Below are 475,275 nucleotides of genomic sequence, written 5' to 3'. Positions count from 1 at the left end.
TTTAAAGTAACTGGCAGGTAGATGGGAGCCAGGTGAGATTGGGCCAGGCATGTCCAGGTGTCATGCCAGGGTGTCCTCAGTCAAGTTCCAAGAGCATCAGGCCCGTTCCAAGAGCCTCAGGCCCTCCGGGAAGGAAAGGTTAGTGAGAGCATGACTAAGACCATAGTACACCACATGCACTGTGGACACTGGATAATCTGACTAACACACACACACACCTGTCTGACCCGCTGTGAAACTGTGGGACTACTTACACTACATGGACAAATTTATGTGGACACCTGCTCGTCGAACATCTCATTACAAAATCATGGGCGTTAATATGGAGTTGGTTCCCCATTTGCTGCTATAACAGCCTCCACTCTTCTGGGAAGGCTTTCCACTAGATGTTGGAACAACACCTGCTTAACCTCACTGTGATACTGTAGACCTACTTATGTTCCTTTTCTGAGTTAATTCAGGTAGCATTCAATGTCCTGCATTTTTGTTAACCATGGCAACCAGCATTGTAAATAAAGAGATGTGCAGAAAGATAATCAGCCTCTGTGTCTGTGGATCCTTTCCTCTTAATCTATTTTTCATGTCAGACAGGCCCATCTTTTCAAAGAAAACACCATTGAAATCTATCTCTATTTGAGCAAAATAAGTCGTTTTGTTGTGATTACAAGAACAATTCAGGTAAAGAGCCACAGTCAGGCAGAAACAATGTGAGTGTTCTATTATAAAGTGAGAGGAATTGGTTTCCCTGGATGATATAACTTCTACTTAGAAATACTTTGACAGTAAATTAATAGATGTCATTCACTGCTATAACGCTGTATCCACTATAATCCCACAATTTTACACAGACCAGCCGCGGACCTTTGACAAATACATCTCTGTGTGAAAATGCGTGGTCTGTTTTGTCAACGAACTCAATGTATTCCAAATACTGGTGGTAACCAAATGATCCCATTTATGTAGGTATTGCAAATACGTATTAAAACCTGTCCCAGTGCAACATGCCTAGATCTGCCCACTGGGGCGTGGTTTATGGAGGGCTCTTTGAAATAAGCTCTCTTATCTCACTACACCAGAAAATCAGACTCCAAACTGTGTGTAGGTTTGTTCAGATTGGGGAACGGAACAAACGCGTTTGACAAATTGCCTGATTCCCCTGCCTAAACTAACTAATTAAAATTACACTTTGACCCAGATATGAAGTCAGTCGTGTGGGTCGCCTACTTGGGGTAAGGCTTTCACACAGCTGATGTGATAACATTTCCCCATCTTGCACAAATATGCATGTTCTTGTTGTGGTTGTGTGGGAAGTCAAGTGAAGAAACTCCCACGTGGGAAAACAATGTCTTGTCACCGCTCAACATTCTATTTCATTATTTGGCCTGTACCTCCTTCTGCTGGTGGCTTAACTGCGTCGCACTAACGAAGAGTTTCCTACAGAGCTGTTTGTGCACTCGGGCTTCTAATAGACAGTATATCTGCCTATGATATTTAATAATAGGATGTTAGGTGGGTGCTTCTCTATGTAACATTCACATGTAATATTACTTTTGAACTCATTTAGAAAACCTTCTAGAACATGGGCTGACAGCAGAGCGATAATATAGCCTCATCCTCCTTAGATATTTCTTAGAACTAAATTAGTGATCCTAGGTTATATATCTCATTGTTCCAAAAGTAAATTTATTGGCAGTTCATATTTTTTTCCTTCTTCTGGTTTAGATCATCCAAGAAACCAAAGTCTCTTACATGTCAGCTAAAAGTGGCATCTGCATGGGCAGAGAGGAAGAGAGAGACCAAGAGAGAGAGACCGAGTGATGAAAGAGACAAGGAGAGGTCATGAGCTCATGGGCTAATGAGTTTTTCTGCAAAAAATTGAATGTAGATAAACTTGGATTTTTTTTCTGCAAGGACTTATACAGGATACTACCCCCTACATCAAAATCTTCAAATCATAATTCTATAACTTAAACCTTGATGTTGGACAAAATTACCTAAATGCATACTTACTATCAAGAAAAAAACTTCTAACAAACCAAAACCTGCTGAAGAAACAGCAGAAACCTGAAAATACCATCCAACACAAAACTCAGTGAGCAATGTTCATTTGACATTATTTGAAAACTAAATCACCAACAAAATATTGTTATTTAAAAAAAAAAGCAATTATTATTAACTTAGAATTATATGAAGCACCTTGGAAATTCTCACAGATAAATTATTAACCCTGTTATTGGCAGGACAATATATATTGGTCACATTGGTCATGGCTCCCGAGTGGCGCACAATGGGATTGCCTTGCAGTTCTCCAGCTGTATCCACTGAAATAGCGGTGGGCGCGCGAGGTTCAAGGCACGAGGGCGGGGGGCATGGGATGGGCCAGCTAACAGCACTGAAGAAGGAAGTGAGAAAGCTGAGGTGTTACAGAAAGCAGGACACTCCCTGAAAGAAGACAGCAGAACAGCCCACCTCAAACCTGGACCACAACGCCACAATGGGACAGACAACACAGGACCCACCAACCCAACAGACCCAACCCCTCCTAACAGCCCCCTTGTCAGCTCCCCTCCTGACAACCCCCATCCATCCACTGAGGACACACAAAACCAGAAAGTGTGCTCCTCATTGACTCAAATGGCAAGTACATTGAAAATAATAAACTTTTTCCCAAACACAAAGTGGCTAAACTCTGGTGCCCAAACACTAGGCATGCTCTGGAGCTGTTGCCAGAGGACAGACTAGGGTCCCCCAGACACATTATAATTCACACGGGCACAAACTACCTGAAGGCCCAGCAGGAAAGGGAGTGATTGAAAAAGTTTCTTCCACTTTCCCCAGCACACAAGTGGTTATCTCCACCCTGCTACCACAAAAATAAATTTACCTGTCACCATACAGCAGGTGAATGCAAGCATTTCCCGGGACTGTGCCTCAAAACCTAATGTCTACCTGACCACTCTACCCTGGACTTGAACAGCCTTTATGACCAGGTCCACCTCTGCAAGGCAACAATCCCAACGTTTCCAGGACCCTGAAGGACGTCACTCTCAACCGCAGCTCCAGCACCTCACACAGGACCAACAGAGCAACAGACACCCCGCCCAGACCCGCGAGACACCCTCCCAGACCTGCAAGACCCCCTCCCGAAGGACCTGCACTGAGAGAACCCACACCAAGAGGACCTACACCCAGACCACAGCTTCACCACACACACCCCAACCAGCTGAGACCACCCCGAACAAACCTTGGCCACACCCTATATAGGCCCCCCCAGATAAGACCTATGCCCCTCTGCCCCCCATGCCCCCCCCGCCGCTGCAGCAAGAACCTCAACATGACAGCCACACATAAGCCCAGGCAGTGAGCAGAGCAACAGGCCCAACCCCTACTAACAGGCCCAACCCCCCAAACTACTCTACTAAATTAGTCAAACCACAAACATTTGACATCTGCCTGGAAATTAATAAGGAAATGATCTCAACAGAGAAAATGTCCTCATGTGTCTACTTTAATGATGACAGCTTCTCCATCCTAGAGGGGGAGATCAACCATTTCCAGGCCCAGGGACATGTACTAGTCTGTGGCAACCTAAATCCCAGAACTGGACAAGAACCTGACACTGTCAGCACACAGGGGGACAAACACCTACCTGTAGGTGATAGTATTCCCTCCCAAATATGCCCCCCTAGACACAACTATGACAAAACAACCAACAAAAATGGGTCACAAATTAACTCCTGCAGCTCTGTTGCATGCTGGGTCTGTATATAGTCAATGGTAGGCTTCGAGTAGACTCCTATGGTAGGTACACCTACAGCTCATTCCTTGGCAGTATTACTGTAGATTACTTCATCACTGACCTCAACCCAGAGTCACTCAGAGCGTTCACAGTCAGCCCACTAACACCCATATCAGATCACAGGAAAACCACTGTCTACCTGAACAGAGCAATACTCAATCATGAGACATCAAAGCCAAAGGAACTGAATAATATTAAGAAATGCTATAGATGGAAGGAAAGTAGTGTAGAAACCTACCAAAAAAACATTTAGGCAACAACAAATTCAATCCCTTTTAGACAACTTCATAGACAAAACATTTCACTGTAATAGTGAAGGTGTAAACTTGGCAGAAGAAACAGTATATTTGACCTTTCAGCTTCTCTATCAAATCAAATAAATCAAGCAGACAACCAAAGAAAATTAACAACAATGACAAATGGTTTGATGAAGAATGCAAAAACCCAAGAAAGAAATTGAGAAACCTTTCCAACAAAAAACATAGAGACCCAGAAAACCTGAATCTACGCCTACACTATGGTGAATCAGTAAAACAATACAAAAGTACACTACGGAAAAAGAAGGAACAGCACATCAGAAATCATCTCAATGTAATTGAAGCATCCATGGAGTCGAATCACTTCTGGGAGAATTGGAACACACTAAATAAACAACAACAACATGAGGAGTTATCTATCCAAAACCACTTCTCCAATCTTTTTGTCTCTATAACAAAGAACAAACAGCAAAAACATATACATCAATTACAAATCTTAGATTCAGCAATTAAAGACTACCAGAACGCACTGGATTCTCCACTTACATTGAATGAACTACAGGACAAAATACAAACCCTCCTACCCAAAAAGCTCTGTGGTGTTGATGGTATCCATGATGAAATGATAAAACATAGTCATATACATGAAATTATAAAACATATAGAACACAAATTCCAATTGGCTATACTTAAACTCTTTAAAATGATCCTCAGCTCTGGCATCTTCCACAGTATTTGGAACCAAGTACTGATAACACCAATCCACAAAAGTGGAGACACATTTGACCCCAATAACTACCGTGGGATATGCGTCAACAGCAACCTTGGGAAAATCCTCTGCATTATCATTAACAGCATACTTGTACATTTCCTCAGTAAAAACAATGTACTGAGCAAATGTCAAATTTACTTTTTACCAAGTTACCGTATGACAGACCACATATTTACCTGGCACACCCTAATTGACAAACAAACAAACCAAAACAAAGGCAAACTCTTCTCATGCTTTGTTGACTTCAAAAAAACGTTTGACTCGATTTGGCATGATTGATACAAATTTATGGAAAGCGGTGTTGGAGAAAAAACAAAGACATTATAAAATCTATGTACATAAACAACAAGTGAGTGGTTAAAATTGGCCAAAAAACACACATTTCTTTCCACAGGGCTGTGGGGTGAGACATGGATGCATCCTAAGCCCCACCCTCTTCAACATATATGCCAACGAATTGGTGAGGGCACTAGAACACTCTGCCTCATCCTACTAGAATCTGAAGTTAAATGTCTACTGTTTGCTGATGAACTGGTGCTTCTGTCCCCAACCAAGGAGAGCCTACAGCAGCACCTAGATCATCTGCACAGATTCTGGCAGACCTGGGCCCTGACAGTAAATCTCAGTAAGACAAAAATAATGGTGTTCCAAAAAAGGACCAGTTGCCAGGACCACAAATACAGCACAAATAGAGCACACGAAAAACTATACATACCTCGCCCTAAATATCAGCGCCACATGTAACTTTCACAAAGCTGTGAATGATCTGACAGACAAGGCAAGAAGGGCCTTCAATGCCATCAAAAGGAACATAAAATTTGACAATTAGGATCTGGCTAAAAATACTTGAATAGTTATAGAACCCATTGTCCTTTGTGGTTGTGAGTTCTGGGGTCCGCTCAACAACCAATAATTCACAAAATGGGACAAACACCAAATTGAAACTTTGCATGCAGAATTCTGCAAAAATATCCTCAGCGTACCAAGTAAAGTACCAAATAATGCATGAATTAGGCCAATACCCGCTAATGATCAAAACCTAAAAGAAAGCGATTCCCAAACCTTCCATAACAAAGCCATTGTGACAGGTTAAAGGACATATTCATAGCCTGTTATAGATTGAAAAGTATTAGTAAGTTCATAGTATGTGAGGATCTTAAAACATCTAAGGTTAAAAAGATGCATTCAGTATTAGTTGATAGAGATTGATAACATTCATATAATTGTGTTAAAGTTCAAATCTGTCAAAGGGTACGAATTGTGAGAGTAATGTGTAAACGTTATAATGATTACTTTATTTTGTGGTGCCTAAAAGTGTTAATCTGTGATCTACGAAATGCTTTTAATCTATGAGCCGGAGATCGATTGCTCTGGTCTCCACCCATATTCCTGGGGAAATTCGCTGTCTTTTCTCATTGAACTAAATGTTGACTTGAGAATACAACACCGTATCACTCTCGTGATTATTTCTCCCCTGTTTTCAGGTACTTTATTGATGATAAAATTAGTAATTTAAATGTTATAACTAGCGAACATGTCAAGAGTGTTTAAGGTGTGTTTTAGTAACGTCTTGAGGAAGTTAGAGTTAAGTTTGAAGAGAGTAATATTAGCCCTGCTCGGTTGAAGTGAAGGATAGCATCGTACTGAGAGTAGCTGCCATTTTATGTCGATTGTGAATGAACGTGCGTGTTGTTAATAAGATATTTTGCTGTGTTATTTGTATAATGGGTTTTCTGTTATGTAATGTGTTACTTTTGTGAAATGATTGAACTAAATGTTGACTTGAGAATACAACACCGTATCACTCTCGTGATTATTTCTCCCCTGTTTTCAGGGGCGTAACACCATCACATACAGAGAGATGAAACTGAAGAAGAGTCCCCTAAGCAAGCTGGTCCTGGGGCTCTGTTCACAAACACAAACAGACCCCACAGAACCTCAAGACAGCAACACAATTAGACCCAACCAAATCACAAGAAAACAAAAATAATTACTTGACATTTTGGAAAGAATTAACAAAAAAATTGAACAAACTAGAATGCTATTTGGCCCTAAACAGAGAGTACACAGTGGCAGAATAACTTGTGACTGACCCAAAATTAAGGAACGCTTTGACTATGTACAGACTCAGTGAGCATAGCCTTGCTATTCAGAAAGGTCGTTGTAGGCAGACCGGGCTCTCAAGAGAAGACAGGCTATATCTATTGGGTGAAACACCACAGTGTGCCATCACAGCAGCAATATGTGTGACCTGTTGCCACAAGAAAAGGGCAACCAGTGAAGAATACAACCCATATTTATGTTAATTTATTATCTATTTTTTTTAACTTGAACTATTTGCACATCGTTAAAGCACTGTATATACAGTTGAAGTCGGTAGTTTACATACACCTTAGCTAAATACATTTAAACTCAGTGCTTCACAATTCCTGACATTTCATTTCATTTCAGTAAGTTGGGTGAATTTTGGCCCATTCCTCCTGACAGAGCTGGTGTAACTGAGTCAGGTTGATAGGCCTCCTTGCTCTCACACGCTTTTTCAGTTCTGCCCTCACATTTTCTGTAGGATTGAGGTCAGGGCTTGTGATGGCTACTCGAATACCTTGACTTTGTTGTCCTAAGCCATTTTTCCACAACTTTGGAAGTATGCTTGGAAGTATGTCATTGTCCCTTTGGAATACCCATTTGCGACCAAGCTTTAACTTCCTGACTGATGTTTTGAGATGCTGCTTCAAAATATCCACATAATTTTCCTGCCTCATGATGCCGTCTATTTTGTTCAGTGCACCAGTCCCTCCTGCAGCAAAGCACTCCCATAACATGATGCTGCCACCCCATGCTTCACGGTTGGGATGGTGTTCTTTGGCTTGCAAGTCTTCCCCTTTTTCCTCCAAACATAATGATGGTTGGTCATTATGGCCTAACAGTTCTGTTTTTGTTTCATCAGTCCAGAGGACATTTCTCCCAAAAGTATGATCTTTGTCCCCATGTGCATTTGCAAACTGTAGTCTGTTTTTTTTTGGCGGTTTTGGAGTAGTGTCTTCTTCCTTGCTGAGCGGCCTTTCAGGTTATGTCAATATAGGACTCGTTTTACTGTGGATATAGATACTTTTGTACCTGTTTCCTCCAGCATCTTCACAAGGTCCTTTGCTGTTGTTCTGGGATTGATATGCACTTTTCACACCAAAGTACGTTCTTCTCTAGGAGACAGAACGCGCCACCTTCCTGAGCGGTATGACGGCTGCATGGTCCCATGGTGTTTATACTTGCGTACTATTGTTTGTACAGATGAACGTGGTGCCTTCAGGCGCTTGGGAATTGCTCCCAAGGATGAACCAGACTTGTGGAGGTCTACAAATTTTTTTCTGACATTTTGGCTGATTTCTTTGGATTTTCCCATGATGTCAAGCAAAGAAGCACTGAGTTTGAAGGTTGACCTTGAAATACATCCACAGGTACACCTCCAATTGACTCAAATGATGTCAATTAGCCTAACATAATCTTCTAAAGCCATTTCATCATTTTCTAGAATTTTCCAAGCTGTTTAAAGGCACAGTCAACTTAGTGTATGTAAACTTCTGACCAACTGGAATTGTGAAACAATGATATAAGTGAAATAATCTGTCTGTAAACAATTGTTGGAAAAATGATTTGTGTCATGCACAAAGTAGATGTCCTAACCGACTTGCCAAAACTATAGTTTGTTAACAAGACATTTGTGGAGTGGTTGAAAAACTAGTTTAATGACTCCAACCTAAATGTATGTAAACTTCCATCTTCAACTGTAGACATAATATGACATTTGATACGTCTTTATTATTTTGTAACTTTTGTAACTGTAATTACTGTTCACTTATTTTTGTTGGTACTTTTTACCCTTTTTTACCCCCAATTTTGTTATATCCAATTGGTAGTTACAGTCTTGTCTCATCGCTGCAACTCCTGTGAGGACTCAGGAGAGGCGAAGGTTGAGAGCCATACGTCCTCCAAAACATGACCCCGCCAAGCCACACTGCTTCTTGACACACTGCTTGCTTAACCCGGAAGCCAGCCGCACCAATGTGTCAGAGGAAACACTGTACAGTTAGCAACCAAAGCCAGCGTGCATGGCCGCCACAAGGAGTCGCTAGGGAGCGATGCGACAAGGATATCCTAGTCGGCCAAACCCTCCCCTAACGACTCTGGGCCAATTGTGAGCCACCTCTTGGGCCTCCCGGTCACAGCCAGCTGCAACATTTTGTGAGAGACAGTAGATGGAACCAGAGATGCATTACACAGAGGTTCCTGTAGGTATCCTCAGCCCCAGGCTATTGTGCACAGTTTGGGGAGCAAGTCTGGTGAGTGAGACTACTATCAAAGAGATTTGAACTAGATTGAGATAAAGACGGTATGCTTTGCACTGTATCGTGTCTGATATGATATCAAATAGAGGTCAACAATTTTTGGGGGGCTTCGTTCTAATTTTTTAAAAGTGCATCCCTCCCTCAAATCAAATCAAGTAAAATGTTATTTGTCAGCGCAGAATACAACTTTACTGTGAAATTCTTACTTACGAGCCCTTTCCAAACGATGTAGAGTGAAAGAGTAAGAAAATTAGCAACACCATTAAAAAAAAGAAGTAACACAATAAAATAACAATAACGAGGGTATATACAAGGAGTACCGGTACCAAGTCAATGTGCAGGGGTACGAGGTGTTGAGGTTATTGAGGTCATATGTACATGTACAGTAGGTAGGGGTGAAAGTGACAATGCAATCTGGATAGCTAATAAACAGAGTAGCAGCAGCGTGTAGGTGGCGTCAATATGCATGTGTGTGTGTGTGAGCATGTGTGTGTGAGCATGTGTATCTGTGTGTGTTTTGGAGTGTCAGTGTAGTATGTGTGAGTGTGTGGGTAGAGTCCAGTGAGTGTGCATAGTGCAAGAGAGTCAGTGCATAAAAAAGGGCGTCAACATAAATTGTCCGGGTAGCCATTTGATTAACTGTTCAGCAGTCTTATGGCTTGGGGGTAGAAGCTGTTCAGGAGCCTTTTGGTCCCAGAGCTGGAACTCCGGTACCGCTTCTCGTGAGGTAGCAAAGATAACAGCTTATGACTTTGGTGGCTGGAATCTTTGACAATTTTTAAGGCCTTCCTCTGACACTGCCTGGTATAGAGGTCCTGGATGGCAGGGAATTTGTCCCCAGTGATATTTCTTCGTTCCTTCACCTGTCCAATCATGATTACTTCAATGAAGGGAGAAAGCAATGATGCACAGGGCCACCGTGTAAACGCAGGCAAAGAGTCTCAAAGTAGGAATGCTGATCTAGGATCAGCTCAGCATTTTAGAACATAATGAATTTATAATTATATGGAAGGGGAATCTGGGCTGTATTCACAAATTGTTTCAGAGTAGGGGTGCTGATCTAAGATCAATTATGCCTTTTAAACCATAGTTAATAACCGGATCCTGGATCAGCATTCCTATTCTAGAGCGCTTTATGCGTCTGTGTGTGTTATTTTGATTCAGGCCCATCTCATTTTACTGCAGTGGACTAGAGCCCCGGGTCAAAAGTGCTGCTGTATAGTGCACTACGTTTAACTAGAGCCCAAATGTAGTGCACTATAATGGTAATAAGGTGCCATTTGGGATGCACACAAATACAGTGAGTATACCAAACACTAGGAACACCTTCCTAATATTGAGTTGCACCCCCCCACCACTCTTTCGCCCTCAGAACAGATTCAATTCGTTAGGGCATGGACTCTATAAGGTGTCGAAAGAGTTTCACAGGGATGCTGGCCCATGTTGACTCAAATGCTTCCCACAGTTGTGTCATGTTGGCTGGATGTCTTTTGGGTGATGGACCAGTCTTGATACAAACGGGAAACTGTTGAGCGTGAAAAACCCAGCAGCGTTGCAATTGTTAACACAAACCAGTGTGCCTGGCACCAGTCACCCTATGAATGGATCATATACACAATCCACGTCTCAATTTTCTCAAGGCTTGAAAATCCTTATTTAACCTTTCTCCCCCCTTCATATACACGGATTGAAGTGGATTTAAGAATGGACATCATGAAGGGATCATAGCTTTCACCTGGATTCACCTGGCCAGTCTATGTCATGGAAAGAGAAGGTGTTCTTCATTTTTGTATACTCAGTGTTTGCTGTAGTATGGACACTGAATCGAAATCATAGCAGGTGTGTGTGATGTCATATGGAGTTTCATGACATCTACAAAGTGTGTGCTGTCCGTAGGAGACAGGGAACATGTGCGGATTGAGGAGAAGTGTCATAGCTTTTGGCACACATGAACACCCTCACACAGTCCAGGCACCATATCGACCAGGCAGGCACCAGATGTTGCACAGTACCTGCACCTGAAACAACAGTGGGTAAAGAGCGACGCTGGGTGTATGGTGATGAAAGGATTACAGGATAGACTAAAGGAGTGGTGCAGGAAGGGGGGGAGAGAAATATAGTGCATTTGGTAAGTATTCAGACCCCTTGACTTTTTCCACATTTTGTTACATTACAGTCTTGTTCTAAAAATCTGACTGTGCAATCCACTGTCTCATCAGCCAGCCACGCAATTTATAAATTTGATCTCCGCTATAAAAAGCATCTAGACATTATCACACATTTCTTTTAGACTAACATTTAGTTTTCAACTGTGTAGATTTAGACTATATACAAAGTATACTGGTACTGAGTTAACGTGCAGCGGGATGAAGTAGTTGAGGTGATTGAGGTAATATGTACACTACCGGACAAAAGTTTTAGAACACCTACTCATTCAAAAGTTTTTCTTTATTTTTTACTATTTTCTACATTGTAGAATAATGGTGAAGACATCAGAAATATGAAATAACACATATGGAATCATGTAGTACCCAAAAAAGTGTCAAACAAATCTAAATATATTTTATATTTGAGATTCTTCAAATAGCCACCATTTGCGTTGATGACAGCTTTGCACACGCTTGGCATTCTCTCAACCAGCTTCACCTGGAATGATTTTCCAACAGTCTTGAAGGAGTTCCCACATATGCTGAGCACTTGTTGGCTGCTTTTCCTTCGCTCTGCGGCCCAACTCATCCCAGACCATCTCAATTTGGTTGACGTCAGGTGATTGTGGAGGCCAGGTCATCTGATGCAGCACTCCATCACTCTCCTTGGTAAAATAGCCCTTACACAGCCTGGAGGTGTGTTGGGTCACTGTCCTATTGAAAAACAAATGATAGTCCCACTAAGCCCAAACCAGATGGGATGGCTTATCGCTGCAGAATGCTGTGGTAGCCATGCTGGTTAAGTGTGCCTTGAATTCTAAATAAATCACAGACAGTCTCACCAGCAAAGCACCCCCACACCATAACACCTCCTCCCCCATGCTTTATGGTGGGAAATACACATGCGGAGATCATCCGTTCACCCATACTTGGTCTCACAAAGACACGGCGGTTAGAACCAAACATCTCCAATTTGGGACTCTAGACAAATGACAAATTTCAACCAGTCTAATGTTCATTGCATATACGTGAAGGGCACTTTTCGGCATTTGCTGTATGATTGATGAGAAACTCATTATTGCAAATGTACGGTCCCTTACTAGACATCCTCGAATGTTTGTAAAATTCACTGACGGTGGCGGGCCGTGCACCGGGGCCAGATCTTCCGGGAAGTCATCGAACGAAGTCTCTCGGACATTCGCGGACGTAATTTTCAAATTTTGGTAATTTCCCGGTAAATTCCACCAGATGGCGAATGCAATCTTATTGCAAATGTACAAAACATCACCAATCACGACATGTCAATTTCTCCTAAAGACTTTGAAAATGAAACTTGGTGAGCATAGGTTTGGACTACTGGGCAGTTAGCCCCGGAACAAGATGGCTTCGAGGCCTCAACGCTTTTTTAGTTAAGGCCATTTTTCTGTGATTAAAGGTCAAAAACAAAAATAGAGCACTAATTTGACCACTTCACGTCAAACTACATGAACCTACGGTGTAAGGAAAAAAAGAACCAGCCATTTATTTATCGTAATTTAAGAGAAGTTGTACAATTGGTGACGTTCAAAGAAATGTGTTTTTCCCCCAAAAAAGTTAAATATCCAGTTGCGGCATGTTCAGACGAATCTATTAAGGTGGGTTTCGGAACTCTACGTGATTTCTGTGATTTTCTAAAATAACACTCAATCATTCTGTAAATAAGTCAGTTCTTAACGTAAAGACTTAAATATCAAAATTCTGTAAGAGCCTTCCCCAAGGAGGATATGTGTTCACTTTCAGCTTCCTGTGTCAACCGGAAGTGCCTTAAATTGGGGTCATAGAAGCTGTTTTGAATGGTTAAAGACACACACACGCACACACACACACACACACACACACACACACACACACACACACACACACACACACACACACACACGCAAGGATGGAGTGACACAGTACGGGGCTTAAAGACACACAGAGCCTGCAAAGGCATTACCATAATCTCTAGGCTGTGCCGAATTCAACGAGATGCCCCGCTTGACCGTAACTCACTCGGTCTGAGCGCAGCAACCGTGGAAAAATGTAGGCCCATAATGAAGCCTGGACCTAAATTTAAAGTGCTTTTGGGTGACAGTGAGAGAACCGTTAGGGTTAGAAGCACAATTCAACCTCAGGAATCTTCCTGAGGTCCTCCCGATCTGTGCAAGGTCATCCCGATCTAACCTTGACCGTGTGGCGTTAACCTTTAACAGTGAAAAGAAGGTGTTTACATCAAACAGTTTGCAATGACTTCTCTCCCCATAGGAATACATTGACTGACACCATAAATTCAACCTGAAGTCTATGTGGGTTATGAATGTCTTATGAACCTATCTTCGATGACAATTCATTAGGCCACTATGAGGTCTACTTGTGTTGATTCTAAGCTTCCTGGAGCAACTGGAAATGGTTCAAATCACCTTAAAGGTGTTTTGATGTACCAAACCTGCAGTTTGTGTAACTCACTGCATTCAACCCTGTGTAAATCAGTCAATTCTTAACGTAAAGACTTTAAACACAGGATTCTGTAAAAGCCTACCCCAATGAGGATATGTGTTTACTTTCAGCTTCCTGTGCCAACCGGAAGTGCCTTGAATTGGGGTCATAGGGGCTGTTTCGAAGGGTTAAAAAAGTCACATCTTTTCAAAACTTCATATGTATGATTAGGCAACCCTCATGAACTGTAAATCAGTCATGTCTCCCATCAGATTTCCAAGAAAAACTCATACTCACACACAGCAATAGTTACCTTCGTTCGAACTATCAAAGAACCGTCAAACCTAGAGCTCTGAAACTTTATAATCCTGTTCTAGAGCTCAAATCCATAGTGTGTGGTGAGTTATGTGGCTCTAGAAGGTTCTCAGACCGAGAAACAGCCTCGTACATTTGTAATAACTTCAATTCATTTTGACCATCACGAAAATGATGACATTTAGAAAAGTCCCAGAGTCGCAAGATTAGGTGCATTGAAACCGCCTCGGGCCCATAGAGACGGACCCCAAAGTTTCTGTCCGATAGCTCATTCAAGGACCCCGTAGCAACGCCCAGAAAAAGTAGATTTTCAGCACCAATTAAGGTTGCTGCTCGGGCACCGAATGACCTATCGAGCCGAAACTCGGGATTCGGGTTCGCCTCACATAGGCCTACACATAATGTCAGAACTGGACCCACAGCTAGAACTTAACTACTATTTTTTAACGTTTTTATTATGGTTTAAACTGAAGGCACTGTGAATTATGGGCCTGCTCTGAAATATGTTATAGTTGGCTTCTAAACGAGTTGGAAAAAGTTGGTTTGGTGTCAGATGGTATCAGAATGATATCTAATTGACTGATGGACGCTGACTTGCTGGCTGACTTTTGTACATTTGCAATATGTTTAAACAGGGATGAACCATCACCAAAATGACAGACTGAAATCAACACTAAAAATGGCATCACCATAGTCTCTAGGCCGTGCCAAGTTCAACGAGACACCCCGATTGACCGTAGCTCGCTCTGAGAGCAGCAACCGTGAAATAAAGTAGGCCCGAAATGAAGCCTGTCCCTAAATTTCAGGAGCTTTTGGGGGACAGCAGCGGAACCGTTAGGGTTAGAAGGACAATTCAACCTCAGGAATGTTCCTAAGATCCTCCCGATCTGTGCAAGCCTAACCTTGACCGTGTGGCATTAACCCTTAACAGTGTAAACAAGGTTTTTTCATCTCACAGTTGCAATGACATCTCTCCCCATAGGAATACATTGCCTGCTCCCCTAAATTCAACCTGAAGTCTATGTGGGTTATGAATGCCTTATGAACCTGACTTTGATGACAATTCATCAGGCCACTATGAGGTCTACCTGTGTTGATTCTAAGCTTCCTGGAGCAACCGGAAGTGATTAAATTCACCCTAAAGGTGTTTGATATACCAAACCTGCAGTTTGTGAAACTCATTGCATTCAACCCTGTGTAAATCAGTCAATTCTTAACATAAAGACTTTAAACTCAGGATTCTGTAAATGCCTACCCCAATGAGGATATGTGTTTACTTCCTGTGCCAACTGTAAGTCTCTTAAATTGGGATCATAGGGGCTGTATTGAAGGGTTGAAAGAGTCAGATCTTTCCAAAACTTCATAAGTGTGATTAGGCAACCCTCATGAACTGTAAATCAGTCATGTCTCCCATCAGATTTCCAAGAAAAACACACACACACAGCAAGGATGGAGTGACACAGTCTGGGGCTTACAGACACACAGCGCCTGCAATAGTTACCTTCGTTCGAACTATCAAAGAACCGTCAGACCTAGAGCTCTGAAACTTTGGAAACCTGTTCTAGAGCTCAAGTTGATAGTGCATGGTGAGTTATGTGGCTCTAGAAGGTTCTCAGAACGAGAAACAGCCTTGCACATTTGCAATAACTTCAATTCATTTGGACCATCACGAAAATGACGACATTTAGAAATATCCCAGAGTCGCAAGACTATGTGCATTGAAACCGCCTTGGCCCGTAGAGACGGACCCTAACGCTTCTGTCCGATAGCTCATTCAAGGACCCCGTAGCAACGCCCAGAAAATGTAGATTTTCAGCACCAATTAAGGTTGCTGCTCAGACTCCAAATTACCTATCGAGCCGAAACTTGGGATTCGGGGTCACCTCAGCTAGGCCTAAACATAATGTCAGAACTGGACCCGCAGCTAGAACGTAACTATGTGTTTTATGGTTTTATTATGGTTTAAACAGAAGGCGCTGTGATTTTGGGGCCTGCTCTGAAATATGTGATAGTTGGCTTCTAAACGAGTTGGAAAAAGTGGGTGTGGTGTCAATTTGTATCAGTTTGGTGTCAGAATGATATCTAATTGACTGATAGACGGTGACTTGCTGGCTGACTTTTGTCCATTTGCAATATGTTTAAACAGTGATAGACCATCCCAAATTGACATTCTGAAATAAACACCAAAGAGCGATGGAGGGGAACCAGAATCACTCCCCGGCCATCTCGAGTTCATCGGGCCAGTCAATTTTGCATTCCTGCATTTTTTTTGAGCATGTCAAATTCATGATGGTAAATGCCCATTGAAACATATTGCAAATGTACAGCAGGGCGCCTGGTGATTGGAACGGGTTACCAGGAGCACATTTAAAAAATGTTTTTTAATGCCTTTAGGGGGGTGCAAGGGGTCCATGGTTGGGTAGGGAGCACCCCCCACCCGTGCCCATCCAATAGGGGGTGCCCCTGGTCATTTTGGACGTTTTTCAAAAAATCTTTAAAAAACGACAGAGTCCCACTCCTCTCATGTCACCATCGAGCAATGGAGAGGAACCACTATCACTGCCCGGCCATCACGAGTTCATCGGGCCAGTCAATTTTCCATTCCTGCAGTATTTTTGAGCATGTCAAATTCGTGATGGTATATGCCCATTGAAACATATTACAAATGGACAGTGAAAAAACATCACCAAATGGACATGATGAAATCAACACAATGAGCGATGGAGAGGAACCACTATCACTGCCCGGCCATATGGTATATGCCCATTGAAACATATTGCAAATGGACAGTACATTTGCAATAAGATTCAACAGTGAAAAAACATCACCAAATGGACATGATGAAATCAACACAATGAGCGATGGAGAGGAACCGGGCCAGTCAATTTTGCATTTCTGCAGTATTTTTGAGCATATCAAATTTGTGATGGTAAATGCCCATTGAAACATATTGCAAATGGACAGCCGTGCGCCTGGTGATTGGAATGGGTTACCAGGAGCACATTTTAACAATTGTTTTTAATGGCTTTAGGGGGGTGCAAGGGGTCTGCGGTTGGGTAGGGAGCACCCCCCCACCCGTGCCCATCCAATAGGGTCATTTTGGACGTTTTATGTTAAAAAACAACAGAGCCCCACTTCTCCCTCATCATACATGACAAATAGACCATCTAGGTTGATTCATGGCTTAACATAGTGCTATATATCATTTGGGCAGTATAAATACCATTTGGACATGGTTCACTGACTTTTGGGTTTGGAAACCGACTTCCTATGATCGTACATGGAAATGGACATAACATCCTGATTTGGCACTTTCAATACTTTCATATTGCATTTGGACATTTCTTATGGCATTTTGCAATGGTTCACTGACTTTTGACTTCGACTTTTGACTTCCTATGAAATCATATTGCAAATGGACAAAACATATGCCTTATGGACAAGTTAAAAAAATATGACAATCAAATATGACAAAAGTATGTTCATACAGTTCTTATACATGTATAATTGACAAAAAAATGAAAGAATTTCGAAAAAAACAGTCCAGAGAGCACTTTTGTAAGGGGGTGATACGTTTTCAATTTTTCTTTCAAATTTTCAAAATGTTACTCTTGAGTCTTGACTTGATGTGCATTTGCAATATGAACATTTACAGTGGAGCGCACTTGCCATCTATTGGATTTTTGCTGTGTGACACTTGGCATTTGCCATATGACATTTTTTGAATGAAATGGCGCCCATTTGAGTGGTATTGTACATCGTGTATATGTTTCGTACGGTGCCAATAAGTTCCCATTCATTTTTGTCCATTTCAGGGGGGGTATTCCCTTACTCGTGTTTCTTGGCCCAAGCAAGTCTCTTCTTATTATTGGTGTCCTTTAGTAGTGATTTCTTTGCAGAAATTCGACCATGAAGGCTTGATTAACACTGTCTCCTCTGAACAGTTGGTGTTGAGATGTGTCTGTTACTTGAACTCTGTGAAGCATTTATTTGGCCTGCTGTTTCTGAGGCTGGTAACTCGAATGAACTTATCCTCTGCAGCAGAGGTAACTCTGAGTCTTCCATTCTTGTGGCAGTCCTTGTGACAGCCAGTTTCATCATAGCGCTTGAATGTTTTTGTGACTGCACCTGAAGAAACATTCAAAGTTCTTGAAATTTTCTGGATTGACTGACCTTCATGTCTTAAAGTAATGATGTCGTTTGTCTTTGCTTATTTGAGCTGTTCTTGCCATAATATGGACTTGGTCTTTTACCAAATTGGGCTGTCTTCTGTATACCCCCCCTACCTTGTCACAACACAACTGATTGGCTCAAACGCATTAAGAAGGAAATAAATTCCACAAATGAACTTTTAAGAAAGCACACCAGTTATTTGAAATGCATTCCAGTTGAATACCTCATGAAGCTGGTTGAGGGAATGCTAAGAGTGTGTAAAGCTGTCATCGAGGCAAAGGGTGGCTGTATGTCTGTGTGTGTGTATGTCTGTGTTGGAGTGTCAGTGTAGTATGTGTGAGTGTGTGTTTAGAGTCCAGTGATTGTGCATAGAGCTGATGCAAGAGAGTCATTGCAAATAAAAAGGGGGTCAATACAAATAGTCAGGTTGGCCATTTGATTAATGAGAGTAAGTGCATTAAAAAAGGGTGTCAATGTAAATAGTCCGGGTAGCCATTTTATTAACTGTTCAGCAGTCTTTTGCCTTGGGGGTAAAAGCTGTTCAGGAGCCTTTTGGTCCCAGACTAAGTGCTCTGGTACTGCTTGCCGTGCGGTAGCAGATAGAGCAGTCTATGACTTGGGTGGCTAGGGTCTTTGACAATTTTTAGGGACACCTGGTAGAGAGGTCCTGGATGGCAGGGAGCTTGGCACCAGTGGGCTGGGCTGTATACACTACCCTCTGTAGCGCCTTGAGGTTGGATGCCAAGCAGTTGCCATACCAAGTGGTGATGCAGCCAGTCAAGATACTCTCACCTGTGCAGCTGTATAACTATTTGAGTATCACAACTGTGTTGGTGTGTTTGGATCATGATAGGTCCTTAGTGATGTGGACACCGAGGAACTTGAAGCTTTCAACTCGCTCCACGACAGCCCCGTCGATGTAAATGGGGGCGTACTCGCCCCTCCGTTTACTGGTGTCCATGATCAGCTCCTTTGTCTTGATGACGTTGAAAGAGTGGTTGTTGTCCTAGCACCACACTGCCAGGTCCCTGACCTCCTCCCTGTAGGCTGTCTCATTGTCGTCGGTGATCAGGCCTACCACCCTTGTGTTGTTGTCTAACTTAATGATGGTGTTGGAGTCATGCATGGCCACACAGTCGTGGGTGAACAGGGAGTACAGGAGGGACTAAGCACGCACCCCTGAGGGGGTCTGACCCCTGTTGAGGGTCAGAGTTTCTGATATGTTGTTGCCTACTCTCACCACCTAAGGGCGACCATCAGGAAGTCCAGGTTTCAGTTGCAGAGAGAGGTGTTCAGTTCCAGGGTCCTTAGCATGGTCATGAGCTTGGAGGGCACTATGGTGTTGAACGCTGAGCTATAGTCATTGAATAGCATTCTCACGTAGGTGTTCTTTTGGTCCAGGTGGGAAAGGGCATTGTGGAGTGCAATAGAGATTGCATCATCTGTGGAACTTTTGGGGTGGTATGCGAATGGAGTGGGTCCAGGGTGTCAAGTCTGGCAAGTCTGGCAAGTCTTTCAAAGCATTTCATGGCTACAGATGTGAGTGTTACGTGGCAATAGTCATTTAGACAGGTTACCTTGGCGTTCTTGGGTACAGGGAGAGGTTGAAAAGACACTTGTGAAGACTCTTGCCAGCTTTTCAGCGGATGCTCTGAGTATGCGTGCTGGTAATCTGTCTGGCCCTGCGGCTTTGTGAATGTTAACCTCTTTAAAGGTCTTACTCACATCGGCTACGGAGAGCTTGATCACATAGTCGTCCGAAACAGCTGGTGCTCTCATGCATGGTTCAGTGTAGCTGGCCTCGGAGTGGGTATAGAAGGCATTTACCTCTTCTGGTAGGCTCGCGTCACTGGGAAGATCGTGGCTGGGTTTTCCTTTGTAATCCGTGATATTTAATAAGCCCTGACACATTCGACGAGCGTCAGAGCCGGTGTAGTAGGATTCGATCTTAGTCCTGTATCGATGCTTTGCCTGTTTGATGGTTTGGAGGGTGCAGTGGGATTTCTTATAAGTGTCCGGATTAGAGTCCCGGCAGCTCTAGCCATTAGCGCAGTGCGGATGTTGCCTGTAATCCATTGCTTCTGGTTGGGATATGTACGTACGGTCACTGTGGGGACGATGTCATTGATGCACTTATTAATGAATCCAGTGACTGTTGTGGTAAACTCCTCAACGTCATCGGATGAACCTCGCACCATATTCCAGTCTGTGCTAGCGAAACAGTCCTGTATCTTAGTATCCGCTTCATTGGACCACTTCCATATTGAGCTCGTCACTGGTACTTCCTGTTTGAGTTTTTGCTTTACACGGGAATAGAGAAGATAGATTTGTGGTCAGACTTGCCAAATGGAGGGTGAGGGAAATATTTGGATGCCAGGTACGGAGGCCCATACAGTGAATTTATAAAATATACACTACATGACCAAACGTATGTGGACACCTGCTCGTCGAATTTCTCATTCCAAAATATGGAGCTGGTCCCCCCTTTGCTGCCTAAACAGCCTCCACTCTTCTGAGAAGGCTTTCCACTAGATGTTGGAACATTGATGTGGGGACTTGCTGCGGGGACAAGAGCATTAGTGAGATCAGGCACTGATGTTGGGCGATTAGGCCTGTCTTGCAGTCAGTGTTCCAATTCATCCCATAGGTGTTTGATGGGGTTGAGGTCAGGGCTCTGTGCAGGCCAGTCAAGTTCTTCCACACTGATCTCAGCAAACCTTTCTGTATGGACCTTGCTTTGTGCACAGGGGCATTGTCATGCTAGAAAAGGAAACAGCCTTCCTCAAACTATTGCCACAAAGTTGGAAGCACAGAATCGTTTAGAGCGTCATTGTATGCTATAGCATTAAGATTTCAATTCACTGGAACTAAGGGTCCTAGCCTGAACCATGAAAAACGGCCCCATACCAATTTTTCTCCTTCTTTAACGTGTGCACTGTGCATTCGGGCAGGAAGCGTTCTCCTGGCATCCATCAAACTCAGATTCGTCCGTCAGACTGCCAGCATGATTCTTCACTCCAGAGAACGTGTTTCCACTGCTCCAGAGTCCAATGGTGGTGAGCTTTATACCACTCCAGCCGACACTTGGCATTGCACATGGTGATCATAGGCTTGTGTGCAGCTGCTCGGCCATGGAAACCTATTTCATAAAGCTCCTGACAAACAATTCTTGTGCTGACGTTGCTTCCAGAGTTTGAAAATCGGTACTGAGTGTTGCAAACGAGAACAGACAATTTCTTCCTAGAACTGTCTATGAATGGTTCCACCAGCCTTATCAGCATTTAGAATTTAATTATTTCTGGCAATAATTACATATATCGTAAGGCTTTTCTTTGAGGGCCTAGTTATACCCTACACAATGGTGTCAGGAAACTTCTGGTTTACAGGCCTCATCAGGCCTGCAAGTCACATTTGGCTGGCGTGCTAAGTGATGTGTAATTCCTATTAGAATCCAGACAGAGTTAGGATATCCAACAGGTGGAATTTTTTAGCACCAGCAACCTGCATTCAGAATGAGTGTCAGAGTAGGGAAGATTGAATACTGAGACTACCTCAATAATTTTAACAGGAACAACTATCCCAGTAACGGGATAACTAAGTTGTATAACCACTAACAGATTGGATTAGTTTAGAAAAAGGTTATTTATCTTAGTGTAGCATACAATTAATCAGCAAATAAATGTACATGCAAAAACACAGATATCCTGTACATGTATATACATTTTAAAAAATCTGAAGATCACTCTGCAATAGAGCATGCTGGGAATATGGCTCTATGTAGAACCCTTCTTTCCTTCCAAAGAACCCTTCTTGCCTTCTAAAGAATCATCAAAGGATGTTAAAGGTTCTAGGTAAAACCCTTTGCCTTTGTTAGTGCATTGTGGGGGGGTTGCTCTGTATGTCGCTCTGGATGGGAGGCTGTTAAATGACTAATGTGATGTAGTTTTTGAGCGGCTTCACTGCAAGTATATTGCATTTTTTAAATGTTCAATGTAAAAATATATATATAAAAAAATAACTCTATCCCTCCACAAAGAACCCTTTTGGAACCCTTCTTTCAAAGACTGTACATGCATATTCATTTAGAAGCCATGTTGAGAAACCAAAACCTACAGGGTGTATTTCTGTCCATGGAGCAACAGGAAGAGAGACGTCCCAAATGGTACGTTATTCCATATGGGCCCTGGTTAAAAGTAGTGCACTCAACAAGGAGCGTGGCGTGACTGAAGAGAAAGGCGATGCTGGGTCCTTTTTATTATGAGAATGACCTCAAACACACACAAACACACTGTCTGTCTGTCTGTCTGTCTGGCTGTCTGTCTGTCTGTCTGTCTGTCTGTCTGTCTGTCTGTCTGTCTGTCTGTCTGTCTGTCTGTCCATGTCTGTCTGTCCATCTCTCTCTCTCTCTCTCTCTCTCTCTCTCTCTCTCTCTCTCTCTCTCTCAGTGTAAACAAGTGATCACAGTATATCATCTTACATGACTTTCTCCTTCCCACTGGGAACAGACATCAGTTCAACATCTAGTTTTCATTTACATGTGATTGAGTTGTCAACTAACTATAATTCAATGCGAAATAAACAAACATTTAACCATGTCATTGGATTTAGGTTAAAAGTTTATTACTTTTTGCAATTCCAATTAGTTTTTCACGTTGATGCAACATCATCACATAGATTTTAGGGGTTGAAATGACGTGGAAACAACGCTTATTCAACCGGTTTTTGCCCAATGGGAGGTTCCATCTGTGTCGCAATGGAACATATTTTCAGTCGTGAAAATACGCATGATGGAAAAACTCTAAAGATATCAGACATCATTTTTTATTTTCCTTTCTCTTTGTGTGTGTGTGATTTGCCAGTTGGAGAACTGCATGCTGGAAATCTGCAACAAATTTCCACAGTCTGAGCCAAAGCAGTTCATGATTTTTTTATTTTTTTATTTTTGCAGTTTTATGTCAATCAGGTTTAGTGTTTTTAAGAACACATGTGTTATGCACATACAGACCTAAATATATTTGGCCTTCAATTCTTCAACTGACGTTGAATCTTGAAGTGTTGCTATCATGATTATTATCTGACCCTGCTGGTCATCTATGAAGTCTTCAAAAACAATCTGGCCTTAATCAGGAGTGGATGTCCACGCCCACATGGAAATCAAATTAGTATAATAATTTCATCCGTCAGTTAAAGCTAGAGACAGCTGTTTGTTTTTTTTACATGGGCTGTGTCTCAATCCGCTGCATCCGATGGTGTCGGCCATTCGGCTCTACGATGGAACCTACAACAATGTTTGGTTGACCAGGAGGCATCCAGGAAACAGGTCTTCGAACAAAAAAGTCAGTAAAGTCAGAGCGGTTTGAGATACAAATTAATGTAACCCCACTATGGAAAGCTGAGACTCACCAACACGGACATGTCTGTTTTGAATAGAAGTGGATTGAACATTTCCAAGTCACAAAACTATTTCCTGAGCTTTTCTATATCTCTCAGAATATAGAAACACACCTACCTGGTCATAAAATAACAAATTAAATAGATAAATGATCCATGGTATGACCATCTTAAAAAAATTTCATATGTATGCTAGCTTAATAGATATTTCTCTCTCGAGCAGGGATGGGCAACTGGCGGCCCACTTTTGTAGGCCTGCGGACCAATAATAATGGTGCAGTCTGTTCACAATGTTGACATCAGCAAACCGCTTGCCCACATGATGCCATACACGTGGTCTTCAGTCGTGAGGCCGGTTATTGTGTGACAAAACTGCACTTTTATTGTCCCTAGCACACCTGTGTAATGATGCACCTGTGTAATGATCATGCTGTTTATGATATACCACACATGTCAGGTGGATGGATTATCTTGGTAAATGAGAAATGCTCACTAAAAAGGATGTATACACATTTGTGCACAAGAGAAATAAGCTTTTTGTGTGAATGAGTGAAATACTTTTCCTTCCAAAGAATTGTAATTAAGTATGTTAAAAATCAGCTTTTCTGTGTAGGAATGGTGTGGGCGAACCCCAACAACAGAATGGTGTGGGCGTACCTCAACAACAGAATGGTGTGGGCCTACCCCAACAACAGAATGGTGTCGGCGAACCTCAACAACAGAATGGTGTGGACGAACCCCAACAACAGAATGGTGTGGGTGAACCCCAACAACAGAATGGTGTGGGCGAACCCCAACAACAGAATGGTGTGGGCGAACCCCAACAACAGAATGATGTGGGCCCACCCCAACAACAGAATGGTGTGGGTGAACCCCAACAACAGAATTGTGTGGGCGAACCCCGACAACAGAATGGTGTGGGCGAACCCCAACAACAGAATGGTGTGGGCGAACCCCAACAACAGAATGGTGTGGGCCTACGCGAACAACACAATGGTGTGGGCGAACCCCAACAACAGAATGGTGTGGGCAAACCTCAACAACAGAATGGTGTTGGCGAACCCCAACAACAGAATGGTGTGGGCGAACCCCAACAACAGAATGGTGTCGGCATATACTGGTCATTAAAAATATCCATGCAGGTGGACCTCAGGAGGATGACATCATCTATGAGGAAATAGCATGCATTTTTTAAACAGTCTGTTTGAGAAACAAGTTTGAGGTGGATGTTTTGAAGTGTATTTTCTCCAATTTATATTTTTGTTAACTATAGAATGAGTCGACAACATTTGGGTATGAGTTAACAGAATATTAACTTTAAAGATTTTCACTGGACAGTTGCATTAAAATGGCATCATTTTCTCTCAGCCTCATGGCAAAATGTGAAGAATATAATTAGATTAGCTATAAAAGAGCAAAACAAATGTATCTGCCCCATTGAAAATTGTGTAGAATTACAGGAAATTAGCTTTAAAACAGCAATCGTTTTTCTCAGACTCATGACAGAATGTGTTGAAATGCAGGAAGTTAGCTGTTTTCCCCCCAACAAATCTGTTTTCCCTGTTATTCTTCCACTTAGACTGTGTTTTCAAAATACCCCTCCGTATACTCCTCAAAATACATCTCAAGAGAAGCAAGTCATGTCAAACTGTGTAGAATTGCAGGAAATGGACTCACGGACTCCCTGTCAACTGTTCATCTCCCCCTTAATATGTACGCCACTATTTGGCCCTTGTTGCAGACAGTCCAGATATAAACTCAATCGTGTCTGTTAATCCAATTGGCCCACTCCGTCTGTTAATCCAATTGGCCCACTCCGTCTGTTAATCCAATTGGCCCACTCCGTCTGTTAATCCAATTGGCCCACTCCGTCTGTTAATCCAATTGGCCCACTCCCTGCCTGTGCCATTAAACCCCTACAACTCATCCAGAACGCCGCAGCCCGTCTGGTGTTCAACCTTCCCAAGTTCTCTCACGTCACCCCGCTCCTCCGCTCTCTCCACTGGCTTCCAGTTGAAGCTCGCATCCGCTACAAGACCATGGTGCTTGCCTACGGAGCTGTGAGGGGAACGGCACCTCAGTACCTCCAGGCTCTGATCAGGCCCTACACCCAAACAAGGGCACTGCGTTCATCCACCTCTGGCCTGCTCGCCTCCCTACCACTGAGGAAGTACAGTTCCCGCTCAGCCCAGTCAAAACTGTTCGCTGCTCTGGCCCCCCAATGGTGGAACAAACTCCCTCACGACGCCAGGACAGCGGAGTCAATCGCCACCTTCCGGAGACACCTGAAACCCCACCTCTTTAAGGAATACCTAGGATAGGATAAAGTAATCCTTCTCACCCCCCTTAAAAGATTTAGATGCACTATTGTAAAGTGGCTGCTCCACTGGATGTCATAAGGTGAATGCACCAATTTGTAAGTCGCTCTGGATAAGAGCGTCTGCTAAATGACTTAAATGTAAATGTAAATGTTAATCCAATTGGCCCACTCCGTCTGTTAATCCAATTGGCCCACTCAGTCTGTTAATCCAATTGGCCCACTCCGTCTGTTAATCCAATTGGCCCACTCAGTCTGTTAATCCAATTGGCCCACTCCGTCTGTTAATCCAATTGGCCCACTCAGTCTGTTAATCCAATTGGCCCACTCAGTCTGTTAATCCAATTGGCCCACTCAGTCTGTTAATCCAATTGGCCCACTCCGTCTGTTAATCCAATTGGCCCACTCAGTCTGTTAATCCAATTGGCCCACTCCGTCTGTTAATCCAATTGGCCCACTCCGTCTGTTAATCCAATTGGCCCACTCAGTCTGTTAATCCAATTGGCCCACTCCGCCTGTTAATCCAATTGGCCCACTCCGTCTGTTAATCCAATTGGCCCACTCAGTCTGTTAATCCAATTGGCCCACTCCGTCTGTTAATCCAATTGGCCCACTCAGTCTGTTAATCCAATTGGCCCACTCCGTCTGTTAATCCAATTGGCCCACTCAGTCTGTTAATCCAATTGGCCCACTCCGTCTGTTAATCCAATTGGCCCACTCAGTCTGTTAATCCAATTGGCCCACTCCGTCTGTTAATCCAATTGGCCCACTCCGTCTGTTAATCCAATTGGCCCACTCAGTCTGTTAATCCAATTGGCCCACTCCGTCTGTTAATCCAATTGGCCCACTCCGTCTGTTAATCCAATTGGCCCACTCAGTCTGTTAATCCAATTGGCCCACTCAGTCTGTTAATCCAATTGGCCCACTCCGTCTGTTAATCCAATTGGCCCACTCAGTCTGTTAATCCAATTGGCCCACTCCGTCTGTTAATCCAATTGGCCCACTCAGTCTGTTAATCCAATTGGCCCACTCCGTCTGTTAATCCAATTGGCCCACTCCGTCTGTTAATCCAATTGGCCCACTCCGTCTGTTAATCCAATTGGCCCACTCAGTCTGTTAATTCAATTGGTTCATTCAATCTCTAGTGATTACCTCCAAGTCCCTAGCACCCCCACAGCTACGTGTTTGTGTGTGTGTGTGTGTGTGTGTGTGTGTGTATATGTGTCTAACTTCCATGTCACCAGCACCCCCACAGCTGCCCAGCACCTAAATAGTTCCTGAATGTTGAAAATACCTTTGAAGGATAGTAAAACAAACGTGTGTGTGTGTGGATCTTCCTCTTGACTGTGATGTTGTTTGGCACCTCCTGACTCATGCTTCGTACCTGTTTCCCACAGACCTGTGCTGGATTAGTGGCTCCCACTGTTTTACTGCAGACTGGATGTGATGGGGGGTTACAATGCCCCTGATGGAGTCAGTGAACCACAGAGGCAGATTCACACTTCTCACACCAGGTTCTCATTATTCCCCTAAAATGCTTGTTGGCAGTCACACCTCACACACGTCTGCTCTTCCATGTGGTTATTAACAGACACACAGGAGTTTGTGTGTTTGCACACACTTTTTCACAATTAGGCCCTCATCTCCCACCTCTAATGTAGGCAGTACAGTACAGTATATGCACCAACTAAAATAACAACTAACTATACAGTAACTGCCCATGCACTGCCTTACACACATATCTCACTTCTAGAACAATTTCATTGTCCCATCTAGATTTTGCAGGCTGAAGTTTAGTTACTAGGTCTATGGTTAAATTCAGCTTTTTTTTCCTTCGAGAGACATTTAATATTTCAAGCCCTAAGAGGAACTTGTATAGGGGATGATATACTGGCATAAGGGAAGGTCCGACCATGAACTTGACATCCCTCAGGAAGGAAATTCTCCTCTGGGGTCAACTCATAAAGATGACAGTTTGGTCTGCTCAAAGCATCAACCCTCCCTGGACTGGAAAACCTGCTGATTCACTCAAGTGCTCTCCCCTCTCTCTCTCTCTATTTCCTGCATTAAAGGCCAAAGACAGTGAGAGAGGCTAACGCTGCATTTATAACCAAGTGGGAAGGTGGAAATTACCAGTTGTGAAGATGCATTCACATTCACATGCTTTGAACTCGTTGAGAATGCTGATTGGCTAATGTCCAACAAGCTGCATCAACCAAAAACTAAAAGCTTTCCTATAAATAATGTTTTGTTGTTGAATTTAACTGCTGAAAATGCCGTTACCGAGGTAATTTCCTTAGTAGGTGATTTTAAATACCACCTTCCCACTTGATTATGAACACACCATTATATACTTTGTCATAGAGGCGGTAGAAAAGGTGAGGTTAGAGGTAGCCTAAAGACCTTACGGTCGCTGTAATAGCATCTTCCCTGTAAGGTTTGAATAGAAGGCTGCCGTGATCAGGACACAGAGCCAGCACAAGATATGGCTGGGAAAACATACCTTCATCCAGGGATGAGAGATGGCATTGTACGCCTAATCATCCCATTCTCTAAAATGGTACATCAAGAAGATCGAAATACTGATTGCCTATTAAATTGCATGCTAGGCTAGTTAATGCTAAAGCAAGCCATTGGATTCAGCAACGCTCCAGTAACTACTCACCCCAACGCTAGGCATCACATTTTCATGGAATCCATTGGGCTGCTGTAGCATTAGCTAGCCTAGCATGTTGACGATAAAACAGCAGTTTAATAAAAAACTAGCAGTATTCCAATCTTCTTGATTTAACATTCATAATTTCGGGAGAATTAGGAGTACATTGACATATTCCATCCCCGAACTGAGGTATGTTTTCCCAGCCATATACTGCGCTAGGCCCTCCACATTCTGGCATAGCACCTTTCAGACTAGAGGGAAGAAATGAACGAAAGTCGGATTCCGGCTGGGTCAGAAACTGTATGTATTAAGTCTCAGAGTAGGAGTATTGATCTAGGATACCGTTTGTTATTTCAATCCAAACAAATATATATATATACACTACCAGTCAAAAGTTTGGACACACCTACTCATTCCAGGGTTTTTCATTCTTATTTTTACTATTTTCTACATTGTAGAATAATAGTGAAGACATCAAAGCTATTAAATAACACGTATGGAGTCATTTAACCAAAAAAGTGTTAAACAAATGTTATATTTTATATTTGAGATTCTTCAAAAAGCCACCACTTTGCCTTGATGACAGCTTTGCACACTCTTGGCATTCTCTCAACCAGCTTCATGCGGTAGTCACCTGGAAGGCATTTCGATTAACAGGTGTGCCTTCTTAAAAGTGAATTTGTGGAATTTATTTCCTTCTTAATGCGTTTGAGCCAATCAAATGTGATGTGGCAAGGTAGGGGGAGTATACAGAAGATAGCTCTATTTGGTAAAAGACCAAGTCCAAAAATATAGCAAGAACAGCTCAAATAAGCAAAGAGAAATGACAGTCCATCATTACTTTAAGAAATGAAGGTCATTTAATATGGAACATTTCAAGCGCTATGAAAGTTTCTTCAAGTACAGTCGCAAAACCCATCAAGCTCTCATGAGGCAGTTTCATCATAGCGCTGGGTGTATGGTGATGAAAGGATTACAGGATTACAGGATAGACTAAAGGAGTAGTGCAGGGAGGGAGGGAGGGAGAGAGAGGGAGGGAGAGAAGTATAGTGCATTTGGTAAGTATTCAGGCCCCTTGACTTTTTCCACATTTTGTTACATTACAGCCTTATTCTAAAATCTGACTGTGCAATCCACTGTCTCATCAGCCCAGCCACGCAATTTATAAACTTGATCTCTTCTATAAAAAGCATCTAGACATTATTTCACATTTCTTTTAGACTAACATTTAGTTTTCACCTGCGTAGATTTAGACTATATACAAAGAGTACCGGTACCGAGTCAACGTGCAGTGGTATGAAGAACTTGAGGTGATGGAGGTAATATGTACACTACCGGACAAAAGTTTTAGAACACCTACTCATTCAAAGGTTTTTCTTTATTTGTACTATTTTCTACATTGTAGAATTATAGTGAAGATATCAGAACCATGAAATAACACATTTGAAATCATGTAGTAACCAAAAAAGTGTTAAACAAATTTAAATATATGTTATATTTGAGATTCTTCAAATAGCCACCGTTTGCATTGATGACAGCTGCACATGCTTGGCATTCTCTCAACCAGCTTCACCTGGAATGCTTTTCCAAAATATGCTGAGCACTTGTTGGCTGCTTTTCCTTCGCTATGCGGTCTGACTCATCCCAAACCATCTCAATTTGGTTGAGGTCGGGTGATTGTGGAGGCCAGGTCATCTGATGCAGCACTCCATCACTCTCCTTGCTAAAATAGCCCTTACACAGCCTCAAGGTATGTTGGGTCACTGTCCTATTGAAAAACAAATGATAGTCCCACTAAGCCCAAACCAGATGGGATGGCATATCACTAGAGAATGGTGTGGTAGCCATGCTGGTTAAGTGTGCTTGTGTTTCTTGGCCCAAGCAAGTCTCTTATTATTATTGGTGTCCTTCAGTAGTGGTTTCTTTGCAGAAATTTGACCATGAAGGCCTGATTCACACAGTCTCTTCTGAACAGTTGATGTTGAGATGTGTTGGTTACTTGAACTCTGTGAAGCATTTATTTGGGCTGTAATTTCTATGGCTGATAACTCGAATGAACTTATCCTCTGCAGCAGAGGTAACTCTGAGTCTTGATACAAATGGTTCCCAATTGACCTGGTTCCCAAATGGTTCCCAATTGACCTGCCTGGTCAATATGGTGTCTGGACTGTGTGAGGGTGTTCATGTGTGCCAAAAGCTTTGACACTTCTCCTCAATCCGCACATGTTCCCTGTCTCCCACGGACAGCACACACTTTGTAGATGTCATGAAACTCCATATGTATCACGCCCTGACCGTAGATTGCTTTGTATGTTTGTATTTTTAGTTTGGTCAGGGTGTGATGTGGGTGGGTATTCTATGTTTTGTTCTATGTTTGTTTTTCTATATGTTTGGCCTGGTATGGTTCCCAATCAGAGGCAGCTGTCAATCGTTGTCTCTGATTGAGAACCATACTTAGGCAGCCTGGTTTTGCCCTTGAGTTGTGGGTAGTTGTTTTCTGTTTCGTATCTGTACCAGACAGAACTGTTCCGGTTTAATTCATTCACGTTGTAGTTTTTGTGTTTTTCAGTGTTCTATTGAAATAATTATGAACACGTACCACGCTGCACCTTGGTCCTCACCTTCTTCTCTCGAATGCCGTTACAATATGACATCACACACACCTGCTATGATTTTGAATCAGTGTCCATACTACAGCAAACACTGAGTATACAAAAATGAAGAACACTTTCCATGACATAGACTGGCCAGGTGAATCCAGGTGAAAGCTATGATCCCTTTTTTATTTATTTTTATTTATTTCACCTTTATTTAACCAGGTAGGCTAGTTGAGAACAAGTTCTCATTTGCAACTGCGACCTGGCCAAGATAAACCCTTAATGATGTCCATTCTTAAATCCACTTCAATCCATGTATATGAAGGGGGGAGAAAGGTTAAATAAGGATTTTCAAGCCTTGAGAAAATTGAGACGTGGATTGTGTATATGATCCATTCTTAGGGTGACTGGTGCCAGGCACACTGGTTTGTGTTAACAATTGCAACGCTGCTGGGTTTTTCACGCTCAACAGTTTCCCGTTTGTATCAAGACTGGTCCATCATCCAAAGGACATCCAGCCAACATGACACAACTGTGGGAAGCATTTGAGTCAACATGGGCCAGCATCCCTGTGGAACACTTTCGACACCTTATAGAGTCCATGCCCTAACAAATTTAATCTGTTCTGAGGGTGAAAGGGTGGTGGGGAGGGGTGCAACTCAATATTAGGAAGGTGTTCCTAATGTTTGGTATACTCACTCTATATGTGTGCATCCCAAATGGCACCTTATTACCATTATAGTGCACTACATTTGGGCTCTAGTTAAACGTAGTGCACTATACAGCAGTACTTTTGACCCGGGGCTCTAGTCCACTGCAGTAAAATTAGATGAGTCAAAATAACACACACAGGCGCACAGGAATGCTGAATGCACACAGGAATGCTGATCCAGGATCCGGTTATTCATCATGCTTTAAAGGAAAAGCAGCCAAAAAGTGGTCAGCATATTTGGGAACTCCTTCAAGACTGTTGGAAAAGAATTCCAGGTGAAGCTGGTTGAGAGAATGCCAAGAGTGTGCAAAGCTGTCACCCTAGACCCAAACTCTATCCTGCCTTGCCTATCTAAAGTCTTTGAAAGCCAAGTTAATAAACAGATCACTGACCATTTCGAATCCCACCGTACCTTCTCCGCTGTGCAATCCGGCTTCCGAGCCGGTCACAGGTGCACCACAGCCACGCTCAAGGTCCTAAACTATATCATAACCTCCATCGATAAAAGACAGTACTGTGCAGCTGTCTTCATCGACCTGGCCAAGGCTTTCGACTCTGTCAATCACTGTATTCTTATCGGCCTTGGTTTTTCTAATGACTGCCTCTCCTGGTTCACCAACTACTTTGCAGACAGAGTTCAGTGTGTCAAATCGGAGGGCATGTTGTCCAGACCTCTGGCAGTCTCTATAGGGTACCACAGGGTTCAATTCTCGGGCCGACTCTTTTCTCTGTATATATCAATGATGTCGCTCTTGCTGCGGGTGATTCCCTAATCCACCTCTACGCAGACGACATCATTTTGTATACTTCTGGCCCTTCCTTGGACACTGTGTTAACAACCCTCCAGACGAGCTTCAATGCCATACAACACTCCTTCCGTGGCCTCCAATTGCTCTTAAACACTAGTAAAACCAAATGCATGCTTTTCAACCGATCACTGCCCGCACCCGCCCGCCCGACTAGCATCACCACCCTGGACGGTTCCGACCTAGAATATGTGGACAACTATAAATACCTAGGTGTCTGGCTAGACTGTAAACTCTTCTTCCAGACTCATATTAAACATCTCCAATCAAAAATCAAATCTAGAATTGGCTTTCTATTTCGCAACAAAGCCTCCTTCACTCACGCCGCCAATCTTACCCAAGTAAAACTGACTATCCTACCGATCCTCATCTTCGGCGATGTCATCTACAAAATAGCTTCCAATACTCTACTCAGCAAACTGGATGCAGTCAATCACAGTGCCATCCGTTTTGTTATCAAATCACCTTATACCACCCACCACTGCGACCTGTATGCTCTAGTAGGCTGGCCCTCGCTACATATTCGTCGCCAGACCCACTGGCTCCAGGTCATCTATAAGTCTATGCTAGGTAAAGCTCCGCCTTATCTCAGTTCACTGGTCACGATAACAACACCCACCCGCAGCACACGTTCCAGCAGGTATATCTCAATCCCCAAAGCCAACACTTAATTTGGCCGCCTTTCCTTCCAGTTCTCTGCTGCTAGTGACTGGAACGAATTGCAAAAAAATCGCTGAAGTTGGAGACTTTTATTTCCTTCACCAACTTTAATCATAAACTATCTGAGCAGCTAACCGATCGCTGCAGCTGTACATAGTCCACCTGTAAATAGCCCACCCATTCTACCTACCTCATCCCCATACTGTTTTTATTTAATGTACTTTTCTGCTCTTTTGCACACCAGTATTACATTTACATTTAAGTCATTTAGCAGACGCTCTTATCCAGAGCGACTTACAAATTGGTGCATTCACCTTATGACATCCAGTGGAGCAGCCACTTTACAATAGTGCATCTAAATCTTTTAAGGGGGGGGGGGTGAGAAGGATTACTTTATCCTATCCTAGGTATTCCTTAAAGAGGTGGGGTTTCAGGTGTCTCCGGAAGGTGGTGATTGACTCCGCTGTCCTGGCGTCGTGAGGGAGTTTGTTCCACCATTGGGGGGCCAGAGCAGCGAACAGTTTTGACTGGGCTGAGCGGGAACTGTACTTCCTCAGTGGTAGGGAGGCGAGCAGGCCAGAGGTGGATGAACGCAGTACCCTTGTTTGGGTGTAGGGCCTGATCAGAGCCTGGAGGTACTGAGGTGCCGTTCCCCTCACAGCTCCGTAGGCAAGCACCATGGTCTTGTAGCGGATGCGAGCTTCAACTGGAAGCCAGTGGAGAGACCGGAGGAGCGGGGTGACGTGAGAGAGAACTTGGGAAGGTTGAACACCAGACGGGCTGCGGCGTTCTGGATGAGTTGTAGGGGTTTAATGGCACAGGCAGGGAGCCCAGCCAACAGCGAGTTGCAGTAATCCAGACGGGAGATGACAAGTGCCTGGATTAGGACCTGCGCCGCTTCCTGTGTGAGGCAGGGTCGTACTCTGCGGATGTTGTAGAGCATGAACCTACAGGAACGGGCCACCGCCTTGATGTTAGTTGAGAACGACAGGGTGTTGTCCAGGATCACGCCAAGGTTCTTAGCGCTCTGGGAGGAGGACACAATGGAGTTGTCAACCGTGATGGCGAGATCATGGAACGGGCAGTCCTTCCCGGGAGGAAGAGCAGCTCCGTCTTGCCGAGGTTCAGCTTGAGGTGGTGATCCGTCATCCACACTGATATGTCTGCCAGACATGCAGAGATGCGATTCGCCACCTGGTCATCAGAAGGGGGAAAGGAGAAGATGAATTGTGTGTCATCTGCATAGCAATGATAGGAGAGACCATGTGAGGTTATGACAGAGCCAAGTGACTTGGTGTATAGCGAGAATAGGAGAGGGCCTAGAACAGAGCCCTGGGGGACACCAGTGGTGAGAGCACGTGGTGAGGAGACGGATTCTCGCCACGCCACCTGGTAGGAGCGACCTGTCAGGTAGGACGCAATCCAAGCGTGGGCCGCGCCGGAGATGCCCAACTCGGAGAGGGTGGAGAGGAGGATCTGATGGTTCACAGTATCGAAGGCAGCCGATAGGTCTAGAAGGATGAGAGCAGAAGAGAGAGAGTTAGCTTTAGCAGTGCGGAGCGCCTCCGTGATACAGAGAAGAGCAGTCTCAGTTGAATGACTAGTCTTGAAACCTGACTGATTTGGATCAAGAAGGTCATTCTGAGAGAGATAGCGGGAGAGCTGGCCAAGGACGCCACGTTCAAGGGTTTTGGAGAGAAAAGAAAGAAGGGATACTGGTCTGTAGTTGTTGACATCGGAGGGATCGAGTGTAGGTTTTTTCAGAAGGGGTGCAACTCTCGCTCTCTTGAAGACGGAAGGGACGTAGCCAGCGGTCAGGGATGAGTTGATGAGCAGGGTGAGGTAAGGGAGAAGGTCTCTGGAAATGGTCTGGAGAAGAGAGGAGGGGATAGGGTCAAGCGGGCAGGTTGTTGGGCGGCAGGCCGTCACAAGACGCGAGATTTCATCTGGAGAGAGAGGGGAGAAAGAGGTCAGAGCACAGGGTAGGGCAGTGTGAGCAGAACCAGCGGTGTCGTTTGACTTAGCAAACGAGGATCGGATGTCGTCGACCTTCTTTTCAAAATGGTTGACGCAGTCATCTGCAGTGAGGGAGGAGGGGGGGGAGGGGAGGAGGATTCAGGAGGGAGGAGAAGGTGGCAAAGAGCTTCCTAGGGTTAGAGGCAGATGCTTGGAATTTAGAGTGGTAGAAAGTGGCTTTAGCAGCAGCGACAGAAGATGAAAATGTAGAGAGGAGGGAGTGAAAGGATGCCAGGTCCGCAGGGAGGCGAGTTTTCCTCCATTTCCGCTCGGCTGCCCGGAGCCCTGTTCTGTGAGCTCGCAATGAGTCGTCGAGCCACGGAGCGGGAGGGGAGGACCGAGCCGGACTGGAGGATAGGGGACATAGAGAGTCAAAGGATGCAGAAAGGGAGGAGAGGAGGGTTGAGGAGGCAGAATCAGGAGATAGGTTGGAGAAGGTTTGAGCAGAGGGAAGAGATGATAGGATGGAAGAGGAGAGAGTAGCGGGGGAGAGAGAGCGAAGGTTGGGACGGCGCGATACCATCCGAGTAGGGGCAGTGTGGAAAGTGTTGGATGAGAGCGAGAGGGAAAAGGATACAAGGTAGTGGTCGGAGACTTGGAGGGGAGTTGCAATGAGGTTAGTGGAAGAACAGCATCTAGTAAAGATGAGGTCGAGCGCATTGCCTGCCTTGTGAGTAGGGGGGGAAGGTGAGAGGGAGAGGTCAAAAGAGGAGAGGAGTGGAAAGAAGGAGGCAGAGAGGAATGAGTCAAAGGTAGACGTGGGGAGGTTAAAGTCGCCCAGAACTGTGAGAGGTGTGCCGTCCTCAGGAAAGGAGCTTATCAAGGCATCAAGCTCATTGATGAACTCTCCGAGGGAACCTGGAGGGCGATAAATGATAAGGATGTTAAGCTTGAAAGGGCTGGTAACTGTGACAGCATGGAATTCAAAGGAGGCGATAGACAGATGGGTAAGGGAGAAAGAGAGAATGACCACTTGGGAGAGATGAGGATCCCGGTGCCACCACCCCACTGACCAGAAGCTCTCGGGTGTGCGAGAACACGTGGGCGGACGAAGAGAGAGCAGTAGGAGTAGCAGTGTTATCTGTGGTGATCCATGTTTCCGTCAGTGCCAAGAAGTCGAGGGACTGGAGGGAGGCATAGGCTGAGATGAACTCTGCCTTGTTGGCCGCAGATCGGCAGTTCCAGAGGCTACCGGAGACCTGGAACTCCACGTGGGTCGTGCGCGCTAGGACCACCAGATTAGGTGGCCGCGGCCACGCGGTGTGGAGCGTTTGTATGGTCTGTGCAGAGAGGAGAGAACAGGGATAGACAGACACATAGTTGACAGGCTACAGAAGAGGCTACGCTAATGCAAAGGAGATTGGAATGACAAGTGGACTACACGTCTCGAATGTTCAGAAAGTTGAGCTTACGTAGCAAGAATCTTATTGACTAAAATGATTAAAAATGATACAGTACTGCTGAAGTAGGCTAGCTGGCAGTGGCTGCGTTGTTGACTTTGTAGGCTAGCTGGCAGTGGCTGCGTTGTTGATTCGGGGCTAGCTGGCTAGCTAGCAGTGTTGATTACGTTACGTTGCGTTAAAAGAACGACAATAGCTGGCTAGGTAACCTAGAAAATCGCTCTAGACTACACAATTATCTTTGATACAGAGACGGCTATGTAGCTAGCTATGTAGCTAGCTACGATCAAACAAATCAAACCGTTGTACTGTAATGAAATGAAATGAAAATGTGATACTACCTGTGGAGCGAGGCGGAATGCGACCGGGTTGTTGAGGTCTAATCGGTAGACGTTGGCTAGCTGTTGGCTAGCTAGCAGTGTCTCCTACGTTAAGGACGACAAATAGCTGGCTAGCTAACCTCGGTAAATTAAGATAATCACTCTAAAAACTACACACTCTAAACTACACAATTATCTTGGATACGAAGACAGCAAAGACAACTATGTAGCTAGCTAACACTACACTAATCAAGTTGTTCAGTTGAGGGTAATAGTTTCTACAGTGCTGCTATTCTTATTGACTAAAATGATTAAAAATGATACAGTACTGCTGAAGTAGGCTAGCTGGCAGTGGCTGCGTTGTTGACTTTGTAGGCTAGCTGGCAGTGGCTGCGTTGTTGATTCAGGGGCTAGCTGGCTAGCTAGCAGTGTTGATTACGTTACGTTGCGTTAAAAGAACGACAATAGCTGGCTAGGTAACCTAGAAAATCGCTCTAGACTACACAATTATCTATACAATTATCTTTGATACAGAGACGGCTATGTAGCTAGCTATGTAGACGGTGGGCGTTAGCTAGCTGGCTAGCTGCTGGGCAGATACGTTAGGACGACGAAATACGATAATTACGCAATTATCTTTGATACAAAGACGGCTATGTAGCTAGCTAAGAAGAAATTGCTAAGATTAGACAAATCAAACCGTTGTACTATAATGAAATGTAATGAAATGTAATGAAAAGTTATACTACCTGCAGACCGAAGTGCAGACCGAAGTGCGGAAGTATCTCTACTTGCACATCCTCATCTGCTCATTTATCACTCCAGTGTTAATCTGCTAAATTGTAACTATTCGCTCCTATGGCCTATTTATTGCCTACCTCCTCATGCCTTTTGCACACACTGTATAGAGACTTTCTTTTTTTCTACTGTGTCATTGACTTGTTTATTGTGTTATTGGCTTGTTTATTGTTTACTCCATGTGCAACTCTGTGTTGTTGTCTGTGTCACACTGCTTTGCTTTATCTTGGCCAGGTCACAGTTGCAAATGAGAACTTGTTATCAACTAGCCTACCTGGTTAAACAAAGGTGAAATAAAAAATTAAATAAAAAATGCCAATTCCTCCTTTGGCTGCCTTTCCCTCCAGTTCTCTGCTGCCAATGACTGGAACAAATTGCAAAAATCACTTAACCTGTTGCTTCTACTCGGGACGCTTGCGTCCCAACTAGAGCTCTGGAAATGCAAATGCGCTACGCTAAATGCTAATAGTATTAGTTAAAACTCAAAAGTTCATTAAAATACACATGCAGGGTATCGAATTAAAGCTACACTCGTTGTGAATCCAGGCAACAAGTCAGATTTTTAAAATGCTTTTCGGCGAAAGCATGAGAAGCTATTATCTGATAGCATGTAACACCCCAAAAGACCCACAGGGGACGTAAACAAAATAATTAGCATTTCGGCGTTACACAAACCGCACAATAAAATAGAAAACATTCATTACCTTTCACCATCTTCTTTGTTGGCACTCCTAGATGTCCCATAAACACTATTTGGGTCTTTATTTCGATTAAATCGGTCCATATAAAGCCTAGATATCGTTATATGTAGACTGTGTGATAAACGAAAAAAACATCGTTTCAAAACGTAACGTCATTTTTTTAAATTCAAAAAGTCGACGATAAACTTTCACAAAACACTTCGAAATACGTTTGTAATGCAACTTTAGGTATTAGTAAACGTTAATAAGCGATAAAATTCATCAGGAGGCGATGTAAAGATCATTAGCTGTCCGTCTGGAAAAATGTCCGGCTAGAAACTCAACGAAAATATCCGGTCCTAGACCATAGGAGATACGGTGCCCTGCATGTGTTTGACCAAGAAAAAACTCGAAGGGAAATGACAAGACTCTAGACACCGTGTGGAAGCTGTAGGTACTGCAACCTCAGTCAATTAATTGTGGTTCACCTTTATCAATGGGTTCAAGTAGCGCATGGATATATTTTCCCATTTTTAGTGATCAGTTTTTCCTGTGCTTTTCGATGTAAATGCCGTTCTGGTAAAGCCACAGCAGTGACTTAACCAGTTTTATAAACGTCTGAGTGTTTTCTATCCACACAGACTAAGCAAATGCATATACTATATTCCTGGCATGAGTAGCAGGGCGCTGAAATGTTGCGCGATTTTTAACAGAATGTTCAAAAAAGTAGAGGGTCGACTTAAGAGGTTAAATCAGTTCCACACACACTCCACACACAGAGGCGCGTACAAAGCTCTCCCTCGCCCTCCATTTGGTAAACCCGACCACAAGTCTATCCTCCTGATTCCTGCTTACAAGCAACAATTAAAGCAGGAAGCACCAGTGACTCGGTCTATAAAAAAAAGTGGTCAGATGAAGCAGATGCTAAACTACAGAACTGTTTTGCTATCACAGACTGGAACATGTTCCGGGATTCTTCCGATTACATTGAGGAATACACCACATCAGTCACTAGCTTTATCAATAAGTGCATTGCGGACGTCGTCCCCACAGTGACTGTACATACATACCCCAACCAGAAGCCGTGGATTACAGGCAAGATTCGCACTGAGCTAAAGGTTAGAGCTGCCGCTTTCAAGGTGCGGGACTCTAACCCGGAAGCTTACAAGAAATCCCGCTATGCCCTGGGACGAATCATCAAACAGGCAAAGCATCAATAAAGGGCTAAGATTGAATCATACTACACCGGCAGTGCTTGCAAACTATTACTGACTACAAAGGGAAGCACAGCCGCGAGCTGCCCAGTGACATGAGCCTACCAGACGAGCTAAATCACTTCTATGCTCGCTTCGAGGCAAGCAACACTGAGGCATGTATGAGAGCATCAGCAGTTCCGGACGACTGTGTGATCACGCTCTCCGTAGCCGACGTGAGTAAGACCTTTAAACAGGTCAACATACACAAGGCTGCGGGGCCAGACGGATTACCAGGACGTGTGCTCCGGGCATGTGCTGACCAACTGGCAGGTGTCTTCAATAACATTTCAACATGTCCCTAATTGAGTCTGTAATACCAACATGCTTCAAGCAGACCACCATAGTCCCTGTGCCCAAGAACACAAAGGCAACCTGCCTAAATGACTACAGACCCGTAGCACTCACGTCCAGAGCCATAAAGTGCTTTGAAAGGCTGGTAATGGCTCACATCAACACCATTATCCCAGAAACCCACTCCAATTTGCATACTTCCCAAACAGATCCACAGATGATGCAATCTCTATTGCACTCCACACTGCCCTTTCCTACCTGAACAAAAGGAACACCTATGTGAGAATGCTGTTCATTGACTACAGCTCAGCATTCAACACCATAGTACCCTCAAAGCTCATCACCAAACTAAGGATCCTGGGACTAAACACCTCCCTCTGCAACTGGATCCTGGACTTCCTGCTTCCCGACAGGATGCCCCCAGGTGGTGAGCGTAGGTAGCAACACATCTGCCACGCTGATCCTCAACACTGGAGCTCCCCAGGGGTGCGATTGGTTTGGACTAGATTGGTCCAAACACACCAAGACAGTCGTGAAGAGGGCACGACATAGGCGTATACCCCCTCAGGAAACTAAAAAGATTTGGCATAGGTCTTGAGATCCTCAAAAGGTTCTACAGCTGCAACATCGAGAGCATCCTGACCGGTTCCATTACTACCTGGTACAGCAATTGCTCGGCCTCCGACCGCAAGGCACTTCAGAGGGTAGTGCGTATGGCCCAGTACATCACTGGGGCAAAGCTACCTGCCATCCAGGACCTCTACACCAGGCGGTGTCAGAGGAAGGCCCTAAAAATTGTCAAAGACCCCAGCCACCCCAGTCATAGACTGTTCTCTACTATCGCATGGCAAGCGGTACCCGGAGTGCCAAGTCTAGGACAAAAAGGCTTCTCAACAGTTTTTACCCCCAAGCCATAAGACTCCTGAACAGGTAACCAAATGGTTACCCAGACTATTTGCATTCCTGCTACTCTCTGTTTATCTGATATGCATAGTCACTTTAACTATACATTAATGTACATACTACTTAAATTGGGCCGACCAACCAGTGCTCCCGCACATTGGCTAACCGGGCTATCTGCATTGTCTCCCACCACCCGACAACCCCTCTTTTTACGCTTCTGCTACTCTCTGTTCATCATATATGCACAGTCACTCTAACGATACCTACATGTACATACTACCTCAATCAGCCTGACTAACCAGTGTCTGTATATAGCCTTGCTACTCTTTTTTCAAATGTCTTTTTACTGTTGATTTATTTCCTTACTTACCTACACACACACACACACACACACACACACACACACACACACACACACACACACACACACACACACACACACACACACACACACACACACACACACACACACACACACACACACACACACACACACACACACACACACACACACACACACACACACTCACACACACACACACATATCTTTTTTTCCCGCACCATTGGTTAGACTCTAACCGTTAGAGCCTGTAAGTAAGCATTTCACTGTAAGGTTGTATTCGGCGCACGCGACAAATACACTTTGATTTGATTTGATTAGCGCAAGTGGGGGAATGTGTTATGCTATGCCATGGGGATAAAGTGTGGCCTACTTACCACATACTCTGGAGAAACTCTTAAGAGATTTGATCACTAAATAAGGGCTTTATTTTTCTAATAAGAATGAAGCATACTGTACATGGATGTTAAATAAGAGATCATTTGTATTGGATGACTAAGGAGCAGAATTCAGTCATGGTTGAAGCAAACAGGTCTATTAATCACTCTAATATAAGTATTAATCCAATGTCCGTTATAGTGTTGTCCAAATCAACTATGTGTTACCAGACCAACGGGTCCAAGTTCTTTCATGGCTGAAGGTTTTGGCCACCAGCCTGTTTTGCTCTGCATTCTTTACCAACTGAATCCTGACCCAGACATGTCAGCTATTGTTCTACTTTTCCCTTCTCAATAACATATCGGTATTATAACACATAATGTTTAGAAACTATTTAGGAATGTAATGGGAACAACCAAAAGCGATTATTCTCCCCTGATAACAGAGTGAGAGAAACAAAAGATCTGGGAGAAGGAAAAGAAGGGAGCTGTACAGGGCCGTGGCGTTTCATATGGCCAATGTTCTCTCATGCCAGAATAGCATGTAAGCCGACGTTATTACATTTGGGTCCTCTGGTCCGGATTGGCAGGGCCGTCTTCATCCTTACACATAAATCATTTCTGAAACCTGACATTAACAAGTGTGGGGGGAGTTCCTGTGGCGAGGGGCCCCCACAGTGTATTTACTGTTGAACACTCCATTCCCTTCCTACCGAGCGACCTCATTTGAACTCCACAGTGAGTCAAAAAAAGTGAATGGGTAAGTCCTCAGTGGGCACAAAGTGGTTGAATCAACAGTTTCCACTTAATTTTTATGAAATTATGTTGAACCAATGTGGAATACACATTGAATTGACATCTGCGCCCAGTGGATTGGCCTAATACTTCAACTTGTTCAATGAGAAGACAGATTTTTGCTCCACTGAACATAACCCTACTGAATTTCGGGGTAGTGGGGTGGTTGACTGGAAACTGTTCATTATTTTCTGTTCAGTAAATACTTTTGCTACCATGGAGCTTGAAATACAGCAGTCCTACGGTATCTGCTTTTGTCAGTTTGGTGTCAAATGGCATGTTGGAAGGCCAGACCTGGGTTCAAATAGTATGCGTTGTCTTTCAAAGACTTCATATGTGCTTGATTGAACCTGTCTGGCTTCTGTTTGGCTGCGTTTACACAGGCAGCCCAAATCTGATATTTTTTCACTAATTGGTCTTTTGACCAATCAGATAAGCTCTGAAACGATCTGATGTGAAAATATCTGACGTGATTGGTTAAAAAACCAATTAGTGTGTAACCATAGCCTTTGCTTTATGCATGGCACTCTCCACCTCCCAGGCGTTTTGTGTGTCTTCTTCTGTTGTCCCTCTGCCCCCATGGTTACATGACATAATATTTCTGTTTTTACTGGAATACAAGAAGAAGGAGTCTAAAATGGGCATGAATCTGCGTGCAGTAATGTTTAGAGAGAGAATGGTAGTTAATTGATGTCAGTGAGCAGTAGCCTCGGCCCATTGTTCTGGTTCTGGTTCTGGGCTGTATTGTTTTGTCTGGAGCTCGCCTGTAGCATCTCAAACAGTAGGAGATCATGATAAACAGCTGTGGGAAAAATGGTCATAGCTTCAATTAAGTCATATTTAATTTGGTCTCTGGCCACACGCACTCATGTGCAAAACATGTCAATACCCATTATTTTTTTGTTGTGTGTGTGACAAAAATGGCATTGTTTCCTTGATAAAGTCCTATTTTCATGGATCCTATTTTCTTATTATTATTACTCTTCAGTTTCTTTTTGTTCTTCTTCCCTTCACTGGTTTTGGATATTATGACTGTAGAGTCAAAGGAAGTATGTCTACATTCCTTAGTTAATAGCAGCTGACTGTTGATTCAGACGTTAAGATTATTATTCATCAATTTACTAATTTGTTTTGAATAAAATTGTATGAATTTTTCTAACCAGACAAACATTGCAATAATTATACATGATTTACAACAGTCCCTTAACAGAAACACATTCTAGTCGAGGACACCACGAGACCTCCTCACAACGTTAGTATCTAGATCTATGGTTCCTGTTGGGCAGTAGAGCAGAGCAGCAAACATCAGGACTTTACATTGCACCGTTCTTATCAAGTGTCAGTTTGCTGTGAGAAATATCTCAGTCTGGGCGTGGGCTTCTGTGAGACGCACAGACATACAGCCAGTGGGAAAGAGAGGAGACGCTTTATATACCAGCAACTGTCACAGAAGAGTGTGAAGCTTTTATGACCATGCCAGTGGAATGGAGGGGGTAGAAGATCACCTTGAGGGGGGAAGAAGCGGATGGAAGTGTGGTCCTGGATCCTGGAAGGTCCTGGGTTCTGGAAGTGTGATCCTGGGTTCTGGAAGTGTGATCCTAGGTTCTGGAAGGCTGGTTCTGGAAGCCTTGTCCTGGGTTCTGGAAGTGTGATCCTGGGTTCTGGAAGGCCCTGGGTTCTGGAAGTGTGTTTCTGAGTTCTGGAGATACTGGGTTCTGACACTCTGATAACCCCTGAATTATGGAACAAAGTCTTGAGAGAGCTTTAAAATACTTACTGGGAGTTGGTAGCTAACTAATACAGCTCCAATTAGCTCTGCTTATCCTGTTCTATTGGAGTCTTCAGAGAATATACACTACTATGGCCCCACAGGTAGCTATTAGCCAATATCAGATTCACCACCAGTGAAGGGCCAATAGAATAAATACTAGTTGAATAAATCAGAAGTGAACTAGAGGCTCTTTTGTCAGTAGGGGGGAAGTGTAGTGTTACTTCAGTATGCATACATCAGTCCTCCTGCAGAGTCCCATGCCCAGGTTTTTAGAGCCAGACCTGAAGCTCCGATAGTGACACACATGGACACACACACTGTTTGTGGTTTTCCTTGTCTCTTGTTCCTTGCTCCTCCACTGTGCACGTCAAACTAAAGGACGTTTCATGTGAACTAAAAAGAGTCTATTATCTCAACGTGCACCTCGATTGAGATCTGGAGTGTGCTTTCTCAGATATGGTCCTGTGATAGGCTAACGTCCTGCCCAAGGGGTGTACTTGTACATCAAGCTGCCTCACACTACAGAAACAGGAGATCCTGTTTTTAGGCCGTTTTTATAGGCCACGTTTACTTTCTCAGATATGAGGAAGGTCTGATTCATTCTCTCAGCTCTCAGCTTGCATTAGTGTCTGAAACAATCCCATTTCCACTCACAGTGCCTTTTATAGCTCTTGATTGTCATGTAAATCCCCTTTACAAGAAATGCTGGTGGAATTTCAATGAACAATGTTAACATGGAGTGTAGCCAGTCCAGTTACTAAGCTTGAAATCACATGACTAACACAAGTTACAGTAACTTATAAAGATTATATTGACTATATTTCTTAAGATGATTCAGATTCAGATTGTTTAATAGTCACATGTACAGGGTTGCAGGTGTGATTGCAGGGTACAGTGACAATCTTAGGCTCTGAGCTCCAACATGCAGGACTCTGAAATAAAATTAAAATAAGGAAAAAGGTAATAAAAACAATAGAAATAGCACTTTATAATAATAACAACTGTGGCAGAAATAAATGTCCATTTGGGTGGAGGCAGAGTAAAGTCAGTTGGGGGAATGTCCATAGTGGGAGTAGAAGGAGGGGGGCAGCAGGAGAAAGAATGTCCATAGGAGGAGTAGGTAGGTGAGAGGGGGATGTCCATAGTGGGAGTAGAAGGAGGGGGGCAGCAGGAGAAAGAATGTCCATAGGAGGAGTAGGTAGGTGAGAGGGGGATGTCCATAGTGGGAGTAGAAGGAGGGGGGGGGGGCAGCAGGAGAAAGAATGTCCATAGGAGGAGTAGGTAGGTGAGGGGGGATGTCCAGTGGGAGGGGGGGGGGGCATGTCCATAGGAGGAGTGGGAGTGAGATGTCCAGGAGGGGGGGGGGCAGCAGGAGAAAGAATGTCCATAGGAGGAGTAGGTAGGTGAGAGGGGGATGTCCATAGTGGGAGTAGAAGGAGGGGGGGGGGGCAGCAGGAGAAAGAATGTCCATAGGAGGAGTAGGTAGGTGAGAGGGGGGATGTCCATAGGGGCAGTAGCAGGGGGATGGGGGAGCAGGTAGCTAACTATTAGTGGCTATTCAGCAGCCTGATGGTCTGAGGGTAGAAGCTATTGACTAGTCATTCAGTTTTTGCCATGATGCTCCAGTACTGCCCACATCTGAGTGATTGAAATGGGGAGAACAGGACATGGCTTGGGTGGCTGGGGTCCGTGATTATCTTCTTGAATTTCCTGCGACACCTGGTGTTGTAGGTGTCCTGTAGGGCAGGCAGTGTGCACCCAATCACCCTCTGAAGAGCCTTGCGTTCTGCGGCGATGGAGTTGCCGTACCAGGCTGTGATGCACCCTGACAATATGCTCTCGATTGTTCCCCTGTGGAACACAGTGAGGGCCCCCTGGCACAGGCCAAATTTCTTTAGCATCCTGAGGTTGAAGAGTCTCAATCAAGGTGCACGTTGAGATAATAGACTCTTTCCTTCTTCACAACGGTGTCCGTTTGGTTAGACCATTTCAGCTCCTCTGAGATGTGTACGCCGAGGTATTTATTGACCGTCTCCTTGGCGGCCAATGTTAACGAGGATCGGTTATGCTCAGCCTGAAGTCCATAATCAGCTCTTTTGTTTTGCTAAAGTTGAGGGAGAGGTTGTTTACCTGGCACCATGCTGTCTCTATGCAGAGAATACAGGAGGGTAGTGAGGACGCACCCTTGTGGGGCCCACGTGTTGAGGATCAGTTTCGAGGACGTAATGTTGCCTACCTTCACCGCCTGGGGGCGGCCTGTCATGAAGTCCAGGAGCCAGTTGCATAGGAAGGAGTTGCGACCCAGGTCTTTGAGCTTTGTAATGAGCTTATAGGGCACTATGGTATTGATAGTTCTTGACTATAAATGTAATTTGTTTATTCAATTAAGTCCTCTATGATTAACGTTTTGATTCAAGTCTTTGTCATGTCATTGCCGCAAAGATAATGGCTCCAATATGGGCTACGGGAACTCAAATTGATAACACATGTACAAGTCACTGCTACATGACCTCAGACTTCACAACGCAATTATCCCATTGTCTGTTCTCCAGCTGTGTGTGTGTGTGTGTGTGTGTGTGTGTGTGTGTGTGTGTGTGTGTGTGTGTGTGTGTGTGTGTGTGTGTGTGTGTGTGTGTGTGTGTGTGTGTGTGTGTGTGTGTGTGTGTGTGTGTGTGTGTGTCTGAATGGAACACACGCCTCTGCCTGTCAATATCTCTCTGTCGGATCGTTCAAGTGAGAGTTGTGAATCACAGCCTTTTTGTATCTGTCTGGTCCATTGGAGCCAAGAGCATCATATATCAACAGTGAATAATCCATCAGTCTCACACACACACACACACACACACACACACACACACACACACACACACACACACACACACACACACACACACACACACACACACACACACACACACACACACACACACACACACACACACACACACACACACACACACACACACACACACACACACACACACACACACACACACACACACACACACCCTCTGCTTCCCCACAACAGACACACTCCTACCAGGAACCATTTCAAATGAAAGATTATTTGTCACGTGCAACAAATACAACGTGCACCGAATACAGGGAAATGCTTACTTACAGGCTCCCCCAATGGTGGAACAAACTCCCTCACGACGCCAGGACAGCGGAGTCAATCACCACCTTCCGGAGACACCTGAAACCCCACCTCTTTAAGGAATACCTAGGATAGGATAAAGTAATCCTTCTCACCCCCCCTTAAAAGATTTAGATGCACTATTGTAAAGTGGCTGTTCCACTGGATGTCATAAGGTGAATGCACCAATTTGTAAGTCGCTCTGGATAAGAGCGTCTGCTAAATGACTTAAATGTAAATGTAAATGTCTAACCAATAGTGCAAAAAAGGTATTAGGTGAACAATAGTAGCAGTAGCGGTAAGAGAGGTTGGCAGGTGTTGGGTGGCGGGACACAATGCAGATAGCCCGGTTAGCCAATGTGCGGGTCGGCCCAATTGAGGTAGTATGTACATATGTACATGAATGTATAGTTAAAGTGACTGTGCATATATGATAAACAGAGAGTAGCAGCATCGTAAAAGAGGGGTTGGGGGGGCACACAGTGCAAATAGTCCGGGTAGCCATTTGATTACCTGTTTAGGAGTCTTATGGCTTGAGGGTAAAAACTGTTGAGAAGCCTTTTTGTCCTAGACTTGGCACTCCGGTACCGCTTGCCATACGGTAGTAGAGAGAACAGTCTATGACTGGGGTGGTTGGGGTCTTTGACAATTCTTAGGGCCTTCCTCTGACACCGCCTAGTGTAGAGGTCCTGGATGCCAGGCAGCTTAGCCCCAGTGATGTATTGGGCCGTACGCACTACCCTCTGTAGTGCCTTGCGGTTGGAGGCCGAGCAATTGCCGTACCAGGTAGTGATGCAACCAGTCATGCTCTCAATGTTGCAGCTGTAGAACCTTTTGAGGATCTCAGGACCCATGCCAAATCTTTTTAGTTTCCTGAGGGGGAATAGGCTTTGTCGTGCCCTCTTCACGACTGTCTTGGTCTGTTTCGACCATTCTAGTTTGTTGGTGATGTGGACACCAAGGAACTTGAAGCTCTCAACCTGCTCCACTACAGCCCCGTCGATGAGAATGGGGGCGTGCTCGGTCCTCCTTTTCCTGTAGTCCACAATCATCTCCTTAGTCTTGGTTACGTTGAGGGATAGGTTGTTATTCTGGCACCACCCGGTCAGGTCTCTGACCTCCTCCCTATAGGCTCCCTATTTCAGGTCTCCACCATCACCCACGTCTGAGGCAGCCAGCAGCCAATACATATTTTCTGAGTGCAAATAAGATATTTGATGGAGGATGCTGCATACTTCGCTAATACCACAAAATATTAAAGACATAACAAGCATTTAAAGGAAAACAAAGAAGGGGTGATTATGATGATAGCTCTGGCTTGGCTTGGCTTGCCTAGAAAATATCAGGCTCCTCATTGTTGCCATGTTCAATATTTGACCTACATTCTTTGTTGTGGGAGAGATAAATCTAAATAAACGTATTTGTTGTAGCACACATCTCTAGCTACATCTGTAACGTCTGGTTTTATTTTGTGCAAGGCTGGGGCAAGGTAAACGCTCCAGTTCTGATTTAAGGAGGCTGGGACTGAGATTCCCCATTTCACACCAAAGCTGTCAAACCCAGAGACCCTCAGAGAAGACAAGAAACACTGTAACACTCTGGAGCCAATATCTGTTTTTGTGGTTTGTCCATATTATGCTGGGTTACATGAAAGTTTGTATGTAAGATATGTGTGAAAAATGGCACCAGAATTAATACAAGCCCATCAGCAAGGAAGTGAGTCATTTGATCCAAGTGTGCTTTTACCTTTCTAGGCCAGCAGCTTTATCTCTGTGGGCTAAGAAAGTATTTTGATGGTATGCAGAAGATCCGGGTTTCAATCCTTGATCTGTCAGTCACAATAGTATGATTTATATCTACCATTCTCCTCAGTCCTCATGTTAGCACTAACCCGCTCTGTGCCAGCACTGCTACTAGCAACCAGACCGCTCTTTGACCTACATTCTTTGTTGTGGGAGAGATAAATCTAAATCACATTCTTGCCCCCAAACTCAACATGATAGAGAGACGTTAATGCACACACCTTTTAGCCCTTTATGTTGCTGTAGTGTCGCACTTCAATATACAGGCCAAATGTTGCCCAAATGTTGCGGTCTCTCTCTCTCTCTCTTGCTCTCTTTCCTTTTCTCTGAAAGCAATGAATCTGCGGACTACGTGTTCCACCAACGGTTGGCAGGACTAGGGATATTTTCCCAATGACTAGTGGGACTCATGCCTCCAAAATTAACGACTTATTTTATTTCAGTTGACAGGCCCACTTCTCCAGTAACGCACCTCTTTTTGCCCGCAGGAACTCTGTTTACTTTGTTCGGCAAACCAGCGCTAGTTGAGTTAGAGTCCGTGTTTGTTCATTAAGCATAGTGTAGCAGAGTTAGGGACATTAGCACAAAATCATGATTCTAATAGAGAAATTCTGGGAAAACAAAATGATCCATGCCATGCTTCCCAGGCATAGAGTTTAATTGATTGTTTAATTCTTGCAGTGTAGTTTGATGTAATCCACGTTTTTTTGTTGGCATGCAGAGGAGGTGGACTACGGGCTCGATTCAATCCTTTTTTGCTGAAGAGCTGCACTACAATTTAAATTTAAAGATTTAAAGATAATATTCCCTCATTAGCAGAGACTGAATTCACGGTAAACTCGCTATAGCGCTGAACTTTAGCAACACCGATTGAATAGAGCCCTAAGTGTCTGGACCTAGGTTGGGTCTTTTGGGAGTGTATGGTAATATCCAGGAATAGCACAATTATACACAACTGGGAGGTCACATACTTTTTTGGGTGCCTCAGGTGACCATATATTATTGTATTTATCTGTAGGTATAATGTTAACATGTACTTTTTACATAAAGGAAATTAAAAAGACAAAATATGCTCTTTCATTTTGAATGGGATGTTGCCTATTCCTGAGTTCCTGGCAAGTTTTCCTGGGGAAGCATGCACAGATGGTGGTGTGGAGGAGTCGTCATAATCTTGTTTGAGAGCACTATACTTGCTGAGTTCTATTTTCGAAGGGAAAAAATGTTTTCCTCTATTTAGAATCCTCATATTTCCTTCCATGTTATGCTGTGAAGCCTCAGCCACACACCAACTACATGTACTTACTGTATATCTTGACTGGCTCAGAGAAGAGATGAAGCAGGGCGGGAAGGGGAGGAGAGGAAGAGGGACGGCATGGCAAGGAGCAGCCATGTGGAACGTCGCGAAGAGAGATAGGAGATGGAAAGCGAGAGGCAAAGTGAGAGAGAAAGAGAGAGACAGAGAGGGAGAGAAAAAGAGAGGTGGCGAGCCTGGGGATAAGAGACTGGAGACAGGCAGGTATTTCCCACCACTGTGTCTGAAGGAGAAGAACATCACACAGGGCAGTTTTCCCTTTTAAACCTGTTTGGATAAGAGGTTTCCCTTCCCTTTTTCTCCCTCAGTCAGTCTGGGGCCAGGGCTCTCTATGCATCCAACATGGTACCCTATTCCCTATATTGTGCACTATGTTTGACGAGGACCCTTAGCGATCTGGTCAAAAGTAGTGCACTATGTAGTGAATAGGGGGCCATTTGGGACTTAGCCCACGGTGCTCTGCTCTTGCTGGCTGCTGTGTCTGTCTCCCTAGCCTGGGCTTGTTTAGACTGACGTTGTGGTGCCAAGGCCCACATCCGTCTTACTGTAGCCGAACTAGCCAAATAGGACACGCACGCACACCCACACATATACCCACACCTACACCCACAAACACACACACACACACACACACACACACACACAGGGTTGGGTAGGTTACATTTTTAAATGTAATCTGTTACGGTTACTAGTGACTTGTACAAAATTGTAATCAATAATGTAATTTTTGGATTACCCAAACTCAGTAACGTAATCAGATTACTTTCATTAACATTTTGTTTACTTTCTTCTGAAGAGGCATTAGAAGAAGACAAAAAGGATCCATCAAAGACTCGCTCAGGTGGAACAAACTTAAACTTGTGCCTTTTTTCAATGCGGAATTGAATGTCATTATGACATTTTTCGCAAGCATCCTTTTGGAATTTATAAGTAATCATCTAGTTTTTCAGAAGTATCTGTAATGTGATTACAATATTTTTCTACGGTAATGCAACTGATTACAGTAATCAACACTGTACACACACTGACACGTCTGGAAACCGGCTCATCTGCTCTGTCTAGTGTTAGGGTCAAAATGAATGTGGACATGAAGCCAGGGTTAGGGTTGTGGTAGAGGCTAAGGTTAGGGTCAATTTTTTATTTTATTTAATTTTTTTACCTTTATTTAACTAGGCAAGTCAGTTAAGAACAAATTCTTATTTTCAATGACGGCCTAGGAACAGTGGGTTAACTGCCTGTTCAGTGGCAGAACGACAGATTTGTACCTTGTCAGCTCGGGGATTTGAATGAATGTAGACTTGAAGCCAGGGTTAGGGTTGTGATTGTGGTTGAGGCTAGGGTCAAAATGATTGTAGATTGTAGACATGAAGCTAGGGTTAGGGTTGTGATTGTGGTTGAGGCTAGGGTCAAAATGATTGTAGACATGAAGCCAGGGTTAGGGTTGTGGTTGAAGCTAAGGCTAGGGTCAAAATGATTGTAGACATGAAGCTAGGGTTAGGGTTGTGATTGTGGTTGAGGCTAAGGCTAGGGTCAAAATGATTGTAGACATGAAGCTAGGGTTAGGGTTGTGATTGTGGTTGAGGCTAGGGTCAAAATGATTGTAGACATGAAGCTAGGGTTAGGGTTGTGATTGTGGTTGAGGCTAGGGTCAAAATGATTGTAGACATGAAGCTAGGGTTAGGGTTGTGATTGTGGTTGAGGCTAGGGTCAAAATGATTGTAGACATGAAGCTAGGGTTAGGGTTGTGATTGTGGTTGAGGCTAGGGTCAAAATGATTGTAGACATGAAGCTAGGGTTAGGGTTGTGATTGTGGTTGAGGCTAAGGTTAGGGTTGAAATGGATGTGGACATGAAGCTAGGGTTAGTCATTTGCTCAAAGGACTCTAAATTACAGCCAGATTTGAGAACACATTTCGAACAGAATGCATAAATAAATATTTTGGTGACTTCAGATGGTGCTCCAAACCTCTCTAAAGAACCACTAGGAAAACATTCTGGGCCTGGTGCCAGGACCTTGCGGCCGACCCATACCCAGGCTGTGGTGCATGCCACGTGGGCTTATTCAGTGGGCCTCAGCCCTAAGGGCCCAGACACTCAGCCACACAACCACAAATATATATTTTGAACCTGGGATGGGGCTGGAGAAATATAACCCCTCTCATCAAAACGGCAGTGTGTATCAAAGAGAAGGCCTTTATTCTCCCTTATATCAATCCACCCCCTTTATCTCCTTCCCCTTTTGTAGGAGTTAAAACATACGTCTCCTTGATCTCGGCACACCTCATGGACAGATGGTACAGCATGCATTTGACATATGCTCTTATCCAGAGCAAATTACAGGAGCAATGAGGGTTAATAAGTGCCTTGCTCAAGGGCACATCAGTAGATTTTTCACCTAGTCGGCTCAGGGATTCAAACCAGCGACCTTTCAGTCATTGGCACAACACTCTTAACCGTTAGGCTACCTGCCATCCTGCAGACTCCTGAGACTCCTGCAGATGCCTCAGTAGTTAAGCCCCCATTGTTCCACCCCTCCACCCATCCTTTAGTGTTTTCCTGTTCCTACCACCCCCAACACTTATCAGATGCCACAGATTCTTTCCTGGTGCTGATGCTCCTGTCACGAAGACCTCAAAAAGACCATCACACTATGCAACAGCAATAGACTGTACATAGACTTCTACCACCCCTCTGCAACACATGTACAACAGCAATAGACTGTACATAGACTTCTACCACCCCTCTGCAACACATGTACAACAGCAATAGACTGTACATAGACTTCTACCACCCCTCTGCAACTGTACATGCAACACATACAACAGCAATAGACTGTACATAGACTTCTACCACCCCTCTGCAACACATGTACAACAGCAATAGACTGTACATAGACTTCTACCACCCTCTGCAACACATGTACAACAGCAATAGACTGTACATAGACTTCTACCACCCCTCTGCAACACATGTACAACAGCAATAGACTGTACATAGACTTCTACCACCCCTCTGCAACACATGTACAACAGCAATAGACTGTACATAGACTTCTACCACCCCTCTGCAACACATGTACAACAGCAATAGACTGTACATAGACTTCTACCACCCCTCTGCAACACATGTACAACAGCAGACTTCTACCACCCCTCTGCAACACATGTACAACAGCAATAGACTGTACATAGACTTCTACCACCCCTCTGCACACACATGCAATAGACTGTACATAGACTTCTACCACCCAACACATCTGCAACACATGTACAACAGCAATAGACTGTACATAGACTTCTACCACCCCTCTGCAACACATGTACAACAGCAATAGACTGTAATAGACTTCTACACCCTCAACACATGTACAACACATGACTGTACACACCACCCTCTGCAACACATGTACAACAGCAATAGACTGTACATAGACTTCTACCACCCCTCTGCAACACATGTACAACAGCAATGTACAACACACATAACACTTTATCTATTTTCTGCTGCTGTTTTCAAACTATTTACCCTATCACTTTGGTTCCATATATTGTAGAATAGAATAGAATAGAATATAATGTGCTGTTTGGCTATTAGTTAGGGTTTTTCAAGGTCCACTTTGGGTTTTTCATTAAGGATGTGCTGCTACTATGCCACAGAGTGCATGAGCAAGTCATTCTGTGTTATTATACTAGTGATGTGTAACAAAGGCCTGAGCAGCAACATGACAAGAAAAACCATCTGAATCCCATTTGCTGCTGTGCATTCCATGGAACACAATTGCTTGTGCAAATGGATGTATAATTTAGTGACTGCATAATTTTATTTAAAATGGTTACGTTGTTTTTTATTAGCGTTGAACTTGACAATGATTTGTGTGCATGCGTGTGTGTGTGTGTTTGTGTCTGATCTTGGAGCAAAGACCTCTTCGAACATTTCTTTTTTTGGATTTTCACAGCAAGTTCAGATAAGGAGCTTCTCTCTCAGAGATATTGTTTACTCCCATTAAGGCGTTAGGGGCGGCTCCTCACTTGTGAATGGGGTGTACATTTTCCTGTTTTCAATATATATTGTTCAAGACAAGCTGTTCAGTTACTTACTACTCTGCCTCTCAGTGACTCTGCAAGCAGCAGTAAGCCGTGCGAACATTGCTTGAATTGTTTTGCCAGCTATTTGCTATGGGGGGGGGGGGGGGGGGGCTGCCCCGATGAAATCGCAGGATTTTAGAGCATAAATTATAACAGCACAAAGTAAATGGACTGTGCTTGGGTGCTCAAATCAGAACTTCTGGGTCTGCTCTAATCTCTTTCTCAACAAGTCTCTCACGCCAGTAGGCTTATATCCGCACGTAAGATGAGATCTGCTATATCAGGTACAGATGGCGCGAAAGCAAAAAGCTAATTTGAATTAACTTGTAAATAAATAATCATAACAGTCATGGCAGCCTGGGACCTGATAAACTGGACATCTACATGCAACAAGAGTCGAAGGGCAGAGGAATACACTAGCTAGAACCTTCAAATCGTGGATCTGATAGGACAAAAATGAATGAATGTGGCTGGCCAATTTTATTGTTTCCCCCCATGGTGTTCATCAGGTTCTACTGTAGGTGACAGGACAACATGTTGTGTGGACTAAAACAGCAAATAAACGTGTGTAACACAAAAAAAAATCTAATGAATTAGCTAGCTACAGTAATTTTGAGAAACATTGAGAAATAGTTAGATTTTTTTTGTCAAATTAACCAGTTATCTACTTTTGAAAAGCAGCTATCTACAGTGCAGTCAGAATGTATTCAGACCCCTTGGCTGAGGTCCTGAGTGCTCTGGAGCAGGTTTTCATCAAGGATCTCTCTGTACTTTGCTCTGTTCATCTCCACCTTGATCCTGACTAGTCTCCCAGTCCCTGTCGCTGAAAAACATCCCCACAGCATGATGCTGCCACCAACATGCTTCACCGTAAGGATGGTATTGGCCAGGTGATGAGCGGTGCCTGGTTTCCTCCAGATGTGACGCTCTGCATTCAGGCCAAAGAGTTCAATATTGCTTTCGTCAGGCCAGAGAATCATGTGCCCTTTACTGAGGAGTGGCTTCCGTCTGCACACTCTACCACAAAAGCCTGATTGGTGGAGTGCTGCAGATATGGTTGTCCTTCTGGAAGGTTCTCTCATCTCCACAGAGGAACTCTGGAGCTCTGTCAGAGTGACCATCAGGTTTTTGGTCACCTGACCAAGACCCTTCTCTGTAGGAAGAGTCTTGGTGGTGCCAAACTTCTTCCATTTAAGAATGATGAAGGCCGCTGTGTTCTTGGGGACTTGACATGCACTGTCAACTGTCGGACCTTATATAGACAGGAGTGTGCCTTTCCAAATCATGTCCAATCAATTTAATTTACCACATGTGTACTCCAATCAAGTTGTAGAAACATCTCAAGGATGATCAATCGAACGAAACAGGATGCACCTGAGCTCAATTTTGAGTCTCATAGCAAAGGGTCTGAGTACTTATGTAAATAAGGTATTTCAGTTTTTTTTTTGTAATACATTTGTAAAAATGTCTAAAAACCTGTTTATGGGTTATTGTGTATGAGGAAAATAAAAAAGTTAATCAATTTTAGAATAAGGCTGTAATGTAACAAAATGTGGAAAAAGTGAAGTGGTCTGAATACTTTCCAAATGCACTGTAGCTATGGCTAGCTGGTAGCTTGCCCCCATGCCAACTCCCATGCCAATTTCAAGTCTTTCTAAACTAATATCTGACTTATATGCACCAGCCAAGTGATCATGCTTTGTGACATTATGTTAGCTAGCTATCTTCAGTCAGATAATATGTTTTCACTTATTGCATCTGTATGCTTGTTGCATTCTCCCTAGTGCACTCGTTCGTTCGTGAGCTGCCTGCTCATTCTAAATAGTGTATTTATGCTGTTGTTCAAATGCACAGATCGCTTTATATATCTTCTCAATGAAACTACCAGTAGTTCAAAACTTGGCATCATATTTCTGTCATGTTGCTTTGTTGACAACTCCAACCCCCCAACCCCCTGCGTCAATGTCATTTCATGGAATGTGAAAGGAGTTAACTAACCTGCTAAAATGTCCCATCTTTAGCATCCAGCGTGGGACAAAAACCTTTCTATCAATATTGACTGCCACATTTAGAGCTCTTAACAGGTTCCAAGTTTGGAAAATGGTTTACATAATAGCTTTGAAATTAAAGTTTTCAATCTCATCTTTGTAGAAGCTAGATTCATATATCAGGGCTATATTGTTTTGTTATATTTTCTCTTAATACTACTTAAATTATTTGATATTTTCATTAAATAAGTAATCGATTTAATGTCAAATATAAACACGTTTTAATTTTCTTCCATAATTGTCATTATCTCAATGAAAAAGAGATGGTGTACAAACAATTTATTTATGAAACAAGATAATTTCTTTTAAGTGATAGACTAACAAAAAATGGTTTGTAGACAATGTAGATCTAACAACAAAGGAAAAGCTGAAAAATTGACATTTATGCATTGCAAAATCCCTCACAAAATACAACTAAGCTAGTTACTAACTACAAAAAACAAAAATTGGCAACAATTAACGCTATACAGACAAACAACAACCAAAAAGCTATACATTGCAAATATCCTTGATCCATATAAGTCAACCAAAAGTTACAAGAAACCTTTTTACTAGATTTTTGATAGATTCTAGAATGGCCTTCATCTGGTTACATATTTCACTCATTCAAAGCAGAATGTTCTTTCCTCATCCATCTGTGAACAACATATTACATTTACATGAAGTCAAATGCTCCCTGTCACACCAGGCATACACAGTCAAACCTCAGACCATCAGTTGTCAAGGTCAAGGATGCTGTGAACTGTTAACATAATAACCACTGTTGCTCTCTCACAGGTACTACTACTACATCTAACCCCATACGTGACACTCTTACCATTACATCAATGTTTCACTCTTACATCATCTTCACTCCCTCAACACTTAAGGCTGTGTTCCAATGTCCATACTAGCATACTACTTAGAATGCATGCACAATATCCTATTGCTTCATTGTAAGGGGTATACTAGAGGGATATTGGAATAGAGTGTTACAACTAACCCAAACTATAGCTACTACACCTTCTCTTAAAACCACTGCATTGTTTTGTATATTTTATCTGAGTGATTATAGGGCCTATCTTGAGCATTTGGCTAACATATCCATCAAGTACACTGAACAAAAATATAAACGCAAAATGTAAAGTGTTGGTCCCATGTTTCATGAGCTGAAATAAAAGATCCCAGAAACTTTTCATATGCACAAAAAGCTTATTTCTCTCAAATTGTGTGCACGAATTTGTTTATATCCCTGTTAGTGAGCATTTCTCCTACGCCGAGATAATCCATCCACCTGACAGGTGTGGCATATCAAGAAGCTGATTAAACAGCATGTTCATTACACAGATGCACCTTGTGCTGGGGACAATAAAAGGCCAGTTTTGTCACAACACAATGCCACAGATGTGTCAAGTTTTTGAGGGAGTGTGCAGTTGGGATGCTGACTGCAGAAATGTCCCACCAGAGCTATTGTCAGAGAATTTAATGTTAATTTCTCTACCGTAAGCCACCTCCAACGTCATTTTAGAGAATTTGGCAGTATGTCGAACCGGCCTCACAACCGCAGACAACGTGTATGGCGTTGTGTGGGCGAGCGGTTTGCTGATGCCAACATTGTGAACAGAGTGCCCTGTGGTGGTGGGGTTATGTTACAGGCAGGCATAAGCTATGGACAACGAACACCATTTTGTCGATGGCAATTTGAATGCACAAAGATACTGTGACAAGATCCTGAGGCCCACTGTGAGGCCCATTTTTTTTAAAGGTTTCTTTGACCAACAGATACATATCTGTATTCCCAGTCATGTGAAATCCATAGATTAGGGCCTAATGCATTTATTTCAATTAACTGCTTTTCTCATATGAACTGTAACTCAGTAAAATCAATAAAATTGTTGCATGTTGTTTTATTATTTAAATTTTTGTTCAGTATAACACATGGCATAACACTGCATAGTACACAACGTTTGTGATAGTGTATTTTTAACTTGATGTTTGAGAAATTTTTATGTTGATATCCAACAATCTTCAATTGTGAAATTTCGTCAGTGTAAACAAATAAATAAATTATTTACAATCTCTAACAAAAAAGCAAACAAACAAAACAAACAAACCAGCAAGACATAAACTCGTGATAATAATTTACAGAAGAAATTATAATACAAACTTAGTATAAACATCTTCATCCCAAAGTACTTTAAAATGTTATAAGACGGTCTCACGGTCAACCTTTTTAGAGTTTGACAAACATTTTAAATGAGCAACTGAAGACCCTTTTAACAAAACTGCATTCTGGGTGGTATAAGAATCAATACAAAAAATAAGAACTTTGTTCAAGTTAGCGATGTACATCAGTGTGCTTTGGTATTGATTAAGAGTTTGGTGGATATTTGGCAGTAAATATTAAAATTGATCCAATTTTTCACTGCAGGGCTGAAACTGCTGAGGTCAATACAGAGACCTTTAGTTGCTAAGCAACCTAGACGCCTTTATTGTACATTGTACTTAGCATCAAGTTGATCTCTTTTCCAGCACAAACAATATCAATATTTATCGAGTAACAATAATTTTATATTTACTTTTGTTAATGTAAAGCTGTAAAAAGTTTGGAAGAAATCGGAGTAAAGCACATAAGTGGTTGTACAAATAATCCCTATAATATGTTGTCAACATCAGTTACTTAGTTTTTATCATTGCTAAGACCTTTTTCATTTGTCCACAAGGCCTTTTTCATTTGTCATCGGTTTTCATTTCTCAAGGATATGTCTTTTCACATAAGGCACTCAGAAAAACTGGAAAAGGCCTCGGCTGCCTCTTCAATGGAAAGTTAGAGGCAAAAATACTTTGGTGGGGCGAAGCTGAAGCTCCATTTCATTGGTTGAAATGACGAACGAATCAGCAAAAGGCTGATGATCAGGTTATGAGGTTTAGTGTCTTTAGCCATTTGAAGTTTTCACATCCAACGCTGTTCAGTTATCTAGTGAAAATAGGAGAAAACGTATGATTATTTATTCTAAGCACATTTATAACAAAAAAGCTAAGGAATAACAGCATATCCAGAGTCATACAGTATATAGAGTAATCTATACAGCCGTATACATACACAATATGGTATGGAAATATAGCCAACAATACAGCAACCGGTGGAGCATTGTGTGTATCATACAGTAAAGCGTGAACAAGCAATATTCTCGTATTTGAGATCAAAGTAGCACCTGAAACCCTTTAAGACCACACACCAGACCTCTCACACAGTGTCACACACACACACACACACCTCTCACAGTGTCACACACACACACCAGACCTCTGGATAAGAGCGTCTCACACACACACACACACACATTACATTACATTTAAGTCATTTAGCAGACGCTCTTATCCAGAGCGACTTACAAATTGGTGCATTCACCTTATGACATCCAGTGGAGCAGCCACTTTACAATAGTGCATCTAAATCTTTTATTGGGGGGGGGGGTGAGAAGGATTACTTTATCCTATCCTAGGTATTCCTTAAAGAGGTGGGGTTTCAGGTGTCTCCGGAAGGTGGTGATTGACTCCGCTGTCCTGGCGTCGTGAGGGAGTTTGTTCCACCATTGGGGGGCCAGAGCAGCGAACAGTTTTGACTGGGCTGAGCGGGAACTGTACTTCCTCAGTGGTAGGGAGGCGAGCAGGCCAGAGGTGGATGAACGCAGTGCCCACACACACACACACACACACACACACACACACACACACACACACACACACACACACACACACACACACACACACACACACACACACACACATCGAACAATCTGAACCACACAACCACACACATACAGTATGCACACAACATAGTCTAAGGGCACTATTACATCCATATAGCCGAACTTCAGCGTTACAGCAGAAACAAAAGCGTGACTTGTGTTTTTTTGTTGTGATTTTTTATACAGCCGACACAAAACAGATAGACCTTTATGATTGTTACCTGATGGACAACACAGTTGGAAACTCCAGCTTATCTGAGTATTGGAAAAGATTTGGAAGGTTTTAAAAACACTTTTTTTACCCCTTCATCTGCATTTTGTCTCCCAAATAGGAGAGATCTCTTCCACAATTACCAACCAACCATTCTTTTCACAAACCATGGACTGTACTAGCCTGGTCCCAGATCTGTTTGTGCCATCTTGCCAACTCCTATGGTCATTGGCGTGACACCATAGGAGTTAGCAAGACAGCACAAACAGATCTGGGACCTGGCTAGAACGGTGTTGCTAACTACATGACTCACCTCTACACTCATATTTGAGATCAGAGAAGAAGACCAGTTCCTGGGAGAAGACAAACAGGCCTAACCGTCCTCCAGCAAACGTCTTGTCGTACACTGGTCCCGAGTCTGCCAAGATCTGTTTCCCTTCATAGACCACAACCCTACAAAACACAACAAGACAATACATGAATGATTGAAACTGAGTGGAGTGCTGGAGTACTGTACATTTGGACAAAGCACACTATGGACAAAACACCCTGGTTAACAGCTTAACCTATAGTATATTATCATAAAAAGTATTTTCGGACTGTTACTGAGGAAAGTGCGATGGGTGTGTTTGGCTGGATTCAATCCCGGGTCTCCTACATACCACGAGACTGTGTTAGCCCATTGAGCTAAAGCCTAGGCATTAGGCTAGACCTGCTCACCTAATGAATCCAGTCTTGGGTCTGTGGATGAGGTGCCACCTGTAGGCTGTGTAATCCTTCCAGCCAATGTTCTTTGGGTCGTGCCACAGAGTGCGCACCTGTGGACAACAGATAAGGAAACCATTTAATTATTGAAGATCTATGATTTATGATAACTTTATAAATTCGACTGGCTGCTTGAAAGATTGCTTAATAGAGGGTGTGGCTAAACCAGAGAAACCATATGATTTTTTGTCTCTACAAAATTATATATTGGATCTTAGCACACCTGATTTTTTGTGTTGCCTGTGTGCCACAGGGCATTTCTCAGGTTCTCCCCTGTGCCCGTAGTTGAGTTGACCACCTTGAGAGAGACACCAGAGATACCAAAGGCCTTGGAGGGTTTGTCTTCCCAGTAGGTCTGAGTGATCTGCTTCCACATCACCACGTAGAAGCGGCCGCTCGACTGGTAACCGAACACAAAGCCAGCATAGTCGTCATCCCGGTCCGTGTTCACGTAGAACGTACCACTGAAGTCCACCGCGTTGAACTCATCAAAACCTAGGACGGTGGAACAGAAAAAGTGAACACCTAGGGTGGTTGGTGGGACACACATTTGAATAATACTTCTGCTCCTCTTGATATTTATTGATCATAGAAATAGTTGGACCTCTTGCATATGGTAACATATCAGATCTAAATGATCATACAACTGTATAGGGTTGCAAATGTCCTGAAATCCACATTGAGGATTCCTGGAATCAGGAGGGAATAAGCTGGGAGGGAATCTGGGATTTCTGAAAAATCTGGCAAAAGGGAAAGTTTATTGAACTTTGCTACCCTACAAGGGAATATATGAAAGTATCTGAGGTAAGGTCGCCCACTGCGTTGACAGGGTCAGAGTTGACATTCTGCACATCTCTAAACTGTAGTGAATTAAATATCTTTAATCTATCGCTGATATTTCTCTCTCTTTTACGGCAGTATAGGGACTACATATTGAGGTTATATCCTACTCACCAACAGCGATGCCAGGGTCAGAGTTGACGGTCTGTACCAGCTCCTTGCCCTGATGTCTAACCACCCAGTTGGGGTCGATCTGCGCTGTTCCCTTGGGGTCCAGGTGCACCATCTGAAACTTCCGGAAGTTTGTGACGCTGACGGCATTATTCTCAGGACACACGTCAAGGAAGTCCGGGATGTTGTCGTTGTCAAAGTCGTCTTTGCAGGCGTCTCCTCTACCGTCGCCTGTTGATAGAAGAATGGAAGATGCTGGGTTAAAATACAGAGGCTTATTGTGACAACTTTGACAGAGACTATGGTCTTTATTTTTATTTATTTAACCAGGCAAGTCAGTTAAGAACAAATTCTTATTTACAATGACGGCCTACACCGACCAAGCCCGGAAGACGATGGGCCAATTTTACACCGCCCTATGGGACACTTAATCACGGCCGGTTGGAATACAGCCTGGATTCAAACCAGGGTGTCTGTAGTGACGTCTCAAGCACTGCGATGCAGTGCCTTAGACCACTGTGTCACCTCCTGTGCTGAAACGTGTCACCTTTTTGAATGAATAAAAGAGCACCATTAATTCATGATATATATTTGTTGCTCTCCTATTCCTTTTTAATGGAACGATAGGTGAAAACTATCCATGGCGACTACAGTAGGCCTATATAACTCCCTAGTTTCCACACTAGCAATAATGTTGCAACATTCCTACCACAGGGAAGGCAGACGTTTCACTCACTCTACCAGCGTTTCATAAAAAGAATCACAAGAATTGCAATTCCTGTAGATTTGAATATGCCCACCAAGTCCAATAAGGAGTCTCAGCCATCTGCATGCCGTGACAACTTCTACTGAAACATGTAACTATGTCAGAGGCCATAGTCTATTAGAAACAGACTCATAATACAGAGCAAAAGGAAGTTGCCAGCGAGCTGTAAAGCCTGTTTTCTCCACTTTCTCCTCTACTCTTCTGTAATTGCACAGGAAGCTGACTTGATTCTATCAAATAAACACCTTCTGATGAGGTGTTAAGAGGGTTAAGGGATCTGGCTCTAGGGGTTGTCTTTGAGAAGTATCTCATTCTCTTTCTCCCTCTCTCTTTCTCCATCGCTCTCTCTTTCGCTCTCTAGTTCCCTCTCCCTCTGTCTTCCCTACCTCTCCCAGTCTCCACACAGCCTGCTTCTAGTTAAAGCCAGTTACACAAACTTCAGGTAACTCTGCATGATGAAATTGAAATTGGGCACTGTGGATTAGCACAGATGCCCCCTTCGGAAATAAAACTTCATGGCCTGGCGGCTGGGTGGCTGGCGGATGATTCCCTCATGGGTTCCCGCACGATAAAGTCCCACGCTAATGACGTCATCAACCCTAACCCAGAAATACCCCTTTTTGTTAACTCCTTAATGTCTGACCCACCATACTTGCACCACAATAAAACTGCGGGAGCATTCAACAATTCAACAGTGTACAGATATCTATATTTCTATCATCAGTTGACTTTTTGTACCCTACACCTGCAAGTTCCTGAATGTGTGTACACTACTTCTAAACTGCCCACCATACTTCACATTTTGTAGAGAGAGAGAGGGAAATGGAACAAGACATATTGAACGGTAAATATATGAATGAAAAGGTGGTTAAGAGGTAAAATGCACCCCATGTTTTTTATGGTACACAACCGCTGTTATAGTAGTAGCTATAGTTTACAGGACAATGGGACATGGCATGTTGACCTATATCTATAAAGATTAGTGTAAAAAGGAGGGTGGACAGGTGCAGGGATGTCTCAACGGAAGATTCCTGTATCACAAGCCATCCTCTGTGTGATGTTTGATAGTATCTATGGTAGTGTATCCAGGGCTATTACAGAAGTCACAAATCAATCTACTGGATACTAATTCTTCCTCAGGCAGCTACAGGCAGCTACAGTTACAGCGTTCTTCACGGGCGTGAGGGTATTCAACATGCTGATCCATGGTGTGTTTGTCTGTGTGTGTGTTGTCCCCCTTACCATCAGAGTCCAGTTGATCTTTATTGGGTGTCAATCTACAGTTGTCCCTATCATCAGGGATACCGTCATTGTCATCGTCGAAGTCACAGGCATCCCCCTTGCCGTCCTTATCGTGGTCGGCCTGGTTGGAGTTGGCGACGTAAGGACAGTTGTCCAGGTTATTCTGGTGACCGTCTTCATCGATATCCTGGTTGTTGTCACACTGGTCTCCTACAAGGTCATTGTCTGTGTCAGCCTGTTAAAGAGGAGAGGACAGGAGAGGACAGGAGTGTTACAGTGGCCAGCATGATTTTAAAAAAATTCAACATTTTCCAGAACTTTTCCAAATGTTTTCCAGAAATCCCGGTTGCAAGATTCCCAGATTGAGGAATAAGAAGGGTCATCCAAATCCTCCAACTGGGAATGTCTAGAAATCCTGTGAATTTCTGGAATTTTGCAACCCTGATAGCAATGATGTCCTTTTTGTAATTACACAAAAGGCAAAGTGACTGTTCTTTATTCCCACCTGGTCAGGGTTGTGTAGCAGAGGACAGTTGTCACACTGGTCACCGACTCCATCCATGTCAGTGTCCTTCTGGTCATTGTTGTACAAGTACGGGCAGTTGTCTTGCTCGTTTAGGATTTCTAAAGGAATAGGGAAATGGACATTAAACCACATGCAGTGGTAATATCATGTGTGCAGGACATATCTGTAGTCATAATCCTAGATATTTGCTTGCCTGTTCTTGCATGTGGCATTTCGCGTTCCGTGCCATAGAAGTAGCTAATGCTAATCAATCACTTCATAGTTGAGGGCGGAAAGACTAATCGCAAAACCGTGCCAGCTGGTCATTCCTTTGCATGATTTACTATCCTGCAATAATCCATAAAATATTTTCTGAGTATCCATTAAAGATTTTTTTTTTTAAATGTCATGACTAGTTCAGAGCCAACTACTGTCAATAGCAATACAAATGAATGACTTTTAAATAATATATTACACGGAATATAAAAGTTATAAGAGTTGAAGGAGCCTTTCCCTGTTCTCACTTAATATCATTATAATACAGCAATATATCATGTTTAGTAACACGGTAAGAAAAGGCTAGTACCATCTCCATCAATGTCGATAGCACAGGCGTCACCTTCCCCATTGTGGTCGGTGTCGATCTGGGCAGGGTTGTGTTCATAGGGGCAGTTGTCACAACGATCCCCCACATCATCCTTATCAAAGTCAAACTGTCTGGGATTGTACATTAGAGGACAGTTGTCCTGAGGAGAGAGAGAGAGAGAGAGAGACAGACAGACAGACAGACAGAGAGAAAGAGAGCGACAGAGAGAGACAGAGACAGAGAGAGAAAAAGAGAGAGAGAGAGAGAGAGAGAGAGAGAGAGAGAGAGAGAGATAGCATCAAGTCAAACTCTCTGGCATTGTCCAGGAGAGGACAGTTGTCCTGAGGAGAGAGAGAGCATCAAGTCAAACTGTCTGGGGTTGTACAGGAGAGGACAGTTGTCCTGAGGAGAGAGAGAGCATCAAGTCAAACTGTCTGGGGTTGTACAGGAGAGGAGAGTTGTCCTAAAGAGAGAGAGCAGCGAAATGGGAATGATTGGAGTGTCCGTTTTCTTGGAGAGGGCATTTGATTCCCTATTGAATTAATCTAAATACCCTGATGAAGACATTTGCAGAAAAATGTGTTGGTCCTAACAATCAAACATTGACCTTTGAAGCAAACTTCCATTGTCATACACTCTTAGAATAAAGGGTTCCAAAACAATTATTCGGCTGTCACCAAAGGATAACTATTTTGGTTCCAGGTAGAACTCTATTTGGTTCTAGATTGTACCTTTTTTTCTAAGACTGTAGCAAGAGTTAGTGAATCTTTTCATCCATCATCCATTTAACACATTTGCCTTATATAAGATATCTTACTCTTTCATCCACGATTCCATCGTTGTCATCATCCTGGTCACAAGCGTCTCCCTGACCATCTTTGTCAAAATCTTCCTGTCCAGAGTTAGGCAGGTTGGGGCAGTTATCCTGTTAAATATTGATAAATAAATGGAAACAGATTTAGAAATAGCCACAGGAAGAAAAATGTCAAAGATTGTCATACCGTAAGATTAGAAAATGTGGAAAATCTGCAGGTCTGTAGTTGAGGATAAAAGTTATTAGGACAGTTTCCTGGACTTAATAAGATTTAGCCTAGTCCTGGACTTAATAAGATTGAGCCTAGTCCTGAACTAAAGCGTATGCTCAATTGAGAATCTCATTCGAAAGTCCTTTTTATTCTAGACTTAAAAATGCACTCCACAATCTTAAGCACAAGAAATGTGTAACATATTGCACAAACTGGATTGGTAACATATCACACCAAATGGATGACGTAGTACACAAAAATGGGGACCAGTTTTGGCTCGTGAGCGCCACTTTCAAAACTACTGGCTGAAATTACACAAAAGTTCAAGAGTGCATATTTAAATGGGGACTAGAGACTAGGCTTACTCTGGATCCAGGAAAGTGGCCCACAGAGAACATAAAGTTAGAGTCTGTTACCTTTTTGCAGTGATAGGTGGCGTTGGCCCCACACACCAAGTTCTGATTAGGCCATCCATCCAGGTCTGAGTCCTCTCCACAGATGAAGCCATCACCAGCGTAGCCGATCCTGCACTCACACTTGTACATGGGTTCACTAAAGTGGCTGATGTAGATACACTCTGAGGACCGGTGACAGTTGTGGGTCTTGTCTTTGCAGGGGTTCTCTGGCTCGCAGACCTGGGGGGGAGTGAGAGAGAGAGAGAGAGAGAGAGAGAGAGAGAGAGAGAGAGAGAGAGAGAGAGAGAGCATCAAGTCAAACTCTCTGGTGTTGTACAGGAGTGGACAGTTGTCCTGAGGAGAGAGAGAGCATCAAGTCAAACTGTCTGAGGTTGTACAGGAGAGGACAGTTGTCCTGAGGAGAGAGAGAGAGAGAGAGAGAGAGAGAGACAGAGAGAGCATCAAGTCAAACTCTCTGGCATTGTCCAGGAGAGGACAGTTGTCCTGAGGAGAGAGAGAGCATCAAGTCAAACTGTCTGAGGTTGTACAGGAGAGGACAGTTGTCCTGAGGAGAGAGAGAGCATCAAGTCAAACTGTCTGGGGTTGTACAGGAGAGGACAGTTGTCCTGAGGAGAGAGAGAGCATCAAGTCAAACTGTCTGGGGTTGTACAGGAGAGGACAGTGCATGAGCATGATATTTCTTGGGGTGAAGTGTATTCTCAGATGTCATGTTATGTTCTGTCATGTCCCCTGCTCTGCCATGAACCCTGTGGATTCTGCTACAGTGTTTTGTGTAGCTACGGCAAGAGAATGAAAGACAACACTGTCGTATCTCTATTGCTACAGATGTCCATCATTAGGAAGTGATTTGATGCCACTCCGTGACCTCATATGGTACAACGTTACAACAACGTTACGTGATGACCAATAACAAGGCCTTTCTTTTTTTCATCAGCTCTGGGAAACAGATGAGACAATGAGACAATTCCCCTTTCCCCTTTCCTCAAATCAATTTGTACGATGTTGGCCTAGGATCAGAGCCGGTACAGTTTTTAAAAGCCAGTGACAAAGCAATGATTCACGAGGTCTGTAATGTTAGGGCAGAACAGCAGATCTAGGTTCAAATACTATTTGAGATCTTTCAAATACTTTAGCCAGTAGTTTTTTTATTACTATTCCATTGGTTTCATTGTGCCAGGCTATCTCAATCAAGTCCAGATAAAGTATTGCAAATGATTTTAAATAGTATTTGAACCCAGGTCTATTGGATAGTGGAGTGATGATTCAACTTTTCAACAACAAATCTGTGTGTGAACTCAATTATCATGGTTTCAAAGCAGAAACGATGTATGTATGCCACAACAGATGTTGTCAATTCTACGTCTATTCCACATTGGTTCGACGTAATTTCAGAAACAAAGTTGATTCAACCAGTGTGTGCCCACTGGGAAATAGCTATTGACATGACAGAGCTGCATTAAACAGTAATACATGTGTTGCTAGAGTGGAAACGTAGATAACAACACAAACAACAACATCAGAGACATAGACATCACTTTATAGTTCTCATCCCATCTAAGACCTCTACTCATACTGTAACACCAAGCACAGGTGAAGTATGAAGAGAGAAGTATAGCAGATGTTTTCTATTATATATACATCTCTATATATCTATATCTATATTATATATATATATTACAGCTTCATAACATTCTCCCTCTCTCTCTCCTTATACAGGGTCAAGGTGTGCTATGTTCATGCATAGTGGAGTCCACCCTTGCAGCAGAGTGTAGACGCATTCTAAAAATGTGGGCCACTAATAAATCACTGATGATGGGCGATTAGGCCTGACTCACAGTTGGCGAGGTGTTCGATTGGATTGAGGTCATGGCTCTGTACAGGCCAGTTAAGTTCTTCCACATCGATCTCGAAAAACCATTTCTGTATGGGCCTCGTTTTGTGCACAGCTGCATTGTCATGCTGAAACAGGAAAGGGCCTTCCCCGAACTGTTGCCACAAAGTTGGAAGCACAGAATCGTCTAGAATGTAATTGTATACTGTAGAGTTAATATTTCCCTTCACTGGAACTAATTGGCCTGAACTATGACAAACAGCCCCAGACCATTATTCCTCCTCCACCAAACTTTATTGTTGGCACTATGCATTTGGGCAAGTGGTGTTCTCCTGGCATCCACCAAACCCAGATTTGTCCTTCGGACTGCAGGTGGTGAAGCATGATTCATCACTCCAGAGAACGTATTTCCACTGCTCCAGAGTCCAATGGCGGTGAGCTTTACACCACTCCAGCTGAAGCTTGGCATTGTGCATGGTGATCTTAGGCTTGTATGCAGCTGCTTGGCCATGGAGACCCATTTCATGAAGCTCCCAACGAACAGTTCTGCTGCTGATGTTGCTTCCAAAGGCAGTTTGGAACTCGGTAGTGATTGTTGCAACAGAGGACAGGTAATTATTATAGCACGTCAGCACTTGGCGGTCCCATTCTGTGAGCTTATGTGGCCTACCACCTTGTGGCTGAGCCATTGTTGCTCCTAGACATTTCCCCTTCACAATAACAGCTGACCAGGGCAGCTCTAGCAGGACAGAAATGAGGACAGCAGGACAGAAATGTGATGAACTGACTTGTTGGAAAGGTGGCACCCTATGACGGTGCCACGTTGAAAGTCACTAAGTTCTTCCGTAAGGCCAATCTAATGGAAATTGGATGGCTGTGTGCTCAACTTTATACACCTGTCAGCAACGGTGTAAATGCAGTCTAAATAATACACTAGACCTAAAACCGATGTTGAGTGATACAGACGTACCTGTTTGTTCTTCTTGGCAGCTTCCACCCCCATGCCGAAGGGCTGCGTTCCCTTGTAGCGGGGTGGGCAGGACAGACAGTGGAACCCTGGGTCTGTGTTGATGCAACGCGATGCTCCACCAGCTTTAAAGCATATGTCAGACACCATGTCACACTGAGGAGGAAGAGGATCAAATCAATCAATCAGAGAGCAGAGACCATGTCACGATGAGGAGGAAGACGAGCAGATCAATCAGAGAGCAGAGACCATGTCACGATGAGGAGGAAGAGGAGCAAATCAATCAGAGAGCAGAGATCATGTCACGATGAGGAGGAAGAGGAGCAGATCAATCAGAGAGCAGAGACCATGTCACGATGAGGAGGAAGACGAGCAGATCAATCAGAGAGCAGAGACCATGTCACGATGAGGAGGAAGAGGAGCAGATCAATCAGAGAGCAGAGACCATGTCACGATGAGGAGGAAGAGGAGCAGATCAATCAGAGAGCAGAGACCATGTCACGATGAGGAGGAAGAGGAGCAAATCAATCAGAGAGCAGAGACCATGTCACGATGAGGAGGAAGAGGAGCAGATCAATCAGAGAGCAGAGACCATGTCACGATGAGGAGGAAGAGGAGCAGATCAATCAGAGAGCAGAGACCATGTCACGATGAGGAGGAAGAGGAGCAGATCAATCAGAGAGCAGAGACCATGTCACGATGAGGAGGAAGAGGAGCAAATCAATCAGAGAGCAGAGACCATGTCACGATGAGGAGGAAGAGGAGCAAATCAATCAGAGAGCAGAGACCATGTCACGATGAGGAGGAAGAGGAGCAGATCAATCAGAGAGCAGAGACCATGTCACGATGAGGAGGAAGAGGAGCAAATCAATCAGAGAGCAGAGACCATGTCACGATGAGGAGGAAGAGGAGCAAATCAATCAGAGAGCAGAGACCATGTCACGATGAGGAGGAAGAGGAGCAGATCAATCAGAGAGCAGAGACCATGTCACGATGAGGAGGAAGAGGAGCAAATCAATCAGAGAGCAGAGACCATGTCACGATGAGGAGGAAGAGGAGCAAATCAATCAGAGAGCAGAGACCATGTCACGATGAGGAGGAAGAGGAGCAGATCAATCAGAGAGCAGAGACCATGTCACGATGAGGAGGAAGAGGAGCAAATCAATCAGAGAGCAGAGACCATGTCACGATGAGGAGGAAGAGGAGCAGATCAATCAGAGAGCAGAGATCATGTCACGATGAGGAGGAAGAGGAGCAAATCAATCAGAGAGCAGAGATCATGTCACGATGAGGAGGAAGAGGAGCAGATCAATCAGAGAGCAGAGACCATGTCACGATGAGGAGGAAGAGGAGCAGATCAATCAGAGAGCAGAGACCATGTCACGATGAGGAGGAAGAGGAGCAAATCAATCAGAGAGCAGAGATCATGTCACGATGAGGAGGAAGAGGAGCAAATCAATCAGAGAGCAGAGACCATGTCACGATGAGGAGGAAGAGGATCAGAAGTAGATTATATCAAATTGATCAATCATAAAATCAATCAAATAAATTGATCTATCAGAGATCATGTGACACTGTGGTGGAAGAGGATCAGAATGAGATTATTTTCAATCGATCAATAATGAAATCAATCAGATCGATCAGGGAACATGTGACACTGTAAAGAGGATCAGAATGAGATGTAGTTTCTAAGTAGGGCAATAGGTCATGAATATGAATGAGTAAAGGAAGATCCTAAGGTAATGGTTAGGCATAGCCTGGGGATGAAAATGTATTTAGGGCTAAGGTTAAGGTTAGGGTTAACCATTAGTTAGTGGGTTAACCAAGTATCTGACTTGTGTAACATGCTTCTTTAACCCAAAATTACCTCGTTGACGTCTTCGCAGTGGGTTCCGTTGCCGCGGAAACCGAGAGGGCATGGCCCACACTCCCAGGATCCGTCGGGGGCACTGTTACAGTCCACTCCTCCGAAGCATGGGTTAGACAGACAACCGTCTGACAGAGAACAATAACACAGTGGTTAGAAAAGACTTTAACAGAGTTACAACTAAAGCAACCGTGTGAAGGGAAGCAATTCTCTATAGTTTGTTGGCGACTGGTTAGGAAGAGAACCAGGACATGCCTAATGCAGCTACATTGGGACATTTGTTTATTGGTTTATTTAGAATATTCAGCTTCCCCAGGTTGTTCAGGTGGTTCACTGCAGGTTGCTCTCTTCATTTCTCTCAAAGTTAACAGGTTTCAGTGCTTTCAAAGCTTGTTGACCAAACACAATGTGCATTCTACAAAGAGGCAAAACACATCCTTCCAGACTTTGTTATCAGCACAAATATTTGACAAAAATTTGCCTGGAGGCCATTCTCAGAGCACTTATCACAGGAATGTTGAAATTAGAAATAATAACTCAACTGGAATGCGAGAATGAACTGGAATAACTGAAAGGGAGTGAGGGAAGGTTAACATGCCTCAAAGGGAAAGAGAGAAAGAGACGAGGGGTTGGGTCAGAGGTGCTGAATGGGACACACAAACACACACACTCACCGATAGGGCATTCTTGTTTGTTGCAGGCATCACTGTCGTTGGTCTCCCCAGGGCACTTCTTGCCTCCGTACTGGGGTTCGGGGCTGTTACAGACACGGGTCCGACCCTTAACTCCACCCCCACAGGTTGCCGAGCAGATCGCCCATGGCGACCACGGTCCCCAACCACCGTCAACTGCACAACAAATATACAGTTAGTAGATCATCACAATGTTTGCTGATCTCTTAGATCACAATGGGGGCTAGTCTCCCAAGAGTCCAAGAGGATGTTTTACTACTTTACATGACTGTCTTATCAAGTCTCTTTACTGTAAGAAAGTGTAGCAAAGAATTACAGTAGTAGTTGTAGGCCTACAGTCATACACAGGAAATATGTAACCACTTTGCATCCATTCTGTAGTGGCCAGTGCACTCTCAGTTTTATGAAAGACAGATACATAGCACTGTTAGCATGTGAACGGTGCCCCTTCTATACGAGTGGGTAGAGGTGTAAAACTCTTCTACTTCTCCCTGTTTGTAAATCCAAGTAAGTGGGTATGAATCAGACCAAAATACTTGTTCAAACTACTTTATACTGGATTCAAACAGTATTTGATATCTTTCAAAAAAAGAGTCTAGCCCAATAAATGCACAGCTAAATTATTTGAAAGAAAGCTAAAATGTTGAACCCAGGTCTGGTATGGACATTGTGTCTATAGTCTCGCTCTAGACAGACTGGTTGCCTCCCAAGATGCAGGATTTCCAAGACAACATTGTCTATGTTGTCCCGCTTGGACCACCATACTCACTGGGACAGGGCTTGGCCTCACAGCGCTGTGTATCTCTCCCCTGGCCCTCACAGTCCTTGCCCCCCAGTTGTGGTGTGGGTGCGTTGCAGTGGCGTATCCTGGTGATCTGGCCCTCGCCACACGTCACTGAGCATGATGACCAGGGAGACCACAGGCTCCACCCACCGTTCTGACGAACTGAACACACACAGTTAAGTCAGAGTATAGGGAAAATACATGTATTATATTCAAATATCGTATTGCTGGGTAATTTGGTTGCAGTATACTGGGTACTAGTGCAGGGTAGAACATCCTTTAGGGATAATGGGATGGATACACCCTCCACGGGATCTATTTACCACAACAGACAGACAGACAGACAGACAGACAGACAGACAGACAGACAGACAGACAGACAGACAGACAGACAGACAGACAGACAGACAGACAGACAGAGAGAGAGAGAGAGAGAGAGACAAACAAAGACAAGTCACAGGGTTTTGAGCCAGAGAGGGATGAGGTCTCTGTCCAGCCATCTCCACCCCAGCAGAGCAGCGCTCCTCTATATTTCTATTGAGTCACTCTGTCTCCTGTTCCAACATTACACATCTGCTTCTACTGACATACATACTCACATCCACACACACACACACACACGCGCACGCACAACTGCAGGAAAATATTGTTTTTATGTTGTTGTAGCAATACATTTTAGGTGGAGGCCCGAAGCTGAAAATGGTGAAGTTGATCGATCCCTGTCATCATTCATCATTCTTATGATGACTATAACATTTGTTGGCACCTTCAATTCTTGCACAATTTCTCATAAAAAATATTTTTCAACACTATCTGCTCAGGCAAATTTGCTGAACGGCTAAATTTGTAACCAATCAGAACTCCTGTACATACCCCTTGTGATGAAGGCAGCCAACTTCTATCTACGATGTAAACACAGCCTCTTGTGAAAACACGAGCTGCTGTCTGATGAAGAGGAACAGATATAGCTAGCTAGCTTCCAAAGACTGAAATAAGATAAATATGTGTTTTCGAGTACCCTTGAAATATGCAGCATGCAATACGAATTGTCTTGATTGTATGAAGAGGTAACTCTGTTGACCATTAAGCCAATTTATTGAAAGCTATTGAAAGCTAGCCAATGTTACAGTAAATTTAGTAAACCATTTTTGTGTATCATTAGTATCTCTCTGTCAGTGAACACATTTTTTTGAACCATGCTTTGGCACGATTATATGTCTAATTTCAATGTAACTAGCTGCAGGCTTAGAGAAACATTCAATAATATACTTCACATAGAAACCCCAATAAAAGGGTGGGTGTGTGTCATGTGCTAGAATGGAGGTTTAAAAAACGACAGCTGCATACGCACATTAGCCAATACATACGGCATTAACCTACACATATAGGACACCTTGCAATACAATCTTCTCTAAAAACACAACGTGCTCTGCAATAAGATGACCAGAGTTTTCTAAATAACCAGAGTTGCTTTCTCAAATAGCAGCTGTCCAATACCATGGTGGACATGCATAATGTTGGATGCATTGGAGTATAAGATATGGAGAAGGATAAAGAGCAGCAGTTGGGAAATTAATGTTTGAGGTTCAGATACTACATGTTCAGTCAATGTGAGTATATTTAGGTGGTTTAAATGATACAATTTCCTACTAACCTTCTAAAAGTTGACGGTGCCAAAATCTTGGCGCCGTCAATCATTATTTTAGTAACTATGACTGAGTGTGAGATACAGTTGAAGACGGAAGTTTACATGCACTTAGGTTGGAGTCTTTAAAACTTGTTTTTCAACCACTCCACAAAATTATTGTTAACAAACTACTGTTTTGGTAAATCGGTTAGGACATCTACTTTGTGCATGACACAAGTAATTTTTCCAACAATTGTTTACAGACAGATTATTTCACTTATAATTCACTCTATCACAATTCCAGTGGGTCAGAAGTTTACATACACTAAGTTGACTGTGCCTTTCAACAGCTTGGAAAATTCCAGAAAATTATGTCATGACTTTAGAAGCTTCTGATAGGCTAATTGACATCATTTGAGTCAACTGGTGGTGTACCTGTGGATGTATTTCAAGGCCTACCTTCAAACTCAGTGCCTCTTTGCTTGACATCATGGGAAAATCAAAAGGAATCAGCCAAGACCTCAGAAAATAAATTGTAGACCTCCACAAGTCTGGTTCATCCTTGGGAGCAATTTCCAAACGCCTGAAGGTACAACGTTCATCTGTACAAACAATAGTACGCAAGTATAAACACCATGGGACCACGCAGCTGTCATACCGCTCAGGAAGGAGATGCGTTCTGTCTCCTAGAGATGAACGTACTTTGGAGCGAAAAGTGCAAATCAATCCCAGAACAACAGCAAAAGACCTTGTGAAGATGCTGGAGGAAACATGTACAAAAGTATCTATATCCACAGTAAACAAGTCCTATATCGACATAACCTGAAAGGCCGCTCAGCAAGGAAGAAGCCACTGCTCAGGGGCAAGCTATAAAAAAGCCAGACTACGGTTTTCAACTGCACGTGGGGACAAAGATCGTACTTTTTGGAGAAATGTCCTCTGGGCTGATGAAACAAAAATAGAACTGTTAGGCCATAATGACCATCGTTATGTTTGGGCTTGCAAGCCGAAGAACACAATCCCAACCGTGAAGCATGGGGGTGGCAGCATCATGTTGTGAGGGTGCTTTGCTGAAGGAGGGACTGGTGCACTTCACAGAATAGAGGGCATCATGAGGGTGGAAAATGATGTGGATATATTGAAGCAACATCTCAAGACATCAGTGTTATGTTAAATTAGTCAGGATGTTAATTCACGAATGGGTCTTCCAAATGGACAATGACCCCAAGCATACTTCCAAAGTTGTGGCAAAATGGCTTAAGGACAACAAAGTCAAAGTATTGGAGTGGCCATCATAAAGCCCTGACCAGAATCCTATAGAAAATGTGTGGGCAGAACTGAAAAAGCGTGTGCGAGCAAGGAGGCCTACAAACCTGACTCAGTTACACCAGCTCTGTCAGGAGGAATGGGCCAAAATTCACCCAACTTATTATGGGAAGCTTGTGGAAGGCTACCCGAAACGTTTGACCAAAGTTAAACAATTTAAAGGCAATGCTACCAAATACTAATTGAGTGTATGTAAACTTCTGACCCACTGGGAATGTGATGAAAGAAATAAAAGCTTAAATAAATCATTCTACTCTACTATTATTCTGACATTTCACATTCTTAAAATAAAGTGGTGATCCTAACTGACCTAAGACAGGACATTTTTACAAGGATTAAATGTCAAGAATTGTGAAAAACTCAGTTTAAATGTATTTGACTAAGGTGTATGTAAACTTCCGACTTCAACTGTATGTTTTCCATCATGTACGTTTCATGCATATACATTCGAACAAAGAACACAATCAACAAATAGTGTTTCACCATTTATTGAGTATGGAGACAAATAGCAAAGGTGTCTCAGGCAGTATTTGAAGTGTCTAAATATAGTGTAACCTACCAATCAATGTATATCAAGTGCCGTGGAGGGCACAATCTTACAATGGTGCAGTCCTTTACTCTCTATGCCAATAGCCTGGACCTCTGATGGACACTGTAGAACTGTCATCAACACATGATTCAGTATTCCCCTTTCTCTCTAGGAGTATTTGTGTGCCCAGGTCCTCTAGGCGTATCGAAAGGATCACACCCTGGTCACCATATGTAGCTGACAGCTGTAAAGAGAGACAATTGCCTTTGCAGAATGCAATCTAAAGCTTGTGTGGTCCAGAGACGAGAACTCTACCATCTATGTCAAAAGCCTGGGCTCCTGACTGGGACAATAGAATTCTCCCCACTGCATGGTACAATAGTAAAATGATCTGTTCTTCACCTCTTAAACTGATTCTACATTGAATTTAGTCTTTGAGATGCTCAAACAAGCACGTGTATCTGTAGTTGGTGTTCTCCAACTCTAAACTGCACTCGATTGTGTAAGACAAAACACACAAAGGAAAGACAACAGCCATATGCATTTTTGACCTCAGTGTCTAAATAGTGACAGCAGGGCTAGTTCAAACTGCAGGACTTGGTGAATAGATTATGGGAGATAAAAGGGAGAGACAATAATGAATGAAGATGCTCTAACCAGCATGTGTATCTGTAGTGGGTGTTCTTCAACTCTAAAATGCACTAGACTGTGTAAGATAAAACGGTCCCAATGCCTAAATAGTGTTCAAACAGCTAGTTCAAAGTGCAGTATGATGGTTCTCCTCATAGGTGAGTGAATCAGCCAATGCTTGGTGAATAGCACTTGATCGATCTCTAAGAGCAGGACACAGGAGAGCTGAATAGATCATGTGAGACAAAAGTGAGAGACATCACAGTAAAGAAATGTAGTTTGTGAGCTAGAAAATGAACTTACTGACAGTCTGAGGAAGGGTGCTCTGCAATCATCCTACTCCAACTATTGACAAGGATAATGTGACATTTCTTATTTGTCATTATGAATGAAATGAGTGGGTCCTGCCTTGATGACTCTATTAGATTTCAATACTTGTCCTATAGATTTTTGTAGTCTTCAATTATTACTGGGAATAAACTGATTGCGGAATGACATGCTAGCTAGTGATAAAGCAATCTGCTCCTGCTAGCTAGAAACATATCTACTTGTTGTAACGAGCTACTGTAGCTAACTAGCAAGCAGGCTAGATTACTAAGGTTGCTGTGTTCTAAGTTGGGAGTCATTTTACAGCTTGCGTTGATGGTATCACGTTTCTCTAACTAAATAAGTACAAATCAAATAAAAATACTTCACCTGATAGCAGTTTGTTGGATGGCGATCTCTCTCTAGATGTCACCAGCTTTTTACTACGTTAGATACGGATAACGTGATTGGCAGATGTGATTAGCAGAGATAATACCATGGATAGTACACAAGTTGTGATTGGTTTACAGATTAGCACTCTGCGGCGTTAGTGTGTCCAGCTAGCGAACATAATAGTAAGTATTTAGAAAAAATATGCAAGAATTGACAACAAAAATAGAACTGTGTTAAGAAGAAATAAATATAATTTAAAAAACAGCTCCTCACTCGTGGAAATCTAAAGCGGATAGCTTGCTATGGCCCATCACCTATTTCCTGTCTGTAAACATATTATGATGCTGTTTTGGTTTGTGCTAAAACTACTCTAACTTAGTCAGTGGTAATGGTATGAGTTGGGAGCAAGCAGAGATACCATCGTGCTCACCCATAGGTCCTTTGTTGGTCTAATCAAATCCAGTCAAATCAAACTTTATTTAAAGTGCATTTAAAATCGCAACACACATTAGAATAAAACAAGAAAACCAATAGTGTCTAATCAATAGAGTTCAGCAAACAACAAGGTAGGTTGACACAAAGTGGACTGCAGCAGAGACGTTGAGACTCACCTCGGCTGTCACATTTTCCCAGGCTGCATTTCCTGGTCTGGATGGATGGTCCGGAGCAGGTGTTACTGGTGGCATCACATGAGCGTCCCCTCTGTTGAGTACCTGTCCCACAGGTGACAGTACACTCTGTCCACTCCGACCAGGGGGACCAGCCGTCCTCACTGTCCTTAGCTGGAGGAAACAGAAACACACAAGGGGTTATTGACAAATCATGTTTTATTCTGGCTCTGATATTGAAAACCGGCTTCCTTGGAAAAAGGCTTTATTTTTAAAATATTTTTTATTACAAAATAAGCTCTCAGGTGATCTTTTCCCCCCCAATTCAATCAAATGTAAAATAAATGGAAACATCAAAATAAACGTGCTATCTTTCTAAAATGAAGTCAACTCATCGTATTATTGCATCTTTTCCCCACCACACCCTCTCCTCTACAGTCTCTCGCATTGTTTGAGCTTGGAACGGATTCAAAAGCTGCAGAGAAACAAAGCTCTGGCCAGCAGTCTGCTTTGATTTGTAGGTTTTATATCATGGTTCTAAGTCCACAGTGACCATTTCAGAGTATGAAAGCATTGCAGCCTGTAGTACCACTGGTTTCATGTAGAACCATAAAACATGTGGTCGTCCCTTTACAGACCATCCGGTTTACAACAATAACACTGCTATATTATTAAAGCATAATATGCATGGTAACGTTGTTTCTCCAGTACTCAGATCTGGCATCGGAGGCGTTGTATCTAGAAAGGACTTCAGCCAAATGTGAAATGAAGCAAGGTGTGTGTGTGTGAGAGAATGCGTGTTACAGTAGTTGTTTATTGGTCAATGTGATGCCATTGTTTTTACAATGCACAGGAGTCTAGTTTTCACTTCAGTATGTTTTGTAATTGAGATTACTCCTGTAAAGCTTACTTAAACAGTCATTAAAGGTGTGGTCTGCAATTTGTAAATACATTTTTTGGCCACATTCTGCTATTTTTCCTGCTGTTCAATGGTCATGGGCAGGGTTGGGCTGTTGAAATGGCAGAATGCGGCTTTAACAATAGAATGTTGTGTAGAATGGGTGACTACTTACACAGACACACAGGGCAACACTCTCCGTCGATGAAGGAGGGGCTAGCACAGGCCACAGGAGGACAAGTGATTTGGTGACACACGATCTTTGAGTCCTGTAATGAGAAAAAAAACTTTTTGACATTAGTTGCTATCAAGTGATAGGTGATCAGACCTACGTATGAATTAGTGTTTTGTAAGTCCATAGGAGCTGGGCACCTTTAAAAGGTGTAGGACACTGATTCATTTGGGATCAATACATAAATCAACCAACCAACCAAATCTATCATTCTATGAATAACCATATCCCCTTAGCACATTCTATGTCTCTCATGTCTCTCCATTTAAGGTGGTCTGTATGTCTCCTACCTGACAGGTACACGTGGTGCAGCTGTCCACCACCCAGTCCTCCTTATCTTCAAACAGCCGTCCGTCCTGCCAACACATGTGTTTCTCCTTGGAGTTCTTCATCTTCCCCAAAGCATCCTTCATTAATGTGTTCTCCTCTGTCTGGAGAGAGGAATCAGACAGACACATAGCTCATCACTGACACTAATACTAATCACTAATCACCGTTTTTTTCACTGTCTGAGGAGTGAAGATACAGACGCAAATAGTCTACAGTCTTAAACTTCTGTCTGAGTATACAACAACAGCCAGATAGACAGACATAGTCTACAGTCTTAAACTTCTGCCTGAGTATACAACAACAGCCAGATAGACAGACATAGCCTACAGTCTTAAACTTCTGCCTGAGTATACAACAACAGCCAGATAGACAGACATAGCCTACAGTCTTAAACTTCTGCCTGAGTATACAACAACAGCCAGATAGACAGACATAGTCTACAGTCTTAAACTTCTGTCTGAGTATACAACAACAGCCAGATAGACAGACATAGTCTACAGTCTTAAACTTCTGCCTGAGTATACAACAACAGCCAGATAGACAGACATAGCCTACAGTCTTAAACTTCTGCCTGAGTATACAACAACAGCCAGATAGACAGACATAGCCTACAGTCTTAAACTTCTGCCTGAGTATACAACAACAGCCAGATAGACAGACATAGTCTACAGTCTTAAACTTCTGTCTGAGTATACAACAACAGCCAGATAGACAGACATAGTCTACAGTCTTAAACTTCTGTCTGAGTATACAACAACAGCCAGATAGACAGACATAGTCTACAGTCTTAAACTTCTGCCTGAGTATACAACAACAGCCAGATAGACAGACATAGTCTACAGTCTTAAACTTCTGTCTGAGTATACAACAACAGCCAGATAGACAGACATAGTCTACAGTCTTAAACTACTGTCTGAGTATACAACAACAGCCAGATAGACAGACATAGTCTACAGTCTTAAACTTCTGTCTGAGTATACAACAACAGCCAGATAGACAGACATAGTCTACAGTCTTAAACTACTGTCTGAGTATACAACAACAGCCAGATAGACAGACATAGTCTACAGTCTTAAACTACTGTCTGAGTATACAACAACAGCCAGATAGACAGACATAGTCTACAGTCTTAAACTTCTGCCTGAGTATACAACAACAGCCAGATAGACAGACATAGTCTACAGTCTTAAACTTCTGTCTGAGTATACAACAACAGCCAGATAGACAGACATAGTCTACAGTCTTAAACTACTGTCTGAGTATACAACAACAGCCAGATAGACAGACATAGTCTACAGTCTTAAACTTCTGTCTGAGTATACAACAACAGCCAGATAGACAGACATAGTCTACAGTCAAAAACCTCCCTAAAGAAAGAAAAGGACAATAAAAGCACATATGATATGTCCATAAATCCATCCATATTGAAGGAAGATGTATGGAGCTTTATGTATCCTCTGTCCGAAGATAGAAAAACAGACAGACAGAACGCTAAGGAAAAATTAAAATCTGACAACAAAGGTACATAGAATAACTTCATACCTCCCTCCATATGGAGTAAAGATGTAGGGAGGTATATATAGTACTGTATATGTATCTTTTTAACCCAATTTGTGGTCTTTTGACCAATCAGATCAGCTCTTTTGCCAATAATTGAGAAAAAGATCAGAAATGTGCTGCCTGTTTAAACGCAGCCTAACTACTTCAAGGAGGGCAATAGGGTCACATCTTTATTAAGTTGTAAAAGTTTGTGTGTGTGTGTGTGTGTGTGTGTGTGTGTATGTGTGTGTGTGTGTGTGTGTGTGTGTGTGTGTGTGTTTACTGAACTCCATTGCTCTAATGTTGATAGGAAAGCAGACATTTAAAGGAATGTTGTTCTATTTGCACATTGTAACCTCTGACCATAGAGTTGAATGGATTCCTGCTGGCTGAGCTTCTGAAACACTGGGGTACTATCAGCAGTACATGAGCTAGAGCCTAAGTGTGTGTGTGTGTGTGTGTGTGTGTGTGTGTGTGTGTGTGTGTGTGTGTGTGTGTGTGTGTGTGTGTGTGGTGTGTGTGTGATGGTGTGTGTGTGTGATGGTGGTAGTGTGCCGTGAGCTGCAGTGTTATGAGTGGTTATGAGACACCACTTGGTCTGGAAGAGCCTTGGGGACCATAACTGCTTCTCCTCCCAGTGAACAGTTAGTGAGTTGATTCCCATGGATCACGCCAACACACACACACACACACACACACGCACGCACGCACGCACGCACGCACACACACACGCACGCACACACCCACCCACACATGCACACAAGCGCGCACACACATACACACACAAACAAAGAGGAAGGAGAAGGAAGCACATGGGCTGGTTAAACATAGCCAGACATTGGAGTGGAGAGGAGCCACTAGCTGGAGCCAATCACAGCCAAGGGAACACTTCCTATATCCACATGTTACATCCAATAAAACCCAGCCTCACTGACTCACAATCTGACTCTGACTCACACACTTAACTCAGCTGCTAAAGTAGTTTTAGCATGCCTGGCTTCATGACTTCAAACAGGGTATTTGAGTCACTTCACCAGCAACTCTCTAGAAAGTCTCAGTTCTCTCATCTTAACCTCTAAAGAAGACTTCAACCTACACATACTCCCAATTTTCCCTAATCTTCTCGGTCACTCCTAACACACACACACAGATCATTAAGTACACTAATTTGATCGCATACCCGGTTTCATAGAAAGCAGTACTGACAGTAGACATCAATGACATTATAAACTAGGTGGTTCAAACCCTGAATGCTGATTGGTTGACAGCCGTGGTACATCAAACAGTATACCACGTGTATGACAAAACATTTATTTTTACTGTTCTAATTACGTTGGTAACCAGTTTATAATAACAATAAGGCACCTCTGGGATTTGTGATATATGGCCAATATACCACACCCCTTCAGGCCTTGTTGCTTAAATAATGTACTATTTTCTTATTTTCTTGCCCGCTCCCCTTTCCTGATTGGAGGACAACTGTACATACCACTTTCTGCAGGCCGTCTATGAGGTTCCCCACTACAACCCGCAGTCCTTTGAGCTCCTGGAACATGGTGCTGAGTTCCTCACAGGATCGTTCACACATATCTGCTCCCAGCTTCTCTGTCTTTTGGCCGATGAAGTTAGTGGTGATGGCTGTGGAGGTACTCACATCCTCCATATCTGTGCTCTCACTCACCACCACGTTGGCCTCGTCTGACAGGGGGACAGGGGGTTCCAGATGGACAGAGTGAGAGGGAGATTGGATGAATAATTGATCAATACATACAGACTATGATGAACAATACATGTGATGAACACTACTGATGCAGGAGTGTGATGATGAGGAAAGCAGAAAGGACTTCATTACATAACAAAATGATTTTCCTCTCCTTTAAGATCACCATACTGAGTCCTTAAATGAGATGTCCATGGAGCAGAAACAGCATGGAGATTGAGGGATTGCATATGTTTGACTTTAGGAAATGAAATCTTCCATCTCAAATCAAATTCAATTTTATTGGTCTTGTACACATATTTTGCAGATGTTATCGCGGGTGTAATGAAATGCTTATATTTCTAACTCCAACAGTGCAGTAATATCTAACAATACACAACAATACACACACATCCCCAAATAAATACTATATAATATCCAGTATATGAATAGCAGTAGTTATTCAGCAGCAGTACTTACAGTATATAGGATGAGCCTTGACTAGAATACAGTATAAAGTGGGGCAAAAAAAGTATTCGTTGCCGGGGCGGTGTGTTTGGGATCATTTTCATGCTGAAAGACCCAGCCACCTTTCATCTTCAATGCCCTTGGTGATGGAAGGAGGTTTTCACTCAAAATCTCACAATACATGGCCCTCTTCATTCTTTCCTTTACACGGATCAGTCGTCCTGGTCCCTTTGCAGAAAAACAGCCCCAAAGCATGATGTTTCCACCCCCATGCTTCACAGTAGGTATGGTCTTCTTTGGATGCACCTCAGCATTCTTTGTCGTCCAAACACGACGAGTTGAGTTTTTACCAAAAAGTTATATTTTGGATTCATCTGACCATATGACATTCTCCTAATCTTCTTCTGGATCATCCAAATGCTCTCTAGCAAACTTCAGACGGGCCTGGACATGTACTGGCTTAAGCAGGGGGACACGGCTGGCACTGCAGGATTTGAGTCCCTGGCGGCGTAGTGTGTTACTGATGGTAGGCTTTGTTACTTTGGTCCCAGCTCTCTGCAGGTCATTCACTAGGTCCCCCCGTGTGGTTCTGGGATTTTTGCTCACTGTTCTTGTGATCATTTTGACCCCACGGGGTGAGATCTTGCGTGGAGCCCCAGATCGAGGGAGATTATCAGTGGTCTTGTATGTCTTCCATTTCCTAATAATTGCTCCCACAGTTGATTTCTTAAAACCAAGCTGCTTACCTATTGCAGATTCAGTCTTCCCAGCCTGGTGCAGGTCTACAATTTTGTTTCTGGTGTCCTTTGACAGCTCTTTGGTCTTGGCCATAGTGGAGTTTGGAGTGTGACTGTTTGAGGTTGTGGACAGGTGTCTTTTATACTGATAACAAGTTCAAACAGGTGCCATTAATACAGGTAACGAGTGGAGGACAGAGGAGCCTCTTAAAGAAGAAGTTACAGGTCTGTGAGAGCCAGAAATCTTGCTTGTTTGTAGGTGACCAAATACTTATTTTCCACCATAATTTGCAAATAAATTCATTAAAAATCCTACAATGTGATTTTCTGGATTTTTTTCCCTCATTTTGTCTGTCATAGTTGAAGTGTACCTATGATGAAAATTACAGGCCTCTCTCATCTTTTTAAGTGGGAGAACTTGCACATTTGGTGGCTGACTAAATACTTTTTTGCCCCACTGTATACTGTACATACGAAGTGGGTAAAACAGTATGTAAACATTATTAAAGTGATCAATGTTCAATGACTATGTACATGGGACAACAGTCTCTAAGGTGCAGGATAAAGTACCAGGTGTTAGCCAGCTAGAACAGTGACTAAGGATCAGGGCAGGGTACTGTGCAGAGGCAGGCTAGTGGTGACTATTTAACAGTCTGATGTCCTGGAGATGGAAGCTGTTTTTACAGTCTACTTTGATGCACTGTCTCTCCACGTTCTAGATGGTCGTGGGGTGAATGGGCCGCGGGGTGAACGGGTCGTGGGGTGAACGGGCCGTGGCTCGGGTGGCTGATGATCTTCTGTCAACTATACCATCAGACAGCACACAGAAACTGAGGAGGGCAGGCTGGGATGGAGGGGTTTAAAAGCACATCAAAAAGTTCTAAGAGAACTCAAAATGTGTCTGCTCACAACTTGATTAGAAAAGCAGCTTTGTGTCATAATGTTTCTTTACCCCAGAGATGAGAGGGAGGGCACTTGGTAGAGTTCTCATAAGTAATCCACTTCCATTTTATTTTTAATATGTGTCCTCAGCCCACCTAGGGCCAATAGGGCTCTGGTACAAAGTAGTGCACTATATAGTGAAGAGGGTGCCATTTGGGACACAGCCCCAGTGGGCCTTAATGGTGGGAGTCGGAGATAGAGATGGATTTTTGCAAAAAGCCCAAGCTAGGAAATTGTTTCACGGTGACGCTCTCAGAGTGAATCACAGAGATGTTCTGCTGCGGGCGCCAGGGCCCGATGGGTGGTTGTTTGTTTTATAAACGGAGCAGAGCTCAGCTGTGGTTTGATGGGGTGGGATGAGCAGGCTGGGCTGGGCTGGCAGACAGCTGGGCCTGCATCAAGTCTTCCTTTGGAAGAGAATGGTCTTGGCTCTGTCTCACTAGTCCAACACAGACCTGGGCTCAAATGGTATTTTTTTTCTTTCAAATACTTTGAGCGTTTGTTTGATTGAGCCTGCCTGGAGAAGAAGCATCCAGCTGCAGATTATGCTTGCTGAGGTCACCTGGTCTGCAAATATCAAAGCGCATGCGCATGTGGCACAGATGATATTCTGCATCTCCGTTGGTATGTGCGCATGCAGTGCTCTAATGCCCTGGACTAGAGCTATAATCGGTCACTACCTCTAGTCCAGGGCATAGCTAGTAACTGAGAGAGAGAGAGAGAGAGAGAGAGAGAGAGAGAGAGAGAGAGAGATTGGCTTTTGACAGGAAGGGAAGTGTCTGTTTATCCATCAGTCTCACTCCTCCTGGGGGGCTGTTAGTGTATGTGTGTGTGTGTGTGTGTGTGTGTGTGTGTGTGTGTGTGTGTGTGTGTGTGTGTGTGTGTGTGCTGAATTCCCAACGATAGGCCAAAATGACCATAGGAATTGGCAGGACAGCAAAAACAGATGTGGGACCAGGCCGGGTTTTTCCCCTCTACTTGTTGGATGCTTTGTGTTTGTATCCTAAGCGAAGATAATGCTTTTGTTATACCCATTGCCTCAACAGTCCCTACAGTTTACAATCACTAAGCAATACTTAGTTATTCTATAATCCACATTGTCTCACCCATAAGCCTGTGGTTCTCATGGATCCCAGAGGTCTCACTTCAAGTGTTTGACAGACTATTACCTGGTCTACAACATGATAAACTGTCCACAGATATAACATACATCTGTTTAATAGTATATTGTACTGCTTTTTATTTATTTAAACTCTGATAAATGCATAAGAAAATGACAGATAGAACATCAGATAGATTAGTGGCCCCAGAGCAGAGTCTCAGACTGGGGTTCCTGGTGAGGAAAGGCCTGAGGAACGCAGTGTGTCCAGCCAAGTGTGTTTGTGTGTGTGTGTGTGTGTATCTATATGTGTGTGCATGTGTGTGTGTGCCAGGTGTAGAAGTTGAGCAGAGATGAATGGGTGGTTAGGGACTCTAAATCAGGCTAGGTCCCAGTCACGCTGGCCCCGTTTAACCACAATAATCTCCCAAGTTATTATTCTACCTTTATTTCAACAAGGAACACAGACTGAGACCAAGGTCTATTTTACAGCTGGGCCCTGCATATACATGTTAACACATACAGTTTAGGTACAATGATTAAGAAACTACAGAAGACATACAAAACAGTCACAGATAACAGTGTTACTATTCCGAAGAATAGTAAACAAACAAGAATATGACCAACTGGGACATTTTGTTTGTCCCCACGATGTCAAATGCTATTTCTATAGGGTTTAGGGTTAAGGTTAGAATTAGATTTACGTTAAGGATTAGGGTTAGGAGCAAAGGTTAGGTTTAGGTTTGGTTTTTGGGTTAAGGTTAGGGTAAGAGTACAGGTTAGGGTTTATTGTTAGGGGTTAGGGAAAATAGGATTTTGAATAGGACTGAATTGGTTAACTGTACAAGACTATGTGTGTATGTGAATGTTTGTGTGTGCGTGACTTTAGGACATATCTGATGAGATATTCTGGTTGGTTCACAACTCCTTTTTCCTCCTCTTTCAATTCTTTCCTCTCCTCTTTTTGACTGAGATAGAGGGGAAGAAACACAATATTTCAACTGCTTCTCATTAACTGTACAACGTGGCAGTTTTGTATGACTATGAATCGTGTGATTTTATGAGTGACTTTTGAGCTAGCGTTAGAGATATCTGATGCCAGGGTAAGACCTTGGCTGGTAGGAGCATCTAGACTTTTTCCAGTGACTCAATGGGAAGTCTTGGTGACATAACATAAAATGTGCTCACTCAGGTAGAATTGAATGGTACTTGTGTCAACAATGGAGCTACAAGCACACAAATTTTGGCACGCATGCACGCATGCGAGCACACACACCCACACACACACCCTGGGGTTTCTGGATCTTCTCAAAAGCCCCTACTGAGGATTACAGGGCCCCACGCCCAGTGTGAACAAAAGAAGCAGAGAGGCTACTACCCCATCAGCCAATTCATGACCTCACTATGTGTGTGTGTGTGTGTGTGTGTGTGTGTGTGTGTGTGTGTGTGTATGCAGGGCAAAGTGGTGGTGACTCCCTTAATTCCTTCCAGCATAGCATTTTACTTTCTCTATTTTTCTTCCCCAGGCATTTCTTCCACTGCCAATGGAAATAAATGTAAGCATCTGTACAGTATCTCCTTTTGTGTTGATGACCGCAGCAGACACACACACACACACACACACACACACACACACACTTGTTGACCTCACGCAACCACACTGACACAGCTGTTTCCGCTAACATGATGTAATACTGTCAGAAATCTCTACATATCAGATCTACAAGCTTTCTGTGACCCACTAAAACTAAAGATCGAAGAAAAAAAAGTGATGGAATAGCAGAACCAGACACAATGGAAATAAAGAAGAACTCCATCTTTTTAAGTGGTTGGAGTCTGTTGTGGAAATGTGTTATGGTTTTATCTAAATGAAACGCAGAAGACCAAAGCTGTAAGAGGTTGCATGTGACTGTAGCTGCAATCTGAAATGGCACCCTAATGTTGTGCACTATAGGGAATAGGGTGCCATTTGGGATGCAGCCTATGAGGCAGAAGGATGGATCGTTCAGTCACATCTGCGTTGGATGGAGCTTTAATAGGGAATTTAAAGGAGGTCAGAGCAGGTCAGGAAGGACGAGTTAAAGTCGGATCATCAGAATATTCAAAGCATGAAAACAATACCACAGATAAACAAAAAGGGCTATCTTCAGTCAGTCCCAGATCTGTTTGTGCTGTCTTGTCCATTTATATGGTCAATGTCGTGACAAACTTGGGATGACAAAGTTTGCTGTACAGCACAAACCGGTTTGGGAAAAGGTTACTAAGGCTGCGTTTACACAGGCACCCCAATTCTGATATTTTTTAGACTAATTGGTCATTCGACCAATCAGATCAGCTCTTTTGGCCATCATTGTGTTCTGGATTTGCAGAAGTATCTGTTCGAGCACGGGCGCGATCACAGAGAGTAAATGGTCGAAGCGGATGTAGCGGGGTAGTCTGTGTCTCAGCCGCAGAATTGCTTGGCGCCCATAGTCTTGCGTGTGATACCGCTAATATCAGAATTGGGCTTTCTGTGTAAACACAGCCTAAATGATAATTGCTGTAACACAATACAGCACGATTTTAGACGGTCTTCCAGATGATGTCCTTGAAATAAATATCCATATCACCCCAATTGGTAGAATTCAGTCTATTCAAACTACAGCGGCATGTCCTTAGGGCACGCATTGGAAAACATTCTAAAACTTTTTGCAATGGCAAACAAAAATGAGCCTTTCTCATTGGACAAGTCCAGGTAGTCCCTCCCTGTTTGAAACCTTTTTTTCCTTAATTTGGTGCTTAATGAACACAACCAGTACAGTAAAGTTAGCCAAAAACCCTTACCAGCCTTAGTGACTTCACAGCCTTTGTTCCTCAGAACATCATCCACGGATGTGTCGAACATGAAGCGAACATTCTGCAGTAAGCCCTGTTTGACAAGACAAGAGATTGATCAATGACTACTTGGACTAGCAGCTAGAAACAACTTATTTGGTATTCGCTTACCTTGAGCTACTATGTCAAGGTAAATTAATACCGAATGAGTTATTCTTAACGGTTAACATTAGACTCATTCTCATGACTCAAGGGGATAGATCTGAAATGGAATCCATTTCCCTATATTTAGTGCACTACTTTTCTCGACCCCCAAAAATATTGCCATGTTGGATGCACTTCATGCCATATTTCCAGTAGGTCCTTGTTGAACCCCTGAACCCTCCTCGAAGGGAGGGCCATTGGCTTCTACATGGTCTGGAGTCGTGTAGCGTGAAGTGACAGGCTCAGTAAAACCATAAAGGCCTGTGTAGTCTGTCAATAAGAATATTCTCTCATAATTACATAGCTCACTTCTTTGTAATGCTATATGGTTGATTAACTTCTTAAACCTTTATTATGACTAATACTAAGAGTAGGTTAGGACTTTTGGGCATGGTGTAGTAGGGTTTTTATTTTTAACAAAGGCACACCCTGCGGAAGACCACACAAGTAATAAAGTGCAGAAGGAAAATGGACATTTCTCCCTTATAAAAATACAGTCTAAAAGAACAGTCTACATTATTATTTTTTTTACTACTGGGAACAACTGGGAACCAAGCTTGAGTTGAATAGCATAATATAGTGGTCTATTCTACAGGAGAAATTCTTACCCTGAAATGGTTTTCGCGGATGGATCCCTTGGCGACGAACATTCGGCTATCCTCTGCCTGCAGGTGCTCGTAGAAAGGCTCATCCAAGATGAAGCTGTCGATGAGACTGCAGCCCACAAACAGATTTGCATTTTCGCCATGAACATGAATTGTGATATTCTTCCACTGCGAGTCAGACAGGTCAACATCCTCGAAGGAGACAACATTTTGAGAGCCGTCCACCCAGTAGACAAGGTCCAGCGTGTTGGCACGACCGTTGGAGACGATTTCAAACTGCCGTTGGCCGTTGGCGCCTTCCAATGCGATGAGGGTTCCCCGCGAGCCACGGTCCTGGCGCATGCTGGCCACGAACACGAAGCCCTCGTTGTTCTGGATTTGCAGAAGCATCTGTTTGAGCACGGGCGCGCTCACTGAGGGCAAATGGTCGAAGCGGATGAAGCGGTAAGCGGGGTTGTCCGTGTCTTGGCCACGGAATTGCTTGGCGCCCAGAGTCTTGCGTGTGATACCGCTAATATCAAACAGGTCAAACGTTGTGTCGTCATCCATTGTGACCTCACCATCTTCCATGAGTCATACAGGGGATAGGTAAGGAGATGAGAACGTGTACAGCCAATTAGCTTGATGAAACAACATGGCATTCTTTACGAAAATCTGATCAACTGATTTTAACGAGGTCTATAACAGAGCTCTCCAACCCTGTTCCTGGGGAGCAACCCTCCTGTAGGTTTTCATTCCGACCCCAGTTGTAACTAACTTGATTTAGCTTATCAACCAGCAAATTATTAGAATCAGGTGCGCTAGATTAGAGTTGTAACTAAAAAACCTACAGCACAGTACCACTCCAAGAACAGAGCAGTGTTGGAGAGCCCTGGCTATTACCTAACTGGGTATGCTTTTATGCACAAGCAAAAGTGACAGCATCATATTCACTCATGCTTATTATTATTATTATTTTATTTCTAGTTACACTAAAACCTACAGCATCTGCGAAAGCCACACAAACATCACACTTATTCATCAATACAAATGTAATTGAATAGTGGATAGAATAATGATGATGATAAGGCGAATAAACTTTATGCATACGTAGATTTACCTTGAGGTAGCGCTGAGGAGCAAAGTAATAAAATAGGCAGCAAGTTGAGACTTCTCCTGAGTATCATATCTCCTTCAAAACACAAGAGACACAAAAGCTGATTATCATCAAAGGCACATTGTAAGTTGTTAACTTTATCACTATTGTAATGACAATGTAATAATAAGTCAAGTAAATTTGATGAAACTTTACTTCTCATCAGTAAAGTTGACGAAACTTTACTTCACATCTCATAAATAAAGTTGTCTAGCCATTATAGGCTATTATCTAGTTTTTTATTTACATTCTGCTCTGCTGTCACAAAGCGACACCAAGTTCATTGCAACTGTGAATACTGAAGCTCTCAGTCATGCCATGCCATTACATGTGCATCCCCTGACGTAAAATCCGCAGATCTGCTTCAACAATAGCAACGCTGTAAAGCAGCCTAACAACTGTCTCTAAAAAGAACACAGATTTATCTAGGAAGATACACCAATTAAGCACCTTACAACGTGCACATATAGTATTTAGGCTATTGGGAAAAGAGAATACACTACTTCTAAAACAATTTCTTCAAATGCATAATGTCAACCAAAACGAATGAATCTAATAACAGAATATAGGTTTGCATATGAATAATTCTTTGACTAAATGATTTTGACTAGCAGTAAACTTGAATGCAACAACTTACCTGGTGAAAGTGCAAATCCCCCTTTGAAAAAAATATGTTAGATATCCAATGAAAAAGGAGATAATAACAATATATATTAGTTTGATGAGTATGAATAGTAGAATGAAAACACAAAAACTGCTATAACCCGGTGCATAAAATGTAAAGTGCGCTTAGTTAACTTCACTAGATCCACATTACGCAGGGAGGACTTGAGCGATAGTGGCTTAATCACTAGTCTCCCTCCCTCTTATATACTTACTTCTCACTACCACCATGTCAGTCACGTTTAAGTATGAAATGTTAGGAACCGTTGCTGAGGCGGAACTACCTAATTCCTTTCTGATAGCGTAATTTGCTCGTACCTGTTAGAGCGGCAGTTACCATCCACCCGTGACCCCCTCCCTCGCGCTCTCTCGTGCCCCAATCCCACTTCTCTATCAAGCCCACTTCATTAGCAAAATCAGAACGGAATTCGGTATCGGGGAGGAGTTATTGATAGAGAGAAAGTTATGGCGAGGTGGGATGTTAGGCTTTTAGTTTTGGGAGAGCAAAGCGCTTGGTTGCGAGGACTGTACGAAGCACACACTACCCATGTTTTTCTGTGGATTCGCACAGGATGCTGAAAGACTGATGCTTTGTTACGCATCATATGTAGCTGTAAATGAACACAAAATACCCTCTCTAGTCTTTGCAGTCCAGCGTTTTCAAAACGTTCCCAAAACCTTTACGCACACGTTTTTCTTTTGGTTTAATTAATAGTTCGGAATTGTAACCTTTGTCAAGGCAAGCACATACAACATTTAGACATTTATAGTCTGTTTACATATATTTTAGAGGCTATTTATAGGCTACAGAAAATTGGTATTAAACCCTTATAAAGTGTAGGCTATTTATAATTATATGACAATAGGATGACAATAATTCTATAACATAATTTCTGATATACCACATGCCTCACTTTTAAAATCAGTGTTCGTAAATTCACCCTGGTAGGCCTAATCTACTGCAATATCAGAGCACTCTGATTTGACAGTGAAGAGCACAGAATAATTAAATAATTTATGAACTTCCCTAAACTTGGTTGTGACAGTTGTAAGTAGGCCTAAACATTGGCTAAAAAAAGTATCAATTGTTGCCATAACACATTTACTGGTACATTCACTAACTCTCTTGATAACATGAAAACACTCTAACCAGCTCTGCTAGGGCGAGCAAAAATGTTCAGAGTGGGGTGTTCTCTAATTTCTGTCTGGAAGTAGCTATAGCTAGCAAGCTAGCCAAATTTAGCCAGTTAGTTTGGGTGCTTGGTTGCCATTGTGAGGTCAGAACGGTCAGATCAACCCTACAACAACGCTCTGAATGTATAAATCCCCAGTGTGCACTCTGAGCGCACTCTGTTACGCCAGAGTGAATATACAAACACACCCGTAATGTTAAAGCCAGACTCAGTAAGTCTCATTTACTTGATTTGTATTTAAGAAATATCAAAATGTCGGGGCAACAAAACAAACCCAGGCAAGACATTATGTAAACAAACTCAGTCAAGATATTATGTAAACAAACCCAGGCAATAAGCTCTATCTAAACTCCCATTTACACTGACACTTCAAATTAGGGCTAAATTAGGGTCAAATTCGAGCTGGCTCGAATGGAATTCTCAAAAATTGAGCTGGATCGAGGGAATCCCAGGCCAATACAGCCCAGTTCCACAACTGGTGCCAGCTCGATTAGAATTTGGGCTGGTGACGTCGTTGCTATCCAACCACCAGCTGATCACTGCTGGAGGTTGACACCACAGCTAGCCTGTTGCTTTTAGCTAGCACATGGACAAGCAATACTGCTGTAGTCAAACATGACACAAATTACCGCCATAGCTGGATCCTTCATTTATTTTTGCACTACACAAACTTTTATGAGAACAGTCAGCCCCTGAATGCTAAGTAGCTACCCAAAGTTAGCTTGCAAATCAGAGTTGAAACAAGCTAGCTAGCTAGCTAGCTAACATGAGCTAGCAGGAATTTTAGCTGGCCAGGTCGCATTGAAAGCTAGGTAGCTACATCATATCAAACCTGTTGTTTGGTTTGCTTGGTTAGCTAGCTAGCTAATAGCTATTACCATGGCAAGAAAGGTAGGAATTTAGCTAGCTAGCCTGTTATACTAGCAATTATACTAACTAACAGATTAGATAGCTAGCTAACATTAGCAAATACATGGCTGACACTGGCGGGAGTATGGGTAACGTTAGTTACAGCATGGTGAGGGTGAATTAAATTCTTCAACATCTTGCTAGCTAGCAACATCATCGAAGACAGCTGCACAGTCAGATATTGGCTACCTAGCAACATGACATAATTTATCATTTCTGGAGGTAGTGGAAATGCAATTCGAGCTAGCCCACCAAGGCTAGCCTAACCTGGGTTGACATCAAAGTGCCAATGGAAACGTGGCTTAAGAGTTCTCAAAGTGGCCGCTGGGCTGGCCACCCTTCGATCAGTATCAGTCCACTGGAATACCGGACACACTTTCTCTGGGGGCCCATGCGCTTGTCTGACATTGATGTCTATTTTTTATTTATTAAATTAAATCATTTTGACAGTACTTCCAAAAAGTCATTCATAATCCTTTTTAATTTCCACATAGGAAGCTAAGTATTTTTTTATTGGGCTTCAAGAATGTGACTGATCAAAGTGCCTATAATAATTGAACTGATTGAAAGTATAAAGGGATATCGGTGAACAAATGCCATGGTCAAGGCTACAATGGTGCCAGTGCAATGAGTGGAGGTTACTCAGATGTTCAAAGCGCATATCAGACCGAGAGCCTAATGCTTCTTATGTAGTTCTTTATGAATTTTAGTTTAGAAAACAATCTTTCTGCAGAAGCTGTCACCCCTGCTCCCACTCTCCCTCTCTGGCGCTCGAGGGTGCCAGGCTGCCCTACATTACGCACACCTGTCACCGTCATTACGCGCATCAGCACTCATTGGATTCACTTGGACTCCTTCACCTTGTTGATTGCCCCATCTATATCGGTCTGTTCCTCCATTGGTTCCTCGTGTCAGCATTCATTTTGTTATCTTTTCATGTCCAGATGCTGTCCTGTCCTGTTTCATATCCGTTGTTAATTAAATGTTCACTCCCTGTACTTGCTTCTCGTCTACCAGTGTCGATCCTTACAGAAGTGACAGTTACAGGGAAACTGGGCAGAAAAGGGAGTGGTGCTTCAAATACAGCAGTTAACATCTTTAATTGACCCTCTTGCTTTCTCCTTAATTGCCGGCTTCAACATGTTACGGAAAGAGATTAACTGTATAGGAAACTCTGGGACATGTCGTCTGGATACTGGACAGCCACAGATTATAATCTTGAGCGGACAACAGTTTTTGAAGGATCAAACAAAAAAAAGCAGTTTACAATTTTGTTCATACTGGTGAACCAGCATTTGAGTTGTGTGGTTGCAACATCAACAAGTGTGTGCAGCACAATGGACATATAATGCACAATGTCTCAGGAATGACTGTCTGGGTTGTCAATGCTTAGGATAGAAAAAACAGTAGGACCTACAGGCCATGATGAAAACATTTGCACACAAAAATACAAGACGATGCAATCAGTCGCATACTGTAGCTACTATACATAGAAAAAAAGAGAGATTGGCATTAATAGACTGGTTTTAGGCATAACTTTTTATGCCTAAAGCCAAGCACAGCTCATGTCATGCAGATTTAGTAGGCTATGCAGGAGAGTATACAAAAAAAATATATTAAAAAAAATCTATTGATTGCTGATTAGTTGAATCAGACATTTATTTTACAATCGGCAATGTTTTCATTTTCAACATTAATTAATGACCAAGTAAATACATTATTGCTGCCACCCAGCTGTCTAAATGGATGCCCTGTGACACCATGTACAGTATAGCTTTGTGAAATGTTAGGGTTAACATGAGAAAATGAAGACCAAATAAGCCTATACCAATACACATTTAGGCTATCCATTAGCTAAAGCAAAGCTACATGCTACATGCCCTGGCACCACAGAAATCCTATCACCGTTTCGATAGGCAGCCACATAGACATTTCATCACCATGGACAGCGATGGTAGTCTATATATAGTTTGTGAGTGACTGTCTGGAAAATGTAACAATGATATATTTTGATTAGATAAGTACAGCTGGGAGTCTTTCTGGGTAAGTCTCTAAACATTCTGACCACACCACTCGTGTCGCGTGCGTTGCAAAATACATTTTTAAATCTATGTTATTCAATTAATTCACCCACATTGCTTGCGCGTGTTACATTATTGTGTTTAGAGGTAGGTGAAGGAGTCAAGCACAGGAGAGCAGAGATGTCCAAGTAGTGTCTTTTAATAGGCAAGTCCACCACAAAAAGGTCAGGTACAATACCAAATAAACTCCCTCGACAAAAGAGAACACAGTACTCACGGAAGGAGGAAAAACAACGCCCCTTAAACTTATACACACTCGGTATAATATGTGAAAATAACTAAGGCACAATCTCAACGAGCAACATCACACGAATAATCCCGCACAAACCTAAGCAGGCAACAGGGGTAATTATACACACAGAAATTAAAGCAAATGAAACCAGGTGTGAAAGAACCAAAGACAAAACAAACGGAAAAGGAAAAATGGATCGGTGATGGCTAGTAGGCCGGCGATGCCGACTGCCGAGCACCACCCGAACAGGGAGAGGAACCACCTTCGGTGGAAGTCGTGACAGTGCGTGCCAACGAGCGTCTGCGTTGCCAAGGGCTAAAATAGAAATCAGTTATATTTCTGACGCAGATCGCGCTGCAAGTCCTGCCTCTCCCATCTCCTCATTGGTTTATAGAACCAGGTACCCACGTGCCATCTCCTCATTGGTTATAGCCACGTGGGTGACTGAAAGATGAATGAGGTCAGTGGCGGTAATGCACCTAATTTATGAAAGTTGCCAATCGCAATATAAAGTCAAGAGAAGAAAAGCCCTGGAAGGAGGAGAGATAACTAGAAACGATTCGGTTGACGGTTTTATGTGTGGATTAATTGGCGGAGTAGAGGACCTTGTGCATTTCAGGTAAAATAACAACTCAATGTTTATATCCAAGGACAAATTAGCTAGCAACAGCAAGCTAGCTATATAGGACAAATTAGCTAGCAAGTGCAAGCTAACTAGCTAAATTTCCAGAAATGTTTAATGCTTTTCGACCTGTCCCCAAATTAATGTAATTGGTTCAGAGTTTGTTTTGATATCTTAACCTGCGTGTCGTGATCGCGTTTGGTGTGGGGGGACAAAATAAATGTATGCACGATGGCGCACGCGCCGGTTTGGGTTCCGTGTAAGAGCTTTGCAAACCTGGATGGTACAATATTATAATTTTTTTAATTCTTCAAGTTCTGTCAAGTTGGTTGTTGATCATTGCTAGGCAGCAATTTTCGAGTTTTGCCATAGATTGTCAATGCCGATTTAAGTAAACTGCAACTAGGCCAAACAAACATTCAATGTCCAGTGTATAATTAGCCTTGTGTTTTAGGTTATAGGTCTGCTGAAAGGTGGATTTCTCTCCCAGTGTCTGCTGGAAAGCAGACTGAACCAGGTTTTTCTCTAAGTCTTCGCCTGTGTTTAGCTCTATTCCTTTTCTTTGTATCCTAAAAAAATGTCCTAGTCCTTGCTGATGACAAGCATACCCATAACATGATGCAGCCACCAACCATGCTTGAAAATATGAAGAGTGGTACTAAGTGATGTGTTGTGTTGGATTTGCCCCAAACATACGTTGGATTCAGGACAAAAAGTACATTTCTTTGCCACATTTTTTCAGTATCACTTTAGTGCCTTACTGCACACAGGATGCATGCTTAGGAATATTTTTATTCTGTACATTATTCTTTCTTTTCATTCTGTCATGTAAGTTAGTATTGTGTAGGAACAACAATGTTGTTTATCCTTCCTCAGTTTTCTCCAATCACAGCCGTTTAACTCTGTAACTGGTTTAAAATCACCATTTGCCTCAAGGTGAAATCGCTGAGCTGTTTCCTTCTTCTCTGTCAACTGAGTTAGGAAGGACACCTGTGTCTTTGTAGTGACTGGGTGAATTGATATACCATCCAAAGTGTAATTAACAGCTTCAATGTCTGCTTATTTTAATTTTTACACATCTACTAATAGGTGCCCTTCTTTGTGAGGCATTGGAAAACGTTGAATCTGTGCTTGAGATTCACTGCTCGACTGAGGGACCTTACAGATAATTATATGTGTGGGGTACAGAGATGGGGTTGTCAAGATTATGTTAAACACCATTATTACACACTGAGTTAGTCCACCTTATTATCTGACTAGTTAAACAAATTTTTGCTCCTGAAGTTAAGGCTTAGCATGACAAAGGGGTTGAATACTTACTGACTCAGCCTTTTTTATACTGAACAAAAATATAAACGCAACATGCAACAATTTTACTGAGTTACATTTCATATAAGTAAATCAGTCAATTGAAATACATTAATCGGGCCTTAATCTATAGATTTCACGAGTGGTCAGGGGCGCAGCCATAGGTGGGCCTGGGACGGCATAGGTCCACCCACTTGGGAGTCAGGCTTAGCCAATTAGAATGAGTTTTTCCCCACAAAAGGGCTTTATTATAGAGAGAAATACTTCTCAGTTTCATCAGCTGTCCAGATGGCTGGTCTCAGACAATACCACAGGTGATGAAGTGGATATGGAGGTTCTGGGCTGGTGTGGTTACACGTGGTCTGCAGTTGTGAGGCCGGCTGGCAACAGCTCCGGTGGACATTCCTGCAGTCTGCATGTCAATTGCATGAGACATGTGTGGCATTGTGTTGTGTGACAAAACTGAACATTTTTTGAGTGGCCTTTTATTGTCCCCAACACAAGGTAGACCTGTATAACGATCATGCTGTTTAATTTGATTTAATTTGATTTGGCACTGTATCGTCCTAGTGATAGGGCCTGTCATAAACTCTCCAAAGCGTTATTATATAATACAATGTCAGTAGGCCTACTTGTTGCATTTACAACTTGTCTACTGATTTCAGCCTGTACTGTACTGTACTGTATGACTGTGGATTGACTGCATTGCTTGAATGGAATGTTAGCATATTCGCTGATAATTTGAGAAACATTTATGGAATCCTTCCTCTAAAACTGGCTCGCTAGCTAGCAAACAAGAATGACTGTCTCCGGTCTGGAAAGGATAGTTCGCTCCTAGCTTCTACTCCCCTCTACAGTGACAGAAAGGAATGGCTTGTATATTCTACCAATTATACCTTCCTTCCTGGGGTTTCCGCTGGCTGGTGGAGATGGGGTATAGAGTTAAACAACGCTCCGCGTTTATTGAAGATAGATTTGGATACGTCCTGTCCTATTTTGACAGGAACAAAACGCAGGGAATAGAATAGAACGAAAATTTATTTTCTTATTGACATAAATTGTAAATAACTAAAAAGATTGACCAAGTATGTCAGTCTTATTCCTGATATTGAAGTGTTGGTTTCAAGTTTATAGCATTTAAGTTCATAGGCACATTAGTCCAATCCAAGGATATGAATCCAGCCAATCTTTGGCTGCCGCCGTTTCCACACATTATTACCAGTAAAAACGTATTGATTGATGCCGGTGCAGTTGTCAAAGTGCATGTTAGTCCGTTCCTCCAGACAGAGCTGGTGTAACTGAGTCAGGTTAGTAGGCCTCCTTGCTCGCACACGCTTTTTCAGTTTTGTCCACACATTTTCTATAGTATTGAGGTCAGGGCTTTGTGATGGCCACTCCAATACCTTGACTTTGTTGTCCTTAAGCCATTTTACCAAAATGTTGGAAGTATGCTTGGGGTCATTGTCCATTTGGAAGACCCATTTGCGACCAAGCTTTAACTTCTTGACTGATGTCTTGAGATGTTGCTTCAATATATCGACATAATTTTCCTGCCTCATGAAGCCATCTATTTTGTGAAGTGCACCAGTCCCTCCTTCAGCAAAGCACCCACACAACATGATGCTGCCACTCCCATGCTTCCTGGATGGGAGGGTGTTCTTCGGCTTGCAAGCCTCCCCCTTTTCCTCCAAACATAACGATGGTCATTATGGCCAAACAGTTCTATTTTTGTTTCATCAGACCAGAGGACATTTCTCCAAAAAGTACGATCTTTGTCCCCATGTGCAGTTGCAAACCGTAGTCTGGCTTTTTTTTATGGCGGTTTTGGAGCAGTGGATTCTTCCTTGCTGAACGGCCTTTCAGGTCATGTCAATATATAGGACTTGCTTTACTGTGGATATAGATACTTTTGTACCTGTTTCCTCCAGCATCTTCACAAGGTCCTTTGCTGTTGTTCTGGGATTATTTGCACTTTTCGCACCAAAGCACGTTCAGAGACAGAACTCGTCTCCTTCATGAGCAGTATGATGGCTGCGTGGTCCCATGGTGTTTATACTTGCATATTATTGTTTGTACAGATGAACGTGGTACCTTCAGGTGTTTGGAAATTGCTCCCAAGGATGAACCAGACTTTTGGAGGTCTAGAATTTCTTTTCTGGGGTCTTGGCTGATTTCTTTAGATTTTCCCATGATGTCAAGCAAAGAGGCACTGAGTTTGAAGGTAGGCCTTGAAATATATCCACAGGTACACCTCCAATTGACTCAAATTATGTCAATTAGCCTATCAGAAGCTTCTAAAGCCATTACATAATTTTCAGGAATTTTCCAAGCTGTTTAAAGGTACAGTTGACTTAGTGTATGTAAACTTCTGACCCATTTGAATTGTGATACAGTGAATTATAAGTGAAATCATCTGTCTGTAAACAATTGTTGGAAAAATGACTTGTGTCATGCACAAAGTAGATGTCCTAACTGACTTTCCAAAACTATAGTTTGTTAACAAGAAATGTGTGGAGTGGTTGAAAAACAAGTTTTAATGACTCCAACCTAAGTGTATGTAAACTTCTGACTTCAACTGTATGTCACAAACTGACGGCAGGGCAGCACAAAGAATTGTCTCTATGGCAGATGTGTTTATACTATTATACTGGTGTCATAAAGATGATAACTACATCAAAGAGAGAAAGTCAGGAATCGTAACAGTTGCCCGGTGGTGGTTTTCATCTTTTACCCTAGTTACTTGTATTGAAACAACTCCCATTGGCACAGCCAATTAACAGCTGGAGTCCACCAATCACATGTCTTTTAAGTGGACTGCAGAGATCCACATTTTAAAGTGGGAAACAGAGGAACTGTGATCTGAGCAAACATCTCATCAGCAGTCTTTGTCTCTCACTCCCCTCTCGCTTTCTGTCATTCAGTCTCTTTCTATGTGTGTTTTTAACAGGAACTGGGTTAGTGTGACACCAGAGGAAATTCCACAACAGGGAACGCTGGGAATTCGTGCTGACTTCAAGGCAGCACATGTCACTCTCTCTCTCTCTCTCTAATAGCCTGGTTAAACCAGACTGAACATGGAGTCCACCACCTGGAGTAACCAGGCTATTAGAGAGAGATTGACATGTGAAGACACAACATGTGTGGATATTTTGGTAAACTCATCATCATGCAAGTATAAAAAAACTCCAAAACTAAGACTTGAACCATGCAATAAAATTAGATTAAGGCAAATTGTTGCCTTTTGTGTTCCCCTCAAATTGCCCCTTAATGCAGGCTACGCCAGCCATTGAGTCACACCAGTAAATTACATTTGGCGAGGATGGCTGGCGTTGTGAAACATATCCTTCAACAATTCTCCAGTCTCAGATTGAAAGGTGGCATTTATTTGACGATTATACCCCAAAATGTTTTATCCATATTTTCCGAGTAGATTAGATTTTATTTGGATATTTATAGCACGTGGCATACTCCAAGCACATTTACATTTATTCTGGGGCAATGATGTATATGATTTTGCAAGATCTGCTGTGCTTTGCAAAAATATATTTATGCCATGGCTGACCTGACATTGTATACCAAGCAATATATCACATTTTTCAAAGCAGTGGATCTCATCTTCCTTTGTTTACTGAACGGCCAATCACAAGTGCATCCTCATGTGCAACTGATCATTAGGGGTCTAGGTTTTTATGAGTCTTCCCAGGTAGCCTACTCTCTGTGGATAGGCCAGCCAGGTATCCCAGGTTGAGAACACTGTTCTAGAGTATGTTCAATTAAATGCTTCTGAAAGAACAGAATCCCATTGTATACACGGTCAGAAGGTGAGCCCCTGATTAAGACATTGATTTGCCATTACTCTAGATCAACTACAGGGGACTATAAAGTGTGACAACCATTAGTAGCATATACCTTGAAGGTATTACCTTCAGTTAGATATAGCCAAACAGCCCCCCAAGTGGCACAGACGCCTAAGGCACTTCATTGCAGTGCTAGCTGTGCCACTAGAGATTCTGGGTTTGAGTCCAGGATCTGTCCAGCCGGCCGCGACCGGGAGACCCATTTTGCGGCGCACAATTGGCCCAGCGTCATCTGGGTTAGGGGAGGGCTTGGCTGGCAGGGATGTCCTTGTCCCATCGTGCACTAGCGACTCCTGTGGCGTGCCAGGCGCAGTGCACGCTGACACAACTCGCCCGGTGTATGGTGTTTCCTCCGACACATTGGTGCGGCTGGCTCCCGGGTTTAGTGGGCATTGTGTCAAGAAGCAGTGCGGCTTGGTTGGGTTGTGTTTCGGAGGATGCATGGCCCTTGACCTTCGCCTCTCCCGGAGTCCGTACGGGAGTTGCAGCGACGAGACAAGATTGTAACTACCAATTGGATACCATGAAAAGGGGTAAAAAAAGAAGACATTTCAGATATATCCAAACACCAACTTCATGTGAATTTTAACTGGATTTGCCTATATCTTAAATCAATTAGATTTCCCAGTTTGAGCAACATGGTCTGATATCACTGTAACATTCACATCTTTTTGTGGTAATGTAGTGTTATTTGGAAGCCAGTAACTTGCTGTAGGTCACCAGATATACAGCTCTCTTTATTAACTTGGAGAGCAGCGTCCCATGAGTTGTCAACACAGTGTTGTAAGAGGGGATCGACAGGGGAGTCATGATCGAAACACTGCCCAAACCATAAAAGTTGGCGAAAACATGCCATTAAAATGCTCCACCATGGTAGTTACAATGCATTTTGTTAGAAGTTCCCCATGCTAAAATAGTGACTTTTGAATTTCAGTGCATGATGTCATTGGGAGTTCATTGTTGTTCACGGGATAAACTAGCCTGGTCCCAGATCTGTTTATGTTGTCTTGCCAACTCCTATGGCCATTGTCATTACGCCACAATGACCAAAAGAGTTGGCAAGACAGCACTAACAGATCTGGGATCAGGTTAGGGATGGACATATTGTTGGAATCTTGTTTTTATTCAAGTGAGATGTTTTTCTGTTCTTCCCATGGAAGGACTAAATATGACCTTAGAGAGGGAGATTTGTTGATATACAACCAAATATTTGACTGGATTTTAAAGAAACGTTGTGGGTGGATTATATTTCATAACAACAGAGTTGTTAACAGATGCGTCAATAAATAAAATCAAATCAAATGTTATGGGTCACATACACATGGTTAGCAGATGTTATTGGGAGTGTAGCGAAATGCTTGTGCTTCTAGTTCCGACAGCAATATCTAACATGTAATCTAACAATTCCACAACAACTACCTAATACACACAAATCTAAGTAAAGGAATGGAATAAGAATATATACATATATATATGGATGAGCAATGACAGAGCGGCATAGGGAAGATGCAATAGATGGTATAAAATACAGTATATACATATGAGATGAGGATTGCAAGATATGTGTTATTAAAGTGGTATTATTAAAGTGACTAGTGATCCATTTATTAAAGTGGCCAATGATTTCAAGTCTGTATGTAGGCAGCAGCCTCTCTGTGTTAGTGTTTAACAGTCTGATGGCCTTGAGATAGAAGCTGTTTTTCAGTCTCTTGGCCCCAGCTTTGTTGCACATGTACTGACCTCGACTTCTGGATGGTAGCTGGGTGAACAGACAGTGGCTCGGGTGGTTGTTGTCTTTGATGATCTTTTTGGCCTTCTTGTGCACATCAGGTGCTGTAGTTGTCCTGGAGGGCAGGTAGTTTGCCCCCGGTGATGCTTTGTGCAGACCACACCACCTTCTGGAGAGCCCTGCAGTTGTGGGCGGTGCAGTTGCCGTACCAGGCGGTGATGCAGCCCGACAGGATGCTCTCAATTGTGCATCTGTACATTTTTGTGAGGGTTTTAGGTGACAAGCCACATTTCTTCAGCCTTCAGCCAAGAGGCGCTGTTGCACCTTCTTCACCACACTGTCTGTGTGGGTGGACCATTTCAGTTTGTCTGTGATGTGTATGCCGAGAAACTAAAAACTTTCCACCTTCTCCACTGCTGTCCTGTCCATGTGGATAGGGGGGTGCTCCCTCTGCTGTTTCCTGAAGTCCACGATCATCTCCAATGTTTTATTGACATTGAAAAAGAGGTTGTATTGCTCCCAACCACACTCCGAGTGACCTCAACTCCTCCCTGTAGGCTGTCTCGTCGTTGTTGGTGATCAAGCCAACTACTGTTGTGTCGTCTGCAAACTTGATGATTGAGTTGGAGGCGTGCATGGCCACACATTCATGGGTGAACAGGGAGTACAGGAGGGGGCTGAGCACGCACCCTTGTGGGGCCCCAGTGTTGAGGATCAGTGAAGTGGAGATGTTGTTTCCTACCGTCACCACCTGGGGGCAGCCCGTCAGGAAGTCCAGGACCCAATTAAACAGGGCTGGGTTGAGACCCAGGGCCTCTAGCTTAATGATGAGCTTGGAGGGTACTATGATGTTGAATGCTGAGCTATTGTCAATGAACAGCATTCTTCCATAGGTAATCCTCTTGTCCAGATGGGATAGGACAATGTGCAGTGTTATGGTGATTGCATCGTCTGTGTACTTATTGGGGGGGGTAAGCAAATTGAAGTGGGTCTAGGGTGACAGGTAAGGTGGAGGAAATATGATCCTTGACTAGCCTCTCAAAGCACTTTATGATGACAGAAGTGAATGCTATGGGGTGATAGTCAATTAGTTCAATGACCTTTGCCTTCTTGGGTACAGGAACAATGGTGGCCATCTTGAAGCATGTGTGGACAGAAGACTGGGATCCCTAGCCTCGTCTGATGACGCAGGCTTATTTCAAAGCGGGCAAGAAGGTGTTTAGTTTGTCTGGAAGCAAGACGTCGGTGTCCGTGATGTGGCTGGTTTTCTTTTTGTAGTCTGTGATTGTCTGTAGACCGTGCCACATACGTCACATTATACATGTGTAAGACATATCCACACTGAATGAGGTTGACGCAACATTCTGTGGTTGTAGTACTACTCCAAATATGGACATAATTTAGTAAAGTAAATAATTTTGGGTACGAAGCAGCATCGAGATGAATGCAGTCTTCAGCTGTCTGAAGTACCCAGGTTTGATACCCTTTAGTGATGGATAACATTAGCCCAGTATTAGCAGTGCCAAGCCATGATGTAGAATTATGTTACATGTGAGGAGCGGATTCTGGATGCCATCATGGCGATTATTATATGGATTTAATTGGGACGGAGGAAGAGGGAGGAGTCTGGTATAATGGCAAATCTAGCCTTCAACGGAAAGTATCAACGTGCACTTTTTTCCATTGAGAAAATATACTTGTGTGTATGTGATACTGTGTGTGTGTGTGTGCGGGTGTGTTTGTGTGTATGTGATACTGTGTGTGTGTGTGTGTGTGTGCTGCTCGCGAGCGCCAACGAATGTCTGCGTTGCCAAGCGCTGAAATAGAAGTCAGTTCTATTTGTGATGCTGAACGCGGTGCAAGTCCTAACTCTCCCATCTCCTCATTGGTTTATAGAAGCAGATACCCACGTGCTATCTCCTCATTGGATATACCCACGTGGGTGATTGAAAGATAAACTGAGGTTGGTCGGTTGTGGTAATACACCTTATTATGAAAGTTAGATACCAATCGTCATATAAAGTCCAAAGAAGAAAAAGCCTGGAAGGAGGAGAGATAACTAGAAATGATTCGGTTGACCGTTTTATGTGTGGATTAATTAGAGGACCTTGGGCATTTCAGGTAAAATATCAACTCAACGTTAATAGCCCAGGACAAACAAGCTAGCAACAGCAAGCTAGCTAAATAGGACAACTTAGCTAGCAACTGGAAGCTAGCTGGCTAAATTGACATAAATGTTTAATGCTTTTCAACCTGTCCCCAGAGAACACCAAGATTGTCTGTTATAAAAAGATTTCACACAAAAATCAACTGTACTAGTTGTTCAGGCTCTAGTCTTGTTCTATCTTGATTACTGTCCGGTAATATGGTCAAGTGCAGCAAAGAAAGACCTAGCAAAGCTGCAGCTGGCTCAAAACATGCCTTGTCCTTAACTGCACATACAGAACTAACATCATGCCAGTCTTTCCTGGTTGCGGGTTGACGAGAGATTAACTGATACTCTTCTAGTTTTTATGATAAGTATTACTGTAATGAATATGCTAGATGGTCTGTATAATCAAATAACATTCAGTTTAGACACCCGTACATACCCCACAAGACTTGCCACCAGGGGCCTCTTCACAGTCCCCAAGACCCAAAAAATTCACGGCAACGCACAGTATTACACAGAGCCATGATCACATGGAACTGCCTTCCATCTCTAATTACTCAAGCAAACAGAAAAATTACTTAAAAAAAAGATTAAACAACATTTTATGGAATAGCAGGGACTGTGAGGGGACACACACACAAACACACGCACACACATGTTTTTAGTTGTATTGTTTGTACTATTTTTATTATTATACTGTATATTGCTTGTATATCATTGTATTTTAAACTTGTGTGACTATCCTTGTCTATTGTGTATCAGTATTTTGTTAATTGTCATGTTTTGTGTTTTTTGGAGCTGTGCCATTAATAAGGCAATGATCTGAGACTAAATCATCTGATAATGACTTCCAGACTCGCAGACTCACAGTGGGCTTCTCAGTAGAGGAACTGAGTTTAGGAGCAACAGAAATTACTCAGCGATTCAACACCAATATAGACCCTGGAGAGCTTTTTTAAAATTATTATTAAAATTATTATTATTATTTTTTAAATTGTACCCCTTTTTCTCCCCAATTTCATGGTATCCAATTGTTAGTAGCTACTATCTTGTCTCATCGCTACAACTCCCGTACGGGCTCGGGAGAGACGAAGGTTGAAAGTCAAGCGTCCTCCGATACACAACCCAACCAGCCGCACTGCTTCTTAACACAGCGCACATCCAACCCGGAAGCCAGCCGCACCAATGTGTCGGAGGAAACACTGTGTACCTGGCAACCTTGGTTATCGCGCACTGCGCCCGGCCCGCCACAGGAGTCGCTGGTGCGCGATGAGACAAGGTCATCCCTACCGACCAAGCCCTCCCTAACCCGGACGACGCTAGGCCAGTTGTGCATCGCCCCACGGACCTCCCGGTCGCAGCCGGTTACGACAGAGCCTGGGCGCGAACTCCAGAGTCTCTGATGGCACAGCTGGCGCTGCAGTACAGCGCCCTTAACCACTGCGCCACCCGGGAGGCCCGACCCTGGAGAGCTTGAGAATCTTTAATTGTTTCATGAATTATACTTCGCTTAATTTTGAGTCATTATTTCAATTGTTTTAATTAACCCACTCATATTCCTTTAAATAGTGTCAATGCATGAAAATACATTAAATAAAGAAAATGTCTTTATGACTGAGTCTAATATGGTAAGAAATGACCATTAGATGAAATCACAAAATAACAATTCCCTCAGGAATCACATACACATTCTAAAAATGTATACACTCACTGTACAGTAAGTCACTTTGGATAAAAGCATTTTCTAAATAGCACATATTAACAGGAGAAAAAAAGGAGGGAAACCACAGAAGCAACCACAATATGGCAGGGAAGCTACTCCCTTTATTTTATTGTGGTGTGACTCATTCTAAATGTCATGCCATTGTGATGACGAGATGTGAAAGAGATGGGAAAGGGAGCGTTTCGACATAATAAGAGAGACAGGGATTAGTGAGGAAAATCCACAGTGAAAAAGACTGCGATCTGCAGAGAGAGAAGATTAACAAAGGATTAGACTGAATGTGTGTTAGAGAGAGAGAGTGTGATAGTGAAGAGACAGAGTGAAAAATACAGAGAGTGAAAGAGAGAATGTGACAGATAGAAGACAAAAGAGAAAGAGAGAGATGAACAGATTGAGCAAAAGAGGGTAAAGAGAGAAAGAAACAGAAGGAGAGTGTGAAAGAGAAACAGTGGTGCCTATTCAAAGCTGTCCAGAGTAGCTAAGAATACGACAAGGAGGGGGAGGAGCTTTGGCCTTGGGTCCCTGGGCACAGAAGGTGCTGCATTGCTGCTGGTGCAACACTGATTTAAAGCTCTACTGCTGCTCTACAAATAGTTTTAAACTCTATGTCTGATTTTTGGCTATGGTGCCATTACAGATTATTTGGGGGGGGGTAAAATACCAAATCTGCAATGGCACTATAGAAAAAAAATTGACATGCACCAGCTGTGTGTGAAATTTGGTGGCTCTATATCACAAAGTCCCTGCAGTAGAGCAGCAGTAGAGCTTTAAATCAGTGTTGCAGCTGCAGTAGTTTAAGCCTGGGGTAAATTTAACCTTGGATTAAGTATAGCTGGTAGAGTTTAAAACTATTTGTACAATATGGCCACCAACCAGCTGCATGAGGACATATTGGACTAGATTCACATGGCCAAATGTCCATAAATAATTGGTACAAATCTTTTTATGATGAGACCTTTCAGCTTTTACACAAAGTAAGTAAGTCCAGGAGTGAAAGTAAGCCGGTCCTGTACGGCTTCATGGCAAAATAAATAGTGGGGTATGCCGTACCAGTAAAATGTGAACACTATCACAATTAACACAAAACGCTGAAAAAAGATAGGCAATTACGCCACTATATAACATTACTGCATGTCAGCCGCGTGAAATGTGTGAATTGACTTGAAACAGGTTGGTAATTGCTCGGTGGTTTGATGAGAACACTTACAATCTGGCAGAGATGATTGGCAAAGACGCATGAGATGATTGGCTGAGGTGCGCAAGGACAACAGTGGAGGCATAAATTCAGGCTACAAGTGTAGGCCTAATGACAATCACAGAATGTCACTGTAATACACGTAGGTGTTTTGTGGCCAAATGTCCATAAATAATTGGTACAAATCATTTTATGTGAATATGTACACTCACTGGGGATACGCACAGTATTTGTTTGACAATCAGATAAAAACATCATGACTGGTTGTATTTATGACACGTTAAAAAAGCAGAGAGACCCAGGCAGGCATATTGCAATATTTAAAAATACAATCACGGAAAAAACGTTTGAAAAGCAAATAGCTTGTTGTAAAGAGATGACAATGAAAAGACTCCAATCTGTCTTTCAGTTATCAAAATTCTCAACAGCAGAGGAGAACATTAGCTATATCCCCAGTGAGTGTACATATTCACTGTCTTTATGATTGGGTTGGTGACACTTTTGTTAGATTTTTTGGACAATTATTTCCTTCTTCAGGTTAAATGAACGTCATATTTGTGTCTCCCCTTTTTGTAAGCCGATTATATGGATCAGACAATGTTGTTTTTATTGATCTGTTTGTCAGTGTCAGCAGAGTAGGCTACCCTGTCATTTTCATAGTGTTAAAAAAGATTCTGCTACTATCTCCATTCTCCAGATGGGAGAACCTTCCAGAAGGACAACCATTTCTGCAGCACTCCACCAATCAGGCCTTTATGGTAAAGAGGCCAGACAGAAGCCACTCCTCAGTAAAAGGCACATGACAACCCGCTTGGAGTTTGCCAAAATGTACCTAAAGGTCTCTCAGACCATGAGAGACAAGATTATCTGGTTTGATGAAAGCAAGATTGAACTCTTTGGCCTGAATGCCAAGCGTCACGCCTGGAGGAAACCTGGCACCATACCTACGGTGACGCATGGTGGTGGCAGCATCATGCTGTGGGGATGTTTTTCAGTGGCAGGGACTGGGAGACGAGTCAAGATGGAGGGAAAGATGAATGGCACAAAGTAAAGAGAGATTGTTGATGAAAAGTTGCTCCAGAGTGCTCAGGACCTCAGACTGGGGCAAGGTTTACCTTCCAACAGGACAACAACCCTAAGCACACAGTCAAGACAACACAGGACTGGCTTGGGGACAAGCCTCTGAATATCCTTGAGTAGCCCAGCCAGAGCTCGGACTTGAACCCGATCGAACATCTCTGGAGAGACATCTCTGGAGAAACATGAAAATAGCTGTGCAGCAATGCTCCCCATCCAACCTGACAGAGCTTGAGAGGATCTGAGTAAAGGGTCTGAATATTGTAAATGTGTTACTTCAGTTTTTTATATTTAATACATTTGTAAAAATGTATAAAACCTGTTTTTGCTTTGTCATTATGGGGTACTGTGTCTAGATTGATGAGGGAAAAAACTATTTAATCCATTTTAGAATAAGGCTGTAACGTAACAACGTGTGGAAAAAGGTCTGAATACTTTCCAAATGCACTGTATATGGTACATTTTGACCCTTTTATTGTGTTTTCCAGACCCCTTCACACATCTTAAATCATCACTGGGCTGTATGTACCAATTATTTATGGAGATATGGCCATGTGAATCGTGTCCAATACCGCCCCATGCAGCTAGTTGGCGGCCATACAAAAGCGGCATATTATTCAGATGAACTTGATCAACCAAGTGGATTCCACCTGTTGACCCTCTCTCATTGCCATACACTTGCCACTAATTATCAGGACTGCCCTTGTAACAGTACTCTTCTTGCGTTGTGTACAATCAATCATCGACACGAGTTCCAACGTGTAGCACCAGTCATGGAGATTTATTCTGATAGGAACAGCACAAAATTGCACGTCATGCAATGCACAGTTCACCATCCAACTCTGCACACACGCACTGTACAAAATATACGAACCCCCCCACCAGACACAGTAAGTTGCTAGCTATTATTAGCGGGAATTCTCTACAACAAAATGCACAACAAATATTCACCAAAAAACGCTGCATCTTATGTCTGATGTTCGAATAACATTTACAAACAAATGTATATAAATGGTACATTTAAATCATCACTTGAGAGTATAAAAATCACTTTTGACGTACAGTGCTTTGCAACCAACAACTTACCGCTGGTTTGGTGCTTGTTCACTGGGACGATTCTAACTGAAACATCCTCCCTCGTATGCAAGTGTCGCAAACCAGCCAATAAGATGTCCTGTTGAGTAGGTGAAGGCAAGACCAAACTAAAACCAAAAACCCATTGGCTTAACAATAAAGTGGCAATGGGAATCACCAATATAACCCTGTTACACCCTGATAGGCCATTCACAACTTTAGATTATTTAAAGTATTTAAATCCTGTCAAGCCATTCCTCAGTTTCTTTCCAGTTGTTTGCATCCAAGTTAAGAATAAGTTTCTTTCCTATGTCAATGTATATTTTAGTTAAGTCATAACATTAAGATGTCATGTAAATTCTTTATTTCCTTATTTGAGATATATTGATTGAATAGCTTCATCCTTATCACTTATTATTTACATTTTTGTTATGCAACCTGCTTATGTCTCACCTTTGTTGCAGAACCACACGTAAATCCAACTTTACCATGTCGAACCACAAGTCCTCAGTAAATATGTGAACTTTGGCACTCTCTGTCATCTGCTTGGTCTCTGACCGGAGCAGAGCACCCCTGGTGACATCTATCCAAACAGTTACCTATCTTGGGTTTCTTAGCCTATTTGTCAGTGGCCATATTGGAAACGACCGCCACGGGGGTAATGGACAAAATCTGCGACGGCACTATAGCCAAAAATAAGGTCATAAGAGTACTTTATGGTCAGAATGAGTGTCTATATTATCTGTGGAGTTTACTTAGGGGGTAGATAACATTGCAAAGTCATTTTTATGTTTGGAATTATTTTACCCTATCTTCTTCTAGAATAAAAAACATGAGCTGGCGCACACCCAGAAAAATTCATTTGTTTGGAGGTGCTGACTAACGGTGATTAGTGCAACCAATGACAATAGTGAGGGGTGTGTCATAATGATTAAGTTAATTAGAATTCATTAGTGAAACTGTTAAAAAACAATAGTGTATGGCATATTAAACATATTAGGCTATTGTTATCATATAGAAACACAATTAAATATTGTACATAATATTAGCATTAACATACATTATTGTTTAATTCAATATCAAATATTTAATAGTTTCGTATTTAATTTAATATTTGTTACATGTATTCTTTTGGTTCAACCTTAATGCATAATAAGCATCATCAACAGGAAATCAGGAGGGCAGCCATTTTATTAAAATGGCCACCCTGGTTGACTGACAGGCATCCCAGACCGCCTTCTTTAGGTATTTAGTATTAGTGTACCACGTTTGATACTTGTATCATAAAATGGACAATTATTTCACCTATCCACTGGACTATTAAATACGAACTAACTTAAGATGCTATTTATTTGTGTTGTGTTTACAATGACATTTAGTAAGATTAATTATTTTGTCAGAAGTTCCAAGTATGTGAGATGTTTATTGTTGATAATTTCAATGTTTTTAGGTGCTGTGAAATACCTCCTCAGTACATTGTGAAACAGTTCTCAAGTGAAACAATCAGTGCTTGGCTGGCTGGCTTACTCCTGTCATCACACACTTTAGAGATGACAGATCAGTTTGAAGATCAAGTCAGTTTCTTTCATTCTATCTTCCTTTTGGGTATTTTTGTGCGTTCCTGTCCTTTTTGCAAAAATAATAATACATATTTAGTTATTTATTTTTGATTGATGACACATGCAAACTGAGCCCATTCACTTGGACGAACTAGAACATCAGCTAATATTTCTGTGTGGAAGGCCACTAGACAGACTGGAAGCACAACAAGGATTCAGTCCAATAAAGTGATGGCCCATGTCTTATTTTAGAACTAGGAAGAATCCTGACAAAACTTTCTTCAAGTTTGACCTTTACATTTAAAGATAATATAAAATCTGAGCACATATATTTGTCATTTCACATACAGTTCAGAAAGTATTCCCACCCCTGGACTTTTCCCACATGTCCTTGTGTTATAGCCTGAATTCTAAATGGATTAAATTGAGATTGTGTCACAGGCCTACACACAATACCCCATAATGTCATAATGTCATACCCCATAGTGGAATTGTTTTTAGACATTTTTACAAATTCATTTCAAATGAAAAGCTGAAATGTATTTAGCCAAAGTATTCAACCCCTTTGTTATGGCAAGGAGGAGTAAAACAAGTCAAACAATAAGTTGCATGGACTCACTCCATGTTTAACATGATTTGCGAATGACTACCTCATCTCTGTACCCCACACATACAATTATCTGTAAGGTCCCTCAATTGAGCAGTGAATTTCAAACACAGATTCAAACACAAAGACCAGGGAGGTTTTCCAATGCCTCGCAAAGAAGGGCAACTATTGGTAGATGGTAGATGGTAGATATTGGTAGATGGTGAAGTTATTAATTACACTTTGGATGGTCTATCAATTCACCCAGTCACAACAAAGATTTCACCTTGAGGACAATGGTGAATTTAAAACAGTTACAGAGTGTAATGGCTATGATAAGAGAACTGAGGATGGATCAACATTGTAGTTACTCCACAATACTAACTTAATTACAGAGTGAAAAGAAGGAAGCCTGTAAGGAATAAAAAATATTCCAAAACATGCATCCTGCTTGCAATAAGGCACTATAGTAAAACTAAAAAACATATGCCAAAGAAATTCACTTTATGTCCTTGTCACATAGTAGGCCAGAAGGCTAAACTGGAAAACCTCATCTCTAGCCAAATAAAAAGATGGCGGAGCCGCACAAGTTCTTCTGTACAAGGGTGTTTATTTACATTACATTTTCAATATTTTCACTTTGTAGTTATGGGGTATTGTGTGTAGATGGTACAGAGAGAAAGAAAAAATATATATGTATATATAAAAATAATAATTTTTAGGGGGGGTAAATCAATTTTAATATTGCAGATAGATTGTAGTTTCCAACAATATAATTGTCTGCATCTGTCACCAATCCCACATATATTTTTTTGAAAATAACAATATATTTATACACTACCGGTCAGAACACATACTCATTCAAGGTTTTTCGTTATTTTTTCATATTTTCTACATTGTAGAATAATAGTGAAGACATCAAAACTATTAAATAACACATATGGAATCATGTAGTAAACATGTGTGTTAAACAAATCAAACTATATTTTATATTTGAGATTCTTCAAATAACCACCCTTTGCCTTGATGACAGCTTTGCACACTCTTGGCATTCTCTCAACAAGCTTCATGAGGTAGTCACATGGAATGCATTTCAATTAATAGGTGTTCCTTCTGAAAAGTTCATTTGTAGAATTTCTTTCCTTCTTAATGCGTTTAAGCCAATCAGTTGTGTTGTGACAGGGTAGGGGTGACATACAGAAGATAGCCCTATTTGGTAAAGACCAAGTCCATATTATGGCAAGAACAGCTCAAATAAGCAAAGAGAAATTACAGTCCATCATTTCTTTAAGGCTTGAAGTTCAGTCACTATGGACAATTTCAAGATCTTGAAAGTGCAGTCGCAAAAAACATCAAGCGCTATGATGAAACCTGCTCTCATTAGGACCGCCACAGGAATGGAAGACCCAGAGGATATGTTCATTAGAGTTACCAGCCTCAGAAATTGCAGCCCAAATAAATGCTTCAGACACATCTCAACATCAACTGTTTGGAGGGGACTGTCTGAATCAGGCCTTCATGGTTGAATTATTGCAAAGAAACCAAAACTAAAAGGACACCAATAAGAAGAAGAGACTTGCTTGGGCAATAGACTGCCTGCGGCTATGGAACCCTGACCTGTTCACCGGACGTGCCACCTGTCCCAGACCTGCTGTTTTCAACTCTCTAGAGACAGCAGGGGTGGTAGAGATACTCTGAATGATCGGCTATGAAAATCCAACTGACATTTACTCCTGAGGTGCTGACCTGTTGCACCCTCGACAACCACTGTGATTATTATTATTTTACCCTGCTTGTCGTCTATGAAAATTTGAACATCTTGGCCATGTTCTGTTATAATCTCCACCCGGCACAGCCAGAAGAGGACTGGCCACCCCTCATAGCCTGGTTCCTCTTTAGGTTTCTTCCTGAGTTCTGGCCTTTCTAGGGAGTTTTTCCTAGCCACCGTGCTTCTACACCTGCATTGCTTGCTGTTTGGGGTTTTAGACTGGGTTTCTGTACAGCACTTTGTGACATCAGCTGATGTAAGAAGGGCTTTATAAATACATTTGATTGATTGATTGGACATTTGACCGTTGGAAATTTGTACTTTGGTCTGGAGTCCAAATTTGAGATTTTTGGTTCCAACCGCCGTGTCTTTGTGAGAGACGGTGTGGGTGAACGGATGATCTCCGCATGTGTATATCCCACAGTGAAGCATGGAGGAGGAAGTGTTATGGTGTGAGGGTGCTTTGCTGGTGACAGTGTCTTTGACGTATTTAGAATTCAAGGCACACTTAACCACAGCATTCTCCAGTGATACGCCATCCCATCTGGTTTGGGCTAGTGGGACTATCATTTATTATATTATTTATTTATTTTGCTCCTTTGTACCCCGTTATTTTTATTTATACTTTGCACATTCTTCCACTGCAAATCTACCATTCCAGTGTTTTACTTGCTATATTGTATTTACTTTGCCACCATGGCCTTTTTTTGCCTTTACCTCCCTTATCTCACCTCATTTGCTCACATCGTATATAGACTTGTTTCTACTGTATTATTGACTGTATGTTTGTTTTAATCCATGTGTAACTCTGTGTCGTTGTATGTGTCAAACTGCTTTGCTTTATCTTGGCCAGGTCGCAATTGTAAATGAGAACTTGTTCTGGTTAAATAAAGGTGAAATAAAAAAATCATTTTTGTTTTTCAACAGGACAATGACTCAACACACCTTCAGGCTGCATAAGGGCTATTTTACCAAGAAGGAGAGTGATGGAGTGCTGCATCAGATGACCTGGCCTCCACAATCCCCCAACCTCAACCAAATTGAAATGGTTTGGGATGAGTCGGACTGCAGAGTGAAGGAAAAGAAGCCAAGTGCTCAGCATATGTGGGAACTCCTTCAAGACTGCTGGAAAATACTGCATTCAAGGTAAAGCAGGTTGAGAGAATGCCAAGAGTGTGCAAAGTTGTCATCAAGGCCAAGGGTGGCTGCCTGGACCTATGACCAAAAACAAATACTTTCTGAAGGCACTGTATCTCTACATCAAAGTTAAAGGCTGTTTCCCAAACAGCATCTTATTCCCTATATAGTGCATTACTTCGGGCAAGAGCCCTTGGTCAAGAGTAGTGCACTATATAGGGAATATGGTGCCATTTGGGATGCAAATAAAGTGTCAACCATCTATCACACATAGGAGATTGATATTCCGGATCTTCAAATGATCCAAAGTGGTAAAATATTGCTGTTGGACACGTAGAGGAAGAAAGAAAAAGAGTCGTCCCAGACACAGAAAAGATTATCAGGAGTCACGCATGTTTCAAGGAAAAAATAAGAAGGGGAAAACTATGGCTTCATCCCCAATGCCAACCTATTCCCTATAGTGTACTGCCTTTGAGCAGAGCCAAATAGCACCCTATTCCCTATATCGTGTACCACTTTAAGTCAAGAGTAGTGCACTATATAGGTAATAGGGTGCCATTTGGGACACACATGTCCCACCACTTTGGTCTGCGCCCTCCTTGCAGGAATGATCTAGTAGGAGGGGATGAAGATTCCTGGCCTGAGTTCCAAATAGCACCCTATTCCCTACATAGCCAATACAGGGATCTGGTCAAGAGTAGTGGAGTATATAGGGAATAGGTTGCCATTTGGAACTCTGACAGAGGCTGAAGAATCCTGGATTCCTGAGATCCCAGAATAGAATTTGCTGCTCATTATTGGGTCCAGGTTTCAGAGTTGGCACACTGAGTCTGTCTGTACGCTGCCTGACGATATAAGTCTGGGGTATGTTCCATCTGTATAGGCCATTCAGGGTAAAGGTCTCATTTAAGTTGCCATGTTAGCAAATCAGTGGAGAATTGGTTGTAGAAATGATATTGGAATATGCTGCCATTTGTTATGGTCTCTCAATGTGTAATGCTAACAATGTGTTGAGTGTCTCAAAAGGATGCACCAAACATTTCTGAAGGGGCGCTCATCATCAAAATCATGGGTACCGGTGCAATTATATCACCATATGGCCTACCAAACTAAAGGCATGCCCGCAAAACCAGCTTCGTCATTATTCAATTCATTCTGCCCAGACATTTCAATTTGTTTAACTTCAGACAAAGATATGAAACAGCTGCCTCCTCAAGTATTTAGTAAAAGCAACGAAACAACAATAACAAAACAACAGCCACAAATCAAGTAACTGAATGTTTTGTTATGAAACTAAAGGAAACCACTGTCTATCTGATTTGACTAAAGCAAAGCAAGTTTATGTAACATTTCCAACTGCCATAATATTCATGGTGTGGTTTGTATTTTAATGAGTATCGTCAGAGAGTCTGATCCCTATTAGCTTAAAGGGATACTGCAAGATTTTGGCAGTTAATGAACTCATGGATATCTTTTTTGTTGTTGTATCTGCCTGCTGTATGAAGGACGTTAGAGCTAGTTTCGCGAGCCAATGCTAACTAGCTTTAGCGCAATGACTGGAAGTGTACAGGTACGCTAGCGTATTCTTAACAGAATCTCGCAGTATCCCTTTAACTCTAGCCATTACCCAGCATACCTGGATAAATGAACACACTAGCACTGCTTACTGTGGAATAGACACAAATTACTTATTCCAAATTTGTGACAGGTGATTTTCTTCATAACGCAGTCGTGTACATTACACAATTTTCTTACAAATTCCAAATTGTTGTTAGCTAGGTGGCTAACATGATCTAGGCTAGGGGTTAAGGTTATGGGTTAGGGTTAAGTAACATGCTAGCTAAGTAGTTACAGTTGTATGAAAAAGTTTGGGCACCCCTCTGAGGCTGCATAATAATTTTCTCTGTCGGCACAGAAAATGATCACAGTGGCATGCCATTCATTTTCTAATAAAAGCTGAGTACTGGGGTATTGTCCAGACAATGATTTTTAGTGTAGCAATATTAAGTTGTATGAAATTAAATAAGATGTGAAAAATAGGCTATGCAAAAATATGGCCACCCTTGTCATTCTGTTGATTTGAATATCTGTAACTACTTAGCAGTGATGAATTAGAACACACAATTGGTTTGGTGAGCTCATTAAGCCTTGAACTTCATAAACAAGTGCATCCAACCATGAGAAAAGGTTTTTAAGGTGGACAATTGCAAGTTGTTGTTCTCTTTGACTCTCCTCTGAAGAATGGCAACATGGGGGCCTCAAAACAACTATCAAATGACCTGAAAACAAAGATTGTTCAACATTATGGTTTAGAGGAAGGCTACAAAAAGCTATCGCAGAGATTTAAGCTGTCAGTGTCCACTGAGAGGAACATAGTGAGGAAATGGAAGACCACAGGCACAGTTCTTGTTAAGGCCAGAAGTGGCGGGCCAAGTAAAATATCAGAGAGGCAAAGGCAAAGGATGGTGAGAACGGTCAAAAACAGCCCACAGACGACCTCCAAAGACCAACAACATCATCTTGCTGCAGATGGTGTCACTGTGCATCGTTCAACAATTCAGCGCACTTTGCACAAGGAGAAGCTGTATGGGAGAGTGATGCGGAAGAAGCCTTTTCTGCACACAGGCCACAAACAGAGTCGCTTGAGGTATGCAAACGCACATTTGGACAATCCAGCTTCATTTTGGAATAAGGTGCTGTGGACTGATGAAACAAAGATTGAGTTATTTGGTCTTAACAAGGGACGTTATGCATGGCGGCAAAAGAACACAGCATTCCAAGAAAAACACTTGCTACCCACAGTAACATTTGTTGGGGGTTCCATCATGCTGTGGGGCTGTGTGGCCAGTGCCGGTACTGGGAATCTTGTTCAAGTTGAGGGTCGCATGGATTCCACTCAATATCAGCATATTCTTGGGAATAATGTTGAAGAATCAGTCACAAAGTTGAAGTTACGCCGGGGCTGGATATTTCAACAAGACAACGACCCAAAACACAGCTCAAAATCTACCCGGGCATTTATGCAGAGGAACAAGTACAATGTTCTGGAATGGCCATCCCAGTCCCCAGACCTGAATATCATTGAGAATTTGTGGGATGATTTGAAGCGGGCTGTCCATGCTCGGCAACCATCAAACCTAACTGAACTGGAGATGTTTTGTAAGGAGGAATGGTCCAAAATACCTTCATCCAGAATCCAGACACTCATTAGAGGCTATGGGCAGCGTCTAGAGGCTGTTATTTGAGCAAAAGGAGGCTCTACTAAATATTGATGTGATATTTCTATTGGGGTGCCCAAATGTATGCACCTGTCTGATAAAAAAAAATGCATATTGCACATTTTCTGTTAATCCAATAAACCTCATTTCACTACTGAAATATTACTGTGTCCATCAGTTATTTGATAGATCAAAATGAAATTGCTGATCCAAACACCCAATTATTTATAAATGGAAATCATGGAAATTGTCAGGGGTGCCCAAACTTTTTCATACGACTGTAAAAAATAGTGAGTAGTTGCAAAGTTGCTAATATGCTAAAATGATAACGTTGTCCATGATGTGATTCGAACACACAATGTTTGGGTTGCTAGATCTTTGCATTATTAGCAAGGGTTGGAACAGAACCGAAAACGGGAAAATAACCACATTTTTCGAGGAACAGAATCAGAATTGGGAATGAAAGTGACCAACCTCCCTCCTACCGTTTCAATCTTAATTAGCCTACTGTCTTTATCTGTGAAATGCTCTGTATACAAAATTGTGTACTGTACACAAATAATTGAATTTCCAATAAATAATTTGTCTCTTTCACAATAACCTGTGATAGTGGGTTGGATAAATAGATACATGATACCACCAACTCCCTCAACCATTATTCTTTAGTCTTTATTCTTACATATGCACACCCCCTGACCTATTTAAGTGCTCTTAGCCTTGGGCTCATTCCCAATACCCCTCAGGCTGGGTGAAGGAGTTTGTCTGTCAGTTCGGTCAAAGTATCCAGAAGTGGACTTGTCTTGATTTATTTGTGTGCCTGCTTCCCAGAGGGAAAGGAAACTACACGTTTCGCGACTCGAGACGAGAGCTGTGCCCTGCTTTGCTCTCCAGGGCAGAGCGCCACTGAAAGGAGCAACAACTGGGGGGGTGTTGAGTATTGACGTGGATCGACTAAAGTTGAGGTTCCCCGGTGTCTGTGATTCAGGGAGATTCTGAGGTGTGAGAAGTGTGCAGGATGGCATGGAATAAAGGAGTGTATAGTTTCTGTGGAAAAAGTGTGAGCGTGTGTGTTTCAATTGTGGGGTTGGTCATGTTGCTGGGTATCAGAAATGACCTGTGCGAGTGAGACAGGTTGAAGTTTCCATGGTGAGAGCAGTGCAGAAAGTGTCATATGCTGAGGCACTGAGGAAAGTAGAGGATGGTGGGCAACGGGTGAGGGAGCCTGTGAGTAGTAGGCCAGTACAGAGTGACCCAAACAGTTTTTGCTTTAGTAAGGTTGGCTTCTCAGCATTTATTGCTATGGTCATTAATTGTACCGCACAGATGGGAAGGAAATCCCAGAAGATTGAATTGGTAGTTGAAGCAGCAGACAATGTTTTGGGTGTCAGAGATTTTAATGGAGAAGAACAACAGGGGGTTTTGAGAGAAGGGGCTCCAGCCTCCCTGTAGGATCTGTTATGGCCAAAGTAGTGGGAAGGGGTGATGGGGGGTGTCGGGGATTGTGGTATATACAGTATACTGTATATAAGTTTAGATAGTGGTGCAATTCCTTTTTTTGTGAACAAATGTGCAATGCACTTTCCGAAATACACAACAAATCATCTAGTCTGCCGGAAGACCACACAAAGAAAAAGAAGCTCTGCGACCCTTAAGGCTCTAAAGTTGCTTCAGGCTGACAAAAATACTAGGATGGAAGCAAATGTAAGTAATTATAACTTATAATAGTTAACAGGAATAAGTTAATGTAGATTAACGATAAGGCATATTTTTGGTCATATAAAGTTAATTTGTGAAAATTGCTATTTAACAAGCTAGCTGACTAGCTAACAGTGGCCAACAAGCTATACATTTAGCTTACTAAATGGGCGTTTGACTTGTAATTTGTGTTGTTTAATGTGTTACGGACTCCTGAGCAAACCAGGCTGTCATCTTGTGAAACCCAGTGGTGTAAAGAATCGAACAAAAAATGGCCAATCTCTTCCAACTGGGAACAGATGTCAGTTCAACATCTGAGTTGTCAACTATCTTAAATTAAATGAAATGTCAACAAAAAATGTCACCATACCATTGGATTTAAAAAGCCAAAATTCTATTACGTTGATTACTTTTTGCAAACCAAATCAGTATTCCACATTGATTTAACGTCATCATACTACCGTTCAAAAATTTAGAAATGTCTTTGTTTTTGAAAGAAAAGCACATTTTTTTGTCCATTAAAATAACATTAAATTGATCAGAAATACAGTGTAGACATTGTTAATGTTGTAAATGAGTATTGTAGCTGGAAACGGCTGATTTAAAAAAAATGGAATATCGACATAGGCGTACAGAGGCCCATTATCAGCAACCATCACTCCTGTGTCCGAATGGCACGTTGTGTTAGCTAATCCAAGTTTATCATTTAAAAAGGCTAATTGAGCATTTGAAAACCCTTTTGCAATTATGTTAGCACAGCTGAAAACTGTTGCCCTGATTAAATAAGCAATAAAAATGGCCTTCTTTAGACTAGTTGAGTATCTGGATCATCAGCATTTGTGGGTTCGATTACAGGCTCAAAATGGCCAGAAACAAATAACTTTCTTCTGAACCTCGTCAGTCTATTCTTGTTCTGGGACATGAAGGCTATTCCATGTGAGAAATTGCCAAGAAACTGAAGATCTCGTACAACGCTGTGTACTACTCCCTTCACAGAACAGCGCATACTGGCGCTAACCAGACGCCTCACAAGTTCTCAACTGGCAGCTTCATTAAATAGTACCCGCAAAACACCAGCCTCAATGTCAACAGTGAAGAGGCGATTCTGGGATGCTGTCCTTCTAGGAGCATGTGAAAAAAAAGTGATTTGATTTGATGTACACCATGTCAGATATAGAGTTGAAATGTATTAAATATTTAGTTTGCAACCCTACAATTACACTTTATATACATCACATAAGACTGAAATATAACAAAACTGTTTGACAAAACTTTTTCACATAATAAGTTGCATGGAGTAATTCCGTGTTCAAAAATAGCGGTGAACGTGATTTTCGAATGACTAACCCATCTCTCTACCCCACACATACAATTATCTTTAAGGTCTCTCAATCGAGTAGTGAATTTCAAACAGATTAAACCACAAAGACCAGAAATGTTTTTCAATGCATCGCAAAGTAGGGCACTGATTAATAGATGTGTTAAATAAAACATTTAAAAATCTAATTGGGGAGAAAAAGGGGGTAAAATACAAAAATAAATATATAGATTTTTAAAAACTGTTACAAAGTTTAATGGTTGTGATATGAGAAAACGGAGGACGGATCAACAACATGGTAGTTACTCCACAATACTAACCTAAATGACAGAGTAAAAAGAAGGAAGCATGTACAGAATAAAAATATTCTTCATGGCTGCAACAAGGCATTTACGATTATTTCAGGCTGTGTGCCATCACTGGGCCGAGGCAGAGAAAGATTGAGCAGGCTACTGGCGTTACACATCTGACTAAAAGACTATAGAACTCTTTTAGCATAACTTTTATTGATAACTTCGACGTCTTTGGAAACAGATGATTCTTCACAGCAGGTATTCCCAAACTGGGGGTACACGCAATGCCGTAGGGTGTACGCCAAATAAAAATGTGATTCGCATAAAAAATATATATATATTTTTCATCACATTTTCAAACAGTACATTTATATTTTCCAACTGGGCTATACATTTGGGTGAGGTTTTTTTCTCGCCCGAGTAGCCTCGTTTCACTGCCAAAAATCAAATCAAACCATCTGGTGTTCAGCAAAATAACACCATGTCAAATACAGGTTGCCTCGTCAAATAATTAACATCCAATCACATTAACCGTTACTCTCTCACGGGAAACCTTTTCTCTTGCACAGACATTTAGAAAGAAAACATGACAAGACTTTCGAGTAGTAAGACATATGAAAGCAACAGATACCATTAATAAGAAGGGGCTAGAAGAGTCTTATATGGTGAGCTACCGAGTGGCTAGGACTGGAAAGTCCCATACTATTGTGGAGGACTTAATTCTTCCTGCTGCAGCAGATATGGCTGGGACAATGCTGGGGGAAAAGGCCCAAAAAACTATACAGACAATGACTTCATCAAACAACACTGTTTCACGATGCATCAGTGTTTTGAAACAATTACGCAGGAAATGTTTGAAACAGTTACTGCTTCACATACAAGCCAGTGCGTTACAGCTGGGTGAGTCAAGAGATGTGGCGGGCCTGGCACAGCTCCTGGTATATGTTCGTTACTTTAAGGGAGGGGGGTAAATTAAGGAAGACATCCTCTTTCGCAAGCCACTGGAAACCAGGACAACATGAGAGGATATTTTAAAGTACTGGACAGCTTTGTGACATCAAATAGACTTTGGTGGTCAAGATGTGTTGGTATCTGTACTGACAGCACAAAAGCCATGACCGAGAGACATAGTGGACTGGTAATGCCCATTCAAGCAGTTGCTCCCGACGCCGCTTGGGTACACTGCAGCATCCACCGAGAGCCTGTGCTGCCAAGGGAATGCCTGACAGCTTGAAAGAGGTTTTGGACACTACAGTGAAAATGGTTAACTTTATTAAAGCAAGGCCCCTGAACTCTTCTGTATTTTCTGCATTATGCAATGATATGGGCAGCGACCATGTAATGATTTTACAACATACAGAAGTCCGCTGGTTATCAAGGAGCACGGTATTGACACTTTATTTAAAATTGAGCTTAAAGTTGAGACGAGCTTAAAGTTTTCTTTACTGACCATAATTTTCACTTGGCTGACTGCTTGCATGATGACGAGTTTCTCACATGACTGGCCTATCTGAGTGATGTTTTTTCTTGCCTGAATGATCTGAATCTAGGAATACCGGGACTCTCCGCAACTATATTCAATGTGCGGGTCAAAATTGAGGCTATGATTAAGAAGTTGTAGCTCTTTCCTGTCTGCATTAACAAGGACAACACACAGGTCTTTCCATCATTGTATGACTTTTTGTGTGCAAATGAACTCAAGCTTACGGGACAATGTCAAATATGATATAGCGAAGCACCTGAGTGAGCTGGGTGCGCAATCACGCAGGTACTTTCCTGAAATGGATGACACAAATAACTGGATTCATTATCCCTCTCATGCCCTGCCTCCAGTACACTTACCGATATCTGAAGAGAGCCTCATCGAAATTGCAACAAGCGGTTCTGTGAAAATTGAATTTAATCAGAAGCCACTGCCAGATTTCTGGATTGGGCTGCGCTCAGAGTGTCTTGCTTTGGGAAATCACGCTGTTAAGACACTGATGCCCTTTGCAACCACGTACCTATGTGAGAATGGATTCTCGGCCCTCATTAGCATGAAACTACAGGCACAGACTGTGTGTGGAAAATGATTTAAGACTGAGACTCTCTCCAATACAACCCAACATTGCAGAGTTATGCGCATACTTTCAAGCACACCCTTCTCATTAACCTGTGGTGAGTTATTCACCATTTTTGATGAACAAATGAGCTTTTATATGTAAGATGTCTAAATAAAGAGCAAAATTATTGATTATTATTATATTTTTATTTGTGCCCTGGTCCTATGAGAGCTCTTTGTCACTTCCCACGAGCCGGGTTGTGACAAAAATTCACACTCATTGTTATGTTTAATAAATGTATCGTATAGTGTGTGTGTGGCTGACCCCGGTGCTAGAGGGGGTACGCAGCTGGAGGTTGAATGTTTGAAGGGGTACGGGACTATAAGACGTTTTGGGAACCACTGCTCTACAAGAATGATAGAGTCCATCCAAATGATTTTGGTGCCAGGACCCTCTCCTCATTTTCCCAGGGGTGTTGGCAGTCATAATGTAAGTAACCTAATTTATGTTCCTCTATTTGCCTCTGTCAATCCGACAGCTATTGTCAGCAGTAATCATGTGCCTATGAACCCGAGGTATACTGTTAGCACTGAGATGTTTTGTCCTAAGAGGAAGCCCTCTGTGAGAAGCCCATCAGCTCAAATATAAATATCATGTCATATTAACCTCTGATAAGCCTCCCAGTAAAGCAATAAAAACAATCATGAATCCCAGAAAAGCATTGGAAAAAGCCAACATTAGGGCCTCCCGAGTGATGCATAGGCGTCACTACAGATCTGGGTAGGATCCCGGTCTGTATCATAAACGGCCGTGATCGGCAGTCCCATAGGGCAGTGCACAATTGGCCCAGCATCGTCCCGGGTTAGGGAAGATTTTGGCCGGGGCAGTGGGGGCGGAGCTTTACTTGTCTCATTCGCGCTCTAGTGACTCCTTATGGCGGGCCGGGCACCTGCAGGCTGACCTCGTCATCGGTTGAACGGTGTTTCCTCTGACACATTGGTGCAGCTGGCTTCCTGGTTAAACGGACAGGTGTTAAGAAGCGTGGTTTGGCAGGTTGTTTCGTAAGACGCATGACTCGACCTTCGCCTCCCGAGCCCATTGGGGAGTTGCAGCGATAAAACAAGATCGAAATTGGGGAGAAAAAGGGTTAAAATACAAAAACTAAAATAGCTAACATTAACCTAGGTAGCCTAAGAAACAAGGTTAATGAAATTGATAACATTCATATACTGGCTATCTCTGAAACTTACTTAGATCATTCCTTTGATACATTGGTAGAAAAATATAGTTATAACATCTACAGAAGAGACAGGATTGCCAAGGGCACAAATGACTGATGATTGGCTAAAAGAACTTGATAATAAGACGATTGTGGGAGCTGTTTTTTTTAGACTTCAGTGCAGCCTTTGATATCATTGATCATAACATATTGCTGGAAAAACTTAGATGTTATTGATCGTGGATTGACAGTGACGTATCCAATAAAACGCAAAGGGTTTTCTTTAATGGATGCCTCTCTAATGCACATTCGGTTGAGTGTGGTGTAACACAGGGCAGCCGGATTGGACCATTATTGTTTTCTGTGTTCACTAATGACCTTTCGCTGATCCTTGAATAAAGTCTATATGTCCAGGTATGCTTACAACTCAACAGTATATACTTAACATAGAGCTCCAGTCAGTTTTAGAATGGTAACTAAGCAATAGGCTGGTGCCAAATATCTAAAAAACTAAAAGCACCATTTTTGGTAGAAATCACTCACTCAACCCTAAACCTCATCTGGATCTATTATTGAATAATGTGGCAATTGAGCAAGTTGAAGAGACAAACTACTGGGTGTCACCCTACATAGCAAGCTATCGTAGTCAAAACATATACTCAATGGCTACTAAAACGTGAAGAGTTCTGTTAATGATAAGGCTTTGCTTTGCTTTCTTGATATCTCAGTCAACCTGAGGCCCTAGTTTTGTTCAACCAGTTTTATGGTCAGGTGCGGCAAAGAAGGACAAAGGCAAATTGCAGTTGGTCCAAAACAGAGCAGCACGGACTGTACTTAGATGTACACGGAGGGCAAATGTCAATGACATGCATGTCAATCTCTCCTGGCTCAGTGGGGGAGAGATTGACTGCATCAGTATTGGTCTTTGTGCAAGGTGTTGAAGGTACCGAACTGCCAGTACAAGCCGTTGGCACACAGTTCGGACACTCATCAGTATCACACAAGAAATGCAACCAGAGGTCTCTTCACAGTCCCCAGGTCCAGAACAGAGGCTGGGAAACACACAGTATTAAATAGAGCCATGACTACATGGAACTCTCTGCCTCCCCAGGTAACTCAAACTAGCAATAAAAACAGATTCAAAAAACAGATAAAAGGAAATCAGTCAATTGAAATAAATACATTTGGCCCTGATCTATGGATTTCACATCACTGAGCAGGGTTTCAGCCATATGTGGGCCTGAGAGGGCATAGGCCCACCTACTGGGGAGCCAGGCCCAGCCAATTAGAATGAGTTTTTCCCCACAAAAGGGCTTTATTACAGACAGAAATACTCCTCTCTAAAATGACGTTGGAGGCATCTAATGGTAGAAAAATTAACATTAAATTATTTGCTCTGGTGGACATTCCTGCAGTCAGCATGCAGGTTGCACGCTCCCTCAAAACATCTGTGGCATTGTGTTGTGAGACAAAACTGTACATTTTAAAGTGGCCTTCATGCTGTTTAATGAGCTTCTTGATATGCCACACCTGTCAGGTGGATGGATTATCTTGGCAAAGGAGAAATGCTCACTAACAGATGTAAACACATTTGTGCACAACATTTGAGAGAAATAATCTTTTTGTGTGTATTGAACATTTCTGGGATTTTTTATTTCTGCTCATGAAACATGGGACCAACACTTTACATGATGCGTTTATATTTTTGTTCAGTATATATTTATGTATAATATATATTTTATTTGTTGTGTTGTTTCCTGTTTGGACCACAGGAAGAGAAGCCACTGCCTCGGCAGCAGCTAATAGAGGATCCTAATAAATACTAAAATACTAAGTAATACTGCATAAAAATAAATTATATTTTTATCCTGAATTGAAAGCGTTATTTTTGGGACAAATTGAACATAACGCATCACTGAGTACTCATATTAACAAGAATGGTGGTGGCTTCATCATGTCATGGCTATGCTTGTTATCGACAAGGACTACAGAGTTTTTTCAGATAAAAATAAACAGAATACAGCTACAAGCAAAGGCAAAATCCTAGAGGAAAACCTGGTTGTCTGCTTTCCAACAGACACAGCGAGACTAACTCACCTTTTAGCAGGACAATAACTGAAAAAAAGGTCAAATCTACCCTGGAGTTGCTTACCAAGACAACATTGAATGTTCCTGAGTGGTCTAGTTACAGTTTTGACTTAAATCATCTTGAAAATCTATGGTAAGACTTGAAAATGGCTGTGTAGCAATGATCAACAATAAACTTGACAGAGCTTGAATAATTTTAAAAATAATAATGGGAAAATATTTTACAATCCAGGTGTGCAAAGCTCTCTTACTCTGAGACTGTGAATATGGGCCCAAACGTGCAGCTCAGTCAGTGGGCCCACATACTGGGGGTTTGATATCATTGGCTGGCTGGCTGTCCCCTTAAACTGTGAACAGGCTGAATCTGTGTCCAGCCTAGTGGGTGTCAGATATCGCCTCCATCAGCTGAGAGCAGAAAGCAGGGCCAAGGCACATCTACATTCTGTGGCTTTGATATCATTGTCTAGCTCTGCTGTCCCTAGTGTGAAAAGTGGTGGAGGTGGCTCCTTCTGGATACTGTCTCTACTCTTGGACATCTCAAGGATGATCAAAGAAAATTGGATGTACATGATCTCAATTTGGAGTGTCATAGCCAAGTGGTGTGAATATTTATGTAAATGTAATATTTCTGTATAACATTTTCAATACATTTGCAAACATTTCTAAAAACATTTCTAAATTCAGGCTGTAACACAACAACATGTGGAATAAATCAAGGGGTGTGAATATTTTTTGAAGGCACTGTATTATAAGAATCTCTTTTGCAAGGGAGCTCCAACCACAACAATGAAAACATAAACAAAACTTCCATGTTTGGATGTGTGGATATCAATTCTTCACACCTTGAACAAAGTCATTCCTAACTTGTCTTACCTTAATTAAATAAAAACTGTTATGCCATCACAGTAAATTGGCAAATCGGGATTAGCCACAAGTGGTGCCCTTTTGAGAGGAAGGTATGAACCATGCCAAAACAATTAGGATTTTAATTTATCATTAAAGATTGGGTTTTATATCGTATTTTATCATTGATGTGATGCCAGTTATAAGAGCAGTATCTTCCCTTCTTGTGACTCTTTCCACTAAGCAAAACATTTATTTTTATTTGTAATGCTATTAAGATGAATTCCAAATGGTAATGAATTTCAATATGATGTTCTGCCCTTTACAGTCTTGAGTACATTAAATATGTGACACATGACTGTGGTAGTTTACAGAGAACTTGACAGATAGAAATACTCCAATTACTTAGTCTGTGTCTGTGTGCTTTAGCTCTGCCAGCCTGGTTTAACTGATAAACATCAGTCTGGTACGTACACTTTTACAAAAAGATAGGGGTCAATGTATTGAGAGAGGATGGAGAAATAGAAAGATAGAAGAGAGGGGGAGAGAGAGACAGGGAGAGGGTATCACCAATGCAATGTATTGTCTTATGCGTCATTCCTCATCATGCATATCTTTTTGCAAAAGCTTACTGTGTGCACATGTTCCACACACACACACACGTTCCACACACACACACACACACACACACACACACACACTTCTTTTCTCTAACTCTCACTTATAGTGGCACCTCATGCGATGTTATCCCTTGTGTGACTGTGTAAAATCAGTCAAAGCAGTGAGGTAGGCCAACTTTCAGCACGTGTGCCGAAAGAACGAATCCACACTTTTACCTCTTTGAGTTCCACTAAATGACAACATAGATAAAAATCTTCACAACTCTTTGAGACATACGCACGCACACACAAACACACGTGCCACCTTTGGCTTGCCTCACACGTTAGCCAAGAAGATGGTGCTTGCCTCATTATCCTTGGCCCCCTCCAGGGTTCTCCACTTGGGGTTTCCTACCAGAACAGGGGGGTGGAGTACTGCTGGGAAAGCCGTAGAGAGAGCCCCTGTACTAGATGGGGGTCTGATAGAGGCAATGCTCCACATACAGTCAGATCACAGCCAAGTTGACTCTGAGCCAGGATGGGGGTCTTGGGAAACTCCAACTGAATACATGGACTGTCAGGTTCTGTCTGTCAGGATACAGTGTGCAGTATTAGTTTGGAGCTAGTGTACAGAACCACCGTCCAGTAACTTACAGATGCAGGGTACAACAAGTAAAGTCATTACCAAAAGGGCACACAATGGTTGAATCAACGTTGTTTCCACGTCACTTCAATTAAACTACATTAAACCAACGTGGAATAGACGTTGAGTTTACATCTGTGCCCAGTGGGGACCTCTATGTCGAAACGTTACTCAGTAACACTGCAGGTGAATTCAGCAGCGTGTGGGTATGTACCAGTTAAAAGTTTGGACACACCTACTCATTCAAAGGTTTTTCTTTATTTTTTTAAACAATTTTCTACAACGTAGAATAATAGTGAAGACATCAAAACTATGAAGTAACACTTGTGGAATCATGTAGGAACCAGAAAAGTGTTAAAAATATCTAAATATATTTTAGATTTAGATTCTTCAAAGAAACCACCTTTTACCTTGATGACAGCTTTGCACACTCTTGGCATTCTCTCAACCAGCTTCATGAGGAATGCTTTTCCAACAGTCTTGAAGAAGTTTCCACATATGTTGAGGACTTGTTGGCTGCTTTTCCTTCACACTGCAGTCCAACTCATCCCAAACCATCTCAATTGGGTTGAGGTCGGGGGATTGTGGAGGCCAGGTCATCTAATGCAGCACTCCATCACTCTCATTCTTGATCAAATAGCCCTTACACAGTCTGGAGATGTGTTTTGGGTCATTGTCCTGTTGAAAAACAAATAATAGTCCCACTAAGCCCAAACCAGATGGGATGGCATATCGCTTCCAAATGCTGTGGTAGCCATGCTGGTTAAGTGTGACTTGGCCTTTCACCAAATAGGGCTATCTTGTGTATACAACCCTACCTTGCCACAACACAACTGATTGGCTCAAATGCATTAAGAAGGAAAGAAATTCCATAAATGAACTTTTAACAAGGCACACCTGTTCATTGAAATGCATTCCAGGTGACTACCTCATGAAGCTGGTTGAGAGAATGCCAAGAGTGTGCCAAGCTAACATCAAGGCAAAAGGTGGCTACTTTAAAGAATATAAAATATAAAATATATTTTGATTTGTTTTTTTACTACATGATTCCATGTGTTATTTCATAGTTTTGATGTATTCACTATTATTATACAATGTAGAAAATAGTACAAAATCAAGAAATACCCTTGAATGCGTAGGTACTGTATATTTTTTTCATGAATGCACAGTATTATGTATTAGGCCTTTAAACTTCTCTCCCTACATTGCCACATAAAAATTGGCCCTTCTGTTGGAAATCAATGTAATTTGTCGTTTTTCACAACACTTGCTAGTTAGATAAAATATCACTTCAAACAGGACTTCCATACTGTAAATCATGTGGGTTTGGTTGAGCGGACTCGGTGTTTTCACACACAAGTAACAATCTATCAGAGTAGGGAAATGGGCCTCTCTGTCCAATGAGAGAGAGAGATCCCATAGAAGACCACTGTGGAACCTCAATATAACAATCAATAGTCTCCCAACCCTTCCTTCCTGAAAGGACAGACAGACGAGTATGTACAGTTCTGGGCGACTTTAACCTCCCCACGTCTACCTTTGACTCATTCCTCTCTGCCTCCTTCTTTCCACTCCTCTCCTCTTTTGACCTCACCCTCTCACCTTCCCCCACTACTCACAAGGCAGGAAATACGCTCGACCTCATCTTTACTAGATGCTGTTCTTCCACTAACCTCATTGCAACTCCCCTCCAAGTCTCCGACCACTACCTTGTATCCTTTTCCCTCTCGCTCTCATCCAACACTTCCCACACTGCCCCTACTCGGATGGTATCGCGCCGTCCCAACCTTCGCTCTCTCTCCCCCGCTACTCTCTCCTCTTCCATCCTATCATCTCTTCCCTCTGCTCAAACCTTCTCCAACCTATCTCCTGATTCTGCCTCCTCAACCCTCCTCTCCTCCCTTTCTGCATCCTTTGACTCTCTATGTCCCCTATCCTCCAGGCCGGCTCGGTCCTCCCCTCCCCGCTCCGTGGCTCGACGACTCATTGCGAGCTCACAGAACAGGGCTCCGGGCAGCCGAGCGGAAATGGAGGAAAACTCGCCTCCCTGCGGACCTGGCATCCTTTCACTCCCTCCTCTCTACATTTTCCTCTTCTCTCTCTGCTGCTAAAGCCACTTTCTACCACTCTAAATTCCAAGCATCTGCCTCTAACCCTAGGAAGCTCTTTGCCACCTTCTCCTCCCTCCTGAATCCTCCTCCCCTCCCCCTCCTCCCTCTCTGCAGATGACTTCGTCAACCATTTTGAAAAGAAGGTCGACGACATCCGATCCTCGTTTGCTAAGTCAAACGACACCGCTGGTTCTGCTCACACTGCCCTACCCTGTGCTCTGACCTCTTTCTCCCCTCTCTCTCCAGATGAAATCTCGCGTCTTGTGACGGCCGGCCGCCCAACAACCTGCCCGCTTGACCCTATCCCCTCCTCTCTTCTCCAGACTATTTCCGGAGACCTTCTCCCTTACCTCACCTCGCTCATCAACTCATCCCTGACTGCTGGCTACGTCCCTTCCGTCTTCAAGAGAGCGAGAGTTGCACCCCTTCTGAAAAAACCTACACTCGATCCCTCCGATGTCAACAACTACAGACCAGTATCCCTTCTTTCTTTTCTCTCCAAAACTCTTGAACGTGCCGTCCTTGGCCAGCTCTCCCGCTATCTCTCTCAGAATGACCTTCTTGATCCATATCAGTCAGGTTTCAAGACTAGTCATTCAACTGAGACTGCTCTTCTCTGTATCACGGAGGCACTCCGCACTGCTAAAGCTAACTCTCTCTCCTCTGCTCTCATCCTTCTAGACCTATCGGCTGCCTTCGATACTGTGAACCATCAGATCCTCCTCTCCACCCTCTCCGAGTTGGGCATCTCCGGCGCGGCCCACGCTTGGATTGCGTCCTACCTGACAGGTCGCTCCTACCAGGTGGCGTGGCGAGAATCCGTCTCCACACCACGTGCTCTCACCACTGGTGTCCCCCAGGGCTCTGTTCTAGGCCCTCTCCTATTCTCGCTATACACCAAGTCACTTGGCTCTGTCATAACCTCACATGGTCTCTCCTATCATTGCTATGCAGACGACACACAATTAATCTTCTCCTTTCCCCCTTCTGATGACCAGGTGGCGAATCGCATCTCTGCATGTCTGGCAGACATATCAGTGTGGATGACGGATCACCACCTCAAGCTGAACCTCGGCAAGACGGAGCTGCTCTTCCTCCCGGGGAAGGACTGCCCGTTCCATGATCTCGCCATCACGGTTGACAACTCCATTGTGTCCTCCTCCCAGAGCGCTAAGAACCTTGGCGTGATCCTGGACAACACCCTGTCGTTCTCAACTAACATCAAGGCGGTGGCCCGTTCCTGTAGGTTCATGCTCTACAACATCCGCAGAGTACGACCCTGCCTCACACAGGAAGCGGCGCAGGTCCTAATCCAGGCACTTGTCATCTCCCGTCTGGATTACTGCAACTCGCTGTTGGCTGGGCTCCCTGCCTGTGCCATTAAACCCCTACAACTCATCCAGAACGCCGCAGCCCCCCCCCTTAAAAGATTTAGATGCACTACTGTTCCACTGGATGTCATAAGGTGAATGCACCAATTTGTAAGTCGCTCTGGATAAGAGCGTCTGCTAAATGACTTAAATGTAAATGTACAGCTTGGCCATATCCTACTGTTTTTCCCAGTCAGAACATCATGAACCTGGACACGGGAGGAAAGGGCAACAGAAGTGCTCAAGCAGTAAAGAGCTCAACAATGATTACATCCTGCTCCACGGCAGCCTGTGGTGAGAGGGTGTGTTGGTCAAACCTGAAATGGTTTAATGTGTGTGTGTGTATTCACCTCATTCCTCTTTGATGAGGTCAGTGTGGAAAGTGACACCAAAGAAGCAAAGCAAAAACACTTTTTTCGCTCCATAAATATTACACGTAGCAACTGGCAACACTTTTTCTCCTGTTTCCTTACAGAGAGCGTGTTGTGGTTCTATGTTCTATGTGGTTCTATGTTGTTCTTGTTGTTCTTGTTGCTCAAACTGGATGGATTTGTTTGGAGAGTGGATGTGAGCAAGATAGCAATGATTACATTTCACAATCCAAAAGCCTTCCTAGTGTTTTACTTTAACATTCTCCTCTGGGTTGTTTCTAAGCAGTGTTCAGGTCGAAAGACCAGCTCAACTTATTCATAAAATGTTTATTTTGTTCGTACAGATAACTACAAAGAAATACATTTGGAGATAAATGAACAATACATTCTGCCTTTCAAGAACAACCCTGAAATAATATTGTTTTGATAAATAGTTTATTCAATTCAATCACAAGAAATTGGAGAAAAAAGATGACTAGATAAACGAACTCAACACAGAGACAATTGATTTATTCCAGTTGAATGTCTCTGGCTCAAGAACACTAAAGCTCACAATGACAACACAGACATCTCTATTGTCTATAGCGAAACGCGTGCGTGCGCGCACACACACACACACACACACACACACACACACACACACACATACATACATACATACATATACACACACACACACACACACACACACACACACACACACACACACACACACACACATACATACATACATACATACATACATACATACATACATACATACATACATACACACATACATACACAGACACACTCTCCATCTCTCTCTCTATGAGAAATATCCACACACACCATTTTTTCCATTTGATTAAAGAGTTCAGTCTCCTCTTCTTTGCACTACATCCAGTTCCTGTGATCTTTGGCAGTAGCATGTATTTCTTGAAAAAACACAGATGTGTTTGGGCTGACCTATGTGGCAATCCTAGTGATAGCTGATGATGAACAGAGTCTGAGTCTGCGTCCCACCCTATAACCTACAGTACAGTAAGTTCCAAAATGATTGGCACCCTTGATAAAGATGAGCAAAAAAGACTATAAAAGAAATAATACAAATACTGGGCTATACTACATGGGAATATTTTTGACAATTACATTCTTTTATACTAATACAATTTCTCAGAGACAGAGATTTTGTTTAACAAGCAGTATATTTCTCTCTCAAAATAATACCTTTCAATACACCCACCTTCATATCAAATAGAAAACAAATTTGTCACAATCAAATCAAAGATTATTTGTCATGTGCACCGGATACAACAGGTGTAGTAGACTTTACAGTGAAATGCTTACTTACAGGCTCTAACCAATAATGCAAAAAAAGGTGTTAGGTGAACAATAGGTAAGTAAAGAAATAAAACAACAGTAAAAAGACAGACTACATACAGTAGCGAGGCTATAAAAGTAGCGAGGCTATAAAAGTAGCGAGGCTACATACAGTAGCGAGGCTATAAAAGTAGCGAGGCTACATACAGTAGCGAGGCTACATACAGTAGCGAGGCTATAAAAGTAGCGAGGCTATATACAGTAGCGAGGCTATAAAAGTAGCGAGGCTACATACAGTAGCGAGGCTATAAAAGTAGCGAGGCTACATACAGTAGCGAGGCTATAAAAGCTAGGCTACATACAGTAGCGAGGCTATATACAGTAGCGAGGCTATAAAAGCGAGGCTACATACAGTAGCGAGGCTATAAAAGTAGCGAGGCTACATACAGTAGCGAGGCTATAAAAGTAGCGAGGCTACATACAGTAGCGAGGCTACATAAGCGAGGCTATAAAAAGTAGCGAGGCTACATACAGTAGCGAGGCTATAAAAGTAGCGAGGCTACATACAGTAGCGAGGCTATAAAAGTAGCGAGGCTACATACAGTAGCGAGGCTATAAAAGTAGCGAGGCTACATACAGTAGCGAGGCTATAAAAGTAGCGAGGCTACATACAGTAGCGAGGCTATAAAAGTAGCGAGGCTACATACAGTAGCGAGGCTATAAAAGTAGCGAGGCTACATACAGTAGCGAGGCTACATACAGTAGCGAGGCTATAAAAGTAGCGAGGCTACATACAGTAGCGAGGCTATAAAAGTAGCGAGGCTACATACAGTAGCGAGGCTATAAAAGTAGCGAGGCTACATACAGTAGCGAGGCTATAAAAGTAGCGAGGCTACATACAGTAGCGAGGCTATAAAAGTAGCGAGGCTATATACAGTAGCGAGGCTATAAAAGTAGCGAGGCTACATACAGTAGCGAGGCTATAAAAGTAGCGAGGCTACATACAGTAGCGAGGCTATAAAAGTAGCGAGGCTACATACAGTAGCAGGCTATAAAAGCGAGGCTACATACAGTAGCGAGGCTATAAAAGTAGCGAGGCTATATACAGTAGCGAGGCTATAAAAGTAGCGAGGCTATATACAGTAGCGAGGCTATAAAAGTAGCGAGGCTACATACAGTAGCGAGGCTATAAAAGGTTAAACCGACACCGGTTAGTCAGGCTGATTGAGGTAGTGTGTACATGTAGATATGGTTAAAGTGACTATGCATATATGATGAACAGAGAGGAGCAGTAGCGTAAAAGAGGGGTTGGGGGGAGCACAATGCAGATAGCCCGGTTAGCCAATGTGCGGGAGCACTGGTTGGTCGGGCCAATTGAGGTAGTTTGTACATGAATGTATAGTTAAAGTGACTATACATATATGATAAACAGAGAGTAGCAGCAGCATAAAAAGGAGGGGTTGGGGGGCACACACAATACAAATAGTCCGGGTAGCCATTTGTAAGGGCAGTGTGGAGTGCAATAGAGATTGCATCATCTGTGGATCTGTTTGGGCGATATGCAAATTGGAGTGGGTCTAGGGTTTCTGGCATAATGGTGTTGATGTGAGCCATTACCAACCTTTCAAAGCACTTCATGGCTACGGATGTGAGTGCTACGGGTCTGTAGTCATTTAGGCAGGTTGCCTTTGTGTTCTTGGGCACAGGGACTATGGCGGTCTGCTTGAAACATGTTGGTATTACAGACTCAATCAGGGACATGTTGAAAATGTCAGTGAAGACACCTGCCAGTTGGTCAGCACACATCCTGGTATTCCGTCTGGCCCAGCAGCCTTGTGTATGTTGACCTGTTTAAAGGTTTTACTCACGTCGGCTACAGAGAGCGTGACCACACAGTCGTCCAGGAACAGCTGATGCTCTCATGCATGCCTCAGTGTTGCTTGCCTCAGAGCGAGCATAGAAGTGATTTAGCTCGTATGGTAGGCTCGTGTCACTGGGCATCTTGCGGCTGTGCTTCCCTTTGTAGTCTGTAATAGTTTGCAAATCCTGCCACATATAAGACGAGAGTCAGAGCTGGTGTAGTATGATTCAATCTTAGCCCTGTATTGACGCTTTGCCTGTTTGATGGTTTGTCGCAGGGCATAGCAGGATTTTTTTGTAAGCTTCCGGGTTAGAGTCCCGCACCTTGAAATCGGCAGCTCTACCCTTTAGCTCAATGCGAATGTTGCCTGAAATCCATGGCTTCTGGTTGGGTTATATACGTATAGTCACTGTGGGGACAACGTCCTCGATGCACTTATTGATAAAGCCAATGACTGATGTGGTGTATTCCTCAATGTCATCGTAAAGATCCCGGAACATGTTCCAGTCTGTGATAGCAAAACAGTCCTGTAGTTTAGCATCTGCATCATCTGACCAATTTTTTATAGACCGAGTTACTGGTGCTTCCTGATTAAATTTTTGCTGAGTTGTGGTTGGATTTGCCAAATGGAGGGCGAGGCAGAGCTATCTACCTCTTTCCCAACTGTATTTAATTTACCTCTTTCCCAACTGTATTTAATTTATTTATTTATTTTGCTCCTTTGCACCCCATTATTTTTATTTCTACTTTGCACATTCTTCCATTGCAAAACTACCATTCCAGTGTTTTACTTGCTATATTGTATTTACTTTGCCACCATGGCCTTTTTTTGCCTTTACCTCCCTTCTCACCTAATTTGCTCACATTGTATATAGACTTGTTTTTTTTACTGTATTATTGACTGTATGTTTGTTTTACTCCATGTGTAACTCTGTGTCGTTGTATGTGTCGAACTGCTTTGCTTTATCTTGGCCAGTTCGCAATTGTAAATGAGAACTGGTTCTCAACTTGCTTACCTGGTTAAATAAAGGTGAAATAAAAAATAAATTAAAAAAATGTACGCGTCTCTGTATGTGGAGTACAGGTGATCTAGAATTTTTTTCCCTCTGGTTGCACATTTAACATGTTGATAGAGATTTGGTAGAACTGATTTAAGTTTCCCTGCATTGAAGTCTCCGGCCACTAGGAGCGCCGCCTCTGGGTGAGTGGTTTCCTGTTTGCTTATTTCCTTATACAGCTGACTGAGTGTGGTCTTAGTGCCAGCATCTGTCTGAGGTGGTTAAACAGCCATGAAAAGTATAGCTGAAAACTCTCTAGGCAAGTAGTGTGGCCTGCAATTTATTACAATATACTCTACTTCAGGCGAGCAAAATCTAGAGACTTCCTTGTTTACAAATATGCACAGACTGCCTCCCCTCGTCTTTTTATTATCATATATTTTTTTAAGGGGTGGATCAGCTTAATATTGCGGAAAGAATGTTGCTTCCAATGTAATTGTCTGCATCATTTCCAATCCCCCATATTTTTGGGGTAAATATATACATCCATACACGCATGCTTACATATACACATACAGTGGGGAGAACAAGTATTTGATACACTGCCGATTTTGCAGGTTTTCCTACTTACAAAGAGGTCTGTAATTTTTTAAATCATAGTTACACTTCAACTGTGAGAGACAGAATCTAAAACAAAAATCCAGAAAATCACATTGTATGATTTTTAAGTAATTAATTAGCATTTTAATGCATGACATAAGTATTTGATCACCTACCAACCAGTAAGAATTCCGTCTCTCACAGACCTGTTAATTTTTCTTTAAGAAGCCCTCCTGTTCTCCACTCATTACCTGTATTAACTGCACCTCTTTGAACTCGTTACCTGTATAAAAGACACCTGTCCACACACTCAATCAAACAGACTCCAACCTCTCCACAATGGCCAAGACAAGAGAGCTGTGTAAGGACATCAGGGATAAAATTGTAGACCTGCACAAGGCTGGGATGGGCTACAGGACAATAGGCAAGCAGCTTGGTGAGAAGGCAACAACTGTTGGCGCAATTATTAGAAAATGGAAGAAGTTCAAGATGACGGTCAATCACCCTCGGTCTGGGGCTCCATGCAAGATCTCACCTCGTGGGGCATCAATGATCATGAGGAAGGTGAGGGATCAGCCCAGAACTACATTTACATTTAAGTCATTTAGCAGACGCTCTTATCCAGAGCGACTTACAAATTGGTGCGTTCACCTTAAGACATCCAGTGGAACAGCCACTTTACAATAGTGCATCTAAATCTTTTAAGGGGGGTGAGAAGGATTACTTTATCCTATCCTAGGTATTCCTGAAAGAGGTGGGGTTTCAGGTGTCTCCGGAAGGTGGTGATTAACTCCGCTGTCCTGGCGTCGTGAGGGAGTTTGTTCCACCATTGGGGGGCCAGAGCAGCGAACAGTTTTGACTGGGCTGCGCGGGAACTGTACTTCCTCAGTGGTAGGGAGGCGAGCAGGCCAGAGGTGGATGAACGCAGTGCCCTTGTTTGGGTGTAGGGCCTGATCAGAGCCTGGAGGTACTGAGGTGCCGTTCCCCTCACAGCTCCGTAGGCAAGCACCATGGTCTTGTAGCGGATGCGAGCTTCAACTGGAAGCCAGTGGAGAGAGCGGAGGAGCGGGGTGACGTGAGAGAACTTGGGAAGGTTGAACACCAGACGGGCTGCGGCGTTCTGGATGAGTTGTAGGGGTTTAATGGCACAGGCAGGGAGCCCAGCCAACAGCGAGTTGCAGTAATCCAGACGGGAGATGACAAGTGCCTGGATTAGGACCTGCGCTGCTTCCTGTGTGAGGCAGGGTCGTACTCTGCGGATGTTGTAGAGCATGAACCTACAAGAACGGGCCACCGCCATGATGTTAGTTGAGAACGACAGGGTGTTGTCCAGGATCACGCCAAGGTTCTTAGCGCTCTGGGAGGAGGACACAATGGAGTTGTCAACCGTGATGGCGAGATCATGGAACGGGCAGTCCTTCCCCGGGAGGAAGAGCAGCTCCGTCTTGCCGAGGTTCAGCTTGAGGTGGTGATCCGTCATCCACACTGATATGTCTGCCAGACATGCAGAGATGCGATTCGCCACCTGGTCATCAGAAGGGGGAAAGGAGAAGATTAATTGTGTGTCGTCTGCATAGCAATGATAGGAGAGACCATGTGAGGTTATGACAGAGCCAAGTGACTTGGTGTATAGCGAGAATAGGAGAGGGCCTAGAACAGAGCCCTGGGGGACGCCAGTGGTGAGAGCGCGTGGTGAGGAGACAGATTCTCGCCACGCCACCTGGTAGGAGCGACCTGTCAGGTAGGACGCAATCCAAGCGTGGGCCGCGCCGGAGATGCCCAACTCGGAGAGGGTGGAGAGGAGGATCTGATGGTTCACAGTATCGAAGGCAGCCGATAGGTCTAGAAGGATGAGAGCAGAGGAGAGAGAGTTAGCTTTAGCAGTGCGGAGGGCCTCCGTGATACAGAGAAGAGCAGTCTCAGTTGAATGACTAGTCTTGAAACCAGACTGATTTGGATCAAGAAGGTCATTCTGAGAGAGATAGCGGGAGAGCTGGCCAAGGACGGCACGTTCAAGAGTTTTGGAGAGAAAAGAAAGAAGGGATACTGGTCTGTAGTTGTTGACATCGGAGGGATCGAGTGTAGGTTTTTTCAGAAGGGTGCAACTCTCGCTCTCTTGAAGACAGAAGGGACGTAGCCAGCGGTCAGGGATGAGTTGATGAGCGAGGTGAGGTAAGGGAGAAGGTCTCCGGAAATGGTCTGGAGAAGAGAGGAGGGAATAGGGTCAAGCGGGCAGGTTGTTGGGCGGCCGGCCGTCACAAGACGCGAGATTTCATCTGGAGAGAGAGGGGAGAAAGAGGTCAGAGCACAGGGTAGGGCAGTGTGAGCAGAACCAGCGGTGTCGTTTGACTTAGCAAACGAGGATCGGATGTCGTCGACCTTCTTTTCAAAATGGTTGACGAAGTCATCTGCAGAGAGGGAGGAGGGGGGGGAGAATTCAGGAGGGAGGAGAAGGTGGCAAAGAGCTTCCTAGGGTTAGAGGCAGATGCTACACGGCAGGACCTGGTCAATGACCTGAAGAGAGCTGGGACCACAGTTTCAAAGAAAACCATTAGTAACACACTACGCCGCCATGGATTAAAATCCTGCAGCGCACGCAAGGTCCCCCTGCTCAAGCCAGCGCATGTCCAGGCCCGTCTGAAGTTTGCCAATGACAATCTGGATAATCCAGAGGAGGAGTGGGAGAAGGTCATGTGGTCTGATGAGACAAAAATAGAGCTTTTTGGTCTAAACTCCACTCACCGTGTTTGGAGGAAGAAGAAGGATGAGTACAACCCCAAGAACACCATCCCAACCGTGGAGCATGGAGGTGGAAACATCATTCTTGGGGATGCTTTTCTGTCAAGGGGACAGGATGACTGCACCGTATTGAGGGGAGGATGGATGGGGCCATGTATCGCGAGACCTTGGCCAACAACCTCCTTCCCTCAGTAAGAGCATTGAAGATGGGTCGTGGCTGGGTGTTCCAGTATGACAACGACCCGAAACACACAGCCAGGGCAACAAAGGAGTGGCTCCGCAAGAAGCATCTCAAGGTCCTGGAGTGGCCTAGCCAGTCTCCAGACCTGAACCCAATAGAAAATCTCTGGAGGGAGCTGAAAGTCCGTATTGCCCAGCGACAGCCCCGAAATCTGAAGGATCTGGAGAAGGTCTGTATGGAGGAGTGGGCCAAAATCCCTGCTGCAGTGTGTGCAAACCTGGTCAAGAACTACAGGAAACGTATGATCTCTGTAATTGCAAACAAAGGTTTCCGTACCAAATATTAAGTTCTGCTTTTCTGATGTATCAAATACTTATGTCATGCAATAAAATGCTAAATAATTACTTAAAAATCATACAATGTGATTTTCTGGATTTTTGTTTTAGATTCCGTCTCTCACAGTTGAAGTGTACCTATGATAAAAAATTACAGACCTCTACATGCTTTGTAAGTAGGAAAACCTGCAAAATCGGCAGTGTATCAAATACTTGTTCTCCCCACTGTATATACATACACATACCTATATAGACATACATACTTTAAAAAAAAGAATATACCTTTATTATTATTCCCCGCAAACCCTACCGCCGATCCCCCAATTGGAGTAAACTAATAAACACTTCTGCTTTTACCTTCAATGTATACATCTTATGCACACTCTACAGACAGTCTACTTTACAATAGTTCTGTCTTGTTTGTTCTTAGTCCTTCCTCTATTTCTGATGTCCATCCAGTGTGATTTCTAATTGTAACTGTGCTATTTCACAAAAGTTCTGAACTTATATACATTTTACAGATCCCGTATGCTTTACATTGTTTATCTTGTTATTAGTCCCACCCTTCAGCTCCATTCAACCTCTCCCATCTATCTCTCAACATCATCCATTTCGTATTTCTATTTGCCATATATTTTTCAACTGTGCTGTGATGCTTCACAAAATAATTGAACCTTCCTATTCTCATAGCTTCTACAAATTGTAAATTAAAAATAAACATTTTTGCTAAAATAAGTATAATATTATTGATTGATTGACTATGGCTTTTCAAATCACCCAGTATTGCTAGCTGTAGCGTTAGTTCTAGGGAAATGTTGCAATTCTTCAACCATTCCTGTACCTACATATGGAAAATACCAAAATAAATGATCTGATGATTCTGCCTCCCCACAGCTGAATCTGCAGAGCTGGGAAGATTGTATCCCCATATATATAACATTCTATTGAAAAATGTGACGTTTTGAATCCTGCGTTGTTTTGCGTATTAATTCATAAACCATGTGCCATGGAATGGGTACATCGAAAATCAATTTTGCAATTTATATGGCACAGTTGTCAGTTTTTTGGTCCTTAAATGAAATTGGTATATGTTTTTATTTATCACACTTTTCTTTAACCATTTATGTTCTTTAATACAGGGCCGACATACAAGTTCCTTACTTTTTCCCCCTTCTACTTGCCTCTTCCATTTTTGTGGTAATGCTGCAATTTTGGGTAGAGCAGACATTTCCATATGTCTGTGTTAGCTGCATGTGTGACATAACTCCACCAGTCCTATATATGATATCATTCACTAAAATTATACCTTTTTTAAACATTTCTTCAATAAATACAGTTTTTTTAATCAATTAGTATATTTGAAATTAACCACAATATTTGTTGTACTCTTTTTTTCCGTCCTTTCAGGTGGATTAAACTGAAACTTTCTAAGGCTTGTTTAAAAAAATAAAGATATTTTGGAAATGATTTCCTTTTCAAACAACCGAAAGTGAGCAGGTGTAATCTGAATAAAGGGGAAAAGGCCCTTCCTGAATATAGGATGAGACATTCGTACCAATTGACTAGAGAACCAGTTTGGATTTAAGTAACTTTTGTATGACTGATGCCTTTAGTGAGAGGTCTAATGCTTTAATATTTAATAATTTCTGTCCACCGAATTCATATTTGTTATATAAATAGGCCCGTTTAATTTTATCTAGCTTGCCGTTCCAAATAAAATGGAATATGTTTTGTTCATATATTTTAAAAAGCAGGTTACTAGGTGTGGGCAAAACCATAAGCAAATAGGTAAACTGTGATATAACTAAAGAGTTAATCAAGGTGATCTTTCCACAAATAGACAGGTATTTTCCTTTCCATGGGAGCAAGAGCTTATCTATTTTTGCGAACTTTCCATGAAAATGTATTGTAATGAGATAATTGACTTTGGGATATGAATACCGAGTATGTCCACATCACCGTAAGAGCATCACTCTTGTTTTTTGTTGTTGCTCTTTCTTACCGGGGTGTGCTGTTCTATCTTTCTGGTGCAGTGTGTATCCCGCTAGCTGAATATCCATGTCGTCATTCAGCCACGATTCCGTGAAACATAGGATATTACAGTTTTTGATGTCCAGTTGGTAGGATATTCGTGATCGTACCTCGTCTATTTTATTGTCCAATGATTGCACGTTGGCGAGTAGTATTGACTCAGTACCACAGGGTCCCAGTACAACTATACTGTACATTCTTCTCAATATTAAGGACTCCTCCCACTCCTCACACACAGTATACAAATTAATAACTATACCATGACTCCTCTCTTTTTCTTGTTGTCAGGAACAAAAATTATTTAAGAACCGTGCTCCCAAATTATTACCAACACATCGACTGTCTAAAGAGACGCTCTGCTTTTTTGACACCCCACTCCAAAAAGCAAGTTCTGCAGGCTCTAGCTTTGTCTTACCTTGATTATTGTCCAGTCTTGGGGTTGAGTGCTGCAAGGAAAGACCTAGTTAAGCTGCAGCTGGCCCAAAATAGACCGGCACATCTTGCTCTTCATTGTAATCGGAGGGCTGATATAAATATTATGCATGCCAGTCTCTCTTGGCAAATATTTGTATGTATTTATTTCACCAGGTAGGCTAGTTGAGAACACGTTCTCATTTACAACTGCGACCTGGCCAAGATAAAGCAAAGCAGTGCGACACAAACAACAACGCAGAGTTACACATGGAATAAACAAAGGTACAGTCAATAACACAATAGAAAAAAAGTATATATACAGTGTGTGCAAATGAGGTAAGATAAGGGAGGTATGGCAATAAATAGACCATAGTGGCAAAATAATTACTATTTAGCAATTAAACACTGGAGTGATAGATGTGCAGAAGATGAATGTGCAAGTAGAGATACTGGGGTGCTAAGGAGCAAAAATAAATAACAGTATGGGGATTAGGTAGTTGGATCGGCTATTTACAGATGGGCTATGTACAGGTGCAGTGATCTGTGAGCTGCTCTAAGAGCTGGTGCTTAAAGTTAGTAAGGGAGATATGAGTATCCAGCTTCAGTGATTTTTGCAATTCGTTCCAGTCATTGGCAGCAGAGAACTGGAAGGAAAGGCGGCCAAAGGAGGAATTGGCTTTAGGGGGGACCAGTGAAATATACCTGCTGGAGCACGTGCTACGGGTGGGTGCTGCTATGGTGACTAGTGAGCTGAGATATGGCGGGGCTTTACCTAGCAAAGACTTATAGATGACCTGGAGCCAGTGGGTTTGGCGACGAATATGAAGCGAGGACCAGCCAACGAGAGCATACAGGTCGCAGTGGTGGGTAGTATGTGGGGCTTTGGTGACAAAACGGATGGTACTGTGATAGACTGCATCCAATTTGCTGAGTAGAGTGTTGGAGGCTATTTTGTAAATGACATCGGCGAAGTCAAGGATCGGCAGGATAGTCAGTTTTACAAGGGTATGTTTGGCAGCATGAGTGAAGGATAATTTGTTGTGAAATAGGAAGCCAATTCTAGATTTAATTTTGGATTGGAGATGCTTAATGCAAGTCTGGAAGGAGAGTTTACAGTCTAACCAGACACCTAGGTATTTGTAGTTGTCCACATATTCTAAGTCAGAGCCGTCCAGAGTAGTGATGCTGGATGGGCGGGTAGGTGCGGGCAGCGATCGGTTGAAGAGCATGCATTTAGTTTTACTTGCATTTAAGAGCAGTTGGAGGCCACGGAAGGAGAGTTGTATGGCATTGAAGCTCGTCTGGAGGTGAGTTAACACAATGTCCAAAGAAGGGCCAGAAGTATACAGAATGGTGTCGTCTGGGTAGAGGTGGATCAAATAATCACCAGCAGCAAGAGCGACATCCTTGATGTATAAAGAGAAAAGAGTCGGCCTGAGATTAGAACCCTGTGGCACCCTCATAGAGACTACCAGAGGTCCAGACAACAGGTCCTCCGATTTGACACACTGAACTCTGTCTGAGAAGTAGTTGGTGAACCAGGCGAGGCAGTCATTTGAGAAACCAAGGCTGTTGAGTCTACCGATAAGAATGTGGTGATTGACAGAGTCGAAAGCCCTGGCCAGGTCGATGAATACAGCTGCACAGTATTGTCTCTTATCGATGGCGGTTATGATATCGTTTAGGACCTTGAGCGTGGCTGAGGTGCAACCGTGACCAGCTCGGAAACCAGATTGCATTGCGGAGAAGATACAGTGGGATTCGAAATGGTCAGTGATCTGTTTGTTAACTTGGCTTTCAAAGACCTTAGAAAGGCAGGGTAGGATAGATATAGGTCTGTAGCAGTTTGGGTCTAGAGTGTCTCCTCCTTTGAAGAGGGAGATGACCGCGGCAGCTTTCCAATCTTTGGGGATCTCAGACGATACGAAAGAGAGGTTGAACAGGCTGGTAATAGGGGTTGCAACAATTTCAGATTGTCTAGCACTGCTGATTTGTAGGGGTCCAGATTTGGCAGCTCTTTCAGAACATCAGCTATCTGGATTTGGGTGAAGGAGAAATGAGGAGGCTTGGAAAAGTTGCTGTGGGGGGTGCAGGGCTGTTGTCCAGGGTAGGGGTGGCCAGTTGGAAAGCACGGCCAGCCGTAGAAAATGCTTATTGAAATTCTCAATTATTGTGGATTTATCAGTGATGACAGTGTTTCCTAGCCTCAGTGCAGTGGGCAGCTGGGAGGAGGTGCTCTTATTCTCCATGTACTTTACAGTGTCCCAGAAATTTTGGGAGTTTGTGCTGCAGGATGCAAATTTCTGTTTGAAAAAGCTAGCCTTTGCTTTCCTAACTGCCTGTGTATATTGGTTCCTAACTTCTCTGAAAAGTTGCATATCGTGGGGGCTATTGGTCTAAACTCCACTCGCTGTGTTTGGAGGAAGAAGAAGGATGAGTACAACCCCAAGAACACCATCCCAACCATGAAGCATGGAGGTGGAAACATCATTCTTTGGGGATGCTTTTCTGCAAAGGGGACAGGACGACTGCACCGTATTGAGGGGAGGATGGATGGAGCCATGTATCGCGAGATCTTAGCCAACAACCTTCTTCCCTTAGTAAGAGCATTGAAGATGGGTCGTGGCTGGGCCTTCCAGCATGACAATGACCCGAAACACACAGCCAGGGCAACTAAGGAGTAGCTCCGTAAGAAGCGTCTCTCCGTCCTGGGTTTGGCCTAGCCAGTCTCCAGACCTGAACCAATATAGAAAATCTTTGGAGGGAACTGAAAGTCCGTATTGCCCAGCGACAGCCCCAAAACCTGAAGGATCTGGAGGTCTGTATGGAGGAGTGAGTCAAAATCCCTGCTGCAGTGTGTGCAAACCTGGTCAAGAACTACAGGAAACGTATGATCTCTGTAATTGCAAACAAAGGTTTCTGTACCAAATATTAAGTTCTGCTTTTCTGATGTACCAAATACTTATGTCATGCAATAAAATGCAAATTAATTACTTAAAAATCATACAATGTGATTTTCTGGATTTTTGTTTTAGATTCCGTCTCTCACAGTTTACATGTACCTATGATAAAAATGACAGACCTCTACATGATTTGTAAGTAGGAAAACCTGAAAAATCGGCAGTGTATCAAATACTTGTTCTCCCCACTGTAAACCTAGGCATTGAGTGATGAGAGAGGTATTGTCTCTAGAGACATCAATTAAACCAGTTGAGGTCACCGCATGTGTGGGAGGTAGGACAAGAGGGTTCGCTGAGGCATATTGAGCAGTGCTGGAGGCTCTACAGTGAAATAAGACAATAATCACTAACCAAAACAGCAATGGACAAGGCATATTGACATTAGGGAAAGGCATGCGTAGCCGAGTGATTATAGGTTCAGACAGCTAGTGGGCCGGGGATAGCAGGCTAGCAGAAGTGCCTTAGAGGGACGTTGCGACGGAAGAAGTCTGTTGAGGAGAGACTGACTCCATCACTTCTTTTTATAAGAAACAATGTGTTGAAAATCCCAAATTGTTTGCAAAGTAAACTTACACACAGCTCTGACACAAACACTTACCCCACCAGACATGCCACCAGGTGTCTGTTCACAGTCCCCAAATCCAGAACAAATTCAAGAAAGCGTACAGTATGATATAGAGACAATATTGCATGGCACTCCGTTCCATCTCATATTGCTCAAGTGAACAGCGAACCTGGTTTTAAAAAACAGATAAAGCAACACCTCACGGCACAACGCCTCTCCCCTATTTGACCTAGATAGTTTGTGTGTATGTATTGATATGTAGGCTATGTGAGCCTTTTGTAAAATTGTTGAATTTAAATTATGTCCATGAGCTGTTCTTGTGGATGAATGTTCTGTATTATGTCATGTTTCATGTTTTGTGTTGAACCCCAGGAAGAGTAGCTGATGCTTTTGCAACAGCTAATGGGGATCCTAATTAAATACCAAATGCAAAAAGGAAATTCTACTCTTGACCACTGCTGCATGCCTTTTTGACACAGTTTAAGGCCCTCTCCCATCCTTCTTTCGGAAAACCCAACCATGACTCCATCTTGCATCTTCCTGCCTACAAACAAAGATTCCAGAGGGAAGTTCCGGTGATCAGATCTGTACAGCGTTGGTCCGACCAATCAGAATTCCCGCTCCAAGACTGTTTTGATCACGTGGACTGGAATATATTCCAGGTCGCCTCTGGAGATAACATCAATGAACATGCCGACTCAGTTTCCGGATTCATAAAAAAATGCATAGATGACGTGATACCGATAGTATCTTTCAAAACGCACCTGAATCAAAAAACATAGATTGATGGCAGCCTTGTAGGAAAACTGAAAGAGAGAGATTCTGATTATAAACAGGGCAAGGTGACGGGGGACAATAGTTTGGTTAAACAGTACAAATATGACTTGATCAAGAGGGTGAAACACAAATACAGAGACAAAGTCGAGGAGCCATTCAGCGGCCAGACACATGTAGCAGGGGCTCCTAACAATCATGGATTACAAAAAGAAAGCCAGCCACATCGCAGTCACCAACGTCACCCTACCTGAAGAGCTAAACAACTTTTCTCAAGAGGACAATGACACAATGATTGTGAGCCCCCGATGACAACATGGGCTACAAACTCTGTCTCCACTGAGGACGTATGTAAGTCATTCAAACGTGTTAACCCTCGCAGAGCTTCTGACCCAGATGGCATCTCTAGCCGTGCCCTCAGAGCATGTGCAGATCATTTTAAATCTCTCCCTAGCTCAGGCCTCTATACCCACCTGTTTCAAGATGTCCACTATCATCCCTGTGCCCAAGAAAGGGAAAGTAACTTAATTAAATGACTACCGACCAGTAGCACTCACTTCCGTCATCATGAAGTGCTTTGAGAGGCTACTTAAAGACCATATCACCTGCTCCCTCCCCGAAACACTCGACCTTCTCCAATTCGCCTACCACCCTGACAGATCCATGGACGACGCAATCGCCATTGCACTACACACTGCCATTCCCCACCTGGACAAAATAAATGCATCTGTGAGGATGCTGTTCATTGACTACAGCTCTCTCTTCAATAACATAATGCCCTATAAGCTCATTACAAAGCTCATGGCCCTGGGTCTGAACTCCTCTCTACGTAAATGGGTCCTGGACTTCCTGACGGGCCATCCCCAGGTGGTGATGGTAGGCAACATTAACTCCTCAACAGTGACACAGGGTCACCACAAGCTTGCGTCCTCAGTCCACTCCTGTTTTCTCTGTATACCCACGACTGCGTGGCCTCACACAGTTCCAACTCCATCATCAAGTTCGCTGATGACCTGACAGCTGATGAACCGACAAGTTCGCCTGATCACCAACAACGTTGAGACATACTACAGGGAGGAGGTAGGCACTCTGATGGCGTGTTGCCAGCTAAGAAACCTCTCCCTCAATGTTAGAACAACAAAGGAGTTGATTATGGACTTCAGGAGTAACCAGGCTGGACACGCCCCCATCCTCATCAAGAGGGCCGCTGTGAAGATGGTCAATAATGTCAAATTCCTCAGCGTACATTTCTCAGAGAAGCTGAAATGGTCTAACCACATGGACACCGTATTGAAGAAAGCACAACAATGACTCTTCAACCTCAGGATGCTGAAGAAAGTTGGCCTGTCCCCGAGGGACCTTAAAGTGTTCTACAGGACCAGCATAGAGAGCACACTGTCGGGCTGCATCACAGCCTGGTACGGCAACTCCGCCTCCACGGACCGCAAGGCTCTACAGGACACCTCCAACAACAGTTGTTGCAGGAAGGCCAAGAAGATCATAAGGGACCCCAGCCACCCAAGCCCTGCCCTGTTCTCCCCACTTCAATCACTTAGACGCGGGCAGTACGAGAGCATCATGGCAAAAACTGAAAGACTGGTCAATATCTTCTACACTCAGACCGTCAGGCTGCTGAATAGCCACTACTAGTCAGCTACCTGCTCCCCCCTCCCCCAAGCTACTTTTTTCCTGCTGCTCCCCACCCCCTCATTATTGTATTTCACTAGTCCTGCACGTTGGCGCTCGAAGCCGAAAATTGTCACTGTACCCTGTCATTACACCTGCAACCTGTACATGTGACTACATGTGACTATTAAACAATCTGAACCTAAATTATTCCAACAACTGTACACCCTGCTACATATCAGAGAATCTACTCACACATACACAAATAACACCATGAGCCTTATTCAGACCCTGAGAAGAGTGAGTCATGTCAACTGACACCAGCTCCCTGACACAGCTAGAGGCAGGATACAGGAGTATAGAGAAATAGGTTCAAACAGTGGCTTGAATGTAAACTATAGGGAGTGTGTGTGGGTGTTTATTTTATATTTTAATATTTTAGTCATTTAGCAGACGCTCTTATCCAGATCGACTTACAGGAGCAAATAGGATTAAGTACCTTGCTCAAAGACACATCGGCAGATTGTTCACCTATTCAGCTCTGTGTGTGTGTGTGTGTGTGTGACACCTGTACAAGCCAGCCATGTGTATGAAACAGTTAAGTCTAGAGAATCAGAGAAGAGCTATTAAGTTCTCAGGCTATTAAGAAACTTGAAAAATAAATGGAAGGATGTTCTGGCAGCTGCAAGGTATTGTGCAAATGTTGAATTTGGGAAAAAGTATATGCACCAAGGCAAAGACAGCCTTTAGATAGTCTTTTTGAGAGTGACCTAAAGAAGATCCTTCTGTTCGCCAGTAAATGGCATGCTGTGTATAGTTAGATCATTGTCCTCTCCAGATGCACACTCAAGTTTCTCCTGCTGTCCTGTTGCAGACATACTTCTTCCCTTTTTACACTTATTTTGCCCCCCTTACTAAATTGCTGTGGAAAACCGGTTTCTTTGTTTATAAACCAATTCTCTACATCTCCTGTTCTTTTGGGATTTGGCAGCCAAACTTGGTATGACAATGACCATAGGAGTAGGCAAGACATCACAAACAGATCTGGCGCTAGGCTTGTAATATAGCAGGATGGCAACAGAAATTAGATGACAGTAGCAGTATGAAACTCTCTGTGCCCAGAACCAAAAATGAAAAACTGCAATTTAGCTTCTTGAATGTCTCAATCTTGGTATAATTATCTGAGGACAAACATGAGAGTAAAAAAAGAGAATGTGCCAAACGGCCATGAACATAATGAAGGACGGGGGCTCATGGCAGCCAGACTTTGAGTGTTTCATTCCTCTGAGACACATACGTTTACGTCTGGTTTTCCATGTACTTAAAGGGTGAAAGAAAAATAAACTGAAAGAACCAAAGTGATGTGTTATGTAATCCCTGTTAATTTTATAGGGCTATTATAAAATAATGTGCTACTGCATTCTAGATCAAAGCAGAAACAGCTGCAATTTACATTTACCACAAACATTTTCTTCCCAAAAAAGGTAGAATAAAACAGAACATTAGCTACATACCACAGGAGGCTGCTGAGGGGAGGACGGCTCATAATAATGACGGGAATGGAGTGAATGGAAAGGGATCAAACACATGGAAACCAGAATGGAATGGAATCAAACACACAGAAACCAGAATTGAATGGTATCAAACACATGGAAACCATGTTTTTGAAACCATTCCATTGATTCCATTCCAGCAACTTCTGTAAGCCTGTCCTACCCAATTAAGGTGCCAAAGACTACCTGTTGAATTCGGAAGTTTACATACACTTAGGTTGGAGTCATTAAAACTCATTTTTCAACCACTCCACAAATTTCTTGTTAACTAACTATAGTTTTGGCAAGTGGGTTAGGACATCTACTTTGTGCATGACACAAGTCATTTTTCCAACAATTGTTTACAGACAGATTATTTCACTTATAATTCACTGTATCACAACTCCAGAGGGTCAGAAGTTTACATACATTAAGTTGACTGTGCCTTTAAACAGCTTGGAAAATTCCAGAAAATTATGTAACGGCTTTAGAAGCTTCTGATAGGCTAATTGACATCATTTGAGTCAATTGGAGGTGCACCTGTGGATATATTTCAAGGCCTACCTTCAAACTCAACGCAAAAGAAATCAGCCAAGACCTCAGAATGAAAAAGCGTGTGCGAGCAAGGAGGCCTACAAACTTGACTCAGTTACGCCAGCTCTGTCAGGAGGAACGGGCCAAAATTCACTCAACTTATTGTGGGAAGCTTGTGGAAGGCTACCTGAAACGTTTGACCCAAGTTAAACAATTTAAAAGCAATGCTACCAAATACTAATTGAGTGTATGTACATTTCTGACTCACTGGGAATGTGATGAAAGAAATAAAAGCTGAAATAAATCATTCTCGCTAGTATTATTCTGACAATTCACATTCTTAAAATCAAGTGGTGATACTAACTGACCGAAGACAGGGGATTTTTACTATGATTAAATGTCAGGAATTGTGAAAAAACTGAGTGTAAATGTACTTGGCTAATGTGTATGTAAACTTCCGACTTCAACTGTATATCCAGTATAATGTTGTTTACTGGCCATGTTCCGTGCTTGAAAGTGATAGCAACATGATTAAGACACTAATTACTGTATTGTTGAAATATATTTCCAACGGCATACCGTAAGCTATTTACAATAACAATATCCAAACCATCTCATTTACCGTTCCCCCGTAAATTCCCAGTAAATGTTGTATTTATTAAAAATAAAATAAAAATAGATGTAGCCAAGATAGAGTGCGTATAACAAGTTTAGGATGCTTGTGAACCTTACAGAACCTAGAAACTGTATTTACAAAACATACTTATAAAGATACTTCAGATGAATAAAGCACTGTGTTACCCCGGAGTGTCTTTGCATGGGGCATCAAATAAAATCATGAATGTGATCACTCGGCATCCCATTATGGCATCTTCACTATCAACTACAGATGGCTATAAAGTCTGAAAACCTCAAAAGATGGGCACTGGTACGTTATTGTCTCACTATAAAACTGAAAACAAAGAGTTTCAAGAGCTAACTCTGCCTCATGCCAAGTAAAGGGGTTGAGTGCCATAGATAGTTCAGGTCTTGATTAGGAACAGTCAGTATGCATTGCATTGAGAACAGACTTGGGACACCAAAGATAGCTTAGACTAGATTTATTCCACCCAGACTGAATGCATAACATAACATACAAGTCACACAGCATATATTTACACCCCTCGACTAGGCAGAGTTCCTCTCCTTGTATGTTAAGATAAACAATCAGTCAGTTTTTGTTGCTGGGCAGAAACTAGGTCTGTTCCTCTTTGTTGTGATTGTCATGGCCCAGCTTGAGTCCAGTACCTTTGTGTGTGGGTATGTGTGTGTGTGTGGGAGATAACGCTACAGTTAGTGTGTCGTTGAGGTGGGCCCCTCTGGCCCCCTTCCCAGATGTTTCCTACCTCTTCAACTGTTATCCTCACATCGATATTGAGTTCCACCACCACTTCTCCTTTCCCAACAAGTTACTGACACTAACTTGGCTTGTGTTATGAGAATTTTGTTATCAATGTTCAATGTTCATAAACTTCAATTAATCTACTCAGTCTGCAACCCAGAGTTTGTAATATTCTGGTTGAATAAAGCAGACAAGAGTCCCAGCTTACAAAAATCAAAGTGTTTATTCACGAGAATGTTCTGAAGTTCATTATACAAAGACATCCATTTTATAGCTGCGCACATACTTCCACACAAACCGTAGGTATCCTACTAGAGGTTGACCGATTAATCGGAATGGCCGATTAAATTGGGCCGATTTCAAGTTTTCATAACAATCAGATTTTTTTTTTTTACACCTTTATTGAATCTTTATTTAACTAGGCAAGTCAGTTAAGAACACATTCTTATTTTCAATGACGACCTAGGAACGGTGGGTTAACTGCCTCGTTCAGGGGCAGAATGACAGCTTTTCACCTTGTCAGCTCGTGGGACCCAATCTTGCAACCTTACAGTTAACTAGTCCAACGCTATAACCACCTGCCTCTCGTTGCACTCCACAAGGAGACTGCCTGTTACGCGAATGCAGCGAATGCAGTAAGCCAAGTTAAGTTGCCAGCTAGCATTATAAAAAACAATCAATCAATCATAATCACTAGTTAACTACACATGGTTGATGATATTACTAGTTTATCTAGCATGTCTTGCGTTGCATATAATCTGACTGAGCATACAAGTACCTGACTGAGCGGTGGTAGGCAGCAGCAGGCTCGTAAGCATTCATTCAAACAGCACTTTTGTGCGTTTTGCCAGCAGTTCTTCGTTGTGCGTCAAGCATTGCGCTGTTTATGACTTCAAGCCTATCAACTCCCGAGATGAGGCTGGTATAACCGATGTGAAATGGCTAGCTAGTTAGCGGGGTGCGCGCTAATAGCGTTTCAAACATCACTCGCTCTGAGACTTGGAGTGGTTGTTCCCCTTGCTCTGCATGGGTAACGCTGCTTCGAGGGTGGCTGTTGTCATTGTGTTCCTGGTTCGAGCCCAGGGAGGAGCGAGGAGAGGGACGTAAGCTATACTGTTACACTGGCAATACTAAAGTGCCTATAAGAACATTGAATAGTCAAAGGTTAATGAAATACAAATGGTATAGAGGGAAATTGTCCTAAAATTCCTATAATAACTACAACCTAAAACTTCTTACCTGGGAATATTGAAGACTCATGTTAAAAGGAACCACCAGCTTTCATATCTTCTCATGTTTTGAGCAAGGAACCAAATTGAGCATGTTTCATTATTTATTTGAGGCTAAATTGATTTTATTGATGTATTATATTAAGTTAAAATAAGTGTTCATTCAGTATTGTTATAATTGTCATTATTACAAATACACTTTAAAAAAATCGGCGGATTAATCGGTATCGGCTTTTTTGGTCCTCCAATAATCGGTATCGGCGATGAAAAATCATAATCGGTCGACCTCTATATCCTACGCACATACTTCCACACAAACAGTAGGTGAGTTTTATCCTTCTCCATAGTTCTCACCACTGTGTATCACTACCCAGCCGACAATTCCATTCCCCCGAGATTAGGGAAACCTTGAGAAGTACTCCCTATGCCATCAAGTTCCTCAGAGGCCTAACCAGGTCGGTCCAAACACAGTTTAACTGTTCTCTGTATCTTTCTTCGGCCCCCACATACAAGTTCAAATCCTGAGCTACGCCTTGCTCAGACAGTCTGTGTTTTTCCACTATACAGATACATTGTTTAACCTAATTCTGGCTAAAACTACACACATGATCAGATTATAATTTTATGATTCTAATCAATTTCATACAATTATAAGGTTTCAGAGTGGAATTATTGAATCATTATCTTTCAACATTTAAATTTGATCAGCTTGACAGGAACCGAGACCAGACTATTGATCTTTTGCCTAATCCTTACAAAGTCTATAAAAAAAACCTGAGATGCCATATTGGTTCCCTTTTAGTGGCCAAGAACACTAGCGGTTGTCTTCTGATCTATAGTACCCTGACTGTCTCCACCATACATATTGTTCCATCCAGACAGTACAGGACAGTACCTTCCCCATACACTGAGTATACCAAACATTATGAACACCTTCCTTATATTGAGTTGCATCGATAAGGGATCATATCTTTCACCTGGATTCACCTGGTCAGTCTATGTCATGGAAAGACGTTCCTAACGTTTTATACACTAAGTGTATGTTCAAACCATCAGCAACAGGGAGAGGGGGGAGAAATATGTTATCTGAGCAGTAGGCCTAATTGCCAGAACTATGGAAGTGTGGAACGGAGAAGGACAGTAAGAAGCACAAAAACAGTTAAGCATTCTGTATGCATTCAAATCAGTTTAATCTTGAATATTCAAATTTCACCTACTGTACTGTTGGGATATAGGTGATATATAGTTCTGTACTGAACATACCAGTCTTTTCTTTCTGTCTAGGTCTGTGTGTGTCTCCATTCTAATGTAAATACATCTGTACATGTGGATGGGTGTGTTAGTATGTAGTAACGTCTGCGTGTCAGACTCGCAGGCTGCTGAGCGGTGCAGTCAGATGGTGATGTCACTGTAGCCCCTGGGTCTCAGTAATGCTGCTGTAACTCTCCAGGCCCTGGCATCCATCCCTCTGTAAAGCCTCACTGTGAGATCACAGCCAATGGGATAAAAGGAAGCTCTCTAGCTAACGAGGCCCGTTGGTCCCCATTACAGTATGGTGTAAATAACACAAGCGTCATTGTCAGGTCCAGACCTGGGTTCATATAGCATTTGCTTTCTTTCAAATGTTTGAATGCGCTTGCCTGTTGTAATGGGATCCAGTTGTCATGACAGGGTGACCCTGATGGCGGCGTTGCCAGGGCGGAACAGACTCAGCCTCCCGTCCAGAGTCCCGGTCAGCAGCTGGGAAGGAGAAAGACAGAGAATAAGGATGACATCATCAACCTACCCTTTGACTGATCACATGAGGGTGATTATAAACAGAGACTGACTGTAATTCCCTTTTCCTGATGACTTAAACTGAGATCTTCCCCTGCTCTACAGTATGTTCGCTACATACTTCAGTCTGAGACTGGCACCTTTGAAGTCGTTTCGGGGGACGTCAAAATGAGGAGTTCTGTACAAAACTAAGTATTTAGCAATTGCATCATCTGTAACTAAAACAGAGTAGCAAAGCCATCTAAGAAATGTTCTAAATGTCGCTTTACCCACGTGTTCTGGCTCTGGCCCAATCCATCGCTTTCTGGGACAAATCAGAACGGTTAGAATGTGTTCGCGTTCTAGAAATCGTCGGGGAGGTACTCAGATCGAGACTCGTTGAGGAGAAGAAACTAACGCTTTGGGTGTGGCGTAGCGTTTGGCCGGAGCAAGGAGTTTGGGTAGCCAGGCAAGTATTCATACCTATCACGCTAAACTCTTTAGGGTGCCTCTCTACATGATCCTATAGTCTGGTTGTGCTGTCTTGCTAAGTCCTATAAATATCAACTGGCATGAAAACGACCGTAGGAGCACAAAAGACAGTAGAGAAATATCTGGGACCAGGCTATTAGGCTATTTATTCCCTCTATCATACTGTTACATTTAACTCAGCATGATCCAAACTTCTAATTGGGGAAAGCCATGCAATATTGCATAACAGCACTGATCTCTACAACAAAGCTAAACTAAGAACTTTGCAGCAGTTAAATCCCCAGGTTTATGATATCTCATAGCAATTCTCAGACCGTCCACACTGTGTCCCAAATTGCCCCCTATAACCTACATGCTCAGAAAAAAGGGTTATTCGGCTGTCCCATAGAATAACCTTTTTTGATCCCGGTAGAACTTATTTGGGTTCCATGTAGAACACTCTGTGGAAAGGGTTCTACACAGAACTCAAAGGGGCTATTTCTACCTGGAACCAAAAGGGTTCCACGTGGAACCAAAAAGGGTTATTTAACGGGTTCTCCTTGCGGACAGCCGAATAACCCTTTTAGGTTCTACATAGTTCTACATAAATTGCATGGACTCTGTATGCAATAATTAACATGATTTTTTAATTACTACCTCATCTCTGTACCCCACACATACAATTATCTGTAAGGTCCCTCAGTGGAGCAGTGAATTTCAAACACAGATTCAAACACAAAGACCTGGGAGGTTTTCCAATGCCTCGCAAAAAACGGCACCTATTGGTAGATGAGTAAAAATGAAAAAAGCAGACATTGAATACCCCTTTTAGTATGGTGAATTTATTAATTACACTTTGGATGGTGTATCAATACATCCAGTCACTACAAAGGTACAGGTGTCCTTACTAACTCAGTTGCCAGAGAGGAAAGAAACTGCTCAGGGATTTCACCATGACGCCAATGGTGACTTTAAAACACTTACAGAGTTTAATTGCTGTGATAGGAGAAAACTGAGGATGGATAAACAACATTGTAGTTACTCCACAATACTACAAAAGTAGGAAGCCTTGTTGCAAACATGCATTCTGTTTGCAACAAGGCACTAAAGTAAAACTGCAAATAATGTGGCAAAGAAATTAACTTTATATCCTGAATATAAAGCGTTATGTTTGAGGCAAATCCAACACAACACATCACTGAGTATCAAGCATGGTGGTGGCTGCATCATGTTATGGGTATGCTTGTCATTGGCAAGGACTAGGGAGTTTTTGGGGATAAAAAGAAACAGAATAGCGCTAGCACAGGGAAAATGACATGGAATTTTCTTGAGTGGGCTAGTTACAGTTTAGACTCAAATCAGCTTGAAAATCTATGTCAAGACTTGAAAATGGCTGTCAAGCAATTATCAACAATCAACTTGACAGAGCTTGAAGAATTTTGAAAATAATAATGTGTAAAAAATATTGTACAATCCAGGTTTGCAAAGCTGTAATACCTGCCAAAGGTGATTCTAACATGTATTGAGTAACGGGTGTGAATACTTATGTAAATTAGATATTTCTGTATTTCATTTTCAATACATTTGCAAACATTTCAAAAAAAAAAATTTCACTGGCATTATGGGTTATTGTGTGTAAAAAATATATTAAGCCAAGCAGCCTGACCCACACACTCATGGATACAGACACACGCATTCACGGACATAGACACACACGCACGCACGCACGCACGCACGCACACACACACACACACACACACACACACACACACACACACACACACACACACACACACACAACTCTCCCCCACACACGTATCCCCTTGTCCTCAGCTGCATCTCTCTCTCAAAGAGGAGGGATCATGATCTCAGCTATCCCCTGTCGGCCAATCAGCCAGTGACCCGGGCCAGAGCAACATTACCTCACCACTACGGCAGCCAATCTACAGGCTCCAATGCAACCTGGGAAACCTTCCATTTAGAGTTCATAGTGAGATTCTGGCCTGTGTGAGAGAGTCTGTGTCCTCAACAGCACTCCAGTACCTATTAAGTGTACCACTTTTGACCAGGACCCATAGCGCTCTGGTCAAAAGATGTGCGCTATAAAGGGAATACGGTGCCATTTGGGACGCATACTGATAAACCTTCCATTTGGGGTTCATAGTGAGACTTATGGTACTCATTCATAACGGGTTATGAGAGCTGTGGAAATTGATGTCACTCCGAGACATTAGTCAACACTGTACTGTACTAGTCTGTGACCTCAGGTTAACATACACCCCAAAAATTATCTGTATTTCATCACACAAAAGATCTGCACAGGTGCAAAAAATGACAGGGACTATTCCATTGGTTTCATTGCGCCAGGCAAGCTCAATGAAGCACAAGTATTTAAAATATATTAAATATGATTGGAGCCAGGTCTGATATCAACGAGAGACCAGTACATCAGCTAAACTTTCTAAGGATGGATGAGTGAATAGGCCCATATGCAGTCAACACCCTGATATGATAGGAACGAGTCAGAACATCAGTCAAACACAAGTAGTCTGCTTAGCCCTAACCATGCACTTCAGCTAAACTTTCTGAGGATTGATGAGTGAATACGCCCCTGTTGGGAAAGAGTCAGAAGAGTCTGAAGTGTTTGGATGGAAGATGAGTCAAACACTAGTAGGGCTGACTAGTATCTATCAGGGTTTATTTATTTAATCTCTTCTGGTTCGGATGTTGATGCTGTAGCAGATCCTCCTTACTGGAGACACAGGGACAATATCCAGCTGTGTGTGGAACGCTAGAAGGGGAGAGTTCACTGACACACACACGCAGGGCTGGCTCTAACCTTTTGGGGGCCTTATGCAAGATTTGGTTGGGAGCCCCTCCACCTTGCCGCAAATCATTTTAATTTCACACAGTTAATTTCACGCAATTCTACAATCTTTGCCATGGGGCGTTAAGAAAATGTAGCAATCATTGAATTCTAATTATTTTGGCTTGAGGCAGAGGGAATTTTTTTCTACAATTTTACAGCTAATTTCCTGCAATTCTATCCATTTTATCATGTGGTGGAAATAAATTTGAGCAGTTTTAAAGCTAATTTCCTGCAATTCTACACATTTTTCCATGTACACATTTTCCATGACTTATGCCATGTTAATATGATATCTGAGTGAGAAAGACTAACAAAAGTCAATGGTGGCCTCCTGGAGGTCAGGGCCCTGTGCAAGTTGTTTTAATTTGTTATAGCTGTCTGGATTAAATAACAATCTAAACATTGCTAGCTGACATGGCTAATTGAGAGACTCTCAGTTCCTTACATAACAAGAGAAAAACTGCTGGTTCTGATTTATTTGGAGAGCATCTTCATACAGGCTTCATAAGCACTACATAGATGCTTTACAAATCATATATAACAGTATGTCATGCGCTATAAAGATGCATAATGTGGCATAAGTGTGTGACATAACCATCAATGTATTTATTCACATTTATTAGAGCATGAAAGACAGTTATAGATGATTTGTGACCAATTTATGTAGTGCTTATGAAGCCTATATGAATGCTTTATGGTGGCCCTCTAAAGGACGGGGCCCTAAGCGACTGCTTATGCCTGGAGCAGGCCCTGCACACATGCTGACTGTCTGTCTGCGTCTCTCTCACTCACACACATGCTCTGCAGGAAGTCAGTCACCCCACCCATACACATAGACATGCACGCACGTACACAGACACATGGATCCACACACACACACACACACACACACACACACACACACACACACACACACACACACACACACACACACACACACACACACACACACACACACACACACACACACACACACACACACAGTGTTCTTATATTCTTGTGGGGACCTAAAATGTATTTCCATTCAAAATCCTATTTTCCCTAAACCTAACCCTAACCCTAAACCTTATCCTAACCCTAACCCTTATCCCAACCCTAACCCTTATCCTAACCCTAAACCTTATCCTAACCCTAACCCCTAAACTTAAAATAGCCTTTGTCCTTATGGACGTGGGAAATGACCCCATGGAGGAGAATTTTCCTTGTTTTACTATTATTCTGTCAGTAAAACATTAAATGGACACAGTCTGCTGTAGCTAACCCTCCTATTACTCCTACCCATCTAGCTAACCCTCCTATTACCCCTACCCATCTAGCTAACCCTCCTATTACCCCTACCCATCTAGCTAACCCTCCTATTACCCCTACCCATCTAGCTAACCCTCCTATTACCCCTACCCATATAGCTAACCCTCCTATTACCCCTACCCATCTACCTAACCCTCCTATTACCCCTAATCATCTAGCTAACCCTCCTATTACCCCTACCCATCTAGCTAACCCTCCTATTACCCCTATCCATTTACATAACCCTCCTATTACCCCTAACCATCTAGCTAACCCTCCTATTACCCTTACACATCTAGCAAACCCTCCTGTTACCCCTACCCATCTAGCTAACCCTCCTATTACCCCTACACATCTAGCAAACCCTCCCATTACCCCTAACCATCTAGCTAACCCTCCTATTACCCCTACCCATCTAGCTAACCCTCCTATTACCCCTACCCATCTACCTAACCCTCCTATTACCCCTAACCATCTAGCTAACCCTCCTATTACCCCTACCCATCTACCTAACCCTCCTATTACCCCTACCCATCTACCTAACCCTCCTATTACCCCTAACCATCTAGCTAACCCTCCTATTACCCCTACCCATCTACCTAACCCTCCTATTACCCCTAACCATCTACCTAACCCTCCTATTACCCCTAACCATCTAGCTAACCCTCCTATTACCCTACACATCTAGCTAACCCTCATATTACCCCTAACCATCTAGCTAACCCTCCTATTATCCTTACACATCTAGCTAACCCTCCTATTACCCCTACCCATCTAGCTAACCCTCCCATTACCCCTACCCATCTACCTAACCCTCCTATTACCCCTAACCATCTACCTAACCCTCCTATTACCCCTACATATCTAGCAAACCCTCCCATTACCCCTAACCATCTAGCTAACCCTCCTATTACCCCTACCCATCTACCTAACCCTCCTATTACCCCTAACCATCTAGCTAACCATCATATTACCCCAAATCATCTAGCTAACCCTCCCATTACCCCTAACCATCTAGCTAACTCTCCCAATACCCCTAACCATCTAGCTAACCCTCCCAATACCACTAACCATCTAGCTAACCCTCCTATTAAATGTCCCTAACCATCTAGCTAACCCTCCCATTAGCCCTAACCATCTAGCTAACCCTCCCATTACCCCTAACCATCTAGCTAACCCTCCTATTACCCCTAACCATCAAGCTAACCCTCCCATTATCCCTAACCATCTAGCTAACCCTCCCATTACCCCTAACTATGTAGCTAACCATTTTCTTAAATGGCCCTAACCATCTAGCTAACACTCCTATTAAATAACCCTAACCATCTATATAAAACTCCTACAAGCCCTAACTGTCTAGCTAACCCTTACAATACCCCTAACAATCTAGCTAACCCTCCTATTAAGTTCCAACTGGAACTCAAAATAATTATAACTTCAGCTGTGTGAGTTTAAATAAAGTCATGCAATACAATAAGTGTACACATTTGGTGAATCATAATAACTCAGATAATCATGCATGTATGTAAGATGTGTCTAGTAATTAGAAATATGATGTTGGCTTCCTAGGGGGTGTGTTCATGATTTGATGCCATGATAATTATGACCTGACTGAAGGAAAAAAACAACACACTCATACATATTGGTTGGTAGGTAAAATTAGGGTAGCAAAGCAACCGGTAGTTTCCCAAAGTTACCAGAATTTTCAGTCGTTTTGGTAATTAACAGAAAATCTATGGCTATCTACATTTACATTACATTTAAGTCATTTAGCAGACGCTCTTATCCAGAGCGACTTACAAATTGGTGCGTTCACCTTAAGACATCCATTGGAACAGCCACTTTACAATAGTGCATCTAAATCTTTTAAGGGGGGTGAGAAGGATTACTTTATCCTATCCTAGGTATTCCTGAAAGAGGTGGGGTTTCAGGTGTCTCCGGAAGGTGGTGATTGACTCCGCTGTCCTGGCGTCGTGAGGGAGTTTGTTCCACCATTGGGGGCCAGAGCAGCGAACAGTTTTGACTGGGCTGCGCGGAACTGTACTTCCTCAGTGGTAGGGAGGCGAGCAGGCCAGAGGTGGATGAACGCAGTGCCCTTGTTTGGGTGTAGGGCCTGATCAGAGCCTGGAGGTACTGAGGTGCCGTTCCACTCACAGCTCCGTAGGCAAGCACCATGGTCTTGTAGCGGATGCGAGCTTCAACTGGAAGCCAGTGGAGAGAGCGGAGGAGCGGGGTGACGTGAGAGAACTTGGGAAGGTTGAACACCAGACGGGCTGCGGCGTTCTGGATGAGTTGTAGGGTTTAATGGCACAGGCAGGGAGCCCAGCCAACAGCGAGTTGCAGTAATCCAGACGGGAGATGACAAGTGCCTGGATTAGGACCTGCGTCGCTTCCTGTGTGAGGCAGGGTCGTACTCTGCGGATGTTGTAGAGCATGAACCTACAGGAACGGGCCACCGCCTTGATGTTAGTTGAGAACGACAGGGTGTTGTCCAGGATCACGCCAAGGTTCTTAGCGCTCTGGGAGGAGGACACAATGGAGTTGTCAACCGTGATGGCGAGATCATGGAACGGGCAGTCCTTCCCCGGGAGGAAGAGCAGCTCCGTCTTGCCGAGGTTCAGCTTGAGGTGGTGATCCGTCATCCACACTGATATGTCTGCCAGACATGCAGAGATGCGATTCGCCACCTGGTCATCAGAAGGGGGAAAGGAGAAGATTAATTGTGTGTCGTCTGCATAGCAATGATAGGAGAGACCATGTGAGGTTATGACAGAGCCAAGTGACTTGGTGTATAGCGAGAATAGGAGAGGGCCTAGAACAGAGCCCTGGGGGACGCCAGTGGTGAGAGCGCGTGGTGAGGAGATAGATTCTCGCCACGCCACCTGGTAGGAGCGACCTGTCAGGTAGGACGCAATCCAAGCGTGGGCCGCGCCGGAGATGCCCAACTCGGAGAGGGTGGAGAGGAGGATCTGATGGTTCACAGTATCGAAGGCAGCCGATAAGTCTAGAAGGATGAGAGCAGAGGAGAGAGAGTTGGCTTTAGCAGTGCGGAGCGCCTCCGTGATACAGAGAAGAGCAGTCTCAGTTGAATGACTAGTCTTGAAACCAGACTGATTTGGATCAAGAAGGTCATTCTGAGAGAGATAGCGGGAGAGCTGGCCAAGGACGGCACGTTCAAGAGTTTTGGAGAGAAAAGAAAGAAGGGATACTGGTCTGTAGTTGTTGACATCGGAGGGATCGAGTGTAGGTTTTTTCAGAAGGGGTGCAACTCTCGCTCTCTTGAAGACGGAAGGGACGTAGCCAGCGGTCAGGGATGAGTTGATGAGCGAGGTGAGGTAAGGGAGAAGGTCTCCGGAAATGGTCTGGAGAAGAGAGGAGGTGATAGGGTCAAGCGGGCAGGTTGTTGGGCGGCCGGCCGTCACAAGACGCGAGATTTCATCTGGAGAGAGAGGGGAGAAAGAGGTCAGAGCACAGGGTAGGGCAGTGTGAGCAGAACCAGCGGTGTCGTTTGACTTAGCAAACGAGGATCGGATGTCGTCGACCTTCTTTTCAAAATGGTTGACGAAGTCATCTGCAGAGAGGGAGGAGGGGGAGGGGAGGAGGATTCAGGAGGGAGGAGAAGGTGGCAAAGAGCTTCCTAGGGTTAGAGGCAGATGCTTGGAATTTAGAGTGGTAGAAAGTGGCTTTAGCAGCAGAGACAGAAGAGGAAAATGTAGAGAGGAGGGAGTGAAAGGATGCCAGGTCCGCAGGGAGGCGAGTTTTCCTCCATTTCCACTCGGCTGCCCGGAGCCCTGTTCTGTGAGCTCGCAATGAGTCGTCGAGCCACGGAGCGGGAGGGGAGGACCGAGCGGGCCTGGAGGATAGGGGACATAGAGAGTCAAAGGATGCAGAAAGGGAGGAGAGGAGGGTTGAGGAGGCAGAATCAGGAGATAGGTTGGAGAAGGTTTGAGCAGAGGGAAGAGATGATAGGATGGAAGAGGAGAGAGTAGCGGGGGAGAGAGAGCGAAGGTTGGGACGGCGCGATACCATCCGAGTAGGGGCAGTGTGGGAAGTGTTGGATGAGAGCGAGAGGGAAAAGGATACAAGGTAGTGGTCGGAGACTTGGAGGGGAGTTGCAGTGAGGTTAGTGGAAGAACAGCATCTAGTAAAGATGAGGTCGAGCGTATTGCCTGCCTTGTGAGTAGGGGGGAAGGTGAGAGGGAGAGGTCAAAAGAGGAGAGGAGTGGAAAGAAGGAGGCAGAGAGGAATGAGTCAAAGGTAGACGTGGGGAGGTTAAAGTCGCCCAGAACTGTGAGAGGTGAGCCGTCCTCAGGAAAGGAGCTTATCAAGGCATCAAGCTCATTGATGAACTCTCCGAGGAACCTGGAGGGCGATAAATGATAAGGATGTTAAGCTTGAAAGGGCTGGTAACTGTGACAGCATGGAATTCAAAGGAGGCGATAGACAGATGGGTAAGGGGAGAAAGAGAGAATGACCACTTGGGAGAGATGAGGATCCCGGTGCCACCACCCCGCTGACCAGAAGCTCTCGGGGTGTGCGAGAACACGTGGGCGGACGAAGAGAGAGCAGTAGGAGTAGCAGTGTTATCTGTGGTGATCCATGTTTCCGTCAGTGCCAAGAAGTCGAGGGACTGGAGGGAGGCATAGGCTGAGATGAACTCTGCCTTGTTGGCCGCAGATCGGCAGTTCCAGAGGCTACCGGAGACCTGGAACTCCACGTGGGTCGTGCGCGCTGGGACCACCAGATTAGGTGGCAGCGCCACGCGGTGTGTGGAGCGTTTGTATGGTCTGTGCAGAGAGGAGAGAACAGGGATAGACAGACACATAGTTGACAGGCTACAGAAGAGGCTACGCTAATGCAAAGGAGATTGGAATGACAAGTGGACTACACGTCTCGAATGTTCAGAAAGTTAAGCTTACGTAGCAAGAATCTTATTGACTAAAATGATTAAAATGATACAGTACTGCTGAAGTAGGCTAGCTGGCAGTGGCTGCGTTGTTGACTTTGTAGGCTAGCTGGCAGTGGCTGCGTTGTTGGCACTACACTAATCAAGTCGTTCCGTTGAGTGTGATAGTTTCAACAGTGCTGCTATTCGGGGGCTAGCTGGCTAGCTAGCAGTGTTGATTACGTTACGTTGCGTTAAAAGAACGACAATAGCTGGCTAGCTAACCTAGAAAATCGCTCTAGACTACACAATTATCTTTGATACAAAGACGGCTATGTAGCTAGCTATGTAGCTAGCTACGATCAAACAAATCAAACCGTTGTACTGTAATGAAATGAAATGAAAATGTGATACTACCTGTGGAGCGAATGCGACCGGGTTGTTGAGTGAGGAAGTTCTATTCGGTAGACGTTGGCTAGCTGTTGGCTAGCTAGCAGTGTCTCCTACGTTAAGGACGACAAATAGCGGGCTAGCTAACCTCGGTAAATTAAGATAATCACTCTAAGACTACACACTCTAAACTACACAATTATCTTGGATACGAAGACAGCAAAGACAACTATGTAGCTAGCTAACACTACACTAATCAAGTCGTTCAGTTGAGTGTAATAGTTTTTTACAGTGCTGGTATTCGGAAGACGGTGGACGTTTGCTAGCTGGCTAGCTGGCTAGCTGCTGGGCAGATAGCAGTGTAGACTACGTTAGGACGACGAAATACGATAATTACGCAATTATCTTTGATACAAAGACGGCTATGTAGCTAGCTAAGAAGAAATTGCTAAGATTAGACAAATCAAACCGTTGTTTAGCAGAACTTAGGTCATTTTTACTTGAATAACTTAAAAAATGTATTCATATATAGCATTCATTTTATATACAGTGCTGTGAAAAAGTATTTGCCCCTTTTTAATTTTCTCTACTTTTGAAAGATAAAATGACATGTACTTTTTCGTGATATCGAATTGTTAGTTATAGTCTTGTCCCATTGCTGCAACTCCCGTACAGACTCAGGAGAGGTGAAGGTTGAGAGCCATGCGTCCTCCGTAACACAACCCTCCCAAGCCGCACTGCTCACTTAACCCGGAAGCCAGCTGCACAAATGTGTCGGAGGAAACACTGTACAACTGGCTACCGAAGTCAGCGTGCATGTGCCCGACCCACCACAAGGAGCTGCTGAATGTGATGGGACAAGGGCATCCCGGCTGGCCAAACCCTCCCCTAACCTGGAAAATTGTGCCGCACCTCAAGGGTCTCCCAGTCGCTGGATCGAACCAGGGTCTGTAGTGATGCCTCTAGCACTGCGATGCAGTGCCTTGGACTGTTGCACCACTCAGGAGGCCCTACTTTTAAATATTTTCAATACAGAATGTTATCAGATCTTCAACCAAAACGTAACATTAGATAAAGGGAACCTGAGTCAACGAATAACACAACAATTACATACTCTAATTTATTTCATAAACAAAGATTTGCAACACCCAATGCCTCTGTGTGAAAAAGCAATTGCCCCCTTACACTCAATAACGGGTTGTGTCACCTTCAGTTGCAATGACTTCAACCAAACACTTCCTATAGTTGTTGATCAGTCTCTCATGTCGCTGTAGAGGAATTTTGGCCCAGTCTTCCACGCAGAACTGCTTTAACTCAGTGACATTTGTGGGTTTTCAAATATGAACTGTTCATTTCAAGTCTTGCGACAACATCTCAATTGGGATAAGGCCTGGACTTTGACTAGGCCATTCCAACACTTCAAATTTGTTGCTTTTTAGCCATTTTCATGTAGACTTGACTGTGTGTTTCAGATGATTGTCTTGCTTCATGACCCAGCTGCGCTTCAGCTTCAGCTCACAGACAGATGGCCTGACATTTTCCTGTAGAATTTATGGTTCCTTCTATTAAGGCAAGTCGTCCAGGTCCTGAGGAAAGTCGTCCAGGTCCTGAGGAAGCAAGGCATCCCCAAACCATCACACCACCACCACCATGCTTGACCGTCGGCATAAGGTTCTTACTGTGGAATGCAGTGTTTGGTTTTTCGCCAGGCATAATGGGACCCATGTCGTCCAAAAATATATACATTTGACTCATCTGTCCATAGAACATTCTTCCAAGATTCTTGATGATCATCCAGGTGCTTCCAGGTACTTTTTCTGAGAACTTCAGTCAATCTTTTGGACGAGATGGGTCCCATTATGTCTGTCGAAAACCAAACACTGCATTCCATCATTTTTTGTTATTTGTAAACTCAGGTTCCCTTTATCTAATATCAGGTTTTGTTTGAAGTTCTAATAACATTCAGTATCAAAAATATGCAAACAGAGAAAATCAGAAAGAGGGCAAATACTTTTTCACGCCACTGTATCATTGTCCATGAGTTTCGTGTAGAAATAATTGACAAATGAATGACAAAAGAATCTAACGAACAATGGCATTATTTTCAATTAACTGCAACTCTTCCAACTATTGATGTTTTTCACAACTGCCACCAAACATTTACAGCAAAAACATACTGACATAGTAAAATAAATAAATACATGTGTGTGTGTGTGTGTAAAAATATATAAAGGATATTTCATTCTGAAACCCTCATATTAAACACCAATGGTATTCACTAAATTGATGGTTTATATTTAGGATCATGTTTTACAGCTTTGTCATTATATTTTTATTTTAAAATCATAATTTCATATATTTCACGTTGCCACAAAGTCAGAGATCATTACAGACACCTGTAAAAATCTGAAGAGCCACTAGATGTCTTGTGATAGATTACATGAAATATTTGAAAGATACCAACATTCTGGTAGTTTACTGGTAAACTTAGAAAGTTTCCAGTAATATACTCTCCCATAATAGTACATAGTAATTGCATCAACTTGCTGATTGTTCCCCATCCGCTTAGTACAGGGCATTCCATGTCTTTATGTCTGTCTGAGGTGGGCCTTTTAATGGGCAATCTACAGTTTCTACATCCATTAGTGGGCTTATAAATGAATGATATACACATCGATTCTTGAAGAATATAACTTATAAATGCCTCATGAGCTTAGTTCAACTATCTAGCCCCATCAGAACCCCCAAAATAAGCTTGTTTTAGTCATTTGATTGATTGTAAACAATGTAATTATAAACAAAGACTATTGCTTCAACATATGGTTAAAACGATAATTCTGATTTCATGGCTGGTCAGACCTTTCATCCATAGTCTATGAATTTGAGAATGGTTACATTTCTCCAGCCCCATCAGTCAGCATTTTACAGCTTCAAAACATGTTAAAAACTATCATTTTGATCACATGGATGGTCAGTCCTTGCATCCATAGCCCTGTCTATGAATTTTAGAGTGGTTCTCTCTAGCCGCATCCCTCAGCTATTTAAACAAATCGGTGACCCATTTGATATTGTCTGAACTGCAGATTGCAGTACAGAGACAGCCAGAGCAGACAGACATATGGACGACTGACAGGGTCAACATGGCTCTTCAGTCCAGATGGTCTAGCTTACCTCAGATGGTCTAGCTTACCCCACATGGTCTAGCTTACCCCAGATGGTCTAGCTTACCCCAGGACAGGACCCCGACTGAGAAAGTTCCAACTACACACTGACACTGACTGTCTGTCTGTCTGACTGACAGAAGGATGGACAGACAGACGGCGTACTCATGGTTGCCTCGTCTTATCATAGGGGTTAACTACATCCTTATTACTACATCCTGGCTTTGGCCACTACATCCTTATTACTGCATCCTGGCTTTGGCCACTACATCCTTATTACTACATCTTGGCTTTGGCCACTACATCCTTATTACTACATCCTGGCTTTGGCCACTACATCCTTATTACTACATCCTGGCTTTGGCCACTACATCCTTATTACTACATCCTGGCTATGGCCACTACATCCTTATTACTACATACTGGCTATGGCCACTACATCCTTATTACTACATCCTTATTACTACATCCTGGCTATGGCCACTACATCCTTATTACTATATCCTGGCTATGGCCACTACATCCTGGCTATGGCCACTACATCCTTATTACTACATTGTGGCTATGGCCACTACATCCTTATTACTACATCCTGGCTATGGCCACTACATCCTTATTACCACATCCTTATTACTACATCCTGGCTATGGCCACTACATCCTGGCTATGGCTACTACATCCTGGCTATGGCCACTACATCCTGGCTATGGCCACTACATCCTTATTACTACATCCTTATTACTACATCCTGGCTATGGCCACTACATCCTTATTACTACATCCTGGTTATAGCCACTACATCCTTATTACTACATCCTTATTACTACATCCTGGCTATGGCCACTACATCCTTATTACTACATCCTGGCTATGGCCACTACATCCTTATTACTACATCCTGGCTATGGCCACTACATCCTGGCTATGGCCACTACATCCTGGCTATGGCCACTACATCCTTATTACTACATCCTGGCTATGGCCACTACATCCTTATTACTACATCCTTATTACTACATCCTGGCTATGGCCACTACATCCTGGCTATGGCCACTACATCCTTATCACTACATCCTGGCTATGGCCACTACATCCTTATTACTACATCCTGGCTATGGCCACTACATCCTGTCTATGGCCACTACATCCTTATTACTACATCCTGGCTATGGCCACTACATCCTGGCTATGGCCACTACATCCTTATTACTACATCCTGGGTATGGCCACTACATCCTTATTACTACATACTGGCTATGGCCACTACATCCTTATTACTACATCCTTATTACTACATCCTGGCTATGGCCACTACATCCTTATTACTACATCCTGGCTATGGCCACTACATCCTTATTACTACATCCTGGCTATGGCCACTACATCCTTATTACTACATCCTGGCTATGGCCACTACATCCTGGCTATGGCCACTACAGCCTGGCTATGGCCACTACATCCTGGCTATGGCCACTACATCCTGGCTATGGCCACTACATCCTGGCTATTAGCAAAAAGAGTAGAACTGATTGCCAAATCAAATGGTCAATTGAGAAGTCTCGTTAGGTAGCTATGACATTACTCTTTCCATGAAAGTTGATTCCTGAAAGTATCCGACGTGAGACAATGGAATTACAGTACATACGTATTTAGACAGAAATTAATGGGTTTTGGTCTCAATAGGAACCCAGGTAGTCTAGCGCTTATGAGCGTTGGGCAACTGTAAGTCGCTCTGGATAAGAGCATCTGCTAAATGACTAAAATGTTAAATGTAATCCAGGACCTTTTCTACTGTATTGTTACATTGAGTATTATGTCTCAATAAAGATCCTCTAGGATCACAAATCTTTTTCATTATTTATTTAACTAGGCAAGTCAGTTAAGAACAAATTCTTATTTACAATGACGGCCTACCCCGGCCAAACTTTTGTCAAAAGTAGTGCACCATGTAGGAAATAGGCCCATAGGGCTCTGGTCAAAAGTAGAGCACTATATAGGGAATAAGGTGCCATTTGGGATGCATGCAGCCCAAGAATATCAATCACCCATAGCAACACACAATACATTTCCACATCACCTCCCCTTGGTTTGGGATCGGTTAATCCTCCCTGCAGACAACACAGGTGTCTCAGTGTGTGTGTGTGTGTTTTTGGAACAGAGGCTGAGTGGTTGACTGCTTGACCTTAGTGTCTCTTCCATCCGCCCCCGTTCCCTCTCTTCAACTCCCCTGCTACCTCATCTCATCTCTAGCACATATTACAGTATGGAACATCCCACAGTGATGTGTGTGTCATCTGGGATACTAGCTCTACGGGAGGGAATAGCCTGCTCTGGTCTGTAACTCTAAAAAAAATGTTGTGCTTAGGGAGGTTAAGATCCTTGTCTGGCTCAGACATTATTGTAAAAGAGAATGGTGGAATCGCCGTAATCTACTTTTTAATTTTATTATTGAATATTTAAAAACATACAATATATTTGCAGTGAAGACGCTCAACAACTACATCACATTAGTCATCTAACAGACTCACATCCAGAGCGACAGACAGAAGCAACCAGGGTCAATGCACTGCTCAAGGGCACGCCGACAGATCTCCCACAAGGTCAAAAACGGGGACCCGAACCAGTCACCGGCCCAAGCTACCAACTGCCAGGCCACCAGCCCTCCTAGATCCCCCCACAGTTCACCAAAAGCTGCCCCTCAACCATTCAAGACCCGCCCCACAGAAAAATAAATAAATAAATCATATTTCCATTCCCCACCCCGAAGACCCCCCTCCCAATGAACCAACAACCAACAAAATGAACAAAAGAGAAAGACAAACGAAAACAACAATGCAAAAAACAAAAGACATCAAGGACAACAAAAATCATAACAGCAAGGCCAACTGAATATGTTCGAGTGCATTGCATTGCACTATTTACGTGTGTGCGTTTGTGTATGTGCACGTGTGCATTTGACTGAGAGTGTGTGACTATGCACGGCATCAGCCTCAGCCAAACTGGCATTAGCTGTAACAACATTGCCCCTCAGTGTCATTCAAATGTACTTTTTGTTACGTTTAATTTTTTATCTTTGAAGTCATTCTATCTCCCACACAGCAACTCCACTCCCACTTGTCTCAAATTCCAGATCTCAACCCTCAGCCCATCCCACCTATCTCTGCTGGTCACCCTTTTCGGATTTCTATGCACCAATACAGTGGGGCAAAAAAGTATTTAGTCAGCCACCAATTGTGCAAGTTCTCCCACTTAAAAAGATGAGGCCTGTAATTGTCATCATAGTTGAAGTGTACCTATGACAGACAAAATGAAGAAACAAAATCCAGAAAATCACATTGTAGGATTTTTTATGAATTTATTTGCAAATTATGGTGGAAAATAAGTATTTGGTCAATAACGAAAGTTTATCTCAATACTTTATCTCAATACAATGACAGAGGTCAAACGTTTTCTGTAAGTCTTCACAAGGTTTTCACACACTGTTGCTGGTATTTTGGCCCATTCCTCCATGTAGATCTCCTCTAGAGCAGTGATGTTTTGGGGCTGTTGCTGGGCAACACGGACTTTCAACTGCCTCCAAAGATTCTCTATGGGGTTGAGATCTGGAGACTGGCTAGGCCACTCCAGGACCTTGAAATGCTTCTTACGAAGCAACTCCTTCGTTGCCCGGGCGGTGTGTTTGGGATCATTGTCATGCTGAAAGACCCAGCCATGTTTCATCTTCAATGCCCTTGCTGATGGAAGGAGGTTTTCACTCAAAATCTCACGATACATGGCCCCATTTATTCTTTCCTTTACACGGATCAGTCGTCCTGGTCCCTTTGCAGAAAAACAGCCCCAAAGCATGATGTTTCCACCCCCGTACTTCACAGTAGGTATGGTGTTCTTAGGATGCAACTCAGCATTCTTTGTCCTCCAAACACGACGAGTTGAGTTTTTACCAAAAAGTTATATTTTGGTTTCATCTGACCATATGACATTCTCCCAATCTTCTTCTGGATCATCCAAATGCTCTCTAGCAAACTTCAGACGGGCCTGGACATGTACTGGCTTAAGCAGGGGGACACGTCTGGCACTGCAGAATTTGAGTCCCTGGCGGCGTAGTGTGTTACTGATTGTATGCTTTGTTACTTTGGTCCCAGCTCTCTGCAGGTCATTCACTAGGTCCCCCCGTGTGGTTCTGAGATTTTTGCTCACCATTCTTGTGATCATTTTGACCCCACGGGGTGAGATCTTGCGTTGAGCCCCAGATCGAGGGAGATTATCAGTTGTCTTGTATGTCTTCCATTTCCTAATAATTGCTCCCACAGTTGATTTCTTCAAACCAAGCTGCTTACCTTTTGCAGATTCAGTGCAGGTCTACAATTTTGTTTCTGGTGTCCTTTGACAGTTCTTTGGTCTTGGCCATAGTGGAGTTTGGAGTGTGACTGTTTGAGGTTGTGGACAGGTGTCTTTTATACTGATAACAAGTTCAAACAGGTGCCATTAATACAGGTAACGAGTGGAGGACAGAGGAGCCTCTTAAAGAAGAAGTTACAGGTCTGTGAGAGCCAGAAATCTTGCTTGTTTGTAGGTGACCAAATACTTATTTTCCACCATAATTTGCAAATAAATTCATTAAAAATCCTACAATGTGATTTTCTGGATTTTTCTTCTAATTCTGTCTCTCATAGTTGAAGTGTACCAATGATGACAATTACAGGCCTCTCTCATCTTTTTAAGTGGGAGAACTTGCACAATCGGTGGCTGACTAAATACTTTTTTGCCCCACTGTATATATCTTTCAACTATGCTGTGATGTTTAACATACAATTTCAATCTATCTAATCGAATAGAATCCACAGATTGCGAGTTGAAGATATATACGTTTACCAAGAGTGTTAGTATATTAGTAATTGACTGACCCGGTCTCTCCAGATCTCCTAACAGTACAATTTCAATTTTAGATCAATGTTATGCATTTTCAGCCATTCTTGAACCTGAGACCAGAAACAGGCTACCTGAGGGCAATACAAAAATAAATGGTATATTAATTCTGTATCTGTAACGTCTGCTTCCAACTCACACCCTCAAACACATAGATCCCCTGAACGCAGCTCACACTCTCAAACACCTAGATCCCCTGAACGCAGCTCACTCTCCAGATCCCAATCACCTGAATTCTAATCACCTGTTCACACACCTGTATGTTATTATCACACACTATTTAGTTCAGTTCTTTGTACCCCCCATCACTATGAAGTATTGTTTGTTTTGTGACACACGTCTTTCGGAGCGCTGGGTTTCCTGTGATTTACTCCTCCCGTGTATGAGAGTTTTTGCCTGCCTCACTAACGACGCCTTTTGCCTATTCCCTGCCTGTACTCGGATTTCCTCTTATCTACCTATTGCCTGATCTCCCGGACTACGTTACTAGCCTTTTCCCTGCCTGTACTGTTGCACTTTAGGACCCCCTTTGTATGACCTTCTGCCTGCCCCTGGACCCAGCTACCTGCCTCCTCCTGTGTATGACCTTCTGCCTGCCCCTGGACCCAGCTACCTGCCTCCTCCTGTGTATGACCTTCTGCCTGCCCCTGGACCCAGCTACCTGCCTCCTCCTGTGTATGACCTTCTGCCTACCCCTGGACCCAGCTACCTGCCTCCTCCTGTGTATGACCTTCTGCCTACCCCTGGACCCAGCTACCTGCCTCCACCTGTGTATGACCTTCTGCCTTCCCCTGGACCCAGCTACCTGCCTCCTCCTGTGTATGACCTTCTGCCTACCCCTGGACCCAGCTACCTGCCTCCTCCTGTGTATGACCTTCTGCCTACCCCTGGACCCAGCTACCTGCCTCCTCCTGTGTATGACCTTCTGCCTGCCCCTGGACCCAGCTACCTGCCTCCTCCTGTGTATGACCTTCTGCCTACCCCTGGACCCAGCTACCTGCCTCCTCCTGTGTATGACCTTCTGCCTACCCCTGGACCCAGCTACCTGCCTCCTCCTGTGTATGACCTTCTGCCTGCCCCTGGACCCAGCTACCTGCCTCCTCCTGTGTATGACCTTCTGCCTACCCCTGGACCCAGCTACCTGCCTCCTCCTGTGTATGACCTTCTGCCTACCCCTGGACCCAGCTACCTGCCTCCTCCTGTGTATGACCTTCTGCCTGCCCCTGGACCCAGCTACCTGCCTCCTCCTGTGTATGACCTTCTGCCTACCCCTGGACCCAGCTACCTGCCTCCTCCTGTGTATGACCTTCTGCCTACCCCTGGACCCAGCTACCTGCCTCCTCCTGTGTATGACCTTCTGCCTGCCCCTGGACCCAGCTACCTGCCTCCTCCTGTGTATGACCTTCTGCCTACCCCTGGACCCAGCTACCTGCCTCCTCCTGTGTATGACCTTCTACCTGCCCCTGGACCCAGCTACCTGCCTCCTCCTGTGTATGACATTCTGCCTGCCCCTGGACCCAGCTACCTGCCTCGTCCTGTGTATGACCTTCTGCCTGCCCCTGGACCCAGCTACCTGCCTCCTCCTGTGTATGACCTTCTACCTGCCCCTGGACCCAGCTACCTGCCTCCTCCTGTGTATGACATTCTGCCTGCCCCTGGACCCAGCTACCTGCCTCCTCCTGTGGTCCATTGCAATAAACACCTGCTGCACCCTGTGCTTGAAACCAGCTCTCTGTCTCCCCTGAATCGATGAACTCTGCAACCTCCTTCGCCTGTACATTTCTGCTTCACCGATATCAGGTGCCAAAGCCTCCTCTCGTTCATCTCCCCCATATCCATGCCTAATAAATACGACGGCTCCACAGGGAAATGTCAAGTATTTATCATGCAGTGTAACCTGTACATAGACCATCAGCCCGCTGACTTCACCTCTGACAAAGACAGGGTGGACTTCATTATCTCCCTACTCACAGGCAAAGCTCTGGATTGGGTCACAACCCTGTGGGCCACTCAAAGTTTTGATATGTCCTCTAAATCACGTTTCCACGCCCTCTTCAAGGAGGTGTTTGACCATTCAGTTTCAGATCGTCACACACCTGTTATGTGAGCTGAGACAGGGCCGTCTCACCACCACTGAGTATGTCCTTGAGTTCCGTAATATGGCTGCCGGCAGTGGATGGAGTGAACCAGCTCCCCTTACAGTCTACCGGAGGGGTCTTAATCGAGAGTTACAGACCGAACTGGCCTGCAGAGGAGATAGTCGCCCATGGCCTGCAAGTCTTTCAAACCCTTCTCTCGTCCATCACGGTCCAATAGCCCAGAACCCATTTCACTCGGCCGCGCCCCTCTCACGCCAGCCGAGAGACACCGGTGGTTACTTGAAAACCAGTGCCTCTATTGTACTCAATAGCAGTCCTATTCACCCCCCCCCCCCCCCACAAAGGGGTGACCACAACCCCTCCACTTCCACCCGGGTAAGGACCTTCACTTTTTTTTTACCTTATGACAAGGCAGTTTGGGATCCCGGCTCTTCTTTCTGCTAATGGGGTCACTCAGTTTGTGGAGGGACTAGAGGACTCGGGGGCTGCAGGAAATGTAATTGACGAACAATTGGCACAACAGTTAAGGATCAAACTAATCCTTGTTAATCCTCCCCTTAGGATCAATGCGCTGGACGGACAACCTCTCGGAACTGGTCTTGTGACTCGCATGACCGAAAGGATCACCCTTCAGATTGGCCTCCTTCACTCGGTCAATCAGTTAATGGTGTTGTCTTCACCTATAAAGAACCCCTCATCCTCGGTCACCCCTGGCTAAGCCTTCACGACCCTGCCATCTCCTGGCGGCAAGGGGAACTACTGTCATGTACTCCCGCCTGTTTTGAGAACTGCTTCAGTCTACCCTTTCGCGCTACCTCTAGAAAGATCGGAGTCTGCCATTCCAACCCACATCCCACCTGTATATGCCCAGTTCCTGAGTGTCTTCATCAAGAAGATGATCATTCTGCCCCCTCATCGCCCTGAGGATGCGCGATCGACCTTCATGGGGCATCGCCCCCTATGGGTTGGATCTACCCCTTGCCCATCCCAGACAATGAGGCTATGGACCCCTATATTGAAGAGGATCTCGACATGGGATTCATCTGTCCATCCACCCCTCCGGCTGCATCCAGTTTCTCATTTGTACAAAAAAAAGGATGGCAGTCTCCTTCCCTGCATAGATTACCAACCCCTCATTGACCTTAACATCAAGAATCGCTTCCCTCTTCCTCTGATTCTGGCCACACTAGAACAAGTTGGACAGGCTACCATCTATTCCAAACTGGACCTTCGTAGTGCTTACAACCTGGTCCGTATCTGAAGTGGGGATGAGTGGAAGACGGCATTCATCGCCGCTAGGGGTCACTACGAATACCTGGTTAGGCTCTGCGGTCTCACCAATGCTCCCACAGTCTTCCAGTCCTTCATGAATGAAGTTTTCCAGGACAAGATCAACCAGTTCCTCATCGTGTACATTTACGATATCTTGATCTACTCTCACTCCCTTGCAGAACACGTACAGCATGTGTAACAGGTCCTCCAATGGCTACAGGACCACCATCTTTATGTCAAGGCTGAGGAGAGTGCCTTTCATGTTACTATGGTAACCTTCCTAGGGTTCGTACTGACACCAAAATGGACGAAGGCAAAGTCACGGCCATGCTTAACTGGCCCAAACCTACCACCGTAAAGGAACTATGTTTCCAAGGATTCTCCAACTACTACCGGCAATTCATCCGGAACTGCAGCAGCACAACCGCACATCTCTCAGCCTTCACCAGTACCCTCCAATGGACCGACACCGCCCTTACTGCATTTGAGACCTTGAAACGCTTCTTCACCTCTGCACCCATCCTTAGGCAGCCAGATCCTACCCTTCCTTTTGTTCTGGAGGTGGATGCATCTAAGGTCGGCCTGGGAGCGGTTCTCTCTCAGCGGGACATGACACCTCCAAATTACACCCATGTTGTTTAAATAAAAAAAACAAGAATATGGTTTGCCTGATATAAGGAATTTCAAAATGTATACTTTTACTTTAGGTATTTAAGTATATTCTTAAAATGATTTACTTTTAATACTTAAGTATATTTAAAATCAAATATTTTACTCAAGTAGTATTTTACTGGGTGACTCGAGTCATTTTCTGTCAAGGTATCTTTACTTTTACTCAAGTATGACAATTGGGTACCTTTTCCACCACTGGTCACAAGAAAAAAAAGTTACCATGATGAGATGATAGGTCTACATGCATTGTGAACTGTGCTCCATACTGAGATGGGCTGTCTGTTCCCACCCTGAGCGTTGATTCATCATGCAAGAGGCCATAGAGAAGACAGATGTAGACATTGCGTATCATTTAACAGTTATTTTTCACGCATTCCTGCTCATATAAATAATTTATTATAATTTACCGGTTTCTCGCAGTTATTTATCCTGGGAAATGGGAGTGGTTTTGGGTGTTAAATCCCGGTAATTCTCGGTAACCGGGTTCCTGCCATTCAACCCTACTTTGAACTGATGATTTGTGCCTCTTCCTTCCATCGCATTGAGCCAGCTAGCTTAGCATAGCAATAACTCACATTACACACACACACACACACACGCATAGAATAACTCACATTATGTAACTGAAGCTAACAACAAGTTTTTTTACGTTGAGCTACAAGATCCATCAACAGATAGCTAAAAGATGATAAAGAATGTGTAACGGGATTCTTCCTGGGAAGGAGAAGCGGACCAAAACGCAGCGTGGTTATTTATAAACATCTTTAATAAAGATGATAACTTGAACAATATGCAAAACAAGAAAACGTGGAAAACCGAAACAGCCCTATCTGGAGCAACAAACAAAGACAGGAACAATCACCCACAAAACCCAAAACCAAACAGGCGACCTAAATATGGTTCCCAATCAGAGACAATGACTAACACCTGCCTCTGATTGAGAACCATATCAGGCCAAACATAGAAATAGACAAACTAGACATGTAACATAGAATGCCCACTCAGATCACACCCTGACCAAACAAAACATAGAAACATACAAAGCAAACTATGGTCAGGGTGTGACAGAATGATTAATAAAATACATCTAAACATATGGGAGGCCCTATATGAAATACTTCCATGTTGGTTCTTATCATTTGTCTGAAGACTTGCAACGCCAGGGTTGTGGGTTCGAATCAAATACCTACATGATCTATTTGAATAGTTGAAGGAAAGCCATAAGTGGTTAGTTGAACGTTTTAAAGCGGCCCTGGCCTGCAAGTGAGCGGTCAACACGACTCCAGCTTTCTAAAGCTTTCTCAGAACTCCTATACTGTGGAGGGGAACAGCACAACATAACTCAATACAGAGAGCAGGGGGAAAGAACTGGAATGCTGACGTGAACTTGAAGCCCAGCATGTGTGTGTGTGCACGTGTGACCCTGAAGGTCATCCACACATTACAACCAATCATAACCAGTCAAGGTTGCATCGTGATTCTCAACCCTTCTCTCATTGATTTTAAAGCATAAGATTGGTGCATTGGGTCTGGAGGGAGTTTCCACCATAGTATATCCATTACAGGAAGTGTTCAAGTGCACACTTCGGAAGAAGGGTGGATAATCTGTGTACACCCTAATATGTTTCTCTTGAAGGAATCATTTTGAGCAAAGCGGGACCATAGACATACATCATCGGACACAGAAATGATGTTATAATAAAGAGTTATTTGGGAATACAAGGTGAAAGATGAGTTCATTGATCAGTGATTCTGCACAGTAGATGATCCCAAAAATTACAAGCATGTTTCATTAGCGTGATACCCTAAGTGTCATGAACATTCATGCCCAGCATACCCGTCAAACGGAGACTGAATGTGAACTTTCAAGATAATGGCGTGCTGCGTGTGATGTGTTTCTTATACATATGTAAATGAAACTAGCCCTGGTAAGGCAGCAACCTAAACTCACTCCCTCTCCTTGCCTCTATCCAATGTCTAGGTGGAGGAGAGATGTATAAAACTACAAGAGCTCCCACTCTCTTTATCACGTGTCTAATAAAGTAGAGTGGTTGTGGGGAGATGTCTAAAACCTTCCACGTCTTTAATATATTATGTGGTTAATGTTGATCCTCTGGGGCCTCTGTGTGTGTGTATATATATATATACACATACACACACACACACACACACACACACACACACACACACACACAGTGGGGCAAAAAAGTATTTAGTCAGCCACCAATTGTGCAAGTTCTCTCACTTAAAAAGATGAAAGAGGCCTGAAATTTTCATCATAGGTACACTTCAAATATGACAGACAAAATTAGAAAAATAAATCCAGAAAATCACATTGTAGGATTTTTTATGAATTTATTTGCAAATTATGGTGGAAAATAAGTATTTGGTCACTTACAAACAAGCAAGATTTCTGGCTCTCACAGACCTGTAACTTCTTCTTTAACAAGAGGTTAAGAGGCTCCTCTGTCCTCCACTCGTTACCTGTATTAATAGCACCTGTTTGAACTTGTTATCAGTATAAAAGACACCTGTCAACAATCTCAAACAGTCACACTCCAAACTCCACTATGGCCAAGACCAAAGAGCTGTCAAAGGACACCAGAAACAAAATTGTAGACCTGCACCAGGCTGGGAAGACTGAATCTGCAATAGGTAAGCAGCTTGGTTTGAAGAAATCAACTGTGGGAGCAATTATTAGGAAATGGAAGACATACAAGACCACTGATAATCTCCCTCGATCTGGGGCTCCACGCAAGATCTCACCACGTGGGGTCAAAATGATCACAAGAACGGTGAGCAAAAATCTCAGAACCACACGGGGGGACCTAGTGATAGACCTGTAGTGAGCTGGGACCAAAGTAACAAAGCATACAATCAGTAACACACTACGCCGCCAGGGACTCAAATTCTGCAGTGCCAGACGTGTCCCCCTGCTTAAGCCAGTACATGTCCAGGCCCGTCTGAAGTTTGCTAGAGAGCATTTGGATGATCCAGAAGAAGATTGGGAGAATGTCATATGGTCAGATGAAACCAAAATATAACTTTTTGGTAAAAACTCAACTCGTCGTGTTTGGAGGACAAAGAATGCTGAGTTGCATCCAAAGAACACCACACTGTGAAGCATGGGGGTGGAAACATCATGCTTTGGGGCTGTTTTTCTGCAAAGGGACCAGGACGACTGATCCGTGTAAAGGAAAGAATGAATGGGCCGTGTATCGTGAGATTTTGTGTGAAAACCTCCTTCCATCAGCAAGGGCATTGAAGATGAAACGTGGCTGGGTTTTCAGCATGACGATGTTCCCAAACACACCGCCCGGGCAACGAAGGACAATCTTTGGAGGGAGTTGAAAGTCCGTGTTGCCCAGCAACAGCCTCCCCCAAAAATCACTGCTCTAGAGGAGATCTACATGGAGGAATGGGCCAAAATACCAGCAACAGTGTGTGAAAACCTTGTTTAGACTTACAGAAAACATTTGACCTCTATCATTGCCAACAAAGGGTATATAACAAAGTATTGAGATAAACTTTTGTTATTGACCAAATACTTATTTTCCACCATAATTTGCAAATAAATTCATTAAAAATCCCTACAATGTGATTTTCTGGATTTTTTTTCTCATTTTGTCTGTCATAGTTGAAGTGTACCTATGATGAAAATTACAGGCCTCTCTCATATTTTTAAGTGGGAGAACTTGCACAATTGGTGGCTGACTAAATACTTTTTTGCCCCACTGTGTGTGTGTGTGTGTGTGTGTGTGTGTATGTATATATATATATATATTCCGTATTGCATATCACATTGAGAATATGACTAGCTCAATAAAACAGTTTTGATCGTGCTAACTTTTTGTCAATCATCCAATGTGTTTGGATGGCTTTACAAAAGGACAGAATATCTTTGTTAATCTTTGCTGGGTGCTATTAAGAATCTGAGGATGTAGTCTTTGGCCTTTTTAAGGTTTGAGGAGCTATTTAAGGAGCTTGGGCCACAGGAGAGAAGCCACACAGTGAGTGGGGGGTCATTATTGTAAAGAAAGGACCATCTGTCAGGTTGGATGAGGAGTGTCGCTGCACAGCTGTTTTCATGTCTCTCCAGAGATGTTCGATGGGATTCAAATCCGAGCTCTGGCTGGGCCACTCAAGGATATTCAGAGACTTGTTCTGAAGCAACTCCTGCATTGTCTTGGCTGTGTGCTTAGGGTTGTTGTCCGGTTGGAAGGTGAACCTTTGCCCCCAGTCTAAGGTCCTGAGAAGAGAATCTTGTTTCTCATGGTCTGAGAGTCTTTTAGGTGTCTTCTGGCAAACACCAAGCAGGCCGTCATGTGCCTTTTACTGAGGAGTTGCTTCCCTCTGGCCACTCTACCATAAAGACCTGATTGGTGGAGTGCTGCAGAGATGGTTGTTCTTCTGGAAGGGTCTCCCATCTCCACAGAGAAGCTCTGGAGCTCTGTCAGAGTGACCATTGGGTTCATGGTCACTTCCCTGACCAAGGCCCTTTTCCCCCGATTCCTTGGCAGGGCGGCCAGATCTAGGAAGAGTCTTGGTGGTTCTAAACTTCTTCCATTTAAGAATGATGGAGGCCACTGTGTTCTTGGGGACCTTCAATGCTGCAGAAACATTTGTAGGTTTTCTGTAGGTTTAAGTCAGTGTCCATGGCTGCGTATCGATCTCCAATTCTGATCTTTTTTTCCACTAATTAGTACTCAGAAATATAGGGTCCCACAGTTGACAGCGCATGTCAAGAGCAAAAAAAGCCATGACGTTGAAGGAAGTCTCTGTAGAGCTCTGAGACAAGATTGTGTCGAAGCACAGATCTGGGGAATGGTACCAAATGTTTTTTTTAGCTCATCTTTATCAAGGGTTCCAATCATTTTGGACCTGACTGTATGTAACTCTTCTGTTGACAACTGTCAATTATTAATCCCAATGACCTGGCTTCTAGTGCAGTAGAAATTACTAATGTTATGAACCATTTTGTTGATGACAGGACACAAATTACCGTCAAGGAGTAGCTACTTTGAAGAATACTGGTATTAATTTGTAAGTTAAATTTACAGAAAGGAGATTTATCAAACAGTAGGCCCAATATATAGGCCATTTGCCCCACTTGGAGTTAAAAGGAATAGTTAGTGTCAGACTACTGTGTATTTGTTCATTCTAAGTATAGTCATGAGGATTCTTGATTGATATTGCTATTGTACTGCATTGTTGAGGAGAGTCAGCAAGAAAGCATTTCACTGTACCGTTTACACCTATGACCAATAAACTTTGATTTGATGTCTTGTGATGCTAGCATCAAGATGAATCACAAGGCATCCATGTCTTTGACCAGATGGTACGTGCTCCATATGATGGGCGTGAACATTTACAAGCTTCCAGCATCCAATCAAACCATGAATATTGCTGTAAATAAGCCAAAACTAGGTGTAACTCTTCTTCGAAAAAAAAAAATTAAGATCAGAGAAGAAGTTTGAATTTTGAAGATCATAGTAAAAGGCATGGGGGGAAGAAACAAATCAAATGCTCTGCGTGAATGACTTGTGGTTCTGACTTCCATATCCTGGAAACCTGATATGTGACTTTTTCAAATGACCCCATTATGACACACACCATCACTACCATGACACACCACCACCACAACCAATACCATTACACACCACCACCACTATGACACACCACCACCACCATGACACACCAACCAACACCACCACTACAATGACACACCACCACAACCATAACACACCACCACCACCACCATGACACACCACCACCACCACTACCATGACACACCACCACAACCATAACACACCACCACCACCACCATGACACACCACCAACACCACCACTACCATGACACACCACCACCACCACATGACACACCACCACCACCACCACATGACACACCACCACTACCATGACACACCACCACCACTACCATGACACACCACCACCACCACCAATACCACGACACACCACCACCAATAAATGACACACCACCACTACCATGACACACCACCACTACCATGACACACCACCACTACCATAACACACCACCACTACCATAACACACCACCACTACCATGACACACCACCACCACCACCAATACCACGACACACCACCACCAATACATGACACACCACCACTACCATGACACACCACCACTACCATGACACACCACCACTACCATAACACACCACCACTACCATAACACACCACCACTACCATAACACACCACCACTACCATGACACACCAACACTACCATAACACACCACCACTACCATAACACACCACCACCACTACCATGACACACCACCACCACTACCATGACACACCACCACCACTACCATGGACACACCACCACCAATACCATGACACACCACCACTTCCATGACACACCACCACAACCATGACACACCACCACTACCATAACACACCACCACCATGACACACCACCACCACCACCATGACACACCACCACCACCACTCTCATGACACACCACCACTACCATGACACACCACCACTACCATGACACACCACCACTACCATGACACACCACCACTACCATAACACACCACCACAACCATGACACACCACCACTACCATGACACACCACCACCACTACCATGACACACCACCACCACTACCATGACACACCACCGCCACTACCATGACACACCACCACCACCACCAATACCATGACACACCACCACCAATACATGACACACCACCACTCCCATGACACACCACCACTACCATGACACACCACCACTACCATGACACACCACCACTACCATGACACACCACCACTACCATTACACACCACCACTACCATAACACACCACCACCACTACCATGACACACCACCACCACAACACACCACCACCATGACACACCACCACCACCACTACCATGACACACCACCACCACCACCACCAATACCATGACACCACCACTACCATGACACACCACCACTGCCATGACATACCACCACAACCATGACACACCACCACAACACACCACCACTACCATAACACACCACCACCACAATCAATACCATACCACCACCATTACCATGACACACCCCCACCCGACACCCCCCCACCTCTAGCATGACACACCACCACCACTACCATGACACACCACCACCACTACCATGACACACCACCACCACAATCAATACCATACCACCACCAATACCATGACACCACCACCACCACCATCATAACACACCCCCACCCCGACACACCCCCACCTCTACCATGACACACCCCCACCACCATGACACACCCCCACTACCACCGCCACCATGACACACCACCACTACCATGACACACCCCCACCACCATGACCCCCCCCACTACCACCATGACACACCCCCACTACCACCACCATGACACACCCCCACCACCACCACAACTACATGACACACCCCCACCACCACCACTACTACATGACACACCACCACTACTACATGACACACCCCCACCACCACCACCAGGAAACACCCCACCACCATGACACACCCCACCATGACACACCACCACCATCACCACTACTACATGACACACCACCACCACCATGACACACCACCACCACCATGACACACCCCCACCACCACCATGACACACCACCACCATCATCACTACTACATGATACACCACCATCACCACTACTACATGACACACCCCCATCACCACCACCATGACACACCACCACCACTACTACATGACACACCCCCACCACCATGACACATCACCACCATCACCACTACTACATGACACACCACCACCACGACACTCCACCATGACACACCACCATCATGATCAAACCACCCTCACCACCACCACCACCATGACAATCTTGACTCCCTGACTCTTACAGATGCACACTGTCAGTTTAGTCAGTTAACTGAGCTTCAGAGAGAAAGGGAGAGAGAGATATAGAGATGAGGACGTGACGAGTGAGAAAGAAGGAAACAGAGATTGAGGGAGAGAGAGGTATAGAGATGAGGATGTGACGAGTGAGAAAGAAGGAAACAGAGATTGAGGGAGAGAGAGATATAGAGATGAGGACGTGACGAGTGAGAAAGAAGGAAACAGAGATTGAGGGAGAGAGAGGTATAGAGATGAGGATGTGACGAGTGAGAAAGAAGGAAACCGAGATTGAGGGAGAGAGAGATATAGAGATGAGGACGTGACGAGTGAGAAAGAAGGAAACCGAGATTGAGGGAGAGAGAGATATAGAGATGAGGACGTGACGAGTGAGAAAGAAGGAAACAGAGATTGAGGGAGAGAGAGGTATAGAGATGAGGATGTGACGAGTGAGAAAGAAGGAAACAGAGATTGAGGGAGAGAGAGAGATAGGTAGAGTACAGGAGTATTTGAGAGGATGTGTGGAAGTTAGTGGAGGAGTGTGATAGCTCTCTGACACCAGTAGCTGTCTGTGGAGTGGAGCATTGTGGAGGGAAAAACTGTAATGCTCTACCTAACTGTCATCCTAAAAGGGCAAAATTAAAGAGGAATGAATCACCTCAACAGCTCTAAACATGAGCAAAAAATACTGTATAAAATAAACAATACAAATACTGAGCTATATTGTACGGAACAAAAAAAATGGGACAACTATATTATTTTATACTAATTCAATTGTCGCCGAAAGTTATACTTTTTTCTCTCAAAAAGTTAGGCATCAAAATTATTGGCACCCCTGTTTTCAATAAAATAAAATGTATTTTAAAAAGCGCTTCTAAAACATCAGTAGATATCACAAAGTGCTTATACAGAAACCCAGCATAAAACTCAAACAATAAGCAATGTAGATGTAGAAACACTCCCAGGAAAGACAGGAACCTAGGAAGAAACCTAGAGGGGAACCAGGCTATGAGGGGTGGCCAGTCCTCTTCTGGCTGAGCCGGGTGGAGATTATAAGAGTACATGGCCATTAAGGCCAGATTGTTCTTCAACATGTTCAAATGTTCAGAGATGACCAGCAGGGTCAAATAATAATCACAGTGGTTGTAGAGGGTGCAACAAGTCAGTACCTCAGGAATAAATGTCAATTGGCTTTACATAGCTGAGCATTCAGAATTCAAGCATTTCACTACACCTGCGATAACATACACAAATCTGTGTAAGTGACCAATAAACTTTTTTGAAAACCTTTCAATACCGCACCTTGCAAGATAAATGGCACTGAGGCTAATAATATAAAATGTTTTATGAGATTGGAGAACACATTGGGAGGGATCTTAGACCATACAGAATCATTCCAGATCTTTGATATTGTTTGTCTGCGCTTATGAACTTCCCTCTTCAATTCAAACCATAGGTTTTCAATGGGGTTCAAGTCCGGAGACAGAGAATACCATTTCAAAATGTAGATTTTTTGGTCAATTCACCATTTCTTTGTGGATTTTGATGTGTGCTTGAGGTTATTGTCTTGCTGGAGGATACACTTGCAGCCAAGTTTCATGGCAGAGGCAACCAGTGTTTTGGCAAAAATGTCCTGGTACTGGGTAAAGTTCATGATGCCGTTGACTTTAAAGGGGTCCTTCAGGATTTTGGCAATGAGGTCCTTTATCTACTTCCCCATAGACTTCCAGTCATTGCACCAACGCTATTTAGCATTGGCTCACGAAACTACCTCTAAACTTCCTTCATACTGGACACAGGAACATCAAAATGGTATTCACAAGTTCATCTGCCTCTGGGGAAGTAGATACAGTACATGGCATCATTAACAAGGGCTCCAGGACCAGTGGAAGCAAAATAGCCCCATAACATCAAAGCTCCACCACCATATTCTACAGTAGGTATGGGGTTCTTTTCTGCTTATACATTCTTATTTCAACGCCAAACCCCACCTGTGGTGTGCGTGGCCAAAGAGCTATAATTTCATTGCATCCAGCAAATGTAAATGCCTGGAGTTTGCTAAATGCATTGACACTTGGATTGGAACCAGTGCTACGGTCAGACGACATGAAAATAGAGCTCTTTGGCCACGCACACCAGTGGATGTTTGGTGTCGAAATAAGGATGCACAAGCAGAAAAGAACCCCCTATACTGAGCTATATTGTATAGCTACTCATCACACAAGCACATACTTGCATTGCATTGATGCACCAGCCTTCAATGCAACACCTGTATTGTTCAAACAAGGAGTTTTAATAAAGTAAAGTCATGCTATCCTCTTTTATAAACACGGCACATGTAGAAATAGTTGCAACAAGGCATCATCCCTGGCTGTTACAAGTGTGAAAGTACTTAGACAAGCACTTGCGAGGTAAGGGGACTTTTATGGTAGCCGATTTAGATCCTACACAGGAAACCTATTAAAGGTTTACAGAGGTATGCCCCTATGAAAACCCACAGGAGTTTACAAGACGAAGAAGGCCAGGGGGAATAACAGTAAACCTGAGGGCTGGGATCTGTCATTATTGTGTAAATACAGAATGGTTGGGTGGATAGCCTTACTCCTGGAGAGCAGATGGAGTTTAACATATATTAAGAGGGTGGTGGTTTTTGAAGTATGCAACTACAGTATGTGATAACTTACAGTTTCTCCTTACTCATGGTATTCACTTAAAGCTGCACTCTCAAATATTTGTATAATTTCAGCCAGTAGTTTGGAAAGTGGTGCTAATGAGCCAAAACAGGTCCCCGTTTTTTGTGTTCTACGTCATCCAAATGTGTACTACATCATCAAATTTGTGCAATATGTTACAAATGTCTTGTGCTTAAGGTCCCGGAGTGCATATGTAAAGTTTGCATAAAGATGTTTCACACCCTAATGACGGCCTGCGAGCGGAAACATTGTTAAAGGGATAGTTCACGCAAATTACATAATTACATGTTGGTTTCCTTACCCTGTGAGCAGTCTATGGACAAGGTATGACAGCAATCCTAGCTTTGGTTTTGTTTCCCTGGCACTGTTTTCACATGCTAATGTTTTATGTTAATGTTAATCCATTGCAAGTTATGGTACCTATATTAGCATTTGTCGGCTAATGTACTGTAGGTACCATGTGAAACTGTGAATACTGAAGGCCTACAGTATATGGGTGTTGGAGGATTGACAGTATTGATTCACATTGATATGGAACTAGGATAGACTCAAGTGTCAGGGTTAATTCAACCACAAGCTTTGTCTTGCTCTCTCCTGGGTCAAACCCTTTCAACAGAAGGGGACCGTCTTTGTTTCTGAATCCCAACTTAATCCTGTAATCTCTCTGTTATTTACACTTCTGGTTGTCGGCCCCATACAAGGGAGAAACAAATAAGGAAATCCACCCACTCTGGCCAAACATTAGATCAACAGAAATTCTAAGTTAATCAGAAGCAGCCTGGTCCAGATCGGCCAAGGCACTCAGCACATCACGGCATTTAGTGGATAGGATCAACACGAAGATCAGACAGAGAGAGAAAGAAGAGGAGAAACATTTAGAAGAAAATAGGAAAGGGATGAGAGGAGAGGAGAATAGAGAGAAGAGAAGAGCAGAGAAGAGAGGAGAAGTGAGGAGAGGAGAAGAGAATAGAGGAGAAGAGGAGAAAAGAGAAGACAAGAGGAAGCAGCTGTTTCTGGATACAGAACTGACTTAAACCCTCCAGGGTCCTGACTGAAAGACTCACAAATCCCCCAGGACAGGATGCCTTTCCCATCTGCCTGAACTAGGGCTTGAACTGTAAAAAGAATGGAGCAGACTAATGCTAGCAGTGATAGCCCACCGGTGTTTCTATCCACGGCTGGGTACAAATGCTTCTGGTGTGAGATTATTTCCACACAATCACAAGATGAAGAGAAGGTGGAACTGGAAAATGGACAGGGATTTGTCCGGCCACCCATCTATTCGAGAAAATCTGATCTGCCTATCAAACAGCTTTGCCCAGCTTGAGACAGACCTACCAGCCCCGGGAGTCAGCACGGATCCTGGGTGCATACCAACAGCCGGCGCCACCCAGTGGCACCCTCCTAAATTAAGACAAGACCGAGGTACTTATTGTTGGAGCCAAAGCACAGAGAGAGAATCTGGCCGCACATTTGAATTAATTGGCAATAAAGATAAAACACCAGGTTAAAAACTTAGATGTTATTTTAGATTCTGAACTTAATTTCGAATCACACATTAGGAATGTGACCAAAATAGCTTTTTACCACTTGAGGAACATTGCCAAGGTGCAGACGTTTCTCTCTCAGGGTGATAAAGAGAGACTCATCCATGATTTTATTAAGCAGGCTTGACTACTGTAATGCTCACCTGTCTGGTCAACCCTAGAAAGCCATTGATCAACTGCAAAACATACAGAATGGGGCAGCACATGTAGTGACCAAGACCAGACAGAGAGCACACATTACACTGGTTTTAAGGTCTCTGAACTGACTGCCTGTGAGTTTTAGAATTATTTTAAGATTCTTCTATTGGTTTTTAAATCAATCCACGATTGTACACACCAATACATGCCAGACATGCTTTTTAGGTCCTCTGGCACTGGCCTTTTTACTATCCCAAAGCCTCGGACCAAGAGACATGGAGAGGCAGCTTTTAGTTATTATGCCCCCAGCCTCTGGAATAGCCTGCCAGAGAACCTGAGAGGGTCTGAAACTGTGGACATTTTTAAAAGATTATATATATCATCGACAAAAGAAAGGCCTGCCTCTCTTAGTAGTGGAAGGTACTGGCCCCAGCTTACTAGGAAGAGGGTGGTTGGAGGAAATAAAATTGAACTGGGATGAAATCAAACATATCACCACAGAGACATTGACACTACAGCAGGTGCTTTCAAAGCATGAGTGTGTTTTCAAAGAAGAGCTAGGGACATTAAAAGGGGTCCAAGCTACCATTCATGTTGCTGCTGATGCTCTCCCAGATTCTATAGTCCAAGATCAGTTCCATATGCCATGAAGCCTAAAGTGGATGTGGAAATTGACAGACTCTTAGCAGAGGATATCATTGTACCTGTCAAGTTTTCTGAGTGGGCAGCACCAGTTGTTCCTATGCTAAAACCAGATGGTTCAATCAGATTATGCGGTGACTATAAGCTGACTGTAAATAGAGTTTCCTCACTGGACCTGTACCCCATACCCAAAGTGGAGGATTTGCTTTCTAACTGGAGGGCAACAGTTTACAAAACTGGACATGAGTCACGCATATCAGCAAGTGCTAATGGATAAAGCTTCACAGAAGTACCTGACCATAAACACCCACAGAGGGATGTTTACCTATAAACGCTTACCTTTCGGGGTGTCTTCTGCACCAGCTATCTTCCAAAGAACTATGGAGGGAATTCTGCAGGGGATACCCAAGGTAGCGGTTTACCTCGACGACATTCTTGTCATGGGAGTCACAAAGGAAGAACATCTCAGAAACTTAGGTGAAGTTTGGAGGAGGATGGAGGATGCCGGTCTCCGGCTGAAGAGGAGCAAGTGTACACTGTTAGCTGATGAAGTGCAGTACCTGGGTCACGAGGTGGATGCCAAGGGGTTACACACTGTCAAAGCTAAAGGGAGGGCTGTTGTGGAAACTCCAGCTCCGACAAACGTTACACAGCTGAAAGCCTATCTCGGCTTATTGAATTATTATAATTGCTTCCTCCCGAACCTCTGTACCCTCTTAGCTCCTCTACATCAACTGCTAAGGAAGGATGTGGCCTGGAAATGGTCAGAAAGACAGGAAGAAGCTTTTGCAAAGTACAAGGTGTTACTGCAATCAGCTGAAGTGCTAGTGCACTACTCAGCAGACAGAGATCTCATCTTATCGCGTGATGCCTCATCGTATGGTTTGGGGGCGGTGCTATCACACCGGATGGAGAATGGTGCAGAGAAACCTATCGGGTTCATGTCAAGAACGTTAACAACAGCAGAGAAAAATACTCTCAGCTTGACCAGGAAGGACTGGCTGTCACATTCGGAATACAGAGATTCCACAAGTACTTGCACGGGAGAACATTCGCTATCGTGACCGACCATAAGTCTCTGATCTCTCTGTTCCACAAAAGCAAGTATCACAAATGGTTTCTCCAAGAGTTCAACGTTGGGCTGTGTGGCTCAGGGCCTATGAGTACATAATAATTTACAAACCAGGTAGATACCATGGGAATGTTGATGCTCTGAGTAGGCTGCCCGTTCCAGAAATCATCATTCAGGAAGAAGAAAATGACCAGGTTTTGATGATCGATGTGTTGGATGATGCACCGGTGAACACAGCCCAAATCAGGCAATGGACTTAAAAGGATGTGACGCTATCACAAGTGCATGAATTTATCCTGAGAGGATGGCCTACAGTGACTGAGCCTCAGATCATGCCTTACTACACTCGCCGCTTGGCATTGAGTGTTCGAGATGGATGTGTTCTGTGGGGTTCAAGAGTAGTTATCCCACCACAAGGGCGGGGATTGCTACTGAATTTGTTGCATCAGTCGCATCCAGGTATGTCGAGAATGAAAGGCCTAGTGAGGTCATATGTCTGGTGGCCAAAGATGGACCACGATGTGGAAAATGAGGTTAGCCGGTGTGCAGATTGTCAGAGTAACAGGAAGTCACTCCCCACCGCGCCATTACATCCATGGGAATGTCCAGAAAAACCATGGACACGCCTACATGTGGACTACGCTAGACCTTTCCTAGGAAAATGTTTCCTTGTGCTGATTGATTCTCATTCAAAGTGGATGGATGTTTACCCCATGTGGAGCTTGTGTGAAGCTTGTGTGATGAATGTGAATATTGAATATTGAACTTAACCCTAACAATTGCATGTACTGTATGTTTCACTCTCAAAATGCACTTCAACAACAACCACCATGTCTTTGTTCTTTAAATACATTTTGCAACATGTTGTTTTGATATTTATTGTACTGCAGGCCTTCTGACACAGTGATGAATTGTGTCAGAACGTTGATACTCAACAATGTTTGCCAGTACACACAGTTCGAGAGAGAGAGAGAATTAGAGATAGACAGAGACAGAAGACAGAGTCTTGTCAAAAACTAAACATAAGCACTTTTGCAGAGCACACTCAGTTCACTTCGTTATTGGTCACACCTGACCATCCTAAAGGCCAAAACAAGGAAACTATGCAGTGCATCTGAGGCCAAATTCAGGTATCTGGAAACAGAGGAATTCCAAAAGGTTGTTCCATCTCCATCTACGCAAACCATGAGGCTGAGAACAGCATGTGTGGTGATACAACACGTTTAGTCTGTTCCTAAGGCATCAAGTTCAAGACATATAGGTCCTAAAATCTAAATGGGATTAGCTGATTCTCCATACTTGTCCCAAAGGATGAACAAGCACCCTCCCCATCACTTTAAAAGCTGAGATAATGGAGGGGTTGACCATGCTTACGGTTGGCCATGTGTTTGGGATGTGCATTTTTTAAAATATGGATGGTTCTAAGGCTTAAGAGGGTGTGAAAGATGCTGAATGGGAGTAAACAAAGAAGAGCTCACGAGCAAGTATAAACAAAATCGCGACTAAATCTTTTAAATGCCATTTTTCTCCTCGTCTCCTAAGTGGGAAAACAAGTTTATCAACTTTCAAAGCAGCATAATTTACCCATGGTTGTCCAACTACGGTGTATGATACCATTTTGAAGCTCTGAGTCTTGGAAAGTTTCTGGATTTCTGGATCTCTACACATTGTACATAAGTAACTGAGAGGAACATACCATATTTCTCCTGCGTTGTCTTGGCTGTGTGCTTAGGGTTGTTGTCCTGTTGCAAGGTGAATCTTCGCCTCAGTCTGAGGTCCTGAGCGCTCTGGAGCAGGTTTTCATCAAGGATCTTTCTGTACTTTGCTCCGTTCATCTTTCCCTCGATCCTGCCTAGTCTCCCAGTCCCTGCCGCTGAAAAACCCCACAGCATGATGCTGCCACCACCATGCTTCACCATAGGGATGGTGCCAGGTTTCCTCCAGACGTGACGCTTGGTATTCAGGCAAAAGAGTTCAATCAGACCAGAGAATCTTGTTTCTCATGGTCTGAGAGTCCTTTAGGTGCCTTTTGGCTAACTCCAAGTGGGCTGTCATGTGCCTTTTACTGAAGAGTGGCTTCCGTCTGGCCACTCTACTCTACCATAAAGAGGCCTGATTGGTGGAATGCTGCAGAGATGGTTGTCCTTCTGGAAGGTTCTCCCATCTCCACAGAGGAACTCTGAAGCTCTGTCAGAGTGACCATCGGGCTCTTGGTCAGCACTCTGACTTGCACCCTTCTCCCCCTATTGCTCAGTTTGGCCGGGCAGCCAGCTCTAGGAAAAGTCTTGGTGGTTCCAAACTTCTTCCATTTAAGAATGATGGAGGCCACTGTGTTCTTTGGGACATTCAATGCTGCAGACATTTTTTGGTACCCTTCCCCAGATCTGTGCTTCGACACAATCCTGTCTCAGAGTTCTACGGACAATTCATGGCTTGGTTTTTGCTCTGAAATGCTCTGTCAACTGTGGGACCTTATATAGACAGGTGTGTGCCTTTCCAAATCATGTATAATCAATTGAATTTACCATAGGTGGAGTCCAATCAAGTTCTAGAAACATCTCAAGGATGATCAATGGAAACAGGATGCACCTGAGCTCAATTTCGAGTCTCATAGTAATGGGTCTGAATATTTTTTTAGAATACATTTTTTTTTACGCCTTTTTCTCCCCAATTTCGTAGTATCCAATTGTTAGTAGCTACTATCTTGTCTCATCGTCTCAACTCCCGTACGGGCTCGGGAGAGACGAAGGTTGAAAGTCATGCGTCCTCCGATACACAACCCAACCAAGCCGCACTGCTTCTTAACACAGTGTGCATCCAACCTGGAAGCCAGCCGCACCAATGTGTCGGAGGAAACACCGTGCATCTGGCAACCTTGGTTAGCACGCACTGCGCCTGGCCTGCCACAGGAGTCGCTGGTGCACGATGAGACAAGGATATCCCTACTAGCCAAACCCTCCCTAACCCGGACAACGCTAGGCCAATTGTGCGTCGCCCCACGGGCCTCCCGGTCGCGGCCGGTTACGACAGAGCCTGGGCGCGAAGCCAGAGTCTCAGGTGGCACAGCTGGCACTGCAGTACAGCGCCCTTAACCACTGCGCCACCCGGGAGGCGGGTCTGAATAATTATGTAAATAAGGTATCTGTTTTTTTTTGCTAAATTATCGGAAAACAACATGTCATTATGGGTTTAGATTGATGAGGGACATTACATTTGTTTTAAAATAAACATTTTAGAGTAAGGCGATAATGTAACAAAATGTGTAAAAAGTCAAGGGGTCTGAATACTTTCCAAATGCACTTTATATATACACACACCTTCATGAGCTGGATTGCCTGTCTTTGTAATTTGTTTGTTTTTTGCGCTCGTTAACATATTTAGCAAGCAGCCTCCGTTTTTTTTGGCACCCCCTTATGTACTAAGCCGGTAATACCGTAAATCCTGGAATTAGAGAAGGATGGTATGACAATATGAAAATCTGGAAACCGCCCAACCCTAGAGTGAAGTCCGTGCTTTGACCACATGTATGTCCTATCTGTCCACTCCAGGCAGCAGACTGGGCTACAGAGGGGCTGAGTCTGAGAAAGCGAAGCACGCTCTGACTGAGTGAGAGAAAGTTAGAGAGAAAAACAGAGAGCGAGAGACTGATGAAGTGTCTTTAAACTCCACAGTAATCAGGCCAGTAAACTATCCACTGTTCAATATTTCCACTTTCAACAGAGAATCTCAACGTATCAGTGTGAAGGGTAGAAGAGAAGAAGAGCAAGGGAATATAACAACACAGCTAAGATACATGTGATTGAAAGAACCAGAATTTTCATCAGGATATTTTCTACTGTTTTATTTTGTCAACTTTAGGCCTACTGTATGTATTTTACTTAGTTGACGATGGATGTTGTAGGCCTACTGCTGCATTGGCCTACAGGCTATCTCTGAGTTCTATACTCTCATTTCATTAGCTTTCTATAGATCACAGTGTATCAATGTGTCCATATGGCAGAGGCTGTTCCTCTCGCCATAGTTGAATTTTAACATTTAGATTTGTAACTTTTTACTTCAGATTTTTATAATTAACCACGTGACAATGATTTCGAGAAACAAAAACATTATTGAAATTAAACTGTTCCCACGAAAATAAGAATATAAAAATAATAATCATAACTGGCACAGATCAGTAGAAATAGTAGGATAAATTGTAAGCCAAACTTGAAACTAGCAAGCCACTTATGGTCTTTACTATTATACTCATAAAAAATTGTGAACAAGCAAACTTGTGCACACATAAGAGGTCCCGCAAAAAAATGCGCCCGTCCATGGAAATTGAAGGCCCGTTCGTTCAACTGATTCGTTCTGGCGCTGGCCCTGTTTGTACTCATCCATGTTCCCAGTCGCCTTAAAATGCGTTGGTTCACGCTTTCAGTTTGGCGCAGATGTTTCCATCTATCCACGGTTTTTGGTTTGGATAAGTTCTAATCGTCTCAGTGGGAACAACATCCTCTATGCACTTCCTGATGAACTCAGTCAGCGTATACATCAATGTTATTCTCAGAGGCAACCTGGAGCAAATCCCAGTCCAGTTGATCAAAACAATCTTGAAGCTTAGATTCCGATTGGTTAGACCAACATTGAACAGTCCTTACCACGGGTACTTCCTGTTTAAGTTTCTGCCTATGGGCAGCGAGGTGCAGAATGGAGGAGTGATCTGATTTGCCAAAGGGAGGGCGGGGGAGGACCTTGTAGCCTTGCCAGAAGGGCGATTAGCAATCGTCAAGAATTCTTGATGAGCGAGTAGTGAAAACGATGTGTGGATAAAACTTTGATAGCTTTTTTTTCCCACTCAGATGTGTTTTATTAAAGTCCCCAGCTACAATAAATGCGGCCTCAGGATATGCGGTTTCCAGTTTACATAAAGTCCAGTGTAGTTCCTTGAGAGCTGTCCCGGTGTTTGGCTTGATGGGAAATATACATGGCCGTGAAGATGACCGAAGAGAATGCTCTCAGGAGGTAATGCGGTCAGCATTTGATAGTGAAGTATTCAAGATCAGGAGAACAAAAGGACTTGAGTCCCTGTATGTTACCACAATCACACCATGAGTAGTTAATCATGAAACATACACCACCGCCTTTCTTTTTTTCCAGAGAGTTCTTTTTTCCTGTCTGCGCAAGATACAGAGAACCTCGCTGGCTGTCTGGATGGGGACAGTATATCCGGGGAGAGCCATGATTCTGTGAAACAGAGTATGTTACAATCCCTAAGATCTCTCTGTAAGTGATCCATTACACATTTGTTTGTCTACTTTATTGACCAAGTACTGAACATTAGCGGGTAATATACTCAGAAGCAGTGTATGGTATGCACGCCTCCTGAGTCGGACTAAAAGCCCACTCCGTATTCCTCCTCTCGGTCGCCGAATCATGGAGCAACGCTTGGGATGAGTGGAAATGCCTCGGGGGTACGAACAAATGATCCAAATCAGGAAAGTTACATTTCTAGTCGAAATGGTGGTGAGTGACCGGCGATCTAATATCCAAAAGTTATTTCTGGCTGTATTTTGAGCATATAATGTAATCAAATAAAACACACACAAAGAAATACTGCAAATTTGGCTGGGAGCTAGGAACAGGGCGACCATGTCTGTCGGCACCATCTTGTCTTCAGGTCTAGGGCATATTCTTAGAGGCATATGTCACACAGCAGCAACGTACCAAACATTTGATGTTGAACAAGAAGAGCCCTCAGAATGGAATAAGACTAGGGATTCTTCCACTTTGAGGTTTTGGCCTGGGCCCTCCTTAAAAGGATTTGTTTTTAAGCAAAATGAGGCTGGGAATCAAACCAACACAGCACACAGCGATAGACTTTTAAAGGAAATTTCCACAATGTCTGCAGAGATCACGTCCACAAATGGCCAACTGTGGTTAATCTCTACAATCATCAATAATCATCAAAGTCCATATTCTCTCCAACAAAAATGCCATGTTTTCACATTCATCTGACACATACCCCAGTAAATAAGGGCATGGCGGAGTTGCATATTAGGACCTATTTTCTGATTCCAGTTTGAATCATCAGTCAGAGGCGTCTTTTATCAGACGACATTGTGTTTCATTCTGCAAAAGTTTCTCTGAAGATGTAGTAGAGGCCTCCAGCCAGGCATGTGTTGGCCTGGTCATTGTCACGGCTCTGAGCACTAGTAGTAGCACTGTTGCTTTTCATTTGTACTTTTACCAAACTGTACATGCCATTGAGAAGTTTCTGTAATAATAGCAAATTAATGGACTAAAAACAAAACTCAATGGAGAATCTCCTTTGAAAGTGCTTTTTTAGTCCAGAAGTAGTCTGCAAAAGTTCGGAAAACTAGCCTTGAAAAACAAGCCTAGCTGGAAAGTCCTGAAAAATAGTTCTGGATGTGAAGGAATGTGGTGACCACCTTGAACGCCCTATGGATGAATTCATCTGAAGCCTTGACTGACTGGCAGGATGAACATGTCAACCTCAACCTGTATTAGGAGTGGGGGTTTAAAATCATTTTAATATTCTAATAGTATCATATCCAGATATTCTAAATAGATATGTATTTTTTTATATATATATATTTTTACCTGAGCACTGTTGCGCGAGAGGCAGGCACTCTATTGCTGCAGCTGATGAGGGGCAGGTGAGCAGACTGAGTGAGAGAGACCAGTAACCAAGGCAAACTAGCCAACTTCTAGTAGTCACAATGTTATTTATCATCCCATATAAGAGTGCCTGTCTTGACAGGCGTAGCCTAGAGAAGCTAGCCAGCTATAGCTAGCTAGGCTAATTCTTGAGGCCACATGATGCGCTCTCCCCAACCACTTTCAGATAACACACCAGCCTACTTGTTGGTTGCTCGTTGTAGCCTGGTTCTCATTTCACTAACTTTTAATTCCATAATTGTATTCCATCTTGCATTGCATTTAGTGAACTCCTACTCCACTTGCTATACATTGAGCCTCTTTGCAGCTTTGATTGTCCAACATAAACAAGCTTCACACATGAAGGCTACCAGTCTTTTTATAGGGTGTCATAAAAACAACATTAAAAAAGACACATCTTACCTCAGGCTTAATCCGGCATGGCCAGATTATCATTTAGCAGACGCTCTTTTCCAGAGCAATTTACAGGAGCCTTGCCTTGCTCAAGGGCACATCGACAGCTTTCTCACCTAGTTGGCAAGGGAATTTGAACCAGTGACGTTTCAGTTACTAGATCAACACTCTTAACCTCTAGGCTACCTGCCACCCTAAAAATGAAGAGAAACATTAGTCTGGGTCTGAGACCTACAGTAATACTACACAGGTGTAGGGAGTTTCCTTACAGGCATTTGCCACACAGGCAACGTACCAAACATTTGATGTGGAAGAAGAAGAGCCCTCGGAATAGTTTGAGACTAGGGATGCTTCCACTTTGAGATTTTGACTTGGGCCCTCCTTGAAAGGATTTGTTTTGTAAATTAAATAAGGCCTGGATTCAATCCAACGCAGATTAACAACCTGCACACAGCGATAGACTTTTAAAGGCAATTTCCACGATGCCAGCAGAGATCAAGTCCACAAATGGCTAACTGTGGTTTTCATCAACAATCAACAAAGTCCATATTCTCTCCAACAAAAATTCATTTTTTTTTTTATACATTCATCTCAAACATACCCCACTAAATAATAGCATGGTGGAGTTGCATATTAGGGCCTGCTTTCCTGGCATTATGTTGAGGAGACTTTATGAAATATAGTTGATCAATCTCTTCCTCCCCTATCTCCTGTGAGTCAGTCATCTTCCCCTTTGAGCCCAACCTCTTCCAGTTACCTGTTAACTAATGGATTTACCAGTGACTGACTACACTGCTGGGGACTAAACGTTATGGAACTCCCATAAAAACAGACTTTTAAATCACTAATAATAAATCCTCTGATACAACACATTGGAAACATTGAGATTTGAGCCAGAAACAAATATTTATCTGTTTTTCATGTTTGTTGGTAACATATCACAAAGCGCTCAAGACTAATATATTTTGCAGGCAGAACAGACGTTAATATCTCCAATCAACTGACCTGAAAACAAACATAAATCTATGAATACCTATGAAGTAAGACTTTGAACGTTTCATAAATATACTATTAAGGACAAGAACAAATGGTATTTTACTAGCTGTCACGCCCTGACCTTAGAGATCCCTATTATTCTCTATGTTTGGTTAGGTCAGGGTGTGACTCGGGTGGGAAAGTCTGTTTTCTATTTCTTTGTTTTTTTGCCGAGTGTGGTTCCCAATCAGAGGCAGCTGTTTGTCTCTGATTGGGGATCATATAAGTTGTCATTTTATTTTTGGGTTTTGTTTTCTGTTTTAGTGTCTTACCTGACAGAACTGTTCGCTTTCGAGTTGTTATTTTGTTTGAGTGTTTTTTGATAATAAAAATCATGAACACTTTCCACGCTGCGCTGTGGTCCACTCCTTTCGACCAGAGCCATTACACTAGCCTTCCCAAAACTGCTAAAGTGAAGCAGCTTCAATTGTAAAACATGTCACTTATCTTATCAGCACTGTTCAGGATGTTTGGAAGCTAATAAGAGGACTGAACTACTTATAAGCAAATGGACAGGGATATTTAGTGAGAACAAGTTTGACTTACTATGACTGGTTGTCTTACCTGGCTACCTTAATTAAGATCATTACTACCTCTGCATAAGAGCATCTGCTAAATGGCTCAAATGTAAATGTACTAATGAGGGAGAGAGTCGGTATGAGGGGCTAGGGCAGTATTAGTATACAGTAATTCATCTATCACAATTCACTATGTAAACAACAGTTTGCATTCAAGACACATTACTCAAACAAATGACTAGGTAGCGTTGTAACCTCATCTAACTACTGAAAAGACACGTTACTCAAACAAACGACTAGGTAGTGTTGTAACCTCATCTAACTACCGAAAAGCAGTAACCATCATATCATCCAGAGTTTTATGGGCTTGACTGTTATTTTTAAAGGGGGGGAGGGGGGTTGACATGATAAAGAATGCAGAGAGCAGAACATCTTTTCAGCAGAGGTTTTTCAGCTAAACTTATTTTGTTATACAGCTAAGGGATGGAGTTGTGATAAAGTAAGACAGTTGTGCTAAGCTCATGATGATTTATAAGTTATATTCTTCAAGAATCAACAGTAACTCATCTATCTGCTGAAGAGATTGTCTGCTCTCCGCATTCTTTATCAGGACAATAAAGCCACCACTTGTTTTGGTATACAGCTAAGGTGGAAGCAAATGGCTTTTTTTGTCCTGATAAAGAATGCAGACAATCTCTTCAGCAGATAGATGAGTTACGGTTAAAAGGTCTTGGCACCGCAACCTGTCCTGGAATACAGCAGTAGTCTGTCTAAGGCTGAGCTTCCCATCTTTAAAGCTACAGTCTGGGATTTGTTTTTCAGCTAAACGACAGCCCCGCCACTTGTTTTGTAATACAGCTAAGGAATGGAGTTGTGATAAAGTAAGACAGTTGTGCTGAAGAAGAATCAAAGGGTAAATATCAAGAATGGAAATAACCCTTAAACAGATTCCGAGGAGTGAGGCATGGCTTCTGCAGCTGCTCCGTGGGCCAGAGAGGAGTAGTGCTGACTGCTGATGCCATATGAAGTCACTAAGAAACATAGGCACTGCATCCCAAATGGCACCCTACTCCCTATATAGTGCACTATATAGGGAATACGGTGCCATTTGGAACACAGACATAGCTTTCCTCTCAGAAAGGTGTTGAAGAGCCAAGCAGTGATAGAAGGAAAGGTGAGTATTGAGACAATAAAGTGAAGAACTTACAGAGTCAGCATGAAAAGAGGAGACTCGTTTCCAGAAAAAAGTTGAAATCTTTCTTTCCATTCTGTCCCAAAAAGGACTATGAACACATGACTGATTTTCCCTTAAGACACTGAGGCTCCCTATAGTTCTCCATCAAAGGTTGTTGAGTAGACTAATTGGTACTGGCTGTTGACAAAGTTTATCAGTAGCCTATTCTATTCTAAAAAAGCAACCAATCCTGACATGAACACATAATAAAACCAAGCCAAGTCAACCTGGATACCATCATCTCTTCAACTTTTCAACTTTCCCTCTGAGAACTGTTGAACACGTGGAAGTGAGTTATACAACCTTATGTGATTTAAACACTGACTAAGTCTCCACTCCAGGCTTTTGGACCAAGTCCTAATCTTTAATGATCCTAGAGGGCTTCCATATTCTTCCAACAAGAAAACTTGCAATATCAGGGGATCTCATAGGAACAAAGCATATCAAGGAACTTGATCAAGGAAATGTTCTGGATCTACCACTTCAGACTAAGTACAAAATATACACTGAGTATAAAAAAGAACACCTGCTCTTTCCATGACATAGACTGACCAGGTGAATCCAGGTGAAAGCTATGATCCCTTATTGATGTCATTTGTTAAATCCACTTCAATCAGTGTAGATGAAGGGGAGGAGACAGGTTAAATAAGGATTTTTAAGCCTTGAGACAATTGAAACATGGATTGTGTATGTGTATCATTCAGAGGGTGAACGGGCAAGACAAAACATGTAAGTGCCTTTGAACAGGGTATGGTAGTAGGTTCCAGGTGATTTTTCCATGCTCAACAGTTTACCGTGTGTATCAAGAATGGTTCACCACCCAAAGGACATCCAGCCAACTTGACACAACTGTGAGAAGCATTGGAGTCAACATGGGCCAGCATCCCTGTGGAATGATTCTAACACCTTGTGGGGGGTGAAACTCAATATTAGGAATGTTATAAAACAGCAAATTATTAGTGTAGTAAAGGAAACTGATATAATTACGAATGGAACACTGATATAAATACGAATGGAACACTGATATAAATACGAATGGAACACTGATATAAATACGAATGGAACACTGATATAAATACGAATGGAACACTGATATAAATACGAATGGAACACTGATATAAATCCGAATGGAACACTGATATAAATACAAATGGAACACTGATATAAATACGAATGGAACACTGATATAAATACGAATGGAACACTGATATAAATATGAATGGAACACTGATATAAATCCGAATGGAACACTGATATAAATCCGAATGGAACACTGATATAAATCCGAATGGAACACTGATATAAATACGAATGGAACACTGATATAAATACGAATGGAACACTGATATAAATACGAATGGAACACTGATATAAATACGAATGGAACACTGATATAAATACGAATGGAACACTGATATAAATACAAATGGAACACTGATATAAATACAAATGGAACACTGATATAAATACGAATGGAACACTGATATAAATACGAATGGAACACTGATATAAATACAAATGGAACACTGATATAAATACGAATGGAACACTGATATAAATACAAATGGAACACTGATATAAATACGAATGGAACACTGATATAAATACGAATGGAACACTGATATAAATACAAATGGAACACTGATATAAATACGAATGGAACACTGATATAAATACGAATGGAACACTGATATAAATACAAATGGAACACTGATATAAATACGAATGGAACCCTCACTGACACTTTAAACGATTTGACAGTTTTATAATATCTGTGGCCCCAAATATGGTTTGAATCCCCAGGCCGACAAGCTGAAAATGTGTCAATGTGCCTTTGAGCAATCCACTAACCCCAAATTGTTCTGAGGGTGTCTCAAGCAGAATTGGGCTATGCAAAAAATACATTTCCAATTCACACAGGCATATTAATAAACACTTGTACATGTGTGAAACAGAACAAATATAAGCACCCAAATTATTATTTGATTAAATATGTGTGGTGGTCATACAACATACATCGCTTTAGCTCAGGTGCTGAGTGTACTCTATATTTATTTCATACCATATTATGGACAGCAATCCACATCCAAACTACATCAGACTGGGAGTTGATCTGTGCAGGCTCCTTCCTCCCACACAGACCCACCAATCATATTCCTGCATATTGTACATTGTAGATCACTATCAATAATATCAAAGCCTTAGATGACAAAAGCCTTCTCACACATCTGCAAAGCATGAATCATTGTTTTTCCTTGGAACACTAAAAGAATGGAATACATTTTATTACACTGTAAATCTGACATAAATACATTTCTAAAGTTTAGATTGCCATCCATTGAGATAATCCTAAAGTAGTTTGTCCCTCTATGACATCAGTCTATTACAGTCTATCAATCAGTGTATCTGTATCCACTATAAGTATCCTAATCTCCGTAAAGGCTCTGAAACACCGGTAGCGTTTGCCAGCCGAGAGTCGCAATTTGCAAACCGAGTGCAAAGCGGGCAAAAATGTTGTCAGTCAGACATCCATCAGCCGGTGGTCCTTTAACTTTCTAGAGTGGTGTGATGAATCACACTTGGTCCTCAATACTAACAAGACCAAAGAGATGTGCATAGACTTCAGGAAGTGAACAACGCCCACCTCTGCAGCATCTATCAAAGGTCAGAAGATAGAGATTGTAGAGTGTGGCAAGATGGCGCCGACAGAGATGGTTGCCTCGCTTCTAGTCCTTTTTTTAATGTATTGTTTCTTACATTGTTAGCACAGAAAATCTTAAGTGTTATTACATACAGAACTATTGGATATGAGAGCAACGTCAAGTTACCAACATTACGACCAGGAATACGACTTTCCTGAAGCGGATCCTATGTTTGCACCACCACCCAGGGCATTTGATCTGATTCCAGAGGCCGACCCAAAGCAACGTCGCCGGCAGAAGAGGTAGACGGAGCAGCCATCTGGTCAGACTTCGGAGGCGTGCACACCACCCACCGCTTCGGAGTATATTACTCGCCAATGTCCAGTCTCTGGATAACAAGGTTGACAAAATTAGGGCAAAGGATGCTTTCCAGAGAGACATCAGGGATTGTAACATACTCTGTTTCATGGAAACCTGGCTCTCTCGGGATATGTTGTTGGAGTCAGTACAGCCACCGGGATGCTTTATGTGTCGCACCGACAGAAAGAAACATCTCTCTGGGAAGAAGAAGGGTGGTGGTGCATGCCTCGTGATTAACGGCTCATGGTGTAATCGTAACAACATACAGGAACTCAAGTCCATTTGTTCACCTGACCTAGAATTCCTCAATCAAATGCCGACCATATTATCTCCCAAGAGAATTCTCGTCGGTTATTGTCACAGCCGTGTATATTCCCTCTCAAGGGAACTTCACTGGACTCTATGCAAACTGGAAACCATATACCCTGAGGCTTCATTTATTGTAGCTGGGGATTTTAATAAAGCACATTTGAGAACAAGGTTACCTAAATTCTATCAGCATACTGATTGTAGCACTCATGCCGGCAATACACTGGATCACTCCTACTCTAACTCCACGATTCATACAAGGCCCTCCCCCATCCTCCTTTTGGCCAATCTGACCATGACTCCGTTTTGCTCCTCCCGTCCTATAGGCAGAAACTCAAACTGCATGTACCTGTGACAAGAACTAGTCAATGCTGGTCTGAACAATCGTAATCCACGCTTCAAGATTGTTTTGATCACAGGGGCTGGAATATGTTCCGGGTAGCCTCAGATAATAATATCGATTTATACGCCGATTCGGTGAGTGAGTTTATAAGGATATGCATTGGAGAGCACCAGCTGTTCTAGATGAAACTCTCGGTAGCCGATGTGAGCAAGACCTTTAAACAGGTCAACATTCACAAAGCCGCGGAGCCAGACGGATTACTATGAGGTGTATTCAAAGCATGTGTGGACCAACAGGCAAATGTCTTCACTGACATTTTCAACCTCTCCCTGACCTAGTCTGTAAGTTTATCTCAATACTTTGTTATATACCCTTTGTTGGCAATGACAGAGGTCAAACATTTTCTGTAAGTCTTCACAAGGTTTTCACACACTGTTGCTGGTATTTTGGCCCATTCCTCCATGCAGATCTCCTCTAGAGCAGTGATGTTTGGGGCTGTTGCTGGGCAACATGGACTTTCAACTCCCTCCAAAGATTTTCTATGGGGTTGAGATCTGGAGACTGGCTAGGCCACTCCAGGACCTTGAAATGCTTCTTACGAAGCCACTCCTTCGTTGCCCGGGCGGTGTGTTTGGGATCATTGTCATGTTGAAAGACCCAGCCACGTTTCATCTTCAATGCCCTTGCTGATGGAAGGAGGTTTTCACTCAAAATCTCACGATACATGGCCCCATTCATTCTTTCCTTTACACGGATCAGTCGTCCTGGTCCCTTTGCAGAAAAACAGCCCCAAAGCATGATGTTTCCACCCCCATGCTTCACAGTAGGTATGGTGTTCTTTGGATGCAACTCAGCATTCTTTGTCCTCCAAACACGACGAGTTGAGTTTTTACCAAAAAGTTATATTTTGGTTTCATCTGACCATATGACATTCTCTCAATCTTCTTCTGGATCATCCAACTGCTCTCTAGCAAACTTCAGACGGGTATGGACATGTACTGGCTTAAGCAGGGGGACACGTCTGGCACTGCAAGATTTGAGTCCCTGTCGGCGTAGTGTGTTACTGATGGTAGGCTTTGTTACTTTGGTCCCAGGTCTCTGCAGGTCATTCACTAGGTCCCCCCGTGTGGTTCTGGGATTTTTGCTCACCGTTCTTGTGATCATTTTGACCCCACGGGGTGAGATCTTGTGTGGAGCCCCAGATCGACAGAGATTATCAGTGGTCTTGTATGTCTTCCATTTCCTAATAATTGCTCCCACAGTTGATTTCTTCAAACCAAGCTGCTTACCTATTGCAGATTCAGTCTTCCCAGCCTGGTGCAGGTCTACAATTTTGTTTCTGGTGTCCTTTGAAAGTTCTTTGGTCTTGGCCATAGTGGAGTTTGGAGTGTGACTGTTTGAGGTTGTGGACAGGTGTCTTTAATACTGATAACAAGTTCAAACAGGTGCCATTAATACAGGTAATGAGTGGAGGACAGAGGAGCATCTTAAAGAAGAAGTTACAGGTCTGTGAGAGCCAGAAATCTTGCTTGTTTGTAGGTGACCAAATACTTATTTTCCACAATAATTTGCAAATAAATTCATTAAAAATCCTACAATGTGATTTTCTGGATTTTTTCCCCCTCATTTTGTCTGTCATAGTTTAAGTGTACCTATGATAAAAATTACAGGCCTCTCTCATCTTTTTACGTGGGAGAACTTGCACAATTGGTGGCTGACTAAATAATTTTTTGCCCCACTGTATATGCGCGGATGATACTATGATACAAGAATTTCTCTCCACCCGCAATAGCATCTGCGAAACGTGTATGTGACAAATAAAATGTTATTTGTATGCTATTGCGCCAACTGTTGATCTGGCTGTGTCAAAATTACAGTCAGATTTTATAGCTATGCAGGAATCCCTTTCTAACTTAAAACCTGTGATTAATACAGGCAAAACTAAATACATGTTGGTTTCAAACTCTCGTAAGAATGTTTCAGATGAAGTACATGTTCACTCATTAGATGGTTCTTCAATCGAACGTGTTCCCTCATATAAATACTTAGGCATTTGGATTGAAATGGATTTGACGTTTTAAAAACATATAGATGAGCTGGTTAAGAAGCTAAGATTTAAAGTTGGCTTTTTCCACAGAAACAGATTGTGCCTTTCTCTAAGCAGTAGGAAACAGATTATTCAGTCAACCTTTTTATCTATTCTTGATTATGGTAATCTTTTTATCAAAGTGCAGCTGCTACTCCTCTTAAACCTTTGGATGCCATCTACCATAGTGCCCTTTGTTTTGTTACAGATAACAGTTTGGATGCTTATCACAGCATCCTGTATCAAAAGGTTGGCTGGACTTTGCTAAATCTATACGTAGATCTCTACGTTACTTCCTTTTTGTTTACAAGGCCCTACTTCATACATTTCTGTCTTATCTAACTTTGCTGTTGAAGTATAGAAACCTGAGTTGCTTAACCCGTTCACAGGATTGGTTAACTCTTGAGGTTCCTAGGGTCTCCACCGAGCTATGTAAATCTGCTTTTAGTTTAATGCACTGTATTGCTGGAACAAAATTCTAAATACATTTCATCTTGATGTTCTGGTGCCATTCAGGCATTTAAAAGTATTGATTGGGAATTATTTTTGGATGAATGTTTTTCTGGGTGATTTGTGATGTGATTTGTGCTTCCCATTGCTGTATTTTTGTATTTTAATCTGTATGTTTGGGTATAAAGTATAAATTTATGTTGTATATACAGGGCACATTTGTTAAAATAAAGGTACAAATAAATAAATGAAAGGCCTGCTTAATTGTTGAATACATTTTTTTCATCCAAACCAAGGTTAGGGATCACTGTTCTGATGTCCAGAAGCTGTTTTTGGTTATAGGAAATGATGGCAGAAACATTATTTGCCCAAAAAACAAGATCAGAGTAAAAATTGACAAAATAGCAGAATTGGTCAGGAGCCCGTAAGGCTGCTGCTATCCAATGCAGCTCCATCTTCCAAGAGTGTGTGCAAGTGTGTGTTTTCATACGTGTATGCGTGCATGCATGTGCGTGTGTGCTAAATACCCCACTGGGGATGTTTAATACCCCACTAAGCAGTGTGTCCAGAGAACACTCAGCGCCATAGCACAAGCCATTCTTACCTGTAAATCAACATGCTCTCCAACTACTCTGCTTCCCTCCAGCTCCACTTTCACTCCTGTCTCTGTTTAGTCCATCAGAGCTAGAGCTATTTATAATTTCTACCTCGGATTTCAGGGTTTCATGGTTCAGTTTAATCCTAGTTCTGGTATCAAAAAACCATAATTCATCTTCAGGGTGTTTGAAGTAATGAAAGTTTGAGTTACAGTACACTGAGTTGTGTTAGACCCTAAACAGAGACAGAACGACAGAACTAGGCTACTTTTAAAAATACTGGTAGACAGTTTAATTATTTAGTCGTGTGGTGATTAACGTGCTATTTTGAGGAAAGAAGCAGTGCCCCAGAGGCCCCTGTTAACCCGACATGACTTGAGTGGATGTTAGGCCAAAGTGTTCCTTTCCATCACCATGCGAGGTGAGAGTTGTAAAACGGATTGAGTGCCTCTGTCATCCTGTCTTGATGACTCTAGATTCAGGAGGAGAGCTAAAGAACTATAAACCATACTGCAACTTTAAATCTGACACATTGAGTTCAGTATGTTGAAAAATATATATTCACCCACAATGAGGTGAGACTGGGAGTTCATGGAGGATGACTAAGGGCACTGAATATCGATATGCACTTTCGTCTGCAATCCGTCTGCTGTTCGTTCAGCGCGGTGTGTTTACTTTACGTTATGGACTTTATTGTCCCCATGGGGAAATTTTGTTGCAGAATCATGAACACGTTTAAAGTGGCATTTAAATACAGTAGACTTGATCAAATTGATCAGAAATACAGTGTAGACATTGTTAATATTGTAAATGACTACTGTAGCTGGAAATGGCTGATTTTGAATGGAATATCTACATAGGCGTACAGAGGGACACTATCAGCAACCATCACTTCTGTGTTCCAATGTCACGTTGTGTTAGCTAATCCAAGTGTATCATTTCAAAAGGCTAAATGATCATTAGAAAACCCTTTTGCAATTATGTTAGCACAGCTGAAAACTGTTTACCTGATTAAATAAGCAATAAAACTGGCCTTCTTTAGACTAGTTGAGTATCTGGAGCATCATTTGTGGGTTCGATTACAGGCTCAAAATTGCCAGAAACAAATAACTTTCTTCTGAAACTCGTCAGTCTCTTCTTGTTCTCAGAAATTAAGGCTATTCCATGAGAGAAACTGAAGATCTCGTACCAAGCTGTGTACTACTTCCTTCACAGAACAGCGCAAATTGGTTCTAACCAGAATAGAAAGAGGAGTGAGAGGCCCCGGTGCACCACTGAACAAGTACATTAGAGTGTCTAGTTTGAGAAACAGACGCCTCACAAGTCCTCAACTAGCAGCTTCATTAAATAGTACCCGCAAAACACCAGTCTCAACATCAACAGTGAAGAGGCGACTCCGGGATGCTGGACTTCTAGGCAGAGTTGCAAAGAAAAATCCATATCTCAGACTGGCCAATAAAAATAAAAGATTAAGATGGGCAAAAGAACACAGACACTGGACTCTGCCTAGAAAGCCAGTATCCCGGAGTCGCCTCATCACTGTTGACGTTGAGACGGTGTTTTGCGGGTACTATTTAATGAACCTGGCAGACCTTTAGTACAAAGTGTGATTCAACTAATCTAATAATCCTGGGGGTTTTCCTTTCCATGGAATCCACACAGCAGACATTGGTTCAAATATTTTTCTAAATCCTTTCAATTAATTTGATTGAGCTTGCCTGGCACACTATTACCAATGGTATAGTCCCAAAATTGTGAACCCCACCCATATGGCACCCAGGGCAGACTCAAGCAAACACTCAAAGTATCTGAAAAAACAAACACATACCATAATTTGAACCCATGTCTGTAATCCCAGAGGTTCTCCATGGAATCAAAACACAGCAGCAGAAATCACAGTGTGTTTTTGTATGCTGGGCCTCCCTCTGAAGCTGTGTCCAATATCCGATTGATAGGAGATGAAGTCCAAGGGGAGCAGGACAACAAAATAACCCAGAAGCCTTATTCTATGTCTGGTTAATGAATTACCATCATGCTCAGACTGACTTGAGTCTGTACGGATATTTCTTTCACAATAAGTTAACAAGAGAGGGAGCGAGGTGAGCTGGAGGATGTATAGCACATGACTAGTATACTACAACAGTATGTGGACACCTGCTTGACAAACATATAATTCCAAAATCAAGGGCATTAATATGGAGTTAGTCCCCCCTTTGAACTATAACAGCCTCTACTCTTCTGGCAAGGCTTTCTACTAGATGTTGGAACATTGCTGCGGGGACTTGCTTCCATTCAGCCACAAGAGTATTAGTGAGGTCGGGCACTGATGTTGGGCGATTAGGCCAGGCTCGCAGTCGGTGTTCCAATTCATGCCAATTCAGGCGAGTCAAGTTCTTCCACACCAATCTTGACAAACCATTTTGCTATGGACCCCGCTTTGGGCAAGGGGGCGTTGTCATGCTGAAACAGGAAAGGGCCTTCTCCAAACTGTTGCCACGAAGTTGGAAGCATAGAATTGTCTAGAATGTCAATGTACGCTGTAGCAGTAAGATTTCCCTTTAATGGAACTAAGGGGCCTAGCCTGAACCATGAAAAACAGCACCATACCATTATTCCTCCTCCACCAAACTTTACAGTTGGCACAATGCATTCAGGCAGGTAGCGTACTCCTGGCATCTGCCAAACCCAGATTCGTCCATTGGACTGCCAGATGGGGAAGCGTGATTCATCACTCCAGAGAACACTGCTGTTTCCACTGCTCCAAAGTCCAATAGTGGCGAGCTTTACACCGCTTGGCATTGCGATTTTATACACCTGTCAGCAACGGGGGTTGCTGAAATACTCAAATCCACTCATTTATATATACAGCGCCTTCAGAAAGTATTCAGACCCATTTGATTAATCCACAATTTGTTACGTTACAGCCTAATTCTAAAATGTATCAAATTGTTTTTTTCCTCATCAATCTACACACAATACCTCATAATGACAAAGCAAAATCAGGTTGAGAAATGTCTGCTAATTTATTAAAAATAAATTGAAATATCACATTTACATAAGTATTCAGACCCTTTACTCAGTACTTTGTTGAAGCATCTTTGGCAGCAATTACAGCATTGAGTGTTCTGGGGTATGACACTACAAGCTTGGCACACTTGTATTTGGCGTGCTTCTCCCTTTCTTCTCTGGAGATGCTCTCAAGCTTAAAAACCCCACAGCACGATGCTGCCACCACCATGCTTCACCGTAGGGATGGTGCCAGGTTTCCTCCAGACATGACACTTGGCATTCAGGCAAAATAGTTCAATCTTGGTTTCATCAGACCAGAGAATCTTGTTTCTTATGATCTGAGATTCTTTAGGTGCCTTTTGGCAAACTCCAAGCGGGCTGCCATGTGCCTTTTACTGAGGAGTGGCTTCCGTCTGGCCACCCTAACATAAAGGCCTGAGTGGTGGAGATGGTTGTCCTTCTGGAAGGCTCCACAGAGCTCTGTCAGAGACCATCGGGTTCTTGGTCACCTCCCTGACCAAGGCCCTTTTCCCCCGATTGATCAGTTTGGCCGGATGGCTAGCTCTAGGAAGAGTCTTGGTGGTTCCAAACTTATTTTATTTAAGAATGATGGATGCCACTATGTTCTTGGGGACCTTCAATGCTGCAGACATTTTTTGGTACCCCTCCCCAGATCTGTGCCCCGACACAATCCTGTCTCGGAGCTCTATGGACAATTCATTTTGACCTCATGGCTTGGTTTTTGTTCTGACATTCACTGTCAACTTATATAGACAGCTGTGTATTTCCAAATCATGTCCAATCAATTGAATTTACCACAGGTGGACTCCAATCAAGTTGTAGAAAAATCTCAAGGATGATCATTGGAAACAGGATGCACCTGAGCTCAATTTCGAGTCTCATAGCAAAGGGTGTGAATACTTATGTAAATAAGGTATTTCTGTTTTTCATTTTAAATACATTTGCAAAAATGTCTAAAAACCTGTTTCTGCTTTTGTCATTATGGGTTATTGTGTGTAGATTGCTGAGGAATGCATTTTATTTAATCCATTTTAGAATAAGATGTGACAAAATGTGGAAAAAGTAAAGGGGTCTGAATACTTTCCAAAGGCACTGTATATGTGAATATGGACAGGTAATAGAAAGACAGACCAGAGAAGAAGAAAATAGAATGCGGAGAGAGGGTGTAATTTTAAGAGGCTATCGGCCAGTCCTCACCTCAGGTGTAGCAGGGTTAAAGGTCACATTGAGGATGGTGTCGGAGTGTCTCTGGAGCTTGTGGAGGTAGCTGCTGCTGCGGATGTCATACACATAGGCCTGCAGAGAGGAGAAAATGGGTCAAGGAGGTACATCAAAATATTTTGTTGAATGACTTGGCTGCTGATGTCAAAACGTAAAGTATAAGGTAGTCAATCTGTAACTTATAAACCTTCAAAGAAAGTCTGAATACTGCAGAAGAGGACCAACATAATAAAGTCTGTAGGTATTCGATTATTTTGTACAATTTGGAAGTTTCTACTCCAATCTCTTCTCCACGAACAAACTGACAAACAAAGGCAGAGACTTTTCACAGTGTGTAAAAAGTAAGAAAGAACAGTGAGTGAAAGATGGTTGGAGAGGAGGAAGAAGAGGAGGGGGAAGAGGAGGAGGAGTAGGAGGGAAAGGAGGGATGAGGACGGGGGACCATAAGCAGTGAACACAGATAAAACCAGATGTGGGGATGTTTGTTACCAGACGACGACTCATCAGATTCCTGCAGCTGCTTTTTATTAGGCTTCCCCGAAAAAGGCATGGGGATAGTGCTCCCTAGAAGGGCCCATAGCATGGTAGAGATACCGAGCTACAGATACAGCCATAGAAATATAATGACTAGAATGTACATTCTTATTGATGCATTCTGATGGGGTTTGTAAGGCCAGAGCATCACATCAGGCAGTTGGAACAGGAAGGAATCCTCAATGAGGGGTCCAGTCCTGCTACCTCACCACAGAGGTTATCTGGGTCCAGTCCTGCTACCTCACCACAGAGGTCATTTGGGTCCAGTCCTGCTACCTCACCACAGAGGTCATCTGGGTCCAGTCCTGCTACCTCACCACAGAGGTCATCTGGGTCCAGTCCTGCTACCTCACCACAGAGGTTATCTGGGTCCAGTCCTGCCAACTCACCACAGAGGTCATCTGGGTCCAGTCCTGCTACCTCACGACAGAGGTCATCTGGGTCCAGTCCTGCTACCTCACCACAGAGGTCATCTAGGTCCAGTCCTGCTACCTCAACACAGAGGTCATCTGGGTCCAGTCCTGCTACCTCACCACAGAGGTCATCTGGGTCCAGTCCTGCTACCTCACCACAGAGGTCATCTGGGTCCAGTCCTGCTACCTCACCACAGAGGTCATCTGGGTCCAGTCGTGCTACCTCACCACAGAGGTCATCTGGGTCCAGTCCTGCTACCTCACCACAGAGGTTATCTGGGTCCAGTCCTGCTACCTCACCACAGAGGTCATCTGGGTCCAGTCCTGCTACCTCACCACAGAGGTCATCTAAGTCCAGTCCTGCTACCTCAACACAGAGGTCATCTGGGTCCAGTCGTGCTACCTCACCACAGAGGTCATCTGGGTCCAGTCCTGCTACCTCACCACAGAGGTTATCTGGGTCCAGTCCTGCTACCTCACCACAGTGGTCATCTGGGTCCAGTCCTGCTACCTCACTACAGAGGTCATCTGGGTCCAGTCCTGCTACCTCACCACAGAGGTCTTCTGGCCATGCAAGCCTTGCCTCATTCCAACCTGAGGCCCCCTATAGATCTCCACAACAGCTGTAGAGTAAGAAAGGTAGGGGGTAACGGAACACGCCTCTGAAGCCTAACATCAGGGCCTACAGTCTCATAATCTATGGCAATAATGACCAGGTCTCCCTTGGGACAGAGGTCTTCTGACATCAATGGGATTGGTTAAATGAAGATGACTTTTTTTTTTTTAATACGGACAACATGCCGTAGGGTGATTAATTTTAAACTCGACGGATGGTCCAGGGCTCTACAGTCAAATAGTTTTCATTGTACTCCTTAATGTCTTTGTGTGTGGCAATGTTTTATTTTTACTTAGTGAATAAGGTCAGCGTAGAGTGATATGGTTATGATGATGAGCCTAATGTGTGACAACACTATGAATCAGTAGGGTCTACTAGCCTTATATTCACAACCTACAGTGAGTGATAACTGTCTACTTACACTCAGTACACAAAACATTAGGGACAGCTTCCTAATATTGAGTTACACCCCCTTTAATCCTCAGAACAGCCTCAATTTATCGGGGCATGGAATCTACAAAGTGTCGAAAGCATTCCACAGGGATGCTGGCCCATGTTGACTCCAATGCTTTCCACAGCTGTGCCAAGTTGGCTGGATGTCCATTGGGTGGTGGACCATTCTTGATACACATGGGAAATTGTTGAGCGTGAAAAACACAGCAGCGTTGCAGTTCTTGACCCACTCAAACTGGTACACCTGGCACCATACCCCGTTCAATGGCACCTCAATACTTTGTCTTGCCCATTCACCCTCTGAATGGCACACATACACAATCCATGTCTCAATTGTCTCAAGGCTTAAAAATCCTTCTTTAACCTGCCTTCTCCCTTTAATTTACAATGATTGAAGTGGATTTAACAGGTGACATCAATAAGGGATCATAGCTTTCACCTGGATTCACCTGGTCAGTCTGTGTCATGGAGTGTTTTGTACACTCAGTGTATATGTACAGTGCCTTCAGCAAGTATTATTCCTAATTTTGTTGTGTTACAGCCTGAATTCATCCATCAACATAAAATACCCCATAATGACAAATGAAAACCTGTTTTTTTTTTTTTATGTTTGTAAAAGCACCTACAGCTGTGATTACAGCTGTGAGTCTGTATGTGTAAGTCTCTAAGAGCTAAGAGCCATACCTGGAATGTTCAACATTTGACCATTGTCCTTTTCAAAATTCTTCAAACTCTGACATATTGGTTGTTGATCATTGCTAGACAACAATTTTCAGGTCATAGATTTGAAGTAGATTTAAGTCAAAACTGTAACTCGGCCACTCAGGAACATTCACTGTCATCTTGGTAAGCAACTCCAGTGTAGATTTGGGCCTTGTGTTTTAGGTTATTGTCCTGACTGGGTGTATTGATACACCATCTAAAGTGTAATTAATACCTTCACCATGCTCAAAGGGATATTCAATGTCTGTTTAAAAATAAAATATCTACCAATAGGTTCCCTTCTTTGCGAGGCATTGGAAAACCTCCCTGGTCTTTGTGGTCAAATCTGTGTTTGGAATTCACTACACGACTGAGGGACTTAACAGATAATTGTATGCAGTTGAAGTCGGAAGTTTACATACTGTCACGACTTCCGCCGAAGTCGGTCCCTCTCCTTGTTCAGGCAGCGTTCGGCGGTCGACATCGCCGGCCTTCTTGCCATCGCAGATCCACCTTTCATTTTCCATTTGTTTTGTCTCGTCTTCCCATACACCTGGTTCCAATTCCATAATTACATGTTGTGTATTTAACCCTCTGTTAACCCCCATGTCCTTGTCCGGAATTGTTTAATGTAAGTGTATGTGCACGTTATGTCTGGCGTGTGAAGGGGTTTTGTCCCATTGTATATATTGTTTTTGTTCTCAAGATGATTTTTATTATTAAACTGCGCCGTTGGAACACAGTCTTTGCTCTCCTGCGCCTGACTTCTCTGCCGCCAGTACGCACATAATTCCGGACCCAAACCTATTGAGTCAGCAGGAGCAGGAATCCCAGGTATAGGGGTGGAGGAGCGCGTCCGGGAGGAGCGCGTCCGGGAGCATGCAGCAATGCTCCACCATCTTGGCACCGCCATGGACCGCGTTGTCCAAACAATGGACCACTGGGAGAGACAGGGAGTTCACCCAGCGCCTCAACCAGCACAACCGCGGTCTCCACTACACGCCCCTCCTTCTCCTGGACCCAGTGGGATTAGTCTCTCCCTTCCCCAGGAATATGATGGGAAGGCTGCGAACTGCCAGGGGATCCTATTACAGCTGGAATTATACCTGGCAACCGTCCACCCGGCTCCTTCGGGCCGTGAGAGGGTGTCCGCCCTCGTTTCGTGCCTCACCGGGAAAGCCCTGCAGATCGGGGTCTGTTGGTTCGAACCCCCCACATCCCCTCTCCGATACCCATGGAGCTGGGAGGGGCGGTGCGCGGGGAGACCGGAGGGGGTTCCAGCTCGTGCACCATCTGTGGCCGCAGAGGGCACACTGCCGGTTGGTGCCGGGTTGGTTCCTCTGGGTATCGAGGCAACAGGCAGGGCGCTCTGGAGCCACCCCAGGTGAGCCAGCACCATTCTCACCCAGATCCCTCTGTTGCACATATGTTTGTGTATGTCACTTTCCCTGAGTTTTCCCTGCATTCCCAGCATAAGGCACTTGCCGATTCAGGCGTGGCTGGGAATTTTATAGATAAATCGTTCGCCCATAGTTTAGGGATCCCTATGGTTCCCGTGGCTGTGCCCTTGCCCGTTCACGCCTTAGATAGTCGACCATTAGGGTCTGGCCCCGTTTTGTGTTCACTCTTTCCTACAGACCAGGCTCCCAGAACGTGAAGGCAGACGCATTGTCCCGGTTGTATGACACAGAGGAGCGGCCCATGGATCCCACTCCCATACTCCCCGCCTCCTTCCTGGTCGCGCCGGTAGTGTGGGAGCTGGACACGGATATTGAGCAGGCGTTACGTGCAGAGCCCTCTCCCATCCAGTGTCCCGCTGGGCGTCTGTACATCCCGTCTGCTGTTCGTGACCGGTTGATCTATTGGGCCCACACGTCACCCTCCTCTGGTCATCCTGGGATCGGTCGGACATCGCGCTGTTTGAGCGGGAGGTACTGGTGGCCTACCTCGGCTAAGGACGTGAGGGTTTATGTTTCCTCCTGCTTGGTGTGCGCCCAGTGTAAGGCACCTAGGCACCTGCCCAGAGGGAAGCTACACCCCTTACCCGTTCCACAACGGCCTTGGTCGCACCTGTCGGTGGATTTTCTTACAGATCTTCCCCCCTCAAACTGGGCGTCGTTATTATTAAACTGTGCCGTAGGAACACAGTCTTTGCTCTCCTGCGCCTGACTTCTCTGCCGCCAGTACACACTCTTTACACATACACCTTAGCCAAATACATTTAAACTCAGTTTTTCACAATTCCTGACATTTAATAATTTCATCATAGTAAAAATGAAAAATAAAAATTCACCAATTTACTTTAAGAATGTGAAATGTCAGAATAATAGTAGAGAGAATGATTTAATTTCTTTCATCACATTCTCAGTGGTTCAGAAATGTACATACACTCAATTAGTGTTTGGTAGCATTGCCTTTAAATTGTTTAACTGGGTCAAACATTTCAGGTATAACTATTTGTCACCAAGATATAACTGATGTCTTGAGGTGTTGCTTCAATATATCCACATAATTTTCATTCCTCATGACATCATCTATTCTGTGAATTGCACCAGTCCCTCCTGCAGCAAAGCACCCCCACAACATGATGCTGTCACCCCCAGGCTTCACGGTTGGGATTGTGTTCTTCGGCTTGCAAGCCTCCCCCTGTTTCCTCCAAACATAACGATGGTCATTATGGCCAAAAAGTTATATTTTTGTTTCATCAGACCAGAGGACATTTCTCCAAAAGGTACGATCTTTGTTCCCGTGTGCATTTGCAAACCTTGGTCTGGCTTTTTTATTGCGGTTTTGGAGCAGTGACTTCTTCCTTGCTGAGCGGCCTTTCAGGTTATGTCGATATAAGACTTGTTTTATTGTGGATATAGATACTTTTGTACCGGTTTCCCCCAGCATCTTCACAAGGTCCTTTGCTGTTGTTCTGGGACTGATGTGCACTTTTCGCACCAAAATACGTTCATCTCCAGGAGACAGAACACGTCTCCTTCCTGAGTGGTATGACGGCTGCGTGGTCCCATGGTGTTTATACTTACGTTCATCTGTACAAACAATAGTACGCGGTACCTTCAGGCGTTTGGAAATTGCTCCCAAGGATGAACCAGACTTGTGGAGACTAGAGGTCTTGAGTGATTTCTTTTGATTTTCCCATGATGTCAAGCAGAGGCAATGAGTTTGCAGGTAGGCCTTGAAATACATCCACAGGTGCACCTCCAATTGACTCAAATTATGTCAATTAGCCTATCAGAAGCTTCTAAAGCCATGACATTTTCTGGAATTTTCCAAGCTGTTTAAAGGCACAGGATTTCAATTGTCCTTTTAACTTAATAAAATCCTGTTTTACTTGAATTGTCATATTATTTTTGACAACAAGCTAAGCTCTAAAAACAAAGAAAATAATCAATGTTCTTTTTTTTTATTGCAGGTTTAGAGATAGATTTCCCTCAACACTGGGAGTTGTGTAAGCTGAACATCCAACTTTACAGTTAAAGTCCAGGCATACACACTGAATCCCGAAGCCTTCTGATAACAGCTTTGTTCTAGTGTACTTGCCTACATTCTGTTCTTATTTGAGTGTGTGGAAACTGTGTCATATCATATAGGCCCTAACACAATTTCAATTTTTAGGGAGTCTTTTTGGGGGGGGTGTTCAGTTCTTTTTTGAGAGTTCTTTTTCCATAATTGTCTTGTTAAATATGAAGACAAATACAAATGCCTCTGGCTCACGCCACTCTCAGGGCGGTCACAAATAAAGTATGGTGTAGCTCACTACCGTACACGCTTCACCAAGCCCCACCGGCTGCCAGGAAATGCCTGGAAGCGTCCACTCTCAAAGGAGATGCTCTCAAACTTCTGTTGCTTCATCGAGAGAAGACAAGTCCCTGTGATTAATAATCCGACAACCATCAGCATCCATATATTATTCCACTGCTTTCACCAAACACACAGAAGAAAAAAAGGAAGGTAAAGTCGGCTAGGGAGAAGAAGGGATTCTTCAGAAAAATCTTGGATGTCTTACAGACACAGTTTGATACTCACTAGTCTGGAAAAGTAATTAAAACAACTCTGCCTCAACAAAAATGTTGCATTGGAAAAAATACCATGAGAGGCACTATAGGGACATAATATGTCATATCCTCCCTAAAAAACAAATGGGTTGAAGGAGGGAATGCATTTTTAAGTAGATTTAAGTAAAAACTAACTCAGCCACTCAGGAAAATTCACTGTCTTCTTGGTAAGCAACTCCCGTGTAGATTTGGCCTTGTGTTTAAGGTTATTGTTCTGCTGAAAGGTGACTTCATCTCCCAATGTGTGGTGGAAAGCAGATTGAACCAGGTTTTCCGCTAGGATTTTTCCTGTGCTTAGCTCCATTCTGTTTATTTTTTATTTTGAACGATTACAAGCATACCCATAACATGATGCAGCCACCACCATGCTTGAAAATATGGAGAGTGGTACTCAGTAATGCGTTGTAATGGATTTGCCCCAGACATAACACTTTGTATTCAGGACAAAAAGTGAATTGCTTTGACAAATATTTTGCATTATTACTTTAGTGCCTGGTTGCAAACAGGATGCATGTTTTAGATTTAAAAAAATTCTGTACAGGCTTTCTTATTCCCACTCTGTCATTTAGGTTAGTATTGTTGTTGATCCATCCTCAGTTTTCTCCTATCACAGCCATTAAACTCTGTAACTGTTTTAAAATCACCATTGTTCTCATGGTGAAATCCCTGAGCGGTTTCCTTCCTCTCCAGCAACTGAGTTAGGAAGGACGCCTGTATCTTTGTATTATCTGATTCTCATCATTTGAAGTTTCACGATCTGAGATTGGTGGAGTTCACGGTTTCGTTGAATTGACATGGAATGACCCCCATGTTTTATACCTGAGACTCATCAGGTCATCAGACCAAAAAACCCTTGACTCTGTATAACCAGCCTTTCATCTTTCTACAAACATCTAAACTGTGTAACCAGCCTCTCATCTTTCTATAACATCTCTACATTTGTTGTTAGATGTACTGTACATCATGCACTCTAAATAACAAACAATCATGAATTCATAAGTAAACGAACACCATTGGGATGAAGATACAAGACAAAACATCAATCGAGACAGTTGATCGAGTCATCTGGCACAAAGATTTGGCTGAAGAACATGCTCGGTTATATTACAGATATATATCACTGAGTGGAGGGAGGGAAAAACGTATTCGCTTTGACCTCCAAAACCAGGGCAAGATTTATACCTGGAGAAAGAAGCATTCAAACCACATAGTTTAAGGTCTGGGTTTCTTATTACCAAACCACCAGGGGGCTATTCACCGTCTTTGCTCAACAGCCATCTAAAATAAGCTTCATGACTGGACTGAGTTGTAGGCCTCTTAGGTTGTGATGGTTCCCAGGGCCTTGTACTTTCTCTGTAACTAACATTTGAGTTACAGAGCTCGAGTTGAGTGTGCTTGACCCTCTCACCTACCTGACTAATTAAAATTGGTGGAAGCAATCCATCACATTTTAGTACATTGTCCTAACCAGCTAAATGTTGAATGGCAAGTGGACGCTTTCATGTCTTTCACTAACTACTCTTTTATACAAATGAAATCTCTTACTGAGTCTGGTCCACACATGGCAAGAAGCTATGTTGAGCCAACTCTTTAAAATACTCAATTGAACAGTCATCTTCAAGGAATTGGACTCAACAGGCCACCAAAATAGCTACTACATGTATTCATATATTTGATCTGTACACCAAAACACGATAACTGTGTTGAAGTTCTTTGTAGAACAAGAAAGTGCTTGACTTAAAAGTTAAGTTATAGGCCTATACCCAAGGGTTCAATGTTCCTATTGGTGCTCTAGCTTTAAAGATAAATGTTTGAAGGTTAAACGTATCATTGGTTCAGTGGTCTACTCTAGTGGTCTACTGAAGTGGTCTACTCTAGTGGTCTACTGAAGTGGTTTATTCAGTTCAATGTACAATCGACTGTGCTGTTGTACTGTTTAGTGACCCTGAAGCCAATTGAACAGAACTCTGTCTCTCAGCACAACTGTGCTAGTGGATAGCCATGGATTAGAAGTTCCACTGACTGTTGTCTTGTTTGGGAGGGATGAATTGTTGTGACGGATAAAGTGGAAGTTACATTTTCATTGGACCTTGTGTACAATTACACGGATAAACTGATCTTGATCTCTTGATCTATTCAGTGTTCTAGTGGACTGTTTAGGGGCCTAGCAATGACAACACTGGACAAACATGGAAGAAGTTCCAAGTTCCAGTGACTAATCTTCAGAAGAATGAATTCTTGTGACATCGGTAGTGTACTATTTCAAAATGATGTTCCAGTGTTCTGTTTTACTGTTCAGTGGCCTGTTAAGAAGGTTAACATAACTCCCCAGCTCAACACGATGACTTCATGTAAGAAGTTCCACTGACTGTTGTCTTGGTTGGGAGGGATGAATTGTTTAGACAGTTCTGGCGCTGGTTTGGCACCAGTCATAGAGAGGATCAGAAAAACCACATGATTTCCACATGATTTCACCACAAACCACATGATTTCACGTTGAAAATCACATCATTTCACATGAAATTTAACATGTTAAATCATTTGTTTTAGGAACACTTTACACATTATCAAGTTTTGACATATTCCAGACATTATTACACCGCGAAGCAGCCTCCACTGGTGAGAACATGTAAAGCAAAATGTGATAACGTGAAAACATGTGTTTTAGGTACACTTCACACGTGATCACATGTTATCACATGTTGCTTTACATGTTCTCACCAGTGGAGACTGCTGGGGAGAGAACGGCTCATAATAATGGCTGGATAGAGAGATTGGAACGGCATCAAACACATGGAAACCATGGAAACCATGTGTTTGATAGCATTCCGCCCATTCTGTTCCAGTCATTACCACCAGCCCGTCCCCCCCAATTAAGATGCCACCAACCTCCTGTGGTTGTCACCTGTTATCACATTAACCTCACATAAGATCATGTGATCACATAAAAACATGTGTTTTGGAACACTTCACATGTATTCACGTGAAATTCATGTGTTTTTTCCGTAAGGGAACACTAAACACAAAGCAGCTGCTCAATAAAAGACCAGAGATTAGATTTACTCAGAAGTCCAGAGGAAAGACAGACACGATTGGAAGAAAAAAAAAACTGTGAAGAAAGAGGGAAGAGAGCAAATAAAATGTGACAATGAACGTGGATTTGTGACCTCTACACATCGTTCAGGAATGAGCCCCTTTCGCTTTGCCATGTGGTACAAATCTGAGGTGAGTGTGTGTATTCTGGCCTTTGAAGATCCAATTCCATGACAGTCTTTGTCTCTCACATTCCCCGTCATGAATTGGAAAGCATTGGATTGGGGTAAGCACTGGCTTTGGGTTTCCACCATTTGTAAATCCATGACGGGGAGAAGGGTGGAGAATTGGGACGCAGACAATGTTTTGTACAGCAAGAAGAGGGAAGACCTATTCTGTAGCAGGTTTAAAAGGTGTCCGTCATGGAAATAACAGAACAGTATGGCATGTGTATGTGCCATGTACTGTGCCATGTTTACCATGTATTGTACAACTACATGCACCTAAACCACCAGCAGCGCATTTAGTTGTTTCATAGGCAGGCAACTAAGGCTACACCCCAACTGGCAGACCGTGATTTTAACTTGTTTCCTGAGCAAAAATAAAACAGGGTATTATTATAATACATTTCTTCAGACATAAAATGCTGAAAAAAAAACACCAGGAACTGGTGCCACGCATAATAGAGAGACGTGATCATATACAAATGTAATCAAGGTTTGAAATGATTATGTTTTAATCAAATATTATATCTGTAGTCAATAAATTATTGTAGTCAATTTGTAGTCAACAAATTATTAGTAATTATGTTCTGGCCCCCTGACCATCCGCTCAAGACAAAATATGCACTACAGTGCATCAACCTTTTCACCTGAGCTCTATATTTACAGTAGTTGAGTGTGCCCCTGTCCATAATCTTAAGCATTCTGCAGTTTGGCCTTTAGCCCAGATGGCGCACAAGGCTTGTCGATAAAGTAAAGTCGGAGCTTTAGAAGTTACCCATAACAGCGTTATAACTCAATTTGAGCCTATAACTCAAATCGGATGCCAGCGTATAAATTATACACCCAGAACAGAAAGCATTCTTCTGCAAATCCATCTAATATCAGGAGATAAAAGGAAAAGAAGGCATTGTACTGCAGTAAATCTGGACTGCTCTGTCTAGATGCCCTCTCACACACACATGCATGCATGCACGCACAAACATGCGCAAACAAATTAACGACAAACACACATACACTGGAATGAACTGCCTGGAAATCACATGCAAGCACACAGACATGCAGGGCCGGTTCCAGGCATAAACAACATAAGCGACCGCCTACAGCCCCACGGCTGCTAGGGGGCCCCCACCCATTCTTTGACAATAATAAAAAATTGGGGAACTCTGGATCAGCAGTTTTTCTCTTTTTATGTCAGTCACTGACAGAGACTCAAATAGCCCATGTCAGTGTTAATTTTGGCAGCTATTTTAGTTTTAGTCTTAGTAAAATGTTTGTAATTTCATCCATAGTTAGTTTGAATTATTATCAGTCGACTAAAACTGGACTCTTTTAGTCTTGTCTTTGGCTCAGTTGGTAGAGCATGGTGCCAGAGTTGTGGGTTCAATTCCCACAGGGGACCAGTATTAAAATGTATGCACTCACTAACTGTAAATCGCTCTGGATCAGAGAGTCTGCTAAATGACTAAAATCTCACAGCCATAACTGTCAAGGGAGTGAATGACAGGGGAGATTTTGAGGCTTACAAAAATGCCAGAAGTACTACTGTACTCCTAATATTCAACAAATAGCAACAGCAAAAAGCAACTGCAACTCGCATTTGTGGACTACAATGGAAGTGCGTCAACACAGACTAATGAATAACAGCACACATGGGAAAATAGAGCTTCTGTCGTGATCAAAGAAAACATTGCCTACATGAAAGTAAGAGAGTAAACACTGTTTCTAGTTGAGGTTAGATACAAGTCAAGTCACAACTGCCAATGAGAGGATTACCTGAAATATTATGCATGTATGCTGGCGTATGATTGGACAAAACAGATGAAAGGGAGCTTCATGTCAAATTAAATGTCCATTAGTCTCACATGGAATTTTTGTCTCGTCCCATTTTCATCAACTAAAATGAAAAGTCATTTGTAATAGTTTGCGTTTTTTTCCAGGGCATCTCTTCTAGCTATCGTCATAGTTTAATTCAGGAATAAGTCGTTGATGAGCACTTTTCCTCATAGTTATTGTTGATGAAATTAACACTGCCATTCCATGTCGGCTAAACGTTCTTAGATTGGTAAATGAGTCAGCTGTCTATACTTGTAGTAATCATGGTTGAATTACCAACCGGGCACGCAGGGATTTTGTTAGTCACTCTCACCACAGATGTCATAATAACATGGTATAAGTCATGGCAAAATGTGTAGAATTGCAGAAAATTAACTGTAAAACTGCAAATGTTTCTCTGTGCCCCATGACAAAATGAGTCAAATTGCAGCAAACTTGCTTTAAAACTGCAATATTTTTTCTAAGTCCCGTGGCAAAATGTGGAGAACTGCAGGAAATTGACAATTATATTTTTTCTCTCTGCCGTCAAGAGGGGGGCCACTAAAATGTTTTGCCCATGAGGTCTGGAGGCCCCTAACAACATTTAGCTTTGGACCCCAAAAGGTTAGAGCCGGCCCTGCACACATGCATGCACACACATGCATTGATTTGCCAGTGATGCGCTTGCCATGACAAGCATTCCTCTTGCTTCCTATTCTCTGTGGGACTGTCTTGGAAAAAGCATGAGTCATGTCATTCCATTGTCAGATTAACATCAAACAACTCTAGGTGAATGTACTAAAGACATAAAACTGGTCATTGGCCGTATTTAAAGTGATTCTCCGGTACTTTTGTATACTTTTTAGCCAGTAGTGAAAGTAGTGCTCTTGAGCTGGAAATTGCGTACTACGTCACCTCTGTGCAGATATTTGCACCACGTCATTGCTCTCTCTCGCTCTGCTGATGTGTGTGCATCTTGTTAGTTGTCACTCAAATGGTGAGGGGCTGAAGATCATTGGCTAGAACTCAAATTGCTAGGGGGTTGGCCCACACGGGAGGAAATGTAGGGAAAGCTTCCAGAAAAACAGTTGCTTTCAAACTAGGGATTTTGTGGCTAATTGAGGTAAAACAGTAATTCTGATCATAGATTATGCATGTATGAACTACACATTGACACATCCAGCCCAAAGCGGGAGGTTTCAAAGGTTCCGGAGCATGTCTTTAATGTTGTGTAAAATGGTAGTGCTTCCTATTCTCTGTGGGACACGGGAAAATTATTTACATAAAATAAATGACTATGTATCATGTGTCACTGTAAAATAAAACAAATGCACCTACTGTAATAGGAAATACAGAATTGCACTTGCCACCTTGCTCCCTTTAAGTTACTGTCAAATTCATGGCAACCCTTTGCATGATTTACTACAGCTATTACAACGTAGGGTGATGGCCTGTGACACCATACAGTACAGACTCCAGTTAACGTTATTTAAGACAATTACAGCGCTTTATGCAGACCAGGGCTGGTGGCCCTTGACATCACATCGTAGATGCTTTCCATGACATTTCCTGATGTGTCATGTGTCACTTTAACATTAAACAACTCTAGGTGAAGATATTTCAGACTTATTACAGGTATTGAAGATATTTTAGATGGTGTCAAAAATGATTAGTGCAGGGGAGAGGACGAAGCCTGTGAAATCCAGTAACACCAACCTCTGACTCTCCACCTGTATTTCAACTCCTACCTTTTAACTTCCATACCAGTTCACGTTTTTCCATAGAAAGGAGGATGATGAGACAGAAGAGGAGGAGGAATAGAGGGAGCGAAAGGAAGAGGAGGAGGAGAGGGAGGACAAGTAGGAAGGAACCACCACTCACACAGTTGTCTTCAGAGCCAGAAGCAATGAATCGTCCACAGGGTGAAAAGGCTGCGGTGCAGGGATGACAGCGATTCAAGTGGTTCTCATACCGCCGCACACACCTATGGAGAGAAAACAGAGTGGGAGATTTAAAGAATGAAAACTACTATTGCTGCTCTATTTGAAAGGGCAAATCAGTAGTGACATTTCATGATTCTGCTTAGATTTATTTAGGTGTGTTGTATTTCAGTTATTATGGATCCCCATTACCCATTAAGGCAGTAACATACAATAAAATACAATTTTGAAACATTAAAATACATTTTACAACAGATTTCACAATACATTTGCAAACGATGGCCTCAGTTCTGGTATCCACAGTCGTTCATATTGGGTGGTTGTGTTTGTGTGTGTGTGGTTACCCAGGATGCCAAATATTTCCACTAGTTGCAAAAATGCCTCGTTCAGAACACACACACAAACATGCTGATTTACGAGAATGTAAAATGTCAAACATCTCACCATTGAGATCTCAAAGAGAAGCAGTATCAAATATCACAATTATTCTGCTACCCTTAGGGACTAGGAACTAACCTAGTCTAGCAGCAAAGTGCCACTGCACCCCAGAGCAAGCTCCTTTCAGCAGAAAACAAAAAAGGGTTCCCAGGTGTCAACGTGGGAGTGGTGCCCGATGAGTTACAGTACCAAATAAAATCCAAGTTTATTGGTCGTGTACAGAGATTTATAGATGTTATCGCTGGTGCAGTGAAATGATTGTGTTTCTAGCTCCATCAGTGCAGTAATCCCTAGCAATAAACATCTAATAAAAAACTATACACACATAATACAGAAAAATTGAAATATCAGAACGAGCGATGTCAGAGACCGTAAAATATAAACATACACTAAGTACACCAAACATTGGGAACACGTTGCCCTCAAAACACCCTCAATTCATCGGGGCATCGACTCCACAAGGTGTCGAAAGGGTTCCACAGGGATGATGGCCCATGTTGACTCCAATGCTTCTGAAAGGACTGTACATACAGTATGTATAGTATGTATAATACTGTATTATAGTCAAGGGACATCCTATATACAGTGCATCTGGAAAGTATTCAGGCCCCTTCCCTTTTTGCACATTTAGTTAAGTTAGAGACCTTTTCTAATATGGATTCAATAAAAAAATTGCATAATCAATCTAGACACAATAACCCATAATGACAAAGCGAAAACAAGTTTTAAGAAATGTTTGCAAAAAAAACTGAAAAACCTAATTTACATAAGTATTAAGACCCTTTGCTACTCGAAATTGAGCTCAGGTGCATCCTGTTTCCATTGATCATCCTTGAGATGTTTCTACAACTTGATTGGAGTCCACCTGTGCTAAATGTAATTGATTGGACATGATTTGGAAAGGCACACATCTGTCTATATGGTCCCACAGTTGACAGTGAATGTCAGAGCAAAAATCAAGCCATGAGGTGGAAGGAGTTGTCTGTAGAGCTCTGAGACAGGATTGTGTTGAGGCACAAAACATTCTGCAGCATTGAAGAACACAGTGGCCTCCATCATTCTTAAATGGAAGAAGTCTGGAACCATCAAGACACATCCTAGAGCTGGCCGGCCAAACTGAGTAATCAGGGGAGAAGGGCCTTGGTCAGGGAGGTGACCAAGAACCTGATGGTCAATCGGACAGACCTCCAGAGTTCCTCTGTGGCAATGGGAGAACCTTCCAGAAGGACAACAATCTCTGCAGCACTCCACCAATCAGGCCTGTATGGTAGAATGGCCTGAAGGAAACCACTCCTCAGTAAAAGGCACATGACAGCCTGGAGTTTGCCAGAAGGCACCTAAAGGCATCTCAAATCATGAGAAACAAGATTGAATCCTTTAGCCTGAATGCCAAGCGTCACGTCTGGAGGAAACCTGGGTATGTTTTTCAAAGGCAGGGACTGGGAGACTAGTCAGGATCGAGGGAAAGATAAATGGAGTAAAGAAAACCTGCTCAGGACCTTAGACTGGGGTGAGGGTTCACCTTCCAACAGGACAACAACCCTAAGCACACAACCAAGACAACACAGGAATGGCTTTGGGACAATGTCCTTGAATGAGCCCCGACTTGAACCCGTTCGAACATCTCTGGAGAGACCTGTGCAGCGAAGCTCCCCATCCGACCTGACAGAGTTTGAGAGGATCTGCAGAGAAGAATGGAAGAAACTACCCAAATACAGGTGTGCCAAGCTTGTAGTGTCATACCCAAGAAGAATGGGAGAAACTACCCAAATACAGGTGTGCCAAGCTTGTAGTGTCATACCCAAGAAGAATGGGAGAAACTACCCAAATGCAGGTATGCCAAGCTTGTAGTGTCATACCCAAGAAGAATGGGAGAAACTACCCAAATACAGGTGTGCCAAGCTTGTAGCGTCATACCCAAGAAGACTCGAGACTGTAATCATCGCTTCAACAAAGTACTGAGTAAAGGGTCTGAATACTTATGTAAATGTGATATCTGTAACTACTGCCTTACACACCTTCATATACATATACACTGAGTATACAAAACATTATATTATGTTGCACCGCACCCCCCTTTTGTCCTCAGAACAGCCTTTATTCATCGGGGCATGGACTCTACAAGGTGTGGAAAGCGTTCCACATGGATGCTGACCCATGTTGACTCCAATGCTTCCCACAGCTGTGCCAAGTTGGCTGGATGTCCATTGGGTGGTGAACCATTCTTGATATACATGGTAAATTGTTGAGCGTGAAAAACACAGCAGCGTTGCAGTTCTTGAAACACTCACTACCATACCCCGTTCAATGGCACTTCAATATTTTCCCTCTGAATGGCACACATACACAATCCATGTCTCAGTTGTCTCAAGGCTTAAAAATCATTATTTAACCTGCCTCCTCCTCTTCATTTTCAATGATTGAAGTGGATTCAACAGGTTACATCAATAAGGGATCATAGCTTTTTTATTTTTTTATTTTACCTTTATTTAACTAGGCAAGTCAGTTAAGAACAAATTCTTATTTTCAATGACGGCCTAGGAACAGTGGGTTAACTGCCTGTTCAGGGGCAGAACGGCAGATTTGTACCATGTCAGTTCTGGGATTTGAACTTACAACCTTCCGGTTAATAGTCCAACGCTCTAACCACTAGGCTACCCTGCTTTCACCTGGATTCACCTGGATTCACCTGGTCTGCCGTCCAAACACTTAAAAGACACACCCTCGTCCACTTGGGGGAATCCCCGTCGCCATCTTGGCGGGCAGGCCAAATGATTAGCCAAGCAAGAGAAGTTTGCAACGTAAGCCCCTCAGCCCTCGTTTTTAATCGGCTTTGTGAGTGTATAATTACGTTCACTCCGGGGGCCTGAAACTCCCCATAATTCAATTTGTGACGATTGTACATCCGCTAAGAAAAGTCAGTGAAAACTTAAAAACATCATCAATGGAGAAGTCAACATACAAGTGTAAGTAAAAATAAATGCAAATAAATTGCTCCTATTGCACATGACAGAACCACAAACACGTCTCGTAATGTTTTTGTTTGGTTGTCTTTTGGAAATTGTAGAAATAAAAGCATTTCCTTCTTCAGAAGATCCAGCTAGGCAGGCTAACGTTAGCTAGCTAAATCATTTGCTAGCTATCATAAAGTAGGCGCATATTAATAATGGGATACTTAATATAAGTAGACATACACTCATAATTGACTGTAGCGCATATAAAGCACCCACAAGCTACCGGTGGCTGAAAACACAATAATCGCGGGATGAACGAGTGATGAATTTCTAGGTCCATTTAAAAATCATTCCTTCCTCCCTCGCCATGCAAGTGTATACTCGTCAGACGTCATGTGCGTCATCAGAAGTGTCCACTTAATTTGAGGGCTGAGGGATAGGGTGTGTCTTTTAAGTGTTTGGACCGCAGCCCTGGATTAATTCTACTGCAGGACAGGCTAACAAACTGAGCCATGCTCTGCTAATGAACAATGTTGGCTGTTGTGTGTGTGTGTGTGTCCTGGACTTTCACATTATAATCTCATCAGACCAAAAACGAGGTAAAACCTAATGACTGGTGTCCTCATAGGGGCCCATAACAGATGTGGATGGTGGTGTGGGTGAACACCTTATTTTACATTGTGTAAACCAACCAACATACAGACAGACAGACAAACAGATAGAGAGACAGGTAGACAGACAGACAGTGAGCCAGACAGACACTACAAGCTCTACCGCCGTAGTGAAACTTTGTTGCCAAAACAAAATAAGATGGCATTACAAAGTCAAAGGTCATGAACCCCCCAGCTTTCAATTCCAGCCAAACAAGTGGCAGAATGGTAGATTTTTCCACATTGCCGGCTCGGAGATTCAAACCAACGACCTTTCTGTTCCTGGCCCAACGCTCTTAACCGCTATCTACAATCACACTGATGATGAAACATGGTGAAGCCCCAAAATTGCCTACCCTGGAAAACGTGTGTTTCAGACACACGGAAGTAGATGGCTGCAAATGTTTTACTTTTAAACTCGGACAAAACAGATGTGAGTTCTCGGGCCCAAGAAACAAAGAGATCTTCTGTTTGATCTAACAATTTATCTCAATGGTTGTACAGTTGTCTCAAATAAAACTGTGAAGGATCTCAGCATTAGTCTGGACCCTGATTTCTCTTTTGACAAAAATGTCAAAAACATTTCAAAAGCAGCTTTTTTCTATCTTTGTAACATTGCAAAAAATCTGAAACCTTTAGTCTAAATATTATGAAAAGAAACAAATCCATGCTTTTCACTTCTAGATTAGACTACTGCAATGCTCTACTCTCCGGCAATCAGGATAAAGCACTAAATAAACTTAGTGCTAAATATGGCTGCTAGAATCTTGACTAGAATCCCAAAACGTTATCTTATTACTCCAGTACTTGCATCTCTACACTGGCTTCCTGTTAGGGATAGGGCTGATTTCAAGGTTTTACTGCTAACCTACTAAGCATTACATGGACTTACTCGTACCTCTATCTCCGATTTGGCCCTGCCGTAAGAGACTGGTACCAGACAAGTCTGGTGGGAGGAGCTATAAGAGGACGGGGTCATTCTAATGGCTGGAATGGAATCAATGGAACGGAGTCAAACATGTTGTTTCCATGTGTTTGGTAGCATTGTATTGATTCCATTCCAGCCATTACAATGAGCCTGTCCTCCAATAGCTCCCCCCACCAGCCTCCATTGGAACATACCTACACGAACTCTACGGTCACAAGACGCAGGCCTCCTTATTGTTCCTAGAATTTCTAAGAAAACAGCTCTATAGAGCTTCATTTTTATGGAATGGTCTGCCGATCCATGTCAGAGACGCAGACTCGGTCTCAACCTTTAGGTCTTTACTGAAGACTCATCTCTTATGTAGGTCCTATGATTGAGTGTAGTCTGGCCCAGGGGTGTGAAGGTGAATGGCAAGGTACTGCAGTGACGAACCACCCTTGCCTTTTTGCCTCTGGGGGCTGAGTCACAGGCTTGCTAGTGTTCTCCCATGCCGTCCCTGAGAGGGATGTCTTGCCAGGCTTTTTTTTCTCTCGCTATACTCGACTTGAGTGGGTTGAGTCAATGACGTGACCTTCCTGTCCGGTTTCCCGTTTGTGCGGTGGGTGAGATCTTCGTGGGCTATACTTGGCCTTGTCTCAGGGTATTAAGTTGGTGGTCTGTTGATATTCATCTGGTGGTGTGGGGCTGTGCTTTGGCAAAGTGGGTAGGGTTATATCCTTCCTGGTTGGCCCTGTCCGGGGGTATTGTCGGGCAGGGCCACAGCATCCCCGACCCCTCCTGGCGCAGTCTCCAGTATCTATGCTGAAATAGTCTATGTGCCTGGGGGCTCAGGTCAGTCTGTCCTATCTGGTGTAATTCTCCTGTCTTATCTGGTGTCCTGTGTGATCTTAAGTATGTTCCCTCTAATTCTCCAATCTCTCTCTTGCTTTCTCTCTCTCCCCTTCTCGGAGGACCTGAGAGATAGGACCCTGCCTCAGGACTACCTAGCCTGATGAACTTTGGCTCTCCCCATCCCCAGTCCACCTGGTCATGCTGCTGATCCAGTTTCTGCTGTTCTGCCTGCAGCTATGGAACCCTGACCTGTTCACCAGACGTGCTACCTTGTCATGCTGCTGCTCCAGTTTCAACTGTTCAGCCTGCGGCTATGGAACTCTGACCTGTTTACTGGATGGGCTACCTTATCCCAGACCTGCTGATTTGAGTCTCTCTCTCGACCTCTGAATGCACGGCAATGAAAAGCCAACTGACATTTACTCCTGAGGTGCTGACCTGTTGCACCCTCTATAACCACTGTGTTAATTATTTGACCCAGCTGGTCATCTATGAACATCTTGAAGAACAATCTGGTCTTAATGGCCAAGTACTCTTATAATCTCTACCGCGCACAGCCAGAAGAGGACTGGCCACCCCTCAGAGCCTGGTTTCTTCCTAGGTTCCTGCCTTTCTAGGGAGTTTTTTCTAGCCACAGTGCTTCTACATCTGCATTGCTTGCTGTTTGGGGTTTTAGTCTGGGTTTCTGAATAAGCACTTTGTGACATCTGCTGATGTAAAAAGTGCTTTATAAATACATTTGATTGATAACAGACAGACGACCTAATGCTTTTTTGTCTCACTGTGACTGAGCAGTAAGAGGAGGATGGAAAGGAGAAGGAGGGAAAGGAGAAGGAAGGAGGAGGAGAGAGAGGGAGGAAGGAAAGGAGAAGAGAGGAGGAGGAGGGGGGAAGTAGAAGGAAGGAGGAGGAGGGGGAAAGGGAGGAGGAGGAGGAGGGAAAGGAGAAGGGAGGGGGAAGAGGAAGGGGAAAGGAGAAGGAAGGAAGGGAAAGGAGAAGGAAGGAGGAGGAGGAGAAAAAAGGGAGGAGGAGGAGGAGGAGGGGGAAAGGAGAAGGAAGGAGGAGGAGGGGGAAAGGAGAAGAAAGGAGGAGGGGGAAAGGGGAAGGGAGGAGGAGGAGGGAAAGGAGAAGGGAAGGAGGAGGAGGAAAGGAGAAGCAAGAATGTGTGGGGATAATATTTTGACTGAGCAATGACAGCACAGAGAGGAAGAGGTAGAGGAGGAGGAAGGGGAGGAAACTGAGTTTGGTCCAACACACCGTCCCAGCGTTGTCTGAGTAATGACAATGCATCGTGTGTGTGTGTGTGTGTGTGTGAGTGAGTGAGTGAGTGAGTGAGTGAGTGAGTGAGTGAGTGAGTGAGTGAGTGAGTGAGTGTGAGTGAGTGAGTGAGTGAGTGAGTGAGTGAGTGAGTGAGTGAGTGAGTGAGTGAGTGAGTGAGTGAGTGAGTGTGAGTGAGTGAGTGAGTGAGTGAGTGAGTGAGTGAGTGAGTGAGTGATGACAATGCGGCATGCTGCTGATGACTAACCCAGACAGGGATAGGAAGGTCTGTTCCCCTTGGACCCGAGCCGACGACGTTACTAAATCCACCTTGGTCCTCTGAGTTACTCGTCAATATAATCAACAAGCTAATCATAGAAATCATCTGGCTACTAAATGGCTAATGCTAGATTCCACTTCAATCAGTGTCTCCTCAAAGGCTAGGTGAATAATATCATAGTCAGTTTCCCATAAGAGGTTTTTGTAGCCACCATAATTGAATTTGCAGACCACTGTAAAGATAAAATATGTAAAAAGTTACTTTTTTTGCTTTATTTGATTATTTCTTCCCTAGACTGCATGATGTCATCCCTGTCAGAGACAGTCAAGTAATGCAACCACCTTTAACAAGGAAGCAGTTGGGCCAAAATTAGTTTTATTTTCTACTCATCCTTCTTTTTTAAAAGTTCCAGTGTATAATGCTAGATTACAGTATGGATGGGGTTTCCAGCAGATATTTCTGAACTAAGCAGAAACAGACCGCTAGATATTCACTTTCATCTCAGAAACAGGAAGCATGCTGATGTGATGTTCAGGGCCTGTATTCCTAAAGCATCTCAGAATAGGAGTGCTGATCTAGGATCAGTTTAGCATTTAAATCAAAATGCATAATAACGCGAACCCACCTGATCCTAGATCAGCACTGCTACTCTGAGAGGCTTTTGACTACAGGCACAGAATCACTGGTTACCCAGCACATATTGTTGAGGAATGTTTTTTTTGCTGCGTCTGGACTGTTGTCTCATTGTTTGGAAATGTGCTGGAGGCCACAACTGCACACACTATGACGTGTGTAGGGATAAGAGATTGCTGAGTAATAATAAACGCTGGTCAGTGGTTTACATGGCTTATAAAGCCAGTTTCTCCCAACTGAGGCAACTATTCAAATAGGAGAAGCCATAGTACGGAAACGTTGAAGTTTCAGTGGTAGCTGTGGTGCCAGTGGGAGAAAGAGTGTGTGTGTATTTCCTGGTAGATCTACACAACAGTTAAAATTAAACAACACGCAGGGAATATTACCCTTGGTGCTTAACCTACCCTGAAAAGCTTAATCAGAGTCCCAAATGGCACCCTATTCATTATCTAGGGCACTACTCTGGTCAGAAGTGCCATTTGGGACACAAAGGCATTTATTAACGTAAAGGTCACAATAAAAAGGAACACTAATTCAAATGCTCTCATCCTGTGTGTGAGAATCAAACACCCTTGGCTGTGTGTGTTGGTATGTCTGTCTGTCTGTGTGGGTTTGTGTGTTTGCGCATGTGCGTATGTTTGTCCATGCATGTGTTTATCCTTCCCAAACCGACCGCCTGCTTCTTTACGGCCTGCTTTCTTTTTATTAGTTTTTGTTCCTACTTCGCCTGCCAGGCAACATTACTAATAACTTAGTACTTAGGATACTTGGATTCAGCAAAGCTCACTTTCAGTCCTGGGCTCAAATACTATTTGAAATCTCTTAAAATAAGTTCAGCATTCAGCTTCAACCTTCCTGGAGTACAGTACAACAGTGGGCAGGGTTGCCACTTTTGGAAAAAAATATATACTGGTTCCATTGAAACACACAAGCTCAATCAAGCCCAGCTGAAGTATTTGAAATTATTTCAAATAGTATTTGAACCCAGCAATGTTAATATTGTGCCTTTTGTTCATTTTCTCTTCACAATCCAGGTTGGGCCTGCCTGGTTCTCGTTAGAATGAAAGATTACGACAACTAAGATAAACAACTATATTTAAAAAATCCCTCATATTTCAATCAGTGGACCAGAACCAACCAACAGATTGCCTGGTGCAACAGACTGCCTGGTGGGTGCGTGTGTGCCTGGCCGCCCTGCAGTGCATTCTGGACCCTGTGTCATCAACCCTGGGAGCGCTAGGAAGATGTTTGCAAACATTTCATTTTTGGGAAAAACAATATAACATATTTAGAGAAGAGCAGAACCAACTAAATGAATAACAGCTGTGTAAGAATAGGAGCTGATTTCCTGGACACAGATTAAGCCTAGTCCTGGAATAAAACTATGCTCAATGGAGAATCTCCATTGAACTAGGTGTTTGAGTCCAGACTAGACTTAATTTGTGTCCAAGAAACTGTCTCTAGCTGGACTCCTACCATTGGAGCCTAGCTCTCCTATGACTCCTGTTCATACTATATTAGAAGAATAACAGTGGGATGCTGGCTAATGGGTGACAGAGTTTGCTGAAGTTGGCTAGCTAGCTAGCAAGTGACAAGAACGTTATCCATCATGCATAGCAACCATCTTGTTTAGAATGGACGACCAGTCATTTTCCATAGACGGTAGAAGTTAATTGCGTTGGGCCAGTAACCGAAAGGTCATTGTTTCCAATCCCAGATCCGGCTAGGTGAAAAATCTGTCAATGAACCCTTGAGCAAGGCACTTAACACTAATTGTGCCTGTAAATCGCTTGTGGTAAAAGCGTCTGCTAAATGACTAAAATGTAAATGTATTTGTTGACTTCATTGAGTCAGTCCCCTCGCAAGGCCCGAGGTCGATGTCCTCACCCACGTGGAAAGTTATTTAGCATAATACAAAAATCAAGGTATCTGTTTTTTGTTGTTGTATTGCATCACAATCCACTGCATCTGCCTATGTCGTGACAGAGCTAGAGTTTGTCAGACCATGAGGCATCCTGAAAATCGCTCTTCTCACAAAATCATCTGCAGCATCCAGACAGTTTGGGATGCACACGAATACGACCCCTCTGTGGAAAGGTGAGACTCTTGCGAACATGTCGTTTTGGCTCTGGGACGCCAACATGCTTCAGAAGACTTGTCTGAAGGTCCCCCGGTACCAGTTCAACAAATGTATGGCGGTATATATGGAGACTATTTAATGCCAAAAATAAGGTGTTAAATATATGTAGAAATGTTTTAGTTTTTTTTACAAATGTTTCCTGATCTTTCTTATATCTTTCAGACAGGACTGACACTTCAGAACAAACTTCCTTTTCAATTCTTGGGGTACTGTCTGTTGTTCTATGTAGTGAATCTGTTATTCAATATGTTGTATGGGCTAATAATTTCCAGCAAATATTTTTGATATATATTTATTTTATACTTCAAGGTATATTCAAATTCAAAATCAAAGTAGCAAAATTATCCCTGGTATAACCTTCTTAAAACAATTCCATATATCTTAGTAGAACCCCGCCAGGGCTTAAGACTCTTCTGGGTTATAAAGCAAACAGTATCCCTTAGGTCTTCAACAGCAAATATGTAAATTGTTTAAGCATATGTTGCAGCGATTAAAATATTTTTTTCTGAATATTGACAAAAAATATAATCTTAAGGGGGTTAGCAATCAGCGACGGAGTTGACAAGCCACTGACGGAGCTGACAACAGATACTCAAAACAGACATAATTTTGCTAAACTAAATACAAGTTCAATTCAAACATTTATAAAATATGATTCATGATTCATTTGAAAATCCCAAATAAAAACAACCATTCAAATCGGCTCTTTCAGCTCTGACGGAATTGAGTTGATGTTTGACAAAAAACATATTTTTCGTCTTCCTTCAAGTGGTATGAAGAGTAGCAATTTAGCTTGTCCTCTGTTGCTTTATGACACTATAACTTCATTAAATGTAACATATTTGAAACAAAATTCCTCTTCTTTCAGGCAGATTGAGTTGATATTTTTTTTGTGACCATGGTGATTCCAATTGTTTATTTAAATCTATCAAAAGTAGAGAACTTTATGGACCATGAGTGGCCTTGTTGCACTACATGTAATGAGGACATGAAGGGTCCTTCTGGAATAGCTGTCCCTGCTCATTCCCGATTCATTTAGGATTTTAGACCAATCTGACAGAGTTCACGTAATCTCCAGACACATCTTTTAGAACTCACAGTTTTGAGAGAAATATTCTTTAAAGTCAAAGAGGGCTATTGCAAGAAAATACACTGAAAAAAGATATAAACACAACATGTAAAGTGTTGGTCCCATGTTTCATGAGCTGAAATAAAAGATCCCAGAAACATTCCATACACACAAAAATATTATTTCTCAAAAATTGTGCGTACAATTGTTTGCATCCCTGTTAAGTGAGTATTTCTCCATCCACCTGACAGATGTGGCATATCAAGAAACTGTTTAAACAGCATGATCATTACACAGTTGCACCTTGTGCTGGGGACAATAAAAGGCCACTTTAAAATGTATAGTTTTGTTTACACAACACAATGCCACTGATATCTCAAGTCGAGGGAGCATGCAATTGGAATGCTGAATGTAGGAATGTCCACCAGAGCTGTTGCCAGGTAATGTAATGTTCATTTCTCTACCATAAGCCACCTCCAACGTGGTTTTAGAGAATTTGTCCAACCGGCCTCACAACTGCAGACCATGTGCATGGCGTCGTGTGGGTGATTGGTTTGCTGATGTCAACGTTGTGAACAGAGTCCCCCATGGTGGCGGTGGGGTTATAGTATAGGCAGACATAAGCTACGGACAACAAACACAATTGCATTTTATCGATGGCAATTTGAATGCACAGAGATACCGTGACAAGACCCTGAAGCCCATTATCGTGTCATTCATCCGTCACCATCACTTCATGTTTCAGCATGATAATGCACAGACCCATTTCACAAGGATCTGTACACAATTCCTGGATGCTGGAAAATGTCCCAGTTCTTCCATGTCCTGAATACTCACCAGTCATGTCACCTATTGAGCATGTTTGGATGCTCTGGATTGACCTGTATGACAGCGTTTTCCAGTTCCCGCCATTATCCAGCAACTTTGCACAGCCATTGAAGAGGAGTGGGACAGCATTCCACAGGCCACAATCAACAGCCTGATCAACTCTGTGCGAAGGAGATATGTAGCGCTGATGTGTACTGACTGGTTTTCATTAGTACACAGCGTTGATCGAGATCTTCAGTTTCTTGACAATTTCTAGCACGGAATAGCCTTAACTTCTCAGAAGAAAAATAGACTGACGAGTTTCAGAAGAAAGTCCCTTGTTTCTGGCCATTTTGAGCCTGTAATCGAACCTACACATGCTGATGCTCCAGATACTCAACTAGTCTAAAGAAGGCCAGTTGTATTTCTTCTTTAATTAGCACAACAGTTTTCAGCTGTGCTAAAATAATTGCAAAAGGGTTTTCTAATGATCAATTAGCCATTTAAAATTATAAACTTGGATTAGCTAACACAACGTGCCATTTGAACACAGTAGTGATGGTTGCTGATAATGGACCTCTGTACGCCTATGTAGATATTCCATTAAAAAACAGCCGTTTCCAGCTACAATAGTCATTTACAATATTAACATTTACATTACATTTACATTTAAGTCATTTAGCAGACGCTCTTATCCAGAGCGACTTACAAATTGGTGCTTTCACCTTATGATATCCAGTGGAACAGCCACTTTACAATAGTGCATCTAAATCTTTTAAGGGGGGTGAGAAGGATTACTTTATCCTATCCTAGGTATTCCTTAAAGAGGTGGGGTTTCAGGTGTCTCCGGAAGGTGGTGATTGACTCTTAACAATGTTTACACTGTATTTCTAATCAATTTGATGTTATTTTAATGGACAACATGTGCTTTTCTTTCAAAAACAAGGACATGTCTAAGTAACCCCAAACTTTTGAACGGTAGTGTATATATTTTCCCCTTGTGAAATACCCGTAAATGTAAATGTTAAGCTCAAATAACGCTACGCCAGTGACACACACACACACACACACACACACACACACACTCTCCTCTCCTGAGCCACAATAGTCACTTCTGGTTTGTGACCCATTAGGGAGCAGTTTAAAGAGTTGGATGAGATTGGGACATTACAGGTCACTTGTAATGAGGCCAATGTCTATATAGAACAAATCCTTAGCAAATAGACCAAGGCTTTGTCCCAAATGGCACCCTTCACCCTTATGGAAAAACAACATGAATTTCAACACATTTTCATATAATCACACCATTTTATGTGAAGTTAATGTGGTAACAGGTGACATGTAAAGCAACACTTGATTACTTGAAACTACATGTGATCCCATGTGAAGTGTTCCAACTCATGTGAGTTGTGAAATTAGGTGATTTTTCTGAAAGGGCAGTACACTACTCTTGACCAGGGTCGAGGGGGGCAATAAGGATCTGGTCAGAAGTAATGCACTATAGGCAATTTTGCACCATTTGGGACACAACACAAGCAAATATACTTCCATCTGTCTGAAAAGGTATATGACTGATAGCCAAAATGTTTCATTTTCACTTTTCTCTTTATTTTCACTGAGATGATGTCACTTTATTTTTTAATGAAGCTTGAGGAAAAAATGTAAGCTTTTCCGAGCTCTTTGGGTTTTGGTACCAAATCCTTTCAGGTACATGATGTCAACACATGGTCATAGCAAGGCAATGAATATGTCCCAAATGGCTTCCTATATTCTATATAGTACACTACTTTTGGCCAGATCCATATGGGCCCTTGTCAAAAGTAGTGCACTATCTGGAATAGGGTTTTATTTGGGACACAGACCCTGAGACAATGGAAAATAACTCAGTTTAGTTATAAATACAATATTAGAGTGCTCAGGGAAATATACACTAATAACTAATGAACTGACATAGGCCAATGTTATGACCAGCTGCCTGTCACATGTGTGCACCTGCATGATTAAATAGTCTGACATCATCAATATGAGACATTCCTTGGAGGCTTCTACATTGACCTTTAACCCTAGGCTTAGGGGCAGAGGTAAATCAAACATCCTGACCTGTTTCAATAAACTGTCTGTCAGGTGATAGGTTGTGAGTACAGGAAGACATCTTGACATGAACCAGACTTTTGAAGAACAAACCCAAACCTGATACGTATCTTCAGGAAGAAGAAGAAGACGACAAGTGAAATGGAGTGGAGGAGGGAGACAAAGATTTGTCTTTCTCACGGAACAATGATCATGATGAGTAGGATGCAAGGGTGTGCAGCCTCTATAATATAGCATCAAGGCCACACCAAAAAAGAAAAAGGTCAAATTATCCTTAACTTGTCCAACCACTTCTATCAAGTAAATGTAAACTATGTTTGGATTTGCTGAGACGCAGTGTTGCGCCAGCAGATTCTTAAATTGAGCAAAGAACAATAATATCGTCAAGGATTAAGACTGAAGGGAATGACAAGAGAGATGAATGAAGCCCTCACACATATTTCAATATCACATCCACCATTTGGCTTCCTCTAAGAGACAATCACACACACACATACACACACACAGAGAGAGAGACAGGATTGGACCACTATATGACAGGCCGTAGAACAAGACCCTGACCAGAACATGACCTGGAAACGGGGCACAAATATTTATCTAAACGGAATCAGGCTTTGACAGACACTGTCTGGGCCTTGGATAGGACCAGAACTGGATTCAAAAAATTATTTGAAATCATTTTGATTGAGCTTACCTGGTGCAATGGAACCAATAGAATAGTCCCAAAAGTGCAAACCCACCAACCTGGCACTCCAGGCAGACAACACTAAACGGTAAGGGTATTTAAAAAATATTTCAAATAGTGTTTGAACCCAGGGCTGGATAGAACTCATGCAATGGAAGCAGTCTCACTCAGCTCACACACAAAAGAATGAGACACAGAAGGTGTTCAAATTCCAAAGCAAAGTGGAGTTCGACATCAATTGGCATTGATAGCCACATAGGATAGGCTTACTCAGAGCCAATGACTCTAGCCTAGACCTACCTCTCAATAACCTGCATACATGCAGGTTGTGGATATCTATAAACAGGGTGGAAAACAAAATGCACAAAACGTAGTTCAAATTCATTTGTCAAGGAGATACCATACTAATCAACTTTGTTTATTGAATAGAGAGAGACCGATGAGAAAGGTAGGTGAGAGAGTGCTGAAAAAGCAGTGGGTCAAATTTGAACCCATGCTGGCAGAGGTACGTCGTACATGCGCTCCAGAGGTAGCGGCTTAAACAGCTAGATCACGACAGGCCACAACTCCTTTGGAATGTTTACATTTATTTCATTTAATTATAATGTATGTGTATTTGAATAGACAGAAATGGGACCTATATCCCAAACATGGGGTGTTCTAAAAATGTTATTGTGAACATTCAGATCCTGCTGAGAAGGATTTAGTGTTGAAGAATGAAAGTCCTTTCATAAGAGAGAATGGAATCCTCATTGAGAGAAGCAATTTATCAATCACAAAGTAACCCGGCCAAGATCCCAAAGAGCAAGCAGGGGCAAAGTGGCAAGGAACAAGTCCCTAGCAGGAAGAAACCTTGAGAGGAACCAGAATCATAGGGGAGGCCTATCCTGCTCTGGCTGTACTGGGTAGAATTATTTTTCAATACATTTCAAAACAACTATTCAGATAACCTTTATTTGAAAAAACAAGTAGTTGAATATTGGGATGTATTTGGAAATACACTTGGAAAGTATTTCAAAATACTCAAAAACACTGACGCAAATTTACCACGTACTGAACTCAGTTATTCCAAAATAGTATTTTAAATAAATATTTTACTTTCAAATACAATTTGATAAAAGATTAGCTTTTTACAAATTACCATTCAAATACTCAAAGTGCATTCAGAAAGTACTCAGACCCCTTGACTTTTTCCACATCCTGTTACGTTACAGTCTTATTCTAAAATGGATTAAACTGTTTTTTTCCCCCCTCATCAATCTACACACAATACCCCATAATGACAAAGCAAAAACAGACGTAACATTTTTTTACCCCAAAAATTTTAAAACGAAATGAAATATCACATTTACGTAATTAAACAGACCCTTTACTCAGTACATTTGACAGCGATTGTAGCCTCGAGTCTTCTTTGGTATAACGCTAAAAGCTTGGCACACCTGTATTTGGGGAGTTTCTCCCATTCTTCTCTGCAGATCCTCTCAAGCTCTCTCAGGTTGGATGGGGAGTGTCGCTGCACAGCTATTTTTAGGTCTCTCCAGAGATGCTCGATCAGGTACAAGTCCGGGCTCTGGCTGGGCCACTCAAGGACATTGAGAGACTTATCCCGAAGTCACTCCTGCATTGTCTTGGCTGTGTGCTTAGGGTTGTTGTCCTGTTGGAAGGTGTACCTTCGCCCCAGTCAGGTTCTGAGCGCTCTGGAGCAGGTTTTCATCAAGGATCTCTCTGTACTTTGTTTTGTTCATCTTTACCTCGACCCTGACTAGTCTCCCAGTAACTACAGATGGAAAAAATTCCCATGATGTTAACACCACCATGCTTCACCACAGCAGGTTTCCTCCAAATGTGACGTTTGGCATTCAGGCCAAAGAGTTCAATCTTGGTTTCATCAGACCAGAGAATCTTGTTTTCATGTTCTGAGAGTTTTAAGGTGCCTTTTGGAAAACTCCAAGTGGGCTCTCATGTGCCTTTTACTGAAGAGTGGCTTCCGTCTGGCCACTCTACCATAAAGGCCTGATTGGTGGAGTGCTGCAGAGATGGTTGTCCTTCTGGAAGGTTCTCACATCTTCACAGAAGAACTTTGAAGCTCTGTCAGAGTGACCATCAGGTTCTTGGTCACCTTCCTGATCAAGGCCCTTCTCCACCGACTGCTCAGTTTGGCCGGGAGGACAGCTCTAGGAAGAGTCTTGGTGGTTCCAAACATCTTCCATTTAAGAATGATGGAGGCCACTGTGTTTATTTTTTGGTACCCTTCCCCAGATCTGTGCCTCGACTCAATCGTGTTTTGGAGCTCTACAGACAATTCCTTCAACCTCATGGCCTGATTTTTGCTCTGACATTCACTGTCAACTGTGGGACTTTATATAGACAGCTGTGTGCCTTTCCAAATCATGTCCAATCAATTGAATTTACCACAGGTGGGCTCTAATCAACATGTAGAAACATCTCTATGATGATCAATGGAAACAGGATGCACCTGACCTCAATTTTGAGTCTCATAGCAAAGGGTCTGTATATTTATGTAAATAATGTATTTCTTTTGCAAATATTTCTAAAAACCTGTTTTCGCTTTGTCATTATGGGTATTGTGTGTAGATTGATGAGGAACATTTTGTATTTAATACATTTTTGAATAAGGAAATGTGGAAAAAGTCAAGGGGTCTGAATACTATCCGAATGAAAATACTCAAATGCACAAAAAAGCATTTACAGTGCCTCCAGAAAGTTTTCACACCGCTCAACTTTTTCCAAATTGTTCTGATCAAATATAGATTTTTTTGTCATTGGCCTACATACGTTTTTTGACACTTTTACAAATGAATTAAAAATGAAAAGCTGAAATGTCGAGTAAATAAATTCAACCCCTTTGTTATGCCAAGCCTAAATAAGTTCAGGAGTAAAAATGTGCTTAACAAGTCACATAATAAGTTGCAAGGTGTGCAAAGGTTTTTAACGTGATTTTTTAATGAGTACTTCATCTCTCTACTCCACACTTAAAATTATCTGTAAGGTCCCTCTGTCTAGCAGTGAAATTCAGACACAGATTCAACCACAAAGACCAGGGAGGTTTTCTAATGCCTCGCAAAGAATGGCACCTATTGGTAGATGGGTAAAAAAAAAGAAGCAGATATTGAATATCCTTTTGAGCATGGAGTAGTTATTAACTACACTTTGGATGGTGTATCAATTCACCTAGTCCCTACAAAGACACAGGTGTCTTTCCTAACTCAGTTGCCAGAGAGGAAGGAAACCAGTCAGGGATATCACAATGAGGCCAATGGTGACTTTAAAACAGTTACAGAGTTTAATGGCTGCGATAGGAGAAAACAACATTGTAGTTACTCCACTGGCTTCCGTCTGGACACTCTACCATAAAGGCCGTATTGGGGGAATGCTGCAGAGATGGTGGACAGAGTGAAAAGGAACCCTGTACAGAATAAATATATTCCAAAACATGCATCCTGTTTGCTACAAGGAACTAAAGTAATACTGCAAAATATGTGGCATGGCAATACATTTTTTTGTCCTGAATACAAAGTGTTATGTCTGGGTGAAATCCAATGCAACACATTACTGAGTACCGCTCTCCATATTTTCAAGCATAGCGGTGCCTGCATCATGTTATGAGTATGCTTGTAATCGTTAACAGGGCCTAAAATTAACACCCGCCACCTGCCAAATGCGGATCGATTTTGGCATTGGAGGGAAAGAATGCCTAGTTCACCAGCCACGTTGGCGCGTGGTAACACTCCGGGCTCTAAGGTGTGAGCATTTAATAAAGATAGTCAAGTATGGGAACAAGCGCAAGTTGTGATTTATAGCAAAATAAATACTCCAGTAGCTGTTTTCAAAGTATTTCTGCCATTTTGTTTCTTATCTGGTAATGAACAAAGAAATATGAATCCTAATGTTATAGCTATCCCACCTCATGCAGCAACACTGCCTGTCTGGGGGGCTATGAGTCCTGCTATATTTGTTTTTATAAGCAATGGGCACAGGCATAAAAGTTCGTCTAATTTAATCGAAAGTCTACTAAAGTGAGACTTTGTCCTTGTGTTTCTTAGCTATTTACATTGTTTTGTTCACAAACTAGGTTGCTTTTCATTGTTTGAGTTTGCTCCCACTGCTAGCAAAAAGAGACACCGTTGGCCTCTGCTAGTGATATCCTCACAGGCACACTTGATGACTCGAGTGGCCCTGTTACCAAGGTAACATTAAAGGGGCAGCTAAACATTTTTGTCTGATATTTTTGTTAAAATTCTCGTGTCATAGAATATTTAATGAAATCGAGCAATACTTTGAATATGCAAAGGTCAGCAAGAGGAGTACACCTGCTCTAAAGTACATTACTAACACCGAGGCCAGCTGGCACTCAGCCAAAAGCTTTGTCTTGATTTACATTGAATTAGTGCTAATACTTTAAGACTCATCCTTAACAATGCATAAGCCAAACTATTTGGGACACTGATTGTTTTCAGATGTCCTGTAGTTCAAATATAGACCGGTCCCAGATCTGTTTGTGCTGTCTTGTTGACAGTGACCATAGGAGTTGGCAAGACAGCTCAAACAAACCCGGACCAGCTTGGTTACATCATGGGGCAAAGACAATGGAGTGCTGGTAAGTGGAGAAGAGCTCAGATTTTACGGTTGCTCAGACCTGGGTTTAACAACTACACAGCACTTATCCCAGACCTGGGTTTAACAACTACACAGCACTTATCCCAGACCTGGGTTTAACAACTACACAGCACTTAGTTCAGACCTGGGTTTAACAACTACACAGCACTTATCTCAGACCTGTGTTTAACAACTATACAGCACTTATCTCAGACCTGTGTTTAACAACTACACATCACTTAGTTCAGACCTGAGTTTAACAACTACACAGCACTTAGTTCAGACCTGGGTTTAACAACTACACAGCACTTATCTCAGACCTGTGTTTAACAACTATACAGCACTTAGTTCAGACCTGGGTTTAACAACTACACAGCACTTAGTTCAGACCTGGGTTTAACAACTATACAGCACTTAGTTCAGACCTGGGTTTAACAACTACACAGCACTTAGTTCAGACCTGGGTTTAACAACTATACAGCACTTAGTTCAGACCTGGGTTTAACAACTATACAGCACTTAGTTCAGACCTGGGTTTAACAACAATACAGCACTTAGTTTAGACCTGGGTTTAACAACTATACAGCACTTAGTTCAGACCTGGGTTTAACAACTATACAGCACTTAGTTCAGACCTGGGTTTAACAACTATACAGCACTTAGTTCAGACCTGGGTTTAACAACTATACAGCACTTAGTTCAGACCTGGGTTTAACAACTATACAGCACTTAGTTCAGACCTGGGTTTAACAACTATACAGCACTTAGTTCAGACCTGGGTTTAACAACTATACAGCACGTAGTTCAGACCTGGGTTTAACAACTATACAGCACTTAGTTCAGACCTGGGTTTAACAACTATACAGCACTTAGTTCAGACCTGGGTTTAACAACTATACAGCACTTATCCCAGACCTGGGTTTAACAACTACACAGCCCTTTTCTCCAAATAGACTTACAGTACATATTGTCATTTTTTTGTATGTGATGCGTGCAGGAATTGAACCCACAATCTTGGCATTGAAAGTGCCAGGCTGTTATCTATTTAGCCAAAAGCAAGCAATAAGCAACTTGTGCCTTTGCAACTATCCCCCAAAGCTTCTTCCACCACACTGAAACTGCATGAGATGGGAAAATGTTTTTTTTTTTTTTTTTGCAAGAGCAGGGAGGAAAAAAGCTGCCAAATATCTCTCTCTCTCTCTCTCTCTCTGAAAGTGTGAAAAGTCTCACCAGCTCTCAGTGGAGGACATGTTTCAGGTTCCCTGTAGCAAGAGGAAATGGAAAGAAATAAAATGCTTTTAAACCACATGTGGAGTCAATTCCTGCTTTAGCTATCAAATATTTAAAAGTACTTATTTTATATAGCCCACAGATTTTGAATGGTTCCGGATGGCAGTTGGTTTGAAGTTCTTGGTCTGTCAATGTGCAGTTAATCAGTAATCAAAGTCTCAAAAATGTGAAAAATCAAGTGTGTGTGAGTGAAAAGGATTAGTGATTCCAACTGCATGAGAAATAGGGCAATCATGGTGCGGAGTGCCAGAGTGAGACTCAGTTGTGGTTTAGAGTCAGTTGAGGGTGAGTCAGTTGAGGATGAGAGTGGTAGAGAGTGAATGCTGCCAGAGTGAGACTCAGTTGTGGTTTAGAGTCAGTTGAGGGTGAGTCTGTTGAGGATGAGAGTGGTAGAGAGTGAATGCTGCCAGAGTGAGACTCAGTTGTGGTTTAGAGTCAGTTGAGGGTGAGTCAGTTGAGGATGAGAGTGGTAGAGAGTGAATGCTGCCAGAGTGAGACTCAGTTGTGGTTTAGAGTCAGTTGAGGGTGAGTCTGTTGAGGATGAGAGTGGTAGAGAGTGAATGCTGCCAGAGTGAGACTCAGTTGTGGTTTAGAGTCAGTTGAGGGTGAGTCAGTTGAGGATGAGAGTGGTAGAGAGTGAATGCTGCCAGAGTGAGACTCAGTTGTGGTTTAGAGTCAGTTGAGGGTGAGTCAGTTGGGGATGAGAGTGGTAGAGAGTGAATGCTGCCAGAGTGAGACTCGGTTGTGGTTTAGAGTCAGTTGAGGGTGAGTCTGTTGAGGATGAGAGTGGTAGAGAGTGAATGCTGCCAGAGTGAGACTCAGTTGTGGTTTAGAGTCAGTTGAGGGTGAGTCTGTTGAGGATGAGAGTGGTAGAGAGTGAATGCTGCCAGAGTGAGACTCGGTTGTGGTTTAGAGTCAGTTGAGGGTGAGTCAGTTGAGGATGAGAGTGGTAGAGAGTGAATGCTGCCAGAGTGAGACTCGGTTGTGGTTTAGAGTCAGTTGAGGGTGAGTCTGTTGAGGATGAGAGTGGTAGAGAGTGAATGCTGCCAGAGTGAGACTCAGTTGTGGTTTAGAGTCAGTTGAGGGTGAGTCAGTTGAGGATGAGAGTGGTAGAGAGTGAATGCTGCCAGAGTGAGACTCAGTTGTGGTTTAGAGTCAGTTGAGGGTGAGTCTGTTGAGGATGAGAGTGGTAGAGAGTGAATGCTGCCACAGTGAGACTCAGTAGAGGAGGATAGGTTAACAGTGGTTATGAACAGAGTGCCGGACTAAGAACCAGTAGAGTTTGACCAACCAACCTGAGTGTCCTCAGGTCCCACAGCTTAACTCCGTCGGTCACTGCGCTGGTCAGGAAGAGGTTGTAGGAGTCTGGGGTCTGGCTACTGAACATAGAGCCCTAGAGGATAAACAAATACATAAATAAGATATTAAGACTGGAATCCTTAATGGTGACACATCTGTTGAAGAACAACAAAGAAGCTTCTGCAAACAACAAACACTGTTTTTTCCCCCAACATCGCACGCACGATAGAAGAGCACAATATAGATTGCACTTCTTTCTTTTTTAACATGCTGCGCGACGCTTTCCCTGCTCGGCAACAATAACAGTGGTGATGGGGCAGCCAGTGCTTCTGTTTCCCCCTACTGCGGTTTTCATCTTTAATGTTCAATTAAATCTGGTAAATATCAAATAATTCTATGTCAAGTTAGGAAGAAAGAACACGTTTTAAACAGGGTGAAACAGTGAGGTACCACCCAAACGTGTCCGAAGAACACAGAATGCTAAATGTTTTGCTATGGTGTGTCCTTCTGAAAAAACTGTTCTAAAATACATTATTCATCATTCATATACATAAGACTGCACAAAATTATCGCTGGGTAATTCACCACCCCTGAATGTGAGAAAGTCAGAGAGGCAGAGTAGACATAACACCTGAAAGTGAGAGAGTCAGAGAAAGACAGAGCAGAGATAACCCCTGAATGTGAGAGAGTCAGAGAGAGACAGTAGAGATAATCCCTGAATGTGAGAGAGTCAGAGAGAGACAGAGCAGAGATAACCTCTGAATGTTAAAGAATCAGAGAGAGAGAGAGAGTAGAGTTGACCCCAAGATGTTAAAGAGTCAGAGAGAGACAGCAGAGAAAATCCTTGAATGTGAGAGTTCGAAAGAGTCAGTAGAGATAGCCCCTGAATGTGAGAGAGTCCGAGAGACACAGTAGATAACCCCTGAATGTGAGAGAGTCCGAGAGAGACAGTAGATAACCCCTGAATGTGAGAGAATCCGAGAGACAGTAGAGATAACCCCTGAATGTGAGAGAATCCGAGAGATACCGTAGATAACCCCTGAATGTGAGAGAATCGGAGAGACAGTAGAGATAACCCCTGAATGTGAGAGACCGAGAGAGACAGTAGATAATCCCTGAATGTGAGAGTCCGAGAGAGACAGTAGATAACCCCTGAATGTGAGAGAATCGGAGAGACAGTAGAGATAACCCCTGAATGTGAGAGTCCGAGAGAGACAGTAGATAATCCCTGAACGTGAGAGAATCGGAGAGACAGTAGAGATAACCCCTGAATGTGAGAGTCCGAGAGAGACAGTAGATAACCCCTGAATGTGAGAGAATCGGAGAGACAGTAGAGATAACCCCTGAATGTGAGAGTCCGAGAGAGACAGTAGATAATCCCTGAATGTGAGAGACCGAGAGAGACAGTAGATAATCCCTGAATGTGAGAGACCGAGAGACACAGTAGATAACCCCTGAATGTGAGAGTCCGAGAGAGACAGTAGATAACCCCTGAATGTGAGAGAATCCGAGAGACAGTAGAGATAACCCCTGAATGTGAGAGACCGAGAGAGACAGTAGATAATCCCTGAATGTGAGAGACCGAGAGAGACAGTAGATAATCCCTGAATGTGAGAGACCGAGAGAGACAGTAGATAATCCCGGAATGTGAGAGACCGAGAGAGACAGTAGATAATCCCGGAATGTGAGAGACCGAGAGAGACAGTAGATAATCCCTGAATGTGAGAGACCGAGAGAGACAGTAGATAATCCCGGAATGTGAGAGACCGAGAGAGACAGTAGATAATCCCGGAATGTGAGAGACCGAGAGAGACAGTAGATAACCCCTGAATGTGAGAGAGTCAGGGAGAGAAGGGAAAGATAACCCCTGAAAGTTAAAGAGTCAGAGAGAGAGAGTAGAGGTAACCCCTGAATGCTAAAGAGTCAGAGAGAGACAGCAGAGAAAATCCCTGAATGTGAGAGAGTCCGATAGAGACAGTAGAGCTAACCCCTGAATGTGAGAGTATGAAAGAGACAGTAGAGGTAACCCCTGAATGTGAGAGAGTCAGGGAGAAAGAGAGAGAGAGAGTAGAGGTAACCCCTGAATGTAAAAGAGTCAGAGAGAGACAGAATACAGGTAACCCCTGAATGTTAAAGAGTTAGAGAGAGACAGAGTAGAGGTAACCCCTGAAGGTAAAAGAGTCAGAGAGAGACAGAATACAGGTAACCCCTGAATGTTAAAGAGTTAGAGAGAGACAGAGTAGAGGTAACCCCTGAAGGTAAAAGAGTCAGAGAGAGACAGAATACAGGTAACCCTTGAACGTAAAAGAGTCATAGAGAGACAGAGTAGAGGTAACCCCTGAACGTAAAAGAGTCAGAGAGAGACAGAATACAGGTAACCCCTGAATGTTAAAGAGTTAGAGAGAGACAGAGTAGAGGTAACCCCTGAACGTAAAAGAGTCAGAGAGAGACAGCAGAGAAAATCCCTGAATGTGAGAGAGTCCGATAGAGACAGTAGAGCTAACCCCTGAATGTGAGAGTACGAAAGAGACAGTAGAGGTAACCCCTGAATGTAAAAGAGTCACAGAGAGAGAGAGTAGAGGTAACCCCTGCATGTTAGAGTCAGCGTAGAGTCAGAGAGAGACAGAGTAGAGTCAGAGAGAGAGAGAGAAGAGGTAACCCCTGCATGTTAAAGAGTCAGAGTAGAGTCAGAGAGAGACAGAGTAGAGTCAGAGAGAGACAGAGTAGAGTCAGGTGTAGACAGAGTAGAGTCAGGTGGAGACAGAGTAGAGTCAGGTGGAGAACGAGTCAGGTGGAGACAGAGTAGAGTCAGATGGAGACAGAGTAGAGTCAGGTGGAGACAGAGTAGAGTCAGGTGGAGACAGAGTAGAGTCAGGTGGAGACAGAGTAGAGTCAGGTGGAGACAGAGTAGAGTCAGGTGGAGACAGAGTAGAGTCAGATGGAGACAGAGTAGAGTCAGGTGGAGACAGAGTAGAGTCAGATGGAGACAGAGTAGAGTCAGAGAGAGATAGAGTAGAGTCAGGTGGAGACAGAGTAGAGTCAGAGAGAGACAGAGTAGAGTCAGACGGAGACAGCGTAGAGTCAGGTGGAGACAGAGTAGAGTCAGATGGAGACAGAGTAGAGTCAGAGAGAGACAGAGTAGAGTCAGATGGAGACAGAGTAGAGTCAGGTGGAGACAGAGTAGAGTCAGGTGGAGACAGAGTAGAGTCAGGTGGAGACAGAGTAGAGTCAGAGAGAGACAGAGTAGAGTCAGATGGAGACAGAGTAGAGTCAGATGGAGACAGAGTAGAGTCAGGTGGAGACAGAGTAGAGTCAGATGGAGACAGAGTAGAGTCAGAGAGAGATAGAGTAGAGTCAGGTGGAGACAGAGTAGAGTCAGAGAGAGACAGAGTAGAGTCAGACGGAGACAGCGTAGAGTCAGGTGGAGACAGAGTAGAGTCAGATGGAGACAGAGTAGAGTCAGAGAGAGACAGAGTAGAGTCAGATGGAGACAGAGTAGAGTCAGGTGGAGACAGAGTAGAGTCAGGTGGAGACAGAGTAGAGTCAGGTGGAGACAGAGTAGAGTCAGAGAGACAGAGTAGAGTCAGAGAGTGACATAGTAGAGTCAGGTGGAGACAGAGTAGAGTCAGGTGGAGACAGAGTAGAGTCAGAGAGAGACAGAGTAGAGTCAGAGAGAGACAGAGTAGAGTCAGGTGGAGACAGAGTAGAGTCAGGTGGAGACAGAGTAGAGTCAGATGGTGACAGAGTAGAGTCAGGTGGAGACATAGTAGAGTCAGGTGGAGACAGAGTAGAGTCAGGTGGAGACAGAGTAGAGTCAGAGAGACAGAGTAGAGTCAGAGAGAGACAGAGTAGAGTCAGAGAGAGACAGTAGAGTCGGGTGGAGACAGAGTAGAGTCAGGTGGAGACAGAGTAAAGGTAACACCTGAATAGGGTGCTGAGAGCCTATAGCTGCATTACTATGCAGAATACAGGTAACCCCTGAATGTTAAAGAGTTAGTGAGAGACAGAGTCAGAGAGAGTCAGAGAGAGACAGAGTAGAGGTAACCCCTAAATGTTAAAGAGTTAGTGAGAGACAGAGTCAGAGAGAGTCATAGAGAGACAGAGTAGAGGTAACCCCTGAATGTAAAAGAGTCAGAGAGAGACAGAATACAGGTAACCCCTGAATGTTAAAGAGTTAGAGAGAGACAGAGTAGAGGTAACCCCTGAACGTAAAAGAGTCAGAGAGAGACAGAGTAGAGGTAACCCCTGAACGTAAAAGAGTCAGAGAGAGACAGAATACAGGTAACCCCTGCATGTTAAAGAGTTAGAGAGAGACAGAGTAGAGGTAACCCCTGAACGTAAAAGAGTCAGAGAGAGACAGAATACAGGTAACCCCTGAATGTTAAAGAGTTAGAGAGAGACAGAGTAGAGGTAACCCCTGAACGTAAAAGAGTCAGAGAGAGAGAGAGTAGAGGTAACCCCTGCATGTTAAAGAGTCAGAGAGAGAGAGAAGAGGTAACCCCTGAATGTAAAAGAGTCAGAAAGAGAGAGTAGAGGTAACCCCTGAATGTAAAAGAGTCAGAGAGACAGAGTAGAGGTAACCCCTGAATGTAAAAGAGTCAGAGAGAGAGTAGAGGTAACCCCTGAATGTAAAAGAGTCAGAGAGACAGAGTAGAGGTAACCCCTGAATGTAAAAGAGTCAGCGAGAGAGAGAAGAGGTAACCCCTGAATGTAAAAGAGTCAGAGAGAGAGAGAGTAGAGGTAACCCCTGCATGTTAGAGTCAGAGAGAGAGAGAAGAGGTAACCCCTGAATGTAAAAGAGTCAGAGAGAGAGAGTAGAGGTAACCCCTGAATGTAAAAGAGTCAGAGAGAGAGAGAGTAGAGGTAACCCCTGCATGTTAAAGAGTCAGAGAGAGACGGAGTAGAGTCAGAGAGAGAGAGAGTAGAGGTAACCCCTGCATGTTAAAGAGTCAGAGTAGAGTCAGAGAGAGACAGAGTAGAGTCAGAGAGAGACAGAGTAGAGTCAGGTGTAGACAGAGTAGAGTCAGGTGGAGAACGAGTCAGGTGGAGACAGAGTAGAGTCAGGTGGAGACAGAGTAGAGTCAGATGGAGACAGAGTAGAGTCAGATGGAGACAGAGTAGAGTCAGAGAGAGACAGAGTAGAGTCAGAGAGAGACAGAGTAGAGTCAGAGAGAGACAGAGTAGAGTCAGAGAGAGACAGAGTAGAGTCAGAGAGACAGAGTAGAGTCAGAGAGAGACAGAGTAGAGTCAGGTGGAGACAGAGTAGAGTCAGGTGGAGACAGAGTAGAGTCAGATGGAGACAGAGTAGAGTCAGAGAGAGACAGTAGAGTCCGGTGGAGACAGAGTAGAGTCAGGTGGAGACAGAGTAGAGTCAGGTGGAGACAGAGTAGAGGTAACACATGAATAGGGTGCTGAGAGCCTATAGCTGCATTACTATGCTGAATGCTGGAATGGAAACAAATGTGTCATTCTTTTCATCTTCCCCCACCACCACACAACCCATCAAGATGGGATAAGAGACTTGGTCTGTCCCCCAAATGGCACTCTATTCTGTATATAGTGCACTACTTTTGACCAGAGCTGATCAAGAGTAGTGTACTATATAGGGGATATGGTGTCATTTTGGACACAGCCTTGGACTGAGGCTGTTTCTTCACTCACTAAAACAAACAGACTTTTTATCATCTTGCCCTTTAGGGATATTCATGGGGTCAATTTATGACTTCTACACCAGATTCTTTGATGATACACATAATGAAGGAGAGGTTTGTTTTGTTTAGGTTAGGTTTCCAGTAAGAGTGTGGGAAAGTGAGTCTGAGAGGGCATTTCAAGTTGTAGTTTCCGAGAAGTGCCTCGGCTCTGATGATTTCCAGGTGATCTTTGCAGAGAGAAAGGAAAAGATGGAAAGTTCAAGCAGGGCTGGAGAAGCTGTTCACAATGTCTGAGCCACATGTCCAGTCAATATAGAGAGATATGGTGCACACACACATCCCTCTACGTTGAACTCTTCAATACTTTTTGGGGGGTAAGCAACACATCTTATAAAACAGATTTATTTACATTGATTTACCTTAAATTTAAAAAATGTTGCTTGGTGCAAGAACCCAAGCCATACCAGGGATAAGGTCAGAGAAAGTGAGGGGAGGAAATTAGGTGAGGAGAGGGGGGATGTTATCTATGTTGTGTGTGTGTGTGTGTGTGTGTGTGTCAGCTTTTTGTTCACCCGCACTCGCCCGCAATTACCAATAACCCATCAACAACCGCCCGACTATGAGTGTAAATCTGAGGCCCTCACCTGACCCTGTCTCGCTAATATAGAAAATAGAGGAAATACTTTTTTACAGGGGGTACAGGATTGTTTTTGCCAGATTTAGATTTATTTCTGCTTATAATTTCCAACATTTCGTTGCCTATTTGTTAGTGAACTGGTCTATAATTAGATACATGCAGCTTCTCTTCTGTCATTATGTTGCCCTAGAAGACTAAATTAACCCTTGCTCACCAGAATGTCATAAATCGACAAAAATAATTATTCAACTTGGTTCACATCGGTAAAGTTCTCTGCCATCTCTGCCTCTTTTGCTGAGCAAAGACATTTAGGAACCGGGAAGAAAATGCAATAACCCAAAAAAACAGGAACGATTTTCTGTGCAAAATGTCCAAATGACAGTTTGACTGGTTGTAAGGAAATAGAAAGCTGTGAAAACGACCAAACATGTTTCTGATAAGATTTCAGTGCCGCTTGGGTGTATATTTTGTGGTTGAAATACTATCAGCTTTTATGATGCTGATAAAGACAGCACCTCTACAGACGGTATCTAACTTTTCATTTGCATTTTCTCAAGATGCTGAAAGAAAGAAATCATATTTCTCCACTCCTGTTCCTGAGTAAAAAATGTGCCAACATTTGGTGTATCATTTTACCGATTTATGAGAGGTTATAGACCGACAGTCAGTGTCCAGATTTCATTTCCCATGTAACCCATCTGAACAGTAGGCTACAGTTCCCTTGACCTGCTATAGGCCTATTTGAAGTCCCCGTCTTGTGACTGTGGAATTTGTACAGCCCCTCATACTCATCACAACCGGCACTGCTATCATCCTCTTTAACACTTGACCAAGTCTTTCCCAAACATGACTTTTCTGGACCTCCCTTCACTTTTATTTCAACTGTCCCATTTCACAGCTTTTCTCTTACTGAATTCAACTCTGACATTGTCCTTTTTGCCTCCGTGGATCGGCGTTAACATTTTCTGCCTGTTCCCAAAAGTATTTGGTGATTGGAGTGTAGGCTTCTTGGCCCACGTACAGTTAGGCCCTAAAGCTTAGGCTCACACACTAATGCAATGTAGCATTAAAATAATGAAAGAAAAAAGGTCAATGTAGCCTATAGATATAAATTGCACAAGAATGATACATTTATGGATTTTATAAGGTATTGTTTTCTCTTTATTCAACCCAACCACCCGCCCTTCATCCATACAATATTTAATGCCACTAAACCCAACCCCGCAGATATAATGGCTGGGACTGTGCGTTATGAGTCAATCCGCGCATCACCAGTGTGTGTGTGTGTGTGTATTTGTGTGTGTGTGTGTGTTATGTACACAGTCTTTCCAGGCATAGAAAGGCATTTCCCATGATGATCCTGAGGCATTAACCCTCCGGCCCCTGTGCCCTGCACTGTCCCTAAGACCCCAAGGCAGCGCCCAGGTGGCCCCATAGCCCTAAGGCACCCAGAAAGAGGGATGACCCCACATTGACGCAGCGCGCCACCTGAGTCAACACAGGTGGCGACCGGCCCACAATGCACTGCACACAATGGGGTGGCGTGACTGGGAAAATACAAGGTGAAAAGAGACTCAACACACTGTGTCTGCATCCCAAATGGCACCCTATTCCCTATATAGTGCACTACTTTACCCTGACTCTCACTCTACTGATTCGCCATCTAGCCTCAAAAGTAGTGAACTACATAGGGAATATGCTGCAGCCTACATTCTATGCTATCCTATGTTGCATGAAAGAGAAGGGTGCCAGACGTCTTTGGGCCGAGGGAGACAGGTGGTGGGAGAGCAGGCGGTGGGAGAGCAAGCGGTGGGAGCTAGCAGGTGGTGTGGGAGAGCAAGCGTGGGAGCTAGCAGGTGGTGTGGGAGAGCAGGTTGTGTGGAAGAGCAAGCGGTGGGAGCTAGCAGGTGGTGTGGGAGAGCAGGTGGTGTGGGAGAGCAGGTGGTGTGGGAGAGCAGGTTGTGTGGGAGAGCAGGCGGTGGGAGAGCAGGTGGTGTGGGAGAGCAGGTGGTGTGGGAGAGCGGTGGGAGCTAGCGGTGGGAGAGCAGGTGGTGGGAGAGCAGGTGGTGTGGGAGAGCAGGCGGTGTGGGAGGCGGTGGGAGAGCAGGTGGTGGGAGAGGTGGTGGGAGAGCAGGTGGTGTGGGAGGCGGCAGGTGGTGGGAGAGCAGGCGGTGGGGAGAGCAGGTGGTGGGAGAGCAGGCGGTGGGAGAGCAGGTGGTGTGGGAGAGTAGGCGGTGGGAGAGCAGGTGGTGGGAGAGCAGGCGGTGGGAGAGCAAGCGGTGGGAGCTAGCAGGTGGTGTGGGAGAGCAAGCGTGGGAGCTAGCAGGTGGTGTGGGAGAGCAGGTTGTGTGGAAGAGCAAGCGGTGGGAGCTAGCAGGTGGTGTGGGAGAGCAGATGGTGTGGGAGAGCAGGTGGTGTGGGAGAGTAGGCGGTGGGAGAGCAGGTGGTGGGAGAGCAGGTGGTGTGGGAGAGTAGGCGGTGGGAGAGCAGGTGGTGGGAGAGCAGGCGGTGGGGGAGAGCAGGTGGTGGGAGAGCAGGCGGTGGGAGAGCAGGTGGTGTGGGAGAGTAGGCGGTGGGAGAGCAGGTGGTGGGAGAGCAGGCGGTGGGAGAGCAAGCGGTGGGAGCTAGCAGGTGGTGTGGGAGAGCAAGCGTGGGAGCTAGCAGGTGGTGTGGGAGAGCAGGTTGTGTGGAAGAGCAAGCGGTGGGAGCTAGCAGGTGGTGTGGGAGAGCAGATGGTGTGGGAGAGCAGGTTGTGTGGGAGAGCAGATTGTGTGGGAGAGCAAGCGGTGGGAGCTAGCAGGTGGTGTGGGAGAGCAGGTTGTGTGGAAGAGCAAGCGGTGGGAGCTAGCAGGTGGTGTGGGAGAGCAGGTGGTGTAGGAGAGCAGGTGGTGTGGGAGAGCAGGCGGTGTGGGAGAGCAGGCGGTATGGGAGAGCAGGTGGTGTAGGAGAGCAGGTGGTGTGGGAGAGTAGGCGGTGGGAGAGCAGGTGGTGGGAGAGCAGGTGGTGTGGGAGAGTAGGCGGTGGTAGAGCAGGTGGTGGGAGAGCAGGCGGTGGGGGAGAGCAGGTGGTGGGAGAGCAGGCGGTGGGAGAGCAGGTGGTGTGGGAGAGTAGGCGGTGGGAGAGCAGGTGGTGGGAGAGCAGGCGGTGGGGGAGAGCAGGTGGTGGGAGAGCAGGCGGTGGGAGAGCAGGCGGTGGGGAGAGCAGGCGCTGGGGGAGAGCAGGCGGTGTGGGAGAGCAGGCGGTATGGGAGAGCAGGTGGTGTAGGAGAGCAGGTGGTGTGGGAGAGTAGGCGGTGGGAGAGCAGGTGGTGGGAGAGCAGGCGGTGGGAGAGCAGGTGGTAGGAGAGCAGGTGGTAGGAGAGTGGTTCCCAGCTGAAGAAGGGATCAGGATAGGTTAATGCAAGTTAAGCCAGGCCACTAGGTGCAGTTCACCCAGTTAATCCAGGCTACTGCCTCTGTGACTGCGTGTGTGTGCTCTGATGATAATGCAGCGTGTGTGTGTGTGTGTGTGTGTGTGTCAAAGGCCTGTGTTGGGCAGGTCAGGTCAACACGAGAGCAGATCCGTGCCCCCTCTTCACAGTAAACATAGTCGGGTCAATGGGTCCAACCATACAGTCCCCCTGTTGTTCCAGTTCTACCCAGTTCAACCCCATGATCATTGTCTGTCTGTCAATGTGTCGGTCTCTGTCTTTCTGTCTATCAATTTGTCTGTGCATTTGTCTGTCCCCCTATCTACTGTCTGTCTAATATTCCAGACATATCTCAGAGACATAAAACATGGCTACTTATAGATATTGCTATTGTTACAAAACTGTCTTGTTTTCATATTAATAACTTGGTCTTGTATGAGACATAATATATAATATTTGAAATAGAAACAGCTCTGAAACATGTTGAATTAATTTGAGTCATGTCAAAGACTGGAATGATATGCACACCCCTCCTATACACTTGTATAATTTATTGAACATGCATGCATTTACGGCACACAGGATATTTCCATATGTTTCCATGCACTAGTTGAGGCTGAGACCATTCTTGGGCTCTGGTCCAAATGGAAACCTATTCCCCATACAGTGCACTACTTTTAACCAAAGTGTGTGTGTGAGCGAGAGTGTGGCTTTACTCCTAAGATAGATGAATTATACCGATGATGGCTCGACGAGTCCTTCATTCTTGGAGACACGGACTACGTCTTAAACGGCATCCCATTCCCTTTATAGTGCACTACTTTTAACAAGGGCCTATAGGGTGCCATTTAGGATACATCCACTGTCTCATCACGGTCTTCTTCATTCACACCACAGCCTGACACTTTCATCCCCAGAAAGAGATCTGTTTCTTACACAACGTAGGCTAAGACCCTATCTTATATAATACAACACCCATGTCTGGTCTGCCAAGGAATACATCCTCTGACAGTCCAGTATGATGGAAGATGGGTGTTGCTGCCGTACCACTGCCTGCCCAAGGCCCAAGGCAAGCTAGCCCACTTTCATTATGTCCTCCAGAAAAGTTCTGTGTCGTGGGAGGACTGTGAAAGAGTTAAAGACCGAGTCCCAAAAGGCACCCTATTTCTACACAGTTTGACCAAATCCCTATGAGCTTTAAGGTAAACTAATACTGCTCCTTAAATAATAATATAATACCCATGTCTGGTCTGCCAAGGACTACATCGTCTGACTGTAGTATGGGTGTTGCGGACGTACCAAGACAAGACGACTGTGCACTTTTCCACTCCAATCTGTCCTCCGGTAAACTTGCTTTTAGTGATGCACTACTTTTAGGATACACACTTGCAAATAAATTGCTCGCCGAATGCACCAAATTCCAATCTACAGTAAAACATGGTGGCATATTACTAGGAAAGGGTTTGCTTTAATGGATTTTCAGTGACTTTATTGACCTATAAAGCTGTATCTTTCGAGGAACCCAGTGTGCTTTCCAGAGATGGAGGAGTGTGCCATCACAGCCCCACTGAGGGAAGGAAGTGACCTCAGACCATGATTCTTTCAGCTTTTATAGACTCGACCATTATGTGGTATTTTAATCACTAACTCCATCCCTCTCTGACCTTTCCTGAACGAAAAACCCTAGTGACATCACCTCAATCACTTTAACAGCCGACAATGTAATCTGAACTGTTCCACGTACTTCCTAGAAAAGTCATCATTCAAATACATTTGACAACATATAGATAGGGCTGGTTGGTTGAACCCAGATTACGCCTCCTCCTGGTAAATGTTTATGCTAGCCTATGTAGTGGTTATGAATGTGTTGTGACTGTTGTGTGCTCGGGGTTCTCTTCTTACCTTGTTCTGTGTGATGTGATGGACAGCTCTGCTGTGGGCATCAGGGAGCTGTGAGGCCACTGTCCCTGTGTTCATGTCCAACACCTGGATGGAGCGGTCAGCACCACTCACCAGCACTATGTCTGATACATACAGCTGCTAAGGAAAGTCCATTACAGTACTCAATGGGCAGTTGAGTTTCACTTTGAAACTCACATTGATAATTCTTAAAGGGGCAATCAGGAGTAGAAACAATATCAAAGCATCCTCCCTGCCTGTTTCGGTAAAAAGCTGAGGGATGGGGCTGGAACAATGTAACCACTCTCAAAGAGATATGGATACCATCCATGACATCAAAATGACAGTTTTAACCATGTTTTGAAGTTATAAGGTAAAACAGTTGAACTAAGCACACGAGTCATTTATAAGCTAGATTTGTCAAGACTCAATGGGTACATATCATCAATTCATTCGTTTAAAAAAAATATGTAGCAACTGCCGATTGCCCCTTTAAGTGAAAGTCCAGTAAATTATACCACTCAGCGAGAATAAACCATTCATTTCAATATGTTTTACGAAACCATTCTGGTAACACAACCGTGTCATATCCACCACAGCCCCAGGTCCTGCTGCTCAAGCCTATTCTGCTCAGGAAGGGCTTCAAACCTCACGTGTAGCCTCCGGTCTGCCACAGTTGATCTTGGCACTAAATCAACACGATGTCTGCATCCCAAATAGCAACATATTCCATATTTAGTGCACTACTTTTGATCAGGACCCAGAGGGAATAGGGCGCTGTAAAGAGAATAGGGTGTCATTTGGGACTCATTTACTTGAATGTTTCAGGAATGTCTCCATCCCGAATGTCTCCTTGTTAAAGAGTTTTACAATACATGTATTTTCTAATGAATCCTCTGAACCCTAAAGTCCATTTATAGCAATGTTTGGAGGACTGAGTGTCGTTTTTACTGAGGTATTAAGCTGCGTTGTGCTTGGCAACGGACAAAGTAGAAAGGAAAGTAGACATCAGATGATTCTGTAAGATTTTCCACACTCTGTGTGTTACGGTGTTATTTGTGAGTTTGTTTAGAAATGGAGACTGAAGAGATTCCTTGCTGTCAGTCAGTGAATGATATGGGTTATTGTTGATCAGCACTAGTGATAAAGACTCTCTACAGATTATGATCCATAATCAAAGGCTTTGTAGAATTGTGTTAACAACTGTAGATAAATACTATCAAATAGTGTCACTAATATTAAGAATAAACTACTATGGTAAGTAGATATGAGGGTAGATGAATGCTTTTGGTAATGATGATCTAAGACATGAATGAACTGCTACCTCGGTTTGAGGAGAGAGTGGATAGCTGATCCTATATTTCTCAGATACAGTGATCACTGGATTGTGTGATGAAGGATACAGGAGTAGAAGTCGTTGATGACTGACACAGCAGTGATGTCTGTTCCTGATTTAGTCTCTAAACATCTTATCAGTTTGATGGCACTCCTCTGCTGGTACCTGAACAAGAATAAAGATAGATTTGTGCTTGGAGTTAAATTGTGGAAATTAGATATAGACTGTATAATATACTATATAAAGCTTCAAGTCTGGGTACTTAGTCATTAAAACCTTTTAAGGATGTTGCGAATTTTCGCAGCTTTTTGTTAAAAATCGCGCAACATTTCAGCGCCCTGCTATTCATGCCAGGAATATAGTACATGCATATGATTAGTGTTTGTGGATAGAAAACACTCAGACGTTTCCAAAACTGTTTAAATCACGCCTGTGGCATTTACGGAACGTGCGTTTCATCGAATAGTGCATGAAAATCTGTTCACTGAAAATGGAAAAATATATTCTTCCGCGACTACAGGCAATTGTTAAAAGCGAACAGAATTACATAGAGCCGAGTTTTCATTGGCTACAGCTTCCCCAGCTCATGTAGGCAGCATGCTCTGTAGAGAGAGACTCAGTCTGGAATAAATGATCATGTAGGCAGCATGCTCTGTAGAGAGAGACTCAGTCTAGAATAAATGATCATGTAGGCAGCATGCTCTGTAGAGAGAGACTCAGTCTAGAATAAATGATCATGTATGCAGCATGCTCTGTAGAGAGACTGTCTAGAATAAATGATCATGTAGGCAGCATGCTCTGTAGAGAGAGACTCAGTCTAGAATAAATGATCATGTAGGCAGCATGCTCTGTAGAGAGAGACTCAGTCTAGAATAAATGATCATGTATGCAGCATGCTCTGTAGAGAGAGACTCAGTCTAGAATAAATGATCATGTAGGCAGCATGCTCTGCAGAGAGAAACTCAGTCTAGAATAAATGATCATGTAGGCAGCATGCTCTGTAGAGAGAGACTCAGTCTAGAATAAATGATCATGTAGGCAGCATGCTCTGTAGAGAGACTCAGTCTAGAATAAATTATCATGTAGGCAGCATGCTCTGTAGAGAGACTCAGTCTAGAATAAATTATCATGTAGGCAGCATGCTCTGTAGAGAGAGACTTAGTCTAGAATAAATGATCATGTAGGCAGCATGCTCTGCAGAGAGAAACTCAGTCTAGAATAAATGATCATGTAGGCAGCATGCTCTGTAGAGAGAGACTCAGTCTGGAGGAAATTATAATGTAGGGAGCATGCTCTGTAGAGAGACTCCGTCTAGAATAAATCATCATGTAGGCAGCATGCTCTGTAGAGAGAGACTCAGTCTGGAATAAATGATCATGTAGGCAGCATGCTCTGTAGAGAGACTCAGTCTGGAGGAAATTATGTCAAATCAAATCAAATTTTATTTGTCACATACACATGGTTAGCAGATGTTAATGCGAGTGTAGCGAAATGCTTGTGCTTCTAGTTCCGACAATGCAGTAATAACCAACAAGTAATCTAGCTAACAATTCCAAAACTACTACCTTATAGACACAAGTGTAAGGGGATAAAGAACATGTACATAAAGATATATGAATGAGTGATGGTACAGAGCGGCATAGGCAAGATACAGTAGATGGTATTGAGTGCAGTATATACATATGAGATGAGTATGTAAACAAAGTGGCATAGTTAAAGTGGCTAGTGATACATGTATTACATAAAGATGCAGTAGATGATATAGAGTACAGTATATACATATACATATGAGATGAATAATGTAGGGTATGTAAACATTATATTAGGTAGCATTGTTTAAAGTGGCTAGTGATATATTTTACATCATTTCCCATCAATTCCCATTATTAAAGTGGCTGGAGTTGAGTCAGTGTGTTGGCAGCAGCCACTCAATGTTAGTGGTGACTGTTTAACAGTCTGATGGCCTTGAGATAGAAGCTGTTTTTCAGTCTCTCGGTCCCAGCTTTGATGCACCTGTACTGACCTCGCCTTCTGGATGATAGCGGGGTGAACAGGCAGTGGCTCGGGTGGTTGTCCTTGATGATCTTTATGGCCTTCCTGTGACATCGGGTGGTGTAGGTGTCCTGGAGGGCAGGTAGTTTGCCCCCGGTGATGCGTTGTGCAGACCTCCCTACCCTCTGGAGAGCCTTGCGGTTGTGGGCGAAGCAGTTGCCGTACCAGGCGGTGATACAGCCCGACAGGATGCTCTCGATTGTGCATCTGTAGAAGTTTGTGAGTGCTTTTGGTGACAAGCCGAATTTCTTCAGCCTCCTGAGGTTGAAGAGGCGCTGCTGCGCCTTCTTCACGATGCTGTCTGTGTGGGTGGACCAATTCAGTTTGTCTGTGATGTGTACGCCGAGGAACTTAAAACTTACTACCCTCTCCATTACTGTTCCATCGATGTGGATAGGGGGGTGTTCCCTCTGCTGTTTCCTGAAGTCCACAATCATCTCCTTAGTTTTGTTGACGTTGAGTGTGAGGTTATTTTCCTGACACCACACTCCAAGGGCCCTCACCTCCTCCCTGTAAGCCGTCTCGTCGTTGTTGGTAATCAAGCCTACCACTGTTGTGTCGTCCGCAAACTTGATGATTGAGTTGGAGGCGTGCGTGGCCACGCAGTCGTGGGTGAACAGGGTGCAGGAGAGGGCTCAGAACGCACCCTTGTGGGGCCCCAGTGTTGAGGATCAGCGGGGTGGAGATGTTGTTGCCTACCCTCACCACCTGGGGGCGGCCCGTCAGGAAGTCCAGTACCCAGTTGCACAGGGCGGGGTCGAGACCCAGGGTCTCGAGCTTGATGACGAGCTTGGAGGGCACTATGGTGTTAAATGCCGAGCTGTAGTCGGTGAACAGCATTCTCACATAGGTATTCCTCTTGTCCAGATGGGTTAGGGCAGTGTGCAGTGTGGTTGAGATTGCATCGTCTGTGGACCTATTTGGGCGGTAAGCAAATTGGAGTGGGTCTAGGGTGTCAGGTAGGGTGGAGGTGATATGGTCCTTGACTAGTCTCTCAAAGCACTTCATGATGACGGAAGTGAGTGCTACGGGGCGGTAGTCGTTTAGCTCAGTTACCTTAGCTTTCTTGGAAACAGGAACAATGGTGGCCCTCTTGAAGCATGTGGGAACAACAGACTAGGATAGGGATTGATTGAATATGTCCGTAAACACACCAGACAGCTGGTCTGCGCATGCTCTGAGGGCGCGGCTGGGGATGCCGTCTGGGCCTGCAGCCTTGCGAGGGTTGACACGTTTAAATGTTTTCCTCACGTCGGCTGCAGTGAAGGAGAGTCCGCATGTTTTAGTTGCGGGCCGTGTCAGTGGCACTGTATTGTCCTCAAAGCGGGCAAAAAAGTGATTTAGTCTGCCTGGGAGCAAGACATCCTGGTCCGTGACGGGGCTGGTTTTCTTTTTGTAATCCATGATTGACTGTAGACCCTGCCACATACCTCTTGTGTCTGAGCCGTTGAATTGAGATTCTACTTTGTCTCTATACTGACGCTTAGCTTGTTTGATTGCCTTGCGGAGGGAATAGTTACACTGTTTGTATTCGGTCATGTTTCCGGTCACCTTGCCCTGATTAAAAGCAGTGGTTCGCGCTTTCAGTTTCACGCGAATGCTGCCATCAATCCACGGTTTCTGGTTTGGGAATGTTTTAATCGTTGCTATGGGAACGACATCTTCAACGCACATTCTAATGAACTCGCTCACCGAATCAGTGTATTCGTCAATGTTGTTGTCTGACGCAATACGAAACATATCCCAGTCCACGTGATGGAAGCAGTCTTGGAGTGTGGAATCAGATTTGTCGGACCAGCGTTGAACAGACCTCAGCGCGGGAGCTTCTTGTTTTAGTTTCTGTCTGTAGGCAGGGATCAACAAAATGGAGTCGTGGTCAGCTTTTCCCGAAAGGAGAGCGGGGCAGGGCCTTATATGCGTCGCGGAAGTTAGAATAGCAATGATCCAAGATTTTTCCAGCCCTGGTTGCGCAATCGATATGCTGAGAAAATTTAGGGAGTCTTGTTTTCAGATTAGCCTTGTTAAAATCCCCAGCTACAATGAATGCAGCCTCCGGATATATGGATTCCAGTTTGCAAAGAGTCAAATAAAGTTCGTTCAGAGCCATCGATGTGTCTGCTTGGGGGGGAATATATACGGCTGTGATTATAATCGAAGAGAATTCCCTTGGTAGATAATGCGGTCGACATTTGATTGTGAGGAATTCTAAATCAAGTGAACAGAAGGACTTGAGTTCCTGTATGTTGTTGTGGCCACACCACGTCACGTTAACCAGGAAGCATACCCCCCGCCCCTCTTCTTACCAGAACGATGTTTGTTTCTGTCGGCGCGATGCGTGGAGAAACCAGCTGGCTGCACCGACTCCGATAGCGTCTCTCCAGTGAGCCATGTTTCCGTGAAGCAAAGAACGTTACAGTCTCTGATGTCCCTCTGGAATGCTACCCTTGCTCGGATTTCATCAACCTTGTTGTCAAGAGACTGGACATTGGCGAGAAGAATGCTAGGGAGTGGTGCACGATGTGCCCGTCTCCGGAGTCTGACCAGAAGACCGCTCCTTAGGCAGCATGCTCTGCAGAGAAACTCAGTCTGGAGGAAATTATAATGTAGGCAGCATGCTCTGTAGAGAGAGACTCAGTCTGGAGGAAATTATAATGTAGGCAGCATGCTCTGCAGAGAGAGACTCAGTCTGGAGGAAATTATAATGTAGGCAGCATGCTCTGTAGAGAGAGACTCAGTCTAGAGGAAATTATAATGTAGGGAGCATGCTCTGTAGAGAGAGACTCAGTCTGGAGGAAATTATATAATGTAGGCAGCATGCTCTGCAGAGAGAGACTCAGTCTGGAGGAAATTATAATGTAGGCAGCATGCTCTGTAGAGAGAGACTCAGTCTAGAATAAATGATCATGTTGGCAGCCTGTCTGTAGAGAGAGACTCAGTCTGGAATAAATGATAATGTTGGCAGCCTGTCTGTAGAGAGAGACTCAGTCTGGAATAAATGATAATGTTGGCAGCCTGTCTGTAGAGAGAGACTCAGTCTAGAATAAATGATCATGTTGGCAGCATGTCTGTAGAGAGAGACTCAGTCTGGAGGAAATTATAATGTAGGCAGCATGTCTGTAGAGAGAGACTCAGTCTGGAGGAAATTATAATGTAGGCAGCAAAAATAGGATTTTGAATGGGAATCAATAATTGTTGTTTTGTCCTTGTTTTGTCCAAGGATCAATGTCCCCTTGCTTAGCGTTTCTCGGCTAATGTGTTGGGCATGGCTATCTCCTCGTTGGTGATCTTCCCACATGCTTTCCATACCCCAGTCAGGACATGTTATATAAACTTGTTGGTTTGATCATAAACAGGAAGTGAGGAGAGCCAACTCTTGTCCTTTGCCCTATACATCTCTCTCTCTCCTAAGAATGTGTTCTAAGAAGTGATTTTCAGGAATGCAGCTAATTATGCGACTGTGATGTGACTGTAAACTAACAATACTGAGAAAAAAAAATAAAGCAACATGCAACAATTTCAATGATTTTATTGAGTTACAGTTAATTTAAGGGAATCAGTCAATTGAAAAAAAGTTAATTAGGCCCTAATCTATGGATTTCACATGACTGGGCAGGGGAGCAGCCATAGGTGAGCCTGGGAGGGCATAGACCCACCTACATAGGTTCCTGCCTTTCTAGGACGTTTTTTCCTAGCCACCGTGCTTGCTGTTTAGGGTTTTAGGCTGGCACTTTGTGACATTGGCTGATGTAAAAAGGGCTTTATAAATACATTTGATTGATTGATTGACTTGGGAGCCAGGCCCAGCCAATCAGAATGAGTTTTTCCCCACAAAAGGGCTTTATTACAGACAGAAATACTCTTCAGTTTCATCAGCTGTCTGGGTGGCTGGTCTCAGACGATCCCACAGGTGAAAAAGCCAGATGTTGAGGTCCTGGACTGGCGTGGTTACATGTGGTCTGTGGTTGTGAGGCCTGTTGGACATACTGACAAATTCTCTGAAACGATGTTGGAGGCGGCTTATGGCAGAGAAATTAACATTCAATTATCTGCCAACAGCTCTGGTGGACATTCCTGCAGTCAGCATGCCAATTGCACGCTCCCTCAAAACTTCAGACATCTGTGTCATTGTGTTCTGTGACAAAACTGCACATTTTAGTGTGCCCTTTTATTGTCCCCAGCACAAGGTGCACCTGTGTAATGATCGTGCTGTTTAATCTTCTTGATATGCCAGACCTGTCAGGTGGATTAACTTTCTTGGCAAAGAAGAAATGCTCACTATCAGGGCTGTAAAAAAATTGTGCACAAAGCTAGCTAGCTAAGCTTTTTCTGCTTATAGAACATTTCTGGAACACTTTACATGTTATGGAACACTTTACATGTTGCATTTATATTTTGTTCAGTATGAATTGATGGGATGACACATTAAAAAAATATCTGTTGATATCCATGGTCCAAAAAACATGAACCAATAGCCTCCTCCCAGATGCAATCAAAGTCAATTAGTGCTTCCTAGCTGAGCTATTATACATGTTACATGTTTGGTTGAAATGTACGATAGAACAATGGAGACTGAGCTCCAACACCATCAGCAGAACTGGGGCACAGTGGAGAAGATGACCAAGCACAGCCAGAAGTTGGGAACCTTTTGTTGCCCTATCCACCAGCCTACCCAATGGCAGATGAGTATGTGTTGTTCATATAATTCAAATGTGATTCCTATCATTAAAATATTCCTATCATTACCTTTTAATGTCATCCTGTGTGATATCCAGCCAGGTTATAGAGGTACCGGTGTAAGGAGGGGTCATACGTCAGCAGAGGCAACTTCTATCTATCAATCTATATACTTTTCTATCTTTCATATCATTACCTTTTAATGTCGTCCTGTGTGTTATCCAGGTGATACAGGTAGAGGTGTAGGGAGGGACCAGATGCCAGTAACAGGAACTTATCCAGGTAGTAGAACTGAGCCCCCCGGATGGTTTTGGAGAACTTCTCATCACCCCCCTGAAGTAAGAATAATTATAAAAGCTTAAAAATGGCTTATAACAAGTTATGAAACATATCTGCAGAATGTTACCAAAAGTGTGTTTGGTTAAGTGTTACCAAACCAATCACTACCTGATGAATAACTTGAATTATCTTGCATCCGTCTCAGCTGAGGGCCAACCATTTGATGACTGTTTAATAAGGGTAATTATGATAAGTTATTTAAACTTCTTATGGATCAGTCCCATCTCGAAAACTTCCGGTGAAATTGCAGAGCGCCAAATTCAAATTAAATTACTATAAATATTTAACTTTCATGAAATCACAAGTGCAATACATCAAAATAAATCTTAAATTGTTGTTAATCCAGCCGCAGATCAGATTTCAAAAAGGCTTTACGGCGAAAGCAAACCATGCGATTATCTGAGGACAGCGTTCAGCGCACAAAACATTACAAACAGTTAGTAGCCAAGTAGATTAGTCACGAAAGTCAGAAGTAGCAATAAAATTAATCGCTTACCATTGATGATCTTCATATGGTTGCACTCACAAGACTCCCAGTTACACAATAAATGTTTGTTTTGTTCGATAAAGTCCCTCTAAATATCCAAAAACCTTAATTTTGTTGGCGCGTTTTGTTCAGTAATCCAATGCCTCAAATGCGGTCACAAGAGACAGACGAAAATTCCAAATAGTACCTGTAAAGTTCGTAGAAACATGTCAAACGATGTTTATAATCAATCCTCAGGTTGTTGTTAGCCTAAATAATCGATAATATTTCAACCAGACAATAGCGTCGTCAATATAAAAGAAAAACAAGGCGCGCTCTCGGTCGTGCGCAGCAAAGAGCTCTGGGGACATCCCAGGGTCCACTCACTCAATGTGGTCATTCTCCCTCAAGACTGTTCACAACTAGTTGAAGCCATAGGGAACGGAATCTGGGTCCTATCCCTTTAAATGGTGGATAGGCTTTCATTGGAAAAACAGCCATTTCAAAATAATGGCACTTCCTGGATGGATTTTTCTCAGGTTTTCACCTGCCATATCAGTTCTGTTATACACACAGACATTATATTAACAGTTTTGGAAACTTTAGAGTGTTTTCTATCCGAATCTATCAATTATATGCATATCCTAGCTTCTGGGCCTGAGTAGCAGGCAGTTTACTTTGGGCATGCTTTTCATCCAATATTCCGAATGCTGCCCTCTATCCTAAAAATGAATATAGCCTCAAATAACATTGAAATTTACTATTGGAATATAATTATTGCTTTATGAGCCTCTACTTTCATGGCCTGATACCACATGTGCATTAAATAGATGTACCCTTTAATAGATGGGTTTAATATATGGGTTTAATAGATGGGTTTAATAGATGGGTTTCATTCATAATAGGAGGGTTGGTTGCATTCATAAATCCCTCTCTCTCTTTCCCCTCTCTCTTTCTCCCTTTAAAACGCTTTGTGAGGAGTTTTCCCTGGCCTCAAAGTCAGTAAGACACAGGAATTTCTATTTTCCATGTGGAAAAAGACACTCATGAAAGAATATCATTTGGATTGAAGCAGAGGGAGAGGGGCTGTGTCCTTGTCAGCATGCTATGCTCTCGTTGTGGAGCAATTATGTGGTCCTCTTTTTTGAAGCCACTCTTTTCATATCTTTGATGCTTTTATTTTTGGCAGTATAGAAGTAAAGAGGTTTATAGATAGAGGAGTGGGAAAGACAGACGCAGGTGGTCTTCTTGGTCGACATATGTTAGGAGCCGGGTGTGGTACCACTGGAACAGGCTCTGCATAATGTGGTACTCTTTAACAGAGAGAGAGAGAGAGAGAGAGAGAGAGAGAGAGAGAGAGAGGAAGAGGGGAAGAGAAAGGAGAAGAAAAGGACAGAGAAGAGAAGAGAAGAGTGGGAAAGAAAGGAGAAGAAAAGGACAGAGAAGAGAAGAGTGGGAAAGAAAGGAGAAGAAAAGGACAGAGAAGAGAAGAGTGGGAAAGAAAGGAGAAGAAAAGGACAGAGAAGAGAAGAGTGGGAAAGAAAGGAGAAGAAAAGGACAGAGAAGAGAAGAGTGGGAAAGAAAGGAGAAGAAAAGGACAGAGAAGAGAAGAGTGGGAAAGAAAGGAGAAGAAAATGACAGAGAAGAGAAGAGTGGGAAAGAAAGGAGAAGAAAAGGACAGAGAAGAGAAGAGTGGGAAAGAAAGGAGAAGAAAAGGACAGAGAAGAGAAGAGTGGGAAAGAAAGGAGAAGAAAAGGACAGAGAAGAGAAGAGTGGGAAAGAAAGGAGAAGAAAAGGACAGAGAAGAGAAGAGTGGGAAAGAAAGGAGAAGAAAAGGACAGAGAAGAGAAGAGTGGGAAAGAAAGGAGAAGAAAAGGACAGAGAAGAGAAGAGTGGGAAAGAAAGGAGAAGAAAGGTAGAGAGAAGAGAAGAGTGGGAAAGAAAGGAGAAGAAAGGGACAGAGAAGAGAAGAGTGGGAAAGAAAGGAGAAGAAAAGGACAGAGAAGAGAAGAGTGGGAAAGAAAGGAGAAGAAAAGGACAGAGAAGAGAAGAGTGGGAAAGAAAGGAGAAGAGAAGGAAAGAGAGGAGAATAGAGGGGAAGGAAGCGTTTTTCAGTGCCAAAAGACAAAGCAAGAGATTATAGGCCGTCATGCCTCATCAGGCGCTTAGCCCCAGGGCTTGTAGGAGCTGCAACGTTATATAGCCTATCTAATGTAACAGGAATTCCTGAAAAACCTGGGAAAGATTCTGGAATTTTGCAACCCTAATCAGAAAACCACCAACTGTGATGCGGAATGTATGACAGTTTGTTCCAACCGGAAAATAAAGTGCTGAACCAGTTCGAACCCAAGTTAGGGTTCATATAGTCCTTTTTCCTATATTTTTTACATGTGAAATCAACATAGATTTTTACGAAATAGCGAATTAATTTACTCGACCCATTAGCACAGATGAGAAGCTTGCTATGGAACACTTAAGCTAGTTATTTACATGTTTGATTGGTCAGATAATGAGGCGCAAATGAAATTTCACCGGTGGGGAGAGAGCAAGAGAGGGGTGGCCATGGAGGGGGCTTGGCTTGAAGCGCTGAACATCATGACATGATGTGAACTGGAATGTGTTTAGGCTTTTACTAGCATTATAACTTTACAGAATTATATACTAAACATTAGGAACAATTTTGGAACAAAAAATAACATTATTAACCGGTTCTCAAGATTTGAAAATAACGGTTCTGTTCCGGAACACCAGAGATCAATGTCTTTCCCAGTTCTTTTCCCTGAACCAATTCCAATGTCTGATAGATAGTGGATCTTCATTACACAGACATCTTATCAACTTCATTGTGCAAAGCCATGTGCAATAATTCTTCACCCTGCATAGTTTCCCTCCCTGAATTACATGTATTTGTTGTTGCCAAGATGCTTACTTAAACTGCTTCAGTTCACGACAAATAGACAAACTGCTAGAGTTCCTGCCAAGTCTAGGATCTCCTCATTTAGAAGAGAGATGCTGGGATGGTTAGCAGCAGCTGAGGGGAGAAAACTGCTTTGAAAAAGAATCAGAATATGCTGCCAAAATGAAACGTCACAATGCGCTCTAAACCGCTCTGGAGACAAACAAACTTTGTTACCTATCTCAAATTGTCAGAAGCTTCTGTCAAAACTATTAAAGCAGTCTTCAAGAAAATTGGAATTGAATTGAGACGGAATTGAAATGGAACTGATCCCCACCCTGGAAAGCATGGGGATATAAATGAAAGACGTATACAGGATTATAAGCATTTCACACGACCAATAAACTTTGATTTGATTTGAGTAAAATGTTCTGGGACTTCTAGGAGAGAGTGTGATGTCCAGTAAGGGAGTGAAGAGGATCTGCACATGCTCACAGCCAACAGACAGACAGACGAGCAGAGTTCTGTGCAGATGTTCCCTCTAACAACATCACACAACGCCGGGCCAAGAGACACAGTATGTCATCAACCTCATTAACTAGGCTTTTACTATTCCATGAGGCTTGTCACATCATGGACACTGGAAAAACCTGAGATGGAAAGTTACTATGCCATGATGATAGAACTATTTTGTTACATTATATACACTGAGTATACAACACTTTTGCCCCCAGAACAGCCTTAATTTGCCGGGGCATGGACTCTACAATGTGACTAATAAAATTGGATTTGACATGTCTCAAGGCTTAAAATCCTTCTTTAACCTGTCTCCTCCCCTTCATCTACACTGATTGAAGAGGATTTAACAAGTGACATCAATAAGGGATCATAGCTTTCACTTGGATTAACCTTGTCAGTATATGTCATGGAAAGAGCAGGGGTTCCTAATGTTTTGTATATTATGTGTACAACAAATGTTGGGATTAATTGTGCCTTCTGTATGTATGCTGAGTGTTTACCATGGTAACGGCAGGCTCAGGACTTCCTGTGGGCCAGAGGCGGAGGGTCCTGTCTTCTGAGGCACTCAGCCACCACTGTCTGCTGTGACTCCAGGCCACACTGCTCACTGCCTTGTCATGACCTGCAAACACATCCAGAGTTGTGCTGAGTCAGCCTGGAGTTGATGGACAAGTACAAGGAGTTAATGAAACAGCAGTAGTGAGTGAACCTGGTACCCTTTTAAGATGAAGATCACTTTATTTGTCAAATGTACACAAAGTCCAACCGAAATTTGACTTAATCTTTAACCCTACCCCTCCGAAAGACACACATACATTTTCCTTGTGCTAACCCATGCTGTAATGCCATGTACTGGCTCTGGTTCTCAAATGGCACCTTATTCCCTAGTCCCCTACCCTTGACCAGAGCTTCATAATGACACAGACAAAAGTAGTACCCTACATAAGGAATAGGGTGTCATTTTGGACGTAGCTATCGTCTTTTCCAGCAAAGTTCCAGAAGCTATATTATGGCCGGCTTGGCTTAGAATTATGAAAAGGGTATTAATTAAAACCAGTGGTGAATCTGAAACCTGAGTACTGGACAGCTAAACAGATTGAGGGTTACAACAACATCCCCACAGACACTGACATATACTTTTATACATCAAATCAAATCAAATTTTATTTGTCACATACACATGGTTAGCAGATGTTAGTGCGAGTGTAGCGAAATGCTTGTGCTTCTAGTTCCGACAATGCAGTAATAACCAACAAGTAATCTAGCTAACAATTCCAAAACTACTACTATATGTACATAAAGATATATGAATGAGTGATGGTACAGAGCGGCATAGGCTAGATACAGTAGATGGTATTGAGTGCAGTATATACATATGAGATGAGTATGTAAACAAAGTGGCATAGTTAAAGTGGCTAGTGATACATTTATTTATTTATTTCACCTTTATTTAACCAGGTAGGCAAGTTGAGAACAAGTTCTCATTTACAATTACGACCTGGCCAAGATAAAGCAAAGCAGTTTGACAGTTGAGTCAGTGTGTTGGCAGCAGCCACTCAATGTTAGTGGTGGCTGTTTAACAGTCTGATGGCCTTGAGATCAAATCAAATCAAATGTATTTATATAGCCCTTCGTACATCAGCTGATATCTCAAAGTGCTGTACAGAAACCCAGCCTAAAACCCCAAACAGCAAGCAATGCAGGTGTAGAAGCTGTTTTTCAGTCTCTCGGTCCCAGCTTTGATGAACCTGTACTGACCTCGCCTTCTGGATGATAGCGGGGTGAACAGGTAGTGGCTCGGGTGGTTGTTGTCCTTGATGATCTTTATGGCATCACCGCCTGGTACGGCAACTGCTCCGCCCACAACCGTAAGGCTCTCCAGAGGGTAGTGAGGTCTGCACAACACATCACCGGGGGCAAACTACCTGCCCTCCAGGACACCTACACCACCCGATGTCAAAGGAAGGCCAAAAAGATCATCAAGGACAACAACCACCCGAGCCACTGCCCTTTCACCCCGCTATCATCCAGAAGGCGAGGTCAGTACAGGTGCATCAAAGCTGGGACCGAGAGACTGAAAACAGCTTCTATCTCAAGGCCATCACTGTTAAACAGCCATCACAAACATTGAGTGGCTGCTGCCAACATACTGACTCAAATCTCTAGCCACTTTAATAATTAAAAATTGGATGTAATAAATGTATCACTAGTCACTTTAAACAATGCCACTTTATATATTGTTTACATACCCTACATTACTAATCTCATATGTATATACTGTACTTTATACCATCTATTGCATCTTGCCTATGCCGTTCGGCCATCGCTCATCCATATATTTATATGTACATATTCTTATTCATTCCTTTACACTTGTGTGTAAAAGGTAGTTGCTGTGAATTTTTAGATTACTTGTTAGATATTACTGCATGGTTGGAACTAGAAGCACAAGCATTTCGCTACACTCGCATTAACATGTGCTAACCATGTGTATGTGACCAATAAAATTTGATTTGGCCTACAGAACTGTCATCTAGTGGAGACAGTCTAACAACAACTAACAGGCACTGGCCTACAATATGCCAAACCACTCATCCTTTCATTGATATATGACATCCACTGACTGGCCATACTAGTCTCTGTCTTTGCTGTTAAGAACCCAACCACACTTACTGGCCATACTAGTCTCTGTCTTAGCTGTTAAGAACCCAACCACACCGACTGACTGGTGTTTGTGTGTGGATCACAGGGACAGATATTTAGAATCCTGTGGTCTGCTGACTGTAGAAAGCTCTATAAATCAACACAATTCACCTCCAAGAGAATGCTGCTTTCAAAGCAAGCATCAGGGGTGCGTGTGTGCGTGTGTGTGTGGGAGGGAGGGAGGGAGGGAGGGAGGGAGGGAGGGAGGGAGGGAGGGAGGAAGGGAGGCTGTGGGTGAGCTGGAGTGCAGATGTTGAGCAATATCTTAAATTAGCTCCAGAAGCAGTTAGGAAGACATGTTGCTGTAGTGCCCATCTGCGGAGGAGAGCAGAACACAGCTTTCTCCCTTCTCTCCAAACCATCAATAAGTCCTACTCTTTCTCAGGAGAATGGAAAAGACAATGTTAACCAAACACCTTACTCACGCTCACGCCGTGGCAGAGAACCAGATAATGCTTCACCAGGATATATATATATATTTTTTAATCTAGATGTTAGAGGATATGGGTGGATGTTTGGATCTTCTCCTGAAGCCTTTTATCTTGAGCCTCTGGATCTGTTTCCAGTATCGTTTACGATCCCAGATGAAATAAGTAAATCATCATAGGCTAAGGCTACCCTGTATCAACAGTAAAGAAAATATCAGATAATAGTTGAGTTGAAATAGCATTCTGAAGAGTATTCACTTCATTCACACTTTATATGAAAACAGTAATGAAGCATTAAGACAAAGGCCAGCAACACTCCTAGCATACAGGCTTTAAAGGCTAAAACATCCTGTAAGATTCCAAAGTGAATGTGACTCTGGTGCAGGTTACTATTTCCATCACGGTTAGGGGACACTTTGGGTCTTGGATAGCTTGGGCTGAGAACAGTGTGAAAATAAGCTAGGTAGTGATTTAGTCTGTATTCCACTAGGCTTATAAAAACAGGGTTATAAGCTCAGTTCCTCTCTTTATTTTTCAGCCATATAGTAACTAAGTTTCACCCTCAGTAATAAGGGTTGCCTCTCCACAGTTGCCTTGATTCACCTCAGAGCTAGAACATCATTCACAACATGATTGACAGGTGAGATAGATAAACAAAAAATGTGGTTCAATAAATAATAAAACAAATAGTCATCAAAAACCACACTCCGTCCTGTTCTTTGGGTTTTAAGGTTTCGACTGCTTTGCTTTTTCACTGAGACTTATTTTAAAGGAGAGTGAAAAGGAAGGAACAGGGAGGAAAAGGGAACCGTGGACCAAAACAGTCTTGAGGTAAAATAAACAGAATTTGAGAGGTTTCTAATCTGTCTATGTGTGTGTGTGTGTGTGTGTGTGTTTTTTCTTGCCCCACTACCTGTGTAAACAGCTGGAGTGCCAGTGAGGGAGGACTTGTACAACAATACAGATCTGTCTCCCAGACCACACAGAATCTGCTTTCCATCTCCTGGGCAGATAGGACAAAAAAAATACACACAAAAAAAATATAGATAGATATATATATATATATATATATATTAGCTTGTATGATTCTAATGATTCTTGGTAAAGCAAAGAAGGAACAAATGAAAGTATGATAAAAAGAGAAAAAAAGAGAGTTACCTGAGTATTGGGTACAGCAAACTGGTGTAGGGGTTTTGACTGTGCTGAGGTTAGTGTGTGGGACACTGGGTGCTGCAGTGTCTCCTGGGTATTCACTAACGAGACATCCTCTAAAATAAAGCAGAATTATGTTGATATTCATATGGAAAAAACATCAAGAATGTTGTACAAAACAAAGGGCCGGATTCCCAGACTAAGACAACTAATGGTCTAAAATGCATGTTCATTGAAGATTTTCCATTAAACTACCTTTTAGTCCAGGTCTAAGCTTTGTACTGTATCTGTCTGAGAAACCAGCCCTAAATATATCTGGACATGGTGGTCTGCTTACATCTTCTTGTTGGTCTTTGTAGGTCCTGGGGTCTTCTTCTGAACATTGGTCTTGGGTGAGAACATTGTCATTCTGAAAAGCAAACATATTTATGTAAAATTGCATTTTCTTCATTTTATTAACAGCATAATATAAATGTAACTTCAACCCTGAACCCTAACACATCGGCCTTAATATTGATGCAAGAACAGGGGCAGACTGGCCATCTGGCATTTGCCCGTGAATTTTTAGCCCAGTGGGCCTGTCTAACTTGTTTTCTTTACGCAAAATGATAATCATTTGGCTAATAATGGGGGTGGGGCCTCAAAGAAAAAAAGTTACTGGTGTATTACAAAAGCAAGGGTCGATTTCTGGTCCCAGTCTGCCCCTGTGCAAGAAAACATGAGAGGGCAGAGCATTTTTATTTTTTTTAACTTTCCACATAAAATATGACCAAATAATAAATTAAGCGCAAGACTTGGACTGGAAACTAAAACAGTGAACAGAAACTACACACCCCAGGACCAAAAATATAATCTGCATATACTTAACATTTAGAAAAATAACAGTCTTAGTTAACACCTATGTAAAAAGACAAAGAAATGTAACAAAAACATAATTAATCTAATATGAAGGCTGTTTAAATATTGTAAGGTTTTTGTGTGTATTTTCTCTGTGACTTATTTCCTTGTCTCATTATAGCTCGCTGATGTGTAACGTGCTATTCCAATAGGTAGAAAAGGACAGAAAGTCTTGCTGGTGGAACAATTCCTCAACCGTTGGACTCCCCTCTCACACACACATGCACAACCTACCGGGGACATTGTGTGTATCCTGATGACTTGACCTGTGTGTGGAAAACTAGAGGCTGCTCCTTCACACCACGTTTCCCTGAGCCAGAGAGGGAGAGAGATAAGACATGTAGTCATTGATAGGATATGCAGAGATTTATATGAACCCGTCATTCACCAACAGTATCAAGTAGTTATATTCTACCTCGTATGATCATCATTAGGATCCTACAGATGTCTCTGTCTCTGTCCTCGTGGACTAAGGGAGGGAATGATGGTGTGTGTGTGTGTGTGTCTGTGGGACGTAGCCCATTGCTCCTCTCCTCGCTGTCAGAACCTTCACTTCTCTGGAGTGGAGAGTGAGCTCACTTTTTCCACAGCCATTAAAACATGTGTGGTTTTCCCAAAAAAACGTATCCTGTCGTCCGCAGGCAAAATAAGGAAAAGTCAAATAGCCTCGTAACTAAGAGAAGCTATAATAAGGTTACACGTTACATTTGAAAAAGGAGAGATGGTTATTTTGTGTTTTCTGGAGCATACTTTGATTGTTTTACTGTTTTAACAAAGTCCTTTGTTCTTAACTAAAACTAGAAGGCAGTTTTATGAATGTTAAAACAGTCTTTGTAAAAAGTGACACACTCCCATAAAATAAGAGCTGAACTGCACCGCGCTGCTTTTGCCATAATTGCCATAATGTAACTAGGGAAGGCCTAACAGTGCAAACTGTAACTCTGGACTAAGGTTGCAAAGCTAGCCAAACAGGTTCATGGAAAAACATCTAATCAACAACGGATTTATTTTCAATGAACTCTAAAACTCTTCCAACTGAAATCTGAGATTTGTAGTTTTTCAAGTCATCGCCTATCGAATATACCGTGTCTATGGGGTCATTGCACTTCCCAAGGCGTCCACTAGATGTCAACAGTCTTTAGAACCTTGTTTGATGCTTCTACTGTGAAGCAGGGGGGAATAAGCGCTGAATGAGTCAGAGGTCTGCCAGAGTGGCATGAGCTGATCACGCGTGCTCACGTGAGAGTTAGCTTGCATTCCATTGCATTTCTACTGACAAAGGAATTCTCCAGTGGAACATTATTGAAGATTTATGATAAAAACATCCTAAAGATTGATTATATACTTCGTTTGACATATTTCTACAAACTGTAATATGACTTTTTGTCTGAACTTTCGCCTGGACTTGCCCGCGCGTCGTGAGATTGGATTATGTACTAAACACGCGAACAAAAAGGAGGTATTTGGACATAAATTATAGACTTTATCAAACAAATCAAACATTTATTGTGGATCTGGGATTCATGGGAGTGCATTCTGATGAAGATCATCAAAGGTAAGTGAATATTTATTATGCTGATTCTGACTTCTTTTGACACCACAACATAGCGGATATCTGTATGGCTTGTTTTGTTGTCTGAGCTCTGTACTCAGATTATTGCATGGTGTGCTTTTTCGGTAAAGCTTTTTTTAAATCTGACACAGCGGTTGCATAAAGGAGAAGTTTATCTAAAGTTTCATGGATAACAGTTGTAACTTTTATCAATGTTTATTATGAGTATTTCTGTAAATTGATGTGGCTCTGCAAAATCACCGGATGTCTTTGGCTGGAAAAATGGCTGTGTTTTTCTGTGACTAGGAGCAGACCTAACATAATCGTTTGGTGTGCTTTCGTCGTAAAGCCTTTTTGAAATCGGACAGTGGTTGGATTAACAACAAGTGTACCTTTAAAATGGTGTAAAATACTTCTATGTTTGAGGAATTTTAATTAAGAGATTTCTGTTGTTTTGAATTTGGCGCCCTGCACTTTCACTGGCTGTTGTCATATCGATCCCGATAGCGGGATATAAGCCATACGAAGTTTAACGACACTTTTTATGGATATCTTTAAGAAATGGCTTTCTTCTTGCCACTCTTCCATAAAGGCCAGATTTGTGCAATATACGACTGATTGTTGTCCTATGGACAGAGTCTCCCACCTCAGCTGTAGATCTCTGCAGTTCATCCAGAGTGATCATGGGCCTCTTGGCTGCATCTCTGATCAGTCTTCTCCTTGTATGAGCTGAAAGGGACGGCCAGGTCTTGGTAGATTTGCAGTGGTCTGATACTCCTTCCATTTCAATATTATCGCTTGCACAGTGCTCCTTAGGATGTTTAAAGCTTGGGAAATCTTTTTGTATCCAAATCCGGCTTTAAACTTCTTCACAACAGTATCTCGGACCTGCCTGGTGTGTTCCTTGTTCTTCATGATGCTCTCTGCGCTTTTAACGGACCTCTGAGACTATCACAGTGCAGGTACATTTATACGGAGACTTGATTACACACAGGTGGATTGTATTTATCATCATTAGTCATTTAGGTCAACATTGGATCATTCAGAGATCCTCACTGAACTTCTGGAGAGAGTTTGCTGCACTGAAAGTAAAGGGGCTGAATAATTTTGCACGCCCAATTTTTCAGTTTTTGATTTGTTAAAAAAGTTTGAAATATCCAATAAATGTCGTTCCACTTCATGATTGTGTCCCACTTGATGTTGATTCTTCACAAAAAAATACAGTTTTATATCTTTATGTTTGAAGCCTGAAATGTGGCAAAAGGTCGCAAAGTTCAAGGGGGCCGAATACTTTCGCAAGGCACTGTATCCATATAATTTTGATGCCTCATGATGCCATTGATTTTGTGAAGTGCACCAGTCCCTCTTGCAGCAAATCACCCCCACAGCATGATGCTGCCATCCCTGTGCTTCATGGTTGGGATGTTGTTCTTCGGCTTGCAAGCCTCCCCCTTTTTCCTCCAAACATAACGATGATCATTATGGCCAAACAGTTGTATTTTTGTTTCATCAGACCAGAGGACCTTTCTCCAAAAAGTATGATCTTTGTCCCCATGTGCATGCTTTTTTATGGTGGTTTTGGAGCAGTGGTTTCTTCCTTGCTGAGCGGCCTTCCAGGTTATGTCGATATAGGACATGTTTTACTGTGGATATAGATACTTTTGTACTGGTTTCCTCCAGCATCTTCACAAGGTCCTTTGTTGTTGTTCTGGGATTGAGTTGCACTTTTCGCAACAAAGTACATTCATCTCTAGGAGACAGAGTGCGTCTCCTTCCTGAGCGGTATGGCGGCTGTGTGGTCCCATGGTGTTTATACTTGCGTACTATTGTTTGTACAGATGAACGTGGTACCTTCAGGCGTTTGGAAATTGCTCCCAAGGATGAACCAGACTTTTGGAGGTGTACAATTTTTTTCCGAAGGTCTTGGCTGATTTCTTTTGATTTTCCCATGATGTCAAGCAACGAAGCACTGAGTTTGAAGGTTGGCCTTGAAATACATCCACAGGTACACCTCCAATTGACCCAAATTATGTCAATTAGCCTATCAGAAGCTTCTAAAGCCATAACATAATTTTCTGGAATTTTCCAAGCTGTTTAAAGGCACAGTAAAGTTAGTGTATGTAAACCTCTGACCCACTGGAATTGTGATATAGTGAATTATAAGTTAAATAATCCTTCGGAAAAATTACTTGTGGCATGCACAAAGTAGATGTCCTAACAGACTTGCCAAAACTATAGATTGTTAACAATAAATTGGTGGAGTGGTTAAAAAACAAATTTTAACCTAAGTGTATATGAACTTCCGACTTCAACTGTAGGTATTCCTCTTGTCCAGATGGGGGAGGGCCGTGTGCAGTGCGATGGCAATTGCATCAGCCATGGATCTGTTGGAGCAGTATGCAAACTGGAGTGGATCTAGGGTGTCGGGTAGGGTGGAGGTGATATGAAAACGAATGTCTCAAAGCACTTCATGACGACAGAAGTGAGTGCTATGCGGCGATCAGCTTTAAGTTCAGTTACCTTTACTTTCTTGGGTACAGGAACAATGGTAGACATCTTGAAGCAAGTGGAGACAACAGACTGGGACAGGGAGAGACAGCTGGTCTGCTCTGAGGACTTGGCTAGGGATTCGGCCTGGACCGGCAGCCTTGCGAGGGCTAAAACGCTTAAATTTCTTACTCACGTTGACCACGGAGAACAAGAGCTCACAGTCCCCGTGAGCGGCAGTGGCCCGCGTTAGCGGGGCTATGTTTTCCTCAAGGTGAGCGAAGAAGGTGTTTACCTTGTCCAGGAGCAAGGCGTCACTGTCCGCAACGTGGCTGGCTTTCCCTTTATAATAATCTGTGATTTGTCCCTGTACTGACGTTTTGCCTGTTTTACTGTTCTCTCCTAGTATGAAGAACACTAGCTGAACCTGCCTGAATGTCTACCTACCTGCCTGAATAGCTGCCTGCCTGCCTTACTGTCTGTCAGTCTTCCCATCCATCCATGTGTCTGTCTGCCCATCTATCTATCTGTCTGCCTGCCTGTCTACCTACGTTTCTGTATGTACATTGGTCTGTCTGTCCTTCTTTATGTATGTCTGTATGTCTGCCCGTCTGTCCATTCGTCCTTTGGTCCATTCGTCCTTTGGTCTCTCTGTCTGCAACACAGTACACATACTGATTGACTGACTGGAACCGACCACAGTACACAGCTCGCCAGCTGAGGGGCAGAATAACACATTCCTCTGCTGCTGTCCTGTCTGTCTACTGATGCCCCAGTCAGACAGACAGCACGTTGGTACACTTCCTCCTGTCTCCACACACACACACCAGGAAGGGCCTGGAGAGAGGCCTCATCAACATTCATTCAATCTCATAACCCTTCGCTCTTTTTCATCTCTCCTCTCCTTTCTCCCCCTCTATCACTTTCCTCTCTCCTCCTCTATCACTTTCCTCTCTCCTCTCTCCTCCTCTGTCACTTTCCTCTCTCCTCTCTATCACTTTCCTCTCTCCTCTATCACTTTCCTCTCTTCCCTTCTATCACTTTCCTCTTTATCACTTTCCTCTCTCCCCCTCTTATCACTTTCCTCTTTCCTCTCTCCTCCTCTGTCACTTTCCTCTCTATCACTTTCCTCTCTCCGGTCTACTCTCCCATATCTCTCAGTGTGGTAACTCTGAACAGTGTCCCCTTGGACTGTGTCCCTAAGCAGTGAGCACAGGTCCTGGTGCAACATTAGTCCATAAGCTACAGCCTACCCGCAAAGTGACCTCACTGGCAGGAGAGGACCCATGAGTGGAAGATGTTGTCACACAGGACAGGATACAAATCATAAACTTTATAGTGAGTGGAAGTTGTCACACAGAACAGGATACAAATCAGAAACTGTATAGTGAGTGGAAGATGTCACACAAGACAGGTTTCAAAGAATCCTCAAAACATTTGTAACTATTATATAACAATAACACAAGTGTCAGGGAAAGTCATTGATTTATGGCCTCGTTTTGCAAAACAACTTGAGGATCATTTAAATCAAGAAGGTGCAGTCATGATGTCCATCTATTTTGATAAACTCTCTCTCTCTAACAAGAAAATATATTTTTAGTTGTTTTTAATCCCGTCTGGGCCGAACATGGAGGGTTCTCACTGACATGCCAAAGATGGAGTAAAACAGTGTTCCACACGTCCTCCCCATTAACCGAAACAGTACGTGTGTGTGTGTGTGTGTGTGGCGTGAAACAGTGTTCTACACGTCCTCCCCATTAACCGAAACAGTACATGTGTGTGTGTGTGTGGCGTGAAACAGTGTTCTACACGTCCTCCCCATTAACCGAAACAGTGCGTGTGTGTGTGGCGTGAAACAGTGTTCCACACGTCCTCCCCATTAACCGAAACAGTACATGTGTGTGTGGCGTGAAACAGTGTTCTACACGTCCTCCCTATTAACCGAAACAGTACATATGTGTGTGTGGCGTGAAACAGTGTTCCACACGTCCTCCCCATTAACCGAAACAGTATGTGTGTGTGTGGCGTGAAACAGTGTTCCACACGTCCTCTCCATTAACCGAAACAGTACATGTGTGTGTGTGTGTGGCGTGAAACAGTGTTCCACACGTCCTCCCCATTAACCGAAACAGTACATGTGTGTGTGTGTGTGTGGCGTGAAACAGTGTTCCACACGTCCTCCCCATTAACCGAAACAGTACATGTGTGTGTGGTGTGAAACAGTGTTCTACACGTCCTCCCCATTAACCGAAACAGTGCGTGTGTGTGTGGCGTGAAACAGTGTTCCACACGTCCTCCCCATTAACCGAAACAGTACATGTGTGTGTGTGTGTGGCGTGAAACAGTGTTCTACACGTCCTCCCCATTAACCGAAACAGTACGTATGTGTGTGTGTGTGGCGTGAAACAGTGTTCCACACGTCCTCCCCATTAACCGAAACAGTACGTGTGTGTGTGGCGTGAAACAGTGTTCCACACGTCCTCCCCATTAACCGAAACAGTATGTGTGTGTGTGGCGTGAAACAGTGTTCCACACGTCCTCCCCATTAACCCAAACAGTACATGTGTGTGTGTGTGTGGCGTGAAACAGTGTTCCACACGTCCTCCCCATTAACCGAAACAGTACATGTGTGTGTGTGTGTGTGGCGTGAAACAGTGTTCCACACGTCCTCCCCATTAACCGAAACAGTACGTGTGTGTGTGTGTGTGGCGTGAAACAGTGTTCCACACGTCCTCCCCATTAACCGAAACAGTACATGTGTGTGTGTGTGTGGCGTGAAACAGTGTTCTACACGTCCTCCCCATTAACCGAAACAGTACGTATGTGTGTGTGTGTGGCGTGAAACAGTGTTCCACACGTCCTCCCCATTAACCGAAACAGTACGTGTGTGTGTGGCGTGAAACAGTGTTCCACACGTCCTCCCCATTAACCGAAACAGTATGTGTGTGTGTGGCGTGAAACAGTGTTCCACACGTCCTCCCCATTAACCCAAACAGTACATGTGTGTGTGTGTGTGGCGTGAAACAGTGTTCCACACGTCCTCCCCATTAACCGAAACAGTACATGTGTGTGTGTGTGTGTGGCGTGAAACAGTGTTCCACACGTCCTCCCCATTAACCGAAACAGTACATGTGTGTGTGGTGTGAAACAGTGTTCTACACGTCCTCCCCATTAACCGAAACAGTGCGTGTGTGTGTGGCGTGAAACAGTGTTCCACACGTCCTCCCCATTAACCGAAACAGTACGTGTGTGTATGTGTGTGGCGTGAAACAGTGTTCCACACGTCCTCCCCATTAACCGAAACAGTACATGTGTGTGTGTGTGTGGCGTGAAACAGTGTTCTACACGTCCTCCCCATTAACCGAAACAGTACGTATGTGTGTGTGTGTGGCGTGAAACAGTGTTCCACACGTCCTCCCCATTAACCGAAACAGTACATGTGTGTGTGGTGTGAAACAGTGTTCTACACGTCCTCCCCATTAACCGAAACAGTGCGTGTGTGTGTGGCGTGAAACAGTGTTCCACACGTCCTCCCCATTAACCGAAACAGTACGTGTGTGTGTGTGTGTGGCGTGAAACAGTGTTCTACACGTCCTCCCCATTAACCGAAACAGTACGTGTGTGTGTGGCGTGAAACAGTGTTCCACACGTCCTCCCCATTAACCGAAACAGTACATGTGTGTGTGGCGTGAAACAGTGTTCTACACGTCCTCCCTATTAACCGAAACAGTACATATGTGTGTGTGGCGTGAAAGTGTTCTACACGTCCTCCCCATTAACCGAAACAGTGCGTGTGTGTGTGGCGTGAAACAGTGTTCCACACGTCCTCCCCATTAACCGAAACAGTACATGTGTGTGTGTGTGTGGCGTGAAACAGTGTTCTACACGTCCTCCCCATTAACCGAAACAGTACGTGTGTGTGTGGCGTGAAACAGTGTTCCACACGTCCTCCCCATTAACCCAAACAGTACATGTGTGTGTGTGTGTGTGGCGTGAAACAGTGTTCCACACGTCCTCCCCATTAACCGAAACAGTACATGTGTGTGTGTGTGTGTGGCGTGAAACAGTGTTCCACACGTCCTCCCCATTAACCGAAACAGTACATGTGTGTGTGGCGTGAAACAGTGTTCTACGTCCTCCCCATTAACCGTGTGCGTGTGTGTGTGGCGTGAAACAGTGTTCCACACGTCCTCCCCATTAACCGAAACAGTACGTGTGTGTGTGTGTGTGGCGTGAAACAGTGTTCCACACGTCCTCCCCATTAACCGAAACAGTACGTGTGTGTGTGGCGTGAAACAGTGTTCCACACGTCCTCCCCATTAACCGAAACAGTACATGTGTGTGTGTGTGTGGCGTGAAACAGTGTTCTACACGTCCTCCCCATTAACCGAAACAGTACGTGTGTATGTGTGGCGTGAAACAGTGTTCCACACGTCCTCCCTATTAACCGAAACAGTACGTGTGTGTGGCGTGAAACAGTGTTCCACACGTCCTCCCCATTAACCGAAACAGTACATGTGTGTGTGGTGTGAAACAGTGTTCTACACGTCCTCCCCATTAACCGAAACAGTGCGTGTGTGTGTGGCGTGAAACAGTGTTCCACACGTCCTCCCCATTAACCGAAACAGTACGTGTGTGTGTGTGTGTGGCGTGAAACAGTGTTCCACACGTCCTCCCCATTAACCGAAACAGTACATGTGTGTGTGTGTGTGGCGTGAAACAGTGTTCTACACGTCCTCCCCATTAACCGAAACAGTACGTATGTGTGTGTGTGTGGCGTGAAACAGTGTTCCACACGTCCTCCCCATTAACCGAAACAGTACGTGTCTGTGTGGCGTGAAACAGTGTTCCACACGTCCTCCCCATTAACCGAAACAGTATGTGTGTGTGTGGCGTGAAACAGTGTTCCACACGTCCTCCCCATTAACCGAAACAGTACATGTGTGTGTGGCGTGAAACAGTGTTCTACACGTCCTCCCCATTAACCGAAACAGTACGTGTGTATGTGTGGCGTGAAACAGTGTTCCACACGTCCTCCCTATTAACCGAAACAGTACGTGTGTGTGGCGTGAAACAGTGTTCTACACGTCCTCCCCATTAACCGAAACAGTACATGTGTGTGTGGCGTGAAACAGTGTTCTACACGTCCTCCCCATTAACCGAAACAGTGCGTGTGTGTGTGGCGTGAAACAGTGTTCTACACGTCCTCCCCATTAACCGAAACAGTACGTGTGTGTGTGGCGTGAAACAGTGTTCCACACGTCCTCCCCATTAACCCAAACAGTACATGTGTGTGTGTGTGTGTGGCGTGAAACAGTGTTCCACACATCCTCCCCATTAACCGAAACAGTACATGTGTGTGTGTGTGTGGCGTGAAACAGTGTTCCACACGTCCTCCCCATTAACCGAAACAGTACATGTGTGTGTGGCGTGAAACAGTGTTCTACACGTCCTCCCCATTAACCGAAACAGTGCGTGTGTGTGTGGCGTGAAACAGTGTTCCACACGTCCTCCCCATTAACCGAAACAGTACGTGTGTGTGTGTGTGTGGCGTGAAACAGTGTTCTACACGTCCTCCCCATTAACCGAAACAGTACGTGTGTGTGTGGCGTGAAACAGTGTTCCACACGTCCTCCCCATTAACCGAAACAGTACATGTGTGTGTGGCGTGAAACAGTGTTCTACACGTCCTCCCTATTAACCGAAACAGTACATATGTGTGTGTGGCGTGAAAGTGTTCTACACGTCCTCCCCATTAACCGAAACAGTGCGTGTGTGTGTGGCGTGAAACAGTGTTCCACACGTCCTCCCCATTAACCGAAACAGTACATGTGTGTGTGTGTGTGGCGTGAAACAGTGTTCTACACGTCCTCCCCATTAACCGAAACAGTACGTGTGTGTGTGGCGTGAAACAGTGTTCCACACGTCCTCCCCATTAACCCAAACAGTACATGTGTGTGTGTGTGTGGCGTGAAACAGTGTTCCACACGTCCTCCCCATTAACCGAAACAGTACATGTGTGTGTGTGTGTGTGGCGTGAAACAGTGTTCCACACGTCCTCCCCATTAACCGAAACAGTACATGTGTGTGTGGCGTGAAACAGTGTTCTACACGTCCTCCCCATTAACCGAAACAGTGCGTGTGTGTGTGGCGTGAAACAGTGTTCCACACGTCCTCCCCATTAACCGAAACAGTACGTGTGTGTGTGTGTGTGGCGTGAAACAGTGTTCCACACGTCCTCCCCATTAACCGAAACAGTACGTGTGTGTGTGGTGTGAAACAGTGTTCCACACGTCCTCCCCATTAACCGAAACAGTACATGTGTGTGTGTGTGTGGCGTGAAACAGTGTTCTACACGTCCTCGCCATTAACCGAAACAGTACGTATGTGTGTGTGTGTGGCGTGAAACAGTGTTCCACACGTCCTCCCCATTAACCGAAACAGTACGTGTGTGTGTGGCGTGAAACAGTGTTCCACACGTCCTCCCCATTAACCGAAACAGTATGTGTGTGTGTGGCGTGAAACAGTGTTCCACACGTCCTCCCCATTAACCGAAACAGTACGTGTGTGTGTGTGGCGTGAAACAGTGTTCCACACGTCCTCCCCATTAACCGAAACAGTACGTATGTGTGTGTGTGTGGCGTGAAACAGTGTTCCACACGTCCTCCCCATTAACCGAAACAGTACATGTGTGTGTGGCGTGAAACAGTGTTCTACACGTCCTCCCCATTAACCGAAACAGTGCGTGTGTGTGTGGCGTGAAACAGTGTTCCACACGTCCTCCCCATTAACCGAAACAGTACGTGTGTGTGTGTGTGTGGCGTGAAACAGTGTTCCACACGTCCTCCCCATTAACCGAAACAGTACGTGTGTGTGTGGCGTGAAACAGTGTTCCACACGTCCTCCCCATTAACCGAAACAGTACATGTGTGTGTGTGTGTGGCGTGAAACAGTGTTCTACACGTCCTCCCCATTAACCGAAACAGTACGTATGTGTGTGTGTGTGGCGTGAAACAGTGTTCCACACGTCCTCCCCATTAACCGAAACAGTACGTGTGTGTGTGGCGTGAAACAGTGTTCCACACGTCCTCCCCATTAACCGAAACAGTATGTGTGTGTGTGGCGTGAAACAGTGTTCCACACGTCCTCCCCATTAACCGAAACAGTACGTGTGTGTGTGTGGCGTGAAACAGTGTTCCACACGTCCTCCCCATTAACCGAAACAGTACATGTGTGTGTGGCGTGGAACAGTGTTCTACACGTCCTCCCCATTAACCGAAACAGTACGTGTGTATGTGTGGCGTGAAACAGTGTTCCACACGTCCTCCCTATTAACCGAAACAGTACGTGTGTGTGGCGTGAAACAGTGTTCCACACGTCCTCCCCATTAACCGAAACAGTACATGTGTGTGTGGTGTGAAACAGTGTTCTACACGTCCTCCCCATTAACCGAAACAGTGCGTGTGTGTGTGGCGTGAAACAGTGTTCCACACGTCCTCCCCATTAACCGAAACAGTACGTGTGTGTGTGTGTGTGGCGTGAAACAGTGTTCCACACGTCCTCCCCATTAACCGAAACAGTACATGTGTGTGTGTGTGTGGCGTGAAACAGTGTTCTACACGTCCTCCCCATTAACCGAAACAGTACATGTGTGTGTGTGTGGCGTGAAACAGTGTTCCACACGTCCTCCCCATTAACCGAAACAGTACGTGTCTGTGTGGCGTGAAACAGTGTTCCACACGTCCTCCCCATTAACCGAAACAGTATGTGTGTGTGTGGCGTGAAACAGTGTTCCACACGTCCTCCCCATTAACCGAAACAGTACATGTGTGTGTGGCGTGAAACAGTGTTCTACACGTCCTCCCCATTAACCGAAACAGTACGTGTGTATGTGTGTGCGTGAAACAGTGTTCCACACGTCCTCCCCATTAACCGAAACAGTACGTGTGTGTGGCGTGAAACAGTGTTCTACACGTCCTCCCCATTAACCGAAACAGTGCGTGTGTGTGTGGCGTGAAACAGTGTTCTGACACGTCCTCCCCATTAACCGAAACAGTACGTGTGTGTGTGGCGTGAAACAGTGTTCCACACGTCCTCCCCATTAACCCAAACAGTACATGTGTGTGTGTGTGTGTGGCGTGAAACAGTGTTCCACACGTCCTCCCCATTAACCGAAACAGTACATGTGTGTGTGTGTGTGTGGCGTGAAACAGTGTTCCACACGTCCTCCCCATTAACCGAAACAGTACATGTGTGTGTGGCGTGAAACAGTGTTCTACACGTCCTCCCCATTAACCGAAACAGTGCGTGTGTGTGTGGCGTGAAACAGTGTTCCACACGTCCTCCCCATTAACCGAAACAGTACGTGTGTGTGTGTGTGTGGCGTGAAACAGTGTTCTACACGTCCTCCCCATTAACCGAAACAGTACGTGTGTGTGTGGCGTGAAACAGTGTTCCACACGTCCTCCCCATTAACCGAAACAGTACATGTGTGTGTGGCGTGAAACAGTGTTCTACACGTCCTCCCTATTAACCGAAACAGTACATATGTGTGTGTGGCGTGAAAGTGTTCTACACGTCCTCCCCATTAACTGAAACAGTGCGTGTGTGTGTGGCGTGAAACAGTGTTCCACACGTCCTCCCCATTAACCGAAACAGTACATGTGTGTGTGTGTGTGGCGTGAAACAGTGTTCTACACGTCCTCCCCATTAACCGAAACAGTACGTGTGTGTGTGGCGTGAAACAGTGTTCCACACGTCCTCCCCATTAACCCAAACAGTACATGTGTGTGTGTGTGTGGCGTGAAACAGTGTTCCACACGTCCTCCCCATTAACCGAAACAGTACATGTGTGTGTGGCGTGAAACAGTGTTCTACACGTCCTCCCCATTAACCGAAACAGTGCGTGTGTGTGTGGCGTGAAACAGTGTTCCACACGTCCTCCCCATTAACCGAAACAGTACGTGTGTGTGTGTGTGGCGTGAAACAGTGTTCCACACGTCCTCCCCATTAACCGAAACAGTACGTGTGTGTGTGGCGTGAAACAGTGTTCCACACGTCCTCCCCATTAACCGAAACAGTACATGTGTGTGTGTGTGTGGCGTGAAACAGTGTTCTACACGTCCTCGCCATTAACCGAAACAGTACGTATGTGTGTGTGTGTGGCGTGAAACAGTGTTCCACACGTCCTCCCCATTAACCGAAACAGTACGTGTGTGTGTGGCGTGAAACAGTGTTCCACACGTCCTCCCCATTAACCGAAACAGTATGTGTGTGTGTGGCGTGAAACAGTGTTCCACACGTCCTCCCCATTAACCGAAACAGTACGTGTGTGTGTGTGGCGTGAAACAGTGTTCCACACGTCCTCCCCATTAACCGAAACAGTACATGTGTGTGTGGCGTGAAACAGTGTTCCACACGTCCTCCCTATTAACCGAAACAGTACGTGTGTGTGGCGTGAAACAGTGTTCTACACGTCCTCCCCATTAACCGAAACAGTACATGTGTGTGTGGCGTGAAACAGTGTTCTAGACGTCCTCCCCATTAACCGAAACAGTGCGTGTGTGTGTGGCGTGAAACAGTGTTCTACACGTCCTCCCCATTAACCGAAACAGTACGTGTGTGTGTGGCGTGAAACAGTGTTCCACACGTCCTCCCCATTAACCCAAACAGTACATGTGTGTGTGTGTGTGTGGCGTGAAACAGTGTTCCACACGTCCTCCCCATTAACCGAAACAGTACATGTGTGTGTGTGTGTGTGGCGTGAAACAGTGTTCCACACGTCCTCCCCATTAACCGAAACAGTACATGTGTGTGTGGCGTGAAACAGTGTTCCACACGTCCTCCCTATTAACCGAAACAGTACGTGTGTGTGGCGTGAAACAGTGTTCTACACGTCCTCCCCATTAACCGAAACAGTACATGTGTGTGTGGCGTGAAACAGTGTTCTACACGTCCTCCCCATTAACCGAAACAGTGCGTGTGTGTGTGGCGTGAAACAGTGTTCTACACGTCCTCCCCATTAACCGAAACAGTACGTGTGTGTGTGGCGTGAAACAGTGTTCCACACGTCCTCCCCATTAACCCAAACAGTACATGTGTGTGTGTGTGTGTGGCGTGAAACAGTGTTCCACACGTCCTCCCCATTAACCGAAACAGTACATGTGTGTGTGTGTGTGTGGCGTGAAACAGTGTTCCACACGTCCTCCCCATTAACCGAAACAGTACATGTGTGTGTGGCGTGAAACAGTGTTCTACACGTCCTCCCCATTAACCGAAACAGTGCGTGTGTGTGTGGCGTGAAACAGTGTTCTACACGTCCTCCCCATTAACCGAAACAGTACGTGTGTGTGTGGCGTGAAACAGTGTTCCACACGTCCTCCCCATTAACCCAAACAGTACATGTGTGTGTGTGTGTGTGGCGTGAAACAGTGTTCCACACGTCCTCCCCATTAACCGAAACAGTACATGTGTGTGTGTGTGTGTGGCGTGAAACAGTGTTCCACACGTCCTCCCCATTAACCGAAACAGTACATGTGTGTGTGGCGTGAAACAGTGTTCTACACGTCCTCCCCATTAACCGAAACAGTGCGTGTGTGTGTGGCGTGAAACAGTGTTCCACACGTCCTCCCCATTAACCGAAACAGTACGTGTGTGTGTGGCGTGAAACAGTGTTCCACACGTCCTCCCCATTAACCGAAACAGTACATGTGTGTGTGGCGTGAAACAGTGTTCTACACGTCCTCCCCATTAACCGAAACAGTGCGTGTGTGTGTGGCGTGAAACAGTGTTCCACACGTCCTCTCCATTAACCGAAACAGTACGTGTGTGTGTGTGTGTGGCGTGAAACAGTGTTCCACACGTCCTCCCCATTAACCGAAACAGTACGTGTGTGTGTGGCGTGAAACAGTGTTCCACACGTCCTCCCCATTAACCGAAACAGTACATGTGTGTGTGGCGTGAAACAGTGTTCTACACGTCCTCCCCATTAACCGAAACAGTGCGTGTGTGTGTGTGCGTGAAACAGTGTTCCACACGTCCTCCCATTAACCGAAACAGTACGTGTGTGTGTGTGTGTGGCGTGAAACAGTGTTCCACACGTCCTCCCCATTAACCGAAACAGTACGTGTGTGTGTGGCGTGAAACAGTGTTCCACACGTCCTCCCCATTAACCGAAACAGTACATGTGTGTGTGTGTGTGGCGTGAAACAGTGTTCTACACGTCCTCCCCATTAACCGAAACAGTACGTATGTGTGTGTGTGTGGCGTGAAACAGTGTTCCACACGTCCTCCCCATTAACCGAAACAGTACGTGTGTGTGTGGCGTGAAACAGTGTTCCACACGTCCTCCCCATTAACCGAAACAGTATGTGTGTGTGTGGCGTGAAACAGTGTTCCACACGTCCTCCCCATTAACCGAAACAGTACGTGTGTGTGTGTGGCGTGAAACAGTGTTCCACACGTCCTCCCCATTAACCGAAACAGTACATGTGTGTGTGGCGTGAAACAGTGTTCCACACGTCCTCCCCCATTAACCGAAACAGTACAGTGTGTGTGGCGTGAAACAGTGTTCTACACGTCCTCCCCATTAACCGAAACAGTACATGTGTGTGTGGCGTGAAACAGTGTTCTAGACGTCCTCCCCATTAACCGAAACAGTGCGTGTGTGTGTGGCGTGAAACAGTGTTCTACACGTCCTCCCCATTAACCGAAACAGTACGTGTGTGTGTGGCGTGAAACAGTGTTCCACACGTCCTCCCCATTAACCCAAACAGTACATGTGTGTGTGTGTGTGTGGCGTGAAACAGTGTTCCACACGTCCTCCCCATTAACCGAAACAGTACATGTGTGTGTGTGTGTGTGGCGTGAAACAGTGTTCCACACGTCCTCCCCATTAACCGAAACAGTACATGTGTGTGTGGCGTGAAACAGTGTTCCACACGTCCTCCCTATTAACCGAAACAGTACGTGTGTGTGGCGTGAAACAGTGTTCTACACGTCCTCCCCATTAACCGAAACAGTACATGTGTGTGTGGCGTGAAACAGTGTTCTACACGTCCTCCCCATTAACCGAAACAGTGCGTGTGTGTGTGGCGTGAAACAGTGTTCTACACGTCCTCCCCATTAACCGAAACAGTACGTGTGTGTGTGGCGTGAAACAGTGTTCCACACGTCCTCCCCATTAACCCAAACAGTACATGTGTGTGTGTGTGTGTGGCGTGAAACAGTGTTCCACACGTCCTCCCCATTAACCGAAACAGTACATGTGTGTGTGTGTGTGTGGCGTGAAACAGTGTTCCACACGTCCTCCCCATTAACCGAAACAGTACATGTGTGTGTGGCGTGAAACAGTGTTCTACACGTCCTCCCCATTAACCGAAACAGTGCGTGTGTGTGTGGCGTGAAACAGTGTTCTACACGTCCTCCCCATTAACCGAAACAGTACGTGTGTGTGTGGCGTGAAACAGTGTTCCACACGTCCTCCCCATTAACCCAAACAGTACATGTGTGTGTGTGTGTGTGGCGTGAAACAGTGTTCCACACGTCCTCCCCATTAACCGAAACAGTACATGTGTGTGTGTGTGTGTGGCGTGAAACAGTGTTCCACACGTCCTCCCCATTAACCGAAACAGTACATGTGTGTGTGGCGTGAAACAGTGTTCTACACGTCCTCCCCATTAACCGAAACAGTGCGTGTGTGTGTGGCGTGAAACAGTGTTCCACACGTCCTCCCCATTAACCGAAACAGTACGTGTGTGTGTGTGGCGTGAAACAGTGTTCCACACGTCCTCCCCATTAACCGAAACAGTACATGTGTGTGTGGCGTGAAACAGTGTTCTACACGTCCTCCCCATTAACCGAAACAGTGCGTGTGTGTATGGCGTGAAACAGTGTTCCACACGTCCTCTCCATTAACCGAAACAGTACGTGTGTGTGTGGCGTGAAACAGTGTTCCACACGTCCTCCCCATTAACCGAAACAGTACGTGTGTGTGTGGCGTGAAACAGTGTTCCACACGTCCTCCCCATTAACCGAAACAGTACATGTGTGTGTGTGTGTGGCGTGAAACAGTGTTCTACACGTCCTCCCCATTAACCGAAACAGTACGTATGTGTGTGTGTGTGGCGTGAAACAGTGTTCCACACGTCCTCCCCATTAACCGAAACAGTACGTGTGTGTGTGGCGTGAAACAGTGTTCCACACGTCCTCCCCATTAACCGAAACAGTATGTGTGTGTGTGTGGCGTGAAACAGTGTTCCACACGTCCTCCCCATTAACCGAAACAGTACGTGTGTGTGTGTGGCGTGAAACAGTGTTCCACACGTCCTCCCCATTAACCGAAACAGTACATGTGTGTGTGGCGTGAAACAGTGTTCTACACGTCCTCCCCATTAACCGAAACAGTACGTGTGTATGTGTGGCGTGAAACAGTGTTCCACACGTCCTCCCTATTAACCGAAACAGTACGTGTGTGTGGCGTGAAACAGTGTTCTACACGTCCTCCCCATTAACCGAAACAGTGCGTGTGTGTGTGGCGTGAAACAGTGTTCTACACGTCCTCCCCATTAACCGAAACAGTACGTGTGTGTGTGGCGTGAAACAGTGTTCCACACGTCCTCCCCATTAACCCAAACAGTACATGTGTGTGTGTGTGTGTGGCGTGAAACAGTGTTCCACACGTCCTCCCCATTAACCGAAACAGTACATGTGTGTGTGTGTGTGTGGCGTGAAACAGTGTTCCACACGTCCTCCCCATTAACCGAAACAGTACGTGTGTGTGTGTGTGTGGCGTGAAACAGTGTTCCCCATTAACCGAGCACACGTCCTCCCCATTAACCGAAACAGTACATGTGTGTGTGGCGTGAAACAGTGTTCTACACGTCCTCCCCATTAACCGAAACAGTACGTGTGTATGTGTGTGCGTGAAACAGTGTTCCACACGTCCTCCCTATTAACCGAAACAGTACGTGTGTGTGGCGTGAAACAGTGTTCTACACGTCCTCCCCATTAACCGAAACAGTGCGTGTGTGTGTGGTTCAGGTCGTGAAACAGTGTTCTACACGTCCTCCCCATTAACCGAAACAGTACGTGTGTGTGTGGCGTGAAACAGTGTTCCACACGTCCTCCCCATTAACCCAAACAGTACATGTGTGTGTGTGTGTGTGTGCGTGAAACAGTGTTCCACACGTCCTCCCCATTAACCAAAACAGTACATGTGTGTGTGTGTGTGTGGCGTGAAACAGTGTTCCACACGTCCTCCCCATTAACCGAAACAGTACATGTGTGTGTGTGCGTGAAACAGTGTTCTACACGTCCTCCCCATTAACCGAAACAGTGCGTGTGTGTGTGGCGTGAAACAGTGTTCCACACGTCCTCCCCATTAACCGAAACAGTACGTGTGTGTGTGGCGTGAAACAGTGTTCCACACGTCCTCCCCATTAACCGAAACAGTACATGTGTGTGTGGCGTGAAACAGTGTTCTACACGTCCTCCCCATTAACCGAAACAGTGCGTGTGTGTGTGGCGTGAAACAGTGTTCCACACGTCCTCCCCATTAACCGAAACAGTACGTGTGTGTGTGTGTGTGTGGCGTGAAACAGTGTTCCACACGTCCTCCCCATTAACCGAAACAGTACATGTGTGTGTGTGTGTGTGGCGTGAAACAGTGTTCCACACGTCCTCCCCATTAACCGAAACAGTACATGTGTGTGTGTGTGTGGCGTGAAACAGTGTTCCACACGTCCTCCCCATTAACCGAAACAGTACGTGTGTGTGTGTGTGGCGTGAAACAGTGTTCCACACGTCCTCCCCATTAACCGAAACAGTACGTGTGTGTGTGGCGTGAAACAGTGTTCCACACGTCCTCCCCATTAACCGAAACAGTATGTGTGTGTGTGGCGTGAAACAGTGTTCCACACGTCCTCCCCATTAACCGAAACAGTACGTGTGTGTGTGTGGCGTGAAACAGTGTTCCACACGTCCTCCCCATTAACCGAAACAGTACATGTGTGTGTGGCGTGAAACAGTGTTCTACACGTCCTCCCCATTAACCGAAACAGTACGTGTGTATGTGTGGCGTGAAACAGTGTTCCACACGTCCTCCCTATTAACCGAAACAGTACGTGTGTGTGGCGTGAAACAGTGTTCTACACGTCCTCCCCATTAACCGAAACAGTGCGTGTGTGTGTGGCGTGAAACAGTGTTCTACACGTCCTCCCCATTAACCGAAACAGTACGTGTGTGTGTGGCGTGAAACAGTGTTCCACACGTCCTCCCCATTAACCCAAACAGTACATGTGTGTGTGTGTGTGTGGCGTGAAACAGTGTTCCACACGTCCTCCCCATTAACCGAAACAGTACATGTGTGTGTGTGTGTGTGGCGTGAAACAGTGTTCCACACGTCCTCCCCATTAACCGAAACAGTACGTGTGTGTGTGTGTGTGGCGTGAAACAGTGTTCCACACGTCCTCCCCATTAACCGAAACAGTACATGTGTGTGTGGCGTGAAACAGTGTTCTACACGTCCTCCCCATTAACCGAAACAGTACGTGTGTATGTGTGGCGTGAAACAGTGTTCCACACGTCCTCCCTATTAACCGAAACAGTACGAGTGTGTGGCGTGAAACAGTGTTCTACACGTCCTCCCCATTAACCGAAACAGTGCGTGTGTGTGTGGCGTGAAACAGTGTTCTACACGTCCTCCCCATTAACCGAAACAGTACGTGTGTGTGTGGCGTGAAACAGTGTTCCACACGTCCTCCCCATTAACCCAAACAGTACATGTGTGTGTGTGTGTGTGGCGTGAAACAGTGTTCCACACGTCCTCCCCATTAACCGAAACAGTACATGTGTGTGTGTGTGTGTGGCGTGAAACAGTGTTCCACACGTCCTCCCCATTAACCGAAACAGTACATGTGTGTGTGGCGTGAAACAGTGTTCTACACGTCCTCCCCATTAACCGAAACAGTGCGTGTGTGTGTGGCGTGAAACAGTGTTCCACACGTCCTCCCCATTAACCGAAACAGTACGTGTGTGTGTGTGTGTGGCGTGAAACAGTGTTCCACATGTCCTCCCCATTAACCCAAACAGTGCGTGTGTGTGTGGCGTGAAACAGTGTTCCACACGTCCTCCCCATTAACCGAAACAGTACATGTGTGTGTGTGTGGCGTGAAACAGTGTTCCACACGTCCTCCCCATTAACCGAAACAGTACATGTGTGTGTGGCGTGAAACAGTGTTCTTACACGTCCTCCCCATTAACCGAAACAGTGCGTGTGTGTGTGGCGTGAAACAGTGTTCCACACGTCCTCCCCATTAACCGAAACAGTACGTGTGTGTGTGTGTGTGGCGTGAAACAGTGTTCCACACGTCCTCCCCATTAACCGAAACAGTACATGTGTGTGTGTGTGTGGCGTGAAACAGTGTTCCACACGTCCTCCCCATTAACCGAAACAGTACGTGTGTGTGTGTGTGTGTGGCGTGAAACAGTGTTCCACACGTCCTCCCCATTAACCGAAACAGTACGTGTGTGTGTGGCATGAAACAGTGTTCCACACGTCCTCCCCATTAACCGAAACAGTACATGTGTGTGTGTGTGTGGCGTGAAACAGTGTTCCACACGTCCTCCCCATTAACCGAAACAGTACATGTGTGTGTGTGTGTGGCGTGAAACAGTGTTCCACACGTCCTCCCCATTAACCGAAACAGTACATGTGTGTGTGTGTGTGTGTGGCGTGAAACAGTGTTCCACACGTCCTCCCCATTAACCGAAACAGTACATGTGTGTGTGGCGTGAAACAGTGTTCTACACGTCCTCCCCATTAACCGAAACAGTGCGTGTGTGTGTGGCGTGAAACAGTGTTCCACACGTCCTCCCCATTAACCGAAACAGTACGTGTGTGTGTGTGTGTGGCGTGAAACAGTGTTCTACACGTCCTCCCCATTAACCGAAACAGTACGTGTGTGTGTGGCGTGAAACAGTGTTCCACACGTCCTCCCCATTAACCCAAACAGTACATGTGTGTGTGGCGTGAAACAGTGTTCCACACGTCCTCCCCATTAACCGAAACAGTACATGTGTGTGTGTGTGTGTGGCGTGAAACAGTGTTCCACACGTCCTCCCCATTAACCGAAACAGTACATGTGTGTGTGGCGTGAAACAGTGTTCTACACGTCCTCCCCATTAACCGAAACAGTGCGTGTGTGTGTGGCGTGAAACAGTGTTCCACACGTCCTCCCCATTAACCGAAACAGTACGTGTGTGTGTGTGTGTGGCGTGAAACAGTGTTCCACACGTCCTCCCCATTAACCGAAACAGTACATGTGTGTGTGTGTGTGGCGTGAAACAGTGTTCTACACGTCCTCCCCATTAACCGAAACAGTACGTGTGTGTGTGTGTGTGGCGTGAAACAGTGTTCCACACGTCCTCCCCATTAACCGAAACAGTACGTGTGTGTGTGGCATGAAACAGTGTTCCACACGTCCTCCCCATTAACCGAAACAGTACATGTGTGTGTGTGTGTGGCGTGAAACAGTGTTCCACACGTCCTCCCCATTAACCGAAACAGTACATGTGTGTGTGTGTGGCGTGAAACAGTGTTCCACACGTCCTCCCCATTAACCGAAACAGTACATGTGTGTGTGTGTGTGTGGCGTGAAACAGTGTTCCACACGTCCTCCCCATTAACCGAAACAGTACATGTGTGTGTGGCGTGAAACAGTGTTCTACACGTCCTCCCCATTAACCGAAACAGTGCGTGTGTGTGTGGCGTGAAACAGTGTTCCACACGTCCTCCCCATTAACCGAAACAGTACGTGTGTGTGTGTGTGTGGCGTGAAACAGTGTTCTACACGTCCTCCCCATTAACCGAAACAGTACGTGTGTGTGTGGCGTGAAACAGTGTTCCACACGTCCTCCCCATTAACCCAAACAGTACATGTGTGTGTGGCGTGAAACAGTGTTCCACACGTCCTCCCCATTAACCGAAACAGTACATGTGTGTGTGTGTGTGTGGCGTGAAACAGTGTTCCACACGTCCTCCCCATTAACCGAAACAGTACATGTGTGTGTGGCGTGAAACAGTGTTCTACACGTCCTCCCCATTAACCGAAACAGTGCGTGTGTGTGTGGCGTGAAACAGTGTTCCACACGTCCTCCCCATTAACCGAAACAGTACGTGTGTGTGTGTGTGTGGCGTGAAACAGTGTTCCACACGTCCTCCCCTTTAACCGAAACAGTACATGTGTGTGTGTGTGTGGCGTGAAACAGTGTTCTACACGTCCTCCCCATTAACCGAAACAGCACGTGTGTGTGTGTGTGTGGCGTGAAACAGTGTTCCACACGTCCTCCCCATTAACCGAAACAGTACGTGTGTGTGTGGCGTGAAACAGTGTTCTACACGTCCTCCCCATTAACCGAAACAGTACGTGTGTGTGTGGCGTGAAACAGTGTTCCACACGTCCTCCCCATTAACCGAAACAGTACGTGTGTGTGTGTGTGTGTGTGTGTGTGTGTGTGTGTGTGTGAGACAGTGTTCCACACGTCCTCCCCATTAACCGAAACAGTACGTGTGTGTGTGTGTGTGTGTGTGTGTGTGTGTGTGTGTGTGTGTGTGTGTGAAACAGTGTTCCACACGTCCTCCCCATTAACCGAAACAGTACATGTGTGTGTGTGGCGTGAAACAGTGTTCCACATGTCCTCCCCATTAGACGGGGAATACAGAGGAAAATGGCAGAATCATAGCCTACGTGCCTGTCTACCTAAGTGCCTGCCTACGTGCCTGTCTACCTAAGTGCCTGCCTGCGTGCCTGTCTACCTAAGTGCCTGCCTGCATACCTAAGTGCCTTGCTGCGTGCCTGTCTACCTAAGTGCCTGCCTACGTGCCGGTCTACCTAAGTGCTGCATGCGTGCCTGTCTACCTAAGTGCCTGCCTACGTGCCTGTCTACCTAAGTGCCTGCCTGCGTGCCTGTCTACCTAAGTGCCTGCCTGCGTGCCTGTCTACCTAAGTGCCTGCCTGCGTGCCTGTCTACCTAAGTGCCTGCCTGCGTGCCTGTCTACCTAAGTGCCTGCCTGCGTGTCTGTCTACCTAAGTGCCTGCCTGCGTGCCTGTCTACCTAAGTGCCTGCCTGCCTGCGCGCCTGTCTACCTAAGTGCCTGCCTACGTGCTGCCTGCGTGCCTGTCTACCTGCGTGCCTGCCTGCGTGCCTGTCTACCTAAGTGCCTGCCTGCGTGCCTGTCTACCTGCGTTCCTGCCTTCGTGCCTGTCTACCTAAGTGCCTGCCTGCGTGCCTGTCTACCTAAGTGCCTGCCTGCGTGCCTGTCTACCTAAGTGCCTGCCTACGTGCCTGTCTACCTAAGTGCCTGCCTGCGTGCCTGTCTACCTAAGTGCCTGCCTGCCTGCGTGCCTGTCTACCTAAGTGCCTGCCTACGTGCCTGTCTACCTGCGTGCCTGCCTGCGTGCCTGTCTACCTGCGTGCCTGCCTGCCTGCGTGCCTGTCTACCTGCGTGCCTGCCTGCCTGCGTGCCTGTCTACCTAAGTGCCTGCCTGCGTGCCTGTCTACCTAAGTGCCTGCCTGCGTGCCTGTCTACCTAAGTGCCTGCCTGTGTGCCTGTCTACCTAAGTGCCTGCCTGCGTGCCTGTCTACCTAAGTGCCTGCCTGCGTGCCTGTCTACCTAAGTGCCTGCCTGCGTGCCTGTCTACCTAAGTGCCTGCCTGCGTGTCTGTCTACCTGCGTGCCTGCCTGCGTGCCTTTCTACCTAAGTGCCTGCCTGCGCTCCTGTCTACCTAAGTGCCTGCCTACGTGCCTGCCTAAGTGCCTGCCTGCGTGCCTGTCTACCTAAGTGCCTGTCTACCTAAGTGCCTGCCTGCCTGCGTGCCTGTCTACCTAAGTGCCTGCCTGCGTGCCTGTCTACCTGCGTGCCTGCCTGCGTGCCTGTCTACCTGGGTGCCTGCCTGCGTGCCTGTCTACCTAAGTGCCTGCCTGCGTGCCTGTCTACCTAAGTGCCTGCCTGCGTGTCTGTCTACCTAAGTGCCCGCCTGCGTGCCTGTCTACCTAAGTGCCTGCCTGCGCGCCTGTCTACCTAAGTGCCTGCCTGCGCGCCTGTCTACCTAAGTGCCTGCCTACGTGCCTGCGTGCGTGCCTGTCTACCTAAGTGCCTGCCTGCCTGCGTGCCTGTCTACCTGCGTGCCTGCCTGCCTGCGTGCCTGTCTACCTAAGTGCCTGCCTGCGTGCCTGTCTACCTAAGTGCCTGTCTACCTAAGTGCCTGCCTGCGTGCCTGTCTACCTAAGTGCCTGCCTGTGTGCCTGTCTACCTAAGTGCCTGCCTACGTGCCTGTCTACCTAAGTGCCTGCCTGCGTGCCTGTCTACCTAAGTGCCTGACTGCGTGCCTGTCTACCTAAGTGCCTGCCTGCGTGCCTGTCTACCTAAGTGCCTGCCTACGTGCCTGTCTACCTAAGTGCCTGCCTGCGTGCCTGTATACCTAAGTGCCTGCCTGCGTGCCTGTCTACCTAAGTGCCTGCCTGCGTGCCTGTCTACCTAAGTGCCTGCCTGCGTGCCTGTCTACCTAAGTGCCTGCCTGCGCGCCTGTCTACCTAAGTGCCTGCCTACGTGCCTGCCTGCGTGCCTGTCTACCTGCGTGCCTGCCTGCCTGCGTGCCTGTCTACCTGCGTGCCTGCCTGCCTGCGTGCCTGTCTACCTAAGTGCCTGCCTGCCTGCGTGCCTGTCTACCTAAGTGCCTGCCTGCGTGCCTGTCTACCAAAGTGCCTGCCTACGTGCCTGTCTACCTAAGTGCCTGCCTGCGTGCCTGTCTACCTAAGTGCCTGCCTGCGTGCCTGTCTACCTAAGTGCCTGCCTGCGTGCCTGTCTACCTAAGTGCCTGCCTGCATGCCTGTCTACCTAAGTGCCTGCCTGCGTGCCTGTCTACCTAAGTGCCTGACTGCGTGCCTGTCTACCTGCGTGCCTGCCTGCCTGCGCGCCTGTCTACCTAAGTGCCTGCCTACGTGCCTGCCTGCCTGCCTGTCTACCTAAGTGCCTGTCTACCTAAGTGCCTGCCTGCGTGCCTGTCTACCTAAGTGCCTGCCTGCGTGCCTGTCTACCTAAGTGCCTTCCTGCGTGCCTGTCTACCTAAGTGCCTGCCTACGTGCCTGTCTACCTAAGGGCCTGCCTGCGTGCCTGTCTACCTAAGTGCCTGCCTGCGTGCCTGTCTACCTAAGTGCCTGCCTGCGTGCCTGTCTACCTAAGTGCCTGCCTGCGTGCCTGTCTACCTAAGTGCCTGCCTGCGTGTCTGTCTACCTAAGTGCCTGCCTGCGTGCCTTTCTACCTAAGTGCCTGCCTGCGCTCCTGTCTACCTAAGTGCCTGCCTACGTGCCTGCCTGCGTGCCTGTCTACCTGCGTGCCTGCCTGCCTGCGTGCCTGTCTACCTAAGTGCCTGCCTGCCTGCGTGCCTGTCTACCTGCGTGCCTGCCTGCCTGCGTGCCTGTCTACCTAAGTGCCTGCCTGCGTGCCTGTCTACCTGCGTGCCTGCCTGCGTGCCTGTCTACCTGCGTGCCTGCCTGCGTGCCTGTCTACCTAAGTGCCTGCCTGCGTGCCTGTCTACCTAAGTGCCTGCCTGCGTGTCTGTCTACCTAAGTGCCTGCCTGCGTGCCTTTCTACCTAAGTGCCTGCCTGCGCTCCTGTCTACCTAAGTGCCTGCCTACGTGCCTGCCTGCGTGCCTGTCTACCTGCGTGCCTGCCTGCCTGCGTGCCTGTCTACCTAAGTGCCTGCCTGCCTGCGTGCCTGTCTACCTAAGTGCCTGCCTGCCTGCGTGCCTGTCTACCTAAGTGCCTGCCTGCGTGCCTGTCTACCTGCGTGCCTGCCTGCGTGCCTGTCTACCTGCGTGCCTGCCTGCGTGCCTGTCTACCTGCGTGCCTGCCTGCGTGCCTGTCTACCTAAGTGCCTGCCTGCGTGCCTGTCTACCTAAGTGCCTGCCTGCGTGTCTGTCTACCTAAGTGCCTGACTGCGTGCCTGTCTACCTAAGTGCCTGCCTGCGCGCCTGTCTACCTAAGTGCCTGCCTACGTGCCTGCCTGCGTGCCTGTCTACCTAAGTGCCTGCCTGCCTGCGTGCCTGTCTACCTGCGTGCCTGCCTGCGTGCCTGTCTACCTAAGTGCCTGCCTGCGTGCCTGTCTACCTAAGTGCCTGCCTACGTGCCTGTCTAACTAAGTGCCTGCCTACGTGCCTGTCTACCTAAGTGCCTGCCTGCGTGCCTAAGTGCCTGCCTGCATGCCTGTCTACCTAAGTGCCTGCCTGCGTGCCTGTCTACCTAAGTGCCTGCCTGCATGCCTGTCTACCTAAGTGCCTGCCTGCGTGCCTGTCTACCTAAGTGCCTGCCTACGTGCCTGTCTACCTGCGTGCCTGCCTGCGTGCCTGTCTACCTAAGTGCCTGCCTGCATACCTAAGTGCCTTCCTGCGTGCCTGTCTACCTAAGTGCCTGCCTACGTGCCGGTCTACCTAAGTGCTGCCTGCGTGCCTGTCTACCTAAGTGCCTGCCTGCGTGCCTGTCTACCTAAGTGCCTGCCTGCGTGCCTGTCTACCTAAGTGCCTGCCTACGTGCCTGTCTAACTAAGTGCCTGCCTACGTGCCTGTCTACCTAAGTGCCTGCCTGCGTGCCTGTCTACCTAAGTGCCTGCCTGCGTGCCTGTCTACCTAAGTGCCTGCCTGCGTGCCTGTCTACCTAAGTGCCTGCCTGCATGCCTGTCTACCTAAGTGCCTGCCTGCGTGCCTGTCTACCTAAGTGCCTGCCTGCGTGCCTGTCTACCTAAGTGCCTGCCTGCGTGCCTGTCTACCTAAGTGCCTGCCTGCGTGCCTGTCTACCTAAGTGCCTGCCTGCGTGCCTGTCTACCTAAGTGCCTGCCTGCGTGCCTGTCTACCTAAGTGCCTGCCTGCGTGCCTGTCTACCTAAGTGCCTGCCTGTGCGCCTGTCTACCTAAGTGCCTGCCTGCGCGCCTGTCTACCTAAGTGCCTGCCTGCGCGCCTGTCTACCTAAGTGCCTGCCTACGTGCCTGCCTGCGTGCCTGTCTACCTAAGTGCCTGCCTGCGTGCCTGTCTACCTAAGTGCCTGCCTACGTGCCTGCCTGCGTGCCTGTCTACCTAAGTGCCTGCCTGCGTGCCTGTCTACCTAAGTGCAAGCCTGCCTGCGTGCCTGTCTACCTAAGTGCCTGCCTGTGTGCCTGTCTCCCTAAGTGCCTGCCTGCGTGCCTGTCTACCTAAGTGCCTGCCTGCCTGTCTACCTAAGTGCCAGCCTGCCTGCCTTCATGCAAGCGTGCGTGCCTGCGTGTATTCACCGCAAACTCCTTGTGTTTGTATTCTCCATGGTATATATAGTATATGTATAATCAAAACAGCAAATGGCCATGAATTACGGGAATCCTAGGAAAGTTTTCTACTGGGGTTGAGCACGGTGTAGGCCGAGCCACACACACACACACACTCTGGGGAGCCATGTTCTTTAACAGTAGATTTCTGCACTAACTGTGTGTAATGGCAGTGTGTAAAACAGTCTCTCTCTCTGTGTGTGTGTGTGTGTGTGTAGAACTAACTGTCTGTAGTGGCAGTGTGTAAAACAGTCTGTGCTACTGTCTCTCAACAGAGTAGAGCCAGAGCCTCCAGGGTCTAATTATACACCACAGATCTGTCACTTTATCTACTGAACAAGACATGATCTCACTGTATCTACTGATCAAGACACGACCTCACTGTATCTATTGAACAAGACACGGCCTCACTATATCTACTGAACAAGACATGGCCTCACTGTATCTACTGAACAAGACATGGCCTCACTGTATCTACTGAACAAGACATGACCTCACTGTATCTACTGAACAAGACATGGCCTCACTGTATCTACTGAACAAGACATGGCCTCACTGTATCTACTGAACAAGACATGGCCTCACTGTATCTACTGAACAAGGCATGACCTCACCACCTATTGATTACAATGTGGGAGGCAACCCCGTCTGTTTAGAGCATGGGTGTCAGGGGTGTCAAACTCATTCCATGGAGGGCCTAGACAACCAGGTGAAGGGAGATCTATACTAATTAGTGACCATAATTCATCAATCAAGTACAAAGGAGGAGTGGAAACCTGCAGAGACTCTGCCCTCCGTGGAATAAGTTTGACACATCAGGTCTAGAGAGTCTAGAACCTATCCATCTACAGTACTATAAGCTTTTAACATAATAATATCAAATGCCATTTAGCAGACACTTTTATTCAAAGCAACTTACAGACAAATGCGTACATTTTTTGTCACTTATACTCCCTCTCCGGCCTTTAGGTCATCAGGCTGCTGATTATCCTGCACACCTGTCACCATCGTCCCACGCACCTTCGCCTCATGACACTCACCTGGACTCCATCACCTCCTTGATTATCTTCTCTATATCTGTCACTCCCCTTGGTTCTTTCCTCAGGGGTTATTGACTCTGTTTTCATGTCGGTGCGTTGTTTGTGTTGTGTTTATTGTTTTATTTAATTATTAAAACACTCACTCCCTGAACTTGCTTCCCGACTCTCAGCGCACTCGTTACATTTTTACATACGGGTGTGTAATGAATACTCAGGGAGAAAAGGTGTAGATTCACTCGCAGAGCGCGGCAGATGTTTATTAAGGCAATGGTCAAACACAGGTAGGCAGTCAAAAACAAAAAATACCTCACAACCATACAAACAGAAAAAACTGAACTTAATAGGGAGCTGATGAGACCAGGTGAGAAACCAACACAGGTGAAATCAATGAACAAAAATGAACGCTACGTTCCAGAACACAAAGAAACAGGGCTACGTTCAAGAACACAAAGAAAAAGAACACAATGTTGACTAAGAAAAGAAAAAGCAGAACCTTAGAGTGCCCCCAGGCTGGTTCGACGGTCGGGGACCCAGGACCGGTCTTCAGGCCCATAACCTTCCCAGTCCACTAGGGAGTGGATGCGACCTCTCAGGTGTTTGAAATCACGAATGGCCCTTATGGCGTAGGCAGGTTCCCCTCTGACGTCCAACATTGGGGGTGCACTGCGGGTTGAGACTGGAGGATGAAGAGGACTGTAGGTGACTGGTTTTAACAGAGACACAAGGAAGGACGAGGAGATGTTGCACTGACGGGGTAACAGGAGGCAGTATGTGACATGGTTGATGCAATGAGTTATCTTGAAGGGACCAATGAAGCGAGGACAGACCTTTTTGCTGGGGAGGTGGAGCCGGTTGTCTCTGGTAGAGAGCCACACACACTGTCCGGGGTGAAAGAGTGGCGTAGGCCGGTGAGCAGTCTCCCATACCCGCTCACTACGCCGAAACCAGTCGTTCAACAGCTGGGACAGTACCAGGCTCAGCCTCCCAGAGAAACATGGGGGGTTGGTAACCAAGGACACACTCAAACGGAGTAAGGTGGAGGGATGAGTGCATGAGTAAGTTCTGAGCGTATTCGGCCCAGGCCATACACCGACTCCAGTCGTGTGGAGAGGCAGAACATCGTTGGCGGAGGTACTTCCCTATTTCTTGGTTCAGGCGTTCCGTCTGCCCGTTGGTCTGAGGATGGTACCCGGAGGAGAGGCTGAGGGCGACCCCCAGTCGGTCGCAGAAGGCTTGCCACACCCGGGAGACAAACTGGGGCCTGCAGTCAGAGACGATGTACTCCGGAATCCCATACAGACGGAACACCTGCTGGAACATACACTCCGCCAATTCCATGGCGTTAGGTAGATGAGGTAGAGGAACCAGACAACACATTTTTGAAAAATAGTCTACTATGAAAAGGATGGTGGTGTTACCAGAGGATTCAGGAAAGTCTGGGATGAAGTCTACAGCTATGTGGGACCAAGGTCTGTGAGGGATTGGCAAAGGTTGAAGCTTCCCGGAAGGGAGATGACGAGGGCTTTAGGTTTGGGCGCAGACAGGACATGAGAGTACGTAATCCCTTACGTCGGATGCCATTGAGGACCACCAGAACTTCCGGGCTAGAAGTTTGGTGGTTCGTGTAATGTCCGGATGTCCTGACCCCAAGGACGTGTGACATCATTGCATCAGTTGGAGTCTAACAGCTGCTGGTACGTAACTCTTCCCAGCTGGTGTCTCAGGAGGAGCCGGGTCAGAGGTTAGGGCTTTTTGTATGGAAGAGTGAACATCGCACTGTACCGGTCCCATAATGCATGAGGAAGGAGGAATGGGTGTAGGGTCTGAGTTACTGGTCGGAAGGTCAAACTGTCGGGAGAGAGCATCAGCTTTTACGTTTTTCTTTCCAGGGATGTAACTTTTTAAAATGGTATATTTTTATTATTTTACCCCTTTTTTCTCCCCAATTTTGTGGTATCCAATTGGTAGTAGTTACAGGCTTGTCTCATTGCCGCAACTCCCGTACGGACTCAGGAGAGGCGAAGGTCGAGAGCCATGCGTCCTTCGAAACACAACCCAACCAAGCCGCACTGCTTCTTGACACTATGCTCATCCAACCCGGAACCCAGCCGCACCAATGTGTCGGAGGAAACACCGTACACCTGGCGAACTGGTCAGCGGGCACTGCGCCCGGCCCGACACAGGAGTCGCTAGTGCGCGATGAGACAAGGATATCCCTGCCGGCCAAACCCTCCCCAACCCGAACGACGCTGGGCCAATTGTGCGCCGCCCCATGAGCCTCCTGGTCGCGGCCGGCTGCGACAGAGCCTGCGCTCGAACCCAGAATCTCTGGTGACACAGCTAGCACTGCGATGTGCCTTAGACCACTGCGCCATCCGGGAGTCCAGGGATGAAATTAACATGAAAATGGAAGCGTGTGAAGAAGAGAGCCCAGCGGGCTTGTCTGGAGTTTAAACTCTTGGCCCCTCTGATATATTCCAGATTACGATGATTTGTTAGGACGAGAAAGGGATGTTGTACGCCCTCCAACCAGTGGTGCCACTCCTCAAGGGCCAGCTTGATGGTGAGGAGTTCTCTGTTTCCCACATCGTAATTCCTCTCAGCGGGGGAGAAGAAGGCACAGGGATGTGATTTGGGAGGTGTTCCCACCCGCTGAGAGAGTATGGCTCCTACTCCTACTTCGGAGGCATCCACCTCCAGGGTGAAAGGAAGGGTCGGATCAGGTTGGTGAAGGACAGGAGCTGAGGTGAAGAGGCGTTTCAAGTTGTTGAACGCAGTCAGGGCGGTATCAAAAATGAAAGACAGGGCTATGCTCCAGAACACAAAGAAACAGGCCTACATTCAAGAACACAAAGAAAATAAACACAAGGTTGACAAAGAAAAGAAAAGCAGAACCTTACAGGGTGACCCTGGGAATCGAACCCACAACCCTGGAAGTGGAAGTGCCATGCTCTACCAACTGAGTCGTACAAAGTTCATCTATAATAAGTGATAATGGTATCAATGAAGTCAACTCTGTTTGTGCAATCTGAGGAACTGAGATCAAAGTTTTTCTCAAATAATGCATCTACATCACTAGTAGTATAATTTCAGTGAACCACACAACATATATTCCTTTTTGTACAATTCTGTATTAGCCTGATGACCCATCCACATTGCTCCAGCCAAACACCACTTCCATTAACGTTTCTTCTGTGGAGCAACCAATAGAGCAGTGGAATTAAATTCAGGATGAGTCGTCAGGCAAACTCTGTATGTGCAATACACAGGAACTGAGAGGAATCTAATAATGTATGTTTCATGGGTATCCACTGATATGCAGAGGTAGAAAACATGTCTGTCCAGAAGTTTGACCATCCCATCTGTTATGCAGAGGTAGATAATGTAATAATTCCATCCTGCCAACTATATTTTCAGATAATGATGATCAGTAGCTCTAGTCTATGCGGCTGCAATTAGCCAGGGGAAGAAGTTACAGTATCTCTAGTAATAATAGATGTAGAATCCCACTATGCAACATGATATAGTTTAAGGGAGGTGACCTGTAGCCAAACTAAGCAGTGGACATGCCAATCATAAAAGAAAACCACGGACCGGTAAATCCTTTTAATAATATATATGTCTACAGTAATACTGTTATATGCCATTTAGTAGACACTTTTATCCAAGTGAGTGCATATTTTACACATGTATTTTAGCATATGTGACCCCAATGGAAACCTAACCCACAAACCCTGCTGTTGCTAGCACTACACTCTGACCCATACTGAACCACAAACTCAAATTCATTCAACAGTGGTTCTTGGGTAACACTGTGTGGGCTATAACATGTGGTTGTGTGCATTAGTGTGTTTATGTGTGAAGGGGCAAGCCCAGTGTTTGTGTGTGTGTGTGTGTGTGGGGGGTAAACTGGGAGGGTTGCTACTTGCTGCTGACCTGTTTTTGTGGGAGGTTTAGGACCCTTCTTTTTCAACTCAGCGTTGAGAGGAGATTCAGGCATCAGAGGGGCACTAAAAGGAGGAAGAGGGAAAAAACTAAATTGCTCCTTGGCTACTGGAAATAAAAAAGCTGTGTGTGTGTTGCATTTTCCAATGGATGGTTATGGATGAATAACCCCCACCACCCACTTTCTCAGCAGTATGATACTGTTGAATCATCACAAAACTACACAGTATAAAAGGTTCAGAATAGGTCTTTAAGATGGTAATAGCAGAGAGACCAGGAGGGGATGGAGGTTGAGCGTAGGGGGGCACAGTCAGCTGTAAAGTAAAGTACCGGAACACACACACAGGCTGGGTGGTACCAGTCGGGTGCCCTGGCATGCGTCTGCATTAGAGGAACAGACACACACGATGGCAATGGAGAAACCCTGTAAAGTAAAGTACCCCTACCCACGTACTCACACAATGCGTGCCAGTCGGTTGCCCTGGCATGCATCTGCGTGAGAGGGAGAACAAGCCTCAGTGCTGTTTCTCTATCCTGCTACTCTTTTATGAGTAAACGTGTCCAATTACACTGAGCTAATGGTGCCAACACACCTCAAGCAGCAACCAGTTTAGTGAATGAGGTTTGAACCACCATAGATACACAAGTTATTGGTTTGAACCAATGTGCGTACAGGGCCCAACCGTATAACTTTCTGTTTAACCCTGCAAAACCATCCATACATGCCATGGTTACATAATTGTGAAATGTACATGTTATTTTTCACAGTGCTGTAAGGTCAAGCTGAAGACAGTTTGCTGTCAAAACTTTGGTTGTTAATTGTATGGCATCAGTGCAATAGTGTCCAACTACGTATTTCTCTTTGTAAAGTCTTGGCCAAACATGAGCTCAGACATTCTTTACAGTTCACACTTTATTCATTACAGATTACACGGTTTTTGATGCACAGAGACTCATTTGTTAGAGATGTTCACATGGTTCGTACAGACAGTGGCAAGTCAAATTCAAGGACTTCCAAGTACTTTTTCAAGCACTAATATTTATTTTCAAGGACCATCAATTTGTAATAGTTCCTATTATGCCATTGTTTCTAGTCGCCACCGGGTGCCAGTATATCGCCACAACCTCATGAAAAAAAAAAGTACTATTCATCACTACCTTACAAGTTCTACTCAATAAAACGTGTTCCACTACTTATTTACTACATACATGAGCGGCACGTCAGTACTGATGATGTTGACTGATTTCCTTATATGAACTGTAACTCAGTAAAATCTTTGAAATTGTTGCATGATGCGTTTATATTTTTGTTCAGTGTACATGATAATAATATTACATTGTCTTTATATTTTACTAAATTGTTGGTCCCACAGGCTGTCCCAACACATAATGACACAAAAGTGAATTCTGACATTAAAAGGCACTTAGTTAGTTAAAATGTTGCATTCTATACCCATATGAAGAGAAACAAGTTATTTAGGTATTTGATAACAAAAAATGATCTCATGAGACCCTATTTAAATTTTAGGGGACCCCACATGGGTCAAGGACCCCAAGTTTGGGAACCACTGTACTACTAACCTCTCCCTGCTTGCTTCAATGCTTCCTCTCTCTGTGCATCTCTTTTGCCTCCTTCATTGCAGCCTGACTCATCACTGTCTATCTCACTACTCTCAGTAAAGAAAATGTATTTTGTTATGAGAACTTATAGTAGCCCATATTTTGATTATAGCTAACTTAATTTCAGTCAACTTCCGCTGCTAAGGTCAGGCTCCGTTCAATGTTAGCTTCTAACTTCATCCTTCTAGCCAGCTAGTTAAAGCTAGCTACCTGGTTAATAACCTTGAGCTACCTGGCTAGCTAGACATCTGACTGAAATATCAGCAACTATTTACCAGTTGTACACTCATTCTCCGAGAGTCAGGTTTTTTTTGTTTGGGGGATGCTATAGATGTGACGTTTGGCGCCTAATCAGTCATTTCTGTAAAACTCGATATTCTGCCTGAAAACGAATTAGCAAGACCAATACGTTTTTGTAATATATTTGATCATTTTCTGTTCTACTCTCTTTTTAATTCAAGTACATTTTAAGTATCAGCTTGAGTACATTTCTGATTTTCAAGGTATCCAGTACTTGGATTTAAGAGTGCCAAATTCAAGCACTTTAAGCACCTCACGCACCTAGTGCGAACCCTGTGTCCACTATACAGATATAGCCTCCACCCCAAACAGGGTCTTCCCCAGAAGGTAACAGAAGTACACACAAACAAACACAAACCTGGGCATGACGGAGAGCCCCTCCAGGTGCTGACAGAGGCTGTCCACGGACCCTGACCCCAGCAGTCTCACCTCCAATACAGACACCAGGGCCTCAAATAGAGAGGTCACCACAAAGATCATCTGGAGGAGGGGGAGAGAGAAAATTAAATTATGTGAGTACTGTACTGTGACTGAACCCTTTTACTCTGTGAGGGGCATAGGTCATTGACAAATGTACTGTATGAGAAGTACTATATATTAGTGGTGTGAACATTTAAACACTTAAACGAAATTGGGATCCTTAACGTTAACAGGCTGACTACACCACTCGCGTTGCAAAATAAATTTAGAAATCTATATTATTCAATTATCGCACCCACTGCTCGCGCGTGTCTGCGTTATTAGTAAGGGCTAAAATAGAAGTCAGTTCTATTTGTGACGCAGATCGCGCTGCAAGTCCTGCTTCTCCCATCTCTTCATTGGTTTATAGAAGCAGGTACCCACGTGCCATCTCATCATTGGTTATACCTACGTGGATGAGTGATAGACGAACAAGGTTAATGGCGGTAATGCACCTAATTTATGAAAGTTGCCAATTGCAATATAAAGTCAAGAGAAGAAAAAACCTAGAAGGAGGAGAGATGACAAGAAATTATTCGGTTGACCGTTTTATGTGTGGATTCATTTTCGGACTAGAGGACCTTGTGCATTTCAGGTAAAATAACAACTCAATGTTTATATCCCAGGACAAATTAGCTAGCAACAGCAAGCTAGCTAAATAGGACAAATTAGCTAGCAAGTGCAAGCTATCTAGCTAAATTTCCATAAATGTTTCATGCTTTTCGACCTGTCCCCAAAGTAATTGGTTCAGAGTTTGTTTTGATATTTTAACCTGCGTGTCGTGATCGTGTTTGGTGTGGGGGTAAAAAATAATAATAATGTACGATGGCGCACGCGGCAGGCGGTTTGGGTTCCGTGTTAACGTTAAGAAAAGTAAACAGAAAGTAAACAGCATAGTGGGTCAATTTCCACAACAACTAAGAGCGCTGAAGCACGAAGCGAGCCCCGTGCACATGCACAGATAAAAAATCAAATGTTATTTGTCACATGCGCCGAATACAACAGGAATTACAGTGAAATGCTTACTTACAAGCAAGCCCTTAACCAACAATGCAGATTTAAGAAAAAAATAAAAATGGATAACAAATAATTAAGGAGCAACAATAAAATAACAGCAGTGAGGCTATATACAGTAGGTTCTGGTACAGAGTCAACGTGTGGGGGCACCGGTTAGTCGAGGTAATTTAGGAAATATGTACATGTAGGTAAAGTGACTATGCATGGAAAATAAACAGAGAGTAGTTGCAGTGTAAAAATGGGGGTTGGGGTGGGACAATGCAAATAGTCAGGGTAGCCATTTGATTAACTGTTCAAGAGTCTTATGGCTTGGGGGTAAAACCTGTTAAGAAGCCTTTTTGGCGCTCCGGTACCGCTTGCCGTGCGGTAGCAGAGAGAACAGTCTATGACTGGGGTGGCTGGAGCCCTTGGCAATTTTTTGGGCCAACCTCTGACACCGCCTGGTATAAAGGTCCTGGATGGCAGGAAGCTTGTTCCCAGTGATGTACTGGGCCGTACATACTACCCTCTGTAGTGCCTTGCGATCGGAGGCCGAGCAGTTGCCATACCAGGCGGTGATTTAACCAGTCAGGATGCTCTCGATGGTGCAGCTGTGGAACTTTTTGAGGATCTGAGGACCCATGCCAAATCTTTTCAGTCTCCTGAGGGGGAATGGGCGTTGTCGTGCGCTCTTCATGACTGTCTTGGTGTGTTTGGACCATGATAGGTTATTGGTGATGTGGACATCAAGGAACTTGAAGCTCTCAACCTGCTCCACAACAGCCCCATCGATGTGGGTGTGCTCGGAACTCCTTTTTCTGTAGTCCACAATCATCTCCTTTGTCTTGATCACGTTGAGGGAGAGGTTGTTATCCTGGCAACACACTGTCAGGTCTCTGAACTCCCTATCGGCTGTCTCATTGTTGTCTGTGATCAGGCTGTTGTGTCCTCTGCAGACTTAATGATGGTGTTGGAGTTGTGCTTGGCCATGCAATCATGGATGAACAGGGAATACAGGAGCGTACTGAGCACACAACCCTGAGGGGCCCCTGTGTTGAGGATCAGTGGCAGATGTGTTGTTACCTACACTTACCACCTGGGGGCGGCCCATCAGGAAGTCCAGGATCCAGTTGCAGAGGGAGGTGTTTAGTCCCAGGATCCTTAGCTTAGTGATGAGCTTTGAGGGCACTATGGTGTTGAACGCTGAGCTGTAGTCAATGAATAGCATTAAGCATCTCCCGTCCAAAATTAAATCTAGAATAGGCTTCCTATTTCGCAACATCCTTCACTCATGCTGCCAAACATACCCTAGCAAAACTGATTGTCCTACCGAACTCTTGACTTCGACGATGTACTTTACAAAATAGCCTCCAACACTCTACTCAGCAAATTGGATGCTGTCTATCACAGTGCCATCCGTTTTGTCACCAAAGCCCCATATACTACCCACCACTGCGACCTGTATGCTCTCGTTGGCTGGCCCTCGCTTCATATCCGTCGCCAAACCCACTGGCTCCAGGTCATCTATAAGTCGTTGCAGCCTTATCTCAACTGGTCACCATAGCAGCACCCACCCGCAGCACACGCCCCAGCAGGTATATTTCACTGGTCACCCCCAAAGCCAATTCCTTCTTCGGCCGCCATTCCTTGCAGTTCTCTGCTGCCAATGACTGGAACGAACTGCAAAAATCACTGAAGCTGGAGACTCATATCTCCCTCACTAGCTTTAAGCACCAGCTGTCAGAGCAGCTCACAGATCATTGCACCTGTACATAGCCGATCTGTAAATAGCCCATCCAACTACCTCATCACCATATTGTTATTTATTTTGCTCCTTTGCACCCCAGTATTGCGACTTGCACACTCATCTTCTGCACATCTATCAACCCAGTGTTTAATTTGCCATACTGTAATAATTTCGCCACTATGGCCTATTTATTGCCTCACCCCCTTATCCTACCTCATTTGCACACACTGCATATATTTCTCTATTGTATTATTGACTGTATGTTTGTTTATTCCATGTGTAACTCTGTGTTGTTGTTTGTGTCGCACTGCTTTGCTTTATCTTGGCCAGGTCGCAGTTGTAAATCAGAACTTGTTCTCAACTAGCCTACCTGGTTAAATAAAAATAGCATTCTCACATAGGTGATCCTTTTGTCAAGGTGGGAAAGGGCAACAGATCATCTGTGGATCTGTCGGGGCAGTATGCAAATTGGAGTTGGTCTAGGCTTTCTGGGATAATGGTGTTGATGTGAGCCATGACCAGCCTTTCAAAGCACTTCATGGCTACAGACGTGAGTGCTACGGGTCGGTAGTCATTTAGGTAGGTTACCTTGGTGTTCTTGGGCACATGGACTATGGTGGTCTGCTTGAAACATGTTGGTATTACAGACTCGGTCAGGGACAGGTTGAAAATGTCAGTGAAGACACTTGCCAATTGGTCAGCGCATGCTCGGAGGAAACATCCTGGTAATCCATCTGGCCTTGTGAATGTTGACCTGTTTAAAGGTCCTACTCACATCGGCTACGGAGAGCGTGATCACACAGTCGTCCGGAACAGCTGATGCTCTCACGCACGCTTCAGTGTTGCTTGCTTCGAAGCAAACATAGAAGTTATTTAGCTCGTCTGGTAAGCTCGTGTCACTGGGCAGCTCGCGGCTGTGCTCTACTTTGTAGTCCATAATAGTTTGCAAGCTACTGTGTGTGACCGAAGTGTTGCATCGCGCTCATCTCAGTATCCTAGCTTATTCATTGTTGATAGGTCCTGCTTTACTGAAGTTGTGAGACATTGAATGGCAAGAAATTGCGAGATACGGCATTTGATTGCAGATAGAAAGGCCTAGCGCACAGTTCTGACTATCTCTGCCAGGTGACCGACCTGCCTATACTGTGCCTCTCCCTCTTTTTCCATCCCTCGCTAGCTCTCAAAGAAAGATGTGAGTGTTTGTGTTCTCAGAAGTGCGGCAACTGATCAGTATCCTCCATTCCAAAACTACTGAATCTTAAGAGAATATTGATACTCAGAAATGGGAGTCGACACCAGAGTTGACTCCCATTCCTGAGTGTCAATATTCTCTGAAGATTCCGTATTTTTAAGTTGAGTTGAGGAATCAATTCTTCACCACTACGTCATCGTCGTTAACAGTTGGGAAAAAATACAGAGAAAGGCAAGCGACAGGAGCGGGTGCTGTATGGCAATACTTTTTTTTCTACTGTGTTATTGACTTGTTTATTGTTTACTCCATGTGTAAATGTGTTGTCTGTTCACACTGCTATGCTTTATCTTGGCCAGGTCGCAGTTGCAAATGAGAACTTGTTCTCAACTAGCCTACCTGGTTAAATAAAGGTGAAATAAAAAATAAAAAAAATAAAAAAAGAAGTTAAATGAAAAGGAAATGCAAACTTTGTGAAGTGGAATTTAGGTACAGTAATGGTAGTACAGGTGCAATGCTTAACCATCTGAAAGGGACGTACCGTGAGACCTAAACTGTTGCTGGCATCGACGCAGCTGTATTGTGAATTCCCATTTTATACATTTTTCTTATCGCTTTAACGGAAAACAGATTTGAAAAATAACTGCAGTTTAAACGTTAAGAAAACATTTCCATTTGTCACATCCCTACTATATATGTAGTAAATCAAGTCAAAGTGGTATGAGAAGGGACATTTCCAAACAAGTCAGGGATGTATAGCCAGGGATCCACACTATAGAGGCGACAATCTTTTTGTCACACCCTGATCTGTTTCACCTGTCTTTGTGATTGTCTCCACCCCCTTCCAGGTGTCGTCCATGTTCCCCATTATCTCCTGTGTATTTATACCTGTGTTCTCTGTTTGTTTGTTGCCAGTTCGTCTTGTTTGTCAACCAGCGTTTTTGTGTCCTGCTTTTCCCAGTCTCTCTTTTTCTCTCCCTCCTGGTTTTGACCAATCTGCCTGCCCCTGCCTGCCTGGCCACTCTGCCTGCCCCTGACCCTGCCTGCCGACCTGTACCTTTGCCCCAACTCTGGATTATTGACCTCTGCCTACCCTGACCCTGCCTGCCGTCTGCTACCGTTGCCCCTGCCTGCCTTGACCTGTCTATGGCCTGCCCCTGTTGGATTATTTGGGCGTCAGGTAGCCTAGTGGTTAGAGCGTTGGGCCAGTAACCGAAAAGTTTATAGATCTCATCCCCGAGTTGACATTCTGCCCCTGAGCAAGGCAGTTAACCCACTGTTCCTAGGCCGTCATTGTAAATAAAAATGTGTTCTTAACTGACTTGCCTAGTTAAATAAATGTTATTAAAATAAATACAATTAAACCATTGTTAATTGACGTTGTCTGCATCTGGGTCATAACTGATTTTTTTATGTAGAGGACAGAGCTGTACTGCTCACTATCTTATCTAGCTCTGAGAGGACCTGTGTGTTTTATTCCTCCACCATTCTGTCCAATTCCCATACCTCTGAGTATTTTCCACACCTCTTGGAAGCTGCTCATTTTTCATAATAATATATATTTTTTTACAACTGACATTTTACTCCATACAAAAAAATATTTCTAAAAAATACACTGTTTTCAAACTTTTGTTCCCTATACTTAATTTTGAGCGTCTTAGAGACTTCACATATAAAAATACTGTAGGTTCAGTGTAACTATGCAATTAGCAGTTTATGGTTTCACGAGACTAGGACTATGGGAGATGTTAAGGCTTTACAAGGGTTGCCTGTGGTTTGCATCCAGGAGGAAAGTGAGTTTTTCTGTTATGAATGAGAGGCAATTATGTGTTACAGTGTAAGCTAGGCCTAATTTCAGGGAATTACACCCGTGTCTGTCTGCCTCCCCCTCCGTCTTGCTTTTGTCCTAAATTCCTATTCAGTGAAGTGAAACAATAGTGAAGCAGGTCTAATAGTGATTTACTCACACTGTTATTCAGTCATTGGGACATGGCCCATGACAACAGTGAAGCAGGTCTCAATGGTGATTTACTTACACTGTTATCCAGTCCTTGGGACATGGCCCATGATCCAGCCATGGTTATGCTCAAGTTGGGGTGGTCTGTAAGAGAGACAGAGTGGGATAATAGCTAACAAATAATAAGGGTGGAATACAAATGTATGCTGAAGGGTAAAACCAGAAATCTCAGGGACTTATCTGACACCATGGTCTATGTAGGTGAGGCAAACACACACACCTATCTCCACTAACTCTTATCATACACATGGGCATATGTCGGTGAAACACACACACATCTCCACTAACTCTTATCATACACATGGTCTATGTCGGTGAGACACACACACACACACACCTATCATACACATGGGCATATGTCAGTGAGACACACTATACTGGATCCCATAATAAATACAAATACTGTCATAACTCATGTACAGTATACAGTGCATGGTGTTATTCTTATTCATCTTCCAAGCTGTTCTTCCCCTTTCCCCATAAGATCGACACATCATTCATTCTCTCTCACACACACACAGAAACACACACAGAGGGCAGTAGCATACCTCTGAAAAGTAGTGTCATGTGGAGCTCAGAGGTGCCCAGGTCAACCAGGTAGAGGCCATCAGAGCTTCCCATCCACACCCAGCTGTTATCAATACAGGTGGCATAGGGAGAGAACCTTATGCCATATGGAAAAACACTTATACACACACACACACACACAGCAGAGGGGCACAGGAAGAGAACCATGTGGAAAACGCTGTTACACATTATTCCTTTGATTCAGTAGATTGTCTTCTCTTCAATGTCACCCCACACTAAAGAGGAGAAGACAATGTAACCCCACACTAAAGAGGAGAAGACAATGTAACCCCACACTAAAGAGGAGAAGACAATGTAACCCCACACTAAAGAGGAGAAGACAATGTAACCCCACACTAAAGAGAAGACAATGTAACCCCACACTAAAGAGGAGAAGACAATGTAACCCCACACTAAAGAGGAGAAGACAATGTAACCCCAAAGAGGAGATGACACTAAAAAGAGGAGAAGACAATGTAACCCCACACTAAAGAGGAGAAGACAATGTAACCCCACACTAAAGAGGAGAAGACAATGTAACCCCACACTAAAGAGGAGAAGACAATGTAACCCCACACTAAAGAGGAGAAGACAATGTAACCCCACACTAAAGAGGAGAAGACAATGACAATAAAGAGGAGAAGACAATGTAACCCCACACTAAAGAGGAGAAGACAATGTAACCCCACACTAAAGAGGAGATGACAATGTAACCCCACACTAAAGAGGAGAAGACAATGTAACCCCACACTAAAGAGGAGAAGACAATGTAACCCCACACTAAAGAGGAGACAATGTAACCCCACACTAAAGAGAGAAGACAATGTAACCCCACACTAAAGAGAAGACAATGTAACCCCACACTAAAGAGGAGAAGACAATGTAACCCCACACTAAAGAGGAGAAGACAATGTAACCCCACACTAAAGAGGAGAAGACAATGTAACCCCACACTAAAGAGGAGAAGACAATGTAACCCCACACTAAAGAGATGACAATGAACCCCACACTAAAGACAATGTAACCCCACACTAAAGAGGAGAAGACAATGTAACCCCACACTAAAGAGGAGATGACAATGTAACCCCACACTAAAGAGGAGAAGACAATGTAACCCCACACTAAAGAGGAGAAGACAATGTAACCCCACACTAAAGAGGAGAAGACAATGTAACCCCACACTAAAGAGGAGAAGACAATGTAACCCCACACTAAAGAGGAGAAGACAATGTAACCCCACACTAAAGAGGAGAAGACAATGTAACCCCACACTAAAGAGGAGAAGACAATGTAACCCCACACTAAAGAGGAGAAGACAATGTAACCCCACACTAAAGAGGAGAAGACAATGTAACCCCACACTAAAGAGGAGAACCCCACACTAAGATGATCAATGTAACCCCACACTAAAGACAATGTAACCCCACACTAAAGAGGAGAAGACAATGTAACCCCACACTAAAGAGGAGATGACAATGTAACCCCACACTAAAGAGGAGAAGACAATGTAACCCCACACTAAAGAGGAGAAGACAATGTAACCCCACACTAAAGAGGAGATGACAATGTAACCCCACACTAAAGAGGAGAAGACAATGTAACCCCACACTAAAGAGGAGAAGACAATGTAACCCCACACTAAAGAGGAGAAGACAATGTAACCCCACACTAAAGAGGAGAAGACAATGTAACCCCACACTAAAGAGGAGATGACAATGTAACCCCACACTAAAGAGGAGAAGACAATGTAACCCCACACTAAAGAGGAGATGAGACAACTGTAACCCCCCACACTAAAGAGGAGAACAATGTAACCCCACACTAAAGAGGAGAATGACAATGTAACCCAATGACAATGTAACCCCACACTAAAGAGGAGATGACAATGTAACCCCACACTAAAGAGGAGATGACAATGTAACCCCACACTAAAGAGGAGAAGACAATGTAACCCCACACTAAAGAGGAGAAGACAATGTAACCCCACACTAAAGAGGAGAAGACAATGTAACCCCACACTAAAGAGGAGATGACAATGTAACCCCACACTAAAGAGGAGATGACAATGTAACCCCACACTAAAGAGGAGATGACAATGTAACCCCACACTAAAGAGGAGATGACAATGTAACCCCACACTAAAGAGGAGATGACAATGTAACCCCACACTAAAGAGGAGATGACAATGTAACCCCACACTAAAGAGGAGAAGACAATGTCACCCCACACTAAAGAGGAGATGACAATGTAACCCCACACTAAAGAGGAGATACTGTAACCCCGCACTACAGAGGAAAATACAATGTAACCCCACACTAAAGAGGAGAAGACAATGTAACCCCACACTAAAGAGATGACAATGTAACCCCACACTAAAGAGGAGAAGACAATGTAACCCCACACTAAAGAGGAGATGACAATGTAACACCGCACTACAGAGGAGATGACAATGTAACCCCACACTAAAGAGGAGATGACAATGTAACCCCACACTAAAGAGGAGATGTCAATGTAACCCCACACTAAAGAGGAGATGACAATGTAACCCCACACTAAAGAGGAGATGACAATGTAACCCCACACTAAAGAGGAGAAGACAATGTCACCCCACACTAAAGAGGAGATGACAATGTAACCCCACACTAAAGAGGAGATACTGTAACCCCACACTACAGAGGACAATACAATGTAACCCCGCACTACAGAGGACAATACAATGTAACCCCACACTAAAGAGGAGATGACAATGTAACCCCACACTAAAGAGGAGATGACAATGTAACCCCACACTAAAGAAAGACAGTGTGGCCGGCAACTGGTGAGATGGCAAGGCGCACACACACACAACCAACTGGGAGCATTGTGTTTGAGCCAAGTCTGAATTTTCCCCTGGTTTAATGCTGCATACAGAGCCTTCGGAAAGTATTCAGACCCCTTGACTTTTTCCACATTTTGTTACGTTACTGCCTTATTCTAAAATGGATTAAATAAATTAAAAAGTCAGCAATCTACACACAATACCCCATAATAATGAAACGAAAACAGTTTATGTATAAAATATAAAAAACAGAAATCCAATATTTACATAAGTATTCAGACCCTTTGCTATGAGACTCGAAATTGAGCTCAAGTTCATCCTGTTTCCATGAATCATCCTTGAGATGTTTCTACAACTTAATTGGAGTCCACCTGTGGTAAATTCAATTGATTGGACATGATTTAGAAAGGCACACACCTGTCTATATAAGGTCCCATAGTTGACAGTGCATGTCAGAGCAAAAACCAAGCCATGAGGCCGAGGGGATTGTCCGTATAGCTCTGAGACAGGATTGTGTCGAGGCACCGATTTGGGGAAGGCTACCAAAAAATGTCTGCAGCATAGAAGATCCCCAAGAACACAGTGGCCTCCATCAGTCTTAAATGGAAGAAGTCTGGAACCACCAAGACTCTTCCTAGAGCTGGCCGCCCAGTCCAAACTGAGCAATCGGGGGAGAAGGGCCTTGTTCAGGGAGGTGACCAAGAACCCGATGGTCACTCTGACAGAGCTCCAGAGTTCCTTACAGAAGGACAACCATCTCTGCAACACTCCACCAACCAGGCCTTTATAGTAGACTGGCCAGACAGAAGCCACTCCTCAGTAAAAGGCACATGACAACCCGCTTGGAGTTTGCCAAAAGACACATTAAGACTCTCAGACCATGAGAAACAAAATTCTCTGGGTCGATAAAACCTGAAAATAGCAGTGCAGCAACGCTCCCCATCCAACCTGACAGAGCTTGAGAGGATCTGCAGAGAAAAATGGGGGAAAACTCCCCAAATACGGGTGTGCCCAGCTTGTAGAGTCATACCCAAGAAGACGCTGCTAAAAGTGCTTCAACAAAGTACTGAGTAAAAGTTCTGAATACTTATGTAAATGTGATATTTCAGTTTTTTTATTTGTAATAAATGTGCAAAAATGTATAAAAACATGTTTTTGCTTTGTCATTATGGGGTATTGTGTGTAGAGTGATGAGGGGAAAAAACGTAATACATTTTAGAATAAGGCTGTAACGTTACAAAATATGGAAAAAGTCAAGGGGTCTGAATATTTTCCGAAGGTACTGTATGTACATCATAAGGTAGAAACCAGATAACTATAGCCATCTCACGCTGTAGAATAAATAAGACAGGGTGGCAGAGGAGAGGAGACAGGAAGAGGGAGAGGAGGCTCTTCAACCAACAACGAACGTGTCCAACATAGTCCACTGTTTAGTAGTAAAATCCATGCCTTGTCTCGACAAATAAACTTGTACTGTAGTAGGAAATAACAAACCATGATTGACTAGGCCTATAAGTCTGTGATACAAGTTGTGTCTCTATAACTGCTAAAACATTTATTTGTATATACTGATATGGTAGCCTGGTCTCAGATTGTCACCTCCTATGGTCACTGTCATGCCTTCATGAGTTAGCTGTACAGATGGTTATGTATACTGACATGAGTTGGCTATATAGCACAAACCAATCTGGGACCCGGCTTCTGTTGTGACACACTGCATAGCTTTGATGCCTACTCTAAGACTCCTTGTGATGGACATATCAAAGTCAGAGTCTTGTGCCCTGAGAGTCCTGACCATTCTATACTAATCACCCAGGCACCCTATGGCCTACAGCTGCACGTGCACCCCTTATGCATCCCAGGCTTTGCATAGTGTCTACAGTACTTCACCATGGCAACAAGTGCTGATTGGACAGCCTGAGACTGTTAACGGCACTTTAACTAGCCTTTAATAGGAAGTGTCCTGCTATCGCTGTGGAAACACCACTCTGACACCCCAACATACCCTGTTAGTCACTACCAATAAAGACATGAACACCTGCAAGGCTGGAGAAATGTAAATGGCGACGTTATATATTTACATTTATGATATCATATTTTCCTGGATCACTCAAAACTCCTGGTCTGTGGAAATAATGACGAATCAAGCACTCTCTACATGACCTGGGGAAACAGGCCTAGTAGACTGTAATAAAGACCAGTGGTTCCCAACCAGAGGTACTTGGCCTATCCACAGGGGTACTTGAAAAGAATCATTAGACCATAGGCCTACTGGTAAAGTCTAATCAAATCAAATCAAATATTTGTCACATGCTTCGTAAACAACAGGTGTAGACTAACAGTGAAATGATTATGGGCTATTCCCAACAATGCAAAGAGGAAAAAAGAGAAGTTATAGAAAAATAATAACACAAAGAATAAATACACAATGAGTAATGATATATACACACGAGATACCAGAACCGATTCATTGTGCAGGGGTACGAGGTAATTTGGTAGATATGTACAGTACCAGTCAAAAGTTTGGACACACACCTACTCATTCAAATAGCCCTTACAAAGCCTGGAGGTGTGTATTGTGTCATTGTCCTGTTGAAAAACAAATGATAGTCCCACTAAGCGCAAACCAGATGGGATGGGATGGCATATCACTACAGAATGCTGTGGTAGCCATGCTGGTTAAGTGTGCCTTGAAATCAAAATAAATCACAGACAGTGTCACCAACAAAGCACCCCCACACAATCACACTTCCTCCTCCATGCTTCATGGTGGGAACCACACATGCAGAGATCATCCGTTCACCTACTCTGTGTCTCACAAAGACACAGCAGTTGGAACCAAAAATCAAAATTTGGACTCATCAGACCAAAGGACAGATTTCCACCGGTCTAATGTCCATTGCTCATGTTTCTTGGCCCAAGCAAGTCTCTTCTTATTGGTGTCCTTTAGTAGTAGTTTCTTTGCAGCAATTCGACCATGAAGGCCTGATTTACACAGTCTCCTCTGAACAGTTGATGTTGAGATGTGTCTGTTACTTGAACTCTGTGAAGCATTTATTTGGGCTACAATTTCTGAGGCTGGTAACTCTAATGAACATGTCCTCTGCAGCAGAGGTGACTCTGGGTCATCCATTCCTGTGGCGGTCCTCATGAGAGCCAGTTTCATCATAGCGCTTGATGGGTTTTGCGACTGCACTTGAAGAAACGTTTCCGGATTGACTGTCATTTCTCTTTGCTTATTTGAGCTGTTCTTGCCATAATATGGACTTGGTATTTTACTAAATAGGGCTTTCTTCTGTATACCACCCCTACCTTGCCACAAAACAACTGATTGGCTCAAACACATTAAGAAGGAAAGACATTCTCAAATTTACTTTTAACAAGGCACACCTGTTAATTGAAATGCATTCCCGGGGACTAACTCATGAAGCTGGTTGAGAGAATGACAAGAATGTGCAAAGCTGTCATCAAGGCAAAGGGTTGCTACTTTGAAGAATCTCAAATATAAAATATATATTATTTTGATTTGTTTAACACTTTTTTGGTTACTACATGATTCCATGTGCTATTTCATAGTGTTGATGTCTTCACTATTATTCTATAATGTAGAAAATAGTACAAATAAAGAAAAACTCTTGAATGAGTAGGTGTGTCCAAACTTTTGACTGGTACTGTAGCATACTTGTAGGGATAAAGTTGAGGTTAGAAGCTGTTCAGGATCCTGTTGGTTCCAGACTTGCCTTGCGGTAGCAGATAGAACAGGCTATGACTTGGGTGGCTGACCATTTTTAGGGCCTTCGTCTGACACCGCCTGGTATAGAGGTCCTGGATGATAGGGAGCTCGGACCCAGTGATGTACTGCACTGTACGCATTACCCTATGTAGAGCCCTGCGATCAGATGCCATACCAAGCGGCGATGCAGCCAATCAAGATGCTCTCAATGGTGCAGCTGTAGAAGGTTTTGAGAATCTAAGGGCCCATGACAAATCTTTTTAGACTCCTGATGGGGAAGAGACATTGTCGTGCCCTCTTCACAACTGTGTTGGTGTGTGTGTGGACCACAATAGGTTGTTAGTGACCTGCTCCACTACAGCCCTGTCGATGTGGATGGTGGCGGCCGCTGTTTCCTGTAGTTCACGCTTCCTGTAGTTCAGCTCCTTTGTCTTGCTCAAGTTGAGGAAGAGGTTGTTGTCCTGGCAGTGTATATGACCTGTTCCCTGTAGGCTGTCTCATCGTTGTAGGTGATCAGTCCTATCACTGTCGTGTCGTCTGCAAAATTAATGATGGTGTTGGAGTTGTGCGATCACGCAGTCGTGGGTGAACAGGGATAACAGGAGGGGACTAAGCACGCAAACCTGAGGGGCCCTCGTGTTGAGGGTCAGCGTAGCCACCTGGGGGTGGCTCGTCAGGAAGTCCAGAATCCAGTTGCAGAGGGAGGTGTTCAGTACCAGCATACTTAGCTTGGTGATGAGCTTGGATTGCACTATGGTGTTGAATGCTGAGCTGTAGTCAAGTTGGAGCCGTATGCGAATTGGAGTGGGTCCTGGGTGTCTGGGATAATGGTGTTGGTTTGAGATATGATCAGCCTTTCAAAGCATTTGATGGCTACAGATGAGGGGGCACTTCACATGAGAGGTATTTCAGGGGAAGTCCGGGCAGAGCAAGATGTACTTGGTGGTACAGTAATCGAAAAAGGTTTAGAAACACTGATATAAACTAGAAAGGCATCAAACATCTGCTAAAATTGACTGTGACAATGGGTTAAACACGTGATGTGTCAAGTGATAAATTAGGAAATGTGTTGCATTAACCCCTTTTATCTACAGCACATGGACCCTGGAGAGAAACCCATTTTACCTCTGCTGCCCATGATCAATGTCAGGTAGCCGCCTGTGATAAGCACAAATTCTGAGGACTGGCTTTGCCGTCTCCACCGGGTCTGGAGTGATTCCTGGAATGTAACACAAGAGGTGGCTTACGGTCATTTATTATTTTATTTGACCTTTATTTAACTAGGCAAGTCAGTTAAGAACAAATTATTATTTACAATGACGGCCTACAAAAACGCAAAAGGACTCCTGTGGGGACGGGGGGCTGGAATTAAACATAAAACTAATCAAATAAAAATATAGGACAAAACACACATCACGAAGAGAGAGACAAGACAACACTACATAAAGAGAGATGTAAGAAAACAACATAGCATGGCAGCAACACAAAACATGGTACAAACAACATTGGAGCACAGACAACAGCATAAAGGGCAAGAAGGTAGAGACAACAATATATCACGCAAAGCAGCCACAACTGTCAGTAAGAGTGTCCATGATAGAGTCTTTACGAAATGTAGCAAAAAATGCTATTGAGTTATTGGATGGACAGTTAGACACTGCATATTACTATATAACCCCAAACCTCCTACAGAACATAACTCAGTGTTCTGATTCCATCTAGTGTTAGGAAAAACACTTTCAAGTTTACATTTTATTTTACTCATTATGTGAGAGAAAAAGTGGGAAATAAGTTCAAGTTCATGTTCCAAACGTTATGTGAAAATGAAAATGTGTCTTTGGCTAGCAGGCATATGGCTAAAACACATCACAGGAAACAAACAAATCATGTCCATAACTACTTTACTATCTCTTCTTACCTAGTACACCACCAGTCTGTGGGGCCACTGTGTCCAGGTGTCTTTGGTGTCGTTGCTGCACCTTGTGAAGGTCCAATTTGGTCACCAAATGACATCTGTGGTCCTCAGGAAGAGTGAAGCTCCACACCTGGAAACAATGGGAAATCCCAGATTTACTGTGTGTGTGTGTGTGTGTGTGTGTGTGTGTGTGTGTGTGTGTGTTTGAGTGATTGAGTGAGTGAGTGAGTGAGTGAGTGAGTGAGTGAGTGAGTGAGTGAGTGAGTGAGTGAGTGAGAGAGACCAACCTGTCCATCAGCAGAACCAGTGACAAGCTGCCTGCTCTTCTCCAAGAACAACATACTGAGTAGTGGAGATGCTGGAGGACAGAGGGTGTGGACAGAGAGTTATTATTTACTAAATATCAAACCAAATGGACCGTAAACTGATGTATCCACTGTTCACATACCTGACAATACAGCAGACTGATAGAGAATCTGTTCCATTTTTAATCCCCAAACCTTTCGAAAAGAGAAATGATCAATAAGTAAACGTTTAAAACCTGTTCCTATGGACAACAGTCTCTCTTGGAGCAAGAAACAGATGATCGCACATGTGAAATGATGCAAGCTACAGCTGACTTAGTAGCTAGTCATTTCATTTGTACTCAGAAAGCTACAGCTGACTTAGTAGCTAGTCATTTCATTTGTACTCAGAAAGCTACAGCTGACTTAGTAGCTAGTCATTTCATTTGTACTCAGAAAGCTACAGCTGACTTAGTAGCTAGTCATTTCATTTGTACTCAGAAAGCTACAGCTGACTTAGTAGCTAGTCATTTCATTTGTACTCAGAAAGCTACAGCTGACTTAGTAGCTAGTCATTTCATTTGTACTCAGAAAGCTACAGCTGACTTAGTAGCTAGTCATTTCATTTGTACTCAGAAAGCTACAGCTGACTTAGTAGCTAGTCATTTCATTTGTACTCAGAAAGCTACAGCTGACTTAGTAGCTAGTCATTTCATTTGTACTCAGAAAGCTACAGCTGACTTAGTAGCTAGTCATTTCATTTGTACTCAGAAAGCTACAGCTGACTTAGTAGCTAGTCATTTCATTTGTACTCAGAAAGCTACAGTGTAGCGTACACTTTGATAAGGGACGCAAAAACGACTTCAAGCAAAACAACTGAAGCCAAGTGATTTCACTGGTTAGTGAATAACCTGACTGTACCTTAAACGTGCGGTCTTCTGATATGGACACCAGGATGTCTTTGTCCCATGGACAGAACTCAGCTGCTGTCAAAGGTCCCAGGTGGCCAGCCAGCACAGACAACGCTTCCTCTATCTGGAGGTCAGTCAAATAGACAACACATCCTCTATCTGGAGGTCAGTCAAACAGACAGCACATCCTCTATCTGGAGGTAAGTCAAACAGACAACACATCCTCTATCTGGAGGTCAGTCAAACAGACAGCACATCCTCTATCTGGAGGTAAGTCAAACAGACAACACATCCTCTATCTGGAGGTCAGTCAAACAAACAGTATATGCAATAGAAGATAAGATAACTTTATTGTCCAACTTTATTGTCCATTCATTTGTCATCATCTTACAAGAATTATAAAAACACTTGTTATAAAGGATGAATTTGAGGTGTAGAGTACACATTCAGCATGCTGTACTTACATTGGAGTTGAGTATGTATACTTTCGCCCCTGAGCATGCAGCCACTCGCTCATCACAGGGACAAAATGACAGATGGACTACCTTGCCCAGTAGTGTCCCAATAACTGTACCAGACGCAACTACCCCTGAAAACATCTATGCTTTTAGTATTTCAATAATAGTATTTCAATAATTGTACTATATAGCATTGTAAATTGATTAATTGAGTGAGTGAGTAAATGAGGCCTTACCAGTATATAAAATGTTGCCACTGAATTTAAATGTATTGTTGTTGCCACTGAATTTAAATGTATTGTTGTCTTACTGTTCATACAGCTATGAAGCAAACATTCTCACCCTCCCTAGTTCTCCTGTAGCAGCGCTGGATATCCCAGATTATGACATAATCTGCAGAGGCAGAGCAGAGCAGGAGAGGGTCTCTACCTGTCCCAAACACCATGGCAGAGATGTCTCCATGGTGACCAGTCAGTCGCAGGGCCTGCAGAGGGGAGGAGATGCATTGGAGTGTGGTGGAGCCAAGTGATGCAATGATTGAACAGGCAGATTTCTTTACACTTTAAAGAAATTCTCCAGTACTTTTGTATAATTTATAGCCAGTAGTTCTGAAAGTAGCGCTCATGAGCAAAAAGTGGGCCCCAAAAACTGCGTACTACGTCATATACAGTACCGGTCAAAAGTTTGAACACACCTACTCATTCTAGGGTTTTTCTTTATTTTATTATCTACATTGTACAATAATATTGAAGATATCAAAACTATGAAATAACAAATATGGAATAATGTAGTAAACAAAAAAGTGTTAAACAAATCAAAATATATTTTATATTTGAGATTCTTCAAAGTAGCCAAGAAGGCTGTCATGTGCCTTTTACTAAGGAGTGGCTTCCATCTGGCCACTCAACAATAAAGGCCTGATTGGTGGAGTGCTTCTGGAAGGTTCTCCCATCTCCACAGAGGACCTCTGGAGCTCTGTCAAAGTTACCATCGGGTTCTTGGTCACCTCCCTGACCAAGGCCCTTCTCCCCCGATTGGCCAGCTCTAGGAAGAGTCTTGGTGGTTCCAAACTTCTTCCATTAAAGAATGATGGAGGCCACTGTGCTCTTAGGGGCCTTCAATGCTGCATACATTTTTTGGTACCCTTCCCCAGATCTGTGCCTCAACACAATCCTGTCTCGGAGCTCTACGGACAATTCCTTCGACCTCATGGCTTGGTTTTTGCTCTGACATGCACTGTTAACTGTGGGACTTTGTATAGACAGTGTGTGTGCCTTTCCAAATCATCTCCAATCAATTGAATTTACCACAGGTGGACTCCAATCAAGATGTAGAAACATCTCAAGGATGATCAATGGAAACAGGATGTACCTGAGCTCAATTTTGAGTCTCGTAGCAAAATGTCTGAATATATATGTAAATAAGGTATTTCTAAAAACCTGTTTTTGCATCATCATTATGGGGTATTGTGTGTAGATTGATGAGGAAAAAATTTAATTTAATCCATTTTAAAATAATGCAGTAACGTAACAAAATGTGGAAAAAGTCAAGTGGTCTGAATACTTTCCGAATGCATGTATTTAACGGTAGGAAGCTACTGAGGAGGGCATATAGGTATTTTTATAATATCACATCTTAGATGCCATCTTCTCCTGATGAAGTGTGTGTGTGTGTGTGGGTGTGTGTGTGTGTGTGGGGGGGGGGGGGGTGGGAGATAAAACAGAACATCCTTTCGGCTAACATCCGTTTCCAACTGACCTTCAGCTCTGTGTCCAGGAGGCAGTGTATCAACAGGTCCTTCCCTTGTAGTGGTGAGGCACAGTGAGAGGGACAGCAGGCCAGCTGTAGGTGAGATAGCAGTCTATCACAGGACAAGGATAGCTTTTCCACCATCAGTCTGTTGGTCCCGCTGCCTTCCCCACAACCATCCATGGTGATCGTTTCTAGCTATGTAGTTACTCTATGTAGTTACTCTGAAAACAGCAAAATAATTGAAATAAATGTATATCTAGTTAGGCTAATAACCCACTAAAACCATATTGATAACCCAAATCGGAGCAGCTAAAATATTATTTATCGCTATATTTGTTGCAGTAGCTGCACTGTGTACGTTCACTCACCGACAGTCTTTCCAGTAGGTAATAGCTAAGAGCTATATGTGGTCTGTGGTAAGGATTACCCAGCTAGCTAAAGTTAGCCAACTAGCTAGATGGGTAACAGAGCACATGTCCTGCAAATTGACGTTAGCTAATACTTTAGGCAACAGTCGTATTCTAACAGTAGAATATATTCTGCTACATAGATAGTCACCCACCTTAAAATAAATGCAGGTTAATTGTATCTCTAGCTAAATATAGCAAATTCCTCACTACACCCTTCTAGACCAACCAACAGCCTGCAATATGGGTCAAAAAGTATTCTGGAGGGTTGCCTGGATACCAGGGACAACAACAGCAGATGCTCAGGTTTCCCCTTTCACATGTGTTGTAGTACTTGCACCTACCGCCAGATGATACTATTGTAATGTGCATGGTTTTCAGAGAGCTTGGATCGTGAATGGCCGGGTCACAACTTTTATGCTGGCTAACGCAACGTCAACAGCCAAACCTTCTAATTATGTCAATGGGCGAGGAGAAATAACGTATAATATTGGTCACAATCTAAACGTAACTGTCCTCGCTCGATAGCACGAGGAGAAGGAGTTGTGATTAACCGGTGTTGTCGGGTGGCAGGTAGCATTTAGAGCGTTTGGCTCGTAACTGAATAATTGCTAGTTCGAATCCCAAAGCTGACTAAGTGAGATTTCTGTTGAAGTGCCCTTAACCAAGGCACTTAATCCCTATTGCTCAGTCGTCACTAATTAAGTCATAAACCCTGCCCATTTCTAAAATGTATGGTCTTAAAATCTTATTTTAAATTAAACGTTAACCTTATCCTTAATCACACTGTTAACACTATGCCTGACCCTGACCTTAAATTAAGACAAAAAAAATCACATTTTGTCTTCCTTATTTTTTACAATATAGACATATTTTGACTTTGTGGTTGTGTTATCTAGCCGAAGCCTCGTTGCTCCAGGGTCCCAGTTGATAATAGCTGATCATTGGCAATAAACCCACAATCCCTGTTCTTAAAAATAAAAAATTATACCAGGCATTGTCTGAGCAAGGCCCATAAAATTGCCTAAGACTTTAGCCACCACCAGCCATGGACTGTTCTCTCCACTACCGTCTGGCATCAGGTCTCAGACCAACAGGCTTATCTCCTAGCAATAAGACTGCTGAACAGCTAATCAATCAATGGCTGCCCAGTGCCCACCCATGCACACTCATAGGTCTCTATCCATACATTCACACACACTTACACTGACACTCACACACACACACACACATATTTATGCCCACAGGTACAATCACCATAAACGACGCTGCTGGGACAGGTTGGGGATATTCAGCTGTCAATGATGCAGTTGACAATATGGATGATATTTGCTTTTTATAATAATTCTCAAGCTGTTTTTAACCAAGTCCAATTGATAACCTAAAAATACATGTCTGTTGTACACATAGTTGTACCTAGTGGTCAAAATACTGTACGCTTTTGTTGTAGCTACCTAGTGTTCATGTCATCATTCAATCAGACCGAGACCTGTCCTTAATATAGCAATACGCCCATGTGATAGGAATATCCCTAGGCAGTGCTTAGAAAAAAATCTTAAGGGGATTTAATGTGATCCTGTTTGTAGATGAAGCAGAAGCTAAACTACAGGACTGCTTTGCTATCACAGACTGAAACATGTTCCGGGATTCTTCCGATGACATTGAGGAATACACCACATCAGTCACTGACTTTATCAATAAGTGCATTGAGGACGTCGTCCCCACAGTGACTGTACGTACATACCCCAACCAGAAGCCATGGATTTCAGGCAACATTCGCACTGAGCTAAAGGGTAAAGCTGCCGCTTTCAAGGTATGGAACTCTATCCCGGAAGCTTACAAGAAATCCCGCTATGCCCTGCGACGAACCATCAAACAGGCAAAGCGTCAATACAGGGCTAAGATTAAATCATACTACACCGGCTCCGACACTCATCGCATGTGGCAGGGCTTGCAAACTATTACAGACTACAAAGGGAAGCACAGCCGCGAGCTGCCCAGTGACACAAGCCTACCAGACAAGCTAAATCACTTCTATGTTCATTTCGAGGCAAGCAACACTGAGGCATGCATGAGAGCATCAGCTGTTCCGGACGACTGTGTGATCACGCTCTCCGTAGCCGACGCGAGTAAGACCTTTAAACAGGTCAACATACACAAGGCTGCGGGGCCCGACGGATTACCAGGACGTGTGCTCCGGGCATGGGCTGACCAACTGGCAGGTGTCTTCACTGACATTTTCAACATGTCTCTGATTGAGTCTGTAATACCAACATGCTTCAAACACCTGCACAAAAGGAACACCTATGTGAGAATGCTGTTCATTGACTACAGCTCAGCGTTCAACACCATAGTACCCTCAAAGCTCATCACCAAGCTAAGGATCCTGGGACTAAACACCTCCCTCTGCAACTGGATCCTGGACTTCCTGACAGGCCGCCCCCAGGTGGTGAGGGTAGGTAGCAACACATCTGCCACGCTGATCCTCAACACTGGAGCTCCCCAGGGGTGCGTGCTCAGTCCTCTCCTGTACTCCCTGTTCACCCACGACTGCATGGCCAGGCACGACTTCCCACACCATCATTAAGTTTGCTGACGACACAACAGTGGTAGGTCTGATCACCGACAACGACGAGACAGCCCATAGGGAGGAGGTCAGAGACCTGGCCGGGTGGTGCCATAATAATAACCTATCCCTCAATGTAACCAAGACTAAGGAGATGATTGTGGACGACAGGAAAAGGAGCACCGAGCACGTCCCCATTCTCACCGACGGGGCTGTAGTGGAGCAGGTTGAGAGCTTCAAATTCCTTGGTGTCCACATCAACAACAAACTAGATTGGTCCAAACACACCAAGACAGTCGTGAAGAGGGCATGACAAAGCCTATTCCCCCTCAGGAAACAAAAAAGATTTGGAATCGGTCCTGAGATCCTCAAAAGGGTCTACAGCTGCAGCATCCAGAGCATCCTGACCGGTTGCATCACTGCCTGGCACCAATTGCTCGGCCTCCGACCACAAGGCACTTCAGAGGGTAGTGCGTACTGCCCAGTACATCACTGGGGCAAAGCTGCCTGTCATCCAGGACCTCTACACCAGGCGGTGTCAGAGGAAGGCCCTACAAATTGTCAAAGACCCCAGCCACCCCAGTCATAGACTGTTCTCTCTACTACCGCATGGCAATCGGTTCCGGAGTGCCAAGTCTAGGACAAAAAGGCTTCTCAACAGTTTTTACCCCCAAGCCATAAGACTCCTGAACAGGTAACCAAGAGGTTACACAGACTATTTGCATTGCGTTCCCCCCCAACCCCTCTTTTACGCTGCTGCTACTCTCTGTTTATCTTATATGCTTAGTCACTTTAACTATATATTCATGTACATACTACCTCAATTGGCCCGACCAACCAGTGCTCCCGCACATTGACTAACCGGGCTATCTGCATTGTGTCCCACCACCCGCCAACCCCTCCTTTTACGCTTCTGCTACTCTCTGTTCATCATATATGCACAGTCACTCTAACGATACCTACATGTACATACTACCTCAATAAGCCTGAATAACAGGTGTCTGTATATAGCCTTGCTACTCTTTTTTCAAATGTCTTTCTACTGTTATTTTATTTCTTAACTTACCTACACACACACACACACACATGCCTTTTTTTGGCACCATTGGTTAGAGCCTGTAAGTAAGCATTTCACTGTAAGGTTTACACCTGTTGTTTCGGCGCACGTGACAAATAAAGTCCAGGGCCCAGTTTTTCTAAATATTTAATCAAAATGATGCTGTGTTGTCAAAATCCTGATCCCGCATTAAATTGTTCCCAGCAGAAAGTCAACATTTCACCCAAATGTCATGATCATGGGATCATATAAAAGTATCTTCATTATAGCATATGATGTGGTATGTTAGGGATTTTCTCTTAAAAATTGCTTCCAAAAACATGTAGGGAGTACATCTGACGAGGGAGCAGAATTTATCTGGATAAAAAAACTAGGAGGATAAGCATTTTACTGATACGATACTGTTATGTACAGAAGTCCAGAAAGGACATGTGGAAAAAAATAGGTGTATGTCTTGTCGAGATCACACAATCATTTTCTCTTCATCACGACATAACAGAAGTTGTTTTGTCGAGATCATGATCATCAAAAGTAGCATGCATCATCCATTCATTTGTACAGATGCACGATAACCACCTCAAGGAACCCTGTGATCGCAATGCGCTCGTGGGACATTTAAGCCCTGAAAGATCCCTGACATGAAGTTCTGTCTCCCAGGCTGCGAGCCGCCCCCAAGACCACAGCCAATCGCATGCAAGGGACAACGCAGCTAGCTTGTCTTCTTGTGAGCTAGCTAGGTAGTCTTGTTAGCAAGCTTCTTATCTATGCTGTGTCACGCCCTGGTCTAGTATTTTGTGTTTTCTTCATGTATTGGGTCAGGCCAGGGTGTGGCATAGAGTTTTTGTATTGTGGTGTGTTTTGTCTTGGGATTTTGGAATGTGTGTATAGTGGGATTGTAGCTTAGTGGGGTGTTCTAGGAGAGTCTATGGCTGTCTGAAGTGGTTCTCAATCAGAGGCAGGTGTTTACCGTTGTCTCTGATTGGGAACCATATTTAGGCAGCCATATTCTTTGGTTGTATTGTGGGTGATTGTCCTGTGTGTCTTGATGTCCTGGTTAGAGGTTAGTAGACACTTGTATAGGCTGTTTTCGGTTTTGTAGTGTTAGTGTTTTGTTGTGTGTTACGTTTGTTTATTAAAGATGAATCACAATAGACACGCTGCAGTTTGGTCCGACTCTCCTTCACCATTAGAAAGCCGTTACAGAATCACCCACCTCAGGACCAAGCAGCGTGTCAACAGGCAGGAGCCACAGGAGAAGCAACAGAGGCAGCAGCAGCAGGAGCAGCAGCAGCTACAGTGGGAGAGATTGCACTACCTGGAGAAATGGACATGGGAGGAGGTACTGGACGGTAAAGGACCCTGGGATCAGCCTGGAGATTATTGTCGCCCAAAGCCGAGCTGGAGGCAGCAAAAGCAGAGAGGCGGCATTATGAGGAGCTAGCACGGCAGAGCGGATGGAAGCCTGAGAGTCAGCCCCAAAATTTCTTGGGGGAGGCTCACAGGGAGTATGGCTACGCTAGGTAGGAGACCTCGCTAACTTCCTGTGGTTACCGGGGGCTAGAGAGACCGGGCAGGCACCTTGTTATGCAGTGGTGCGCACGGTGTCCCCAGTGCGGGTGCATAGCCCGGTGCGGTATATTCCAGCTCCTCGTATCGGCCGGGCTAGAGTGGGCATCGAGCCAGGTAAGGTTGGGCAGGCTCGGTGCTCAAGAGCTCCAGTGCGCCTGCACGGTCCGGTCTATCCAGTACCACCTCCACACCCCAGCCCTCCGGTAGCAGCTCCCCGCACCAGGCTTCCTGTGCGTGTCCTCGGTTCATTACCACCAGTGCCAGCACCACGCATCAGGCCTACAGTGTGTCCCGCCTGTCCGGCGCCGCTGCCGGAGCCTCCCGCCTGTCCGGCGCCGCTGCCGGAGCCTCCCGCCTGTCCGGCGCCGCTGCCGGAGCCTCCCCTGTCCGGCGCCGCTGCCGGAGCCTCCCCGCCTGTCCGGCGCCGCTGCCGGAGCCTCCCGCCTGTCCGGCGCCGCTGCCGGAGCCTCCCGCCTGTCCTGCGCCGCTGCCGGAGCCGCTGTCCGGCGCCTCCCCGCCTGTCCGGCGCCGCTGCCGGAGCGTCCCGCCTGTCCGGCGCTGTCAGAGCTACCGCCCCTCATGCCAGAGGCGCCAGAGCCCCTCATTCCAGAGGCACCAGTACTCCTCTGTTCAGCGCAGCCAGAGCTGTCAGCCTGCATGAAGCATCCAGAGCTGTCAGTCTGCCCAGCGCCGCCTGAGCCACCCGTCTGCCCAGCGCCGCCTGAGCCACCCGTCTGCCCAGCGCCGCCTGAGCCACCAGTCTGCCCAGCGCCGCCAGTCTGCCCAGCGCCGCCAGTGCCGCCAGTCTGCCCAGCGCCGCCTGAGCTACCAGTCTGCCCAGCACCGCCAGTCTGCCCAGCACCGCCAGTCTGCCCAGCGCCGCCAGTGCTCCCAGTCTGCCCAGCGTCGCCAGTCTGCCCAGCGCCGCCAGTCTGCCCAGCGCCGCCAGTCTGCCCAGCGCCGCCAGTCTGCCCAGCGCCGCCAGTCTGCCCAGCGCCGTCTGAGCCACCCGTCTGCCCAGCGCCGCCAGTGCCGCCAGTCTGCCCAGCGTCGCCAGTCTGCCCAGCGTCGCCAGTCTGCCCAGCGTCGCCAGTCTGCCCAGCGCCGCCAGTCTGCCCAGCGCCGCCAGTCTGCCCAGCGCCGCCTGAGCCACCCGTCTGCCCAGCGTCGCCAGTGCCGCCAGTCTGCCCAGCGCCGCCTGAGCCACCAGTCTGCCCAGCGCCGCCAGTCTGCCCAGCGCCACCAGTGCCGCCAGTCTGCCAGGATCAGTTAGATCCGCCAGTGTGCCAGGATCCGCCAGTGTGCCAGGATCCGCCAGTGTGCAAGGATCCGCCAGTCTGCCAGGATCCGCCAGAAGTGCCAGTCAGCCAGGATCTGCCAGATCCGCTAGTCAGCCAGGATCCGCCAGTCGGCCAGGATCTGCCAGAACCGCTAGTCAGCCAGGATCCGCCAGTCAGCCAGGATCTGCCAGATCCGCTTGTCAGCCAGGATACGCCAGTCAGCCAGGATCTGCCAGTCAGCCAGCATCTGCCAGATCCGCCAGTCAGCCAGCATCTGCCAGATCCGCCAGTCAGCCAGCATCTGCCAGATCCGCCAGTCAGCCAGGATCTGCCAGATCCGCCAGTCAGCCAGGATCCGCCAGTCAGCCAGGATCCGCCAGAACCGCCAGTCAGCCAGGATCCGCCAGTCAGCCAGGATCCGCCAGTCAGCCAGGATCTGCCAGTCAGCCAGGATCTGTCGGAACCACCAGCCAGCCAGGATCTGGTAGATCCATCAACCTGCCTGAGCTTCCTCTCACTCCTGAGCTTCCTCTCACTCCCGAGCTTCCTCTCACTCCCGAGCTTCCTCTCACTCCCGAGCTTCCTCTCACTCCCGAGCTTCCTCTCACTCCCGAGCTTCCCCTCACTCCCGAGCTTCCCCTCACTCCCGAGCTTCCCCTCAGTCCCGAGCTTCCCCTCAGTCCCGAGCTTCCCCTCAGTCCCGAGCTTCCCCTCAGTCCCGAGCTGCCCCTCAGTCCCGATCTGCTCCTCAATCCAGTGGGTTTCTGGGTGAGGACTACTAGGCCATGGTCGGCGGCGAGGGTGGACTATCCAGGGACGCGAGGAGAGGGGACTAAGACATTAATTGAGTGGGGTCCACGTCCCGCGCCGGAACCGCCACCATGGACAGACGCCCACCCGGACCCTCCATATTTGTTTTGAGGTGCGTTCGGGAGTCCGCACCTTAGGGGGGGGGTTCTGTCACGCCCTGGTCTAGTATTTTGTGTTTTCTTCATGTATTGGGTCAGGCCAGGGTGTGGCATAGAGTTTTTGTATTGTGGTGTGTTTTGTCTTGGGATTTTGGAATGTGTGTATAGTGGGATTGTAGCTTAGTGGGGTGTTCTAGGAGAGTCTATGGCTGTCTGAAGTGGTTCTCAATCAGAGGCAGGTGTTTACCGTTGTCTCTGATTGGGAACCATATTTAGGCAGCCATATTCTTTGGTTGTATTGTGGGTGATTGTCCTGTGTGTCTTGATGTCCTGGTTAGTAGACACTTGTATAGGCTGTTTTCGTTTTGTAGTGTTAGTGTTTTGTTGTGTGTTACGTTTGTTTATTAAAGATGAATCACAATAGACACGCTGCAGTTTGGTCCGACTCTCCTTCACCATTAGAAAGCCGTTACATGCTGGTTGTTAGCTTTGTAACTGATATGTGTATAATATTTGAACCAGTGGAAGCTGTTGATGGGAGGATGGCTCATAATAATGGCTGGAATGGAGTGTAATGGCTGGAATAGAATGGTATCAAACACATGAAACCATGTGTTTGATACCATTCCATTCACTCCATTCTGGCCATTATTATGAACAGTCCTCCACTGATTTAAATTTAAATCTCCATTCCTGACAGCCGATCAGATTCCATTTCAGCCTCAGAGCTTGATCAGATTTGCTAGCAGCCTCAGAGGCTGACAGATCAGGATTCTGCCTTGAAGGCTGTTTCATAGGTAAAGATCATTACAGGCTGACAAAGCAGTCAGTGCCTTTAAGGCTGATGCATATGATCCAGAGTGGGTGAGCTCTATTCCTGGCACTCAATTGTTACCCAGAAATGATTTGATATTGAGATTTTTATTTTAAGCATTGGACCTTTAATAAAATACTTTTTCTGCTAACAGATTCCTCTGAAGGTATTAAATTATAGTTCTCAGAGGCTGATAAGTCATTATGCTGCCTTGTAGGCTGTTTCATGAGCAAGGCTCCTTTCAAGCATATTAGCAGTCAAAGTGCTTTATAGGCAGACGCATATCTGATCCAGGGGTTGAGATCTATTCCTAGCAGACTGATCAGATTCAATAGCAGCCTCAGAGGCTGATACATCAGGATACTGCCTTGTAAGCTGTTTCATATATAAGACTCCTTGAAGACAGCCTACAAGGCAGCATCCTGACTTATCAGCCATTGAGGCTGCTATTGAATCTGATCAGTGCACTAGGAATAGAGCACACAAATTATTGATCATATACATAATGCACTTACTACTAATCTGCCTGCAAGGAGCCTTACCTGTGAAACAGTCTACAAGACAGAATCCTGACTTAGCAGCCTCTGAGGCTGTTAGGGAATCTGATTAAGCTCTGAGGCTGAAATTGAATCTAATCAGCCTGTCAGGAATGGAGATCACTCACTCTGTAAATTTAAGTATGATGCATAAAACATGAAGTGTCCCTTACAATTATATACATATCAGTTACAGAAGCTAAGAACCAGCATAGATCACAAGCTAGCTAGCTAACAATACTACCTACCCTCTTAGAAAAAAACGGTGATATCTAGAGCCTAAAGGGGTTCTTCGGCTCAAAGAACACTTTGAAGAGTCCTTTTTAGTTCAAGGTAGAACCCTTTTGAGGTACACGTAGAACCCTTTCCACATAGGGTTCTACATGGAACCCAAAAGAGTTCTACCTGGAACCAAAAAGAGTTCTACTTGGAACCAAGAAGGGTTCTCCTATGGGGACAGCCGAAGAACCCTTTTGGAAACCTTTTTTTCAAACAGTGTAGCATACTTTTGAAGAAAGCTTGGAGTGAGATTTGCTGTGTGACTTTAATTGCCCCCTGGCACAACTGCTAGATGGAGAGTCTAGGCGTCCTCCCCCAGGAAAATGTTACTGTTTTATTTTGACAGGCTTAGGTCTATGACCAGGGTAAAAAAACAACAAAAACAAAAACAGCTCAGGTGTCTTCAGGATGCTTTGAACATTAAACCAACACTCAAAATTCGACAACTTTGTAACTTTCAGATTTTCAGGAATGAAATCTAAAGTATGCAAATATTGTTTTCAACATATTCTTTTGGTGGTTTGACACTTTATTCAGGAAATAATAATAAAGTAATAATAACAATTTTCTGGTTGATGGCCGTGGGTAACCAAATCAAATCATAGATTGCAGTCTCCTTGTCCATAGACTTCTTTCAAGGTAAGGACACAAACCAACAAATAATCTGCTCAGACCCCAACCAAGGATCATCAAAATTCCCGGAGAACCCAAAGATTCCTAGATGACTTCCAGACTCCCTCCACCTACCCAAGGATGTCAGTTAACCACCTAACTGAGGAACTCAATTTAACCTTGCATAATACCCTAGATGCAGTCGCACCCCTAAAAACAAAAAACAATTGTCATAAGAAACTAGCTCCCTGGTATACAGACAATACCCGAGCTCTGAAGCAAGCTTCCAGACAATTAGAACGGAAATGGAGCTACACCAAACTGGAATTCTCCCGACTAGCTTGGAAAGACAGTACCGTGTAGTATCGAAGAGCACTCACTGCTGCTTGATCATTCCATTTTTCCAACTTAATTGAGGAAAATAAGAACAATCCCAAATGTATTTTTGATACTGTTGCAAAGCTAACTAAAAAGCAGCATTCACCAAGAGATGATGGCTTTCACTTCAGCAGTGATACATTCATGAACTTCTTTGACAAAAAGATCATGATCATTAGAAAGCAAAATACGGACTCTTTAAATCTGCATATTTTTCCAAAGCTCAGTTGTCCTAAGTCTGCACAACATTGCCAGGACCTAGGATCAAGGGAGAAGCTCAAGTTTTTTAATTCTATATCTCTTGACACATTGATGAAAATAGTCAAGGCCTCTAAACCTTCAAGCTGCATACTGGACCCTATTCTAACTAAACTACTGAAAGATTTGCTTCCTGTGCTTGGCCCTCCTATGTTGAACATAATAAACATCTCTCTATCCACCGGATGTGTACCAAACTCACTAAAAGTGGCAGCAATAAAGCCTCTCTTGAAGAAGCCAAACCTTGACCCAGAAAATATTTTAAAAACCATCGGCCTATATCGAATCTCCCATTCCTCTCAAACATTTTTGAAAAAGCTGTTGCGCAGCATCTCACTGCCTTCCTGAAGACAAACAATGTATACGAAACGCTTCAGTCTGGTTTTAGACCCCATCATAGCACTGAGCCTGCACTTGTGAAGGTGGTAAATTACCTTCTAATGGGGTCGGACCGAGGCTCTGCATCTGTCCTTGTGCTCCTAGACCTTAGTGCTTCTTTTGATGCCATCAATCACCACATTCTTTTTGAGAGATTGGAAACCCAAAATGGTCTACAACGACAAGTTCTGGCTTGGTTTGGATCTTATCTGTCGGAAAGACATCAGCTTGTCTCTGTAGATCGTTTGTCCTCTGACAAATCAACTGTAAACTCTGGTGTTCCTCAAGGCTCCATTTTAGGACCACTATTGTTTTCACTCTATATTTTACCTCTTGGTGATGTCATTCGGAAACATGATGTTAACTTTCACTGATATGCGGATGACACACAGCTGTACATTTTGATGAAACATGGTGAAGCCCCAAAATTGCCCTCCCTGGAAGCCTGTGTTTCAGACAAAAGGAAGTGGATGGCAGCAAATGTTCTACTTTTAAACTCAGACAAAACAGAGATGCTAGTTCTAGGTCCCAAGAAACAAAGAGATCTTCTGTTAAATCTGGCAATTAATCTTGATGGTTGTACAGTTGTCTAAAATAAAACTGTGAAGGAACTCTGCGTTACTCTGGACACTACTCTCTCTTTTGACGAATATATCAAGACTGTTTCAAGGACAGCTTTTTTCCATCTACGTAACATTTCAAAAATCAGAAACTTTCTGTCCAAAAATGATGCAGAAAAATTAACCCATGCTTTTGTCTCTTCTAAATTAGACTACTGCAATGCTCTACTTTCCGGCTATCTGGATAAAGCACTAAATCATCTTCAGTTAGTGCTGAACATGGCTGCTAGAATCTTGCATTTTTTAAAATCATATTACTCCAGTGCTGGCCGTTCTACACTGGCTTCCTGTTAAGGCTAGGTCTGATTTCAAGGTTTTACTGCTAGCCTACAAAGCATTACATGGGCTTGCTCCTACCTATCTTTCCGATCTGGTCCTGCCGTACATACCTACACATTCGCTACGGTCACAAGACGCAGGCCTCCTTACTGTCTCTAGAATTTCTAAGCAAACAGCTGCAGGCAGGTCTTTCTCCTATAGCTCCATTTTTATGGAAAGGTCTGCCTATCCATGTGAGAGACGCAGACTCGGTCTCAACTTTAAGTCTTTATTGAAGACTCATCTCATCAGTAGTTCCTATGATTGAGTGTAGTCTGGCCCAGGAGTGTGAAGGTGAACGGAAAGAAACTGGAGCAACGAACCACCCATGCTGTCTCTGTCTGGCCAGTTCTCCTCTCTCCACTGGGATTCTCTGCCTCAAACCCTATTACTATATTACCTATTACTTGAGTGGGTTGAGTCACTGACGTGATATTCCTGTCTGGGTTGGCCGTGGGGGAGATCTTCGTGGGCTATACTCGGCCTTGTCTCAGGATAGTAGGTTGGTGGTTGAAGATATCCCTCTAGTGGGGGCTGTGCTTTGGTAAAGTGGGTGGGTTTATGTCCTGCCTGTTTGGCCCTGTCCGGGTATCGTCGGACGGGGCCACAGTATCTCCCGACCCCTCCTGTCTCAGCCTCCAGTATTTATGCTGCAATAGTTTGTGTCGGGGGGCTAGGGTCAGTCTGAATTTAACCTCTCTCTCTCTCTTTCTCTTCCTCTCTCGGAGGACCTGAGCCCTAGGACCTTGCCTCAGGACTACCTGGCCTGATGACTCTTTGCTGTCCCCAGTCCACCTGGTGGTGCTGCAGCTCCAGTTTCAACTGTTCTGCCTGCGGCTATGGAACCCTGACCTGTTCACTGGGCGTGCTACCTTGTCCCAGACCTGATGTTTTCAACTCTCTAGAGACAGCTATACTCTGAATGATCGGCTATGAAAAGCCAACTGACATTTACTCTTGAGACGCTGACCTGTTGCACCCTCTACAACCACTGTGATTATTATTATCTGACCCTGCTGGTCATCTATGAACATTTGAACATCTTGGCCATGTTCTGTTATAATCTCCACCCGGCACAGCCAGAAGAGGACTGCCACCGTGCTTCTACATCTGCATTGCTTGCTGTTTTGGGTTTTATGGCTGAGTTACAGCTCATATAAGGAAACCCTCCCCCCCAACCCAAACAATCCCTCAGGTGAAGAAGTCAGATGCGGAGGTCCTGGTCTGGCGTGGTTACACATAGTCTGCAGTTGTGAGGCTGGTTGGATGTACTGCCAAATTCTCTAAAAATACATTGGAGGCGGCTTATACTAGTGAAATTAACATGAAATTATCTGGTAACAGCTCTGGTGGACATTCCTGCAGTTAGCATGCACTCTACTTCAAAACGTGAGACATTGTAGCATTGTGTTGTGTGACAATACTGCACATTTTAGAGTGGCATTTAATTGTCCCCAGCACCAGGTACACCTGTGTCATGATCATACTGTTTAATCAGCTTCTTGAAATGCCACACCTGTCAGGTAGATGGATTATCTTGGCAAAGGAAAAATGTTCACTAACAGGGATGTAAACTAATTTGTGCACAGACATTTTGAGAAATACGCTTTTTGTGGATATGGAACATTTCTGGGATCTTTTATTTCAGTTGGACCAACACTTTACATGTTGCGTTTATATTTTTGATCAGTATATACAGCATATAATTTATTTTTCGTCTATCTCTGTTTCATAATTTTCATTCAATTCGCAAGTGGCCAGGTTGAATCTATATCTCAACAGAGAAATCATCAAAGCGAAGGAAACAGATCCTCTCTGTCTCAGTAGTGTATGTGTAGCCCATGTACCTGATGCTGTCAGGTCAAAAAGAGTATAACATGATGTTGCCACCCCTGGCATTGAATTCAATCGCAAGGGAAACCAGCTAGCGTTTGGCTTCCCTTGATAAAAATAATCATAAAATAATAGCCAATCAGCATTGAGCTGAGATGAGCGAGCTCAACTCTGAATGGTCTTGGTGCAGCAAAATCTTGCTAACCTGGGTAGGTCCCTTCACCTATATGAAAATAAAATAAAAACACATTCTAGCGAGCCTGAAACTAAAGCTCTTTGGTCGAGTCCGGGTCAACAAAGCTCTCGTTTGGGAACTTGTCAATCCATTTGCAGAGTTCGATACAGCCATGGCTGAACACCTTGGGACAAGCAGCATATTTACAGGTATGTCAAACACCATACATAATTACATCATTCAGAGCATCACAGATGTGATACAAAGTCAAATTGACAGTGAGATCAGTTCAGCACCCTTCATAGCAGTCCAGGTGGATAACACAACAGATATGATAAGGGTGTATATGTGAGAGATGCCTTTTTTTTATGAGCGTAGACAAAAACTAAGAGGTGATTAGCACTGTTGTAATGGAAACTATCAGCAAATACAACCCAGCAGCCAAACTCATCTGCCAGACTTACAATGGGGCAAGCTGCATTAGTGAGCAGTGACGTGGGGTTTAGGTGTTCGTGAAAACCCATTGTTAATATGCCCTGTTCATTCATTGTTATGCCCACAAACTAAACTTAGTTTTAGTACAGGGGACAAACAATATTCAAAATGCTTTGTTTTTTTTGTTGCATCTATTGACAATTTTCATAACTTCTTTACCCGGTCATGCAAAAACACAGTCATGCTTACTGAGGTTGACAATACCATTCAGGTACCGGGAGGCTGTGCCACTCCTTGGAACTTCAAAAGTAGAGCAGTGCATGCTGTGCACAAAGACCAGAGATTATTGGACATTGCTTTTGATCGGATCATTACTGTGATAAAGATTAAATTGCCCAGAGTAGTGCTCTGAAATAGAAACTGAAAGAGTTCATGTTAAGAGGTTTGCTGACATGAAGAGCATCGACTTCTTCCATGTTCTTGATCATGGGTCATTTTCCGAGTACTCAAAGCAAGAGGGGTTTCTTGACAAAGTACTCACACAGCTGTTCCAGATGTGCCCTTTCTTTGACAACCAGTAGTTGAAAGAATAGCTGCAGGTACCCTATGCTGATGCCTCCTTCCACAAACCACCAGGTGAGCTGCTGCAATAATATGACCTGTACACCACTTTACCCAAGCTCCTGAAACTGATGCTCACCATCCCTGTTACAAGTACATCTGCTGAAAGGTCATTTTCCTGCCTGAAAATAATTCAAACCTACCTACGCAATAGCTGTGGACAAGAGAGACTCACACATTTGGCTAAAATGGCAATGGAAACGTGTGTGCTGCATGAACTTAAGCCCAGCGGAGTACTGTATGACAAAGTCATTGACCATTTTGCCAGCATGAAAGACAGGAGGATGGCATTCCTCTACCAGTAGGGTGACTATGACATGTTGTTCTCTTTGTACACACACACAGATTGATTTGACTGAATTGTTTACGGCGTTATTAAATTGCCATTGTAATAGACTAGGCATATATTTAATGTTGTTATTTAAATGGTTTCTGTTTTCATCTTTGCCATAAGATGATCAATGTCTATATGCTTACAATTTGTGTACCATGTTCATTGTTAATTTATTGTTTTAGCTCGGTTTATTTCATGTTTGCTTCCATCTTTGCAGCAAGATGGTAATACTTAACTATTTATCTTGTCTGGACTGTGGGCATATATTCTGCACAGGTTTATTCTAAATTGCATATATTATTGTGACGAGTCAGTGTGAATGTGCTCGTTGAGAGAGGCGCTGTCCAACTGGCGGTGCTGATAGCGGAGGCCGCACCAGTAACTCTTTATCTCTCTGCTATACCATGTGCAACCGTGTTTCGATCTTGCCTAGCCATCTTGTCTCAAGACGACCACAATGGAAATAAGTCCCGGACTTTAATGTGTGTTATCCTCAATGATTTTACTTGTGTGTATGTATGGTTTTTTCAAGTTTTATGTGTGCTTGTTTTTTAGAATAGTCGAATGAATAAACTAAACTAAACTCTCTGTGATCCTGAATCGATAGTTAATGTGCTCAGAGTCTGTTTTAATGCACATCTTGGGGTTACCACAGGTTAACATCAGTATTCCAGGGGTTTCTCCCTATAGTTAGCCTACAACATGTCCAAGTTGAAGTGCATTTCTTTTGTATTTCCCATTAGGCTATTTTAATCGTGCTGCTTTGGAAAACATTTTAGTAAGGATGTTATTATAACTTGAGCAAACCAATGGTGAAATTAGCTTTGCCAACTAACTTCAAACTTGCATTTGACCATGCTGTGTAGGTCATGTAACTGTTTGTTGCATGCAATATTTTATTTGTGGACTTTAATTTATTCTGCCACTGTGTGACATTTGTACTTTGGAACTGTCTGTAAACGTTAGAATGCATTTTAATGGGTTATAGAGAAAACAAAGATATTATCACAATATAGGTTGTGAAAAAATGTTTGGCCCTGGCTTGTTGCGTCTGAACGTGAGAAGAAGGTCAAATGCATGTCTCAAGGCCAGTGCGTGAAAGTCGACAGCGCTGTATCAACACGACCGCTCGTATTTATAGAATTTATCTCGTGATCTCGACAAAACAACTTTTGTTATGTTGTGATCATGATATAAATAAGTTGTGATCTCGACATGAGGATGGATTTGTATTAATTTGTCCTCTCTGCACTTCCGTAGTTATGGGAGTTGTAGCAGAGTTTCTAAACCCAGAGAGGCAACATTGCGAGACTTTCGGGATTGCTTGCAAAACAGACAAGGCTGACTGGGGTTTGAGAAGTCATTGGGGGAAGTGAAAAATGATTCCTTTGTTTTTTCTCGAAATCTAAATGCACAACCTAGATTCGAGCCAATGTCGTCAGTAGTTGAACATGTTATTATGTTTACCTCGTGAATGTGACAAACTGACACACTAAGTTGTGTCTAAAACACTCGAAGGAGTTCGGCACTAGACGACTATTAGAACCGATGGCGTGTTTCTACGCATGAGTTTAGCTCGCCAACAAGTGTGATCTGGGATTTCTATTGCAGAAGCAGTTTTAGCCTATCTTCATACTATACTGTCTTTGGTCGTAGCAGAGAGGAAGAGAGGCCCAACTCGGCAGAAAATCTGTCTCCCTCCAGCAGGTGGCGATTTTTCGTTGTTTCGGCAACAAGCAATTACTTTTTGTATGGAAGTCCATGAGTGTTCCGAATCTGGTCAACAAACAAATTGTTGTTTTTTTGCTACGGGAGGTTTATTTGATCAAATTTTTGTACGTTTTGTAATGTTTAAGGTGTTATTAGTGTACTGATATAAGTAGGACACGTAACATCCCGGGAACTTTGAGAAAAAAAAGTGTTTATATCGGAGTTGTCTCGAGATGGCTATGCATCTCTCTCCCTTGAATACAAACAGTTGACGTGACATTTCAAGTCATCCAATCAAATTGTATTTGTCACACGCGCCTAATACAACAGGTACAACCTTAACATGAAATGCTTACTTTACAAGCCCTTAACCAACAATGCAGTTTTATGAAAATATAGTTCATAAAATATTTACTAAATAAATTAAATTTAAACAAAGGCAGCAGTGCCCCTGTGACAACAATTTTGGACCCCCTTGTGGCCCCCCTAAATGTGGAGTATGACATAATTTTTACATAACTCAATTTTGCTATCGTTCTTTTTTTATATCCGTTATTAGACAGAAAATGCAAATAAATTGTTGAATGATTATGAACATGGTATTTTGCCTGCTAATGCCTGCAATGCAGTGAAGAAAACGATATGACAACAATAACGTCTAATGTAACTGGCCCCTCTTATTAACAGTACAACTGGCCCCAGTTTGAAATGGTCTAGAACCGCCACTGCTCAGTGGAGGAGTTGCATAGTTTTGTCACAAGTCGTACCATTCCTAGCCTAGGACCTTGGTCATAGAACCTGATAAGGGAGATATGGAGATTAAGGAAGTTTTCGTTTTTTGTCAATGTGTAGTTCGCCATTAAACCCATAGAAGAAGAAAAAAATTGGTTTCATCGACTTTGCTTGAGATTGTTTTTTTAAATGGCGACGTATCACAAATAATTGAATGTAGGTTGACGGTGAATGGACTCACATTCCAGTACAGTAAGTGGCGGTGTATGCACCTTACGATCCGCCAACCCAATCCCAAAGAAGAAGAAGAAGAAGAAACATCTAATTATTGTATCTTGCGAAAATGACTGTAGGGGAGGAGCCGATTGCGTGGGATGGGTGTCTGGTTTAGAAACGTTGAAAGTAGTCAGATGGATATAAGTAGCTAGCTAAATGAGAAGGAACCCATTTTAAGTGCTAACGCACTCTTTCAAGAAAGCATATCGGATATTTACATTTTTGTGTAGCCATATCAATGCCCAAGTGTGATATTTAGCTAGCATGGTGTTACAAAGGAAACATTAAGATGTTATAGCTAGCAAGCTAACGTTACCACGAAGTTACACAGAAGGATACAAACTGATCATCCAAAGCTAGCTGATATACTACGAGCCAACGGTAGTGAACTACATTATCTTGTCAAGCAACGAAGAGAACACAACCAACATTTGGGAAATTGTAATATGAAAGAAGACGTGTCGGAGAAATTAGGATTTGTCCCTCAAAAAGACATCGTCTACAACAAACTTCTTCCATACGCGGATATATTAGACGAGGAATCCAATGACCTTTTGGGTAAAATCAAAGGAAACTTGGGCCGGGCTGTCCAGCTTCGAGAGATATGGCCGGGTGTCTTGTTTTGGACAAGGAAACTTTCCACGTAAGTGCTAACGTTAGCTAACCCAGTTCAGTTGTCTGGCTTTCTAGATAGCTACTGTAGATAACTAGTTAATCAATCAAATGTATTTATAAAGTCCATTTTGCATCAGCAGATGTCAGTGCCAGCCTAAAACCCCAAACAAAGCAATGCAGATGTAGAAGCACAAAGTTAATCATTCATCTACTCTAAGTTCATTTGGGCCGCTAGCTACATAATAAATTTGCCAAATAGTGTTTAGAAGCTGCCAATAGCTAGCTAAGGCTCGTTTTACTTTGGGGCGAGTGGGCTGCCCACCGGTAGCTAGCTAACTGTTTGATCGGTGTTGGCATCACTGACTGGGCGGGCGGTTGTGGATTTAGCTAGCTAGCAGGATTAGCCAGGCCAAGAAACAAGCTCTTACTTGAGGTAGCTAGCTAGATGTGTTTTGTGCTCAAACGTGTAAGAATGCTAACATAGCCATGTAGCAGAGAGTACACATTAAAATGTCAAGCCCGAGATAGCAAGCAACATAACTAATGCTATGTCATACATCACGATATGATTCACGTTAGCAGTGGCCATAAAGCAACGCCATGCTACCAATTGCTGTGTCATTAGAATATGACGCTTGCTAACTAACTTGGCTAATACTCCCTAAGCATCTTGTTTGTAAACATACTTGTTGTCTTAACTAGTTGATTGTACTACCGGTAACTTGCCACAGAGTCATTACTTTATATTTCTAACATCAGTTGCCATGTTCCCTAATGGCCCAGCTAGTTAGCTACTTGAGACACTGAGCGAGTTTGTTTTACATTGCTCGGCTAGGCGGGGTTTACTCAATTGAGACTATTTCATTGGTCCAAAGTGAAATGTCCACTCACCCGGGACACCGGGCTATGCAAAACGATTTTGCCCAATGTCACTGACATGACCCTATTGCCCAAATCCCTTTTAACAAACCATGCCTTCACTTAGGCTGGCTAAATTGGCCAGGCAGGCATAGTCACTGACTGTATCAGAAGCACGTGAAGTCTTAGCAAGTGATCACAATAGCCTTGGTTTAAATAAATAGGTTTCTTGAGTCGTCCCATTAGATTGTATATATGTGTTGATGGTTTTCCATCAGAGTCCCATGATTTAGCTAGCTGTATTGATTTAGAGACTACAAAACCAAACAATCTCAGAAAGTGAAACAAGCTTTTCTTAATTTCCCCAAACATTCCTAAATATAATTAATATTATTTTCCAGTTGGGAGTTCAGGTTTGCTGTCACATGGCATTCAGCTACTGGTCATAACGACACAACACAAGTAGGCTTCCCAAATTACCGTAGTCCCTAGCTCAGGGCTCACTAATTGTTCAATGTTTGCTTTCACACTCACTGTTCACATATAGCCTTTATCACTGCCAGTCCTTTAATGACATGCAGTCACACTTAAATTCTGTGTGGTTTTCTGAGGTATTTGGTGACACACATACAGTGCATTTGAAAGTTTACGGCCTTATTCTAAAATTGAATAAAAATATATACATATATAATATCTTGCTAATCTACACACTACCTCTTAATGACAAAGCGAAAACAAGTTTAGATTTTTTTGCAAGTTTATACAAAATAAAAAAAATACCTTATTTACATAAGTGTTCAGACCCTTGCTATGGTTGCGGTCCAAACGCATTAGACACACCCTCGTTCACTTACCCTCGCTTTATGCCCTTGGGGGAATCCCCGTCGCCATCTTGGAAGGCGGTCCAAATTCTTAGCCAAGCTAAGGAAGTTTACAACGTAAGCCCCTCAGCCCTCGTTTTTGGTCGGTGTTGCGAGTGTACAATTGTGTTCACTCGGGCCTGAAACTTCCCATAATCCATTTTGCGACAATTGTACATCCGCTAAGAAAAGTCAGTGAAAACTTAACAACATCAATGGAGAAATGAACATTCAAGTGTAAGTAAAAACAAATGCAATAAGTTAGAAATTGTGCTACTAATGCACATGACGACACAACCGAACAAAACAACCAAAACAACCAAACAAAAACATTTTACTTTTTATCTTTAGGAAATTGTGGAAATAACATTTTCCTTCAAGAATTTCCAGCTAGGCAGGCTAACGTTAGTTAGCGAATTAATTTGCTAGCTATCATACAGTAGGCATATTAATAATATATTTAATATAAGCAGACATGCATTCATAATTGACTGAAGCGCATATAAAGCACCCACAAGCTACCTGTGGCTGAAAACACGATCATCGCGGGATGAACAAGTAATGAATTTCCAGCCAAGGGTGGTTAATTTAAAAATCATTCCTCCTTCCCTCGCCCTGCAAGTGTATACTTGTCAGACGTCATGATACGTCATCAGAAGTGTCCACTTAATTTGAGGGTTGAGGGGACACTTCTTAAGTGTTTGGACCGGAGCCCAAGACGCTTGAAATTGAGCTTGGGTGCATCCTGTTTCCACAACTTGATTGGAGTCCACCTGTGGTAAATTCAAATGATTGGACATGATTTGGAAAGGCACATACCTGTCTATATAAGGTCCCATAGATGAGAGTGCATGTCAGAGCAAAAACCAAGCCATGAGGTCAAAGGAATTGTCCTTAGAGCTCCGAGACAGGATTGTGTCAGCACAGATCTGAGAAAGTGTACCAAAACATTTCTGCAGCACTGACGGTCCCCAGGAACACAGTGGCCTCAATCATTCTTAAATGGAAGAAGTCTGGAACCACCAAGACTCTTTCTCGAGCTGGCCACCTGGCCAAACTGAGCAGTTTGGGGAGAAGGGCCTTGGTCAGGGAGGTGACCAAGAACCTGATGGTCACTCTGACAGAACTCCAGAGTACCTCTGTGGAGATGGTTGTCCTTCTGGAATGTTCTCCCATCTCTGCAGCACTCCACCAATCAGGCCTTTATGGTAGAGGGGCCAGACGGAAGTCACTCTTCAGTAAAAGGCACATGACAGCCTGCTTGGAGTTTGCCAAAAGGCACCTAAAGACCCTCAGACCTTGAGAAACAAGATTCTCTGGTCTGACGAAATCAAGATTGAACGCTTTGGCCTGAATGCTAGGCATCACGTCTGGAGGAAACCTGGCATCATCCCTACGGTGAAGAATGGTGGTGGCAGCATCATGCTGTGGGGATGTTTTTCAGCGGCATGGACTGGGAGATTAATCTGGATCGAGGGATAGATGAATGGAGAAAAGTACAGAGATCCTTGATGAAAACCTGCTCCAGAGTGCTCAGGACCTCAGACTGGGGTGACGGTTCACCTTTCAACAGGACACTGACCCTAAGTACACAGCCAAGACAACGCAGGAGTGGCTTCAGGACAAGTCCTTGAATGTCATTGAGTGGCCCAGCCAGAGCCCGGACATGAACCTGATCGAACATGTCTGACGAGACCTGAAAATTAGCTGTACAACGACTTTTCCCATCCAACCCGACAGAGCTTGAGAGGATATGCAGAGAAGAATAGGAGAAACTCTCCAAAAAACAAGCGTACCAAGCTTGTAGCGTCATACCCAAGAAGACTCAAGGCTGTAATCGCTGCCAAAGGTGTTTCAACAAAGTACTGAATAAAGCATCTGATGCTCGTCGGATATGGCAGGACTTGCAAACTATCACAGATAAGAAAGGGAAACGCGGGCCTACCAGATGAGTTAAATACCTTTTTTTAATCTTGCTTCGAGGCAAGCAACACTGAACCATTCATGAGAGCATCAGCTTTTCCGTACTGTGCGATCACTCTCTCCATATCCAATGTAAGACCTTTAACCTCTCTAGGGTTTGTGGGATGCTAGCGTTCCACCTTGCCAACATCCAGTGAGATTGCAGAGCGCCAAATTCAAATACAGAAATGGTCATTATAAAAATTCAGGAAACAAAACATATTTTACATTAGGTTTGAAGATTAACTTCTTGTGAATCCAACCACGGTGTCAGATTTAAAAAATGCTTTACGGCGAAAGCATACCTTACGATTATTTGAGAACATAGCCCAGTAGACAAATCATTACAACAGTAGCCAGCCAAGTAGAAGAGTTACACAAGTCAGAAATAGAGAGAAAATGAATCCCTTACCGTTGCTCTTCATATGGTTGCACTCAGAAGACATTAATTTACTCAATAAATGTTAGTTTTGTTTGATAGTCTCTTTATATCCAAAAACCTCAGTTTTGTTCGTGTTTTCTTCAGTAATCCACAGGCTCAAACGCAGTCAAAACAAGCAGACAAATCCAAATTGTTTCTGTAAAGTTCATAGAAACATGTCAAACGATGTTTATATTCAATCCTCAGGTTGTTTTTAGCCTAAATGATCTATAATATTTCAACCGGACAATACCGTCATCAATATAAAAGGAAAACAAGAAATGCACTCTCTCGGGATTGTGCATGAAAAAGCTCTGTGACACGTCAGGGTCCACTCATTCAGACTGGTCTCACCCCCTCTTATCAGAATACAAGCCTGAAACAATTTCTAAAGACTGTTGACATCTAGTGGAAGGCATAGGAGCTGCAATTTGAGTCCTAAGTCAATGGATACTGTAATGGCATTGAATAGAAAACTACAAAACCAACAAACAAAAAAACTTCCTGAATGGATTTTTCTCAGGTTTTCACCTGCCAAATCAGTTCTGTTACACTCAGACACTATTTTAACAGTTTTGGAAACTTTTCTATCCAAATCCATGCATATCATATCTTCTGGGCTCGAGTAGCAGGCCGTTTAATTTTGGCATGCTTTTCATCCAAAATTCCGAATGCTGCCACCTACCATAGAGAAGTTAAACAGGTTAACATTCGCAGGGCCAGACAGATTACCAGGACACGTACTCAGTGTCTTGACTGACATTTTCTACTTATTTACTTATTTCAAGCATACCACCATAGTCCCTGTTCCCAAGAACACCCAGGTAATCTGCCTAAATGACTATCATCCTATGGCTCTCACATCTGTAGCCATGAAATGTTTTAAAAGGCTTGTCATGGCTCACATCAACACCATCAATGCAGACACTGGGGGACCCACTCTAATTCGCACACCGCCCCAACATACCCACAGATGATGCAATCTCTTTTTTTCACTCCACACTGCCCTTTCCCACCTGGACAAAATGAACACTTATGTGAGAATGCTGTTCATTGAGTACAGCTCAGCATTCAACGCCATATCTTAGTGATGACTGGGATTAAAAGCCTCCCTCTGAAACTGGGTCCTGGACTTCCTGTTGGGCCGCCCCCAGGTGGTGAGGGGAGGCAACAACACATCTGCCACGATGACCCTTAACGCAGGGTTTCCTCAGGGGTGTGTGCTTAGTCCCCTCCTGTTATCTCTGTTCACCATTGACTGTGTGGCTGCGAATGACTGCAACATAGGACTGATCACTGAAGACTATAAGACGGGGAGGAGGTCAGGGACCTGGCGGTATGGCGCTAGGACAACAACCTCTCCTTCAACGTCCGCAAGACACAGGAGCTGATCATGGACTATAGGAAACATTCACATCGATGAGGCTGTAGTGGAGCAGGTCGAGAGCTTCAAGTTTCCACATAACTAAAGACCTATAATAGTCCAAACACGCCAACACAGTCGTGATGAGGGCCAGACAACACCTCTTGCCCTCAGGAGGCTGAAAATATTTGTAATGGGCCCTCGGATCCTCAAAGTTCTACGGCTGCTCAATTGATGGCATCTTTACTAGCTGCATCACAGCTTGGTATGGGAAATGCTTGGTATCCGATCGCAAGTCGTTACTGAGAGTAGAGAGTTTGGCCGAGTACGTCACTGTGGCGGAGTTCCCTGCCATCCAGGACCTCTGTACCAGGTGCTGTCAGAGGAAGGCTCTAAAAATTGTCAGTCTCCAGCCACCCAAGTCATAGACTCTTCTCTAGCTAACTATATAGCTACTGAAACAGATGTCATTTTGCTATGTTTTTGGGGAAGAACATTGTTTGCATCCATGAGCTAGATAGCTATTTTTTATGACCAGCACTGTAGGTGCGCGAGACAACTTTACCAGCATCATAGCATACGTAACGATTAATCGTTGTGACAAATACAAGTGATAGTGTAATCAATGTGTAATAACAACGTAAAAAATGAATGAACGTGTTAAATTGTGACGTGCAGCCATATTCAGGTCCTGATTGGTCAACAAGCTTATTTGACACATAAAATAGTGTTATCAACTGGTCATTGTTTTCTTATTTGACACGCAAAGATCCAAACGGCGTTCCATAGAAATCCTGGTTGAGAATAAAATGACTGAACAAATGAACAACGAAACAGCACAGTAAGTGAAAGAAATAGGTTTTGATTATGTTTTACTGGTAATGGGGACAACCTTTTTGTGTGTGTGTGTTTTACCTTTTTTTAACTAGGCAAGTCAGTTAACAAATTCTTATTTACAATGACTGCCTACCCCGGCCAAACCCTGGCAATGCTGGGCCAATTGTGCGCCGCCCTATGGGACTCCCGTATCACGGTCGGATGGGATACATCCTGGGTTCGAACCAGGGACTGTAGTGACACCTCTTGCACTGAGATGCAGTGCCTTAGACTGCTGCTTCCGTGTGTGTTAACTAACTACCAGAATGCTTAAAAGGACGCAAAAATGGTAAATATCTGTTATCGGATGCGCTACCACTTGCGCTAAATGCCTTTTTATGCTTGCTTTGAGGCGAGCAACACTGAAGCATGCATGAGAGTACCAGCTGTTCCAGATGACTGTGATCACGCTCTCCGTAGCTGATGTGAGCAAGACCTTTATAAACAGGTCAACATTCACAAAGCAACAGGGCCAGACGGATTACCAGGATGTGTACTCAAAACATGCGCTGACCAACTGGTAAGTGACTTCACTGACACTTTCAACTTCTCCCTGACCGAGTCTGTAATGTCTGTAACCAACATGTTTCAAGCAGAGCACCATTGTCCCTGTGTCCAAGAAAGCGGAGGTAACCTGCCTAAATAATTACAGCCCTGTAGCACTCAGGTCGGTATCCATGAAGTGCTTTGAAAGGCTGGTCATGGCTCACATCAACAGCATCTTCCCGGACACCCCAGACCCATTCCAATTCGCATACCGCTCCAACAGATCCACAGATGATGCAATTGCACTCCGCACTGCCCTTTCCCATCTGGTCAAAAGGAACACCTGTGTGAGAATGCTGTTCATTGACTACAGCGCAGTGTTCAACACCATAGTGTTCACAAGGTGGTAAGGGTATGCAACAACACATCTGTCACGCTGATCCTCAACACTGGGGCCCCTCAGATGTGTGCTTAGTCCCGTCCTGTACTCCCTGTTCACTCATGATTGCACGGCCAGGCACAACTCCAACACCACCATTAAGTTCGCTGATGACACAACAGTGGTAGGCCTGATAACCGACAACGATGAGACCGCCTATAGGGATGATGTCTTAGACAACAACCTCTCCCTCAATGTGAGCAAAACAAAGGAGCTGATCGTGGACTACAGGAAAAGGAGGGCCGAACAGGCCCCCATTAACATCGACCGGGTTTTAGTGGAGCGGGTCGAGAGTTTTTCAAGTTCCTTGGTGTCCACATTACCAACAATCTATCATGGTCCAAACACAACAAGACAGTTGTGAAGAGGGCATGACGAGACCTTTGCCCCCTCAGGAGACTGAAACTGGGTCCCCAGAGGGTAGTGCGTACAACCCAGTACATCACTGGGGCCAAGTTTCCTGCCATCCAAGACCTTTATACTAGGCGGTGTCAGAGGAAGGCCCAACAAATTGTCAACCTCCAGCCACCCAAGTCATAGACCTTTCTATCTGCTACCCCATGGCAAGCTGTACTGGAGCGCCAAGTCTAGGTCCAGAAGGCTCCTTGACAGCTTCTACACCCTTGAGCCATAAAAATATATGTAAAATTGTGCCCCTAACTATTTACATTGTCCCCCACCCCCCTTTGTTTTTACACTGCTGCTACTTGCTGTCTATTATCTATGCATATTCACTTTACCCCTCTTCACTGTTGACATTGATACTGGTGTGTTGCGGGTACTATTTAATGAAGCTGCATTTAAGGACTTGAGGCATCTTTCTCAAACTATACTCTAATGTACTTGTTGTCTTGCTCAGTTGTGCACCACTCCTGTTTCTTTTCTAGTTAGACATTTTGCTTTGAAGGGAGTAGTACACAGCATTATACGAGATCTTCAGTTTCTTGGCAATTTCTCGCATGGAATAGCCTTCATTTCTCACAACAAGAATAGACTGTGTTTCAGAAGAAAGTTCTTCCTGGCCATTTTGAGTCTGTACTCTAACCCACAAATGCTGATTCTCCATATATTCAACTAGTCTAAAGAGGGCCAGTTTTCAGCTGTTATAACATCATTGCAAAAGGCTTTTCTAATGATAGATTAGCTAACATGTGCCTCTGTATGCCTATGTAGATATTCCATTAAAAATCTGCCGTTTCCAGCTACAATAGACATTTACAACATTAACAATGTCTACACTGTTTCTGCTCAATTTTATGTTATTTTCTTTCCTTTCAAACCCCAAAACTCTTGAACAGTAGTGTACATGTACAAATTACCACGACTAACCTGTATCCCTGCACATTGATTCGGTATTGGTACCCTCTGTGTATAGCCTCATTATTGTTGTAATTTTCTTTGTTACTTTTTTAATTATTTAGTAAACATTTTCTTAACTCTATTTCTTGAACTGCATTGTTGGCTAGGGGCTTGTAAGTAAGCATTTCACAGTAAGGTCTACGGTGTATTTGGTGCATGTGACAAATGCATTTGATTTGATTCCTTATTCTGCATGTCAGATATGCATGTTTGTTCTGCGTACTATATTTCTATATGAATGTTGGGTATGGCGGCAGGTAGCCTAGTGGTTAGTGTTGGGCCAGTCACCCGAATGTTGCTAGATCAAATCCCAGAGCTGACCAGGTGGAAATCTGTCCTTCTGCCCCTGAGCAAGGCAGTTAACCCACTGTTCCCTGGACGCCGAAGACGTGGATGTCGATAAAGGCAGCCCTCCGCACCTCTCTGATTCAGAGGGGTTGGCTTAAATGTGGAGGACACATTTCAGTTGAATGTATTGTTGTGCAACTGACTAGGTATCCACCTTTCCTATTGCTGAACGTGCCCCAGACTTATACCTTCAGTATAGAATAGCCTATACAATTGACAAAGATCGATGCACAGTTTTGTGTGAACCATTTCAGAACTTCTGAATGTAAGGCATTTGTCAGAGCTCCCCAAACCAGAAGAGACCTGTTCCAAATGTATAGGCTCCATCCTGATTTATGGAAATAGCTGCACTTAGACGGTGTCTTCACACCTTGTTAATGTTGTAGCATTTACATCAGGTTACTCTGTCTGTGTTGTGTAGAGAATATGGTGCCATTTGGGACTAAGCCTACATGCCAATGCATATGTCAATGCATATGTCCGACCAGGCTATGACTGAGTCACTGGGACCTAGGCAATTTAGGCCTAGGTTTAATACAATATTGTTACTTTGCAAGCTTTGTGTGTGGGAGTTGCTTTCCTTGAAATGGAATCTAGCTAAAGGCCTAGCATCTTCTCCTTCCCGATTTGCTTTACTCATACAGTACCAGTCAAAGGTTTGGACACCTACTCATTCAAGGGTTATTTATTTTTACTATTTTACTATATAATAGTGAAGATGCACAACTATGAAATAACACCATATGGAATTATGTAGTAACCAAAAAAGTGTTAAGCAAATCCAAATATATTTGAGTTTCTTCAAAGTAGCCACACTTTGACTTGACAACTTTGCACACTCTTGGCATTCTCTCAACCAGCTTCAGGAGGTAGTCACCTGGAATGCTTTTCAATTAACAGGTGTGCCTTAAGTTAATTTGTGGTATTTCTTTCCCCAATGTGTTTGAGCCAATCAGTTGTTTTTTGACAAGGTAGGGGTGGTATACAGAAGATAGGGCTGTTTGGTAAAAGACCAAGTCCATATTATGGCAATAACAGCTCAAATAAGCAAAGAGAAACGACAGTACATCATTACTTTGACTGACATTCATGTCTTAATCTGGAAAATTTCAAGAACTTTGCAAAACCAATCAAGCGCTATGATGAAACTGGCTCTCATGAGGACCGCCAGACCCCAGAGTTACCTCTGCTGCAGAGGACAAGTTCATTAGAGTTACCAGCCTCAATTGCAGCCCAAATATATGTTTCCCAGAGCTCAAGTAACAGACACATCTCAACTTCAACTGTTCAGAGGAGACTGCGTGAATCAGGCCTTCGTGGTCGAATTGCTGCAAAAAAATCACTACTAAAGGACGCCAATAAGAAGACTTGCTTGGGCCAAGAAACACGAGCAATGGACATTAGACCGGTGGAAATCTGTCCTTTGGGTTGATGAGTCCAAATTTGAGATTTTTGGTTCCAACCGCTGTGTCTTTGTGAGACAGAGTAGGTGAACAAATGATCTCTGCATGTGTGATTCCCACCATGAAGCATGGAGGAGATGGTGTCGGGGTGCTTTGCTGGTGACGCTGTCTGTGATTTATTTAGAATTCAAGGCACATTTAAACAGCATGGCTACCACAGCATTCTGCAGCGATACGTCATCCTATCTGGTTTGCGCTTAATGGGACTATAATTTGTTTTTCAACAGGACAATGACCCAATACACACCTCCAGGCTTTGTAAGGGCGAGTGATGGAGTGCTGCATCAGATGACCTGGCCTCCACAATCACCCGACCTTAATCCAGTTGAGATGGTTTGGGATGAGTCGGACCGCAGAGTGAAGGAAAAGCAGTTCCCATATGTGGGAACTCCACGTCTGTTGGAAAATCATCACTCATGAACATGGTTGAGAGGGTGCCAAGAGTGTCATCAATGCAAAGGGAGGCTACTTTGAAGAATCTAAAAATATATTTTTATTTAATACTTTTTTGGTTACTACCTGATTCCATATGTGTTGTTTCATAGTTTTGATGTATTCACTATTATTCTACAATGTAGAAAAGAGTAAAAAATAAAGAAAAACCCTCGTACTACATTTCTTATTCACCTGCTCTATACTAGGCTATACCCATAAAGCTGTTTTTGTTGATCAGGATCATGAGTCTCTGTGGCGTTTGCACATATTTATTGTGCAGCAGCAACTTTATATTATATTTAACTTTATATATAGGGATAGCCCAAAGCTCCTTTTCTGTCCATTCTGCGCAATACAAGAAGTCAAGCATTTATTATTCCCTGGCCAGCTCACTTTGAACTGTGGATGTTCAGGCTAGCTATAGGCCTAGCCCTATGGCTGGGACCACACATTTTGTGTCTGGAAATTCCTTATTTTTCCAGTGGGAGTCCTCTTTTGACAGATGTTGGTAAACAGAGTTGATAGTCTGTCAAACACACTAGGCTTTAGTCCTTTTTGGATATTCAGTTCGTCCGAGAATAGTTGCGTTGAATTGAACTTTTGACTAGTAAAAACCGACAGTTGTTGAATGAATGTGATTTAATCCGCATTCTTGCGTCTTTGTGGCTGTAGCCTAAAGCTTTTCTTCTCTTGTAGGTACATGCGGCTGTACGGCAGGAAGTTCAGCAAGGAGGACCATGTGCTGTTCATCCAGCTGCTGTACGAGCTGATCACCATCGACAAGCTGGAGATCAGTATGATGCAAGGACTAGCCCGGCTGCTCATCAACCTCCTTAAGTAAGACCCATGGGCTAAACACACGGTCACGCATGCAAACACACACATTGACATGCTGGAGATCGGCATGATGCGAGGTCTGGCCCGCCTCATCATCTTCAAGTTAGCATGGGCTACTGCTACACACACAGTGATGGGCTTCGCTCGCTCATGGAGGGCCTCGCACACTCAAACTCCTAAAGTAATCAACACACAAAACCCCATCAACAAGCTTCAGACCAGTATGATGCGAGGTCTTTGCCATCCTCATCAATCAATGTCACATTATAGGACTCTAAACAGACTATTTATTTGTTTGTCAGTGACTGGCGGGTCTACTGTTTTCCTCATTGTGTGAGAAGTTCAAGTGTCGTGAGTTGAAATACTCTCTGTAAATTGAGGCCTGTCCTCACCTAATTGTGTGAAGCTCTGAGGCAACAGAGACGGTTTAAATGAAGTACTTTTACATGTTTTAACCCCACCTACTATTATTTCTGACAGGAAAAGAGAGCTGCTGTCGCGGGAGGATCTTGAGTTGCCTTGGAGACCCCTGTATGAGCTGCAAGACAGGATCCTCTACTCAAAGACTGAACACCTGGGACTAAACTGGTTCCCCAAGTACGCCCCTCTTCTCTTTTACCAGCACGGTTAAAACGGTCTTTGAAAATAAAAAATAACTCTGCATATTGACACATTGAAACCAACCTACTTAGCTGTAAAACCTTTGTTAAAGTCTGTGTTATGACATCATCATACACTGCGGGGTGACTTCCCGATTAGAGTCATCAATACAATGACATCCAAAAGTCATCCAAGACTGCCACTATTGGTTCTTCCCATTTTGAGCCCTTCCTTGAGGCATGCTTGGAAGATTCTAAAAGCAGGAAGGTGGTGGTGCCCCGCTTCGCACAATGATGTAGACTCATCGATATTACCTTTTATTTTTAAATGGACCTCACCCCTGAATCTCTAGTGGTGTTATAAATGGGTTTATTGTGAAAAACATTGCTATAATATGTTGGTATCTGTTGGTGCTGTATAGGTACTGCCTATTGCTATGGTACTGCCTAATACAGTTCAGCACCCCCTCCCCCGATGCATCCTTTCTTACATGCACATATGTTCTGTTGTCCCTGCCCCCAGTTGTTGCCTGGGCTCATTTCTGAATGTGGAAAAATCTGTACCTACCCCCAGGTGGCATATAGCCCTAGAGCTGCCTTCCCTGGTCATCACTAGCTTCCACAGCCACAAAGTTGTAAACCCTGCCTATTTCTACCATTTTTATCTTCTAGATTTGTTTTTATTTTAAACATATCCCCAACTTAACCACACTGCTAACCTTGTGCTTAACCCTAACCTTAAATTAAGACTTAAAAGCAAATGTTTGTTTTAATGGCTTATATAGCAAGTTTTGGCTGTGGAATCTAGTGGAAACCCCCCCCACCCCCCCCACCTTTTCTCCCAGCAAGCAGTGCGAGGTGCTCTTGTATGGGTCTATGGGAACATTGTTTGTCACTACAAAGCCTTGCTAGCACATAACAGTCATCAGCTCTCTCACCAAGGGAAGCAAGCTGCTACTGTTTGTTTACTGATGCTTGGCCCTTCTTTGTTTTTAAAGAAAACTAGCAGTGAAAAAAAAATCTAAAATCAAATGTGCGATGCGCTGCTGCAGTACAAAAAAAGGTGTAATTTTTTGGGATGTATTTCATTGAAATGGATTGGCTTTTCATAGTGTGAATCTGAATGTGTTTTTATGCCTTTGTCTCCTCTCACATTCAGTTCCCTACGGCCTCGTGCTTCCTCTAAACACGTAATGATAAAATTGTTTCAGAGGTGGTAAGGACAACGCTTCTCTTTTGTGTTTTTTTTGTTTTTCATCCTTTTATTGAGGCACTCTTTTTGGTTTTAATTTTTCTATGTTGCATGTTGAAAACCAAAAAGCACACTGGACACCCCCACGCAGCTTGTTTGACATAAAATCAACTACAAATGAACCAAAAAGCAATGTTAACATTTCTCTCATATTGGACACTGTCACACTGCATCTAACTGGACTATGTATCCCCTCCCCCTTTGTCAAGTCCCATATGATTTGTTGGATTGACCCACTAGAGTAGCCTAGCCCATTCTGAAGTCACCGGTTTCTAAACGGCCATGATGGATGACATCTTTGTGGTACAAAAGAGCACAGATCTGTGCTTATAATGCATATGGTTCAATGCTTGTGTTTTTTTGGCCTTAATCATGCTGCCAGATAATAATTAAGTTTAGAGTAGCTTATATCTTTGCGGTTCTGTTCGCTTTGCACCACAAATGTTGCTGTGAGAGTCATAAGGGTAGAAGCTCTTGTATCACCCCCCCCCCCGGTATACTGGTATGAGTTAGGGGTGATCATCATCGCGTGATGTTTCGCCCCCACTTCAAACTCTAAAGGACATTTGGATGTTCCCCATGGTTGAGTGTCTGGCCATTGGTAATGGTGTTCTGGTCATGCTGCTTTGCATTATTATTTTGGTGCATTACTTTGGTGATTTTCAGTGTGGTCTGTCTGTGGGTTGCATCCCACAAATTTCTCCTTCCTCCTAAAGTGTGCATTCTTTCACTAATTCCCACAAATTTAAAATAATTATATTTGTTTTGGAATGGGCTAGAGGGAGTTTCAATATAGGCCTAGCAATCATTTCCTTTGAAATCCATAAAGGGAAGTGAACAAGTGCACATTTCAGGAGAAAGGAGAGATTAGGCTCTCCTCACTCAAGCCCTGAGATGCAAAGCCAAGAGTCCTTGGCAGAAATCGCTCGTTGTAGTTCCCATTAGTCTATTGAATTAAAGCAATGCAATCAGGTTGATTTGAAAAATACTTAAATGAAACAGAGCTTAGAGCGCGGTTGAATGGGACAGAGGGGCAGTTTAGAACGCATGACTTGAGCTCAGCGTGCATGTACGAGTGGAGGGCAAGGCAGGGGATTGAGGGTGTTTGAGCCTAACGGCTGGGGTTATATTGGTCCTCAGCTAAATCTTTTGACACTTATGTGACACTGAGTTTAGTCACACGAGTCTAACCTTTACAAGCCATTATATACAGAGGCTCTATTGTAACTGTGCCAAAAAAATAAAAGTAACCAAACCAAAACCACAGCAGTCAGAAGTCCTGTAATGGAGGACTAGTATTGGTTGTATTATTTAGGCACCAAACAGAAGAAAATGGACAATTGCAGTAAGTTGTGCTCATTTCAAGGGACTACTTGAACTTGTCCAAACCACTTTCTGTTGGTAAACCTTTTCCGTTACATTCCCCAGATATGTTTAGTCAGGCTAGGTGATAAAAAACCTCAGACAATAGCTGAGGGCATCTGCCTTTTGGGCAACTATCTCCACTGTCAAGGTCAGCATTCATTACAAGTAATAACGGCTAGTCCTACTGTTTACATAAAGCCTCAGGCCTAGTCATTTTCCCTCCAAGACATTTCCCCAAGCCCGATAAAAGACTTAATTCTGATTGTGAATGAACAGAGTAAATCTGTTAATTAGGTACCATTCATGTGCTGCTGTTACACTGCTGGCCCATGGCCATCCAGGACAAAGGTTGAACGGCCCTGGAATAGTCACATTGTGTGGGGGCGGGTGTTTGTGTAGTCCCTTTTGTCATGCTATGCCAGTTTGTGTGTCCTCGATTCCCTTGCTGTGTGGATGTACACACCTGCCCAACACACCCCTTACTTTTCATCTGTGTTTGAGTTGATCCGGTACATACACTAGTCTCTACTGCTTCATTACAGGCACCATAACATATGAACATACGGGTAGTGACCACACCCTAAAGGAGTAGCGAGCCAGGACTTTTCCCACTACACTTGATCAGTACACTTTAAATGCGTGGTTTGGCTGTACCTGTAGTCAGTCACTCATCCTTGTCCTAGTTGCGTTGGTGTGTTCAGTGTGTTCATTGTTTGAGTTAAGTCACCTTAGACACATCTGTCTCTGTTCTGATGCCTCACCTTTCTTTCTTTTTCTCTCTCCTCCCTCTCTGTTTCTAGCTCGGTGGAAAACATTTTGAAAACACTTGTGAGAAGCTGCAGACCGTAAGTATATTTTTAAACCCCTATGATCTATGTATTTGTTAATGAATTCAGTTGCTGCGCTCATGGTTGCATTTAGGCCTACTCTTGGGACACTTGTGGTCAACACTCACACAGTTGGAGGACCACCTTAAAGAGTTATTTTGTCTAGGGGTGTGAACGTTATAATGTTTAAATGAAATTGAGATCCCTAACCTAAAACAATCCCCCACACTAAATAAAATCACTGTGCTGTGTGACCACCATTTTCCTCATGCGCCACGACACATCTCCTTCGCACAGAGTTGATCAGGCTGTTGATTGTGGCCTATGGAAGGTTGTCCCACTTTTCTTTAATGGCTGTGCGAAGTTGCTGGATATTGGCCGTAACTGGAACATGTGTCGTATGCGTTGATCCATAGCATCCAAACGTGATCAATGGGTGACAGGTCTGGTGAGTATGCAGGCCATGGAAGAACTGGGACATTTTCAGCTTCCAGGAGTTGTGCACAGATCCTTGTGACATGGGCTGTGCATTATCATGCTGACACATGAGGTGATGGCAGCAGATGAATGGCATGACAATGGACCTTAGGATCTCATCACGGTATCTCTGTGCATTCAAATTGCCATCGATAAATTGCAATTGTTTGTTGTTCATAGCTTATGCTTGCCCATACCATAACCCCACCACCAACATGGGGCACTGTGTTCACAATGTTGACATCAGCAAAATGAGGCCAGTTGGACGTACAGCCAAATTCTCTAAAGCGACGTTGGCGGCTTATTGTAGAGAAATGAACATTCAATTCTCTGACAACCACTCTGGTGGATATTCCTGCATGCCAATTACACTCTCCCTCAAAGCTTGACATCTGTGGCATTGTGACAACTGCACATTTTAGTGGCCTTTTATTGACTCCAGCACAAGGTGCACCTGTGAAATGATCATGCTGTTTAATCAGCTTCTTGATATGCCACAGCTGTCAGGTGGATGGGTTATCTAGGCAAAATAGAAATGCTCACTAACAGGGATGCAAACAAATTTGTGAGCTTTTAGAGCTTTTTGTATGTTTAAACATTTCTGGGATCTTTTATTTCAGCTCATGAAACTTGAGACCAAAACTTTACATGTTGCATTTATATTTTTATTCAGTGTAGAATAGAGGATATTCTATTTATTTTTAGTTCTACCAGTTATCAACATATTGTTCAATGTTGAAAAAAAATAAAGACCCGTGTTTATTCTGTGACTTTAGCTAATACACTCTGTTTTTGTTTTGTTGCCGTGGTATCGTTTTGGTATAGAGTATCGAGATACTAAACCTGGTGTCGAAGTCCAAACTCTGGTAACGTGACAGCACTTGTGCAATTATCACAAAACATATTGCAAGGCGAGACACAGATTACCAAGACATATGCGCACCACGGTTCATTCTGCCTGCCTCCTCCCATTCTCCCTTTCCCTGGCAGCATCGCATTAGTGGAAATCAAGACCGTTTCAGGGCAGGCCTGGTTATAGATAGATATGTTCAAGTCGTGTCATCTGGGACAATTGCTAACCCTTTCCTAACCTTAACCTAATTCTTCTAACCTGCTGTGTTAATTCTCCTAAACTGCTGCATAAATTCTACAATCTTGCTACGAAAAGTCACTTCTGCTTGTCAAAACCAGAAGACCTGCCCAGAACAATCTTGGTTTCCACTAATGTGATAGAGCCTCGCGATGGCTCGCCTGCTCTTTCTCTTCACTAATGATCCGATGGTGTGTTCAGTCTTCGGCCTGTTGCGTGTAGAATATCCTAGCCTTCATTGATGATAGGCCCTGCTTTACTGAAGTTGTGAAACATTGCAAGCCAGGAAATTGTGAGATACAGCATGCCATTGCGAGATCCAGATTTTGATTGCAGATAGAACCATATGCACTAGGCCTCTCTGTCTGCCTGCCAGGTGGCCGACCTGCCTATACTGTGCCGCTCCCGTCTTCCATCCCTCGCTAGAAAAAAACAAGTGTGTGCTCTCGGAAGTACGGCAACAAATCAGTCTCTTCTGTTCCAAAACACCTGATTCTTTCACATGGCATCTTAACCTATTGTGCTTACTTCAGCACTCCTGCAATTGAATGACAGACCTAGAGTAGAGATGCAGAGGCACGTGTCTACTCTGCATTAAATAAGACACATTCTGTGAAACTGAACTGTCAGGAACAATTCTCCCTTAGGGACTTAGTTTAGGCACATTGACTGACAATTTGTGAATGTCATAATGGCTAGTTCCTTCCCTGGATGCAAAGCAAGACTAGGTTTGTGTGAGCATGTGTGTCGAAGCTTAGTCACTGAGTCCCTGAGTTGCTAGTGTACCTACTAGTTAGTTAATAATCCTATTAAATCTAATTCTGTCCTGGGGAGAGTTTCCTGTTACTGTGAGCAGAGAAGAGAGGGAGCGAGAGGTGGAATACAGACATTGTCATCCTACTAGAAACATGGTATAGAGGAGGTGGACCCACTGGTTGCCCTCTAGGTTACAGAGAGCTGGTAGTTCCATCTACCAAACTACCAGGTGGGTGGTATAGAGGAGGTGGACCCACTGGTTGCCCTCTAGGTTACAGAGAGCTGGTAGTTCCATCCACCAAACTACCAGATGGGTGGTATAGAGGAGATGGACCCACTGGTTGCCCTCTAGATTACAGAGAGCTCATAGTCCCATCCACCACACTACCAGGTGGACCCACTGGTTGCCCTCTAGGTTACAGGGAGCTCATAGTCCCATCCACCACACTACCAGGTGGGTGGTATAGAGGAGGTGGACCCACTGGTTGCCCTCTAGGTTACAGATAGCTCATAGTCCCATCCACCAAACTACCAGGTGGACCCACTGTTTGCCCTCTAGGTTACAGAGAGCTCATAGTCCCATCCACCAAACTACCAGGTGTGAAATGGGAAGTGGCTCAGGGGGTATGCTATTTTGGAATAGAGCAGACTTTACTCGCACTCTTAAATGAATCAAAACAGGAACATTTTACATTTTGGCTGGAAATTCTAAAGGAAATGATCTCAACAGGGCAACATATCCACCTGTGTGCTACCTATAACCCCCACACTAGAATTCCCATACTTTAATGAAGACAGCTTCTTCATCTTAGAAGGGGAGATCAACCATTTCCAGGCCCAGGGACATGTACTAGTCTTTGGTGACCTAAATACCAAAACTGAACAGGAACCTGACACTCTCAGCACAGACTGGGACAAACACCTACCTGGAGGTTACAGCGTTCCCTCCCCTAGGTTCAACTAGGACAACATAACCAAATAAAATAGGTCACAACTCCTGCAGATCTTTTAAAAAATGTATTTAACTAGGCAAGTCAGTTAAGCACAAATTCTTATTTACAATGACGGCCAAACCCGCGCGACGCTGGGCTGATTGTGCGCCGCCCTATGGAACTCCCAATCACGGCCAGATGTGATGCAGTCTGGATTTGAACCAGGTACTGCAGTGACTCCTCTTGCATTGATGCAGTGTCTTAGACCACTGCGCCACTCCGTGGCACACTGGGCATGTACATAGTCAGTGGTAGGCTTCAAGGGGACTCCTACGGTAGGTACACCTATAACTCATCTCTTGGTAGTAGTACTGTAGACTACTTTATTACTGACCTCAACCCAGAGTCTCTGTGTTCAGTCAGCCCACTGACACCCCTATCAGATCAGAGGAAAATCAGTCTACCTGAACAGAGCAATACTCAATCATGAGACATCAAAGCCAAAGGAACTGAATAATATTAAGAAATGCAAGGAAGGAAAGTAGTGTCGAAACCTACCAAAGAACAATTAGGCAACAACAGTCAATCCCTTTTTAGACAACTTCCCTCAACAAAACATTTCACTGTAATCGTGAAGGTGTGAACTTGGCAGTAGAATGCCTAAACAGTATATTTGACCTCTCGGCTTCCCTATCAATTTTTTATTTATTTAACTAGGCAATTCAGAACAAATTATTATTTACAATGACGGCCTACCCCGGCCAAAAGCTGGGCCGATTGTGCACCGTCCTATGGGACTCCCAATCACAGCCGGATGTGGTGCAGGCTGGATTCGAACCAGGGACTGCAGTGAAGCCTCTTGCACTGAGATGTAGTGCCTTAGACCGCTGTGCCACTCGGGAACCCCAAATGGTTTGATGAAGAATGCAAAAATCTAAAAGAAATTGAAACAAATACATAGAGACTCAGAAAACCTGAGTCTATGCCTTCACCATGGTGAATCACTAAACAATACAGAAATACACTATGGAAAAAGAAGGAACAGCACATTTGAAACCAACTCAATGTAACTGAAGAATCCATAGAATCTAACCACTTTTGGGAAAATTGGAAACCGCTAAACAAACATGAAGAGTTATCCATCCAAAACAGAGATGTACCGATAAACTACGGATCCAATATTTTTGGCCTTATAACAAAGAACAAACAGCAAAAACATATACATGATAAAATACAAATCTTAGAATCAACTATTAAAGACTACCAGAACACACTGGATTCTCCAATTATGTTGAATGAACTACAGGACAAAATACAAACCCTCCAACCCAAAAAGGCCTGTGGTGTTGATGGTATCCTAATAGAAATGATAACATTTACAGACCACAAATTCCAATTGGCTATACTTCAACTCTTTAACCTCTACAGGATCGGTAGACTTGGGCTTGAATAATACATTATGGCCTTTCTCTTGCATTTCAAAGATGATGGTACAAAAATAACGCATGGTTTTTTATTTGTATTATCTTTTACCAGATCTGTGTTATAGTCTCCTATTTTCATTTCACATTTCCACAAAAGTGTTTCCTTTCAAATGGTATCAAGAATATGCATATCCTGAGCTAGGTCCTGAGCTACAGGCAGTTAGATTTGGGAATGTCATTTCAGGCAAAAAAAATAAAATCCTTAAGCGTTATCATCCTTAGCTCTGACATCTTCCCCAATATTTGGAACCAAGGACCGATAACGCCAATCCACAAAAGTGGAGACACATTTGACCCCAATAACTATGCGTCAACAGCAACCTTCAGAAAATTCTCTGCATTATCATTAACAGCAGACTCAAACATTTTCTACTGGGCAAATGTCAAACTTGCTTTTTACCAAATGACCATATGACAGACCACGTACTCCCCTGCACACCCTAACTGACAAAGAAACATAACAAAGGCAGTCTTTTCATGCTTTGTTCAAAAAAGCCTTTGACTCAATTTGGCATGAGGGTCTGCTATACAAATTGATGGATAGTGGTGTTGGGGGGAAAACATACAAAATCCATGTACATAAACAAGTGTGCGGTTAAAATGGGCAAAAACACATTTCTTTCCACGGGGCTGTGGGGTGAGACAGGACTGCAGCTTAAGCCCCACCCTTTCTGAAGTAAAATGTATACTGTTTGCTGATGATCTGGACTTCTGTCTCCAACCATGGACTTCTGTCCCCAACCATGGACTTCTGTCCCCAACCATGGAGGGCCTAAAGCAGACAAAAATAATGGTGTTCCAAAAAAGGTCCAGTTGTCAGGACCACAAATACAAATTCCATCTAAACACTGTTGCCCTATAGCAGACACAAATCTATACATGCCTCGGCCTAAACATCAGCGCCACAGGTCATTTCAACAAAGCTGTGAGCGATCATTCATTCGTAAAAATGCAAAAAACTTCACAGATCTTCATTGTAAAGAGTTTAAACACAGTTTCCTGTGCTTGTTCAATGAACCATAAACAATTAATGAACATGCACCTGTGGAAGGGTCGTTAAGACAATAACAGCTTACAGACGGTAGGCAATTAAGGTCAGTTATGAAAACTTAGTACACTAAAGAGGCCTTTCTACTGACTCTGAAAAACACAAAAAGAAAGATGCCCAGGGTCCCTGCTCATCTGCGTGAACGTGCATTCGGCATGCTGCAAGGAGGCATGAGGACTGCAGATGTGGCCAGGGCAATAAATTGCAATGTCTGTACTGTGAGATGCCTAAGACAGCGCTACAGGACGGACAGCTGATCGTCCTCGCAGTGGCAGACCACGTGTAACAACACCTGCACAGGATCGCTACATTCAAACATCACACCTGCGGGACAGGTACAGGATGGCAACAACAACTGCCCGAGTTACACCAGGAACGCACAATGCCACCATCAGTGCTCAGACTGTCCGCAATAGGCTGAGAGAGGCTGGACTGAGGGCTTGCAGGCCTGTGTAAGGCAGGTCCTCCCCAGACATCACCGGCAACATCGCCTATGGGCACAAACCCACCGTCGTTGGACCAGACAGGACTGGCAAAAAGTGCTCTTTACTTATAAGTTGCGGTTTTGTCTCACCAGGGGTGATCGTCGGATTCGCGTTTATTGTCGAAGGAATGAGCGTTAACAGGCCTGTCCTCTGGAGCGGGATCGATTTGGAGGTGGAGGGTCCGTCATGGTCTAGGGCAGTGTGTCACAGCAACATCGGACTGAGCTTGTTGTCATTGCAGGCAATCTCAACACTGTGCGTTATAGGGAAGACATCCTCCTCCCTCATCTGATACCCTTCCTGCAGGCTCATCCTGACATGACCCTCCAGCATGACAATGCCACCAGCCATACTGCTCGTTCTGTGCGTGGTTTCCTGCAAGACAGGAATGTCAGTGTTCTGCCATGGCCAGCGAAGAGCCCGGATCTCAATCCCATTGAGTACTTCTGGGACCTGTTGATCGGAGGGTGAGGGCTAGGGCCATTCCCCCCCAGAAATGTCCAGGAACTTGCAGGTGCCTTGGTGGAAGAGTGGGGTAACATCTCACAGCAAGAACTGGCAAATCTGGTGCAGTCCATGAGGAGGAGATGCACTGCAGTACTTAATGCAGCTGGTGGCCACACCAGATACTGACTGTTACTTTTGATGTTGAACCCTCCCTTTGTTCAGGGACACATTATTCCATTTATTTTAGTCACATGTCTGTAGAACTTGTTCAGTTTGTTGTTGAATCTTGTTATGTTCATACAAATATTTACACATGTTAAGTTTGCTGAAAATAAACGCAGTTGACAGTGAGTACGTTTCTTTTTTTGCTGAGTTTAGAACCCATTGCCCTTTGGTTGTGAGGTCTGGGGTCCGCTCCCCAACCAAGAATTCACAAAATGGGACAAACACCAAATTGAGACTCTGTGTACAACGTAAAACACCAAATAATGCACGCCGAGCAGAATTCGGACGATTACCCACTAATAATCAAAATCCAGAAAATAACTTGCATTTTACAACCACCTAAAAGGAAGCGATTCCCAAACCTTCCATAAAAAAGCCATCACCTGGAGAAGAGTCCCCTAAGCAAGCGGGTCCTGGGGCTCTGTTCACAAACACAAGTAGACCCCACAGAGACCCAGGAGAGCAACACAATTAGACACCACCACATCATGAGAAAACAAAAAGATAATTCTTTCCAATGTGTCAAGTAATTAACAAAAATACTGAGCAAACTAGAATGCTATTTGGCCCTAAACAGAGAGCACACAGTGGCAGAATACCTGACCACTGTGACTGACCCAAACTTAAGGAAATATTTGACTATGTACAGACTCAAGTGAGCATAGCCTTGCTATTTAGAAAGGCTGCCGTAGGCAGACATGGCTCTCAAGAGAAGACCGGGTATGTGCACACCGGCCACAAAATGACGTGGAACTGAGCTGCACTTCCTAACCTCCTGACAAATGTATGACCATGTTAGAGAGACACATTTCCCTCATTACACATACCCACAAAGAATAAAAAATAAAATAATTTGATAAACTCATATCTATTGGGTGAAACACCAGTGTGCCATCACAGCAGCAAGATGTGTGACCTGTTGCCACAAGAAAAGGGCAACCAGTGAACAAACACCATTGTAAATACAACACATATTTATGTTCCCTTTTTTTTTCACTGTTTGCTCATTGTTACAACACTGTATTTAAACATGACATTTGAAATGTCTTTGTTCTTTTGTAGTTTAATATTTACGAGTCATTTTTTTTTTTTCACTTTTGTTTATCCATTTCACTTGCTTTGGCAATGTACACATGTTTCCTATGCCAATAAAGCCCTTTGAATTGAATAGAGGTGGAGTGAGGTGAGGTGTGGGGCTATAACGCTGCATAACAGCTCTTCTGAGGTTGAAGTGCTGTTGACATTGTGTTCACACGTCTTCTCATCTGATTCCATTAACTAAACAAAACACCAGCTTAACTACCATTGGTTAATATACCGTGTACAAATGGAATGCTAAGCCATAGCAGCGAAAATAGACATTCTATTATAAGGAATATATTTCTGTCTACCAGCCCTTGATTTTTGACAATTTTCTACGTGCTACGTTGCTCTTTGCATATCTTGGTGTGGGATTTTTTTTTATTGAACCTTTATGCTGTGGGGTTAGTTATGAAATAAATTCATTAGCTGTGATTATTCTGCAGGCGTTTAAAAAGAACTATTGCCATATGCTTATCACATATTGTTAGTCCTTGGCGAGTGAAAATGAATGTATGTAGATATTGTCTTTAGGTTGTAGGCATATGGCTCACATACATTACACCAACACGGTAGTCCAATAAATAATCTAATTGTTTTATTCTTCAGGTACTTCCCGGAGTCGGCCACCCAGGAGATGTTGGAGGAGTGGCGTCCACTGCTCTGTCCATTTGATGTGACCATGCAGAGAGCTATAGGATACTTTGAGCTCTTCCTCCCCACCACCCTACCCCCAGAGCTGCACCACAAGGGCTTTAAGTGAGAACACACACACACATCTCCACCATGTCATAGGGTCGCAAAGATAATGAAACATTTTGAAAAGTTCCCAGGTTTTTCATAAATCCCATATGGTGGATTCCCTTACTGCTTATTATATCATGTTTACAGGAAAGTTTCCAGAATTGTTCATCTCTACGACATCCCAAAACTTGACCATTTTTAAAAATACCATTTCAATGTTGCCCCCAAAACATGATCACAATTGTTATTCTCTAATGAAAGGCAAGAGAATATCTTGAACATGTTTTACCTGCCACACGTATGACATTGGTTGTGTGTGTGTGTAGCACAGTAAGCGTTAGTATGGTGTTTGACAGTCTGTTTGATGTTCACCAGGTTATGGTTTGATGAACTCATCAGCTTGTGGGTGGCAGTACAGAACCTTCCAAGTTGGGAGGTGGTAAGTTAGACATTGCTCACTTGATTGACACACTGTGTGTGTGTGTGATAGTATTAGCCTGGTGTGTGTGTGATAGTATTAGCCTGATGCCCGGTGTGTGTGTGGTAGTATTTGCCTGATACCCGGTGTGTGTGTGGTGGTATTAGCCTGATGCCCGATGTGTGTGTGGTAGTATTTGCCTGATACCCGGTGTGTGTGTGGTAGTATTTGCCTGATACCCGGTGTGTGTGTGGTAGTATTTGCCTGATACCCGGTGTGTGTGTGTGTGGTAGTATTTGCCTGATACCCGGTGTGTGTGTGTGTGGTAGTATTAGCCTGGTGCCTGGTGTGTGTGTGGTGGTATTAGCCTGGTGCCTGGTGTGTGTGTGGTGGTATTAGCCTGGTGCCTGGTGTGTGTGTGGTAGTATTAGCCTGGTGTGTGTGTGGTATTATTAGCCTGGTGTGTGTGTGGTATTATTAGCCTGGTGTGTGTGTGGTAGTATTAGCCTGGTGTGTGTGTGTGAGTGGTAGTATTAGCCTGGTGTGTGTGTGTGTGTGAGTGGTAGTATTAGCCTGGTGTGTGTGTGTGTGTGAGTGGTAGTATTAGCCTGGTGTGTGTGTGTGTGTGAGTGGTAGTATTAGCCTGGTGTGTGTGTGAGTGGTAGTATTAGCCTGGTGTGTGTGTGTGTGTGTGTGAGTGGTAGTATTAGCCTGGTGTGTGTGTGTGTGTGTGTGAGTGGTAGTATTAGCCTGGTGTGTGTGTGTGAGTGGTAGTATTAGCCTGGTGTGTGTGTGAGTGGTAATATTAGCCTGGTGTGTGTGTGAGTGGTAATATTAGCCTGGTGTGTGTGTGTGAGTGGTAGTATTAGCCTGGTGTGTGTGGTAGTATTAGCCTTGTGTGTGTGTGTGTGTGTGGTATTAGCCTGATGCCCGGTGTGTGTGTGGTAGTATTAGCCTGATGCCCGGTGTGTGTGGTAGTATTAGTCTGGTGTGTGTGTGTGTGGTAGTATTAGCCTGATGCCCAGTGTGTGTGTGTGTGTGTGTGTGTGTGGTAGTATTAGCCTGATGCCCAGTGTGTGTGTGGTAGTATTAGCCTGATGCCCAGTGTTTGTGTGTGTGTGTGTGGTAGTATTAGCCTGATGCCCGATCTGATTGTGCTGTCTTGGCAAGACGGCACAAACAGATCTTGCACCAGGCTATTGTAGTACAGTTTCCATCGTTACTTTTGATAGAAACAGAAACTTTGAGTGATTCGCTAACTTATTCCTCAATGAATGTTTTCCTCAGCATCTTGTCAACCTGTTTGCCCGGTTGGCCAACGACAACATTGGCTACATTGACTGGGACCCTTATATACCCAAGGTAAGGACACATTTGTCTAGCTGTGCCTATAACACTACCCCATCAATTCAACCCTACCCCATCACACCATTCGTCTCTTCCAGCAGGTCCCAATTCACTCCCTTCCCCTTGGCCTTAAAGTCAACTTTACTTCCTGATTTGGCCTCGTTTTTCATCAATGCTCATTAAGAAATGCTATTGGCAGTGACAGAATAATAACATGAGTTGTCTTGGAGGTGTGGTTTGTGGGTGTTTCTTCGGTGTGTCTTTGCCTTTCAATCACAACAAACAAGGACAGTTGCTAGCCAGTTGAGTTACTGAAAGAAAGCTGGCAACCTGCATCAAACATGTCACGTTTGCGTGATTATGAGCTAGCTAGCTTACGTTAGCTAGCAGGGATCAAACCTGTCTTCAGGTGCAACGTTAGGAATACACATTTTCCTCTCATGTTACACATTAGGGAGAGGCTATATATATAGCTAGTTACATCACTTTATTATAGCCTAGTATCATAGTGGCATAGCCTATCAAATAATGACATGTTGATAGCTATCTATAAACAAAATATAGCTACTTACCAACAACACACCAGTCTCAGGTTGACCGCCCAGCTGGGCCATGCAAAGTGACCTCGCCCAGTCGTTTCCCAGAAAACACGGTGCCTCACGTGTTAATGGGCAAAAGGGGGCATGAATTGTTGACATAATTGTAATCCAAACCCAACCTTCATTTCCCTATTGTGATGCACTAGGGTTCCAAACTCTGTTTTAGACAACACTGACTTTATTACCAAAATTATCCTATTTACACTTTGTAGTCAATTGTGACACTAGAATCAATATTTCTGACTCATATCGATGCCACATAAGCTGTTTTCAAAGGGCTTAGTTGTTCTTTAGGGGCAGTCGTTCTTTAACACTCATGTTTGCAGATCTATAAGGTCTAAGCTCCAGCGCTGTACTGCTTAAACCTTTCCAGACCCTTCAGATCTGCAAAACATTGAAGGGGAAAGGGTAGTGGCTGCAAAGATCTTATCCCTGATCATTTGACCTGTGATCATTGGTTGTTGGTGTGCATGTTATAGCAGACTAGACATGACCAGACAGCCATTGAAAGTGATACCTGTTAGTGGCATTAACTACTGGCTTGTCTTTTAGTGTGTTTTGATACAGATACGTCACAGTTATCTGACTTACTTATGCCAACAGGCCCTGATCTCAAATCTGATGTAATGGAATGAGTAGCCCAAAAAATATGAATTAAAAACAATATACGTTAGGGGTATTCAGACCCCTTGACTTTTTCCACATTTTGTTGCATTGCAGTCGAATTCTAAAATGGATTCAAAAACAAATAAATCCTCATCAATCTACACACAATAGTCCATAATGACAAAGCGAAAACAGGTTTTTAGAAATGCAAATTTATCAAACATAAAAAAACTGAAATACCTTCTTTACATAAGTATTCAGACCCTTTGCTATGAGACTCGAAATTGACCTCAGGTGCATCCTGTTTCCATTAATCATCCTTGATGTTTCTACAACTTAATTGGAGTCCACCTGTGGTAAATTCAATTGATTTAGACATGATTTGGAAAGGCACACACCTGTCTATATAAGGTCCCACAGTTGACAGTACATGTCAGAGTAAAAACCAAGCCATGAGGTCGAAGGAAATGTCCGTAGAGCTCCGAGACAGGAATGTGTCTCTGCACTGATCTGGGGAAGGCTACCAAAAATATATCTGCAGCATTGAAGGTCCCCAAGAACACAGTGGCCAACATATTTCTCAAATGGAAGAAGTTTGGAACCACCAAGACTCTTCCTAGAGCTGGCCTCCCGGCCAAACTGAGCAATCGGGGGAGAAGGGTCTTGGTCAGGGAGGTGACGAAGAACCTGATGGTCACTCTGATAGAGCTCCCGAGCTCTGTGGAGATTGGAGAACCTTCCATAATGACAACAATCTCTGCAGCACTCCACCAATCAGGCCTTAAAGGTAGTGGCCAGACAGAAGCCACTCCTCAGTAAAAGGCACATGACAGCCCGCTTGGAGTTTTGTGTATTGTGTAGATTGATGTGGGGAAAAAACGATTGAATCATTTTTAGAACAAGGCTGTAACGTAACAAAATGTGGGGAATGTCAAGGGGTCTGAATACTTTCCGAATGCACTGTATCCTGTGATCAGAATGTAATTTGCCAGTGGTTGCCAATTCCTGTCCTTCTGTACCACCATCAGTTCACATTTTTATTGTAGCCCCAGACAAGCACATCTGATTCTTGTCAACTAATCATCAGGACCTCAATGAGTTGAATCAGGCGTTTTTTTCCGGGGATACAACAAAAATATATGCTTTTGGGGGTACTCGAGGACTGAAGTTGGGAACCACTGCATTGGACAACACATTCAATGAAAGAACAATATAATGTATTCATTTTCACACTTTTTGCTCCTTTATGATTCCAGATCTTCACCAGAATCCTACGTAGTCTGAACCTCCCGGTGGGGACCAGTCAGATGCTGGTTCCCAGATACCTGACAAACGCCTACGACGTCGGGCACGTGGTCCTCTGGGTCTCAGCTTTACTGGTCAGTCACTGTACACAATCTGTGCTGCCCAATCAATCCTTTTTATTGCTCCAAGTTCATTTACATTTTTTTCATGTATAATTGGCTTATAGAAATGAAGTAAATGTATTTTAGGGGGGGTACTGTAATACAATGCAATACTATTAAGCCCTAGTTTATCAGAGAGGTTGGTGCTAAACTAAAGGGATATCGTAGATAACCCTGAAGCTACGGCTGAGGGAAACAAGAGGCGAGCACTTAAAATGGTCCGCACACAGTCGTGAAGAAGGGGCGTCAGCGCCTATTCCCCCTCAGGAGGTTGAAAAGGTTTTGCATGGGCCGTCAAATCCTCAAAAGGTTCTACAGCTGAACCATTGAGAGCATATAGACTGGCTGCATCACTGCTTGGTATGGCTGTGCTTCCGCACAGCAAGCGGTACCAGTGCATCAACTCTGACACCAACAGGCTCCTGAACCAGCTTCTGTCCCCAAGCCATAAGATGGCTAACAAAATGGCTACATGGACTATCTGAATTGACCCTTGCATTGTATATATTTAAAAAAAAAAATTTTGCACAGTCTATGCAGGGCCCTTCGCGCGCACACACACAAACACACGCACACACTCCATCATTAGCTCACACACACACATAATATGCACATACATTTATATGGACACTTGACACAGCCACACCCACTCATATACAATCATCATATATCCTGATGTCTACTCACCTTAACCCTATATTGTACATATCTACCCCTCTCACTCCAGTATCCCTGCACACTGCAAATATGGTACTGGAACTGACCCTGTATGTAGTATGATTACGTACTTCCTCATGTGTTTTTGTTCTACCTTAAGTTATTTTTAGTTTGACATTGTTATTGATTCATGCATTATTGGGTTTAGAGCTTGGAAGAAAGGCATTTCACTGTACTTGTTCACGTGCCATAAAAATACTTTAACAAGACGCCATAGTACCCCTAAATAAGGTTAAGGAAAAGAACAATGGAAATCTATTTAAACTCAGCAAAAAAAGAAACGGCGTCTCATTGTCAACTGCGTTTATTTTCAGAAAACTTAACATGTATAAATATTTGTATAATCATAACAAGATTCAACAACTGAGACATAAACTGAACAAGTTCCACAGACATGTGACTAACAGAAATGGAAAAATGTGTCCCTGAACAAATGGGGGGGTTGACATCAAAAGTAAGTCAGGTTCTGGTGTGGCCACCAGCTGCATTAAGTACTGCAATGCATCTCCTCCTCATGGACTGCACCAGATTTGCCTGTTCTCGCTGTGAGATGTTACCCCACTCTTCCACCAAGGCACCTGCAAGTTCCTGGACATTTCTGAGGGAATGGCCCTAGCCCTCACCTTCCGATCCAACAGGTCCCAGACGTGCTCAATGGGATTGAGAACTGAGCTCTTCGCTGGCCATGGCAGAACACTGACATTCCTGTCTTGCAGGAAATCACGCACAGAACGACCAGTATGGCTGGTGGCATTGTCATGCTGGTGGGTCATGTCAGGATGAGCCTGCAGGAAGGGTACCACGTGAGGGAGGAGGATGTCTTCCCCATAACGCACAGCGTTGAGATTGCCTGCAATGAAAACAAGCTCAGTCCGATGTTGCTGTGACACACTGCCCTAGACCATGACGGACCCTCCACCTCCAAATTGAACCCGCTCAGAGTACAGGCCTCGGTGTAACACTCATTCCTTCGACGATAAATGCGAATCCAACCAGGTGAGACAAAACCACAACTGAAGAACACTTTTTGCCAGTCCTGTCTGGTCCAACGACGGTGGGTTTGTGCCCATAGGCGATGTTGTTGCCGGTGATGTCTGGGGAGGACCTGCCTTACACAGGCCTACAAGCCCTCAGTCCAGCCTCTCTCAGCCTATTGCGGACAGTCTGAGCACTGATGGAGGGATTGTGCGTTCCTGGTGTAACTCAGGCAGTTGTTGCCATCCTGTACCTGTCCCGCAAGTATGATGTTCGAATGTACCGATCCTGTGCAGGTGTTGTTACACGTGGTCTGCCACTGCGAGGACGATCAGCTGTCCATCCTGTCTCCCTGTAGCGCTGGCTTAGGCGTCTCACAGTACGGACATTGTAATTTATTGCCCTGGCAACATCCTCATCCTTATGTCTCGCAGCATGCCTAAGGCACATTCACACAGATGAGCAGGGACCCTGGGCATCTTTCTTTTGGTGTTCTTCAGAGTCAGTAGAAAGGCCTCTTTAGTGTACTAAGTTTTCATAACTGTGACCTTAATTGCCTACCGACTGTAAGCTGTTAGTGTCTTAATGACCCTTCCATAGGTGCATGTTCATTAATTGTTTATGGTTCATTGAACAAGCATAGGAAACGGTGTTTAAACCCTTTACAATGAAGATCTGTGAAGTTATTTGGAATTTTAAAGACAGGGTCCTGAAAAAGGGGCGTTTCCTTTTTTGGCTGAGTGTTTATATATATATATATATATATATATATATTTATATATATATATATATATATATATTTAATGTTAAGCATCTGTTAAGCATCTGTTTCTGTGATTGCAGGGAGGCCCCAGTAAGCAAGCCCAGGCACAGCTCAGTGGCCTTTTCAACAGCATCACATCTTTCTTCCACCCATCCAACCATGGACGCTGGCTGGTGAGTCACTGGAACTCTCACTTCCTGTGGATGCCTTCTTTGGAAGGCACAGGATCTGCTAGTACTGTTAGTTCAGAAATAACACCCTGATGACATATGAGAGAGAGGCAGCAACCAGCCGTGCTATTAAAGGTTAACCTGATATCGGGGGCACACGCCATTCTGTTCTAGGAACATCCCCCCCCTCCGTCATCAGACCAGAGCCTCTGGCTACAGGCAGTGTCTTCAGTCATACACAAATCTTTATTTATGGGTGAGGGACATAGACCTGGGTTCAGATACCATTACAAATACTAAACCTGGGCTCGATTGAGCCTTTCTGACGCAATAGAATGCTCATAAAAGTGCACACCCTGCTCATTTGGCACTCCAGCTAAAGTGAACTTTAAAAGTATTTGAAAGATTTAGTTCTTGTACCCAGGTCTGGAGGGAGAGTTGTTTGTGACCCCGTTTTGTTGCTGGGAAACCCCCAGCAACTCGTGAGATTCTCTCCTGACCCCTCAGATGTTGAGGTTTTATTGCAAGTAGGTGAATGTGTACAGACAACCTGACGTTCTTGGGACCTGTGTCCAATTTGAGGGCACTATGTGTCCTGGCTTGGCAAAAGTTGTATTGTGTAATTGTGTAATGTAATGGTCATCACTGAAGTGACATAGAAAGACACAGGGTTTGTTTAGGATTAATAAAATGACTTTGGCCTGACATTTGACATTCCGTCAGCCACTTAGGGAGCTGGATCTGTGACAGACATTTCAGATCTTAGTTCGTCGGTCTTTATATAGAGATGAAACTGTGCACAATCTAAGGCCATGCTGTCCTGACGGGTTATTGGTTCTAAGGCCATGCTGTCCTGATGGATTATTGGTTCTAAGGCCATGCTGTCCTGATGGGTTATTGGTTCTTAGGCCATGCTGTCCTGATGGGTTATTGGTTCTAAGGCCATGCTGTCCTGATGGGTTATTGGTTCTAAGGCCATGCTGTCCTGATGGATTATTGGTTCTAAGGCCATGCTGTCCTGACTAGGGCTGTTGCGGTGACTGTATTACCGCCACACCGGCGGTCATGTGTCATGAAGGCAGTCAAATTCCACATGACCGTTTTGTCAGGGTAATTAGGCTTCTCCAAGCTCTGATGCTGCTGATGGTCATTAGTAGCCTTCAAAACTTTAACTGCCTGGTACTCAGCACTCTATTGTCCCTCTAATTTTTATTTATTTATTTTATTTCACCTTTATTTAACCAGGTAGGCTAGTTGAGAACAGGTTCTCATTTGCAACTGCGACCTGGCCAAGATAAAGCATAGCAGTGTGAACAGACAACACAGAGTTACACATGGAGTAAACAATTAACAAGTCAATAACACAGTAGAGAAAAAAGGGGAGTCTATATACAATGTGTGCAAAAGGCATGAGGAGGTAGGCGAATAATTACAATATTGCAGATTAACACTGGAGTGATAAATGATCAGATGATCATGTACAGGTAGAGATATTGGTGTGCAAAAGAGCAGAAAAGTAAATAAATAAAAACTGTGGGGATGAGGTAGGTGAAAATGGGTGGGCTATTTACCAATAGATTATGTACAGCTGCAGCGATCGGTTAGCTGCTCAGATAGCTGATGTTTGAAGTTGGTGAGGGAGATAAAAGTCTCCAACTTCAGCGATTTTTGCAATTCGTTCCAGTCACAGGCAGCAGAGTACTGGAACGAAAGGCGGCCGAATGAGGTGTTGGCTTTAGGGATGCTCAATGAGATACACCTGCTGGAGCGCGTGCTACGGATGGGTGTCACTCTGACATCAATGCAAATGTATTCGATAATCTAATCAAACACTTCACGAGAGCCCATGAGCTCATGTTGCCAACATTTCTATAGGCTATGCAATAGCATGAAAAAAACAGAATGATGGCCTTTATTAAAAAGAGGAGGATCAGCTTTGTATAGGCTAGGCCTACTATATTTATTTCTCAACTTTCCTAATATTAAGTATAGCCTACCTGACTTGCATGAAAATAAACCACAGGGAAAAGTGTCCTTCATTCACTATTTAATTGCATCAACGAAATGTATTTTTTTCCCGCTGCCCCAGTTTAGAGACAGGTGCATGATAATGGTCCATTCTAAATCAAACCAAATGTCACACATATATTATTTAGTATACGTAAAGACAAAATTAAATCAGGAATAGGTTGATGGGTGACAATATTAGCCTATCACTTGTGAATTATACACTGCTCAATAAAATAAAGGGAACACTTAAACAACACAATGTAACTCCAAGTCAATCACACTTCTGTGAAATAAAACTGTTCACTTAGGAAGCAACACTGATTGACAATACATTTCACATGCTGTTGTGCAAATGGAATAGACAACAGGTGGAAATTATAGGCAATTAGCAAGACACCCCCAATAAAGGAGTGGTTCTGCAAGTGGTGACCACAGACCACTTCTCAGTTCCAATGCTTCCTGACTGATGTTTTGGTCACTTTTGAATGCTGGCGGCGCTTTCACTCTAGTGGTAGCATGAGACGGAGTCTACAACCCACACAAGTGGCTCAGGTAGTGCAGCTCATCCAGGATGGCACATCAATGCGAGCTGTGGCAAGAAGGTTTGCTGTGTCTGTCAGCGTAGTGTCCAGAGCATGGAGGCGCTACCAGGAGACAGGCCAGTACATCAGGAGACGTGGAGGCGGCCGTAGGAGGGCAACAACCCAGCAGCAGGACCGCTACCTCCGCCTTTGTGCAAGGAGGAGCAGGAGAGGAGCACTGCTAGAGCCCTGCAAAATGACCTCCAGCAGGCCACAAATGTGCATGTGTCTGCTCAAATGGTCAGAAACAGACTTCATGAGGGTGGTATGAGGGCCCGATGTCCACAGGTGGGGGTTGTGCTTACAGCCCAACACCGTGCAGGACATTTGGCATTTGCCAGAGAACACTAAGATTGGCAAATTCGCCACTGGCGCCCTGTGCTCTTCACAGATGAAAGCAGGTTCACACTGAGCACGTGACATAGTCTGGAGACGCCGTCGAGAACGTTCTGCTGCCTGCAACATCCTCCAGCATGACAGAAAATATCCTTTCGATTTTATTCAGCTTTGTTCAATTCTATTCTTCTACTATAAAATAATGCCACGGAATTCTAAGCAGATCTTGTCTGCTAAATGAACTAGTGTAGCTAGTGTCCTCCCACCGGTCTCTGTCTTTGTCCTCCCACCGGTCTGTCTTTGTCCTCCCACCGGTCTCTCAGCCAGTGTCTCTCTAACCCTGTCTGTCTCTGTTTTCATGTCCTCACACCTGTCTCTGTTTTCATGTCCTCACACCTGTCTCTGTTTTCATGTCCTCACACCTGTCTCTGTTTTCATGTCCTCACACCTGTCTCTGTTTTCATGTCCTCACACCTGTCTCTGTTTTCATGTCCTCACACCTGTCTCTGTTTTCATGTCCTCACACCGGTCTCTGTTTTCATGTCCTCACACCGGTCTCTGTTTTCATGTCCTCACACCGGTCTCTGTTTTCATGTCCTCACACCGGTCTCTGTTTTCATGTCCTCACACCGGTCTGTCTCTTTATCCCCAGATGAAGTTGATGAAGCTGCTGCAGCGCCTCCCGGCCAGTGTGGTGCGGCGGCTCCACCGGGAGCGCTACCGGAAACCCACGTGGCTCACGCCGGTACCGGACAGCCACAAGATGACAGAGGCGGACATCACGGCGTTCGTGGAGAGTATGATGCAGCCGGTGCTGCTGGCCATGTTCAGTAAGACAGGCAGTCTGGACGCTGCTCAGGCCTTGCAGAACCTGGCCCTCATGAGGCCCGAACTTGTCATACCACCAGTGCTGGAGAAGTGAGTCAAATGAAACTGTCTGTCTGATTAGTGGATGGGCAGTGTTTCTTCTTTCATTGTATAGATGGGGCGGGCCCCACAACATCTGTTGTCCCTCAATGCCTAAAGCCTTCAACCCTTTAGTTGATTTCTATTTAACTTTAGACTCCCTGAATGTTAAATCGGGACTTGTGTACTCTGCCTGGAAAATAGGCTAATCTATGGGAAACACTGGGTAGAGGATACAGAGGGAAGAATTGGAATGGGGTTCTGTATTCCAAGAGGCAGATTAACTAAAGTTCTAAGGCAAATACCACAAACACATTAAACAAAGCTATTTGTCTTAGGGCTGGGCAATATAGCCAAAATATCATATCACAATATTTTTGGCAGAATTTGACATTATGTTTCTCAATTCTGTCTTGTGCTCTCTTTATAGAACCTACCCTGCTATGGAGACACTGACAGAGCCCCACCAACTGACTGCCACCCTGAGCTGTATGATCGGTGTGGCTCGCAGCCTGGTGTCTGGGGGCCAGCGCTTCCCCGAGGGCCCCACACACATGCTGCCCCTTCTCATGCGGGCCCTTCCCGGGGTCGACCCCAACGACTTCAGCAAGTGCATGGTAGGTAATGGAGTTCAGGGGAAAGAAGAAGCTCTCGTAGGCCTAGATTGTCATCAATTTGGAAGTGTGTGTGTGTGTGTGTTGCAGGTCTAACTTTTGCTCTCCCTCCTTTCTCCAGATAACATTCCAATTCATTGCTACGTTTGCGACTCTTGTGCCTTTGGTGGACTGTTCATCTGCTGTTCATGAAAGGAGTGACCTGACAGAGGTGGAGAGAGAGATGTGCTCAGCCTCTGCAGAGTTTGAGGACTTTGTTCTTCAGTTCATGGACAGGTATGAGTATGGAGAATGAAGTCAATGTACACTATATATACAAAAGTATTGTGGACACCCCTTCAAATGAGTGGTTTTGGTTATTTCACAAGCTCACAGAACGGGACCGCGAGTGTTGAAGCATGTACAAATCTTCTGTCCTCTGTTGCAACCCTCACTACCGAGTTCCAAACTGCCTCTGGAAACAACATCAGCTTCAATGGGTTTCCGTTGCCGTGCGGCCGCACACAAGTCTAAGATCGCCATGCGCAATGCCAATAGTCGGCTGGAGTGGTGTAAAGTTCACCGCCATTAGACTGTGGAGCAGTGGAATTACGCTTCACCTCTGGGCAGTCCGACGGACAAATCTGGGTTTGGCGGAAGCCAGGAGAGGGCTTCCTGCCCCAATGCATAGTGCTGACTGTAAAGTTTGGTGGAGAAGGAATAATGGTCTGGGGCTGTTTTTCATGGTTCGGGCTAGGCCCCTTCCAGTGAAGGGAAATCTTAACGCTACAGCATACAATGACATTCTAGACAAATTTGTGCTTCCAACTTTGTGGCAACAGTTTGGAGAAGGCCATTTTTTGTTTCAGCATGACAAGGTCCTGTGCACAAAGCGAGGTCCATGCAGAAATGGTTTGTCGAGATCGGTGTAGAAGAACTTGACTGGCCTACACAGAGTCCTGACTAGAGGTCGGCCGATTAATCGGCATGGCCAATTTAATTTGGGGCGATTTCAAGTTTTTATAACAATCGGTAATTGCCATTTTTGGTCACCGATTATAGCCGATTAGATTGCACTCCACGAGGAGACTGCGTGGCTGGTTGACTACCTGTTACGCGAGTACAGCAAGGAGCCAAGGTGAGTTGCTAGCTAGCATTAAACTTATCTTATAAAAAACCATCAATCTTAACATAATCACTAGTTAACTACACATGGTTGTTGATATTACTATTTTAACTAACTTGTCCTGCATTGCAAATAATCAATGCGGTGCCTGTTAATTTATCATCGAATCACAGCCTACTTCGCCAAACGGGTGATTTAACAAGTGCATTTGCGAAAAAAGCACTGTCTTTGCACCAATGTACCTAACCATAAACATCAATGCCTGCCTGCCTTATGTATTTTTTAAACCTGCATATTTAGTTAAAAGAAATTCATGTTAGCAAGGCAATATTAACTAGGGAAACTAGGGAGTCAGGGTATATGCAGCAGTTTGGGCCGCCTGGCTCGTTGCAAACTGTGTGAAGACCATTTCTTCCTAACAAAAACCGTAATTAATTTGTCAGAATTTAACATAATTATGACATAACATTGAAGGTTGTACAATGTAACAACAATATTTAGACTTATGGATGCCACCCGTTAGATAAAATACTTAACGGTTCTGTATTTCACTGAAAGAATAAACGTTTTGTTTTCTAGATGATAGTTTCCGGATTTGACCGTATTAATGACCAAAGGCTCGTATTTCTGTGTGTTTATTACATTATAATTAAGTCTATGATTTGATAGAGCAGTCTGACTGAGCGGTGGTAGGCAGCAGCAGGCTCATAAGCATTCATTCAAACAGAACTTTCCTGTGTTTGCCAGCAGCTCTTCGCAATGCTTGAAGCACAGCTCTGTTTATGACTTCCAGCCTATCAACTCCCGAGATTAGGCTGGCAATACTATAGTGCTTATAAGAACATCCAATAGTCAAAGGTATTTGAAATACAAATGGTATAGATAGAGAGTCCTATAATAACTACAACCCAAATCTTAACTGGGAATATTGAAGACTCATGTTAAAAGGAACCACCAGCTTTCATGTGTTCTCATGTTCTGAGCAAGGAACTTAAATGCTTTTTTACATGGCACATATTGCACTATTACTTCTCCATCGCTGTGTTTTTGCATTATTTAAACCAAATTGAAAATGTTTTATTATTTATTTGAGACTAAATTGATTTTATTAATGTATTATATTAAGTTAAAATAAGTGTTTATTCAGTATTGTTGTAATTGTGATTATTACAAATGTGTGAATAGGAATCAGCTTTTTTTGGTCCTCCAATAATCGGTATCGACGTTGAAAAATCATAATCGTTCGACCTCAATCCCATCAAACACCTTTGGAATCAATTGGAATGCAGGCTATGAGCCAGGCCTAATCGGCCAACATCAGTCACTAATGCTCTTGTGGCTGAATGGAATCAAGTCCCCGCAGCAATGTTCCAACATCTAGTGGAAAGCATTCCCAGAAGAGTAGTCTGTAATAGCAGTCAATTGGGGACCAACTCCATAGTAATGCCCATGATTTTTGGAATGAGATGTTCAGGTGTCCACATACTTTTGGTGATGTATGTAACCTATGTATGCATACATGTCATCAGTGGAACAGCATAGCAGTTCTAAACTGTGTCTGTGTATGTGTTTATCTCTGTCCAGGTGTTTTGCCCTGATAGACAGCAGTACTCTAGAGCAGACCAGAGAGGAGACAGAGACAGAGAAGATGACCCATCTGGAGAGCCTGGTGGAGCTGGGACTATCTTCTACCTTCAGCACCATCCTCACACAGTGCTCCATAGACATCTTCAAGGTAGACTCACTCACTCACTCACTCACTCACTCACTCACACTCAACCGTTTGTTTCTCCTGGCTGTACTCAGGTGGCTCTGGAGAAGGTCTTCAACTTTGCCACCACCAACATCTTTGAGACACGTGTGGCTGGCAGGATGGTGGCTGACATGTGCAGAGCAGCTTCCAAGTGTCACCCGGCACAGTCTCTGAAGCTTTTTGTACCACACTGCTGCAATGCCATAAACCAGATCGCTGTCAGTAAGTATTCACTAAGTAGGAAGTGTGTTCCGTTTATGTGCAGGGCTATAAATTCAAATCTTGATTTAATCAAGCCATGATTTGATCAAGATGATGCTGTGTGCTGATTTGCTATGGAGGACTTAGAGTTGGGGAGAAGTGGGAATCATTGGGTCCTTGTTCTGAGTTGGCCTCAGAGTATCTCACTATCTCTGTCGTGTTGTTCTTGATGATTTCCAGATGAAGAGGTGTTGAGTGAGGAGGAACTGGATAAGGAGTTACTATGGAACCTTCAGCTACTGTCAGAGGTGAGGTCATCATCCTGTGTTCATACCGACTGGACTGAGAGACTCTCTTGTTCCCTTCATCTGTCAGTAGACACCAAACAGGAAAACATTTTTGAAATGCGGGAGTTACTGACCTAATGTGATCTGATAAGAAAGCTTCTTTTTGTTTTCCGTAGCAAAATAAATCAAAAGAATTGTGCCCTAATGAACAGAACACAGGTGCAGTCTGTATTTTCTCTCCTAACCTTTTTGTCCCCAGGTGACACGTGTGGACGGGGACAAGATCCTCCCCTACAGCACCCAGCTGGTTCAGATCCTGCAGCTGACCCTCCATCTAAAGTGTAAACAGGGCTACACCCTGGCCTGTAACCTGCTGCATCATATCCTGAGGTCTACAGCCCTCATCTACCCCACAGAGTACTGCAGTGTACCTGGAGGCTTTCAGCAGCCCACACAGGACTACCTGCCCATCAAGGTATGTATAGTATAGGGTTAAGTACAGGGCTAGGGGGTTAGAGTTAGTGGTACATGCAGGGCTGGTGTTAGGGGTAACACATCTATCTACCCCACAGAGTACTGCAGGGTACCAGGTGACTTTCAACAGCCCATATAGGACTACCTAACCATCAAGGTATCAAGTTCAAAACTTTAGTATTATATTTTTTCAGATTCCTGCCTGCCAAAATTCTGCTACATATTCTTTGTTGGGAATATATATTTATAACCCAGAAGACCGTGAAAAATGGTGATTATCGAGCACTTCTGTCCATTTCTATCACAAATGGTGTTATTTTATACCTTTTTACATTATCTTCTTGATTGGTCTTATCATTTATCAGTCACTCCGGACCTTCGGTAAGAAAGTGTGTCAAAGGAACCAGACCAGACTAGTAGTGGTCCAGTGCATAACATGCCTCTGCCCTGTTAACTCTATTTCTCCCTCCTCCCTTCCTCATTTACTCTCTTCAGCCCTCCCCCTGTCCACTTAGTCAGTGAGAAGGGTCTCTAGAGATGGATAGAGGACACCTATCTTTGCCCATAGGAAGTACAATTGTGAAATCCCAGCCCACACTAAAAGGCTTTTGTGGCAAGTGCACCCTCTATCCATCTCTATGGCCTGGCATGTGATCCTATTATGTCTTCACTATGTCACCCCCCAGTAGAGGTAGAGACATAACCTTTCTCCCAGAAGTGTGCACTTTCATGGATTTGAAAGGAAATACCTGGTATATCCAGGCCATGCCTTTTAACAATTCAATGCTTTAAAATGTGTGTGGAGTAGTGAATGAATGTTCACTTCAGGAGGAAGGAGAGATTGTTGGGACGCACCCCAGGGCAGATTGTTGGCTAGCTCAATGGATTAAAGTCTGTATGGCACTAGATACCATATAAGGTGTCTTGCCTGCTGTTCTTAGAATTGATGTCAGGACTACAAGACAAGCACGTGTGTGTGTTTTGTATGTCTGTGTGTGTGTGTTATTTGCGTGCATGTCATTGACTATATATGAATGGACTAAACCATTGATTCATATGTGAAGACTCAATAGTGCATTTAGGCCAAACGAAGTTGGTTAAGATGACATCTCATGGAGACACAACATGCGCAGTTTGAGCTACTACAGGAAGTGATGTTGCAGGCTCGCTCAGTGCTGCCCCCTTTCATTGAGTAAATGTGTCAGCATGCTTCAGTTTCGCTAGCCAAAGTCGGCTAGGCGACCCGAACGAGTGCTCGCATACTCCCTTAAAAGACATTCGCTTGAAAAATGAGAAAAAAGCGTCAATAGTACGGTTTGTCCAGTATACACTTCCTCAAAATAGTCTTAATTAATCTAAGATGACTCAAGAAATCTGTCATTGATTTCAACGTTTTTGCTGAGGAGATTTGTCGTACATCTAACTAAGATGTTTGGTGCAGTATTTCTAAATGACAAAATGTGCATGAAAACTAGTCTTCTCTCGTTGAACGACAACAAAGACCTTACTGAAGAATTCCAACTGTTGACCAATCACCGATTTGGGCTTGCCTCAAGAAAAAATGTGTGGCCGAACAACTGGTGAAAAAAACGAACAAGAACTTTAGTGTCGTCATAATATATGCTCAAACTGTTTCGTCTGGGAAGCATGCGGATGCCTTAACTCCAATTTGAAAGCTGACCGGTGTACTGCCTGCTGCCATTAACTCAATTATCTTACATTTTTAAGTAATGCTTTGGGGAGGTCACGTAGGTCCTTTTATAAACATATGGCTTAGGTCCTTTATAAACATATGGCATAAGGCTGCATAGGTCAAGACATGATTATAATACATTGATAGCCATGACTTAGTGGACCGGGTACCACTGAGATTATACTATGTGGTTTGAATAGACATGTTCTCTATACAGTCCACAATCCACATGACCATAGTTAACCTCTTTGATTGTGTACATACAGTGCATTCGGAAAAGTATTCAGACCCCTTGACTTTTTCCACATTTTGTTACGTTACAGCCTTATTCTATCATTGGACATTTTTTAATTTAATCAATCTACACACAATACCCCATAATGACAGCGAAAACTGTTTTTAGAAATGGTTGAACATTTATAAAATATAGAAAACAGAAATGCCTTATTTACATAAGTATTCAGACCCTTTGCTTGAGTTCAGGTGCATCCTGTTTCCATTGATCATTCTTGAGATGTTTCTACAACTTGATTGAAGTCCACCTGTGGTAAATTCAATTGATTAGACATGATTTAGAAAGGCACACACCTGCCTATATAAGATCCCACAGTTGACAGGGCATGTCAGAGCAAAAATCAAGCCATCAGGTCGACGGAATTGTCCGTAGTGCTCCGAGACAGGATTGTTGAGGCACAGATCTGGGGAAGGGTATCAAAACATTTCTGCAACACTGACGGTCCCCAGGAACACAGTGGCCTCCATTTTTAAATGGAGAATTTGGAACCACCAAGACTCTTCCTAGAGCTGGCCAAACTGAACAATCAGGGGAGAAGGGACTTTGTCAGGGAGGTGGCCAAGAACCCAATGATCACTCGACAGAGCTCCAGACTTCCTCTGTCGAGATGGGAGAACCTTCCAGAAGGACAACCATCTCTGCAGAACTCCACCAAGCATGCCTTTATGGTAGATTGCACAGATGGAAGCCACTCCTCAGTAAAAGCCACATGACTGCCTGCTTGGAGTTTGCCAAAGGGCACCTAAAGGACTCTCAGACCACGAGAAACAAGATTCTCTGGTCTGATGAAACCAAGATTGAACTCTTTGGCCTGAATGCCAAGCCTCATGACAGGAGGAAACCTAGCACCATCCCTACGGTGAAGCATGGTGGTGGCAGCATCATGCTGTGGGGATGTTTTTCAGTGTCAGGGACTGGGAGACTAGTCAGGGTCAAGGGAAGATTTGAGGCTGTAATTGCTGCCAAAGGTGCTTCAACGAAGTACTGAGTAAAATACTTATGTAAATGTGATATTTTAGTTTGTCCTTTAAAAATCAGGTGTATTATTAACATATTGAGCCAAACTTTCCGGTTTTCTTTCTGCATAGAAACGTCTTGGGTGGGCTGCAGTGTGAAACCATTTAAAATGTTTTTATACATTTTTGCAATGTAAAAACACTTTCAGTGTAGAAAAGATAATAGACCTATATATTTTTTTCATTTTAAATATTTGAGTACTAACAACTTTTGAGCATAAGAACACAGCATTAGCAATGGTAAAGTGCATTAAGTTACATTTTTCCACTTTTAAGCAAATTTCCTGTATTTCAGCTCCAAGGCAAAATGTGTAGAATTGCAGGAAATTTGCTTTAAATTGAAAAATGTCTCTAAGCTACTGAAGAAATGTGTAGAATGCAGGAAATTGGCTTTAAAACACTAAAATCCTCTCCACCGCCAAGATGGGAGCCTCAAATGTTCTTTCCTAGCGGTCAGACAAATTTCAGCTGTGCTGATAGACCGACCATGGCCATTGCCATGCCAAGTAGCGTAGCTTAATCATGACGGGTCCAGGTGCCCAAAAACATTAGTCCCCTGTCACCACCAATATTTCCCTAAAAATTTAAATAATTTTGTTGGTAAGGCTGTGCGTTAATATTACTAAGCATTGTAACAGCAGAGCAGAACCTAATGTAAGGGCACATTTGAAGCTGTTACCAGAGAAGCCGCAATATAGCCAATACATTCAGCACCATGGACGGTGGTCAGAAATTAACCCATATAAGTCGATCAGCACCACAGAAGCACAAAGCGGTCAGAAACCACCCTATTTTATCTGCAAATAATAGGTAATAGCCTATATTATAAAACATAAATATATAGATCAATCTTTTGACAGACACTGAAACACAGCTGATGACCCAGTACATGTTCGCTGAAGTTATGCAGGGGGTCAAAACTGACATACCGCTATTTCAAATGATCTGCCTCCCGCAGAGGCCTATTGCAAAAACACCAGAAAATCAACCAAGTGGAGCATTCAAACAGATGTCTGAAATGGCAGCATGTCTTTTAACAGTATATGATGTGTATGTGCTTACTATTATTCTTATAGCCTAGTTAAATGTATAGGCTATGATGACAATGAAATGCCTCAGCGGCTGTGCACCAGAACATGGTTTCCAAAGACAGATCGATCATAGTCGTAGATTGACAAGCAATGTAAATTAATTATATAGGCTGTCTGGGTAGCCTGCCCTTTAAAAATATAAGCTTACTCATTTGATTGGCATTCGACGGGACTTGCGCTCTGTGAATTCGTTGATTATGGCATTCAAATCCATGGTCCTGGCCCTGGTGTTTTCAATGGACAGAATGGCCAACCCACTCAGTCTCTCCTGTCCCATGCTGCTTCTCAGCTGCTCCCATGATTGAATTATTTTCCGTTTGGAAAAGGAGCGCTCGGCACTGGCTACCGTTACAGGCAGTCACAAAAAGGAGCATCGCTGTAACTACTTCACCAAATGTAGCAGTGACTGAATTGTAATTCAAAATTAGCATCTTGGCCAGGTCTCTCACTGTAGTGTGCTTTGCTATTTCCTTCTTAAAACAGGCCCTGAAACAGAGTAATTGGCCAGGGAAACTTGCTGATATATCTGTAATGTTCAGTCAGCCGGCTGGCTGTCTCATAGAGCGCATCATCTGCGTTGGCCAGGGTAGTGGGATGGATGGAGTCAAACAGACTCGTTGTTGCCCGCAGACTTTTAAATCTGTTTGACAGCTGGTGGATAACGATGTCAAGGTTTGCGTTAAAGACGTTGGCTCTAAATTGACTCTCCCCATCAGACAGTCGCTCCTCACATAGCTCATCAAAATGACACCTCGCCTTCCTTCTCCGAGTGTCTTCAAATGTGTTCTGAGCTCCTGTCAGCAAGGGTCTTTGCAGTGACTTTGGCTTTCTCAAAATCCTGTGGGAATCCGGACAAAAACAGCTTTTCACGGTGCCATATGAACGCCGAATGACATGACGTAAGTATGAGAGTTACATTAACTATGTGCTCCAACACCTGTCGCCAGAAATTTGCTGCGTTACTCAACTTTCTCTTTTTTTCCGGCCGTTGTCTCTTGATAGCTAGCTCAACTATTGCTTAAAACAATGACACAAACAACAATGCTTTAGAGAGTATTTGCACAATGAATCCCATAATGCATTTCATTATCTTAACATGGTTTTGAATAATATGATTTATTTAGCAAATTAATTTGATTTATTGTCATCAATACACAAAAATATCATGCTGACCTATGCAATGTCAAAAATACATTTAGTTGGTGAAGCCATCCGTGGGATTATCTATCATATAGCCAACTTTAAAGACAGATCTTCTCGTCAAATCGTAATGAGATGGACCTGCGTCAACAATTAATACTTGGGCATGGTGGGGCGGTATTCAAATGACATAGGGGGCCCATGGCTCCACAGATCTGGGCCCGTCACTGGGCCCATGGCTCCACAGATCTGGGCCCGTCACTGGGCCCATGGCTCCACAGATCTGGGCCCGTCACTGGGCCCATGGCTCCACAGATCTGGGCCCGTCACTGGGCCCATGGCTCCACAGATCTGGGCCCGTCACTGGGCCCATGTATGGTGCGGCTACACCGGCTGAAGCTATGCCACTGGCCACACCCCATGCCTATAGCCCAACCAATGTGTTTTTTGGGGGGGACAAAACATACTGATGTTGATTATACTGTTTTACTGCAAAGAAATTAAAAAGTATAATTTTTCCACACTGAATTCTCACAAATTTCCATCCAACAGAGCAAATGTCTAATACATGGTTACAATAACACATAATGAGAATGGCCGCAAGTGTTCAGATTGGATTGAGATTAGTTTGTTTCATCATATTTATTGGTTATCGGTGGAATTATTGACCGATGTATCTGTAAAAGGACAATATCGTCTGATATATGGGTTGGGCTCTACTCACGCCAACCACCTAAGCCCCAGAATAAAACCATTTTTCTCTCTGTGTCTCCAGGATTGGGGTCGTCCGGGGGACCTGTGGAACCTGAACATCCAGTGGCACGTCCCCAGAGTGGAGGAGACCAGCTTTGTGTTCTACGTTCTAGACCTGATCCTACAGCCAGAGCTGCTCCGACTACAGAGATATGCCCAGGGGGAACGGGACATGACCAGGTGAGGGATAAACAAAGTAACTAACTAAAAGATGGTGAGAAAAGGGTCCTATTCATCTGTTATCAAACAGACAAACACAGAAGGATTACATAAACTTTCCCAATTAGAGAAACACGTTTTGCCAGAACTTTACCAGGTTGAAGACCCATTAAACAGTGTGCCAGCGACTGGTTAAGTCTGGAGTAGACAGGTGCAGGTGCAAGATTAGGATACTGAACATCCAAGAATAAGCTAACCTTTTCATGCTCTTCTGAACCAGAAGCAGGAACACCATTTTTAAAACAAGCCTGGGTCTCTACTACACCACTACTTCAGTAATGCACACAGTAGCAAGAACGTTTTGCAATGGACAAGTGTGCTATTGTCTTGAAGAGTTTAGCTGCTACCTCCATTTCAAAACGTTTTCGCCCCGCTGAACACAACCCTGTTCTGCTCTATAATGTGTAGTCAGTGTTATGTGGACCCTGCATGTAACTGTCTTCATTCTGTTTTTCAGGGATGACGTTCTACAAAGTTTGTCCATTGTACAGCACTGCCTTCTGGGAGCAGGTAGCCTGTTGCCCCTGCTGCAAGGAGAGCCCATCCCTGAACTGTGAGTAGGACACATTTAATTTGCAAACAAGTTAAATCAATAAAATGTATTTATAAAGTAATTTGTTGTCAGTGTTTTACCAACAGTGTGTTTTAACTTTGAAACCTCTTTCTCCATCAGGGTGACTAGCATGGTGAATCTGGGGGAGACTAACCTCTTCACAGGGATGGCCGATGGTAGGGAGTATTACTAACTACCCTTCTAATTAGCTGTGCTCTGATTTCTTTGTGTGGGAAGTCATATTGTGACTGGGATGTGTTCATAGTGTGGCTAGCCAGAGTTGTAATGCCTCAACTCTCTCTCTCTCCCTGCAGATGTGTCCAGAGAGAACTACAGAGATGCTATCTGCAGAGTGATGAGGCAGCTGCTACGTGAGTAGTGTCCGCTTCCCTTCTGTCGGTGTAACCACAACCCCACCTAACATTACATTCACATCCTCTCTGCCTCTGTAACAACACCACACCCAAGAACAAACCCGTGTCCCCTCCTGTTTTTGTAACCACAACACAACCGCACACCCAACATCAAACTACAGCCAGCCAAACAACTGTTGTTATACCATGTGGCACTTAACACCTCTACCTTCCAGATACTTGTCCTGTCATCGACTGCGGTATTATCATTGTCTTGGCAAGATTATTTTATTGTCCAATGTACACAGATGTCCAACGGGAACTTGTCTTCTGCTGTACTTGGCTTTTCTGCACATGTCCAGATCTAACTAACACAGGAAGTGTAAACCTATCCAGATCATTTCCCTTCCTATAAGTGTAATGTTTTTTTAAAATTGCTTTGTGTTCACCACCTTATGACGCTCTTCACATAATTGAATAAACCATGTCTAAAACATATCCATGTAATGGTTTGTTCCGTTTTATTTTCTCAGATCACATTCTGGAGCACTCCGAGGACGACACCAAGTCTCTGTTCTCCATCATCAAGATCATCAGTGACCTGCTGCACTTCAAAGGCTCCCACAAACAAGAGTTTGACTCTCGCTGGAAGAGCTTCAACCTGGTCAAGAAGTCCATGGAGAACAGGGTGAGCGATATAGCTAGAACGCCATACTGGAGCCATGGCTGAGATTGTGGTGGACCTCCCGAATGAAGTTGTATTTCTCTTGAGTGAATGAATGCTGGTCGTTTACAGCACCCACATACTTATCTGACATATCTTTTGTAAGAGTTGAGTTTGTCATTTTTTGTTGTTGATTCTGGTGCTGACCGGTAATCACTTACTCATTTGTCTTCTAATACACCTACAGCTTCACGGCAGGAAGCAGCACATCCGAGCCCTGCTAATCGACAGAGTCATGCTACAGCACGAGGTAGGGTTTCTCTCTCTCTGCCCTCTCTCTGTTCTGTCCATCCTCAAGTGTCTGCTGCTGTCATGGAAGAATCTGTGTGTTTACCCCAGGTTGTAACCTAGCCTCTGTGTTTTGTGTTGTCCAGCTGCGTAAGCTAACAGTGGAGGGGTGTGAGTACAAGAGTATCCACCAGGAACTGATGCGGGATCTGCTGCGGCTCTCTACCAGCACCTACAGTCAGGTTAGCTCAGTTTACTACCACAGATGTTTGTTTTCGTAGCTCCAGCAGGTAAACAAAACATTACTGTGGTGAGAGAGATATTTTATCAATCTTGGCTTCTTTTCCTTGATTCCTCTCTCCTCACCACCTCAACACATTCATCTCCTCTGATGTTTTTTGAGGAGGCGGCGAGGAGATAGGATGCAAGGAATCAAGAAACATTTGAGGGTATGTACCTCGTGTGTCCCTCCAGGTGCGTAGCCGGGCCCAGAGTGTGCTGTTCACGGCTCTGGGGACCTATAACTTCTGCTGCAGGGACCTGATCCCCCGTGTGCTGGAGTTCCTGGAGCCAGACCGCTCCGACGTCACACAGCAGCAATTCAAAGTACGACTGGCCTGTCTCTGTCCTGTGTCTCTCTTATCTTGACCACCCTACCTCATCCACACACACATAGAAACATGGTCTAGGCTGGTTATTGCAGATTGATTATTGATCAATCGATTGATTGACTGACTAAATGACTGACTGACTGACTGGATGATGTAAATAGAGAAATGGAATATAACTTTGAGTCCTCATATTCGCCATCCTTCATTATTTTCCTCATCCTTCCTTTACCCCCCTGTCTCTCCTCTCTTCAGGGTGCCTTGTACTGTCTCTTGGGGAACCACAGTGGGGTGTGCCTGGCCAACCTGCACGACTGGGACTGCATCACCCTGACCTGGCCTGCCATCGTCCGCTCAGGACTCAGCTCAGCTATGTCCCTGGAGAAGCCCTCCATCGTCCGCCTGTTCGACGACCTCGCTGACAAGGTCCACCGCCAATACGAGACCATTGGCATCCATTTTGCTGTAAGATACCCTTCCTGCTTCTCCACTGGTGGAAATTGTCATTGCTACTGGTTGTGAATGGTTTGTACTGACGTAATTTCAACTTGATCTGATTTGTAAACTGAAAGTAAGGATATCATTCCTTCCAACTTCAACTCTTTTTTTCAATGAATGACAAAATGTATATACTATTTCCTGTTAGGCGTATAGAAGTACAGTAGCCTTTGAGAGTAAAGCTTTGTGACTGAATAGGATTCAAACATGTGTCTGAAGTTGGGAATCTACAGGTCATCTATATATTAGTCTGCTTGGCCTGAGATGACCTGTCTTTACCTCCACTAGCTATATATATCATATCCTGTATAACATATATAATCATTTGTGATGAAACAAACTCTTTGCTGTAGATCCCGTCAGAATGTGGTGCAGCAGCGGTGCAGCTCCAGACCTCCGGTGTTCCCCTGCCTCAGGACCCTGTCCCCTCAGACCAGGAAGAAGCAGAGGGCCTCAGGAAGCAGGAGGAGAAGAACCTCGACTCAGTTCAGTAAGTACCAGAGGAAGACCAGAGGAAGAGCTTTCACTGCTAATGAATAAACACTCAATACTGTTGATGAACTGTACACAAAATCTTCAAATTACAGCCCTATTGGTGTCTTATTGCAGTCTAGCAAAGGTCTGCCGTTCCTGTTGTTAAAGTCATTTCTCAGTTATGTCTACAGTATAATGTCCCTAGTATAAGCCACTTTATAAGATATTACTGGTCTGTCTCCCTCAGGAAATATGAGAGTCTGGTTGGTGAACTTCTGGACTGCCTCAACGACAGAAACATGTAGGTTCACCTTGTCTCAATGACTGAAACGAGCATAGAAATGTATTGTGTTTAACAGATATGATAGTCTGTTGTATAGAACAAGGGAATCATGTCAGCTCTGTTCCTTACGTTTCTAACTGCAACATTTTCAACTTCCTATTCATCAGTGCACTCTGTAGCAAAACGTTGTGCAACGGAAACCATTTATATCATGTTGTACAAAGATTTATTACTAATGAATATGACCCAGGTAGTACTTCCCTTTACTCTGTCAAAACGTTTTTCACCCACTGCTCTGCATGTTACAGGCCCTGGAAGTTTGAGCACAATGCCATTGGATTCATGTCTCTGTTGCTGAGAGATGACCACCCTCTCCCCTCCCCTGCTGTCCTGTTCTTTGTCAAGAGCCTCAACCACGACTCCCTCCTGGTCCGCAAGGTGGGCGCTCCCACACAACTACCACTATCCATACACACACGCGCACTAAACACAGAATCTCTAACGGACAGACCCAGTCATGCATTCATTTTCGTTCACTACATTGAGAGAATCTATTTTGCATGAGAACTCAAGATGGCAGCAGTCAACAACGTTGCAGTAAAGTTTCACACATAAATTCACATTTATCTTCACACATCAGCCACGTATGCATAATCGTCGTTATAGTGTTTCATTTTAAGATATAGAAACATATTTTTTGTGTTTATTTCCCCCACTAGTTGGCGATATCAGCAGTGGCAGGGATCATGAAGCAACTCAAGAGGCCGCATAAAAAAGTACCAGTCAGCCCCAACGAGCTCTGTAAGTACCCACTCTCGAGTTGCACTTCCTGTCTCCTCGCTCACTAGTCCCCTTACCTGTGTTCAAATAGTATTTGTTTCAAGCTGTACTTGATTGGGCTTGCTCTGGTGCAATGGAACCAAAGGAATAGTCCCAAAATTGCAAACCCTTTCCATCTGGCATTTCAGGTAGGCTCTAAAAGTGTTTCAATCAAATGTATTTATAAAGCCCTTTTTACATCAGCAGATGTCACAGTGCTGATACAGAAACCCAGCCTAAAAACTCCAAACAGCAAGCAATGCAGATGTAGAAGCACCTACAGTACCAGTCAAAAGTGTATTTATTTTTACATTGGAGAATAATAGTGAAGACATCAAAACTATTAAATAACACATGGAATCATGTAGTAACCAAAAAAGGTGTTAAACAAATCAAAATATTTTATATTTGAAATTCTTCAGAGGAGCCACACTTTGCCTTGATGACAGCTTCGCACACTCTTGGCATTCTCTCAACCAGCTTCATGAGGTCAGTCAATCCGGAAAATTTCAAGAACTTTTCTTCAAGTGCAGTTGTAAAAACCATCAAGTGCTATGATGAAACTGTCTCTCATGAGGACCCCCACAGGAAAAGAAGACCCAGAGTTACCTCTGCTGTAGAGGATAAGTTCATTAATTACCAGCCTCAGAAATTGCAGCCCAAATAAATGCTTCACAGAAGCAAGTAACAGACACATCTCAACATCAACTGTTCAGAGGAGACTGTGTGAATCAGTCCTTCATGGTCGGTTTGTTGCAAAGAAACAACTACTAAAGGACACCAATAAGAAGAGACTTGCTTGGGCCAAGAAACATGAGCAATGGACATTAAACCGGTGGAAATCTGTCCTTTGGATGAGCTGCCCATGTGTGGTTCCCACCGTGAAGCATGGAGGTGGGGGTGCTTTGCTGGTGATAAGCTCTGATTTAAGGCACGCTTAACCAGCATGGCTACCACAGCATTCTGCAGCGACACGACCATCTGGTTTGCGCTTAGTGGGACTATCATTTGTTTTTCAACAGGACAGTGACCCAACATACCTCCAGGCTTGTGTAAGGGCTATTTGACCAAGAAGGAGAGTGCCGGAGTGCTGCATTAGATGCCCTGGCCTCCACAATCCCCGACCTCAACCCAATTGAGATGGTTTGGCATGAGTTGGACAGCAGAGTGAAAGAAAAGCAGCCAACAAGTCCTCAGTATATGTGGGAACTCCAAGACTGCTGGAAAAGCATTCCAGGTGAAGCTGGTTAAGAGAATGCCAAGAGTGGCTACCTTGAAGAATCTAAAATATATTTTGATTTAACACTTTCTTGGTTACTACATGATTCCATATGTGTTTCATAGTTTTGATGTCTTTACTATTATTTATTTGACAATGTGAAAAATGGTAAAAATAAAGTAGAATGAGTAGGTGTGTCCAAACTTTTGACTGGTACTGTATTTGAAAGTAAACAAATACTATTTGACCCCAGGTGTGATTATAACAGCTATACAGCATGTATCTCAACGCCTCTCTCCTCTCCTGATGATATGATAGCAGGAGACAGGCCTGATAACCAGTGGCTCCAGTATAACAGTAGCAGTCTGGTCCTCTCACTGCCTCTCTCCCTCTACCAGGTGATCTAAAGGAGGCGGCTGGTATGATAGCAGGAGACAGGCCTGATAACCAGTGGCTCCAGTATAACAGTAGCAGTCTGCCTCGTACCCAGCAGGACTGGGAGGGCTGTACATTCGTAGAGAAGACCCACTGGGGATACTACAGCTGGCCACAGAAACTCATGATGTACTCTCCCTCTGAGGAGCAGCCCAAACAGGGACTGACCAGAGAGGAGATGACAGAGGTGAGGAGATGACACGGCACACACACACAATGGCCACAGTCTAATTCGCTACCCTTGTCCTGAAGTGTACACTTGGACACTCCTCCCTGATTGATGTGAAATGACTGTATTAGTGTAGGGAATATGGTGGAATCTCCCACCAGCCATGCACACTTTCAATACAATGCTTTTAAATGTATGAGCAGGAGTGAACAAGTGCACACTTCTGGCTGAAGGGTAGATAATCAGAATGCAGTCTCTCACTCTTTGAAAACGCTATATAACATCCTCTGCTGTAAAATGTGACATCTCCAGTCCACTGTAATAAGTTTCTTCTTCTCTCCTTCCAGCGAGAGCAGATCATCTACGACCACTTTTCAGACCCAGTGTTCATCAACCAGCTGATTGAATTCCTCTCTCTGGAGGACCGGAAGGGCAAGGACAAGTTCAGCCCCCGCAGGTTCTGCCTTTTCAAGGTGAGGGAGAGAGAGATCAGACCCTGAGATCAGACCCTCCCAATCTCAGAGGTATTTCCTGAACCTTTCATTAATACCTTGTTCTCTATCCCGCTTCTTGTTCAAAACATCGGAGGACGTGAGTTCTCTCTTCATAGTCTATTCGCTTCCGTCTGACGTTTTGAAAAGGAGACTGCAAGGAACGAGGCTGCGAGGAACGAGGGAAGGATAAACCCAGGAGGGGGGTTTTGTAAGCCAAATATTTTGGCTTCCTTAGCTCTGTCTTATTGACACTCCTATCTTTCAGGGTCTGTTCCGTAATTTCAACGATGCCTTCCTGCCCGTGCTGAAACCACACATGGAGCGTCTGGTGGCCGACACACACGAGAGCAAACAGCGCTGTGTAGCAGAGATCACTTCTGGACTGATCAGAGGCAGCAAGCACTGGAGCTACGGCAAGGTAGGAACGAACACACACACACTGGAGCCAGGGCAAGGTAGGAACGAACACACACACACACTGGAGCTACGGCAAGGTAGGAACGAACGCACACACACTGGAGCTACGGCAAGTTAGGAACGAACACACACACTAGAGCTTTGGCAAGGTAGGAACGAACACACACTGGAGCTATGGTAAGGTAGGAACGAACACACACTGGAGCTACGGCAAGGTAGGAACGAACACACTGGAGCTACGGCAAGTTAGGAACGAACACACACACTAGAGCTTTGGCAAGGTAGGAACGAACACACACTGGAGCTATGGTAAGGTAGGAACGAACACACACTGGAGCTACGGCAAGGTAGGAACAAACACACTGGAGCTACGGTAAGGTAGGAACGAACACACACACACTGGAGCTACGGTAAGGTAGGAACGAACACACACACACTGGAGCTACGGTAAGGTAGGAACGAACACACACACACTGGAGCTACGGTAAGGTAGGAACGAACACACACACACTGGAGCTACGGTAAGGTAGGAACGAACACACACACACTGGAGCTACGGTAAGGTAGGAACGAACACACACACACACACACACTGGAGCTACGGCAAGGTAGGAACGAACACACACACACACACACTGGAGCTACGGTAAGGTAGGAACGAACACACACACACACACACTGGAGCTACGGTAAGGTAGGAACGAACACACACACACACACACTGGAGCTACGGTAAGGTAGGAACGAACACACACACACACACACTGGAGCTACGGCAAGGTAGGAACGAACACACACGGGAGCTATGGCCAGGTAGGGGAGAGATGCATACACCATGGTCAAATGCGCGTGCACACACCAGACTCAAGCAGTACTTTACATTTCTCCACTTGCCAGGCAAATAAGAACGTGTGTGTGTGTATGTCTGACTTACCTGGATAAATAAAAGTTAAATATTTTTGAAGTTCTTGACCTTTGACTCTGGACCTGTGTTCCCCTGCCAGGTTGAGAGTCTGTGGGAGCTGCTGTGTCCTCTGCTTCGTACAGCACTGAACAACATCACTGTAGAGACCTACGCTGACTGGGGCACCTGCATCGCCACTGCCTGTGTAAGCCTCGAGCCCTCATCTCATTCAGCAGTCCATTTCATTCAGCTTCTTTCTCAATCAGTAGTTCCTCCATTCCCAAATGCATCCTCTCTCCTTGCTTCTTTCTCAAAACGCATTAGAGGAGAAGGCCAGAACGGGAAGGACCTTGGATCTTCTCTTCCAATGCATTTAAGGAGACGAGGAGTGAATGGGGAAAGACTGTCCCATCTGACATGATTCTGTTTTCCTGCATTCACATCTTTGACCTTTGTGGTTTTGTGTGGCACAGGAGAGCAGAGACCCCAGGAAGCTCCACTGGCTGTTTGAGATGCTGATGGAATCTCCAGTCAACGGGGAGGGGGGATCCTTCGTAGACGCCTGGTGAGGAGAAACTTTACACACACAGGCCCCCAAAGCAACAATCATCTTGTCAATTGAAAACAATAAAAACCAAACTCTTTTAGGTGGGGGGGGGCAGCAAAAGAGCTAGGCAGTGTAGCCCCCCACATGTACAATGGTAGGTAGGGGAAACACTTTCTTTTTGTGTTAGTGTGTATAACTCTCCTCTCTCCAGTCGTCTGTATGTGCTGCAGGGGGGCCTGGCTCAGCAGGAGTGGAGAGTCCCTGAGCTGCTCCACAGACTGCTGCAGTACCTAGAGCCCAAACTCACACAGGTCTACAAGAACGTCCGCGAGCGCATCGGCAGGTAGGACCTCTCTTACATCCATTGACCGAACACTGATGCAGTATTTTAAAAGTATACTATCGATATACTTTTCAAATGGCGTATTTCCACTAACACTTACCCCAGTGTTTTACCCAAAAGGCTGACTTGTTTCCCAGGTTCTCACTGGGAGCTAAGGCCCTGGCCTCTGGTACTTTTCATTTACTTAACAATGGTTGACTGTGAACATGGATGAATACCTTCCATGGTTAACAACTAGTCACAACGAACTGTCTTGATGATGCAGAGGTTGTTTATTCGGCTCTTCACAAGTCCTCAGTTACAGCCCTGTCTATATGGAAACACAGTTCCCAAAAAACAACACTAGAGCCCACGTAGTCATAATCACTGGCAACACGCTGGTGGTGTAATGGAAACCGCCCAAAAGATGATGGTAAGGGACTACACACACCCACCATCATGCTCTCTTATTGTTCTCCTCCCTCCCTCTCTGTCCTCGCTCTCTGTCCTCGCTCTCTGTCCCCCCTCTCGCTCTCTGTCCCCCCTCTTGCTCTCTGTCCTCCCCCCTCTCTCTGTCTCCTCCAGTGTCCTCACCTACATCTTCATGATAGACGTCAACCTGCCGTACACTCAGCCCACAGCCTCGCCTCGCATCAAGGAGTTCACAGAGCGGGTACTGCTGCGCCTCAAACCCCTGACGGAGGGGGACGAGGAGATCCAGAACCACGTGGTAGAGGAGAACGATGTGGGGGAGCAGGACGAGAGGACACAGGCCATCAAACTACTGAAGACAGGTACGACCCCTAACCCTAGCACAGGCCATCAAACTACTGAAGACTGGTAAAATACCAGAGGATAGGGAGAGCGAGAGCATATTGATGATGATAATCCCAGTTGTAAAGCAAAAGAAAACAGTCTCCGTACATACAAGATCAATGCACATTTGTCATTTTAATGTGTCAACCTTTCGGTTACAATGACCTTTGTCAGAGCATACAATGTAATAAAGGTTTTCTATTTGTTTCCAGTACTCAAGTGGCTGATGGCCAGTGCTGGACGCTCCTTCTCCACGGCTGTTCCAGAGCAGCTCCAGTTGCTGCCACTGCTGTTCAAGGTGGGTGGGTCAAGGAAGGAAGACACCTGGAGAGGAACCAGACTCAAAGGGGGAGGCCTATCCCTAATCCCTCTTCACTCTCTTCCTGTTGTAGATCGCTCCGGTGGAAAATGATGACAGTTATGATGAGCTGAAGCGGGACGCTAAGACCTGTCTGTCTCTGATGTCCCAGGGACTACTCTACACAGAGCAGATACCACTGGTCCTACTGGCCCTGCAAGAGGTAGGGACACGCATGCTATGCAGGTGGTAGGTCACCACACACACACTTGCACGCAGTGTGGGAGGTGAGTCACTGGGCCATGCGCCTTTCATTTCTGACACACACACACTTTTTCCACATTTTGTTACATTACAGCCTTATTCTAAAATTGATTAAATAAATAAAAAATCCTCAGCAATCTACAATACCCCATAATGACAAAGCAAAAACAACAGGCCTTGACAATTTTGTCGGAGCTCTATGGACGTTTCCTTTGACCTCATGGCTTGGTTTTTGCTCTGACATGCACAGTCAACTGTGGGACCTTATATAGACAGGTGTGTGTGCCTTTCCAAATCATGTCAAATCAATTGAATTTACTACTGATGCACTTCAAACAAGTTGTAGAAACATCTCAAGGATGATCAATGGAAACAGGATGCACCTGAGCTCAATTTCGAGTCTCATAGCAAAGGGTCTAAATACTTATGTAAATAAGGTAAAGTTGATTTTTAATACATTTGAAATAATGTTTGAACCTGTTTTCACTTTGTCATTATGGGGTGTTGTGTGTAGATTGATGATCTTTTTTAATTTAATCAATTTTAGAATAAGGCTGTAACAAAATGTGGGAAAAGACAAGGGGTCTGAATGCTACCTGACGGCACTGTAATTAAACCAGTAGGCCTATAGGCTGTACCTACGCTGTGTTGTATGCCTCCTGAGTAAATCTGAGGAGGAAAAAACAGCGGAGGCTATTCCATTCAAACAACTAGACCCTTATGCACACATTGTAATCAAATTCCAAATCTTACTTGGTGCATTTCAAACTTCTTTTGTGAGGTGCAGCCGGGAACAAGTTCTGTACGATGGCGAGTGGTGTGGTCGATAAATCAGCTTTGGATGATTGTTTATTTCTCCAGTTTGGGAACATTTTGGCTTTCTAATAGAAGCAAAAATGTATTGAAGTGTGTAGGATATCAACTAAATGTATTTATTAGACCATTTCATTAATTTGTCCAAGATAAAAAGACATGCTTAAGTGATTCAAATTTTCCTTCAACTTTCTGAAGCGGCAACAGAGTGTGAATTCCCCCGCATCTGCTACTTTGTAGCCGTTAGCGATTATGCTAATGACTACGGTATTCTGGTAGATGGAAAGGCTCTTCCAAAAACGTACAAAGTAGTCGATGCTGACCTGGCAGAATGATAACAGGATTATTTACATCACTTCAGTGGTGATTTGTTCAGCAAACTCTGCAATCACGTGTGCTACAGAAACAACGCTAACCAAGCAAGGCTCTTGCTGGTGTGCAACTACATTGCTTTATTTAACTAGGCAAGTCCGTTAAGAACAATGACAGCCTACCAAAAGGCAAAATGCCTCCTGCAGGGACGGGGGCTGCGATTTAAATATGAATATAAATATAGGACAAAACACACATCCCGACGAGAGACGACACAAAACTACCTGAAGAGAAACCTGAGACAACAACATAGCAAGGCAGCAACACATGACAACACAGCATGGTAGAAACACATGACAACAACGTGGTAGCAGCACAAAACATGGTACAAACATTATTGGGCACAGACAACAGCACAAAGGGCAAGAAGGTAGAGACAATACATCACGCGAAGCAGCCACAACTGTCAGCAAGAGTTTTCAGTTAAGTTCAAGGGTATCTAAACCCAAAAATTAATATTTATTTTCAGCAGACCACAAAATGGTCTCCTGATGGGGTTGAAACATTGTTGTGGGCTTAGAACCTCCAATTGTCTCCTGATGGGTTAAAACATTGTTGAAGTCTCCTGATTGTTGTTGGGGCTTAGAACCTCCAATTGTCTCATTGTTGTGGGCTGATGGGGGTTAAAGCATTGTTGTGGGCTTAGAACCTCCAATTGTCTCCTGATGAGGTTAAAACATTGTTGTGGGCTTAGAACCTCCAATTGTCTCCTGATGAGGTTAAAGCATTGTTGTGGGCTTAGAACCTCCAATTGTCTCCTGATGAGGTTAAAACATTGTTGTGGGCTTAGAACCTCCAATTGTCTCCTGATGAGGTTAAAACATTGTTGTGGGCTTAGAACCTCCAATTGTCTCCTGATGAGGTTAAAACATTGTTGTGGGCTTAGAACCTCCAATTGTCTCCTGATGAGGTTAAAACATTGTTGTGGGCTTAGAACCTCCAATTGTCTCTTAGAACCTGTTGAGAGTTAAAACATTGTTGTGGGCTTAGAACCTCCAATTGTCTCCTGATGAGGTTAAAACATTGTTGTGGGCTTAGAACCTCCTAACTGAATTAGGGGGTATATTGAACCCTGATGATGTTAAATTCCTTTCTTGTTTTGCTGTTTTACCCCCAAAATGTAACCTGCTGTATGAACCGTGTCCCTAAAACATTGTTGTGGGCTTAGAACCTCCAATTGTCTCCTGATGAGGTTAAAACATTGTTGTGGGCTTAGAACCTCCAATTGTCTCCTGATGAGGTTAAAACATTGTTGTGGGCTTAGAACCTCCAATTGTCTCCTGATGAGGTTAAAACATTGTTGTGGGCTTAGAACCTCCAATTGTCACACACACACACAGACGTTTTTCACACACAAGACGTCTACTGAAACATTGTTGTGGGCTTAGACACTTTGATTTTTGAGACTTTAAAATCTGAAACGTGGAATAACTGAATTAGGGGGTATATTGAACATGTTATAGGGCCCTACATTCTATGCCTCATCTATTCCTTTCTTAGTTTTGCATGTTTTACCCCCAAAAATGTAACCTGCTGTACCGACACTGAACCGTGACCCTAAAATGTCAGATGCGTCCCAAACCGGGGGTTTGGTGAACCTTTACACCCATAGTTGTTGTTTTGTAATTAACATTCTATGTTATCTTCCAGATAGCGGGCAGCAGTTCGTGGCATGCTCGCTACACGGTGCTGACGTACCTACAGATCATGGTCTTCTACAACCTGTTCACTTTCCTGAGCGACCAGGGAGCCGTCAACGACGTCAGAGACACTGGTCATACGCCTGCTGGAGGACGAGCAGCTAGAGGTAATGCACAGACACACACACACAGACGTATACTGTAGACACACACACACAGACGTATACTGTAGACACACACACACACAGACGTATACTGTAGACACACACACACACAGACGTATACTGTAGACACACACACACACACAGACGTATACTGTAGACACACACACACACACACAGACGTATACTGTAGACACACACACACACAGACGTATACTGTAGACACACACACACACACACACAGACGTATACTGTAGACACACACACACACACACACAGACGTATACTGTAGACACACACACACACACACACAGACGTATACTGTAGACACACACACACACACAGACGTATACTGTAGACACACACACACACACACAGACGTATACTGTAGACACACACACACACAGACGTATACTGTAGACACACACACACACACACAGACGTATACTGTAGACACACACACACACACAGACGTATACTGTAGACACACACACACACACAGACGTATACTGTAGACACACACACACACACAGACGTATACTGTAGACACACACACACACACAGACGTATACTGTAGACACACACACACACACACACAGACGTATACTGTAGACACACACACACACACAGACGTATACTGTAGACACACACACACACACACACAGACGTATACTGTAGACACACACACACACACACACACAGACGTATACTGTAGACACACACACACACACACAGACGTATACTGTAGACACACACACACACACAGACGTATACTGTAGACACACACACACACACACAGACGTATACTGTAGACACACACACACACAGACGTATACTGTAGACACACACACACACACACAGACGTATACTGTAGACACACACACACACAGACGTATACTGTAGACACACACACACACAGACGTATACTGTAGACACACACACACACACACACACACAGACGTATACTGTAGACACACACACACACACACACACACACAGACGTATACTGTAGACACACACACACACAGACACACACACACACAGACGTATACTGTAGACACACACACACACACACACAGACACACACACACATACTGTAGACACACACACACACACACACACACACACACAGACGTATACTGTAGACACACACACACGTACAGACACACACACACACACACACAGACGTATACTGTAGACATACACACACACACACACACAGACGTATACTGTAGACACACACACACACACACAGACGTATACTGTAGACACACACACACACACAGACGTATACTGTAGACACACACACACACACACAGACGTATACTGTAGACACACACACACACACACAGACGTATACTGTAGACACACACACACAGACGTATACTGTAGACACACACACACACACAGACGTATACTGTAGACACACACACACACACACACAGACGTATACTGTAGACACACACACACACACACAGACGTATACTGTAGACACACACACACACACACACAGACGTATACTGTAGACACACACACACACACACAGACGTATACTGTAGACACACACACACACACACAGACGTATACTGTAGACACACACACACACACACACACACAGACGTATACTGTAGACACACACACACACACACAGACGTATACTGTAGACACACACACACACACACACACACACAGACACACACACACACACACAGACGTATACTGTACAGACACACAGGAAATTGATGTAGAAAAGGAGTTGAACAGGCATGAGTGGATGATCATTATACGGAACAAAGACATGGATATGTAGACTGATTAATGCCAGATAACATCACGGCTGAAAGAGCAGTGTGGGGAGGTAGGCCTATTGGTTACAGATCACATTGTGTAATTGCTGAGCAATCTGTCACAGAGTGTGGGGGGGGTGCTCACAGGCCCTTTCCTCCCTGTTTTACACTTCTATGTATGTAGGGATTAGGCACTCTTCCTCCCTCTGTCTACCTCCTCTTTCTCCCCCTCTGGTCCCTCTCTCACTTGTTGCTATGGAAACCACTGGCTGCAGGAGTATTCTGTTGCTATGTGGAGGATATTAAGGGGGGGGGGGGTGAACAGATGGATTTAGCCATTTCTGTCTTTCTATCCAACGGTCCTCTAGGGAGGGCTGTGACGATTATGGAATTTTAGGTAACGATTCATTGTCATCTCCTCACGACCGTGTCGTTCTGCTCGTAAAATGATAAACAACTTTACCCATTTGAAGTCAAAATGGGAGAACTGCTATTGGGTAAACAATATCTATTTGAAGTTGAATCCAGCCATCTCCTAAAATGAGTGTATTAAGACGATTATGACAACAACAAAATGAGTTCACGGTTATTGTCCATAATTCTACCAGCCTTACTCTGGAGCCTAATATATTGACTTCCCTTGGCTGCTTGACACCTCTCGTTGCTAGGCGACATAAATTGGTTCACTCAATCAGTGACAGGATTGGGTTTAATACGGTTGTGTAAACGTTGGACTGTGTGTCTGTTTAATAACATACATATACTGATCCGGAGCTGCGAAGTCACATGTATACAACTTATTCATAATTATTTTTTAACGAGAAGTCCAACGACACTAAAGACCTGATGCTGGTTGCAGCAGTAGATTCCTAGATTCTTCTTCCCAGCCCACAGTATAGTGCACAGCCTCTAACCTCCTCTTCCCCAGCCCACAGTACAGTACACAGCCTCTAACCTCCTCTTCCCCAGCCCACAGTATAGTACACAGCCTCTAACCTCCTCTTCCCCAGCCCACAGTACAGTACACAGCCTCTAACCTCCTCTTCCCCAGCCCACCGTACAGTACACAGCCTCTAACCTCCTCTTCCCCAGCCCACTGTACAGTACACAGCCTCTAACCTCCTCTTCCCCAGCCCACAGTACAGTACACAGCCTCTAACCTCTTCCCCAGCCCACAGTACAGTACACAGCCTCTAACCTCCTCTTCCCCAGCCCACCGTACAGTACACAGCCTCTAACCTCCTCTTCCCCAGCCCACTGTACAGTACAGTACACAGCCTCTAACCTCCTCTTCCCCAGCCCACAGTACAGTACACAGCCTCTAACCTCCTCTTCCCCAGCCCAGTACCACAGTACAGCCCACAGTACAGTACACAGCCTCTAACCTCCTCTTCCCCCCACCCCGTAGCCAGCCTCTAACCTCCTCTTCCCCAGCCCACAGTACAGTACACAGCCTCTAACCTCCTCTTCCCCAGCCCACAGTACAGTACACAGCCTCTAACCTCCTCTTCCCAGCCCACCGTACAGTACACAGCCTCTAACCTCCTCTTCCCCAGCCCACCGTACAGTACACAGCCTCTAACCTCCTCTTCCCCAGCCCACCGTACAGTACACAGCCTCTAACCTCCTCTTCCCCAGCCCACTGTACAGTACACAGCCTCTAACCTCCTCTTCCCCAGCCCACCGTACAGTACACAGCCTCTAACCTCCTCTTCCCCAGCCCACCGTACAGTACACAGCCTCTAACCTCCTCTTCCCCAGCCCACTGTACAGTACACAGCCTCTAACCTCCTCTTCCCCACCCAACCTCCTCTTCCCCAGTACAGTACACAGCCTCTAACCTCCTCTTCCCCAGCCCACCGTACAGTACACATCCTCTAACCTCCTCTTCCCCAGCCCACAGTACAGTACACAGCCTCTGACCTCCTCTGTCCCACCGTACAGTACACAGCCTCTAACCTCCTCTTCCCCAGCCCACCGTACAGTACACAGCCTCTAACCTCCTCTTCCCCAGCCCACAGTACAGTACACAGCCTCTAACCTCCTCTTCCCCAGCCCACAGTACAGTACACAGCCTCTAACCTCTTCTTCCCCAGCCCACCGTACAGTACACAGCCTCTAACATCCTCTTCCCCAGCCCACAGTACAGTACACAGCCTCTGACCTCCTCTGTCCCACAGTACAGTACACAGCCTCTAACCTCTTCTTCCCCAGCCCACTGTACAGTACACAGCCTCTGACCTCCTCTGTCCCACCGTACAGTACACAGCCTCTGACCTACAAAACAGTCCTGAGCCTTTGTGTGCTCAATGGTGAGACTGAATCACTCAATGAACTCCAGCCTCCCTGTTCTGTTTTCTCCTCTTTTCTCTCTCTAGCTCCATCTAAATTAGTCCTGTGATTCCTCGCTTGCCATCTCCTTGCCAACAGTGTTGTTCAACTGTACAGAGCTGGGTGGCGCAGTCTGTACTGACTACCTCGGCTCAACTAAGAAGCTCTATCCAAATTCTCCTCCTCGCCGCCGCCTCAAAATGCATTGGAGAAGGTGACCTTGGACCTTATGGGGAGTGACCTTGAACCTTCTCCAATGCATTTTGAGGCGGCAGCGAGGAGGAGAATTTGGATAGAGTTTCTTAGTTGAGCCGAGGTAGTCAGTACAGACTGCGCCACCCAGCTCCGTACAGTTGAAGTCGGAAGTTTACATACACTTAGGTTGGAGTCATTAAAACTCGTTTTTCAACCACTCCACAAATTTCTTGTTAACAAACTATAGTTTTGGCAAGTAGGTTAGGACATCTACTTCTACATGACATAAGTCATTTTTCCAGCAATTGTTTACAGACAGATTATTTCACTTATAATTCACTGTATCACAATTCCAGTGGGTCAGACATTTACATACACTAAGTTGACTGTGCCTTTCAACAGCTTGGAAAATTCCAGAAAATGATGCCATGGCTTTAGAAGCTTCTGATAGGCTAATTGACATCATGTGAGTCAATTGGAGGTGTACCTGTGGACCTATTTCAAGGCCTACCTTCAAACTCAGTGCCTCTTTGCTTGACATCATGGAAAAATCAAAAGAAATCAGCCAAGACCTCTGAATTTTTTTGTTGTTGACCTCCACAAGTCTGGTTCATCCTTGGGAGCAGTTTCCAAATGCCTGAAGGCACCATGTTCATCTGTACAAATAATTGTATGCAAGTATATGGGACCACGCAGCCGTCATACCGCTCAGGAACGAGACGTGTTCTGTCTCCTAGAGATGAACGTACTTTGGTGCGAAAAGTGCTAATCAATCCCAGAACAACAGCAAATGACCTTGTGAAGATGCTGGAAGAAACAGGTACAAAAGTATCTATATCCACAGTAAAATGAGCCATATATCGACATAACCTGAAAGGCCGCTCAGCAAGGAAGAAGCCACTGCTCCAAAACTGCCATTAAAAAGCCAGACTACGTTTTGCAACTGCACATGGGGACAAAGCTCATACTTTTTGGAGAAATATCCTCTGGTCTGATGAAACAAAAATAGAACTGTTTGGCCATAATGACCATTGTTATGTTTGGAAGAAAAAGGGGTAGGCTTGCAAGCCAAAGAACACCATCCCAACCGTGAAGCACGGGGGTGGCAGCATCATGTTGTGGGGGTGCTTTGCTGCAAGAGGGATTGGTGCACTTCACAAAATAGATAGCTTCATGAGGATGGAAGCAACATCTCAAGACATCAGTCAGTTAAAGATTGGTCGCAAATGTGTCTTCCAAATGGACAATGACCCCAAGCATACTTCCAAAGTTGTGGCAAAATGGCTTAAGGACAACAAAGTCAAGGTATTGGAGTGGCCATCACAAAGCCCTGACCTTAATCCTATAGAAAATGTGTGTGCAGAACTGAGGTGTGTGCGAGCAAGGAGGCCTACAAACCTGACTCAGTTACACCAGCTCTGTCAGGAGGAATGGGCCAAAATTCACCCAACTTATTGTGGGAAGCTTGTTGAAGGCTACCTGAAACGTTTGACCCAAGTTAAACAATTTAAAGGCAATGCTACCAAATTCTAATTGAGTGTATGTAAACTTCTGACCCACTGGGAATGTGATGAAATAAATAAAAGCTGAAATAAATCATTCTCTCTACTATTACTCTGACATTTCACGTTCTTAAAATAAAGTGGTGATCCTGACTGACCTAAGACAGGGAATTTTTACTAGGATTAAATGTCAGGAATTGTGAAAAACAGAGTTTAAATGTATTTGGATAAGGTGTATGTAAACTTCTGACTTCAACTGTATATGGACACACACACTGTCTATAAAATTGTGTAAATAATGAACTCTTTCCCCCTTTCCTTCTCTACCTCTGTTCTCCCTCTCTCCCCCAGGTGAGGGAGATGGCTGCCACCACGCTGAGCGGTTTTCTTCAGTGTAACTTCCTGTCCATAGAGGGCCCCATGCAGAGCCACTTCGAGGCCCTGTGCAAGACCCGCCTGCCCAAGAAGCGGAAGAGGGAGCTGGGCTCCGTGGTGGACACCATCCCCTCCGGAGGTAGCTACTAACACAACTTTCCAATGCTTTACTTAGAACGCATACTGTTCCTGGTAGTGCTACAAGCATACTGGCTCGGTTCAATATCTACACTAGAATGGCCAATGCAAAGCTTCATTCTAAGTGCTATTGCTAGTGTGGATATTGGAACAACTACTGTCTACATCAGCGTTTCCCAAACTCGGGTCCTCGGGACCCCAGGAGGTACATTTCTTTGATTTGAACTTAACACTACACATCTGATTCAAATGATCAAAGCTTGATGAATAGTTGATTATTTGAATCAGCTGTGTAGTGCTGGGGGGAAAGCCAGAAAGTGCACCTCTTGTGATCCTGAGGACCGGGTTTGGGAAACCCTGGTCAACATGCAACGGTCCATTGCCTTACCTGGAACACAGTTGCCATGATTGTGTTAGATGGTCTTCTAGATTGTATTTTCCTTGACCTTACTAAACCTGTTATACCTCAGCTTTTCAATGGTCCTTCATAGTCTTTTCCTCCCTGTGTGTGTAGATCTGGTGCGGCGTCATGCTGGAGTGTTAGGTCTGAGTGCCTGTATCCTGTCCAGCCCCTACGATGTTCCCACCTGGATGCCCCAACTACTGATGGACCTCAGTGCCCACCTCAATGACACACAGCCCATTGAGGTGAGGAGGACTAACACACACACACACACAGAGAGAGAGAGAGAAAGAAGCAACACACACACAAACTGCTCTCTCACACAAACACACACACCTCAACGACACACAGCCTATAGAGATGAGGGGTACCCCAAACATACGTCTCTCTCTCCCCATTCCCGGGCATCTTGTTTCTGAATGCGTCTTGTCTCTACTCCTGCAGATGACGGTGAAGAAGACCCTGTCTAACTTTAGACGGACTCATCATGACAACTGGCAGGAGCATAAACAGCAGTTCACTGACGACCAGCTGCTGGTTCTGACCGACCTGCTGGTCTCTCCCTGCTATTACGCCTAGATACCTGGTACACACACAACAGCTGACAGTAACACCCACACACCTGCTGTTCTCTCCCTGATACTAAACCTAGATACCCGGTACACACACAGCAGCTGACAGTAACACCCACACACCTGCTGTTCTCTCCCTGATAGTAAACCTAGATCCCTGGTACACACACAGCAGCTAACAGTAACACCCACACACCTGCTGTTCTCTCCCTGATACTAAACCTAGATACCCGGTACACACACAGCAGCTGACAGTAACACCCACACACCTGCTGTTCTCTCCCTGATAGTAAACCTAGATCCCTGGTACACACACAGCAGCTAACAATAACACCCACACACCTGCTGTTCTCTCCCTGATACTAAACCTAGATACCTGGTACACACACAGCAGCTAACAGTAACACCCACACACACCTGCTGTTTTTTCCCTGATACTAAACCTAGATCCCTGGTACACACACAGCAGCTAACAATAACACCCACACACCTGCTGGTCTCTCCCTGATACTAAACCTAGATACCTGGTACATACGCACACACACACAATTCAAACGTATGCTTGGGTGGAAAAATCCCAAAACAAATTACAAGCATTAAACAAGGTACCAAGCATTAATCCCACTATCCATTCTGTCTCTCTTTAGGGCCAAGCATTGATCCCGCTATCCATTCTGTCTCTCGTTAGGGCCCAGCATTAATCCCACTATCCATTCTGTCTCTCTTTAGGGCCAAGCATTGATCCCCGCTATCCATTCTGTCTCTCGTTAGGGCCAAGCATTAATCCCACTATCCATTCTGTCTCTCTTTAGTGCCAACCATTAATCCCACTATCCATTCTGTCTCGAGGCCCAAGCAATAATCTCACTATCCATTCTGTCTCTATTTATGGCCAAGCATTAGTTCTGTTATGCATTCTGTCTCTTTAGAGCCAAGCATTAATCCCGCTATCCATTCTGTCTCTCTTTAGGGCCCTGGTGCAACTTTCAGGAGATTTTTATGTTTTCTTAATGGAGGAACGTTATCCTCGATGCCCTCTCTGAGCCTTTTGACAATTCCTCACTCTGGCATTAGACTGGGAAGGTCTCAGACTGAACAGAACAGGCCCATATTCAAAAAGCGGTTTAGAGTAGGATTGCTGATCTAGGATCAGTTTTGCCTTTCAGATCATATTGAATACCATTATATGGACAGGGCGACCTGATTCTCGATCAGCACCTCTACTCTGAGACACTGTGTGAATACAGGCCCAGAACAGAACACACCAGCCTGCATGAGGGTAGACCAAACCCTCACATCCAGGACCCTGCACTCTGGCCAGACCAACGGACAACATCTGGGTCGTATTCATTAGGCAGCAAACGAAAGACAATAGAATGAAAAACAGGGAGGAACTACCTGGGACTTGTCCATTAAGGACCGCTTGTTTATTGTGGGGGTGGGGGGGGTCCTTTTTTCTCTTTTTTTTAATGATGTACCCTGAGGACCCTGAAAAGGGGGGACGGGGGGAACACAAATGCGTAATGGTTGAATGGATGGAATAAAGGTTGTGTGTTTAGCGCTGATTTACATTTTTACTATACTTAATATTTAAGGATAAACCATAGCAGGGATGATTGTCCTGCGGTTTGTAATACTACTGTACAGTTTTTCTTAACATTTTATTTTCTTTATTTGCTTGCGTGTGTTTATGTGGAATGCTTGATGATACCCTACCTCTGGTCCAAGGTGTAGTGTGTGTTCCTCCACTAATGCACCACTACTTGTGGAGGAGTGCACGCTACACCCTGGACCAGAGCTAGTCCCCTCAATGTTATCAACTCTGAGCCAATTAACTGTATTATCCCAGTAGAGGGTAGAAACCGTACTGTCCCAGTTCTCCTATAGTGACGTGTTCTTAGCCACAGTCTGTATGCGTTTAGATTAGATTGAGAATGTATCCCAAATGGTAGCCTATTTGTTTAGTGCACTACTTTTGACTACGGCCCATAGGGCTCTGGTCAAATGTAGTGCACTATATAGGGAATAGGGTGCCATTTGGGAATTAGATTTGAACCTGCCACACACATTTACGTACATGACGTTTGTGTACATTGTTTAATCTATATATGATATGTGCATATTTTATAATGTGTATATAGCATATGTATATAACATAAATGCACAAACATGTATTTATTTATTTATTGGTTTTTGAAGTGCTGATATTATTATTCTTAGAGTTTCTGGTAATGAAAGATTTTGGTTTGTGAGTAAATGGGTTGTTCAGCTTTTTAGTGACAGAGCTTTTGATTTCATTCTGCTCTCTCATTGTCAATGGTATAGATGGAGTGATTGTGTGTGTTCATTCCCCAAGGCTGTATGTGTGTGCTGTGTTGAGCTGATGAGCACAGTTTTATTGTCATGGCATGTGTCTAAACACCTCTCAGAACCCCAAGGGACTGGTAATTCCTTGACACAGATAATTGGAGAGTCTCCATTGAAACCAGGCTTTTGCGGGACAAAAAAGACAAAGTCCAGGACTAGGCTAAATCAGTGTCCGGGAAACAGGCCCAAGGAATAACCAAACCTTCTGTCCACTACCTTAGCATCACACCCCTTCCTCTACTCTACAATACAATATTATTCTCCATTCTTTTAAAAAATTCTAGTGAGAGAGTTATTTTTTTTCAATATTTTGTTTATCCATGAAGACTTGAAAAGCTAGTCTCATTGAAGCATCGGTTCAGTTTAGTACTTCACTCATGTATAGTGTAGTGCCAAAACTGACTTGATTTATTTTTATTTTAGATGTACTGTTTGCTTATATTTAATGAAGAAAATAAATAAATGGGTTGCTTGTAACACATTTCTAGTGTGTGTCTGTGCCAGTTGGTTTTGAGATGACTCATATTGAAGTTAGTCACAGCTGGGGCCATATGCATCCTCATCAATAGGGCAGCAATTGACATTAGAAAATATGGTACAGTGCCCATACATTCATATCAAGTAGACATGTCTTGGATATGCAGTGCAATATAAAGTAGCACTTTGACTGGTTTAACTGTACCATGTTGAGAGGGTCCTTTTATCTTACACCAAGGTCTAGGAGCTGGATCTCAATGTACAGGTGGTAGCCTGTATAACAAAGCCACTGTAACCTACAGAGGGGATTCAAGAATGAGTCAGACCCCATTGTTCCCAAGGTATTTCTACACTAAATGGTGTGACGTATTCTCCCATGTGAATGAGTTTGTTATTCTTTTGATTTCATTAGGGACAGTTGGAAATGTATATTGGGGGGAGAATGGGATGGCATTTGATTTTCTTGTCAGGTAAATTACCTTAGTGACCCACACCAATGGGATTATTTGTTTTTAAGAACTTTACTTATAACTTGCTATAAACATGTACAGTATGAACCTAAATAATGTCTTGTAACAGTTTTTATATAATCTAATGTCTCTCAATGCTAAATGCTTGATCCCATCCCACACCCAGGTGAGGAAGTTTGGCATCATCGCTGTTGACTCCACTCATCCGCCGCTACCCCCTCCCCTGCTCATGGCGGCCAGGTTAGAGGTCATGCAGTGTGCTGTCCAGGTTCCTTCGCTCTACCTCAAGCTGGCCTACAACACATTCAGACTCACTCCTACACTAACAGACCCACTAGCCAGGGTCTAGTACCTGGGGCTGTCCAGGGAGCTACCTGCTGCCAACTAGTCACTACCGTCAACCTGGCCACAGTCAAGGACTTGTAGTAACCTGTGTGGTGATTGTATTCTCCATCCTCCTTTGTTGTCTCACCATGGGCATCGTCTTAGTCCAGGACATCCTTTCACCCGGAGAGCAGCTTCGCTCACTACCAGCTTGAACTGTGTGGTTTCGCGCTCATCTTCTTTAAGTCGTGCATCAACCCGTTTGTGTACTCCCGCAACAGCGCCGGGCTCCGCCGCCGCATCCTCTGCTGCCTCCAATGGGTGGCTCTGGTGTTCCTCTGCTGCAACACAAGACACGGCTCCACGCCAAAGGCAAAGGCAGTCTTGAGGTCAACCGTAACAAGTCCTCACACCACGAGACCAACTCAGCCTCTGTCCTCTCACCCAAGCTCCAAAAGAGACTGGTGGATCAAGCCTGTGGACCCAGTCATTCCTGGGACTGTGCCCCCAGTCTGAGAGCCACGGACTGGCATGGTGGACGTAAACCACGGCCCCCTAGCACCTCCACCCCCATCAACACCCATATCGAGCCATACTACAGTATCTACAACAGCAGCCCCTTAGCGTGACCGGGCTCCACCACCAACAATCTGCAGCTTGCTGCCAACTCCTCCTCCCAGGCCTTTGGGTTAGCTAAGTCCTATGTTGCCATGCACTGTCACACCCACCAGAGATGCTGCAGGATGTTGAGAGCACCTCTGTCCATAAGATACCCATCCCTTCAGTCTAATGTGATGAATAACATTTGCTTGGCTCCCCAAGCTAATGCTAATAGGTTTTAGCTCAGTGTTCCAACATAGTCTTGCGATTCTGCCAGACTTTGAGAGCACATCAGATCCCCATACCTTCAGACTAACTTACCACTTTGATGTGTTAATTCATTGATTGATCAGCTACTGCACCTTCAGTCTAACCTGGAGAGGGTTTGGGCATATAGGTCAGTGATACTAAGGGGTCACTATATTGTTATACCACCATTACTACAAGACACCAGAGAGTAAACAGATGCTCATTTTCTGAATATCATGCGTTATTGAACTGGGGTTTGTTTAGGTGGAAAAAAAGTTAAGGTATAGAATAACCCCATTGACTTTACCCAGGAATATAAAGATAGGTATCCTATTCGAGGGAAAAGTGTGAAGAATAGAGAGATACGTAACGGTACTGATCCCAAAGTGTTATTGCCATTGTTGAACTGACTGGAATCTTTTTTTACACTGATATGACGTCTCTCTTCATAATAATACAGTATTTGTGAGTCTCATACATTTTGCAAGTGTAATGTGTCCAGTGCGCTCCTGCCAAAGAACATACAGTATATTAGAAATTCTTCATTTTATAGTGTTGTATAACATAAATAATCATATCAATTCCTCAAGATTTTTTAAGGCTAGACAATTAGCAGCAGGAGTTATGGAATTACTCTTGATTTTCAGGTCAAATTGAAGATCCATAAAGGTGAACAGCACCTTTTGAAGGAAAATATCAGAGCCCTCTGGTGGTCAGCTAATCAACCTGCATCTCAAGCTTTTGTCATTTGACAGTTATGCACAGTGCATGTGTCTATCCATAGAGCGCTCTACTTGGACCACTTCAAAATAAAGAGCCTTAATGGCGCTGCCCATGCTCTGACGACCATAATGGGACAGATACAAAGATGAGTTGTCTAAGTCTGTGGTATCAAATAAGCTACCGGTGATCAAACAGAATTCTGTTCAGTTGGCCTTTTACTAAGTGTATAATGGTTCAAACTGAATGCTAGTTAAACAAGAGCTTTATTATATTGTGACTAGCTCTCCCAGACAGTATGATTATCAATCATTAACTCATTTTTGTTATTTTTTCCCCTCATTTTAACCATAGAACACACCAGATTTAGAAATCACAGGAAACATCTGATTCGGTACATAAATGTTCATCAGAACTTGTCAATTACATCGGGGGATTTGAATTCACAGCACATCAAGTTAAGTTACTCTCACTCACCCTGTAACATAACAACCATGGTCGGGGTCAATTCAGGAAGTAAACTGGCAAATTCAAATCATTGCTTTTGAATGAGGAAATACTGTAGCATTTGGAATTTCAGTTTACTTCCTGAATCGACGGAATTGATACCAACCATGACACCAGAACCCCAATCTTACTATACCCACAGTTAGTTTGTCTGCACATTTTAAAATGCAAACTGACCTTGCTCAAAGATATCTACAAAACCAAAGTGTCACGGACAAGCATCAAATCAATCTGAAATAAATGACGATAATTTAGAATGTTGACAAAACCAACTACAACATGGAAACTGGTTCTCCTGATGAGGTTATCTGAATGATTGGTGGTTCTCTGTCCTGGCATATGGCCAGAAAAGACACTAGAACTAATGTGCTGAAGATAAAGCATACAAGGAAGATATGAAGTCCAGGCCATAGATCCACTGCCTTGTGGAGTGAGCAGGGTCACATTCTGTGAGTCTCTGTCCCATTTAGAATAGGATTTCCATGCTTTTATCATAAGGCTTTTTAAGCAGAATGGGTCTGGTACAGTCCATAGAGGAGGTATAAGCCAGGGCATTAGCGAGGGACTGTGGTCCTGGCTTCCAGGGGCCGTTCCAGGATCAACACTTTCTCCATGTCTGTCTGAACCTCCTGAGCAGTGCCATGGGTCTTGGTGCATCCATTCTTCAGTTGTCCGTTTTATGCCACCTAAATCCATCCAGTCCTTTTCTGTTGCGCTTCTTATTCCCCTCTGCTCATCTCTCCTCTTCTTTGTCTCTCTGGCCTCCTGTTCTGTTAGCTGGAGACAGATAGAAGGCCTTTCTCATCAGCTGTGTCCAGGATCTGGCATATGACTGGAGACTCAACCTGATTGAGAAAAAATAACAGGGTTGAGTTTATTTGCCATGTGTAGTGAATACATCGGAAATCTGCAACAATGTGTTCAAGTGTTGAACCAGAAGACGATGCGACTATGCAGTCTTACCCCAAGGACGTACTGACAGGTCTGAGGCTCCAGCATGTACACAGTGACGGCATGGGGAGACTCAGACTCCTTACACCTGAGGCAGAGGAAAAAGACTTGAATCAGAGACTCGCGGTGTATTCAGTGATGTGAAACATTCTGAAAGTTGCAGATAGAAATATAAATCAGTAGAGCTGACAAGATTCCCTGTTCTACACCATACATTTCTATCTGATGAGCTTTTAAGCTCCGCATGTCATTCCAATGGGGAAGTGGTCCTCTGTAGCTTAGTTGGTAGAGCATGGTGCTTGCAATGCCAGGATAGTGGGTTTGATTCCCGCGACCACCCGTACGTACGTAAAATGCATGACTAAGTTGCTTTGGATAAAAGCGTCTGCTAAATGTCATATATAAAAGTATGTGGACACCCCTTCAAATTAGTGTATTTGGCTATTTCAGCTGCACCCGTTGCTAACCGGGATATGAAATTGAGCAAGCAGCCATGCAATCTCCATAGACAAACATTGCCAGTAGAATGGCCTTACTGAAGAGCTCAGTGAGTCACTGTGGCACCGTCATAGGTTGCCACCTTTCCAACAAGTCAGTTCGTCAAATTTCTACCCTGCTAGAGCTGCCCCGGTCAACTGTAAGTGCTGTTATTATGAAATGGAAACGTCTAGGAGCAACAGCTCATCCAAGAAGTGGTAGGACACACTAGCTCATAGAACAGGACAGCTGAAACGCAAAAAAATTGTCTGTCCTCGGTTAAAACACTCACTACCGAGCAACGTCAGCACAAGCACTGTTCGTTGGAAGCTTCATGAAATGGGATTCCATGACTGAGCAGTCATGGACAAGCCTACGATCGCAATGACAAGCGTCGGCTGGAGTGGTGTAAATCTTGCAGCCATTGGACTCTGGAGCAGTGGAAACTCTCTGGAGTGATTAATGACGCTTCACTATCTGGCAGTCTGACGAACGAATCTGGGTTTGGCGGATGCCAGGAGAACGCTACCTGCCCAAAGCATAGTGCCAACTAAAGTTTGGTGGAGGGGGAATAATGGTCTGGGCCTGTTTTTCATGGTTTGGGGTAGGCCCCTTATTTCCAGTGAAAGGAAATCTTAACACTACAGCATACAATGACATTCTAGACGATTCGGTGCTTCCAACGTTGTGGCAACAGTTTGGGGAAGGCCCTTTCCTGTTTCAGTATGACAGTGCACAAAGCGAGGTCTATACAGAAATGGTTTGCCGAGATCAGTGTGGAAGAACTTGACTGACCTGCACAGAGCCCTGACCTCAAACCCATCCAACACCTTTGAGATTAATTGGAACGTCGACTTCGAGCCATGCCTAATTGCCCAACATCAGTGCCCGACCTCACTAATGCTCGTGGCTGAATGGAAGCAAGTCCCTGTAGTAATGTTCCAACTCCATATTAATCCCCATGACTTTTGAATGAGATGTTCGATGAGCAGGTGTCCACAATATACATGTAGTGTATATTGAAGATGCACTATGCAGCAATCACTTCGCCATTTCCTGTTTGCTAAAATTCTAATAGTTCTAATTTCAGTTTGTGACAAAACAAGCAAGTATAGTGTAGAGAATCATCGTACCATCTAAACCGCTGTGAAATATATTTTCCATAACCAAACATCTTTTATTTTCAGCTGTTTGAATCTGGTGTACAAAGCTGAAAGTAAAAAGACGCAATCAAAACTTTTAGACGGGAAAGCATAGAAATATGCACATAGAATAAATATCCCACATTCAATGAGAATGACAGATCTAGAACTTATTTCTATGTGAATTTGGTCAGGTCGCCCCAAAAAATTACGTTGCAGCTTTAAGTGTGTCAAAACTAGACCAGGCCTCTCTCAGGAAGAGAGTGGAAACACTAATGATGACCCACTTGAGCTTGACGATGACCTGTCTGGGTTTCCCCGTCATGTCACACACATCCCCGTGGCCGTAGAAGTGAGACACCAGTCTGGGGAGAAGAAAGTACAACCATGAAATCCTCATTATCAATCACAAATGTGTTCTTCTCATTAAACATGTTTAGGTTTCCTGGAAACAGGTGAATTCTATTACTGGCCCTTAAAGGCCCTTTCAATCAGTATTCTCCATCGAGCACGCTTTTTAGTCCAGAGGTAGGCTTAACCTTTGTCCCAGACACCAGCCTCTAATGCCCCATTTCTAAAATAGTGGTACATTCATTATCAACATCCTGCAGATCAGTGTGATCTTTTAATAAACTGATTGTAGAGCTGGCTGACATACTTGACTTTCTGCACCCCATCGTTTTTGAGCTGGTAGGACCGGGCCACGTTCTTCTGGGCCCACTCCAGGTGTTCCTCAGTGTTCCAACTGCCCACTACCACCATGTTCTTCCCTTGCTCCTTATCCTGGGAGAGAACACATACATCAATCAACCGTCCTATATTATACTGAACAAAAATATAAAACGCAAGTGTTAATCCCATGTTTCATGAACTGAAATAAAAGATCCCAAAAATGTTCCATAAGCCCAAAAAGCTTATTTCTCTCAAATGTGCACACATTGGTTTACATCTCTATTAGTGATTATTCCTCCTTCGCCAAGATAATCCATCCACCTGACAGGTGTGGCATATCAAGAAGCTGATTAAATAGCATGATCAATACACAGGTGCACCTTGTGTTGGGGACAGTAAAAAGCCACACTAAAATGTAGTTGTCACACACAACAAAATGCCACAGATGTGTCAAGTTTTGAGGAAGTGTGCAGTTGGCATGCTGATTGCAGGAATGTCCACCAGAGCTGTTGCCAGAGAATTGAACATTAATTTCTCTACCATAAGCAACCCCCAACATCACTTTTTTAAAGAATTTGGCAGTGTGTCCAACCGGCCTCACAGACCACGTGTAACCACGCCAGTCCAGGACCTCAACATCCAGCTTCTTCACCTGCAGGATCAGCTGAGACCAGCCACCCGGTTTGCACAACCTGTCAGAAACCATCTCAGGGAAGCTCATCTGCGTGCTCGCCATCCTCACCAGGGGCTTGACCTGACTGCAGTGGGGAAATGCTCACCTTCGATGACCACTGGCATGCTGGAGAAGTGTGCTCTTCATGGATGAATCCTGATTTCAACTGTACCGGGCAGATGGCGTCGTGTGGGTGAGCAATTTGCGGATGTCAACGTAGTGAACAGAGTGCCCCATGGTGTTTGTGGGGTTATGTTATGAGCTACGGACATCGAACACAATTGAATTTTATTGATGGCAATTTGAATGCACAGAGATACCGTGACGAGATCCTGAGGCCCATTGTCGTACCATTAATCTGCCGTCATCACCTCATGTTTCAGCATGATAATGCACGGCCCCATGTCCAAGGATCTGTACACAATTCCTGGAAGCTGAAAATGTCCCAGTTCTTCCATTGCCTGCATACTCACCAGACATGTCACCCATTGAGTATGTTTGGGATGCTCTGGTTCACCGTGTATGACAGTGTTCCAGCTCCCTTCAATATCAAGGACTTCGCACATCCATTGAAGAGGAGTGGAACAACATTCCACAGGCCACAATCAACTCCATGTGAAGGAGTACAGGCTCATTGTAAGGGCTGGGATGGAATCAATGGAATGGAGTCAAACATGTTGTTTACATAAGTTTGATACACAATAGAGAACCCTTACCTCATGGTACTGATGCACATGCTTCCCATAGCAGAACTCATACTTCCACCATCCCACTCCCTGGAACACACAGATTCCAGACATCAGACAGATGCTACTGTACGCTACAGTATGAGCTACAGAAGAGGTGTGTGTTACTTGAGCACCTCTTCTAACCTCCTCTGTCAGTTCCCCTTTTTTTATTTCACCTTTATTTAACCAGGTAGGCTAGTTGAGAACAAGTTCTCATTTACAACTGTGACCTGGCCAAGATAAAGCATAGCAGTGTGAACAGACAACAACACAGAGTTACACATGGAGTAAACAATAAACAAGTCAATAACACAGTAGAAAAAAACTGAGTATATACATTGTGTGCAAAAGGCATGAGGAGGTAGGCGAATAATTACAATTTAGCAGATTAACACTGGAGTGATAAATGATCAGATGGCCATGTGCAGGTAGAGATACTGGTGTGCAAAAGAGCAGAAAAGTAAATAAATAAAAACAGTATGGGGATGAGGTAGGTAAATTGGGTGGGCTATTTACCGATGGACTATGTACAGCTGCAGCGATCGGTTAGCTGCTCAGATAGCAGATGTTTAAAGTTGGTGAGTGAGAAGAAGTATTTTGGTATGTATACATGTTATACATCAGGGAACAATAACGTTCTATTCAATTGAATTGAATAAACAACAGCAGCCAATGAGCAGTAGCCAATATGGAACTGTAGCCAATGAGTAGGTGTCTTCATCAACAGCCAGCCAATCAGCATGCCTCATACTAACCCCATGGAGACAGTAGGAGCCACTCAGGAACTCTTTGATCAGCTGCTCGTCCGTCAGGCGGGAGATGTGGGTGGTTCCCACTGTAATATGAGTCTGCCCGCCCACCACCAGGGGCTTATGGGTAGAGGAGAAGGCCTCCTCTCTCACCGGGGACATACTCTCTTCCTGGAGAAAAAAGGGAGGGGAGGTGGTTGGCTTCTAAACCTGAGTCTTGTTCAGTAGAGTAGGGAGGAATGCAAAACGCTTTACCATGGTGCGGCCTACTAGTCTTCCACTACCACTGCCCCTTCCCATCTTCCACCAGTTTCATCTCCCCCCTCACCTCTCTCTCCATCTCTGGGGCAGTAGGAGCAGTGAAGGGAGGTTTCAGTAGCTGTTCCTGCTCTCGGTTCATCTGAGAGAGACTGTGAGGCCGCAGGGGAGAACCAGACAGGGCCTGGCAGAAGATGGCATTCACTGGGGACGACTTGAACCTAACACACCATGGGATAAAGATATGACTCCATTACATCTCAAACATGGGACAATATACTAACGTTTTGAGAAAGAATTATAAATAAAAAAATTGAGCACAATTACACACACACCTGTACTTGGGGTGTTCACCTCATACACACACACACACACACCTGTACTTGGGGTGTTCACCTCATATACACACACACACGCACACACACACACACACACACACACACACACACACACACACACACATGGGGTGTTCACCTCATACATACATACACACACACACACACACACACACACACACACACACACACACCTGTACTTGGGGTGTTCACCTCATACACACACACACACACACCTGTACTTGGGGTGTTCACCTCATATACACACACACACACACACACACACACACACACACACACACACACACCTGTATTTGGGGTGTGCACAGATCAGATGGGTCAGCACCACTACTTCGTACTCGCAGGTAGTGACCTCAGCAATAGAGAGGATCTCATGCTTTGCTTCGGGGTGGCAGACATACAGCACGTTGGTGGAGCGAGGCGTGTTCTGTTTCAGGATGCAGGCCGTCCCGTGGCCCATCAACACCGGGTAGTATGGAGCGAGCTGGCCCTCCACGTTCTTAGTGGGAACCTAAAGACATTTATATGTGTCTTTTAACAGAGACAATCTGTGTATTCAACTTAGGTAGATAGACTAATCAGATCACAGCAAGTAAGGTGGAGACCAATGATTAGAAAGAGAAATTAAACAAAAATAAGACAAACGATTCAAAGAAGTCTTATCAGGTGTTTTTTCAAATGTATATGAGCCAAACTGCTGGGTCGCTGTCAAACAACAAACCTCTTTCTCCGGTTCTGACTTAGGTTTCGTCTCCTCAACTTTCTCTGCAGTCTCTGTTCCTGAAGTGGTTGAAGACTCAGTCTTCTTGGTCATGCTTCCCAAGACGTACTCCTGAAGTTTGATCTGCTAGATAAAACAGAGAAAAATCATTTCACCTTTCACATTGATTGCTTTTTTTCTATGTGTTGCAACATACTTAAATGGTAGACAATTTAATTATGGTGAAAGTAATAATTTCCCACGGACCTGTCCCGTCTCCTTCTCTTCATGGTATTGTCTCACATGCTTCCCATGACACACCTCATACGTCCAGTATGACTCGATCTACAATTAACACCACAACACATGCCAGAAGAGAGTGGTTAGCCTATCCAAAGTGACTGACAGCACAGTGAGTACATTAAGGGTAGTGTTGTCACGATGTCAAAACGTTACTACCGATATGATGCCTAGTATCCCGATACCAAGGGGGAAACCATTCAGAGTGGCCTAGTATCCCGATACCAAGGGGGAAACCATTCAGAGTGGCCTAGTGTCCCGATACCAAGGGGGAAACCATTCAGAGTGGCCTAGTATCCCGATACCAAGGGGGAAACCATTCAGAGTGGCCTAGTGTCCCGATACCAAGGGGGAAACCATTCAGAGGCCTAGTATCCCGATACCAAGGGGGAAACCATTCAGAGGCCTAGTATCCCGATACCAAGGGGGAAACTATTCAGAGGCCTAGTATCCCGATACCAAGGGGGAAACCATTCAGAGGCGTAGTATCCCGATACCAAGGGAGAAACCATTCAGAGGCCTAGTATCCCGATACCAAGGGAGAAACCATTCAGAGGCCTAGTGTCCCAATACCAAGGGGGAAACCATTCAGAGTGGCCTAGTATCCCGATACCAAGGGGGAAACCATTCAGAGTGGTCTAGTATCACAATTACCAAGGGGGAACCCATTCAGAGTGGCCTAGTATCCCGATACCAAGGAGGAAACCATTCAGAGTGGCCTAGTGTCCTGATACCAAGGGGGAAACCATTCAGTGGCCTAGTATCCCGATACCAAGGGGGAAACCATTCAGTGGCCTAGTATCCCGATACCAAGGGGGAAACCATTCAGAGTGGCCTAGTGTCCTGATACCAAGGGGGAAACCATTCAGTGGCCTAGTATCCCGATACCAAGGGGGAAACCATTCAGAGTGGCCTAGTATCCCGATACCAAGGGGGAAACCATTCAGAGTGGCCTAGTATCCCGATACCAAGGGGGAAACCATTCAGAGTGGCCTAGTGTCCCGATACCAAGGGGGAAACCATTCAGAGTGGCCTAGTATCCCGATACCAAGGGGGAAACCATTCAGAGTGGCCTAGTATCCCGATACCAAGGGGGAAACCATTCAGAGGCCTAGTGTCCCGATACCAAGGGGGAAACCATTCAGAGTGGCCTAGTATCCCGATACCAAGGGGGAAACCATTCAGAGTGGCCTAGTATCCCGATACCAAGGGGGAAACCATTCAGAGGCCTAGTGTCCCGATACCAAGGGGGAAACCATTCAGAGGCCTCAGAGGCCATTCAGAGGCCTGTGTCCCGATACCAAGGGGGAAACCATTCAGAGGCCTAGTGTCCCGATACCAAGGGGGAAACCATTCAGAGTGGCCTAGTATCCCGATACCAAGGGGGAAACCATTCAGAGTGGCCTAGTATCCCGATACCAAGGGGGAAACCATTCAGAGGCCTAGTGTCCCGATACCAAGGGAAACCATTCAGAGGCCTAGTGTCCCGATACCAAGGGGGAAACCATTCAGAGTGGCCTAGTATCCCGATACCAAGGGGGAACCATTCAGAGGGCCTAGTAACCCGATACCAAAACCATTCAGAGGCCTAGTATCCCGATACCAAGGGGGAAACCATTCAGAGTGGCCTAGTGTCCCGATACCAAGGGGGAAACCATTCAGAGTGGCCTAGTGTCCCGATACCAAGGGGGAAACCATTCAGAGTGGCCTAGTGTCCCGATACCAAGGGGGAAACCATTCAGAGGCCTAGTATCCCGATACCAAGGGGGAAACCATTCAGAGGCCTAGTATCCTGATACCAAGGGGGAAACCATTCAGAGGCCTAGTATCCCGATACCAAGGGGGAAACCATTCAGAGGCCTAGTATCCCGATACCAAGGGAGAAACCATTCAGAGGCCTAGTGTCCCGATACCAAGGGGGAACCCATTCAGAGTGGCCTAGTATCCCGATACCAAGGGGGAAACCATTCAGAGGCCTAGTATCCCGATACCAAGGGGGAAACCATTCAGAGGCCTATTATCCCGATACCAAGGGGGAAACCATTCAGAGTGGCCTAGTATCCCGATACCAAGGGAGAAACCATTCAGAGGCCTAGTGTCCCAATACCAAGGGGGAAACCATTCAGAGTGGCCTAGTATCCCGGTACCAAGAGGGAAACCATTCAGAGGCCTAGTATCCCGATACCAAGGGGGAAACCATTCAGAGTGGCCTAGTGTCCCGATACCAAGGGGGAAACCATTCAGTGGCCTAGTATCCCGATACCAAGGGGGAAACCATTCAGAGTGGTCTAGTGTCCCGATACCAAGGGGGAACCATTCAGAGGCCTAGTATCCCGATACCAAGGGGGAAACCATTCAGAGGCCTAGTATCCCGATACCAAGGGGGAAACCATTCAGAGGCCTAGTGTCCCAATACCAAGGGGGAAACCATTCAGAGTGGCCTAGTATCCCGATACCAAGGGGGAAACCATTCAGTGGCCTAGTATCCCGATACCAAGGGGGAAACCATTCAGAGGCCTAGTGTCCCGATACCAAGGGGGAAACCATTCAGAGTGGCCTAGTGTCCTGATACCAAGGGGGAAACCATTCAGTGGCCTAGTATCCCGATACCAAGGGGGAAACCATTCAGTGGCCTATTATCCCGATACCAAGGGGGAAACCATTCAGAGTGGCCTAGTATCCCGATACCAAGGGAGAAACCATTCAGAGGCCTAGTGTCCCAATACCAAGGGGGAAACCATTCAGAGTGGCCTAGTATCCAGATACCAAGAGGGAAACCATTCAGAGGCCTAGTATCCCGATACCAAGGGGGAAACCATTCAGTGGCCTAGTATCCCGATACCAAGGGGGAAACCATTCAGAGTGGCCTAGTGTCCCGATACCAAGGGGGAAACCATTCAGAGTGGCCTAGTATCCCGATACCAAGGGGGAAACCATTCAGAGTGGCCTAGTATCCCGATACCAAGGGGGAAACCATTCAGAGTGGCCTAGTATCCCGATACCAAGGGGGAAACCATTCAGAGTGGCCTAGTATCCCGATACCAAGGGGAAACCATTCAGAGTGGCCTAGTGTCCCGATACCAAGGGGGAAACCATTCAGAGTGGCCTAGTATCCCGATACCAAGGGGGAAACCATTCAGAGTGGCCTAGTATCCCGATACCAAGGGGGAAACCATTCAGAGGCCTAGTGTCCCGATACCAAGGGGGAAACCATTCAGAGTGGCCTAGTATCCCGATACCAAGGGGGAAACCATTCAGAGTGGCCTAGTATCCCGATACCAAGGGGGAAACCATTCAGAGGCCTAGTGTCCCGATACCAAGGGGGAAACCATTCAGAGGCCTAGTGTCCCGATACCAAGGGGGAAACCATTCAGAGTGGCCTAGTATCCCGATACCAAGGGGGAAACCATTCAGAGTGGCCTAGTAACCCGATACCAAGGGGGAAACCATTCAGAGGCCTAGTATCCCGATACCAAGGGGGAAACCATTCAGAGTGGCCTAGTGTCCCGATACCAAGGGGGAAACCATTCAGAGTGGCCTAGTGTCCCGATACCAAGGGGGAAACCATTCAGAGTGGCCTAGTGTCCCGATACCAAGGGGGAAACCATTCAGAGGCCTAGTGTCCCGATACCAAGGGGGAAACCATTCAGAGTGGCCTAGTATCCCGATACCAAGGGGGAAACCATTCAGAGTGGCCTAGTATCCCGATACCAAGGGGAAACCATTCAGAGGCCTAGTGTCCCGATACCAAGGGGGAAACCATTCAGAGTGGCCTAGTATCCCGATACCAAGGGGGAAACCATTCAGAGTGGCCTAGTATCCCGATACCAAGGGGGAAACCATTCAGAGGCCTAGTGTCCCGATACCAAGGGGGAAACCATTCAGAGGCCTAGTGTCCCGATACCAAGGGGGAACCCATTCAGAGGCCTAGTGTCCCGATACCAAGGGGGAAACCATTCAGAGTGGCCTAGTAACCCGATACCAAGGGGGAAACCATTCAGAGGCCTAGTATCCCGATACCAAGGGGGAAACCATTCAGAGTGGCCTAGTGTCCCGATACCAAGGGGGAAACCATTCAGAGTGGCCTAGTGTCCCGATACCAAGGGGGAAACCATTCAGAGGCCTAGTATCCCGATACCAAGGGGGAAACCATTCAGAGGCCTAGTATCCTGATACCAAGGGGGAAACCATTCAGAGGCCTAGTATCCCGATACCAAGGGGGAAACCATTCAGAGGCCTAGTATCCCGATACCAAGGGAGAAACCATTCAGAGGCCTAGTGTCCCGATACCAAGGGGGAACCCATTCAGAGTGGCCTAGTATCCCGATACCAAGGGGGAAACCATTCAGAGTGGCCTAGTGTCCCGATACCAAGGGGGAAACCATTCAGAGTGGCCTAGTATCCCGATACCAAGGGGGAAACCATTCAGAGTGGCCTAGTATCCCGATACCAAGGGGGAAACCATTCAGAGGCCTAGTGTCCCGATACCAAGGGGGAAACCATTCAGAGTGGCCTAGTATCCCGATACCAAGGGGGAAACCATTCAGAGTGGCCTAGTATCCCGATACCAAGGGGGAAACCATTCAGAGGCCTAGTGTCCCGATACCAAGGGGGAAACCATTCAGAGGCCTAGTGTCCCGATACCAAGGGGGAAACCATTCAGAGTGGCCTAGTATCCCGATACCAAGGGGGAAACCATTCAGAGTGGCCTAGTAACCCGATACCAAGGGGGAAACCATTCAGAGGCCTAGTATCCCGATACCAAGGGGGAAACCATTCAGAGTGGCCTAGTGTCCCGATACCAAGGGGGAAACCATTCAGAGTGGCCTAGTGTCCCGATACCAAGGGGGAAACCATTCAGAGTGGCCTAGTGTCCCGATACCAAGGGGGAAACCATTCAGAGGCCTAGTGTCCCGATACCAAGGGGGAAACCATTCAGAGTGGCCTAGTATCCCGATACCAAGGGGGAAACCATTCAGAGTGGCCTAGTATCCCGATACCAAGGGGGAAACCATTCAGAGGCCTAGTGTCCCGATACCAAGGGGGAAACCATTCAGAGTGGCCTAGTATCCCGATACCAAGGGGGAAACCATTCAGAGTGGCCTAGTATCCCGATACCAAGGGGGAAACCATTCAGAGGCCTAGTGTCCCGATACCAAGGGGGAAACCATTCAGAGGCCTAGTGTCCCGATACCAAGGGGGAACCCATTCAGAGGCCTAGTGTCCCGATACCAAGGGGGAAACCATTCAGAGTGGCCTAGTAACCCGATACCAAGGGGGCAACCATTCAGAGGCCTAGTATCCCGATACCAAGGGGGAAACCATTCAGAGTGGCCTAGTGTCCCGATACCAAGGGGGAAACCATTCAGAGTGGCCTAGTGTCCCGATACCAAGGGGGAAACCATTCAGAGGCCTAGTATCCTGATACCAAGGGGGAAACCATTCAGAGGCCTAGTATCCCGATACCAAGGGGGAAACCATTCAGAGGCCTAGTGTCCCGATACCAAGGGGGAAACCATTCAGAGGCCTAGTGTCCCGATACCAAGGGGGAACCCATTCAGAGGCCTAGTGTCCCGATACCAAGGGGGAAACCATTCAGAGTGGCCTAGTAACCCGATACCAAGGGGGAAACCATTCAGAGGCCTAGTATCCCGATACCAAGGGGGAAACCATTCAGAGTGGCCTAGTGTCCCGATACCAAGGGGGAAACCATTCAGAGTGGCCTAGTGTCCCGATACCAAGGGGGAAACCATTCAGAGGCCTAGTATCCCGATACCAAGGGGGAAACCATTCAGAGGCCTAGTATCCTGATACCAAGGGGGAAACCATTCAGAGGCCTAGTATCCCGATACCAAGGGGGAAACCATTCAGAGGCCTAGTATCCCGATACCAAGGGAGAAACCATTCAGAGGCCTAGTGTCCCGATACCAAGGGGGAACCCATTCAGAGTGGCCTAGTATCCCGATACCAAGGGGGAAACCATTCAGAGTGGCCTAGTGTCCCGATACCAAGGGGGAAACCATTCAGAGTGGCCTAGTATCCCGATACCAAGGGGGAAACCATTCAGAGTGGCCTAGTATCCCGATACCAAGGGGGAAACCATTCAGAGGCCTAGTGTCCCGATACCAAGGGGGAAACCATTCAGAGTGGCCTAGTATCCCGATACCAAGGGGGAAACCATTCAGAGGCCTAGTGTCCCGATACCAAGGGGGAAACCATTCAGAGTGGCCTAGTATCCCGATACCAAGGGGGAAACCATTCAGAGTGGCCTAGTAACCCGATACCAAGGGGAAACCATTCAGAGGCCTAGTATCCCGATACCAAGGGGGAAACCATTCAGAGTGGCCTAGTGTCCCGATACCAAGGGGGGAAACCATTCAGAGTGGCCTAGTGTCCCGATACCAAGGGGGAAACCATTCAGAGTGGCCTAGTGTCCCGATACCAAGGAAACCATTCAGAGGCCTAGTGTCCCGATACCAAGGGGGAAACCATTCAGAGTGGCCTAGTATCCCGATACCAAGGGGGAAACCATTCAGAGTGGCCTAGTATCCCGATACCAAGGGGGAAACCATTCAGAGGCCTAGTGTCCCGATACCAAGGGGGAAACCATTCAGAGTGGCCTAGTATCCCGATACCAAGGGGGAAACCATTCAGAGTGGCCTAGTATCCCGATACCAAGGGGGAAACCATTCAGAGGCCTAGTGTCCCGATACCAAGGGGAAACCATTCAGAGGCCTAGTGTCCCGATACCAAGGGGGAACCCATTCAGAGGCCTAGTGTCCCGATACCAAGGGGGAAACCATTCAGAGTGGCCTAGTAACCCGATACCAAGGGGGCAACCATTCAGAGGCCTAGTATCCCGATACCAAGGGGGAAACCATTCAGAGTGGCCTAGTGTCCCGATACCAAGGGGGAAACCATTCAGAGTGGCCTAGTGTCCCGATACCAAGGGGGAAACCATTCAGAGGCCTAGTATCCCGATACCAAGGGGGAAACCATTCAGAGGCCTAGTATCCTGATACCAAGGGGGAAACCATTCAGAGGCCTAGTATCCCGATACCAAGGGGGAAACCATTCAGAGGCCTAGTGTCCCGATACCAAGGGGGAAACCATTCAGAGGCCTAGTGTCCCGATACCAAGGGGGAACCCATTCAGAGGCCTAGTGTCCCGATACCAAGGGGGAAACCATTCAGAGTGGCCTAGTAACCCGATACCAAGGGGGAAACCATTCAGAGGCCTAGTATCCCGATACCAAGGGAGAAACCATTCAGAGGCCTAGTGTCCCGATACCAAGGGGGAACCCATTCAGAGTGGCCTAGTATCCCGATACCAAGGGGGAAACCATTCAGAGTGGCCTAGTGTCCCGATACCAAGGGGGAAACCATTCAGAGTGGCCTAGTATCCCGATACCAAGGGGGAAACCATTCAGAGTGGCCTAGTATCCCGATACCAAGGGGGAAACCATTCAGAGGCCTAGTGTCCCGATACCAAGGGGGAAACCATTCAGAGTGGCCTAGTATCCCGATACCAAGGGGGAAACCATTCAGAGTGGCCTAGTATCCCGATACCAAGGGGGAAACCATTCAGAGGCCTAGTGTCCCGATACCAAGGGGGAAACCATTCAGAGGCCTAGTGTCCCGATACCAAGGGGAAACCATTCAGAGTGGCCTAGTATCCCGATACCAAGGGGGAAACCATTCAGAGTGGCCTAGTAACCCGATACCAAGGGGGAAACCATTCAGAGGCCTAGTATCCCGATACCAAGGGGGAAACCATTCAGAGTGGCCTAGTGTCCCGATACCAAGGGGGAAACCATTCAGAGTGGCCTAGTGTCCCGATACCAAGGGGGAAACCATTCAGAGTGGCCTAGTGTCCCGATACCAAGGGGGAAACCATTCAGAGGCCTAGTGTCCCGATACCAAGGGGGAAACCATTCAGAGTGGCCTAGTATCCCGATACCAAGGGGGAAACCATTCAGAGTGGCCTAGTATCCCGATACCAAGGGGAAACCATTCAGAGGCCTAGTGTCCCGATACCAAGGGGGAACCATTCAGAGTGGCCTAGTATCCCGATACCAAGGGGGAAACCATTCAGAGTGGCCTAGTATCCCGATACCAAGGGGGAAACCATTCAGAGGCCTAGTGTCCCGATACCAAGGGGGAAACCATTCAGAGGCCTAGTGTCCCGATACCAAGGGGGAACCCATTCAGAGGCCTAGTGTCCCGATACCAAGGGGGAAACCATTCAGAGTGGCCTAGTAACCCGATACCAAGGGGGCAACCATTCAGAGGCCTAGTATCCCGATACCAAGGGGGAAACCATTCAGAGTGGCCTAGTGTCCCGATACCAAAAACCCGATGGTCAGGGGAAACCATTCAGAGTGGCCTAGTGTCCCGATACCAAGGGGGAAACCATTCAGAGGCCTAGTATCCCGATACCAAGGGGGAAACCATTCAGAGGCCTAGTATCCTGATACCAAGGGGGAAACCATTCAGAGGCCTAGTATCCCGATACCAAGGGGGAAACCATTCAGAGGCCTAGTATCCCGATACCAAGGGAGAAACCATTCAGAGGCCTAGTGTCCCGATACCAAGGGGAACCCATTCAGAGTGGCCTAGTATCCCGATACCAAGGGGAAACCATTCAGAGGCCTAGTATCCCGATACCAAGGGGGAAACCATTCAGAGGCCTATTATCCCGATACCAAGGGGGAAACCATTCAGAGTGGCCTAGTATCCCGATACCAAGGGAGAAACCATTCAGAGGCCTAGTGTCCCAATACCAAGGGGGAAACCATTCAGAGTGGCCTAGTATCCCGGTACCAAGAGGGAAACCATTCAGAGGCCTAGTATCCCGATACCAAGGGGGAAACCATTCAGAGTGGCCTAGTGTCCCGATACCAAGGGGGAAACCATTCAGTGGCCTAGTATCCCGATACCAAGGGGGAAACCATTCAGAGTGGTCTAGTGTCCCGATACCAAGGGGGAAAGCATTCAGAGGCCTAGTATCCCGATACCAAGGGGGAAACCATTCAGAGGCCTAGTTTCCCGATACCAAGGGGGAAACCATTCAGAGGCCTAGTGTCCCAATACCAAGGGGGAAACCATTCAGAGTGGCCTAGTATCCCGATACCAAGGGGGAAACCATTCAGTGGCCTAGTATCCCGATACCAAGGGGGAAACCATTCAGAGGCCTAGTGTCCCGATACCAAGGGGGAAACGATTCAGAGTGGCCTAGTGTCCCGATACCAAGGGGGAAACCATTCAGTGGCCTAGTATCCCGATACCAAGGGGGAAACCATTCAGTGGCCTATTATCCCGATACCAAGGGGGAAACCATTCAGAGGCCTAGTGTCCCGATACCAAGGGGGAAACCATTCAGAGTGGCCTAGTATCCCGATACCAAGGGGGAAACCATTCAGAGTGGCCTAGTAACCCGATACCAAGGGGGAAACCATTCAGAGGCCTAGTATCCCGATACCAAGGGGGAAACCATTCAGAGTGGCCTAGTGTCCCGATACCAAGGGGGAAACCATTCAGAGTGGCCTAGTGTCCCGATACCAAGGGGGAAACCATTCAGAGTGGCCTAGTGTCCCGATACCAAGGGGGAAACCATTCAGAGTGGCCTAGTGTCCCGATACCAAGGGGGAAACCATTCAGAGTGGCCTAGTGTCCCGATACCAAGGGGGAAACCATTCAGAGGCCTAGTATCCCGATACCAAGGGGGAAACCATTCAGAGGCCTAGTATCCTGATACCAAGGGGGAAACCATTCAGAGGCCTAGTATCCCGATACCAAGGGGGAAACCATTCAGAGGCCTAGTATCCCGATACCAAGGGAGAAACCATTCAGAGGCCTAGTGTCCCGATACCAAGGGGGAACCCATTCAGAGTGGCCTAGTATCCCGATACCAAGGGGGAAACCATTCAGAGGCCTAGTATCCCGATACCAAGGGGGAAACCATTCAGAGGCCTATTATCCCGATACCAAGGGGGAAACCATTCAGAGTGGCCTAGTATCCCGATACCAAGGGAGAAACCATTCAGAGGCCTAGTGTCCCAATACCAAGGGGGAAACCATTCAGAGTGGCCTAGTATCCCGGTACCAAGAGGGAAACCATTCAGAGGCCTAGTATCCCGATACCAAGGGGGAAACCATTCAGAGTGGCCTAGTGTCCCGATACCAAGGGGGAAACCATTCAGTGGCCTAGTATCCCGATACCAAGGGGGAAACCATTCAGAGTGGTCTAGTGTCCCGATACCAAGGGGGAAACCATTCAGAGGCCTAGTATCCCGATACCAAGGGGGAAACCATTCAGAGGCCTAGTATCCCGATACCAAGGGGGAAACCATTCAGAGGCCTAGTGTCCCAATACCAAGGGGGAAACCATTCAGAGTGGCCTAGTATCCCGATACCAAGGGGGACACCATTCAGTGGCCTAGTATCCCGATACCAAGGGGGAAACCATTCAGAGGCCTAGTGTCCCGATACCAAGGGGGAAACCATTCAGAGTGGCCTAGTATCCAGATACCAAGAGGGAAACCATTCAGAGGCCTAGTATCCCGATACCAAGGGGGAAACCATTCAGAGGCCTAGTATCCCGATACCAAGGGGGAAACCATTCAGAGTGGCCTAGTATCCCGATACCAAGGGGGAAACCATTCAGAGTGGCCTAGTGTCCCGATACCAAGGGGGAACCCATTCAGTGGCCTAGTATCCCGATACCAAGGGGGAAACCATTCAGAGTGGTCTAGTGTCCCGATACCAAGGGGGAAACCATTCAGAGGCCTAGTATCCCGATACCAAGGGGGAAACCATTCAGAGGCCTAGTATCCCTATACCAAGGGGGAAACCATTCAGAGGCCTAGTATCCCGATACCAACGGAGAAACCATTCAGAGGCCTAGTGTCCCGATACCAAGGGGGAAACCATTCAGAGGCCTAGTATCCCGATACCAAGGGGGAAACCATTCAGAGGCCTAGTATCCCGATACCAAGGGGGAAACCATTCAGAGGCCTAGTATCCCGATACCAAGGGAGAAACCATTCAGAGGCCTAGTATCCCGATACCAAGGGAGAAACCATTCAGAGGCCTAGTGTCCCGATACCAAGGGGGAAACCATTCAGAGTGGCCTAGTATCCCGATACCAAGGGGGAAACCATTCAGTGGCCTATTATCCCGATACCAAGGGGGAAACCATTCAGAGTGGCCTAGTATCCCGATACCAAGGGAGAAACCATTCAGAGGCCTAGTGTCCCAATACCAAGGGGGAAACCATTCAGAGTGGCCTAGTATCCCGATACCAAGGGGGAAACCATTCAGAGGCCTAGTATCCCGATACCAAGGGGGAAACCATTCAGAGGCCTAGTATCCCGATACCAAGGGGGAAATCATTCAGAGTGGCCTAGTGTCCCGATACCAAGGGGGAAACCATTCAGTGGCCTAGTATCCCGATACCAAGGGGGAAACCATTCAGAGTGGTCTAGTGTCCCGATACCAAGGGGGAAACCATTCAGAGGCCTAGTATCCCGATACCAAGGGGGAAACCATTCAGAGGCCTAGTATCCCGATACCAAGGGAGAAACCATTCAGAGGCCTAGTATCCCGATACCAAGGGAGAAACCATTCAGAGGCCTAGTGTCCCGATACCAAGGGGGAAACCATTCAGAGTGGCCTAGTATCCCGATACCAAGGGGGAAACCATTCAGAGGCCTAGTGTCCCAATACCAAGGGGGAAACCATTCAGAGTGGCCTAGTATCCCGATACCAAGAGGGAAACCATTCAGAGGCCTAGTATCCCGATACCAAGGGGGAAACCATTCAGAGTGGCCTAGTATCCCGATACCAAGGGGGAAACCATTCAGAGTGGCCTAGTGTCCCGATACCAAGGGGGAAACCATTCAGTGGCCTAGTATCCCGATACCAAGGGGGAAACCATTCAGAGTGGTCTAGTGTCCCGATACCAAGGGGGAAACCATTCAGAGGCCTAGTATCCCGATACCAAGGGGGAAACCATTCAGAGGCCTAGTATCCCGATACCAAGGGGGAAACCATTCAGAGGCCTAGTATCCCGATACCAACGGAGAAACCATTCAGAGGCCTAGTGTCCCGATACCAAGGGGGAAACCATTCAGAGGCCTAGTATCCCGATACCAAGGGGGAAACCATTCAGAGGCCTAGTGTCCCCATACCAAGGGGGAAACCATTCAGAGTGGCCTAGTATCCCGATACCAAGGGGGAAACCATTCAGTGGCCTAGTATCCCGATACCAAGGGGGAAACCATTCAGAGGCCTAGTGTCCCGATACCAAGGGGGAAACCATTCAGAGTGGCCTAGTGTCCTGATACCAAGGGGGAATCCATTCAGAGGCCTAGTGTCCCGATACCAAGGGGGAAACCATTCAGAGGCCTAGTGTCCCGATACCAAGGGGGAAACCATTCAGAGTGGCCTAGTATCCCGATACCAAGGGGGAAACCATTCAGAGGCCTAGTGTCCCGATACCAAGGGGGAAACCATTCAGAGGCCTAGTGTCCCGATACCAAGGGAGAAACCATTCAGAGGCCTAGTGTCCCGATACCAAGGGGGAAACCATTCAGAGTGGCCTAGTATCCCGATACCAAGGGGGAAACCATTCAGAGGCCTAGTGTCCCGATACCAAGGGGGAAACCATTCAGAGGCCTAGTGTCCCGATACCAAGGGAGAAACCATTCAGAGGCCTAGTGTCCCGATACCAAGGGGGAAACCATTCAGAGGCCTAGTGTCCCGATACCAAGGGGGAAACCATTCAGAGTGGCCTAGTATCCCGATACCAAGGGGGAAACCATTCAGAGGCCTAGTGTCCCTAGTATCCCGATACCAAGGGGGAAACCATTCAGAGGCCTAGTGTCCCGATACCAAGGGGAAACCATTCAGAGGCCTAGTGTCCCGATACCAAGGGAGAAACCATTCAGAGTGGCCTAGTATCCCGATACCAAGGGAAACCATTCAGAGGCCTAGTGTCCCGATACCAAGGGAGAAACCATTCAGAGGCCTAGTGTCCCGATACCAAGGGGGAAACCATTCAGAGGCCTAGTGTCCCGATACCAAGGGGGAAACCATTCAGAGTGGCCTAGTATCCCGATACCAAGGGGGAAACCATTCAGAGGCCTAGTATCCCGATACCAAGGGGGAACCCATTCAGAGGCCTAGTGTCCCGATACCAAGGGGGAAACCATTCAGAGGCCTAGTGTCCCGATACCAAGGGGGAAACCATTCAGAGGCCTAGTATCCCGATACCAAGGGGGAAACCATTCAGAGGCCTAGTGTCCCGATACCAAGGGGGAAACCATTCACAGTGGCCTAGTATCCCGATACCAAGGGGGAAACCATTCAGAGGCCTAGTGTCCCGATACCAAGGGGGAAACCATTCAGAGGCCTAGTGTCCCGATACCAAGGGGGAAACCATTCAGAGGCCTAGTGTCCCGATACCAAGGGAGAAACCATTCAGAGGCCTAGTGTCCCGATACCAAGGGGGAAACCATTCAGAGTGGCCTAGTATCCCGATACCAAGGGAGAAACCATTCAGAGGCCTAGTGTCCCGATACCAAGGGGGAAACCATTCAGAGGCCTAGTGTCCCGATACCAAGGGGGAAACCATTCAGAGTGGCCTAGTATCCCGATACCAAGGGGGAAACCATTCAGAGGCCTAGTGTCCCGATACCAAGGGAGAAACCATTCAGAGGCCTAGTGTCCTGATACCAAGGGGGAAACCATTCAGAGTGGTCTAGTATCCCGATACCAAGGGAGAAACCATTCAGAGGCCTAGTGTCCCGATACCAAGGGGGAAACCATTCAGAGTGGTCTAGTGTCCCGATACCAAGGGGGAAACCATTCAGAGGCCTAGTGTCCCGATACCAAGGGGGAAACCATTCAGAGGCCTAGTGTCCCGATACCAAGGGGGAAACCATTCAGAGGCCTAGTGTCCCGATACCAAGGGGGAAACCATTCAGAGGCCTAGTGTCCCGATACCAAGGGAGAAACCATTCAGAGTGGCCTAGTATCCCGATACCAAGGGGGAAACCATTCAGAGGCCTAGTGTCCCGATACCAAGGGAGAAACCATTCAGAGGCCTAGTGTCCCGATACCAAGGGGGAAACCATTCAGAGGCCTAGTGTCCCGATACCAAGGGGGAAACCATTCAGAGTGGCCTAGTATCCCGATACCAAGGGGGAAACCATTCAGAGGCCTAGTGTCCCGATACCAAGGGGGAAACCATTCAGAGGCCTAGTATCCCGATACCAAGGGGGAACCCATTCAGAGGCCTAGTGTCCCGATACCAAGGGGGAAACCATTCAGAGGCCTAGTGTCCCGATACCAAGGGAGAAACCATTCAGAGGCCTAGTGTCCCGATACCAAGGGGGAAACCATTCAGAGGCCTAGTATCCCGATACCAAGGGGGAAACCATTCAGAGGCCTAGTGTCCCGATACCAAGGGGGAAACCATTCAGAGGCCTAGTGTCCCGATACCAAGGGGGAAACCATTCAGAGGCCTAGTGTCCCGATACCAAGGGAGAAACCATTCAGAGGCCTAGTGTCCCGATACCAAGGGAAACCATTCAGAGTGGCCTAGTATCCCGATACCAAGGGGAAACCATTCAGAGGCCTAGTGTCCCGATACCAAGGGGGAAACCATTCAGAGGCCTAGTGTCCCGATACCAAGGGGGAAACCATTCAGAGTGGCCTAGTATCCCGATACCAAGGGGGAAACCATTCAGAGGCCTAGTGTCCCGATACCAAGGGAGAAACCATTCAGAGGCCTAGTGTCCCGATACCAAGGGGGAAACCATTCAGAGTGGCCTAGTATCCCGATACCAAGGGAGAAACCATTCAGAGGCCTAGTGTCCCGATACCAAGGGGGAAACCATTCAGAGTGGTCTAGTATCCCGATACCAAGGGAGAAACCATTCAGAGGCCTAGTGTCCCGATACCAAGGGAGAAACCATTCATAGGCCTAGTGTCCCGATACCAAGGGGGAAACCATTCAGAGGCCTAGTGTCCCGATACCAAGGGGGAAACCATTCAGAGGCCTAGTGTCCCGATACCAAGGGGGAAACCATTCAGAGTGGCCTAGTATCCCGATACCAAGGGGGAAACCATTCAGAGGCCTAGTGTCCCGATACCAAGGGAGAAACCATTCAGAGGCCTAGTGTCCTGATACCAAGGGGGAAACCATTCAGAGTGGTCTAGTATCCCGATACCAAGGGAGAAACCATTCAGAGGCCTAGTGTCCCGATACCAAGGGGGAAACCATTCAGAGTGGTCTAGTATCCCGATACCAAGGGAGAAACCATTCAGAGGCCTAGTGTCCCGATACCAAGGGAGAAACCATTCATAGGCCTAGTGTCCCGATACCAAGGGGGAAACCATTCAGAGTGGCCTAGTATCCCGATACCAAGGGGGAAACCATTCAGAGGCCTAGTGTCCCGATACCAAGGGAGAAACCATTCAGAGGCCTAGTGTCCCGATACCAAGGGGGAAACCATTCAGAGTGGTCTAGTATCCTTTTGCCCCGTCCACCGGACGTTTTCCCCCATTTTCTAAATGTTCTGCGCATTTGCTACGCAAAAAACCTATCACTGAAATTCACACTTCTACTCAATACAACACTGACTTCACACGGTTCAGCGTATAATAGAATGGCCGATTTGCTCATATTTTCAAATGCCTAGCTGTGATTTGGCTGGAGGAATGGGAGGGAGGAGTATACATACATAATGATCTGCATGTCATTGTGGCAGTAAGGGAAAACACTGCATGAAACCTTTACTCTTCAGTTAACACAGACACATACCTACCTCCCTTCCTCACACACACACTGTCTATCTCCCTCTTATAAAACACACACACACACCTCTCTCTCTCACTCAGTCCCACAAACACACACTGCTACCAACTTTTAAAATGTTAGGCACCAAACAGATTTCAAGGATCACCAGAAAGAGATTGAATTTATGATATAGTTTAGGTTTCAATTAGTCCTACATGAATCCTACCTCTGAAGCACATCTCATGAGTAGCAGACTCGTTTTCTTTGTTCCTGTGCCAATTGAATTTGCCTAAACCTACTGTCAATTTACCGGGTTGTTAGCTAGCAAGGTAACATGACTGAACGTTGTTTGTTATCAAACCAATAATAAGAGACCAGGGATTAGTTCAAAACAGCCTGCGACATGGATTGTGAAATTATATCAAATGAGCACAAATCCCGATAGAAAGAAAAAAGGTATATTGGTAATATGGGTCATATACTGTATTTTCAAATGTTTAGGCTAGAGACAAGCCGTTTTCTCTGCTGTAAAGCTGCAAGCATGGCTGTCGTGAAGCTCTGCTCAATTTTCTCTTTCTGGCACTCAGATGCCGTGTCACAGCGAACTTGCAGTCTCCTCAGACTGGCCTCTGCCCATGTTTATAACAGGCAATGAAATTATACAATATATCAACTTTGCTCGCTCTGCAAAAGACTCATCAGGGTCTACAATCCCACTCGCCATCACTGCTAAATTATATTTTACAAATTGATGGAGGAATAGACGCACACAGAGAGAAGCATGTGAGTGAGGGCTGGTAGGGGATGCTGAGAGAAGCAGGTCAGTGAGGGCTGGTAGGGGATGCTGAGAGAAGCAGGTCAGTGAGGGCTGGTAGGGGATGCTGAGAGAAGCAGGTGAGTGAGGGCTGGTAGGGGATGCTGAGAGAAGCAGGTGAGTGAGGGCTGATAAGGGATGCTGAGAGAAGCAGGTGAGTGAGGGCTGGTAGGGGATGCTGAGAGAAGCAGGTCAGTGAGGGCTGGTAGGGGATGCTGAGAGAAGCAGGTGAGTGAGGGCTGGTAGGGGATGCTGAGAGAAGCAGGTGAATGAGGGCTGGTAGGGGATGCTGAGAGAAGCAGGTGAATGAGGGCTGGTAGGGGATGCTGAGAGAAGCAGGTGAGTGAGGGCTGGTAGGGGATGCTGAGAGAAGCAGGTGAGTCAGGGCTGGTAGGGGATGCTGAGAGAAGCAGGTGAATGAGGGCTGGTAGGGGATGCTGAGAGGAGCAGGTGAGTGAGGGCTGGTAGGGGATGCTGAAGGAAGCAGGTGAGTGAGGGCTGGTAGGGGATGCTGAGAGAAGCAGGTGAGTGAGGGCTGGTAGAGGATGAGGCTGGTTGATTACAGCTGCCACACGTAATATGCACATGAAATGGTGTGGATATCATTGGACCTGTGCATACTAATGGCTGTTGCTTAAATTCAACTGAATTTATGAACAATACTGATTTCATAAACATTTTATAACAGGGGTCAGCCGAAAAACTTGGTAGTATCATCCCCAGCCGCGCCCTCAGAGCATGCGCAGACCAGCTGGCTGGTGTGTTTACGGACATATTCAATCAATCCCTATCCTAGTCTGTTGTTCCCACATGCTTCAAGAGGGCCACCATTGTTCCTGTTCCCAAGAAAGCTAAGGTAACTGAGCTAAACGACTACCGCCCCGTAGCACTCACTTCCGTCATCATGAAGTGCTTTGAGAGACTAGTCAAGGACCATATCACCTCCACCCTACCCGACACCCTAGACCCACTCCAATTTGCTTACCGCCCAAATAGGTCCACAGACGATGCAATCTCAACCACACTGCACACTGCCCTAACCCATATGGACAAGAGGAATACCTATGTGAGAATGCTGTTCATCGACTACAGCTCGGCATTTAACACCATAGTGCCCTCCAAGCTCGTCATCAAGCTCGAGACCCTGGGTCTCAACCCCGCCCTGTGCAACTGGGTACTGGACTTCCTGACGGGCAGCCCCCAGGTGGTGAGGGTAGGCAACAACATTTCCACCCCGCTGATCCTCAACACTGGGGCCCCACAAGGGTGCGTTCTGAGCCCTCTCCTGTACTCCCTGTTCACCCACGACTGCGTGGCCACGCACGCCTCCAACTCAATCATCAAGTTTGCGGACGACACAACAGTGGTAGGCTTGATTACCAACAACGACGAGACGGCCTACAGGGAGGAGGTGAGGGCCCTCGGAGTGTGGTGTCAGGAAAATAACCTCACACTCAACGTCAACAAAACTAAGGAGATGATTGTGGACTTCAGGAAACAGCAGAGGGAACACCCCCCTATCCACATTGATGGGACAGTAGTGGAGAGGGTAGTAAGTTTTAAGTTCCTCGGCGTACACATCACAGACAAACTGAATTGGTCCACCCACACAGACAGCATCGTGAAGAAGGCGCAGCAGCGCCTCTTCAACCTCAGGAGGCTGAAGAAATTTGGCTTGTCACCAAAAGCACTCACAAACTTCTACAGATGCACAATCGAGAGCATCCTGTCGGGCTGTATCACCGCCTGGTACGGCAACTGCTCAGCCCACAACCGTAAGGCTCTCCAGAGGGTAGTGAGGTCTGCACAACGCATCACCGGGGGCAAACTACCTGCCCTCCAGAACACCTACACCACCCGATGTCACAGGAAGGCCATAAAGATCATCAAGGACAACAACCACCCGAGCCACTGCCTGTTCACCCCGCTATCATCCAGAAGGCGAGGTCAGTACAGGTGCATCAAAGCTGGGACCGAGAGACTGAAAAACAGCTTCTATCTCAAGGCCATCAGACTGTTAAACAGCCACCACTAACATTGAGTGGCTGCTGCCAACACACTGACTCAACTCCAGCCACTTTAATAATTGGAATTGATGGGAAATGATGTAAAATATATCACTAGCCACTTTAAACAATGCTACCTAATATAATGTTTACATACCCTACATTATTCACCTCATATGTATATGTATATACTGTACTCTATATCAGCTACTGCATCTTTATGTAATACATGTATCACTAGCCACTTTAACTATGCCACTTTGTTTACAAACTCATCTCATATGTATATACTGCACTCAATACCATCTACTGTATCTTGCCTATGCCGCTCTGTACCATCACTCACTCATATATCTTTATGTACATATTCTTATCCCCTTACACTTGTGTCTATAAGGTAGTAGTTTTGGAATTGTTAGCTAGATTACTTGTTGGTTATTACTGCATTGTCGGAACTAGAAGCACAAGCATTTCGTTACACTCGCATTAACATCTGCTAACCATGTGTACGTGACAAATAAAATTTGATTTGATTTGAAACGGTACGCTAAAATGTTGGTATCATAAGTATCATGACCTTTTGGTACCGTGATATTACCATTGTACCGGTGTACCGTGCAACACTACCTAAGGGGGTTAAACCCATGACATTGGTGTTGCTAGTATTGCAGTGGTACTCAAGATAGCCTATATTTAGACAGAAGTAAAAGTGAAACTGGGCGGTTCTCACTCTGTAGGAGCAGCTGCTCTGTTTGAACAGTGGGTCCAGTAGATCACTTGGAGTGGGACCAGCGTACGCCTTGACATCATCCTGAGAGATAGAAATAGAGGGAGAAGAGAGACATAGGGGAGATAGAGAGAAAGGAGAGACAGCAAGAGAGAGATGGAGAGGCGAGACGGCAAGAGAGAGAGAGAGAGACACGGTGAGAAGGAGGGGGGGGGGGGGGGAGAGAGACCAGGAGAGGAGGATAAGTGAGAAGCAATAATTGAAAAAAGGAGCCAAACATAATTCTTTATCTAGCTAGTCTAATCTTTATACTCACGTCGTCTCCATTTGAGAAGGAAGGCAGGAGACATTTGTATTTCTCCTTCTCGGTTGTTGTCATGATGACAAAGTCATCATCTTTGTAGAGGGCACCGGAGGTTGGCTATGGAAGGACATATTTTGGGTCAGTTAATAATACTGTACTGAAAGCATGCATGTTTACTGGCTACATCATCTCAGATTGTAAATGTTGTGGAGGTGCAACCCTTTACAGGAGTCATAACACGCAATGACAGAGACTATGTATTATCAGCTTTTCATTGACAATCATATGTCAACAGCCATCACAAGGAATACCTAGCTAGGTAGGCTTAACATGCTTTATCACCATTTAAAACAACAAACGTTTGTCAATAAATCATTTTCTTTTTAAAAGCCATGATTTAACACACACACACACACACACAACACTCACCAAGGTGAATTCGTCCCCGGGCCAGTTGATTTTGAATGGGATTTCATCAGTAAACGAAGGAGATCCCCCTCTGTTAGCCGACACATGACAACACAACTCAGACAAACCCCCAAACAACACGAACAGCAGCCTAGTCCGGTCCATTGCCTCTGCAAGGCTGGTTCGCTAACTACCTTCTATGGTGCCTGTCAATGCGTAAGATAGCTAACCACCGATAAAACTGGTTTAGTTTCCGGGTAATTGTACAATTATGAATCCATCTGGCTGTCTCTTTCGTTTGTCAACACAGCAACCAGGAAATAGCTTGTCGCTTGCCACGTGTATTTCCGGTACATCCGTGTTAGCGTTTACTGAAAAGTAAGTCCAAATGTATTACCCAGTTGTGTGGTTATAGTTCAGTTTGAAGCACATCTGACATATCGGTTTCACTAAACACGTTTCCATGCGTGTAAAGTCATACCGTATACAACAAACATGTCACGACCGTTGTGACGGAAACAGTAAGTTTCGGTAAATTGTAAAACATGCTACATATAATTTGTTGATTCGACATTGTGTGGGTAAAATGTATTATGCGAGAAATGGCGGTGGAAACGACTTTATGAGCAAATACTGATATAATAACCATCATATCGAAGCAAACTTGGAGTCACGCGATAATATGGTATGTGTTCCTCCCACGATGACTCGGGAAACCATGCCGTTCTTCAGGATACATATTAAGTAAATTATGACGAATTAACTTCACAGGGTGTTGAAAGTGCACGCTATAAATTTGATGCTCCTTTCCAATAACCATCGAGGGCCATATTCTGGTGATTTCTGTTTGACAAATATTCTGGTTTTTATCCATGATCTCATTTTTGGGGCGGCAGGTAGCCAGAGTGTTGAATCCCTGAGCTGACAAGGTAAAAATCTGTTGTTCTGTCCCTGAACAAGGCAGTTAACCCACTGTTCCTAGGCCATCATTGAAAATAAGAATTGGTTCTTGACTAACTTGCCTAGTTAAATCAAATGTAAACAATAGACTAATCTTCATGCACAGCCTAACCTCACTCTGTCTGCCAGCTGAACGACTAAAAAACTGGCGGGAAAAGTACCTAATTGTCACACTTGAGTAAAAGTAGCTCTTAATAGAAAATGACTATTGAAAGTCACCCATTAAAATAATACTTGTCTAAAAGTATTAAAAGTAAATGTAATTGCTAAAATATACTTAACTATCAAAAGTAAACTATGTCTAATTACTATTTCAATGTAAGTAAACCAGACTGCACAATTTAGTTGTTTTATTTATTTACCGATAGCCAGGGGACACTCCAAACCAATAATTTATGTTTAGTGAGTCTGCCAGATCAGAGGCATTAGGGATGACCAGGGTTGTTCTCTTGATAAGTGCTTGAATTGGACCATTTTCCTGTCCTGCTAAGCATTCAAAATGTAACAAGTACTTTTGGGTGTCAGGGAAAATGTATGGGGTAAAAAGTACACCATTTTCTTTAGGGATGTAGTGAAGTAAAAGTTGTCAAAATATAAATAATGAAGCAAAGTACAGATACCACAAAAAACGACATAAGTAGTACTATTTCTACTTAAGTACTTTACACCACTGCTAAAAAACACGCTATGGAAAAGCGAAGCTAAAAGGATTGGTTTTTAAAGTCTTTTTAATATGTCCACAGTTTCAGTCCCCTCCCCCCCAGGTTCTCTGACAGGCTATTCCAGAGGCTGGGGGCATAATAACTAAAGGCTGCCTCTGAATGCCTCTTGGTCCGAGGCTTTGGGATCGTTGAAAGGCCAGTGCCAGAGGACCTGAGGGACCTATTGGGTACATAACTAAAAAGCATGTCTGACATGTATTGGGGTGCACAATCATGGATTGATTTAAAAACCAATAGAATAACCTTAAAATCAATTCTTAAACGTACAGGAAGACAGTGCAGAGACCTTTAAAACCTGTGTAATGTGTGCTCTCCATCTGGTCTTGGTCAGTACGCATGCTGCAGCATTCAGTATGTTTTGCAGTTGGCAAATGGCTTTCTTGGGTAGACCAGACAGGAGAGCATTACAGAAGTCAAGCCTGCTTGTATTGAAAGCATGGATGAGCCTCTCTCTATCAGCCTGAGTGAGAAAGTGACACACCGTGGGATGTTCCTCAGGTGGTAAAAAGCTATTTTGGTCACATTCCTAATGTGATTCGAAATAGAGTTCAGAATCTAAAATAATACCTGGGTTTTTTACCCGGTGTTTTATCTTTATTGCCTGTGAATTAAAATGTGTGGACAGATTCTCTCTGTGCTTTGGCTCCAACAATAAGTACATCAGTCTTGTCTTGATTTAGCTGGAGGATGTTGTGAGCCATCCAGGTATTTACATCACTAATACAGTAATCATTTATTTGTGGAGCTAAAATCCTCTGGTGACACAAATGTATAGTTGTGTATTATCCCACAGTTTCGTCAAACTGTCTGGATGTCCTTTTGGTGGTGGACCATTCTTAATACACACAGGAAACTGTTGAGCAGCGTTGCCGTTCTTGACACACATCGGTGCGCCTGGCACCTACTCTCATACCCCGTTTGTCTTGCCAATTCACCTCTGAATGGCACACATACACAATCCATGTACCGAATGTCTCAAGGCTTAAAAATCAATACTTAACCTGTCTCCTGTCCTTCATCTACACTGATTGAAGAGGATTTAATAAGTGACATCAATAAGGGATCATAGGTTTCACCTGGTCAGTCTGTCAAGCAGAAGAGTGCCAACTGGTGACAACATTTGGAAACTCAGGGTTTTCTCTAAACTGGCTTTTTTTTCTAGCAACCTTTCTAATGTTCACAAAATGGAAAATGTTAATACAAGTATTGATATTTGGTAGCTGCATACTGTGAAGAAAAGTAATGAATTGTACAATTTCTCCAAAATAATTTACGAAAAATAACATGCTTTTGTACCTGCATTTGACTTGAACTTGGTGTGCAGAAAACTGTTTCAAGTTGTATTAGTCATATGCACAGGATACACATAGTACACCGTCCAATGAAATGCTTACTTGCAGGTTCCTTCTCAAAAATGCAACAGCAATAAGAAATAATAAAATATACAAATACGAATGTAAAGTAAATGGCTCAGTAGAATAGAATACATTTTTTAGCATATGTATAATACAGGAAGGTACAATTTATTGTCCAATATTTACACGTGTTGTGGCGAAGGGGCGATTGGGGAGCAAGAGTTTAAATTGTGCAGTATTTTGCAAGTCTGGTAGCAGCAGTTGTGATGTGTGTGTAGCATGAACGTATACTGTATATGTGTGAAAAACAATCTGCCATTATATTAACAAAATTTTAATTGAAGGTGGTGGAACCATCTGTGCAATGTCAGTTTCATTCTAAAACACAAGAGAGAGTGATAGACAGAGAGAGAGTCATTATCTCACTTCCCTTTAGCAACAGTGGCTTTGTCATTCATGCTGAGAGAGAGAGAAAATCCAGCCAGGCAGGTGCACTGTGCTCATTAGGATTCCTCTTCCCCCAGCAGGCAGGCAGGCAGGTTCTCAGTTCCCCAGACACACAGACGATGTACTCTGATGGTCCTGTCTCTGGGGGATGGGGACAGTGTGTATGTGTCTCTTGGGGACGGGACACATTCATGTTACGACAGCCACAGAGGAATGGGTCGGTCTCCTCCACAAGCTCTTACTGTAAATTGGAAAAATCCTGCTGGAATAATGACTGAGCAGAGGGGAGAAGGTAGAGGTAAGTGAGGGCTCATTTAAATGGCTGAACTTCCTCAATCGTGCTGTTGTTCAACTACTTTTTCTGGTCTGGTCTGCTTTGACATTGTATGTATTTAATGATGTTGGAAAGGCATCATTTATATGTGGGACATAGGCCTATTTTAGTGATTTGCCATCCATCCTCTTAGGCTATTGCTTTATCAAAAAAATGTAGGCCTCAAAGAATAAGATCATATTCAAGTTAAGTTATAGTATAAATACTTTTAGTGAACTTAACTTATTAAAAATAGATACAGCAAACCGGTGTTACAGACAAGATTATATTTTGTATATATCATTCAACCTTTCTTACTAAAACCCTGAAAGAATATTTATCAGACAAATATACACTTACTCTTCTGCCTTTTTTATTAAACATTCTGTGCAGTCCACTTTCTGCTTGAGGTGGTTTTTTGACCGTGTCCTGCATCATTTATGTCTGGTGGAGAATGGACACACCTTCAGGCACGATAACCTGACTATGCCTCAACTCTGCCCCCAGTGGACATTTTTTAGAACAGCAGATTGAGACGTTGAGTGGCACTGCAGAACATATCAATTGTGCAGACAGAGCAGTGACTTGGAGTACTTCCTAAATGGCACCTTATTTCCTATTTAGTGCACTACTTTTGACCAGAGCTGTATGGGATCTGGTCAAAATTAGTCTACTATATAGAGAATAGGGTGCCATTTGGGACACATCATTATAAACAGAAGATTTCATCTCAGCCACACAAAAACTGCACCGACAGAGAGACTATCTGCATGGCTGCTGTAAGATCATATCATATTTCATGTCTCTATAGGCATTTATTACCGTCCTTGTTTTCTCAATTGTGCAGCTATTCATGTCGTTCATATTCTGCTTGGTCAGCAGCTTCTGGCTCGGCCCTCCCAGAGCAAGAGATAAATGTCAGAGATGAGCCAAGGAGGAGGCAGACTGTGTGTCCCAAATGGCACCCTATTCCCTACATAGTGCACTACTTTTGACCCGGGCCGTAGTGCTCTGGTCAAAACGAGGGCACTATGTAGGGAATGTGATGCCATTTGGGATGACCCCACAGGAAAGGGAGTATTTACTATAAATGGACGCATTGACAGGAAGACAGAACACATACTGTAAATACAGACAAGATGAGGAAGTCTAACAAACTTTTCCACCTCTTACATGATCATCAGTATGTCTTAATTGTTTGTCTATTGCTAACCAATTTTATATATTTAACCTGAAGAAAATACTTATTGGATAGTATTTGCATGCATTTAAGATTTATTCTGTGTATGTATTTATATGGGGGGAAAAGCCCAATTAGGTATATTAGTGAAACAGTGTTTTATGTTGGGAGATGTCAGTGGGTAGATTGAGGTTTATGATGGAGAGAGAGATGCATGTGAGGAAGCTTTCTCTACCTCTTGGTGGAGCTGTTGACATGGCTGAGAAAGGGACTGAAGGAGAAAGGGAGGATGAGGGAATGAGAGGAGAGATTACAGCAGAGATTTAGAGACAAAGAGTGAGGCTTAGGATGAGAAAGGGATACGGAGGAACAGGGTAGGATACATATAGAGAGAGGAACACAGGAGAGAGTCTTCTCCCTCCCGCCCTCCCTCCTCTCTCACACCTCCTCCCTTGCATACATACTCGCATACACGTATCATGTCTCCATGCTACTCACCCACACACTCCTCCTCCCATCCTGGATGCTCCCTCTCTATTTCTGTCTCACTCACATTGTTCACTGTTCTTTTTCCTCTTCTTGAAGTCGTGAACCGTATAGCAAACACTCACACACACACACAAACACACTCACACACAAACACGTCAACTCCAATCAACAGAAACCGGAGAATTTATTTTTCGTACCTTTATTGCTTTAGTGTCTTCTATTTATACTCAAGTACCTTCCTTTATTTTGGAACTTACAGTAAGCAATTATATTATGTTTCTTATTCCATGTTTCCATAGTAACTGTGCCCATATTCCACCACGCAGTTTGATGAGATGTCACATAATTAATTTTCTTGATTTTGTTTATAATTATAATTTTTTAAAGCACACGCACATCTGAGTAATCATGTTTCCGGTGCGTGGGAATGTGATTACTTCAAAGAAAAGAGAAACCAGCACACTGCTCAGAACACAGACATTTATTAGATTTTGTTTAGAAATCTCAGGCAGTTCCCACATTTTCTCTTGAGTAGATAGTGTGTATGTCTCTGTGTGTGTATCTATTTGTGTCTGTGTCTCTCTCTCTGTGTGTGTGTGCGTGTGCAGATAAAGTGGGTGGAAAGGGATAATGTTTTTCTGTTCCTCAGAGAGATAGGCTGATTGAATCCCTCCTGCACAAGACGGAAATAAATTAGAAGTTAAACATTGAGATCAATTGTATGGCTGTCTGGCACTCCACTAGCTTCCAATTAATATAAAATTGCATCATGCCAACAAAGATGCACTTAATTCAAAGCAATCAGTAGCATACACTTACAAAGCTTCATCAAGCTTAGAATACTGAGATGCAGAAACCATGTCATGTTACACGATTCATGTATCACAAAATCCTGTTTTCACAAACCCTTTCTTCAGGAAGCAATGAAACCACACCTTTATCTCAACCACCTGTTGTTCCACTTAACCACCACATTCTGAAAGAGAATCTCCAGCATTGCAATTGAATCTTTCTTCATCATGTAATTTCCAACTGCACCTTGAACAACAGCTATGAAACTAGACATTTGTTACTGTAACTCGAGCACCTGTTAGCTTAACCACACTCCACCATATTGCAAATGAGTCTGTCTGTAACCACATAAAGTCAAGGAACCAGTTCATTCTCAAACAACATCAGACGTCAAGCAACAAAACCAATCAGTGGAACTGTGGGACATGAAAGCGATAAGAGCTGGAGGGTTTAACAGAGAGAAACGTTGCCAGCCTGATCAGAGATAGAGCTAGGCTACTGTGTGTGTGTGTGCGTGTGTGCATGCGTGTGTGTAATACTGTACTGTAGCGATTCTACACACCTCTACTGAGAGTAATGAGAGAAGCTTTTGTTTCTGAAACGGATTCAGAAACAATCTCTAGCCCCTTCCCCCTAGGTATAAGCAATCTAGTAGTTTGATATTGTCACCTGATAGGCAAGGTGGACATTTTGCATATCGCTTATCCTTTCAGATATACTGATCTAAGTGTCTGGGCTATGTGCTAGGGCACCAGGGGGGGAAGGGCTAGGGGACTATGTTGCTGGGGCACCAGGGGGAAGGGTTAGGGGGAAGGGTTAGGGGGCTATGTGCTAGGGCACCAGGGGGAAGGGTTAGGGGGCTATGTGCTAGGGTACCAGGGGGAAGGGATAGGCGCTAGGGAAGAAGGATTAGGGGCTAGGAGGGAAGGGGCTAAAGGGGAAGGATTAGGGGCTAAGGGGAAGGGGCTAGGAGGGAAGGACTAGGGGAAGGGGCTAGGGAGGAATGACTAGGGGCTAGGAGGGAAGGACTATGGCCTAGGGGGGAAGGGCTAGAGGGGAAGGGGAGTCGGGGCTAGGGGATAAGTGGTTGCTTCTGTACAGAGAGCCTAAGTAACCTACCAGAAAAAGTAGAGGGGGGGGGGGGGGTCAGCCGAGTAGGAACACCAATACTGCTGAGACTGACTCAGACACCACCCACAGAGGAGATGATGCAACGTGAGGACATTGAGTCTTGTCAACCCCACCATGTAAACCTCTAAGGTCTTTATAATTACATGAGTGGGAGGAGTAATGTGTGCGCGTGTGTGTTTCTACAGAAACCTGCCTTTGTCATCCAGTCTATTTGGGCCACACTTGATGAAAATCAAGACACACACACTTTGGCTATAGTGTTGCTATGTCTGCAATTTCATGATAAATTGACTAGCTTATAGTCATTTTAGGCCTATAGGCATTTTTTTTCTAGGCAGACTGCACTACTGAGGTTCCAGGCTTGCCTCCCTTGATACTTAATACAATTGGAACTAGGTAGAAAACACTCAAGAAATACAGTGCATTGCGAAAGTATTCGGCCCCCTTGAACTTTGCGACCTTTTGCCACATTTCAGTCTTCAAACATAAAGATATAAAACTGTATTTTTTTGTGAAGAATCAACAACAAGTGGGACACAATCATGAAGTGGAACGACATTTATTGGATATTTCAAACTTTTTTAACAAATCAAAAACTGAAAAATTGGGCGTGCAAAATTATTCAGCCCCTTTACTTTCAGTGCAGCAAACTCTCTCCAGAAGTTCAGTGAGGATCTCTGAATCATCCAATGTTGACCTAAAGGACTAATGATGATAAATACAATCCACCTGTGTGTAATCAAGTCTCCGTATAAATGCACCTGCACTGTGATAGTCTCAGAGGTCCGTTAAAAGCGCAGAGAGCATCATGAAGAACAAGGAACACACCAGGCAGGTCCGAGATACTGTTGTGAAGAAGTTTAAAGCCGGATTTGGATACAAAAATATTTCCCAAGCTTTAAACATCCCAAGGAGCACTGTGCAAGCGATAATATTGAAATTGAAAGAGTATCAGACCACTGCAAATCTACCAAGACCTGGCCGTCCCTCTAAACTTTCAGCTCATACAAGGAGAAGACTGATCAGAGATGCAGCCAAGAGGCCCATGATCACCCTGGATGAACTGCAGAGATCTACAGCTGAGGTGGGAGACTCTGTCCATAGGACAACAATCAGTCGTATATTGCACAAATCTGGCCTTTATGGAAGAGTGGCAAGAAGAAAACCATTTCTTAAAGATATCCATAAAAGTGTTGTTTAAAGTTTGCCACAAGCCACCTGGGAGACACACCAAACATGTGGAAGAAGGTGCTCTGGTCAGATGAAACCAAAATTGAACTTTTTGGCAACAATGCAAAACGTTATGTTTGGCGTAAAAGCAACACAGCTCATCACCCTGAACACACCATCCCCACTGTCAAACATGGTGGTGGCAGCATCATGGTTTGGGCCTGCTTTTCTTCAGCAGGGACAGGGAAGATGGTTAAAATTGATGGGAAGATGGATGGAGCCAAATACAGGACCATTCTGGAAGAAAACCTGATGGAGTCTGCAAAAGACCTGAGACTGGGACGGAGATTTGTCTTCCAACAAGACAATGATCCAAAACATAAAGCAAAATCTACAATGGAATGGTTCAAAAATAAACATATCCAGGTGTTAGAATGGCCAAGTCAAAGTCCAGACCTGAATCCAATCGAGAATCTGTGGAAAGAACTGAAAACTGCTGTTCACAAATGCTCTCCATCCAACCTCACTGAGCTCGAGCTGTTTTGCAAGGAGGAATGGGAAAAAATGTCAGTCTCTCGATGTGCAAAACTGATAGAGACATACCCCAAGCGACTTACAGCTGTAATCGCAGCAAAAGGTGGCGCTACAAAGTATTAACTTAAGGGGGCTGAATAATTTTGCACGCCCAATTTTTCAGTTTTTGAGTTGTTAAAAAAGTTTGAAATATCCAATAAATGTCGTTCCACTTCATGATTGTGTCCCACTTGTTGTTGATTCTTCACAAAAAAATACAGTTTTATATCTTTATGTTTGAAGCCTGAAATGTGGCAAAAGGTCGCAAAGTTCAAGGGGGCCGAATACTTTCGCAAGGCACTGTATCTTGCTCTCACACGCTTAACAGTTCAGGTAATTTCTAGAGGATTTATGTTTTACAAATTTAGTTAGAATTAGAACTCAAATAAAGAACAGAACACACTCTTGGAATGTGTTCCCCATTTAGGTGCATAAGGTTATATATTGCATTCCACTGAGGCTATATAGACTGTTTCAGGGTACTATGAACAAACTCCTTGAATAGCTGCACTTGAGTGAAAAATTGCTGAAACCCCCAGAAGTACATTTTGTCTTTAAACTAGAATGGAAAGTGGGTTAACCGCCTTGAAAATGCAGCCTAAGCAGTGTGCATAAGCTGGAAGAGCTTAGGGAGGATGGAGAGAATTTTCAGAGAGAGTGAAAGTCGTTCAGTGTTTCCAGTGCAGAAAGTGAATTGTTAGAAGTGCTGTGTGAATTGGTGTGGTGATGTCAGCGAACGGAAGTCATTGCAGAACAAAAAGTTTTAAATGCTGTTATGAACTCAGAGCCATGACCATCCAATATGCTAGAAAATGAAATGTCACTCTCTCTTTAGAGAGTTTTCTCCTCAATTCAACTCAGACACATCAAGTGCCTTTTGGATTTGACTTATAAAACAGTGGCTGTCAGTGCCTTGTATGATGAGGGAGGATGATTATTTGTTTTATGATGTTAGGTTCTGACAAACAGAGTGAAAAACTAACGGACAACTAGTCAAAGCTCAAAACAACTTTATTCACCCACTGGGTCAAACAGCTGAGAAGACAAGACATGTTTGCACAAGCACATATACTATACCCTCCTTTTAGGCAGAGTTTCCTCCTTGCACATCCAGACAGCCAATACATCTCCGTTGCTAGGCAGGAACTTAATTTTTTCCTCTCATTGGTGTTGTCATGGCCCTGCCTCCTATGTGTGTATGTCATAGGACTGTTCCTTCTCACTTCATCTGACCTGATCTCGGGCCGAATTCCTCACTCCTGCCTAATCCACGGCTCTCCAACCTTATCAGTGACTGAAACCAGGCTGTTGCCCTTTGCCTCTCTCATTAGGAGCCATGAGATTTAACAATAACATGTTCTGACAGAATGTAAACTTTCTGCGCTCCCCCTAATCCACCCTCCATTTACCCCAATATATACAGTGGGGCAAAAAAGTATTTAGTCAGCCACCAATTGTGCAAGTTCTCCCACTTAAAAAGATGAAAGAGGCCTGTAATTTTCATCATAGGTACACTTCAACTATGACAGACAAAATTAGAAAACAAATCCAGAAAATCACATTGTAGGATTTTTGAAAGAAAAGCAAATTTTTTTGTCCATTAAAATAAGATCAAATTCATCAGAAATACAGTGTATACATTGTTAATGTTAACCATTACTCCTGTGTTCTAATGGCACGTTGTGTTCGCTAATGTAAATTCATAATTTTAAAAGGCTAATTGATCATTAGATAACACTTTTGCAATTATGTTAGCACAGCTGAAAACTGGCCTCTTTTAGATTAGTTGAGTATCTGGAGCATCAGAATTAGTGAGTTCGATTACAGGCTCAAAATGGCCAGAAAATTCTATGTGAGAAATTGCCAAGAAACTGAAGATATTGTGCAAGGCTGTGCACTACTCCCTTCACACAACAGTGCAAGCTGGCTCTAACCAGAGTAGCAAGAGGAGTAGTGGGAGGCCCCAGTGCACAATTGAGCAAGAGGACAAGTACATTAGTGTCTAGTTTGAGAAACAAACGCCTCGCCTCACTAGTCCTCAACTGGCAGCTTCATTAAATAGTACCTACAAAACACCAGTCTCAACTTCAACAGTGAAGAGGCGACTCCAGGATGCTTGACTTCTAGGCAGAGTTGCAAAGAGTAAGCCATATCTCAGACTGGCTAATAAAAAGAAAAAATGAAGATGGGCAAAAGAACACAGACACTGGACAGAGGAACTCTGCCTAGAAAGCCAACATTCCGGAGTCGCCTCTTCACTGTTGACGTTGAGACCGGAGTTTTGCGGATACTATTTAATGAAGCTGCCAGTTGAGAACTTGTGAGGCAAAGGACATCCGGCTCGGCCGTTCATAAGTATGTGGGGCTAACTCATAAATGATATGGATGCAATTCATTTGTAGAGTGAATTTGTTCCATAAAGTGTAGATAAATAAATAAAAAAGTGAGAAAGAACCTAATACACCTCTAGACCCCCCTATCCACATCGATGGAACAGTAGTGGAGAGGGTAGCAAGTTTTAAGTTCCTCGGCATACACATCACAGACAAACTGAATTGGTCCACTCACACTGACAGCGTCGTGAAGAAGGCGCAGCAGCGCCTCTTCAACCTCAGGAGGCTGAAGAAATTCGGCTTGTCACCAAAAGCACTCACAAACTTCTACAGATGCACAATCGAGAGCATCCTGGCGGGCTGTATCACCGCCTGGTACGGCAACTGCTCCGCCCTCAACCGTAAGGCTCTCCAGAGGGTAGTGAGGTCTGCACAACGCATCACCGGGGGCAAACTACCTGCCCTCCAGGACACCTACACCACCCGATGTTACAGGAAGGCCATAAAGATCATCAAGGACATCAACCACCCGAACCACTGCCTGTTCACCCCGCTATCATCCAGAAGGCGAGGTCAGTACAGGTGCATCAAAGCTGGGACTGAGAGACTGAAAAACAGCTTCTATCTCAAGGCTATCAGACTGTTAAACAGCCACCATTGAGTGGCTGCTGCCAACACACTGTCATTGACACTGACCCAACTCCAGCCACTTTAATAATGGGAATTGATGGGAAATTATGTAAATATATCACTAGCCACTTTAAACAATGCTACCTTATATAATGTTACTTACCCTACATTATTCATCTCATATGCATACGTATATACTGTACTCTACATCATCGACTGCATCCTTATGTAATACATGTATCACTAGCCACTTTAACTATGCCACTTTGTTTACTTTGTCTACATACTCATCTCATATGTATATACTGTACTCGATACCATCTACTGTATGCTGCTCTGTACCATCACTCACTCATATATCCTTATGTACATATTCTTTATCCCCTTACACTGTGTATAAGACAGTAGTTTTAGAATTGTTAGTTAGATTACTTGTTGGTTATCACTGCATTGTCGGAACTAGAAGCACAAGCATTTCGCTACACTCGCATTAACATCTGCTAACCATGTGTATGTGACAAATAAAATTTGATTGGATTTGATTTGACAAAGAGTAAATGGATACATCAATATAGTAAAACAGTGGACCTGAGAAACTAAGTTAACTAGGGAATTTAGATGTAGTCTCTCTTTATATGTGGTAGTAATTAACTAACAGATTCATGTCTGTATTTCCAGTCGTGTGAAATTCACAGATTAGGTTTCCAATTAAGTTATTTCAATTGATAGATGTCCTCATATGAACTGTAACTCAGTAAAATCTTTGAAATTGTTGCGTGTTGCATTTTTATATTTTTGTTCAGTATAGTAAAACATTGGACCTGAGAGAATAAGTTAACTAGGGAATATAGATGTATTCTTGTCCACCAACCATCTCTCTTTATATGTGGTAGTAATTAACCTGTGGACGAGGTAACAACACTACAAAAAATGGGTTTTCAGAGGACAAAAGGGAGTCGAAATGGAGTCTGAATCTTTTTCCTGTTCTGTCTGTTCTGCACCACTGAGTCCGAGACAGCTTTATGACTTCTTCACTGAGAAGCAACACCTAATTAAAACTACTGGAGTCTGCTGTGTGTGCGTGTGGATTTGAGCTCCTTGCCTTTGACCATGCATAACTAATACCTTTTAATTAGACAAGAAAAATATAGACAAAAGTGTGTGCGTGCGTGCCTAGGGTGAAACGTGTGATTTGGTACATATGAATCACCCATACATGGGCTACATCAATGTGATTCAATTCATTTGATTGCATCTCAGATTTCCTAAGAATGCCTCCTGTGTATAGTTGTACTTTTGTATGATTTAATTATTTTCTAATTAAGCCACGTGTATGGTTTTACTTGAATCACAATATGATTTTATCATTAATGCAACAGTTTGATATTCTAAGGGGAAGAGAATGGTTTGTTATTGATGTACAAATAGAGAGTAATTGACTCAACACCCACACAATAAGATATTTTTAAACACTTCTTACTGTATGCATACACCCACACAGAGCATGATGGTCATAGTCAAATGTATTCAGATAAAGGCCTAGTTGGCGTGGCTGGGAGTATCCATCTCAGAGGGCCTTCACACACACAGTCTTGTACAGCGTGTTGCTTTTTATATTTTTGTTCAGTATAGTAAAACATTGGACCTGAGAGAATAAGTTAACTAGGGAATATAGCTGTATTCTTGTCCACCAACCATCTCTCTTTATATGTGGTAGTAATTAACCTGTGGACGAGGTAACAACACTACAAAAAGGGTTTTCAGAGGACAAAAGGGAGTCGAAATGGAGTCTGAATCTTTTTCCTGTTCTGTCTGTTCTGCACCACTGAGTCCGAGACAGCTTTATGACTTCTTCACTGAGAAGCAACACCTAATTAAAACTACTGGAGTCTGCTGTGCGTGTGTTTGTGTTTGTGTGTGGACTTATGGACTGTGTCTCAAATGGCACCCTGTTCACTATAGTGTACTTCATTTGACCAGGGGCCATAGGGTTACACGTGCTATCTGGAAAATGTGAACATGCTCCAACCATACATGCATCAAGGAGATTCAATACATTTATGACATCTCAGATTTATTTTATATGCCTTTTTGTGTATATATATATTTCTTTCTTCTAATTATTTTATAATTAAGCCACGTGTCTATGGAATCACAGTATGATTGTACCATTAATGGAACAGTTTGATATTATAGTGGAAGAGAACTGTTTGGTATCGCTGTACAATTAGAGATGAATTGACTCAACACCCAAACGATTAGATATTTCTAAAAACCTCTTATGCATACACCCACAAAGAGCATGGTAGTCATGACCAAATGTATTGGCATATAGCCCTAGTTGGTATGACTGGGAGTATCCATCTCAGTGGGTCCTGACACACACACACGATATATGATAACCAGAAGCTCATTAAAATGGCTATTTGCATTGACCCCCCTTTTCTTTGCACTGACGTCCTTTCACTGGACCCAAACTCTCACACATACTACAATGACATTCCAACACACACACACTCACACACACTTTCACACTCTGTTAATCCTGATTGCCTAGTGACTTTTACCCCTATCTACATGTACATATTACCTCAATCACCTCAACTACTGCACATTGACTCGGTTCCGGTACTCCTTGTATATAGCCTTGTTATTGTTTTTATCTTGTTACTATTTTTATTTTATTTTTGCTAATCTTTTATTACTTTTTAAACTCTGCATCGTTGGGAAAGCGCCCCTAAGTAAGCATTTCACCATAAAGTCTATACCTCTTGTATTCGTCGCATGTGACAAATAACATTTGATTTGGTTTGATTTGAACTGCGTTAGAGCTGTCGAATCAGCAAACGGCTTTGGGGATAACCGACAACTGCAGAGCAGTTCCATTGTTTTTATTTAGACAGCGTCGGAGGTGTTCGAGCCAGTGAATGTCTCCCAGCATTATACCCATCAAGAACCTGGCCATTGGATGCGCACACTCACATTAGTAATAATCCCAGCATTGTTACAAATTGGAATGTTTGTTGTAATTTACACCTCAATTAGGCTGATATAAATCCTTATTATTTTGTTTAATGATTTCAATTCAAGTGTCGTTATTTCTATATAGCCTATGTGTTCTCATTCTGAACTTCTAATGTGAGTGGGATGGGTGTGGCTTCACAAGAAACCTCTCACCGATTTGACAGCTCGAATGTAGTTACAACTCTGACACCACCAAAACACCAGCTATGCCGGTGTCGGCTATTCCGGGTTAACGCTTGAGCTGATTAAGTCTAGGCTTATGTTTCTACTTTTCCCAGGCTTGTCCTCTCCCTGTGGTCAATGCCCACATTCGACCCCCACCCTAGGGCACAACCCAAGATCCTTTCCTCCAGCCAAGTCTCCAGTGGTCAAAGAAGACAAAAAAGAGGCCTGTATAATGCAGAGAAGAAACTTTACTGAAGTATATGTACAATACATGGTTATCTACTGACCAGCAGCAATGCTCACGCCACTCAGTAATCTTGGAAATGATTTAAAAGCGTACAGTATTATGAGACTGTAGAGGCTATATTCAATTACAGTGCATTTGGAAAGTAATCAGACCCCTTCACTTTTTCCACATTGTTACATTACGGCCTTATTCCAAAATGGATAATATTTTTTCCCCCTCATTAATCTACACACTATACCCCGTAATGACAAAGCGAAAAGTTTTTTTTGACATTTTTGCTCATTTATATATATATAACAAAAACAGAAATACCTTATACATAAGTATACAGACCCTTTTGCTATTAGACTCAACATTGAGCTCAGGTGCATCCTGTTTTTTTTTTTTTTAATTGAACCTTTATTTAACTAGGCAAGTCAGTTAAGAACAAATTCTTATTTACAATGACAACCCACTGTTCCTAGGCTAGCTGCCTTGTTCAGGGGTAGAACGGCAGGTTTTTACCTTGTCAGCTCGGGGATTTGATCTAGCAAACTTTCGGTTACTGGCCCAATGCACTAACCACTAGGCTACCTGCCACCCCCATTACCATTGATAATTCTTGTAGAAACATCTCAACTTGATTGGAGTCCACCTGTGGTATATTCAATTGATTGGACATGATTTGGAAAGGCACACACCTGTCTATATAAGGTCCCACAGTTGACAGTGCATGTCAGAGCAAAAACCAAGCCATGAGGTCGAAGGAAATATCCGCAGAGCTCAGAGGCAGGATAAAAACATTTATTCTGCATTGAAGATCCCCAAGAACACAGTGGCCTCCATTATTCTTAAATGGATGAAGTTTGGAACCACTAAGACTCTTCCTAGAGCTGGCCGTCCGGCCAAACTGAGCAATCGTTGAAGAAGGGCCTTGGTCAGGGAGGTGATCATGAACCTGATGGTCACTCCAGAGTTGCTCTGTGGAGATGGTTGTCCTTCTGGAAGGTTCTCCCATCTCTGCAGCACTCCACCAATCAGGCCTTTATGGTTGAGCGGCCAGACGGAAGACACTCCTCAGTAAAAGGCACATGACTGCCCACTTGGAGTTTGCCAAAAGGCACCTAAAGACTCTCAGACCATGAGAAACAAGATTCTCTGATCTGATGAAACCAAGATTTATCTCTTTGGCCTGAATGCCAAGCGTTACTTCTGGAGGAAACCTGGCACCATACCTATGGTGAAGCATGGTGGTGGCAGCATCATGCTGTGGGGATGTTTTTCAGTGGCAGGGACTGGGAGACTCGTCAGGATCACGGGAAAGATGAACGGAGCAATGTACAGAGAGATCATTGGGGTGAAGGTTCACCTTCCAACAGGACAATGACCCTAAGCACACATCCAAGACAACGCAGGAGTGGCTTCGGGACAAGTCTCTGAATGTGGCCCATCCAGAGACTGGACTTGAACCAAATCTAACATCTCTGGAGAGACCTGAAAATACATTGCCTTGCGAAAGTATTCGGCCCCCTTGAACTTTGCGACCTTTTGCCACATTTCAGGCTTCAAACATAAAGATATAAAACTGTATTTTTTTGTGAAGAATCAACAACAAGTGGGACACAATCATGAAGTGGAACGACATTTATTGGATATTTCAAACTTTTTTAACAAATCAAAAACTGAAAAATTGGGCGTGCAAAATTATCCAGCCCCTTTACTTTCAGTGCAGCAAACTCTCTCCAGAAGTTCAGTGAGGATCTCTGAATGATCCAATGTTGACCTAAATGACTAATGATGATAAATACAATCCACCTGTGTGTAATCAAGTCTCCGTATAAATGCACCTGCACTGTGATAGTCTCAGAGGTCCGTTAACAGCGCAGAGAGCATCATGAAGAACAAGGAACACACCAGGCAGGTCCGAAATACTGTTGTGAAGAAGTTTAAAGCCGGATTTGGATACAAAAAGATTTCCCAAGCTTTAAACATCCCAAGGAGCACTGTGCAAGCGATACTATTGAAATGGAAGGAGTATCAGACCACTGCAAATCTACCAAGACCTGGCCGTCCCTCTAAACTTTCAGCTCATACAAGGAGAAGACTGATCAGAGATGCAGCCAAGAGGCCCATGATCACTCTGGATGAACTGCAGAGGTGGGAGACTCTGTCCATAGGACAACAATCAGCCGTATGTTGCACAAATCTGGCCTTTATGGAAGAGTGGCAAGAAGAAAGCCATTTCTTAAAGATATCCATAAAAAGTGTTTAATTAAAGTTTGCCACAAGCCACCTGGGAGACACACCAAACATGTGGAAGAAGGTGCTCTGGTCAGATGAAACCAAAATTGAACTTTTTGGCAACAATGCAAAACGTTATGTTTGGCGTAAAAGCAACACAGCTCACACACCATCCCCACTGTTAAACATGGTGGTGGCAGCATCATGGTTTGGGCCTGCTTTTCTTCAGCAGGGACAGGGAAGATGGTTAAAATTGATGGGAAGATGGATGGAGCCAAATACAGGACCATTCTGGAAGAAACCCTGATGGAGTCTGCAAAAGACCTGAGACTGGGACGGAGATTTGTCTTCCAACAAGACAATGATCCAAAACATAAAGCAAAATCTACAATGGAATGGTTCAAAAATAAACATATCCAGGTGTTAGAATGGCCAAGTCAAAGTCCAGACCTGAATCCAATCGAGAATCTGTGGAAAGAACTGAAAACTGCTGTTCACAAATGCTCTCCATCCAACCTCACTGAGCTCGAGCTGTTTTGCAAGGAGGAATGGGAAAAAATTTCAGTCTCTCGATGTGCAAAACTGATAGAGACATACCCCAAGCGACTTACAGCTGTAATCGCAGCAAAAGGTGGCGCTACAAAGTATTAACTTAAGGGGGCTAAATAATTTTGCACGCCCAATTTATCAGTTTTTGATTTGTTAAAAAAGTTTGAAATATCCAATAAATGTCGTTCCACTTCATGATTGTGTCCCACTTGTTGTTGATTCTTCACAAAAAAATACAGTTTTATATCTTTATGTTTGAAGCCTGAAATGTGGCAAAAGTTCGCAAAGTTCAAGGGGGCCGAATACTTTCGCAAGGCACTGTAGCTGTGCAGCAGCTATACAGAGAAGAATGGGTGAAACTATCCAAATACAGGTGTGCCAAGCTTGTAGCGTCATACCCAAGAAGACTCGAGGCTGTAATTGCTGCCCTAGGTGCTTCAACAAAGTACTGAGTAAAGGGTCTGAATACGTATTTAAATGTGATATTTCAGTTTTTTTATTTGATACATTTGCTCATTTCTAAAAACCTGTTTTTGCTTTGTCATTATTGGGTATTGTGTGTAGATTGATGAGGGACGAAAACTATTTAATACATTTTAGGACAAGTGGTCTGAATACTTTCCACATGCACTGTAGACATGAGTAGCTCCTTATCTAATTCAGTGTTTTAATACAACAGATTTCCACCTCTCTAGATTAAAATGTCCATTTAACTTATCTCTGGACTGTCTTCTCTTCCACTGACTTCCCACAGAATCAGTGCTGACGGTATGCTAGCCGGGTGTGAGATAGCTGGCCGATGCCATCTCACATTGATGAGACGGTGATATCATAATAAATAGGTAATATTTGTATTAAAACTTGCATGACAATACCAGCAGTCACCTTCACACACTGAATACCATCCCCCATTTAAACAAATTGAAGCTCTTGAGGCAGTAGGCCACAGTTGTGCTCAATCAGCTATTTAGCAATGCTTGAAAGTGACCCTCTAACAATTAAAGGCACATTCCACTCAATCTAACATTGAAACAAACAGGTAAAGACTGAGCTGATTGGAAAATATAAATTAACCGGATGTGACCATAGATTGACATTTTAGGATCCTAGATATATAAATACAATATAAATACATTGAAACAAATTACAGTGATGCTCCATTACAGCTGGCTTGCCTCGTTATCTTTTCATACTGCTGAGCATAGAAATGAACCTTTGCCAGTCAATTTGGAGTCCTGTCATAGCAAATTTAAATTGAACATTAATGAAAGCCATCTTTACGGAAATTGAATGATTGAACCTTCTCCCCTCACCCTTCCAGTCTGTTAGGCTACAAGCATCCCACCATGCACCCTTGATTGTGTTTTTATGGTCTCTGTTAGTTGACGTGTAAATGTTTTAGCACCATGTTAAATGTATGATAGGAGAGAAAAGTAAAGGGTTGTTTTCTTCTAGTCTAGTAATGTTTTGTAATTTAATTCTCAATAAATGAAATGAGATTCATACATAATTTGTGCAGTTATTGAGTTTCAACTTGAAAAGAGGAAAGCTGATTGGATATTGACAGTTTGGCATCGGTCTGCCTCTCTTCCAAATGGCACAGACAGGGAGTTTGCCCTTTCAATGATCCTGATGCTGTCAGAGAATGCCCTTTTTGAAATAGATCCCATGTAGTGCAGTCTAGGTTAAAACCTCTAAAAACTCACTCACTTCTCAAACAACTCAGCATTGAAAGCCAAGCTGTGAGCAAAATCATTAAAAAAATGTTAAAATGGGTCAGTTTATGGCTCAGATTATTCAGAGTTGCTACAACAATGATAAAGGTTAATAAATCATGAAATAAACTCTAAGAGCAGTTTGATAAGCTTTACTTAAAGGGCCAATCAGCAGTTGAAACAATACCAAAGTTCTGTCCCTGCCACTGTTTTGGTCAAAAGCTGAGGGATGGGGCTTATAGGAATCACTGGCCACTTTAAGGAATGGAACACTAGTCACTTTAATAATGTTTACATATCTGGCACTACTCATATGTATATACTGTATTCTATACTATTCTATGGTATCTTAGTTACCTAATAATGTTTACATATCTTGCATTACTAATCTCATGTGTATATACTGTTTTCTATACTATTCTACAGTATCTCATTCACATAATTATGCTTACATATCTTTCATTTCTTCATCTCATATGGATATACTGTTTTCGCTACACTCGCAATAACATCTGCTAATCGTGTGTATGTGACCAATAACATCTGCTAATCGTGTGTATGTGACCAATAACATCTGCTAATCGTGTGTATGTGACCAATAACATCTGCTAACCCTGTGTATGTGACCAATAACATCTGCTAATCGTGTGTATGTGACCAATAACATCTGCTAATCGTGTGTATGTGACCAATAACATATGATTTGATAAAGGGGCAGTGCAGTTAAAAATGTGATTTCTGGCCTCCTGAGTGGTGCAGTGGTCTAAGACACTGCATCGCAGTGCTGGCTGTGTCACTAGAGATCCTGGTTTGAGTCCAGGCTCTGTCGCAGTCGGCTGCTCCCGGGAGACCCATGGGGCGGCGCACAATTGGCCCAGCGGTGTCCGGGTTAGGGGAGTGTTTGGCCGGCAGGGATGTCTTTGTCCCATCGCGCTCTAGCGACTCCTGTGGTGGGCCGGGCGCATACACACTGACATGGTGGCCAGGTGTACAGTGTTTCCCCCAACACATTGGTGTGGCTGGCTTTCAGGTTAAGCGGGCATTGTGTCAAGAAGCAGTGTGGCTGGTTTGGATTATGTTTTGGAGGACGCACGGCTCTCGACCTTCACCTCTCCCGAGTCTGTACAGGAGTTGCAACGATGAGACAAGACTGTAACTACCAATTGGATACCACAAATATTGGGGAGAAAAAGGGTTAAAAAGGTTATTTCTTTTAGGATATTTCCACACTATGAGGTCGAAATTACACTCTGAAATTGTGAAAATAATGATATCTATTATAATCAGATCACATTGTGAAAATAATGATAATGCAATTTTTTCAAACAGCTCTTACACAAAAAGAGCATTATCATTATTTTCACAATGTGATCTGATTATAATAGACCAATGACTGTTCATCTGGGTAAGGGGGTGGGTTCTAAAACATCCTATCAGTCATACAGTGATGATTTAAAAATAACATTACAAAGACTGCATGGGGACTTTAATCCATCAATCACATTTATTTTATAAAGCCCTTTTTACATCAGCAGTTGTCACAAAGTGCTTCTACAGATATCCAGCCTAAACCCCCAAAGAGCAAGTAATGTAGATGTAGAAGCAGAGTGGCTAGAAAAAACTATAGAACGGTAGGAACCTAGGAAAAGCCGAGAGGAACTAGGCTCCGAAGGGTGGCCAGTCCTCTTCTGGCTGTGCTGGGTAGAGATTAAGAGAGTACATGGCCATTAAAGCAAGACCATATTTTGACTATATACAGTGTTTGTTTACATTTACTTTGTTTACAACATTGGAATAAAATAAACGTATATATTGGGTTCTGATGGGGTACGACATTTAAACTAAGCTCATGAGGCAAGTTCTATTCTTCAAGAATCAAATGGGTACATATTATTAATGTCGTCCACTGCTGGGTGTCCCTTTAAAGCCTGCAGTTAACATGTTTTATAACTTGCTGTAAACATGAAGCTGAATTTGTTTATATGCTGCCCGTTGGTTACGGCAGGCAGCTGAACTTCGAATATAGCACGAACCAACGCAAAACAAAAACCTAACCTAATCCAATTCAGCAGCACTTAACAAATAAAGACATCGCCAGAATTGATTTGTCTCTCTTCCAGTGAATGACAGAAAATTCAATCCAAGACAGCACTATTCTTCCACTAAAACACCCACCTAAATTCTGTCTTTGCTTTTATCCTCCAGACCTTTAACTTCTTATCCTGCGTGTGGAGGAGGAGAATCAATTCACTTCTGCTTCTAGTTCTTAAGTTATTTTAGCTAGTGGAGTGGGAGGAGGGAGAGGAGAGGAGGTGGAGAGGAGGCAAAGAGAGGAGAGGGGGAAGAAGAGAGGAGAAGAATGGACTGGTTCCCCGGAGGATCCAGGTGAGTTTGTTAGCCTGTCGGGCCATTGGCGGGTTGGCCCTAAGGCGCTTCAGATGTCACAGGTTCATTATCCTGGAGCAGCCATCTGCCACTAGGTCCTAGCGGGGCCTGCCAGACCCACACACACACGGTCTGATCTGAGTGACAGAAGCCATGCTGCTCTCCTTCCTCCATACCCACACACACGGTCTGATCTGAGTGACAGAAGCCATGCTGCTCTCCTTCCTCCATACCCACACACACGGTCTGGTCTGAGTGACAGAAGCCATGCTGCTCTCCTTCCTCCATACCCACACACCTCCACCTGGCTGCAGAACTCTTCATGATGGGGATGGGTTGGGGTGGATGGAGGAGGGAGGAGAGAAGAGGGAGGTCACACACAAGGTACACAAAGGGGAGCTCTGAAGCCCTTAACCCACAAACCAAACCCAAGTAATTAGCGATGCATTCGCGGTTTTTAACTCTGTCTCCCACAGTGGCTGAACTGATGGGCCGTTTGGCTCCTCATTTCAGTGCAGCTGGGATAGGAGGCTTGTTGCCAACCTGAACTCTCACCTCCACAGCAGAGAGAGACTTGACTTCTTGTCTTACTTTAATCAGACATCTTCATTACACTAAAACCACCACCACCACCACCCTCATAGCAAGCCACTACAACCTCCACAAAATCACATTCCAATACATTTAGCAGACACTCTTATCCAGAGCAACTTCCAGGAGCAATTAGGGATGTGAACCATCAACCTTTCAGTTACTGGCCCAACGCTCTAACCACTAGGCTACCTGCACCCTCCAGCCCCACATTACAACCGTTCATCCTCTCCAGACGTACAGACAGCCCCGCTGAGCCCCCATACCTCCTGAAACGTCTCAACACAGTTAATCATTTTGATAAAACTCATATTCAACCGAAATGCACACAGAGACCATCCCTTTGGCTTGGTTCAGCCTTATTAGCCATATGGCCAACGTGGCCTGGCCAAACAAAAAGTTCAACAAAACACACAAACTCATTACGTCCTCCGGATCCTCCTGCCAGGATCAATCAGATTTAGAATGCTGTGACAATTTTTTGAAGTTGGGGTACAATACAATAATGTGTAGTCTGAATAAGAGTGTTATGATTCAGGGGATGGATGCATGGTGGGTCTACAGTTGGAAAATGTAAAGAAAGGCCAACTTTGAGAGTTTAATCATTGGTTCCTTGAAGGTTTTACAGTGACTTCTAATTCTAATTTCTCTAGTAAGAAGGAGAACATTCCTTTAAGATATGGCTGTAGCAAAATAAACCAGATTGTCCTATATGGGAATCCACACAAACACATACACACACACACGTGGGATATGCTGATATAAGCATGCACACACTCACGGACACAGAGGGAGGGAGGACCATCCTGTAACCTGCCTGTCGTTTCCTCTGGCATCCCAAACCACGCCAGCTGGCTCCGTTCTGATTGGCTGTCTCCTGACAGAAGACCTGCTGACTGGATACTTTTAGAACGGACCTTTAACCCCACCCCCTGCCATCTATTACCCCAGCCTAGTCCCAGATCTGTTTTTGCTGTACAGCCTTGTGTTTGATGTTACAATGACCATAGGAGTTGGCAAGACTACAGAACCTACTAACCAAACTCTAAAGTAAATTGCTATCCTTACCCTTTCAAAATGAACGTTTTCATATTGAACGTTTTGGCCGCCCTCATAAATGATCAACTTTAGATTACCTTTTCATTGTAGTGGAGAATAACTTTACACAATGCTTTGTATGCCAATTTCCAACTGTCATGAAATCTGGCAACACACTGCACTATCGTGAGAGGTGAGGCAATGGTTGCCAAAACTCCTTCATTTGTGATTGATATGTGGAATCACAACATTGATGCCTGTCTTCCAGATAGTGTTGCTGTGTCTGCCAGCTCCTGTAGGGCTCCGGTGAGTTGGAGAGAAGGTACATTGATAATATCTAGATAAAAGATCCCATACAGTGCCTTCATCAAATGTATTGAAATTGATATAGAGAATGATCTAATTTACACAATATTCACACCCTTTTTCTCAGAAGTGGCTTTGGTCTGGCCACTATCCCATAAAGCCCAGATTGGTGAAGTACTGTAGAGACCGTTCCTACTAGCAGGTTAATCTTCAAATAATATTTTTGAAGGAATCTCCTTGCGAATGATTTTGCATCTCCGCCTGGCTGTAGTTCTGTGAGAGTGGTCATTGGGTTTTTGGTTACCTCTCAGACCAAGGTCCTTCTTGCCTGGTTTCTCAGTTTGGTCGGACGGCCAGCTCTAGGCAGAGTCTGAGTAGTTCCATATTTTTTTCATTTCCCAATGATGGGGACCACTGGTGTCTTGGAAACTTTCAACACTCTCTTCCCCAGATATATGTTTTTTAACCTTCCCCATAAATATGCCTCATTACAAATCTATCTAGGAGATCTACGGACAGTTCTTTGGACTTCATGGTATAGTTTCTGCTCTCTAAATACTGTAAGCATATGAAGAAAATGTAGTCTATTTCAGAAGAAAAGAATAGCATACTCTGAGTTGTCCTTATGTTAGGCCCTGATCTGAATATGCCATATGGCTGTGGGCTACACTAGTTCATTTAGCAGACAAGATGTGCTTAGAATTCCATGGCATTATTTTACATTATTTTATAGTATGAAGAATACAATTGAACATAGCTGAATAAAATAGAAAGGATGTTTTATCCAAAAGATTTGAGGGAGTGCGCTGTCACGGCCGTCGTCGGAATGAGACCAAGGTGCAGCGTGGTGAGCGTACATTTGATTCTATTTGTTAAAATTCGCCACCAAAACAAGAAATAACAAAAACGACCGTGAAGCTTACAAGGGCTCTAGTGCCCCTAACAAAGACAACTTCCCACAATGACAGAAGGGGAAAAGTCTGCCTAAGTATGATTCCCAATCAGAGACAACAATAGACAGCTGTCCCTGATTGAGAACAATACCCGGCCAAAACATAGAAAAACAAAAACACAGAAAACAGAACATAGAATGCCCACCCCACATCACACCCTGACCAAACCAAATAGAGACATAAAGCGGCTCTCTAAGGTCAGGGTGTGACATGCGCACATGCAGCTATTCAGTGTTTTAGCGG

The 475,275-nt window shown here is 44.1% G+C and overlaps 4 protein-coding genes and 1 pseudogene across 9 annotated transcripts; 2 read left to right on the top strand and 3 right to left on the bottom strand.

The window, feature by feature from the left end:
• Positions 1-56,998: 56,998 nt before the first annotated feature.
• On the bottom strand, positions 56,999-92,255 carry thbs2a (thrombospondin 2a). 5 transcript variants are annotated; one of them, XM_029685391.2, is made up of 24 exons: positions 92,176-92,255; positions 91,832-91,852; positions 91,159-91,230; positions 90,063-90,622; positions 89,260-89,344; positions 82,981-83,189; positions 79,913-80,053; positions 79,566-79,659; positions 78,496-78,666; positions 73,059-73,235; positions 72,272-72,445; positions 71,598-71,725; positions 69,734-69,886; positions 66,933-67,151; positions 66,309-66,416; positions 65,492-65,651; positions 64,906-65,024; positions 64,401-64,635; positions 62,396-62,623; positions 61,665-61,936; positions 61,397-61,494; positions 60,990-61,129; positions 60,687-60,720; positions 56,999-59,690 (listed from the first exon to the last, which is right to left on the bottom strand). In XM_029685391.2, exons 1-24 carry the CDS (start codon positions 92,195-92,197, stop codon positions 59,687-59,689), a joined length of 3,624 nt encoding a protein of 1,207 aa, XP_029541251.1. In that variant the 5' UTR covers positions 92,198-92,255; the 3' UTR covers positions 56,999-59,686. The 5 variants fall into 5 exon arrangements, with proteins under 5 accessions (XP_029541251.1, XP_029541253.1, XP_029541255.1 ...); XM_029685393.2 differs by lacking the exon at positions 92,176-92,255 and adding an exon at positions 92,073-92,149; XM_029685395.2 differs by lacking the exon at positions 60,687-60,720.
• Positions 92,256-153,906: 61,651 nt separating this feature from the next.
• wdr27 (WD repeat domain 27) lies at positions 153,907-332,187 on the bottom strand. The gene is made up of 25 exons (XM_065002587.1): positions 331,912-332,187; positions 331,550-331,764; positions 330,134-330,275; positions 329,798-329,922; positions 329,344-329,457; positions 328,587-328,638; positions 328,426-328,496; positions 328,142-328,268; positions 327,349-327,442; positions 319,654-319,736; positions 319,125-319,189; positions 313,056-313,177; positions 310,769-310,842; positions 278,637-278,712; positions 277,843-277,914; positions 277,512-277,621; positions 277,267-277,356; positions 273,723-273,844; positions 269,199-269,335; positions 262,344-262,441; positions 260,944-261,065; positions 249,341-249,438; positions 227,318-227,420; positions 213,562-213,660; positions 153,907-156,671 (listed from the first exon to the last, which is right to left on the bottom strand). Exons 2-25 carry the CDS (start codon positions 331,721-331,723, stop codon positions 156,594-156,596), a joined length of 2,448 nt encoding a protein of 815 aa, XP_064858659.1. The 5' UTR covers positions 331,724-331,764; positions 331,912-332,187; the 3' UTR covers positions 153,907-156,593.
• A 17,550-nt stretch (positions 332,188-349,737) lies between these two features.
• On the top strand, positions 349,738-419,809 carry LOC115120905 (proteasome activator complex subunit 4A). The gene is given in 45 exon segments (XM_065002584.1): positions 349,738-350,282; positions 361,821-361,961; positions 362,442-362,558; positions 363,720-363,776; positions 365,978-366,022; positions 374,638-374,787; positions 375,148-375,211; positions 376,478-376,552; positions 378,999-379,121; positions 381,684-381,776; positions 385,353-385,618; positions 386,037-386,223; positions 386,342-386,496; positions 388,910-389,060; positions 389,132-389,300; positions 389,520-389,587; positions 389,826-390,041; positions 396,051-396,208; positions 396,705-396,800; positions 396,921-396,976; positions 397,115-397,171; positions 397,687-397,841; positions 398,065-398,127; positions 398,252-398,347; positions 398,580-398,711; positions 398,969-399,178; positions 399,565-399,701; positions 399,933-399,986; positions 400,277-400,406; positions 400,688-400,769; positions 402,405-402,628; positions 402,958-403,083; positions 403,370-403,522; positions 404,526-404,630; positions 404,899-404,990; positions 405,184-405,315; positions 405,880-406,088; positions 406,323-406,408; positions 406,503-406,631; positions 409,508-409,624; positions 409,626-409,664; positions 415,825-415,987; positions 416,501-416,634; positions 416,834-416,975; positions 417,932-419,809. Coding segments are annotated over 44 exon segments (5,544 nt in total). The 5' UTR covers positions 349,738-350,085; the 3' UTR covers positions 416,969-416,975; positions 417,932-419,809.
• Positions 419,810-420,362: 553 nt separating this feature from the next.
• On the top strand, positions 420,363-421,912 carry LOC115120902 (probable G-protein coupled receptor 75; annotated as a pseudogene).
• Positions 421,913-422,415: 503 nt separating this feature from the next.
• On the bottom strand, positions 422,416-450,107 carry erlec1 (endoplasmic reticulum lectin 1). 2 transcript variants are annotated; one of them, XM_065002585.1, is made up of 13 exons: positions 449,766-450,107; positions 449,349-449,453; positions 449,036-449,116; positions 429,649-429,726; positions 429,403-429,528; positions 428,969-429,192; positions 428,396-428,546; positions 428,074-428,238; positions 427,307-427,366; positions 425,904-426,028; positions 425,533-425,610; positions 423,639-423,714; positions 422,416-423,520 (listed from the first exon to the last, which is right to left on the bottom strand). In XM_065002585.1, the coding sequence occupies exons 1-13, from the start codon at positions 449,907-449,909 to the stop codon at positions 423,449-423,451; spliced, it is 1,485 nt and encodes a 494-aa protein (XP_064858657.1). In that variant the 5' UTR covers positions 449,910-450,107; the 3' UTR covers positions 422,416-423,448. The 2 variants fall into 2 exon arrangements, with proteins under 2 accessions (XP_064858657.1, XP_064858658.1); XM_065002586.1 differs by having other exon boundaries at positions 429,403-429,525; positions 449,766-450,106.
• Positions 450,108-475,275: the final 25,168 nt, after the last annotated feature.

This window comes from Oncorhynchus nerka, linkage group LG16 (genome assembly GCF_034236695.1).
Source record: "Oncorhynchus nerka isolate Pitt River linkage group LG16, Oner_Uvic_2.0, whole genome shotgun sequence".
Taxonomy (NCBI): Eukaryota; Metazoa; Chordata; class Actinopteri; order Salmoniformes; family Salmonidae; genus Oncorhynchus; species Oncorhynchus nerka.
The sequence above is the reverse complement of the archived record's forward strand: the minus strand, read 5'-3'. Positions and strand labels throughout refer to the sequence as shown.

What these genes read in the sequence shown, in the direction of transcription:
- thbs2a (XM_029685391.2), bottom strand. Translation starts at nt 92,197, where the DNA reads ATGGTAACTGCCGCTCTAACAG. An exon ending in GGTAACTGCCGCTCTAACAG is followed by an intron (nt 91,853 to 92,175) that starts GTACGAGCAAAT and finishes TTTTTTTCAAAG; the next exon opens with GGGGATTTGCACTTTCACCA. An exon ending in TGCTACACAACCCTGACCAG is followed by an intron (nt 64,636 to 64,905) that starts GTGGGAATAAAG and finishes CCTCTTTAACAG; the next exon opens with GCTGACACAGACAATGACCT.
- wdr27 (XM_065002587.1), bottom strand. Translation starts at nt 331,723, where the DNA reads ATGGATGGTTGTGGGGAAGGCAGCGGGACCAACAGACTGATGGTGGAA. An exon ending in TATACATACTCAACTCCAAT is followed by an intron (nt 329,458 to 329,797) that starts GTAAGTACAGCA and finishes ACTGACCTCCAG; the next exon opens with ATAGAGGAAGCGTTGTCTGT. An exon ending in CCCAAGGACTGGATAACAGT is followed by an intron (nt 313,178 to 319,124) that starts GTAAGTAAATCA and finishes CCCCTCCTCCAG; the next exon opens with ATGATCTTTGTGGTGACCTC.
- erlec1 (XM_065002585.1), bottom strand. Translation starts at nt 449,909, where the DNA reads ATGGACCGGACTAGGCTGCTGTTCGTGTTGTTTGGGGGTTTGTCTGAG. An exon ending in CCTTCTCAAATGGAGACGAC is followed by an intron (nt 449,117 to 449,348) that starts GTGAGTATAAAG and finishes TCTATCTCTCAG; the next exon opens with GATGATGTCAAGGCGTACGC. An exon ending in CAGGTCATCGTCAAGCTCAA is followed by an intron (nt 423,715 to 425,532) that starts GTGGGTCATCAT and finishes CCTCTGCCTCAG; the next exon opens with GTGTAAGGAGTCTGAGTCTC.